Source organism: Cyprinodon tularosa, unplaced genomic scaffold, assembly GCF_016077235.1.
Source record: "Cyprinodon tularosa strain WSP-4 unplaced genomic scaffold, ASM1607723v1 ctg94, whole genome shotgun sequence".
NCBI classification, from domain to species: Eukaryota; Metazoa; Chordata; class Actinopteri; order Cyprinodontiformes; family Cyprinodontidae; genus Cyprinodon; species Cyprinodon tularosa.
The window spans coordinates 987189-1563904 of NW_024039718.1; the positions used below are offsets into that span (position 1 = coordinate 987189).

The 576716-nt window shown below is 37.6% G+C and overlaps 18 protein-coding genes and 1 long non-coding RNA gene across 28 annotated transcripts; 5 read left to right on the forward strand and 14 right to left on the reverse strand.

Annotated features, from left to right (window-relative positions):
• The first annotated feature begins 1469 nt into the window (after positions 1-1469).
• On the forward strand, positions 1470-8940 carry atp5fa1 (ATP synthase F1 subunit alpha). Its single transcript, XM_038275036.1, has 11 exons — positions 1470-1629; positions 4163-4238; positions 4331-4500; positions 4599-4772; positions 4890-5056; positions 7387-7687; positions 7791-8015; positions 8096-8203; positions 8274-8418; positions 8499-8649; positions 8726-8940. The coding sequence occupies exons 1-11, from the start codon at positions 1570-1572 to the stop codon at positions 8802-8804; spliced, it is 1656 nt and encodes a 551-aa protein (XP_038130964.1). The 5' UTR covers positions 1470-1569; the 3' UTR covers positions 8805-8940.
• Positions 8941-10720: 1780 nt separating this feature from the next.
• Positions 10721-16222, reverse strand: hwa (huluwa). The gene is made up of 3 exons (XM_038275037.1): positions 15450-16222; positions 11531-11729; positions 10721-11316 (listed from the first exon to the last, which is right to left on the reverse strand). Exons 1-3 carry the CDS (start codon positions 16023-16025, stop codon positions 11150-11152), a joined length of 942 nt encoding a protein of 313 aa, XP_038130965.1. The 5' UTR covers positions 16026-16222; the 3' UTR covers positions 10721-11149.
• A 2634-nt stretch (positions 16223-18856) lies between these two features.
• On the reverse strand, positions 18857-22385 carry zgc:122979 (uncharacterized protein LOC641576 homolog). The gene is made up of 4 exons (XM_038274916.1): positions 22051-22385; positions 21293-21551; positions 20509-21059; positions 18857-19746 (listed from the first exon to the last, which is right to left on the reverse strand). The coding sequence occupies exons 1-4, from the start codon at positions 22156-22158 to the stop codon at positions 19513-19515; spliced, it is 1152 nt and encodes a 383-aa protein (XP_038130844.1). The 5' UTR covers positions 22159-22385; the 3' UTR covers positions 18857-19512.
• A 21829-nt stretch (positions 22386-44214) lies between these two features.
• Positions 44215-62880, reverse strand: thbs4b (thrombospondin 4b). Its single transcript, XM_038275013.1, has 22 exons — positions 62640-62880; positions 59507-59707; positions 58385-58635; positions 58200-58302; positions 57965-58047; positions 57833-57884; positions 57600-57751; positions 56501-56638; positions 53312-53389; positions 53051-53203; positions 52853-52957; positions 52674-52781; positions 51823-51982; positions 50976-51094; positions 50747-50799; positions 50467-50660; positions 48757-48935; positions 48245-48293; positions 47953-48149; positions 47652-47824; positions 47319-47458; positions 44215-45049 (listed from the first exon to the last, which is right to left on the reverse strand). The coding sequence occupies exons 1-22, from the start codon at positions 62716-62718 to the stop codon at positions 44991-44993; spliced, it is 2826 nt and encodes a 941-aa protein (XP_038130941.1). The 5' UTR covers positions 62719-62880; the 3' UTR covers positions 44215-44990.
• Positions 62881-76004: 13124 nt separating this feature from the next.
• On the reverse strand, positions 76005-88619 carry zgc:73226 (uncharacterized protein LOC402792 homolog). Its single transcript, XM_038274918.1, has 6 exons — positions 88444-88619; positions 81625-81775; positions 81408-81489; positions 80779-80852; positions 80100-80246; positions 76005-76756 (listed from the first exon to the last, which is right to left on the reverse strand). Exons 1-6 carry the CDS (start codon positions 88484-88486, stop codon positions 76708-76710), a joined length of 546 nt encoding a protein of 181 aa, XP_038130846.1. The 5' UTR covers positions 88487-88619; the 3' UTR covers positions 76005-76707.
• Positions 88620-107480: 18861 nt separating this feature from the next.
• On the forward strand, positions 107481-187372 carry LOC119776566 (flocculation protein FLO11). 5 transcript variants are annotated; one of them, XM_038275039.1, is made up of 6 exons: positions 107481-107925; positions 120499-124278; positions 127592-127663; positions 178397-178453; positions 182949-182963; positions 187070-187372. In XM_038275039.1, the coding sequence occupies exons 2-6, from the start codon at positions 121319-121321 to the stop codon at positions 187257-187259; spliced, it is 3294 nt and encodes a 1097-aa protein (XP_038130967.1). In that variant the 5' UTR covers positions 107481-107925; positions 120499-121318; the 3' UTR covers positions 187260-187372. The 5 variants fall into 5 exon arrangements, with proteins under 5 accessions (XP_038130967.1, XP_038130966.1, XP_038130968.1 ...); XM_038275038.1 differs by having other exon boundaries at positions 107482-107925; positions 127589-127663; XM_038275040.1 differs by lacking the exon at positions 182949-182963 and having other exon boundaries at positions 107483-107925; positions 127589-127663.
• A 16485-nt stretch (positions 187373-203857) lies between these two features.
• Positions 203858-258660, forward strand: pcsk5a (proprotein convertase subtilisin/kexin type 5a). The gene is made up of 37 exons (XM_038274917.1): positions 203858-204168; positions 205229-205333; positions 206334-206510; positions 206625-206765; positions 207059-207135; positions 207374-207462; positions 207550-207722; positions 207830-208036; positions 212216-212316; positions 212435-212538; positions 212875-212995; positions 213253-213441; positions 218581-218717; positions 218850-218972; positions 219124-219226; positions 220535-220725; positions 220952-221036; positions 221457-221560; positions 221678-221816; positions 222000-222115; positions 222417-222519; positions 224045-224181; positions 226926-227126; positions 227281-227349; positions 227506-227548; positions 227718-227860; positions 235009-235209; positions 237829-237912; positions 238003-238201; positions 240313-240527; positions 240875-241117; positions 242216-242452; positions 242964-243135; positions 243626-243843; positions 256018-256118; positions 256548-256746; positions 257453-258660. The coding sequence occupies exons 1-37, from the start codon at positions 204019-204021 to the stop codon at positions 257926-257928; spliced, it is 5673 nt and encodes a 1890-aa protein (XP_038130845.1). The 5' UTR covers positions 203858-204018; the 3' UTR covers positions 257929-258660.
• Positions 258661-260901: 2241 nt separating this feature from the next.
• Positions 260902-277185, reverse strand: prune2 (prune homolog 2 with BCH domain). Of its 3 annotated transcripts, none has more exons than XM_038275093.1 (11): positions 277094-277185; positions 271687-271753; positions 271406-271600; positions 270847-271029; positions 268401-268503; positions 264065-264196; positions 263790-263876; positions 262694-262792; positions 262549-262587; positions 262066-262116; positions 260902-261928 (listed from the first exon to the last, which is right to left on the reverse strand). In XM_038275093.1, the coding sequence occupies exons 2-11, from the start codon at positions 271715-271717 to the stop codon at positions 261895-261897; spliced, it is 954 nt and encodes a 317-aa protein (XP_038131021.1). In that variant the 5' UTR covers positions 271718-271753; positions 277094-277185; the 3' UTR covers positions 260902-261894. The 3 variants fall into 3 exon arrangements, with proteins under 3 accessions (XP_038131021.1, XP_038131022.1, XP_038131020.1); XM_038275094.1 differs by lacking the exon at positions 277094-277185 and adding an exon at positions 276499-276653 and having other exon boundaries at positions 260902-261925; XM_038275092.1 differs by lacking the exon at positions 277094-277185 and adding an exon at positions 276499-276653.
• A 17038-nt stretch (positions 277186-294223) lies between these two features.
• On the reverse strand, positions 294224-301801 carry LOC119776512 (guanine nucleotide-binding protein subunit alpha-14-like). Its single transcript, XM_038274921.1, has 7 exons — positions 301417-301801; positions 298300-298484; positions 297763-297917; positions 297512-297640; positions 297221-297350; positions 296988-297141; positions 294224-295858 (listed from the first exon to the last, which is right to left on the reverse strand). The coding sequence occupies exons 1-7, from the start codon at positions 301535-301537 to the stop codon at positions 295668-295670; spliced, it is 1065 nt and encodes a 354-aa protein (XP_038130849.1). The 5' UTR covers positions 301538-301801; the 3' UTR covers positions 294224-295667.
• A 98-nt stretch (positions 301802-301899) lies between these two features.
• LOC119776513 (guanine nucleotide-binding protein subunit alpha-11-like) lies at positions 301900-310908 on the reverse strand. Its single transcript, XM_038274922.1, has 7 exons — positions 310721-310908; positions 308305-308489; positions 305341-305495; positions 304465-304593; positions 304172-304301; positions 303933-304086; positions 301900-302688 (listed from the first exon to the last, which is right to left on the reverse strand). The coding sequence occupies exons 1-7, from the start codon at positions 310839-310841 to the stop codon at positions 302498-302500; spliced, it is 1065 nt and encodes a 354-aa protein (XP_038130850.1). The 5' UTR covers positions 310842-310908; the 3' UTR covers positions 301900-302497.
• Positions 310909-316174: 5266 nt separating this feature from the next.
• LOC119776511 (guanine nucleotide-binding protein subunit alpha-11-like) lies at positions 316175-330059 on the reverse strand. Its single transcript, XM_038274920.1, has 7 exons — positions 329801-330059; positions 321453-321637; positions 319695-319849; positions 318364-318492; positions 318102-318231; positions 317847-318000; positions 316175-316625 (listed from the first exon to the last, which is right to left on the reverse strand). The coding sequence occupies exons 1-7, from the start codon at positions 329922-329924 to the stop codon at positions 316435-316437; spliced, it is 1068 nt and encodes a 355-aa protein (XP_038130848.1). The 5' UTR covers positions 329925-330059; the 3' UTR covers positions 316175-316434.
• A 5488-nt stretch (positions 330060-335547) lies between these two features.
• LOC119776510 (guanine nucleotide-binding protein subunit alpha-14-like) lies at positions 335548-349779 on the reverse strand. Its single transcript, XM_038274919.1, has 7 exons — positions 349531-349779; positions 347087-347271; positions 344619-344773; positions 340495-340623; positions 340231-340360; positions 339980-340133; positions 335548-337393 (listed from the first exon to the last, which is right to left on the reverse strand). Exons 1-7 carry the CDS (start codon positions 349652-349654, stop codon positions 337203-337205), a joined length of 1068 nt encoding a protein of 355 aa, XP_038130847.1. The 5' UTR covers positions 349655-349779; the 3' UTR covers positions 335548-337202.
• A 4764-nt stretch (positions 349780-354543) lies between these two features.
• Positions 354544-370232, reverse strand: LOC119776498 (guanine nucleotide-binding protein subunit alpha-11-like). The gene is made up of 7 exons (XM_038274906.1): positions 369996-370232; positions 366355-366539; positions 364286-364440; positions 359481-359609; positions 358054-358183; positions 357819-357972; positions 354544-355828 (listed from the first exon to the last, which is right to left on the reverse strand). The coding sequence occupies exons 1-7, from the start codon at positions 370111-370113 to the stop codon at positions 355641-355643; spliced, it is 1059 nt and encodes a 352-aa protein (XP_038130834.1). The 5' UTR covers positions 370114-370232; the 3' UTR covers positions 354544-355640.
• An 11518-nt stretch (positions 370233-381750) lies between these two features.
• On the reverse strand, positions 381751-405225 carry LOC119776519 (guanine nucleotide-binding protein G(q) subunit alpha-like). 3 transcript variants are annotated; one of them, XM_038274930.1, is made up of 8 exons: positions 405032-405225; positions 404645-404801; positions 398574-398758; positions 391568-391716; positions 391313-391441; positions 387067-387196; positions 386386-386539; positions 381751-382917 (listed from the first exon to the last, which is right to left on the reverse strand). In XM_038274930.1, exons 2-8 carry the CDS (start codon positions 404778-404780, stop codon positions 382727-382729), a joined length of 1074 nt encoding a protein of 357 aa, XP_038130858.1. In that variant the 5' UTR covers positions 404781-404801; positions 405032-405225; the 3' UTR covers positions 381751-382726. The 3 variants fall into 3 exon arrangements, with proteins under 3 accessions (XP_038130858.1, XP_038130857.1, XP_038130860.1); XM_038274929.1 differs by having other exon boundaries at positions 404923-405225; XM_038274932.1 differs by having other exon boundaries at positions 404917-405225.
• A 1943-nt stretch (positions 405226-407168) lies between these two features.
• hnrpkl (heterogeneous nuclear ribonucleoprotein K, like) lies at positions 407169-443249 on the reverse strand. Of its 2 annotated transcripts, XM_038274927.1 has the most exons (16): positions 443127-443249; positions 439727-439830; positions 436713-436810; positions 436544-436600; positions 434382-434425; positions 433149-433221; positions 429576-429689; positions 429201-429329; positions 428736-429040; positions 428005-428058; positions 426367-426400; positions 425464-425479; positions 409070-409102; positions 408881-408948; positions 408620-408789; positions 407169-408118 (listed from the first exon to the last, which is right to left on the reverse strand). In XM_038274927.1, the coding sequence occupies exons 2-16, from the start codon at positions 439791-439793 to the stop codon at positions 408088-408090; spliced, it is 1293 nt and encodes a 430-aa protein (XP_038130855.1). In that variant the 5' UTR covers positions 439794-439830; positions 443127-443249; the 3' UTR covers positions 407169-408087. The 2 variants fall into 2 exon arrangements, with proteins under 2 accessions (XP_038130855.1, XP_038130856.1); XM_038274928.1 differs by lacking the exon at positions 409070-409102.
• LOC119776521 lies at positions 413208-414491 on the forward strand. Its single transcript, XR_005279789.1, has 2 exons — positions 413208-413468; positions 414084-414491. It is a non-coding gene; the product is annotated as an uncharacterized LOC119776521 (long non-coding RNA).
• An 8987-nt stretch (positions 443250-452236) lies between the features above and the next one.
• Positions 452237-481984, forward strand: ntrk2b (neurotrophic tyrosine kinase, receptor, type 2b). The gene is made up of 18 exons (XM_038275008.1): positions 452237-453150; positions 458446-458520; positions 458595-458666; positions 458753-458821; positions 458911-459062; positions 459167-459303; positions 464493-464625; positions 465066-465374; positions 465465-465476; positions 466846-466851; positions 466943-466977; positions 468538-468637; positions 470008-470196; positions 471576-471706; positions 471797-471969; positions 472788-473028; positions 475277-475435; positions 478179-481984. Exons 1-18 carry the CDS (start codon positions 452951-452953, stop codon positions 478362-478364), a joined length of 2379 nt encoding a protein of 792 aa, XP_038130936.1. The 5' UTR covers positions 452237-452950; the 3' UTR covers positions 478365-481984.
• A 4501-nt stretch (positions 481985-486485) lies between these two features.
• Positions 486486-501120, reverse strand: kcmf1 (potassium channel modulatory factor 1). Its single transcript, XM_038275048.1, has 7 exons — positions 500914-501120; positions 499163-499330; positions 498914-499053; positions 492801-492902; positions 492502-492685; positions 489047-489341; positions 486486-487978 (listed from the first exon to the last, which is right to left on the reverse strand). The coding sequence occupies exons 1-7, from the start codon at positions 500927-500929 to the stop codon at positions 487714-487716; spliced, it is 1170 nt and encodes a 389-aa protein (XP_038130976.1). The 5' UTR covers positions 500930-501120; the 3' UTR covers positions 486486-487713.
• Positions 501121-503343: 2223 nt separating this feature from the next.
• itga1 (integrin, alpha 1) lies at positions 503344-571056 on the reverse strand. The gene is made up of 30 exons (XM_038275049.1): positions 570819-571056; positions 551952-552072; positions 550076-550185; positions 543552-543640; positions 541299-541413; positions 536252-536379; positions 535947-536095; positions 533981-534131; positions 533610-533784; positions 532746-532819; positions 529666-529807; positions 525293-525438; positions 523330-523470; positions 522981-523235; positions 522685-522815; positions 519804-519973; positions 519542-519696; positions 516475-516585; positions 512055-512131; positions 511645-511774; positions 511472-511549; positions 511305-511381; positions 511130-511219; positions 507188-507290; positions 506979-507095; positions 506810-506893; positions 506629-506733; positions 505502-505597; positions 505277-505390; positions 503344-504910 (listed from the first exon to the last, which is right to left on the reverse strand). The coding sequence occupies exons 1-30, from the start codon at positions 570865-570867 to the stop codon at positions 504854-504856; spliced, it is 3540 nt and encodes a 1179-aa protein (XP_038130977.1). The 5' UTR covers positions 570868-571056; the 3' UTR covers positions 503344-504853.
• Between the last annotated feature and the right edge of the window lie 5660 nt (positions 571057-576716).

The following is a 576716-nucleotide window of genomic DNA, read 5'->3' on the forward strand; positions in this document are numbered from 1 at the left end:
CCACAGCACTCTGCCCCCAGCTTGAATTTCTAGACATCTTAATGGGTTTTTTAGCATTTCGCCAACAAACCCATTAACCTCCACTTTTATGATTTAGTGAACTAATGAGAGATGAAACCCTAAGAGAGAAAATAGTGGTGTTTAAATTTTTCACTTCACTCTGGAGGGAATTTTTATGCCTTTTTTGCAGATGTCTTTGCAAGGAGGAGCCTCACTGCTTGACTCATCAAAAACCTTAACAAATAAGGAATCATTATGACATTATTTGATGGGAAAAATGAAATACTCATCAATAAAGGGGGTACATTCATGTCTCTATAGTTTATTTTGCAGAATTTAAACATTTAATAATGTTAAACTGTTAAAATGTGAATGGTTACAGTATACTATTAAGCTTTGCATTGCTTTGCTACCCCTGCATGTTGATTGCATTCACCGATTTTCCAGGGTCTACTTTGATAATTGATTTTGTAAGTAATGTTCATATTGTTGCAAGCTGTCTTTGCATAGAGTTGAAGAAAAAACTGAGAAGAACCTCCCAACATGTTGAGAAAGACCTGGCTGGGAAGGGGAGCAGTATTACTAATGCATCAGTTCCAGCAGCAGTTGTGTGTTGGGACAGCAGATCACTGGCCTGCTCACATGGCAAAAACAGTCTGCAAAAATAAAATAATTACTTTATAAAAGAAAATAAAAAAAAGAATAAGTACTTCCAGGTCAAAGCCATCCAGATATTTATTTTTAGAAATTCAACAAATATTGTTTCATATTCAAATGATGGGGTTAACAGAAGTGTTTCTTTGGGTTCCTGCACATATAGGAGTGAAAGGTAATGAAATGCCTTATAAGAAAGCTAAAGAGTCGATAAGCTAAAGTAAGAGTGATAGAAGAATTGACATGAGTAAATCAGGGGTTAAAAAGTATTATTAAAAGAAAGATTAAAGAAAAATGACAAAAACAATGGGAAGAACATATAAAAGGAAGATGGTTGTACAGAATACAAAGGAAGGTTGGGGAAGTTTGAGGGAAAATTGGGAGGAACAGAATACAGGAAAGGATAATAACAAGATTACGGTTGGGACGTACAGGACTTAATTCAACATTATAGTTAATGGGAAAACATGAAACAGGAAGTTGCAATGTATGTGGGTAATTTATTGTTTAATAAATATTTTAAGTAAAAGCACTTACAATTACAATTTAGGTTATAGATTTATGTTTCATTATTTATTGGTAGCAGGCTTAGCGAAAATAATATATATATATATATATATATATATATATATATATATATATATATATATATATATATATATATATATATATATATATTTTTTTTTTTTTTTTTTTTTTTTTTTTTTTTTTTTTTTTTTTTTTTTTTTTTGGAGCATGTTTGTCCTCATCTACACTCCTTACTGGTTGGTGGTAGTAATACACCATCAACCGCCAATAAATTATAGAAGAAGAAGAAGTGCTTCCGGGTCGCAGTGACGTCCATACCAAGCTCCGCCTTCTCCGCCATCCTTCTCTCTCGGCCCCGGGAGCAGTGCAGATCCTCCGGTTTCAGACATGCTTTCTGTTCGGCTCGCAGCGGCTCTTGCCCGCAACCTTCCACGACGAACTGGACATGTAAGCACTTCGAAACTATTTCCGCTTTGTTTTTATTCCACAGTAACCTGTTATGAGCGACATTTTTGCATAAACCCCGCTGCTGTTCCGTCGTCTTTTCACTGGAGGACACGGAGCCCTTCACATTCCCAGTCCCCTCTGTTGACATTATTCAGCTGACATGCACAGGAGATTACTTTACATTTCAAAAAGGGTTTAAATAAAACTTTTTTTTTTTTTTTAAGTGTTTGAGCAGAATTTGTCCCCCTCTCCACAGGGTTGAATGTTGTGTCATTTTAAACTTTAAAGAAAGGCTGGTTTCTCTTTTAGCTAGCTACCGCAGCTGTTGATTAGTTTAGTGTTAATCTGTCTAGTATAAATCTCTTTAGTGGAAGAGATAACACAAAGGGCTTTCATTTATTTTAACTACACTGCCACTTTATTTTATGTGCTGAATCATGATGAAACATATCCAGCAGACAATCTGACGTCAGTCTCAGGCTAATGTCAAACTTGGCAATACGTTTTAATTATATTTTTAATGTCTAGTTTTTTAATTTATTGTAAATGCAGTTGATCTATCCAAGGTTTGTTCTTGCAACAAGTAGAGACTTAGACAAACTTTATTGTAATTAGCTGGTGAAAGTTCTCAGTCATCCAGGTTATTCCAAAGAAGTTATAAACAATCCAATGGATTTTGTTTCCAAGTTTGAAGACGTTTTGCTTCCCATCCAGGAATGTAAAATTTAGAAACACCTCAGTACAAGACTCGGCTGTCCATCTACACCGTATTGACAAAGGACACTCATTTGATCACCAGAATGTCACATTTTGGACAAAGAAGACAGGTGGTTTGAAAGGGGTGTGAATGATGATTGTGAGTGTGATGATTTCTTCCCATTATCACCCCTACCCCCATATAGGGCTCCAAAACATCTCGCCTGTTCAGCCAGGCCAACAATTCCCCCTGATGACCCCCCTCTCAGAGGCATAGATCAGTATCGGGTTTTGCAGCCAACAAAGAACCCAAACGACTCCCCAGGCACACATGTTGGTCTAGTTCAATTTGCAATATTTTCTAAGCCAAAATAAGGCGATGTTTTAAAGCCTCCAACTCAATAATAATTCTGACAGTTTGAATTGTAAAGCTTCCTGGATAGGAAGCAAAATGTCTTCAAACTTGAAAAAAAAAAAAAAACAGTGGTTTGTTTTTAACTTATATGTAATTTATTGTCATTTTGTAACCACACTGTATACTAAACAAAATTATATTGCTTACAGCTTCCACAGTGCAATGAGCAGCTTACAGCAATTAAATGAACATTATTATTTAAAGCGCAGCAGTAAACGGTATAGGAGGAAAGAAAAACCAGTTAAAAAAAAAATATGCAAAAGGTTATCAATATGGAAAGGTACAGTGCAGTGCAAAATAAATATGGTGCAAAATGCAGTATAGCATTGAGTTGTGTCTTATTTAAAAGGATTCTAAAAGTTTCTACCATGTTGGTGGTGCAAAATAATGTTGCGATTGATGCAGAGTCCAGTTTAGAGTTTAACAGTTCAATAGTCCGATAGCAGTGGGGAAAAAGCTGTTGCAGAACCTGCTGGGCCTGTAGCAAATGCTGCAAAGCTGTGGAGCCTTCTGCCCTAGTATTTTTTTTTTTTTCCACAATTTTTTTTCACCCCCTTTTCTATAAAACAGTATTTAAAGGGTAGATAATATGCACTCATGAAACACATGAAAACCTATTTTCCCCCCCTGTCCTATCTGATATGGTGGTTTTAAAGCGTTTCTCCTGATTTCTTTTTTATTTTCACTTTGTCACTTAAGTGTTTCAGAACATCAAACAAATGTAGTTAGATGACAAAAAGATCACAAAAAAGAGATGTGATGTTAATTAAAACTTTTTTCTAACTTACAAATGGTTGTTTAGTTAGGAATGTTAATTTATTCAAAGTTGGATCAATTAATTATTATGACAATTGATGGCTGTAGCCGAAAATAGAACTTTGATTATTTTGTTACCTATAACTTTATTTAAATTGCTCTGTTTTAGTGATCATATTTTTACAATCAGCCACAATTTTCTTTTGTTGTCATAGATAGCAAACAAAGTAAAGTAGCTTTCTTTCAGCCAGCTGATAGGCAGTGCTTTGCAGCGAATGAGGTGTTGCAGAGTATTAATACTTAATGTTTTATATAACTTTGTCTGACAGTTCTTTTAAATTAATGGATCCATTAAAAACATTTTAGCTTTTTTGAAGGCCCAGATTTATAAATCCTTGCTATACCTCACTTATAGTCAGCTACCCTACAGTGTGAAGCAGCATAAATGGGGAAAGCTGCTTCAATACAATCCATCTAGTCAAATCTCACTTCAATCATTGACATTTCAGTGTATTTTTATTTTTTTTCAACTGGAACACATGATTGAAATGATAGAAACTTGTAGCAGTTAATAGATCTTAAATGCAGTACAGCCTTTAAAGAGGTAACTAGCCAATGCAAGCTGATGGTATGAACTGAATTACTTTATTTCTTTCTGTGCTACAGATATCCAAGAATGTCGCTGCAGCTTGTGTCGGGGCTAAGAACCTGCACACCGCCCAGCCACGGTTCCAAAAAACTGGTCAGTTAGTTACGAAGATCATCTTGGCCTTCATTGATTTTCATCTGTTTTGTTAGCATCTATTAATATTATGTATGATTTACGCTACTAAGGCACAGCTGAAGTGTCTTCCATTTTGGAGGAGAAGATCATGGGAGCTGACACCAGCGCTGATTTAGAGGAGACTGGCCGCGTGCTTTCCATTGGTGATGGTATTGCCAGAGTTTACGGCCTGAGGAACGTGCAGGCGGAGGAGATGGTGGAGTTCTCCTCTGGTCTGAAGGTGATGATGTCAATTTTATTATAATTGTAGAAAATTTGTGCAATGTTTTAACATCTTTTTTTTTTTTTTTTCTTTTAATCAAACATTTTATTTTCTAGGGTATGTCCCTGAACTTGGAGCCTGACAATGTTGGCGTGGTGGTGTTTGGTAATGACAAGCTGATCAAAGAGGGCGACATTGTCAAAAGAACCGGGGCCATCGTTGACGTGCCTGTTGGAGAAGAGCTCCTCGGTAGAGTTGTTGATGCTCTGGGAAATGCAATTGATGGAAAGGTACTCATCATAAACACATTGGTTGTTTTATCACTAGAAGCTGTTCCAGTAGTAGTTCAGAATATATGTGTGAGTTCAAAGCAACAGAATGCGTTTGATTCTTGTTCCTCTCCATAGGGCCCCCTTGGCTCCAAGATCCGCAGGCGGGTGGGTCTGAAGGCCCCTGGTATCATCCCCCGTATCTCTGTGAGGGAGCCAATGCAGACTGGCATCAAAGCTGTCGACAGTTTGGTCCCCATCGGCCGTGGACAGCGAGAGCTCATCATCGGAGACAGGCAAACCGGGTAAGAAGATGCTGATCAGAGAGAATATTTTAGCTCACAGAAGCTGTGATGTTCTGTTCTGAGTTTTCTGAAGTGCCCTGGCAGTAATTTATGTCGGATTTATGGGGTTCCACTTATCTTTTATTTAATTGATAAGTATTGATTTCCTTCTGCTGTGATTTAGCTATTGAGAGGGTTAATTTAGTTGTTTGTCCTTCAGTTTTAAACGTTTTGTCACTGTTCAGATTTCAGAGAAAAGTGTAAAAAATTACAATGGTCATATAGCTGATTATATTTTAATCTCTGGAAGGCAGTGAATTATATAGAGCCCAGAAGAAATATTCAAACAACGAACCATTGGTCACCTGGTCTATACCGCCCCTGATGTATGGCCATTTTTAATTGCTTGGTGTGATTTAGATTATTTTCACTGCCAACATTATGAACATTTGTTTTTTCCTTCCAAAAGATAACAACCACACTCTTCATTAATGTCTCACAATTGTCTGTAATAATCCACAGAAACAGAATATCAAATTTGTGTCTTCTATAAAGTTGCTCCCCTATGGTGGTGTAATGTGACAAAACTTAATTTTTATCTGTCAGAAATACAAACTAGAAAAGTTATTTTTGGCCAAAATAAACAAATCCACTGACTGTTCAGGACACCATGTGGGGTGTGCTTGTTTTCATCTCTTTTTTACTTTGCTATAAAAAAAAACCCCCAGAGTTTCTCAGTCACTTATCTTCTCCAGCCTTATGATCTGATGCAGTGACGTTTCCAAAAATATTTTACATGAAGTTGCAGCTGACAGGAACAGCTTGAAAACGACAGGCGAGGCTTAAGGTCAGCATTCATCCCTGGCCCCTTGATTGTTAGATAGTGGCTCACACCGTGGGATATTACCGTATTTTCACGACCATAAGACGCACCGTATTAAAAGGCGCAGTCTCAGTTATGTGTGCCATTACTGTATTTAACACACACATAAGGCGCACCGGTCTATAGGGCGTGGGTTTTATATACCGGTAAATATCCTCTACTACGTTTAAATACCTATACTGCGTATTTAAAAATAGAGCGGGAGCAAAACTGAGTATGTTTGTGCTTTATTCATGTATTTATTACAAATTATTAAACCCGTCGAAGTCATCATCCTCTGTTTCTGAATTAAACAGCTGCGCTAAATCAGACATGCCAATTTCCCCTTCTTCGCTGTCAGAGTCATGCGGCTCCTCAGAAATGATGCCGGCTTTTGCGAAAGCTCGAACAACAGTGCCAGCAGCAAACGGTGGCGTAACTTGCCCGGCGCTGCCTTCCAATTTTTGTGAAACTGTGGTCTCCGTCGGTCATCCATCTCTCCCATGCCACTCGCAGCCTTACTTTGAACGGCCGGTTCACACCGATGTCGAGCGGTTGAAGTTCCTTTGTCAGACCTCCCGGAATAACAGCAGCACAGCGTTCATTTGATTCACCTTGTTTTTCACATCGGCTGTGAGATGGGCACGCATGGAGTCGCAGATTAGCAGCGATGGTGATGAGTGGAAAAAACCACCTGGTCTCCTTACATACACCTCCCTCAGGCACCCTTTCATCATCTCCTCATCCATCCAGCCCTTTTCATTTGCCTTAATAACGACTCCAGCTGGAAAAGTCTCTTTAGGCCAGGGGTCGGCAACCCAAACTGCTCAAAGAGCCATATTGGACCAAAAAAAAAAATCTGTCTGGAGCCGCAAAAATGTAAAAGCCTTATATAAGCCTGGTATAGCAACACAGGCTCTATGGGCTTAATATATAATAAGCATTCAGGATTAAATGTTTATCCTGAAGCAAATGTCACATGGTAGCCTGAGGTGACGGAGGAACAGTGAACGCTCCCATCGCGCACTGCTTCACTGAGCACCGCTTCACCACCTTCACTGCGCGGTTTAAGTTTTTGAGGCCGCACATTTGAGGGGAAAAAAAAGACGTTTATATGCGCCTTATGGTCGTGAAAATACGGTAAAGTTTTTGTCCACTTTATTAAAAAAAAAAAAAAAAGTAATGTTGGAAAATAGGATGTTTCTTTTAGGTCCAAAAATTACTGTTTAATTTTTGGTCAGTTAAACATTAAAATGCATACAACATAATTTGGTACATTTGGACACACATTTGGCGCAGTGGGTCCAACAGACAGAGTGACATCATTTTTTTTTTTTTTTTTTTTCGAGAAAAAACATTTTTAAACTGTTTTGAGCTGCTATGGTCTAGTTTTCAGGCAGGAATCCTGCAACCTTTGTGGTTCTGTACTCTGTTAAAAAACCAATTTGTAAGGACAACATCAACAAAGATATTTACATTTGCTTTGCAGCAAAACCGCCATTGCCATCGATACAATCATCAACCAGAAACGCTTCAACGATGGAACCGACGAGAAGAAAAAGCTGTATTGCATCTATGTTGCTATTGGCCAGAAGAGATCCACTGTGGCGCAGCTGGTGAAGAGGCTAACTGATGCAGATGCCATGAAGTACACCATTGTGGTCTCTGCCACCGCCTCCGACGCTGCTCCTCTGCAATACCTCGCTCCCTACTCTGGCTGCTCCATGGGGGAGTACTTTAGAGACAACGGCAAGCATGCCCTCATCATCTACGACGATCTCTCCAAGCAGGTGAAGCTTCTATCTCCTGCTGGTGGATAGATTTCAAGTCCTCATGGCTTCTAATAAAGCACCAGATTTGAATGAAGTAAAATCTTTTTTTTTATGTCTGCAGGCTGTCGCCTACCGTCAGATGTCCCTGCTGCTCCGCCGCCCCCCCGGCCGTGAGGCATACCCAGGAGACGTCTTCTACTTGCATTCCCGTCTGCTGGAGAGAGCTGCCAAGATGAACGACAACTTTGGTGGTGGCTCCCTCACCGCCCTTCCTGTTATCGAGACACAGGCTGGAGACGTGTCGGCCTACATTCCAACAAATGTCATCTCCATCACAGACGGACAGGCGAGCAGCCGATTATTCACTCTTTATGCCCGATATGGCCAGACTTGGAGTTACTTATTAAATACAGTTCTCTCCCACAGATCTTCTTAGAGACCGAGCTGTTCTACAAAGGTATTCGTCCTGCCATTAATGTTGGTCTGTCAGTGTCACGTGTTGGATCTGCTGCCCAGACCAGAGCCATGAAGCAGGTAAATCCTCGCTGAGATCCCCTCACTCTATATGTTTCACTTTAACTAACCTGAAGCTGCCTTGCATCAGGTGGCTGGTACAATGAAGCTGGAGCTGGCCCAGTACCGTGAAGTGGCCGCCTTCGCTCAGTTCGGTTCAGACCTGGATGCTGCCACACAGCAGCTGCTAAACCGCGGCGTTCGTCTAACTGAACTCCTGAAACAGGGACAGTACTGTAAGTATTAGCTGCGTGTTCCTAGTTTTCTTGAGAATAAGTTCTTATCTAACTCAAACTGCCTGACTTTTATCTTTCAGCTCCAATGGCTATTGAAGAACAGGTAGCGGTCATTTATGCAGGTGTGAGAGGACACCTGGACAAGATGGAGCCAAGCAAGATCACCAAGTTTGAAAAAGCTTTTCTGCAGCACATATTGAGCCAGCAGCAAGACTTGCTGGCAGCTATCAAGTAAGTTAGAAATACTGCATGTTCCATTTTCTTTCTTATAAGAAATGTGTTATAACGGGTTTGCTCTTCTTTGCAGGGCTGATGGGAAAATATCTGAAGCTTCTGATGCTAAACTCAAGCAGATTGTCTTGAACTTCCTTTCCAGCTTCGAGTAACTTGATTTTTATTTGGTTTAGTTGCATTTCAAAGCATCGGTCATACTTTAAAGAAATTACAAAAAAAAAGAAATCAAGACACTTGATTTAGTATATAATTATCTCTCAAAGAAAAATAAAGTGTTCCAACAACATGGCATTGCTGTAACTTATTTTCCCCGCTATCGATTTTGCTGTGGAGTTATCAGTATGGCGCTCTTCATTAAGAATCCAGATGAATTCATTTTAAGTTGATCTGAGAAAAGGCTCTTTGTATAAATTGTAGCATAACAGAAATACTAGTTTACCTCTGATGGCCTGAGCTAAAGCATAGCTTGGCCTCTGGAATATGAGCATGAATTTATAATGGGTGGATTAAAAATGAACTTCCAACGGATAAACTAATTGATAAAGACTGTATAGTAGGCTACATGCTTACCCTGAAATCCCACATCCTACGTAACCGCTCCAAACCGCCTGCAGAAAGCAAAACCTTCAGCCTCCGCTGTTCCTCCTGTCTCTCTCCGCTCAGACTTCCTTGGAGCTCGAGGAGAGCATGCATGATATTGTTAAATTTATAGGAGCAAACCATGCAGAAATAAACACTTAATGTGACATGTAAAAAAAAAAACAAAACCCATCAGCGTCCAGCATATGTGCAGTTTGACCAAATATGGATTTTTGAAGGATTTTTGTAACAGGGATAACTACTATCATATATAAATGGTTTGTATGAACCATGTTTGTTCTCTACTTCCAAACTCAACATCATCCATTACTGCGATAAGTTTGTTTTGAAGTTGTCAGATGCGCTCTTGGAAGTTTTGACTAGATTTGATTAAACTTTTGAGCCTCAGTATAAAGAGATGAGAAATCACCCTCCTGGTATGTTGAAGTACAAATAGTTTGCTTCCAATACTTTAATTATGGTCTTAGTTTTGGGGAATATATAAGAATTATGCTCTAATTTGTAGTTACGATTGGTATTATATTTTAATTTGACAAACCGGATCTCCTCTGCGTTCTTTTTCCTGTTTGATGCGATTGCAATTGCAGATCTTGAGCTGGCCGGACCAGAGCATAGCATAGCTCAGCTCGGTATTTTGAAGGTGACGGACGGAGAAGACGTATGTGGGTGGTTACGTGCGGATGGGGGTAACAGTGGATGTGGAACAGCTCTCATTGATTAACATGACAGAGTATGTGGAATCTGGGGGTTACACTCACTAAAATGCTTCTAAAACAGAAGTTGAACTCCATACTAGATAGTGCTTGTGATAATTCATTTTTCCTTCACCAAGACCAAAGAAAGGGAGATATTCTAATTCTGAGATTGGAACTTTGGGTTTTCAGTCTCTTCATCCAAAAACAGCCAAGATTCAAAGAGTAAAGGCTTGAAATATTTCCCCATTTTAAATAGGGATTTCCTGATCCAATATTAATAGAAATCAGTTGGATATTAGGCAAACAATTATCAGAATATAAATAAAATTTCCAATATAAGCAGGCTGATAGAAACAGTGCTTCTGTTAAAAGGTTATGCAACTTCTCTGAATAAAATCACTTGATCAAGCCTTTTCTAAAATTTCACACTACACAATAAGTAATAAAAGTATGTTTTGAGCTTTGCTGTTATCATACTGAGTCAATAGTTATTTGCCAATACTCTATATAGTATAAGAACATTGCTGTGTAAAATAAATCTACTTTTTAAATAAGTCAAAATAAAGATGTGCCAGTAAATACAGATAATTTTCACTTTGTTTTATGAATGCTGAAAAACATGTACAACCTAAAATACTTGTAAAGAGTGGGTTTTAATGTGACCCAGTGTAAAAAGATTAATGGGACGTGAAAAGTTTGAATTGAATTTACCAATGTTTTAATCTTCTCTTTACATATCCAACAGTTTAATAAGAAAAAAAAACAACCCAAAGTGCATTAGGTCTGGTTAAGCTTTTCAACAATCTTAGTAAAAATGTTAGACTACAACATCAATTTATTATAAAAAAGCTTTATTGCATTCTCCATCCTTTGCGTGAATAACATCCTACATATTGACACAAACCTCAGGAAAGTGAAAAGGTGTGAAACTTAAAATTAACTCAACCATAACAGTTGTGATAAATGGTGAAAAACTTAAAATTTTGAGTGAAGGATGCAGAGGAAACATAATATATTAACTTAAGTGAAGAATCGGTGTTAACATTAAGACAATAGTGCTGTCTACAACAAAAATACAGTGGATTAATAAAGTGATTACATTTAAGACAAACTTTAAATAAAACATTCATATTGGTATTTTATGTGGAATAAACGTGTAAAGTAAAAAAAATAAAATAAAAATACACGAATAAAACTACTAGCTATACCCAATATTGTTTTGTGTGCATCACAGGCCTGTGGTTGTTATGTTTGGGTATATTATTTTGTCTGACGTAACAGGGGTCATAGTAATCCCACTCTAGCGCTGAGGACAGCAGTCCGTTGGACAGGCCGTCACTATCTGCTGACAAAATGCGCAGGGAGACACCTGGAAGACAATGTCCATACTTCTGTAATGTTATAGTATTTAAACATAACTGCCTCTAATAAATGGATGTTTAGCCTAAGGAAAACAAAATCTGTTTAGTTATATAGACATAAGTGTTAGCCTATATAAAAAATATACTGCAAGCAGAAAGACAAATTTGCATAGCAAATGTGCAAACAGTTTTAGTTGCAGTCTTTTTTATTTAATATTTTACCTGCACTTGCTCCGAAGTCGCTGTCCAGTCCAGGACCCACGGTTGACGTGTTCAGACTGGATATATCTGATGCTGGGTTGATGTTTTCACACTCCATTACCAGCTTGTCGTACGGATGCACAGGAGCCTCCTCCTTTGCTTCTGCCAGCTTTTCATAAGTACTGCTCCTACGAATGTGATCCATATGTTCCATTTCATGCTATGAATACAGGGGGAAAAAACAACAAAAGAAAAGTTGACAGAAGTTATAAGTAGCAGCAGGTTTAACGACGTATTTGAACCCATTTTTGTTGATTATCTCTAAAGGACAGAATCTAAATTATACAAACAAACTCAAAAATATACTTTTACTTCTGCATATATTAGGTTACAGTTCCTGAGTGTGATGCCGAGACTATATATATTGCTGCAGCAATCAGCAGGCCTCTGGGATAACTGTTGCAAGATATTTCGCAGTTCTTTCCAACATTGCAGCTCAGGTTGCCTACGTTAGTTTTCAATCACAAACCAATCGTTTTAGTACTGCGCAAGTTTCAAATAAATTTGAAGCCAGAGCCATTACAGCTTATTGTCAGTTAGCTTTTTCCATTCTAAAAATCTGTTTTGCGTGTTTTAAATCATTGTATTTTTTGGAGCACACATATGTACAAGCAGGGGCAGCGCCAGGAATTTGGGGACCCATGAAAGACCCACCCCCAAAAAAAACCTCTGCAATAAAGATGCACGAAAGAGTATCATTTACATTTTTTATGTAATTTTCATTGTAAAATTTCTACAAAGGAAAATTATAACGTGAAAATTTTAAATATATTTTAAACTTTACATTTATATACTATCAAAATAATGAAAACTTATTTAAAACAAAAAGCACAGCTGTATCTATGTACACATGAATAGAAAATTTAAAAAAATATTCCTATTAGGGTTTCCCTGTAACTTTACTAAAGGACAGATCATTTTCATGCTGGCCCCAAGAACTAATTTATCATTCATGTATACATGTAATCATAGGCGGATCTACTGGGGTGGCATAGGGTGGCAACTGCCACCCTAAATGACAGCCTTGCCACCCCTGCTGCCACCCCAGTTGGCTGTAGGGGTGGCGAGGCTTATAAATTATGGATAATTTGAGAATTACGACCGCTAATTTCCAATTTTGGACTGCAGTGAATGCAGTACGAAATGACGCGAAAGCGACTGAGACTGATTAGTTTTGGAAACCGAATGGGGCAAAGCGAGGGAGCCAGGGGTCATGGGGAGAGGAGACACGGGATGAAACAGGTAAAAATTGATTAACTATCTATCGAGAAATGAAATCATAATGAAAGCACAATGTTGCTAGCATAGCTGCAATGTTGATTTAGAGATGATAAAAATCAGGTTGCAGAACGTTATTTCTCTATCTATGATGTTAGTTAGGCCTGACGTCTCAGGCTCATAAAGACATATTTGCGGTCAACTATGACAGAAAAGAGACGATCAAGTTTGGTTGAACTCAAATCAAAACGCACAAAGGCATTGGATCTAAATAAAGTTGTGAAGCGTTTTGCTGAGCAACATGGAAATCACCGCATTCAGCTGTTATAGTCATGTTAACTTTATGTTATGCTCTCTGGTGAGCCTTTACAGAGCTGCTACATTTTGTTTTGGCACCTGAGAAAATCTGATATTTACTTAAATAAAACCAAAAGTGTTAAAAGTTAAAAATGTGATGCTGGTGTAAATCCTGCTTATAATGAAGCAGTGTTGTTTCTTTTTTTTTGTATATATAATATGAAACTATCCAGAAATGACCTGTATGAACCTACTCACACAAATGTTTTGTACTTTTTCAGACTGGAAGCAAAATTTATTTTTATGTTGCTTTTTTCAGATTTGTGGAGATTTTGATGTAACATACAGAACCCGCCTTTTTGTTGATTTGTTGATACAGCAGCTCTATCTACAGCATATTTACATGCATGAAATGTCCCTTTCATGTTGCCTTAACTGCTGTATGTCAAGTTACTGAGGAACAAATGGGGTAAATCTGTGTTCAGAGTAAACATTACATAGATGTCCAGTACCTTGTTCGGGTGCCTTGACCCATTTATTTCTACTGTGTAGTTCTGCTCACTTTAGTCCAGCTCAGTCCATTTATCTCTGATGGGGAACTTTTTCTTTCTATAGTTTCTTCTTGTGCAAATGCTGCAAAGCTGCCTCTCTGACAGTCAATCTCACACATCTGCGACTCAGCACCTGTGTCTTACCTTAATACCTTTCCTGTCATAAGGCCCCTCTACAATGTGATCTCCTATTAAGTGAGATCACATTGTACGATGTATTTCTAATATGAACTGTTTCACATGAAACACCAAACTGTGATAATTGTGATTAAATTTATTGTAAAAAAAAATGCCGTATGTTACCACCCCTCAAAAATTCCTGCCCCCCTCTCGCCACCCCATAAATATTTTTCTAGATCCGCCCCTGCATGTAATGACAAAACATATATTTTTGGTGTGGCTGCTTCAGGCTGCTTATGAGAATGATCAAGATTTATAGATGTCTTTTAATGGTATAAAATGGTTTAATAATAATATATATTTATGGTATAGTATAATAATAAGAATAATTTTAATGGTATAAAAATCTATTCATATATTCAATACATTCATGATTTGTTTCGCTGTTTACAGCTGACAAATGAAGGAGAACATAAATGTTTTATTTCACTGATGGATTTTCTGTTATATATTTGAAAATTATAGTGGGACAGATCTTTTCCTCTTCTTTTGGGGCCCCCCCTCAGTCAAGGGCCCTTAGAATCTTCATAAATTTTCTCACCCATACGTCGCCCATGCTCAGATTAGTATTAAAGGAAATCAGTAACAAACTCTAAAACACAAATACTCTATTGGTCAGAAAGAGAAAGATTTTGGAAAAGCAAATAGAAGACATTATGTAGAAGTCAATGTAAGGGCCTCCAGGTCTTAAAACTTTATATCATTTGTCAAGGTGCTGTTTTACAGGGGCGGAGCTAGATGTGGGGCCAGGGGAGGCCATGGCCACCCTTAGGCAATCATTGGCAACCCTTGTGTTTTCTACCCCTACCATTTATACCCTCTAATACAGATGGGGCAAGACTAATACTCTCAAGTGGAGAACATTTTATTTTTTGTGGTTAATTATACACATGAATATGCTAACATCAAAGATGATAAGTACAGAATTCATGCTCTTTTTAGAACTAGATTTTGTCTTATATGGGGTAAAGAGAAATTTTTGTGTATCTGCAAGTCATCTATGAGTCTGCAGTGAAATCAAAGATAAATTATTTTAATAAAAACTTATCAAATATTCAATTTATGTAGATAGTGCTTGTAAATATAAATTTTATGCAGAATATTTATTGATACAAGTAGGTAGGTAATGACAATGATGATTGATTTACGCCCCAGAACTCAAAACTGAGTTTTATCCACTATAGCTTTCATCTAGAAATTACGGATGTTTAAATATATGTGTGTATTTATTAGCAAAGGCTGTAGAAAAGTATAGTTTGTCTTTATTTAGAAAATATGGATATTTTGCTAGTTAATTTTCCTGTTGGAACAGTGTAGATTGACCCTGAGGTTCTGGTGCCTATCTACTTTCTGCCTGGTCACCCTTATAAAAAGTTTCTCTGCTGTTTTACTGTCAGAGATGCCAGTTCAATGCATAAACAGAGGATTTATGTAAAGGACTTCCAACATATCCTTAAGTTATCCCAAAAAAGTATTAAGAGAGTAAGATTGAGATTACTGCAAAATTAGTGTGCAGGGGAGTAAATACTCTTTGCACTATGTGTTTATGGAAAAACAATTCAGATGTAGGCTACATCCACTATTTAATCTGTAATTTAACTATTGCTATTTTATGCAAATGCCTCAGAACTTACCATGGGAGAGTTTGGTGGAACCAGGTTGACTCTTGTTTCAGCCTCTGAGTCACTGGAGCGCAATAAAAGCGGTGCGCTCTGACACCAGCCCGGCTTCCTGCAGCTGGGAGGGATGGGGAGCCTGGGGGTGAAGCCCTGCGCGGAGGACGCGGCGCGGATGGTGCTGGGGGCCCTCAAGGATCCAGAGCCAGTCGCACCATCAGGCCTCAGCAGCCTGATCCTGTGGGTCAACCCGGCCCCATCTCTGGACGAGGCCCTTGAAGAAGTGACTGGGTGGGACAGGACGGGCTCGGACAGGGACATGTAGGCTGTCCTCCCGTCCCCCAGTGGGGAAAAGGCCACGTCGGATACTCTCAGTCTTTGCAAGGTGGAGCGCAGGAGCATGTCCTCCGTGTCCCCTCTCCTCTGTCTGCTGCTCTTCTTTGACAGGGCCAGGATCTTGTAGCCCAAGAAGAAACAGTTCAACAGGAGAAGAATAACCACGCAGGGAATGAGCAACAGGACAACTAGGGTCAGGTTTGTCACAGGGTAACCTTCAGTCAGAGTCTGTGGGGTGGTCTGACGTATTTGCGACATTTCATTCCCAAGCGCATGGCGGAGGAATTTAGAGAAACGCAGATATCCGATGGTTCTTCACCTACTCGCTGTTCACACAGGTGCTTCAGTCTTCCAATCAGGTAGGGTTACTTTAAGTTTGGTCCGGGAAATTCTACACAAATAACGATTTTCATCACATTACTCCCCATAACTAATGATCAAAAATGTTACTTGTCTAAATGTGTCAAACGTAAGTAGGCTATTTAATTAGATTTTCACAGAGCATCTACAGTCCAGCAGGTGTGTCTTGTTGTTTGAGACACTAATTGTTAAAGCAATGACTGACCGCTAGATGGCAGCAAGTGGCCCCTATATTTTATAGAAGACATTTAAAGCTCAGCACTACTAAGGAGGAGGATTAGGGCCACTGAAAAAAATAAAAAAGTTAACTGATTTTTAAATATTTCAGTTTAATATGGAAAAAAAAAAAAAAAAAAAAAACAGAATTCTGACTTTAATCCCAAAATTCTGATTGTTACCCTCCCCAGAATTCTGACTTTAATCTCAGAATTCTGACATTTTCTCTCAGGATTCTGACTTTTTTCTCTGCATGTAATTTGCAGTATCTAGTATAAAAAAGTTTTTATAAATGTAAGATTAAAACTTTGTTTCTAAACAGCCATCATAATTTGTAATATTAAAACTGCCAGAAAAGATAAAAAAAAAAAATCAACAAAAAAGTATCTCTAAGTCACAAAACTTTGGTTACATTAGCAAACATTTAGACATTAAACTAAGTGGAATGTTTCCTAGGAACTACCAGATTTGAAAAGAAGACAACTTCTGGGAAACTACTACAAGGAAATCCAGTATGGAACTTGGCTAAATTTGCAAGCGTAATTCTCCCGCGCAAATAAAAGGCCTTACATGGCAGAGGCAGAATAGAATAGAATTATCCTTCATTTTTTTTTAGGCGTTTGAGAAGCAAAGTTAAAAGAAATGGGAAGCGTGCCAATACACATAGCCTAAAAGTTAAAAGTATAAAAACGAATACATAAAAATGAGACAGTAAGTTAACAGCATAATAATTAACAACATACTGTTACCACGCAGTTATTAAAAGTAGCATTCCAAGATTTAAGAAATGTCCCCCCCTGTTGCATTTAAAAAGAAATACAAAATTAACATGTAGATTGTTTTATTAAAAATAACAGGTTATTTATTGTAAAACAAAAAATGTTCTAGAAATTACATGGATGTAAACACGTATCCAATTCATCTTCCAGGCGAACCTCCGGTTGCTCTTAAGAGTACACAGTCTTACAGTCCGTCCCTTAAATATTCACCCGGTATGAGTGGCCTATTTCCCTCATATAAATTTACCATTTGATTTTTCGGAATTTTCTTCCCTTTCTTAAATTTTAATCGAAGGCAAATGAATATCTTACGTAAATAGGAGCAAAATGGGAATGAAAGGGGTGAAATCTTTACTTGCAAACATGCTCCTATTTTTTTCCTACTGACTGATATATTTTTAGGTGCAAATGTGAGTAAAAGGCTCGCACTGAACATCGCTGGTAAGGTGAACCTCCACCCTATTCTCTCTTTTTCAGCAGCCTCTTCCATGTTTTTATCTGAGGATTTTCTTCAACTTCATCCTATTTTTTTCACCCTTACAGACCTCCCTACTGCTGCATATTTAAAGCAGGCCCATACCATGATAGTGCCACTAACAAGTTTGATTGTCGGGATGATGTGTTCATGGTGATACATGGTGTTTCCTCCACTATGACACATTGTACATGGGTTCAAAAAGTTAAATTTTGTGTTTTATTTATTTTGTTTTATCTATTTATCTATTCTGGTATTAGTACTCTTTATTTGTCCTTACATTCATATGAGGAGGGGCAGGGAGAAAAGTGAAAGACATGCAGTAAGCAAAAGGTCGGCGATCAAACTCAGGACTGCATCAAGCTTTTTTATAGCGTGCTCAGTCTACTGATGAGAATCATTTTTTTTTAAATAAAATAATATCTTCCCTTCAGCAATATGTTTCTCTGCCTCTTATCTAAGTGCAAGAAAGACAGTACCATACATGAACAAATATTTTTCTTTTAACAGATTATGCTGCTTAAATTGTTGATCTCTGCAGTTCCCTCAAAGGTATCATTACCAACAGGCGCTTATCACCTCTATAAAAGCGGTTTTAGCATTCCATTGCTCTGGGGTGTAAAGCTATTTACAAGAGCACAATGTAAATATAGAAATACTTTAGATCTGCAATTATCTCAAACCCCATCATTCTCTATGGTTATAAAACCATTTCCATACAGTTTAAAGTTTTCCTTTTAAAGTGATATAATTTACAATACAAGTGCAAAATATTTGATACATCTCGCCTGGATTTTGAAAAATTTAGAGCAACTAAAGACTGTTAATAGCCAGAATGTACTGCAAATGCATTCTACAAGAGGTTTAAGAATATGGAATCAGCAATAGCAATAAAAGCCAGTTATGATGACTGATTTCTTGATTAAAGCGGCTTTTGCTTCTAATAATTTGCATGCAAGTGTTTTATAAAAAGATATTTTAATGGTGTGTTCATAAAGTAGATTTGCTAATTCACTGGAGTTGTCAAAAAAGAGCACTCTAAACCCTAAAACAGAATCATATATTCAGATTTAATGCTGAATATGTTCTTAAAGTACTTGTGAACTGATCACATGGACTTGATGGGGTTTTGGTGAACATAGAAATTGTGAGTGGTTCTTTGTTTATAGACCAAACGACTTCGGAAACATAAACAGTTATCTACTAATCTGTTCACAAAAAAAAAACATAACAAAAAACATTTTTTTTTTTGTCTTTTATTTTTCATGCCGTAGAATAAAGCAGGAACACATCATTAACTATTATTGCAGAATATATACAAACTTTTCTAGTCATTCGATAGAACATTTGACAAGTGAATCTCTTTTAGAGACAACATTATTTTCATATTGTACACAAAGTAGACCTTTGCACACAAGTAGTTTTTGCTATTGTAATAAATCAATGCAAAAAATCAGTCATATGAGCACCATATAACCATAAGAAGAAGAAGAAGAAAAAGGAGAAAGATGTTTTTTTTTTTCTTCGCTTGTTTCTACCATTAAGGTTTATGTAAGTCTATACAGACTTGAATAGCACACTGATATCCTGCCATAAGTTTGCAAGTATAACAGTACAGGTATACCTTTTCACCCAGGCAAAGGCTGTTGAATAAATGCATGCCTCAGACTACTAAGAAACCATTCATTAGTCCTGTAACCAACCACTCGCGCAGCACCAGCAGCTGTTGTGCTTTGCACTAAGAGTTCAGAAACTTTCCTCTCTAAAGTACAGTTTGACCTACTCAGCTCTGTTTGCCTTTTCCAAACACAATAAGAGGTTGTGATTGGTTGTGATATTAGCACCGTAGGCAAGGCTGTGTTTGAGAAATAAGAAAGACACACGGCAAGGCTGTGTGAAGTGGAAATGCAGAAGGCTAGCACTGCCCCAGGCTGTGCTTGATGATTTCGCGGGACTGTGGTGGGATCCTGTCAGGGAAGACCACCTGGAACTCCACCACCAAGTCGCCCCGTTGGGATGGGCTTTTGGGCTGTGGGAGACCCTCGCCCCTTAGCCGCCGGACCGCGCCTGGCTTGATGATGTCGCTGCATGGTAGAGGCATCATGCGGTTGTCTAGGGTCGGTACATTGACTGTGCATCCACAGAGAGCCTGGAGAGAAAACAAAGGAGAGATAAAGTTAGATCTTGAGGCCTACTGTCAATATTAGCTCTAAAACTAATTAGGTAAAGTGATGCATACACAGTTGTGTAACTGATGAATATTATGTATGTGTACTTGTGAAAAGATTGACTGAGTTATGCAACAGTGGTACAGATGTTATTATCAGTGTTCTATTTCCCTCCTGTGTGTGGGAGTCAAGTGTTTCAGTGACTGATGGGGAGCCAAAAGAGGATGGAGGAGCTATTTGAAATGTCAGTCTCTGTGACTGCTGCTCTGCTAATCTGTGCGTGGGTCGGTGGAACTGAGAGGCCGAGGAAGAGTGAGCCAGAAGAAATGTCTCTCTCTGCTCTCTCTCCCTCCGCCTGGTTTGTTGAGGCTACAGTGAGAGCAATGGCTGAGAGGGAGGCTGAAGTGCGATTCGTGGGTGCAGTCAGCAGGCAGGGCTAAATTTAGCTCATTTTTTTTCTTTCACTCTGCAGGGGCTGCTGAGGTAACTGAGGTGTTGGCAGACTGCTGTCGTTTGGTTTGGTGGGTCTGTCAGGCTACTGTGAGTGGTGGGCTGAAATGCCCAGACTGGAACATGGTGTTCTTTTGAGACTAGATAAAGAACCTGAAATTTTTATCTAGAGTACTTAATATGATTCTGTTTTTTTTGTTTTGTATTTAAGAACAAAAGGCAGTAGATTGTAGCCACTATCTCAGTTGTGAGTATTTGAAATATGGGACATGTGGACCCAAGAGTAGACTCACCTCTTTAAGAGTGATCTGGGCTGTGTAGACAATGTTGGCCCCATCTCTCTTGTACTGTGGGTGATCCTGATCTCTTAGAATAAAGGTGATGTCTGCAGGGGGGCTATTAGAGGTCTCATCTCCCTCCCTGGGGAAGGTGATCCTGGTGCCTGCCCTCCAGCCTTTCTTCACCACGACATTTAACACCTTCTCCTCAGTTCTCAGGCTCCGGCCATCAGGGTTGAGCCGACTACGTGTGATCTTCATTTGCTTTGTGCAGCCATGCATCACTTCTTCCAGCGTCACTGGGAGGTCATGCACCACGGCCTCGCCAGACAAGTTCTGTGTGCCCTTCCGCAGGCCTGCCTCGTAGCCGGCGAAACCGCCGAGATTAGTGAAAGTGGATCGCCGGAAGGGGTTAAAGAGGTCGTCATCGCCATCGGGGTCGCTGCCGAAGAAGATGTCAAAGTGGTCTGAGTTGTGGAAGAAGGAAGAGAAGGTGGCGTGGGGGTCATTTTGGAAATTGTGGCGGAAGATGTTGCCTTGGCCTGCTGAAATTCCATTTTTAAGCCCTAAAAGGAAAAGAGTAAAGGAGTTAAGGCAAATTGCTCTAGATCACATTTCCTTATAAAGAAACATTTTCTGCCATAAAAACAAAAGAGTGATGTCTATTTTGGGTTCTGAATAATTAACCAGTCATAATGCACTTTTTTTGCAAAATAATTTTAACCATAAACTTTGATCTACAAGTTGGCAGTTTTGATAGACTTATTCAAAAATGATAGATTAAATTCCATCTGCTCACCTTCTTCTCCAAATTGGTCATAAATGCTCCTTTTCTGGGGATCATTCAGGATCTCATAAGCCTCTGCGATCTCTTTGAACTTCTCCTCTGCATCAGGGTCGCTGTTCTTGTCTGGGTGGAACTTGAGGGCCATCTTCCTGTAGGCCTTCTTGATCTCATCTTCATTGGATTCAGGCAAGATTCCCAGGACCTTGTAGAAGTCCTTGCCTGTTGGCTTGATGGAAAGGCAAGGTGTGTCCGGCTCAGACTTGGTGCTCTCCTGTAGTAATACAAATTTTTTCCATTTAGACCACTTAGTCATACTTTCTCTATGTAATAAGTTGTACTTGGGTTTAATTTGAGAAAGGTTATATAAAACCAGTGGATAATGATATCTATTTATGAATTAGCGCTCCAAACTGAATAACTGGTGCAGACTGCAGTGCAAAATCTACAGTCATCAAGAAAAATTCCCCTTGCCAATAACTGCCTGAAGGGAAACACCCGTATCTGTGCTGCTAAGGAGATGCACACAGTTTATAGGCTGATGCTCAAATCAACGTAAGAAAGAGGGGGGGTTATCCATGTGAAGCAAAAGACTTTCCCCCAACAACTGATAAACTGTGCAGCGATTGGCTGATGGGGGATCCGCGTTTTCTAGCATGTGTGTGAATGAAATGACAGCATATCGTAAAGATGCCGGTGAAGCACAGACTAAGATAAAATCTGACACATAACTTTAGACTGAAACACAATGAAGAAACGTATTTTCTCCTTACCGCTGATGATGATGATCCGGAGCTGTCACCCCTGTGCATAACTCGTACTTTGCACTTCACATTTCCATTCTTTTGCTTCACACCGAACTGGGTCCAGATGAGAACCATGATGGGAAATAGGCTGTTTTTTGGGTTGAGTGTTTCAAAGAGTTGCTACGCGTCGCTGTCCACTGGAGTTGTGGTGCTGAAATCTCTAAGCTCCGTCCTGTCTGAAAGCTCTGCTCGGCCTCCTTTATATACCGCCGCCGCAGCTCCCTTTCACGGATCTTCAGCCGCCCACGCAACCCGGTCGAGATTTCCCGGGACCGCCCATTTCCTCACGGGATGCCGGTGTGCTCAGCACGCTCGGTGGAAAGCCATTGGTGCTCGCGCGATGATCATGCGGATGTTGCAGCCTCCATTCCCATCTCTAGTCTTGTTTCCGGAGTTCTTGAAAGCAGCTAGAGCAGACAGTCACGACTTTGTACATCGAGTCCTCTTCTGTAGATAGAACAGACTAGGGGAAAAAAAGAAAAGAAAAAACTGTCTGCACAGGCAACTCCTGAGTATTAAAAACTCAAGGATGGAGTCCCTCTGCTAAGATGATTATTAATATTTATAAATATATATAAAAAAACATATGAAGCACCAAATAGTCTTTATACTTTATCTGTAAATTACTATATGAACCTTGAAGTAGCTCAAATTTTCTCACATTACAACTACAAATTTAATTCAATAATACTTTATCAAAAAAGGGAAAGTCAGTAAAAAACAAGTGTGATATAATTTTTAAGTATGAAGGCAATGACATGTTCACGTTTTACACATTTAAATAGATATGTAAAAAGTGTTACTGGGCCTATATATGCTTACATGTTTATATGAATACCTTTAAAGAAAATCCAGTTCAACAAACCCCGATAAGTAACCTAATAATATTGGCAGATAAATTCTCTTGTGCATTATTTAATATCAGTCAAAATTTCAAATGTTCTTTAAAGGGTCCTGAAAGGTGTTTCTGAGAAAACTAGTTAATGGAATGTAAAAACAACAATAAACTAAATAAACAGCATCATGAAGGCCAAGGAACATAGCAGACAGAAAAACCGAAAGCGAGAGGAGAAAGAGTACTTTTCAATACATCATCCAGAAATGAGAAGAGCATGGCATAAGCCAATCCACATGCACACTGCCATTTAACAAGCCGTGTTTGAAGACCATGGTAACTGCAGAGCTGCAGAGATTAACCAGATACTTCAGAGGGTTGAATCTGTTGATACAACTTTTTTCTTGTGTGGAAAAGATGTCAAAAATTAAGTCTCTATTGAAAGAATTTATAAAGATCCTCCTTGTAGCTCATTACATGCCTCATTGGGACAATAGTTAAGGAAGGCGGAACTCTATTTTACTGATACCATAATAGATATTTGGCTTAGATGTAAAATGCTACGTGTAGTCGAAAATTAACTTTGTGCATCAACCTGAATACTCCATGCTTATATTGACTTGTATTTCTTCATCATTGTTCAGAGTTGATGGCACGATGTAAATTAATCCTGTGGAATAACTTAAATGAAATTTATATCCAACCCCTGCATGCATAGCAAGATTTGATAAATGTTCTTTATATGCCTTCTGACCAAGTTTTGACCACATTTTCAAAGAATAATCTGGAAAATTATTGGTCTATGCATGTAAAAATTTTGTATAAACAAACCATAAAGAGAGGTATGATTACTCTTCTGGCACTACATGAGTACTTTACTTGCACAGCAAAAACATATTTATTATCAGTTCAAAGTGGCACTGATTAATCATCTCGCCTTACAATTCCAGTGCAATTCTAGATTTGGTTATTGTTATTGAAGAGGTAAATTGCACAAAATGTTAAATTAAAGGGAACTTGTAAGTTGAGTTCGTGGTTTGTTAGGAATTAACAATTTAACTTGTAAGATGTTTATGCATTCATGCATGGTTATGCAATCTCTCATTATAAATGACAATGATATATGAGGTAAAACAGCTTTTGACTCTTTTTCATTTTTGTCTTAATGATGGTAAAAGTGATAGAACATATTCTGATAACTCTAGTTTGGTAATATTTTATGATTTTATAGCAGCTTGTTGGTTAAAGCTGACTAGTGAAATAATTTTGGAGTTAATACAAGTCTATTGTGAGATTTAATGTGTAACTTAAGTGCAAAATAAGGACTTAACATCCATTTTAGAGCCAAGAATCTAGAGTGCAAACACAATGATAGAGACAAAACAACCTTTATGGATGTGTAAATCTTATCTTATGAAATGTGTGAGAAAAGTCTAGTTTCCTAGATTAGACTGAAGCTAATATTATCTTAAGGGCTTCATGACACATACAAAAGCACAATTAAATTAGAAGGTTAGAATGTTCCAGTGACCAACATAAATACCTTATTCCTGCAGCTCTAAATAGGCCTTTGAAGTTTGCAGGTAAGAGTAGAAAGCAAAGCAGGTGTTTATATAAATGCACCCGCCTACACATGTCAGCATAAAATGCTGCTGCTGGATAAAAATGTAGGCAAAGCAATGAATGCAGGCCAATTGACAAGCAGCTGTAGGAGTAAAAAAAAAAACAGCCTCATGTTATGTAACCCAATGTGTTAAAAAAAAGCATCAGACTTGTGAGGTTAGACTGTACATTTTGTGATGTGCTGATTTTTGAGATTCTGACAGGTTTGGTGTAAATGCATTCTCAACATTATAATCGAAAAGTGTGATTGGTTTTAAAATTATGTAACAAAAAAGTACAAGAAACAGAGCTTCAATGTTCTTTCCCCTCGTGGATGGAAGCATGAGCAGATATTACTGCTGTCAGGGAGGAGGAGGAGCAGACAGGCATATCAAAACTATTAATCAAATCCCAGCAATCACAGAGCTGAGCGGAACATGCAATATGTTGGATAACTTCAACTGATGCACTTGACCCTACATTAGTTTACATATTGCAGATTTTAACAGGGGCTTACATGAAAACAATACACAGAGCATATAAAAATGTGCATACTGCTGTAATGTGAGTTTCTGTGCAGTAAACTGATAAAACAGTCTTGAATCATTTTAAAAATCTTTTCAGTTTGATTTGACATTTATTTTGTACAATTGCATAGAAAAACATATATGTTGGTGGTAAAAATTAAAAGCTTAAATGAAGCTGCAATAATCTAAAACTTGATTTAAGCTTTTTAATTCAGTTTCAGCATTTATTCTCTGTAGGATAAAAACAAACAAATAAATAAAAAACAAACTACTTGACTTTTTTTCCACTGCAGAAAGCTTTCTCAATTCAAAATGTCTGGAGTAGTCTGAAACTCCAGGCTTTATAGAGGAGTCCAACAAAAGCCTTGTTATGGCTTAGAAAACATGCAAATTGAACTGAAAACAGGTCCACCTTTTTGAAATGGGGAGTCGTTAAGGTTGTCGTTGGCCTTGCTTACAGGGCCAATGATTTGACCACCTGCATGGCGATGAGTATTAAGGTGATAGTCGGAAGGAATCAGCTCTAAAACTGTGATATGGGTTTTCAATAGCTGAAACCTGAGGCCATCCCCTCTGTTTAAGGTTGGTTTTTCTTTCTTTATGTAAAAGACTTCCTTCACACCACTTTCAAACCTGTCTTCTTTGTCCAAAATGTGAACATTCTGGTCTTCAATAGAGTGTCCTTTGTCCTTAAGTTGTAGGTGGACTGCAGAGTCTTGTCCAGAGGTGGTAGATCTCCTGTGTTGAGTTATGCTTCTGTGGAAAGGTTGTTTGGAAAAGTCCAGTGGTTTGTTTTCAACTTTTTTTGGAATGACTATGACCTGGATGACTGAGAACCTTTACACGCATTCCCTTTAGGAGTCTGTCAGCATACCACATAGCCCAGGCAATATTACCCCTCTGTTCCCTGCAAAGGTTGGTCCTCCTAATAATAATAATAACAATGATTGAACATCATTGATCTCTCAGTGGAGATATTCACTTCTGCATTTTAACCAATCCTAAGTGGGCTGCCACTGTGCGGCGCCTGGGGAGCCTTTGGGGGTTAAGGGTCTTGCTCAGGGATTGCAGGCCATAGTGCAGGCTATGGGGATCAAAACCAGGTACTTGCAAGCTTCTCAGAGCACAAGCACACTGCTCTAACCACTAGACCACCGCTCCTACTCCCAACTCCTCTTTGACCTCTCTATAAATTATAGCTTCAACTAAAGAATACAAATGATCATTTGTCAATAGAATAATACTAACAACACTGTATTTCTAGCTTGTTGGATTAAGAGGCTATACGTAAATGATGCTTGGTTTATACCCAAGAGAATTAAATGCAGGGATTGAATCAAAAAGATATTTAACAAAACTAATGCAGGGAAATGCATACGTATGCACTTTTTAAAAATCTATCTGATTTTATTTGTTTTTCAATTTGATTATATGTTGGTTATGTTTCATGTCTAGAGTGGACAAAGTTCTAAAAATTTTTTGATTATTTTATTTTTCATGTATCAATACCTCGCAAATGAAATTTTTGTGCAACAAATCTATTAGGCTATAGTCTAATGAGAAAAAAAACTCAAAACATTTGACCTTCATGAAAAACAAATAGACTTTAAACTTAATGTTATTGTTTTTATGCTCTTTTATTTTGACATATCAAATCAACTCAAATATTCACTGAAGAGGGACAGATGGACCTAAATCAGAACCCCAGGGGACACCATGTTTCACTGTAGCAACAAATGAAGATATGTATTTTACCTGATTATATTATAATCTTGCATATAGACACAACTTGAATTGGTTTGGTTAGTAGTCTTTTATGGAATACATTCCAGAAAAAAAAAAAAAGATACAAAATACTGAGGTATAATAAAGCGCACTCTTTTATTTATTCACTGTTCCATATAACAGGACAAAAAAATCAATATGAAAGTGAGAAAATTTTTATCTGTTAGGATTCTTTAATTTAAGCAAATGCTGTAAAAACAGTAATTCATAGAGAATAAAACATTATATTATGAATACAACGTTGTCAGCATATGGAGGTCACACATTGATAAAATGCAATATCTACCTTGTTGCTTTTTCACTCCCATTGAAATCTGCAGTTCTATTTGGGTAACAGCACTCATACTACAGGATTACGACACACAGCGTATCATAGTCATAGATCTGAGCAGCATAGTCACAGGGAGTGTACATAAATGGTAATACTTCCTGCTCCATGAATCTTTCTCCAATGGAAGATGGAGTTTCCTGGGGATTCTCCGTACGTTCTACAGGAAATAGCAGACAAATATGGTTTGAACATGACCAACCTGGAGCATCATGCTCCAGATTGCAGCTCTTGGATACTATTCACAGATTGAGCAAGATGGAGTGAATCAGAACAGGCGACATTCGCTGTCCAAGCCCACGAGAACACTTTGGCTGCTTTTGGTCTCCTTTTTTTCCTGTTCTTTTCACACATTCACACTATCGCGTTCTTTCTCGCAGAAACACAAAGTGTCCTGTCAGTCTTTTAGGAAAGAGCCTCACATAAAGCATCAAGCAGCAGTGACACGGTTATTGTTAGTTGGTGAGAAGGCTCACATGCATCCTGTTGTTCTCATCATGTTTTCTGTTGTCACACATCAAGTTTTCACAGCAATCACAGGCTCCAGTCACCGTTTGTTCCAGTGCACAGAACATAGCTGTGTTTATATTTATCTACTGAAACCTCACTTTTCTAGTTAATAGACATGATAAATAGTCATAATAAAAAAAACACTTTGCCAGTTCCTTCTCACAGTTGCATACATTTTCTGTTCATATTGATAGCAAAATATATCGATAGACAAAGGCTTTCAATTTTTTATTGATTTTATTGTTATTTATATCTTAAAACACCTTTCATATTGTAAGGGACAAAAATCTATCTATCTATCTATCTATCTATCTATCTATCTATCTATCTATCTATCTATCTATCTATCTATCTATCTATCTATCTATCTATCTATCTATCTATCTATCTATCTATCTATCTATCTATCTATCTATCTATCTATCTATCTATCTATCTATCTATCTATCTATCTATCTATCTATCTATCTATCTATCATCTATCTATCTATCTATCTATCTATCTATCTATCTATCTATCTATCTATCTATCTATCTATCTATCTATCTATCTATCTATCTATCTATCTATCTATCTATCTATCTATCTATCTATCTATCTATCTATCTATCTATCTATCTATCTATCTATCTATCTGCACAGGCAGGCAATTTGAAATGAAAATGGGAAACAGGAATGTAGTGAACAATTTTGATATGATGCTGATTTTCCTTTATTCACAAAGGGTTTGAATTACTATATACCATTAAACATACATACTATAAACCAGAGGCGTAGCCAGAACATTTTTATAAGGGTGGCCAGGCAATAACCAATGTACAGTGATGGTTGGCAGAAACTAGATAGACACCAGAACCTCAGGGTCAATCTCTACTGTTCCAACAGGAAAATTAATGAGCAAAACATCCATATTTTCAAAATAAAGACTAACTATACTTTCCCACAGCCTTTGCTAACAAATAGAGGAATATATTCAAACATCTGTGCCCCTTGGATAAAAGGTATAGTAGATAATATTCTTTCAGCTTTGAGTTTTGGGCAAACATCTTTTCCATTGTCATTATTTACCTACTTTTAACAATTATCATTCTGCATAAAATTGATATTTACAAGTACTAATATTTATATAAAAAATTGATTTATATGTTTTTATTAAAATAGCTATAAAATAGCACACCAGACTCCAGTAATCTCATCAAGTCATCATGTTCAGATTGGACTCACTTGATGAGATGACTGGAGTCTTGTGTACTTTTGCTTGGTTGGAAAGAAAACCTGCAGCCACACAGCCCCACTTTGACACCCCTGGTCTAGGGCATTCTTTCAACCATTTTGAATATTGATTGGATGGGTTCCAACCACTTCCATCGGCACAGACAGAGATGGCAAAAGTACTCACTTTCCCTACTTTAGTAAAAATACAGTTACTTGTGTTAAAAAAATACTCTGGTAAAAGTGGAAGTACTGATTAAACTTCTTTACTCAAGTAAAAGTAACAAAGTACAGGCTTATAAATTTACTTAAAGTATAAAAGTAAAAGTAGAAACCACTTTTTTCATGCCATTGCCTACATTTTAAATGGATGTCTGCCAATAGGACTAGATCTCCGTTGTGTTCATTTTCAATCATCTCGTCATCCATACTACTATGCTAACGCCACCGCCACCAAGCTGCAATGATTTGCCGCCAATGAATACCGCCGAATCTGTCGATTCATCTTGTAGTGGTGCGTCAAATGCAACGTAGATTCCCATCCAATTAGATTGAATTTGGTATTGATGACATGAAAAATAATAACGGTAACTCAATTGAAATGATTAAAAACTAAAGTAAAAGCTCATTTTTTAAAATGTAAGGAGTAGAAAGTACAGATATTTGTGTAAAAATGTAAGGAGTAGAAGTAAAAAGTTGCCATAAAAATAAGTAGTAAAGTAAAGAAGAAATATCAGAAAAATCTACTTGAGTACAGTAACGAAGTATTTGTACTTCGTTACTTCCCATCTCTGGGCACAGATATATAAAATTGAGAGAAAGAATTAGCCGCACTAAGGAGCTCAGTGAATTCCAGCGTGGTCTATAGTACAGGATGCCACCTGTGAAATAAGACCTGAGGTGACATTTACTCACTAAAGTTAAGTATTAGTACTAGTACAGTAAAAACTGGATTGGAAATAAGAGCACTTAAGCCACAAGGTGGTCTGCAATGTACAAATTAGAAGAGTGGGTTCAGTGTTTAAAGCCAATAATGCTCTGAGATTGCCACCTTTATGCAGTTAAATGGCAACAGACCTACAGACTTCATCTGGCCTTAACATTTGGTAAAGAACAGCCGTGAGAGCTTAGCTCTATGGATTGAAGTTTTGTGGGCAAGCAGGTGTATTCAAGCCATCCATCATCAATTTCAACACAAAATTTTGCATGATCTGGTGCAAAACACTCTGGGTCTGTTAGATAGAGTCACAAATCTGGTAGCTGGTGATGTTGTAGCTGCAAAGGGTGGACTGAGGTCATATTGACTCTAGCAATTTATGCTATAGCTAATATACTTAAGCACAAATATATTTATACCCTGCACTTTCTTGTTCTTTAATTTAACCAACTTTTTTCTTTTGATACCAAGAGACATACATATTGGGAAACATTTTTGACTTTTTCAGAAATAATTTCTGTTTAAATCTATCTAGCTAAAGATCTAGCTAAAGATTAGGGGTAATGCAAGGATGCAGGGCATTTAAACGTCTGACTTGGACTTAATTACGAAAGAAAAATTGGTCAAAATGCTGATAGCTTTTTATCTTTATCAGAGAGCTCGTTTCTCTTGTTCATTCTCAGTTGAACTATCCGAGAATGAAGCTGGTAGTTTGCAGTTGACTTTATAGAGGAAGAAGTTTAATCCCTCAGCCTTGCAGCTGGGTGTCATCCCTTGTTGTTATGTTTTGTGGGAGCAGTGATCACTTCCTGCAGGGTACTTGGAAAATGTGATTCACCCTGCTGTGTGTGCACAGCATGGGCACAGAGTATGTGACACCACCCTCATCCCACATCATCTCACTCCCAGTCCTCACCCTGCCATTCAAAGGGCAGCAGATGAATCGACATAGTTTAAAATGGCACAAGAGGAATAACACATATTAGACAAGCTAAAAAGAAATTCTAAACTCCATCCCTCTGTCATGTCTAACACCTTCTCTCCCCTGGGTGTGCTGCAACTCCCACACATGTCTGTAAGTGTGACTGGCTCTGTTATTTCCCTCTAGCCAGACTTCAGCTGTCTGGATGCACCAGATGAACAGACAGACAGACAAATGGCAGTGCAGACACATCTAAATGCATAGGCAAATATTAAGGCAGACATGGACCCAGATAGAGCACATGGTGTGCAGCCTGTCATCTTCTTTTTAAAAAGATTTAAATCTTTTGCTCTCTTTGAAAGAGGTAGGTGGATTGTTTTCATTAGAAATTATGAAAAAAGGAAAGATAATGGATGAAGAAAATTACAAAAGGGACACAAATAGTTCTTAAACATGAGAGACTGAGAGAATGATAGGAAAACAAGGGTGCAGATTGTTGCAAGACAGTGGTGATGGATTATAGCTGGCAGTGGGAAAGGGTTTTGCAGGGGGAGCAATTTGGAAAATCTCCTCTGCAGCTTAATGTCTGCATTGAAGAAACACTCCTGGATTTTTTTTTTACAAGCAACCACCAGATATGTGCTCCTGTAGGCAGATAAATGCTCACACACCCTCCCCTAATGTTAGCCCTATAGGATTTTGTAGACTTTATTTTTCTTCCATTAAAGTAGTGAAGAAATTATTTTAGATAAAAAAGCAGTTACACATTTACATCTTTCTTGGTATCCAAGTCCAATCCAAGTGTGGCTGTAGTTTCCATAGGTGTTTGTCGCCCCCTGCAGAGTACAAAATGTATTACAGTGTCTCAAATTTTTTTTTTAATTATAATATTCACTTTTATGTAACTGATCTAGTTATGTAACAAGAACATCTGAGTATTGCATTGGCTACATCCCTGTAAAACAGTATATTTTACAAACATTTATAGCCATTCTCCCCTTCTGGCTAAATTTTATTTCTTGGATCTTCTATGTCAGCTTTTCTTGCCCACTGCTCAGTTTTTTTCTGTTGGCATCTTTAATTGTCTTAGAAAGTAGTTATCCTCGGGGTAGGGTATGCAGATAGAAGCAGCCTGCAGATGGACGGGATCCTTGGAGGAAAGGAGGAGGAAGATGACAGTCGACAGGCATAAAGGCCACGTGGAGACTGAAAAAGCAATCTGAAATGGGGTGTTAAAGAAGTGGGAGTGCATGACACATTGTTTTTCAAGCACCTGAAGCTGAAGTCTGGGATTCGTCTCCAAAGAAAAGGAAAAAACTCTATCTTAACACTGACATAGGTTCAGATTGTTGAGGTCACATATAAAAAGAAAAGCACACAAAAAACAAACAAAACAAAAAACAAACAACAACCTTAAAACACATATTAATATGCAGTTTTCTACTATGTGTCTGATGAAGAAAGAGAAACAGGCAGTAAACGTAATTTTTAGTCCTACCATATATTTTAACCAGAAAAACAACAATTCAGAACAGCCCACTGTTATATCCACAGGGTCCAGAGTATATGCACTCATGTGGAGCGGCTCATGGAATTCCTGCACAGCATTCAGAGAACTTTTAAAAGCATTCATACTTTGTCAAACCAATAACTTTAACAGGTCTTTTAAGATCATTAATAGTAGACCAACATTTTGTGCTTGAGAAGCAGAGTCTAACCATTTTTAACAAATAAAAATATATAAATGGGGACATGGAGCTCCAAAGATTCAACTATGAGCAGAGTCTGGCCTCCAAACAACATCAACAAGAAGAAAGATTTTGAAAAATGAAGAAATCCGATAAGTAACCAGATAAGTGCTCTACTTTAAAAGATTATAGAACACAGTGTGATCATTGCATTATGCTGATGCCTCTCATGATTTATGGGGAAACTAAATGCTAAACAATAACAGTAAAGCATGTTACCAAAAAAATAAATAAAAATAAAATAATAATCTTTAAAAGAAGGCAAAGATTAGGTTTCTCACAGAAAAATATTATCAATGCTTTAGTGTCTGAGTTAAGGTCTAGACCGTAATCTATGGGATAGTTTAGCACAAATTTCAGGCTGCTATTTCAGTTATTTCCACAGAAGAATGGCCAGAAGTTTGAAGTTTTTAGACATCTACGGCTGGTTAAGACATCTCAGTAATTGCTGCAAAACATAAGCGCATTGACTCATTAACTAAAAGACATTTGCCTGTCACAACCTCTTTGGTTTTATAAAGCCATATGTGATGGAGAGCAGAGGCTCCATCCCTATTAATTGATGTTTATTTATAGAACAGATAGTTTGTTTCATTTCTTTATTTCAGTTTGTGTTATGTTAATTGGGGTTTATTTATAGAATAGATAGTTTTGTTTAATTTCTTTATTTCAGTTTGTGTTGTGTTAATTGGGATTTATTTATAGAACAGATAGTTTGTTTAATTTCTTTATTTCAGTTTGTGTTGTGTTAATTGGGGTTTACCTTCCTGGTGTGTCTCCTTAGAAGGGTGGAGCATACCATGTGAGCTAAGAGGGATAATACTCTAAAGTTATATTAAGTTTGATTTAATTTCTTGATTGACTTTAGGATTAGTTGTTTCTAAGTTGCATGCATGTAAATATTTATTTGTACTCTTTATTTTGTGTTGGGTTTGTAAATAATTTATTGTTGTTTTGTCACCCCTTCACCTGGTGTGGAGTGGGAGTGGCCAAAAGCTAAAGCAAGCTGCTGTGCTTGGCAGTGAGGAAAATGGGTGTCGGTGTATTGGTGAACTGCAGCACCAATAAAACATATTCCACCAAGTCTTGTTGCATTGCCTCACCTCCTTCTAACGCAGTGCCGCCCTCGGAGAGTGACAAGTGGTGTCAGAAGTGTGGCTTTGGAGGAACAATGAGGCAATGATGCCCAGAGGTGGAAAAAGAAATAATGAGGCTGAGACTCAAGACAGTACTACAACTATGAGTGGAGCTGAGGCTGCTCCTGGTGCTAGCACTGATGACAAACTGGATCAGCTGGCAAGCCTTGTCCAATCAATGATGCAGTCTCAAACTGCCAGAGACCAGCAGATGGAGAAGGAATCAGCACGCCAAGAAATGAGATGGAAGAATTTACAACATCAGTTTCGACAACTCCAGGCTCATGTGGAGGAACTGAAAGAGGAACGACAGCATGATGGTGACAACATGGAGGAAGATCCTCAAACGTATGTTGATCAAGGAGATGATGATGAACAAAGTCAGATGTTCTACCGATTACCAGCTGGACAGAGGGAGCCAAAGCTGCTTCCACTGACTTCTGATGATGATGTGGAGCACTTCTTAACAACTTTTGAAAGGATTGCTAAGGTATGTCAGTGGCCTAAAGAAGAGTGGGCGGTCCGACTGGTTCCACTACTTACTGGGAAAGCACGTAGTGCTTATGTGCTGATGGACATTGCACATTCTCACATTTATGACAAGGTGAAAGATGCCATATTGACCAAATATGACATAACGGCCGACACCTATAGAAGGAGGTTTCGATCCCTGGATGTTCATCAGGGTGAGACACCAAAAGAACTTTATGTTCGACTCAAGGACATGTTCTATAAGTGGGTCAAACCAGAGAAGTCAACAGTGAAGGACATTGCAGAACTGATGATCATGGAGCAGTTCCTCAGGATGGTGAATCCAGACTTGGAGGTGTGGATCAGAGAACGAGCCCCAAAGTCTGCAGACGAGGCTGCAAGTTTGGCAGAAGTCTTTTTGTCAGCAAGGACGGGAGCCAGAAGAACCAACTTTGGGCGTGACAACTTTCCTGCAGGAAGAAGTAAGTCTGATGGGGGTGAAAGGGGTGGGGCTATAGGTCAGACTAGGAGTTTTTCAGCTACTAAGTCATTTTCTTTGGCTAAACCCAATCCTGCTAAGAATTACTCCTCCTCAAAGCAAGATGTAAGGTGTTTTCAGTGTAACAGGATAGGTCATACACAGTACACATGTCCTGCCACCACACGGAGTAAGCCCTCCCTTCTATGTTCGGTTCCCAGACCACCTTCCCCATCCCCTGCCCAGGAACTTGCTCACACGGTCCCTGTGCTAGTAAATGGTCAACGTGAAACAGCTTTATTAGACACAGGAAGTTTTAAATCTGTAGTTCTTTCTAGCTTGGTGCCAAGAGAGCAGTGGAGTGATACTAAGACAAAAATAAGTTGCATCCATGGTGATGAAATGGAGTATCCTGTAGCTGAGATTTATTTAACTATAGGAGGTCAAACATTTTTATTACCTGTAGCATTAGCACCAAGGCTCCCCTATGCTGTCATTTTGGGCTTGGATGTTCCCACATTAACGATTTAGTGTCAAACACAGAAGCTGAACATTTGACTCTCTTTAGAAACCATGAGGACACACAGTTCAGGACCCAGAACACTGTACCCTTGCAGATAAATGTCCCCAAAATAGCAGAAGCAGAAATTTCATCTCCAATCTGGAGTTTGGTCACAACTAGAGCTCAGGAAGCACAGAACCCACTTCAAGAATTACCATTCTATGATGTAGAACTGGAGGTGGGCCCAGTAAAACCATCTAAATCCAGAGCTGAAAGGAGAAAGGATAAGTTTTCAGGTACAGTCAGAATGGAGGTGGATGAAAAGATGAAACCCTGCCCTTTATTTGACTTTGATATTCCTTCAGATATTTCTGCCTATCAGAGGTCAGACCCAACATTAAAACCATGGTTTGATAAGGTTATTGAAGTTGAGGGAAAGAAGCAGGGAAAAACAAGTGTCTTGGAAGATGCAACTTATGTTGTGCGGAGGGGTGTCCTTTATCAGGTCAAAGGTGAATCGGAAGCCATTGCTTTGCCACAGCAGCTGAGGGGAAAAAGTGATGGAACTCGGTCATTCAGTTCCTTGGGCCGGGCACCTTGGGTTCCAGAAATCCCTTCATAGAATAGCCAGTCGGTTTGTGTGGCCAGGCATGTACACACAAGTGCAAAAATTCTGCTCTTCCTGTCACACATGTCAGTTGACGACCAACAGAGGTGTATCTAGAGCTCATCTACAGCCATTACCTATCATAGACACTCCATTTGAAAGGATAGGAATGGATGTTGTAGGTCCCCTGGAGAAAAGCTCCTCCGGTAACCGCTACATTCTGGTTATCTGTGATTATGCTACTAGATACCCCGAGGCTTTTCCTTTAAGATCAGTGAAAGCTAAACAAGTGGCTAACTGTTTGCTGCATCTGTTTTCACGCGTAGGCATCCCTAAAGAAATCCTTACAGACTGTGGGACTAATTTTCTGTCAAAACTCTTAAAGCAGGTTTATCAGTTGTTAGGTATAAAGGGTATAAACACCACCCCATACCACCCCCAGTCAGATGGACTGGTTGAACGTTTTAACCAAACACTGAAGAACATGCTGCGGAAGTTTGTTTCAGAGACTGGCACAGACTGGGACAAGTGGCTGCCCTATATGCTTTTTGCATATAGAGAAGTTCCACAAGCATCAACTGGATTCTCTCCATTCGAGTTGCTGTACGGACGACAGGTGAGGGGACCGTTGGATCTTCTTAAAGAACAATGGGAGAGCCCAAGTCCATCGGGTGAGCATGTGGTGTCCTATGTGATAAAAATGAGAGAGAAACTGGAGCAAATGGCTGTATTGGCACATCAGCACATGAAAGCAGCTCAGACTAAACAGAAAACCTGGTATGATAAAAATGCCAGGGAGAGGAGCTTGCATCCTGGACAGCAAGTGTTGTTGTTGCTCCCCACTAGTGATAATAAGCTTCTTGCTAAATGGCAGGGCCCGTATGAGGTCATGCGACGTTTCGGGAAGCTTAATTATGAACTGTATATGCCTGAAAGGAAGAAGAAACATCAAACCTTCCATGTTAATCTTCTGAAACAATACCACAGGTCTCCACAACAGTTTAATATGTCATCTGCTTCACAGTCATCTCAACAGGATCCATTGCAGAGTGAGGAGCATGCAGAGACTGTTTTGCCCCACCTCTTTGTGCAGGTGGTGGATGATGAAGAGGAAGATGAGCTATTTTTTCCAGCCTGTAGCTCTGTACCAGTTTCTATTTCTGTCTCTCATCTCCAGCATTCTCAGCAGCAGGACATAAAGCCCCTTTTGGATCCAGAGCTGTTTCAGGAAAAACCTGGGTTCACAAGCCTGATACAGCACAAGGTTCACCTCAGAGATGACGCTGCACCGCGCAGGAAGTTCTACAGGGTTCCAGAACGTCTTGTCCCACAACTCAAGAATGAGGTGCAGTTCATGTTGGAGCTGGGGATCATTGAGCCCTCTGTGAGTGAATGGTGCAGTCCAGTCGTGCTAGTACCAAAAAAGGATGGCACTTTAAGATTTTGTATTGATTTTAGATACCTCAATAGTGTCTCTAAGTTTGACCCCTACCCAATGCCTCGCATTGATGAACTTTTGGAGAGAGTTGGGAGGTGCAATTTTATCACCACACTTGACCTCAGCAAGGGCTACTGGCAACTGGCCCTGGCATCAGAGGCGAAAGAGTTGACTGCTTTTAAAACACCTTTTGGGGTTTTCCAGTTCAAGGTGATGCCCTTTGGCCTACAGGGGGCACCAGCAACGTTTCAGCGCCTCATGGACCAGGTGCTGATGGAGGCATCTGACTTTGCTGCAGCATACCTGGATGATGTGGTGATTTTCAGCCAGACGTCGGAGGAGCATGTTAATCATCTGCAGCATGTTTTACAGCTCATCAGATCTGCAGGGCTCACAATTAACCCTCACAAATGTAAGTTGGCTCAGAGGCAGGTAGAGTACCTAGGCTATGTGGTGGGACAGGGACAAGTTAGACCTCAAGTAGGGAAAGTAGAAGCTATTCACGCATACCCAGTTCCCACAACTAAAAGGAAGGTCCGTGCTTTTGTTGGCTTAGTGGGGTGGTACAGTAAGTTCATTCCCCATTTTGCAGAGAGGGCTGCTGTTCTGACGGATTTAACAAAAGTCTCTGCACCAAATAAAGTCAAGTGGACTGAGGAGTGTGATAAAGCTTTTAAGGATCTGAAGTCTGCAATCTCCAGTGACTCTGTTCTCTACAGCCCAGACTTTGATGTCCCGTTTATACTGCAAACTGATGCCTCTGGAGTAGGCCTTGGTGCAGTGTTGCTGCAGGACATTGATGGTGAGAGACATCCCACTGTTTTTCTCAGCAGGAAACTTCAGGACAGAGAGACCAGGTATTCCACAGTTGAAAAAGAATGCCTCGCAGTTAAGTGGGCTGTGGAATCATTGCGGTATTATCTGTTGGGGCGCTCTTTTACCCTTGAAACAGATCATAGGGCGCTGAAATGGTTGCACCAAATGAAAGACTCTAATATGCGTATTGCAAGGTGGTATCTGTCATTGCAGCCTTTTGATTTTACAGTGCAATATCGGTCAGGGAAGTCTAACCTTGTCGCTGACTGTCTGTCTAGAATGTATGAGGATTGAACAACTGTTGTCCTGGGTGAAGGGGGGAGGAAATGTGATGGAGAGCAGAGGCTCCATCCCTATTAATTGATGTTTATTTATAGAACAGATAGTTTGTTTCATTTCTTTATTTCAGTTTGTGTTATGTTAATTGGGGTTTATTTATAGAATAGATAGTTTTGTTTAATTTCTTTATTTCAGTTTGTGTTGTGTTAATTGGGATTTATTTATAGAACAGATAGTTTGTTTAATTTCTTTATTTCAGTTTGTGTTGTGTTAATTGGGGTTTACCTTCCTGGTGTGTCTCCTTAGAAGGGTGGAGCATACCATGTGAGCTAAGAGGGATAATACTCTAAAGTTATATTAAGTTTGATTTAATTTCTTGATTGACTTTAGGATTAGTTGTTTCTAAGTTGCATGCATGTAAATATTTATTTGTACTCTTTATTTTGTGTTGGGTTTGTAAATAATTTATTGTTGTTTTGTCACCCCTTCACCTGGTGTGGAGTGGGAGTGGCCAAAAGCTAAAGCAAGCTGCTGTGCTTGGCAGTGAGGAAAATGGGTGTCGGTGTATTGGTGAACTGCAGCACCAATAAAACATATTCCACCAAGTCTTGTTGCATTGCCTCACCTCCTTCTAACGCAGTGCCGCCCTCGGAGAGTGACACCATATAAGTTTTAAACCATTTTTTTCAGTCTATCTCAAGAAATGGGACTACCGAAAACAAATAGACTTAAAGTTTTTCTGTTATAATGTGACAACATATAAAGGAGGTATAATAACTTATGCAAAACACACATTTCCATATCTTTTAATACTTAATGTGAAATATGCAAACCTAATAACATCAATATTTACCAAATAGACATGCACTTTCCCTAGCTGTGTTAGAGTAAACAGATTTAGGTGCATTCAAATGTACCAAAATCTGTTTACTTTGCACCAATCCTCAAGCATTTCCGCAAATGACTCACAGTCTTAATTTGCCTGTGTACAGGCAAATAGGAGAGTCTATGGCATGTAAACAAATAGCTAAAGAGCATAACAGCAGGGCCAGATGGATAAGACACACAGTCCTGTCTGTCATAGACAAACACCTGTCCAATGCCATCTGGCATCGACTAGAATATCTGCTCAAATTTGATGCATCCGAGTTGAGTGAAAAATGGCAAAAATGTTATGAATCACATGCATTTGTTTATCCACCTGTCTTATACTGAAGTTTTTAAGAGTTTCATTATCATAGTGATGCAGTTTTAGCTGTATTTTCACTTAAGGAGCAAGTAAAGTCTAACTGCTTTTATAACAGACTATTTGAAAAAAACCTCAAAATTATAAATACAGTGAGCCTTATTACAACTGAAAAATACGTGTGATTGGATACTATAGTGGTGAAATGGAAATTGGGTATTCTTATCACTTTCTATGAAGGATGGTTTTCATTCCACGAGATTCCATAAAATCCAGATAAATCGTTTCTCCACAGCATGCAGCAGGAGCCATCCCCAGTTTTCCAGGAGAAAAGCTGAGCAGGCTGATGAGCAGAAGCCAGCAGATGGGGAAGAGCAGAAGTATCTGTAGAGAGAATCCAAATCCAGAGTCATAGCAGGAGCAGGTTTCCAGGTCAGAAGATCAGAAAGTCAAAGAGGTACCGAGGGAGATTCCACCCCGGGTCAGGAGACAGGTCTAAGGTCGTTTAGCAGGCAGAATCCAGGAATCAGTCCAAAAAGAGAGCAGAAACTGGGGCAAAACAAAAGTCCAATGGCAGAAACTTGTCAGGATCAGGAAACCAGAAACACACAGGATCGCTAGAGTTACTCTCACACACAGCTGGAATAATCTGGCTCCAATGGCTGGGATCAGGCGGCTTAAATAGAAGCAGGAACAGCTGGATCTGATTAGGAAGGAAGGAAGGAAGGAAGGAAGGAAGGAAGGAAGGAAGGAAGGAAGGAAGGAAGGAAGGAAGGAAGGAAGGAAGGAAGGAAGGAAGGAAGGAAGGAAGGAAGGAAGGAAGGAAGGAAGGAAGGAAGGAAGGAAGGAAGGAAGGAAGGAAGGAAGGAAGGAAGGACAGACAGATTGTAATTCCCACAATGCATTTCACAAATTGCTGTGATTTCATGTTTCTGCCACACAAAATCAATCTGTGTGAAGATGATTCCCTTTTTCATCCCAAAGCAGAAATGACTGAAGCTGCAATCTCAACCTCTGCCCCGTCTGTTGCATTGATTTCTTTCACTTCTTTTGTCCTATTTTTGGTCTTCATTTATCTTTCGATCTATTTTGAAGAAACAATCAAAGCGCTTTTCTGAAGAAGATCACCACTTCCACATCCTCTGCCAAATATCTCCTCTCAAAAACTTGGTTTTCTTTTTGTTGCTCTGGGAGCAGTGAACCTCTTGATGTGCAGCTCTTTTGTTCTGCGACAAAAGATTGAGAGTCAACAAATATAGCAGCTATTCAACAGAACAGATGAGGAAAAACATGCTCTGGGGTGAACATTTACGTATCAGACAATTTTACTATGTAAGTGGAGTAATTATAGCATTGCAGATTGTTGTTAGTGTTGGTTAATATATTTTTATGCTAAATCTAAAATAACATGTTGAGGCAGAGCTTTGATAATACACTGCTAGTAAGGTATCCTAATCATTTTAAAATAATCAATTTAACTTTAAACTAAAATCAGGTGATTATATCACTTGTAAAATCTGTAATAGGAACTTTAACCTGATCTTCTGAGAAAACACCAACTGAGGTTTTCAGATGATTTCAGTTTCTATCATGGAGAAAGATGCAATCCAAACCAACATTAACCTAACTAGTTGAAAAGCTGGGTTCAGTATCACTAACCATACCCAGTCCAGTTGACTTTCAAACCTGAAGATTATCAATATATAATGATGATTTAAAGTAGACAAAAACAAGGAAAGAAAAAGCAAAACGCTATGTGAAGATCTAAAACAATACGATTAAATTTCCCATTTAAAATGAGAAAAAAAAAAAAAAACATTTTTGTGTGGTATTGTTTTAAATCCTGACTGGGATGCACTTCATCCTCAAAAACCCTCATGTTGAAACTAATCAATTTTGCAAAGAACAGAGGGAACAGACAGACATTTCCCCCAAAGTGAAGTAAAAGCTTTATTGCCAGCTATTGCTCAGGAAACAGCTACACTATATTGCCAAAAGTATTTGCTCACCTGCCTTGACTCACATATGAGCTTAAGTGACATCCCGTTCCTAATCCATAGGGTTCAATATGACGTCGGTCCACCCTTTGCAGCTAGAACAGCTTCAACTCTTCTGGGAAGGCTGTCCACAAGGTTTAGGAGTGTGTTTATGGGAATTTTTGACCATTCTTCCAGAAGCGCATTTGTGAGGTCGCACACTGATGTTGGACGAGAAGGCCTGGCTCTCAGTCTCCGCTCTAATTCATCCCAAAGGTGTTCTATCGGGTTGAGGTCAGGACTCTGTGCAGGCCAGTCAAGTTCATCCACACCAGACTCTGTCATCCATGTCTTTATGGACCTTGCTTTGTGCACTGGTGCACAGTCATGTTGGAAGAGGAAGGGGCCAGCTCCAAACTGTTCCCACAAAGTTGGGAGCATGGAATTGTCCAAAATGTCTTGGTATGCTGAAGCATTCAGAGTTCCTTTCACTGGAACTAAGGGGCCAAGCCCAGCTCCTGAAAAACAACCCCACACCATAATCCCCCCTCCACCAAACTTTACACTTGGCACAATGCAGTCAGACAAGTACCGTTCTCCTGGCAACCGCCAAACCCAGACCCGTCCATCAGATTGCCAGATGGAGAAGCGCGATTCGTCACTCCAGAGAACGCGTCTCCACTGCTCTAGAGTCCAGTGGCGGCGTGCTTTACACCACCGCATCCGACGCTTTGCATTGCACTTGGTGATGTATGGCTTGGATGCAGCTGCTCGACCATGGAAACCCATTCCATGAAGCTCTCTGCGCACTGTTCTTGAGCTAATCTGAAGGCCACATGAAGTTTGGAGGTCTGTAGTGATTGACTCTGCAGAAAGTTGGCGACCTCTTCGCACTATGCGCGTCAGCATCCGCTGACCCCGCTCCGTCAGTTTACGTGGCCTACCACTTCGTGGCTGAGTTGCTGTCGTTCCCAAACACTTCCATTTTCTTATAATACAGCTGACAGTTGACTGTGGAATATTTAGGAGCGAGGAAATTTCACGACTGGATTTGTTGCACAGGTGGCATCCTATCACAGTTCCACGCTGGAATTCACTGAGCTCCTGAGAGCGACCCATTCTTTCACAAATGTTTGTAAAAACAGTCTGCATGCCTAGGTGCTTGAATTTATACACCTGTGGCCATGGAAGTGATTGGAACACCTGATTCCAATAATTTGGATGGGTGAGCAAATACTTTTGGCAATATAGTGTATCTTTTCACACAGCTCAATGTTGTTTTGGAGAGCCTCTTTTTCTCCCTTGTCTAAATCATCATGAAGCTGTAGCAGGTCTGCTGCTTAACGTTGATACGTCTTGGTAAACGTGCTGGAAGTCAAAAATAGCCCAGAAGCAAACTAAAGATTTCTGCACACTTGATCTGTGCATCACTTTAATGAGAGCTTTTCATTCAGCTTCATCAGAGCATATTATGTATACTCTGATAAATCATCATTAAAATGTGTTTTTAATATTTACATGGCAAAAAATGAGAAAAAAAAAGATTTAATCAGTGCAAGTTATCTTATCTGCTACTGATAAATAATGTTTAAAAAAATAACATATATATATATCTTCTGTGTTATTTTAAAAGCTAAAAAATAATTTTTTCCATACCTTTCTGGCAGCTTGTATTTCTAGATTTCATTATTAACTATATGCTATACAGGTGCTTAATATTAAGTTAAACACCGCAGTTCAATATAGCGGTTTATTAAAATCTGTTCTGTTTAGATATTTTCTGAAATCTATTGCTGCATTTAATTTTTAGAAGTACTTAAAAACTAAGAAGCTGGTGTCAGAACTATTTGCTCTGAAGAGGCAACTGAAAATTTAAAGCTGGAACCAGATGGCTTTATAAAACACTGTCTTTTTTTTCTCATGGTCAAACATTAAACCACCCTAAATGTTGCCTTTCTTATACCTGTAACGGTCGTTATAATCATTACCCTTTGCTAAATGCCAAAATTTTGATATTTGTTGTATTTTTTTTTATTTCTTCATATGGTAACATTTGCTAGTATGTGGTAAATTGACATTGAAACTGTATGTATTTTAGGTACAGTATGTTCTAAGCTTATCTTATGACCCAGAAATAGAATAAAATAAGCAAACAGGGCACCTTAATTTAAGTTAAACATCTTTTTATGCACCACAGTGAGCTACTGGTGAAGGCGTTTGTAAAGTCAGTGTTTCCTTAAAATAATTACAGACATTGTTTTTTTTTTCATCATTCTGCCACCTATTTTTCTGCCCCACTCCCTCCTATAGCAAAACTTTAACAGAACATGATGCTGCCACCCCCATGCTTTACACTGAGGGTTTTCTAAGGCTTTAGTGTTTCTTCCTTTTTCCCCTCAAATGTTTTCTTGGTCCTTAAAGTGGAGGAATTTTGTACATTTTTGAAAAGACCCGTCCTCTCCATTTAAGAAAAAAAAAAATGCACAGGCACAACCCTGTATCCACTCCCGAGAGGGAATGGGTGTTAAAGGCATGTGAGAGCATGCACAAGCCCATTTCTCTTTGTGCACCTTCTGTTTAAAAGTGGCTGTTTGCATCACTCATACAAGCTTACTTTCCAAAAGAAGATTAGCAAATTTTCCACTATGTCAGACTCACCACCGGTAAGTGAAAATGGGAACGAGCACATGGATCGGCCTTATGTAAACATATCACCAGAATGATTGACAATATTTTGATGAACCAGCCGGAAAAGAACATCCTCCACTATACCTTTAAGTTAAAACAGAAATAGAAATCCTAACTAACAAAGCCACATAAGAAATTGAGCTTGCCTTTTTTACAGTCTGTCCAAAGTCAGGTACATTTATTTGGCACATTATAAATTCAAACTGCATTTTCATTATGAGACTTCCATCTAGCAGACAGATCCATTTACGCCATTAGAAGGTAGCACCTTACCACAGTAGCAATAAAACCAACAAAGAAAAACAATGAAACCCTGGAGTGAAACATTTACATGCTTGTGCTTTTGTGTGAAGGAAAATGAGAATAAATTTGCAATTGCAATTATTGTTGAAAAAAAATCCCCATTTTGAGTCCTTGTAACATTTTTAACTTCATTTGTCACATTATGAAAAGGGAGGCCAAAGGAAAATTGCCTATACATGGAAAGTTCTTAGATAACTACAAATTAAACTTGTCAACCACTACAGACAAAGGTATAATAAAGAAAAACTCATTGAATGTAGGTGGATGAAAGCTGGTTGAAAGTAACATTTAATCAAATTATATAGGTTATAATGTGGTTTCACTGCATATTTATTAACATCTTATGAAATACAGCTTAGTATTAGTTGGAAAATGTGTCTATTTTATCTACTTCTAACCGAGACCTTAAATAGATGATTAAGTAGACAGGGTTTGAATAAAAATGACTTAACAATAAGAGCATACAGTACAAGTTTGTCCTCATATATGTTAATGTTTCTGTAACACATTTAAACCAAAAATACACCGGCACATACAAGTCACCCCATGCACATCCATACAGATACACCCACACAGAAATGCACTCTTTGTAGATTTCGAGGCTTCTATAAGCCTTGACTTTAGATTGAGTCAACGGTGTGCTGAGCGCTGAACTCTTGGAAATCCTCTGGGATGGTATCTGCGGGAAGAGTTATAACACAGATCATGAGGAGAGCTAGAAATAGTCTTTTTGAAACAAGATCAGACAAAAAAAAAGCTTTCTTAGACAGTCAATAGAAAAATACATGTTGAGGTTACTGAGTAGAGAGTTAGTTTTTGTTATAAAGCTGTTTAGAACCCCCCCAAGAAAACTATAGTTTAACTAATAAAGGTTAATGATCCAATGTAATATGTTGGGCTTCCTTAAACAGATGTATATTCCAGCTTGTACTGTAAACTGAATCCCATATTTTTCTATTATTTTCTATTTCAAATCTGTTACTGAAGTGTAAAAAAAACTAAAGCAAAAATATATGTAAAGGTACAAACACTCTTCTCAGTAAACTGTACATTATAAATATATATTATACGTTTGTTTGGTAAAGAATGCATCGGGGTAGGAACCCCACTTGGGGTCTTTGATCAACCACTGTGAGATACTCTACAGAAATTATAATAAACAATAAACATCTAATTTTAAGAGCTAAAATACATAAAATATCACTTAAGCATGAAAATCATAATTTTTTTTTTCATGCTGCATGAAACATTGTTACACCCGTGCTTAAAGGAATAGTACACCCAAAACATGATTAGCCTTCATTTTCTACTCACCCCCATGCTGAACAAAACTCTGGAGTACTTTTTTGATATCTCAAATGCATCTGGAGATCTGGGAGGCTTCTTGCTGTCTGCTGACATTCAAATAATGGAGGTCTATGGCGCCCGAGACAGAAAGGTCCATAAAAGTCCACAAAAACGTGTCAATATTCCTCCATACTGCTCGTCCAATGTAATCCAAGTGTCCTGAGTGGGTAGCATCCAGAATTTACTCGAAACGAAGTGATTTAGAACGTTTTAGAGCATAAACAGTAGTGTATAGGATTTCCTAATAGCGCCCCCATGCACGCTCACGATTCTACGGAAGCCGGCAGACCAAACCAGCGCATTCAGCTCGGCAAAGAACTCATGCTCTTCCTCAACACTGAAGTCCTCAGACATTTTTCTTTCGTTGTTTCTTTCTTTGCACAGGTAAACAGCACATTTCTTCTTCTACGCTTGCATTATCGGCAGAGCAGACGCTGAATGCGCACTTTCTTCCGGTTTGGTCTGCCGGCTTCCGTAGAATCGTGAGCGCGCATGGGGGCGCTATTAGGAAATCCTATACACTACTGTTTAGGCTCTAAAACATTCTAAATCACTTCGTTTCGAGTAAATTCTGGATGCTACCCACTCAGGACACTTGGATTACATTGGACGAGCAGTATGGAGGAATATTGACACGTTTTTGTGGACTTTTATGGACCTTTCTGTCTCGGTCACCATAGACCTCCATTATTTGAATGTCAGCAGACAGCAAGAAGCCTCCCAGATCTCCAGATGCATTTGAGATATCAAAAAAGTACTCCAGAGTTTTGTTCAGCATGGAGGTGAGTAGAAAATGAAGGCTAATCATGTTTTGGGTGTACTATTCCTTTAACTAATATTGTATAACCGTTAGTATACTAAACCAATAGTTTGGGTCAAACACCAACCCTGCTACCATTTGTGGGTCAGAGGCTAAGTTTAGTTTAGAAACATGTGTCATGTAAAGTTTTCTGTTTTTACATATTTTCCAGTTCAAACTTCTCCATTCTCAGATTTCAAAATATTTTTTCTCAAGATTCTACATATATAAATTTCAAGTATTTAGTGGTTGGGTTTTATTATGTTTTAGAAAAAAAGGAAATTGTATGATAACCTTTGCAGGGTTTGTTTGCATCTGTGCTAACTTAATAGACTGTTCAAAACTGAACTTCAGATATATACTGAACAGTGTATTCTTCACTCAATAAAAATTTGTCTAAGCACTGCTTGTGACAATTGGAGTTTTTCTTTCCTTTTTACTTTTTTGGGGGTAAAAATAATAGTTTAAAGGCTGTATTATGCATTCAAACCAGTTCTATAGATTGTAGAATTTTAAAGAGCAAAGGTCTAGTCCTTATTTTAACCTTTGGATGAATGGGTGTGTGTTTTTAAAGGTTCTGTGTCAACAACTTCGAAATCAAAACAACTTTGAAAATTTGCTTGTTATATATCAATATTAAATATTTATGTACATGTAAGCCACACCTGTTTTATTTTTTTATTTAGACTTTTTTTCTTATCAAAAAATTTTTTTAAACCTGGAAAATTATATATATATATAAGTATAAAAATAGTATTACACTTTTCCATATTGCATAGTTACACTGGATGTGTTTTTGTACCGTTGCAGCGATATTTCAGATTGGACCAGATGATGTTTTCTTGTGAGAAACAGAACACGCCAAGTCGCCCTCCTCTCATGGTTGTGTCGATGGTCACACCGGAATCTGCAACCAGCTGAGTTCCCTCATAGAACCGCACTCTGAGCAAGAGAAGGGGATGAATGTTGTCACTCCCTGTTTGATTTTAACTATTGAATAACAAAGCTCCTGTCAACAAAATACAGTTCTGCCTAAACAACCAAAAATATGACTTTACTTCTGTTGCTGGGATGTAAAAAAGGAAATAATAATAATAAAAGCTTCCATCACGCAATCGGAAAAGCCTTATCATACCTGATGTAGCCGACCTGTGGACGGTGCTGCAAGTACCAGCGGTAGGAAACCTTATCTTTCCAGCCGACGTTCCTCGGGTCCTTCCACAGCAGACGCACCTGATCATTGGTGTCTCCTGTGTGCCACAGTGAGTTTCTCAAATGTTCTCCAGGCCCAGACCTGGACTTTACAGCCTAAAACACATGCAAGTAGAGATACACACACATTGACACAAGAAATGGAAAGGTGAATAAATAAATAAAGGTTAAAGGGTGAGTCTCAAAGCCCTGCTGCATATATGGACAGGCATCTCTGCATTTACCTTGAGCTGGATCCCGGGTTCAGCCACAGCCCTAAAAGGAGTTGCCTGCCAGTAAGTTTGTTCGGTCTGCTTCCACATCACTACATAGAAAGACGACGAGTCCTGGTAGCCAAAGATGAAGCCGGCATAGTCATCATCGGTCACAGTGTTCACGTGAAACGTCCCCTCAAAGTCAACTCCACTAAAAGCAGTGTATCCTGATGAAAATACAAGGAAATAAAATTTGCGTATTCAGGTAGATTTTGTTTCGGAAGCTTAGTTGTTATTGTCTTAGAAGGTGTGTGCATCCTACCAACAGCAAGTCCGGGGTCACTATTCATGGTCTGAACTATTTCCATTCCCTGCGTGGAAAGATATGCAGATTTAAATATTGCTCATTTGGACAGGTTTGCATGTACTGATTTCAGTATACTTTTGTCTTAGAACATATTAGCTGCATTTATTGTAAAGAGTTGCACTTCAATTTGACATACAATGAAGTCATATTTTACGCAACTCAAAGAATGTGTAAATTATTGACTCCCCTCCATTTAGTCCACTCGGATCCCATAACCTTCTATACCTTTAAAATGGCAGTTATAATGTACAATATAAAACAAAGACATCTATAAGAGGAAAATATATTGAAAGAAAACCCTGGAAAGAGTGACTCCATTAGCGAGCAAACCATTAAATTGATTCTGAGTTGTGTGTCATTCATTAGAATATAAGCCCTTCCCAAACAACACAAACTTTTAATGCATATTATTATAATAAGTCCTATATTCAGACTACATAAAAAGACTAAGAGGATAGCAAATTCACCTGGTTGAGAACAACCCAGTTGGGGTCAATCTGGGCGTCTCCCTCAGGGTCCAGCACCACAGTTTGGTAGGCCCTGAAGTCTGTCAGGGTGACCTCTGCGTTCTCAGGGCAGTTATCAATCCGGTCAATAACTTTGTCCTGGTCAAAGTCAGACTCACAGATATCGCCAACCCCATCATCTGAGAAACATCAGAAGGGAATGAAATTAAGTTAAAAAGACCACAAACTAATGCTTAACAGTCCTTCAGATGTGTTTGTCCATTACTCTCTTTGTTAATGGATTTTCTATGAATAGTTTTTTTTGGTGTTTAATTGAACAAAGGACATACAGTAGTGAAATGCAAGAGTATTAATCTTCTAAACCTTTTTTAAGGCTTATTACATTACAACCACAAACTACAATGTTTTCTGAAGGAATTGAAGTAATAAATAAAGACAGTTACTTGTTTTGCACATGATAAGTTGAGAAATGCGCACTGCATTTGTAACTAATGCCCAAAAGTCAATCCTTTGTAGAATAACAGGAATTTTTGGGGGGATGTTCTATCAGCTCTCTACATCATATTGTCATTTCAAAGCATAACCACGGCGTATATCTGTGAATAGCATGTGTCAGATTCTTAAATAAGCTTATGTCTAGACCTTGACCGGGCCATCCTAATTAGCTGGATGTTTTTACTTGTCCTGCTGGAAGAGGAACCATTACTGTAGTCTATAGTCGTCCAGACTTGCCTTCTATTTAGCTAATTTTCCATCATCTTTAATCAACTTCCATGTCACTGCTAATGAAAAACATATCTTACCCTGAGGATAGATGTGTTCATTATAATGGTAATTTTACATCATCCAGGAAATTGTTCATATGGTAAAAACATTTTTGGATCTTTTCCTCGTAGTTTTTTGTTAACTGCAAAAGAAGCATTTTAGGTTTGTGTTTCTACAAAGACGTTCTTCTTGCTATGCTTCCAAAAAGGCCAAATTTGAGCTCTAACTCTTACCAGCTTCAATGACACCGATGGAGAAAACCATCCCCACCATAAAACATGGTGGTGGCAGCATCATGTTTTATGGTGGTGGATCATTTTGGGGGTTGGTCCAGTTGGATGTCCAGAGTTTAAATGTATTATGTTTTGCATATAGATCCAAAAAGCAAATTTTTTTATCTTCTTATCAGAGCACCTGTTCATTGCGACAAACACAGGTTCATTCATTTTTTTTATTCATGAGATTAAAACTGATTAAAAAAACATGGATTAAGAGCAATAGTTAATGTTTTGGGGTCAGTTGATGATTCAAATTACATTCAAAAATATCAGGACACTGAAGAACCTTTTTCTAAGTTTCTGTCTGCAGTGAACTTCTGAACTTTGCCATCAAAACATTGTTGACCCACTTAGCTCAAACAGACACTCAGCTCCTCTGGAGGACCACTTAATGAGACTAATGTCACAGCGACTTATGAAATTGGCAAAAAATTCAAACGCAGAAAGTATGCTCTTACTCCCCCCTAAATCGCAGCTTAATCTGCTCAAGGCTGCCAGCGACTGATCTGTGTGGGTGTAAAACTGGAGCTCAGAGGAAGGAACAAAAAATGGCAGCCAGCTATCTTTAAAGGAGGATGTGCTCAGTTAAATTTGTGTTGAACGTACAGTATAATGAATACACTGGTTTCACTGCGAGTTGTGTTATTGGTCATCTGCTGAGACTCACTGTTGTCATCGATTTGCTCAGGGTTAGGCACAAGCCTACAGTTGTCTGGGCCAGGCGGTAAAACATCCGGGATCCCATCATTGTCATCATCATCGTCACATTCGTCTCCCAGCCCATCTTTGTCACTATCCAGCTGGGAGCTGTTAATCACTAGTGGACAATTGTCCTTGGTGTCTTGGTGACCATCACCATCACTACAGGGGAAGTGACATATAAAAATGACACCAACAATAATAAACGAAGAACCTCATGGTAACAGATGTGTTGTCTGGGTTTTTACCTGTCTTGGTTCGTGTCACATGAATCCCCAACGAGGTCATTATCAACGTCAGACTGAAAGAGGAAGAGAGGATTTCAATGCTACACATCACACGCTACTAAAACACCTGTGCCTGATGCTTTGTAAAGGATTGCTAATCTGTGAAATAACCTTTTACAGTACAGGCATGCCTGTTGTGTGTGTGTGTGTATAGAATTAGTTGCATATGGGTCACAGGATTTTGTTTAACCTGGTTTGGGTTGGGGATATCAGGGCAGCTGTCACAAGCATCTCCCACTCCGTCTCCATCCCGGTCCAGCTGGTCTCTGTTCTGGACACGCTGGCAGTTGTCCAGAAAGTTCTTTATACCTATTTACCCATCACAGTGAGAATAGTGTTGCACAAGGAGGAACAAAATCTTAGACATAAAAAGCATTTAATTGAATTATGATGAACAATTATAAAATGAACTTTCCCAAAAATATTCTATAATTAAGGAAGTGATGTCATAAATGCAGTCATAAATGTATAAAGAGCTATATTTTTAGAAAAACTGACAGATGAGGGGGAAAAATTATTTTATGTACTGCCAAGTGAATATCTCTTTGTAGATTGACCACTTGGGGACACTGTTGTACTGGCTGTATGAGGCTTTCGTTCTGAGCGTTTTTTTTATCCATCACAGGGTGGCAGCATCAGCACCACAAACCTGAAAAGGTCAAGCAGCTCAAACAGCAGTGAAGGAAGACAAGCTATGTTCTGTCCTGCAGGGATTTTTGAGGTGTAATCATACTGGTGAATGATCAAAGCTTGTTTTTGCTCTCGGCCTGCAATTGGATTCGACTTTTTCTCTATTTCTCCCCATTTGCAGCTCCTCTGCTTGCTTATGAATCCCATCATAGTACTCCCAAATGATACATTTAGACTAGATTATTTGAAGTGACGTGAAACAACCTCGTCTGCCTCACATTTTCTTCACTAATGTAAGAACATGTATGTGCAAACATAAGAGGCTGAGGGGATAAGATTAAGAGCCTTCGGTGATGTTGGTTATATAATGCAAGCGTCAGTGTTAGTGATGTCATTTCTGTTCATACCATCTCCATCCATGTCATCGTCACAGGCGTCTCCTTTGCCGTCACCGTCAGTGTCCCTCTGGTCTGGGTTTTTCACCATCCGACAGTTGTCACAGGCATCACCATGACTGTCTCCATCACTGTTCCTCTGGTCCACGTTGGGCTTCAGTCGGCAGTTGTCCTAAAGCAAACAGAGTACACTGAGGTGTTATTCACTTCACATCCATAAGCAATTTTATCATGTTGGGATTTTCTAAATATCGACCAATGCCAAGTTTCTATTGGAAAACAAAAACAGAAAGAAAAGTGTTTGAAAAGTGTGGTCTTTTAAATGATTTGACATTTGTCTCCAATGGTTTTTAACACCTAGTGATCTAGATTTTCACCCGTTCTTATTTGCAAAAAATAATAATTCTGTACCAAGCTGTAAAATCTAACAGGTAAGAAATAAATTCCAGTTTTCCTCTTTAAAGTAATTTCGTCCATATTCCTCTTTATGTTTACCAGCTACCTACCCAAGCTTGATAAACTGATCTCACAATGCCTTACCCCAACAATTGCTCTTCCAAAAAGGCCTGAACCATGCATCTCTGCAGCTCCTCCAGAGTCACCTAGAGGTATTTGGCCGCTTCATGATTTAATTATTTTCTTTCAGTTCATGGGTTAAAACTGAATTTATTTTTAGGAGTAACAGTATAAGGTGCTGAACACAAATTAATGAAAGACATTTCAAATTGTATTTATAGAAAATTTAAAAGCATGAAAGTAATAATTCCAGTGATTATGTGGAAATATGTGAAAAGTTCAACTATACACGTATGCAAGGCATGTTTTAATGAATTTTTGAAGAAATGCTGAACATTTTGAATTACCTGCTCATTTGGAATACCATCTCCATCTGCATCATCATCGCAGGCATCTCCCTGGCCATCCCTGTCAGCATCCTCTTGACCAGAGTTAGGAACAAACATGCAGTTATCCTAAAGATAAAAAAAGTGTTAAACAAAGTTTCTTTCTTTTATTTCTGACACACTTGTACAACTTAACCAACCTTTCTACAGCTTGTGTCCTTGCACTTGAGTTTTTCATCTGGGTATCCATCAATGTCGGTGTCTTTCCCACACAGGTATCCATTGCCAGCCCAGCCAATTCCACACTAACAAAGCAAATGAAACACCTCTCAGTAAGTGCACCTGCTATATCAACAGGTCTCACACAGAAAGCGTAAGAATGTGGGCCTATATCCCACCTGACACGAAATGGATCCGTCTCTTTCTCGAATGCAGTCGGCATTGATATCGCAGGGGTTGGTCAGGCTGTTTCCACAGCTGAGCTCTGGTTCACAGCCCTTCACCTGATCTCCTGTGAATCCTGACTTACAGCTGCCACAGTAAAAGGAGCCCTGTCAGGGGGATGAGAGCAGCTGTAAACCTCTTCTGACAGCAGTGTAAATCAAATGGGGAGAATATCTGGTAAGATCCACAAGTATTGGTTTGGGGTCTATTATTACCACAGAGTTGTGACAGATGGAGTTTGCAGTGCAGCCACCATTGTCAGGTCCTTTGCATTCATCAATGTCATCGCAGACCTGGATTCAGTGGAATGAGGGAAATGTGTCCAACATTAATTATAGTGTTTGGCTTTGGGACAGATTCTAAAGACAAAAGAAATGTTCCAGAAAATAAGTTGTTAAAATCCCCTGATGGCAAAACCACCTACTGTGCAGTCAATTAGAAACAAATACCAGAGTTGATATTTAAACCGCAGAATAATATAACAATTTGACTGAAAAAGGGGTAACCTGGGAGGGCTTCAAGGTTTTAATGTCTGACATGTCTGGCTTTACATAGTCAACTGTTAGACCCAATGCAAACACTGGTGCATGCGCTATTCCACAGGTGCCTGACTGAAATCCTTGATTGGATCCTTGAAATCCTTGAAAGCTTTAGTAGTGCCTCCGTTTTAAAATTTTTTAATGATATTACTATAGTCATAGTAAGACTCTGCAGAGCCTGAATGTATAAAAGGGTAATTCATTTGTATCATTGAAATGTGTTAGGCTTGGGAGGCATCAGCAAAAGGCAGGACATCAGCCCTCAAGGACTGGACTTTGACACACCTATATAATCAGATAAAAGATTATTCTTAAACTGACAAATGCCTACTCAAAAAAAAAAAAAATGCTCTGTATTAAAAAGATACAAGTTGGTTTTAACAGGTAACACGTGTAATTAGAGGACGTTTGCATATTGAATAAGAAGGAAGGAAGTTCAGACCTATATCTACATTTTGTTTTCAAATATCTTTTGAAAGGCAGTTCATTGACAAACGTATTGATTTCAATGCCTGGTTGGACTCATTTGACTATACGATTCTAGTGAACAGATTTCAAAGTGGTACTGTGTTAAGCTGGTCCTGGGAATATTACAAAGTGACCAAACCTAAATCTGAACATACAAAACAGATTCCTGAAAGTGTCATTCTCATGCCACTTTTATTTACAATATACAAAAGCCAACTAGCTCTATAAAGGACAACAACTTCCCTCTCTGTTCTCATGCTGATGACTTACAGTTGAACATTTAAGAGTTAACACTTGATTATATATATATTATTTGTGAAAAAAATATATATTAATGGATGGTGATTCTGTTAACTTGATACAGGAAAGACAAAAATACTCTTTTTCTTAGCCCTGGAGATTTTTTCCAGGTCTTGTACAGCTTATTCTAACTTAACAAGTATTTCTATTTAATATTTCTACCAAATAATTTCATTTCATAGCTGCAATGATTATTGTTTGCAGAATGATAGCAATGAGTGGTAGAAAGCTACAAATTTAACTACATCAATGCTGTGAAAGATAAAAGTAAAATATAAACAAATACATAAAAATGTTCATTATCAGATATGGGAAATTACCACAGAGAGATATGTCTAATGAACACCTCTTTTCTCCATTAAATATCACAAAAATTCAGTTTTCTTCATTCTGTATTTTGAATTCCATTGTTAAAATATGACAATAGGTATTGATCAAATATTTAATGCAACTTTCCTTTAATCATTTTATCCATTGTTTGTTGAATCCATTAATTTTTTGTTTTACGTAACAGTAGTAAAACCTTTCCCCTTGAAGCAAACTAAGAATGAAAATGTAGGGTTCCTGAAATGGCTGTTGCCTCGCATGAACATATACAGTAAATTACATCTACTGTATATATCACTACCATGTCATTTTTTCTGTATTCTCTAGATTTGAAAATTAAAACTATTAAAGTGCCCCAGACCTGTAATTTGTCCAAGAAACCATTAAACGAAATAGGAAAACATGCAGTAAAAAGAACAATATCTCAGTTAACAAAATGCATTGCTTTGCATTTCAGGTTTGTAACCAGAAAGTTATATATTTGTTCGTCTCACGAACAAACACCTAAAGGCTTACCTACTGAGATAGGGATGCAATAGGTTATTATGACGTGATATTTTTTGTTATTAAAATATCACAATATTAAATTAAAATCTACCTTGCAGGTGTTCTCTTCATGCTAACACTATGGCATTGTCTGTTAAATAAGTGTGAACTATTAATATAAATCCAAGAAGTGAATAACAGTGCTATTTATAGGGCTTCAACCCTATATAACACCTGTGTTTGAGACTCATATTTTAAACACAAAAAGGGAGGTAGTTCTTGTATTAATACAGTAGAGACAACACTTCTTTCCAGGTCGGCTGACAGGACTCAGTTAAAAAAGCTTCCACCTCTTATATTGTTAATCTGACAGTGTTTCAAGTACACATCAAAAAACGGTGACAGACAAGAGATGAATGAATCGTAAACTCTGTGCCCGTACTGTCACTGAGTAAAATTTGATTGCTAACATTAAAGCTGACAACTGTTTGAGAATTTCAAGTTGGTATTAAACTAATCAAAATAGTTTAACACAAAGGTTTTTTTTATTGGTTTTCTTTTAGTTGGCTTGAATGCATCGGATCATCTGTTCTTCAAAATCTATCACCTATAGACACAAATTCTTGAAAGTATGACTCGGCATTCAGGAAACCTTTATATAGTTTGAGATCTTAAAGTATAAACTTTTTTTAAAAAAGGGGCAACTTTAGAATGGGACTAGTGAAATTAAAACACATTTTATCAAAGATTAATCAAACCTGGACTGAAACATTCTACAAGATTTCTAGATTGTTTTAAAGCACAGTGTATGATTTGTAGAGCTATTTCTCTAGGAACAAGATTAAAAAACAAGCATTAATAAAGTTTCCTTTGTTTTCTAAAATCATTTTAAAATGGTTTCATAACAACATATTTTTTCATAATTTCCCTTCTACTGACAGGTCCTCCTACACCAGCTTTGCTTGTTTTCGAACACCATATTTTCTCATCATTATACTTCATCTGCATTTGTGATCTTCCAAGATATTTCAGGCTTTAATCAGCCAGTTTGCTTGCAAATTCACAGCCCTCATTTAATGTGAAGATAAGGTTAAATCCGAGTTATTTATTAATTTATTGCTTTTAATAGAAATAAACTTAGATGCCTTTTTTATGATATTGTGCAGTATCAAGAAGTTTGGTAACAAACAAAATAGGCAAATGTAAATAAAACACCGAGCTCTAAAGCCCAGGAACTTAGGAAACTTAGGAAATTGGATTGTTTCTCCCATGTCTGAGCCATACCTGTTTGTTGGTTTGAGCAAATAAAATGCCCACCCCCTCCACCGGCAGACCGATGTAGCCCAGGGGGCAGGCATCACAGCGGAAGCCAGGGGCGGTGTTAACACACTTCACTCCGGGGAAGCAGGGGTTAAACTGGCACTGCAAAAAAAGGAGGACATGAGCTCTGCTGAAGCAGCAGAAAAGTATTCGTTTCCACAGGGATTTTCTCTAAAAAATTTAGACCCAATGACCTTTTAGCTAATGAAAGGGAAAAAAGGGGCTGGAGGGGCCAACCTTTAGAAAAAGGGCCAGAACAAACAAGGAAACACACACACTCTGACTCCTGTCTTTTTGTTCAATAGATCTCATATTTGCTATTTTTTCCCAACACTTTTACCCCTATGCCATGTTAGAGCCCTTGAAGTGTCCTCAGACCATATGTCTCTTTTTGATGGTCCTTCCTCAAAGTACCTTGATAAATCCAAGAGTTTTCTAGAGGATGGTTAGAGGTTTGGAAATTCACACCTGATGCTAAAGGACAGCAATTAACATAATAGTAAAACTATCAGGTATTGTTAATCGTAAAGCATTTATATAGTATATGAACATATGAAAATTACTTCCACTGGAAAGAATCAAGAATCAAGGTTTGCAGTGATATATTAATTCCCCATGAATGCAATGTTTAATTGTAATCAGCGTCCAGAAGAAACCTGATCTAAAAATGTATGCCCATTCTATCAAAACCTTCTACTTTTATTTTATATCAAGGTGTCTGTGTGCAATCTGTTTGAGTATATTCATTTATTCAAATAAATTAAAAGGGAAACAATTAACAAACCTCTGTAGGTAAACTGGCGCTACACAGAAACAGGTGGGTGAGGGGCAGTACTGCACTCTTCTCTCCATACTTCCCCGTAAAAAAAAAATCTTTTTATATTTGTAATTTTTTTATTAGATTTCGTTGCTTTGACAGTATACCTGCAGGGTCTATGAGAGAATGGGCAGCCATTATAACCCTGACCCTATTCAACAACTTGTTAACCTCAGTCTCCTGAACAAAACTAAAGTGCCTTACCAAGTGGAAGAGGTACAAGGAATCTGTTTTGTTCAACTTTACCTCATCAACATCATCACAGTTAAAGCCGTCTCCAGTGTATCCGTCTGGGCAGGGTGCACACTCAACACCATTTGCTGTCTCAATACACATATCATCACGGAAACAGACACCAGGCGCACATCTTGGTTTCACCACCTCTGTTCCACCCAGACCTTGAAATAGTATTCAGATTGCACAGTTATTTCATATTATAAGTGTTGTTGGCGGATGAAACGGGTTGGAAATGTTCTTACCACAAGCCTGACATTCTGATATCGTGTTTCGCAGAAAAGATGTTTCCTTAACCTGAAAGAAATGGCCAGATTTGAAGATTAGAATCAGGCAGGGGTGGAGAAGACTCAGAGGAACTATTTAAAGTAGGTTACCTGCTGAATGAGCACGTCCTTCAGCTCATTTACCACCTTTGTTAGCTCCAACATTTGATTGGACAACTGCTTTGTGTTGACCCCTTAAAAAAGGACTATTATTTAGCTTAACTGGACAAAAATTGGGGATATTCTCATAAACTGAATCCTAAATGTTGCTTTTATGATGTGGAATGTTGTCAAGGGAAGTGTTTAGCCCTCTCTATGGGCAATAACTCCACCCACAGATTCTTACCTAAAGTTTGAACTGAGTCTTTTTGCTGAAAATAACATCCTTGTAATGATGCAACGTTTTCAAACGAGTCCCCAACCACCAGTTTCAGTTCTTCTAAGCTCTCCTGTTAGAGCAAAACAAAATGTTATATTTATAGTGTCTGTCAGAGTAAAGACAGAAACTAGATGCCTATCGCATTCAGTTACCTGCTCCCTTGCTTGCATTGTCCTTAGTTCCACCATACCGTACCCTGCTGGTAAACCCTGGAAGGCAGCAGGAAGATCCCGGACAGTCTCTACCAATCTGCAGTCCAGATGTAGCTCCACCCTGCCTGGCTCCTGCTGCTGCAGTCCCTTCAGGTGGAACAACAGCCGGTGCTGCTGGCCATCCGCCAGCACCAGGTTGTTAAAGGTAACCGAGCTCATTCTCTTGTCAGTCCGCAAGTAACGTAACACAGCTTTGAGAAATTAAAGCCATTTAAGAGAGAAGAAAAGAGAGAAAATATGACTTTAACCTTACACTACAGTACTTACTTTAAAGTAAGATGCCAATTTCTTGCTCAGTGTTAATTGTTTTCCTCTTCGTTTATGCTAATAAATTATTTGCATTGATGACAAACATTTTTAGGAGCTCTTGACTACAGACATTAGGCTTTTACTAGATCAGCTGCATGTCATTACAACGCTTCAGTGCTGTCTCTCCTACACTAGACCCAGTATTTATAAACATATATAGTAAATTACTCGTTTATATAAAGTAGTTTTACTTGATTTAAACATAGAGGAAATATATACGACTAAATCAGGTTGATGCAGAGACAACATTGGTCTATATCTAAATTAAGTTTACTTGTTGCCTTAATGCTAATATCAGATTAGTTGGGTTTTTTTGTGGGACCCAATATTTCGACATTTCAACATTTTGTGAGCCAGAATGGTGGTTTATATTTTCTTTTTGATGTTAAAGACACTTTCCTAAAGTTTTCTTTATGTTTCGTCTTTTAATTTTGTTGAGAGGATCCTCATATTAGGGTTTAATAAAATGAGATTAGGGTTCTTGAGAACCCCTTCATAAACCAAAATAAGTAACACAAATAATAATGGAAGATAAAAGAATGGAAAATATAGCAATATAGCATAGCTACTTTTTTCTTACATTTCCCCCTGTTTAATTGGGTTACAAGTCATTTTCACTCTAAATGTATAAGGATCAAAATATAAAATGATTGAAAACTGCTTATCCAGAAGAATCAAAGATTTCAGATTCTATATAAAACATTGAGTGGTGCAGCTTTAAAAAAAAACAGCTCCTCTTTCATGTCTTCTTACCTCGGTTGAGCTTCCCCATTACAGTAAACTCAAAATACTTGCTGTTGTCCCTCGGGTTGAACAGGCCAAACACAGTGGTTCCAGTCTTTGGTTGCAGCTTAAAGGTGGTCAAGATGAAAGCCTCATTCACCCCTTTTTCAGCCAAACCTCCTTGCAGCAGGTCTGGCAAGCAATCAGGGGAGGTGAGAAGATCATAGAGTTCTGAGAGGTAAAGAGAAATTAAGTGCACAAGAAAGAGATGATTAGATATTAATAAGGAAATAGAAGCTGCTGCTTCAAATAACTTTTTTTTCTTCATATCTTTACATCAGGGCTTTAATATAACTGACTGGAGTCTGGAATGTAACTGGAAGAAGAGTATCAGAATCTTAAAAACACTACAAGAAGCACAAAATACAAGAAAAGAGAAAACAGTTAGCGTCTCCCTTTAATAAAAATAATTAGGAAGCTGTGTAGACCACAGTAGGATGTGCATTGAATCTTTAGTCCCCCATCTGTACACATTGTGAATACACAAGCACCATAAAGATGTCAGCAAGGGCATCTGCTGTGAGGCGGCAAAATTACTCCCAAATGGTCTCAGAGTCTGGACAATTTTTTTGCCAAGACTCCCTCACATGTAAAATTTCTACCCTTTTTTTCTCTCACACATCTATTTGTGAAACATTATACAGATATCTGAGCTACCAAATTGGACTAATGTGATATTTTTTTATAACCTTTTAAGAAATGTGTGTAACTTTTGTCCCTAAAAATCTAGCACAGTGTGTTTATAGTCGCTTCAGACAAGGCTAACATAATAAAAAAAAATTGATGCACGCTGTAAGCCTTTAGAGTGACTCTGCAATATAAACATGTAAATGCATACACTGTATTCTGTTATTCATGAGTTTTCCAGACAGAAGGCTTTAAAGGGTCAGTGGTATCTTTCATAAGATACCCAGAGAAAATAGCTCATATCAGCCCCCACCGCTCCACCCATTTAACCTCAAATTTCAAGCTCCATAAAACAACGTCAGTTCAAAGCTATAAAGCAATCCAGAGTCATGTCCTTCCTCTAGAGGCGGCACATAAATCAGACACGGTTAGTTTACTATCAAGAAAGGAAATAGAAAAAAAATAAACATCTCTAGTTTACTGCCTACCCTTTCCCACATTTAGGCTTTTGCTGTTTATTATTTTTATTTAATGGTTTGTTTGAAAAATGATGTCAAACTGTAGGTGTAATAACAAAAAATAAATAAGCATTAGAATATCCTGTACATAAACTGTGTGGCATTTCATTAGGCAATTACTAGGCTGGCTTATGAAATTGAATCAGATTTATGTCATAGTATAAAACTAAGCTATTTGCTATTTTTGCTTAAATACAAAAGAGAACATTTAAAATTTGTTGCTTTTTCAAAAACTTGTTGATTACAGCTCCAGCATCTTGCAGCATGCATTTTAGAGGTTAGAGCCAAAAGATTTCAATACATTAGTATTGCCTAATATTAATATCTTAACATACTGGATCTACAATTGAATATTTCTTGGTGACAAGCAACAAACTAGACCTGAAATCCCTGCTTTTATTACTTAAAACATAATCTTCTTAAATTTTGGGTCCATGCAAAATAAATAAGTTTTTTTTATTTGGTATTTTTGGTAATACATACATCAGTTGGCTTTTTATTTAATTATAATCAGAATTTATACCTCATACATGTTATGTATCATGGGTTTAAGTTGGGAGCATTCTGTAGGAGCGTTCTATAGGATAAACACAAACAAAACAAATAATATCTACCTTGTAAGTGAACAGATGAAAAAAAAAACTTTTTTAGTTTAATTGTTTAATTTCATTTTTTTACTTCAATAGTTGTATTTTAAAATACATACATTTTGGTTTTGGCCTTTTTTTAGTTCCAGTAGGTGAGTACTACTTCCAAATCAAATAGGTTTATTACTAACCAGCTTAATTGTATTTAATAACAGCCAGGGGCCATATTATCATCCGGGCCTAATTTCTGGATCTAGATAAGTAAAAACATCATATTCCATGGTATTTCAAATTTTTTTTTGAGATATACCTAATCAACTTGTAACTTGTCACAACACTTTTTTTTCCGCAAAAACAATACTGCAAATGAAACCTCAGCAGACTCTTTGTACCCCTGGAGGTAAAAAAGTTTAAAAGCTCAATAATCGCAGCAATTATCAAAGCCACGGCCCTATCAGTCTTATAAAATATAACTGGAGTTATAGCTTCAAATTGGTCACACTCAGTGAATTCTAGAGGAGCAAACTTGTATTTGCAAGGGAAATGATACTTGATTAATTTGGTGTGGCTGTATCCATAACATCAGGCATTGCAGGGATTAATGACTTCTTGAAAGGTGAGCCATCGATCACCTGGTGTGATTAGTATAGAGATAATAAGCCAAACCTTCCACCATCAGCAGGTCTGTATTTATGTGTGACTTTGGTGAAATATGTGTGTTTGATTGTGTGTACCAGAGACAGAGAGGATGATGTTTAAAAAAATAGTCATCCCTGATTATTCCCATGTGTTTGACCAAGCTGGAAATTCATTTAAATAAACTGAAGCCAGAAAGCTGAAACTCCTGAAAGCTGAACTAATCAAAGCGTTACGGCTCGCAGGATTTCAATAGGATGGCATTAAAACTTTCACCTGCCTTTATTCGTTTTCCACTTCCTGTCAGAAACATAAAGAATAATTCAACTATTTCATCTCTTCAACAGCTGACAGGAATATTTAGGATTTTTCCTCACACCTCTGTGTGTGCCACTCAGGATGTCTAATCCTTTATGTTCTATGGGTGTGCAAATGGTATTCGCTTTCACAGACGCTGCTTCACCATTATACTATTAAATCTAACAAACGTGTGGTAAAACAGAGTGTAGTGGAGCCATGAAATCGTCTTTGACATATTCAAGGAAAGGGAGGATTGCATAACAACTTAATATTTAAAAACTGGATCCTTTCATTTATTTCTGTGTTAAAATTCAGACCAAACAGGCTCACAGTATAAACAGGATTTTCAAAGGAAGCATTAACCCTTTGCTATTTAAATTGTTATTGGCTGTACCAATGCAACACTTAAAAAGAAAACTGAAAGGTAACACTTACCTAAGGTCTGGGCCTCAGCATGTGAGCACAGGTTTAATAGCAGCTGCAGGACCAAAAAGACAGATGTCCACAAATTCATTTTGGACTCAAATCTGGATTTGCTAGATCTTGCACTGGTTCCCTTTTAAACCAAGCTTGACATGTCCAGTCTGTTTTAAACAGTTGACTTTTTTTTGTGGTGTATTTGATTTCTAAATAAGAAAGAGGGGGATCGTAGGAGTGTTGCTAAGGGAGGAGCATCAGGGCTCGAACCTGCTTTTAAACCTTCCTAAGACTGCCCCATGCAGAGAAGGAGTGACCAGGGAAATCTCTTCACTCTGGCCCCTAACAGCAGCTGCTGATGCCTGTAGGCTGTTTCTTATTTTCCCTGATAAACAGCAGCTCCTAATTCACAGGATCCCAGGTTAAAAAGTTGAATGGCATACCAAACTTAGCAAAGGGTACTTTTAGAAATCATGGGTCACACTTGAGGAGATTTTCTGAGAATGTGATTTTTGCTTTCACACTGTGTGAAGAACTGGGAATTTCTCCTACTTCCCTTCAAGGGGTTAGGATGTAACACCTTTTCCAAATGCCCTAGATTTCTTCTCCCATTGTTAGGCTGTTGCAGGAAATTAGGTCTCCAGAGCTCTCGCCTTAACAAGCCGTGTTAACCAGCATCAGACAGGTGGGTGGCTCACAAAGAGGCCAGGTCGTCTGAATGTCTTCTTCCACATTTAAAATGGCCAATGACACTAAAGTCTTAGTAATATTCATTTTGCAACCTTTGCAGGGCTTTTTCATTTCACCCTTAGACCATACAAATCTAAGTCAATGAGTTGGGCGCTGCTGTTTAGCCCCCAGAAGAACAGTCTGTGTTAGAACATGTTTTAAACTTTCATTCTTGAAAGTCTTCTGAGTCACCACATGGTTTTACAAACAAATATAAACACAAGCGTCTATAGCAACAAATAGCAGCAAGTGACTCATAGTTTCCATACATCTAGAGGTTATTCGTTATCTGACTTTTCTTTGTTTTACACTGACATGTTCCCCGTCCTGGACATTCAGATTAATGTTTAAATGGATTCTTAAAAGGGACCCCTGAAAACTCCTGTAAATGGCCAGCATATGCAGCCAAGATCTCAATAAACCACATCAGTTTTCAGGGTTGAGTCATATCATGGTGCGGTGGATGAGGTCAGACAGTGAACAGAACAGCTGGCGATGAGATAAAACCAGACCTCAAATGGGTCTGACAGCATCCCTTGACTATTTCTATTTGTAATACTGATATGACCAAATCCTGAGACTCTTAAACACAGTATAAACTCTTCATCTCTTGATATACAACAAAGAAAGCTGTGGGCATGTAACTCAAAGAGGAGCTATTAACAAACCAAGAGTGATTTTCCTAGAGCAATCAGTAATTTGTCCCCCAGAAAAGTCTGACAATAAACAGATTTGTGCTGAATAGAATGTAATATTTAACCCTGCAAAGTCAAAAGTAAAAAAAAAAAATTATAAAGTCAAAATTTATGTGACTTTTTATTTTTTAAAACAACTGGTTTTCTTAATGTATTCTAATGATCCAAAAATACTGTGGCTTAATGATTGAAGCAATAACACATCAGCCACTCAGAGCCCGGTAAAGGTCCACATGCTGTCATGATTGTTGCACTGACAGCTGATCTAATTGTTAATTTCACTATATATATATATATATATATATATATATATATTTATATATATTTTTATTGTTTTAAAGACAAACATTGCATGTCTGTTTGATGAGGATCTTATAAAAGAACAATCTGCACTTTTTCACAGACAATTAAATATTTATAGGGAGAGGATTCTACAACTCAGTTGACAAGACGGGAGATTACTTTTATTTGGTTTGTTTAATATGAGCAAGATGCAGATCATTTTATTCTAATTTAGTTATATTAACAGTACAAAAAAGAACTTCTGAAGTGCAGCTGCAAACAGCCACTTCACTGTGTAAAAGAAGACTGAATCAACATGAGGAGGGACGCATGAGATGATGCACAGGTTCTAAATATTAGAACAGCAAGAAGACTTTTAAGACTTCATCCTCAGCTGCGGCCAAAATATTTCACCAAAATGGATACATTGATCTAATACCATTCAAGATATAATCCCGTAATAACAACAGGTAACAACACTTTGGCAAGCCATTTTGACATGTACTAGTTTTACTGAATATGTATTCCTGATATCTGAAAAAAAAAAAAATTCCTTTGTCTAAATGACCTTTTCAAACAAAATGACACTCTCTATATCTAGAATAAACACTCCTGATGTCTAGAAATTGATTTCAGATCTCACTATTCCTAATATTACTGGTCAGAATTTGTATTATTTTAACTATGAATTTTTTTTCTTCGAGATATCATAAAAACATTTTCAGTCAGAACGGCCACTTAAAATGTGTCAACATTTCTAGAAATACAAAACTTAATTCTTATAAGTATAATAATTTTTATAAGTATAATAATTTTTTTTTTTTTTTTTACTTTACTTTTTTTACTTTTTTTTCTGTTTTCTGCTACAAAACTATAATGTAGAAAATATATTATTACAGTAAGGTCTAGGAGTGTGATTCTGATCAGGAAGAATCTTATTTTATCGAAAATGGAACAATAGAGAGGAGTGATTTTAGTAAAAATGTAAAAGGGCCTGTAAGTAAACTTACTATTAACTTGAGCAACAATCTTCTCCTTCGCCATCTTCTTCTTATTTTTTAGCTGTAGCGTTGTTTCTCTGTCCTTTTTTATTTTTTTGCATTTCTGTATTAAAATCTCTAGTTCCAGTGAGGTGAAATATGTTCTTCCTGTTGCCTGTTGTCATGCTGACTCGTCAAATGTGTTCTCCAATGATAATGGCTTTTCATACTTGTTGCGCACGTGTTTAACTCTAAAGTGAACCTAGTTAAAATTGATTGAATTAATTTATAGGAGCCAATGTGAAACCGAACACTCAGAGTTCCCGACTTTTGGCTAGATCATTTTAGAGTTACAGATTTGAATCTCAATTTGTTACACCTGCTTCATGAAACGGACCCCAGATCATTAAGTTTGTTTGTTTGCATTTTAGTTGGAGATCATTGCGGATTTCAATAGTTCATGTTCTTGTTTTTGGAGCCCAGTAGTGAGAGAGGGTTTTTAGTGTTGTCTCTGTGTTTCCTGATCATGTCCTGGCTCTTATCCACTGAGCGAGTCCTGTTCGTGTGTTTGGCTCAGTGGAGGGAGCTAGATTAGTGTTCCATAGTTTTACGGTTATCATGTCTTGTTTCTGCCTCTAAACTACTGAGCCTACCTGTTTGCCTTTGAACTTTTCTACCTGAACACTCTGTTGGAGTCTTGGAACCCTGAACCTGCCTGAACTCTCTGTGAACTCATGGAACCCTGGATTTGTCTGTTCATGTTCTGATTGGAACCTCTTCAGACCCCTGGATCTCAAAACCATCCTGTTCTGGATTGTTTCCCTGCCTGGCTTGTAAAAAAAAAAAAAAAAAAAAAAAAAAAAAATATATATATATATATATATATATATGCTTTTTAAAGTGCAGATTCTTATTGGTATTTCATGGCTAGCGGGGTTATTAAACAGAAAATATGGCATCTGAAAAATACGGAAGATATTTGTATGTAAAGCGAAGGTAAGTTGAAGTTGTTTTGCTGTTTACTTTAGGTAAACAGCTAAACACAACTATAATGTCTGTAGCAAAATCTTCAGATCTTAATATCAAATGCATTTCTTCACAAAGTGTCTAATGAGTCTAATCTAATCACTGAATGAGAAATATTTATGTCACCTTTTTTATTGTCTCACCCAGTGGTAAAACTCAGGACGTCCACTTTGATGTGCAGGGGACCAGAGCAGAAACCAATTATGGCTTGATTCAAACTGAACTGAGTTGATATCTTCAGTATACAGCAAGAGGATAAGCTTTCTTGAACATCCTGGACCTCCTGCAGATCATACATATAAAAGCTTTCCCATAGAAAGCCTCTTCACCTACGGTTGTTCCACAGGTCTCCCCTGTCCCACCTGGAGAGGAACTGCATTTTTTTGCACTTTGATCAAAGGTTACAGTAAGTGTGGTCCGCCTTCAAACAACTAGATAGCTCAACCATGCCACTGTACCTTTCTCTCTGAGTTTTGCAGGGAAGGCCTGGAACCAGAGACCATCAGAGACTGAACGAAAACAGTTCACTCCTTCTACAAATCACAGAGCTATAAACCAGCTAAAGCTGGTAGGTTTTAAACTAGAGAAAACAGAAAGTACTCCCGGCCATGATATTAGTCAAAAGCTCTATATAAAATCTATTAAACCTATGGAAAAAACTCATCCCACTTAGAAAAAGGATAGTTAGAGTTAAAAGCTCTGGCATTGATGAGTAAAGCCATTTCCCCCCAAAAGGTAGTTGATAACAGCATTATTTTTTATGTCTTTTACTGTTTTTTAAAAGTAGAACTGAAAGCTAATGTGCTAAACCTAACAATAATGGCATGCTGGCAATGGTAGCATGTTATTGCTGCAATCAGTTTCATTTTTTACTGTGCACATTAGTTTGGCTGAGTTTAAACAGCTTTGTTAACACTTTTTGTTTTTAAATTATTAGAGTTTGAATGGAAATTTATTCCATATGTGTGCAGTTAACAGTTTGACCATAATTTAAGCTCAAATCAAACTTTTCATCTGTTTTCCTAGCGCGCAACCATTTGTTTGCAGAAAAAGAAATTACAGTTCAAAGGTCATTTAATCAAATATTTAAAAACATAAATAAAGACAAGGACTGTTAAACAGAAGGTGGCCATTAGTACATGTTGCTCTTTTGCTAAAATCTCAAGTGAGCATTATGCTGCAGGATTTAGTGTCTCAAGGTTGGATCTATCTTACTGGAATGTCATTTCACAGCAGTCATACAGAATAACAGGAAGCTCAGATTCAACAATGGATTCAATTTTCATTATCAAAAACCTTCCCTGGTCAAAAGATGGGAATTGCTACAGACTTGAAAATGTAACTTCAAATAGATTTTTTTTTTCATATTTATATATTTCTGAACCTGAGGCAATGGATTCATCAAATCACCAATGTCCTGTATCATATTTAGTCTGTACCATGAGAAAAAATAGTATTACATGGTGGATGAATGAATTTCCTTGAATTTTTTTTAAAACACAGGGAACAAGTGATGAACATAAATTAGCCAATGAATAATTTAATCTCAAACTCAACATTTATTCTATAAAATGTCTGTTTAGGTGTTTGTGTGAGCTGAAATCATACCTGCTCAATGTTTTGTACCATTCCTTAGAAAATAACAGGAAATCAATTAAACCACTGCTGTAGGTTTTAAAATTCCTTTCACATTACTGAATCGCCTAACCATAATACTCTGCAAAATCACTCAGAAGCATTTCAGTTGTAGACACAGTAACATAAACCTGCACGTCTTGGAGAACCGTGGCTATTAATATGAAGGATTAATGGTAGAAGACTGTTTCTCAGAATAACGACATAGCAGAAAAGAATTTCTAAAGAACAGTTTGGTTTCAGCTTCTTAGGAAGTAATTGGGTGTTATACAAGGGTAGTTGATAAAAGCCCCCACAAACCCACTGTCTGACTTCTTCATGTCTAAACTATGAGTTGAGTTTTAGAAGTACAGCTGCTCTTTCAGTCATTCCACAACAGCTGCTTGAGATTACTCATTTGTTTCACCTCAGTGAGTGTTTCACCTACTCCAGGAAACCTCCAAGTGTAGAAAAATACACAGTTGTAAATCACCTCCTTCAAAACCTGACATTAATTCAGTCCCATAGCACATTAAATATATCTGTATTTTTCACAAGAACACTCCTGCGTAACTGCTTGGCTCTTTTCTATTGCTCTTTTATTTAGTTTTATAGAATCCTCTTTGCAGTATTAATGGATATCATGCAAGGAACACCTCAAAAGACAGATCATATAAACAGTCCGACTATTCTTCATCTGCCTCCAATAGACTTTATGTGAAGATTTTGACCTCTGATATGATGAATGGCTGCTAAATTTGGTGCAGATGTCCATGTTTTCTGTGGAACTTGGCTTGTTATTAGTTCTGTAAGAATACGGACTTGGAAAAGCATTATATACATTCCTTTTTTACATATAGAGATTGATCAAGGAATCTGGAGATTAGATTAGTTGATAACCTGATTCTTATAGAATTCAGCTAAAACCCCCCAAAAATCAGTTTGGACGTTAAATTATAAGAAAAACTGAAAGCTGAGGAACTTGTTTGAATATACGTCCTCAACATAAACTTATACATAGTCTCAGTATTCATTAAAAAAAAAAAAAAATTACATCTGCATTTAATTACATGTATAGCAAATCTGATGAAACTTAAATTAAAGGTATTGTGGACGATTTTCGCAAACTTTTGAAAAGACCTGCTTTTCAAGCTTACTTTGCAAAAGAAGATTTACAATTTTTCCACTTTGTCAGTCTCACCACCTGTAAGTACATAGGACAGCTTTACATAAACATATCGCCAGAATGATTAACAATTAGGAGGACCACTTATATTGATGATCCACCCAGAAAAAGAACATCCTGCACTATACCTTTAAGTAGCAGCAGAAATTACCAACATGATGTGATCTGCATGTAACGATTTATTTATTTATTTATTTTTGCTTTCCAAACTGGAACTTTTGTGCTACAATTCCAAAATTGAAATTTAGCACAAAAATAGCAAAACTGAGCAACAATAAAATAACTTCATACCCATACCCAAACATGGTAATGGCTCCATGATTTCTTTCAGTCTGTAATCACTTTTCCCTGACTAACATTTTTTAAGACCATCAACTGAAGAGGTTAAATCAAAGATTTACATTTTTCCTGTTTTTCCTGAGTTGATGGAATTGTGAGCACCCTTAAATATTTTAAATATTAGCCTGTTTTGATGCTTTCTTTAATAGGCTTAGCTGGAGCAAAAAACAAGTTTGAAAGAAAATTTACCCAGTAGTTTCAGGTGGGCTTTGGCCAATGAATGTCCTCACAATCTGAAATATCTTTACAGAACTTTAAAAAGGTAAAGGAAGCGAAAAATATTAGTTTGGAATTCTAATATTCCCAAAACAATTAGGACTAAAAAACTTACTGCTGACAAAAAAACTCAACTGAAACTTGTTTAAACAAACTATTATTTGAATTGTGTGCACAGTGCTGCAACCATGTTAATGTAGCTTTGTGATACTTGCTTCCAACAGATTTGTCAATTATATTGGTAAGGATATTTATGACAATAACAGTCAAAGAAAATTTTAAATAGTTTAACTTCGTTCTATTTTTTTTTAGGTTACATAAACCTGGGCTTTTAACAGTGCGGCGGGTGTAATTGTGAAACCATGTTATTTGGAAAAAGCTAAAAGAACAAAAGAATATGAAACTTCGTGTTGCTTTTGTTACATCCACACAGCAGGGCAATCCTATTAGAAGTCAGTGTGCATGTTATATTTTAGGAAAGAAACATCAAGCACTCTTCCCAGTCTTTGCCTATGTTGGAAAAGATTTCATAGGAGCAGAGACATTTATTAGACAAAAATGTCGATTCATTCAGTCCCATTTCCCCCGTTTTTTGTAGATGTCTCTTCAAAGCAAAACATGAGTGGAACCACTATAGGTAAGTGAGGAAAAAACACCTACACGATCCTGAGCCACTTGTTTACACAAGAGCAAACAGCAATGTATTGTGCTTCACTGAGTTTTATTCCATGTGTTTTTATAAGTCTCTCATACTATTGCCAGAATAAGATGGACCGTCTGAGCTACAAAAGTCGGCAGTGCAATGGGAAACTGGAAAGATGGAAGGGGAACACTGGGTCATTTGTTCAGACACACTGCAGTTCATGTTCATGCCCAGCCACCTTCACCCTGCATGACTGACTGCTGGGAGGAGAAAAGAGCAGTATACCTAAAACTGCATGTGGAAGCAATTACTGTCCCGTCCTAGTATATAATTACGGGCTGCAGATACAAGAAGACAAGCACATGTTAGATAAAAATACAGTAATTTTTACATAAGGAAACCTTTTTAGTCATCCAATTTAACCTTCATACTAGGTAAGACTTACTCATACAAATGTGATTTTAGGGGTATGGGGGAAAAGCAGAATGCTTTAGCTGTTTTTTGATGTATTTTTGTCAATATTGAAGGATCTGTGTATTGATTTTCTATTGTTGTAGAGACACTAGACACATAATATGGAAACAAATAGTGAGGATTACTTGTCTTTATATTTGTTGGTTTTCTATGTTTGGTTACAGTAAAAACAGATGTTGACATTCTCTGTTTTAACCAAATCTTTGTATGTTTCTTATGGTACAAGATTAAATTAGACCAAACTTTCACTGTTTTAGGTCAGTTCAGTTAGCAAAGTTATTTATTATGTTAATTCCAGAAAACTACAAAATAATTTCTACTATTGTTTTTAAGTCAAAACATTTTATAATGATAATATATTTAAAAAGTTCAGAAAAAGGGCAGATATTGACATAATGCCTTTTGGAAGCTTCTGAAACGTTAATTCACAACATTTGAGCTAACTGGAGGAAATGTCTTAATATAGCGCATGTATAGTGTACAATCGCTGTGATAATGAAAGAAATTAGACCTGATATCCAAAAAGCAAAACTTGGCTAAATGCTAATAGCGTTGGGGCAACATGCAGAGAAAAACAAGTCCTTTCCAGAGCAGTGCCTTTAGTAAGTCACTATTCAACGATACATTGAGCAATCATTAAGCTGGGATTTTGCTCCATTGTGTGGAGCATATATACTGGGACTTAAGCCCCATCTCCACCTCTCCACATTTTATAGCTACCCATCTTTTTCTGGAGCAAATATTTATGCATTGCTCATATAAAATAATATGCTTTACAATTGTTATCCAAAATATGTCATTATTATGATTAGCTACCATAACTGTGAATTTTTGCTACTACCTTGATACTTGGTCCCTAAGCTTGGTGTGTAAAGTGTGCGAGGGGAAGGCGCTGGTGCCGGGCAGAATCAGGGCTTTGTTCAGGCCAAGCCTAATGGTGAGGAGGACTTCACAGAAGTTGGAATTATTATTTTTTTAATTTTTCTATTAATATAAAATAATATATATAATATTAATAAACATGGATTCATGAAATCCACATGTAAATAGGTCAGGGTTAGCCAAAGAGGCTAATATTCATGTGTAGTCTGAGGGAATGTTGATGTTTACAAAATGGAAGGCTATAGACAGAGAGGGGAAAAAAAGCCTTACACAACAGCAACAAAAAGCATCAGTATATTAGCAGACAAGATATCAATTATGGAAGACAATAAAACCATCAGTTCAGGCATAAATATTATTTTAATATTAAAGTATGTGCTGACACTGGAAATAGAGTAATTTGTGTTTGCATTCAGAATACGGGGGGAAAACAAATGAAAAATTGGAACTCTTTTATGTATTTTTTCTAACAGTTGTCTTTTTTTCCAGTGTTTACACCATAAGGCTTGAAGTTATTCAGAGTAACTTAGGGACACTTTGACTTTGGCTTGTATAGATGTGATTTAGAACCCGCTTTTTCTTTTCTGTTTTTAAGTAGATCTAGATTGACAGGACTACAATTAAATACAATACTTGAATATTATCGAACGGCAATTAATAGGTAATTAATAGATGAGAACAAAAATATTACCCGTGTATCTGTTTCATATTTGTAAACATTAAGAGGAGTGCCAGCGCTTATTTCTTTACACTTAAAGCACAGGTCCAGAGTCATGATAAAAGACCATTCATGGAAAAAACGATGATCAACTACAACATACTACATTTTGGAGAGCTGATCTGTGATCAGATTAAAATAAAACCGATGTGTTTTGCATTATCTAAAATATATACATTTGGACAGAAAAGTGGGAATCACCACTCAACCATCCGAGCTATGAAGTATGTGAGGAAGTACCTTGTGACGGTATTTTCCATTATCTCAACTAAATCAGTTTTCTGTGGAAGAAAAGACCAAATTTCATACAAACTATTTTTAAAAGCTTGTTGAATGATACACAACATGTTTTAAGACAACCCATTATGAATATTGGAAACTGTGTTTCTTTTTTATATCTTGCTATAAGTTTGTAACATTCTGCCCTTCATTATTTTGGTGAAAAATTATTTGAGTCATTGGTTGAATTAAGACTGGAAATATTTTGTCTACATTGATTGGAGACAAAAAAGGGTTTTGTTTTTTTTATAAACTGCTTTTACACATTTTGTTTAACTGTATGTATTATAATATATGTCTGATTTTGAAGGGAAAAGGTGTTCGTCTAGTCTATAAAATGATAATATCCAAGTCTTCCCAATACGTTTTTTACGAAAGGGAAATAGCCCACCAGCACATGTGGTGAAGTAGAGTTTCTTGAGACAGCAAATCAAATAACTGACGATGTTTTAATGTTAAGGCACAGACGCTGTGCCAGTTCTACTATATTCTTTTGTTACATCCAAATTCTTTGAAACTAAACTCACGATTTCCTGTCTAGCAGTATGGAAGTGGGAAGATAATGTGTTTCCCAGAGAGACAGATGTTGAGTCCAGGAAATGAACAGCTTTCTTTCAAGTCCTGTTGAGCTACTTTCAAAAACAGGATAACAATTTTCTTTTATATCTGAAAATACTTAAATTTACTCAAAATATTTCTGCAAATACTGAGCTTTTATCACCTCTTTCCAAATGTATTCCAAAGCCTATTTGTGCTCACGTGTGGATAAATCACAGATGGTGTTAAAAGCAGCTTCTTGAAGTAATTGTCCCCACTTACAGGAAGGATATTAGAGAGGTCGACAGAATTTTACACGTCCCTCCCGCGGAGGGGATGTCACAAAAGATCACAGCAACAGGGAATATAACTTTAAGAACATGATGATTTACACTGGCCTGTTCCACCTGTGGTTGTCTGTTTGTCTGTAGCTGAGGATAAACAAGAGGTGTTTTTATATATATAGCCAGTGCATACAATTGCTTTTTGTCTGCGAGCCTTATTACACTATCGCCAGTATTAGCACAGAGATAAATCAGTTTGATATTGGTTAAGATTCATAAAACCTTGTGTAAATGTGCATAAATTTGCATTATTGTTGGCTGAAGCCTGCTTTACCTAAGTGCTTTTCTAGTTTTAATGTCTCTATTAATGTATTAATCTAGAGGTTCATAAAATGTGGTTACAGAGCTCTGTAGTAAGCATTAAAAAAGAAACATATTTGAGATACAGTTAATACGTTTCTCTTGGTCATGGTGTCCCCATGTTTTAATCACATAATTAGAAAGGTGTATAAAAATACAATCACCATTGTTGGTTAAGACTGTCTATAACAGAGGAAACTTTCTCTGCAGTGTGTTTCTTTTTCAAACGACTGAATCACAAATGTTTTGACCAACCTTGGAGTTTGGATGCATCTAAACAGCTTCAATAATATCTCTTCAGAAAAAAGGGCAAACAAGCTGCGGATCATCACCAAAATGTAATAATTTATTGCCGGTCACAATACGCCCCTTCTCAGAAAATTTCTGCAAAATCTGTCTATTTACTTTTTCGGTTACTTTGAAAACAGACAGACCAACCAATGCAGATGAAAGCATAACCTCCTTGGAAGAGGTAATTAAACCAACAGCAATGTTATGCTTTAATATATACATTATGTGGTCAAGTCAGACTAGACTTGAAACTTTATGTAGTTACGTAGGAAAAGACTTGTGACAGGAATGCTGAAGGTTTGATGTGCACTTAAGTGTCTTTGTTTGAAAAGACTTGATTCTCTCATTGAAGGAAACACTGACCACGTGAAAAATAAAGAGTAAGTGTAAAATATTGCTTCCTCATTTACATTTCAGGAAAAGCTCATTATGAAATTGTTAAGACTTAAAACTTAAAAAAATTTACTTTGGGTTGACTTGTTACTTAAATGGTGTTTCCACTTTTGCCTGAGGTATGATTCGAGATCTGTTTATGACTAATAAAGCAATGGCTTAATCTAAGCTGAAAAGGTGCACTAGCAGGACCAAGTTGGTATGGATAGCTTTTTGTATTTATTAAAGGAAACCAGTGTTTGAATACTACTTTTTTTTTTAATCTAACCCTCTATTTTCATTACTATTTTTGATATTTTCCATTACTGTAAAATGTCCACAGCGGTTTATTATTTACTCTCCAGATACAATGTATTTATATTGTAAAAATACTGTACATTACAGTATTTTTTTTATTTTCTTAACTCTGTCACTTATTCTCTTAATGTTATACACATTTTTAAGATTCAAATTGTGTGACCACTTCTGCCATTACCCTTTGCTGCTGTAACACCACAATTTCCCCATTGTGGGACAATACATGGATTTTCTCTTCTCTTCTCTTCTCTTCTCTTCTCTTCTCTTCTCTTCTCTTCTCTTCTCTTCTCTTCCATTCCATTCCATCTACCGTAGTCATGTTGATTTTAACATTTCTTTGGTGTCCTGAAATTTTTAGGTTAACAAATATCTTGGATTTTCTTTCTGTAAGGGGAAGTTCCGTGTGGTTGTCTGAATGGAAACCAGGTGCTCTGTGCTTGTTTTTGTTTGGTCTTATTGCTGCGTCGTCAGCTTGGTGTGTCTACAAGTAGCTTAACAAGCTCAACGGGAGGCCTTACATCAAACGCTTTGCTATAATAGCTGATAAACTCACTGGGTTTGGTCAATTCCTGCAAAATTTTCAGTGTTTCTCAATCCAAAAATGTATTTTAGACTGTTCAGAAACATCAGGCTTCTGCTTTACAGGAGAGCAATGAATATCAAATCTGTGTTGGGTTAAAGCAGCAGCTTGTAAGAAAAAAAAAGGGGGGGGGGGGGTTATGTGTGGTGATGAATGACAAATGCAGATGGAGAAACGTTAGTATGATGTCATAGCATTTTTATTCTTGTTAGACAAGACTAAAGGCCCCTAGGGTGGAATATACCCAGCATCATTTGCTGTGATTTACCTCCCATGGAAACAGGTAGAAAGTAGCAACAGATGCTGTGGTTCGTTTACAGGTTGTTAACAGCACAGTTGCTAGTAAAAATCTTTCATTCTGTCGCCCAGGACTGCATGCAAATAATCTCCAGACAACGAAAACCCAGAAACTAAAAATATTTGTTGTACCACCGCCAAGACTTACCTCAGCAAATCTTTGTGCTTTGCTGGCTAGAAAAGCCTCGCTAAGCCTGTATTAGTTAAATGAGACAAACATGTGCACACCAACTACTGCCATGCTGAGGGTTGAGGAAAAAACGGAAAAAAAGAGACCAAAGTTTCATGAAGGTTTGAAGGAGTGAAGTTTAATGAGATCGTGACTGTCTTTGTCAGAGGTCAAATAGATTTAATTGCTTCCTGGAACAAAAAAAACAATCAAAACCGTTTCTACGTTCACTCAGCCAACTAAAAGTCTTTACATTAGAGTCGACATTAGGGCAGACAAAAAGAACAAGAACCCTCTTTTAAGCAGCTCAGACATACAGAGGGTCATTACTTTTAACAAATAACAGACATTTTGCTTTATCAAGGATAGGGAGAATAGCTAGCACGTATTATCTGCCTCATCTCATCAGAACACTCTGTTCCCATCCAACCATTTTCATCTCCCCTTCACAAAAGGATGCATTGTTCCCTTGCTATTTCCTCTTGTATCTTGGCAATCCCTTTCCTCTGATTATTCTTTACCTGGTTGAGATCAGTGTTACTCTGCTGGAGAGTAATAGTGACCGCAGTCTGACTCATTGGTCAGCGTCTTTCCGCTTCTCAGGCCCGACCACATGTACAGTACATATAGTTAAATATGATAAAAATAAAAATGGAGTGCTGCTGGATAGACAGAGGTACATGGAGGCAGGTCTTTATGTTAGTCCCGTGAAAAGGGAACGGGGCAAGTTAGTGTGGGACAAAGGGCTGACTGTGACCTTATTGACCAGACTGTAACTGAACAGACTGAACAGGAACTTGAGTCTACAGTCAATGTCACAGTGTGCTAGCTGAGGAAGCGGCCAGTCGTTTCCCAATGTAGATGCTGAAAAGAGAGAATAGAAAACAGATTTTAAGGATGCATCTAAAATAAAAACTTCCTTAAAGTCGGGTGGCATTTACCATGAGTGGAAACCTTTAGGTAATATACCAGGAATGGAAAAATGAAGGGCCAGAAGTGCTCTTATGCCAAGTGTGAAGCTGCTTTTAACATTTAGGTGTTTTATCATTTCTCTGGTTAGCACTGTCACCCGAGACCAAAAAGTCTCCAAAGCTGAATTTACTTATTTTCTTTCATCTGCCCAGAAATAATTGTGGAAAAGCTTAAATATAATCAAAATGCACATGCAGTAAACAAAAATGGATAAAATGTTTTAGATGCAATTTAACATTGCCCTCCTTTGTACAGAAAATATGACCTTGCATAAATTAAAGTAAAAATATCCGAAGCTGTAGCCTTTTAAGTTAACAGCATTTTCAATAAACAATAAAGCCATAGTGTCTGCATTATTCAGCATTAGCAATTAAATATTACCATATGTCTTTTTTATATTTTGGTAAAATGGTAAAAAATGTTAAAAAAAATATATATAAATAATTAATGCTTGTTTATTTAAGCAAGAAGTTTACAGTTTTGCTTTTTTAAACCTTAAGAAATATTAAATGAATGGCTCATTGCTGCAAGAGAATTAAGCAATGTTTAAATTTTCAAATTCTTTTTTTTATTTGGATCTAATTGAAGTTATTAGCTGTCAGTATGGTAGTTATTTCATGCACTAGTTGCATGACTAATTCAGGACAAATTCAAAGGATTTCTTTACCTCCTCCCCCTTCCATCTAGAAATGCACAAATCCGATGCCTGGATCAGATATCGGCTCAGATATTGACTAATTTGTTGGATTGGTGATTTAATATCGAAGATCAAATTCAGTGCACTTAACATGGAACTATTATCTCTATCTGTTTGCTGCTTATTTGTTAATAAATAATTAAAAAGTACATTAATATCTGTGTTAATTTGTTACCCTTTTCTTAAGTATATTTATGACAAGACTAAAGCCTTCACACATGGCAAAATATATGGTTCACTCATTCAACAGTTAAACTGCATAGGGTTTCAACAGATATGCTCATGTATTTGGATTGGATTGGATCGGAAAAAACTGGATTGTTGCATCTCTACTTCCGTCAAGTGCTGCAGAATCCTGTTAATCACTAACTTGAGTTTACTCAGGTTTATGGCGGAAGGGGAATCACCTAAAATATCCAGGGCAGTAGGACCAGTGTTAAAGAAATTGCCTCTTAGCAGAGATTCAAGATAACTGTTAGTTAGATTATTGCCAGTTCCAAAGCAGATTTTTACCATTCTAAAACTGCTCAAATCTAGACCATGTTAGGACAATGTTATTTATTAAGTCTTTTCTTTATGACATTGATTTAGAAGTTATTGACATAAGTAACAGTTCTATTGAATACAATGTTGTTACAGTCTTGGTTCTGTTATGTTCTCTTTTGAGTATTCAGTTCTACTTTGCTCCATGTTTTCTAGTTTTATTGGTTTAATTCTTATTTTGTTGTGTTTTCTGGTTATTTTTCCGTTTTCAGGTTTTTATTTGTTGCCCTCTTGTGTTCTCCTTTTTCCCTAGCTCTTTGGATTCCTGCCTCAGCTGTCTATTTACCTTTAATTAAATTCACAAGAAACTCACCTGTGCCTCCCTGCCTCTGCATTTGGGTCCTCAAACCACAACCAAATCCTGACAAATGTTCAGCATGGGCCATGTACCGCAAGCAGGTTCTAAAAACCATTTAAATATTCTGCAACACTGTTAGCTGCAAAATTAAATGGGTGTTTTTGTGGCGATAAAGAATAAAAGGCAGATTAGACTTCGGCAACCGCACACATCAAATGTCGCTTGGGTCTGGTCGTGAATCAGTTTTGCTGGTATGCTTCCGCAAGGTCAGTCTGGAATTTCTAGGGACGCACAGCGGTTTCCGGCAGAAGCACAAGGGGGAGCCTATTCGAGACCTCGCAAGAACTTCGGCAGATGGTCACGAGAACTTTGGCCGCGCCGGCGGGAGTGTTTATCTTCTAAAAAAACAATGGCGCGTCTGCAAGATGTCACGGACATGGATCTAGAGTTACTAGACAGGTTCTGTTAATGGAGCGAACCTCCTTGATTAAGCTTTCGTCGTAGTTGTCCATTGTAGTTGTTCCCTGGTTTTTAAAAATGGCGCGCTGGAACCCAATCGAGAAGGACGACCACACAGACATACCAAGGACCAATCACAGCTACTTTTGGTCTGTGCACTTCCGCTTGTGGTCTGTGCAGGTTTGTGACCGTCCGACACATACCGGTATTCAGAATTTTTTTGAGGTGTGCAATGATGGTTGCAGAACCTCTGCACGGGGGGTTTGGTCGCACACAGAAACAGATTTGATGGTTGCAGAGGCTATGCATCAGAAGCATAAATTGGCAGGGCGGCTCCTTCTCCTCTCGATGCATAATTGTGACGGCTAAAAGAAGGAGGCTACTGTAAAACTCTCTTCCTAAACTAAAGAGAATTTTGCCTCATTAAACATATTTCCTATTATAATAAGGCCCCATGCCTTAGCATACAGATGGGAACACTTCTTTAAATTATAGCTGGTAAACAGCTGGAATAGTTAATCAACAAGTACTTAGTCTCTTCCCCCGAAATGAGCTGATATTTATTCTGTAGTAAGATTAAGCCAGTCAAAATAAAGATAACAATATATAAATTAAATAATGTTTGTTCAAGTAATCAAAATGTCATGTCTTTAGCAGCAGTTTTTTTTCTTCCAAATTCTAAATAAAATCAATTAGAAGATGTGTTACTTTATAGGGTTAATAACACAATAGTAAAACAGGAACAGTTGACAGAAAACTATGTTTTATATGCCCATTTGCTTGAGACTCCTTGAAGTGTCATGTTTTGATTAAAGACATTTGAAGATATATGCAGATATAAGGCAGATATAAGCTTAGAAACTGTATGCACTTTGATTTTGTGTTAGCTGAACTCTCCGGTGACTGATTCTGTTTCTCTGAACTAAGAGTGTTTAGATGGAAGTTTATGTCAAGTAATAAGGATTTTATTGGTTTAACTAAGTTTCTCTCTGAGGTCTGAGCTGCTGATTATTATCTATTATTTTTATGATTCAGATTCTCTTTTGTGATTGTTCATTTGTATTCATTTCATTTTAATCAAACAAATCCCATCAACAGATGTATATATTTTAAACATGACAAAAGATGAAGGGATTACAATAGAATTTAGACATTTATTAATTTGTCAGTCTTATATGTAAGTCATAAACACCTAAAACATAAAATAAAAGAAAGTTTTTCTTGTTAATATGCCTCACCCAACACCAAGTGTGAGCAGATGTGAAGCCAGCAGGGAGGGAACAAGAATGAGGAGAACATCGGATGAGAAAATTCCTCTTTTCATCACCTCTGTCTTCCTAACACTGAGAGAGCTTGGCTGTTTTGGGTGTTGAAACACGAACTCTCTGCAGAGAGAAGAGCGAGAAGTCAGAGATAAAAGATGCACAAGGATGAAAGACCAGAAAGAGGAAAAACAGAGATAATGAGAGCACGAGAGAGGACTGCGAAGAACGAACGATACCAGCAATCTGAGAGCAGTCAGAACCACTAACTGTCAAAATGGGCTATTATAGTGGAGCAGATTTAATATCAAGTGGAGCATGATAAATAAAAATGAATGCAGTTCAAATTCCTCAAAGGTATAATATAATTCATACGTAAAGAAAAAAAGGCTATTGAAGTTCAGCCAAATAAACACACTAAACAAAGTGAATTCTGAATCTCTTGTTGAAAATGTGTGCAACTGACCTGCATTTTAAACTAGAGATGAAATAAACAAAACAAAAAAAACAAAAATACATGCTTTATTTTTTGTCTTTTTATTAGGCAGTGTGTTTTTGTTTTCAGAGAGAGGCAGGTCATGACCAGATCTTGAAACAGTTTAGGCTTTTTGCTGAGGTTAGTGTTACTCTAGCAATCAGATTAACCTTGTCTTACTTTGGTGGCATATTTTCAGGTCTACTGGACCAGTCCCACACCCAGTCTGTGTCCCCCCGTCGCTCAGATTCCTCCTGCATGATTCAAAAGGGAATTATATTTTGTATCAAAACTAAAGGCATACACATAAAATGTAATAATCTAACACACAAGATAAACAATCATAGAATGCCTCAAACACTAGTTTACAAAGGAAAGAAAATAAGATAACACTGTAATTGAATAAAAAGCAAGATATTTATGTCTTCAAAATTGTTACGATTTTTTTAGATATATTTTTATACTGTTGTAATGATTGAAATCTTAAACATGGGAGTGATGTCCTAGTGGTTAGATCAGTGTGCTTGCGCTCTGAGAAGGTTGCAAGTTCCCGTTTCAATCCCAACAACCTGCACTCTGGGTCCCTGAGCAAGACCCTTAACCCCACCCTGCTCCCCGAATGCCACGCAATGGCAGCCCACTGCTCCCCAAGGGGATGGGTTAAATGCAGATGTTAATTTCTCCAGTGTGAGATTAATAAAGTTACATTATAAATTATTTATTAAATTATAAACACAGTCTCCTTTTTGTGTTTGTCAAACAGCTCTATTATAAAAACTTCAGGGGCCAAAAAGTAGATAAATGATTACCTGAATGGGGATGCAGTCACTGTCCTGCTCACTGTTGGGTCTGGGAGAACCAGCGGAGCGCGGCGTCATCACCTGTGGAGGACTACAAACAAGAGACTGTTTCAGTGAGCCAAGAAAGCTGTGTAAAATGTCAATGTTGCAAAAATTCTACCAATGTAAACACTTGAAAATCAGTAATGTTTGATTTAATCCTTCTGTGGAACCCAAAGATCATCACCTGTCTCTACTCCTCTCACACTCAAGTTGTGCCTCAAGGAGGATCCTCTCTTGCTCCCCCTGCAGGGCAGAAGAGACACTATCCTGAGGTCCTGTCAGACTCTCGCTTCGGCTCAAAGCTGCAATCAACTCCTCTACCTCAACCCAGGAACCTAAAGAGGAAAAACAACATCAATATAATTACATCACAGTGTGGATGGGTTTGGCGTATTCTGCAACAGGTGAAACAGCTAAGTATTTGGAAAAAAAGGATCCTGTTTATTGCATTTTAATTTCAAAACAGCACTTTCTCTCTTAAAGACATTTTTATTCAGAATTAAGATATTACATTTCAGAACAGAAATCCTTATTCTGATAGTAATGAGTACTAATCATCCTCAAAACTCATGCTATTAGACATTGTTTAAAGCAGACTACAGTGCCCCCTATTGGCCGGTGCAAGAAAGTAAAAACCCCGAAACTGAATAACCTATATCTAAGTTTAGACGAAGGTAAATTAGTCATAATTTTTTGTGCTAAATGTTAAACTTCCTGCAGTGAACAGTGAAAAGCATGGTTAAATGAGGCCAACTTGTGGGCGTTTAGGGGTAAATCTGTGCTAAAACAAGCACACACTAAAGAAGGCAGAGATTTCATTCTATTGGAGGAAACTGTTGCTAGGCAGAGTTACAACTTTCAATCGGAGAGCAATCCAAATCTTGGAGTAGAGAGGACAGATATGATTGGGCAAGGTTAATGTGAACAGGGAGGAAGTTTAAACCCAAAGAAGGATGACAACTTTTTTCAAAAATTATAAAATTGGAAAAGCAGAGTTTTAAGTGCAAGCATGTGAGACTACAAATAAAGAGACCTTCTCTAAAATGGAAAATGTACGATATTTAAAGAATATTTTCCTCCAATGCTTTTCCACCTTCTATTAAACACATTAAGCTTGAAAATATCCTAAAAGAAGGGGATCCCTGTAATATGTATTTGAATACATCTATATATAACCTTTAAGATTTTCATTTAAAAGTTTAAATAAAATCTTATATTTTTCTCTAAATAATGTGGGTCAACACAATTTCATTTTACTTCCTACTTTCATTTCATACCTGCAGCAAAGCATTTTATAACAATAAATGTTACTATTATGAATCCATTTATTTATTTATTATTCGTGTGTAAGAACCAAAGAGTAATTATCATAAGTGCTCAAATGGCATTTAGATTTTAAATTTTTTAAGGTTTCATTTTACACATTAATTCTACTAATTATAATTCTTATTAAAGCTCTGACTGATTATTTCTATTTAAGGCAGTGAAAGTACAATCCCAGATCAAACCGAAATAACTGTAGGTAAGCTCGGGCAAGTAGATGATATTTACTGGAGTCAAATAATCAGATTAACTTACAGTAAGGTTTAAATGGATTAGAGAAAACAACGTGCATCATTTGGTTGGAAGAAAATTAACAAACATCTCTTTACACATAGACTTTTTTTTCCACCTGAAAAAGTCACCTAAAAATTATCCAAAACTACAAAATAAAAATGAAAAATTATCCTGAATCTGGGCATCTACTTATCATGTCTTATGAATTTATTGTTTTCGTTGATGATGTTGAACAAAATTAGCCCTTCATCTAATTGATCAAATGTATTGTTGATTAAAAAAGTTGGATTTGAAACTGTATTATTCATGTCAAAAGAATTAGAGAAGGAGGTCATGTAGATGAAGTGCTCTCTGTTTCCTTTCAAATGGTTTAATGTTTAGAGGCTGAATAAACACGTGCGTGTGTTTTGTACTGACGTAAGATGAATCATAGATGTCTCAAATGACCTAAGGTGACCTTATAAGACCTACAGGACTGCATTGAATGGGATACGTTATCATCAAACAAAAGCATATAACACATTTAAATAAATAAAACTAAAGAAAAAAAAAAACACAATGAAATATGAATGCATCTTTCTGTCAGTAAGTTCTAAAAACGTCCAAGCAGAATGTATGAATGAATGGACACAGAGGCTCACTGAATGCAGGAAGGATTTACCACTGGTGTGTATGGTGTGCACAGGCTCACAGCTAAACATTAGGGCACAGCTAACCCAGGCTGACAGCGTGCTGCCTTACATAAGATCTTATTTCTGTTTCAGATTAGCCATTCACCCTTTCTCGTCCTCCCTCTTGTTTTTTTCCTGCAACACGGTTTTCACTCTCCGAAATTAGCAGATTTGCTAAAATATCTCATCTAATGTGCCAATGGAAGTCTACAGCTTCCTCCTCTAAACTTCACCTTGTTAATTCTATATAACTCCCAAATAACAGCTGAGAGGGAGAAGCTGAAGTGGATGCTATGCTGTAGGGTAGGATAGGAGGGCAGAGGGAACTATGCCATTGCCCTAGTTATTTTGCTACAGAGAGGTTGGTTTGACATAACTGCGCCGCTGCCTGACTTATCTGTAGCCATTCTGGATCAGATTCTATGCAGTCCCATACACAGTCATCTGTGCAGCTGCCAAATCTGCTTTATGTAATGCGGACAAGAGCTGGATGCTGAAAGAGCCATTGAGGTTGCAACACAACCGATTTATAATTGGTTTCCTGGGGAATAAATGGCTGTTCAAAAAGTATTAAGGTGCGAGGTGACGCTTTAAAGGTGCTTCAGAGGAGAGGGGAGGGTTTTAACATATTAAAAACCCATAGCTTTGTGGCAAATAACAAAAATACGATTTGTTTCTGTCAATTTCTATCTAAAAAACTCTACTTCTTTGCTACATGTTATTAAAGGGCCATTTATTGTGCACATTATTGTGCGGACAAACCCAAATCATTGTGCACACTGCATTTGTGTTACCAGCGTTTCTGAAAATCAGAACTTCAACGAAGCTTAGCAACGAAACGGAGCTCTGTGCATTGATGTCATCTCAACCACTTATGCTTTAATGATGACCCATCTAAATTTGCAGATGCAGACTGAGACCTTTTTTTAATCATTATTTTTGTAACTGGCCAATTAGAAATGCTGTGTAATCATATAGTCAGAGGGTATTTCAAATACTTAGAGATGTGCAAGATCAAAAATTTTATGAACAATTTCTGAACTGTTTTTTTTGTCTTTGATTTGATTACACAAATATAAGCTGTGATTTCTCCTTAAGAACTATAATGTTAAAACATAAAAGATTTAGATTTTTTTCCAGCATTCTCTCTACAAGCTGATATAAGCTGAAGGCAATACCACCTGTATGCAGATAAGTCACTACATAAAACAGGAGTTCAATAGTATTTCTAACAAAGACAAAGAATCACATAAATAACTTTTCAAATTTGCTTTTGCATCTTGTGCAATCAATTAATTCTAAAGCATCCAAAGCCACATAAAGGTAAATTTTCTTGGCTCAAAATGTTAAAACTGAAAAACTTTGACTGTTCAACATCAACTTTGTTAACTGTTGAAAGCATACAGTATTTCTTTTGCACAGCCAGAAAAAGCCAGAAACATGTCTGCATATGTTAAGTTTAAAGCCTTTGAGTTTTTTCTGACCTAATTTAAACATCTTACTTATTCTTAAAATATTTACATTTCATCACTATTCATTTAGTAAAAGCCACCATCATAAAGAACATTTTTACCATAACTAAAGCCATATTTTTGGCTTTTCAGAGTGGAATTTGAAAAAAGATTACATTGTACTAGCAGCTGAAATGTCATATGCCAGAAGCAACTGGTGCTCTATAAACATTACATTTCCACCTATGGGGATAAAGGGAGCATGGGTGGAATACCTTTTAGACTTCAGATTTGATTTGAGTTCTTTTTTCCAATATATTTTGGAATTGCATACTTGCAATGGCCACAAGCCATGTGCGACTCTTTTGACCAAAAATCAAAATAAGGTCCCCTCCTCATTTATTAAATGTGTGAACTCCTACCTTTTTCACTCTATAAATATATCACTCATCAGGTACTGTTTGTTTGCTCTCTATAAAATCCTGATAAAAACATACTATTGTGTAAAATTTAGCAATTTATTTGTGTCCTGTATTTGAAACTGCACGCAATAGAACTAAACTATAGAGAAATAAAAATCTAGTTTTTCATTCACACTATAAAGGGACAATGTATAACTTATTTGTCTTTTAACTTTTTTTGACTGTTGAACCATTCAATTCAATATATATTAGAAAAGTTGAATTCCTCTTTATGTACAGCTCAGTTTGGTCCAGCAGCTTCTTTGTTTTCCTAGCAGCCATATTTCCCGAGATGCTTTCATGCTTTTCATTATCTAACTTATTATTCAAAGGTAATGGGGGTTAATGTTTTCCTTCTTTTTTATTGAGTGCAGACTAAGCTTGCAGGTGCTGATCTTGGCTGTTTTTTGGAGGCCAACATGCACTTGTTTACTGCAAGGATCAGCTACTAGCACTGGCAAACAATCTGGTCAGAGGAATGGCAGCTAGCAGAGTTAATACCGGACTCCAGGGTAAACATCAAAATCTTCTGTCTGATCAGAGCCCATGGTTGAGATAGTGGTAAGAAAAAGGGTGTGCCTTTTTTTCTTAATAACCACTGGTGCAGCTCAGATCATGTCACGCTTACAGAGATTTTCCATAAAGTACATTAAGTTTTTACCTGTTGAAGCTGCAGCCGACATCTTGTACATCATTGCAATCAGTAACAATAGCGGTCTGTACCTCATCTCTCAACGGGACACTCAGTATGGTGAAGGAGTTTGACATTGTCACTATAACACTCTGTGGCTTCTGTCATAAGCATCACTTCAAGGCCGTTTATAATTCATTTAGCTCACCACTAGATGGGTCGCCAGTGTCATAATCTTACACACTGAGGCTTTAAATAAACCCAGACATATTGACAAGAAAAAGCCAAGTCTCCACATCTCTAGTTTCTTATTCTTGTTTGAAGCCTTTTAGTTTTACTCTCTCATTGTTTAGATTTGGATCTTATGAAAGGGATATGTAAAAAAAACCTTTTTATTTTACCCTTTACAACAAAAAAATTGGTTGATTAGCAGAATTTCAACACAGTAATTCAACACTGATGCACCTATAAGCCTGCAGTCTGTTTTCTTGAATTTACTTTGGATCAGAGGTTCCCACGCTGTTTAGAAGATGTGACGCCAACCCATGTTAATGGGATTCTACCTAGCAAACAATCATGGCATTATATTCTAGATGGATTTCGTGTATACTCAAATGCAACTGTCATCCAGCTCAACTAACCAATGGCGATTCCAGTTAAGGTGAAAAAAGTAAGAAAAAAAACAACCTGCCAAGTACATGTGCAAGCAACAAGAACAAGCAGAAGAGTGCTGCAGTTCTGTGTTTTGGCCACAGTTGGCAGGATCATAAAAAACTCAGAAATGCCTCTTTAAAGAAACTGATAAATAAAAAAAACAATATCCTGTTCACCAAAGCTAATCTATGTAAAATAAGTTGTTTAAGGCTACGTTCACACTGCAGGCCTTAATGCTCAATTCTGATTTTTTTGTGACATTTTTTTGCGTTGATGTTCACATTTCTAAATACATGCGACTTGTATTTAAACTCCTGTGTGAACTGCAGTCATACAACGCAAGTATCCCGCATGTGCAGTAGAGGACGCAATGATGCCACAAGCCAGCATGCTCTGTGTTTATGGAAGTAAACATGGATGTAGTGCTAGAGCGCATCTAGCAATCTTTCCAAACCCCAAAACCTCAATCTTTTCAAGATGGTTAAAAAAATACTGCTCTATGCATCATCGTCTGCCATGGTTGTTGTTCTTCTTGCTGCTTCTGTGTAGCAAGAACCAGAATACTGACCTATGTCGGTTATTAATGACGATCAGGTTGGATGAATGCGACCTGGCCCTTCAGACACAGATCACATTTGAAAAGATCAGATTCGTATCGGATTCAGGACCACATAACCAAGTGTCCTGGAACGCATTGGAAAAAAATCAGATCTGGGTTGTTCAGACAGTCCTGAAAAGATCAGATCCAGGTCGCATATGGGCAAAAAAAAAAAAAAAATCGGATTTGGGTCACTTCAGGTTGCAGTGTGAACGTAGCCTTAGAGAGCAAACACTGTGTGCTATAAAATATGCTAAATGATGACTTGCACCTGCCTGTCTGATTATTAAGGATTTTTCAGTCAGAGCAATTATTCAAATACCTGGCAGGGTATTTCACAAAACATTGAAGAGCTTTTCACAGAGTCAGCATCACAACTTCATGTTTACATTTATCAGTATGCATCCTATAAGTTAAAGTTCTTGCAATGAAAGCAAATAAAGACAGTTTGTGTTTTCATTGCCAGCCCTGAAATGATTAGGTTAAGTCTTGGATAAACACTGGAAGAAGCTCTCAGGTCTTTTTTTCCAAAACATTTCCTCACTGTTTGGCCCCTCCTTCCACTGATCCACCTTTTACCCAGCATCCACTGTGCAAACCAACGTGCAGCCTGCAGAGAGGAGCCTAATTGGCTTACAGAGATGCAAAAAGGTGAGTCAGGGAATCCGTTTACACAATGACTGAGGCAGTGGCAACAACAATGACAACAGTAAAAGTGGCAGTGCTTTATTATGACTATGGCGTTTTGTCCACTCATGGTTAAATTTGTTTTGAACATATTTACATACATAAAAATATATTCTCTTTAGCCAGATTTTCTCTAAATTAACAATATAAAAAAAACAGAGAGCTGCGCCCACAAATTAAATAATTTAGAGAACAAAGAGGATCAGCCTTGCTGTGAAAGACAAGCGTGTATGTGTTATGATACAGAAGGAGGAGGAGGAGCCCGGCCTGGTTCCTGCCTCAGCATCACTTACCGTAAAGTCCATCCTCTGCTGTTTCGGTGTCGGACTGAGACATTCTTGTCCGTTAGAGGCTGATGATTGAAGGAAGAAGGCAAACTGCTGAAATCGAGTTCCTGTCCTGTATCAGGCTTCTTCATTCACTCCTGTGTTTGGATCGTCGCTGTTGACACTGCTGCGCTAATCCCCCCCTCCCCTCCCTGTCTGGACTCTCTCCCCCGCCTCCAGCCGTTTCTTCCACGTGTCACAAAAAGGTAAACAAACAGCCCCATGAGAACAACAACAAACAAAACAACTCACTGACTTTAGGGTTTATTACATTACTTTTACATTCATCCGTATTATGCTTATAATTTAATACAAAATATTGAGATTAAATAAAAAAATAGACCTTTGTGTAACTTTCAAAAGTACGAAAATATACAAAATGTGACAAAGAGGACCTAAAAGATTGTTTTAGTTTCTGTCACAATAGAAATACTAAGATTTTTTTTGTTGTTTGTTTTTTCTTTGTTTGTTTTTTTTGTATTGTCCTGTCTAGGGCTGGGTAAAAAAAATCGATTTTGAATCGATTCCTTTACATTTTTGCAAAATCGATGTCTAGGGAATAAGATCGATTAGTTTAATAGTGACGTGCATGACGTTCACATTCCAATAAGCAAGAAAGATGCACTCAAGATTACTTCAAGCCAGACAGCTGCAAATATAGCCAATAGGTAGATTGAAGACATTAACAAATGGAGGCTGACCAGAAAACACCCTGTAGTTGATACAGGCAACACTACAAATATGGTTTGTGCATTGAAGATAGTGCAGCTCATGCATGTCTGCTGTGTAACCGCTGTGTCACCTCTGCTTGCTCAAGTGAGGCTTCACTTTTTCACTTTTCACAAACAAGTTTGCACCTTTGAGACAGTTTTGGTCACATCTCAAGTTTAAACTGTCCGATTTACAAGTTTGCGCTTTGTGTTTAATGTGACAGGAAAAAAATAAAATACCTGAGTATTTTGAAACACATTTGAACCACATTCATTATTTAAAAAATAAATTGAATCAAAATTAATCGATTTAGAACTGTATGAATCAAAATCGAATCAATATAGGACTTTGGCGAAAATTATCCAGCCCTAGTCCTGTCTGGCAATGAGGCAATAAGAATAATTGCCTTGATGCCAAAAAGAGCCCAACAGATTTTAGTTTCAACAGTGGAGCAGTTCAGCTAATAAATAGTAAATAGCTTTATTATAATTATGCATGGAGTATTACAGATTATATGGACACTGCAATGTATGTAGAACAGGAAAGGAAAACAGAAAAAAAAGGTGAAAAGATTAGAGAAAGATTGTAGAGCTATAGACTTTAAATTAGACCCACCCAATGGAACACATGTATAACACTAGAGCTCTAGGTTTGGATCATGTTATATCTGAAATAAAATAAAACAACAAATGCAGATCTGAATTATCATAAAACATTTTATTGCATTTACTGCAGCAGCATTTTGTCCAATAAAAACAGCAGTTTAATTTTAAAATACTTCAAAAGCATTCGTCCCTTTTTTTTTTGTGATTGCCTAATGTGCACAAATGAGCCACTAAAGGGCTGGTTATACTACTGCAGCAGTGGGTCGCAGTGAGCTTGTCGCAGATATTTTTGATTTATGCTGAATTTTGAATCGTGGCCTGCACTATGTTTTTCCACGACACAACGCAAAAAGGACAATCACGAACCAGCTGTGTCTAGATATGGCCGAGGCGGTGAGGAAGTTGGGGGATCCAGGTAGAAAAAGGGTCCCAGCGTTCTCGCGCACCTCGCTCTTCTAGCTGGTCCAACTTCATGAGTCGTTTTCCGCAATGGTGGTCATACAAACAAAACAAGCAAGTAATTACCAAACAGGACATACGCATATTGCAGGGTGGGTGTAGATTTGACCAATCAGAGGCCTCCTGTCTGCGGCACTGTGTGCTGTCACCTAGAATTTGGGAGAGGTGCAGCAGAGTGTCTGCGGAGGGGACAGGGACGTCTCTGCGTTCACTTGAACACCTATGCAGACGACTTAGTTTCGAAGTATAAATCAGCCTTAAATCAGCCTTAACCCTGCCCTAAAAGAGGTAAGGAGAAGGTAAGCAACTCTGCATGATGTTGCCATCACCACATTTTCCTGTGGGTAGGATATGTGCAGATTGATGATTTTCTTTCTAAAAATGTAAAACTGAATTTTGCATTTAGTGTTGCAACGTTTTACTTACCTAAAAAGTATTTCCTAAAAATGGAAGCTGGGTTTCTTGCTGTGCAACTGGCTACTACTCTTATTAATCCTCCCTTGTGTAGCCTGTGAATTAGTAGCCTGAGAGTTATGGTGGATTTGGGTTCATTAAGGACCCAAGTAGAGACCAACTGTTGCAAAAAAAAGTGTTCTTAATAAGTAGAACTCACAGAGAATAGCAGAAAGAATTAGTCTGTTTAGATAAAATACTAGAAAATGACACCTATAGAAGCTGTAGAGGAAAGGGTAGATAATAATATATATTATGAGTATATCAGGGGGATCTAAAAAGTTGTGGAACAGAGCCAAAGAGACAGGGAAAATTAATAATGGACTAAGGGAACTAAACAAGACTCAAAGGAAAATTAAAACCCAAGGGTTACACTCATACTAGAGGATAAACTAAAATACAGAAACAGCAGGACACTGGATGAACATAAAAACAATAATGAGAAAATGTTAACTCATTGCTGTACTAAATGACCATTTGCTGTACTAATGCTCTCAACAAAATTTAATATTACAAGCCTTGGCATTAAAAAGGTATAAAGTATTTTGATAAAGAAATCTAAAACAACAATAATATAGAAAAAGTAATAAACAGAACATTTTCTGAAGATTCCTGGATAAAGTTGTAAAATAGAAAATTACATTTCAACTAGAAATATTGTTTAGCAAAGCCCGCAAAAAATGTTTGCGTGCAAGCATAACAAAATTCTAATTATGTCTACGCTTTGTCATTTTTTTCTTCCACTTCACAATAATATTTTGTGGTAGTTTGTAAAAGTGGCTATCTGTTAGGACAGGGGTCGGCAACCCAAACTGCTCAAAGAGCCATATTGGACCAAAAAATATCCTGTCTGGAGCTGCAAAAATGTATATATGCCTTGTATGGCAACACGGGCTCTAAGTGTAGAAAAGGACTACATGGGCTTAAATATATAATAAGCATTCATGATTAAATGTTAATTTTTAATGTATATCCTGGAGCAAATGTCACATAGTAGCATTAGGTGAGGGAGAATCAGTGAACTCTCATTGGGCGGTTTAGGTTTTGTTGCATTGATGAAATTATAGAAACACGATAAAGGAATTTTCTATGATGGATGTGTTTCTGTTGAGAGGAGTTGATAGAGTCATGAGGAACCAAGCAGGAACTGACTAGCAGAAAACTAGCAGAAGTAGTGGAGTTTGGAGATGCAATCCACTACTTAAATCTATCTTTGCACTCCTCTAATTTATCCATAAGTTCTTCAGTCGCATTCTTTCGTTCACTCACAACTTTGTGTTCGGCTGCATATTTAGCCTTTCCTGGAAATGCCTTTCCAAATTTTTCTCTTTACTTTTTGACAACCTCTCATTACAAAGCAAAAAATGCAGGCAATCCTGCCACATTGATAATGATTCCATCCATTCTTTGAATCCTCTTTTCTCAACAGCTATCTTCCTTTTTTTCCCTTTGGTATCCATGGTCCGAGACCATTGGAACTCCTGCACAACATATTGAAAGAAAGAAACAAACAAAAAAATATTTTTATAAATTTCTGAAGCTCCCACTGCATGAAAAGTGGGATTTTCGTCAATATACGGCACTGTAGATTGTCGTGGAACTTCAGGTTAGCGGCAGTTTACGGCAATTTGCAGGCTTCGTCGAAAACTCCCGTAAATTGTCAGAAATTGACGTGGAATTTCTTAGGCAGTGTTCCCCCCATGCCTCCCCCCCATGGAATTCTAGGGGAGGCTTTAACATGTAAATGAACATGCTGCTATACAAATGCAAACCAGGGTTGCAGGGGGGGTTTTACCCCAAGTGACATCTTTCTGAGGAAGAAAATCTCTGATACAAAGAGATCAGGCTTAGTATAGCCTCTCACATTTTAGCTTGAATTGATTTATTTAATTAAAGTATAGAGACCAAAACAGATCTTTAGCTGACAGAGCAATACATTTAGAGCAGTAATTATTTTTAAAAAAATTTGCATTTAAGATAAAAAATAAAATGTTGTCTGTCAATATGCTCAATTCACAATTACTTAAGTGGAAAAGTTTCAAGAAATGAGTCTGAGATGATTCACTTTATAACATGGCGCATTATCCTGTTGGAAGTAGCCATCAGAAGATTGGTACACTGTGGTCATAAGGTCCGGCCAGGTCAAGATCCGCAATTGCAATTGCACCAAACAGGAAAAAGAACATCGACAAATTCCGGTTCGTCAAATTAAAATATAGCAGCAACAGATCGGTGACTAGAAATTATAGCACAATTCTTATATATATATATATAAAAAAAAAACTTACACCGTTTATTTAAATGATTGGATCCAAACTATTGGTTATTCACCAACGAGGAAGCAGATTTCTCATCTCCATCAAAATATTTATTTTATACCGAGGGACTTAAACTTTAATGAAATCCATTCAAAAGAAACTTCTTATTACAGGAATGAAAAGAGATGCTGAGTTTGGAAGTAGTGAACAAGTTCATTAAAAAAAAAAGCAGTTTTGAATTATCCTTATCCCCGTTACAAAAATCTACAAAAATATATATATATATATTTGGGCAGAAACTGAACATATGCTGGATGATGGTGGGATTTTTTTAATATGTCATATTAAATTAAGCGCTCACAGGGTTCATACAGGAATGAGTGACTCTAATTTAATGCTATTTAAATGCTATTAGAAATGATTTTAATACCATCAACAAGAATCATGTACACAAGTTATTAGTGTACATGAAAAATGAAGGAGCTGTAAGCAGAGTTCCATGACTCCTGTATGTATGTAAACACACACACACACACACATATATACGTATATATATATCCTCTAGCTTTTTCTCCGCCTGGACAATATAATATATCTGACGAAATTGTTTTTATAAGCATTTTTTATTAAAGAATTATAAATACTTCGATAAACATATTTAAATAATTTTAGTGCCAATTAAGGCCTTGATTTAAAAAAAAAAAAAAAAAAGAATGATTTTTTATTGATCCGCGGAAACTCTGGTTCATCTCGCGCATGCTCTGTACGATCTCCAAGAAACTTAGAGCGGCGGGGTCTGGATCCACAGTGGAGGATGCTGCTTTGCTTTGTGCAGGCGGTCTGGAGCGTCTGGATTTCGGGGTAAAACTCCTCTTGGACGCGATGGCGACTCTGCATCGAACAAGACGAACTCAAAGAAGAGATGCTAGCGGTAAATATATGTTTGATTACTGCCTGCTAAGCTAAAAGCAGCCTAGCCTAAGCTACCGGCTAATAGCAGCCTAGCTATTAGCCTATCTAGCCTAGCCTTGCAAGAACAAGCTTTATTAAAGTGTATTTTTTGTGATTACAGGAAGCAGTATGCCGTCTTAACAACTCGGAGACTAATTGCAGGCGCTATGAACCGGAGCAAGGGTAAGATTTAAAGAATATGCTTTCATTCTGCGGTAAAAGGCAATGGATACGGATAGATACCGATCATAGCTTTACATTTTGTTTTCACAGACTACTGTCGCCTCACAATGAGGCGGTGACCTCCTATTTGCTCGGAGCCATATCAGCAAGTCCAGATTTGCACGATGTTGATAAAGACGACATTGTGTGTAAGTGACTTGTTTTAATGTTTTCTCCTTCCTTGTTACTGTGACTTGCGTTTGATTTTTTATTTATACCACTCTCATTTAATTGTTTTCCAGCTGCCTGTAAGACGTATTTTCAGACGGTACGCAGGAGCTTCAGATATAGGCTGCCAGCCAACACGCTGCGTGCGGAGGCAATCTGCTCGGAGTCGGGCCAGAAGAAAGAGGGTAAGACTTTATTTGGTGACTATTTTTCAGGTGCATTGATAGATGTGTTGTGTCCATACGCAGTGCGCTGATTCATTGTTTTTTTTTTTCAGCTGCTGAAAGCGAGGCAGAGTGTGCTAACAGATGAGGAAGTGGAACTCTGGAAGTCCGCCTTCCTCGGCGGTGTCTCTGGATGGATTGTACGGTCGCCGCCATTTCGTAGGCCGGATCTCACTGAACTCTGTGTTAAGCTGCAGTCCCGGTTAGAAGCGATGCCAAAGAACAGGGCCACGCACAGTAGGCGTCTGCACATCGGACCTGCCTCGGAGGGAATGCTGCCAGTTACCTCCAACCCCGAGGAAGCAAACGGACCCTTCACGGACTTTTAATTTTTAGAAACGCATGTGTTTGGATACGCGTTGTATATAGTTGTGTGTGTTTCAATAAAGCTCTTTCTTTGCATAAACAGCTTCCTGCAAATGTTCATTTCCTGTATAAATTCATTCATGTCCTTGATGGTAGCCTAATAATTGTGTAGTAGTGTAGGATAACATAAATACACACCATATGAATGAATAAATATATGAATGAATAAATATATATATATATATATATGAATAAATATACATATGTAAATATATATATATGCCAACCAATCATGAGCGACTTTACTTGTTTAAAAAGAAGTGGTTCCGTCCAATACTCAGTAAGAAAATTAAAGCCTGGCGTGGCCACGTGTAGTTTTGCTGCCAATCACGAGCGATTTCATTTGTTTGAGAATAGTGGTTTCAGCCAATACCGAGTAGGTTATTCAAGCCAGACCTGGCCAGCCGCGCGGGTTTGCTGCATTCATATGCTTATTAGGGCCATTAGTACAGCTGATCGCTCTCCACATACGTCACGGTACGTTTTCGACAATTTGTGGCATGACAAACGCGGACAAGCACGGGTTGCAAATTGTCGGAAACTGACGAAAATCAGGCAGATCTGCGGGAGTTTACGGGGGTTTACGGGGACGAAAATCTCACTTTTCATGCAGTGTCCAGGGAGACGCAAGTGGGACGCTAAAGAGCCAGATGGATCAGATGAGATACAGCTGGATTTATGCTGCCTTTTTCCAGCCATCAGTGGCCGATTATTCAAGCCGAGTGTGAGAGTTATCTAGCCTACCCTGCCTGCCTTGACTGTCTGACCCTGACCTGCTTCGGTCTCTGGACTCCTGAGCTTGCCCCTGTTTCCGTCTGTTTTTGCCTGTTTCTGTGTTCGGACTTTGCCTGTTAACGACCTTGAATCTGTTTCCTGACCCTGGCTTGAATTTTCGCTTTGGTACCTCTGCGTCTCTCTGATCTTCCGGTCTGGACATCTGCTTCGACACTTGCTCAGGATTCTGCCTCTGCTCTTCTGCGTCTGCTGGCTTCCGCTCTTCAGTCTGCTGGAGTTTACTCCTGGAACTCTCCCACTGCAAGCTATTGATAAGTCATCCGACTGGTTCCCACTCCTTTCTCTGGACATGGACAGAACTAAGAACCAGGTTAGTGACTCACATGCTCGTTATTGTTCCCTGTCTGAGTCTAGTGGTGAGTGTTTATCTCTACAGTGAATCCAGCAAGCTGGTCCCAGCTGACGAACCGCGTAATCGAGAAGCATTTATTTTTATACCAACCTGTTCTGTCTGCCTGAAATCTAGGTCCTTTTTTCTGAGTCTTGACACCTTCATCAGCTTGATTGCTGGTCCAATTCCGCTTTCACATCCTACATTTGCTCAAATCTCCCTTCATTGGTACTGTAAGTGGTAAGCCTCTAGGGTAATACAGTCAGCAAATTACTGGTGGTGGTAGACCTTCATCATCTCATTCCTAAGTAATCCAATGTGGATCTTTATGTCATACAGACGCTCATAAATTACTCCCCACATGCTTAACATGTTTCATGCACAAATAGAGTCCCACAGGACCCAGTATATCACACAACTGCTTGTTCCTTCTCTGCCTCCATGTGGTTTGATTTCCATGTGTGCCCAGCCTCCCCTTCTCACTTGTGGACCTGTTCTTGCTCACACCTGTCAACTTTTATCACTTTAAAAGTGTTACCCACCGGACAAAGAAACTTGCCTATGATTGGCTACTTTTCAGGAAATCCTGCATCAGAGACCACCTTTTGCCAGATGGTCCCTGGTTACAGACTTGTCTGGATGGTTCTTCCAATGTGGCCCCCTCTGCAGGGTCAAAGAGTAGATGTTGGTGTGGGTGAACACACCCTTCACCTGTGGGTGAGGGATATTAGCTTTATATTAGGCTCAGCAAGGGTATCAGGGTTCAACTCTTTTCTTTTGGGAGTGTCTTCCAGAGGGGTTTCAGTCTTCTGATTTTAGCCAATAAATTTAATTGTTGCTTTTTCTGTCAGGTTATAACCTTTACAGGTTTTTTTCAGTTTGTTTTACATGTAACAGGTCCCAGACTGAAAACCTTCAGAGTAGACAACATAAATATCAAGGTAAATCACTTTCTAATACAGTAGAGTCTTGCAATAGAGATTTAAAATGATTAAATTACTTTAATATCATATCAACAAGTTTAGGTTTGCTCGAGCTGTTTGAAACTTTTGTGCTATGAGAGACAGATGGAAGTGATTTTTTGTGTAAACCAAATCTATAAAGCAGTAAAGATAAAGAAATATATGCTGCAAGTTTGTAATGAAGGACCTCATAATCCACTGTGCACCGAGAGTTGCATTGTTGTTTGTTAACTCCTTTAGTGTTGATGCATTGGGATATTGCTCCTTCATTGAGCGATGATGGTGCTTCCTAGGCATTATCATTGCTCAGGACTTCAAATAAGAGCTGAAAATCAACCAAGAATGACTAGAGCATGTACTCTCTGAAGCAGTTAAGCCTCCCAAAGAAAATGATGGTGCACCTCTACTCTGCAACTGAATCTATCCTCTCATCCTCCATCACTATCAGATACTGGTTTTAACAACATGAGCACAGTTCAGGTCAGAGATACAAAAAAAAACAAAACAAAAACAGATGTAGTTGTAGATGAGATGTTATATTGGCTCAATAGATGGGGAGCAGATGGTTCTAACCATTTTGGAAGAGTGGAGAGTGGAGGTTCAGTGGTCAGGCAGGTTTTCAAATGAGTAAGAAAGAACTGAAGGAAATGACTGTGAAGTAGCAGCTAAGGATCAAGATAAGACTTAAGACCAATTTATGCTTCTGACACATAGCCTCTGCAACCGTCAAATTTGTCTCTGTGCGCGACCACCCCCCCCATGCAGAGGTTCTGTCTTCGGACACCCCAGAAAAATCCTGACTACGGGTCGGACGGTCACAAATCTGAGCAGATCATACTTAGATTTTCTTTACTAAAAAGAGAGCTAACTAAACTAACATGACTCCTAATGAAAACATAATGACCTACTAAATCTTCTACCTTTCAGCAGCTGTATCAAGCTTTTAGTGATAACTGGCGTATTCATATTTTGGATCACTTTGTCAGATTTTAAGCCTGATCTTTTTGGCACAGTTTTTAGAATTCATCGTCTGTTTCTGAACTATTGCTTTAATTTGTGTTCCACCTTTCAAAACTTATTTTATGTTCAGTGCACACACAATAGAAGCAGCAAAAGCAGCTGGTTTACATGCAAAGTCAATGGTTGATGCGCATCAAGGTACATCAAAGGCTACGTTCACACTGACAGCAGACCGGCAGACCAAACCAGCGCATTCAGCTCGGCAAAGAACTCATGCTCTTCCTCAACACTGAAGTCCTCAGACATTTTTCTTTCGTTGTTTCTTTCTTTGCACAGGTAAACAGCACATTTCTTCTTCTACGCTTGCATTATCGGCAGAGCAGACGCTGAATGCGCACTTTCTTCAGGTTTGGTCTGCCGGCTTCCGTAGAATCGTGAGCGCGCATGGGGGCGCTATTAGGAAATCCTATACACTACTGTTTATGCTCTAAAACGTTCTAAATGACTTCGTTTCGAGTAAATTCTGGATGCTACCCACTCAGGACACTTGGATTACATTGGACGAGCAGTATGGAGGAATATTGACACGTTTTTGTGGACTTTTATGGACCTTTCTGTCTCGGTCACCATAGACCTCCATTATTTGAATGTCAGCAGACAGCAAGAAGCCTCCCAGATCTCCAGATGCATTTGAGATATCAAAAAAGTACTCCAGAGTTTTGTTCAGCATGGGGGTGAGTAGAAAATGAAGGCTAATCATGTTTTGGGTGTACTATTCCTTTAATGTGTACAAGCATCAAAAAGGAAGTAGCAGGCGCATTTTTGCTGCTCAAATTGCGTTAGGTGTGAATGTATAATTAAAGCATTTGACTCATCTTTACACAAGTTATTGTGCTAAAACTGATCAGAATCATAAGGTTTGTATGGAAGATATTGGACAAACCTTAAAGGTAGAAGAGGACGATATTTTATTTCTGGGTGGATCATCAAAATAAGTGGTCCTCCTAATTGTCAATCATTGTGGTGATATATTTCCTAAGGCCATCTTTTTCTGTGCATGTGCATTTTCAGGTGTATGTCTGTGATGAGCTACGGTTTCAGCCAGTCATTGAAGTTCACCTTTCTCACTGTGGTTCTTTGAAGTAAGAAAAAGTGTCTACAAAGTGTATGAGAAGAAAAGAAAGGCCTCAGAAGAGGTAGATATATAAAAGAATACTTGTTATATATCTGCAGTATACACTCACCGGCCACTTTATTAGGTACCCCATGCTATTAACGGGTTGGACCCCCTTTTGCCTTCAGAACTGCCTCAATTCTTCGTGGCATAGATTCAACAAGGTGCTGGAAGCATTCCTCAGGGAGTTTGGTCCATATTGAAATGATGGCATCACACAGTTGCCGCAGATTTGTCGGCTGCACATCCATGATGCGAATCTCCCGTTCCACCACATCCCAAAGATGCTCTATTGGATTGAGATCTGGTGACTGTGGAGGCCATTTGAGTACAGTGAACTCATTGTCATGTTCAAGAAACCAGTCTGAGATGATTCCAGCTTTATGACATGGCACATTATCCTGCTGAAAGTAGCCATCAGAAGTTGGGTACATTGTGGTCATAAAGGGATGGACATGGTCAGCAACAATACTCAGGTAGGCTGTGGCGTTGCAACGATGCTCAATTGGTACCAATGGGCCCAAAGAGTGCCAAGAAAATATTCCCCACACCATGACACCACCACCACCAGCCTGAACCGTTGATACAAGGCAGGATGGACCCATGCTTTCATGTTGTAGACGCCAAATTCTGACCCTACCATCCGAATGTCGCAGCAGAAATCGAGACTCATCAGACCAGGCAAAGTTTTTCCAATCTTCTATTGTCCAATTTCGATGAGCTTGTGCAAATTGTAGCCTCAGTTTCCTGTTCTTAGCTGAAAGGAGTGGCACCCGGTGTGGTCTTCTGATGCTGTAGCCCATCTGCCTCAAAGTTCGACGTACTGTGCGTTCAGAGATGCTCTTCTGCCCACCTTGGTTGTAACGGGTGGTTATTTGAGTCACTGTTGCCCTTCTATCAGCTCGAACCAGTCTGGCCTTTCTCCTCTGACCTCTGGCATCAACAAGGCATTTCCGCCCACAGAACTGCCACTCACTGGATGTTTTTTTCTTTTTCGGACCATTCTCTGTAAACCCTAGAGATGGTTGTGCGTGAAAATCCCAGTAGATCAGCAGTTTCTGAAATACTCAGACCAGCCGTTCTGGCACCAACAATCATGCCACGTTCAAAGTCACTCAAATCACCTTTCTTCCCCATATTGATGCTTGGTTTGAACTGCAGGAGATTGTCTTGACCATGTTTACATGCCTGAATGCACTAAGTTGCCGCCATGTGATTGGCTACTTAGAAATTAAGTGTTAACGAGCAGTTGGACAGGTGTACCTAATAAAGTGGCCGGTGAGTGTATATTAGACAGTGGTGACTAATAACAAAGATGGCGCAGGCACCATACGCCGGAGGCGGAGTTACGTGACCAACGGGGAGCAAAAAGCAGTGATATGTCCAAACGTTAAGTTAGCTGAGTTTGCTATAAAGTCCACTATATAGTGCCAGCTCTATATATTGATTGAGGGATTTATGGGTTAGGGTTTGGACACAGTATGTTTGTATGAGGTATGATAACAGCAACTTTTAAACAGAGCATTTACAAGGAGAAATGGGCTCGTGCATGCTCTTGCATGCGTTTCATAAGTGTTCGGGTACAGGGTTGTTCATGTGCATTTTTTTTTTTAAGCGGAGAGGGCTAGTCTTTTAAAAATATACTCAACAATACCTTTAAGTCTTCACTGGTTTTGGCCTTTGAACTCCTCCATGGAGGCCAGTCAAGCCAAATTTATTTTTTGTTGTTGAATTTAGTCTTGTGTGGTTGTTCTGGGACCTTAAGTGACCTGTCTCAGTGGTTTGCTATGCTCTCGAAAACTTAAAACTGACAATCTAATCTGATTAATTATTTTATTTTAGGGGATAATTTGTTAATTTTAGAGAGTTTTAAGCCAGCTCCATGTTTTTTTCTCAACTTTATTTTTTTCATGGAGGTACAGAATAAAAGGAAGAGAACAGTTAGATCAGTAAACAGAGTACCGATTGCAGTAACCAGTAACCAATTTTAGCAGAGAAGCCTCTCATAGAATGCCAAAATGTTTTCTAACCTTATAGAATATAGAACATTTGTAATGACCAGAAAATGGAAGACCCAGACCACAAACAGAACAACAACAGATGTTTAAATTGCTGCAGGATAGGTGGGATTCACCAAGAAGTTCTGGTAGGAGATTGGACAGTTGAATGAGCAGACAGTGACTGAGGGAAATGTTTAGCGTTGAAATCTGGCTCACAAACCATCTCAAATTTTGACGCAAAAATTTGAGAGTTTCCAAGGGAATGCACAGGGTCAGATCAGTGAGAGCAGAGACAGGTAGAATTATCAAGCAGACAAACCAGAGTAAGGAATGTGACGCCGATCCAGAGTCAAAGCCAGGTGATCCGAGATCAAGAGACTATCCAGAGGGGGATCCCAGAATGAGGTCAGGGGACAGAAAACAGGCCATAGATCCAAAAACACACTATAACAGGTCTGATAGGGTTCAGGCAGGTTCAGAGAATCAGGGAGCAGAATCAGACAGATAAGTAACAGGAATGCTGGACTAAACTCACCAATGGCTCATAATAACCTGGCACCTGTGACTGGTCTGAGAGCTGGTTGTATAGTCAAGTGAGCAGGTGGATTAGATGAAGCCTGATTCGGAACAGGGCGGAGCTGATAGGTGTATTGAATCCTGAATCAAATCAGTACTAGTGTTAGGAATCATGACAACACCTCAAAGAAAATTGACATATATCAGGGGTTGAGGGGATTTCTATCACAACACATGCAATAACAGTCACAAAAAACAATAAACTCTTTTGTTAAGTCGAGAAGACATACTGAGGAGGTGTAACAACAAACAAATTGGTCAAGGGGTGGGGCAAAAATCCAGTAACTATAGAACTGAGGACAAACCCAGACTGTATGTATTGTAATTGCTGGAGAATGCCGCCATTTATAACAGACTGGTAAAATATTAGTACAAAACTTGGCCATACAACCTTTAGTATAGTATGTACAATGAACAAGTTTACATTGAATTTAGCTATGTCTTGGACAAATAGACAATGTATGAGTCAATAAAAAGATTCTTGGCCATAGATCCTCTGAAATGCTCTTTTTCCCAAAGTGACCTAATGGAGTCTAATGACTGTAAACGGAGGTGATCTGATTATAAATAAAAAGGATAGCCCACTTCAGAAACATGTTTGAAGGGGAGTTTCCAGGAAAACCGGGGAAGGTAAAATATGATTTACCAAACTGTTCAGAAATCTGCCTAAAAGAGGCAAACACAATATCAACAAACAGATCTTGAAATACCCATTTTTCTCCATGACAAAAACATGCTATCTGTAAGAGAATATGGAAGCATGGTTGGCCTCTGTGGGGGAATAAATAGAGAGCGGCTGTATGCCAAAGTTGTTTCTAAATTGAACCAAAATCCTAAGGGATGCATTGAACAAACTATTAGAGGTATAATGTTTCTAGTTCACAATTGTAAAGACAACTGTGACAGGGTTTTCATGAAGTTGGAAGCCAGCTCCATGTTGACAGACAAGTTCTCTTTACACAATCTCCTGATTTTACACGTTAGGCAGAAATTTGGTCCAGCTGTGGCTTGATAAACTAAACCAAAATATTAAACTGATACTCTGGTGAAAGACAAAATGTAAATAATATTTTCTTCCCGTTTTCCTTTAATAACTGAAATTTCAAAACCCATTCTAATATTCACTCTAGTTATATTTGCCTAACATCAAAATAGTTTTTTTTTATTGAACTTTATGTTCAGAATGAGGTTATAGACACACTCTATGAAAATATTCAAAATCTCAGGCAAGCTTTTCAAGCTGAGAATACTCTTTGACGTTTCCTTTAAAAACATCAAATTAAATACACCAAAGAGGCAAAGGATGTCCATGGTCGCTGCATCAAGACTTTATCAGCATCATGTACCTGAAACTTGTAAGGCCTGTGGACTTAATTTGAATTTGCTTTAGTGCATTAGATAAACAGTGTCTTTCAGATTTTCCTCTCTTGTTGTTCTTGCAGATGATGCCTGTGGCAAGTGATTAATCTGTTTGTGGCATTTCTTTAAGAAGCTCGCCATCCGTGACATCAGCAGGACACAGTACTGGATTTCACTCATATAGCCCCGAGCAAAAGGAGACATAAAAGAGAAGCGTTCTGTCTACACTCACACACCACTCAGCAGAAGCAAGGCTCATTATCATCAGCTTGTTTACTCCTTTATTCTTAACTTGCTAATAATTAACACTTCAATAAACCAACAACCTTTAAGGTTTAAACAAGTAGCTTGCATCTTTTTGAAGAAATATGTTGCCCCTCTTCTGAATGATTTATAAAGTGTGCTGTAATGCAGCATTGCCCAGCACTTTATGAACAACATCACCACCTGGTGGAAATAGGCATTAAAAAGCCTTACGCTCTGAGGCAGCTTCATCCCAAAGCAGTACGACCAGATCTGCCACATGCTGTGCATATCTACATTAATTAAAGCGTAGCCGATTTAAATCATCTAAGTTATTCGAAACTCACTTCAAAGAGACTTATTGTCGGGACAGACAAAAAAAAGCAGGCATTAGGATTTGTCCGATGTATTATTGCCCTTCACCGCAGATAGGAGCAGCTAGATATCTTTCTATTTTCACAGTAAATCCTCTCACACATTTATTATGCTGCCAAGCAGCTTTTCTTCTCTGACCTTCAGCCTATTTTTTCAAAGCAGGAAAAGTTCCCTCATCTATCAAAAGGGGCCCAGCATCTATGACAACATCCAGGGCATGGCTCAGACCAAGGAGGGAGATGCCACCTATACTCAGGTCCTGCAAATGATTAGCTGGCCTCATTCATCCATCATGCTTGAAACTGAGACATCAAAACAATAAAACCCTTTTTACTTGATGAATAAAGCGAAATCTAATGGTTTAGATGTGTCTCCCTTACATGCAACATTGCATGAGGGGGACACATAGGGGGCGGGCATAGAGGATAAGAAGCCATTTAAACGGATGCATTGGGTTATGTGCTCTTGAACCGTTTGGTTTCCAAAAAGTTATAGAAAAGGTTGTGTAAAATTAAACAAAAGACCCCGTACTTAGACCATCATAATATTTGGGGTTTTAAGTTGTTTATTTTATACTTGACCTTTAGCTTTTAACACATACCATGTGATTTTGGTAAAAAACAAAACAAAAAACAGAAATGTGTGTAAATTTGGTGATTGGAGTTGCTTTGGAAGTTAATGCTTTGGTCTTGGCCCTGACTCTTAGCTTATTAAAGGTATAGTGGAAAGCGTGCAAGATCATGCAAGATCCAATTTCTCCTCGTGCATGCTCTGTTTAAAAGTTGCTGCTTGCATCGCTCTTACAAGCTTTCCAAAAGATTTTTTTTTTCCACTATATTAGACTCACCCCCGGTAAGTAAGAATGGGTATGAGCACGTAGGACAGCCTTACATAAACATATCACCAGAATGATTGACAACTAGGAGGACCACTAAATTTGACGATCAATCCAGAAAATGAACATCCTCCACTATACATTTATGCCTCGGGGAACAGCTAATGGGTTTATACTGTCTTTAAGGACCATGAGGGTTAGCTGCTGCATTGAGGTAACGATTTTGACAGTCCTACTTGGAAAGTCCTGTATTTTCCCTTAATTGCTTGCAAAAAAAAAAATTGTGATTACATTAGTTTAGATTTATTTCAAAATATGAACTTAAGACTAAAGTGAGTCTCTTAGGCCTACAGAGTAAAATCACATTATAAGGTATTTATTTTACTTCTGGGTTTCCTTTAAACAGATAGCTTAAAATTTTCTCTGCTTTTTTTTATCTCAATGTCTTCACATTTCATTGATTTTTATTAACTAGATTCCAACGTTTCTCGATGCAAAGTTAAAAAAAGGTTGTAAAACAATAAAAACATTACCTGATTTTTTTCAGATTCCTTTCACAGCAAGCTGCTGTAACTGTGGCAAAAAAAAAAAAAAAAATTTTTTAGGTCACTAAAAATTGCCTGACCCTCAAACAACTTGACTAGAATCCCCAGTGGAGAAACTGAGATGGCAAAGAGCTTCAAATGTCCAAGCATAATGGACAATCTACAGAAAACCCGCCCAGAACAGCGCCAGCAGACACGCTTAGTTGTCTGTTAACTCAAGGTCCTCTCTGCAGCCAGCAGGCTTCTCTGCCTGTTTAGACGACTCATGGAGTCTGTCCTCTTCTAATTATCCTTCGCTGCTCCATCTGCCGTTTCACCGTGCCGACAGTCTCCAGCGGCCACAGTTACTTCTTACATCAGTAGTCTTTCAGCACTCTCACAGACATCAAAGTTGCTGCAGTCGTGCAAAATGAAACTCCCTATTCATATAATGACCGTGAAAACCCTCATTTGGACAATGTGTCACTATGTGTCAGCCAAGTTGAAGGTGCTAAAATATATAAAGCATAGATTTATTCAGCTCTAATCTTAAAGTAAAATATTTGTAATTACGCATTTGGCTTGATTTTATATGTGCATTTCAAGCAATGTTTATCATATTGTTATTATTTTACTGACGAGGCTCATTTGCAATATTACGGCTCTTGCATTATTCCTTAGTTTGGTACTAACATTTTCTCTTTGTTGAGTTTTCCTCCTCGGCCATTCCTTGGGATGAACAGTTTAAATGCATGACACTTTAACCCAAATTTTTGTTTAGAAAAACTCAAATTGTAATTGTATTTTATTATGATTATTTGAGATTGATCTACACAAACGCATGACTTTGAAGTTAAGCGAAACAGAAACTGAAAATGCTGCATGTACTTGTATCAAAAATACATTGTGCAAACAAACGTTGCTTCAAATTTCAACCACAAATTGTTAGGGATGTTTCTGTAGCTGTTTGATCTTGTTTTTGTTGTTGTTATTTCTTACAAAATAAATTGATCATTATAAGATCAGATGGTAAGCATTTGTTAACCATCACTGCCTCAGTCCATAGGGTTTAGCAACCTTTAAGACGTTTTCTTAAGAGATACACTTTTATTTAGCTCCATGTTTACGAACACCATCACATATTAAAGTTTCCACTGTAGCATAAAAAAGAAGAAAAACTACAGATACTTATGCAAGACTCTATTGTGATTGTAGTTAAATATAGTGTTGATGTTGCACAAATACTTTTGTTATGGGAATGATAAATAAAGATGTTAAAGTTTAAACATGTTTCTATTAGATGTGCATATATTCAGTTTTAGACTGCAGAGTTGCTATACAAAACCCTCATTAAAAAAGTCTGTGCACAGCGGGCTAGGTTGTGCTGAAAAATATATTCAGATCTGTCATTTTGTATTACTGAACATTACTGCACACCCTATTATGAGTCAGTGGTGCACTGGATAGTCTGTCCATTGAGCTCTTACTCTAAATTCAGTTTGGAGGAGGTGTGCTCCTTCTATGAAATTATATTTGAAATCCTTTCATTTCCTATTATTTGGCTCTGAAAGTGTATCGAGCTATAACTACACGAACCACTTTAATGCAAATCTGATGGAGAGCAAGCTGATAGTGAGAAATGAGTGATCAGGGCTGATAAAAATGGGATGAGATGTCTCAGCCCTCCAGGCATGTAGGTGTGGACCATTTTAACTCCTCACTCTCTGAGTGGTTCTTGCTACTTACTGTACAGCCTGGGGTGACAACATTCATTATAGTGATGAGGGGGTCAATGCACAACAGCCAGAACAATGGGGGAAATCAGCTTTTCCTCGTGCTCGCTGCCTTGAACAGAAGCACAACCAAGCAAAGACCTGTGATTAATTTAATACACACTGGTGATTTGCCCTTTAATTTGCATGCACAACACTCATGCATGTTAATCAAGAATGGCCAGAAAACACTAGAGCAGCTTAACCTTCGGTGACTGTATGGCTCTGGGCTCCTGTAGAAAGCTATTGTCCATGTGTCTCTATTATCGTGCTGGTCACGGTTCTTAGGCACTGCCCCTCGCTCATATGGGAGATATCTGTAGAATAATTCTACCTGTCTTTTTCTATCACCTTATCCTTCCTTCTCTACCTCCCTCTTCCAAACCTGACCTTTCTGCATCCCTCACTAGCTGACCTTGGAGTCCTTTTACCACTTTTCTTTTTCATTCTCACAACACTAGCTACTCTCCATCACATTCCCCTCCAACCACCCCATGCCCCCGTTTCCAGCCCCCGCTGATTGCCTTGACTCTCTCAGTGTGTCCCCTCGGTTACGCCCCCTGGATCACTTGCCTCTCCTCTCTCCTCCTCCTGCTGTCTCCTTCTGTGCTCTCTGCATCTGTACATACTCTGCTTTTTAATTAGACCGACTAGGCATAGCTCCACCTCCCTCTGCCTCCTCTACTCTCCATCCAGCCCCTTGCTTCGCCTCCTGCTCCCTCCCTCTTTTTTTTTGCAAGGATACGGACTCGCATGGCGATGGAGAGAGGTCATGATGGAGAGATGCGGAGAGAAAGAAGCGGGGGAGAGGAGAAAGGGAGAACTGAGAGGAGCATCTGAGAGTGTAACTGCCTGTTTGCTCACTCTTGTCTTCTTGCTCCCCCTCCTGTCCTTTCACTTCCACTCACAGCACAAACACTCAGACAACTAGGTAGGCTCAGCGCAGCGCAGAGCTGTGAGGGATGGAGTGCAGGGTTCCCACGTGAAAAAAAGCCACGAATCCACAGGAGAAGAAGAGGGCAAGATAGAAGAAGACAAACGGAGAAGGAAAAAGAGAAGAGTTGGGGAGCAGGTGGACTCAAGAGAAGGAAGAATGAGAAGCTTATCGAGCAGCGGTGACAGAGAGGTGAGGATGAAAAGCAAACACAAGGGATGGAAGAATGGGGAGGAAGCAACATGAAGGAATAACAGAAGAGGAGCAAGCACTAGTGTGTGTGTGTGTGTGTGTGTGGGGGGGGGGGGGGGGGGGGGGGGGGGGGGTTGGATGAGAGTCAGCACAGAGGGCAACAGGAAGAGGGATGTTGTAGATGTGGTATGTGTGACTCAGTTCTGTGTCCTGATGGCAGATAGTACAGAAATCTACCCAGCAGCCTCCTCTCAGCATCACCATAGCGATGGCAAAGTCAGAAGAAGCAAAGATGAGAACAGATTTAAAAAACAACTCAAGCTCCTCTTATCATTACTTATCATTTGTTACTCTCTGCATTCTGTTGATTTCTACAAAAAGAGCAGAGGCAGAGTGCAGTGCGAGCTCACATGCGTGAGTACACGTGCATCCTTGGATTTTGTTTATGTGTTCGGCAGCAGAGTCACTTATTTCTACTGACAATGGAGATATGTTCCTTTACTCGCTGTGCACCTAAGCCTTTGTGTTGGTGCGTGAGTGTGTGTGTGTGAGAGAGGGATAGTAATCTTGGGGAAATGGATAGTGCATATTTGGGTACAGGGATTTGCTTTACTGCAGGTGTGGGAGTTATTTTCTGAGTGTGTGCTGCTTCATAAGAAGATTTAGACAGCCAGGAGCTCAGATTGTTGTAGCACTTGATGTAGCTTTGCAGATTCTAGCAGTGTTCCTTCTCTACACATTTGTCATGACTCAAGCTGAGTGTATGCGTATGTCTAGGTGTTTGGTTTAAGTTTCCTGGAGGAGGAGGTATTGACAAAGGGAATTCCTTTTGTGTACTTGTGTGTGTTTCTGAGAAAGATTCAGTGTATGTTGCTGTAGCTTTTAAGTTCCATTGAAAATTTTGTTTTTGTGTATACATGCACATCGTTTACACGCCTTTGTAAGGGAAGTTATACGGATTCCACACTTACACTCCTACATACAGCATTGCAACGGAGGATTTTAAATTTTGAAATTCTGGAAGACGAAGTAAAAAAAAAAAGAGATATATGCACACCCTCTGACTTTAAAATGTATTTAAAATCATATTGATCGAATGTTTATGAGAACTCTTTAGACTTTTGTTTATAAAGTATATGCTTTGTCACTGCATCATGTTTGACGATTAAACTGTCAGTCCTACACAGATATAAGCCTTTTAAGGATGGGCATTGTAGACTTAAAATTTTTACAGAAAATTTTGGAACATTTACAGCAATAAAAATAAAAGTGACAATAAAAGGTTTTAAAAACTCCGCACACAGTCAAAGCTTTCCTTACACAAAGAAAATTATCAAACATAGTCTGATCATGGTGCTGCAGTTCATTAGTTGTATTAACTGGTGCATTTAAACCACCAAACAGCACCCAAAAGTAACCAAGCCAAGCATATAGTCTGTTTTTCAGTACTCGTGAATCTAATTAATTTATTGATTTTATAATTGATCACAATCCTTTTCACAGATTTTCCTTTGATACAGTAATGACCCTATACCTAATATTTATAGAGGTCTAGATTTGATTCGGCCTAAACCTCAGAACTTTGAGCCCACCTTACTGCATGCTATATGAATTAACTCTCCAGACATCCGGCCTCCATGAAAACCAAAAGAAATGTCTAGAAATTTGATTTCAGTTTTTGTGCTCTCCAAATTTAACATAACAAAAGGCATTAAATATTAGGTATATTTAGCCCTTTCAATCAACCCCATTCCTCTCCGGACTATGTCCTTATGAGAATGTCTTTTCATCTTTCATGATGATGCAAAGTGCAATTCCCTATTTCTTTCTTTTTGCTCTATGGCTGTTAAAAACGACAATAACAGAAAAACAAAAAAAAACAAAACAGAGACGTGTGGGTGTTTTACATTTTCTCCGTAGCATGCTGCCTTCTGCATTCTGCATCTGCAGAAACCTGCTAGGGACCTATTTGTTTTGATTAGGATCATGACAAAAGGGCTGTTTCTGAAAGGTATAGGGCAGCAGGATGTGAACCTTATCAATATAGAACATTATCTTAGATATGGAACCAGCTGACCTTTAATGATCAGGTTTATATTTTTGTCATCTTCCATTCTTTAAGTTCACTGGTTTTTCAACAAGACAAGTCAACCTAAACTTCTATAATGATAGAATCCCTTAAGGCAGATATGTCCTTCCATCCAGTTTCGGTAAATTCTTCATACTATTTTGGATTATGCAGGTGAATCCAGCTATCACCTGATTAGTGGATTGGTTTACGTTGCAGAGGTCTCCAGTCCATCATAAAGCCGACACAGATATTAACAGACAAACTATTCTTGCTCTAAGTCACACTTGTCCAGTTCATTTTGACCCACTACATGTTTAAATGCTCAAATCTTTTTTTTTTTTCCTGAAATCTGATTTAAAAAAATAAATAAATAAATTGTTGTCTAGATTTTATTTTAGTGTGAACTGCTTTGGCCTCGAAACTGATGTGCTTATCAATCGTACAACAGTAAACACAGATAAGTAGGGGTTATGGTTTAAGTTAACAAGCCATTTGTTGTTTTAGGGAGTACTGTGTGGCAAACATTTTATTAAAAGGAGATCTAAAATCTATAGTAGCATTTTAGGGAGATCTGACTGCCATTTCAGGAAAATGGATTGTTTGAATGAGGTGAAGCAGCCAGCAATTGTAGACCAGGGATGTCAACAACTTTACAGAACTGTATGATTTCAAAGGTTACTTTTAATCTTATTTGTCAGTGCCTCTTCTTTCAAATCCATAGGTAAAAGACTTAATACAATCCTTGTGATGATCTGAGGCAGGGGGAACTCATGACATGATCGCTGACCAATCTGACTCCATTGCAATAACATTTTTAAGTCCTCTGTTTGAAGGGTTGTATATGAAATGTTCAATACAAGCTATGCACCACTCGGGATGGTTCCTGAGACGGTGCCTTACAATTAGGCATGAATAAAGTTTTGTTTCTGTTTATTAACAAAATATAATGCTGTTTCTCCACTCTGCAGAACTATTCTAGCCCCTTGTGTGTTTTGCTAACTATCACTATTTCCTGATATTTCAGCAAAGTGTAAAAATAATTTTGGAAAGTGACATCAAAGTTTTGATCTTGGTTTTTCTCCCTGGTGAAGGATTCCAAAATATCAGATGCAAGTCAGAATTAGGATCCCTGAATTGAACTGACTTGCTTTAAACAGCCTGACTTGATCACTTGACCCCAAATTTATTTGATTTGGGCTGCATTTGCCTGGAGTTGGAACAGGACCTCAGAGTGGCCATTTAACTTTGATAGGCTATTTTGGGAATGTGGAAAGAAATGTGAGATCCTGATGAAACTTTACAGAAGAGAGATCAAACAACACCCATACAGGGGAAATACTTCTAAAATAATGTGGATTCTAAATTTTTCACCCTTGTAAGTCCAACTTCTTTTCAAACATGCTTTTTAGTTTAATTATCCGTTTGAAATTACACAATATTGTTTCTGTGTTGCCCTGTGATGGAGAAGAATCCTTTAGTGCATGCAGGGGACCAGGAACATTGACTGGGTACAGAAAATACATGATAGGATAGCAGAAAATGTCTAAGAACTCGTTATTTTCCATTATTGTTATTATCAGCAATTTTGATTACTTAACAGACACATGTGGCTCAGTGAATAGATCAGTGAGTAGATGTGTTTCCATCAGCCTTTTTTGTGCAATTTGAAGTATTACATTAAAGGAGCTTGATGGAATCACGAAATTTTGCAAAGAAGTTTTGATGCTTGCTTGAAGTGATTTTTTTCCTTTAAAAAAACGCATAAGAAGAGATTGAAACACATTTTTAAAATAACTTCTAACGTAGAGAATATTTACCTCCCTATACATTGGTCCATCACTCATCTGTGGTCTGTGGCAGGTAACGAACTCTACTTCCTGTTTGCTACAGAAAGCATTACCTTTATTTAATGCAATATTACTCTTTGGATCACCTTTTTAATTCGCTCCAACGGATGGAAACACGACCAAGTCACATTTTAATTTTTGGTCCACTTTTTTTAAGGTTCAATTAATATTTTAATCTCATTTGGATGGAAACATAACTTGTGAAAAAAGACCCCTCCTCCTGCAACTAGTCCATTCTTGTTTTAAGTTTGGTTCATTTACACTAATCATAATAATTAAGTATTATTCAAGTGTTGGCAACCTGGCGTCTGTAAATTTCTGTTACAGTTCATAAAAAAAAAAACATATCTCGTGAACCTGTTTTGTCAAGCTGTGCTAAGAAGGAAAAAAAGGAGGACAACAAAGGAAATTCAAAAGCTCTTTTCAAAAAGATTCACTATACATTTAACTTAAAGGACACGTATAATCGAAGGGCTAGTTTACCTAAAAATGTAATTAATCACATAGACATATTCAAATTTCATTTAATACAGACAAATTCAATCAATGATAAGGGGATTTGGTAAAAGTTTATGTAAAACCCAGGTGTTTACATTGACTCACTGACTCTACAGCAATCCCTCTCCCTGGGCAAACATGGCGGCACAGTTGACAGAACTTTTTCTAACCGAAATAGCTCTGCAATAAAGTGATGTTCAGTCTTAGATGACATATGACTTCAACAACTTTGGGCCGCAAGACCCGCAAAACACCACCACCACAAAATTTGGGAAAGAGTTGAATTTGACAGATGAATAGGCTTCTTTACGCTAACAATGTGTATGTAATGTTTCGGAAGCACCGATATTCAGGGGTCGTCACAGCAAGTCTTGCTCACAGCCTTGGCAAAGGGCACAATCGCTGTCACAACTGGAATTCAAACCCAGGTCCCCAGCTTTTAACCACTTCACCATAGGAACTTCTCTTTTCTCCAATTCTGCTCCATCTTATCTCATTGGAAAATCTCTCAAGCTCAGCTATCTCCAAAGTAAACATGAAATACAGACACAAGTAATTGGAATGGAATTCAGGTTCCTTTCTTTAGTCACTGACTGTTTATCTGCTTTCTGTTGTCCACTTTCCCAACAGTCAGGAACCCTTTTTATACATAGCTGACAACGACATTGGTTTAGAGGTAATTTAATATGAATTGCAAAGAAGCGACATTACTTCAAAACAATCCAGCAGAGAATATATGAGCATCTTATTCTAATCCCTGTTCTATTTAGTTGCTGACAATTTACAAAGACAAGAAGAAATCTGAACTTCAGTAAACCTTTTGCAATGAATAAAAATGGCGAACAGAGAAACCAGATCATAAATAACCTAATAAGTAACAAAACACAGGCTGAATAATGAACAAAATAGCTCAAACAGTGTTTGCTGTAGCTTACTGTGACACCCAAACATCCTCAAATTTGCACACGGTTGCTTAAGTATGCTTGTTCCAATTCACTGGCCTACAAATAGGAATTTCAAATTAGGCAAAGGATTTTGGTCAGAAGAGGACAGATGGAACAAATTATCATTGACAAAAAATATTCTGGAAGCAAAACTGAAACAGTAGGGAGACAATTTATTATTTATTAAGAGCTGAGCCAATGACTTTGCAAAGTTATATTTATGTAAATGTAAACTATAAGTAACTCCAGCAGAATAAATTACTTTTAGGAGAACATTGTTGATTTGTGTCTAAAAGTATGTTTAAATACTATGCAACAAACTGAAGACTCATTTAAGAATTCAGTACCGTAGAATACAGAAGAATAGCCACACAGGAAGGTTTTTAACATTAACTAGGATGTCAATAAAATGCAGCCAAGCTAAGTCCCAGCTAAGTCAGGCCCTTTCCATTCTTTTGAAGTATATGACTGATAAAAGTAACTATAAAACATGCAAATAGTATTTGCATGCTTGTTACATATGCACCATTTTCAGTGTGACCAGACAAAATTTCAACCCCAGTGTCATTAACTAATGGAGGTGTATAAAGAATTCACACTATATCAGTTCAAGTTGCAGCTTGTTATATTTGGTTTATTCTTGTTTGTTTGCTCTGTAAGGTCTTGCTGTTATAAGGCACACAAGGAGTGCAGAAAAATATACCGCGCTCACTTAATGAGGGTGTTACAGTTTATTTTTTTCACATTAAAGGGCTGCAGAACATGTTGACTGGACAAGGATTATGTGTTTTATCAACTTAAGAGTATTTTGTTCTGTTGTTTATTGTTCTGTAAGATGGAATAAAAATGTATATAGCGCAATCATTCTTTCTTTAATAACAAGGTTGTACCCGAATCAAATTAAAGCTTTGTTCAAAAGTATAACTGCTTGTTTGGGGCATCATTATTTCCAAGTGATATATGTATATTGCTTTTCTATGACTTATATATAAATATATATATATATATATATATATATATATATATATATATATATATATATATATATATATATATATATATATATATATATATATATATATATATATATATATATATATATATATATATATATATATATATATATATATATATATATATATATATATATATACACAGTATAGCCATTTTATAAAACATATATCATGTATATATAATGTTATATTTTTTTAGATATTGTTTTATTTTTAAATGGCAAGATATGAAACAGAGATTATTGATTTTCTTGCTGAAGCCTAAAAAATATGAGTAGAAAACAAACAAAAATATGTTACAATTGCTTAACAACATCTATAACCTATAAGCAAACAAACACTGAGTGATTATAGCCTATTTTAGATGTTGATATTTAACAAGGAGAAACAGATTGCTTATATATATAGTTGATGTAAAGAGAGTGTAAATGTGATAAACTGGTTTTAGGAAACTAGTGTTGTGTTTTTTTTTTCTGAATTAGACTAATGGGGTTATAACCATTAGTCTGGATAATGTGAAATGAGCTGTATATAATTATTTAGTCTTTTCTTTGAGTAAAACCTTGCAAAAGAAAAAAAAAGAGAGGTCAATGTGACAAAAAAGCCACATCATGCTTTACTACCCCAGTAAAAGCTTAAGTTGGTAAAACACCTTAGAAAAACAATAGACTAGATTGTTTAATGTTCAGTTACAACCTTAAGTGCTTTGAGCAATAGGTGTATATTTCTGCTAAGACAAATACTTGTTGTGGACATTTTTTTTTGTAAAAAGCTTCCACTTCAGCTCATGAATTGTGCTTCTCAAAGGTTTTAAAAGGGCAAATAGAGATTGTTTTACACAAGCAGGCTATCACAGCAGTTTCTCAATACAGTGACAATGGTAGTACTCACAGAGTTCACAAACACTTTCATTAAATATGAAAATGTTCTTTGCATGATTTGATTTGCTGATTTTAATGTTAAGATTGATTAGAATTGTCAAATGCATCAATGTTGTATGATGTTTCCAGCTTCCGTTGTTTTGCAAAAGTACTCACACTGCATAAACCTTCTGACATTTTGTCAGACATAAATGTCCTGTAGACATATACAATAAATGCTAATTTTATAGTAAATTTCTGGGACTGTAAGTTTGAAGTTAAAAAAATATTCTTTTATTTTTATCACAAATAAAACACATATTTGTATTAAAATGCAAATAAAAAAATAGATTTTTTGCCTTTTAGCACATGGATAATGATGCTACCATCCATATATTTTTTTTCCTTGCAGAAAATTGAAGGTTTTGCATGTGCTGTAAACTTGTGGCACATTAGAAATTACACTTCTCATGTCTTTCTTTAAAACAATAGAATTCTTCATTAGACTCTGCCATTTCTACTGATATATTGGTGCAGTAGATTTTCTTAAGCAAAAGTAGAGTTTATAAAAGCAGCACATCTGTCAGATTATAACAGGTTGAAAAGTAAAGAGAAAATCTTGTATCCTTTTCATACCACTACTTGGTGTGGTGCTATGGAGGGTCATTTTACTGAGAAGGTTTTGCTTTCTTAAGTGGCAAATAAATTGCTTATCATAGCTGTATTAGGCTTAAGTTATTAACTTCTTTAATTCTTCAAATATTTGGTTATTTGTATGAGGAAGTGTTTTGTTTAAGGTTGCTTACATACGCATGTGCTTGCACTTACAGAGAAATCTTTGTCCCCACAAAGTCCTTCATGTGCATTTTTTAATGCGCTTGCTACTTGTATTGTATCAAATAAAATATAACTCCCCCCTGTGTAAGACTTTGCTGCACTCTGCTGAACACAATGCTTACCTGACAAAATACGCATCTAATGGCAACTCCCAGAGAGCTGTTCTTGAATCTGTGATCTCTTTTGACAAGAACGCAGAAGAACCGTAATGGCTGATGCAGGTTGCATCTAGTGTGGGTGCCATGAGGGCACTGTTAATTCCTGTGACAGAGCACAGGTATAAACCAGGAGCCTCTTTGTGTTCACAGGCCCAATGACTGATCATATAGCTTTTCTTAGTTCCTCTCCAGTAAACCCTTAAATGCCCTGACGCGCTGATGCTCCCGATTTACCACTTCACTGAACCCTAACCATGACATTTCCTCTGCTGCCAGGGGTTGTTCCCTCCTGCTTTGCGGCCTGTCAACCCAACATCCCCCACACCCCCACCTATCCTCCCTCCTCCAGACCCTGCTTTTTCTCTCTGCCCCATCTCCCTCTTATTTATTCAGAATCCTAGTCCTCTCAGTTCACTGTGTCTCATAGCATCTCTAAATATAACTAAGCATCTCTATCTCTTCTCCTTCCTCTTCCTGCCTCCTCCTCAGCTCAGTCCTGTCTGACAAATTTAAGCATGCCTGGGCAATCTGATCTGACGTTTCTTTACATAACAATTCAATCCACTGAACCCCCTACTGCCCTGACATAGGGAGAGACAAAGGTGTGTTCTTTTGTCATGAATGTAATTCCCTCCACCCTGTGAGACTCCGGCTCAGAATATTATTACTAGATACGCACATTCTGGATGTTCTTGGTCCTTGAATCCATTGGATCTGAGCTCCTCAGAGTAACTGCGGCTTAGAAAAGAAAGGTTGGATACCATGCTGGCATTATCGTCACACATACACCAACCACACATGAGGGAATATATGCCTATACTTCTCACAGACGTAAGCAGGAAGCAAGAAGGCTAGAGTAAATCTTAAATAATAACCATTGAGAGTTATGACCCCTGTTGGTGGAATGCTTTTGCACACGTTCATCCTCTTGCCTGTTGATTTATTTCTTGTCTGCCAATAAAAGCTTAACATGAAAATGTCACATGTGGGGAAATGGCTGGTCTCAGCCCCTGGAGTGAGCCCGTGCAGCATTAAGGGGGTTTGGATTCATTAAACTGTCGGCATAAATTTTGACCCAAGGCTAGTTTGCAGGCTGCGAAGGAATAACTGAGGGTGGGACCAAAAAAGGGTGCAGGGTTGTAAATGTGGACGTGGAGTAGGAGATACAAATTACGGGTTTAAATTAGAAAAATCAGCAAGATAGACGGTTTGTGGCATTGTGTGAAAAAATCTGATTGCAGATTTCAGATGAAACAGAAACAAGTGGAATACTAGAGGAGGAGTATAAATACATCAGGCTTCACCTGGACAACAACCTCTACTGGAGATGCAATTGTGAAGCTGTCTAAAAAAAGGGACAGAGCAGATTGTACTTCCTAAGGAAGCTTATTAGGCCCTTCAATATATGCAGCAAGATGGTGCATATTGTAACTTCAATTCAGTTTAATTCATTTCAGTTTATTTATATAGCGCAAATTCAAAACACGTCTTCTCAAGGCACTTTACAGAGACAATTCAACCAGATGATACAGTCAAATTGATTCAAAGTTTTCTATTTAAGAAAAACCAGTTGATTGCATCGACTCATTGACTTGAAGGCAATTCCTCACACTAAGCATGCTTCTAGTGACAGTGGAGAGGAAAAACGACCTTTTAACAGGAAGAAACCTCCAGCAGAACCAAGCTCACTGTGAGCGGCCATCTGCCAATGCCGAATGGGGTTCAAGGAAACGGATGCAGACATACAGAAAGAAGCAGAGATACAAAAGGCAAATGTCAACCAGCTCCACAGACTGCCCCATCCCGGAAAGCTCAGAGCCAGGTCCCATGTCAGAGGATGAAAGATAACTCATACAGTTAGTCACAATCAGAGAAACAGGACTCCACTGAAAAATAGGCCAAGATCCAACATCTATAAACAGAGGTGATGATGGCATCAGCACAGCTGATATTTCTCTCCAGGATGGAGTCCCAGCCAGACAGGAACAGTCCAGACCAGAACCTCCGGAGTCTATATCACAAAGAGAAATTCGTCATAAACTGAACTGAAAAACATAATGGACAACAGGGAGCAACCTCTTAATCAGATTGTTAATCAGCATTAGAGTGTCTTTAGTTTCTGGGTTTTCATTCAACTGAAATTAGAATTTTAAGCAAACTTCAAATTACAATATTACATTGTCATGCATTGCTGTAGTAAAAAGGAAGTAAAGGCCACAATCTAGCACAGACCACAGATCAATACTGGAGGAAAGTTTAAATTAATGCGATATGGAAAGTTTTTATTAAGTAACATGTCAGTTAGCTATGGCGATGTTGCTGCAAGCCATGTTTAATCTGATAAAAATGCATAAAGAAAGCGGCTTCTCCAGATCCAGTGCAAGACAGACCTCTACAGAAGATCCTTTCTGCCTACCGCCATCAACACCTATAACAACTGGTTTAAAAGAAACCTATCAGTTACTGCAACATTTAATTTCCCTCTGGGATTAATAAAGGGTTTTAGAAATTATTTAAACTGAATGGAAAATTACAAGCAAGACAGAACAAGGGATCACTCAAGGAGACACTCCATACTATGAGAGAGGACAATTATCCTTTGGAGCGTGGATGAAACTGGAAAGTTTGTCAGTGTACAGTAAACAGTAAAAGTAGAGAGTTTCCTACACCATATGGGATACAACCCCAACCATCAGATTTTTAAAGTACATTAGTGATAAAAAACAGTTGATGTGGGATAGATTTTATCTGGGGAGAGTTGTAATTGAAAACCACTATCAAGTAAAATTAATTGATGATTTTAAAATTTCAAATGCTATATTGTAATTGTATTCATATAACTTGAGCTTTTCACAAGGTACCTTACAACCCCATATCATATGGGGGTGGGATGTGGGGGGTAATAGACTAAGTGAAAATAATTTCATGTATGAAATAATTGTTTTAGTAATAAAACCCTGGAATATGTGACGAGTTCTTTCTATTTAAGATCTTTTGCTTTATTATCCTTTAAAGAAAATCGGGTCTAAAAAATGACCACAACAATACACCTGACCTAAGAAGATAGTGTCCAGATTTGTAAATTTGCAACACCTTTACATTTCTGTTCACAGACTGCTCTAGATGTCATTGGTTGGCCTAGAGTTATTTGCAGAGAAGCATGCAATTTCTTTTAGTGTGATGTGGTCTTGGTTCATCTTTTCACACACAAGTTATGGTAAAGAAAAATAAATGTGAAATTTGTGGCATGTTTCATATTCCATGATAGTTGTTATTTTCCTTAAGGCCCTATCTGTGTGACTGTAATAATAATTAATCCTAATAACCATGTTTTTAAAGAGGTTGATGGAAGGGTGCGGCTGTAACAATAATCCTCCTCCACAGAGCCATAAAAAGAGATACAGAAAGGCAGAGAAAAAAAACGGCAGACATAAATAAATGTGGCAGGGCCTCGGGTATCACACTCCCTAAATAACCTGGGAGCTGTGAAGGAGTCACTAATTACCCCTCCCACAGCAGATAAGAGTACGGACAGTCACACTCGCACCCAGAATTAGCGCTCAGGCCTGTCAGTGTCAGGGGCTATCACTAAGAGTTAACAAGGAACAAATCCATAGATCCTGTAAGGCAGATGACAGCATCACGCTGACTGCTTGCTCTACAGACAAGCAGTGAAAGGGATATATTTATATATCTATATATTTATAGATATAGATATATAAATACATATACAAAAAAAATCAAACAGGCTGCAGAATCAGAGTGTCGAGAACACACTACTAGCCATAGCATGGCAGACAGACTGTCACAAACTGACCAGATGAATCAGAGCGGATGTCACTGTGGCAGATCATCAAGAACTTATAACAGGGCCAAACACTGTTAAAACACAGAGGAAAAAGAAAATCTGTAAAGCACATGCATATGGGAAGTATGATAACAGTCACTCTGTGTTTCATGAGCTAAAAAAACACTCTGTTTTCTCTGGTACAGCAACTCTACTCTTAACAATTGGTAATGATACAGAGAAAATCAAATAGACATAAAACATAAGTATCCCCTTCAGCCAATATGAATAAGCCTTAATTACAATCCCTCTTCTTGTTTTGAGTGTTTATTTCTCTGCTGCTTTTCTTCTTCCACTCAACCTCCAACCATTCTGCCATTTCTCCTAACTAGCAGATTCTACTTCTTCCTAATGTGCTTACTGTTTCCTTATTCACTTCAAAGTAGCTGTTGACATTATTTCATCCTGTTTTTTCCAAAGAACTTTGTTTTTAACAGTGAGGTATTTTTAAATAACTTCAGTCTCTTTCTTCTTTTTTTTGTGTGTACTTCTCTGTAGGCGGTAACACCATCTTCAGAATGACACACTGACAGGAGACCGGACAGAAGACATAAAGAAAGAAAAATAACACTACAGACTGAGTGAATACATTTTAAAAGGCAGCATGCTTTGGGAAAACCATGACAAGTTCATGCGGTACATTGGCCAATGGATTTCCTGAGGGATCAGGGGACAAAGCATGGGGACAAAAGGGGACTACCAAGTAGACAAACCTATGGATAAACAGGCCAAATTCCCTGCCTCTTTTCTGTCCAGCAACATTAAACGCCCTTCTGGCCTCATTATTATATTTTCATGAGACATTGAGTAGAAATGAGAGTAAAGGCAAAGGTGCACAATTTCAAAGGACGCATAAAATGATGGACATCTTCACTTTAACATATCTAATGCTGCTTTTTTTCTAATTTAAGTTAATGTGTCCCATTTTTGTACAAGTAAATGTTACAAGTAAATTCCCATTTGATGTAGAATTTAACATAAGTCACAGTGATCTGAAACACCGTTTTTACTGTCCAGGATGTTGCTTTACCTTGATCTGAGGACATAGTCTTCCTTTTATTTGCCGTCAAGGAATCTAAACAATAAGCTGAGCAATTGAACTGCAAATGGACTAAAGTTTGCAGAGCTAGACTTAACTTTTGACTGTGTTATGAGAAAATAGGACTCATCAATAAAGTATGTAGACCTTACATGTATTTAATGCTATAAGCAGAAAGTAATAAAAAAAAAAAAACTTTCTTTGTTGACACAGAAACGAAAAGGCCTTTAACACGGAAAGCTGTATTTGAATGTTGGGGAAGAAAGAGAGGCCAAGGAGATGGTGAGCAAGGAGCCTGATCACTTGCTCACTGGCCAAAGTAACAGCAAGAGCACCTTGACGGACAAGCTGCCCGGAACAATGACTGTGCGCTCTGTGCTGCTCAATCGAGACTCACCAGATATTGAAAGTCGCCTAAAACGGCGCCGGAACCGAACCCATCAGGTCCGCTTCAAAGACCTTGAGGATGGCAGTAGCAGTAGTGGCAACAGTGCAACAGGAGAAAACAACACCCGTCAGCGGCCTGCCAAAGACCGTGACAGCCCTCATCCACTTCGCAAATACAACAGCATGTCCCAACATCTATGGTCTGACAGACCAATCACTGAAAGCCTACTTGGTCAAACCTCTGTGGTAGGGGCTGTGCGTGGGGATATGGCCAGTACTATAGAAAAGGTGGCTGCTTTTTTAGCAAGGGCCCCACCTCATCCGCTGACGCCTGGTCCTACACGGAGATGTTGGGCACCACCACAATCTAATTCTCTAACATTACCAATGACACGAAGATCCAGTACAAGCACCAGCACAGCCATTCAGACTTCACCATGCCTAAAAAAACCTCAGTCTCTCTCATCCACCCATGTGCGTAGCCACAGCATTGGGGACTCAGTTGGTGTGGATGGAGATGATGAGCATGACTCTCAAGATGAGTACCTTAGCCACAACCATGTGCTGCCTGGGTCCAAAGATCAAAGCCGACCTTCAAGCTCTGTGGATAAAACTGGGGTAGAACGAAGATCTAAAGTATCAAGGACAGAAATTAAGTCAGGTGTTATAGCAAAAACATCAAGACATAGCTGTCCACCTTCAGTTCTACACAACAGCGATCTGTGTCATAGTTCTTCTGTATCTTGCCGAGATGGTCCAAAGCGCCAGGGTAGTAGCACTCCTTCAGTGATAAGGAGGAGAAAACGCCTAAGCCGGACAACAAGTGATCCCGGAAAGGAAGTTCACCTCTGCACGACTCCTACACAGACTGAAAGCCCACCCCAATCACCATCTCCTTTAAATACCAAACTCTGTACCACTGAAGTTCAAACTGAGGGTTTGTCTTCACCTCCAATTTCAAAGCGTTGTACCACTAAATGTGAAACTGAACATAAACATCAGTCTCCAACCTTGAGTGTTGAACACTGCTCAGCACAAATTCAAACAAGAGATTCTTGTCCAACCCTACCTCAGAATGGTGAGCAATGCACCCCTAAAAAACAAACAAACTCACCATCTCCCTCTTCTCAAAATCAAAACCATTGTACTACACAATTGCTAACTTGTAGCTCAGTTGACTCTTCACCTCCAATTTTGACATCCAGCTTGAATTCTGATACCCCAATATCTGCTCCAGCAGACCAAATCCCTCCCACAACCAACATTTCTACTGTGCCTTACACTGCTTCCCCTGCAATGCCTATAAATGCACCAGTACAAACTCCTGAACAATGCTCTAAGGCATGTTCTTCATCTCCTACCAAGCTAGCAATTTTCTCTCCTCCACCACCTGACATCCTATCTATTACTTCCTCCACTTGTGCAACTAACACTTCACAAAGCTCTATTCCCTATTACACTGTTTTGTCTCCACCAACCCCACCTGGCAAAGCTTCTATTTGCTCTAGTCCTTCTTTTACTGTCCCACAGTCCTCCTCACATAACTGCATCTCCCCACTACCACATCTGATATCTTCCTCTTCCTGTCCTATCCCTACACCAACTGTAAGCACCATTTTAACACCTTGTGTACCTATCATAGAGCCTAATGCTGCCCCAAACGTAAGGCATCAGCAGCCATCAACAAGTCTAACAAATAATGTACCTACCACAAACCTGACACCCTGTACAATTGTGACTCAGACTGCCCTATCTTGCACCTCCATATCATATTATACCAGTACACATCCCAGTGGCCCACATGTACCTCACATTAATCAAACATCCCCTTCTTACACCACAGTTATACAAACAGTATCTCACTGTAATATACCATATCAAACAGTGCAAAATATCCCCCCTACCAGCACAGGGATGACCCTTTATCCCTCCCCTGTCCCTAGACTTGAATCTTGCACTTCTCCACCTCCAAACGTGAAAGCCTATGTTTCCACTCTTCAAAATGCTCAAGCTGTTGGGACTCCAACTAAAGCTGTTCCTTTGTACTCTTCTACATTCCGCGCTGCACCACCATACACCCCCCCCTCTCAAGCTCCCTATAATGCTCAGGATAAAAGGGGCATTCGACTTCCACCTCCTCCTCCACCACCTCCTCCCTACACACCAAGGAAAAAGGGAAGTGAGCCAGCAGGCACCACAGCTCGAACACCCATGCTCAGGACAGAGAGCAAGGTCAGTGAAAAAGTTGTAGAGAGTGAGGAGAAAAAGCCGGATACAAAGGATGTACAGTGTACAGACTTACCCAAGCTCTGTGGGGGAGCTAGTTCTCTGAAGCACAGAGCTCAAACACCGCCAGTTGCTGTGATGAAGGGAGAGAGGCGTTCCTCCACCTCCTCCCCTGCCAAGGCCTGTTTTAAACCCAGCTGTCTTAGCTCAGCCCAAGCTCAGCTTGGGGTGTTACACAAAATGCTCTGCTCAGGAGCCAGCATCAGGCCCAACACACCAAACAGCCAATGCTCTTTGCCTCCTAACCAGCAGGGCTGCTCTAGTGCCAGGGGCTGCTCTGCCTCTGGGGAGCAATCTGGCACTGGGCCGCTGAGTCCCACACAAGCCGACACTTTAAGACAGGTTCAAGAAATTCTCGGAGGTTTGATGTCTGGAGCCAGGTGTAAACTCGACCCATCAAGGGTGACAGAAAAGCTCCTGAGCCCCAATGGACCCTTGCATGACATTCGCAGTCTCCAGAACCAGCTTCACAGTCTTGAGGGTGTCCTGGAGACAAGCCAAAACACCATCAAGGTCCTACTGGATGTTATTCAAGACCTTGAGAAAAAGGAGGCCGAGAGAGATGGGTGAGTAGTACACTGAACTGTTGAGAAATTACTATAAGGGGCAACACGCATCAGTGGTGTAAGAAGTGCATCTAAACATAAGCATGTAATTATTTCTATTAAACAAGTCAACCATGGCTTTAGGGTTGGGAGCGTATGTTTCACAGTCCTGCACCAAGCAACCATTTCAGAATTTGCTTTAGTTTTGTTTTAGACACTGATTGAAACTTATTTGGAAAGCACTCTGGTTCTCCTGAATTGTGTTCCCCTTTAAACTACTTTAAACATAGAAATGGCTATTACTTTTGTCATTAATATACCTGATAGGGATTGGAAACTTCTGGGTCTAAAAACTTAATCTTTACATTGGAACAGAAGTTGTAGGGGACTCACTCAAGAGACGGTTTGGCCTTATGCAGTTTTATCAACTCTTGAGCAATGCATTGGTAGTGTTAAAAATAATTTGAAATTAATTGTGACCCAGGATTAAAATAAGTTGTCAAAAAGGAACTTGTTTTACTTTTAAAGCAACATAAAAGTCTTAGGTCAGAAGGAGAGCAATCAAGTATTTGAAGCTGTAAATACATTTTGACTAAAACCCCTCAGGCCAACAGTGTTGTAAACCTTGCCCCGCTGGACCTCGTAGCCCAGGGCCAAGCGTTGTGTAAAACAACCATCTGCTGCTCTGTATGTAGAATCTGCTTTGCCCAACAGAAAGATAGATGGTACAAAATAAGTTGTAGGGCAGTAGAAATTAATAAGCAGGTAAGTGTGTTCATTGTTTTATTCAACACAGTTAATTTCTCAAGAGTTCATCATTCACAAAACATTCTAAAAACATAAGTAATGCAGCCATACACTTAAACATAATTTTTTACATTTGTGTAGAAAGTGGTTTGTTTATGGTAAATTATTCCTCAACATAAAACAGGTGAGGTGATTATTTAATATTATTTAAGGTTTTTTTTTATGTCGTTACCCTAATTATAGTCAACTTCAATATTGTAGTCATTGTTAATATAAGACTATGTGGAGGGAGACCCAAAACAATTTGTATTTAATCAGAAGACTGTGAATATACAATAAACTGGCCAAAATATCTGGGTCTGTTAAGAAACGGGACTAAGAAATACAAGACAGAATACTGATATGTAGGTATACCTATTTTAATGACATTTTACATGAATTTAAATGATACTGTATATATATGTCAAAGAGTTGATGTCATGTGAGACTAGAGAAAGTCTTTAGGTGACCCTGTTGCACCCATAGTAAGCAGCTCTAGCCTCATGTATGTGTGCAGCATGCAGAGTTTGATGGAAATCAACATTTTACTCCTGTCATGTTGGTGGTTTCAGATTCTCCAAGCTTCTTAGTGTAAACCCTTTACTGTTCCTATCAAGTCTTTAATTAATCTGCGTCCTACGTTGTAAGCGGTTTAGTAATTTCTCCTGCCTTATCACACCAAAATGGTACATTTATAATGTGGAAACATTCTTGGAAAGGAAAAGATATGAGCCTGGATGTGTGTCTATGACTGCAAAGAATGCTTTAAGTAAAACAGCTGAAAATTGATGTTTACATTCAGAACATAAAAAATAACCCAATTTTCTCACAATCTTAAAATAAATTAGCACAAACTTCAAATTTTTTAACTCAGTAAAGACATACTTAATTACTTCTGTTTGCAGAAAAGCCTCAATTTTTAGTGTTTTCTTTAAATTCAGAAGTTTATAAACCCCTAAAAGAAAAATGCTTTTAAAATTTAGGGAAAGCTCAGATGATGAAACAATGGCTTTTTAAGCTTCTAATACTTCTTGATTTAGCTGAAGAAAAAAAAACAACAATTCATTTTAAGCCAAAACACCACTGTTTAATATTCTAAGAAAATTATACGAAAACAAGCAAGATCGTATGGGAATTGTTCACACCCACATGACTAGTCCACTCTTGGGTACAGTTTTCAGTTCCTATAATTTAACACAATTTTAATTCCATTTTGTATTTCAAGACAGCATAGTTTTCAGAACTGAGATGATTTCTGCGAACTGAGAGACTAAGAAGCTATTAACTCAAAAGGAAGATATTTTTCTTTTTGCTTTAAGCAATACAGAAAGAATAGATTACAGTTAAAAATTCCACACAGGGGCAAAGGCCTTAATCTTTGGAGACATGTCCTCTGGTCTGATGAAACTAAATATGAAGTGTTCTGTCATAATGACCAGCCATTGTTTCAAAAGGGAAGCTTGTTTGCCTCAAAACATCATCTCAGTTGTGACCTTCGGGGATGACAACATCCTGTTGTAAATTAAAGGGGGTTAAAAAGAAAGAATATTGTGTAGACATACACAGAAGCTACGAATTAAGACATAAGTTAGGATGTTAAAGATTAGGGCAAAGATTTTCTTCTAAATGGACAATAACACAAGCATAGCACAAACAAAGCATATCACCAAATTATTTGCAACATTTCTTAAGGGAAGGAAAGTAATTGTTATAAAGAGACCATCAAAAAGCCCTGATTTCAATTTAATGGACATTTTCAAAGAAAAGCTAAAAAAGTTTATGCAAGCAAACTGGATTACAAACCTGTCTGAGTGACACTGGCTCTGTAGGGAGAAATTGGTTAAAATTCCTGCTAACTATTGTTAGTATGTTGTGGAATGATACCCAAAAGATTCAACCCATCTTATAAGTTAAGCAAAGGTATTTATGGCAAAAACTTTTGAACTTTATGTACATTGTAGAATTTTGAAACAGTAAATAAAGATAAAATATAAATGATTAAGTAAATAGAAATATTATTATTTATCATAACTGACCCAAAACACTGATGTTGGTGTAATGTAACACAGATCTATATAAAGGGTTTATACAGTGTTTGTAAATACAAAATGCTGTTATGTTGAATATCACAATATTCCAAGATAGAATGATAACATTAATACAAGGGCTACACTTTCCAGGCATGTTACTGTTTGACTGACAGCGCTCCTTTCTCATTACGCCTGTTCCAGTATAATAACTCCACCACTGCATGTATGCATGCAAACTCGACTTTAACCTTATAAGCATTATGTTATGACCGGTGTGACACAGTGATTCATGGTTTACATAACAGAGTGAGCTTGTCTGGGGAGTGGGGATGGGTAGTTCATTAAAAAATTGTCAGGGGTGATTTCAGGAAGAAGATTGGTGGACTCTTTATGATGTTTGTGCGAGAAATTCTGAACACTTAGTTATCTTGATGCCTCAGAGGGGTACACAATCGGGTGTGCAGCAACACATTGTCCTTATATCCCTGATATGTCATCTCTGTGCTTTTCAACAGAAGACATTCCTACAGGACGGGGCAGGACATTGAAAACTGTGGGACCTGCAGGGACTGTGCCTGCATCATCTACAGGTGTGTTGATCAGAACATGTTTGAATTACTTCATATTTATCATAGCCTTTTCCTCCCCCTTTTCAGTACTGAGAGCTCAGACTTTCTCTCAGTGCACATTTATGTGTGCATCATGCTGTCATGTTGAATCTCATCAGATCTGGAGGCTCAGTTTTATAGCTTGGTGGGATTGTCGTTCTGCAACCTGGTGACAGCACAGATGGGTGCAGCCCTTAAAAGAATGGCCCTTGTCGCCAAAACATTGTCCCATCTGGGATACATTACAACATATAACTGACATCCTCATGCCCTCAGACTTAATGAACTGATCAACAACAAATATATGTATTTCCCCCTATTTCATTTTCTTTCTTACACACTAAATTGCATACACTCACACATGCTGACACAGTTGTATAAATCACTCCTTTCTGAGAATAAATAGAAATCAATCCTTAGCACAAGGCTGAATGAAGCAAAATGAAAAACTGCATAGCTTTGAAATTGAAAATTCTTAGCTCTAAGTAGTTTGAAGACAAAAAGAGGATGAAATGAATTAAATAGAGATTTAAATAGAACAATGATGCAAGCAAGTATCCCTGTCCTGAACCCCAAAAGAGAATCTATGAAGTATTGTCAAGAGACAGATGAGAGATACCCAGTGTTGGGCACGTTACTTTGAAAAAGTAATTAGTTATAGTTACTAGTTACTTCTCCCAAAAAGTAACTGAGTTACTAACTGAGTTACTCCACAATAAAAGTAACTAGTTACTAGTAAAAGTAACTATTGCGTTACTTTTGCGTTTCTCGCCCCCGTAACCCTCACCACCCGGCCCCCACCTTCTTGCCGTGTGTTTCCAAAGCCAGCTGAATAGAGCGAACGACAAAGACAAGAACCTGCAGAGAGTTTTGCATTTATTGCAACTCAACGTAAATGACATCAGGGGGGAACGCCATGTGAAGTTTTTTAACAGGGCATTCAGATCTGGTGAGTATATGAAATTAATAACTGGGGATGTCTAATTCTGAAATCCTGTGTACTGCAATATCTATCTATCTATCTATCTATCTATCTATCTATCTATCTATCTATCTATCTATCTATCTATCTATCTATCTATCTATCTATCTATCTATCTATCTATCTATCTATCTATCTATCTATCTATCTATCTATCTATCTATCTATCTATCTATCTATCTATCTATCTATCTATCTATCTATCTATCTATCTATCTATCTAAATCTATACTCTGTGTGTGACATAAAATATGGATCTCCATCCCTGCCGGCTGCCACAAAGGCCATCAAATAATGTTTAAAATAAAAAATACAGTAGGTTGAGAAGGCAGAGTATCCATCCATCCGTCCGTCCATCCATCCATCCATCCATCCATCCATCCATCCATCCATCCATCCATCCATCCATCCATCCATCCATCCATCCATCCATCCATCCATCCATCCATCCATCCATCCTTCTCCTTTTCTCCATATAGGCTATCATTTGATCGTTCACGCTCTCCATAGTTCTCCTGTGGCGCGAGCACAGGGCGACTGTTGCGCGCCTTTAGCGAGCATGCGCGTTTCATGTCGCGTGTGCGGTGAATCGTGCCGCCTGCGCTGTGCGGAGATGCAGAGGAAACCGTATGTGATGGGGAAACGCAGCTCGACCTAACACCGATATTTCTATCAGGAAAACGCTGTTTTGCTGCTGGAGTCATCCTCACTCTCCATCTCTCTGTGTGTGCTGTACGTTAACACCCACCAGCGGAGACACCCGCCTACCCAACTGACAGACGGAATCTCACTATTCATCAGCCATTCTCATCCTCCCCTCTCTCATGACAAGGCGCGCACCTCTGGATGACCTAAAAATAATCTTTAATATCTCTTAAACAAAAGTAGCACAAACAATATTTTTTTCAGCACAAATCTGCGCTAACGTTGCACTAACCATTCAGTCTATTTGCAGTTTTTTGACGTGGGTGGGGTGTCAGCTTCACGCAGCTGCGCACGAGTCCTATCATGAAAAAAGGTTCATTGTGCGACCTGAGTAACGCGCAGTAACGGGGTTTCTGCAATGGTAACTGCGTTATAGTTACAGTCAAAGTAATTAGTTAGATTACTCGTTACTAAAACAAGGTAACGGCGTTAGTAACGCCGTTACTTTCAACGCCGTTAGTCCCATCACTGGAGATACCAGACCAGGCAATACAGGCAAACTAATAGTCACTTGAAAAAAACCCATGAAATTTCCTATTACTGTACTTCACCAGAGCCACAGACTGATCCCCTTCATACGATGGTGCATTGGTGTCATTCAAAAAGAGACCAAGCCTAGCGATGTTTAATGACACATTTTTAATAATCTGTATTAAAAACCCTTCTGTTATTGGTCTTAATAATAATAAACCAATATTCTAGGAAATGGATTCTTAATTTTCATAAGCTATACCCCATAAACAATATTTTGAAAAGAAATAAATGCTTTAGAAATAGAATAATTACGAAAAAAGCCATTAACAAAACATAGAAAGAACAAAATAGTAAATAAAAACTATTAAAAAGTATTTTTCAGCAAAGGAAAACCTACATGTAAGAAAAGAAACATTGCACAGTTGTTAAAAAGGGTATAATTAGGTCAAATGTGTACTGAATTTATGCTATTTAATGGTTTCCCTATTTAATGTATTTACAGAAGGTAATAACTTTTCAAATATTTTCAATTTATTGAGATCCACTTGTAAAGCACTCCTCTGATTAATACAACTGTGGTGTAAACAACTTAGACGTGTTAGTTATCTCATAAATCTGTAACGGATAAGTTAATTAACAAGCCAATATTCATCATCAGTCTTTGTAATGGTGCACCAACGGCAAGAAAAATTGCATGTACACACCTTCGACTGTAGATACTTGCTCATATATTATTCATTATTTTGCTCTGCTAATAAGGCTTTTACCAGAGCTACAGCTTATCTTCAACCTCAGCTTCATTACAAACAGTATTGTAGACGAAGTTTGGTTACAGTACACAGCATAAATGATTCAGTGAGACTACTCTATTAATCTGTTTATGCTCTGTTATCTATTTATGCTGTGTTTGCAAATCTACTAACATAAGCATAAGAAAAGGAAAAGAGAGTGGCAGGCAAAAAAGAAAAAAACAATTGAGAAAAACATAGCAGAAAGGCAGGGGAAAAGAGAAAAATTATAAAAGACTAAATGGATCTGAGAGAAAAGATCTGAAGCTTTGAAATGCAAAGGAAAAAGAGAGAGCAGAGGGAGAGGAGCCCTTAGGGGAAATTATTTATTGAGAAATTAAACAGAGCTTCAAGTTGATGTGTCAAAATATTCCTCTTTAGGAAGGTCAGCATTGAAGCTATTCTTCTCTGTTTTACTCAATCCACATGTACTTTTTTCTCCCCCGTGAGATCCTTTTTATAACATTTTATTTATTCTTCAGGTTCAAGAACGACTTTTTAAGTCACAGCAGAATTATCGCTCAATCACGTGTCAGCATATTTCATTCATGTGCCAGAGAAGGATTTTCTTGTTTTGAGAAGGAGAGGAAATACTCTTTTTCCCCTGAGCTGTTAGTTCAGCACAGTTTGAAAAATAAGACAGAATCAGACAGCTGGAGAAAAAAAGTGGAGATAATGTGAAGCCCGGTAAGGATGAGTGATGTTAAGGCCTGAGAATCTGACAAGGCAGATTCTATCAATTAAAAAGCTATTTGAAATCCAACTTCTGGAAGAACCAGCACTGCTAAAGACATTATTTGTTTGAACTCTGCAGTCCCTGTAGAAGTAGTATTTTAGCCTTTTCATGTTTCGCAAAACTAAACAGCATTTTTTGTGACTTTATTTGAAACACCATCACATGCAAGTACATAATTGTTAAAGTGAAGGAAAATGCTATAAATCTTTTGATCTTAGAAATAATTTAGAAATTGGGAAATTAACCCAGATTTCTTTGAAAAATGGCCCTGGTTCAATCAGACTGACTGAGGAGTGTTTATGAACATTAATTTTCAACTCTTGCCAAAGAATCTGAATTCAATTTAGGTCTAGTCTTTGGGGAACTGTAACATATGAATATGCATTGATCTAAAGAGATCTTTGACTCCGTGTTTTTTTCAGGATTAGTGTGTATTTAAATTAGTCCTTCTTTCTGCTGAAGAACGGCATCCCAACACCATTTTGCTGCCATCACCATGTTTCATTGAGGGGATCTGAGTTCAGGGTGAATGAAATATTTCTAAAAGGTTTTACCCACGATCATGTAAGCTGAGAAGTTAAATTATGCGCTTATCTCAATGCCCTGTCATGCCTTGGCGATTTAGCCAGCGTATGACAGATGTGACGTCCCAGAATCTTCTAGAATGCTGGCATACGCTGAACTTTCTATGTAGTTTTTCAATTTTGGGCGTATACATAGCATATTCATAATGAGTCCAGAACTTATGTCCAACGACAGCCTAACTTATGCATAACGTAATGCAGCGTAATAACCAGCAATGCATCTGAAGGCGCCCGGCCTGCATAAAAATATGTCTTTGATTGCGGTATTAACCTAGCTGCTGTTTACCGCCTGCCAAAAAAAAAAAAAAAAAAAGAATAGATAAATAGAAAAAAGAAAAAGAAAGAAAGTTTGCAGTCGCAGCAGATTCAGAGTCATGTCTGCTAGGACGTTTGTTGGTTGTGGCCATGGGCATGAATGCAGGGTGGATCCATCTAACTCACCTTCTTGCTCACCCTATGATGGGGATAAAGTCTGCATGAGAACTGACAGTTTCCTCCTGTGAACCCCCCTATTATACCAAAATGCTCCCAATACGCCATTACAGTATACAAGAGCTGTAAGTTAGAAACACGCTCAGCAAGCATCTGGAACATGTCAAATATGTTGCATTGGAGATAGGTTCTTGATAAGTTCCGTATAAGTTATGCAAAGGTTACTCAATTTTGGATAAGCTAGACACCACGACTTATATGTAACTTACACTTAACATATGTCAACAATCACATTACTTACCTGTAACTTATGCCCCACATATCAGCATACGTCAGCAAGGCCTCCTTTTCTTTCTTGTAGGCTGTACCGCTGGCTAAGAGCCTACTTTTTATATTGTGTCATTCTACCAGATAAAGCAACAACAAAACCACTTATATCTATTAAATGCAGTTATACTTAAACAAAGATAGCAACTTTTGACCAGAGCATCTCTGTGTCTAAAATGTTTTCTCAATAATTTTTTTGATTTTTTTTTATTGCTGCTTACATTGAGCCAAGTTCTGCTCATTGCTTTTTTCTGTTAAAAATGGTTTTGTGTTTTGCGACCATCATAGTTTAGGGTTGAAACTGAAGAACTGCTCCAATGTCAATGATTTTACACAAACAGTCTACATTCCTTGCTAAACTTTTTACAAATTGGCCTTTAGAAAGTAATTTGACTCCATTTCGCTGGATCAAAATGAGAAGTTACATGTTACTGTACTGTATGTGGATATAATCTGTTTGTTTTTAAAATTCATTGAGGTGATATTTCTTGTAGTTTGCAGCTAGATAGTTTTTATTAAACCGTATTTAATGTTTAAATGCATAATTATCCCTTTAAGAGATACTCCCAGCATAGCTGTGGGTCTCTGCATTTCCTCCAGTGTTATCATAGCCCTCTTATCTGAATAAGCTCACCCATTTCTTATCTTTCAGTTTAGATCAGGGGTTTCTAAATATGTGGCCCTCAGGGATTTTGTGAGGTCCCCTTTACAAGAACACATTTATATAGTAAACAGGGTTTGCTTGTTTCAGTTAAATATTGCATGCATAATTAACTACCCAGGAGGTAAAGATTAAAGAAAAAAACCATTTTTAATTGAAAATTAAAAACAGTGAGACTTGTATTCCTTTGAATTCTTTTGTGTGTTTTTTTCCACTAAAAAATATCTTAAAAAATAAATTGCTTATTGATTAATTGATTAATAGCTGTTGATGAGAAAGTGTCCTTACTTTCACCCTTTTAGTGTTCATGGAAAAGGCAAAAATGGGCTGCAGAGTGTTTTTGAGTTCTGCTGCTTTCTTAAAGAACACAAATTAGATTTTCGTCTTTGGAAAATGTAATTATGCACATTAAACCTTTTAAAATGTTAGATCAGCTTGATCATAAACTTTTTGGCTGCAGCAGTTCTGTAAATTCAGATGTAATAATAATAAATGTTTTGTTTGAATATAAGCCTTTTATTTATTGTGTGGAGATAAGAATTTGTGTATTTTGTAGTTATCAATCACACATGACATACCAAAGGCTGCATGGAGGCAGGACCTGATTTTGGGCCCCTCTTCCTGTAAAAATATCGCCACCACTACCAGCATTTCCATTGGAGACGAAAATTAATTCAACTTGCTGAGCTTAAGGGATATTTACTTGTGAAAAATCTGAGTGCAAAAAGACAGAAAATGACTAACCTTGTTGCATAATTGTAAGTATGTTAACAGAACAATAAAACAATGCAGATTATTCTTTACACTTTTACAAGTTAAACTTGAAATTTCTTTAAACTTCCCATGTATATTTTAGATTGATTAAAATGCTCTAATTTAAATGTTTTTATCAAATTCCTAAAATCAAATAAAACACACTTCTCATTCTCAATTAAAAAAATAAAAAAATAAAATATTTTTACAGTAGTTTAACTGTGCAGATTATACACATCACATTAAAGCACTCCTAAGTATTTTTTTTATGACTTTTGTTCTCTTGCTTTACTTCGGTAGCAGACTTGGTAGCCTTGGGAAAAAACAGACTTAAAAAGTTTATATGAAAATAACTTACAATCCTTCCTTCTGCTTTAACAGCTTTGCTTTAACTGTAGACTCGCCTCCCTGTAGATCAGACTTTCTCATAGAGAAGGTAATAAAAACAGAAATCGTTGAGGGCTCTGGCAACAAATGATTACATTTTCCTTCCAGGTTCGTTTTTTATTCTCAATAAGGGGGCAGTGGCTTTTTACAAACCACAGAGTAGGTTTTAGTGTGACCCAAAGATCTGCCACATACAATACTCTGTTACTAGTATTGATGGCATATGTAACAATAAAACCCAAAGTTGTTCTATTCTAATTATGAAGTATCACTGTGAAGCAGTAGGGTTTAGGAAGCAATGACATTATGTGCTTTTCTTTCACCTTATCCTGTTTTTAAATAAATATATATAAAAATTACATTTAACGGAAAGAATCAAAACACACTTTTACCTCTTCTGAATGACTTAAGAGCGAAGTGTGGGTGTGCACTAACTCTATGCTAAATCAATGCTATTAATCCTTCACACAGCTTTCAGGGGTTCGATTCTTGACCTTAGGACCTTTTCTGCAGGCCTACTCCACCACCTCTCTCTACCCATTTCTTATTATTACAGTATACCTGTAGTGGCACAAAAAGCAAACAGCTCCAGTCTTGGAACCCAAACTAAGGTTTAACTGCAATAATCTGAAAAAAACAAACAAAAAAACAAAGATAAAAAACAAACAAAACAAAAAAAAACAAAAAAAACAAGGAGACCTAAAAATTCCTTCTCATTATCTACTGGCTTGGTATGTCTGGTTCAGCTCATTTTGTAGATAAAGCATTCTACACTAAATGATTAGACCCTTCGTATGAAAGCTTAACCATGTTCTGATCTAGATTAAAGACATAACAAAGATCACAAGCAGGAACAATTCTAGATCAGAAAAGCTGTACAGGAAAACCCACTGAATTACCCTATTGGAGTCCAGAAAGAAAAGTCTGCAAACCTCAATGAATACAAGCAACTTTGAAAAGAAGTATGGCTCCATAAAATCAAAGAAAAATGGCACTACATTCATGATTTGAATATACAAGATAAAACAATTTATAAAAACAATTTACTTTATCAAACTAAGGCTACATTTAAAACAAAAAATTTACTCATAAAACATGAAATAAAGACAGTAAATGCATGTAACTCTATGTTTGCCTAAAAAGCCGTAGACCCTAGTTACTCAGGATAAATTTATGAGCAAAATTTATATAAAAATGCAAATGACACTTTTAGCATGCAAATGCAGATACCAGTGGGAGTGTAATATTTCTTACAGTTTTTACTAAACCAGAGTGTATAAACAAGTGTTTTTCTTTTTATCAAGTTTTGATACTATGGGAGAAATAGCACATAATGAAATTAATGTTTCACCAGCACCAGTTGCAAATTAGTCACAAAAAAAATATGTTAATCTAATTTTGCATCCATGCAGGGGTAAAAAACAGTGAGGGGAATTATGATTTGTACTCCCTAGTATATCGCTATTCACTTACAGCAAATGTAGAGTATTGAATAAAGTGGGGAGGTCTAACAAGAAGATGCTGTGTTTAATCCCTGTGGAGTGTGCAAAGACAGGCACCTAATCAGATCTGTACTCTGCCGCTTTATCTCTACAACTGCTCTGTCTATAGCTCGATCACGCATTCCGCCGGAGGAGTTCAATGGGTCGCCACTCTGAGATGGATTAATGGCTCTCTTGACCATACGGTTTCAGCTAAACTTTAAGTCTACTAAGAGTTTTTTTTTTTTTTCCTGTCTTCAAATACAATCCATCATCATCTTTGGTGAGCAGCAGATAATTGAGAAGAAAAAAGGCTGCTGAGGAAGCATTCTTCTCTCATTCCTGCTTGCTGACTGTTACCTGTGGCCTCAATTCCCACCACTGCTGTTTCTCTTTATTTCTTTCGTTTTTATTCCTCTTTGCATCAGAGATATCTATATGTACATAATGCCAGGTGCAATGATGCAGTGCAGTTGGGTGGTTGGTTTTAGTCTATAAAACATGCAGGATGAAAGCTTTAGACAGATCCAGTCAGAAGGATTTAAGGTAACACTAGGGGAGTGCAGGCAGTTTTTTCACTGGCTAATTATAAGTGTTTCAAAGCTTTATCCTTAGTAACACATCACTGCATTTCAGACCATTAGGTAAGGAGGTAATACTCTGAAAATTGGATATAAGAACAGACATTAGGCTGACTTTCTCTACCACACATCTCTTATATCATCTTGACTTTCCCACTCTGTCCTTTTGTAACTCTAGAGCGCAGTGAAATATTCATCCGCATTAAAAATGAATTGCAGTGGCTTTAAAAGATTTTAAAAAGTAATAAAAGTGTTGAAGATGAACTGGAGGCATGTCTTTCTAGGTTGTTTGTGGGTTAAGGATGACTCTTTGTTACTCTTTTTTTATAGATTGCCCTTTGTGTGATTGCTCTGCTCTCTAAAAGGTTGTTTTTCAGAGGTTTTTACTGTTTATATTCTAAATTATCAAGGTACTGCATATCACAAAAAAAGCAAGACAAAACATATGCAAATGAATAGTAGCATGAATGGTATATAAGATGCACATGTATGCATTATACTGCCTTCTAGTACTCATATACATGTGACAGAGTTTTGACACATGCAATCCCCTTCATCAGCATCATTTAGTGGTAAAACTATGCCTTGCATTCATACCATTTTAACTTTTTTAAAGTTTTCAGCCCATATCTGAGGATACTTTATTGAGTTTTTGTGTTGTGGAGCAAGACTAAGGAGAGTCATTGTGAAGTAAAAGGGAAATTATTAATATTTTTAAATCTTAATGCATAGATACGTACACTATATTGCCAAAAGTATTTGCTCACCTGCCTTGACTCACATATGAGCTTAAGTGACATCCCGTTCCTAATCCATAGGGTTCAATATGACGTCGGTCCACCCTTTGCAGCTAGAACAGCTTCAACTCTTCTGGGAAGGCTGTCCACAAGGTTTAGGAGTGTGTTTATGGGAATTTTGGACCATTCTTCCAGAAGCGCATTTGTGAGGTCGCACACTGATGTTGGACGAGAAGGCCTGGCTCTCAGTCTCCGCTCTAATTCATCCCAAAGGTGTTCTATCGGGTTGAGGTCAGGACTCTGTGCAGGCCAGTCAAGTTCATCCACACCAGACTCTGTCATCCATGTCTTTATGGACCTTGCTTTGTGCACTGGTGCACAGTCATGTTGGAAGAGGAAGGGGCCAGCTCCAAACTGTTCCCACAAAGTTGGGAGCATGGAATTGTCCAAAATGTCTTGGTATGCTGAAGCATTCAGAGTTCCTTTCACTGGAACTAAGGGGCCAAGCCCAGCTCCTGAAAAACAACCCCACACCATAATCCCCCCTCCACCAAACTTTACACTTGGCACAATGCAGTCAGACAAGTACCGTTCTCCTGGCAACCGCCAAACCCAGACCCGTCCATCAGATTGCCAGATGGAGAAGCGCGATTCGTCACTCCAGAGAACGCGTCTCCACTGCTCTAGAGTCCAGTGGCGGCGTGCTTTACACCACCGCATCCGACGCTTTGCATTGCACTTGGTGATGTATGGCTTGGATGCAGCTGCTCGACCATGGAAACCCATTCCATGAAGCTCTCTGCGCACTGTTCTTGAGCTAATCTGAAGGCCACATGAAGTTTGGAGGTCTGTAGTGATTGACTCTGCAGAAAGTTGGCGACCTCTTCGCACTATGCGCTTCAGCATCCGCTGACCCCGCTCCGTCAGTTTACGTGGCCTACCACTTCGTGGCTGAGTTGCTGTCGTTCCCAAACACTTCCATTTTCTTATAATACAGCTGACAGTTGACTGTGGAATATTTAGGAGCGAGGAAATTTCACGACTGGATTTGTTGCACAGGTGGCATCCTATCACAGTTCCACGCTGGAATTCACTGAGCTCCTGAGAGCGACCCATTCTTTCACAAATGTTTGTAAAAACAGTCTGCATGCCTAGGTGCTTGAATTTATACACCTGTGGCCATGGAAGTGATTGGAACACCTGATTCCAATAATTTGGATGGGTGAGCAAATACTTTTGGCAATATAGTGTATGTGTCGATTTTATTTTGCATTTAATCCCTTATCTTTAGCACTTCATTCACACAGTTTTAGAACACCGTTGCTTCATGCAATGTGAGAATGAGGGATTGCCATAAAGTCAATGACACACTGCCGGCAACAATCCACCATCTCTACAATCTTGTCCAAGAGGCGTAAATTCTGCACTTCAGAGACTCGATTAAATCTGCTTGCTTCTCTAGACAGAAATCCTTTTGATAAAGTTGGACAACAAACTGAACTTAATAGGATTAATTGATAAGTAGGATCAGCTGAAAGGTACAATATTAATTTGTAATCTTTTTATGAATAGATTAATTGAACTCGTTTTTAAAGTGCCTTGAGATTACATTTTTTTGTGAGTTTACGTGGATTAACTGCATTAAACAGAACCACATTTTGCTGCAAATGATGGTCACATAATTTGGAATGTAGCTCTGAGGCTATGCACATATTGGACAATTTCATTTTCGTCCTTTAGGAGTGGAGATCTGGTCAAGAGTGTCTCTGAATAGCTATTTTTGAGGTTTAAATGCCTTGCCCAAGGGCATATCAACATGTGTTAGAAAAGCAAGGATTAAACACCAAACCTTTGGGTCTTTCTTTTGAGTCTATGACATTAAAGTCTCACAAAATTGACATTAGAGTACAGTAACAGGAAAATGTCTTGAAACTTTAAGTTACAAATTTTATGAAAGTTCATGTTCAAAGATAGTGTCTGAATTTCTTTGTAAAATTTAGAGGATGAGACTGCTGTGTGATGTACTGACACTGTGATACAGTGATGTGTTGCTTTGCGACACAGAGGGGAGCTGCGGTGTGGTTTTTAATGAAAACTCCCAATGAATTCCTCAACTGCTCTTAGAAGTCTGAAGGGGATTCATATATATGTATTCATAGAGCTAGAAAGCCATATTCTACAAGATTCTGAGAATGAAAAGGAATTAGATTTGTGGTACACCTGATAAGAAAGTGTTAGAATATTACTGAGGTAATATTATTCAAGAGTACTATTCTTTTTCAATCAGTAAAGGTAATTAAAATAATATTCTATCAAGTCTTTGAAGTTATGGAGCTGATACCTAGTTCCTCTGGCTTTCCATGTTGTGGACATGCATACATTATTGGAGATGTAACTACATCTCTGGTTCCTTCTTGAAGCCGAAGAACTTATTTTCTCTTTAGGTTTGATGATTAAACAAGTAAACATGTTATCCGATAAATTAAGGGCATTAATGCTGTCTTTTTATTTCAAAAACTTTAGGGCATTTGGGTTGTGCAGCAGGAGAACAACCAGTGGTGCACCAAAATATCGATCCGTGAATGTCCCAAGTGTCCCCCAATGTCTGAACATGGACTAAAATCAATTTAAACAGATATAGTATAACCTTAGACAGAATATTCATGCTCAAAAAACCTTAAAGTGGCTAAATCAAGGCTGTTCAACAACTCATATCAATGTAAAAAATTCTAGCTACCACAAAAGTGCCCATAGTATTTTTAATCAACCAGTTACCAGGTAAAGGGAGAAGTTTTTACATAGGATCATGATTCCTTTTTTACCATTAAATCATAATTTTTTTTTTTTTTTTTTTTTTTTTTTTTTTTTTTTTTTTTTTTTTTTTTTTTTTTTTTACAGTGTCCTGTCTGGCAAGGTGGCAATAAGAATAATTGTCTTGATGCCAAAAGGAGCCCAACAGATTTTACTTTCACAAGTGTAAATCATAATTTTAAAACTGTGAATTTATGATAACAATTTTTGTTAGAATTAGTTTGTGACAACAAGGTCAAATCCAAAGGAATCTGTGAGAAAGTTTTTTTTTGTATGATAGATATGTCATGGAGCTGATAATCCTAGTGCTCCTGGCAGTAGTTAGTTACTAAATATAATTCTCTTCATATGGACTTTCCATGCCTGTTGGGGATTTATTCCAGTCTCTAGTGAATAGTTGCAGCCCAAACATATTTGTTTTTGTATGTTACACAAACTGGTAATTACTGACAGAAACTCCTCACACATAACTTAAAGTAACTTCTCCATCTGATAGCACTCCAAAGTGGTTTGCTATCAAATTCCAAAACATGGGTGGAGACTGTTTGATTTAACAATAGAGCAGTGTCACCAGTGACCTTTAGTTGGGGGCCAAACTTGGAAGTTACAGGTCAAGCATCCCCTAATGGCTAAAAGTTACACAGTGTTGTTTAATGTTAAGTTTAAATCCATCCATCCATCCATCCATCCATCCAACCATCCATCCATCCATCCATCCATCCATCCATCCATCCATCCATCCATCCATCCATCCATCCATCCATCCATCCATCCATCCATCCATTTTAATCCCAAGTGGGGTCGCGAGGTGTGCTGGTGCCCAGTGTTGTGCCTGAACGCGTTCATTGAACGAAAGTTCATGAACTTGTTCATATTTTGGGCGAACGTGAACTGAACTGAGCTGTATTACTGCCTGATGAACGTTATTGTGAACTCGTTCATTCTGGTGTCTGTGAACGGCACGCTCTCTCAGTTCAACTCCGTTCAATAGGTTGCCAAATTTCTATAGAGCCCTCCAGGCGAAACCCCGGCTAAATCACACCGTAAACAGGCCTTAATATGTGGCGGGGAAAACGCCCATTATGGCAACACCAGCTACCAGTGTCGTAGCCTACAGCCGCGTGCGTCATCAAAACAAAATGCAGCGTGGAAGCCACAGCAGCATGGAGGCGACAAAGCAGCAGTATGATCGTTTAAAGCAGTTTTATGACCAGGTGGTCGGTGAGGATAATGGCAACAATCCTACATTTCTCTGCAAACTTTGCCCGCCGGCTTTCAGTAAAAAAATCCGCACTTAAACCTGCCTGGTATATTTTTCAGGATTACAGTATTCCTTTTTAGCATGTACTGAAATGGAATTTCAAATGGAAAAAATAATTAAAATAATAAAAAAAAAACATTTACACCTTAAAGACTACTTTCCTGTTTTTCTTTTAATAATCCCTCATAAAAAAGACCATTCAAGCAGCACATTTTTCCTGATGTTTTTGAGAATATACTGTAGGGGTGAAAGCTGTGGTTCTACAGTAGGCTATGTGTAATTGAGCAATATATGAAAAAAAAAAAAAAAAAAAAAGAACTATGAACTAGTTCATATTTTGTAACTGTGAACTTAGGCAAAAATTTGAATTATGAACTATGAACTGAACTAGTTCATTTTAAAAAGTGTGAACTGAACTTTGAACTAGTTCACATAGAAAGAGAACTTTCCCAATACTGCTGGTGCCTATCTCTAGCTGTCTACGAGCAAGAGGCGGGGTACATCCTGGACAGGTAAATGCAATTTCCTTTTAAATATTGAGGAAGTTTCAAAAGTTTTAGAGCTTCTGGGAGTTTGCTCTAGACAAGTGGAAGAATAACTATATGCTAATATGCTGCTTTCCATGTGGGTTTCTAGTTTTGAAGGTGTAGAATAGATTTAGCTGATTAGTCTTTAAAACTGACATAATGTTTGTGTCCGAAAGTCTGCCTTGACCCCTAAATCCCTCAATCACTAGTAGATTGTGAAATCAGTTAACTAACCGTTCACTACTTCACTACCATTGGTCACGTAACTCTACCTCCACGCACAGTGCATACAACATGTTTGTTATTTGTTGCAGCTGTCACTACCCGAAATAGGTCACTGTCACAACTAATCCCATGATGCTTTGCAAGGATAACTCTCGCAAAGCAATCTGGGATATGCAGATGATCACTTCTTTTAAAGGTGCTTTGTGGGCAAATTCAAGTCCACTCCTTTTTCATACACTAGATGTTTGGACACTTATTTAAAATGGTGTAACCACTATATTGTGCCCTATATAGCGATTAGGGCAGACACAATGACAACAGAACTTTGATATATTATGGTGCCATGCCATTCAATGATTTATAAACTAACTGAAGTATTTTAACGTATCTTCTCTGAGATACAGGGAGACAGTCTAGGAACTTTAGATCCAGGGTGATGTGCTTTACTATGTTAGTTTTAGTAAAGATATGGACAGTTGCATTTTGGAACATCTAAAGTTTTCAGATTTACTATTTAGGCAAGCAGACAATGATGCAGTAATCCACTCATATAGCGACACAGACACAATGAGTTTTTAAGAAACTGCTGGAACATTTGTCCTTTAGAGCTGCAAATGTTTGATGAGTGATAGAAAGGCTGCTTAGTAATTCTCTAATTTGTCTCTAATGCAGAGGTCTTCAACAGGGGGTCCGCAGCCCCTAGGGGGTCCACAGAGGTACTGCATGGGAGTCGCAAAAGTATTGGTTGATTAGACTTTATTTATATTCCCCCCTGCAATTTTTTCCACTAATTGAAATGTCTTTAAATACACATTAACATGAATTCAACACACTGTAGTAAATAGATAAATTGAGGCAGAAGATGTCTTTCAGTCATCATTGCACACATTCAGCATCTCAACCACAACACCTGTCCCATTGACCAGGAATCAGAATCAGAAATACTTTAACAATTCCAGGGAGGAATTACTTTCGTTACATTACTTACATTATGTAATAGAGTGACTGTAGAAACAGTTTGATGTAACTTCATTTCAAACACTATATATAATTGGGGGGTTCCCGCTCCATCTCGCCATCGATTTGGGGGTTTGTGCCCTGAAAAACATTGAAGACCCTTGCTCTAATGGTTACTACACTTTGTTCTCAGCCCTGATCATTATTTTCCCTCTGAAGTTACAGAAGCTATGTGCTTTAATAAGTTTAATTTGATTCATTTCAGTTCAGATCAACTATTCAGTTAAATTCAACTCAATTTAATCTAATTTTATTTAGTTTTATTTCCTTTCATTCACTTTATATAGCACCAATTCATTACACTTCATCTCAGGCACTTAACAGACACAATTCAGTTGAGTCATATAATAAGATTAGGAAAAGGGTTTATATCAAAGGAAAAAGTTGATTGCATAGATTCATTGACTTTGCAGGACAGGCTCCTCTTGGATTAGCATGAGGCAAATGTATTCACTTAAATAGTGTCGCTGACTCTACAGCAGTCTCTTAATATGCACATCGATGCAGCAAGAGTGGAGAGAAGAAAATCCCTTTTAACAGCAAAAAACCTCCACCAAAACCAAGTCAGTGTGAGCTGCCTTCTGCCAAGGCCAACTGAAGGTTCAATGAGACAGATTCAGACATACATAAGGAACATAAAAGCACTGATCTATAAAGCCTTTCTATATTAGAAAAATAAACATGAAACTAACTCCACAGGTGGCTCTGTCTTGGAAAGAAACAGTTAAGCAGTTAGTGAGCCGGTTTTTCGTTGAGCCCATAGCTACGTCTAGTATAGAAAAAGGACTAATCACGAAACAAAATTATCTATAATTGAAGTTTTAAATGGCAGCAGCCCAGCTTTTGGCTCCCTCCTTGATGGTGTCACACCCAAAAAGCACCAGCCCAGATGAAGCTACTTTACCAAAAAAAAAGTGAGAACATAAAGATATGGGTTGTACTAACAAATATTATGACTTGTTTTGTTTTTTTTATTATTGGATTTAGCTGGAGAAAATTATGGCACATCCACTAACTGATTTGTTCTTTGCATCTACCCAACGTGAGATGTGTTTATAATCAATCAATGAGCTGCATAGTTATAATAGTTTTTGTTGGTATTTGTCTTACTCTGACGTAGGAGGAGTATGTTGATGTTGTTAAGAAAGGGCTCCAAAATTGGACCTTGTCAAACATCTTATGTAATGTTTGTAATATTCAATGTAAATTTACGTATTGACAAAAGAGCTTCTTCAAATAAGACTCTCTGAACTTGAGGGACTGACCCACTTTTCCTGCATTCCAGTAATACTCTGAGATCACCACTATCAGCACGAATAGTTGATTTCAAAATAACATGTAATCTTTTGTAGAGCCAAAAAATGAATATGCAGAAAGAGAAAACACTTTGACATTGTAAAGAACCATTTAGGAATAATGTATGTAGCCTGCTGCCACTCAAACCAAACATCTATGGCATGCGGTACATGCAGTCTACTCAAAAAATTGCAGCAGTTTTACAACATTACTTTTACAATAACTCTCTACTTCCAGAGAGTGCTACCTCTCAGTAGATTCCCCTTTTCCACATGGCCATTAAGGGCACAGCGGTCCAATTGAAGTCTTCTCCACATGGTTCTAAGGCTGTTCCATAGATGCCTCACATTTTTGTTGTCCGGGTTTGTATGAAGAGGAATATGCAATTCTACAGATATTAGACAGAGGCGTTTTTTCCATTAGATTGCTTGTGTCACTTCCTTTGCGCTCCCTCCTCTTCTCCTTTTTCACTGCTGTGAATAGAAATACATTTCACGCCTAAATGGGGATGAAGAGAAAGGGTGCAAACTAGCAGCTTAAGGCTGCATATAGGAGCAGCTGGGGGAAAAAAAGGGTTAAAGTGTTATTGGGAAAGTTTACCTTTGTAGCAGCCAACGGCTTTGTTTTCCCTTCAACGTCTATTGGATTTCTATGCTATGCACTCTTAACAATTAACATTCAAATAAGCAGAAACAGTTCAAAATAAATTGGGCCTCAATGTTAATATATCTATTTGAACACTACAACTGCTTTTCACCCATAATTATAAGAAAATTATATATTGAACTTATGTTCCAGAGTGAAGATGTTTCTTAAGCCAGTATCTACCCTCCAGTCTTTCATTAATCATTGACAATTCTCTGGTATTATCATAACAAAAGAAAAAGAACCCAGCTGAAGAGAATATCAAATGAACTTTCATACACAGTTCTTAAAAATGAAGGAAAAATTCATCTGTATGTAAGGAGCAAAGTCATAAAATAGGCAGAGCACGGTAGTATTTTCATTGTGACAGAGCTTATCTGTTTGCAAAAAGGGAAATAATTTATAGAAGATCATTTAGAATACGGAAGCTGCGTTTCTGCATTAAATGACTAGTAATGCAAGCAAATTTTTTTCTATTTGTCCGTTTTTGATGAAAACTGAGAGTCTCCTGCTCAATTCTTTAGATGAAGGATGAGAGGCAGAGCATTTGCATCCTGAGAAGGCTGAAATGGTCGCTGGTTTGATACTCACACTACCATTACCCTTAGCAAGATCCTAAATCCCAGGCTGCTCCTGATGCACTAATATGTGCATCTCACTGCTCCCTAAAGGACAGGATAATCATAGAGGACACATTTTCCCCATTGAGGGGCAATGAAGGTATATAAAAATCTAGAAAGTTCCAAAAGAGTTCATACGTTAAAACTAAGGTAGTTAGCTCTGTTTTAACAATGATTTGACAATGATTTTAACAATGATTTGAAAAATAAAGTGAAGAAATTTTGTTTTAGTTGTATTGAGATGGATCTCAATTTCCATTTGCTAGATATGCAGAGTGGCTATTTTGTACTGTGTCTCACCTAAGAATGATGATAATGAACTATTGCCCTGATTTTTGTTTTATGCTTTATTCCCCATACAATCATGAACATATGCTTGCACCATCATGGTCCCTCTGGTAAATTAATCTAGAACCGCCACTGACTAACACTATAGGTAAAAATAAAAAAACAACAGCTGACTTTAAGGAGCTTTCAAAAGCCTCCTTTAATATTTTACACATATTTTATTGCCTTAGGTAAAATGTCATAAATAATATATATATGTTTTTTTAATATGCATGGTTTGCAATTATTCAAGTACTACGTTAGTTTGACAAGATTTTAAGCTGTTACTGTAACATGTGAATATGGAAATTGCTAATTGACGATCTGCTTCAACCAGAAGATTGCCTATGACATTTTATACTGATTTGTTTTTTGTTTATATCTACTGCTATCTTTCATGTGTTTGTAAAATGTTAATTAGTGTCTTATAGGCTATTTCACTACTGTTTTAAGTTACTGCTGTGGTCTTAAGGCTAGGAAAGCCCCTAAGTATTGTTTTTAAATCTTCATAAGACTGGCTAAATTTGTGAAAATAGCATTTTTCTCTTCTCAACTCAGGCTTTTAGTATGGAAGCTATTTGTTATAGTTATTTGTTTCTTCTCAGTACAATGGCGATATTTCAGCAAATTAATAAAACCATATATCTAAAAAGATGAAAAAAACTAAGTCTTCCAAATCTAGGAAGTTTATCTGTGTTTTTTTATTTTCTTGTGCTATTAGCACAACAGAAAACTCGACTTGAGGAATTCCTATTAAAGACGTAGGGAAGTCTATTTAAATTTCAAAGCATTCTGCCTTAGGCATGTATAAAAATGTACTCTTTATCAGACCATATTATCCCAAAAGTTAGATAAAACAAAATCCTTTCTTAAAATCTGTGTGTTTTTTGTTTTGTTATTTTATGCAGGGCAGTTAGTTATATGTCAGCTTGTGCACCTAAATTTAGCCAGTGTATATCAAAGAATGAATTTTGTTATAAGAATCATTTTCTTTACCATTGAGTTAGTCCCAGTTTTCATGGGGATGGACGTCTGTGTCTTCGCCAGGCGTAGAGCTAACAGAACTGGCAGCGTGTGAGGCAAGGGGTCAAAAAGGTACGGCTGTAAGCTTTCTACACCAAACAAAGCGTCTGCTGCCCTGGCGTCCTCTTCCACAACAACTTCGTCCCCACTTTCCTCCTCTAAATAAAAATTGAAAGTTTCCGCTGTCCATAGCGTTCCTTAACAGTGTCATTGCTATGTCATCAATTTATTGCTATTTGGTCCCAATGTGATTTCCCACAGGGAACCTACTAGCACTAAGTTGCTAACTGGTTGGCAAGATGTTTCCGACAAACCGGCAACAACCAAACTTGCTTGCGAACCTTCCACCACAACAATCCTGCACCCTTGATAATCAACCAATCACATTCACGTTATTCACTCATGTAAGGTCGGGCATCACTCGGGAGAATTCGGAATTGCAACCCCTCGAACAGCTGCTTCCCTAGAACTTTAAAGCCATGCTGGTTTTTGTACAGTGTCTCCATCTGCACTGAAAACTTGTATTCTGGTATTCTGAAGGATTTTTTAAAAGACCCACCCTCTCCACTTTAAAAAAATGCAAGTGCAAGAGCATGCACAAGCCAGTTTCTCCTTGTGCATGCCCTGTTTAAAATGTGCTGTTCTCATAGCTCATAAAGGCTTAGTCTTTCCATAGAAAGAGGGGACTATGTGTTGGACTTTACAGCAAACTCAGTTAACTTACCATTCAGACAGATGATCACTGCTTTTTGCTCTGTTGGTCACGTAACTCCTCCTCCACTGCGCGGTTCCTGCAATATCTTTATTAGTTGCAGCCTTAGGCGTCAGCGGGCCACTGTGACAGCAAATCCCATGATGCTTTGTGAGGAGAGCTCTCTGGGATGTATCTGCCTCTTCTGAGGCCTTTCTTTTCTTATTATAAAGTTTGAAGACACTTTTTCTCTTATGACCCTCGGCCATTTTCAAAGGAGAGAAAGGTAAGCTTCAATAACTGTCTGAAACCGTAGCTCACCAAAGACATACGGCTGAAAGTGTGCATGCACACAAATATTGCTAGCGGGACAAGCACGTAGGACGGCCTTACGTAAACATATCAACAGAATGACTGACAATTAGGAGGAGCACTTATTGAGGTGATCTACCTGGAAATAAAGTACTGTCCTATACTGTCCTAAAATACTATACCTTTAAGGAGTTTATATAAAAACTGCAAACTGGAGAATTTTATAACCTTGATTCAGATGTAACCATTTTTGTTTTAGAAAAGACCTTGAGATTTATAGTGTAAGAAAATTTGCTCTGTTGGTCCTGACTGGCAAATCCAATCTTTGAGGGCCAGTATCCTCCAACTTTTAGATTCCCCATTGGTCTAACACACTTGCATTAAAATGGCTGAATTACCTCCTCAGTATGCAGTTTTGTTAATCAACACACCTGCGTTACACAGGTGTGTTAGGCTAAGGACACATCCAAAAGTTGAAGAGCACAGGCAATTGTAACTGTTTATTTATATGTAAGTATTTTTTTATGTCTCTTTTAACGTTCTCTGAATTTCAACCTCACTATCCCCAATTTTTGTGCGACATTTTGTATGTGGTAAAAGAGCTAATTACATAAGACTAGAAGAATGTGTCAGAAAATATAAAGTAGATTTTTTTTTTTTTTGGAGGATTTTCATCCATACACAGATTGTAATATATAGCACAGGATTTTTGCAAAGTAGTAAAGCAACATACATTAATATCATAAAAACAGGGGTGAACTATGTAGGTCCAGAAGGTAAAAAAGCTTTTACAGAGATTACTTCCAACCATGAACATTTTCAGATCTACATCATAGACAAGCACTAATCACCTTGGATCTTATCCATAAAGCTTTATAGACACAAAATAGGGGCCTGAAACCTGCGTACAGTACTGTACCTTACTTTCCACACAATTTTTTTGATGTAACCAAAAAATGTCAACCGTTCACGCCAACTCTGACCTTTTTGTACTTGCTATGCAAATGTTTGAGTCAGGGCAACACAGAGGATAATTTAGGGAATTTAGCGCCAGATTAAATCAAAATCTTATCTACTTCATGCTGAGCAAAACCTCAGTGTGATATCCTTGTACTGTTGACCTATAAGAAACTAGCTGCATTGGGGCAAATTAAAGCAGGGCAGGGGATTTGGATCACCACCACAATGGTTATCCAATATATATAAAATTTCATATTTATCTGAAATTGTAGGATAATATAACATATACTGTATATAGGTGATGAATAGTTGCAGCTTCATGTCACAGAAATCTTAGTAAATATCCTACAGTAGATTATCCATGTATTTATACAGGTGCTGGTCATAAAATTAGAATATCATGAAAAAGTAGATTGATTTCAGTAATTCCATTTAAAAAGTGAAACTTGTATATTATATTCATACATTACATACAAACTCATATATTTCAGATGTTTATTTTGTTTAATTTTGATGATTACAAATGACAACAAATGAAAATCTCAAATTCATCATATCAGAAAATTAGAATATTGTGAAAAGGTTCAAAATTGATGGCCCCTAGTGCCACACTCTAATCAGCTAATTAACTCAAACCACCTGCAAAAGCCTTTAAATGGTCTTTCAGTCTAGTTCTATAGGCTACACAATCATGGGGAAGACTGCTGACTTGACAGTTGTCCAAAAGACGACCATCGACACCTTGCACAAGGAGGGCAAGACACAAAAGGTCATCGCTAAAGAGGCTGGCTGTTCACAGAGCTCAGTGTCCAAGCACATTAATAGAGAGGCGAAGGGAAGGAAAAGATGTGGTCGAAAAAAGTGTACAAGCAAGAGAGATAACCGCACCCTGGAGAGGATTGTGAAACAAAACCCATTCAAAAATGTGGGGGAGATTCACAAAGAGTGGACTGCAGCTGGAGTGAGTGCTTCAAGAACCACCACACACAGACGTATGAAAGACATGGGTTTCTGCTGTCGCATTCCTTGTGTCAAGCCACTCTTGAACCACAGACAGCGTCAGAAGCGTCTTGCCTGGGCTAAAGAGAAACAGGACTGGACTGCTGGTGAGTGGTCCAAAGTCATGTTCTCTGATGAAAGTAAATTTTGCATTTCCTTTGGAAATCAAGGTCCCAGAGTCTGGAGGAAAAGAAGAGAGGCACTTCATCCACGTTGCTTGAAGTCCAGTGTAAAGTTTCCACAGTCAGTGATGGTTTGGGGTGCCATGTCATCTGCTGGTGTTGGTCCATTGTGTTTTCTGAGGTCCAGGGTCAACGCAGCCACATACCAGGAAGTTTTAGAGCACTTCATGCTTCCTGCAGCTGACCAACTTTTTGGAGATGCAGATTTCATTTTCCAACAGGACTTGGCACCTGCACACAGTGCCAAAGCTACCAGTACCTGGTTGAAGGACCATGGTATCCCTGTTCTTAATTGGCCAGCAAACTCTCCTGACCTTAACCCCATAGAAAATCTATGGGGTATTGTGAAGAAGAAGATGCAATACACCAGACCCAACAATTCAGAAGAGCTAAAAGCCACTATTAGAGCAACCTGGGCTATCATAACACCTGAGCAGTGCCACAGACTGATCGACTCCATGCCACGCCGCATTGCTGCAGTAATACAGGCCAAAGGAGGCCCAACTAAATACTGAGTGCTGTACATGCTCATACTTTTCATGTTCATACTTTTCAGTTGGCCAACATTTCTATAAATCCTTTGTTTTTATTGGTCTTCAGTAATATTCTAATTTTCTGATATGATGAATTTGAGATTTTCATTTGTTGTCATTTGTAATCATCAAAATTATACAAAATAAACATCTGAAATATATGAGTTTGTATGTAATGTATGAATATAATATACAAGTTTCACTTTTTAAATGGAATTACTGAAATCAATCTACTTTTTCATGATATTCTAATTTTATGACCAGCACCTGTATATACAGTACATTTAGGGTAACATAGTCTTATGGATAACATGGCGTGGTGCTCATCCAGATCTTAAACACTCTGCTGTTCCTGCAAAGTACCTGGAGATGCAAAGTCAAAAAATTGCTTTTCTTTTTTAATATAGCAATAATTTCTGATGATAAAAGAATAGGCAAAATGACAGTAGTCTTCTTGATCCCTTTTAATAATAAAATGGGGTATGGGTTTTATTCAAATCTAGGGTTTTCCAGTCATTGTGTTCAATAAACAGAGATTTAACAGTACTTATACATCAAAATAGATACTAGCACATATTGTTCATGTCATGTGTAATAAAGGGAGTATAGACAAAATTAAATTGATAGTAGGAGTTTAACAGTTTAAATCCTCAGGTCTGTAAGTTGAATACAGTGTATAAAATAGATTATTAAGATTTTTTTGTTTGTTTAAACCTTTCTAATTAGGTATCAAAACCTGCACAGGATGCAGGAGTAACCCAAACTATCCACTCAAAGAAATCAGGTAAAAACAAATCTAAAAAAAACCTAGCCACATCCATTAGATTCAAACTGATTTGAATCTAAAAGAAAGCTTGTTTCAGTGCACTCTTTATTAATTTATTTATCTAATTAGATATAATTAAATTAGCTGAAGTGTTCATGCAGTTTTCTATAACTTCAAAGCAATAAAAAAAAAATCTATGCAATCTATGCAATGACCTGAATATTGGAGTGCATGGAGGAGACCAAAATGATTTTCAAGAGGTGAGGACCCTTTACTTGGAAGAAATGGGTGAAATCACACCTGACTAAAAAGTAAGGCAAATTTCCTTAAAAAAGAAATGACTTAACCTGGCATTACCAGGCATTGCCAGCAAGGTTTTTTCTATCCTCGAATCAGGTTTTTCGACTTAATTTTAAATAAAATACGTTTTGGTAATCCTTTTTATTTCTTTTTTTTTCAAACTTTATTTATTGAACATTTTAAACTTAGGACAGACATTGTTGGAACAGGTAAAGCATCAATACAAACTCAATGTCACGGTCTGTCAACCCCCAAACCCCCTGACCACCCACCCCACCCACAGGCCAGAAAATAAATCAATAAACAAATAAATTAAAAAATAAAAAGTAAAAAAAAATAATAAATAAATAATAATAAATAAATAAAAGTATAAATAATAAGAATTATAAAGAGAAAAACAGGTTTAAAAAAAAAAATAAAATAAATAAAATAAAAAAAAAGAAAGGGGGGGAGGAGACATGAATGTATATATAAATAGGTAATTAGAGAGCATGTAAGATATTCAATTGTCGTCAGGGTCAAGAAGATTCAAGGAGTCAAAATATCTACAAAAAGGGTCCCATGTAGCTTGAAATGGCTTGGTGAAGCCTCTGAGAGAAAACCTCAGTTTCTCTATTTTGAGATTGTAAAGCACCTCTCGAATCCAGCGGGTATGTGAAGGGGGTTGTGGGTCCTTCCAGTTAAGTAGGATCAGCCTACGAGCTAAAAGCGTGGTAAATGCTATAGCCCGGTTCATTCCTTTAGGCAGGTTAGAGGTAGGGGGGATACCAAAGATTGCAGACAGTGGATTGGGGATAACCAGAGAACCATATGCTTCAGACAGTGAATTAAAAATCCCTCTCCAGAATGGTATCAACTCGGGACATGACCAAAACATGTGTGAATGATTGGCAGGCGAGAGTTTACATCTGCCACAGGCTTCATTTACAGAAGAATAAATTTTTGCTAGTCGTGAGTTAGTGTAATGAGCCCTGTAAACAACTTTGCATTGAATAAGTCTATGACGGGCACAGATAGAAGATGAGTGAACTAAAGACAGTGCAGATGTCCATTGTTGTTCTGTGAATACAATGTTAAGACTCTCTTCCCAAGCTGTTTTAACTGCGTTTGCGGGTGCTGAGGTTTCTGACCAGATAAGCTTATAAAGTGTCGAAATGCATCCTCTAAGATTAGGATCAATTACGAGAAGAGAGTCTAATAGGGTTTCTGGAGGGCGATTTGGAAAATAAGGGAACAACTTCTTAACATAGTCACGAACCTGGAAAAAGCGAAAAAAGTGGTGTTTTGGAAGATTGTATTTGACAGACAACTGTTCAAAAGAGGAGAAAATGTTTTCAGAATAGAGATCTGCTATTGACTTGATACCACTGTCATGCCAGATTTTATATCCTAAATCTCGGGACGGTTCAAACATACAGTTTTTAAACAATGATGTCAGGGCGGATGGGTTTGAGAGACCAAGCTGTTTCCTAAACTGATTCCATATTTTCAAAGAAGTGGACGCGACAGGGCAAGTAGTTAAACGTTGTAAAGGGAGTTGTGAGCACAAGACTGAACGGAGTGAGAACGGGCAGGATTTCCTCTCCAACTGTACCCAGACTGGCAAGGGGTCCTCCTCCTTTATCCAAAACAGCAACTTCTGTGCATTTGCAGCCCAATAGTTGTAATCCTTTTTATTTCTTATCCTTTGATCCTCTCCATTTTTTTTACTACACATATTTTCTGGACTTATTTGCTTAAATTCATTTCCTTATGCAAAATACTTAAATTGTTAATAATACTTAGTGTGAAATTAGAAAACTGTTTACAAAAACAAAGTTAAAATTAGTTTTACCAACTCTATTACCATCATACAAGCTTTCTTACAAAAGTATTGCTCTAAGCAACCCAATTTATAATTGTAAAGTCATCTGTTGGAATGTGTCTGAACAGTTTTCTATATCATAACTGAGATGAGGATTTCTGCCAAATCAGTATGCTATTTTTTTTTTTTAATTACACAAGCAGTTTTCATTTTTGATGCCATAAGAATACAAAAACAATCCCTTCATAAAACAGTTCTACTGAAACCTTTGTCCAGTATGTTCAATTCTTTACCTTTCATACTTCCATGGTTATAATATTTTTCATACATGCTTTCTTACCAAGGTTGTCCTTAAGTGAAAAAACATTTTTTATTCTCTATCCTTTTTAAACTGTATGAGTGAGTGGGATACAGGTAAATACAAACTGATGAAAAGACAAAGAAGAATGGTTTCCATTGTGCTTTCACATTAAATGGATACAAAAAGTCCATGCCTTTCTAAAAAAAAAAAAAAAAAAAAAGATTTGTCAGATTCATGACTCCGACTCTCTGCAAATAACCCCCTTTAGAGCTTTCAAACCTGAGCGATTTAAGTGTTGCAGCTTGTGTGTTTGTGTGTGTGTGTGTGTGTGTGTGTGTGTGCACATTTGTCTATACACACACGTTTGCTCCCTGCATCCCTCTTTGGAAGGAACTGATAATGGAGAAGTGGTGTGTGAGAGATGTGCAAAGGGCAGGGCATGCAATTCTCCTGAAGTAATCCATCTTTAGTATCAGGCTAAGCCATGGAGCAACAGGCATCTTTTAGGGAAAGTTTAGAAAGTACACAATAGACATCACTGTTATTTACACGAAACTAGACAGAGGAAACACCAAGTCAGCAAAGGCAATATATTAAAATTAAAGATGTTTTTTTTTCACGCCATATATTATTTTTTCTTGAGTTTGTAACAGAAAGATAACAGCCTAACCAGGTTGCAATGTCCATTTATAAACTTAAAAACACTTTACTCTCTGATGTCTTAGTAGAAATGGTAAACTGTAAAATTGTTGTATGCCCATACAAATATGTATCCATTAACCCATGAGTTTGTTTATGCTGAGGTAATGACAGATATAGTGCTGCTGGGTGTGAAACAGAAGAACAGGGAGAAACACCAGGGAGTGAGGCAAAGTGAAAACCCTTGTTCATGCTGTTTGGCAATGATCACTGAGCCGAAGTCGTGCCAGCAGTGAGAGCCAGATGGTTCCTATCACCGTTGTGCCTTGTCTTCTAAACAGGGAGGGGAGAGGAATAGCAAGAGTGGCATGTGGAACACGAAATCAGTGCCTAATGTGGATGATGTGTCATATAAATACTAATCACACTCAAATAACATCCACTGCTAAATTAGATCCCTAAAGCTCATTCACCATCTCAGTTCAGCCACTTTCAATCTCCTCCTGCTTGGCACTGAGCCTCTGTCATTATCAGACTCGATCAATAAATGAGATATTAAATGCTAAATGCTAACCTGAGATTTCTTTTCCACTTACCAACAGTATCTGCTGCCTTGGTCTGCACTAGAAGCCCAATAACTTAGAGCTCTTAGTGTTTATTAAGATAATAATAGATCAGTTAGGCATGTTATCAAAACTTTTAAATTTCGAGGAAGTAAGAAATCAATCCAGAGTTAGCGTCTACAGAGAATCAACTTTTAAAATCCTCCTCATGCTCACACACAGATCCTTTTAGTACAGACACAATTTCTTTGCCGAATTGTTTCTTATTTTGTAACGAATGGGGAGAAATGTAAAACACTCATTCATGAATGTAATGAAACTACATGAATTTTAGTTTATGGTTTCTATGCAGTATGTGTGATTCTTTTGATGCACTATGCGCCTGATCTTTCAAGGTTTTAAATAAGGGGCACTAAATTACACATATAATTTTTTATGCATAGACAATAATTGATTGTGTTACTGGTGATTTCTAAAGATCTCTTTACAAACCATGTTTGAACAGAGATCTTGTCGCAGATACACACACACATACACACACTCACACACCCACACACACACACTCCCGCTAAGGCTGGTTCAAACTCGCAGTGAATGCAAATATGCCACCGCCCCTTCCGCAAACACTCTGGTGCGCCTCTCCAAAATTGTAAGTGACCGCAGACAGGAGACCTCTGATTGATCAAATCTATATCCACTCTACACTATGCATATTTCCTGTTTGGTTCCTTACCGGCTGATTTTGTTTGTATGACTGCCATTGTGGAAAACAACTCATGAAGATGGACTAGCTAGAAGAGCGAGGTGTGCGAGAACGCTGGGATCCTTTTTCCACCTGCATTCCCACTCTTTTTCGCCCTCATGTCCCTAGGTTGTCACACAAACTTGCCCCTTGCGTTTTTTCCACTTCCTTACCGCCTTGGCCGTATCTAGACCCACAACTAGTTCATGATTGTCCCTCTTGCGTTGTGGCGTGGAATAACTTAGCGCAGACCACACTTTAAAATTGGGCATAAATCAAAAATATCTGTGACAAGCTCACTGCGACACACTGCTGTAGGAGTATAACCAGCTCTATATACTTCAAAACAGGGTTTGCCTGTAGCAATATAATAAAACATAGCTTTGCTTCACATGAAACCTATTAAAGAACATTGAATAAAAACGAAAAAGAAAACTCTTGCTACAAGTAAGGGCAAAGCCCTTTATGCTTTCTTTGAAGACTTGCTCTGCAGATACAAACACATTTGCACGTGTGTTAAAGGAAAAGTCCAGTCATATTCAGAAAACAACCTCCTGAAAGTACTTTAAATATAAAATTATTACATAATGTTCAATAAATGATAAGTGTTTTTATTTAAAGGTCACTTTATTTGACTGTCCTTTACCGGAGACATCCATGTTTGTCAAAAACACTACTGCCACCTACTGGTTTGTGATATACATCAAAGTGCGGTATCGGCTGTTGAGCAAGTCCCAGTGCTGTATGTGGTGCGCTATTATCAGAGTCATATTGAAAACATTCTTCTTTAAAATGTTGTCTACATATCACGTTTTTCTCTGGCCAGAAGTTCTATGGCAAATCCTCCCTCTTCAAGTTGATAAGGTGAAATCACACTTTTTTTTTTACATTGACATGATGACATGATCACAACATCCAACTACCATGCACATGGGCATTGTCAGTTTAACTATGGCTCTTGCAAATTTCAATTGTGAAGTCCTTTTGAAACCTTAAATCTCTTGTTGTTGATTGCAGATGTGTCCCTTAGTTCCCATTGATTTTGCTTGTAAAGTTGGGAGAATGGCGCTAGGCTTACCGCACCGTGACTGCCAGAAGATGTCAGGAGTGAGGTGTTACTATATTATATTAAACCTATTAGTTCTAGGTATTAATAATAATCCATTGATTATTCCTTGCTGACCAAACTTTTCCTTTAAGACTAAACCAGTCTTGTTTTATTTGTTATACCAGTAAAGTAATTTAAGGAAAAAAGTATCCGTTTTTATGAGAGCAGTGGGGTTTTAATAAGAATTTTCCTACACATGTTGAGGAGAGTTTGGGCAAGAGACTAAACCTCACATTGCTTACTGCCTGCTTACCATAAGCTTGCTTATGAGTCTAGTAACTTATGTTTCTTAGCAATTTTATTTGTCAGTCATTTCTAGGCTGTTATTGGAATTTTGCTATTGAGAATAAAGATTTCACAGATTTGTCCAAGATCTCACAGCTCATATTTTGGTCTTTATGTTTGAGCTAAATAGCAGGAAACTGTTGGCATTTACAATTACCAGTTGAGACGGTTATGTTGTTTTTAACAAGTTCCACTGCAACATCTAGCTTGACGTATTAGTTATGCTGGTGGTCAAACAATTTCTACTAGCTGCATAGCAGTGGATCTGCTGCTTAACCTACCTGCTCTTGGGTTCGTGGTGAAATTTCTAGTTCAAACTTTATGTTCAAATAAAAACATAAAGCATTGTTATAGGAGTTGCTCGGTGCATTTGCTCTAAACTGCTTCAAAACATGCTGGCCAACTTCTTTTGCCAGGCAGAGCATCAGCAACTGTTACACACTGCACTGAGAACCCTCTGCTGCTGGAACTTATATCATACCTTTAACTAAAGCAATAAATTCTAACAGTTGTTTATTTAAGGGCCCACCATGTAACTTTTGGCCACTAGGGGCACTATACTTATAACTTTCACATCTAGAGCTCCAGTGGCCACAAGTGCCGTAGTACTGTTGCAAAAGTCAACAAACAGTCAACCGGCTAGCTTGTGTCTTTTGAGTCAGGATTGCACTAGGCATCTTGGTTTAGCTCGAAGCATGTGAAAAACAAAGCTACTCTCTGAAAAGCACCACAGGGGCCGGCTGGACCATGTCGTGCAGCGTGGAGGACCAGCGGACAGCCACTGCTTCGGATGGGGTGAGGCGGTTGCACATATGTTGCTTCTACACAACGACATCTAAAAATCAAAAATAATAACCAAGTTAAATATATCTTCTCGCATCTTATATGGGTGGTGTTTCAAGAGGGGATCCTCGCTTGTGACATTGATAGTGTCAAGCACTGAATATTGGCCTGAGGATTCATTTAAAATAATTCATATGCATCAACTCTTTAGGTCAAAAGTCTGCTGTTTTCCTTCAAAAGAAAGTGACCTTTAAACTTAAAATAAAATGGGGGTCAACTAACTTAATGCAAATCTTTCTTTCATAGTGCCACGCTAGCATAATGCACAATGTGGTTTCAGATCTGATAGAGTTGATCTATGATTAAAGTTTCATATGAAGTGAAATAAATGTCTGAGAGAAATAATGATGCGTCTGACTTCAGTTCCCCACCTTAATCGCCACCTGTATAACCAATTTCCACCGTACAGATTTCTCTCTCTTATAGGTGTAAAAGTGTCACCTTGTAGCAGTTTGTTTATGGTAGTGTAGGATTTCCATACCACTAGATGCATGGCTTGGCCTGTGAAGAGCCCAGGTATTTATAACACTATATATGACACATCTGGAATTTTTTTATATCACATGTAACATGCTTGAAATTTGATTTATTAAAACCCCATGTTACAGCCGATCTGTCCTTCCTCAACTTGAGTTTCCGTCTTTCTCAGTTTGAATCTAACCAGTTTGAATCTAACCCATCACAGCCCCTTTCCTCAGTCTCATTTAGAAAAGTTAGATGAGGTTAAACAAAAACATCCATACTCATTCACAGAAAACAGTTACGAAAGGCATGGTTTGTTGGTCTTTGTGCATGAATGGCGCTGGAAGGTGATGGGGATGATTGATGCTATCTTATAGTTGTTTTTTCAGGTGGCAAACTGCCATCATGCCGTCACACCTCTTACTGTCACATCTTCTCAGCAGCCACTCATCCATCCAAGCCTTCCGCTCCAGCAGCTGTCACTCAATAGCTCACTGTGTGCAGCCAACCAGCACCTTTTCCCTTTTTAATTCACTTCAACCGACTTGCTGCTCTTTTGCTCTGATGTTTATATATATATATATATATATATATATATATATATATATATATATATATATATATATATATATATATATATATATATATATATATATACAGAGATGGCAAAAGTAATCACTTTCCGTACTTGAGTAAAAGTACAGATACTTTAAAAAAATGTTAAAAAAATACTCTGGTAAAAGTGGAAGTACTGATTAAACTTCTTTACTCAAGTAAAAGTAACAAAGTACAGGCTTGTAAATTTACTTAAAGTATAAAAGTAAAAGTAGAAATCACTTTTTTCATGCCGTTGCCTACATTTTAAATGGATGTCTGCCAATAGGACTAGATCTCCGTTGTGTTCATTTTCAATCATCTCGTCGTCGATCCTACTATGCTAACGCCACCGCCACCAAGCTGCAAAGATTTGCCGTGAATGAATACCGCCGAATCTGTCGATTCATCTTGTAGTGGTGCGTCAAATGCAACGTAGATTTCCCTTCCAATTAGATTGAATTTGGTATTGATGACGTGAAAAATAATAATGGTAACTCCATTGAAATGATATAAACTTTGTGTACTTGACTCATGTACTTGAAAGTTTACATACCCTCTCATCAAAGAAAATAATAAATTCACACTAGTAATTCAGATAACACATAACTGAAAAAAGAATGAAGATTTACTCAAATGTAATATTATTTATTTATTTATTTTTTTTTTTAAACAAAAAAAATTTTTTTCCAGAAAAACTGAAGTACCTTTCTTATTAACTGTGAACCACCATACCTGTCAACACGTGCAGAAGTCTGACTGATAATTTCCTGAATATTACAGAAAACACCTGATTTCAGTGATTGCCTCAAAGAGTTGCTCAACAAAAATTTAGCTTAGGACTTCCATCAGGCTTGTTTTATTTATTAACCTATACATATGAATATATTCATCCATCCTCCACACAGAGACAAACACGACAAACAAGCATTCAAACACACACACCTAAGGAGAAATTTAGAGAAGCCAATAAACCTAGCAGTTATGTTTTTGAACTGTGGGAGGAACTCGGAGTATCCGGAGAGAACTCACACATGCAAAGGGAGAACTGCCTTTTTCTGGACCGAGATGTTTGATGTATTTCCAGGGATCTCCTGTTCCTCAAGTTTGGGGGTCACTGCTCTGAGTGCCACTGATGCCTTGTTTCTCATGTTCCTTTTTCCCGATGTTGCAGTCACTTGGTATTGCTATGTCAACCACAACGGCTTTCCTCTGCTTTTTGTCCACCACCAAAATGTCCGGTTGGTTTGCCATTACCATTCTGTCCATCTGTATCTGTAAGTCCCACAGGATCTTGGCTCGGTCATTCTCTATCATCTTTGGATGTGTTTCCCACTTTGGCCTTGGGGTTTATAGCCCATACTCTGCATAGATGTGCCTGTGCACTATTCCAGCAACCTCGTTAGGGTGCTTAATGTAAGCTTTCCCTGCCAGCATCACTGGCATACACAGAAAACATATATATATATATATATATATATGATATGACTGATATGCTAAACTAGATTTGGACATACCCAGGAGAGCTCAAGAATACAATTTTCACCAGTTTACTTATTAATACAGATCATCTGAATCAGAAAAACACAGTGTTTGCTGTTTTAAATACTCTTGATAAAAAAATCTGAAGACTGCAGATTTATAGTAAACACAACTGAACTTAACTGAATAGACTTCCCACAAAAGCAGGGATGATTAGCCATCCTGGTTCAGAGTTTCATGCTCAGCAGTTCAGAAACAGTGCTGTGTTTGCAATTTAAAGACATGTAAAATATTTAGTGTTAAAGCCCTTCTCAAAGCATTCACTAATTAATCACAGATTTAGTATTTTCAACACTTTACTTTTCAAGTAGTTTTCGAGAAACAATAAATTAACATTTTATGTTGTCTAAAAAGGTTACTTAACACTCAAATCTTCCTTTGTTCTCACCATTACAGATTTAGGACTTAATGGTAAATAGACCCAATTTATAGTTTTACATTTATACCATTCACTTAAAGTTCTCTACAATAAATACACATTTGCCCTTATGGTCTGGAAAATGTTCAGCTACTCATATACAGATGCAGAGATCAACAGGCAACTCCAGGTTAAGTGCCTTGCCCCTCAACATCTGGCAAAACAAGTCAGAAAAATTCAAGTTAAAAGCTCACTTCTCTACCCACCCTGATCGTAAATGACAGGTTCATCCCAGTACAATCTTTTTGATGCCACACGAAATGCATTGTTGGAACCTTTTTTGTTTTTTTTATATTAAAAGGCAGTAAGGATGATGCCTTGATGTTTCAGAATTGGGGGCTAGTGGAAGCTTGCAGTACGTCTACATTGGAAACAAGACTTAATACTGGACAGGTTATTGCTCTAGAGCGGAGGTCTTCAATAGGGGTCCGCGACCCCTAGGGGGTCCACGGAGGAACTGCATGGGGGTCGTGAAAGTTTTGGTTGATTAGTTGTTGTTTTTTTATATTCCCCCCTGCAATTTTTTTACACTAGTCTTTTACATTGTACAACAAAATGAAATCATTTCCCTCAACAATTAAGTCTCAAACATGCTCTGTGAAGAGGAGAAATCTGTATCGACTCCCTCTACATACATGCAATCAAACTGTGTGCAGAGACACAAACTTACTGATCATCCATGAATCTAGTAGGAACAATTAAATGTTAATAACAGCAGATATGACTGAATGGAAAAGGAAAGGAGCTGACGTTGAAAAAGCAGAAAGGAAACTTGGATAACATGTTGCTGCCAGCCTTTTACTTTTAAATTGTAACTTTCCCTGTTTCAATGCAAATGCTATAATGGTTATTATAAATGAAGATTTATTCAGCTTGATTTATAGCCTGACACTGAATAAAAAAGTTATTTTTTTAATATAGTATATGTTTTGAATATTTTTTGAGTACTGGCAATCAATAGTTTGCATCAATCTGTTCAGGATACCTCTAGCCTTTCAATTTCGACATTGAGGATTTTTCTCTATAATTACAGACTAAAGGACTTAAATTCAACAATCTTAATAAACATAACCCACTTCAGATATCTTATTCTCTTACTGTAAAGCTCTATTTTGGCTCACAGGTATCATTTTCAGGACAGTCTAGTTGTACCATGTTTCAAGTTTTACTTCACAGCACATCCTGGAACAAGTTTTGATAAAAAAAAAAGAACAAAACAAAAAAACAAAACAGGCTTTCACGAGGCAGATTTGGAGATCTTGCAAAAATCTCAATCCAACTAATTAAGCTTAAAAATCCTTGTACTTGGAGGGAAGAAAACAAAACTATCCAAATCCTAAATTATTTCACTTTCTGAAAATACACCATGTGTCAGTGTGCATTAACTAAGACATTATGGTGATAAAACAATAAAAAAAGTGGTTGAAAATTCCATAAAACGTAAACATTCTTTAGAAACACTGGCTTTATTGAGAGTCCTTCTAATCATTAGGATTAAATAAAACTTCCATGTGGATCATCAAATGTGATTAATGAATTTAAAGAAGAAATTAATTTTATGATGGGCAACTTGCTTTGTTGTCTCATTTTACTTCCTAGTAGTTCCTAGAAGGTTCCATCTATCTCAAAGGAAGGAAATGATTGATAAAAAAACAAAATTTCCATATAATATTCTGCAATATTTCTTTTTCCTCTAATCACTTAGCTATAATAATAAGAAATCTGGATTATTACTACCATATAGCAGTGACTCCTAAGGACTGTTATTTTAACTTTTTCTCCAAAGGATTTTGCCTTATTTTCTTTTTTTAAATCTAACCTGAAAGAAGGTGTCAGACTCTGAACTGAAGGATCCAGTACTCGAGGCGGACAAAATGATTTCTCAGAATGATTATTGAAAACAGAATGTGGATGGGCAGGAACCTCTCGTCTTATAGTTCATAGAGGATGGTTCTGGCCGACTGGCTGCCAATGTGGCGCGGTGGTCGATGCAAAGTGAGTCCCAGATGCTGGTGTATCGGAGGTTGGAGGACAGGCAGGAGGTCAGAACAAAGTAGATGAATATACGCATGATGATCTAGAGGGTAAAGCCAAAGGCGATGTCAGTGACATGTTTGGTTGTCAGAGCCAGAAAGTCAGAGATCCGGTGAGGTGCCAAAGGAGAATCCAAGAAGGAGTCAGGTCACAGTTCCAGGTATCGCACACAGTGGGGCTGACAGAGTGCATGAGGGTAGGTAGACTAAGTGGCTGGGAAACGGTGCCGGTCAGTACACAAGCAGGCAGAGATCAGGCAGCTACTGTAGTAGGATCAGACAGAAGTCAGTAGAAAGGTCAGGCAAACAGATCAGATGGGAACAGGTAGGCTCAGAGGTAGAGAGGCAGACCAGGTCAGGATCAGGTAGTCAAAACACAGGTACGCTTGAATAAGTCTCACCAACAGCTTGAAATAATCTGGCAATGATGACTGGTCTGAAGGCTGATCAAATACAGACTACTGCAGGTGGATCAGATGAATGGTAATGAGAGCTGGGTGGAGCTAAGCAGGTGAGTGAAATGAGTAATCAGACCAGGCATCAGCGCTGAGATCATGACAGAAGGATTAGTCAACACAGCTGATTAACAAAGAAGTCTCCTTTAATGATGTGGGACTAGGTGGGTTGTTAGACTGATTGCCAGCTAACAGAAGAGAGAATAGGCCCACCTGCAGCCCACTGCTGACAAGAAAAATCCTACAAAAATCAAAAAACAAGACCACTGACAGGAAGAGCTCTTATATTTGCTTAACCTGAACATAATGACCAGGAAATGATTCATGCTCTGATTTCATTAGAAGGTCTGACAGCAAGCTTCGTCCTAACTGGTCTTTTAAACCGCCAGAGACAGGGTCAGTCACTCGGCCAAAACCACAATAGAGCCAATAGTAGGGATCCCAGCTATGTGGTTACAACAAGAAAAAAACACAAGTAATGATTTGTATAACTAACAGGGTGCCTATTATCTCAGAGAGTAGTGTGGCAATCAAAAGAGGCAGTACTGATGTTTAGAAGAATAAATTAGAAGTGTTAGAAGAGGATTTAATTAAGCTGCTTAATAAAGTTGAAGATTTTTAATACCAAGTTATTGACCTTCTCTACCTGTTCACTGCAAAGAAAATATGATTTCAAGACTTAAATCATAAATAAAATGTTTAAAAAAGGCATGTGCAACATCTGTAACATTCATCGACAACTTTAATATTTTCTGAGAAAGATGGTTTATCTCACAACAGGTTCAGTGGAACCATACTATTTACATCTAATCTTTGTTTTGTTTTTTTGCTCAGTGGATCACACACCAGCAGCTCTGTCCTTGAAAAAAGCGCATTGTAGGGAAATCAAATCCAAATGACTGGTGCAGCACAACCCGCTTCGGCCAAGATACGGTAAAGATAGGCTGAGAGATTACTTCAACCTCAGAGCTCATCTCCCCACAGAATTCAAGAGGGCGTAAAAAAGACCTTCCCATTGTAACAATAGATAAAACTGAATCTCCCTTTCCAAAGACCCCAACAAAGTCTACACCTTTCGTCCTCCACCTCCTAATCTTTCTCATCAAAAGCATGGCCTTCAAATCATTAAAAAGTCTTCTCTTTAAAACAGAGACAGCTAAAGCAGTTAAAATGTTTTGTCTTGTTAAAAAAATAAGATTGCTGTTAGGAAAATAGTTAATAAACTATATCATTTCTCACCATATTCTTCATACCAGCTTTTGTAATGGCTCAGAAAGTAGGACGCAGAATTCAGGCAATACAGACAATGGAATACTTAAAAAGCATCTATTAAGACAATGATGGAACGGATCTGCAGTGACGGCAGCTTCAGCAGCTAGGGCGTCTGAGAGAGGAAGGTTTTTTGGAGAAACACAGGTTAGTGACTTTGATAATCTGACGGAGGAGGATGATTATAAACGCATGACTCACTAACCTGGTTTGACCAGACGCTGCGGACGCTGCCAAAGAGTTCCAGCATCGGAAGCCTAGGAGGCTGCAGAGCCAAAAAGGGATCAGACCCAACTGACAAAGGAATAGTCCACAGGGTAAAGTCAAGAGGCAAATCCAGGTTCAGTCCACAGAAGAAGCCAACAGGAATCCAAAGACAGGCCAGGCAAACAGATCAGAACAGGTACAGGCCGGCTCAAAGGTCCAAATACAGAAACAGGTCAGGATCAGGCAAAGAGAACACTATTAGTAACACTCAAACCCTCTCTACACCTAAGCTCAAGAATAATCTGGCACTGATGGCTGGGACCAAGGAGTTTAAATAGAAGCAGTAGCAGGTGCAACAGATGGGCAGTGATGAGAAAACAGGGCAATCAAACCAGCCATCAGCGCAAAAATCATGATAGGTTTTTAACATTTTAAATGATTACATTAATTTAATAATCGAATTACCACCCCTTAACTGTGATTTTCTTTGGGAAAGAAGACTGCAAAGAAGTGGCTACAGTATATTGTTTAAAGATTCACTTAAGTGCAAAAGGTATTTTTGAGCAAATTTGACTCTTTTGAACATTTGGCTCTCCAGGCAAATAGTTGCTTTTCAACAATGTTCTTGAATATTTACAGGCCTCCAAAATCTAAATAAGATATCTGTGATATGTAATAATGTATATAAGATACTGACATGTATTATTGCAATAGATTAAGTGTGACCTGGGGGTTGGAGTTAATACTATATAGTTCTTCTTGCTCCTTTTCAAACCGATTTTTTTTATAATTATTTCATTTTTTTTCTTGTTCACATGTATTGTTAAAAAATAAGCTTTTATTCATTCAATTGTTACATTTCTGCGGGAGACTTACATTACACAAGAAATACATTGGGAAAAAAAATCTGAAGCGTGATATTCTAACAAATTTTGGTTTGACTTAGCATTTTAAATAGTAAACATGCAAACAGGGACATTCTCTGGACTAGATTATCACATGCCCCTTGATTCCAATAAATGTGGAAGTGGTGCGCCATGCTTTTTGCCAGGTACCCTATTCCACTGGGAGTGTTTCAGAGCTGGGCACCTCTCCATGGTTTGGCTCTGCTCAGGATTGCATCATCTCACAATAGCAGCGTACTTGTGCTTTAAATAGAACAATAAAACAGTACGGTTGTTCTTTGGCTACTTATCTTACCAAAGCATACAGTTTGAGTTACATCGGCCTCTATCACAGTTACTGTTTCCACTAGAACGCTACATTTGATAATCAGATGCACACAGCAGCCCCTGATAAAGGCCCTTAGATGATAGCAGCATGTGTGCTCAGCCACCTTCCAAGGTAAACAAATGACGAGAGGGAATTCACAGCAAACAGGCTTTTTTTATCCTACACAACAGACCCTAGATGATCACGACTGCAGGCTCCCCTCTGGCTGCTTGTAAGAGCAGGGGATTTTGTCTCATTTACTGTATACACTTTGTAGAACCCCCTTTGTTTGTTGTTATGAGAACTCTCCAGAAGACAAAAAGTGGTGAGCATTGAAATACAGGAGGAGGTCAAGCTGAGAGCCTGAACAGATAGTCTGACTGGGCTGTAAGCCGCTGGCCTACAGCTGATTTTGCTTCCTTGATCTTTGGTTTCCACTTTGTTAACATTCATGTCTTAGCCTCTTATTTACAAACAGCACATTTTCTTTGATCTCCAACCTTTAAAGGTGAAGAGGACGATCTTATATTTCTGGTTGGATCATCTAAATAAATGATCCTCCCAATTGCCAATCATTCTCATGATATGTAAGGCCGTCCTACATGCTTGTTATTTATCTTTTTCTGCCCATGCACACTTTCAGGCGTATATGTGTGGTGAACTAAGGTTTCAGACAGTCATTTAAGTTCACCTTTCTCACAGCGGTTCTTTGCAAATGGCCGAGGGTCGTAAGAGAAAAAGTATCTGCGAAGTGTATGAGAAGAAAAGAGGCCTCAGAAGAGGCGGATATATCCTGGAATGCTTTGCGCGTAGAGAGCTCTCCTTGCAAAACATTATGGGATTTGCTTTCACAGCAGCCTGCTGTCGCCGCTTCCCGACATAGGCGACTAATAACAAAGATGGCGCAGGCATCGTGCAGTGGACCAAAGGGGAAGTGATCATCTGTCCGAAGGGTAAATTGACTGAGTTCACCGTATATGCCCTGCTCTATATAGTGATTGAGGGATTTAGGGGTTAGGGCGGACGTTTGGGCACATTAAGCTTGTATGATCTCTGAGAAAGGGAACTTTTAATCAAAGCAAGCATCCACGACTAGAAATGGGCTCGTGCATGCTCTCGCACGTGCATTTTCTTTTAATGTGGAGAGAGCGGGTCTTTTAAAAAATTTGAGAAAATCCTCCACAATACCTTTAAGGTTCTTCATCTCACGTGTTAGACAAACAACACTTTTAAACTTTTACACATAAGAGCAGGAAGAATAACAATAAAATGGCCCTAAGATCCTTTCGCTCTCTCAGACTTCCACGGGAAGTCTGCATGCCGGTTTTTGAAAAACAAATTGCTGTAGAAAGAGCCAGAGGTCACTAACCATACTTAGTTTGAAAACTCTATGTGAATAATTGTCATGAAAAAAGGATGAGGCATTCATAATGAAACAAAGTAAATGTGAGGTAAAACTGAGAAACATAAACAGACAATAAAACTTAGGCAACAATTTCAACCACAAAATATTTTTTTTTTGTTTATTCTGTTTTATATGGATAATTTCAGTTTATTTATGAAGCCAAACGCTCTGATTTTAAACATTTTTATACAAACTTAGATTGATTTAATGGAACATTTTGTCTGAAAGATGATCTGTTTTAATTTTATCTGTCTGCTGACAATCCATGTTGATTCTTTATAGTAATGATTATGTTGATATGGCTTTTTCTTCCTCGCTGTGTCTCACAGTGTCTCTCAGCCGAGCTTTTCTCAGTCTATCATAGATATATATCTCTGTTACTTCTTGCTGGAGTCCAGTATCATGTTTGTGAAGTCTTCTATCTTCAGATGTTTAATTAGATTTTTTCCTGAGCCCTTTGAGCTTGATGAATCACAGATGATTTTTGGGTTTTCTCTCTGCCATGCAAACTCATCTGATCTGTGGGTACACAGGGATTGATAGTGTTTCGACAAATTTTTGTTATGAGGATTCGGTATCGTGTATGTGATGCAACCTTAATTATCTCATGATCTTTGGATGTGAGGTAATGCGTAGGATCCCACCTTAATTAACTAAAGTTTACCTATCAACCTACCTAACGACCTACCTACCTGCCTGCCTGCAACATCAGTGAGGTACAGCAGGAAATACATAACACTATGATTAGCATTAAACATTTAATTGTATTTTTTCTTTTCTTTTTCATAAAAACATAAATAGCCCAAATAAACTATTTACAATAAGCCCTTATATATGTACTCTTGAAAAGCAGCTGTGATGTAATAATAAGTGCCTTTTCTTCAACATGGTGTTTGCAGAGACATGTGGAAGATAAAATGATGGTCTCATTTGACCCAATATAATCTCAACAATTTTATTGGCTATTCCAACTGTTCTGCAGTAAAGTTTTAACAAGTTACATCTTGTTTCTTCATCTAAAGTGGAAGACATGTGCAGTGAGCATGCACACTGTTTATTACTTCTTCCTAGGTATATGTATAGTTCATATATTTTTTTTTTATACAGATAGATGATAGATAGATAGATAGATAGATAGATAGATAGATAGATAGATAGATAGATAGATAGATAGATAGATAGATAGATAGATAGATAGATAGATAGATAGATAGATAGATAGATAGATAGATAGATAGATAGATAGATAGATAGATGACAGATAGATAGATAGATAGATAGATAGATAGATAGATAGATAGATAGATAGATAGATAGATAGATAGATAGATAGATAGATAGATAGATAGATAGATAGATAGATAGATAGATAGATAGATAGATAGATAGATAGATAGATAGATAGATAGAATGTTCTCCCTCTAAAAATTTAGATTGGTAAAATAAATGTTTATAAGTTCAAAACATATCATTCCATGAAACTTTAATAAAAGTTTGGATCCAGTGTGAAATACATGTAGGCCATCAAGACCTTTTCCTGCCCTCCTCCATTTTTTTTCTTTTTTAATCTCTCTTTTTTTTGATACAGGGAGGAAAATTCACCCCTTGTTTTTTTGCAACTCTCATTTTTGTACATAGCACTGTATTTCAATCTCGGTGTGTCACTTCTCCATATGAGACTATGATCGATGTGCAAAGGCATGATTTAATCACTGCTTTGTACATTGTCTATATTAAATCTGCTGTGGTATGCCACACTTCCTCTGGTACAAGTGGAGGGATATCCTCTGTTTGAGCATAGAGACTCCAAATCACATTTAAAGATTGTACCCTAAACTGTGGAGCTAATGGCTTCTTATTGTGAGTCGGAGTATTATAAAAAGGTTTCCATTAAGAATTAAAACTGTGCCAAAGTCTTTATTTATAGTGGGGGCATGTTTGCTGCTTATTTTTATTGAAATGTAGACTTTTCCATATTTGGATAAATCCACTAACCCAAGTAAATTTTATATCTTGACAGCTTGGGCAAGTGATATTTGATGACTGATATAGGGGTAGAATTGCAGTAAAGAAGGGATGTATCTGGAGAAATGAAACTGACAGAACTGGGGTCAGAAAGGTATTTATTTACCAGTCTTATTTTCTGCTTGTCAGCAAGGAGGTTATCCACAGACAGGACAAAGTGAGAGTTTTGATTTAAAGAACTTTTGAACCATCTTTCTGCATGGATCTTTTAGTATTCCCTCTCATGCATGCAGTCTATCTAGGCAAGCAAACTTTCTTCCACAGTCAGAATCCATGTTTGGTTAATTAGTCTATCTTTGTTTTTTCTTGGTCAGTTGCCTTGTGCTGTTTACGCATTTTTGTTTCTCTTTGCACTGCCCTTTCATGAAGTAATGCACTGACATACAGGATACCAATCAAAGAACGGCCTTCTTTAAGTTGGCCAATATTAGATCTTAACTGCATATATCTGCATTTTAAATCACATATTTTACCCACATAACAAAAATACAGTAGACTAACTTGTGCTTTTTCTTTAAAAGGACACAATATGATGTAGATTGGGATCTGATGAGATGCCTTCCAAGGATTTTCTAATGCCAGATCCAACAGAGCACAGTTTAAGTATGTATGACAAACTTCTTTGTCAGATAGTGGGTCCCATCCATACAAAGCAGCAGGAAACCAACTACATTTGAAACCTGCTCCCAGAGTGAATTAGTAAAAAAAAAACTCCCTGCAGCCTCTTCGTCTCGATTCCACTGTCTCCATCACAGCTACAAACTTCAGTGTTTATTGCATTTGCACCAACAGACCACTCAGCACTCTTAATGCAAACACAGCACAACACTGAGCAACAACAGCAGCAGACTTCAGAGTTGTAGCTAAGTTTTAAAACCTGTTTCTGAAGCTATTCAATTTCCATTTTACTCTTCAACCATTTGCTTCTCTGTCACTGATTCACATATTTCTCTTTTCCTTCTTTTGCCTCTATTGTTTACACTCCTCTTTCTTCTTCTATCTTTTTCATTTCTATGACAACATTACAGCAGGACCTGTTGGCATGGCATAAGTATTACAGCTATCACAGGTCCTTAGACTTCAGGAGATACGTATTTTCTTTACAACCTAACTTTTCTGTGCTGATACCTCATTCAGCTTTATGTGGAGGCAGCCAAAGAGGTGGGATGTTTCAATAGGAGGAAGGATTAAAGTAGCTAAAATAACAGCAATTTGTAGAGATATTTGCCTAAATAACTTAATAAATAAATCCTTAATAACTTAATAAATAAATCCGAGGACTGGACCAAAAGATCTTAACACTACATTCAGCCATTCACCCTACATTCAGCCATTCACCCATTTACGCACAGACTCACCTACTGATGATGGTAAGCTACATACAAGCTACAATAAAACAGATTCAAACACTTCAGAATTGGAAGTCCAGGACTTTATTTAGATCAGCAAAGAAATGCAATGTGAATATTAATGCGTAAGAATCTCAAACCTTGGGACAAAGCTTTACTTGAGTAGCACACATTTTATCAAATACATTCTTTAAGTATTCTAATAAGCACATAGAAAGCAGTGGGTGGGGGCTTACTCAAGGAGATTTCAACATTGACATATAACTGGTTACTGAACCTAAAAGTTGAGAGTATTTTTTCTCATGCAAAACTATGGGAAAATAAATAGCTTAGGTGTTCAGATGTAATTGAAGTCTGGAATTTTAGAGAGTAAAACCTGTCGTGATCCATGGTCACAGATCCTAACAGAGACTGAAAGCTCTCCAGACGAGATGCAAAGCTCTTTTTTTCCCCAAGGATGTTCAGCCCATATGGTGGGAGAGAAAATTGGAAAGATATTTCATTTTGATTGCCTCTGTCCTACTATGTTTCAGCTGAAACTCTCTCCTCATAGAATAAAAGAGATGGAGGAGAAATGATGATCTCCTGTTGGTGCAGCTGAATGAATGTTTTATAGATGGAAGTATAAAAAAGAAATGAAAAAAGAAATGAGGCCTTGCCTGGTTACTGTTTCTAAAATGCAGTTTTAAAATATAAGCTTAACTTCAACAAATGGTGGCCCCAAACTTGTCTGAATTTACCTGACATCCTAATTAACACAAAATAGGGTGTAATAGGCCCAACTGACTAGTGACAACACAACAAATGTAAGATTTGCTGACACAAATTCAAGAGCTAAAATAAAGCTGTTCATTTCAGATAATTACTTAAATTCTATGCTTTATTTACAATTAATATATGAAATGACAATAAATAAACAATATTACATTTCAATGAGTGGTTTCAGCAATTCTGGAAATTTAAACCGCTGTTGATATGTGCTGCTCTAATGTTCCTTGGTAAAGTCTCGTGTCCCAAACCAAAAATACTGTAAACAGAGAGAGATTTGTCATTAAGGTAAAAAAGTAATGACAAACAAGCAATGATAAAACAATACGGATAAAATAAAGATGCTTGGTAGGAAAAGGTTATTCACATGAACTTGAACACCAAGAAACATCAGCAGGGAAAGTTAGCTTTCCACTCTCTCTAATTTTCGAACATATAGCTCAGATTAATTTCACAGGATAAGACTTCTGAAGCAGTTTATTTCCACATTATGGGATTTAAATTATATCTTAAAAAATACTCTCATCAATTGTAATTATTTTAAATGGATCCTAATTAATCAAGAGCACAAAGGTCTCGAGTTAGAATTTTTTCCACAACAAAAATTTTCTAAAAGTCTCTAAATATTTTCAACAAACAACCTTTAAACACATTTTAATTATTAACAGCATTTGCCTGCAATTAAAGTCTATAAGACAGAGTTCTAGAAAGTAACAGTGGAAAAATACAGAAATAATACTTTTCACATATGATCTGAATTTCTTACAACAGCTTTGCATTTTATTGACTTAAAAAACATGAAGAATGAGATAACATTTCAAACAGCCGCAGCAGATGTCCTTCACCTATTGAACAGAAAGATTTATTATATTTTGGTCAGGCATTCTCTGTCCTAAGGCCGTTTAATTCTAAACAGGGCAATGTGCAATTCGTAACAGTTCTAAGGGGGTTGAAAAAAATATTGGAAAATAGTTTGCCAAAATGACAGCTTGGTTGGAGGTGTGCACATCTCACAGAATTGCAGAATAGCAGAGGAGCTGATAGACGAAGGAGCAAGAGCTCGAGGATGATCAGATTATTATTGGCTTTGAGAAGGAAAAAAGACCATGGCACAGGAAGTAACAAATGATCCAGGATGTGGGTGAATATGCTTCTTTGTTAATGGCTTGGGAAACTGAACATGGCCAGAGAAGTAAAAAAGAACGAAGAATGTTATTTAGTTTTACAAGAACTGGTTTAATTAGGACTATATCAAATCTACATATATCTTTCAATTTTATTGTACAGCTGAATTTCAGATACTATATATGGTATATAGAATTCTTGAAACATAAGAGAAACAGGACTACACTGAAAAACAGTCAAGCTCCAACATCTATAAAGGTACGGAAGAGGATTAGGGTCACTGAAAAAAAAAGAAAAGTTAACTGATTTTTATATTTTATTTCAGTTTTATTTCAGTTTAACAAAGTCAGAATTCTGACTTTTTTTCTCAGAATTCTGAGATTAAAGTCTGAAGTCAGAATTCTGAGGTGGAAAAGGTACTAAAATATCATACTCAAGTAAAAGTACCAATACTTGGATGAAATATTACTCAAGTACAAGTAAAATTACCCAACAGACAAATTACTCAAGTAAAAGTCATAAGTAGCTCATTTTAAATGTATTTTAAGTAAAAGTTATTTAGTTACATAAAAAAAAAAACTGTTGAACGGGGCAGGGGATCTCTCCCATGTAGTGAAAATAGGACAAGGAGTCATAAATCCAAAACTATTTAGTTTTTAATTAAGAAAAATCTTTGTTTGAAGTTCCAATGCACTAAATACTTACCAAAACATGCTTCCGCAGATTAGATGTGGAATTATTGAATGCTGCCAGTTCAGTCACCTTTGGCAGACACATCTGGCATTGCATGAAGATACTGTTGGCCCTTTTGAATTTAAATGAAAAGCAGTCTTTAAAATGTGGCCAAGGATTTTCGTCATTTTGAGCAGCAGAATTCGATGTTTCAGCTAGCATTTCTAGTGAAACGTTCTCTGAACCGTCGTCGCTCTCCTGATCCACCTCCATCTCGTTCCCAATCTCCTACAGAAAGACTTGGCGCCTGGTAGCCTAGATCTACATGCTGATCACGTCACTCACTGCAGTGCTTCCGGGCTCGATTTTTTGTCTTCCTTTCGGTTTTCCAAAGTTTTTTTTAACTCAGTAACGGATGGGATTTGTATTGTAACGAAATACAATACTTCACTCAAAACGTAATCAAGTAAAATTTAATTAAAAACTACTTAAAAAATACAAAATACACAAAAAACCTACTCAATACAGTAACTTGAGTAAATGTATTTCGTTACTTTCCACCTCTGCTATAAACAAAGGTGTTGATGGCAGCAGCACAGCTGATATTTCTCTCCAGGCCAGATGAAGCTACTATGACGAGAAAAAGCAGAGAGAGCATAACGCTAGAGATTGAACTAACAAATACTGCAGAATGGGAGCATAGAGATGGAATGAAGCAGAATAATGAAATAGGGATCCCTATGTCCTCCAGCAGTCTAAAGCCCAAAGAATTAAGAGGAATTGAGGGAAGTGGGGATACGCTTTTCATGAATATTTTAGAAAATATGAGAAGCATATGAGTTTGGTAAACTATTGTGCTCAAGAAAGTATATTTGAGTATGGAAATAAATTCTTTATATGAAATTAATAAGGTTGCTAATTAGGACATTTGGAGAAGTTTTAGAAGATATTGGAATACTTATAACTTTGAATATTTAATATGTAAAATGTTACTATGAAATATTTTGAAACAGGAGTAAAGAAATTTGTTAAAATCATGAGATACCTCAGTGGTGAATTTTATATGTCAGTCTAGGAAAGGTGATGAGCTCAAGTCACCCGTTAATTGGCCAAGAAAAGTTTTGTTTCATGTTTCTTCCGCACGTTGGAGAGTTCTCTTTCAAAACCTTGGCCCAAAACCATGATTATACCACCAAATGTTTTTCACCTTTTTTTTAATTAATGTTAAAGCTTACTTGGATATGCCCTTCAAGTTTCTACTGCTTATGTCTGGATCATGTAAGTCTGCATCTGAAATACCAGGTCTTGTGATTTGCAAAACTAGCTTGCCCGCAGGCGGGACATGAGTTTGTGAAAAGCCTGGAGGTGAAAATCACAGAGATGTGAGCAGCGCTCTAAAGAGGAGCAGTGGGGAAACCTATGTATGGTTCACAGCATCCTGCCTGGCACAGTTTGTGAACTCTAAGTAGATAGTTAAGGCTGAGGGTGGGAAGTCCCCCCTGTGGAGCCCCTGTGCCTTGATCACACATTACTGTGGTCCGAGGCAATTCATTTTCACAAAGAGGGAACTCACCAGAGGAAGGGGACGAGTCAGAGGACACCTTCAGGGAGCTCTGTGTATAGTGGCACAAATAGAGTGGCAGTGGGGATGAGGGAATCATATATTTTATTTATTCGGTTCATTTCATTGCACTACAACCCCACAGAAACGTTTATGACTTGTTTCTCCACAGACTATTGCCTCATTTTACACAACTATGGAGGGATTTTTTTCCACATATCTGCAGGAGTTTAGCTAAAGTGGGTGTTTTGTGTTGTTGTTGTAAATGAGAGGCAAAGAAATTCTCTCCACTGCTCTTTGAACCTCTAGACTTTCCTCCCGTTTACTTTGTCCACATCCACTCCTCTTGTAATGTGCTGAAATCTAAGGTTTTAGGATTCATTATGTCTGTTGTGCATTAGAATAGCAGTGGACATCCATAGTGAAGTGGCTGAGTGACTGTATGAGTGGGAGTTTTTGAGTGAGTTGGATATGATCGTAGAGTCCGTATTGTTCTTGCATTAAAAAAAACTCTAGTTCCTGCTGCCTCTGAGCTTAGCCCTCGTTTCTTCCTCTGCAACATTTCTCTCCTTGTATCATTATCGAGGGAGTCCTCTTTATTTCCAGCATCTGTGCTGTGATGAGAAACAGCAGCTAACTAGGCCACTGCATATTAAGCAAAAATAGCAGAAGAGGAAAGTGAATAATAAAGAAAGGAGGGGAGAGAATCTGTTACTAAACATGCAACTGCTGACAAAACTAAGTCAGCAAGCAAGTATTTCCCTTCTTCCTCTATTGCAGATGCATTCATTTATTATTGCTTACCTTTACTGATGACTTTCAAGGCAGCGCATCAAAGCCCACAACTCGGTTTGTCTGTAAAGCCCCAAGGCTTTAGTGCCACGTGACTATCAGTGCACCTTGCTGACTTATTGTTTTGGAGTCTAGTGTCGACTGCAACCCCAGAATCTATAGTGTAGTACAGTACCTATTCGATGATACTCAGCATCTCTGCTCTTGATTTGTTCTTTTAAAAGGCTTTATTAGGGTCTACAAGAAGGTGCCTGATGCGGGATTCATCAGTGTCTTTAAATCTTGAACATGCGATTCCTAATAATGAATTACATGCAGTACTACCTAACCAGGCAAGGGAAGTTTATTTGTAAGGCAAATTTCAATATGGTGCATGAATAGAACATAAAAAGTGAAAAACATACAGGAAAAGTGTATAGCAGTGACTTAATAGAGTCAGCAATAAGAAAAGGTTGGACTACAGACGTCTACTAATGATGTTTCAGAATTGTATCCATTCCTTTATGTTCTGGATGATTTAGGCCCATATTATCTTTATATGAAATCAAATCTTTGTTTATTGGGAGGAGGCTGTTGCTCAGAATTTTCTTTTTCTGTTTCTTTATCCTTATGCTATTTGTGAAAAATCAGTTTTTGGGTAGATAGCCTCTAATTTGCACCGTTAGACTTTGGGTTAATGGGGGAAATTTTCCTTTTAAAAGCCAGACTTGCATAGATACAAGCCCAATATGGGGTCTTTATGGTAAATTGTTCCAATTGCTCCAAGGCGTAAAACCCTGGATTATGTTTGGCCCCAAATAATTTATTAGTAATAGAGTAGATAGATATATAAATCTTGACAGAACTAGACTTTGTGTTTTGTTTTTTGTTTTTTTGTAGTGTTTTTTAAAAACAAACAAGTGATGATGTCAGAACTGTACTTTGCTTGTACAGTGAATTGAAGTTGTCTGATCTATCAATGTAAACAACTATATAAAACAAATAATTCAAACAAATGATGTGTTAGACACCAAAGAGTTAATTTAGGCGTAAAACATGACAGTATTTCTTACATAAAGTATGAAACTAGATGAGCTGCAAGGTAGTGCATTTTGAAGGTGTATGTTCTTGCAGCAAGTAGGTACTGGGTTTGAATCTCGGCCTAGGGTCTTTTTGCTTGGAGTTTAGATGGTCTTTCAGTGCATGTGTGGCTTCTCTACTCCAGTCCAAAAACATGTTAGGTTATATTGTCCTTAGGTGTGAGTCTGAGTGTGCATGGTTGTATGGCTATGTGTTGCCCTGTGATGGATCTGTGACCTGTCCAGGGTGTGACCTCCATGCCCTATACCTCCTCTTCCTCTGAATGAGATATCTGATCAAGGTGAACTCTATATAATACTGTAGAATTATTCATGAATTGCTTTAACAGCAGAGGTACATTCCAAAGAGATTTACAAAACAACACTTGAAAACATTACCAAGGACATAAAAGGCATATTATTCAGAATTTTTTTTTTCTACACAAGATTCAACCCTGATAAAGAGTTCTTTGTGTTGAATTGATCAGCTTGTTATTGTGATAGAAAACTGGAGCATAATAATCTTAGTTTTAACTTCAAAGAGTTAAAATTTCCACCCTTCTGAAAATGTTTTGACATAAAAATCCTTTAAGCACAGCCTGACTCATCCAATAATTCACAATCTTCGTTGTAAATAAATGCAATACTGAAAAAAAAAAGAGTTTGAATTTTTGGGATAGGAGATGTAAACCATTTTCCTTTTAGACCTACATGGTTTAAATGAAAGTGACAATTTAAAGCTTACATAGTTGAACATTTCATATCAGTTTTAAGCTAGCCTGTCTGTGAACAATTATCTGACTAAACTAAGGAAAAAATAAAAAAAAACTGATACATTACCAACTGAAACAATAGAGGATTGAGACAGATGCAGTAAATGCAAAAACTTTCTTGGATGATCCCTACGTTTTCTACTCTGTTCTTCAGGGCTGTTAATATATTTTTATTACTCTTCTTGGTAAATATGTTTGGTTATTGGGTGTTTTCTTTTTGCTTTTGTTTTCAGGGCAATGTAACCCAGAAAAAATTAAGATAAATGATTTTCTCTTGCTCTAAATGAACAGCCACTCTGATGAAAGCAATTTATAGATGAGTCCCTACTGTTGCTAGCTACAGGACTCATCGCCAAATTTCAAACAGAAAACAGGTTTGCCCTAAAAGATAACCAGTGTTTTGTTTTTGTACACTGGATGGGGTGAATCTAAATTAAGTTACATTTTCAAGGAGCAATTTCATTTTAAGTAGGCTGCTGATTAAATGAGAAAGACTCCCACATCTGGGTGGTTAACAATCATGGCTTTATTTTGTAGAAATACGCTTTGTTTACCAGTTAAAGTGGCAACCTTCATTTTTCCTACAGGTCAACAGACAGGTCCTCGCATAACAAGACCTTTGTCCCTCTCCATGCATCTTGGAAGTAGGTGAAGCGCCAAAAACCCTTCAATGCCACAATATGTATTTAAACATGCCATTATTTAACTTTTTTTTTGTCTGTCAAGGAAAAAAGGAAACCTACAGTGATAGTCATGAATAAATTCTGTGAAGTTCATTAAGGCTTCATAACCTTTTGTTTGATTTTTTTTTAGATGGTTGCATGTAAAGAGCTTAAATGTTTAACACTGCGAAATCAAGCATGAAGTAAAGCTTGTTACCATGAGTTTTGGAAACACCATTTGTCATGTCATGTCCCTGCTACACAGTAGATAACCTTATTAGGTAAAACACACTAAATTCAACAGATTTTTTTTTTTAATTTTCATAAATACAACAGAAGCTATGAGAAGAACAGGTGGGCTACTAGAACACATCTATATTTACAATAAGTACAAAAATAATTGTTCATAACAACTGATAACCTTGACAAATACTGTAGGACAGGGACTTATTTCTATAGTTTTCACATAACAAAAATCTGGCAAAAGTACTTGTTGTTATTAAAATGTTTATAACATTAAATTACATATGTTATATAGCATAACATTGTATACTATATGCATGCAAACCTGCCTTTTAAAGACAAAAAAACTAATAATTTGTTTAAGTTGACCATCACAGATGTAAACATGACGGAAGGTACTGGTACTTGAACATAATCATGTAGTAATTAATTGCTTTTTTGTTGATTTATTATGTTTTATAGACCATGGCATTTGCTGTTATTCCTGTGTTTATCATGTATGCATTATCAAAATGTATTAATTTAGTTCCTAAATTACTCCTTTGTTCTGTTGTTTATACTTTTTATTTATGTAAGTTCCATGTTTATTTTTTTCCCTTGGTTTGATAGTTTTTGTGCATGTTGGCTCTGCTACACTCATGTTGATGGCCCAGTCCCAAACTAGCTCCTATACACTACCCCTATGAACTAACCTTCTCTATATTAAGGGCCGTCCCAAACCCTGTGGTGGGTTGGAATTTGGCTGCGGGTGAAACGGCAGACTAATTGGAGAGGGAAATGGAATAGAAGCTCCAATGGTTTCCTGAATCTTTGTTACACTGACAGAAAGTCACAAATTAGAAAAAAAGAGAAAAGACATAATTAAGTCCAAAAGTGAAGTTCCTCCTAGAAACAATTTCATTGGACTTTATACATTTATTTTCAAGAAAGGGGAAAATGATTAATTTCATGTCAGCAAACAGTGAACATTTTTTTATGAGTTTATTTGTTTGGAAAATAATAAATACTAAAATGTCCATTATTCAGTGTTTGAAATCAAGTCTCATATTTTATTTGAAATTAGTTTAACAGAGAACAATTGAACAGCTTTTATGAGATGAAAGTAAACAGTAAGACCATATAAGGGTGTTTTTTTTCTGTCAAAAGCATCAACTCTTTCTTGATGTATGTGACAAACTGCCATATTCTTAAGACAGCTGCTGCTTCATGCAGTTGTTAAGCCTTGTCTTTAACCTCCTCAGTGCTCTGAAACTTCAGCATATGATGCTGCAACAACCAACAACAGCATCACAAGGACCTCCACCTGATCAAAAAGACCTCTTACTTCAGGTGTAATGCCTCTAAGAATGTCTGCAGCTTCTGTGCTTGATGTTCATTGATTTAAAATTGGCTACAGTAGCTGCACATCCAGCATCCTCTTGTTAGTCTCTGGGTATTGGCCCACAATAACATCACTTTTCCAAGACATTCTCCAACTCCTCCAGAACTTCAAGACTTTTTTGATGAAACTGTTCTTTGCATTGCTCATTTGATGCATCAAGCATCTTGAAGAACATCCATCTGAAGTAATCAACAGAAGCTGCTGGAGCATTTGTTGCAGCTTTGATGTTTTGGAGGCCCTAGTTGTTTTGATATAATCTACTGCAGTCAGCTTGCCTGTAACTGTGATGGTTTGCTTTTGTAGTGATTTTTTTTGTGGCATTCCATTTCTTCAAGAACTTTCAAAGCAAGATAGAGTCCCAGCACTGTGTTCCCTTTCTTGAATTCTTGAAGCCTTCGTAGCTGTTTCAGAGCCACCAGTTGAAGCCATCTACTCAGTGAGAGGAGTAAATGGACTGCTGCTACTCACACAGTCCACCGAGTAGGACACAGTGGCTTCAGTGTGGTCAATTATCCATATTCAGATGTAGCAATGTGGCAGAAGAGGATCTTGAACTTTCCTGAAACTCAGATGCCTCAATTCATGGACCCACTGCAGAGCATCACGGGCAACAGGTGAAGCTACAGAAGTTGACTGTGTTATTAAATGAACACAATGAAGACCATAATTTCTGAACAGTGCCAGTGGTGGTGCCTGTGAAAGATAGGCCTGTGAGCTAGCAGGTTCATTATTTCTGGTCCCTGATTCCATTGAGAGACAAATTGAGACAAAGCAACACACCATTTTCAACCTTTGTTAGGTATTCCCCAGTTGTAAGCACTGGTGTCAAAAGTACACACATTTGTTACTTAAGTGGAAGTTTAGATACTGCAGTTTAAAAACACTCTGGTAAAAGTTAAAGTATCAACTTGACCTCTTTACTCAAGTAAAAGTGAAAAACTATGTGCTCCAAAAACTACTTAAAGTATAAAAGTATAAAGTAACCTTTAAGAGAAACAGCCAGATGCCACTATATGAATTGAAAGCTAAATTTTTCGACTATTTTGAAAAATTCTTTGAGATAGGGCCAAGGATGAGGGAGGTCTTGTTGGTCTCTGTCTCCATCTCCCGATACGCTCTCGCCTGTGTCCGACCTTTCAGACATTTCAACATATTTTTCTGAATCTGACATTGTAGCATTGCATAGACAATTCACAATTGCAGTTTAAAGAACACCTGCTTGCTTCTGATTGTTTTCTTTGGCATCAGCACAAATTTGATGAATAGCTAACCAATGAGTGTTTGCATTATATGACTCATCCAATTACACTAGTTTTCACTAGATGTGGATGGTGCCAATGATCTTTATTTGATGACACGTATGATGTGAAATAAATATGGATAAACATTAAACCAGGGGTAACAATTCAAAATCAGTTTGGTCATCAACCAGTAAAGGTCTGGAGACATTTTTAATGATCTGTTACTTTAAACAGAATTTAACACTGAAATAAAATGAGGTATTTATGCATCCATGTTATACATTGAATTGAGAAATAAAAAAAATAGAAAATACCAAAAATTGCATCCTGTGCTATCTCAGTGGAGTTGACACTTGTATGACTGTATTCCTGAATAATCTTCAGTAGTTAAAGGACAAGGGTCAGCAAATGCTAATTCTGCCCTGTAAAACAATGACAGGGCAATTGTCTCTGTATGATCTGAAGCCTCATTTGGAGCTTTTAAACAGGCTTTTGAAAAACTTTGATGATTTGCTGCTGTATTATTATAGATTTTTTTTAGAATAAAAAGTTATTACATGTGCATAATCGAAAATAACAGAATTACAGTTATAGAGCATTCAGTATTATAAGAAAGCCCACACTGTTTCTGAATAAATACATTATTGTATGAGTTAAGTTCTGTTACGTTTATGTCTCTTTCCTTGTAAGTGTGAAATGTCCCATGCTCCTGAATGCACCATAGCTTTCTGACTCTAATGAATGCATCACACTGGTCCGTGAACGCTGTGCTGTGTTGATGCACGTTTGATTTTCCGCTCAAGACAAAGCTTTGCAGTTTCAAAACTCACGTCGGCTATCACTGTTTAATGTTGTGTGTGAAGAACAAGAGACTACAACAAATAAATCAGCCGTACCTCGAACAAACTCTTTGGATCTAATGTTGTTCATAACACCCGTACTTTTGTAAATGAACCTGCCAAATAACCACAATTATAGGAATATTTAAACATTTTTATATTATTAATATAACAACAAGTAGGTCCATTGGTCATATTTTAATCTGTTTTCCACGTCGACAGTCGCAGTTCTACAGAGCGAGCCACGCTCCTGTGACTGGGGATGGATGTCTCGGCAGGCATGCACTTTTCGGCATAACATTGGACCGCGGTCTGCTAATCCGTGACCTCTCCATTAAACCGGAGCCAAGAGTAACGAGTAATGCTTGTTTTAAAAATGTAAGGAATAGAAAGTACAGATACATGTGTGAAAATGGAATGAGTATAAGTAAGACGTAGGAAGAAAAATAAGTAAAGTATAGATACCTAAAAGTATACTTAAGTGCAGTAACGAAGTATTTGTACTTTGTTACTTGACACCTCTGGTTGTAAGTGACACTACATAAGCCAGCAAATTCTTAATGGGGAACTACGTCATGGTCAACGTAGCAAAGACAGACTGATTCCTGTTCCATTCCACTAATGTCCTGTGTTCCGTCAATAATTATGGAGTATTACAAGTTTGGTTGTGATTTGATTTCAGTGGCTATATCTCTGACAATAGTGTTTTCTTTTATGCTCAACATCTCATTTTGGACTTCGGGGCTGGTGTAATCATGACAACGTAAATCAAGCCACTTCAACAGGAGGTATTCATCATTTGATCCCAACCTGAATACCTGAGAATGATTTCCTTCCCCAGTTCATTGTTTCTGAGAGCTAAGCTTTGTCCGCCTAGAAACTAAGCACAACTAATGAATGGATTTGCTTTTGGACAATATGTAGTAACTGCAAGCTTAGGAGACTTACCTTTTGTATGATCTGTAAATTTCTCCACAGCCTTTTTCATTTCCTGAATCCAGCAGAGACAAAATACAAAATCAGTGTTTTTTGCCAATGAATACCTGTCAAGCTGAAATGCTTTTACACAGTAAAAGCACAGCACTCCATTCTCTTTATGACTGTAACGAATCCATGGAAATTCTTTAACCCTTTTCTCTTGGAAATATAAGGATGTTTGCTAGTTTTTGAACTACAATTTCTTTTGGATTAGGCTGATATGGCTCAATTAGCATAGCTGGCCCTCCATTCCACCTTGTGCTCCTTTACTGTCTGAACTTTCACCGGCCAATGGCTGCGGCTGATCTAGCTGAGATAAACAAAGTAGAATAATAAGCAAGTTAAAATTTAAGTAATAATAATATTTACAAGAAAATTCCAAATAAACTCATTTATATCATTTCCTGTGACTTTCTCACCCGGTTCATGAACTCACCCCTTAGTTGAAATAATTTCTTAATAATAAAATCATACATTTATATAGAATATTTAGTACACCAGCCTCAATAAAAAAGTTACCTGGCCAGTTTGCTTCTTTCATCTGATAAAAAGTGTACATGCTTGGTGTTTGAAATTTGAAAGCCCTGGTGGAGATAACATCACATTAAAATTTGTCTTAAACTTCTATTCATGACTAATATATGTTTGTTCTTTCAAACTCAGCTATGATTCTCCAACCTCCTATCCTTCTACTTCCCCTCCTCATGCCTTTTCTACACTCCCTTCTTTCAAATTTCCTTCTGTATTTCTTCATTTCAACTATTCCTCTCCTGAGAAATTATATGGATACATATAATGAGCAATTGGACAGTTCGGGGAGCACCAATTCAAATTTATGATAAAAAAAAAACACAGTTTTAAAATAACTATGAGCTTATATGTATGAAAATCACAATCATAGATTTCATTTTGCCCCTTTTGATAATGATGACAATATAAAAGAGCAATAACTTTTATTTATTAGCACTTTGAATAAGACTAATATACTTTACACGATCAATGGGAAGGATCTTAAAGAGGAAATGCTGCTTTATGGAGTCAGTGAAGGTGTTACAGGAGGGGTGTTAAACATTTCTTTAAATGAAACTAACTAATATTTTGACTTTTAAAGAAGTTGCGTGTACTGTTTCCTTTTTTTTGGATATCCTGGCTGTGAGCCTAATAACCAAATGCACACACATACACACACACTCACACACATCACATTGATTGAAAGATTATTATAAATTAATACATCTAATATCACAACCCTTCTAGATTGTTGGTGAAGATTCTTAGTCCTTCAGGTCATAGTCAATCCAAAAAAAAGAACATTAAAAAGAATCAACTGGACTTTGTGTCCACGTCTTCAAACTTGGAAGCAAATTCCAGTGGATTGTTTTTAATTTTCTTTTTTTGGAACCCTTCTAGATTACCTGATCCTATCAGGAGAACAAATGCCCAACTTACAGCAGCAGATTCCTCCTTAACGACCAACTTAAACTTTTGACAAAAAATATGAGCTACAAATCCAAAGTAAAAGAAAGTGGAGATGTACAGTAGACCTGCAACCCTACAGTTCTAATTACAGTAGCACATCGCTGCCATGGCCATCCAATCCATTGTAAGCGTATCCTTCTTTGTGTACTTTAGAGTAACATTATTTTTGGACACTAAAAAGAGCCGGGTACCAAAACGGACTTTGCAAATGAACTGAGGACATGTCCTCCTGTGCCCACACATGGGTTATTAGTTTTAGAATGACAACAGTCGTAGCAATTAAACTCATACCTGTCCAGCTGTACACACATACATTTGCAAGATGTAGATACTTAATATGAAGAAAGTAACAAGATTTAAATAAGTCACACTAATTTCAAATGAAATGTAAGATTTGAGTTCTAACAAATAAACAACAGTTGCAAAAGCGCTATTTGGCTTTGCAAGTGTGACTTCATTGGGATTGACAATTGATAGTTAAGGGGTAGTGCATTTGGGGCAGTTTGGGCAAAATAGGCCACCTTTTTCAACCTTCCTGTGCTTCTTTGGCACCAGACGTGTCACATGATCTCCTAATGAGCCCACCTGCATTCAAAATCACGACAAATATGACAAGTCAGATAAGATTGAAAAGTTTTACTGTTTAAGCACTGATACATACAGGGACTCTCAGCCTCCCTTGCAGGGGGCTGAAAAGGTTTAGAACCAAAACAGTAGGTAAATGTGGTAACTTGAAATTCTGGTAACATAGCAAGGGGCAAGTACATCCTGAAAAAAAGCCTTTGCTATTCCGTTTAATCGAAAATGCAAAAACATTTCTTAAAAGTATTCTGTCTATGAGGCAGAAAGGAAAAGCAGAAAAATGCCAACTAGCCCTAATGCTAGCTGAGCTACAAAGTGACATAACCACCCTGACAGAGTATCTTAAGAGTATATGCATTAAGTTTGGAGGTTAATATAAAAGGGTTAAGAAATAGCTGCTTCAACAGTAAAGAAGTAAACATATTGCATGGCATAAGGTAACGTATTTGTTGTTAAATGTTATCAACTTACTGATGAGGCCCATTATGGTGTTACTATATCATCAAGTCCCCGTTTGAGATGTGTCAAAGACTCTGTTTTGTTTCCATACGACCAACAAAGTCCTACTTACTACAGAAAGGTTCACACATCATAAATGTGTGCGGGTGTGTGTGTTGTTCCATAAGAACCTTGGTATATCATTGCATCATGATTTATTTTAAATTTTAGACATGTACAGATATCACTGTGGGGACACCAAGGATGACTGATCATTTTCAACAGAACTATAAATGAGAAGTCATTGAATTGTTTGAGTAATAGTCCAACACATTTAGCCTAATCTCCACAGAATTAGTTTATGCTGACACAGAATCGTTAAAGGCTATCTCCGTCTCCATGGAAGAGTAGTTGGGCTGCAAGTAACCTGAAATGTTCTCTGGGCTTCCCGCTACGGGATAGGTTAAACACAGGGACAAATTTAGTTAGAATCTACAGCTGCAGTGAAAAATATATACATAAAAGAACAATGCTCTTTCAATTTTCTGCAACCTTGTCTGTTTGATGTCAGCATGGTTAGCAATCATGGCCTTCAAAAACATTTAAAAAAGACATTTAAACATTGACTGTACCACAAGTAAATCTTAAACTATCTATCGAAATGTTAGGGAGATGTCATTTTAGTGCAATAAAGGGTTGTTTGTTTTTCACATCTTTATCACTGGTGCAAATAAATATGGAGGTTGATGTGTTTATAGCTGAGGCAACTCAGAACTTTTAACTTGTCCAAACTCTTCTTTCAAATCGGTTTCCTCATCATGGTGAACTTTTCTGGTAAAAACTTTATAATGTGCATTATGAAACAGCTCTATGCACAATCACTTGTTTTTTTTTTTAAAGGGGATCATTTCAAAGGGTTTGTATGAAACAGAAGCAGCACCTAAAAACAATGACAAGAGCATAAAGCTAGCTTTATAAAAACAATCTCCTCCAAGCTATGAAATATTCAGAAGGATAAAGAATGAGTTACAGTGACCAAAAAAATCTCTGCTGTACATATATGCCGTTAAAACTTGTTTTAAGAGGAAAATGTTAAAAAGCAAACTGGAAAGTTTGGCATGAACCAAGAGAAAGACTCAAAGTAATTTCATTTATATCGATTAGTTTTTTCTTTAAATATTATTTTTAGCAATAATTTAATCATTTTCACTGTCAAATCCATTTATGATTTCTTGAGAATACATTTTTATATAGAAAGCTGATTCTAAACTTAATCCTAAGAGCTTTGCTGAGGTTAATTTGACTTTTTGTGTTCTAGTGTTGTTTCCATCGCCCTCATGTGTCCAGTGAAAAGATCATTTCTGTTATTGTAAGTTGAAATGCAAACATCCATTATTGGTTTTCTTCATCTTTGCAGTGTTGAGCATGACTTTCGTCTGCAAGAAGGGCAGGTGGTACGAACTTGGAAGGTGGGTGACCCTCCAGAGGGCTCACCACAGACTCTCACCCCCCAAGCCACAACACCTCACCAACAAGAATCTCCACAACTAGTCCGACCCCCTGCCACCACCAAGAAGAACCGGAAGAAGTGCTTTTGGTTCCTCTGAGCAACCAGGGGTGAAACAAAAGACATTTCGTTACTGTAATGCACCACACATACTTCTTAAAAAAAAAAAAAAGACATTTCACATGTGGAGTAAAACAAAAACAACAAAAAAACTGTGAAGTTACCAAGAGGATTGAAATGAAAACGAATCACTATGGAGGGTGAACTGTGACACAGATCAGGTTATCGTCTGTTAAACACAATGGGAATGATTTAACTAGTTTGAAGATATTGTTTCTGTTGTTTTTAATACATATTCAGCACTCACAATTTTGATCAAGGAGCAGGATAAAATATGCTGAGGTCAAGCAAATGCATATATAGTCTGCCAAAAAACTTATAGGCAGGAAGCTATTAGGAGACATTAAGAAAATATTTACTGTTCAGGTATGGGAAAAGTGGCAATACAGCAGAAAAGATAGCCCATATTTATTAAAGGCTAAATTATTGTACTTTATAAGGAAAGAAAGAGACAGAAGATTCTTCTTTTATGGACTAATGAGGGTCAGAACACCAGCTTTTATATCAAGTGATATTTAAAAAAATGTAATATGACCCAATTAAAAGTTTTTATTGTACTGTAACTGAATAAACTATTACATGTGTCTACATGCACATGGTGTGCACAGACAAAATATGAGACATATTTACAGAGAAAGTATAATGTGAATTGTTAAAAAATGGTGAATTGAGTTCTGTGTGTATCAGAGCTGCTTGGATGCTTTATTTCAGAAATGGATCTATAAAAATATTTTACCACAGCTGCTCACTTGTCTTGTCATTTATTTAAAAAAAGGTTGCATATATATATATATATATATATATATATATATATATATATATATATATATATATATATATATATATATATATATATATATATATATTTATATATATATATATATATATATATATATATATATATATATATATATATATATATATATATATATATATATATATAAATATATATATATATATATATATATATTTATATATATATATATATATATATATATATATATATATATATATATATATATATATATATATATATATATATATATATGGCGTGCAAAATGCTTGAAACAGCTGCGTGATGTTTTCAGAAAATTATTTGACAACAATCTATTTCCTCACTGTATGATTTAACAGTTTAAAGAAAGATTTTAGGTAAAATAAGACTTTACAGAAATTTTAGGTGTAGTTGCTGTGACTTCCACAATCCTAGTCTTAGTTTACAAGCACTATTCAGTACAAACTGGATATACAGTACATACTTAACTTCAAAGACATAAACTTCATTTTTTTTATGCTTAGAGCTATTTACCACACCTATTTTATCTTTATTTTTTTTACCAGCATTCAGATTGACTGCAGCTTTTGTCATTCATGTAAATCACTTTAAAGGATATGGAATAATCTTGTCATAAATAAAAGCTACTTTAAGAAATCACAGTTATCAAACTAGATGGATAGGTTGTAATTAGCTAACATATTCTTTAACATCATCCATTTAGAAATGTTGCGAAAACAATTTGACTATCAGCTATAACAGGCTGGACTTTTCTAAACATCAACAAATTCTGCTTGAGCGTCACAACTCTAAGATCCATATAGTGCTAAAAACTGACAGTTGTTATTCCAATGATGCACTCATCCAACATAATGTAAAATCATAGCAGAGGTGACCAGATGTTCTATCTTAAGTGGTGACGCAGATTCACTTCTCTTCAAATGCTGAATGTTTTAATTATTTGTTGGTCAAACTTACGTTCTAAATAATTCTTATCCACTTGCAGTCACTGTTAGAGCATTACATTGCTATCCCCCATATAGTCTGCTGATTCTTTGATTTAGAGTAAAAAAATGAACATAGCAAAACAAAAAAACTGTTACAGCAGAACAAAAGTATGTGGTGCTGACATAGTCTAACACTGCAAACTCTATCCTCTACACCCGAAGACACAAGCATTGCATAAAAAACCAATGTGCATTCAATGCGACCACAGTCTTCAGAGACATGAAAATGTGCCTCATTTCCATACTTTTATAACAGTGTAAGAGCTGTTTTCCAATACAATGTTGTATTCAGTCATGGGAAAAAAAAAGATTGTGCTCGTTTTTCTTAATATGGTTAGGTTCAATGTTTTCTTCAGGTAATATACCTTTAGAACAGCAGCCTGCAAGCCTGGTCCTCAAGATTTGCTTTCCTGGAGTTTTTTGAAGCATCCCTGCTTCAATTTAGCTGAATGAAATTAATGGTTTGTACAAGGCTTTTGCCAAATTTGATGGCATGCAAAAAAAGTTAATTTAGTCATTTAAATTAGCTGTGTTAGAGCAGGGATGCCTCTACATTCTGCAAGACAGTAGATCTTGAGGACCGGGGCAGGAGACCCCTGCTTTACATAGTGGTAGTCTTAATATTTTTTTCCTATAACTGTATATGGGAACCTAAAAAACACAGTCACTGCTTCTTTATTAGCTAAACACATATTATTTTATCAATTCGATCATACATATAGAGCATTTAATCAATTAAGAACTCTGCAGGTATAAAAAAAGGAGGTCACTGTTATTTGAGCTGTTCACCTTATTACACAATTCACCTTCATTTCTACTTACCTACTTCATTTCTTAGAGAAATGTATATACATTGTGTCTGTGCACTGGATGTGCATGTGTATAAATATTACATATTTATAAAATTGTGTTAAGATGTTGATAAAGAATTTGGATACACCCATGACCAAAGAGTGACCTATTGTTATTTAGAGCCTCATGCTGCCTTGTGTTCTATTACAGCTGAATGGATGGTTTGGAAAACATTAGTCATTCATCATCTCTCTTCTTTAGCCTTATTTTAAGTAAACCTTATTGAAATATAAATGCATTTGATCACAATTTATCATTTTAAGCCTGACCATGATTTCCAGGAAGATTTCCTTACAGAATTTAAGCAAAAGAGGCTTTTCATTCCTAAGATAGCAGCTCAGACAGCCCACTTTTATGGACACTCCAGGGCAAATCTCAGGAAATTAAGCCTCAGCTGTTTGATGGCAGTGAGAAGCCCCAAATATTGCTACTTAGTAATTCATGACACACATAAGCTGCTTCTCGAAGTCTCTGAGGTGGTATGAAATCCTAATTTAATTCTAAACTTTGCAAAGTGCTCGCTTTGGGTGTGTTTGTATGATTGCACTGCTGTCACTTTTTCTCTCTGACTTGGAAAAAAAAAAGCTAACTATTTTGTTTTGGTTTAAAAAGGTTATTAAATTGGAAAAATATTACAGGCATTTATTTAGCAAAGCAGTTTAGGATTCCTGGTTTTATAAGTTTCTTGTGAGCATTTTTTTCTGGGCTTACAATACATGAGTACACATTTGTGTATGACTACACGAATGAATAGACACATGCATCTGCCTAAGCTTGTTTCAAGGGCCAGGGTCTCCGACTTAACTCCAACCTGTTGTGTTGTAATGAGGTGTGAAGGTTGGAAAGCTTTTTCAGCAGGAACTAAGGTTTCCAAATAAGCAATATAATAGTGCACACACAAACACACAACAGCATTGAATCTCACTGCTAACATATTGTTCCCAAACCACCACAATGCATTATCTCCCCCGCAGTTGTTCCTCTCTCCATCGCAACCAGGCACGCGCTGCTGTCCTGGTAACTCTGTGTGTGCCATGCGATGCAGAGAGGAGTGTAGAGATGTCAGTCATTAATCTGCTACAGCACAGCCTGTAATCCTGATGACAGAGCAAGCTTACAGAGAGCAGAAAGGATGTGAGCCCAGCGTGGAATAAGGAACAAAAGAGCCAGTGAAGACTGGCTTAGAATCCACAAAAAGGAATGAAACGTGTGCTTGTGTGTTTGTCTTTGGGGTAAGGGAGGGGTGATAGACAAGACAGGTACCTACTCTGTCTGCAGCCCTGTAAAAGGTATAGAAAATATTCACCTATCCGAAGTCTGACTGCTGGGACAAGATGGATGGTTCAGAACAAATGTATCTGATCCTCAGTGGTCAAAACAAAGCACTTGAAAAAATACGCACGCAGTAGAGAATGTACAAAAAGCTTATTTTTTTGGGCTGTTTTTAAAAAAACATCAAGGGTCAAAGTTGGCTCACGCAATTCAGTGCAACGAGTCGAAATGTGGCCAAAAATGAAGGAGAGAAAAACTAACCATGTCTCGCGGCATCAACAAGCGTGCATAATGGTGGTTTAAAAACAGCTACAACTGGCTCTGCATGCTGAGAAGACGCTGCAAAGCTAATACGGCATGAGTCATTGATCTTAGGCTGCTACAGAGGTATTATGTTTCACTTTACCACATTATGACCGGAGAGGCTGTTACAAAGTCAATCAGACGAAGAAGACAGAAATTCTGCAGCTGGTCCTCCAGTTAAGATGCACAACAATATTATTTGAATGCTAATGCAAAAACTTATTAAACAAAAAGTCTTTTTTAAATCACCTGATATTTATGTTTAAAACACAGTCAGAATGTGGTGCAAAACAGCAATGCTTTCCAGGCTGTGATAATGAGGTAAGGTAAGACAAGGCAAGTTTATTTATATAGCACATTTCAGTGCTAAGGCTATTTAAAGTGCTGTAAATAAAATGATAAAGAAAAGGAAAATTATATTGCAGTGCCATAGCCACAACACAAATAATTAAAGAGAATAAACATTAATAATTAAGATGATATTAATATATTAAAGGAATGATGAAATTCTTGATAAACCCTGAAGGGAAACTTGTACTGAAAACTCAACTAATGTTGTTTAGATAGCATATTGTTTTTAATATTGATTTAAAGCAACAAAGGATTTAATTGCTTTCATTGTTTTCTGTGAGTTCATTCCATGAACTAAATGATGCTTCCCCATTTTTGCTTCAGGTTCTGTTTATACAGTGTAGATTTGAGGTGTCTAGGCAGTTAACATACTGACCAGAACATCTGTAAACGTTTTAATGCTAAGCCATTCAGTGATTTATAGACTAATAAAAACATTTAAAAGTCTGTTCTCTCATGGTAACATTTAAAAAAAAAATGTGATGTGCTCTACTTTCTTAGTATTGGTGGGGATGTGGACAAAGGCATTCCAAATCAGCTGCAACTGTCAGATTGACTTTTTAAGTCGATCTAACTAGATTATTGCAATGCCATTGACATTGCAATAATCGATTTTACTACAGATGAACAGATCAATACGTTTTTCAAGGTTCTGCTGAGACATTAGTTCTTTAATCCTTAAGATATTCTTAGGTGATAGAAGACTGTCATTGTCTTTATGTGGCTTTGAATGAGCACACTCTGCATTTACCCAAATTATATATATTTTTTTCATTGTCATTACACTGCTACAACAAGAACATGGCAAAGAAATTAACTCTCTGCATTTAACCCAGGGAGCAGTGGGCTGCCATTGTGCGGTGCCCGTGGAGCAGTGTGGGGGTTAAGGGTCTTATTAAGGGACCCAGAGTGGCAGTCACAGCTTTTGAAGTGGGGCTTGAACTCAGATTCCAAGTAAAATGCCCTAACCACTAGGCCCCCACTCTCCCTAAGTCATGGGCCCTTGAAATCTTCCTAATCATCATTCTGGATAGTTACCCGTATGGCCCAAATATATCACAGAAAAGTGATTAAAAGATGATTTGAAAGTCTTTATTTGAAGGAGATAGTTAAAGTGGCAGTGTTTCAGCTTGGAAGATGCTGATCTAGTAGCAATGCCTGGGCCATGAAGGGTGCTGCATGGGGAGGATGTCATGATCATTTGAGTTCAATTCTTAAACACTTCCCTATTTTTAACTAAAATCAAGTGAGGGAAGAATGGGCTCATTGGTGGGTAGATTTTGTGTGGACTGGGTCAGGGTGCATGTTGATCTGGATTTGAGTTTTGGAGGAAGGGTTTTTCCAACTGTCCTACAGAAGTTGGCGGGGAGACCTTCTGTGATTGACTCCTTCTTAGAGCCATCTGTCTAGTTATCTCTGTCTCAGCTTTAGCTGAATGTGGCAGCATTATCATGGTTGTTGTTTCTGCATGTTCCCTGTCCAAGGCGAAGTGATTCACAGAATAAAATCCCTTAAATATGACACCTTTACCACAGGTTCTGCTAAGAAGTAACAATCTTTATTGAAAAGGTGTCTTTTCCCTGAAAAGAAATATTAAAACTGTCAGTGGAGCTCAGATGTGGAGCAACACAGACTTTTTAACCATTTACAAATCATAAGAAGTCTCCAAAATATATAATCTCCATTTTTTTTCTTGGAAATGAAAATACAACATGAAGGATTGACAGAATATTAACTGGGATATCAGACAGCACATTACAAGGAAAATTCATAACTTCTGTGTCATCCTTTGAAACTTTCTTTAAAGAACTCAAAGCATAAAATGTATTTTGGTAATAAAGGTTTTGGAAGCAAAAATCAATAGCTTCTTAAACAGTGAGGAAAATAAGTATTTGAACACCCTACTATTTTGCAAGTTTTCCCACTTAGAAATAATGGAGGGGTCTGAAATTGTCATTGTGGTTGCATGTCCATTGTGAGAGCCATAATCTTAAAAATAAAATCCAGAAATCACGATGTATGATTTTTTAACATATTTATTTGTATGATACAGCTGCAAATAAGTATTTGAACACCTTAGAAAATCAATGTTAAAATATGGTACAGTAGCCTTTGATTGGATTTTCCTGCCTAACCTTAGTCTGCTTGGTTTCGATCTCCGGCCTCCCCAGCTGCTGCTTCACATTGGCAGCTGACCGGCTCAAACCAACCTCATCCTTTGGGCTTGGACTGAACTATAAGACCAGGTTAGTGACTCACACTTTCGTTATCACTTCCAGAAATAATAATAATAATAATAATAATAATAATAATAATAATAATAATAATAATAATAATAATAATAATAATAATAATAATAATAATAATAATACATTTTATTTAACAGCGCCTTTCTTGACACTCAAGGTCACTTTACAAATAATACAAAAAAATAAATAAAAAGAGATGAAAATACAAAATACAGATACAGGAACATAAAAAAAAAAAAAAAAAAAAAAAATCATGGATAGGGAAAAGAGCAGTATATTCACAGATAAGCGAGCTGGAACTGATGGGTTTTGAGTCTGGCTTTCAATAAGGAGAGAGAGTCAATACTGCGGAGGTCGGGAGGAAATACACAGTCACTAACCTGTTGTCTCCTCCTGCAGAGGTCCCTGCCTTACACATACACGCTTTTCACTTTGGTTCAATTCTCAATAAATATTTTCAGAAATCTAACTTTTGTCCACCTTGAATACTGGATACTATTGTTTTGAGCTTGACATATTTATCTGCTACTATTTTAACGGAAACCTTGAATGTATTAAGCCTAAAAACTTGAACAAATCTCAGAGACTCTTAAACAGACTCTTAACCCCGTTTCCCCATTTTGCTTGTCTTTATATACCTGAGTTTATTTTCAGTAGTGTTTACTTTAGATAAAATAATACTGTGTGTGATTCTTAGCTAATAAAGGTACCATTGTATTTTAACCTTGGTCATTTGTTTATTTTATGTGCTGAATGATTTTTCACTCAGGTCAGATCCACCCTCCTTTAATTAGCATTTGAATGAACTGAGATAATTTCTTTGGTTGGTGATTAATAAATAGCCATAGCCATAGTCTACATTACTAAATTAGTGAAAGGAGTCCAACTTTATGTAAAAGACTAGAACCCTGGTGAGTAAACAAATTACAGTTATAATCATTTAATAAAAAAATAATTTGTTAGTTTTACTCCTGATTTGAATGATCTCTTAATTAACTATAACTCCAAGTTCTAGTTATTTAATATACTCTGGTAAGCTTGCACAAGAAAGGTAACCCAGTTAATTGCATCAAGTCATAGAGTTTGCAAGATTTGTTCCTCCTTAATGAGTATATACCATCATCTTGCATTTTCTCACTGACTGCAACATTCCCTTACATTGAGCATGCATTCTCTAACAGCAGAGGGAGAAACCTAACTAGGCTGAGTGTGAGAAGCTTTCTGCCAGGGCTCACTGGAAGTTTAAGGAAAGAGAAGCAGAAACACAAAAAGAACATAGAAGCACTGATATAAACAATGTACTTTCTATGTTAGAATAGGTAAATTAGCTCCGTAGCTGTCTCTGTCTAGGAAAGAAACGGTTAAGTAGATTTTCATGTAAAAAAGGATGAATGAAAGCACATTGTCTCCAACATGCCAACTTCTTGCATAGTACTGTTTAAATGCACGGAGGCAAAAACGTTTCTTTGTTCTTGCTACTTCGAGAACAAGAACAACAGTTGGTGTAGTAAACAGCCTCCCAAATGAAAAGAAAAAAGACCACAAGAATAAAAGAAGAAACCCAGCACAGGAGATAAACTATAAAGAAAATTAACTAAAAAACCAAGACCAGTTAGAACATTATTAAATCAATAGGGAAACAATGAAGACAATAGAAGCCCTAAACTTTTATATCCAAGGACCATCACAAGAAATGAAATAGCTGGTCCTGAAAAGGCTATTTATACAGAACACCAAATCGACAAAATTATTTTTGTTCCCTATCACATACAGTATGGGAATATTTAGCTTTTTTTTTATAGTAAACTTTTAACTCAGCATGCTAAAACACTCATAATTCCAAACAAGAGCTTATAGGGGGGCAGAACATTTTGAACAAAGAATAACAAGAGTTCAAATCTATACTACCTTCAGGGCAGTCAGGGTGCTCATGAACACTTTTGACAGTTATTTTCAGGGGAATATGTCACTGTTCGAGAAGAGCTTTCTGAACATCAAAGTCAGCCTCTCTCAAGACATGTTAGATAACTTCAAAGTCTTGTGACTGCTTTGCCAAGAGGTACTTTGCCTTTGTTTTGTTCTGCTGGCTTGTTTTGCTTTTCATTGTGGAGAAGATGATAGGAACTGCGACTGCATGTTACATCATGAAACACTTCAATGTATTTTCCTATTCAAGGACACAATAGATGTTTGGCATATATTCTGACAGGTAAGTGTCCCCCTTCACCCTGAAGCAGGATTATTCATTAAAAAAAAATCTGCCATTAAAATATTCTAATTTTAAAAGTATATAACCGAAAAATGTTCATTTGTTCTTTTCTTTGTCCACTGATGAGAAGCAATCTCATTTTATTTGTTAATGTCTTTATATTTCAGAATTGCTCTGAACTTTTCTTAAGATAAAGAATGTTAAAAAAAGCTCAAAAGCGAGGGAACTAAATTACCCATTTATTTTACCCATTTGTCACTTTGTCACTTCATTTCATACCCAAACAGTGCCAATTTTAGATGCATGCTTAATTTGTAGATAAATATACATTACTATTGCATCCATCTTATTTCTATTGGTGTTAAGGGAATTTCCAAAACTATTATGAGGACTGATGCTCAAACTCAAAATGTAATCTGGCTGAGTTGACATGATGGCTAATCATGTCTAGCTGACCAGACATGATCTCAACCCTTTTATTATCTTTGTTTATAAGGGGAAGAAAAAAATATATATATTTTTTATTTTCCTATTGAAATGAAATGGCCTCTCGCATATTTCCATACACTAATATGCATTTAAATTAGCGGTTTTAACATGACAAATTATGAATGCAAACCACTGTACAGTATGTTGGTTATATAATCTATCTGGACATAAGCTTATTCTTACAGACTACTGGCTGTATAATTAAATATTTAATATTAATAACCATCTGTGTATCTGGGAGGGAAAAACGTTTGATCGAAAAGATCATCTGTTGCCTTTTTAAAAAATAATTAGCCATAGATCGCCCTTCTATTAACAAAACATCAAAAGCAAAAAGAAGCTAAAAATAAAATATTCCTGTAGCTGTTAGGGTCTCTGGGGTATTGCTGTATTTATGGTTTAAGTGAGCTTCCTGTCACAGAGAGCATCTTTGCTGGTGGCTGGGCCGACCCGAGTTGTTGCACACCTGAGAACACTTCTCAATCAAGATTACTTCATCACCTGCCACCTTGCTCTCCAGGACAATGTCTCTTGCAAGTACCAGGGCTCTCGGATCTCCCTAACATTTTCCTGGAACTCTGGGGGTACGTTGTGCAAAGCCTGCTGAATCCACTAAGAGAAATCAATCAATCTTCGGTTGACATCAACCAATCCATACTGATTAGTCTGTTTTCTCACCTCAGACAAACCAGAAAGTTCAGCTCACTTCCTATAGTTCTTCACTTCCAGATTATTGTAAATCAAACTCTAATAGTCACTTGTTCTCTGTGTTATCACATGTGGGTCAAAAAACTACAAACATTAACACTAACATTAAAATTATATGTCTGGTAATTGACCTTTTCAGATCAGTTGAACAGAAATAATACTTTAAGGAAAACATACATTGTGTTAAAGAATTGCAGGACAAGGCTAAAGTTCTGATGCAAAGCAAAAACATGCCACACAAACTCCCATCATCTGACAAAAATCTACCAAATTATTACAAATAGATGAAGCTATTATCTGGGATGCAGGGATGTGTTGCATCATATGTTCTGTTTCTCCTCCATGTCCTATTAACTGTCACCATTTGCAGACCTTCGTGTGTTACTGTGGAATATAATTAAGCAAGCAATAATAAGCTCCTTGGCTAAGGATGAAAAGACTTACTTTTTGAATGCCACCTGCTGTAATCTAAGAAAAAAAGAAAGATATTTAAATTTTGTAAGCTAACATAAATTACCTAATTTAGTTAATTTCAAAAATACGAAGTTTTTACTCCAATAACTATGTGGGTATTGGATGAAATTGACTAATAGACTGGTGAGGGAAATAGCAGAGGTCTTTTGAGTTACCTGGCTTTAATAAGAATTTGGTCAAAATTGTATCCAACTTCATCTTAGGTTATATTTACACTGCATTCTAAGTGGTGCAAATTAAACTTTTGTACACATTTTTGAAGAATGTTTTTTTTTTTTCTGGATCTCACATACCACTAACATTTGGATCTTTTTCTAAATACAAACAAGGCAATTTTATGCCTGGTCATAAATTGTAAATTTGTCAGATGTTTGCAAAATGATATCTAAACAAAATTTTATTTGACTTTAATGTAATCCAAATGTGACAGTTGTCACAAATAAGCACCAGAAGACACGGGAAATAGAGAGATTAAATATAAACAATGCATAACCTAAGCCACATTTCTACAGCTCCATCTGGTCAAGCTCTGCTCCCGGCCACCTACTTTCTATTTGTATTAGTGTTTTCTTTTTGCTTTGTAAAAGTACTTGCTTTTTGGGTCTTTTTTTATCTCAATCTCTCAAAATTTGGACTCACATATATGTCCTTTCATCAGATTCCTGGTCCAGCTAGATGCCTCTACAGTTGGACTAGGCACTTTCCTGGGGTAAATGAGACCCTGGGCAGAGCAGCCCATACTCCTAAACTATTACCTTGTGCGGTGAGATATTCCGTGGTTGAACAGAAGGGCATGGCCATTAAATGGTCTTTGGAAAGTTTCAATTATTATTTGCTAAGCAGAGAGTTTGATCTGGAGACAAACCATTGTGCCCTAGCTTAGATCAATACCATGAAAGACAACAACCAACCAACCTCCGATTGGGTGGTTTTTGTCCTTGAAACCTTAAGTTTATTATTCGTCACAGAAGTAGGACACTTAACAAAGTCACTCCAGGTTTTCAAATTTGTCCAACCTTCAGGAGGAGAGAGATGATGTGATGAGGGAGCTGTCACAAGCTGGGATGCAGCTCTTTAGTAAAGTCCATGCTGACATGCAAGCACACACACACACACTCACACACACACACACATCTGACAGAATTTACCTTTTTGTTAGTGTAAAAGCCACAACCTATACTGGGTACAGCAACTGAGGCAGGAACACTGCCTCAGAACTGACCAAACCATTCATCCTTCACACAGACACATCCCAGGAAAGATTGGGAGCTGTGTTTTATCAAAGAGAAAAATGCATGATAACTAGAGTACTTGTTTACTTGATGGGCCCTTGGCTGGTCCTTGGTTGCTCCTTTGCTGGTCCTTGGTTGGTCCTAGGCTGGTCTTTAGCTGGCTTCTTGCTGGTCCCCCACAATTCCCATTTAAACATCAATATTTGTACAAAAATATTCTTGCTGTGATGATTTGTGGACATTAAGATCTAAAGATAAGCATAATCTCCTGGTCAGACCCTGCAATTCAGTGAAAGGGTGTAGTCAGAGTAAAAAAAATATTCAAGAGGGGGTCTGTCCAGTGGCTAGAACTTGGAGGGGATTTTGCTGGGAGTTTGAGGGAAGTGGGCTTCCATTCAGCTGGTGTTTGACTAGGAAAGGCCATTTTGAATGGCTGCTACTGTACAACATTAGAATTTCAATTAAATGGGCAATATGTGAAAGGTTTCAAGACTACCTAATTTATGCTTCACACTTTGTAGTGTATAAACAGTCCCTTAATCTATATGCTCCCAACAGCTAAGCTTAATGCTACAGGTCATAGGTGGGTGGATGAGCTGTCTGAGTTTGACTTATCGATTAAATATAAGCTGGAAAAGAGTAACACAGATGCAGATGGTCTATCCCACATGCCATTATATCGAAATTTTTTCATGACAGTGTAAAGAGGAGGTGGGTCATTTCTGGTCACACACAAACGAGAAAGATCTCTGGCCCCCACAGACCTGTACCTTCTTTAAAAAGTAATTCTGTACTTCACTTGTTACCTGTTTTAATGGCATCATTTGAACTTTTAAACTGTATCAAATACACCTGTCCATATCCTGAAACAGTCAGACTCAACAATGGCCAAGACCAAAGAGCTGTTAGAGTGTCAAACATTCTGTACCTGCACTAGGCTGGAAAGCATTAATCCACAATAGACAAGCAGGTTGATTTGAATATATCAAATGTGGGAGCATTCAGTACCATCTCTCTTGATTGAAGCTTCTCCCATGGGATCAAAACTGTGCACACGTAGTACCTGATGAATGACTTACAGAAAACTAGGAAAAAGTAAAAAAGGCTACCATCAGGAACACACTATGCAAAAAAGGACTGATATACTGCTACGTGTATCCCCCTGCTTAAGCCAGAACATGTCTTGGCCAGTCTGGAGTGTGCCAGAAAGCATATGGATGCCCCACAAGAGGATAGGGAGAATATATCATCTGGCTATATTAAGCCAAAAAAATAACATGTTGGCACAAACTAAACTCATCCTGTTTGTAGGAATAAAAATGCTGAGCCATATCCCATGAACACTTACTTTCTGTCAAGCATGCTTTGGGACTTTATTTCTGTAAAATGGGACAGGATGACTGACCCATGTTAAGGGCCATATATTTTGATATTTTGAGCCAAAGCCTCCTTCAAAACATTTAGAGTATTTAAGATGCAACTTGATTGTCTCTTCCAGCATGACTATGGTCCAACAAAGAAATTGCTTCCTAAACAAACATTTCAAGATCATAGAGTGGCCTTTCCAGTTTTAAGACCTCACCCCACAGAAAAGTTTTGGGAAAGGTTAAAGGTCCACTTTTAATTTTACACACATATATTTATTTTCTTTTGCAAGATAAGTGTAATATTGTGATTGGATAACATTTATATAAATAACAACAATAACTATCATAAGAAAAATTATGTAATTGACAGAATCAAAGCCATATTTCCAGGGGCATAACACCTTTTTCAGAGTTATTTATCAGTCTGTCACATTCAGTTAAATTTTTCCTTTGAATACCTTTGACTAATACCTGCCTAGTTTCTCCCTATTATGAATTTTCTCAGAAAGTTATAATCTCTCCTTACACTTGAAAAAGGTCATTTTAGTCAATTGGATGTGATGTTTACAAGATGTTTTGCCTCTCATCCAATAGGCTTCTTCAGTTCTAACTAGTGGTGTAGAGCACTGAGAAAAATATCCCTTAAGTTTGACCATTGGTCAAATGCCTCATTAAAGTGTGAGTCAGTTGAGGGTTGGTGAGAGGTGTATCTTCTCTGTATTGTTCCTAAAAGTGCTTTGTAAATAGGTGAAAGGTCTAAGAGCAACTCCTCTGTTGAGAGACGTTTTTTCCAGGTTAAAGGAATAGTACACCCAAAACATGATTAGCCTTCATTTTCTACTCACCCCCATGCTGAACAACACTCTGGAGTACTTTTTTGATATCTCAAATGCATCTGGAGATCTGGGAGGCTTCTTGCTGTCTGCTGACATTCAAATAATGGAGGTCTATGGTGACCGAGACAGAAAGGTCCATAAAAGTCCACAAAAAACGTGTCAATATTCCTCCATACTGCTCGTCCAATGTATTCCAAGTGTCCTGAGTGGGTAGCATCCAGAATTTACTCGAAACGAAGTCATTTAGAATGTTTTTAGAGCATAAACAGTAGTGTATAGGATTTCCTGAGCACATGCGCGCTCACGACGCTACGGAAGCCGGCAGACCAAACCAGATGAAAGTGCGCATTCAGCGTCTGCTCTGCAAATAATGCGAGCGTAGAAGGAGAAATGTGCTGTTTACCTGTGCAAAGAAAGAAACAACGAAAGAAAAATGTCTGAGGACTTCAGTGTTGAGGAATAGCATGAGTTCTTTGCCGAGCTGAATGCGCTGGTTTGGTCTGCCGGCTTCCGTAGCATCGTGAGCGCGCATGTGCACGCTTTCAGGAAATCCTATACACTACTGTTTATGCTCTAAAAACATTCTAAATTACTTCGTTTCGAGTAAATTCTGGATGCTACCCACTCAGGACACTTGGAATACATTGGACGAGCAGTATGGAGGAATATTGACACGTTTTTTGTGGACTTTTATGGACCTTTCTGTCTCGGTCACCATAGACCTCCATTATTTGAATGTCAGCAGACAGCAAGAAGCCTCCCAGATCTCCAGATGCATTTGAGATATCAAAAAAGTACTCCAGAGTGTTGTTCAGCATGGCGGTGAGTAGAAAATGAAGGCTAATCATGTTTTGGGTGTACTATTCCTTTAACAAAGATGGCTTCCTCAAACCCCTCGCTCAAACCATATATCTTTCTTTGCAAGAATATCCACATTGTTGTCCTCAAATGAGTGTCCCTTAGCTTTCAGGTGTAAGTGAACAGTCCTGTCCGTGAGTCCTGTCCTGAGGGACATCATGTCTCCATCCATCGACCAACATCATGTTGCAGGACAGATGTCCCAGGATTAGGAATATGCTATAGTCCATGTCAGGGAGAAGATGCCACAGGAGCATGCCTAGGCATTGTAAGAACAACAGACAAATTGTTACCACACACAATACTGAGACTTATTTCGACCTTTTTTTAAGGACATTATATCTAAGTTAGATGACTTAGTTTGTTTTTCCACTAATTTTGTGTGTGACTCCAAATCCAGGCCTCTGTTGTTTAATTAATTTGATTTCCATAAATTTTTGAGTGATTTTTTTTTGTCGACACATTCAAATTTGTGCAGAACAAAGTTTTGAAGAATATTATTTAATTCATTCAGACATAGGACGTGTTATTTGAGTGTTCACTTTATTTTCCTGAGCAGCGTAATCATTCTTGTTGAGTGATAATAATGGTCGATGTGAGTCATGCAAGGTCAGCTGACCTTAATATTACAAATGGATGTAAGCAGGCCTTTGCTAACCTTCATGATCCATTAAGGGGGTATTAGAACATTAGATATATGAAGCTGGTTCAGATCAAAATGCTAGAGGATATTGGCCCCAAAGGACCAAGGTTAGAAAACAGAGGACAATTAAGACCAATAATATGTTCTTTTAGGTAATACTGTGTTTTTTGTTTTATTTTAAATGCAGCACATAAAACAACTAGTAGCTTTTAATTAGTTATTACCTATAAACCAACCACATGGCGCAAGTTTGTGTCCAGATATGGCATCTTACTTGACATTTCTTAAACAAAATAAACTTTGACTTTACAACTGTATTGTGTTACAAAGTGTGACACAATTTCTTTTTAGATGTGGGTGTGTGTGACTTAGTAAGATCTCAATCGCTTAATATTTCTTAACTCAGGAGGTAGAAAACACTTACATTTGCAGATCGCTTTTACAGAGGCTTTTCTTAGATTGCTTCAGACTGACCTAGTTTAAATGACAAATTTCCAAATGCAGGGATAAACATATATATATATATATATATATATATATATATATATATATATATATATATATATATATATATATATATATATATATATATATATATATATATATATATATATATATATATATATATATATATATATATGTATATGTATATATGTGTATATGTTTGTATGTTTGTGTGTGTGCTAAAATAAAGTAAATAAACTGGTGAAATACAGACATTAGACAGACACTATTAGTACAACAGGCTGATAATCCTTTGTGGTTTATCAGAAACTGGGGTTAATTACACAAAATAAGGTCTGTTTAATTAAACCAGTAAAGCAGATGAAACTGCACACTGTGTGGCACAACATACAGGTTGGGTTATTCAAAGCGGCAGACATGATCAGGTAATCCATTGGTCCTGTGTTCAAGTAATCTGATAGGTGATCTCTTCCAGTGAACTGGAGTCAAGACTTTAGTTGACCATTCTCCCTTCATACCATTAGGGCATCAAGAGAAGGCTTCTGGTTTTACTTTTATCAGCAATGTTAGGCAGATTTAGTCAAACTGGATGCAGGAGAAACACATAAATCTTTGTAAAGAAGAAGGCTGTTAATTGATCAGAGTGGTAATGGGGCATTTGTTCACTCTGTGGATGGGAACTCTCCTGCAGTTTTGTCATGCTACAATTTATATCAACGAATGGGCTGTAAAAGTGAGAGGCAATCCTGAGTCTGTGAAGAGAATAGCAGAAAAATATGGATTTACAAACCTGGGTCAGGTGAGTGTGATGAAACACAAAGTTTTGTTACTTGTTTAGAATCAATTACTGTGAAAGTTTCTTAGGAACAACAAGCTTAAATATGGATATTATTAATATTTAATATTGCTCCAAATTCCTTTTAGCACATTTTTTGTTTCAGAAGATTTTTCCACAAGTACAAAGCATGTCAATATTATTCTGAAAGCCCTGGACAAAAAATAGATGCACTTATATATGTAGGTACAAAAGTAAAAAAAAATCAACAGCAAAAAGAAACATAAAAGATATGCAAGACTCATACTTTTGTTAACATTAAAAAAGTTATGCTTTTGGAAGTGAAAAATCTGAAGAAGAAAGTAGCACTTAATATCAATAATCAAAATGGATTCCCCATCTCAAGTTAAAACCATCAAAGATTAATTGTTGCGTAGCGTAAAAACCTCAAGGGAATATAATTTTGAACTTTATCTCTGTTTTATTTAAGGTTTTAAGACCCACAGCACAAACTAAATAATTTACTAAAGGAAATAAATAAACTATGCCTTTAAAACTCAACTACTCCCTTGAGTTTGCTTCTGTAATGAAACTTTCAGGGTTTGGATCTGCTGTGAGTAAAATGAAGCTTAACACTCAATTAAAGCTAAATAGACTACTTTATAGTGCTAAGGTAAGAAAAGAGTAAAAAAAAAATGTAAACCCTAAAACAGTAAATTTACCAACGGAGCCACAAGGGAATAAATTAAGGCCATTATTTCTTCCCTTGTATGAAACAAAATGCAAGCTAATGACATTTTGTATTAAAGCATACAGGAGTTTAAAAAATATGCAGACATCATGACACATTCTGCTTGTGTGTGCATGTTTTAAGGTGAACTCAGACAGCAGTACAGCTCAAGTCCTGCGGCTCAGGTTGCACTTACCTGAAAAACTATCACAGGTGTTAGGTAGCAAGTGATTGGAAGACACCAACAACAATTTTGATAATTCAGCAGGTGGTTAGAACACTGACTAAACAAAAACAGCATATTTATCTTAAAAAAGAAAGGTTTTATGAACTGGATTTTATTTGTTTCACCAGATTGGAGCCTTGAAGGGTTACTACAACTTCCGCCACCAGCAGACACCAAATCGCTCCACAGAATTCAACAAAGATGTGACTCATCTCCTAACAAAGGAGACAAAGGTGAAGTAATGTGATACAGTGGAGATGGAGGACGCTCCTGAAATATTGATGTCAGCATTTTTTTTTTTTTTGGCTGGGATGCATTGAGGTGTATTAGAATAGATTCACAAGCTTGATGTACTGTAGCAAAGGATACTTGCATCACCTTCACTGTAAACTCTGTTGACTGCTAATGCAACATACTATAAAAGACATTAAGTGAATTGAACACCAACACATCCAAGAGGGAAAGTACTTGTAACTCTTTTTTTAACCAAAAGTAAAACAAAATGAAAACTTTGAAAACCATTTTGATGTTGTTCACAGTCTACAGTAGGTCAGTGTGTGGTAGACTAAAACTTAAACTACACATCTGAAAAGAAGGGAAAAAAGATTTTTTGATCTTAAAAGCATTTCATCATTTTTATTTTTATTTTTTGCTGTGTTTAAAACGTACAGTTTAAAACTACATCTGGTTTTGATAATGATTGTCAAGTAATATAAAACAAATAACATACACTTCGTAAATAAATTAAAGAGGACTCACACTATTCTAGGCAACAGCATAGAAGGATGTATTCACAGTATATCTTTGTGACGGTGTACCATGTGAGTGATTATAATTTATCACTGAAAAAGGACATTGCAATGACTTTTTACATCATGACATTACCAGCTTTATATTTAATTCATATTCAAGGCAGATTTAGATCATATGGTTATTTTTATTTATTGAATAAGCCAGTTGATCTTATTGTAATTTTGTTAACAGGTAATGTCATTTCAATAAAAAATGCACTAAATACAGCTCAGTAACAATAATTATCTAAATAAACATTTCAATGTAAATTAATGTGGAATTGTGTCATCATGTTTAATTTCAGTTCTTAATATTTTGCATATACGCACCACATATTTACAGTCCTGTTGTTGTATTACTTCAAACGTACAAGGTGACACTGCTTTCCTTGTAATTCTATATTAAAGGTTCATGTCTGCGTCTGTCCTATTAACTTTTAAGGTGGAATGGCTGCAGCAGCAGGTGGTCTTGAAGCGAGTAAAGAGGACGTCCACAAGGAGTTATGTCCACAATACTGATCGGGTGACCAGGCATTCACCCAATTCACCAATTGATCCATCTAACCTCCACCAGAATGTAGATTTTAGTTGGCCTTTGTGGTACAACCTGTGGAACACAGTATGTAGTTTTTAGTTTGTTTTTGTTTCTAAAGCAAACCTAATTAAAAAAACATATATCTTTTTGCGACAGCAAGATAATATGCATGTTATTCTGCAACTCTTTGCATGACAGAGCTGCACTGAGAAGAATGGCTGCCAGTCTAGAATGAACATTGCAGCGGTCTGGAGGAGAGGCTACACAGGGAAGGGTGTGGTGGTTTCTGTCCTAGATGATGGCATTGAGAAAGAGCATCCAGATCTGAAGCCAAATTATGTAAGTGCCGTGGGACAGAAGGCTCTTTTTAGGAAGGGGACATTAATCATAAGCAATCTGGGTGAGCTTTAAGTGAAAGAGCAAGGAGCTGAGGCAGATATTGCAATCCGGAGCTTGAGGGCCAAAGGTTTGGAAAGGCAGGGTAAAAGTATTGGAATGGACATTAAATGTCTGATCCACTTAACTGTGCTGTTGACTGGTGAATAATGCTCTTTGTAATTTGTCTGATGAAATAGAGACAGATAGCTGCTGGCAGCTGTTGTGAGCTGCTTCTTACTATTCACTTGATTTAGGACCCACTTGCCAGCTTTGATGTCATCGAACAAGACCAAGATCCCTCTCCAAATTATTCCAACAATGCGGCTGACTTGTGAGTACATCTTGCTTCTAAGTTTTACTTTGCTTATGCTTTGCAGCTTCCCAATAATAACGGCAGAAATAATTAAAGCAAGTTTAGTCAGTTTTTCTGTATTTACATGCATGCATAGATATGAAGATTGTCACAGTCTGGAGATTTGCTTTGTCCCTGATTGATGTCATGGAAATACCTTTCCCTCATGCATATGCATCTAAACTCATGCTCTGATGTTCTCCCTCTTTCTCTGAAGCCATGGGACTCTGTGTGCTGGGACAGTGGCTGCATCCGCAAATAACCCTCTTTGCACAGTTGGAGTCTCATTTCGTGCTCGGATAGGAGGTAATTCCACATTAAGGCTTCAAAAGACTTTTCTAGAGGTAATGTTGTGGATTGAAGTATTCTTATTTGTCTCAATTTAACTTTTAGGCATACGTATGTTGGGAGGAGACGTGACTGATATTGTGGAAGCTCAATCATTGAATTTTAGTCCACAATATATTGATATATATTTAGCCAGCTGGGGGCCAAATGACGATGGGGCAACTTTAGAGGGACCTGGACATCTTGCTCGTCTCGCATTGCAGGCTGGAATTAAAATAGTGAGAGAAACAGTGTGAAATTGTATTCCTTTTAATAAAAAATGTATTTGTTTAATTCTATTAAAGGTGGTTTTCAAGTATTGGTTCCTTTCTCAAATTCATTACAGGGTCGGCAGGGAAGGGGCTCTATTTTTGTTTGGGCCTCAGGAAATGGAGGTCGAACAGGTGACCACTGCTCCTGTGATGGCTACAGTAGCAGTATATACACAATTTCAATCAGCAGTGTCAACCACCGTGGAATTCGATCAGAACACCTGGAACAATGCTCCTCCACACTGGCAGCAGCCTATAGTGGTGAGGAGACAGAGGAGATGGTGAGTTTTAAATTATTATTATTTTTTTGTTGTTGTTAAAACTCGGACACTGGCCCTTGGATATTAGGTGAATTTGATAAGGTACTGTAAGTATTATCCATCCATCTTCTGCCTCTTATCTGTCAGGATTACGGGCTGGTGCCTATTTCCAGCAGTCTATGGGTAAAAAGTGGGGCACACCCTGGATAGGTTGCATATCCAAAGCAAGGCAACCCATATATTGTAGACAAGTGGACATGCACACACAATCACACCTAAGGGCAATTTAGAGACAACTACCAAACAGTTATAATTTGGACTGTAGAGGAAGCCGAAGTACCCAAAGAGAAAACATGCATGTACATGAATGAAATGAAAACTCCATGAAGAGACCCGAGCTAGGCTTTAAGCCCAGGACCTTCTTGATGCAAAGCACCAGTGCTACAAACTCTGCCACTTTGCAGTGGTCTATGTATACTCTTCACATATTAAATTAGTATTGCAGGTGGGAAAAAAGGTACCCTTTTTTATAGCTAAGGATGACCATATTTTCATTTGGGAAAACCAGGACACCTTGGAGCGTGGGGGGGGCAGGGGGTGGGGGGGGGCGTGGTTGATTGAACAAATGTCTCATCATCGGGATTTGCTCTGTGATCAGAGGAAATGTTACTTGCCGCAGAACAGTGGTGAAAATTGGAAGTTCAGTTTAATATAATACAACTCTGTGAATAGTTCCGTCTGAAATTAATGAAAATAGTTGTTTTAATGAAATTGGGGTTTAATTTTTTTATTGCTGTTTTGCACAATATGCTTAACTAAGTATTTTTTGTTGTTGAATATTAGAGATTTTGCAGATATATTTGGTAGATACATTGTTTAGATTTACTTATATATTTCTAACCCTTTTGATAAAAGATCTCTAAGTGTTACCTATGTTCCCTGAAAGGTTAATATTTGCTAGCTGAATCAATCAGAAATGTGGTTGGGCTGCCTTAAAGGTATAGAGAGGGGTTTTGCAACTTTTTGAAAAGGCCCGCCCTATCCACTTAAAAAAAAAAAAATGCACATGCAGAACCCTGTACCCGCTCCGGAGAGGGAACGCCTATTTTCCCTGCATTAATCAGAAGATGGTTTTGCTGGCACCAGATCAAGAAGTTCTGGGTCCACTGTCTGTATTCTGAGTCGTCCCCAGCTGAGATGAGGCCAACTATAGCCTAATCATTGGAGAACTTCTGGAGTTGGCAGCATGGGGAGTTGATGGAGAACTCTGCAGTGTCGAGGGTGAAGATGAATGGTGCCAGCACTGTTCCCTGTGAGACCCCTCAACTGCTAACCAACCTATCTGAAACACAGCCTTGTGCCCTCACATACTGTGGGTGACCGGTGAGGTAGTCCAGAATCCACTTGGACATGTGCTTTTCCACTCCTCAAAGCTCCTGCTTGTCCCTTAGGATTCCTGGCTGGATGGTGTTAAAAGCACTGGAGAAATCAAAGAATATGATTCTCACAGTGCTTCCAGGTTTCTCTAGGTGAGTCAGAGCTTGGTGCAGGAGGCAGATGATCCAAGGATGGTAGGCAAACTGCAGTGGATCCAATGAAGTCTTCACCAGTGGTCTGAGATTATGTAAAACCCACTGTCATCAGGTGTCAGCCTCAATGCTACCGGGCCTGTACAGCTGTGGTATTTCTTCTAGCCTCCGGCTTAAGTGGAACATGTAACGGAAGATGCTACATGTTCAACTTCAAGCATTTTAAGGTTGTTCACTTCAAGCATTTTAAGGTCAGTGTTTTTGTATGTTAAAATTAAATATATTTAAGCACAACAAACAGATCACAATTACATTGTAAAAGCTCACAGTGAAACACCTAAAAGTAGATACATTTTTCTGCCAAAGTCTAGCTTTGCTGCTGAACCATAGGACCTCGACTTTGTCTATGCCTGGAGCTGGCTCCAAAAGGAGGCCAACAGAGCCAGATGTGCACAGACAACTCTGCATAATCTTTAGGTTATGTTTAAAGCAGATAGAGTGCACATCAGACATACAGACTGTACCTTCTGTGGGAATGTACAAGCCTCTTTATAAAAAAGTTTTTCCTAAAGAACTCTAAAGCTGCTACTTATTCACAGTGATCTTATAGTGCAGCTCTAAAATTAATTTCATTGTAATTATAATTAGTTCCTCAGTGCAAGACTTCATATACAGCCTAAATAAGCTCTAAATGCTTGGAAAAGTTCATGGCACTTAACAAATCATTAAATCACACTTTGCTCATCCCCCTGATAACAGAAGCCCAAAATTTAATTTAGTATTTTAAGCAAATGAAGTATATAATCTATTTCTAAATTAACTGTGAAGGTCATTAGAAGAGATGCAATGCCACATTTGACCACAACATTTAATTAAATGTTACATTTGATGGTATAACCAATTGAGACTTAAATGTTGTACAGTAAGCCATATCAGCTGTGTAATGAATTATTTCCCGAATCTCTTTTTAATAAGCAATGCTTCTTTTAAAGAAATAAACTATTATGGAAGTTCTGAGAGGCTATATGCATGAAGTTACTTCAGCATCTATAGTTAACTTGGATTCTTTGAGTTAATATTTGGTTTCATTAAAGGTGTGGTTCATAACTGCTCTTCAACAAGAATAGAGAAACAGGAGTTTTAAAATCAAATGCTTTAGATTTTACCCCAACTCCTCCTTGATTTCTTGAAGCAGCTGTTAGTAATGCCTATGTACACACATGTATGCATAAGGCAAGCAGATTGTAAGGAGATCATAGTTGGATTGGTCTGTAAAATAATACTTTGAAGTCTATATTAATTAATTAGCCTATATTACTTTATTGACAATATAAGATGAATCACCTTTCATTGGCCTTCCTCCTCTTTCATTGTTAACCCTTTAAAGCCTGATCCAAGAATAAAACAAAACAGAAAATTACTTTTTTTTTTTTTGAATTCCTTATTTGCCCTTTTAACAAAATATGTAAAAAGAAAAAACAGAAATACATTTTTGATATTAATAATTTATTACTATGCGATAAGTCAAGATTATGTTTTGTGTAGTCTTCTACAGGCTGTTATCAGGTATATCTGATTGTGTACGATAGGATTTTGAGCAAAGTACATTTGGCATTATAGGGTTAATGTTTAAACTATAACATCCAAATGTGCTCCAGAGGAAACTTAAGGACTAAAGTAAAGAAAACACTCATAAAAATAAACGCATTCCATCCGTCCGTCCATCCATCCATCCATCAATCTATTCCAAGCGTGGGTACTCAAGTCCTCAAGGGTCAGTCTCCTGCACCTAACATTTATCCATGGTTCAGCAAACCTAAATTAAATGGCTGAATTAACTCCTTGGTATCTAGTCAATTTGTGTCTTGCAAATCATCTAATTGATAGATTCAGGTGGAGTGAATGCTACAGGATAGGCCTTGTGGATGGGAGTTGCCCAAACCTTATTTAGACACTTTAGTGAGCTATTTTCATGCGCCAGGGTGCCCTTTAATTAAAAAAGCAAGGTAAATCATTCATCAGTAGTTGTTTTTCTTCTGTTCATGATCTGACCGTCTTCTTTTGTGGTGTGCTTTTCGTGCCACTCTTTGAGATTATTTTCTGTGTCAGTGCATACAGCCAACAGTCACAAAAGTCTAGGGGTGGGGAATTTAGCTACATAAGCAATCGGCAAAACTAATAATTGGGTACAGATAAAGACAGACACATCACCCAGGCTTTGCTATGAACCAGATGACAGTGCTGACAAGGCATACATTTGGCATTAGGGAAGGTGAGCTTTACCAAGGACAATGAGATTGAGAGTCTAAAATGAATAATTGTTCATATTAATAAAAAAATACTCAACTTTGGAAGTAGTTATACAGGGTGTGTTGGTACATTGTTAGGACATCAGCTTTTGCTTTGTCTGACACTAGTTGTGTTTATTTTAAAGGTTTGCTGACAGAAAATAGGATTGCGAGACGGGTAAAAAACTTGTGGCAAAGGTCAATGGGACAGGATTCCAACCCTTGACAATCACATCAAGGACAGAGGCCTTTGTACATGAATCACATGTTGTACCCCTCTGCCACTGCCCAGATATTAAATTGAAGGCACAAGACAGCTTCCTCTTGTCATTAATTCACTAAATACAGTCTCAAGTACTGTAAACAGTGTTTGGTGTTGACAGATAACCCTTGGACCACAGCTGGGATGCAGCATAACTCTGTCTGGAACATCTCTCTCCTCATCTATGGCTACTGGGGTGATTGCTCTTACTTTGGAGGCCAAGTGAGTAGCTGTTTACTGCACAACATCTGAATATCCAGGACCACAGAATCTAAATCAAGAGATATAATAGACAAAAAAAAAAACACTTTTATTTCCCACTGTCTGACCTTTTTTAAAGCCCTGATTTGACCTGGAGGGATGTCCAGCACATTATCGTTCGAACATCAAAAGCTAATCACCTTGATGCTGCTGACTGGCATTATAACGGAGCCGGGTTCAAAGGTAACATCATATCTCTGTTAAATTTAACAGTAGTTTTTGTCCAAATAGGTAGTTTTATTAATAATAAAAAAAATACATGATGTCCTTTGCACAACCCTAAAATACTAAAGTAAAAGATAAGCTGATTCTGATGTTTCAGTGAATATTCTCTTAGTTTGGTTTTTTGTAGGGAGCCATAAAGCAGTGAGCATTTTGAAAACTAACGAGGTACAGTGAGCAGAACAGCAATAAACGCCTACGGAGTCTCGGGGGGACATGAAATCTTTTAGAAGCATCTGTGCCCTCCCTACCCCAGCTAATGTATTGTGTGTTTGAATGTGTATGCTTGTCTGTTAGTGAGCCACCTTTACGGCTTTGGCCTGCTGGATGCTGAGAGCATGGTGAAGGAGGCTGAGCACTGGAAACAAGTCCCAGCACAGCATGAGTGTGTGGAGGAGGAGGCCATCCAGCTGAGCAGGTAACACACCAGCAACTCTGCAAGAGCTTTTTGTTCTGAGTCAGGGCTTCCCCTGATTTCTTCTCATCTATCACACTTCATCTATTTCTGTCTCAGTTCGCATGCTGATTCTCACGCACTTTAATAAGCATTCATTTTCTGTTGTGCTGTGCTCTTCTAATTCTTGCTGGTGCTTCTTGCTCTCCACCTCCTCTCTCATCTCTAGTGCTTACTGTGTTCCGTTATGTTTTTATCCCCCTCCTGTCTGTCTCGTACAGAATTATTCATCCTGGCTCAGTGTTGACGTCTGCGTACGAGACCACCGGCTGCTCCAGCGAGGGCCCACGGCACGTTGTTTATGTGGAGCACGTTGTCGTTCGCATAACCATCATTCACAGCCATCGTGGCGACCTTTCCATCACGCTCATGTCACCTGCGGGCACCGTATCGCAGTTGCTGGCTCACAGGTAACAAGAGGATTGTTCCATCCGAACTACTGTGGTACCCCCCCAAAGCCCTATCTACAACTGATGGGGGTATTTCTGTGTGAAAAGCAATTTTTTCTCTAGCTCAGCATTCACTGCTTAAAGCAAGTCTTCAGTTTGGCAACAATGAGGAAACGTCAATTTTGCAAACTCTCTTTGGAGAGAAAAAGTAGTAATGCTTATTATTCCAAGGAATCAATTTTTTTTTTTGTAGGTTCTTTGAAAGATTAATCCCACACAAGTCTCATATGTATAGTTTCTTCTTTTTAAGGGTAAGAATGCATCATTAAGAAGACAACAAATACTTGAGACAATGCTAGGATATAATACTGAAAAAAGTTATGTATGAAACAGTTTTATCTATTATCTTATTTTTTCCTCCAATACATGTGAACTAAAATTATGTTTTTTTAGCTAAACACCTCAAGAAAAACAAGAATTATGGTTGTTGACATCACAACAGGCAGATAGTGAGATAATCTGCTGGCACTGATGGACAAAATACTTTTTTCACAGATTTTTAAATAGCATTCAAGTTTATTTTGAGTTGTTATAGGGATAAAATGGAATTGTGGAGCCAGAACTTGACAACCAAGAGCCCTGTAGAAAAAGTGACACTGCCAAGGATCATAATGTTGAAGCGAGTGGTGACAAGAACAATAATTAAATTTAGAATTTTATATTTCCAAAATCTAATATCCAAGTTGGAACATTTTCTATCTTAATGTGTTTTACTACCAATGCGTAACTTGATTATTTTAAAAAATGTTTATTCTGCTTGCAATCTCCTAAATTGGTAAGTGATGAGCCAGCAAAGTGGCTCACTGCAGTTTGAACTCATACTACTTTAGCTGACTCAAAAGGTTTGCTTGTTCTGATTGCTGCTGAGTGATGGTTTTTGTTTTCTTACTTCCTCTCTCTCGTGTTCACTGCATTAATGGTGACTGACTTTAATGCAAGGTGCATGGTCACAGTCAAAGGCCTTTCTAAACAAAAATATTTTAATCTTGATTTAAAGCAATTTAGATTTTCAGTACTTTTACAGTTTATTCCACATTTTCTTCCAGATTGTTGACCATAAGACATAAAAGCTGCCTCTCCATATCTGGTTTTAGTTCTGGATATTCAGAGAAGATTTGAGCGAGAAGACCTGAGAGGTCTGAGTAGTTGATACATTGACAACAAGTCTGTAATGTATTTTGGTGCTAAGCCATTCATTTATTTATAAAGAAGTGTTTGAAAGTGGATTTTCTGATATATGGGGAATCAGTGACTGTGGTGATCCATTCTACTTTCTTAGTTTTAGGAGAACCTTTTGAAGCAGCATCCAAGATCAACTACAGCTGTTTGATCAACTTTTTGGGGAAACCTGTGAAGTTGCAGTAATCAATTTTGCTAAAGATAAACAAATGAATCATTTTTCAAGGTCTGGTGAGACATATTCTTTAATTTTCGAGATGTTCTAGAGGTGATGGATGGCTGATGAGTCCATCACTACACCAAGAATTTAAGCCTGATCTAATTGTGTAAACTGAAGCTCACTTTTGCTAACTTTTAAACACTCATTTCTGCCCCAAAAATTATTACTTTAGTTTTGTTTTCAGCTAAAGAAAATTTTGGAACATCTTTGCAAGGATTTCTTCTATGTATTTACAGTAGGAGCCATTCAAAATGGCCCTACCCAGTCAAATGCCACCCAAATGGGAGCCAACTTCCAGCCACTGGAGTGAACCCCCCTCCTCCTGTGCGTGCATATTTTTAAAATCTGACTCCCCCTTTTCACGGAATTACAGGGTCTGACCGAGAGAAGGCCCTTCTTTTTAGATCTTAATGTCCACAAATTATGACAGAAAGAATATTATAGTACACATATTGATGTTTAAAAAAAGGAATCTTAGGTAACCAGCCAAGGGTCCATCAAGGAAAGTGGGGAAATTACGAATGGCTACTACTGTACTATACCCAGGAGAACACAAAGAAAGAAATTAAAGGAAAACACTCAGGCCACTGTTACCTGATTAATATCAACCAATTAAAGTTTAAATTAACATTCAAATGATCCAGATTTGTAAAGTTGATTGCAGTAAGATCATCATAAGTAAGGTAAAAATTATTCCAAAAACCAAGCCTGGAAACAATACTTCCTCAAATTCAAGATGTCACAAAAACATTCTACCTGACATCAGAATGACATCAACACCATCTCTACCAAGGCTGTGGAAAATGTTTTTGCTGTGGAGATTAGGAAAGAAACTACACAGTCTATGGAGCCAACCAGCAAGGTCCCACCAAGGCTTCATTGGACTTAAGACTGTTGGACTCAAATTATCCCCTAGTCATCACCTCAGCAATCTTACATTATCCTTCTTCACCATCTTAATTCTGATGCTGAGTTTAACTACCCTGTTGACCTTTATTTTTCATACCAAAAATATAATCTTGAAAAACTATGCATTATTCAATGGCATTATAATACTACTTTAGGCATGTCTAAGCTCGGTCCTCAAGGACCGCTGTCCTGCAAGTTTTAAGTTTCCCTGCTTCAGCAAAGCTGATTTCTATTGACAGCTGTTTAACAAACTTTTTCTGAATCTCCTGTGCTGAAGCCAAGAAACAATGTCAGCCTCACTGACAGAAGTGAGTCTGCTGTGACAGACGCCACCTGTGAACTCTGACCATCATCAGCAGGCAATGCAGATGTCTTTTCCAAGGTCACAATGACAATGAAAGCCGGAGATGGGGCTTAAACCAACAAACCTTCAGTTGCAGGGCAAACTACTGCATCCATCCCCCTCCCAGCACTGTGGTTGTTCCACAGTCTGCATTTATACAGATGTCATCGAACACCTTGACGAGCGCAGAGTCTGTACTGCGCTGAGCAGTTAATTCTAATTGCAAAAATGTCAAAGCAGTTGGTCACTTTTAGGAAGTTGGTTACCTGCTGGAAAACAGCTTTTTCAATAATTTTAGAAAGATATTAGAGCAAAAGCCTTAGCTCCATGACTACAAAAGAGCCTGAGGCCATAAAGCTTTACCTTCTTCCAGGTCACATGACCTGTTCAACGACGGTGCGTCTTCTCCCAACTTACATTGTTGGTATTTCAAGAGGGGAGCCCCACCTGTAGCATTGATGGACTTAGACTTACTTAGACTTAGATAAACTTTTGTACACACACAGTCATTTTGTACACACAGAGTGTATACAAAATGAAATTTTGTTCATTACACGCCTCAAGGCATTTCCATTTCTAAAGTGCAGAAGTGCTAAAATGTAAAGCTGGTGGTCAAATGTAAACCTAAGACTGAGATATGATTTGAAGCAGGAGTAACCAGCTAAAACCAAGTGGGGTCGGAATAAAGAAAATCAACAACCAGTAAAGGTCCGCAGACATTTTCAATTATAATCTGTTACTCACAGCCTTTAACACGGAAGTAAAATGACGTTTTTATGCATCTATGTTATGCAATGAATTTTTAAAATGAAAAGTGTTTTTTTTTTTAAGTAGAGAACAACAGTCGTTCAATTTGGTATGTAGACAAATTCCTGATTCACATAAAAAAAAACAGAACTTACCGTTTTTTGTGTTTATTTCTTTTTTATGGCTTATTGACAGAAGTGGGCTTTACGCTGCCCTGCAAGGTTTTTAAAACTGGGTTTGAATGGTGACAAAGCCATTGTCAAGCACATATCAAGGTGTTCATTCATGAGCCTGATTCGATATTCATTTCAGATTATGGTCATGGTGGAGAATCCTGCTTCACAGCAGTAGGTTGAGCCAAACATACTCAAAATTTACAGGCTCATCTTTGGCAACACCATTTCACTTTTCTGTCACCAGTTCACTGCAGTTATTCCAGCAGTCCACACTTTCTCTGCTCTTTTTCTCTCTTTGTCTTTGTCTATCCCACCAACCGGCTTCCCAGGGGTTTGCCTGTTGTGTCTAAAAGAGGCTAGCAGCAGGTTAACACAGCTCATTGGCAAACTTGTATCATGTGTCGATTTTTTCTAGATACTCCAAAGGGCTTTAACATATTAACAGGAGAAGCTGCGCAGTTAGGCACTGTCGTCGGACAACATGCATCAATTTATACATTTTTAAAATCAGGTTGGGTCCGGATTAGCCAGCAGGTGGGTCCGGATCCGGACAGTGGTCTGCTAATCCATGATCTCTGATTTACAGTTTTTCCAACATTCAGTGCTTTTTTTTTTTATTTTTTTTTTTTTTTTTCGTTTTAATCAACATTCAGCATTCTAATGGCAGTGGGAAAGAAGCTGTTTCGGAATCTGCTGGACCTGCATTGGATGCTTCAAAGCCTCTTCCTAGAAGGCAGCAGGGAGAACAGTCCATGGTGGGGGTGTTAGGGGTCATTAATAATGCTCATCATGTAGTGTCAAGCTCTCTACATTAGCCCTAGGAATCATTTAAATTGCATAAGGTATTTTAGTTTGCGGTATGCCCTTAAAAATAATTTCACCATGATCCAGCACCATTTCCTTCTCAATGGGAATAAGTATTCCCTGTTCAAAATGTACATGCTCCCAGCATACAAATTGGTAAATATTTGTATTCAAATGTGCAAAACACATTGGTAATTTAAAGTTTACATAGGATTGCAGATTTCCCCATAATTTTATATGTTTTGTGCTATTGTTTGAGAAGCTAAATCGAGTTAGGTTTTACTGTAGGAATGATAAGCTCAGACTTGTGAAAAACCTTGAGTTAAGTTTTCCTTGGGTAAAATAAAACACTTAAATTCAATTATATTACTGTTAATTTAAAACAGTTAAAAACTTTGTAAAGTTCTAAAACTATTGATATCTCTTTGGTTATGTTTGCATTTTTCTGTAACAAAAAGGATCTCTACTGTATGCTTACTTGACAAATATGAACCTGTTTTTCCATTTAAAAAGTACACAGTCAACACAGACCTGTACTGTATATACTACATTTTTCAAAAATAAGAACAAAACTTTTTATATTACAGGACAGTATTTGTTGTTTCATACAAGAGAATCTAGTCTATAATCTATTAATCACACATTGTTGCTTTTAAGACATTTTAATTAGTGTTGATACAGCAGTAACTGTATGCTCATGATTATGTAATATTTTGCTTTAGGCCTCTTGATAACTCCACTGAGGGATTTCAGAATTGGGAATTCATGACAACTCATTCCTGGGGGGAGCAGGCAGCAGGGGAATGGACTTTGAAAATCAAGGATACTCCTTCACAGGACCGAGACAGCGCTGAATTAGGTTTGTTCTTTCTCTTTGTAGCATCTTTTCATTGTAAGACCTATTTACCCTGATCATCAAGAGGAGGCAGCAGAAACACGGCGCCAGCCTCAGGGGAGAAACATGTTTTTCTTTCTCTCTGTTGTTTTACAGCGATGCTAAAGAAGTGGTCTCTGGTGATTTATGGCACTGCAGAACAGCCGTATCCATTGCACCATCGGCTAGCCCGATCAGCTGAGCTCCTAATGAATACTGATCTCACTGAAGGATATGATGGTGAGTCACTTCCTTACTGAGAGTTCTTGACAGCAACATTTTGTTATCAATCACATTGTTTCTAATTTGTATTGCAGAAAGGTTATTTTGAAAAACGAACATAATTAAACCATCCTAAAGGTTTAGATTTTAAGAGTATTTCGTCTTTTAGGACCTTGTGACCCAGAATGCAGTGGTGATGGTTGTGACGGGCCTGGCCCACAGGAGTGTGTTACGTGTCTAAACTTTTTTCTCAAGTTCAAGAACAGCTCAAGGTTAGTATGATTGCATAATGCTGGGTACAGTGAGTAGATGCAGACAGCATGTGCTTCTTTGACCCATATTAACTCACTTTTTATATAACAAGCCTTTACATTCACTCTGTATAGTTTTGAGTCTAACATTATATTCTAATCTTGTGCTTCCAAGAACCCAGGTGTTACTCTATGTTTCTTACAGTGAGTTTAAGGTTGTCTTTAAGACCTTTCTCATTCATTCCTGCAAGTGCTTCAAGTATTCTTTAAATGTATTTTACAGCCACTTTGACTTACTGTATAAACTATCCAGGTGTGAAAAATAGTCCCAAGTTCTTGTGTGCACACAATGAACACACTTGAAAATTAAGTTCTGGACTCACATTTTGCTACCTCCAGAAAAAAAAAACACTGTATTTTCTAATTTTTTATAAAAATGTAAACGTTTTTTGAAAGAAGTAAACCTATATTAGCACCTGAATCACACTGGAGGTGGTTTAAAGTTAAGGTGAAAGGTCTGAGGAGATATAAATTACATTCGAAGAGACATTATATGTTTCTGTTAAAAAGTATCTTTAAGTATGCCTTTTTATTTGACACTTTATTACTAAAATGTGATTTGCTCATCGGACAGAAACCTTAGTAGTTCAAAGCCGATGCATCTATAACCCTTCAGCCTTTTTTCAGTAATTTACTTTGGCCTAAATTCCAAACACTCTTCTGCAGATGTAATGTCAAGCATGTACATTTTAAATGTATTTGACCTAACAAACAATTAAAGTATTATATTGAAGATGGATTTTTTTTTGGGTCCTTAGAAGCTCAACTCAGACACCAATGGCAACTCCAGGTAAAAAAAAAAATTTAGCTGAAACTGATGATCAAGATCCTTTTGCTCATATAGTTTTTCTCCCTATATAAAGAAGAAATAAAAAAAACTTATTGTTAGGGTATTGCAATTTTACTAAAGTCACAGTGGTTTACAGAGGTTTCTTCAGTTGTTGAATTGAATACCCTAAAAACAACTTAATTTGGATGTTAATTTGGCTTTGGAAGAAAGGAGTTGTGAAAATTTCTTATGGCATGCAATAACCGAGAAATATAATTACCGCTTCGAGTAAAAATCTGTAGCTCAGATTAATCACAAAGAAAACTACAAAAATAGAGATATGTAACTTTCTAGGATTTAAACATTGCACAATGTTACATTTACAAAGTGATGTCCCTGGAAAAATTGTGAATACTTTTAACAGCTAATATTGAACTGTAATGTATTTCCTCCTGTGAATCATCTTGTCTCTTCTGCTTTGTTTTACGTTTCTCTCTCAGGTTGTGTGTACCCAAGTGTCCCCAGGGATTCTGGGGTGACCGTCGACGCTGTAAGAGGTGCTATTCTACTTGTGCAAGTTGCACTGGCAGTCGAAGCAATCAGTGCACCTCCTGTGTGTCTGGTCATCACCTGACAGAAGGCACCAATACCTGCACAGCATCCTGTGGCGAGAATTACTACTTGGATCATGGTTAGAAGTTTGACTTGTTCTTTAACATTTGTTCTATTATTATTATTATTGTCCTGAGCTGAATATGTCTAAGGCATCTTAATGATTTCACCTTTCTGGATTCATTGCACATTCAGTCAAAATAAAGGCTTCTAATGAGTAGTCAGGAGCTGTATCTGCAGCTTAGAGGTATGTGAGTAGGATTGATTTCTGGTTCTGATGTCTATTATTTCTGTTTTCCCCACAGATACATATCTGTGCAAGAAATGCAGCGAAAGCTGCTTGAAGTGCACCTCATACAGCATCTGCACAGAATGCAAACCAGGCACAAGGTGAAGCAAATTCTCTGATGATGCTTGAATTAGGTGCTTGGTAAACACAGCTCAAGCCGATGAGAATACTGATGTTCCCTGTGTAAACGCTCCAGGCAGAATCTAAGTAATTAGAAAAGAAATCTGCAGTACTTTATAATTGCCACCATCCTGATTCACTCAGAACTGGGAGTAAATTAATCATAATTTTGAATAATTAATAATAGAAAGAATGCAATTGCCTGAAAAATTTACCATAATCTGTAGTTAGAAGTTGTCAGAATGCAGAGTTCACTGACTCAGTTTGGTGAGAGCTTGTGGTGGTGAGCCGTGGGTTGGAGAAGTGAGCCTGTGAACATGAAGGCAGTGAATCATCTTTTGTGGCGTCACATGACTGACTGAGTGTGTCACGGTGCCACATGCTCTCTCCACCCTCTTCAGTCTGCAGGGGAACCGGTGCCAACGGAACTGTGATGATGGCTTCTACTATGACATGAAGGAAGATGAATGCATGCCCTGTCACAAGGCCTGCGCTACCTGTGCAGGTAAGAGAGTTGTCAAGACTTATGAGCATAATAATCAGCTTTAAATTCATCATTCTTAAAATGATTTGCATCTTAGCCAATATAAAAGTTTTTTGGTTTTTTTTGTTGTAAAATCAGGGGCAGGTGTTGAGGCGTGCAACCGTTGTGCAAAGGGTTTCTTGATGGAAGAGTGGAGATGTGTTTCCTCTTGCAGTGCTGGCTTCTATGCCATACAGCCAAGCCCAGAGATAGTGGACGGCTACAGGATATGTAGGAGGTGAGCTTACTGGTGTGTGTTCAGGTGTGGGTGGTTTGTTTATTGGCTGATGGCAGGCCTTAATCTGGTGGTTGGCCTGCTTGCTTTGGCACTCAGAGATTGTTGTTGTTGTGTGCCTGTATTAAGTGTGGGAAAGCTTTTTTTTCTCCTGCATTGTGTTGAATTTCTCTCTGCTCTCCTCAGGTGTGACTCCAGCTGTCTCACCTGTATGGGGCCTGGATGGCAGAACTGCAGCAGCTGTTCAAGCGGTCATCGCCTCCAGGAAGGAGTGTGTGTAGTCAACACTGAGTGCACAGATGGTCAGTCTCCCACCCTTTCTCTAATTCATGTTGGCCCATTGCTCCTGGAAAAACAGAATAAAACCCCCTTTTTTGTTGGTATTTCTTAATATTTTTATTGAAAAATAATGTAATTATTTTAACACGTTCACTAACACCACAAATAGTATAAAGTTGGTGTCAGAGTCTTAAATAATTGTTTATATGTGGAGCCATTTGTTTCATGTGCCTCACTTTGTTGTGAATTTGACATTAAGCCTTCATGTATGCCTCAGACATTTATTCATCTCTGAGTCAGCATGCTTCTGTTGCTGTCTGTCAGGAGAGTATCAGGACAGTGATGGGGTGTGTCGCGCATGTGATGCAACGTGTCTGAAATGCACAGGGCCGCAAAAAGAGGACTGCATCAGCTGTGTCTCTTCACTGTGAGTTACCACACTGGATTTTTATAGATTCATACTCAAAGGGAAAAATGAATTCATATTCTTGAGAATACATTTCTTTTAGACCACAAGTGTCATGGTCTGATGGTATTCAAATATTTAAGGATAATTCTTCATTGCTTTTTAAATCAGGCATCGTAGAGGGTAAAATAACATGCACTATGATTATCTAAATATTGATGCCTTTTCCAGATGATCTAATGAAAAACACTGAAAATTATAACTATTGCACACATACACCAGCTGCCCCTGGCATCCCGGGTTCAAAAAAACATTAACAATGCATATTTTATTCAAGTAACATTATCTGTCATTGGGCAGCCAGAAGGTGCCGGTTTGAAGTCCCAGCCTGGGCTCTTTCTGTTGGGTATTTGCAAGCTCCCCTCATTCAAGCGTGGATTCTTTGTAGGAACTCTGGTTTCCTGCTGCAGTCCAAACTAAAAACTATGAAGTTAACTGGTTACTGTATTGCACTTAGATATGCGAGTGTGCTGCATAGCTGTTTGCACTGTTTTCAAGTGACAGGCAATCTGTTTGTCCGACAAGTAACTCCTTCCCCTTCCCAATGAACACAGGTGATAGGAACCTGTCTTCCCCTGCCCCATGTTGGGGTAAACTGGGATAGGAAATGAATAAACAGATAATCTCACAAATGTATGTTTTATTTTTCAAATTTCTTCTGATGGGAAAGCTAATCAAGAAAGCAAATATTTTCAGTAACACATCTAATGCCATAAACAATCATTTTGAACATATTAACAGGAAAACTTCAATTAATTCCAATGAAGTAAAAATTGATCAGTAAAGTCAAAAGAATTACAAAGATCAGCTTAAGTATTTAAAAAGAGTTTTTACAAAAAAAAGTAACAAAAACCTTGTAAGACTGATAAAGAGGTCACAGTTATAAAAGTATACCATACAGTCAGTTTTTCTTTAATTTGTTTCACTTATCTTCCTCTGGTAATAAAAAAAAAAACAGGATAATTAAAATCCAGTATATCAGATCAAACATCAGCAGATAATTAAATAGATATAAATAATGTGGTAATGGCAAGGTTATAAATGCTGTGATGACTTAATTGGTATGATAATTGGCATGACTTGATGGCCAATATTTGCTTTATAAAGACATAACAACATGAAATAATTCAGATTTAACCAGTGTAGACTGAAATTACAGCTAATTTTAATGAAATTGTTGTCTTGTGGCAATCATGTTGTTGCTAGAGCACTCTGAAGGGAAAACAGATCTAATCAACATTATTGGATACCAGCAGGTTTCTTCCATTTCAAATAATAAGCTCATGTTACCTTTCATTTTAACTGCTTTGCTTATGCTTCTTTATCCCTCCTCATTCCTGGCTGTCTCAGTTACATCTGTTTAAATCTGCCATATGGTGCATGCTGGGATGTAGATGAGCTCATCTCATTAACAAAGACATAATTTATAAGTGTTGGTTTGTTTTTGGCTTTGATGTTTTGTTCTGTTTCTCTTCGCTGACTGCAGAGCTTTAGATGAGGGGCGCTGTGTGGTTGAATGTGCTAAGGGCAAATACCGATCGGGTGGACAGTGCCACCTCTGTGACCACACCTGTGCCACATGTATGGATGCAGGGCCTGCCAATTGTACCAGCTGTGACACAGGTAGGAGACGACACAAGAAGATCATTCCTTGTGTCAGCGTGTGTACAGAACAGATGGATGACAAATAAAGGGGGAAAAAATCCCCTGCCCCCTGTGTAGTGTTTGTTTAAATTTTTGCTGGCACAGGTTTAGTTCTTTCCTCAGGGGAAAGGGTCGCTGCTAATTAATACGTAGTTTTTCCCGATTTATCCTACGCTTCTTATGAAAACTGTAAGACTGGTAAAGAAGTCTGTGCATCTGGTGTTGGTGAAGTACAACCAGAAAAAAACAAAAAAGTGGTAAATTGAATCATTTCTGATCATCAGTACTAAAATACCAGAGATGGCAAAAGTACTCACTTTCCGTACTTGAGTAAAAGTACAGATACTTGTGTTAAAAATACTCTGGTAAAAGTGGAAGTACTGATTAAACTTCTTTACTCAAGTAAAAGTAACAAAGTACAGGCTTGTAAATTTACTTAAAGTATAAAAGTAAAAGTAGAAATCACTTTTTTCATGCCGTTGCCTACATTTTAAATGGATGTCTGCCAATAGGACTAGATCTCCGTTGTGTTCATTTTCAATCATCTCGTCGTCCATACTACTATGCTAACACCACCGCCACCAAGCTGCAATGATTTGCCGCGAATGAATACCGCCGAATCTGTCGATTCATCTTGTAGTGGTGCGTCAAATGCAACGTAGATTCCCATCCAATTAGATTGAATTTGGTATTGATGACGTGAAAAATAATAACGGTAACTCCATTGAAATGATTCAAAACTAAAGTAACGAGCCAATTTTTTAAAATGTAAGGAGTAGAAAGTACAGATATTTGTGTAAAAATGTAAGGAGTAGAAGTAAAAAGTCGCCATAAAAATAAGTAGTAAAGTAAAAATATCAGAAAAATCTACTTGAGTACAGTAACGAAGTATTTGTACTTCGTTACTTCCCATCTCTGTAAAATACTAATGGAAATCTGCACAAAAATAGGGTTTTCATGTTATTTAAGAGGTTTCTCACATGTTATGACCCATTTTTCTTTCAACAAATAATTACTTAAGATCTTCAAAAATGTATTCTAATTTTCAAATCTGAATGGTGGACCTAAACGGGTTATACTTGCACTCAATTTCTAAATATAGGTAGCAGTCTCCATTAAAACTTCTAACTGGAACTCTTACTGATGCTTTCTACAGCCCAGCAATCAATCATGTGATGAAATATTAGCAAATTAAGCTTTTAAAGAACAAAAAAAAAAAACGTCAAAGTCAAATCTTCCTCCATGCCATAATTTTCTCTGTAAAGAAGCACCAAAGACTGGAGAGGAATAAAACAAATTGAAAATATTCTGGACAGCACTGTTGACTTCCAACTTTGCTGGCAGGACAAGCAGATCCCACTTTTGGATCATCTTGCTCGTTCCAGTGAAATAAATCCCCAGAACATTTGAAGTGGATGCAGAAGGTTTCCAAAAACAGACATTAGTTCCAGGCTGTAGATGTCATTATGAAGTCATCGTCTCAACATGGAGCAGGGCTACCGCCAGCCAAATAAATATACTCGCATCAAGGACGTTTGGAGAGGTTTTGAAGTGAATAATAAGGTCGGTGGAGCAAAACTCTCCTGTCGGATACTTTTTAGTTCTCTTTTGGGGCAAATTGTTTTAACTCTTTATTTAATGGAAGAGTCAAATTCAAAAATAATAGTAATATGCTTACTGTTTTGTCTCTTAATCCTGTTTCTTTTGTTGTAGATTTTGAAGTGAGACAACCTGATGACATTCATCAACATAAAATATGAATACCTGTAATTTCTTTCAACTTATTGATTCTCTTTTAATTGTAGTTTCATTTGGTTTTTAGCAAATGCATTTTGCTTATTTTTTTATAAGCTCTGTTTCATACCTGTTGTCTGCACTCAAAAGAAGACAATAAATCCTTATAGTGTTTTATCCACATATCTTTAAGATTGGAAATACAGAGAAATGAAAACTATATTCTTACAACCAGACCTTTATTCTCAGCTTATTTTATTTTCTAAATTGTAGACTTCAAAATCCATTTTACTTTTGGTCAACCAGCCTATGTGCAATACGTGTTTCTTCACAGCCAGGAGCCAGAGCATACCAATCTCTGTGTGCAGGCAGAGATCATGGCATTGTTAGCTTTTGGCACAGAGAGCATCGCTTGGCTGTTTATTTCTCTTGGTGAGCTCCGTTTGGCTGCAGCTTTAGCAGTTGTAGGATGCAAGGTACAGCACCAGAAGAATTATACTAAATTACTAAGAATACTGCCAGCCTGGTGAAGAAAAAAATAGACATTACCCTGGCATTGGGCCAGTTACCCTTTATGTTGTCTGATTACCTACTGTATACAAGCTGCTGCTGCCCTGATAATAAACTATCATGATGTCTTCACAAAAATTTTGTTTGCTCTTAATGCACCTAAGTAAACATCTTTAAGACCCTGCAGGGATTTTTTTATGTTCCAGCTGTATGTTCAAGTATTGCAATGTTAGGCACTTCAGTGGAGGTACCAGGGGTTTTGTTTTTTTTTGCAACTAGTATTCTGCTAGAAAGCTAAAGAAAGCATGTAGAACTATTTTGCTTGAATATTTTTTACTTCTTCCCCTTTTCTAAGTAATTCTTTGGTAATTTATTCATTATCATTCAAAATGAATAATGTTGAGATGTACCCTAACAAACACCTAAAGTTTTCAGATCCATCTCATAATTTTTCCATTTTTTGTGGGGTTTTTTATCAGATAAGTTTGGACATGAACGTTACCTCTATCAAGGCCTTTGTATGGACGCCTGCCCTGAGGCGTTTTACCACACAAGCAAGAGAACCTGTGAGCGATGTTCAGAAAACTGCCAGCTCTGCTCCAGCCCAAACCACTGCCTGCAGTGTAACTCCACCTACTATGTGTCTGACGGACAGTGTGTGAAGCTGGAATGTGGAGAAGGTAAAAAGGTCACAGCATTATTTATGAGGCAGATTTCTGGTCGTCTCATGTGTGACCCTGGATCATCTAGTGTCCACCCTCAGCTTTTTCTAAAACATTCTGCTCTAATTGTTTTCCCCCTTCCTATCACTTCTCCTGCTATCTGTGCTCTCAGGGGAGGTGGAGGATCCAGATTACAATGACTGCATGACCTGTGAGGAAGGCTGCAAGAAGTGTGTCCTATGTAAGTCACAGCGCAGAACCAATAATAATGTTTTCTAGAATTGAAGGGTGCCTACAATAGAAGCTCTGGTGTTAGTGTATGGAGAAGCAAGTTTAGAGAGTTTTATTTCACATAGTTCTATATAAAGAGAGCTGAGCTTTTATGTGCTTTCAACAGATAACCCCAAGCACTGTCTGTCCTGCATTGAGGGCTTTTACAAGTAAGGCTGTGTGCCTGGCTGTCGCCAAGTGTGATCTCACCTCTGTTCCTTATTCTGTCTTTCCTTTCACTGCTATACCTGACCAAACAGGCTTCCTTTCTGCCGTGAGAGCAAAGTGGATTTCTATGTACTCATGGCCGCATGTATTGACTGCTACTTTTATCATCAGCTTTCAGGATGGCTGCTACAGAAGCTGCCCAGCAAAGACATACAGCGTGGAGGAGGACATGACCTGCGCTCCATGTGAGAACAACTGCATGAGCTGCGATGAGCACGAGTGCTACTGGTGTGAGACTGACCTTTTCTTATCAGGTAAAACTCATCCTGGTAAATAAAACAATAGCAAATGTTTTTTTCTTTCTAAACGATAAAAATCATGAGGTGTGAAACTGAATAACCACCATTATTAATTGTGGAATATAGAAATAAAAGACAATGACAAAAGAAATCTGAGGTGAGGTTAAAGAATTAAAAGTCTGTGAATTTATCACTGCTTTGTAATAATTATAAAATATTTGTTTTATTCAAACAATATTTAAGACTTTATTAACTGGGGTGAAAGAAAACTGAGTTATGGAATATATATTCATATATAAAAAATGACCAAACCTGACAGTCTTACTGAGAGAAATTTAGTTTTTTTTTTAATTAAAATTCACTGTACTTTTAAGTTGAGTATTGCTCAACGTTTATATAGTAGGGATGGGACGATTTATGAAAACCGTCAGAACCGTTCGGTTCGACTGTCTCGGTTCGGTTCGCGTGTGTTTCGTTCGGTTCATGCGCTGCTCCTTTTTCTCATAGGCGAAGCGATTACACTCCAGAGCAGAAGGTGGCGGTACTGCGACTAAAGCCAACTACCAGTAGTAAACAAGAAGAAGAAGCGAAGCAGCGTAGCCGGGTGTAGCAGGGAAAAAAATCAGTTGTTGTGGAGAATTGTGTCGGAATGGCGAGTGGGAAAGAACAGGAGTTGGAAGACGCGCCAGCAGCACTTTATAGGTCTGCTGTATGGGACCGCTTTGCATTTAGAGTGACCTACAATGACGGCGGAAAGAAAGTTGTGGATAAAAGTGCAACAGTGTGCGAGCATTGTGCAACACGTTCTGTTTACGCTAAGAGCAACATGACCAACATGTCATGCTAACCCCGAAATCCTTCATACTCCGTCAGCAACCCTCGCTCCGCCCCGCTGCGCTCCAGAACGGCTGCTCAAAGCAAAGCCTACAGCCTCCACTGTGGCTCCCTCCGTCCGCTCCCCTCTGAGTCCCTTGGAGATGGTAGAGAGCATGTGCGGGATGATTAAATTCAAAGCAGCAAAACATACGGAAATGATCCAGGGTTTCCGCAGATCATTTAAAATAATTACAATCCATTATTTTTTGGGGGATTTTTCATTCCATAAATTTTTATGGGATTTCGGTGTAACAATCTACATGTATCGAACCGAACCGAAAACCGTGACCAGAAACTGTGAATCGAACCGAACCGTGGATTTTGTGAACCGTTCCACCCCTATTATATAGCAATTCATAACTTTTGTAAAAATCAAATTCTTTGGGGACTCACATGTACACATGGGGACATTCTGGTCCCCATATAGTAAAGTTATCTTCTTTGAGTTGGAATTAGGTTTACGACTAAGGTGTGAATTCAGTTTAGGTTAGGGCTAGGTATACACTCACCGGCCACTTTATTAGGTACCCCATGCTAGTAACGGGTTGGACCCCCTTTTGCCTTCAGAACTGCCTCAATTCTTCGTGGCATAGATTCAACAAGGTGCTGGAAGCATTCCTCAGGGAGTTTTGTCCATATTGACATGATGGCATCACACAGTTGCCGCAGATTTGTCGGCTGCACATCCATGATGCGAATCTCCCGTTCCACCACATCCCAAAGATGCTCTATTGAATTGAGATCTGGTGACTGTGGAGGCCATTTGAGTACAGTGAACTCATTGCCATGTTCAAGAAACCAGTCTGAGATGATTCCAGCTTTATCACATGGCGCATTATCCTGCTGAAAGTAGCCATCAGAAGTTGGGTACATTGTGGTCATAAAGGGATGGACATGGTCAGCAACAATACTCAGGTAGGCTGCGGCATTGCAACGATGCACAATTGGTACCAAGGGGCCCAAAGAGTGCCAAGAAAATATTCCCCACACCATGACACCACCACCACCAGCCTGAACCGTTGATACAAGGCAGGATGGATCCATGCTTTCATGTTGTAGACGCCAAATTCTGACCCTACTATCCGAATGTCGCAGCAGAAATCGAGACTCATCAGACCAGACAACGTTTTTCCAATCTTCTATTGTCCAATTTCGATGAGCTTGTGCAAATTGTAGCCTCAGTTTCCTGTTCTTAGATGAAAGGAGTGGCACCCGGTGTGGTCTTCTGCTGCTGTGGCCCATCTGCCTCAAAGTTCGACGTACTGTGCGTTCAGAGATGCTCTTCTGCCCACCTTGGTTGTAACGGGTGGTTATTTGAGTCACTGTTGCCCTTCTATCAGCTTGAACCAGTCTGGCCATTCTCCTCTGACCTCTGGCATCAAAAAGGCATTTCCGCCCAGAGAACTGCCGCTCACTGGATGTTTTTTCTTTTTCGGACCATTCTCTGTAAACCCTAGAGATGGTTGTGCGTGAAAATCCCAGTAGATCAGCAGTTTCTGAAATACTCAGACCAGCCCTTCTGGCACCAACAATGATGCCACGTTCAAAGTCACTCAAATCACCTTTCTTCCCCATACTGATGCTCGGTTTGAACTGCAGGAGATTGTCTTGACCATGTCTACATGCCTAAATGCACTGAGTTGCCGCCATGTGATTGGCTACTTAGAAATTAAGTTTAACGAGCAGTTGGACGGGTGTACCTAATAAAGTGGCCGGTGAGTGTATGTTGGTAACGGTCAGGCTTAGGCCATATAAAATAAATGTAAGTCAATGAAATGTCCACAAAAACCAAGAAAACAATGTAAGTATGGGCGACTGTCCAGGTTGTACCCTGCTTATCGCCTTTAGACTTCTGAAGATAGGAACCAGCACCACATTTAGGCACATTTAGGCTGATCATAGTTGGAAGAAAACAACAACAACAAAACTGAATTTGAATCTTGTCCACTTTTCTATTTAAACTGTTACTTAGTTGTTTTTGTATCTTTTCTTTTTTTGGTTTGTTTGTTTTTCCCAAGTGTTCTAAAAAAACCCATCAAAAAGCAGTAAAATGGAAGATGACTAAATGTGCTGTTTTGCAGGATGCATTTAACATTGTGGAGGATAGCTTTGTCCTCTGTGGTATTTTTGTTATGTGATGAGGACAGTGTGGACTACTTCTAGAACAGGAATAAAAGAGTTTGGAGATATAATTAACATTTCAGAAGCCCTCTGAGCTACTGAAAGAATTTCATAAAGGCTTCAGTCTATATTTTGTACTGGGTGGCTTAGAAAGTGCTGTTTGTGAAAAAATACTCATTCACCAGAAATTCTATTAGGATATCAATATATATGAAAGCACAAAAGTTAATCTCTTTTCTAAAGTAGATGCTTGAATTCCAATGTGGAGGACTCTTATTTGTTAGTAGTTGAGCACATTAACCACTTCTCTAAATGTTTGCTTAGGTAAATAAGTGGTTGCACTTTAGACAGTGAGATCTCTCAGTGCTCCTAAGACACATATAAGTATATTCAGCATGAAATTAACACAATAAGGAAAACAAATGTCACTATTCTAACAATATACTGTAGCTCTGCACAATGATGACAAAAAATGGTATTACATTGCCATGTCAGTTCATTTCCGATTGTCAGAGATATTAATAGAATAGCTGCTCATGTTTAACAATAATTTTGCAACCAAATCATTTTGGGTCATAAGAATAGTTATTAATTTTCAAATGTTTTTTTACATCCCAAAAGACACAGTTGTTTTTTATTGCATTTGAGTCAAAAAAGTTTTTCCACATGGAGTTGTTTCATTATATTCTTTCCGACATTACCCAACCCTACAACCTTCTCCACATTTTGTCAGATTAGATTTGAAAACTTAATGAATTTTAGTTGACTTTTATGTAAGGAAGCAAATAATATATAGCTTACAAAATGTATAACAAAAAAAAATCTTAAGTGGAGAATCAGAGCCCTCTGAGTAAAGACTCAATATCTTTCATCCATATTTCAATCAACCTGATCAGCCGAGCTGTCTTATTGTCAGGTGTTATAGCCAACCCTCCATGGCCCAATTGTTAAAGGAATGACAATTATCTGTCTTGTTGACACCTGAGGTTACCACTAGCAACTTATCTGTAAAGGTGGGCGGCCTTGCTTGGGTTGACTGGCAGTTGTTACACCCACTGTGTACTTTTGGAAGGCAGGGTTCTTTGAAATGTTTAAGTTTAGGGCTATTGTTTTAAACTTCTCCTCATCTTCATCTTAAACTTAGACAAACTTTATTATTGTGTAAACAAAATGAAATTTCAATGCATCCATCTTTTCAACAGTGAATGAGCAGCTTTGCAACAAAATTAACATTTCCATTTATAAAGTGTAGCAGCAATCAAAGTATAAACATTGAAGATGAAAAGAAAAAAAACAAGCATTTTGAAGATATGGTGCAAAGGGCATTGATATGGTTTCAAAGCAGTACAAAATAAATAAATATGATGCAAAATGCAGAACACAGAGTTGAGTTCTATTTAAATGAATTTAAAAATTTGCCAGTAGTGCAAAAATGAAGTTATCAGTGTGATGCAGAGTCTTGATTTGGGACTTGATTAAAGATTCAACAGTTCAACTGTCTGATGGCAGAGGGGAAAAAGCTGTTGCAGAGCCTGCTTGTTCTGCATTGAATGTTGCAAAGCTTCTTCCCAGAGGGCAGCAGGGAGATCAGTCCAATGTGGTGGTGTTGGTGGTGTGAGGGGTCGTTGTTGATGTTACCGGCTGTGGAGACACAGCGCTGGGATGAAATGTCTTTAATGGATAGAACAGGAAACTCGATGATCTTCTCTGCTTTTCTCGCCACTCTTCTCACGTTCTTCCAGTCTGTGACGTTGCAGCCTCCACACCACACAGTGAGAAAGCTGCTCAGAATGCTTTCCATGGTGCTTCTGTAGAAGCACCAAGTGAGGATGGGCGGGGGCAGGTGGGCTCTCCACATCTTCTGCAGGAAATACAAGCATTTGTCCTGTCTGTGTTCTTTGGTCCTCATGATGCTTTTTAATTTTCTCTCACAAACTTATCAGATCACTTCAAAAGGCAGTCAGTATCATTGGATTTTGATCAAGAGTATTAGGGTCCCTTTGTTAATTGGTGCTTTGAAAACCATCCATCATTTTTCTCTCAGTTTACTCAGTGTTAAAAATGGTTAATAAAAATTAACTTAATAACTAACTTTTTATTTAGTCTTAGTCTAGAGGACTAAAATTATTATTAGACTTGATGGCTTTAGTCGGTTTTAGTCAACTAAAGCTTTTCGTTTTAGTCAGTTTTATGTTGTACTTAAAACAGTTAACCTTTACAATTTCAAATAACAACTTTAACAGACTAATACCTTTTGCCCAGATACTACAATTGCTGGGTATAGAATGCTGCTGTGCAGTTCATCATTGCTGTTTGGCAGACAACTTTGATTTATAGAATTCAAATTAACTTTTTTTATGAATTAATGCCGTACTATTTAAAAAAGTGTCTCACAAAAGCCGTGGAAATAGCAGATCTAGTTCGACACATCATATTGGTTAATATAGCAGACAGACAAGCAAACAAAATGTACAAAAAAGAATGGTTTTAGACATACAAGGTCCTCCATTCCAACACTTCCTGATCTAACATGAATTATACTTTACACAAAGATCAGTAAAATATTCATTACCCCCAAGAAACTAAGAACAGAAGAACAAAAACATTGTTCTTTGTACTTTGACAATTTTGACTTTATTTCTGAGAATTGTCTCTTTGTTTACCACTGCTCAGGGGTCAAAGTAGATTGACAAAATTGCCTTGTAATGCCATGGCAATCTAACCTGACTCCGCCAGATGGATTTGCTCCGCATATCCATCTGGAAACCTTCTGTTGAAGTAATTTTGGGAAGGGCCGAAAATAGTGGTTAGCTGATTGGCCTATGTTGGTGATAGACGGGCCAAATAAACCAATCAGATCAATGAAGCGTATGACGTACTAACAGAGTGACAACGAAAACACAACCACAAGCCAGGCTACTCTTGCCGAAACCAGTCGGGAGAAGAGCAAAAACATCTTTTCCTCTGAGAAAAGCCTCCTGAGCAGTGTTTTGCTCCTCTTTCAGTGAAGAAATACTCTGTAATTCCGATAAAACTTGCTCGATAACAGCTCCAAATTTTCTTTAACGGAGAGTCTCCAGACTGATCTGCGAGTGAAACCTTGAAAGCTCCCGAGATCAGGATGGTCTCACGAGGCTAATGGCAATCCAGACCTAAATTAAATGAATATGCTACGTAAAATATTGACATATTCAAAGAAACATAGAAAATGTCAATACAAATGACAATACAAGGAAACATTTACATCATATTTAAATAGATAGAAACAAGAACTATGAGAGAGAAATATTCAAAGATCTATGTACCTTTCCGTTTGAGTCTTTATCCAAAAACAATCAAAATGCAATATTTCTTTGGATATAATTTAGGGATCCTTTTGGTAGAAATTAAAGAAAGTGTAGCATCACCTCTTGTGAGCTGGAAGAAATAAAATATTGATAGTTGGACAAAGGGCTTATTTTCACGCTTGGCAGAGGATGATCAGCTATATAGTTTATTAAGTAGCAAGAGTAGGGAAAGCCATACAGCTGAGAGCGAACAATCAGTGTGGAGCATAAAGCGCAGACTCTGAGATACTCGGGTGCAAAGAAGCATTTCTGCACTCAATAGAGCAGAGTTTGTCAAAGTTCAGTGTGCAATACCGGACCATTCTGGGTTACATTCACCCCTGCCGCTGCTGCCATAATCCATGCTGATTATGGGCATGCTGAATGTGCACCACTGTACGCAAGGTGGGCGGCATGACCTAACAGGACGCAGTAGCACGGCTAATACTGTTTAGCTTTTATAACAGATTACAGCACAGTAATGCATTTTAAATATCTGACTGACCACCCGCCTATTTTATTAGTCTCATCTTGTTGACGAAAACTCAAACCTATGACTAGTCATGTTTTAGTCATCAATGATCCATGTTTAGTTTGTCAGTATTCGCTATCGTCATGAAAAAAAGGAGCATCAATGAACGCTGCTAGTACTGCTAGTAACATGAGAATTTTCTAAAAGTTCAATACTTGTATGCTGTATTGTTGTATAGTTCAATACTTTGTATTGCAGAGTCAATTAAATGTGAAAAATCTGGGGTTGAACATAAAGTAAACTTGTACAGGGAATAAGTCACATTTATGTGTCTCACAAATGGAACCTTCTCCCATTTTCTTTTCCAGAAGGGAAGTGTGTCCCAGTGTGTCCCGATGGTTTCTTCGGCAATGAAGACTTTAACGAGTGTGAGGAGTGTCACCCGGACTGTTCAACGTGCAGCGGCCCAGAGAACACCGACTGTCTGTCGTGTCAAGAGGGAAGGATGCTTCAAAACAGGGAGTGTGTGCCAGACTTTGAGGTCTGTCCTAGTAAGACCTTTCTCAACGGTGAGACTAATAACTTATATTCCACTAATCCAACTGTCTGCTCTTAATGAAGAAGGGATTTAGCCACTTTCAGAGGGGCAGAAATGAAATAGCGGAGGGTAATTGGTCTGTGTTCCACCGTCCCTGAACCCTGCACCATCTTACGGACTCAGAGCAGAACGAATGTCAAACAGATAGACTTTAGAATAATTAACTGTAAATGCAGCACATTTTGTTCTTTCCATTGACAGGCTTGAAACAACACTTAAATTAATGTTGGGCTAAAAATGAATCTAACAGAATTTGGCATGTGACCTAAAGGTTAAAATACTATTCTGGTAAAAGTTTGCTAGTAGTCACTATGGAAGTAAATGTCTATTTTAATTAAAGCCTTTAAAAGGAGACTGTAACAAAGCCTTCTGGTTGCCTTTTTCAGGGTAGAATTAACTTCATTTGCAAGGATTGGGTCTATATATTTTATTTTAGTGTTGATTTTAACTAATCCTTACTCTATTAAAATGTATGTATAAATCAAATTCATATTTCCCACCACAAAATGTTTAAATTTCAGTGAGTTGCCCTGTTTTTGTCTCCACTATCAAGCTTCTGTTATCATTTGGGCTGAGTATTTGACCCCACGTTTGGCCAGAAAGATAGATATAACCTTAGTTGATGTTTCATGGTTATTCTTGAGAACACTAAAAATGTATGCATTTCAAAATCCATTTTAATATGTGTATGGAATCACTGGCCAACTGGAAAGACCAATTACTCTATGTAAAATGTTTAACCATCTAGTCTAAAATGATGACAAAGGTGGCCAAGGAGGAGTCAAAGTTTTAAACGTAAGAGCACTGTAGTGGGAGAGGATGCACAAAGTGGACATAACATTTAATAATACATGTTATTTAAAAGTGGCCTATCTAGACACTCAAGGTCACTGTACAAAAGAGAAAAACACAATGGCAGAAACAAAGTTAAAACACAGAATAAAAACATTCCAAAATTACAACAGCTGGAAAGAGAAATGAATATTACAGATAGGCAATCTTACAAAGATGAGTTTTGAGTTGTGATTTGAAATTGAAAAGTGAGTCCGTGTTTCTAAGTAAGGGTGGTAGAGAGTTCCAGTGATGGGGGCACAGAGATTGCATGCTCTGCTCCCCGTGGTGGTGAGACAGGCAGAAGGAACAGACAGGTGTAAAGCACATGAGGATCTAAGAGCACGGGAGGGGGCGGGAACATGCAGGAGGCCTGACAGATATGGGGGGCAAGGTGCTGAAGGGCCTTGAATGTCACCATGAGAATTTTATATAATGCGGAACTGCACAGGGAGCCAGTGGAGCTGTCGGAGGACCTGGGTGATGTGGTAGATAGAGGGAGTTCTTGTGTGGAGGATACAAAGGCCAAGTCCACCCCCCCTCTAAAGTATGAAAAGTATGGAGAAGAAATAGATGAGAATGATGAAAGCAACTAAAAGTGCAATCAGAGACACAGCCCAGAAGCTAATAATAAGTAAATAAACAGAGCAAAACTAGATATGAGACTCAAACCCAACAGGAGACTGGGAAACCCCGAAACAATAATAAAGCTGAAGTTAAAAAAAAATCACAGAAAAGAGAGTGCCAGGCTATCCAAAACAATAGAGGAAGCTGCTAATAAGAAAATAAAGAAAACTCGAACTGAAATAATATCAACTGCCCTGATATGATAAAGTCCAACACATAACATTTTTTGATCCAGCAGGGCAAAGATCCTAAACCCAAATCAAAGCTACTATTCAAATGAATAATTCTAAGCTGGTGGAAAAAGCTCTGACCTGATATATATATATATATATATATATATATATATATATATATATATATATATATATATATATATATATATATATATATATATATATATATATATATATAAACAAATATATATATCAGTTGCATTTTTGATCTTGTCTGACACATTTTGACAACCATGGAGTAAAACAAAAACTTCTATAAATTAAATATGTTGCAAGATCCTTATGTTAAGTTAGTTATCTAATTCAGTTGTATATATTTCATCCCATAAAAATGAAGGACAGATAAAATGTATTGCTATATAGCCCAAAAGATTTCTGCCCGTGATCTTAATAAACATAAATGTTTTATTTAAAAAGCAAGCTTAAGATAAAATAATTGATATTCTTTACATTTCTGCAGTAAAGTTAGCCTAAATTAACAAATGAAACTGAAATATGAAAGGTGTCATCATGAATGTCATTGAATTGAAATTAATATGTTAGCTTTAAAACGCAACCAAGGTCGTAGGTTAGGCTATTTGCTCTTATTCAATGACCATTTGAGAAAAAAAATGTTTTAATACATAATAATAGATCTTCTCCCTACTAATTCAACTGGTATCCATAAAATGGAGATAGGATAAACATAAAAATAGAATTTGCGATCTGTAATTTTGATGCTCATGGCAGAATCGTGACTGCTTTGTTTTTTTTTTTCTGTTTACAATCATTATCCTAAAAACCACATTAAGCCAGGGATGTGTACTATGACGGTCCTGGATCACAGCTCAGCTGTCTTTCTGACAAAAACACTTTATCACTAGAGTAACATGATAATCCCTGCTTTGTTTTCCCTCCAGATAATGGCGTGTGTGAAGACTGTCACCAATCCTGTGAATTCTGCTCTGGACAGGCAAAAAATCAGTGCACAACGTGTGGAAAAGGTCTGTCAATGAGCCACTATCTTACAGATGGCTCTAAAGTTTTGTATTTCAACTGTTACAACAAATTACATCCAGCGCTCTTTCCTCCAGGGAGATTTCTGACTATGCAACAGACATGTGTGACGAAGTGTCCTGCGGGCTTCTTTGCCAGCCGACTGAACGGCGTGTGTGAGGCCTGCCCTCAGGGCTGCTTGCAGTGTGTTGATGCTCGTCACTGCAGCCGCTGTCAGAGCTCTCAGAAGGCTCCATTGTTCCTGCAGAATGGACAGTGTGTTACAGAGTGTGTCGGGTTAGGAGTCTATCTTGTTACTGTTTGATTACTGTGCTCAGGGTTTCTTTTTAACTTGGTTTGACATTTGATTTTTATCAGTTTGGGAAAATGTAACCCTGCTGAAAATAACATATTGTAATTACACCACTAGAGAATCAGGAACAATAGTTGAGGCGTGTAAATTCTGGAAATATTTGATGTTATCATAATATTTTTCTAGTTTATCATTTTAGGCGCCTAAACTTTGACACCAGCATGTCTGGAAGTACAGTATTGTCTCCTCTAGTTGTCATATTTGGATTCTACTAGATTGTTTGGATATATCATTAGTTAGTTTCTTAATTGAGGAACTTGTTTAGCCCAGAAGCTTCTGTGACCTATTCACATGCAATGCAAGTCAGATTTAAAAATAATAATAAAACAAAAACAGAGATAACTTTATGTCATTGTTTCATATGTGTTGTTGTGCAGCTAAGAGTAAATCTGAAGAATTTTTTTCTACAGCTGTTTATGCTTATATAACATTGTAAAAACAGTAGGAGTATAAGGAGCCAAACATTTAATTGAGGTTTTATTACAAACGTCATGGACCAACATACTTAGTTAGCTAGTTAGTTACTTTCTGGAATAGAAAAGAATTTCTGGATAAAATGATTTTTTATGTTTTTTTTACTTTGTACAGTAGTTGCAATATTCTATAATATACAAGATATTTAAATTTCATTTTATTTGAATAACTGTTAGCTACATAAAAAAAATACGATGTGGAAAATGACATGTAATTTTAAATCCAAGCATGGTCAATTTTTTTATATGTAATTTATCATCATAAACATTGCAATCTCTCTTTCTATCTCTCTGTATATATATATATATGTTATATATAGAGGTTTCATAGGCAGTTGTATTCAAAAATAATTTTTTAGTACCCAATAATTAAATGCTATGCAATTAATTGCTTTCAAAAGTCACCTAAGTGTAGGTGAGCCACTCTTTCAATCTCTGTATGAGTCCAGCTGATTTATGAAGCTGTCAAGAGGTGTATCAGAGAACAGTAGAAAACAAACTGCATCACGGAAAAAAAATCATACAAATCACTAAAGAAGCTTAAAATCGAATTGGGTTGTGAAGAAATATCCTTACACTTTGAAAATCACCAGAGTCATTATTGAATCTATTATCTGAAAATAGAAGAGTACAGCACAATGTTAAACCAAGAAAGACATGGCCCGCCACCTGAACTGGCAGGCAGACCATTAATTGGAGAAGCAGCCAGGAGATTCTTAGTTGGTCCAGAAGAGCTACATAGGTGCATACTACCGGTCGGGGAATATGTATGTATGAGATATAGGTATAAAAAGCCCTGTTTGCATTAAATATGTGAAAAAAGGTGCTCTCGTCAGAAAAAAAACACATTTATCCTATTTACCCACATGGAAAACAATAGCACATCATCCTGAAAACACTTTCCTCATAATTATTGTAATATTGTGTTTTTGGATTATTTTCATCTACAGTAAAGGGACCTGAGAAGCTGCTGATGGTTTAAAGGAAGATAGATGGAACTAAATACAGAACAATTAGTCATTAAAAGCAGCAAAAAACTTAAGATTAGGTCTGAGTTAACCACCCAGCTGAACAATATCCCTAAACATACAACCAAAACCACATTGAAATGATTAGGATAAAAAAAGTTCAGTCCAGAACCCTGGGCAACTTCAGTTTAATAGATCATTGACAACCTCTCTGATCAAAATGAGCTCAAGGTATTTTACAAATAAGCGTGAGCAGTAGATGTAAAAGGCTGGTAAAGACAAAACCCAAAAAGGCTTAAAACTGTGCCTACATCAAAAGATTTACCAAGAATTGACCAGATGCATCATATTTTAAATTATTTTGACACCAAAGCATCCTCCTGCTTCTTCTCAAACATACAATCTTTCCTCATTTTTTGTGCATTCAATCTAAATAAACAAGTAATAACATTAAAAGAATCGTAAAAGTTTATGTGGTAGGAGTACTTTTCCTAGACACTGTCTTGCACTGTGCATTAATGCTTGTTTCCTGTACCGTAATTTTACTTTTTTCAGTTTTTATTCGCCTACTGATATGTTGTTCATTCTCTGCAGGGGATATCCTGTAGGCCAGCTGTGCCTCAGCTGTGCAGTTGGCTGTGCGTCCTGTGAGAAGAATGCCACTCACTGTCTGACCTGCAACGATCCTCTTCTTCTGCATGATCACCAGTGTGTGCAGGAATGTCCTCCAGCACACATCGTTCATGATAAGGAGTGTCATCGCTGCCCCCCGGCCTGTAAGGACTGCAACCACCTCGGACAGTGCACAGGTAGAAAAAAAACATAAGCGTAAACATAAAGTACTTTTAAAAAAACTTATTTTAAACCTGTTTCTTTTCATGGCTAGAAACCAGAGTTTTCATTTAATGGAATAAAATCATATATTTTAGGTTCTCATTTAAAATTTTATGCACGAATCAATATTAGGCTCATCTTTTTCCACATATTGCTTTTCTGAAGTGTCTAGATTAAAAAGAGCATGGTTTAGTTCATGACTCAAATGTAAAAGATGATTTTTAGCCAACTGAAACCCACTTTGTTTCATTTTACTTACATCTACTTGTTATGAAAAAAAGTTTTTCTTGGATTTAGTTGGAGAGTTTCCCTGTTTTTGCAGGCTGCGAGGAGTATCACTTTCTCCACGAGGGCCTGTGTTTGCCAGACTGTCCGGAGAAGTTCTTTGAGGACATTGAGCGAGGGGAGTGTCTTCACTGTCACACTGATTGTGCTCTCTGTGATGGCCCAAACAGCAATGACTGTGATGCCTGTGTCCACCCTGAAGCCACCCTGCACAATGGGGCCTGCATGGCACCGTGCCCCTCAAGCACATACAGGGATGCAGTTACAGGAGAGTGTAAAGGTACAGTACCTCTCCCAATTCACAACATGCATTAAAGCTAAACGACTTTGGAACAGATGACTTGAAATGGTGAATTTGAAGAAAAAGCTGCTCATTTAATTCAAATTAAGTCGCAACTGAAAGTATGCCAAAGTCGTTTGTTATCTCTTAAACTAAGTTTTCTGTCCCGAAGAGCACCCTTCGTGCATTTCCTCAATTATATTCTCTACTTTGCCTGAGTGTGTTTCTTGACGATGGCTCAGACTAAAATAGCAACCCTTTGCAGACGGTTAACAGGCAGCTGTCAAACGTTGGAACTGCATAGTGATGCCAGCGACAGTTCCCTGGAGGAAGACACACTGCTCTGGCTTTGTTTTTCTGTTTTTTTTTTTCGTGTTTTGTTTTGCTTTTTTTTTTTTTTCAAAAACGCTGAGGATGGTGTGTTTCTCACAGAAGGAAATTGTAGGCAATGTCTTTTTTAGTTGCCACTTAAAGGAGGTGCAAGTAGAAAGATACTTTAAGGGAATAGCACTGCTGTGCTGAAAAATTATTGAGATACAGAAAATAAAAATTGTATTTTTAGACAACTGGTTGAAAATTGTCAAGTAAAATTTGTAGTAAATAAAATGTATACAGTACAGTCTGTTGTAAGAGAACTTATCCCCTTGAAACATTTTCACATTTTGTCTTGTTAAAAGTACACTTGGAATTACCATACCCCTTATATGATAGCCCTGCACAAATAAGGCAATAAATATCAAGTGGAAGCTTATAATATGCTTTCTTTCAGGATATCCTTGTATTCATCCCAACTCTTCTCATCCGCATTAATCCTTGTCCCTGTTACTGATAAAGAAAGGCATCCACACATCATGATGCGGCCACCACCATGTTTTACTCTAAGGAAGGCATGTGTAGGTGTTCTGAGCAGTGTTTGGAGCAGGAGCGGTTCAGTACATAAGAACACAAAAATAACTAGAATAACACAAAATGGAAATGAAACCAATGAAAACTAAAAAAAAAAACTTAAACAGAACCAAAACAGTCACAGCATGGTGGTAAGTAATAAATGTACTGATACATCCTTTGATTCACTTACTATGACTTTTCTCTTCTCAGAATGTGATGATTCATGCCTCACATGTTTTGGGCCCCACATGGGTTCATGCACCAGCTGCAGGGAGGGTCAAAACTTGGATGGCCACAACCGGTGTATCCCTCTGGCCAACAAGTGCTCGCCTCATCAGTATGCTGACGAGGACAGGGAATGCCATCCTTGCCACAAGTACTGCCACAGGTGTTCAGGTCCCGGCAAAACCCATTGTTTGAGCTGTAATCAGGGACACTTTCTGCTCGGTAAGCCCAGTTTAGTTTGGGTTAATTCTCGAAACTTTAAGCTTCTTTTGCTTTTGCAATGTCTACTGTGGCTGGAAAAAATCTATTTCCTATCACATCCCTTCTAATATTAATTATGAGTGCTGAATTTTATCTACCTACTTTTAAATGTATTAGCTCAAGCAGAGCACCTGCTAGACAAGCCTGAATTTGGGTCTTTTCTTACTGAGGTAGCTGTTTTACAGTTTTTGTTTTGGTAAGAGACTCCTTTAGACTGAAGGTTATTTCAACAATCTTTGTGTTTGTGGAAAACTGTCTACTTTGTGAGAATTTCTCCCTGTGCTTCTTAAGTAGTTAATAAAATCCTGTGTGAGCAGAACAGGCAGCAACATTGGCAAGCTTGTATCTGTTCTTCCTTGCAAGGGTTAATAAATGCTGCTTGAGTGGAAAACATTGAATCACAAATTCTTGTTAAATAAACATTTAGCCCTTTTTTCCCCAACAACACCTATGCATGTGTGTGTTTTTGCAGATGGTGCTTGTGTAGATGAATGCCCAACGGGCTATTATGAAGAGGAGTCAAAATGTAAGCCGTGCCATGTTTCCTGTCAGTCCTGTGTTGGAAAGCTGAGCCACCAGTGCCTCACCTGCAAAGCCCACCTGTTCCGAGAGGCCAAAGAGTGTGTGGAGAGCTGCCAACATGGGTAGTCTAACCTGTTTACTCTCAAGCAATGCTGCTCACCCATTAGAGTTTTCTTAATGAATGATCACCCCGGACACAAAATGCCATCTTGGATGCTAAGAGATCACCAGACAGGTTTCTAAAATGCATTCTAATTTAGTTTGGGATTTAAATGCTCCTTTATGAGGCTCAGTGCAGTAACTGAGAGGGACAAATTAATGTGGCGGAAAATTGATGTGCAGTTAAATACCCAAGAGAAAAGCAAACAGGATACAGAGAGAACATAGCATCAGAGCAGCATGTGGACAGTGCTACACCTCTCATCAATGACTGGGAGTCTTTTATTATAGCTGCATCCCCTCTGTTATTTGTTTTTCATGTCATATATTGGATGTGCTGGATGAGTCTAACTATATGTGTGGCTGTGAAAAGGAATTTCTCGTGGGAAAACTCTAATTTCATTTCATTTAATTGAATCTAATCTATCATAACTTTCGCCATCTGTCCTCTAGTCACTATGGAAACCCTGTCTCAAGGATTTGTGAAAAGTGCGACCCAAGTTGCAGTGAGTGCATTGAGGGCGGGGAGGACAGCTGCCTGAGCTGCGCTCCGGGCCTTGTCTACCTGCGGAAAGAAGGTTGCTGCTTGCCGTTCTGCCCTGAGGGTTACCATCATGATCCTGCACATAGGACCTGTGAGCCCTGCCATGATGGCTGCAGAACATGCTCAGGTAAAAATATCTATTATAAAGTCAATTTATAAAACTTTACTACATATACATAGATAACAATTACAGCATAAATCCGCCCATACACAGACACTCTAAGGTATTTATGTAATATTTTCTCCCTTATCTTAGAATATGACCTTAATCTTAGTAAAGTCCAATTCATGAAAAGCGTGCTATGAAGACAACAAATTTAAACTAAACCAGTTTAACTGTGTTTGACTGTTATGCACTCATACCTGGACACAGATTAGAGTGGGCATGATATTAAGAACTCTCCACAATACTAAACATAACACAATGAAAGGAGCGAAAACAGAGATGGAATGATTTTCTTACCATTAAAAGCGAACTTTGTACTTACACTGACAGGAAGATGAAACAGGAAGAGCTGCTGTCAGACTTGAGCCAATTATAGCCACTGAGGGCATAAATTTGCCTCTCACTCTTTCGGGGAGACAAGACCAGTTTTAACTTCTTCTAACCTCAAAACTATACAGTTATTCAGAAAGAACTGATGTTAACCCCCTTTTAACCATAAAACATATTTATTTCAACCATGGTCAAAATAGCTATAGCCGTTTTCAGATAAAGGAGAGAGCGAAACTCAAGGCACAAAGGAAGCGAAAATTGGCATTGGAGCATAAAGATATGGTGAAAAGAATTAGGTCAAGCACTCTCTGCATGTGTTTTTCAGCCCTGCTTCTCTGCTTGCGTTAGGCTGGTCGTTCTATCTGCACACACACATCATGTAGCTTCCTCTGCCTTAAATGGTCATCCCTCCTGGTGTTTTAAAAGCGGACTACATCACACTAAATACATTCCCTGAGAATCTGTGGACAGTTCGGCTCCAACCTCTTTCATATTGGCTTTTTTCACACATGTCATTCACAGCTGGATGTTCTGAGCTAAAAGATGCTCTCAACTGGTTGTGTGTGTGTGTGTGTGTGTGTGTGTGTGTGTGTGTGTGTGTGTGTGTGTGTGTGTGTGTGTGTGTGTGTGTGTGTGTGTGTGTGTGTGAATGTGGGTGTGTGTGTGTATATGTGTGTTGGGGGGTGGCATTGGGGATTGGTGCAAGTATCATTCATTCATTCATTCATTCATTCATTCATTCATTCATTCATTCATTCAGGAGCAGGGGCTATTCAATGGTCATTCCTTTAGATTGCCATAAGTCATGCTACCAATCTTCTGCTTCTTGCAAGACACAGGTCAGCTGCTTAGACACCACTTCAAAATATCTATAAATTACTTTTTGGTTCAATGCTTTATTTAGAACAGAGGCCCTGCCCACTCATCTGTACTTTGCATAACGTTCAGTTTGACACACTCTGTCTAACATAATCAAAGCGTGTTTAGATGGATGCTGATCAGATCATGGATTGGCACAAACCACCCCTTTTAATGGGAATATTTTTTATATACAGTATATGTATATATATATATATATATATATATATATATATATATATATATATATATATTGAGATGAGTGCGACTTTTTTGTCATTTTCTTATTGTCAACTCTTGAATCCAGTTACCCATTTCTAAGTAAACATAGAAATGGGTAACTGGATATTATTCAAAGAGCTGTATGCGGGTATTCTGTGGCCATAAAACTCATTTTATTCATTGAGTTCTTTGTTTTTGGTCAGGTTTCCTGTTTTTCTCTGTGTATTTAGTCTTTTTTTTTTGTTCTTTCAGTCATAGTTCTCTATCAGCTGTAATTATTCACCTAATTAGATCACCTCCCCTCTGTTACACTAATCTCTTTAACTAGCATCACGGCTTTGTTTTCCGTTCCTGGGCTTGTATTTCCTGTTGTGCTTCAAGCAAAGTTCTGTAAGCTTACTTTGTGTAGTTCCTATGAAGATCTTGCTTTGACTCTGTATTATATGTCATACATTGTTTTGTTTTTTTTTCCTTTTTTTTTTTATAATCAATACAAGAAAAGTAGAGTGTATGAGGATGATAATGATGATGGATGTTATGTGTAGTTCTTCCTTCACCAATTATTTAAAGAAAGATGATATACAGGTGCTGGTCATAAAATTAGAATATCATGAAAAAGTAGATTGATTTCAGTAATTCCATTTAAAAAGTGAAACTTGTATATTATATTCATACATTACATACAAACTCATATATTTCAGATGTTTATTTTGTTTAATTTTGATGATTACAAATGACAACAAATGAAAATCTCAAATTCATCATATCAGAAAATTAGAATATTGTGAAAAGGTTCAAAATTGATGGCCCCTGGTGCCACACTCTAATCAGCTAATTAACTCAAACCACCTGCAAAAGCCTTTAAATGGTCTTTCAGTCTAGTTCTATAGGCTACACAATCATGGGGAAGACTGCTGACTTGACAGTTGTCCAAAAGACGACCATCGACACCTTGCACAAGGAGGGCAAGACACAAAAGGTCATCGCTAAAGAGGCTGGCTGTTCACAGAGCTCAGTGTCCAAGCACATTAATAGAGAGGCGAAGGGAAGGAAAAGATGTGGTCGAAAAAAGTGTACAAGCAAGAGAGATAACCGCACCCTGGAGAGGATTGTGAAACAAAACCCATTCAAAAATGTGGGGGAGATTCACAAAGAGTGGACTGCAGCTGGAGTGAGTGCTTCAAGAACCACCACACACAGACGTATGAAAGACATGGGTTTCTGCTGTCGCATTCCTTGTGTCAAGCCACTCTTGAACCACAGACAGCGTCAGAAGCGTCTAAAGAGAAACAGGACTGGACTGCTGGTGAGTGGTCCAAAGTCATGTTCTCTGATGAAAGTAAATTTTGCATTTCCTTTGGAAATCAAGGTCCCAGAGTCTGGAGGAAAAGAAGAGAGGCACTTCATCCACGTTGCTTGAAGTCCAGTGTAAAGTTTCCACAGTCAGTGATGGTTTGGGGTGCCATGTCATCTGCTGGTGTTGGTCCATTGTGTTTTCTGAGGTCCAGGGTCAACGCAGCCACATACCAGGAAGTTTTAGAGCACTTCATGCTTCCTGCAGCTGACCAACTTTTTGGAGATGCAGATTTCATTTTCCAACAGGACTTGGCACCTGCACACAGTGCCAAAGCTACCAGTACCTGGTTGAAGGACCATGGTATCCCTGTTCTTAATTGGCCAGCAAACTCTCCTGACCTTAACCCCATAGAAAATCTATGGGGTATTGTGAAGAAGAAGATGCAATACACCAAACCCAACAATTCAGAAGAGCTAAAAGCCACTATTAGAGCAACCTGGGCTATCATAACACCTGAGCAGTGCCACAGACTGATCGACTCCATGCCACGCCGCATTGCTGCAGTAATACAGGCCAAAGGAGGCCCAACTAAATACTGAGTGCTGTACATGCTCATACTTTTCATGTTCATACTTTTCAGTTGGCCAACATTTCTATAAATCCTTTGTTTTTATTGGTCTTCAGTAATATTCTAATTTTCTGATATGATGAATTTGAGATTTTCATTTGTTGTCATTTGTAATCATCAAAATTAAACAAAATAAACATCTGAAATATATGAGTTTGTATGTAATGTATGAATATAATATACAAGTTTCACTTTTTAAATGGAATTACTGAAATCAATCTACTTTTTCATGATATTCTAATTTTATGACCAGCACCTGTAAAGGTTGACATTGTTTTGAATGTGCTGAAAAGAAGTGCACACCAAAGTAATTGGAAGCTTCAAGATAAGTACAATGTGAGATAATTTGAACTATTATTAGATCTGGCTTAAACATATGTGATACGGAGAAACCAAACTATACTGTAGATGGCTCATATATAATAGCAATGCACATTGGTAATACCATACTTCTCATAAATGAAGGAAATTATGTTTCTTTTTAGCATAATTTCTTTTGAAACTGAGTTCATACCACTGTGGAATATATTTTAAATGATCCAGAAAATAGGCTGCAAATTACTTACACAATTACTTCCTGACAGATGAACTGAATAATAATGATTTTACAAAGACATCTGTCAAAAAGTTAGAAACATTAGAAGCTGTTCATTTTTTGATCATAATGGGATAGCATCAGCAAAACAGTCAGCATAACTGGCACGCAAATGACTAGCTGTCAGTGAATCCTCAGAGCACTAAGACTTGTGGTTTGACACACTCATGCAGGGCTTAGCACCGACCAAAAGGGATTCATGGAGAAACAAACTCTGTGTAACACGGTTGGATCTAACTGGTCTTCGTGGTCTGATAAGATTTGTTATTACACAAACTGCTAAGGAATCCTACTTAGGATTTGATACTGCATGCTTAGAACAAACATGGAAATGCAGCTTTTGATGTATGTGACTCTATGGCTGTAGTCAGAAAAAATATCCTAAATGCTCTCTAACTCAATCAATGCTTACTTTGCATCAGAGCTGCAAGTCATGAAAGACAGCCTTGGTTTCTTAACAATCACGTTATAGTTTTTGCTTTGAGTGAAAAACAGGACTATGCTTTACCATAGCCTGACTGTCCTAAAAGACTAAAGGGAGGCTGTAGGTTGGCCCCTTATTAGGGTTAATTAAAGGAAATTGTCCTTTGGGGTACAATTATACTTGAAATATCACCTCTTTCAAACCTTTCAACAACAACAGTCGTTAACATGTGTGGTTTTATGTGAAAGTCTTGCATAAAGTAGTGCATTGCTGTAAAACAAGGGAAGTTGTTACACCTCGGAGGAGCACTATATATCCCTGGCTCTTCTTGGGGTAACCACCAGACTCTTGAAAGCCCAGCATTCCTAGTTTTGACCCCCTGATATTGACCTGTATCATTCCTGTGTTCTCTGTTGGATACTCCATCGACCCCCTGTCCTGTGCGTTGGCCTAGTCTATTTGTCTCTGCTCCTGTCTTGATTGCTTTGTCAATCATGTATGACCCAAGCCTAGAACTCAGATCTGCCTCTCTTCTCTGTACCTCTACCCTGTTAATGTGCCTTCTGTAACAGATTCTCTCACCTGGATCCCGGATTCCCCTCTCATCTAGCCCTTCTGGCAACCTCTGACCTTTGGACTGCTTTTTTGGGCTTTACCCCTGAACTTACTACTGTAAAACTTTCAGACAGCATTTGCCCTGTCAGGATTTGGATTAGTCATTCAGTGATCCAAATCATCCAAATGGAGCTACTGGGATCAATATTCCAAGCCAGAACAATTTCATAATACCTGAGAACATTGATGGCTTTCATTTAGTGGATCTTCAAAATTACTGATTTTTTCTCAGCCTCTCATCATCTTCTCCTCTTCACAGTGATTCCAGTGCGAGACACTTCCTATTTCAGCAGCACCAATTTCCTTATTAATAAATTTAAGTTTACTTTTTACTAAACTTCTTCCACCTACTCCTTCTGTCGGTTGAATTATCAGATCTCCAAATTCTGTCCAGGCATAACAAGGAAACACATATGCCCAAGATGCCTCTAATCCTGCCCCGGATTACAAAGCCAGATGTAAATGTAGATATGATTTTAAGGGAAGGGGGGGGGGGGGGTTGTTTACTGACACTGTGGCACTAAAATAAACTGCTAAATTTGCATTTCACAAAACTTAATTTCTTTGCCGCAATCTACATCACATAAATCAATTTTGTTAGAGTATCAAATTCAACTAAAAGACGAAATATGTTTTTCTTAAAGTTCATCTGTAGTTCAAACTGTTTTTTACAATTTTATTTTCTCTCTCTATACAGCCTGTATATTTTTACCAAATATACCATTATATGGTGTCATTTGGTAAGTTCTTGCAAACTTTAGGACCGTGTGTAGCTTCTTTCATTGGTTGACAACAGTATAGATGCCACAGAGCTGCAACAGATAAAACCTAAAAACCAATTTACAGCCCACAGCTCTCTAAGCTGCAGGGGAGAGATACATAAAAACATTTCTATATTCCTGTCCAAGTAAGAAAACTTGCATCTTCAAAGAAACGTTGGATCTTATATAAACATAGTCATATGCTGTTTGTGCACCTGTTGACTTCACTCTGACAGAAAATTATGCTCGACGCTTGAAGCGTTTGTCTGAACTGCAGAAAATAATCTAAGATTAAATATTCCCCAAAAAAAGAGATGGTGTCTTTAATTATGTCTACAAAGAGGTTTTCCTTCTTCGCCCTGATAAAACGGCATTGAAACCGCAGCTCCTACACTACATGTGGCAGCCTAAGCTTGTTACTTTATCTGTGTTTTCCCCTCCTCTTCTCTCACTAACCTACCTGAATATATCCACATTGTCCCTATAACCCATTTTAGTTGTATCTCCATTATCTCAGTTACTAATGTTGTCTTTACTGCATAGGTCGTTTGGTTTGCACTACCAGAGCTATTAAACACATGAACAGCAATTTCATTTCACTTTGCACTTTGCACGAGATGGCACCTGTGTTTGGCTTGGCTGCTGCTGCAATGGATATGTCACACATTTTAGTGTTTTTACTGGTATGCTTTTTCACCATATCAGCCCTAACGTCTAATAATTAAATCTCTGCTGCTCGGACATATGGTCGACACCCGTTGTTGGATATCAGTATCAGAGAGTTTATGGAAGGACTCTTTGATAGTTGGGAAAGTTACAAGCAGACTTTTCTGCCCCTGCTTGTGTGTCCTCCCTCCTCACCTGAGCACCGGCTTCTGTTTACATCCAGAGGTACTGGTAACCGTAAAAAAAGAGACTAAAGAGAAGGGCTATACTGTAGGTTTGACATTCAGGTCAAGATGTGGCGATCCTTTTTTATGTATGTGCTTTGGCCTCAGTGTGGACAATGAAGCAGGTGGTTGCAGCCGGTTTCCCTCCAAGATGCGGCAGGAAACACTCCCCAGCTGCAGTGCCCCAGGATGTGTCTATCCTTTGGAGAAGAACGTTTTCTGTCCCATCGACACTCTGATGAGAACGCAGAGCTTCTACTATCAATGTTTACAGTAATGCATGTCTAGCGATTGACTGCTTGCAGAAGCTAGAGATCACGTGACCCTGCCACCTGTTTATGGTCACTTCCATCAGCTGTTGTGGATGCTGGCCTTCTGTTATTGCTCCGGTTTACCTTGCTCAGTGCTTGTTCCATTTCGAACAAATCATTTATTCTTAATGAGCTTTTTACCAGTGAGAATATGGATTTTATGTTCCTAACTGAGACGTGGCAAAGTGAAAATTAGTTTGTTCAGTTGAATGAGTTCTGTTACTTGGACGCCCCGCTTGGCTGAAGTGGTGGGCTTGCTGCAGTGTATCGTGACAGATTCATATGCAGAGCTATTAACTCTGAAGGTTTTTCCTCTTTTGAATCTCAGTCGCTCAAAATAGGTGCAATTAATACATTTTACTGTATTCATTTACCATCCTCCTGGTCTGGCGGGCGTCTTCCTCACTGATTTTACAGACTTTTTATCATCTATCATTAAATTGGAGGTCTTAATTTTGGAGGACTTTAACCTGCATATTGATGATACCACATTTAACACAGCTGTGGATCTCCTGTCTAGCATGTTTCTGGACCCACACATATAAAGGGTCACACCATGGACCGTGTCTTCTCACTTGGTCTTGATATAGTAAATGTTCAAGTAGAAGATGTTCATGTGAGTGATCACTGCTGCGTGTTATCTGACATATGGGCTCTGTTCGAAAACCTAGGACGTGTCCTCCAAGGACGCGGTCTACCTAGACTGGATCCTTCGAAGTCCTTGAAAATAAGGAGGCCGGAAGAGTTTAGGCTGTGAATTCGACCAGGTCTACCCTTCGGCGGGTTTTACCGCCGTATGCTCTGTTGCTTAGCAACCGTAAACGTTGACACACAAAGCAGGAAAAGAATGAATACAGAAGTTTTCAAAACTGTTTATTTATTTCTTTTTTATTGTGAAGTGAACAAAGACTACACTCACAAGAATCCAGAATGGAATAAAGGTTCCAACCACCGGGAGCAGGAACAAATAAAATCAAATGTAATGATAGAAACCTTAGTTAGTTAAATAACCTGCTGCTGTCATTTTGCACATCTCTGATGTTGCTGCTATTTTCGAATATCCATTACTGTAAAAATGTCCATAGCTGCATATTGGTTATTTATTCTCCAGTTTTATATTGTTAAAACACTTTACAGTATTTTATTGTTTATATTTTAACTCTTCCCTATTATGTTATTCTTATACATTTTTTTAAGGTCCACATTTGTGTGACCATTTTCAATGATCTTTCTGCTGCTGTAAATTTGCCCATTGTGGGAAAATAAAGGGATTTTCTTTTCTATTCTATAAAAGGGGTAGAAAGATATAAGTTAATCTAAACAATGTATTTATAAAAAATATATCTGCAAAATCTCTAATATTCATCAACAAAAAATACGTAGTTACGCATATTGTGCAAAACAGCAATAAAAAGATAAAAATCCTATCAGATTTATAGTCCCCACCCTGCAGATCTATTAGAATCTGTCCTTAAATTACAGCCAAACCCATTTACCCAGTAACAGATAAAAACCTTTAGATAAACCAAACATTACCGCCACATATCTGACTCTATAACCATTAAAACAACTATTTTTCATTAATCTCAGACGGAACTATTAAATGACTTGTATTATATTAAACTGAACTTCCAATTTTCACCTCTGTTCGGCGACAAGTAACCTTTACTCTGATCACAGCTTGCTTGGTCTCGCAATGAATCCTGGGTAACCAAGGATACCGAGGATACATCAGACCCGTCCTTCAAATCGGGCAAAAAGAAGGACGCATTTTAAGGCCGCATAACGAGGACTCTTGGAATCCGACCAGACCTTGGCGCCGCGCTATGACGTAATCGGCCTTCGAATCCGGTCTTCTAAGGAGGTTTTCGAACAGAGCCCAACTTTCCTCTGGATCCTCCGCCCCTGGGAATTAGGGCTCAAAGGTGGATTATTATTCCTGATGCTGGGGAGAAGTTCTCTGCCTTGTTTTTACACATGCTCACTGATTGAATGCCATGATGCAGATGCTTTTATCCAATCTTTTAATAACCAGCGCCTAAAAATTTCAGATACAGTGGCACCAATGAAATCAAATATTGTTTCCCTTAAAAAAACATGTCCTTGGCTTGATCAAACTATTTTAGAAGAAATGGTAGAAAAGTTTAATGTTTGTCTTCTAAACTTGAGGTCCATAGGCTTCGGCTGAGAGAACTAATGGCTACCCTAAATTAGATGCTAAGAAATGCGAGAACTCAATTCTTTTCTCAGCTTATATCCTCTAAAAAGTAAAACCCTAAAGTCTTATTTGAAACTTTAAATGCAATAGTTTCTCCTCCTGCCCCTGAAGCAATATTGTCCTCAAAATCAGACTGTAATGAATTCCTTCATTTCCTTGTAAGTAAGATTAGAGTTGTTAGGGCAAGTATCTCTCCTTCACTTACTCAGAACTCTGCAGGTGATCTGTACTCTACACATTCTTGGTCAAATTTTAAACCGGTGACTTTACATCTCTCTTCTACATAAACAGAAACCCTCATCCTGTCCTATGGATGTCCTCCCAACTGTGCTATTTATACAAGTATTTGAATCTATTTGCCCCTGTGTTGTGAATATGCTTAATGCCTCACTTTTAACTGGTATCCTTCCTACTTTTTTTAAACGTGCTGTTGTTAAAGCAGTACTGAGAAAACCCAGAGTGGATCCATTACAGCCTAAGAGCTACAGGCCAATATCCAAACTTCCATTCAATTAAATATTTTAGAAAAAGTTGTACTGTAGTTGAACAACTCACCACTCAGAGAACCACGAGCTGTTTGACAAATTCCAGTCTGGTTTCCATGAAAAAATATGCCAAAGAAACTGCATTACTTAATGTTTCTAGGGACATTCTGATGTCAGCTGACTCTAAGAAATACACAGTCCTGGTTCTATCAGACCTTTCATCTGCTTTTGATACTGTTGATCATAAAATTATGAGAAATAGACTATGTGATCTGATTGGGATGTCTGGTTCAGTTTTAAAATGGTTCTCATCTGACATTTTGGGAAGAAGTTTTAGTGTTTATATCAATCAAGTCATGTCGGAAACGGCACAGTTGTCTTGTGGGGTACCTCAGGGGTCTGTCTTGGGACCCATTCTGTTCCTTTTGTGCGTATTTCCACTGGGTCAGATAATCAGGCAGCTCAGTGACATATCTTACCACCAGTATGCAGAAGATATTCAACTATATTGCTCTTTCAAGGACACTGAATTTAATCAAATGTCTTCCTTAAATAAATACCTGACCAGCATTAAACAGTGGTTATGTGACAATTTCCTACTTCTGAACGTTGAGAAAACTGAAACACTAATTATCGCACCTGAAAGTAAAATCCCTCAGATAAAGAAACATATAGCTGACTTAGGCTTGTCTGTTCAGCTGAGCCTCAGGAGCTTAGGTGTTGTGTTTGATACAATGATCTCCTTGGAAAATCACTCTAAACGACTAGTTAGGAACTGTTACTTCCAACTAAAGAATATTTCCAAATTAAGACCGACTGGTGTCAAAAGGTGAGTTGGAAATTATTATTCATGATTTTATCTCCTCACTGTTAGACTATTGCAAAAGTTCTTTTACTTGCTTGAGCAACAAGGAGCTTTACCATCTCCAGGTTGTCCAGAACTCTGCTGCAAGGCTTTTAACTGACATTAACCAAAGAGAACACATTACACCAGTATAGAGTCAAGTTCCTTCCTACATCTCTGGGATGATAGCGCTCCATACTCTGTCCCATAGTATGAGGTCAACAGGCCAAACATTGTTAGTTGTTTCACACACTTGTTTTAAACCAGAGGGGATTGTTCATTTCAGTCAGTGGCTCCGAGGCTGTAGAATGCTTCCCCTCCTTTTTTACGCTGTATGAATTCTGTTGATTCTTTTAAAAAGCAACCGAAGATGTTGCTTTTCAAGCAGGCTTTTAATTAGACGTGTGTTTTTATCTATGTATTTTTCCAATTTTTTTATGTTGATATACAGGTACATTGTATTCTACATTGTTTTATTGGATTACATTTTTACTTTGAAGCACTTTGTGATATTTATCTGTATAAAGTGCTACACAAATAAATTTGACTTACTTGCTAACTTACTTAACATTTGTATTAATGATATCTATAGGTCCAAGAGGGATTAAGTTTTTTTTTTTTTTTACAACCAATTTCTCTTTGTTTTTGGTGGAGCTATTATTTTTTGATGGACATCAGGCCTGTTCACCATCCTGTGAGTCCACAGAGGTTTTTCATTGCCATCTTGGTAGTCTGTCACCTTTCAGTGAGTGTGATGGCTAGTTAACACCCCATTAATCTCTATATTCTAACACATTTATAAAATCTTACTTGTCCCGTTGCTTTGTATGGGAAACTAGTGGCTGTGGTAGCTTTTAGAGCATATCTGGCCTCTTCCCCAATTCCTTATAAAAAAACTTTGATTCTTAAACAGATATATATTTAGATAGAACTGTGATAAAAAAAGTATTGTTTTATTGGGTATTGGTTTCTGTTTTATTATTTCTTCCAGTTTTTATAGTTTACTTGATTTCCTTATTTTTGATTTTCTCATTAGTTCACTGTGTTTTTTTCTAGGTTAAGAGTTTGAAGACTGAAGCATTTAAACTTCAAGTAGAATTATTTTGCAATTAAACTAGTGCATTTGTAGAGTGTGTTTATTCTTTATATGTGACCTTGCAGTTTGAAAACTGTGGGTTCTCACTTGTTCATGTATTGCTCTATAAAATCTTACCAAGGAATTGGCAAAGTCATTTCTCTGTGAGCTAACCCAGTAAAAAAAATAAATGATTTATTTTATCAGAGTAAGAAGTGGGTCTAAAAGTATCATTGTATTAAGGATTGAATAAAAGTATAAATGCCTGCCACACATTTTGGATTTAAGCTTTTCTTTATGCTAAAAACTAGGTAATCAGTCTCAGCTGTTTATCATTTTACACTTTGTCAATCAATGGCATGAAATATTAATGAATACATTGAAGTTTGTGGTTTTGATTTGCCATGATGTTAATAAAAGTTCAGCTGTTATGAATATTTCTCTTATGGAATAACCTCTTTTTAACTCACCTTTAACAGTTGAAGTGTTATTGCTGAACTTTTACAGACTCAGCTACTGTTCTGCAATATACTGGGGAAAAGAATAACCTAATTTTCTCTTTAAATAACCCTGTATTTGCAGGAAAGGTTTCCCTGTCTTGTGACTCATGCTACCCTGGATACCTGCTGTCAGATGGGAGGTGTGAGTCTATGTGCGATATAGGCCAGTACCCTGTACTGAAGGTAACCTCACTTTTCCTGGTTTTAATTTCACAATAATTAACTTTTTTAATCTAAAATATATTTAGTACTTATCCGAAATAATAACTTATGTTTGGGCCTGGGGTACCATAAAACGTAATTCGGAACAACTTTTCGCTTCAGCTGAGGCAGTCTCAAAGAGCAGGGTGAAATTTATTACAGTGAGTCATTTTCTAAATAAATCTTCCTGCTCCCTCTGCGAGGCTGCTGATTGAGACTGTTTGACAGGTAGAGATGCATGCTAATAGGCTCTTGCAAGGAAGCTGTAACTCAGGGACTAAAAAAAAGCATTTTGGAATCTTGATATAATAATTTATATAACATATATATATATATATATATATATATATATATATATATATATATATATATATATTATAAATTGTTTAAGTTGCCTCTTTCTCTCAGCAGGGCTCAGACCCCATGTGTGAAGACTGTGATGGCTCTTGTCAGGAGTGCCGGGGACCCAGTCCGTACAATTGCACCTCCTGTTCTGCTCAGGGGATCTTAGAAGCCAGTGGGCGTTGTCTACCGTGTTGCCGTTATGATGAGGAATGGAAAGAGATTGAAACCCTACAGGAGGATTGCTGCAACTGCACTGAGACTCGAGGTTAGCTACAGAAAACTGATGCTGATTGAAAATGGCTAAACAGGTAGAATCATGACAGACAGATATGATCAACAGATAAACTATTAAAACTATTGATATGACTAATTATTTGTTTATTTTACCCTAAAATACTTCTTCAAATAAATAAAGCTTCAATCAGTAGGAGCTCAGTGTTTGGAAAATAGTTGTTTGTGAAGTTGCAACCCCAGACTGCAGTGCTGCTGGACAGAGAAAAAATTATGGATGAAACTGAAATATTGCTACTGAAATGAATTCCAAAACGCTGTAATAAATATTTTAAGCCTTGTAAAAAGATAACACTACATTCCTCCCTGTCCAGTGAAACACAGTGGTGGCAGCATAGTGCGTCTTTAGATTGAAAAGGTCAGGAAGTTTTGAGGATATTTTTGCAGAAAACTCTTATTTTGTTCTTTGTTTTTATAAAAGTAAAATCTTACTTTCCTGTTGCGATGTTTAAAATGTATTATTTAATATAATGTATTTTCCTGATCTGAATCCTGTTTAATGTACAGCTGTAGAATCTTTTCTTATTTTAGTTCTCCCTCAGGCAATGATAAAACAATCTGATATTGGGGAGTTAAAATGGCAGTGTCCTTTAAATTTTGCTATCATGTAAACACACCATCATACTTCCATTTATAATTCAGGAGTACATCTGTAGTTGATTTCTTGCTTTTTTTTTCAGGACATTGCATCCTCAGCACGAACTTGGCATTCACAAATGAAGAGGCAGAGGAATCTAAAGGGAACCTAACCATCTTCATCATTGCCTCCATCCTGCTTGTCCTGGGACTTGTCGGCGTCGTCTTCCTCATCAGACACTCCCGGTCAAAAAGTGGGCCATCAGACCTGCCACCCCGTGGGTATAAAAAGCTTGGTTCTGGTGGGGGTTTTGGAGGCGGCAGCATATATCGCGGCAACACCTCTTCCTCTTCTACCTCTTACGGTGGCCCCTCTGGAGGCCGATTCCAAGAAGCTGAGCTGGTGGACATCGGCACACGTCACTCAGGGAATAAGGATGATGACGACGATGACGATGATGAGGACATTGTTTACATGGGCCAGGATGGCACAGTGTACAGGAAGTTTCGTTATGGACAGCTGGGTGATGACAATGAAGATGATCTAGAGTATGATGATGAGAGTTACAGATTCAGATAAAAGAGCAAAAATGGAGCACTCGTCTGTTTTCTTGTAACTTTTCTGCCTTCCTGTTTTCTCCTCTGTAATGTTATTCTTGCTCTGCCCTGAGGGACAGATCTATTTATCTTCACTGAATGAGCTCAGTCAAATGAGATTTGAGAAGCTATTTATAATAAGCAGCATTTTATGACTTCTATCCATTCAAAAAATGAAATGTGTTGCAAACATAAATCCATACTTCCCATGCTTAATTTCTGTGATACTGCATGTGGCTGTCACCCATCTACATAGGTTGTTTGGCATTTATCTATTAAAGTTTACAAATTTTAAGGCAGACGCCAAACAGTAATTTGGTAACAGTATTTTACCTTGTTTTTATTAGATATAGAGCATCGTTAACAGTAATGATAGCAATTACAGAATGTCAAAAGAATTATTCCTCTAACAGCAAAGATGATTTCCACTGTCCTTTAAGGCTTGGTCCATTGATTCCATTTTTAACTCATCTTGTGTAGTTTTTTTTTTTTGTTGTTTGTTTGTTTTGGTGACACTATTTCACTTTATTTGCAGTAATCATAGAGGAACAGGACAAAAACAGAAGACATTGTAAAACATGCAGTAAAGGTTCCAATATTGGGAACAAAACTCCAAACTGTCTCCGTCTAAGACCTATGAAACATGAAAATTGTTCAAATTATACAATAAAATGGAACGAATATTTACCATGAAGTTATTGTGCTTCTGATCGTTGATAAAGGTCTTCATTGTGAATTTAATGGAAAAAAGGGTACTGCAGGATTAGTACTATATATATATTTATATATATATATATATATATATATATATATATATATATATATATATATATATATATATATATATATATATATATATGAAATTATATAAATATTTTCTATTTTAAATTTAAAGAATCAAAACAGAATCAGTAGAGATAATTTTAATAAACTAATTAAAGTCTTCATGCATTTCATAATCTTAGGTGGTCCAAGTGCTCAAAACAAAACATTTAGTTTGTTACAAATAAACTGATGGTTTGATGAAGCTCGGACTGTGTTTTAAAGTATTTCAGCCAATTTAGACTTATATTGTTTGCATTCATTTATTCTTTCATACTTGAAAAGACCAAGTTTAGCAGAGATACTTTGCTGCTCTTCTGCTCAAAATCTGATAAAACAAAGTCTTTAAAATTATTTTGGGGGCTATGTGACTGCTTATATATATATGTTGTTGGTCAACCCAAATTCAAAGATCTTGATTAGTCAATGAATCAGCAGGGCCAACTACAGATGGCCATAACAAATTAGTCTCTGACAAATAAATTGTTTTCATACGCGGCTGCAAATATTAGCTTGAACTTAAATCTGTGGCTCAGTCACTTGCTGACAACATCATCTCGTTGCCAGAACGTTGCATTTTCAATGCATGATCTAGTGTCCTAAGATCCCTTTGTACCCTTCCTATAGACATTTCAACTTCTTTTTTATTATTATTTTAGTCATCTTTATAACTGTTCCTGACTCATTAAAAAATCCTAATATTAACCTTATGTAATAATGTCCAATATAAAACCAGAGAAATCTTCAATTGCCACCAAGAAAATATAAAGTTGTAATTCATCATTTCAACATAATGTGATATTTGTGCGATTTATTTTGTAATTCAATGGGTGTTTACAGTACAATTACTGAATTGTCTCTCTTTCACCTTTATCTTAGAATAACAGTGGATTATTAGATTATGGAAAATGGCCTTAAAGACAAGAAAAAGCTGCAAAAAATATAAGAAACGCTTGATTTAATTATGTTCCCCAGAATATAAATTATTATGTTCCCTTTAATGATTTAGACATTAATACTAAAAAGAAAGCATGCATTATTTTTGTCCATGTTTTGCAAAAACCTTTAAAGTTTTGAAAAAAGTGAGTTGGTTCGATCTGTGTTTTGAAGTTCTGAGTATCTGGGATTAAATTAAAATGACTTCAGAACCTGTTAATAACCAGGTCACTTATGCCTTAACAGCTTGGACCTTAAGAAGGGTCTTCTCTGTCCTTATATGTATTATATAAATTGTATAATTACTATGCAATTTATTTTTAAGAAAAAGTAAAACATTTATTTTTTTTTCCTAGTGCTTTTCACTAGGAAAGAAAGTTCCACTAGTGCTTGTAATGTCAGTAGATTTTGTTTCATTGCTCATGTTCTGTCTTGTGCTGTTTGTTAATCGTTTGTCATTATAATTTTAATTTAGATAAATGCTTTTGAAACAAGGTGGCTGATAGGTAGATACAAAAGCAAACTCAACAGAAAAACATTTCAAAGGAAAACATCACAAAATACTAAAAGAAAAATGCCCTGCAAAAACCAAAAACCAACAGCTAGTCGAAATAGCTGCAATCTTGCTTCACAAAATTGTAACGGTAATGCTCATGACCACTAGGGGGAGATAAACACTAAGTCTTTGTGTTATGTCCTCAGTAAATGCATTGATTATTTGCCCAGAAGGTTGGAGAGAACAAAGAAAATCATTTTTTTTTTCATGTCTTTTTTAAATACCTGGCTCTAATCTTTTACAGTGTTAGAAAAGCACCACGTCCCATGACATGGTGGTCAACTCCCCCTAGTGGTCAGGTGCACTTCCGTTTTGTGCCTCAAGTGTACAGCTTTTTTTCTAACCTGCAGTTCTTTTCAGTATTTGCAAAATTCTTTTCTCTCCGTCTATAATTTGAATAAAATTACTTTTAATTTGATTTGTTACTAGTAGGTTTTCTCTTCACTCTCTTTGTTGCAATAGTACCAATATAATTCCTGCAGCAATTTTAGTTTTTTTGTACGCTCGCTTGTTTTCAGTTTGCACCATCCATGTGATTTCAGAAAATCTCCCCTTCTGAGCCACGCTTCACACCTGTTTGCACCTTTGCAAGGTGGCAGCATAGAAGTTAAATCCTCAAGACAAAGATGAGAACTGCATACATGCTTTGAATTGCTTTTATTGAATCAATAGACAGCAGTTTGTTCACTTTTTTCAGACTCATTAAGACACATAAGTTTGATCCATCAGTTATGTGATGTGGGACCATGCACTGATGTACAAATAGACACATGCATGTGGACACACTGATGGGATATTGTGCTTTACTGGAATCCCATCATTTAGATTGACTGAGGTTTTACGTGAGAAGCCAGCAGTTGCTAAAGGTACGTTTCCCAGTTTGTTTCACCCAAAACACACACACATCCCACACACACACACACACACACACACATACACACACTTGGAGAAAAAAAGGCTTGAAATGCATCCTGCCAAACATCAGTGACAGTTTGATTTCCTATTTACTCACTCCTGCTTGGCTCCCACATAAACACAATAAAGTTTAAATATCTATTTATATCTATTTATTTATTTCATACAATAAGGACAATATATAACATTAGGTTACCTAATTGCAGGTCTGTTCTAAATTATGGCACAAGTTTTTTTTGTTTGTTTTTTGCCATCCTCTGGTCCTTTTTCATGTAAAACAGCTGACATAAAAATGTACCTCTCACTCTGAGTAAACACATAAGGTGTTGTGTTATTGCTGCGCTGCATTTCATGCACCTAAATAAAATACAGTTTCTAAAATTGAATTCTGGAGGATCACTGTTTTGTGTAATTGCATTCATTTTTTTTAACCACAAACAACATCAGTGCTACTCTGCTGATGCTTGCAAGCATCACACACTTGACTATAAGGGTTGTTTCAGCTGCAGTTTTACAGTGCAGCAGATGCTACGGTTAAAATTGATCAGAGTTTTAACAGGTTCTACAGTAGGTTGTGTTTAAATGAAACTGCTGTGTCTTAGAGAAGAAAAAAAAAAAACACTGATGCACATACACACACACACAGGCAGCACTTTTCAAGCTTGACCCGTTCGTTGCCGTTACTTCTTGAGGTGTCCCATTAATTCAGGATGCTGTGGTTTATGAGCTGCTGGCACCAGCTTGGTCTTGTCTGCTGAGAGGTTGGAAAAAAGACACACACAAAAAAAAGGTAGACTAGTTAGGATGGGTGTGTTTAGGTCTTGATGCCACTCTGTGGACATATGGCCATTTGTCTTTTATATGTGAACTTTAACATCTTTGAGGACTTACTCTGTTCTGCTGGCTGCTGCCATCTCGGTCCCCTGCAGGAAACTATTTATTCTTGACAGAAGAAACAAATGGAGACATTGTTAGAGGACGATTTACTGTTGTAATATGCTTCCATGCAGGGAATTTGAAGGCTTGTGCAATTTATGATTTGCAGCACAATTAGGCTGCGAGTGATTAGTGTTTGAAGTCTGCATCCTTTGGTTATACAGTTATTATTGGTGTTATAAATCTATATGGAATAAAGACTGCTTCATTTATTTTACTGTAAGGATAAATTAGATGAGAGCAAAACATTTAGCATCCTTAGCAACTCTTGTATTTTTATTTTTCAATCTAATTGTAAACACAGCCAAATAAAACTGGTCCTCATCCAAGAAAGGAGCTGATCTAATCAATGCACACTCAAGACAAGGATAAAAACCAAGAAAGAGACCATCGCCTCCACAGAGGTAGGTTATGAGATGCATGACAGACAATGCTTACTTTGAGTTTTCTGCTGCTTCTTTCAGTTCTTTGTCAAGTCTAGAGGTGGAAGTTCAAAAAACAAGTTGAATACGAAGCCATTAGTACAAATCAGGTTTGCAGTGGATGCTCATGGTGCAACACTCAAGGGCTAAGAGGGACTCACTTAATGATGCACTCTGGGATCTGGATGCTGTCCATTGGGATTAACTCCCGCAGTTCATCTAAACTGTTCACATACTTGATCTTGCTGCTGAACTTGGCGCTGAAGCAGGAGAAATATGTCCACATTTACTGAAGTGCAATGATAAAATGCATGCTCCTATCAGGGCTAATTTTAAGATGTGTAACCAAAAAACATGAAGCACTCACTTAAAGGAGCCAAGGACACATTTGGGTTACACATCTTATATCCGAAAATGATAACAAAATAAATAATGTTCATATAAAAACTACAAACACTTTAATTTATTCGAAACTTCGTTATAATATTACCATACCTGACTAAAATAAAGGAATAAATAATTGGGAAACAATAGCTGGCTAGTAGACAATGTTCATTACTGACAGTTAATAAACTTTACTGATTACATTCCAAAGACAATGCTAAGGAATTGGGAATCCATTGTTGCCTTTCTTGGTGGTATAGTTAATATTTGATGCATAATTAAATAGCCTTTTTTTTTTTTAAAGAAAAAGGTCAAGTTAAAACAAGATTTTCTATGGGAAATGGCCTGTACTTATACAATGCTTTTTTCAAGTCAGGAGACTTGAACAAAGCACTTTTCACTATACTTAGTCTTTTGTAAATAAAAACCTTTAAGTGGGGTATAAAAAAAAAAAAAATTCTTTAGGTGAGCATTTCTATATAAATTGTTTTATATATAAATTCTCACCTAAAGAAAAATAATTTTTTTGTTATTTATGGTCATATATGATATCAAAATCTTCAGAATCTTCAGAAATATAATGCATTTTCACTAACTGTAAGCTGAAACACTTCCAAATTAACAGAGATGAATATATGGTACATAAGTCTAGAAATAAAAATAATAAACTTTAATTGTTTTAGATCAATGTATCCATCAGAATAAGAAGTCATACCTAATGTTTTCTACTACCAATGTTTTAAAGCTACCTTAGCTGGTACTGTCTAAATTCTGGAATTCTATTATCCAAAAAGATCATACTTAAAATTAAATACATTTTGCAAATATTAAAAAAGCACACTCAACCAGAGAGCTCATGTGTTAATCTCTTACCTGATGAAGGGCTTAGTAATGGCAAGAACAGTCCTGATAAACCATGATGGATGGACAATAATGAAGGATTTCAAATTCTTCCTGAGCCTAAACACAAATTAGTGTACCACATATTAGGCAAGGTGGTCAAGAAGTGCATTTCCACCTTCATTTCTTCAGATCATGTAGAACAATTTGTAGATTGAACAAAGTTATGCAAGGCTATCCTAAGTCTCTCAGATAAGAAATCGATTCTGGATATAGTCCGACTACAGATGGAAGTTTACAGGACGCACCTTCTGTCAATCATCTGATAGCACTTTTTTAGCCAACCAAGACCAGGCATTCTTCTGTGGGGCGTGGCTCCATTCAGGTAAACGATCATATAGTCCTCTGCCACCATCAGCTCCAGTGTGCTGATGACATAGCTGAAACATAAATATTACATGGCTGTCAATTAAAGGTATAGTGGAGGATTTCTGCAAATCTTTTAAAAGACCCCACCTTTCCACTTCAAAAAAAAAAAGCACAACCCTTTACGTACTCTGGAGAGAAAAACGCCTATTAAGTGCGTGTGAGAGCATGCACGAGTCCATTTCTCCTTGTGCACTCTCTGTTTAAAATTTGCCGTTTGCATCACTCATACAATGTTACTTTCCAAAAGAAGATGCAATTTTTCCACTGTCAGACTTAATACAGATAAGAAAATGGGAAAGAGCACGTACGACGGCCTTACATAAACATATCGCCAGAATGATTGACAATTAGGAGGAACACTTATTTAGATGATCCATCCTCTGCCTGACAGTTGTTATTCTGATTCTATTTTCTGTTGTCTGTATTATGACCCCTTTGGATTGAGGCAAGTATGAAAATCCCGAAATGCATAATTCTTAAATATAGATTGAAATATTTAACATAAAATACAGATTCTGGAAAACACAGAATCTGTATTAAATAAAAGAAAATGGCCAGTCTGTTTGGCACAGACTGGGCATTTATTTACTTAATTTATAAAGAAAAAGATGTGAAAAGAAGAGGTTACTCACAAGGCATTTATTAAAGCAAGTACCACTATTTTCCACTAAAGGACCACTTCTGTCTAACTGTTTAAAAAGGAAAAAAGAAGCATTTAAATATGGGAATATATACTAAAATAAGAGATTTAAAAATCTGTAGCTTATATTTGTAGTCAGTGTGATAAAGGAGTTTTTTTGGTATAAAAAAAAACAAGAAAATTTAAGTTCAGCATGTCATTATCTATTAACACCGAATGTGGAAAGATTGTGTAATCGAGAAGCAACTGTTGCTATGAATACGAATACAATTATATGTGGAAATAGAAGACAAGTCTTACAGTATATCTGAAACCTCAACTCCAAGGATGTTGAAATTTCTCTCCTCTGATGTCAGAGGAAAATAGCGCAAGTGTCGCTTCCTGAGCTGTTGCATTTAAATTTTTTCATCTTTCCTTCTTCACATCAATCTCAGAGACTCAATAGTAAGGTTACTTCTCTGAAATCAAATCCCATACTAAAATTATAGAAATGTTATCACTCTCTGTCCTCATTTCTGTGTCCATCTCCTCTTTTCCCAGCCAGGCAGTCATGCTTTGAAAATAAAGTTGCAAAAGTCGTCAGCGAGTTTTCTCAGTAACTTCTTCAACTTGCTGGTCTTTGGTCTTAGTCCTACTTGACACCCTCACAGTCCAACGCTGCCAATTGACTTTGTTTTGTGACTGCTTAGATCATCTCCCACTGACACACAGCTTTTCACAAAGCTATGGTAGCTGCTGCTCACAAGGAATCAGACTTTAAGCCATCTGGCATCGGAAACTGCAGACTCTACTTTTTACCTTCTCTCATTTCTGTCCAAAACTCTCAAAACATGCCAGCTTTTTGAAAGTCTGCAACAGAAAAGCCTGTGGGATCTAAACAACACAGTGAAAGCATGAAAGGCCATTTAGAGAGAACAATGGTGGAATCACAAACCCAAGCAAGTCTCTGCAAGCAAACTTAAACTTGATTCATATTTTCATTCCCAGTGGTAGCACGGCTGCCTTGCAGCAAGGAGGTTGTGGGTTCAATTCCCGTCCTGGGCTCTTTCTGCATGGAGTTTGCATGTTCTCCCTGAGCATGCTTGGGGATTCTCCAGGTATTACAGCTTCCTCCCACAATCCAAAAACATGACTGTTGGGTTAATTGGCTTCTCGGAATTCTCTTAAGATGTGTGTGTAAATGACTGATTGTTCTGTTTGTCTCTGTGTTGCCCTGCGATGGACTGGCAACTGATCCAGGGTGTACCCGCCTCTCTGCTGGAGATAAGCACCAGCACCCCTCGCGACCCCACTTGGGATACAGTGTGTCAGAAAATCGATGGATAGATAACAAACTATCAATTTTCGCTGGTGGTGCTGGGTATATCAGATTCTTTTCACACAATTAAATATATCTGTGGTCAGTCATGAGAATGTCAAGCAGGATTGACAACTTGAATTAAATCTGATATATAGAAAAATATATAAATCTTAGCAAATTTTTGTTTTTGCTCTCTATGACATCAAATCAAATCTTCAATTTCATTAGCCTTTTGTTTTATTTTTTTATTTTACAAAGGGTACAATACCCAATCTCAAAGATTACTAAAAGTTGAATGTGTGATATATTGCATAAACATCAAATCTTGAGTGACTGATTCTGGTCACACTGGATGATAAATTGTATGAGACTGTACAATATAATTAAGATATTACCCCAACAATTATTGGAAATGATTGAATATTCCCTTATATTTCAGCCTGTCATCACCAAAAGCACAAGTGCCAGATACTAGTTAGCCCTTACTGACAATGTCGCAATCATTCAGAATACATACAGCTTTTTTCACCTCTCTATATTTAGAGTGAAATTATTGCATATCATTTCAAATGAATTTTGTGTTTGATAAACTATTTGATTTTAGTTCTGTGTTGGACTGGAAACCTGTCCAGGGTCTATCCTGGATTTGCCTTTAGACTGCAATAGTTATCTGTGGAATTAGGGATAACCTATTTATTTTATCTAATAAAAAACATACCTGGACAAATATAGAAATACGATTAGTTACAATTTTTTTCTAACCTATAAATATTTTAGCATTGGTACATGTATTTTGGTTTTGAGAAATATTATTAGGAGGCTCAATAGGGAATCTAATTTGCATTTTATAGCAGTTTAAAGGGAGCTGATGAAATGCTTTGTGGCATGGTTTTAAATAATCATCTGATCCTGAATGTGAACAAAACAAGAGTTATGATTGTAGATCTGAGAAATGACAGAAACAAGTTGAATCCTTTTAACATAATTGAAGAAGAGGGGTTGTTGGAAAAGTTGGGAATGCGGAGCCAACAGCATCATCCCCAACAGCCCCTAAACACTACGCCTAAGCACTAACCCTCTGTTTGCACATTCTCATGGAGGGTCAGCCACATAAGAGCTCTCTAAAACCCTGTAGTGGGCAGGGCAAGCAGACCATTCAGCCTTTAAATAGCAAGTCCGCATCAGTGCAGGCTCGCTGGAATTGGGCAGTGAGTATAACAGTGACCTAACAGCCGATGAAACACCTCTTTTTACCTAAGTATTAGTTCAGCTGGTTAGCTGCATCTTTGTCACATTGACAAAAAAATCAGAAGCTGGGAAAAAGAAAGTACGTCATTAACTCCAAAATGAACGTAAAAGAGCTAAATCCATGCACATGGGGTATCATTGCATTACCACAGAAAGAACTTCTTTCCTTTTCCATGTGAGGGAAGAGGGTGTCCCATTCTCATTCATACACCCTTACCTTCAATCAAGTCACTTTCCACAGCTGTGAGTGTGACTTCATAGGGAGTGACACTATATGGTTAAGGGATACTGCATAGGGGGCGTTTTGAGATTGGGCTAACAAGTCATCTCCATGCTAGAATGAAATTCACTGTGCAGATTGAACTCCCCTGGATCAGCGGCTGGGCAGAATACATACATGCAATAGAGATGACTTGTTGACCCATCGCCCATCTCTGTAACATGGACAACAAACTTGACTAGAGAAGTAAGTGCGAAGCCGTCTACGACCCTGGTCCTTCTTTTCCCAGGTCCTCAAGGCTCACTGTCCTACATGTAGATATTTCCCTGCTTTAATACACCTGACCTGAATAAAAAAGATCAAATGCTGCTTATGCAGCTGCTGAGAAGATAATGCAATTATTTGAATCAGGTGTGCTTGAGTAGAGACACATCTGAAACATGAAGGACAGTGGGCCATTAGGACCAGGTTTAAACACCCCTGATATACAACAATCCCTAAAAGAAGCTGATGAGTTACTGTGACAATTAAGTTCCCTTTGGGGATAATAAAGTACTTTTGAAATGAATTGAATTGAACAATGTGAATGATTATGATCTCAACAAATTATGTAAAATCTAATAGAGCTTACAATTAACATTTCATTATGTCATTGTAAACAATTTTGTGTCTACACAATTTGCAAACTGTCTCTACTTCTGAGGATGATTCAATGTTTGTTAATAGTACAGAAAACAATAATTATTGTTGGAGGTCAGTGTGAGATGAGAAGCAGCAAGGCTTTGTTAGTCATTGTGGTTTACTCACAGGAAGAGGTTCTCCATTATTTCATGGTAGTCCTCTCGGGCACTGTCTGGTAGAAAACATGCAGCAAAGACTATGATGGCATTCACCCCATTGCCATAGTAACCTGATCAAAACACAAAAAGGAAAGTAATGAGAGTCAACTTCAGTGTTCCTTTGTTTGGGAAAATTTAATTGCCCTCCTATTTTCTGCGTTTTTGTTCTATTTATCTGCCATTCTTAGATTCTTTTGTCAGATTCTTTGTCCCATTTCCTCTTTCTCTGCTCATCAGATTATTGTAATTTCCTTTTTTTATTCACCATCCCATTTATCAGCAGATTTGGTGACACACAGACAGAGGAGCTTTTCTTCAGATGACAGAGCTTCTGATATTGACTTTTCCGTGACAGACATCTCTGTTTACATGGAACAGCTGTGTTGCCTCCTGTAATGAGCAAAGCAGGAGAAGGCCTCGTCTGCTGTCTGTAAAGGTCACATTTGCATGGTGTCCATCCACACTCTAAAGCTTATATGTCATAAGCTTTTTTTTCTTTATTTCTCTAAAGTTTGAGACGCTTTAATGGATACAGCTACATATAAAGGCATGTAAGAATGATGATGTGGGGATAATAGTGGAAAACTAACTGAAACGACACATACTTACAAAGAAAAGTCTAAAAACTCATGATGTGCTTGTTTTTAGAAAAATCTGATACTCCTAAATAACACCAGTTATTAAAACCAGTAATGGCCCAAAAGTCACCTAGTTAGTCATCTAATTAGTAAATATGGGGGAAAATGGTTCCAGCAACCATTGACTTAGGTGAACATTATTTGGGCAAAAAAAAATAATGGATTATTTAGCTTCTTTCCTATACAGTAGTTACTATGTACTATAAATTCTAAGAAGCAGTAGTACTGTGGAAAAATTGTCTTAATAGACCCAAATATTGATCGCTAAATATGTTTCACCACTTTTTACAAGGGCTTCTGAATTTCAGAGTTTTTTTTTTATTATCTTCCCTCTTGTATCTGAGCTTTTGAGAAGAGTGGGGATTTTGTTTTTGTAGCCACTTAGAAACTATCTATAAATCATTTAGTTTCTAACCAAAGAATCTTGCCATGGATGGATCAGCCGGTGGATAATGTCTCTCTCAGGTCCTGTTTGAAGCCTTTGATGGATTTATCCCTCCTATCTTTTAAGGACTTGACTCTCAGATGCACTTCATCTGCTGTAGATAATTTTTAATCCTGATATTAGATTTTCTTCTCCAGTTATCATCAGGTTTTTTCAAAAACTTTCAAAGATACATTTCATACACAACCAAAGTCTGTTGGATTTTTTTTTGTTTGAAGTTCTGAGTCACCTTGAATCTCATACATAAAATATACTTATTTTCTAAATTGTTTTTGTATGTCCATACTACATTTGTTCATCTACTTAAAAAGCACTTTTCATGATTAGACGATTAAGTTTTCATTTTGAAGAAAGTCTGTCTCCTATGAATCAAATGTTATATAAAAGTTTGGTTGAGAGAATATTTAGACCTTAATACATTTGATCCAATTACTATGAATTTTAATCACAGCTTATTGATAACTATGAATTTATAAAATGCTTAATTTGTTAAGAGTAAAAAAAATGACAGAAACCTTACCATTAGACATTGAACAAAAAACTTATATTAAACAACACAATCAGATTTTAACCAAGTCATTCTCAGCTTGATGAATTAGGCCAGATTCTCCTTTGCTGCTGGTTTAAGTTCTCTCTCTTTATATCAGCTCAGAAGGCTGTTGAAGAGTAGAGAGGACTTTTGGCAGATAACAGAGGTAATTAAATAAATATAGAACATAAAATTATTATAAATATATAGCAAATTGCATTATTTTGTTATTTAAATTTTTAACCTCTAATGTGAGATTTTCTATAGGATAACCTAAAAGAAAACTGTGTTAGTAACATTAATCTCTTTAAAAGCGGTATCATTTATTATAAAATGTAAAGACAGCTTAAAAGAACAACTCCTTAATTTGATGTCTTCTGCACAATAATGAAACTTTTTTTCTCATGGACTGAGAAAAAAGGGGGAGTCGCATTCAAACTTTAGTTTAGCATTTAAACTTAAACTTAAATTTAATCATAGAAAGAAGAGCGTACACCATAAAGGACAATTTAATATTTTCTATACAACTTTAGAGAAGCACTTAGATTTTTTTTTAAATGTTTCCCAGTTCTAATCCATCACAGTTTAATTAATAATATAATATGACATTTATGATTTGTGGATATGCACACCTGAGGCTAAATGGAAATAATTTCACAAAGGAGAAAGGGTCACTTTTGAAAAAGGACCTGAGAACTTGCTCTTTAAAGAACGTGTGCTTATTGTCTAATATTGACTGATCTAATAGGATTTTTTCTTATAAGTTTTTGGTGATTTGAAAACAGCAAATAAACATCCTCACCTCCATGAGACACCACTTTCATGTAGGGCTCGATAACCTTCATGTTGATTCGGTGCTCCTGCTCCCCGATAACAACAGTCCTCCATAACTTGACATCACGCCTTTCTTCCTCAGCACTGTATGTTGGAATAGTATTGTAGGTATCGCTTGTCCCACTTTTATTGGTTGTAACGGGATCTTGTTCTGACAAAAGACCAAAACTACGATTACATCACAACATAGTTGTATGATTTGTGGTCAAACTCACAATAGTTGTTCAGTATGCACATAAGTAAGATCTTTAACTAGAGCAGCCAAAATGAAACAATCCTAAATCTAGGTCAGTCCTACTTTCTCCATTCTAATAAATTAATTTATTAACCCCAAAGAAAGTTTTACAGGAGTGTAGATGTAAATTATAGCATAAACATAAACACTGTTAAAACAGCAAAAAATTAGTTTAACAGTAAATATTACTACAGCATTAGTTAATTTAAGTGTTAACTGAGCCTATTTAGTTATTATTTGGGGTTATGATGTCATCAAACCACAGTGTTTAATTTTTCCTGCTGTGACCCACCTTCCCAGTCTAACTCATGGTCTGTGTAGTCGAGATAATCTCCCTCGTCTGGAGTGTCGAGTTCATCTACGTTAATGTCCAGATCATCAGGAGTCTCTCCAAGGTCATCTTCACTGTGGTCCAGTGACAAGCTGATCCGTGGTGCAGATAGTTTTTTCCTTGCACCTCCTTGCAGAGGTAAAGATGTAGGAGGAGCTAGAATAAAAAAAAATGCTGAAACAATTTATCATTTTGAACAACATTGATGTTTTAGAAGCATAGGATGCTTAGTTTACACCCACCTGGTCTCCCATCATCACCTTCTGAAGTCATTTTACTGTTGGAGGCCAGGTCAATCCCTAGGGGGACCTGTAAGAAAAAACATTACACGTTTAACATATTTTTGTGGTGAAAAACACCAAACTCAGGAATCTGTGCACAAAATCCTTCAACATCTTCACAACTTTATTACAGTAAAGCCTTGTAAAGCAGGTGTTTTTAAGCAGTATTTATAACCTCTTATTAGTTTTAGAGACTGGCTTAACCTGAGAGACGCACGTGTGGAGAAAAAGCAGCAATTAGAAGTTGTATTGACATGAGAAAATATGTCCTTAGTTCTCTGACCACAGCTGAAGACATTAGGACTGAATGCTGTCGATTTGTCTCTAACTGTAAGTTAAAGAAATCTTTTTCCTTGAAGTTTGAAACAGGTGGTGAAATGGAAGCTAAAACATGAGGGGAGCTTTGGGCAGTACGTATAGTGGATAGAAGTGGCATAGGAGGGTTGCAGTTCAGATGTAAAGTGAGCCTATCCTTAAGTCTGGCGCCTTAAGAACAATGTCCTGAATGATGATTGGCTGATGTGAAGACATGTAGCTGCACAGATGAACTGTAGCAGAAGTGCATGATGCAGTGATTGGTGGCAGGTAACATCCCTCCAGTTAAAATGTGGTCCTAGGCTAATTTAAACTGGGCCTGTTTTCAAATTAAAATCTCACCCAGCTGCATCTGAATGTTTTAATGTGGCAAAGCCCATAGCTCACTAACATAGCGGCTTTGCCTGGTGCAAAACTGGCTTTCAAAATGCGTATCAACCAATAAGCTGTGTGACTTGAAGTAAGCACATAGCTAATTACTTATGCAGACAAGATCAGACGAAAGGCAGTTGCAATTGTCCATTTGCATTCATGTGCTGCACCATGGTCAAAACAGGGAAAAAACTCAAGTAAACCCAAATTTAAACTGTCTTTTTGTTTTTTGTTTCCGAAGTAACAGCCTGCTTGTAGTTTGATCACAAAATTACTGTCCTTGTAATCAAGCAGCCGTCAATTATTACAATAATCAGAGGGAAAACCTGAACCTGAGCAGTGTTAGTAGACCAAGAGCAGCTGTAGGTAGAAGCCTTGTTTCACATTGTTTTAAATTTAGTGATATGCAAAACAATCACTTCCAAGTGTTCCCGCGCTTTGTGACGTGGGGGGCATTCTTCCAGCCTGCAGAGCATACTGGGATTTCTAGCCGCATCCCCAACCTACGCAACAAACCTTTCCACAATTTGAAGCTTGCAGTATTTGTTGATTTAAAAAAAAATATATTAAAAAGAAATCCATTACTTTGACACAAATCAGCAGTACATTCATGTAGCTGGAGGTATTTTCGGTTGATTGAAGGAAATAAATGATCACATATCTACTGTAATGTCTACCTGGATCTAATAAGGTATTCAGTTATTAGCTGAAGCAGTGCTGTATAATAACAGCAGTACTCTGAACAGTCCTTTACTACACAAGGAAACAAAGATTGGACCCGACAAGCTACACTTAGAGAATCCAAGGGGAAGTTGTAAGACTTTATTTTCAGATAAAAAGAAATTACAGGTGGTGCTAGCCATTTGGGGGCCCCGAGCATAAATACTCTGCTAAGGTGCATTCAGACTGAGCATCGTGTCAGTAGTAGTTTACATGCTTACATGGGAGTTCACTCTAATTACATGACCTGGACCGAGTCATGCAATTGGAGCAGCTTCAGCGGCAAGAAGCTGACAAACCACCCATGTGAAGAAAAACTCAGCAAATAGACTGAATGGTAAGTGATTCTTAAGTGCAGGTTTCCTTCTAATTCTACCCACAGAAAGTACTAGTACTAGTTCTGGTGAATGGCAGCGACAGACTGGGGTTTGTGCTGGAGGTAAGGGAGGATGAAAAACAGTCCCTCTAGGGCTTAATTTAAATGACTTTTTCAAAAGCCACCTAATATGTATTTAGACTATTCCTTCCTTTGTCAACATTATTTAGTTTATGTTCCCTTTTAACTGAAAAATGCTTTGCCTCACCTGCACTTCTTTATCCTAATACAGAACTACAGCCAGTCCCTGATTGGTTTGCCCTGAAGCAGTTTCACAGAAAAGTTCAGTGTTTTGAACTTCAGCTTTTACCGCTTTGCTCTCTCCATGCGGTGCTGCTGTTTTTTGACAACACCTCAGTTCTATCAAGTAGCAGCAGTTGAGAGGGGAGCAGTAAACAATGTCACTACCTAGAACTTACCGCTGGCAGCTGTTTGATTTGAATAGGGATAATATGTAAATCTACCAACCTCATTACAGACACCATGCTCTGTCTATATTTACTTTTAAAATAAAGACCCAAAATACAAATACGGAACAATTTAAGGATACAAATAAACTTACCTCATTGAAAGTTTCTCATAGACTAATACCTCAGGGGTTAGGTTTTGGTATGCACTGGTAATGGTTAGGTTTATCATCAGGGTCAGGGCATAAAAATAATTGAAGATTCAAAATAAAATAACTCAAAGGAAGTAATTAGGAGTAAACATATAGTCCTCACTACATATAGCAACACAATGAAGAGTGTGTCACAATATCCTTGTGGGGACATTCGATTGACTTAACTCATATTGCATTCATTTTTATCACCTAACCCAGACCCTTACCCTAACCCTAACCATTACCAGCAGATATGAGAACCTTAACTTAAGAAAAACTCACCCAGCCCAAGAGGGACTAGGGGTTAGGGTTATGGTTTGGGTCGCTGACCTATCCTAAACCTGAGACCCATACCCCATAATCCTTTCTTTTTTTTTACATACCTCCTACCCGACCATTCTAACTTACCCACAGCACACTCCACGTACAATCCACATGGAGCCCTAACCCTAAAGTCTTTTAAAACTCCCTGTACACCATCTCCCATTATTAAACACCTACCCAGACCCCTTTAATTAACCATAAGGTCACAGAATACCCAATCTGTTCCTACACTGAGCCAAACCTCAGCCCTCCACTCCATTAAACACTAGTTATAACCAACAGCCAGATCCCTAGAAACTAAACTTAAGACTCTTAAAACCCAATCGACATCTTGACCCTCTTCTAAACCAGAGTGTGGCAGAGTGATACCAGCATGTGGAATGTTCTTACAATTTAAGGTTAGTGCAGTATGTTAACCAAACACTGACAACAAAAATACAGCAATTTATAAAACAAAACTGATCAAACCATTTCATGTATTTATTATATAAAATCATATATTCATTTAAACAGCACTATGTGTAGCTTTATTAGCTAGGGATACATACAATCCTCTCTTTTATTTTGAAATTATAGATGTTGTGCACACTAATTTTTCTTTTAGTTAATTGTGATCAGTTGATCAGTAGAAGGTGATCTACACATGTAAGTTTTCAGCCACACCTCAGTGCATATTGCTCCCTACCAGGTCAAAGGTTACAAGAAGTGATGGACAAGGGGTGGAGAAAGGAAATATTACAGTTGAAGTTAAAAGGTCCTTTTTTCCCTCTGAATATTCAATCTACACATACAGATTAGTAGATTGTAGACACCTGTACAGCAAATTAGTGGACACACCTTGTTTTAACATGTCCTTTAGGTAACATTATTTTCTGTCTTTTTTAATGAGGGCCCTCATTGTTGGCAAGGCCTGTTTCACAAGTTTACCTTTTTAAATAATTGTGTTGAACCATAGTTGAAGAGTAATGTCTGACTTTCTTCATAAAGTATATCAAATATGATATGCATATATTATTACTTTTGTCAAATTTATTTCTGTGACCATTGGGCCTTTGTGTTTCCCTAAACAAAGGGTACCAATAATATTTGTCCAAGTGTGTATTTTTGCTCTTTGGTTTTGTCTTTGGATTAATTAACCATGCATATATATGTGCCTGGAGTCTGGCCAGCTGACAGCCTTAGCTGGACCCAGGACATAATATTAGGATATGTGCCTCCCACCTGTCGGTCCTATTTTTTTTAATGTTTTTATGACTCAGGTCACCACTCTGCATTTAAGATGCACAGCATTGAAACCCTGGTTCAAGTCATGAAATAGGAGTTTTCGCTGTGTAAAGTAGACAACCCACCCACGTGGGGGGCCCTTGATACCCACGCTCCCTTACTTCTAATTGGAAGAGGCTGGGATTGTATTTGGGGTGTGTGTGTGTTTTTATGTTGGGAGGGGGGGGGGGGGGGGGGGGGGGATGGTTATGGGCATCATCTTACATCATGACAAGCTCCCTGCCCTCCTTATTGCCTGAAGTGCTGATTCAAATCGAAAGACTACACGGTTGCCTGAACGCAGATTGTTTAGAGATGCAAATTCACAGAGAGTCACATGATGTTTGTTCATTCGCATGAAAAAGAGCCATGGTTGTTCCTCCTCAGCAGGCTTTCAGGGCAACTGTGAAAATGTGATTACATCAGCAGCTGAAACAGAAATGTGCTGAACGCTCTTGTGAAACCTGTATTGTTGACATAACTGCCTTAATGAGGAGTGTGGGTGTTTTCATCCACATGATGTCTACACACACATACATATACACACATTTTCACAAATCTACAGTTAAATTAACCAACAAACACTGATATTTTGCTGAATATAATAGAAATTCATCCTCCTTGGAAGATGCTGCTTCAGATATACTTCCACATCACAGCACAGGATCACGGTGCTGATGACAGCAGCCCCTCCCTCCCTCTCGCTTCCTGTCTGCTGGCTGTGAGGAAAGGAGGAAAATAACAAAACGTACACCTCTTTTCTCCTCTTTTCTTTCCCCTTGAATAAAAGCCATCTACTCACCGCTGCTGGGGTTTGGGAATCTCTGTCCCACTGTCTCAGAGCATGGATGTACTGCCTTTTTTCCTGCTTCAAGCCTCTCGATGGAGATGCTCAGCTTATAAACAGCTCACAGCTTCCACCATTTTGTGATCACATGATCTGGGCCAGTACCAAATAAGGGCATCACCTGCTATATCAGCTCTCAACAGGGCTGCTTCCTAGGCTTCCTAAGGCGGTGCAACAGAATGGGTGTAAAAGAAGCATGCATCTGTATGCAATTATCTAAAATAATCTCAGTGTCTGTTTACTCTGTGGTGTTGTTACTATGTGTAATACAGTAATATCTTATGTGTGTAATGCAGTCTGAGCCTTTGTGCTTAAATGTGCAACAACTAGAACGTATTAGCCTTTGGCAAGTGAGATAACTAGAGAACAAACAAATGAGGACATGTCCTGTGCAGATATTAACAAAAACTCTACAAGAAAAAACATGTCCATGCTCTCATATCTTGTCCACCCTCTAACCATTTACATATAAACCAAGTAAAATCATAAAAGTGTTAAGATAGTCACCTAAGATAAATGCTCTGCTAACAGAAATTTCTTTTTTACTTACGCTACTCAGGAACAAGTAGACACGAAGACTTTTACAATCCTTTCCGCTGTCATGTTCTCTTTTCTAGTGCAAAGTTCATGAGAACACTGTGCCAAGATGTCTGAAGTTCAGGGATCTTAAAACAGCCTTTTGTTAATCAGTACCTTTACAGCTTTCCTGCAGTTTCAGCCATTAAGAAAGACACCTTTTTAAAAAATGTACACACAGATTTCCCTAAGGTCACATCAATATAATGCAAAAAGACAAAAAAACAACAACAAAGGAACAAAGCATGTAATCAAAAATGTAACGGTTTGGTTATGTTGTAATTTACAACGAATCCTTCTTTCTTAATACTGTGAGGTAACGTGAACTGTATTTGTCTAACGTAAAAGGAATGACTAACAAAACAGATATATAGAGAGTATTTCTAGAAAAAATATATGCAAGGAATGTTTCAGTAAGACAATTCCAGTTATGCCTGTTTGGTAAAGGTTACACAGATTAAAATCTTAACATGAAAAAAAAGGACATCATTTGGAGTCATGTGGATTTTTCCCAGCAGTCTTAAATTTAATTTTCTTTGAGAATCAAATCTTTGACTGATCTGAAAGCAAACAGAAAGTTATTGGGGTCTGCAGCACAAGTTTGAGAATGACACAAATATTATATTTTCACACGATCTACTGCCCTCTGGTTTTAATGTGTGTATGTCAGATGTTGACATCACATACAGAAATACAATTACAATCATATTATGAGTAACAAAAACTTTTATGGACAGTTAGAATGAGTTAATGCAGCAAGTCAATATTTGCAGTGTTGACCCCTCTTCTTCAGGACCTCTGCAATTCTCCCTGGCATGCTCTCAATCAACTTCTGGACCAAATCCTGACTGATAGCAGTCCATTCCTGCACAATCAATGCTTGATTGCCTAGTTTTTCGTTTGTCCACCCGTCTCTTGATGATTGACCACAAGTTTTCAATGGGATTAAGATCAGGGAAGTTTCCAGGCCATGGACCCAAAATCTCTATGTTTTGTTCCCTGAGCCAGTTAGATATCACCTTTGCTTTATGGCAAGGTGCTCCATCATGCTGTAAAAGGCATTGTTCATCACCAAACTGCTCTCTGACGGTTGGGAGAAGTTGCTCTCGGAGGACATTCTGGTACCATTCTTTAGTCATGGCTGTGTTTTTAGGTAAGATTGTGAGAGAGCCGACTCCCTTGGCTGAGAAGCAATCACTGAAACGATGTTAGCTGGTCCTTTTAAGGCAGGGCTGCAATGATGTTGAAATGTGTTTTGGGGGATAAAGTTCATTTTCTTGGCAAATATTGACATTGCAATTAATTGCTGTTACGCTGATCACTCTTTATAACATTCTGGAGTATATGTAAATTGCCGTTAAAAAAACTGGAGCAGTACACTTTGTAAATATTAACATTTGAATCATTCTCAAAAATTTTGGCCATGACTGTAGAGGAATTTGTCATAACCTTTGCAGAGCTCAACAAACATCCTCTTAAACCTTTTTGCAAGTTCTGCATCACATGGAGGCCCTATAAGAGTGAAATAAAAAAAAACAATTCCATGAGTTAATATTTAAAGAAACCTTATTGCAATAAAGGGAACAAATATTCACAAATGTTTACTAACCTATAGAATAAAGGAGACTGAATAAAACTCAAAATCCAACAGCACACAGTATACCAATTTTTGTTACAACTTCCAGAAAGGAGAATTCACAACTGGAGGTCAGAGGTATTAAAGCATGAGCAAAGCAGGGTTCATGCTAATTTATTTACGGAGCAGTGGGAAGGATACGTGCCTAATGGCTTGACTTGCTTGATAAAGCGACTGCATCTGCAAAAAAAATGTATTCAAAATGGGAAAATTTTCTGCTGTTTATGTACAAACAGCAGATTTGTCTGTAGAAGCTCCCTCTTTAAATAACTTAAAATGATAAAATAATGTAGATTGTCCAATAAGAGACTGTGTCATTAGGTTTAATTATCGTACATTCATCCTTTCACTCTGCTTCTTTCAGCTCTACGTTAAAAAGGCTTATATAGGTTAGAAATGAAACTGTTTGTGGTTTGAGTTGTGCTTGTGGAGAGATAGGTGATGAGTAGTATGCCTCCTCGGTGTTGGCATCAATATATAAGTGATTTATTATTTTAGTTGTTGCAGGTAACATACTGTACGAGAGTGAGGAGAGTGGATGACAAGGAGACATGATTAAAATTCCCAACCATCAGAAAAGGGCATCAAAAATGTGAATGCTGTGTTTGGAGTCTGCTGATAAAGGTGAGGAGGACATTACAGGCTGCCAGAGCATGTCTGGAGGACAGGGGCATGCAGTCGTCTTAATAACAAGAATGAATTTAAAAATTGCTGTTTTCTTGTTGTTTTGTTTTTTTTTATAATAAATAATAATAAAAATAGCTATCCTTATTTTTTGTGGCATTTTTATGCTGAAGTTCTTTACAGGTGGTGTAGGATTTGTAGCAGAGTGGTTCTATGCATCAATACATAAGGTGGTTTTTGAAAGTTACAACATTCTTTAAAATTATGGAGAGATGTACTGATATTAGAAAATGTAATTTGTATTTATGAATACTTAAGGACTTTTAAATCTATTTATATTTGAATAACTATTTTCAAAAGTGAGTGCTTTAATACTTAATACTTTTATTCAAGTGCTACTGTTGAGTACTTCGTCCACCACTGCATGCAAGTAGACGTAAGTATTTTCCAAACAATGGTAACAGTAAGGCCCTTCGACAATGGACTCTGGATGAAGGCCTCAGGCATTAATGGTCATGAAAAAAATAAAACATTGGAGTGACACATGTGCTTGTGGTTAGTGTAAAAAGAAAGAAAAAAAAATTCCATCACAATATTGGTTGAACATAATCTCAATTACGATTTTTGGCAAAATCGTAATTTTTGGTGTATTCAAAGGTGTTTTTTTCTGTCGCTGTGCAAATAGGTTTGGATGACATTTAAGCACAGATTACAATACCTGTGCAGTGTGTGAACTACAAATGTGATATCTCAGATGAAGGTACTGATGCTAAAGCTCCTCAAAAATTTAATTAGCACCCAAAATACTAATGAGAATTTCGGCATCTATCCTTTGCCTTCTTTTTGTATCAACTGTTACATTTGCTGGCGACAGAGCTTACGCTGAGTGAGGGTGGTGACAGTCAGAAATGGCTATAAACCTCCTCATTTTCATGGCTTTCATAGGACCTAGTCACAGAGTAGCTTAGCCTGGTTCTGTGTTAAAGGGGAGCTAAGACTGCAGTAAAGCTGCACTATAGCAGTCAGTGTAACCTACAGATCGTAAATCAGGCTGGTAAGACTCAATACTCTTTGATGGTAAACAGACTGGATCAATCGGAGCACCTGAGGCAGGCCTATCATGCACCTTTCAATTAAGTTGTTCTTTGGGCTTGATAAAGTATTTTTATATTGAATGGAATTCTGTAACCATAACAGTCAAGATCACAGTGGCAATGTAGCTATTTTTATTTTTAGATATATCCTTTATAATGTCCCTATAAAGCTGTGTACCTTTAAACAACTAGCTGCTCTAAGAACGTTTCTTTATTTAAAAAAAGTTTTTTTTGCATCATATCTGTAGTTATCTGATTGTTTCCAAACCGTTTCAATGGACTTTGTCAGTCTTATCTTTGAAATCAGGCTCTACCTGCTCCTTTCCAGAATTTAAACTGTGCACATGGTGTTAGTTAGTCTGGCTGGCCGACTGAATCAAATTACAAAGCTATGGACATACGCTAAGTGCTGTCTATTGGTTATCATATCTCAAATTAGACAAATAATTCTGTCAAACACACTCCAATGACAAGAGGTTTACTTAGAGTGAAGCAAGAGATACTCATTTCATATACTCATTTATATCTGTGATATGAATAGGAATAATGTTTGATTGTGTAGTAATTACTTGGAATGAATTCTTAAATTAAAATGAAAGGATTTGCCATCCAGTAATTTGTTTACAAACAGAGCATATATAATGCTATTCCGCAGTTCACTTATTTGTATTGCTACTTGAAGCTAAACTAATTTTAATAACAAGTAAAAGTTTTGATGTCAACAGTTTAAGCTCTCACTATGGTCTGATCATCATCATAATCAATCTGCAGGGTCATCATGGAACTGATCAGTGATTGGATGTCTATATTGACGTTATAGGAAACCAACTTGTTGGCGTCTTTTCTTTCATCTTCAATGTATTCTTTTCGGTAAAGAATCCTCAACTGTCTCATAAATGTGTCAATGATATCCGAACCTAAGAAAATGACAACAAAGGTTATCTGTAATGTGTCTAGAGGTAAGTTACTGTGTGACTCTGTAAGTTTTTTGAGACACAATGACAGTCGTAATTGTTTTATATTCTACCACAGCTGAAAAATAAAAAAAATAGAAAAAAATATACATTGAACTAATTGTGCATAACGTTAATATATACATTTTCAATTGCAATATATATGATAAATTGTTACAATATTTAAACATTGTTTATAGAAAAATACAAATGTAGCACAGCTATTGCAACATTATCATTTAATACCTCTGCTATGGAGGTTATGTTTTTTTTCGTGTTTATGTGTTAGTGAGCAGGGTCACTTCAAAAGTTATCAACTTATTTAACCTAATGAACTTAGTGTTTAAACCTTTAGAAAAAGCTATCAACTATTAATTTTACATTTCAAACAGCCATAGTCATATTATAAAACAAAAAAGACCCTTAACCCCACAATGCTCCCTGGGCACTGCACAATGGCAGCCCAATACTCCCCAAGGGGATGGGTTATATGCAGAGATACATTTCTCCAATGTGAGATCAATAAAGTTAAGTTCTTATTAATTATAAATAGTTATTTATTTAAAGTAACGTGCCCAACACTGCTAGTGATTGTAATACTGTAGTATTTACAGACTAAGTACAAACAACATTTATTATAGATGGATGAGAGTGAGTGATTGAAGATCAGATTCAATTCAGGGTTACTCAACAATGCACTTAACCAGGATATACCGTTATAATGTTAATTTAATTCTTATTTTAATGAAAAGGTTTTAGCCTATAATGTACTTAAACTCATACACCCTTGTCCAACTCTAAAAATATGGACTCAAAAATGTTTTTGTGTGCGCTTTCCTTCATCTCCTCATGCGCTCAGCCTGATCTTTACTCATTCACTTGGCTCCATCTTGGGCTCCCTCCTTGAAAAGTTGCATGTAAATGAACCATGGCAGACTGTACATTCTATATAATATTTTCATTTTTTTTTAGCTATGTGACATAGGAAAAATGCTTGTTTCTAATTTTGATTATTGCCTTTGTCTCAGATGAAATCAAGAGAAATAGGCTCAAGACAAAGAACGTCTTGTGGATCCATAGTATAACATGCAGGAAAGTAATAAAATGACATGCATTATAGGCCTTTCCTTAGCAGAACCCAAAGAAGAAAAACATCTGAAAATGGGACATGAATATTTTTCACGTGTTATTCAGGGTTAGTTTATATTAAAATGTATATTAACATAGAGCATTTAAGTGTTACTACTGATACAGTCCATGTTTTTTTATTCTTAAGTCCTGCTGTTTTCTTTTGTAATCCCTGCCACGGTGTAGTGTTTTAAGTATTTGCAAGGATTACTTTGATTGATGAAAAAAGGCCTGTCTTTGATTGGCTCTTTGGTGTGGTTCGTTTACATACAGCTTTACAAGTTGTGAGCAAAGGGATGGAGCCCAGGCTGGGATCAGACCGAGTGCGTGCAGAGATGAAGCCAAGCACACACATAGACAAAGTCGAGAGCTCACAGTCGTTGTCAAGTGTGCGTTTTCAGATTGGCAGATAGGTTTTGAGAGAGTGTGTAAGATTAAACACTGTACATTGTCCCCATTGTGCAAAAAATTGGAAAATGTGTGTCCAGCCTGGAGGCACAAAAACTGCACCGTAGATGCTATGTGTCTGGTTGTATTTGCCAGAGGCAAACATTTTATTTTTCTTTATTCTGATAGGAGTCTCTGAGGAGAATTCACTTGCACTTAGAGTTTCTGTAGATTGGTTTATTTAATTAATATCTGTTTGTCTTGGACCACAGAGACCTGTCACTTTACTGCAAGGCAGTCTGGTTAAGGCAGCTTTACTATGTAACTGCCTGAATTGTCGTCATCTAGCTTTCTGATTGTTCCACAGAACTGCCAGCACAATACACCTGTTTATGTCTGCTCATCTAATCTGGGGCTGAACTCTATTTAGGCTCAAAAAGGATTAAATGTAGATCTAAACACTGTGAGGATGTTTCGTCTATATTACTCTATTTTATCATTATCAGATAGTTTTCAGTCTGTTTGCATCATATAACATGACTATGCCCCCTTAAAAGCAATACACTTATACTAGAAAATTTCTAAAGAAATTTTGAGGGGGGCCACCTACTGCCCGTCTGGGTAACTGGGCCAATACGGCCCTGGCAAGTGACATTGGGGCTCCCCAGACCAACTGCTTACGCCTTTGAGGGCTGCTGAGGGAAGGAAAGAGGGCTAGGTCATGGGCAAAGAGAGCTGTGTGCCACTTGTGCTGAAATCTGGGAAATAGACGTGCACAGCATATGATGCACAAGGGTAATATGGGTTGTCCATATTGAACCGCAGTGGGTAAAGCGCAGTTGGCGGGCTCCGCCCGCCTGCTAGGAGCCCTTGCAGCGATGAAAAAAATCACCAATGGCGGGCTCTGCCCGCCTGCTAAGAGCCATTGCAGTGATGAAATCACCAATGGCGGGCTTCGCCCGCCTTCTAAGAGCCATTGCAGTGATGAAATCACCAATGGCTATGAGCAATATGCCAGAATGTATGAGTGTGTATAAGGAAGAGGCTTTTATTCTGTAGAGTCCCTGTAGTGTTATTTTGAAAGTCTATCATGGATGTGCATCAAAAGATGGGTCATGCCCAGCAGTGATATAGAATCCATTTCCAAATGTTAAATCACTGGTTTTCCATGTTATTAGGTGAATAGCTGCTGTATTACAGAGTAAATGGGAGACTTTTATTGTGAAATTTGCTCTGGGGTGTGTTTTGAAAAGGTCACTAGAGTCTAATAAAAACAACCTGGAAGAGTTTGGGTCATAATGTTGAGCCATTTGCATCAATTATTGCATTAGTATAATCTAGAGGCTTTTATTTTGTAGGGTCCCTGTAGTCTTATTTTGAAAGTCCAACAGAGTTGTGTTTAGAGAAAATGTTCAGACCCAGCAATGATAGTTGATGACTTTCCAATCGTTAAATCACTCTTTTTCCATGTTATTAGGGCAGTAGATGAAGATGAAATGGGAGGCTTTTATTTTGAAATTTGCCTTAGGTTGTGTTTTAAACAGTCTCCTAGAGTCTATTCTCTAAAATGGGGTTGAGTTTGGGTCATAATGTTGAGCCATATAGGGCAATAAATATATGTAAAAAATATAGAGGCTTTTATTTTGTAGGGTCCCTGGAGTCTTATTTTGAAAGTCTATCAGTGTTGAGTGGCAAGGGAAGTGTCATGGACAGCAGTCATATAGTATCCATTTCCCAATGTTAAATCAGTGCTTTCACCCTCCATTAGATTAATATGTGCTGTTTAAAACAGCAGAGGTAAAATCTCTTTGAAGCACGGTTACCTTGACAACGCTTAACGAGCCTGTCAGTGACAGAGAGAAAAGCGCAGCACTATCGTTCCTTAGCTCTCAGGCTTTTTTGAATGGGAGCAACAGCTCCGAACAAACGACTGCTTAGCAAAAACCGTATGAGTTATTCAAAAAATTTCTTCACCGTGAGCGTCAGCAATCCTTCGACTCCAACTATGCCAACTTTGGTGTATGTGTGTCTTTCTGAACAATATTTATGACGAGTTGAAAACACATAATGTCATTCGTTTTTCTCCCCACTGCTGCTCCAAAACCAATGAAAAACGGCTCTGATTTTCATCGACTTTAGGTAGGTCTGGAGGGTTTTTAAGGAAAAGTATTAATCCTACCGTAATTCCGAAGACATTGTGTGAGTCCAGAGGTTTCAGCCTACAAACTGACCAAAAATGGTGACTGTAGCTCCAAATATGTGGCCGTGAGGCAAGAACAAAATCTTTTATCTTAAAAAAACGGCCGCCTCACACTAAGATGTCAGCAGCTGCACACTAGCAGGCTGCTGCAGAAGCTAACTGTCAGCTAGCTTCCAGGTGCTTACCCTCCAAACAAACGACTGCTGAGCAAAAACCGTAAAAGGTATTTGAAAAATTCTTTCAGTGAAAGAAACATCTATCCTTTGTCTCAGACTGGGGTAACCTTCATGTCTGTAGGTCTTTCACAACCCAAAACGAAGCACAAACAAAATGGTGGGTCCCACCTGCTCCTACCATTGGTTTAACTGCAGCAGCTCCTCTCTCATCTTTTTGCTGCTAAAGCACCCCTCCGAACAAACGACTGCTGAGTAAAAACCATAAATGATATCTGAAAAATTCTTTTTATCTAAGCGACAGCTATATCTTGTCTTCAATTGGAGTAACTTTCATGGCTGTAGGTCATCTACAACCTGAATGGGAAGAGAAAGAATAAGAAAAAACGGGTCCTCAGTCCTTAGCTTCTAACTGAGCTAGCTACAGCAGCTCACTGTCACCCAGCTTTCTGGTGCTTAAAATGTCCTCCGAACAAACGACTGCTGAGCAAAAACCGTATGAGTTATTCAAAAGATTCTTTCACCGTGACCGTCAGCCATCCTTCGACTCCAACTATGCCAACTTTGGTGTATGTGTGTCTTTCAGAAAAATATTTATGACGAGTTGAAAACACATAATGTCATTCGTTTTTCTCCCCACTGCTGCTCCAAAACCAATGAAAAACGGCTCTGATTTTGATCGATTTTAGGTCGGTCTGGAGGGTTTTTAAGGAAAAGTATTAATCCTACCGTAATTCCGAAGACATTGTGTGGGTCCAGAGATTTCAGTCTACAAACTGACCAAAAATGGTGACTCTAGCTATAAATATGTGGCCGTGAGGGCGAGTTTAAAATGTTTTTTGGTCTTAAAAAAACGGCTGCCTCACACTCTAGCTTTTCAGTCTCTCCACTCTAGAAGGGTGGATTTTGCTAAAACTTTGTGGCGCTTGAGGTCTGATTATACAAAAACCGTAGCAGTTATCAACATGCCGTCTTCAGTTTTAAATAGACGAAGGATTTATCTACAAACTGAGCTTTAAACTGTTTTTCTACATGAATGTATGCCGACACAGTGAAGTGCTGTTTTTTATGCTTTTTTTTCCCTCTCCCCATTCATTTCCTATGGGATTTTTTTTGCGACGTTTTCGCTAATAATTCGCGAACCTTCGGACTAATGAGAAAGTTTTATACAAGCACGCATCGCACCATTGGTCCCGACGCGTGTGCCAACTTTGGGCCCGATCCGCCAAACCGTGCGGGACTAGTTAGGTGCCGAAGTTTTGGTGGCGAGGAGAACTATAAGCTAGTATAATACGCGGAATAAATATGTGAGATAGTAGTAGGTGGGCCATGCCTTCGGCATGTGGCCCCCCTAATTACTATCTCAATTGTCAGTAAAGATAAACTCTTTCTAGATAAAGAAATATGATCAATTATTATTAAATATGATCAATTTCTCACCTAAAAACAGCCCAACCCTCCTTCTGTGCTCTAATATATCAAAGTGAATTTGTCTGTTTATTTTCTTAGAGGTCCTTAGACTCCGTCTTTCGCCAGAAGACATGCAGCACTTATCCATTAAGTTTATTAAATTAGGACCAGTCCCTCTACATATCACAAATGTGTTCTGTAAGAATCAGTCTCAGACCAAAATTCAGAAAGCGTGCTCTGACTGCAAGCCGGAGGGCTTACGTTGCGAATCATTATGCAACAACTTAATTTAGCAGCTGAAGAGCAAAGACTCCACTGGAAATGAGCTTAAGAAACAGATGTCACTAAATGGCATAGAAATGTCAACGACTCCTAAAAAAGATTATCAGTAATAATAGCTATTGTAGAATGATTGCTGATGTTATCTCCCTTGTCCCGGTTTAGGTATGAGCTATACTCAGCTATTTACATCTCCTCGGGCCTCAGGCCTATTGCCACATTGCCAGGACACTGGGAAAAAAAATTATAAATAATTAAATGCATAAATACATAAAAGTAAGGAGTAAAAGCCCCAATTCTCAGAAAAATAAATATTCAAGCAAAGTATGGACAGCAAAACCATTATCAAAGTGTAGATGGGGGTTCTGTTTTATTTTCAATAATGATTTTGAGACAGAATACAGCAGGAAAGACAGGATATGACTGGCAGTAAGTGGACAAGGACATATTCAGACCAGGGGTTACCATGGTGAACACACAGCCTCAGTAGTACATGCTCTAGCATGTGAGCTGCCAGTGGCCTCCAGACCCTTGCTATTTAGTCCTACAAAAGATCCTTAAACATTAAAGAACACATTTAAGTGTGTACAGGCTATCACAGTCTTTTGGTCGTCATGATAATCAATCTTAATCAAAATGCCTGAATAGAAAGAGCATTTTTTTCTTGGTTCAGAGTTATTTATTTTTTCTAATTTAGAAGTTGGGAAAACTGATATGATATTTCACAGTATAGTAGTTTAGGCAAAACCTCAAATACATAACTACCATATGGGACATAATGGGTAAATATGTTCAATGAAAAATATGGCCTCTACATTTTTAGGGATGTCTTGTAGAGTTTCCGTATTTATAGGAACAACTATGTCTGCAATACTTGACTCACACTTTAACATTGAGCAGATTCTGGTTTTAAATCACAGTTTTAAAATAGTTGATCAATTTCCTTAAATCAAATTTTGAAAACAAAGCAAAAAAGAAAACAGGATTAAAAATAAAAAGTTCCGGTTTATGGCTGGGTTCCTTTTTCATTTGTTTTTCCACCTCTCTCAAAATTCTCTATGTTGTATTTTTATTCAGAGGACAACCAGAAATGCTATATGGTCGTCGAAGTTTACCAGCTGTCCTAGTGATAAATAAGTTTTGTACAAAAAATATAAATCAGATCTAGCAAGTAAATCTGATTTTAGAAGCAAGGATCCTTGAAGGTACAGCAGCAATTCCTCTAATTTGAAATACAATTCAGGTAAATTTGAACATATCTGTTTTGCAGGGCATAGGCTCTCAGTCAAAGCTTTGCTGATTAGAATCTGCTTTCAATTTCATTATTCTCTAATAGAATGATGTTTGCCCCTTTGATTCCCTATAAGATAAACTTTTGTCTCTAAAAAAGTGTGTTTTCTTTAAACAAGGAGAAATAGGTTTGTGTGGACTTGAATAATTGTGTGTGCAAAATTTTACAAAGAAAGTGGTAATAATACATGTTAAAAATATTCAGAAAAATAAAATCCTTAACATTACTGTGACTTAAATGCAAATGGATTCAAAATCTAGGGTCCTGACTTGATCCAAATACCTCAGTAAGGACTCTTAATCCCTGGTGGAAGTGCACAAGTGGTTGTCATAAAAAGTGTGAAAGGTAAAGGGACAGGAGCTAAGAACCGGTGGTAGGAGCTATAATTTGAGGTATTCAGATCAAGTCACTGTAGCTGGGTACAGGCTGCAGTTTCACTTCCTTCTCTCATTGTTTAGCAGGAGGTGTAATTGTTTTTCCTGTTAAACCAGTCTGATGCCATCAGCAAGTGAAAAAAGGTGTACAATGGAAAATAGCACACATACTTAATAGTTCAGTATAAGTTACCATTGCAATCAGAAATTTTGATCTGCTCTCAATAGATTCTAAGGACTTATCTGTAAAGATATTTCAAAGAGAACGAAAAATCTAAAAGATATTTAGCCTATATTTTCTTTTTACTTGATTGGCAATATTTTCCTACAGTAAATAGACAGTGAGAGATTGCCGTGAGAGAAGGAGAGCACCTATGCATCAAACACTGTAAGGAATCAGATCCTGCACCACTGAGTCAAGGACATACATGGAAATGGGAACCTGCTCGCTACATGACATGTCACCCCATTGTTAGGGACTAGGTCACAATCCCTTATGTCAGGTCCTTTTCACAAAGCAGGTTTATGTAACAAACACAGACACAAATCCTCAACTTTGAAGTTAGTTTAATCTTCTCTGTGTAGGTTAACTGGGAGTTGATCACATGCGTAACAATTATGAAAAGCCATTATCAGTGGAACTCAGATTTGATGAGTCACCATGACAATAGGGAACAGGAAGTGTTTATTTGACACCCAGATTTTGATGCAGAATTAAAAGAAAATATTGGAGAAAGTATTTAAAAGATCAACAGCGCTACAGCTACAAAGGTGTAGGAGATGCATAGAATCTGATTGCTAATCTAGTAAATACGTAAGTTTATATGAAGTCTTTATGGCAGGCGCTTTTGACATTTATTAAAAGCATTCTCATCTCAGCCATAGGCTGTTGTGATAGGGTTAATGATAATAACCCCTCATTGTCCTAGAAATAAAACAACTCAAGACGAAATCTACTTTTCTGCAGAAGATGAGAGTGGACCCAGACGGAGAATGGCACTCCCTGAATTTTTGAGGTCAATTCTGCCAGGAATATTAAAGCACATCTATAGGTAGTCTGACAACCATCTCCCTATAAATATCTTCCTCGGTTTTCCTTCGGATTTCTCCTGTTTGGATTTGGAGGATACCTGATGTATCTTCAATTACAGAGGATTTCGGCAGCAATTTGGGCATTGATCAGGCAGCGGTTGGCGCCATCACAAAGGCTGCAAACAAACACGATCGGGAGCTAAGCTGTATGCTGGGTGTGATTGAACGCAGGCTGGCTGCGGTGGTTGAACTCAAAGGTGAGATGGGATAACATCTTGGATGTGCATGCTCGCTTCAAGGCGCGAAAGCTCAACACATTTGGAATATTGGATTTCGCCACGAAAGAGCCAGCAAGACAAAGACTCAAGGCTGAAAGAAATTCCTGTGCAGCCTGCTCTCAAAACAATAAGTGTTATTCTGGATTCACCCTACCCCCTTTATCTAATCTCCCCTGGATGTTATGGCGAAAGGGCACAGAAGACTGCCCCCCCACCCATGATACATCTGTTGATGCGCTCAGTGACGGTTGATAAACTTCCATCTTATGAAGGACATTGCCCGTGGTCAGCGTTCACGGACAAATTGAATGCACTCATCATACACACTCATCTACTATCTCAATATGTCAGACTGACTTCATGTGACTAAGCCTCCGATGTGACCCCTCTGCTGAAATGTCTGTCTTGTGTTTACACGTGCTTTCTTGTTTTTTTGATATCTCAAACTGTATCCTGTCAAGGATAAAGTGTGAAATATGTTTTTTTTCCCCTCTTTTCCCCAATGTGGCTCCTAGGTAACCACCTGGACCTCTAATGTATATTATGTATTGTGATGAACGGTTGTACTAAAACTGTAATTTCCATCTGGGATTATTAAAGTATGTCTGATTCTGATTCTGATATTTAATTCTCTGGGAATTAAGGCCACTCATTCTTTGATCGGATCCTCATCAAAAGGACTTGCTATGTTTATGTTTCTAACACCCTGTCTATGGACCTACTATTTTATTGTTGCCACAGACTTACAACAAAATTCTGCTTGCTAGACAGGTAATAAAACGTGATTGGCTTTAAGGAAGGTGGAGACAGAGATCTCTAAGTTTATTGGGGAAAACCTGCTGCTGACCAGGTTAGCTCTGAGGAGAATGGGTCTCTTTCAAGAGCCGTTTGCATGAATAAATTAGTTCTTAAAGCTTTCATATGAGTGATTTAGGAGAAAATGTCACAATGACAATTTTTATTTTATTTCTAATTGTCTGTCAGGTATTAACATATTTTATGAACACTCCAGACTTGATGTAATAGTCTTGCGCACTTAGTCAGCTAATATCAAAACCTAGATTTTCACTAAATGACTACATTTGCTGTTAATTAGAAGCAGTTGTCCATTTTATTAGGCTATATCAATATATATCATGCAACTCTACAATCATAAATTACATTTTAATCTCGGTCATCACATTTGTATGACTTCATCAAATTAGAGATTCAACATCAATATTTTCATGCTGATGTATTAGACATATGGATAGTGAGGTGAAGGGATGACAGACATGGTCTTGAGATGTGCAGTACATGAGTGCGTATGTATTAAAAGGAGATTTAGTAGACTGTTGTGCTGGTGTTAGTTGATGGCAAACCCATATTAAGCAATTACATCATATGTTGCACCTCTTGCCTTCTTCCATTTTTATGAATATACATATGTTGCTGTAGAACCCTTTTTAACCTGTCTAAGTCCGATGATGTATTGTTTCTCAAATAGCGTACACAAAGGAGGAAACATTGTTAAGTATTAACTGTATTTATTCATGTTTAACAAATCATTGATACAAGCAAAATCTGCAGAGGTACAGTAAGTCTAATCATTTATCAGGCTCTTGCGTCTTCTGCCATTTCCAGGGGAAGACCCCCCCAGAAGGCAGAGCGTTTCTGCCATCTTTCCATTTTCATCAAAAAGTAAGTCAGCAGGTGTCCCCCGCAGCCCCCAGTCAGTATTTTGGGCCTTCTGCAGAATTACCATGTAAGTTGAGGCTGGACACTCTGGCCACCATAGGTCAGCATAAGATTGTCCATTTTGGCTGACCAACACAGAAAAGTAAAACAAACAGATATAGAAGTAAACAGGTATAGAAGTGATATAGAACTGGCCAGATCTGGTTAACAGCAGTCTACTGGCTGCTTTTCCTTTAATTCTTTTGCTCAGCTTTCAGTTTTCAGGACTTTAATCTCTAACCTGTTTTGTTACCTTCTTCATCTTCAATACCATTTCTATGAATTAACACCTCCTGAAAAATGTGGGAAGTCGTAGGCTTATACCATATAGCCTTATATGGTTTTGCATATATTATGCATATCATGCAGATTTACATTTCTCATGAAAGCATGTTCACTTACACACAGGTGGGCAGCATAAGGTTTATAAGGAACATCTAGGAACATTTTCTGAAGTTAAGAATGTTTGTTGAATCTGATATTTCACATTTAAAATAGCCCATGGTAGGAGAAAAAGGAAGAGAAATTTATGACGAGAATAGGAAAATGTTGTTACATGAGGACCAATGTCACAATGGTAACAGACACAAAGGTTGAGTAAACTCTCTTTGTTAAAAATAAAAATCAGTTTCCCTTATTTCAGGTTCAAAAAAACTTTGATTTTTTTTTTAAAAAACCCGCTTTGTGAAATGGACTTCTGCTTTATCTGTGTTGCATGTAAAGTCCCACCCATAAGGGTATTGTGTGTAAGCTACAGTTCACAGAATATTTTATAACAATTGATGGAGCTTTGTTGAAAATAACATTCCAAGAGGCAGCATTGAGAGTACTTACAGTATGTCATGATCCAGTGTTCACGACCAAGGTGCAGAAGTAGGATAGAGAGTTTGAGAAATGAAATTCAATTAGGGAAGCAGCAGCAGAAGCAGGGAAGCAGACATGTAGTAATGAATTTATGGGATTCTTTATAAATAAGATGGATTCTATTAAAAATAAGATTATTAGCACAGTGGCAGCTGGCCAATAGTGGCCAAAGCTACACGCTGAGGTGACAGGAACTGTCGTCACAGTTATTGTGCAGGTGATTGACCAGCCGGAAACTTACCAAGAGAAAGTGGAGGTGAACCTCTTTTGACTATTTGAAAAGATAAAGAAGAATGAACAATCTGGGATTCACATGGAAAATTATATAATATAGTGCACGTTTTCTAGATGTTTGTTAATTTGCATAGTTGCTCTTAAAAAAAAAACACATTCTCAGAAAATAAATTGTTTTTATACATTAAAAATATATAAAGCTGACAAATAGCTTCTCCATTATTAAACTGGTATATGATTTCTTTAGGTTTGTTACTCAAGATTTGCCTTTTATTTTATAGTGTTGGCATTCATATAAATATACTTGTGTGATTACTTAGTATACGTTTGATTGGTTTTTGGTATGCATCTATTTTGAATTTATAGCCCCCCCTGGAGAAAACTTTGCCAGCCGCCACTGCTCTAAATATGACTGATTTATCTCTGAAGAGTGAGGAAACTAAAGAATCTGAACCGGGTTTAGACATTCTTTCATCCATTTGAACTTTCAGAGTTAGCAAAAATTTCATCCTCATCTGAGCCTTCAAGTTGTATGTTAGATCCACTTCCAACCACATTATTTAATTAAGTATTCACTCTTATTTCTTTCTGTCCCTGTTTCAAGGATATGTTCCTCAGGATTTTAAGGTAGCTGTAATTAAACTTTTACTTAAGAAACCGTCTTTTGACCCAGATGACTTGGTGAATTATAGGCCTATATCCAGTCTTCCTTTATTATCTAAAATTGTTTAGAAAATAGTGGCTAAACTATTGTGTGACCACTCACATCATAATGATTTTTGAAGAGTTTCAGTTTAGTTTTAGAGCTCTGAAACAGCTCTGGTGAAAGTCACTAAACATATTATCATTGCCTCAGATAATAGACTGTACTTGTCCTGTTAGATCTCAGTGCTGCATTTGACACAGTTGATCATAAAATTGTTTTAGAAATACTTGAATATTTTGTAGAATTTAAAGAAACTGCACTAGGCTGGTTTAAATCATATTTCTGTTTGTTCAAATTAATGATACATCTTCCTCATGCTCTGGGGTTACCTGTGGAGTACCACAGGGATCAGTGCTAGTACCAGTTTTCTTTACTATATATATATATATATATATATATATATATATATATATATATATATATATATATATATATATATATATATATATATATATATATATGGTACCAATAGGTAGAATTATTAGACAGCAAGGGATTAATTTTCGTGGTTATGCTGATACTCAGCTATATGTGTCTATAAATCCAGATGAAGCTAACCCATTACATAGATTACAGGCATGTCTTGAAGACATAACAACCTGGATGACTTAACTTTCTGCTCCTGAATGCAGACAAAACAGAACTTAAAGTCTTTGGACCAGAGTCTTTGAAAAAGAAGCTGATTAGTGAGTCACTTCATTTGGATGGGATTAAATTGATCTCAGATGATAAATTAAAAAATCTTGGTGTTATTTTTGATCATTTAAATCCCATATCGACAAGGTTTGTAAAATTTCCTTCTTTCATCTACGGAATGTTGCATACAGTAATAATGGAATATTGTCCAGGGGTGATGATGAGAAACTTGTCCATGAATTAATTACTTCAAGGCTAGACTTTTTTAATTCTTTACTATCAGGAAGTCCACAAACTGTAGTTAAAAGCCATCAGCTGTTCCAAAATGCTGCAGCCAGAGTTTATATGAAATTTTTCTCCTGTCTCAACTTTTGTCTATTGCTTTCCTGTTAAATCCAGCATAGAACTAAAAAACTTGTTCAGGGTGCAAGAGTGGCAGTCAGGCTTGAACTCAGAACCTTAGGATTCCTAACCACTAGGCTGCCACTCTACAAAGAAGGCATTAGCTTGAATGGTCTTGCCTAAGGACCCACACTGGCTGCTCATTCCCCCCAGCTGTGATACAGGCTTCCTGTGTGCAGGACGGGTGACTTAACACTTGAGCTAGCCAGCCACAGAGTAGACTCCATGTCTACTTTTAAGGCAAGGCTCAAAACTTAATTTTTTTTATAAAGCGCGTAGTTAGAGTGGCTCAAGTTATCCTGAGCTATTCAGGACCGGCTCTTGGCCTAGGCTAAATAGGGTAATGTTAAGGCCGCCTTTCATCCAGGGAGCGCTGTGATGGTGGGAATGGAAGAAAAATAAAAGTGGAACTAACAATTTAGTTGTTATTTTCATACAACAACCAATCAGTACAATTATTGCTTAGTATGAAAAGAATAATTTCACATTAATGGTACTACATAGCAAAGCCTTTTGAAAAGAGGTTTCGAAAAAAGGGGCCCTACATCAGCATTGGCTGAATCATATGTTTCAGGTTAAATCCTCATACCAGTGATTCCCCTTCTAATGTGGTTGGAAAATTAATTTAAAATAACTTCAAAAGATATTTAAATAAAAATTGGAAAAAAATCTTTAACAAGCAAGAACAGTTCTTAGCAAATCATTTTATGTAAACATAGCTGACTTAATATATCACTACCTACTGTATTTTAGTGTCTGTTTTAGTGTGTCTGAAGTTTTATGCTCTATAAAGAAGAAAAAAATATGACAAATCTACCATAATGGAATTTATTTATTTATAAGTGATTTTCAACATTCTTCGCTTTTCCTTTGTTTCCCATAAGGTTAAATACTTCTGATTTCAAATATTTAAATATTATGAACATTTTTATAATTTGCTATTTGATACATTGCTATTTCAATAAAATGACATGATTCAGTACAGTGGAGTTAAACATTCTTATGTTTGCTTTGTGTTTTTTATGGTTTTCAAAGCCGTAGTCTGACAGTATTTTAATTTCAAAAAATTGCAACATTTGATTGTACCTGAACTTTTGTGTTACTAAAGATAAATAATCACTGGGGTTTCTTTCATACAATGTTGAATCTTTCAAGATTTTCTTGAAAGAGAGTGTCTTTGACAGCTTTGAAGACAATCCGGATGTTCTCTGTGTCAGTGGCACAGGTGAAGTGTGTATAGAGGGCTTTATGAGAATGTTGGTGTAATTGAATGTACAACTTCTCAATGAACTTTTTTGCTGATTCAGCATCACCTTTGGGCCCTGTGGGAGAGAGAGTGAACACAATTAGAGAAACCCAAAGAGCTCCATTCATAATTTAGCTATTGCTTATGATATATATATTATTTATTATGTATCTATGGCTAAAGAGATTTTTATTTTTTCTTCTAGATGACGACAATTTGAAGAAGTTTATTGTTAGTTATTAATTTTGTTTCCTTTTGACTCCTTATATTCCCACCATGCATATTAAAGATGATGGTAATGGAGGTGAAAAAACCCCATCTTAATTGGGGGTGAAATAGAATGAACATTATGAGACACTGTGTATATACTTGGTAACTGTGTTGTGTGGAAAACAACTTGAGGAACGGGGTTTCATAAACCTTCATGGGAATTCAAACAGTCTGACTTAAAACAGACTAAGTCGGCGCATTATAACCTCTCCTCTCATGGGGTTTTGAATGATTATCATGAATTTTTTGAAATGTTGAAAAAGTTGGAGTAAAAGTTTGGTGGCCTTAATCGAAACCAAGGAAGTCTCCTTGGAGCATAAAGCGAGGATCTAGGAATCTGGACAAATATCAGAGGTGTCACCAGGCAAAGGTAAAAAAAAAATCCCTCTATTATACAACTTGATTAAAAAATGTATTAAGACTGAGCATATATTTTTTCAGTTTTTTTGATTTCTTTTACTTTTGGAAGTTTTTTTTAGGAGAATAGTGTAATAGGTAACCTAATTTCTTCATCACAAGATAGTTTCAGACTGTAATTCAGGTTTGGCTTCCTCAAACCTGTTCATGCAGACTTTGAATAAGCAATTTATTTAGGGTAATTCTGCCACATGTCCACAAATTGCTGGTATGGGCTTGACCCCCTGCTGTATTTCTAATTGAGAAGCTAAGAGCAAGAAAAACACAAAGCATCAAAGTAAATATGTAACAACTCTTAAGGTATTTTTGATGGTGATTTCTCACCACCCATAATCAAGGCTTGAATTAATTCCACTAAATGAACTAAAAGATCCAATGTTTTTAATAAAGCAAACTGGAAAAATGAAACTAATCTTTAAAATGGCGAAAAATAAAAACTACAACTGAAAGCAGTTGTAGATAAACGTCATTTTTTCAAATTGAAAAAATTTTAACATGAGCAACAGGATATAATTTACCATTGTATTCTGGGAAGTATGTTGCCAGATGAGATTCTGTGATTTTCTCAGCCAGCAGGTCTGTTTTGTTCAGAAAAAGAATAGTGGAAGAATCTTGAAACCAATTGGATGTGTTGATTGTCTCAAACAGGGCAAGGCTCTCTCGGAGCCGGTTCTAAAACAGATGCGAACAATCTTAGCAAAAGCTACTGTTAAACCCATCTGAAACTAACAAACTTTAGATCAGAACATACCTCATTCTGGCTCTCATAAAGTACTTGATCATATTCACTTAGGGCTGCTAGGAATATGATCGAAGTGACACTTTCAAAGCAGTGGATCCATTTTTTCCTTTCTGAGCGCTGGCCACCCACATCCACCATTCTGAGAACAGAAGACGTACTTGTATTGATTTTTGTTTTGTCAAACCAAAAACACTTGTATTTCTCTCCTTTTCAAACCAACAATGACAGCAAAGTAAAGGTTTAAAAGGGTGTTAAACCTGTCTCTTTTTGTGTTAGCTATGGAACAAAGTGGCAGCATACCTGAAGGTGACTTTTGACATATCAAATATGTACTCTATGATACCCGTAGTGGCTACTCGGACCCTCAAGATATCCTGCTCAGATGGAATATAATCTTGGGCTGTGATTCTGTCCATGTCATTCAGATAACTAAAACATAAATAACAAAACAAGCAGTTTAATATTGTGATGTCCAGCAAAACAATCATAAAGCATTGTGTTAAAATGATCATAATTTATATCTATATTCAAATACTCAGTTTAGATCTTACTATTTGGCAGAGTCTGACAACTGGTACTCCCTCCGACGGTCATAGCACTTTTGTACACCACCATCATTCCATACTCGCTTGATGGCATCCACCTGCCAGGGCGCCAATGTCGTCAAATCAGATACCTCCACCTCGCTCAGTTTCTTGGCATAACTCTGACAAAAAAATAGCCACAGGTCTACTACAAGTCTACTAGAAACACACCTTTGATATTTGGCAGAATAGGTTTAAAGACATACTAGTGGCAACCAAATATTCACACAAAAAGAGTTAGGCACTTAGACAGTATGCATTGCACATAGAGCAATGTGGTACAGAGAGCTTTATGAGAATCCACAACATTGCATAAAGGTTAACAGACACAGAAGATACACTCTACATCTATGATACAGTATTACTATGACAGCAAGTTTAGCAGGGGTTAAATTTGACACTCATCAAAAAGCATAGAAACCCTAAAGTGAACATTGTTAATATTACATAATCTGACAAAGAGGATATAAAAGTAGACCATTAAGAATTTTGTTAGATTCTTACAACATTTTGGTTGTCAGCATACTGGATGTGTAGATAACTCATAGCTTCAATTAGCGCCTGTATGGCTGTGACGATATTTTGGAAGACAATCCGGGTGAAATTTTTCCTGTCAGTTTCATTGTACCCTTTGCCATGGATGATCCTCATCTGTTTAATGAAGGTGCTCTTCCCACTTTCACCAGTTCCTACGAAAATGAAATAAATTAGATCAAGGGATAAAAATGTTCAGGTTTCATGATACATTTTTTGCTTGATGTGAATTCTTTGTGTAGCTACTGAACCAGAGTATTGATTACATTTCTGAAATGGACTGATTGAATCTCCCGATTTGTTTGTGTCATTAAACATGTTAGTCTTTGCTCCAGAAGAGTTGCTGCAGCACTATTAATAAAAATTTACAACATTAAAAGGTAATGGCTAAGGGTATGATTTCTAAACTGGAACAACTGCAACATATGTTAAAGCTTAAATTACAAACCAGTCACAAAAACAAAGAGTAAAAATGTTAAAATCTGCACTTTAGCAAACCGCAATAAAAGGTCAAAAGCAGGAGCTGTGTTTTAGGGTATAGAGTAGCAGTAATATAAGTTTGACTCAACAAAGAAAAGAGGATCAACATGTTTCAGCTGGCACCATGTCAAAACATTAAACTTTCTCAATTGATTATACCCTATGTTGGAGCAGCATTTCATCCTTCCCTGCCGTGAAAAATGACACTAGGACCAGAGCATTCTTCATGCAATTTTTTAGTGAATACCCTTGGATATAATCAGAGTGCTAGCATGATCCAGATCCAGGAAATGTTATGCTTTCACTTTAAAACTGACGGTTTTTGATTTTCAATGCCCCCTATCAGGTACAACAGCTCCAAAGTACTTTGAATTACATTTAGTAATTAACACAATTTTGTTCTGTTCAAATCCGGCGGCTGCGTCCTCCGAAGGCAAGATTTGTCTGCAGCCTGATCAAATTTGAACACTCCGTCCGGCCTCCTCATTTTAATGGCTTTTGAAAACCCACTCCAGGTAGAGTGGGTCCTACAGAGGATGCAGCCGACAATTCAAACGCACCTATTTTCACACCAAGTGGCAAGCAACATTGTATCCGAATTGGATGTAAAGGTCCCCATACCTAAGGCCATAAATTGTTTTGCCTAGCATAGCGTTATAATATGGAGGACCAGCTCTGATATAATTTAATATAAATATAGAACTAAGTAAATAGATAATCAAATAGATAGATAAAAAAAAGAATATTTCATAAAATAAACAAATGTCAGTGGTAACTCAATCATACAATAGGATTCGAATGTGCCCTATGATAGACTGGTGATCTGTCCAGGGTGTAACCCACCTCTCACCAGACCGAGCAAGAGCACCCCTCGCGAAACAACTTGGATGGATGGATGGATGGATGGATGGATGGATGGATGGATGGATGGATGGATGGATGGATGGATGGATGGATGGATGGATGGATGGATGGATGGATGGATGGATGGATGGATGGATGGATGGATTCAAACATATTTTAAGTACATCAATTAGTTTAAAGCTACATACTACCATGGAAAGCCACCTATGATGAGATTATTAGTGAGCAAAGCTAAGGAAATTAGCTGTCTTATTTAAAAACAGCACTGGAAATCCTGGCTTCATTTGCGTGTGGATGTTCTGATAGAATATATGTTTCAGTTAGATATTTAGTGGTGCATAATCATAGTTACCATTTCTGTGTTTCCAAATAAATCACAAAGGAGAAATTTAAAGTCTGAATACCCATTCTCTTTGCTTTTCTTCTGTATTATCTAGTTGTTTATATCAGGGGGTTTTCTTTAAGTTGACCCATATGCATAGAGGCAAGCAGAAACAGCTCAGTAAGTTGTTGAGTTTTAATAAATGAACAACATTAAATTGACAGCTTGGTAAAAAAATAAATAAATAAAATAGGTTGGCATTAGTACAAGCATTGCATGGCAGGACATGGCATGTTAAACAGTAAAAACCTGTGTCATGCTGAAAACCCAGAGATGATGTGAAACAAATGAGGCTTTTTATGAAGCAGTGCTTGAAAATGGAGTAAAAACATAATTGGATATGACCAGAGTTACAAGGATATAATCTAACTGATACTAGTAAGAAAAGACTGACAGTAAAACTGAACATATGAATAACTGCAAAACTATAAGCATAGATATACAGAAACATTGGAAATGGATCTAAAAAATAAGAGCAAAGAAAAGAGAAATGACATGTCAAAACCAAATGGGTGAAACCTAAACAACGAAAAAAAACATGTATCCAATTAAAAAAACAAATACCTTAAGAATGTGAATAGCCTTGTAAAAGAGATTGCTGATGTCAGGGAAACTTTAAATCAAAAATAACACTACATATAAGTCATATTTTTCGGGACTAATACAAATAAAGCTCAAAGAAAATAAAAGATTGTGACTAAACAAAGTTGTTTTTTTCTGGAAAAATTTAAAGTCTAATCTCACAATATCAAAAAATGCAGCAGGCCATCACAGTTTTGTTTGAATGAGGAAACATGCTAGCAAGAGGAGGATTTATCGAGGATGAAACTATGTAAAGAATGCAAAAGTCACCCTTAACACACAGTACCACATACACACTGGTTCAATGATTTATTATCTCAGTCATTAAATGACACTTAGAATTCTTAATAGTCTGGATATTTATTCAACCAGTCTTTGCAAAGCATTTAGATTGCAACTACAGTAGGGAGCATATTACATACTGCTGTACAGATAAAAATGACCAACGTTTATATGCTTTCTGCTATACACTAAAATCTGTTACAGAAAAAGACATTTATTACCTAGAATAGCATGTATTAAATACTCCACTACCAGCTACCATATAAATGTCACAGCAGTGAGCAATGACAAAAATCAATGCTACTAAGAAAACTGACTAGAAATAGTATGAACCAGGAGAAGCAGATAAAATTTCAATCCTTCTTACCAGTGGTGTTTGTTTAAGATTTAGATAGTAAAATACATTTTAAGGCTCAGAGCCTAACTGTCAAGAGGACAAACAATTTTCCAGGCAAAATTCAGAGAGAGAATTCATATTAAACTTTTGGGGATCTCACCTAAAAGCAGAAGCTTTAGTTCCCGTTTAAGGTTTTTTTTATGAAGTTGAAGTTGTTTCTCTATTTCTCTGGATATCCTCCGGCTCTCCTGCTCTTCAGGGGACAAGCAGCACTCGTCCATTGTTATCAGAGTCAAGCAGCTGCTTGTTTGACAAAGTGTCACAGCTGATGGGGATTACTCAGATAAATGTATACTAATGTTGTCAGACCTGCTAGGTCATCTTTTTCCCGAAAACAATACGCTGTTGGTGACTTTCTGTGGGCATTCTTCCTCATACTGGATCCAGTTCAGGTACATTTTACCTCCCTGCCCTACAGGAGGAGGAGTCTAGCTGAAAAGCTGTCTGCTTTCACATTCTTTGAGGTTAAAGCTCTTTTTTTCCACTACGAAGTACAAATTGGAAACAAATGATAATATCTAATGGGTATGCCTTTTAAGTTAAATAGGTTTAAAAAAAATTCACTAAAACTCACTAAAAGAAGTAAAAGACAAGGACACTTTTTATTTGATACAATTGAAAGTGATGATACATGTGTTAATTCTGATTGTACAATGCATGACTCATTGAGTTTTATCACATGTATTTTATAAATATGACAAAAATATGACATAATATATGTTTAAAACATTTTACTCATTTCATTATCTGTGTGTACAAAAATAAAAACATGTAGGCCATCAAATTGCAATCTTTCTCTTAATCTGTGCCTTTAAAAGCTGTAAGACTTTGCATTCTTCAAGGTGCATTCTTCCTCCACAGAGCTGTGCTAGTTAGACGTTGCATGATTGAGTCAATTCAAGGTTGGGCGACACATTCAAAGGCCTATAATCCCAGGTGGGTATAAGGAATCAGTAGTAATGCTGTTGTATGTGTACTGTGTGCAGACAAAGGATTTTCACTCTTTACAACTTCAAATGAATACATGTTGCAATAAAATTTAATTTAAGGCCTGTGTAGATCTAAAGTATGGCTCAGTGCTAGAATTTCTCTTATATTTTTATTTTTTAAGAAAGCAAAAACAAAGAAGAAAGCTTAACAGATAACAACCAAAAACAAAAACAACACTTCTCCATCCTTACTCATTCGAGGTTTAAAAAACTCATATTTTCTAAAAAGATTGTGTCTTTGACTGAATTGAAGACAACTCTGATGTTTTCCGTGTCTGTGGCACAGGTAAAGTGTGTGTAGAGAGGTTTGTGACGACCTTTGTGGAGCTGAACATACATCTTCTCAATAAACTTCTTTGCAGATTCAGCATCTCCTGCAGGTCCTGTGAAAGAGAAAGTTCATGATTTAAACAGTGCCACTTGAGATCTGAATTTCCATCAAATCCACACCTAAAATGAGTGTTTTGAAGAACATTCATTTTTTATGTGTATGAACAACTCCCATGCCTTCATATAAATTAGTAAGTATAAAATAATACGTTTTGGGTACTGACAGTAAAATTAAGGCTTTCAGTTTACAATGTCATTATCTTGCTTGTCACAATATTGAAAAGGTAGAAGTTGCATGCAGAGAGGCAGTGATGTTCATGAACGGGTCCAATGAACTGCGTCCACTGAAGACCTTCATTTCTTCAATGAAAGATTAACTGAACGGATCAGTTTTGAAGTAATTATGGGAATAATGAGCAACACACACCTCTCACATTCGCGTTCAGTTGATAATGACACTTTTTTTTGGATAACTTCAGGTTTTACGGCACTTATTACAGCGCCCAGCATGTGTACAGCTAGGACTAGCCTGCGTGATTCTTATGCCAGTTTTGCAGAGCACTTGGCAGGGTTTTATGAACAAAGTAAACTCTGACAGAAAATCTAACATTTCTGTGCCCACCGGGACTTAAAAAACAAGTCCACATGGTAGCCATGTCCACTTCAACTTTAAAGCCACACATCAAGTTAAAGCATCTGAGCTATCTTAGGAAATCGCTGCTACTGAATGAGGAACATCAGAAATAATTTTTGATGCATATCTTTTCAGCAGAACCTGAATGTTCCTGTATGTTTCTGAAGTTCTGCATAATTTGACTAAATAAAGGCTTCTATGCACATACAGTATATCTTGACTGCATCAGTTATTTTCCATTTATTTCTATATATTTTAACCACACATATAAAGGGTAAAATATTAGGTTTTATTGTAAGATTGTGTGTTTTATTTTCCAAATGAACTTGAACTAATTCATGTTTAGCAGTGTGAACTGAACTTTGAGCTACTTCTTTTAGGTGTGAACTGGCACAACATTGCAGACAGGTTCACTTGTAGCTCAAGTCTAATGACATTTATTTTCTTTTTCGACACAAAATGGGGAAATGGAGGAAGAACACATGGATTTCAAATACTCCCTTTGGTGTCTTTGATTTGAAAAAACAAGGATGTAGACTTAAAATCTGCAAATTTTAATTGTAAATCCAATAGAGGGAAAGTTTGATATTGTTATGATATTGTCATATCATCTAACTTCAATAATACAATTTTTACATCAGAACAGAAATATGCTAAATTAACCTTTGTAGTCAGGGAAGAAGGTTGCCAAATCTGATGTCTGTATTTTCTCTTCGAGCAGGTCTTTTTTATTCAAAAAGAGGATGGTGGACGACTCCTGGAACCAGTTGGATGAGGTAATTGTCTTGAAGAGGGCCAGGCTCTCAGCCAGGCGGTTCTAGACACAAAAACAGGAAATCTTGACAAAAGCTCAAGATGAGCTGTTAGAAGCTGAGTAACACATAATAATAGATTGGACATACATCTGTGTCACTCTCAAAAAGAACTTGGTCATATTCATTGAGGGCTGCCAGAAATATGACAGAGGTGACATTTTCAAAGCAGTGGATCCATTTCTTCCTTTGGGAGCGCTGGCCGCCCACATCCACCATCCTATAAATGCAGGAATGCTTGTTATTATTTTGTGTATCCCCTTTCTTGCAGACGTTAGACAACAAAGATTAACCAAAAGAGAAAAAAATTATCTCAGTTTAGAGGAAACATGTTTTGCACACAGATGTTTATTCTTTTTCAGCTAATAAGAAAATGATAATACCTGAAAATGACGTTTGACATGTTAAACGGGTACTCTATGATGCCCGAGGTGGGAACCCTGACCCGTAATATATCCTGCAGAGTGGGAATGTAGTCTGGGGCTGTGATTCTGTCCAGGTCATTTAGATAACTGAAAGAAGAGCACTGTAAAGAACTTGATACTACCCAAATTATTCTTTGTTTATCAGTCTTAAATACCAAGAGATGCACAAATTATATCGCATGGAAATTACAAGAAGAGTGTGTGAAACTTGTTGCTAAGTAGAAATCTCAAATGTCTCTTTAAGTAAGGTCTTCATAATTGAGTAAATCAGTTATCCAGGATGTGATATTGCTGTATTATAATCGAAGGCAACAAAGACTTATTCTCTTTGTTACAGTAGAAATTTAGCCTTTCATCCATTAGGCTATTTGTTAAATATTTCAGTTAAGAGCATTGCAAACTGTAGCTTTAGAGCCTTAAAGGCACGGTCCCAAACTCCTATTCTTATAGCCTAATGTCCTGCATCTTTTAGCTGTTTCCCTTGGCCTTACACACCTGAATTGAATATTAAACCTGCCTACTAGCATGCAGTCAGTCTCTACATAAAAAAAAAAAAAAAAGAAATTGATATGAACTCAGTAAAGCACATCCAGATCTTTTTGATATGCATGCTATTAAGGTAAGAAACAAATTGTGATAGAATGATTTAACTAATACGTGTAACTATACCAAAAAAAAAAAGCATCCAGATGATTAAGATTCAACAAATAAGAGAGAAAGAATATGAGGCCAGAGGAAAATCTTTTGTCAAAGCCTCTGATTAACATGAATGTGAAAGAATACTTAACAGACAATTGAGAAAAAAATAACGTATAAAAACAAAACAAAGCATACTATTTAGAAGAGTCTGACAACTGGAACTCCCGTCTCCTGTCATAACACTGTTGCACTCCATGGTCATTCCACACTCGCTTAATGGCATCCACCTGCCAGGACTCCAACGTTAACACCATGATGACATCCACTTCTTTCAGTTTTTCAGCATAGCACTATAACAAAAGAAAAAAAAACATCTAAATATAAAAATACAAACTTTAAAAGATATATATGTTTATACATAAAAATATGTTTATACTGACTAGCTATTAACCTTCTTAGGCAGATAAATACTGTGTAATGATGCAATGTTTTCATTGTCAGAATAAGACATTTCAGTATTCTAGAAATGTACAGGCAATTCCCTCAGCTAAAGTAATGGTTAGATAAGAATCTTTAAAGAGCCTTTTGTGAATATATTCATGATAATAGCTCTCTTCCCCCTGAAATAGAAAGATTTCATACAACTATGAGCTTGACATAAATGCAAATACATCTTTGAAGTAGTAGGAGCTAACAAACTAGATAGATTAGCATCAACCACTTAAGGAATTTAAAACAATAGAACCTGAAAATGTTTTATCGGTTTTAAATAAAGTTATGATTTTGTATGTTGTTTAGTAATGCTTTTTTGTGCTCTCAAGGTCTCATTGTCAGGAATCCAGTTTCTGTGGTCTGTTTTGTGTCTGTCTCTCCCTCCATTACCAGGTGGCGCCCGGTCATTGTTGGTCCTCCCTGCACACCTGCGGCTCTTTGGATCATTATCTGGAGGAGTACTTAAGCAGTGGACTGTCACTACCTCGACGCCAGAGTGTTTGCCAGTTTTGGGTACCCTAGCCATGCTTAGATTAGCTGAGTCTAACCTGAGTCTTTGTTTCACTGAGTCAAACTGAGTCTTTGTTTCTCAGAGTCTAACCTTGTTTTTGTCTTTGCCTTTGGCAGGAAGTCCTCCTGCGTACTAGAGGTTTGGTATTTTTCCCCTGGAAAGATTGTTTTCTGAATTCACACTGAGCAGGCGAGAAACCTCCACATGTGCCGTTGGACTGTTTACTGAGTTCACACTGAGAAGGGGAGAGAACTCCACATGTGGCGTTCAAGTCCCTCACGGAAATTCAAGTGACAGTCCGCTCCAGTGCTCCTCCGGGTCCAAAGAATGTCTACCTGTCCACTCTTCAACATGTCAACCCACACAGACTGGATGCAAAGTGAGAGAAGAAGCCCCCCAAACGTGAGTCCCTCCCTAGCATTTTCCTTACAGCATTCAAGATTCCCACGGTCCCTGAACTAACAATTTTGATTTGCCTCTAGACTTCCTAGTTCCTGTTCACCAGCTCTCTGAGTTCCAGATCATACCCCCCTTCTACACTTACCTCAATAAACCTGTTAAATCTTTGCCTTGCTCTCTGAGTGGTTCTCTGCATTTTGGGTCAGACCTCTAAAACACATCATGACACTCATAGTTTAAAATGTAAACAAAAAACAATCCTGCTGGACTTAAAAGCAGTCCATAAGGGAAAATTTGGAAAAAATATTACAGACATTTTAAGAAAGGGGAACTTGGCAACTGTGTCTGCCAGCTTGTTAATACATTTTGTATTTTTTTTTACCTTTATTAGGACTAAATATCACTAGCATATTAACCCCCAATCATTTTAAACTTCAATATAATTATTTCAGTTTACATTAAAAGTAAAAATATTAAAAAATAGACCATGGAAACCAGCTCAATTTCCTGATCTGCCTTGATAGATCACCTTTAGTGTTCATGTCACTCATCTGCCTAACTCTGCCTGGTCCCTAATTTTCACTGATCTCATCCACCTGCATCTGTTCCTTTATATTGGGCTCAGTTCCAGCTATTGGGGCCAGATCATTGTTTGTTTGGTTTCTGTTTCTCCTGTCTCTCAGTTTTGTTAGTTTAAATTATATTGAGAGCGTTTCAGCGTCTACCTTGTGATTCTGATTGCCTGATTCCGTTCCCTGTTACCCATTGGCCCTGTCCGTCCCCGTCTGAAACCATCCTTGGACTCCTACTGGATTCTGCCTGTCTGCATCTGTGTTTGTCCGTCTGTCTCTGAACCTGCCTTCACACTCTGTGGGTTCCTGGAACCTGGATCTGTCCATTCCTGTGTGGATTGGAACCCCTGACCGGACTGCGGACTCCTGGATCACAGATCTACTCCAGTCTGATCTAAATCCCTGTCCTAGATCGGAGTCCTGCCTCTTCATTGGGGCTGCTGCATCGGGGATGCTCTGGACAGCTCAGAGCCGCATCTCGTTGGCAGTGTATCGGCTAATCCTGCCTATTATTGAGAGGATTGACTGAACTATTAAATCAGATAAGTGACTAACTTGGATAATCATCTCCTGTCAGGTGATCGTGGACACTTACCTGTGTTTCTCTCACAAGAGTGTCAGTGATTGGGTGGCTACAGTCGCCGTGGTTGCCGTTGTTTTGAACTTTCCTACTGACCATCTCACCTTGAATACTGGGTCCATCTGTCCCGTTTCATGACACTCAAATCTAGTAGAAATCTATATTTGGTTTCTTTTTACCCATAATATTATTCTTTTTTGACAGGAGACATATCAGAGATCATATGGGAAGACTGGGGCTAATTTCTGATGCTTTTATAGTTTGTTTTTGTTATTTCCCCAAACATGGTACAGGAAGGTATAATTAAAACATGTTTTTTTTTTTTGTCTCTTCATTTAGTGTACACTTATATCTTATTTCAGCTCTTGAGGATTCATAAGTCTCTTGGTGCTTCTATTCTTTTATCCACACTCTGTAATATGCCATTGTCCTTGCCTCATTTAATATATAAGGCTAGGTTTATACTTGGTGCTTTGAACAGGGTGCAAGGGTCCATGCCACAATACTGATACTGTAAGGTTGCCTGCACCACCATGTGTGGGCTCATCTTGCTTTGACATGCAGTCATACACTTATTGTATAAACAAAAGTCCAGGTTTTCTTACAATATTTTTGTCATCCACATATTCGATTTTAAGAGTAGTCATGGCCTCAATCAGTGCCTGGATGGCTGTGATGACATTCTGATACACAAGTTTGATGAAAGCTTTCCTGTCAGAATCACTGTATCCTTTGCCATGGATGATCCTCATCTGCTTGATGAATGTGCTCTTCCCACTTTCACCAGTTCCTAATTAGAAGGAAGTAGATAAACCATAAAAAGCAGAGTCAAGTTAAAATCACTCCTCTTAAAAAAGCTACATAAAGTGCCAAAACCATAAAGATAAAGCAAATGTTTTTTAATGGTCATTCACAATTTTCAGGCACTTTATGGTGCTGAGACCACAAGCTTACTGTACATTCAAAGTAAGTGTGAGACCTAAATTTGAAAGTACAATGAAAAAATTTGAATAGGTATTTTAGTAATCAAACTCTTATTGTAATTGTGCACCAGCTTTCCACTTGTTTTTCTAACACATTTTTAACACAAGTTTTGTAGTGTAAAGAAAAATGATGAGACGTCTTTATGGAAACAAGACAATTTGAATAAAGGTTTCAGTGTTTTGCATTTTAAAATATCCCATCCGCTGTTATCCTGCAAACAGTAAAAACATCAATCTGTCTGCATGGAGTAATCCTCATATATGCCCAATACACCTTTTTGAGTGTTTGTAAGCATTAAGATCTTTTTGGGTTCTAACAATGTAAATTTTAAATGAATAGCTTATATGTATAATGTTAAAACACTGAATTATTAGCAAAACCATTACAATACACAGTAAAGATATATATGACTTATGTTGAAAAAATGCCTGATGCATGACGTCCACTTCATTGGACACATGGTTAATCGTAATTTGCTGCATATTAAACAAAAATATATATATTTTAAACTGATCATATCCTTCCTTAGATGTTACTGTAAATCATTATATATTTTTTAACCTGTTGGGCTATTTTACAATAGAAGGACTGAGAGAATATGCAGCACTGGTCAAAAGGGGTTGTGTTTGTTGGCTATCTTGGATTCAGATTAAATTTACTTGCAGTTACAATGACTGACCACTAAATTGACCTCAGTGGAGTGGGGCAGCAGAGAGCATTCTAGACAATAATATGCAGTTTCACTATCGAAACCAAAGAATTAAAGAGATATTTACTTTGTAGTAGCTGTCCACTATAGTGACCACTATGCACCAATTTGGCCACTTTCAATGTTGCATTCACTATTAGAAATGCTGGGGTTTTTAAATTTCAAAATGTATACAACCCAGCAAGTTCAAGGTCTTATAATACATATAGAGATATAGGAATTCCATTACTCTCTTTAACAAAGCATGCACATGGTTACAATTTTTGCCCAAATGTAGGTGTCTGCGACATTACTGTCAATAGTTTACATCTAAGATTTGGTAAGAAGATAGTCAAGTCTATTGTTCAATTCATGTGTACTGTATTATGCTGGTACCACCATCATTCACTGGGAAAAGGTGTGTTCTGGGCGACATGCAGTATTTCTCACCATACTCAGGGTTTTGCATGTAAGAGTAAAACTATGATTTTTACTCCACCTTGCCTCCTACAAAGCTCTTATTAATATGCATTTTTGACTCCCTGTGGCTCTGTCTAAATATTCACTTTCATCCTGACACTTGATCATTGAAGCTAGAGAGCACAATACTCATGGTCCTGTCAACAGACTCTCAAACCTCAGTTGTAGCTACTCTGGAATTACTTGTTATTAGCCTAGCCAGTAAATGCAGACAGTCTTGTATTTGAGTTTAACTGAGGTGTACTTTAATAAACTAACCATGCTTCAAATTCCTCCACAACTGAATCCTTTTTTTTCCTTGCTCTGAAATATGCTGCTTACCTGCTTTTGTAATAGCGGTTATACTGAGATTTGAAAAAAAAAAGGGGTGAATTAGGTTTACTAATGAGGTTACTTCTGAAATGTCTTTGCATTTGATCAAATACAATTGCTTGTCAAACCTCATAGTTTTTATTTTATTTTAAAAACATTTGCTAAGTATGTATCATTATCCCTCAACTTTATTATTTTTGAACTACTTTGAGTTGGTGTACTACATGACAATAGAATACAATATGGAAATGTTTCTGAAAGGTGGAAAAATGCGGAAAGGTTTAGGCATTTGGAAGAATTTTCAAAGCACGGTATATCAGCTAATCCAGATGCAAGATCTCCTAAACAAATTAAATTTCCCAAACGTCTATTTTAATTATAGTGATGCAAAGGAAAGTCATGATCACTGAGCACAAACCAAGAACAGACATAGCTCAGCTGAAGAACAATGGCACCAAACCCACAATTAAGATACTTGACAAGTAGGATAGTTACAAACTCTTGTATCTAGAATATATTACCAATGCAAAATACAATGAATAATCAAAAGAGTTCACCTAAAAGCAGCAACTTCAGCTCACGATTATTTTCCTTCTCTCTTCTTAGTATTGCATCTATTTCTCTTGATATCCTTCTGCCTTCTTTTTCTTCAGGAGACGTGTAGCAACACTCGTCCATTCTTGTCTAAGTTCACTGGGTGCTTTTCATGAACAGTGTGCCGCTGAAATGAGTGTATTGTGTTTATCATACCAGGTCATCCTTCTCGTTGGAATGCCGGTGTGTTAATCATTCTGCCATAACCAGTTAGTCAAACATGACAGGAGGCGGGTGTTGGATGGTGAACATCAAGAACATAAAGAAAAGAAAAAAAATCCAATATACTTAGAGCTGGTTGTTGTCACAAAATAAAAAAAATATTGGTATTAGAGGATTTTAGTTTTTTTTCAATCCGGAATAATAAACAAGTTGTCATCTTTGTGTAAAAAAATCATCTTTATGACCGTAATTTTTAACTGCCAAAAGTGAAAACAATAGAGCAGACACCTTTTAAAAAATTCAGAATGACTCACAGTGTGCCTTAAGTCAGACAACAATTTGTACATTTTATTTCTCTGAGCCTAGCTGCTTTGTTATACTTAACAAGGAGAAGTCTGAAAAACATGTAAAATTACAAGTTATTCATATCAATCACAGACACTTTTCATAAAGAAGAAAAAATCAGAGACAGTTAGGGCATTCTGGGTGAATCAACAAATTCAAATCCACTTCAGAGAAAGATGGTCCTGGATTGAATCTGTGGCAGGAGCTAAAGATAAGGGTGATGATAAGGAGGCCTTCCAATCTCAGATATTTGGGGCTCAGCAAAAGTAAATAGATGAGGGTTGTGTAATTTTACCAGCAGATTATAAATATATTAAATAACTATAACTGGAGGTTATAGTTAATTAACAGGTCATTCAAATCAAGGGTAAAACCAATTAATGATTATTAGTTAATTGATAACTGAAATCTGTTTTACTTACGAAATTTCTTTAGTATGTTTGGGGACAGGAAAGGGACAGGAAAATTACCCAAAACTCCACTCGACCAGGTGAAACACCTCATGGTTTTTCTCATCTGCTTTAAAGCAGCCTGATTCCTCAGCTAACACAGACACTTCTCAGGAGGAGGGGGTAGCCACGTACTGTGGCTTTAGCTGAAGACTGGTGTATCTCGCCTAACAGACCAGGAGGTCACAGGGAAAAGAGGACAGGGAGAGTTTGCGCCGTGGTTTAAAATCGACACGGCTCGCTTACATCATTTGAAATGTGATCTTCAACACCAGTGAGAACATAAAACAAAGTTTATTGGTTTGGTTTTTCTTTATTGAAAATATTAACACTGTTCAAAATAAACATAAAATATCATTCTAAAACACTCCATGCAGTGATTTATTTTATTTACCACCTCTGAAAGCTGTAAGAAGGAAAATATGGTATTTCTCCTTAACTAAAACATTCCTTGAAATTGTTGAAAAGAAACAGTATTCACTAGGATGTTAGATTTTTTTTATGAAACTATAGTAACCAACAATTCCATCCTTGTTTATACCAGCATCTTGATAAGCAGCAGTTGAAGGAAAATAGTCTTTCACTTATATGAAGACAACTTAGATGTTTTCTGTGTAAGGAAATTCCTTGGCATGTGAAGGCATTTATGCCTTTGGGCTTATTCCCACTTCTTTTGCCTGGAGTAATCACTCTTTAAATGACACATATAGTAAACAACTCTTAAATACAACCTAAATTTGAACCTATTTAACCTAAGTCCAACAGATACTACCACTGCATGAAAAGTGGGATTTTCGTCAATATACGGCACTGTAGATTGTCGTGGAACTTCAGGTTAGCGGCAGTTTACGGCAATTTGCAGGCTTCGTCGAAAACTCCCGTAAATTGTCAGAAATTGACGTGGAATTTCTTAGGCAGTGTTCCCCCCATGCTACCCCCCATGGAATTCTAGGGGAGGCTTTAACATGTAAATGAACATGCTGTGAGCTATACAAATGCAAACCAGGGTTGCAGGGGGGGGGTTACCCCAAGTGACATCTTTCTGAGGAAGAAAATCTCTGATACAAAGAGATCAGGCTTAGTATAGCCTCTCACATTTTAGCTTGAATTGATTTATTTAATTAAAGTATAGAGACCAAAACAGATCTTTAGCTGACAGAGCAATACATTTAGAGCAGTAATTATTTTTTTAAAAATTTGCATTTAAGATAAAAAATAAAATATTGTCTGTCAATATGCTCAATTCACAATTACTTAAGTGGAAAAGTTTCAAGAAATGAGTGTGAGATGATTCACTTTATAACATGGCGCATTATCCTATTGGAAGTAGCCATGAGAAGATTGGTACACTGTGGTCCTAAGGTCCGGCCAGGTCAAGATCCGCAATTGCAATCGCACCAAACAGGAAAAAGAACATCGATAAATTCCGGTTCGTCAAATTAAAATATAGCAGCAACAGATCGGTGACTAGAAATTATAGCACAATTCTTATATATATATAAAAAAAAAAAAACTAACACCGTTTATTTAAATGATTGGATCCAAACTATTGGTTATTCACCAACGAGGAAGCAGATTTCTCATCTCCATCAAAATATTTATTTTATACCGAGGGACTTAAACTTTAATCAAATCCATTCAAAAGAAACTTCTTATTACAAGAATGAAAAGAGATGCTGAGTTTGGAAGTAGTGAACAAGTTCATTAAAAAAAAGCAGTTTTTAATTATCCTTATCCCCGTTACAAAAATCTACAAAAATATAAATATATATTTGGGCAGAAACTGAACATGTGCTGGATGATGGTGAGATTTTTTTAATATGCCATAATTAAAGAATGCCATAAAATGCCATTTATTAAAGAATCATAAATGCAACGATAAACATATTTAATTAATTTTAGTGCCAATTAAGGGCTTGATTAAAAAAAGAATTATGAATTGTAATTATTTTTAATGATCCGCGGAAACCCTGGTTCATCTGGCGCATGCCCTCTACGATCTCCAAGGAACTCAGAGCGGAGGGGACGGAGCAACAGCGGCGGCTGTAGGCTTTGTTTTGTGCAGGCGGTCTGGAGCGCAGCGGGGCGGAGCGGAGCGGAGCACAGACGGAGTATGTGGGATTTCGGGGTAAAACTCCTCTTGGACGCGATGGCGACTCTGCATCGAACAAGACGAACTCAAAGAAGAGATGCTAGCGGTAAATATATGTTCGATTACTGCCTGCTAAGCTAAAAGCGGCCTAGCCTGAGCTATGGCTAATAGCAGGCTAGCTGTTAGCCTATCTAGCCTAGCCTTGCAAGAACAAGCTTTATTAAAGTGCATTTTTTGTGATTTACAGGAAGCAGTACGCCGTCTTAACAACTCGGAGACTAATTGCAGGCGCTATGAACCGGAGCAAGGGTAAGATTTAAAGAATATGCTTTCATTCTGCGGTAAAAGGTAATGGATACGGATAGATACCGATCATAGCTTCTGCTCGGAGTCGGGCCAGAAGAAAGAGGGTAAGACTTTATTTGGTGACTATTTTTCAGGTGCATTAATAGATGTGTTGTGTCCATACGCAGTGCGCTGATTCATTGTTTTTTTTTTCAGCTGCTGAAAGCGAGGCAGAGTGTGCTAGCAGATGAGGAAGTGGAACTCTGGAAGTCCGCCTTCCTCGGCGGTGTCTCTGGATGGATTGTACGGTCACCGCCATTTCGTAGGCCGGATCTCACTGAACTCTGTGTTAAGCTGCAGTCCCGGTTAGAAGCGATGCCGAAGTACAGGGCCGCGCACAGTAGGCGTCTGCACATCGGACCTGCCTCGGAGGGAATGCTGCCAGTTACCTCCAACCCCGAGGAAGCAAACGGACCGTTCACGGACTTTTAATCTTTAGAAACGCATGTGTTTGGATACGCGTTGTATATAGTTGTGTGTGTTTTAATAAAGTTCTTTGCATAAACAGCTTCCTGGCAAATGTTCATTTCCTGTATAAATTCATTCATGTCCTTGATGGTAGCATAATAATTGTGTAGTAGTGTAGGATAACATAAATACACACCATATGAATGAATAAATATATGAATGAATAAATATATGAATGAATAAATATATATATATATATATATATATATATATATATATGAATAAATATATATATGTAAATATATATATATGCCAACCAATCACGAGCGACTTTACTTGTTTAAAAAGAAGCGGTTCCGTCCAATACTCAGTAAGAAAATTAAAGCCTGGCGTGGCCACGTGTGGTTTTGCTGCCAATCACGAGCGATTTCATTTGTTTGAGAATAGTGGTTTCAGCCAATACTGAGAAGGTTATTCAAGCCAGACCTGGCCAGCCGCGCGGGTTTGCTGCATTCATATGCTAATTAGGGCCATTAGTACAGCTGATCGCTCTCCACATACGTCACGGTACGTTTTCGACAATTTGTGGCACGACAAACGCGGACAAGCACGGGTTGCAAATTGTCGGAAACTGACGAAAATCAGGCAGATCTGCGGGAGTTTACGGGGGTTTACGGGGACGAAAATCTCACTTTTCATGCAGTGTACAGAATGCAGCACTGGGCTCATTGTCTGGAAGTTGTCTCCAGAGCCAAAACAATGGAAATCAGCCATGAAAAACAGTTGTGGTGGGTTCTAATATCAAGGTGATTTCAGGAAACCATGTATCAAACCGTGCTGGTGAAGAGTCCCAGTCTTTGTTGAAAAACAAACCACTGGACTTTGTTCCGTAAAAATTCGAAAAATATCCACTGGACTTGGTTTTCAAGATTTGAAGACGTTTCGCCACCTCTCCAGGAAGCTTTCTCAATTCAAATCACATTTGAATTGAGAAAGCTTCCTGGAGATGTGGCGAAACGTCTTCAAATCTTGAAAACCAAGTCCAGTGGATATTTTTCGAATTTTTACGGAATGACTATGACCTGGATGACTGAGAACCTTCATCAGCACACTGGACTTTGTTTTCCAAGTTTCAAGATATTTCACTTCCCATCCAGCTTTCTGTATTCAAAATGTCAGGATTCACATTGAGTTCCAAGCTTTATAGAGTAGCCCAAAAAACATGCTAATTTTGGGTCCCCCAAAAGAGGCGCTGGACTCCGGTTTCAGCTCTGCAACTCCTGCAACACAGCGATGGAGCTGCTTCCTTCCCACTATCATCTCAATCCTCATCACCATGCAGGGGACCAAGACATCTCGCCTGGTCAAGCAGGCCAACAATGACCTTAAAGACTCCCCTTTTCAGAGTAATAGGCCAGTATTGGGTATTGCAGGCTAACAAAGACCTCAACGACTCCCCACTGCTAAGGAGTGGACGTGTTCTTTTGGTTTAATTTGCATGTTTTCTAAGCCACAACAAGGCACTGTTGGGCTACTCTATAAAGCTTGGAACTTCAGCTTTTAACTTGGAAAATAAAGTCCTGTGGTTTGTTTGTTTTTTTTTCGGTTTTTTTTTCTTTCAGTTTTTGGAGCATGTATCACACCAAGTTGGTGTCCACTTGATAGGCTGTGTCATTAGTTGGCGCCCAGCTCTACTTTGTAAGTGTAGTGAAGAGTAAATGTAATTCATTTGAATCCTGGGGGAGATTAAATATAACATTTGAATTTAATACTCATAGCATTCTAGAATTGGTAGGAATTTTAGGGGTTAACACATCTCTTTATGGATGATAAAATTATCTGTAAAATCTGTGAAACATCATGTCTTCTTTCTAGTCTACATGAGTGAATAAGCATTTAAATGGTTACAGAAAATTATATCTTTCACGCAATTGAAGACAAATCGGATGTTTTCAGTGTCTGTAGCACAAGTGAAGTGTGTGTAGAGGGGATTGTCCTTCACTTTGTAAAGCTCAATGAACATCTTCTGGATGAACGTCTTTGCTGCTTCACCATCACACTGAGGCCCTGTGAGTTTGAGATGAGTTCAAAATCAACATCAGTTGATGGATAACTTCCAAATTGAATACATTCAAGATAATTTAACATGGTAACAATCATATGAATTATAGAGTCCAATGATTAAATGTATAATATGTTTTGTAAATGTTATTCTCAAAAAAAGTATTCTTCATCGACTTTTTATATCAGCTTATATCCAGGTCTTCTCCCTCACATGTTTCGAGAGAAAATTATTCATTTAAAATCAAGTGTAAGTTATCCTCAGTTACTCTTTTTATTGAAGCAATTGTATCTTTGCTGGACTTTATTTACTGTTTGATATTAGGTACAAAACATAAATACCTATCGAACTAACTATATACATTTTTAACAGTTGTTTTTTCTAAAGCAATGCTTACAATTTATTTTAAATATTAAATAGGACATACAATTATTTAATTGTGCACTTTGGAATTTGATGTCACATTTAATTTTGTAATCATGTAAAGGATGAGGAATTTAAGAAATGGAACATTTTTTAATAGAATATCCACATTAATGTAGAGTATGTAAGGGATCACACTACAATGATTATGAAAAACATTTCGGGTATCCCATCTTGGTGTTTCGCAACCCCTGATGGGTCACGTTTCCACTTAAGGAATCCTTGCTCTAGATCAGACTTTTAATTTGGGTGCTTCATCTTGCCACCTGCAGCCCTTACAGACTCTAAGGTTAATTCTGAGAGAAAAAAAAACATATAGCCGTTGTGTTTTTCTCACTGCAAATCAATCTAGGTTTCTTTTTCTGAGTGTAGAGCCACCTTGCTAATGAAGATCCTACTCACATTAAGATTGATACTCTATTGAAATGTAAAACATAGAAAACCAAAGAGTGTAGAATATAAACAATCTGAGAAAGTTAAAGTAGAATAGTTATAAATGGAAAGGGATCACATGTAATCACATCAAAGTATGGGTTCAAATATTTGGACTAATGTTGGAACTTTTATCTGGGAATGAATGAATATCTTCATTAACTGATAATTACAGCAGTGCATGCTCATTAGGTAAATTCTAAAGATTCATCAATAATGGCACATCAAACAAATCAATAATTAACATTTTTCTATAAAATAGTTTCAAGCACAAATCATATATTTTTCTTTTATTTTAAAGATAGAGATTTAAAGAAAGAAATGACAGGATGGATCTGTAATGAAAGAACATGAAGCAATACATCAATTACCATTGAACTTTGGGAAGTGCGTTGCCAAGTGTGATGTTTTGATTTTCTCCTCAAGTAGATCTGTTTTGTTCAAAAAGAGGATGGTAGAGGTGCTCTTAAACCAAATGGATGAAATTATGGTCTTGAACAGGGCAAGACTTTCAGCCAGTCGATTCTAGAACACAAATGGGTACAGTTTAATCAAATTCAACGTATAACCTATTTGAAAGTGCAACATAGAAAATAAAACATAGAAACCATTGAACTAAAACGTACAATCTCCTGACTCTCAAAAAGAACTTGATCGTATTCACTAAGTGCTGCCAGGAATATGATGGAGGTGACATTTTCAAAGCAGTGAATCCACTTCTTTCTTTGTGAACGCTGGCCACCCACATCCACCATCCTATAAAAAAAAGATGTTTATTTTATAAAATAAAGCTTCACAAAAGACCTTAGCATAAAGCTTTTGTTTTGAGAATTCCTTTTTGTTCTTTACAGTTACACCAAGTTACGGGGAATAAGTAGGGAATCATACCTGATGATAACTTTTTGTATTTCAAATGGGTACTCTATGATGCCGGTGGTGGCAACCCTGGCCCTCAAGACATCCTGCAGAGTTGGAATGTAACCTGGGGCTGTGATTCTGTTTATGTCACTTAGAAAGCTATGAAGTAAAAAGAATTCAAGTGAAATATGGCAATAAAAATATTAAATAAAGCTGCAACATCATTCATAAAGTGCTATAATATTTGCAGAAGAAACTATTGTTTGCTGATTAAAAAGGCACATACTGTAACACTTTCCCTTTTTGTTCAATTTGGAGAACACCATTTGTGGCAAAGCCTTTACTTGTTAACTGAAAATCTGATATATTACGTTAGTTCGGTTCCCTTTAGTGTATTTAACTTTAATCTTGAGACATTTCACACAAAAAGAAACTCAGTTCTTTCAAGTCATGGTGATAGATTTACAGATACTCTATTTTTATCCCAGTGATCAAACAATGTAGTCAAGTTCAGTTCAGATTTCCTAGAGTTACTAACTTCCAGCATTAATTCCTCCTTGACTAGCCTGTAATAAATGTGGACTATATTCCACTTTGTGTAATTGGCTTTGCAGTAATCTCTCATACTGATCATCGAAAAGTAATATTGGGGAAGAGAACTTCTCCTTAATGGGAGAAAACATCCAGCAAAACGTCACTCAGAATGAGCAGGTTTAGCTCATTCATGTTTACTTTGCTAACTTTTTAAAAACAAATTGACTTGGGGAAGTAGTAATAACAGTGAATGTTTTACTTTTATTGGAGTCATATTATTATAAAGTATTAATACTCTAACTTGAATATAATTCCTGGCTATCCTACCACCAACAAGTAACTTTAATGAACAAAAATATTTCAACAAAAAATGAAGCAGGCAGACATATATTTCCTGTTGCTGTCAGTGATTTCTTTTTTCAACATGAACATATAAAAAGAAACAGTTTTCTCTGCTGATATATTTTCAATCAAGGTAATTTGACCCAAATAAAAAAAAATCAAATATAATTTGTTTATTGGTAGAGTGATGAAGAAATTATCTCTTTTTTCATCTTGCCAGTACCCACTGACAGTTGCTTTAAATGTACAAAATTTAAGGTAAACTATTTTCTTTTAGATTATCTCTTTATACTCAGCTGGACACAAAAAAGTATAACAGTTATGATTAACACAAGATTCAAAAAGCATATATAAACAGAAAATGTTCATAAAAGGTCCTACTGTAATACACAAACACACACACCCACACACAAATTATATATTAAATTGCTCCTCAATTTTATAATCGCGTAAAAGTTTTGTGTATGAAAATTCAAAAAGCTCACTATTTAGCAGAGTCTGACAGCTGGTACTCCCTCCTCCGGTCGTAACACTTCTGTACTCCAAGGTCACTCCATAATCGCTTAATAGCATCCACTTGCCAGGATGCTAAAGTATGGACCATGGTTACATCCACAGGTATCAGTTTTTCAGCATATTTCTAAAATAAGAGAGAAACATCCAGATTTGAATAAACTAAAAACTGTTCTTGTCAATCCTGTGGGCTTAAACTAACATGGCCTATTTGTACATTTTTTTTTTTTTTTTTTTATTCGGCCCTCAAAAGCCAAAGACACATATCAAAAAATGGCTAATTAAAAATAGACATTAACTTCATAGCAGATAGAAGTATCTGAAGATATTTGATACTTTTATTCCTATTGTCAACACAAACTTAAATATATAGAGTCAGTCTCACGAAATAACATTTTTCCTCTAGGCACATTTAACAGTGCCCAGAGTTGACCTGGTGTTTTCAATCCAAGCTTCCATAAATGCATCTATGGATGCATGGATGGAAGTAATGGATGGCTTTCATAAATAAATATGCAAATTTAGAAACAAAGTGTTTGTGATAATGGGCATCACAGATGTCGGTAATAAGAAATTAACAAATTAAAGAATTTATAACAAATCCTAAATTTAAAAAAAATCGCTGGCATAACTGGATGCTAACTAATGATAGCAAACTTGATCTGATAAATAGAATAGTTAGAGAGGTTTTTACAGGTAACATTTGTCCCCTCTCCTTTAAATACTTAAGCCCCTGTCACACCTTGAGTATTTAGAGCAGTGTATGCCCGACAAATCTGGCAAAAACGCTGGCCTACATTGGATAAGTTATGGGTATGTTTTGTATAAGTTATGTGCATGCTGAATTATGCTGAAACATGCTGGCACAATTCGACATATGGTGAGTATGTTTCTCCCGACGTATGCCAGCATATGCTCAAATGTGGGCAATAACTTATAGGTAAATTATCTGATCGTCGACATACGTTAAGTGTAAGTTACTAAGTTGTGGTGTCTAGCTTATCCAAAACCTACTAGTAACTTGTGCATAACTTATGCGTTACTTATCTCCAATGCATATCAACGTTATTTGACATGTTCCAGACGACCACTGAACATGTCTCTAATTTACAGCTACTGTTTAATGTCATATTGGCAGCCTTTTGGTATAAAATGGGGTTGACAGGAGGAAACCGTCAGCCCTCCTCCAGACGCTTCAGGATGCCTGGTCTGTGCCCTCAGGACACTGGCTTGTGCATCATTTCATGGGCATTACCCTGCCATGCGTTATGCATAAGTTAGGCTGTTGTTGGACATAAGTTCTGGACTCATTATGAATACGATCTGTATATGCCCAAAATGGAAAAAATACATAGAAAGTTCAGCCAATGCCAGCATTGTAGGAGGTTCTGGGACGTCGGGCATACAGTACACTGGCTAAATCGGTAAGGTGTGAAATGGCCCTTAGCAAAATTATATAAAAAGAAACTAACAGTGGCTTTCTTCAGTTGTTCTAATAGCCTGTGTCATCATTTAATAGGGTAAATGAAGAGATACCAATGGCAGTCACACAGCTATTAGCAAGTTACCCTGATAATGAAGCAGTATTTTTTCTGTCGTGAAAATGCTAAGAAAATTTTGTATGCATATTTGGCTACTCCTACATTTGATTTTTTTTTTCCACTGTTTCTTGCTCCACAGCGATCCCAAAACATCTGATGGCACATTTTAAAAAGTGTACAACAACTTACAATGTTTTGGTCATCAAGATAGTCGATCTTTAGTGCACTCATGGCTTCAATCAGTGCCTGGATGGCTGTGATGATATTCTGGCACACTAGCTTATTAAAACCTTTTCTGTCCGATTCGTCGTATCCCTTGCCATGTATGATCCTCATCTGTTTGATGAAGGTGCTCTTCCCGCTTTCACCAGGGCCTAGGAAAATTCCCAAATTATGAAAGGCAGAAAAAAAGAATGAGCTTTATACTTGAATCAATACCACCAGTATACACACCTGGAAAAAAATTTTTGTGAACAATAGTGATTCCTTACTTTTTGAGCTATCGACTTCTATAATACAAAAAAGAAAACTTTTTTCTCAGGAAAACATGCTTAAACATTTGGGTTTTTGGAGTAGTTAAACATGGGGGCATTAGCTCAGGCCCAGGTAGTTTATTTTACATAATTTAAAACCTTTCTGTTTAGATATATAACTAGTATTCGAGTTGAGGGGGGATGAGGTGGGATAGAATCCTCCTTCTTAAAAAAATCTTAAAAATCCTCCCCCATCTTAAATGACCATCCCCCTATACCATCCCAACCCTGTGACATTTTATCACTCAATGTGTAGATTTCTAATTAACAGTAATGGCAATAATATTGCACTCTCAACATATGGCAGTCTATGCGCTTCCGAATAGTGACCAAATTACAGTGGCCCAGAGGGCTCATGCAATTTCATTTTCAACCTCAGTGGCGCAACCAGCGGAGCAGGTGACGGTGTTCTGAACAGCATCAGGGTCAAGCTGCAAAGAAAACACGATTTGAGGGAATGTGAAAATAAGGAGGGGATGGAATCTTCCGCATGTTCCAGGTTTTAAGTTGCAGAGATCTCCCTCCCCTGCTTAGTTTGAAAAATAATTTGTGTTTACAATTATGCAAGTTTTTCCACATTAGACAAAAATTCATTTTAATCAAGCACTTTAAGACACCTGTTAAGATTGGTATCTTGAAAGAACTTCCAAATGTGATGTTAATGTCTGGCCAATGGTAATAATGAATTAAATGTTAACATCTGACTGCAAGGTCCTTCGTGTGACTTGCAGAATTCCTGTCGTCCGATCAATGGTAAATAAAGTTCATTGGAACTGTTGGAGTAGTTTTAACTCATTTATTGCCAGCATGTAGCCTAGCTTACTTTAAATTAGCCAATAGAAGCAATACTGATTTTATGATAAACAGTATTTTATAAAATAAATACTGTAAATGAATATTTCAAAGGTGAGTAAAATTATTACCGTAGCTTTTATATATGCTTATTTTATATTCAGGCTAATTTGAAAATCGAATTTGTAAGCAGTTTTTTCAGATTTTGGAAAGTATTTCAGCTGCTTCTATTTAAATAACTGAATTTGAATAAAAATATACTTGACTTGAAAGGATTCAGATATTCATTTGCTATGTTTTGTGAGGTTTTGTTCCAAATCTTAATAGCTTCATTGCCAAAAGATTTTTCAAAGTAAAATCAAAGAAGTGGCCTACCATGACTATGAAACTGATCCCAGTGGGAAAATTTATGCTCTGCATTTGTCCGTAACTATATAGGGGCAGTGATAACCATGCCAGTCCAGGGACTGACTGCAGTTCTACAGTAAGGTGCCTTGGTCAAGGTCAATGACAGGCGTACCTGACATGTAACAACCATACCATGCATATTGCTGTAGGTAATAGACTATATTAATTAGGCTATATATGCTTCTAAAAAAGAAATTCCACCATCCCCCTTCTTTTTTTGTTACACTCGACTACTGTATATACACTGCTTCTTTTCTTAAATTACAGTCAAATGGTAAGATTCAAAGAATTCATTTATTTGTCTTGATTATGCTTCCAGCATTGTGTTACAGTTTGTAGCACTGTTGCCCTGCAGCAAGAGGGTCTTGTTTGGTTTATATAAAACTAAAAATTGAATGTAGTTTTCAGAAACAAAAAATATTCCTAATTAATGGTACACACAAATTAAGCCATTTCTTTATATTTCTATACTGTTAAAAAAAGCATAAAATTTTCTTTAGAAGCAGCACATAAGTTATCAAGAAGGACAGAGAGGGTTGGACCCGACAACAGCAATTAAATGCATTGTGGTATTCTGAGGGATATTGCATCATTTTAAGAAACTTTAGAACTAAATGTCTTTATTTTAATTAAACTTAAACGACAGGATTTTTTTAAATCATTATTTTTTCTGAGCTTTATGAAGAAAAAAAATTACCTTAATATTGTTGGGATATCTGATCTCATCTTGTTGCTCAAAGCACAATTTTATAAGACAAGATCTTCAAAGCATGTTCTTCTATAATATCCTGACCTATTTAGAAAACATCTATGGGTTAATCCCCAGAGGTCCAGGTCTAAAGACATGGCTATGTACAACACATTCACTTTATTCAATTTTACTGTGGCTTTTAGTCTTTTTAGGGTGGTGTTTTTGTATATCATATCAAAATTTGCTCCGACTCTTATCCACCTGATTCAGATGATTGCAGCCTGTAATATGCAATCAGCAGAATCAGTTGTGTTGAACAAGGGAAACATCTAAAACATGCAGGGAGATCTATCTGCATGTCCAAGGTTGAAAAATATTTTCTATGTTATGTCTATCTACAGACTAGAATTTTTGTCACTTTTTCTTTAGTGTCTAAACTACTATTAGATTAGATGGGAAGTGTCAAAAAAACAACAGTTTTCAACTTTCCAGAGATTCCCCATTGGACCCCAGTCCTTGAGGGACAATGTCCTACATACATCAAGCGTGCTTAAAAACAAATATTTGTTCATTAGCAGAGTTCTGTAGAGCTTGATAGTATATTAGTGCAGCAGTTTAAGCCCTTTATACAGGTGTGAAATGTTTAAGTAGAGTGGCCGCAATTAATTGACTTTGAGACAACTGTTCAAGTTCTGTTCTGATACATTCAGTTTAGTTCATTGATATATGCTCATGGTTTGATTTAAACCTCTTGAATAGGCTCTAGGTGTGTGTTAAGGGCCAGTGTCCTGCTAGAGGAAGTGATCTATTAAGCCCATTACATAGTTTCTCTTATAGCCACAGGAAAATAATGAAATTTTGCTCTGCTTTGTGCTGATTTTTCAGACACAAAATTTGGGCAGAGCCTCTATTTTTTCCTCACAACATGTTCAAGAAAAGTTGTGTGATTGGCATTACTAAGAAGAAAAAGTGGCAATGATTTGCTTAGTTTTCTATGTGCAGCATGCACCCCATATTACAAGGGAAGTTATAAAGAAATTTATCTAATGGATTGTTTTAGAATAAGTCTGCAAAAGAAAATGTGAACATTGTATATGTCTTTAGGGATGTCCTGATACAACTTTTTCATTTCCAATGTGATAGCAATATTGACCTAATACTATATTTGTAGAGATAATACCAGCCTTTATTACTTTTTTTTTTTTTGTAGTATGGTAGGACAGGCTTGATCAAGTAATTTTACTAAAACAGGGAACAAAAGTCAACAACAAAAGATAGTAAAACAGCTGACCCATGTAAAATTAACCGATGAGTCAGATCAGGTCAGTTCAGGTGTTTTATAAAATATGTGAATCAGGAAATTGTCTGTATACCAAGCTGAACAATTATTGTGTTCATTTTTTTTTTTTTTAAAGACAGTATAACATGGATGCATAAACACCTTATGTTATTTCAGTGTTAAATTCTGTTTAAAGTAACAGATTATAATTAGAAATGTCTCCGGACCTTTACTGGTTGATTTTCTTTATTCGGACCCTGACGATTTTTATTTGGTTACCCCTTCTATATCTCTTCCAAGTTAAAGTATTTTGCTCTCTCCATTCTCCCCATCAATCCCAAAAAGGGCGATCCTTAGCTTTTGTGTTTCTCTTTCTTTTGCTAGTGTGATGTACGCTAAAGTAGATAGAACTTTCTTTTGAAGTTCTGCAGCTTTGCTTCGCATGAAATAAGAATTCTCAAACCATTATAAAATTTTGTTGTTCTTGCCAGTTCAAGGACAAGAGTACATTGCTCAGTTCTTGGGGAATACTGTATGTAACAGGCTTAAGACAGGGCTTTGTGAAAACTTGAACATTATGGATATTTGCTGTAAGATTCTGAACCAATGTATAACTCAGGCTCATATTGTCTTTTTGCTTATAGATATTAAAGGCCTAAACAGAGCAGCTGGAATAATATTGAGATTAATTTCCACAATGGTGGACGTATTTCTAAACTATTGTATAACAATAGATGAAGATATATGCACTAAATATCGGTAACACTGGAAGAAAAACTGTGAGACACTTTTTCCATCTTCAAAAATATGCACAGCTTTGTGTTGGTCTGTCACATAAAATTTCAATATAGTTCATTAAAAGGTAGAAAAGCAGCTACACAATGTAACTTTTAGACAGAAGAAGGTCTGGATCAGTAACCTTCAGGATGTGCGACTCTGAAAGCAACTTACAACACTGAACAATTGACAAATTTAACAGTCTTCTTTTGGGTTTTGGAATCTGATAGCTGACCACTGTTGACCAACAGTTTGATAAGTCATGGATTTAGTTGTAAAGAAAGGGTACATTCACCACTCTAGATTAAATCCTACATCATTCATCCATCCATAACTGTATGAATTGAATTTCCTTGTGGGGATCAATAAAGTATTACAGAATTGAATTGAGTGGAATTAAATTGAATTGAATCCATCCATCCATCCATCCATCCATCCATCCATCCATCCATCCATCCATCCATCCATCCATCCATCCATCCATCCATCCATCCATCCAGCCGCCCTCCCTCACTCTTCTGCTTATCTGTCAGAGTCAAATTGGGCCTATTTCCAGTGTCAATTCGCAGGGCAAAACAGACACATGCAACATGCACAAGCATTGTATTTTTACCTAAAGCGTCTTTTGATATATCTCAAACTAAGCTAACACTTGGGTGTATTTTTAAGGAGAATGACATGCTTTTTGGGCCAACAAGTGAACATTTTGTTAAGCAGAGATATGAAGTGTAAGCCAGTGATTTCACTAGGTCTGTTTTTGTCATGATCTTCCCTGATAGCTACCCTAATTGTTCATTTCACTCACCTGCCTAACTCTGCCTGTTATCTAATCATTACTCATCTTATTCATCTGAATCTGCTGCTCTGGCTTAGCCCAGCTATGGGGGCCAGCTCACTGATGATGTATTTTTGTTCAATAGTTTGAGTTTCTCCATTGTTCATGTCCTTGCTCTGGGGGCCAGTAGAGAGGGGCATTAGTGTCCTGGCTCTTGCCCGTGAGCCCGCTCGTGGAGGTGGGGGGCTTTGGCTCAGGGAGGAGGCCAGTTAAAAGTTCCTCCTGGTACCATGTCTTGTCTCTGCCTCTCTACTCGAGTACCTGCCTGTTTCTGTCTGAGCATGTTTGCCTGAGCTCGCTGCTGGACTCATGGAACTCTGGACCTGCTTTCACGCTCTGTGGATTCCTGGAACCCTGGATCTGTCTGTTCCCATTCGGATCGGAGCCCCTGACCGGGATGCAGACTCTTGGATCCCAGATCCACCCTGTTCTGAGCTGTTTGCCTAATCTGGTTTGGACTTCTGCCTGCTCACTGAGGCTGCTGGATCAGGGACGCTCTGGGCAGCTCTGTTCTGTATCTCATTTGGGAGTCTATCAGCTGGATCCTGCCTGGACTAAAGATAAACCAGGTAAGTGACTCACATGGATGATCATCTTCCATAAGACTGTCGTGGTCCCTTACCTGTTTTTCTCCCTGAACCAAAGTGCCAGTGATAGGTTGTGCCCCAACTCCCCCCGCAGCCTCTGCAGGTCCGCGTTCTATTCTCTGTTTTTTGTTTTGTTTATTTTATTAAACGTTTTGAAATTTCTCAGTTTTCGCCTTGAATATTATTTCCTACATTCTGGGTACTTGAGAATTTTAGTGGTATTAAAGCCTCCCTAAAATGTTCCCTAAATAATTTTTTCATTTAATCCTACTTTTTGATTTGTTTGTAGAAATAACAGTTGATAAATCAAATACAATGTAGTCAGAGTTCGAATAAACAATCCTATGAAAACGCTGTAAAAAGCTTAACAAGAACGCTCGCTCTGTTCTAGGAGCTCCGAACCTCTGGAGATTATTTCACAAAGAAGAATTCTACATTGATTTATAGAGCTAAGTGGTCCTTCTTCGACCATCGTTGAATGGATATCCTTCAAAAGAATCACCTGTTTCTCACTTTATACATGGATGCTTGTGCAACCATTAAAACAACAGCTGAGATAATCAATGTCAGAATATTGTCACTGCCCGATACTGATAACAATACACTAATAATAATCACTTTACTAATTTTATTGACCTGCAGGAGTCAGGACACAGCAAAGTAAGCAAGAATAACTAACCTGTATATAAATAGAAATTATATTTTTTATTTTTATTTTTTGGGAGGAGGGAGGTTTAAAAGCTAGTAGATGCCTCTTGTGAACGGGTGGAGCTGGCTAAAGGGTTCATTATGCTTAAAACACAGACATTCCACACTGGAAATGAGCCATCCTAAGCAGTATTTATACACTGCTCTGTGCGGCAGTTTATAGCTTTATCAAAGCTTTTTCATGCTGTTCAAGAGCTACAGTCATTTCTTTCCTGGATTTTGCCCACAATCTGTTGATAATGGTGATATTTATGAGCTAAATCACGTAATTTATCTTGATGTTTGTGAACCCTTTGAAATTCTGTCTGCACGGAGTCGGCGTGGAGGGGCGTGAAGCTAAAAATGACATACAGGTTCATGCTTTACGCACCTGTAAGGCCCGTGGCCAAATTAAAGGTATTGTGAAGGATTTTCGCGAATTTTTCAAAAGACCCGCCCTCTCCAATAAAACAAAAATGCACATATACAACCCTGTATCCGCTCCCGGGAGGGAAAACCTATTAAACCTGTGCGAGAGCATGCACAAGCCCATTTCTCCTCATCCATGCTCTGTTTAAAAGTTGCTGTTCTCATAGCTCACACAAGCTTACTGTGCCTGAAAGTCTAAAATCCCTCAATCACTATTTGGAGCAGGGACTATATAGAAAAGTCAGTTAACTTACTGTTAGGAAAGGTGATCACTGCTTTTTTACGCAACTCCTACTCCACTGCCTAATGCCTGTGCTATCTTTGTTATTAGTCGCCGCTGTCAGGTAGCGACAGTCTATGGTAACAGCATGCCCCTGTGACAGCAAATCCCATAATTCTTTGCAAGGAGAGCTACAGTATCAGCGCAAAGCATTCAGGGATATATCTGCCCCATCGGAGGCCTTTTTCTTCTTCTAGTACACTTCATAGACACTTCTTCTCTTCAACCCTCGGACATTTTTTAAAGAACCGCCGTGAGAAAGGTGAGCTTCAATGACTGTCTGAAACCGTAGCTCACCACAGATATACATAAACCTGAAAGTGAACATGCACAGAAAAAGATAGCTAACAGGAAGAGCACGTAGGATGGCTTTACGTAAAAATATCAGCAGAATGATTGACAATTAGGAGGACCACTTATTTAGAGGATCCACCCTCCAGATTGTCCTCTATACTTTCAAGGGCGTAATTCTATTATGCAGAATGATAAATTAGTTATTTAGACTGTAAATACCTAAATATGTGTGTAGCAAGTTTCGGTTAGTGTAGATTGGGGGTTGGGGGCATGGGGGACATGTCCACTGCACTTTTTTAATAGTTCATGTCATAAATCCATTTATTTCGCCAGGAGAGGGACAGCAGAGATGCAAGAGAAAGTTGAGGAAATAAACACAGAAGGTCTATTAGAAAACACCCTGAACCTATATTTGATATTAAAAATACTTGTGAAATCAAAATTTCATCCATGAGTGAACAGGTCCATTTATGCAGAGAATCACTAAAACAGTTTGAATTGCTGCTGAAGAGGCTTTGTAGCTGCAGTCTTAAACGGATCTCTTTGCTGACCACTGTCCATCACTTACACTAACAACAATGAGTACATAGGCATCACAAGTGGACCACAGAGAAAAAAGAAGAATTTGGCCTGGGTTAATGAACCATGTTTTTTTTTTTAAGCTCAGCAGAGGGATCGGATCTGTGTGAGCATACTCCATAACCTACAGGACAAATGCAACGAGAATGAACTGTTAGGCAAGCTGAAAGTTTGGGGAATGTCTTGCTGGGATACAACAGGTCATGCCCACCATGTGGACATAAAGTAGGTGGAACTTTGACACATACCATCAACTTAACCCCCATTACCCGACCTGCTAAATGCCCGACAGCCCCACTTCTATAGCCCCCACATGGTCACAGAAAAATAACAAATACCCAAAAAATATTACTCATAAGATCTCACCTAAAAGCAGCAGTTTCAAATCCCGTTTCTGTTTCTCTTTGTCCTTTTTGAGTTGTTTTTCTATTTCCTTGGATATCCTCTGACCCTCTCTCTCCTCAGGAGTCAAGTTGCAATTGCACTCCATTGTTGACCGTGTTTACCAACTTCCAAAGCTGTGCTGGAGAGTTGACGGGTAAAATAAAAGTAACTTAATGTGTTTCATAACTGCCACATGAAGAAGAAAGAGGCTAAGTCATTTTTCCAGTATGACTACATTTTGCATTCCTACCAGGTAGGAGGCGGACTCTACCTTAAAGAAAGAGCTGAGATCAGTAACTCCTTTTTTTTTTTTTCTTTGTTCTGGGAAATCTCCATGGGAAAAAATGGAGACAAGGGCTATCAGTTGCTATTTCAAATAGAAAAAATGAATGGGATTAATTTTATTGTTTTGAAGAAAACCACATTAAATCATAAATATATAAAGGATTTGCTCTCTTAAACTACAAAAAGTTAACGTGACATCATACACAAGCAGATTACAGGCACACCCAGGAGTAACTCACGCTATGTTTACTATATCAACCTGTATTTGTCATTGCTGCCTAGTTAAACGTGAACAGGTATATTTTGAGAATAGCAAGAATGTTGAAGTTAGAAATGGCAGAAAAGTTTTTGAAACTCTCACGAATAAAAAAAAGCTACAACTTGCTAATTCGGCAAAAAAAAAAAAAACACTATCAAGTTCCTTATTAAGTAATAAAACAATTTCATTCCTGTAGTAAATTTAAAAACATTCTTATGAACTATGCAATGCCTTAAAGATAATAACAATGACAGTGTTTAATCTTTTACCTTATGACTTTCTTTTGGCCATTGTCAAACCTGTTTTGGCAGGATACCTCTCTTGTTTCAAAAAGAGTCACATAATATAAAACCATGGTCTTGCTCTTAGCCTCTAAATATCTCGGTCGTGTTTTGGTCTCGGCCTTCACAGGTCTTGGCCTTGTCTCTGTCTCAGTACTGCTTAGTCTTACTTGGTGTGGTCTTGACTAGAACACTAACAGAAAAACTATTATCTTACAACTAAGTCCTGGTTTTCAAAGGCATAAACTGCAAAATTTAAGTACCACATTTTAACATTGATCTTTACTTTATTTATCAATACTTTGCACACCCCTTCATCACCAATGTAAAATGCTCCCCTTTATTAAAGACGATAGTTAAGTTGACAATTCTACTGTAGTTGAATGTCTGAAGATAGATTAGATGTAATAATAATGAAGATGAATATTTATAAGAATACTTCAATGAAAGACAAGACTAATTAGAGAGAGATAGAGAATTAGTAAATGTACCATATGAACTAGGTTGACAGAGTGGAATAAGACTGAATTCATTCTGTTATGAGAATGAGTTTGTAGAACTTACCAACAATGTAGGCAGGAAAAGTTGGAATGGCTTCCACATTCATTTTTAAGATAGTTTTAGAATATTACCAGGGCTTATTATTAACGTTTTGCTCACTCGCAATTGTGGCTAGTGGTTTTCCAAAGTCACTACCCACACAGCATTTTCACTATAGCCACAACTTTGTGCTAAAGTTTAGTTAAACTAAATTCTAGTAATTTTTTTATATATATGACCCTTGTAAACTTCCATAGAAAGCCAAGCCTGTCTATCACCAATAATCTGTTGTATCAGGTCATGATTGTAATGACTTATTTACCAAGCAGACATTTCCCATGATCATAGGGTGCATGCCTGCAGGATGACTCAAATTTTTAATAATAGGCAGACCTTTGCAGTTCAGCACACCCTGTCAAACTTAGTAGCAGCAAAAGATTCTAGAATTCTATATGAATAAACCAGTTTTTAACTTTACATTTCTAGTCATTTTAACTAGATTATTTGGATTCATTATATGTTTAATATTTGTTTGGATCATCTCAAACTGCCATTGATTTTTTTTTAGTTATTAATTTATTTTTTTTGTCAAAAATTTTGCTGTAACTAAAATTCCTAAACTTGAAATTTTGGGGGACAGTTGGTGAAGTGGAAAACGGCACTTTGTGCAGGCATAGACCCGTCAGCTGGACAGGTCTATAATGGATTCATTATAGACACAATGTAAACTTTAGTTATATGTATACCTTTTTTTTTATCAATAGCCATATCTTTGTGATGCAGATGTTTAAAAAAGTTAATCACTCGACAGGTTAAACTCTATAGTAGTATAATAACAAAGGCAGACTGGCTATTGGGAGCACCAAAATATTTTAGATTTAGACTAGGCAAACTTTCTTGTCATTTTTTTTATACACAGAGTGTATACAAAACAAAATTTCATTTGTATACAGCTTTCCGACAGTGTTTTTTTTTTAGCAGCAGCTTAGCAGTGAAAAAGAACAATTGAGTACAGCAGGGATCAACATGTTTGGGAGGGAAATGGTGCAAAAAGGCATTGATGTGACAGGTTCAGAGCAGTGCAAAAATAAATAAATAGATATGGTGCAAAATGCAGAAAGAAACATTTGAGTTGAGCTCTCTTTTGAAGATTCACCATGTACTAAAACTGTTATATTATCAGTATGTTGCAGAGTCTCGATTAGTGACTTGATTTAGTTTTTCAGCAATTCAACTGTCTGATGGCAGTGGGTAAAAAGCTGTTACAGAACCTGCTGAACCTGCAACAGATGCTGCGAGGCTTCTTCCCAGAGGGCAGCAGGGAGAACAGTCTGTGGTTGTGGTGTGAGGGGTCATTGATGATGTTACGGGCTGGGACATGCAGTGCTAGGATGAAATGTCTTTTATAGAGGCAAGAGGAGCCCCAATGATCCTCTCTGCGGTTCCACCACTCTTCTCTCATTCTCCCAGTCTGAGATGCTGCAGCCTCCACACCACACAGTGAGACAGCTGATCAGAATGCTCTGAGCTGTGGAGTGTGGTTAGGCCAGATCTTCCTGAAGTCCAAGATGATCTCCTTCTTCTAATTCAGGATCAGGCTGTTATCTCTTCACCAGCCCTACAGCTGCTCCACTTCCTCTTTGTAGTCCTGGTCTTTGTCATCTCTGATGAGGCCAACCAACATGGTGGTGCAAATGAGCAGCAACCTGGTCGTTTCTCGAACTTGATTTTTAAAAATAAACAGTCAATGCTGCTTTTGCATTAAGGTCAGGTATCTGCCTTTTCCCCCAGAGATTAAGCAGCAACGATGGATGGATGGATGCTGTCATGCTAGTGTGGAGTGACCTTGAGTAGCAAAAGTGTTACAACCACCACAAAAGTGTTACAACCAACAGTTCCATCTGTTGGTCTGCCAAAAAGTAAGCTTTTGGATTGTCTTCTCTTTGGTAGTACTCCCTGCCTGTGTTTCTAATGTTAAAACTGCCATATTCACAGCTAAACTATGTCTTGCTGTGTGTCATGACATGGTACGACGAGACATACAATAAAGTAACACCTAGATACTATCACTGAAGTAGTATTATTTAATCTGACATGTACTCTGACATGAAGGAATTTTTATGACCATATAGTTTTGGCACAGTCCAACATTTTGTGATCCCTTGCTTGATGGTTACCATCGTAGCTACTAGCTTTTAAGAGTCAGCTTGACTCACATTTATATGAGTAAATATGAGCCAGTCATATCCGCTTATAAGTGGCGGATATGACCGCAGTGGCGCGTAGCAAAACCAGAGTATCTTAAAGAGACACTACACAATTGTAGTGTCTCTTTGCAGTTGAGGGGCTAGTGTGAGCCAGTTTCTTTGTAGTGCTTGATGGTTTTTGCGACTGCACTTGGAGACACTTTCAAAGTTTTGCCAATTTTTCTGACTGACTGACTTTCATTTGTTCAAGTATTGATGGCCACTCGTTTTTCTTTACATCGCTGCTTTTTTCTTGTCACAATAAAAATTCTAACAGTCTATTCAACAGGACTATCAGCTGTGTATTCTACTGACTTCTGCACAACACAACTAACGGTCCCTACCCCATAAGGCAAGAAATCCCAATTATTAAACCTGACAGGGTTTAATACCTCTTGAAGCAGTAATCTACTTTGAAGAACCTAGAATATAAGACATATTTTCAGTTGTTTCACACTTTTTTGTTAAGTATATACTTCCACATGTGTTAATTCATAGTTTTGATGCCTTTAGTGTGAATCTACAATTTTCATAGTCATGAAAATAAAGAAAACTCTTTGAATGAGAAGGTGTGTCCAAACTTTTGGTCTGTACTGTGCATTTATATTATTAAACTTTTGTTTGATTCCTCCTTAGAATTTGAGAGCTGTAACGCTTAGGGTTGCGTTTAAGGAAAGAGAGGACGGTCAAAAACTCACAACGACACTGATACTGGGAACTCCACAGTGTTGTCTTTAAATAAGCGCACTCTTCCCAGTTGAACAGCTGCTATATTCTTAAACATGAAGAATGAGCAGAGTCCAAACAACACGTGACATTACAAAGAAAAATAGGGAATTAACATGTCTGAGTGCATGTATCTCACTGTTTCACATCTCCCGCCAGAGAAGCAAGGGCGCGTAGCAAAACCAGAGTATCTTAAAGAGACACTACACAATTATGACTGTTACAGAGCCTACCAAGAATCATGGACAGTATAGTCCTCACAAGTATCAGGCTTCACTCTAAAACGGTCAACATATTGTAGAGAGGAGGTCTGAGTTTTCCAAATTTTGTATGTGACAACAAATGCAAACACTATGACCTAAAGAAGGAGGAATATAGTATCTTCTCTTTTAAACATTCTTAACTTCAAAGAACAAACTACAAACAAATAGTAAAATAGCAACTCAAACAATAATCATACCCTTCTTATAATTGTTTACTAGAAGTTTTCATCTTTCCACAAGCTTTTTTTTTCTATTCTTCTTTTGAGGTAAAAGGTCTCTCTGCCATTACTATATAACTTAGTTTCCTCCAGGGTTTCTCTCTAAAGTTATATGCACATAATTGCTGTTTTTGGCAAGATTTGACGTTATCTACTGTGCATGTAAAGAGAAAAAAAAGTTTTCTAACTAACCAGCGTGATATGAAAACAGGTTTCACTGTTCAACATTTTAAAAACATTCCATTGTCTTGTTCAAATCAAGAATAGCATCTGCCTCTATGGGGCAGTAAACCTGCCCCATAGTGTTAGAACCTTTTTAAGCAAAGGCTGTACGCATGAGACCTTACTGCCCACTAGTGGTTTGTTAGGAAAAGCATATCATTTTTATTTTTTATGGGTTTAAACTAAGTAAAAAAAATATTTCAGTTAGCCTACTTGACAGTTTGCAGAGCTACTGTAATTGGCCTGTCAACAGATTTTCCCACCTGAGTTGTGGATCTCTGCAGCTTCTCCAGAATTACTACAGATGTCTTGGCAACTTATTCTATTTGTAAGCCTTTCAAGTGAAGTTGGGAAATATGGGCTTGTCTTGATGCTATTATTATAGGTCTGATTTCATAATCTAATAATGCCTAATTAGCCATACAACTTAGCCTTGATGCATCAACTATGTTCCATGGTAGTTGTCAAGAAAGGCCTTTAAAGATAGTTGGATTTTTACTGAGATTAAATTTGTCAGAGGTAAATAAGGTCAGTTGTGTGTGAAGGCAAGTCATTGCATATGAATAAACTTAGGATATTTAAACACTAAAGCATTCGAAAATTTTCATATTTGAAAGAAAATAAATGATCAAAAATGTTTGTTATCTTTTACTATTTTGTATGGGTTTATAAAATGAAATGACAATAAAATACGCTGAAATTTTTATAACATCACAAAAGTTCAACGGTTCTGAGGACATTTACAAAGCCTTGTACATCAGCTAAAACTATACGTCAACTAAAATGTGAAGGATTTTCATAAACAAAACAAAAATTTTTAAGTCCTATATTGACCAAAGTTATGTAACAAAAACTTGAAGGGGTGGTCATTAAGGACAAAACAAGAAAAATATAACTCAGCTAAAGAACAATGCCACCAATTTTATGAAATGATCAATTGAAAAACAATAGATGCTCACTCTAAAAACCAGAGCACATTATCAAAGACAAAATACACCATAACTTCTTGAGACAGCTAACAAAAACAGCAGGGTAATGCAATTATATTGGCACAAATGTTTCTTTTTAATCTGGAGAGGTAAACTATATGCAACTGATTTATTGATTGATTGATTGACTTTATTGATCTCACAGTGGAGAAGTTTACTCAACTGTGATAAATGTTTACTATAACATCCATAATCTAATTAATAACCTTACTGTTTTCTTTTTTTTTCAGTAGGAGAAGGTGAAACGTGAAGACACAAAAACTGTTACTGGCACAGAGAACGTTATCAAATGTTTCTGGATGCATGCCTTGTTTTTAAAGTTTTAAATGGACTTGCTCCTCCTCCTCTAACAGATTTTATAAGCAAAAAAAAAAACATTACTAGAATAAACACTAGAGCTTTAACCAGAGGAGACTGTAATGTTCAGCGGTGTAGGACCAAATTTGGCCAAATGGTTGCATCTATCAGAGGCTCACAGTTATAGAACACACTGCCAGCTCATGTTAGGGGCTGTGTAACCTACATACGTTTTAAATTCTCCTTGAAACATTGGTTGAAAACTAACCAGACATGTGTTCATAGGTAAATTGATCTGTCTCCATGGGCCTGTTAACCTTATTTTATTGCTAACCTAATTTTATTGCGATTTTATGTTATTGGCATCTTATCTGTTTGTGTCCACGCTGTTCTCTCCTGTAGCGTCTTGTTTAATATCCACTGTTTTTACCTGCCTTAGGACAGCAGATGCAAATTAGCTGTTGTGCTAATTCTGGCATATTTACATTGATGCTTTATGCTGACATGTTGATGAATGTGCATTGTCCTAATTCAAATAAATTAAATAAATAAGAGTAAAGCACACAAACAATGTACAGGGCGCTCTTGCAAACAAAGGCTTTTAGGGCCAAAAGATTTTAAAATGTTCCTTCATAAAAACAATATTTTAAAACTTTTCTAAACAGTCTTTCAATAAATATTTTGTCAAACAAAAATAAATCAGATTTCTGATATGAAGAAAACACAACAAACAGCAAATCCAGTTTTCATAATACATGACACATTTACACAGTACATGACACTTTCACAAAAATATACACGGACCAGGATTCTGGTCCCCATAAGGACATTAGTCCCCATGGCTTGACTGTGTAAACAGATTAAAGTCCCCACATCAAGGGATTTTTTTGTTTTCTTTTACAACAAACACAAACATTTGTCACAATAGATAGAAAGCAAAAACTCCATCCTTGTATATATCAGGACCTAAAAAAGGCAACAGTAAAAGGAAAGTTGTCTTTAACTGATTTGAAGACCACTTGAAAGTTTTCTATGAACCATCATGTCTTCTTTCTGGTTTATAGAAGTCCATATATTTTTAAATGTTCTTTTAAGATTGTATCTTTGACTGATGCAAAGACAAACCGGATGTTCTCTGTGTCTGTAGCACAGGTGAAGTGTGTGTAGAGGGGTTTATCCTTGTCTTTGTAACACTGGATGAACATCTGCTGGATGAACACCTTTGCTGATTCAGCATCACATTGACGTCCTGTAAGAGTGAGATTTGTTCAATATCAGCACTGAATGGGACCTTTCAAATCATCTACATTTTAAAATATTATGTAACATAGAAAAAGTATAAATCACATGAATCCCATGCTGTTTAAACCACCAGGAGAAAAGTAACATTTGATTTGCTCAAATCAAGTGCCTTACTTTTTACATGTGAGGCACATGTGAGGCACTTTATGGTTGAATGGTTTATGTTAAGAAAAAATCACAATTTCACCTTCAGTGATTATTTTTAACAAATCTTTTTGGACTTATATTATTTTTCTGTTTCAAGTCATTGAACCAGCACATGTTTTCTGTAAGAAAAAGTTTTATTTACAACTCTGTCTTCATAGGATTTTAAATCCCAACAGGATTTCCTGTAACAGTAAATCAAGAATAATAAGAGGTTGATTTTTGTCTGGGTGCTATATTTGCTATATTCGGTTTGCATTTTTTAACAGGTATATACATATGATCTTGGTGACATAACACCATAAGAAAAGGGGTAGGTAAGAAAGCTTACAAAGGCTAAAGTAATGTGTATCAACATGACTAATTCCTGCCTAAAATGCTGACTCTACAGTAAATTCTTGTACTGAGGATGGATGTAGAAAGCGTGAAGAAAACCTCCTCGTAAAGGATGAAAAGTTCGGCAGAGCCTGGTTCAGGTGAGCCATCTGTTACAACCTAAGGAGTGTTTGACAAGACAGAAAAGCAGGTGGGCAAGACACAGGGTTGCTAGTCCATTCCAGAGTTTCTGCTTGCTTGCACAGCTCAACTACCTTTGTAGGCATTTCCATTAATGACAGACAGTTTGACTGTTTCTTTGCTCGGATGTGGTTCCAGCAGAGTAGAGTCATGTTAATAAAACTGTCAGCAGACTGTTAATCACAACTGGGTAAATGGTGGCATTTCTTCACAGTATTCACATTTAAAAAAATAATAAATCATTGTATGCCTGACCCAAATGTGTATATTTTGTGACTTAAGGTTGTGTATAGCACTTTGGCCCTATTTGCTATTTAAAGTGTTTTATAAATAAACTCTGTATGTCATGGCATGGTATGGTATATGACCATCATAGCAAGTAAGCATTGTATTATCAGAGCAACATCACGTCCTTCACACACCTGCAGCCTTCTTTTTTTCTTACTATGAGTCTTTGAAAAGCCATATAGCTGTTGCTGTGTTTGTATTACAACAAAAAACTTATTTCTGACCGTGAAGCCCCTTGCTATTGGTGACACATGTTGAGTGCTCAAAAAAAATTGCACTGAATGTTCCTCCTATTTGCAAGCACTTTCCACAGGAGCCAGTTTCCAGATGGATTCTTTGTGCAATCCAAATTCAAATACAGGGGGTAACGAGGGGCAATCAGCCTCTTACAACCACCTCCCGATCAGGAATCGTGAGATCGGGTGATCAGTCGACCGTCTTTGGCAAATCGCTCAGTGGGCATGCGCAAACAAGGATTCTTCTTTATCCTCTCATACGAAAACACAGAAGCATGGTTGAACGCCCTGTTTTGCCTCTGGCGACTTCACTCAAATGTTCAAAATTTCGCAAGCAGCAAATGCAGGAGTTGGAAATTTGAACTTTTGTACCACATCAACTAATTAGAAAAGCAGGGAGATCGACACAGCGCTGCTGATGCAGAGCGATATGACCACTCCACTAAAACTGTTTTTTAATTCCTAAATTAATGTCGACACCTGCCGGCAAAATATGTTAGCTTTTATTATTCTGGTGCCTTTTACCACATACCTAAAAAACGCTAACATCTACTTCCAGCCACCACAAACAGTGGGGAAATCCCCTGGAGGCGACCAGGCCTGAGGCAGCTGCTGGGGATTCTCTGTGACAGCGCACCTGCATTTTAAGGCAGGATCCCGATGAACAGACGACACCGACTTTTTCACATAAAAATAAATTAAAAACTACTTTTTATCCACTTATAACAACAAATATAGCAAAGCTGCTCCCTGCCATTGGTCACAAGAGAAGCCGAAGCATTAAACGCATCTGTACACACTTTCCTGGACATGCTTCAGGCGCATCGGAGCTTAATGTTTACACGCATCAAAAATAAGCAGCAGGCAGTTTATTTCCTTATCAAATTGTGGTGTGAACGTAGCACTGTACTACACTGATTGTTTGAATTAAAAAAATTATCTCATTTCTTTCTTATGAAATTTCCACCTCTAGTAAATCAAAGATACTTCCCATAATCAGAAAAAAAAGTAGTGTTGAGGCAAAGATAAAAAGTTTCCTGCATTCTATTTAGAGAGTCTACATTTCAAAATTTTCCCGGGGAGAATACTCTGGACCCCCCTACGCTCCCCAAAGTCTAAAGATGTACTACACCAAGGTGTATACCCTATAAAAGATTCCTAGCTAAAAGCCTGGTTTATCTTTTAGTACATAATTCATTGAAAATTGTAAAGGTCAATATATAATCACAATATTTTAAAAATTTTCATAAAGCTGTTTTAACCATGATTCCATGTTTTTTAGACTTTTTTAAACTAAGCAAACAAATAAATGAAAAGAGAAAAAAATTTAGAGCAAAGCAATTATTTACCACTATAGCTTGGGAAGTATGTTGCCAAGTGTGATGTTTTTATTTTCTCCTCTAGCAGGTCTTTTTTATTTAGAAAGAGGATTGTGGAAGACTTTTGAAACCATATAGATGAAATTATTGTCCTAAACAGGGCAAGGCTCTCAACCAGTCGATTCTAAAACACAAATAGTTAAAGTTACAACAAATTTTCAGAACAATCTTAAAGTGAAGCAAAGAACATATTATAGAGAAGCCATAGGCGTAGAACTTACATCCCTCACACTCTCATGAAGAACTTGATCATATTCATTGAGTGCTGCCAGGAATATGATGGAGGTGACATCTTCAAAGCAGTGAATCCACTTTTTTCTTTCTGAACGCTGCCCACCCACATCAACCATCCTACAAACACAGAAGTGCTTTTTAATATATATAAGCTATTTTTGTTTACATCTTGCAAACAGGAAAACAAAACTTTTGAAAGATAAAACAATTATTTCCAGGAGTTTTATTTTACTACTAAATGGGAATCATACCTGAAGATAAATGGCTTCATGTCGAATGGGTACTCTATAATACCCATGGTGGGAGCCCTGGCCCTCAAGATATCCTGCAAATTTGGAATATAACCTGGTGCCGCGATTCTGTCTATGTCACACAGGTAACTGCAGAGATAAAAGAATAAATGAGTTTGGTAAAAAATGAGAACATAACAATGCTAAACAGAGCTCTGTTTAAGTTTATTTATGCAAGGTAAGTGTACAACTTACAGAGGAAACCATTATGCACCATGTAAAACTGCACTGTTTTTATCTCACTTTTTTTTTATACAGATCTATTCCAGGTAATTTACACACACCCCATTTGTATTCCAGTTATCAAACAATGCTTTAAAGTTCAGATCAGATCAAGTCACTAACACACAGCATTCACTCCTTCTGTACTAACTTGTAGCAACAGTAGACTAGAACTTGAATTGTGTTGACGATGTAATAGCAAACCATTTTACAGTAGTGTGCAAGTAATGATGGCAGAGAGGATAATTTCCATGAAAATCCAGTTCAGGATGAGCACCTATCTGCCACAATAAAGGGTGCTTAGTAACTACACTTCTAGAGTCATCTTCAGTAAGATGACTATGTTAAGTATCACTACTGTTACTGGCTTCTCTCCCAAAAGCAAGTAACTTCCCTGGAAATAAAGTGAAATCTACCAGACATATTCATAAAAATACATTTTTTTGTTTCAGTTGAAGAATTATTGTTTCAATTATATATTCTATTTGTTTTACACATTCTGAGGTCAAGTGGACAGGAGATTCTGTCTCTGGATCTTTTTCTTTTTGCTCAATAAAAACATATAATTAATCAGGAAAAAAAAATTGAAACTTTTTCCTCTTCAAGAAATCAATTGTACTTTTTTTTATTTCTGACTAGAACAAAAACCCACTGCTACTCTACACTTAGAAGATATAAGGAAATGAAAAAAAAAACATAAGTACTTAAAAAAAAAAAACTCCCCAATCTTCGTCAAGAAAGAAGAAATCCAGAAAACATAGAGATAAACAAAAAATTATCAAATTCAAAAACAGTGTCATCCACAATTGAAGAAGCTCTTTGAAGAGCAAAACATATTCTATTTGAAATTTGAAATTTTGAAATTTGTGCAATTTTGTGTTCTGAAAGCCCTAAAAAGAAAAGGCAATGACATATTTCAACAAAGACATGTCTGAGCAAAAGTGGCTACTACGGTCATTCAATCTTACAGAAGAACTCCATTTCATTGGCTCCACTGTCATGCTTCTGTATATTCGTCTGAGAGGAAGCAGAATCCTTGTCTACACCTGCCACTGAGCGATTTGCCCATGGCCACCTTATGACGGCCAACTGAATTTCAAACATGTGTGATTTTCTCCCAACTTTACAATTCCTAAATGGGGTATGCCCGGCTTTAAGGCGGATTTATTCTCAGAAACTAGATTGTCTGCATGTGTATAACAGTGAATGCAGATGTGCCCCCTAGCCTGCTGCAGACACTCTGCTGCACCTATCCAAAATTGTAGGTGACCGCAGGCGGTGCCACAGACAGGAGGCATCTGATTTGTCAATTCTACATCCGCTCTACACTATGCGTATTTCCTGTTTGGTACCTTACTGGCTTGTTTTGTTTATATGATGCGGAAAACTACTCGTGGAGTTGGACCACCTAGAAGAGCAAGGTGCACAAGAACGCTGGAACCCTTTTTCCACCTGGATCCCCGCTCTTTTTCGCCCTCATGTCCCTCTGTTCTTGCACAAACTTTCCCCTTTCGTTTTTCCAGTTCCTCACCGCCACGGCCGTATCTAGACCCACAGCTAGTTCGTTATTGTCCCTCTTGCGTTGTGGCATGGAATAACATAGCTCAGACCACGCTTCAATATGGCATAAATCAAAAATATCTGCTACAAGCTCACTGCGACACACTGCTGTGTGAAATATAACCAGCCCTTTAAGTGTCTGGCATGAAAGTATGCCAGACATGTCCTGACATGCACTACGTCTAAAAATTCTGTCATATTATATCCGTGCCAATTAGACCCCTCTGACGAGGCATCAATAGACGGTTATGGGAAGGAGGAAAAGGAACAGACAGAGGAATGAGTGAATAAGAGGAAAACTTGCAGAGAGGAGAGAAACAGGACAAACTTTTGGATTATTAAACTGTTGGAGAAAAAAAGAATATAAGAGAGCATCATTGTACATGCAGTTACTCACAACTAAAGTAACAATAAACTTCTTTAAACAAACAAAGATCATAAAAGATAGAATGGCCTCATGTTCATACAGTTTTTATTGTCCTAATTAGAAATGATAATACTCTGCACAGCAATGCCTTTTTATTTAATTTTGTATGTAGAGGATGTTTGTTTATCTAATTCATCTCTTAATACAGTATTTTTTTCTTTTTCTCATATACATTTTATTTTGTATATATTTGCAGTCTTATTGAAAAATATTTTAGTGGACCTCAATAGTTTTTAAAGTCTTGCTATGACCCTGCACGAAGCTTTTGAGCTTTTTTTTTCAGCTTTTTCATTGTCACTACAGTACACTGTCAGAAGTACAGAGCAACGAAATGAACTCTGCATTTAACCCATACTTTTGGGGGGCAGTGGGCTGCCATTGTGCAGCGCCCAGGGGGCAGTGTGGGGTTAAGGGTATTGCTCAGGGACCCATAATGTCAGTCTGTGGGAGTGTGGCTTAAATTCAGAACCTCTGGATTCCAAGTACATGCTGCATCAACAGGTGACTCAATGCTGTTGAGTTTAACCATTGTACCCTAACAGCTGTGATAAATTAAAATAACAAGGCTGTTTTAAAAGACCAAAGAAAATGTTCAATTTGGCCCACATTTTCGATGTTTTTCAGTTATGACCACATTTGTAACAAACAGGTTGATACAGTAACTTGTCATAACAATTGCACCTTTACCAGAATGATTTCTATAGCCTAAGTTAAATAGTATTTGTCGATAAGGTGTTTCTTTACTTCGTGAATGTGTGCAATACCTATGAAAAAGATACATCCGCACCTCCATGCCGACCACAATTTGGTGTTGCACGTTTTTGGGCAAATTCTCCAGTCGCACGAGCATTCGTTTGGATTACGCGTCCTGCGTCGAGTAGTATACAAGGGGGTAACGAGTGGCGATCAATCTCTCACCACAGCCTCCCCATCAGGAATCGGCAGGTTGGGAGAAAATTAAAACATGTTTGAAATTCAGTCAGCCCTTGTACAGTAAGGTGTTCCGGGGTAAATCCTGCTGTTGAAGCAGAGCTGAACCTCAAGCACTGCGCATTTGCAAACAAGGGAGCTCTTCTTCTTCCAGATTGACGAGTCCGATCAGCATCATCTCTCGACGCTGAGTCAGAAGTGTGGTTTTTGGATGTGCAGTGTGAGCAGGTAGATCGCATCAGACGTTGGGCCGTACAGTGTAAGAACATACATCAGGAGCTGTGAACTTTTAAACCCAGCGGTTTCGTCGTAGAGTTCGAGCTGTAGCTGAGTGCAATGATTGGAAATACCTTATGTTGTATGCCCGGCTTAACTGGGAAAGAGATCCTCATCCGCTGTGAAGGCCCTTATACCTAATATGGCCAAGCCTCAGCCGGTACGCTCAAATGGAGTGAGAAGCTGGAAGAGCGAGGGAGTATATTGGGAAGGGGCCTTAGATGAGTCCTTACTCTACACACCTGAATCAAACAGCTAAACGACCACATTAGTAGCAGTCCAGCTCTGTAATGAGCTCATATTCGAGTCAGGTGTGTCGAATCAGAGACAAATATTAAAGTTGTAACCTGGCCCTTGAGTTTGAGAGGACTGCCATCGGCTCTTCTCAGAACATATGTAAGCATAAGAATTTGAAGGAAGCAACAGAAATATACAAACTTTCAGATATAGAAATGATTTAGATAATCCTTTCTGACCCAAAACAGAAACCCATTCAACCATTGGTGAAGTTATTGACCCAAGATGTAAGTGGAAAATCTGTAACAACAGCTCCACTGTAAAATCAAGAAAATTTATTTAAAACAAAATATTATCAAACTACAGCTTAATTTTAGAGAAGCAAGGGTGCACTGCAAAATATATTGAGTATAAAAAAAAAAAAAAAGCTTACTATTTGGCAGAGTCTGACAGCTGAAACTCCCTCCTTCGGTTGTAACACTTTTGCACTCCAAGGTCATTCCATACTCGCTTAATGGCATCAACTTGCCAGGACTTTAAAGTATATACCTCGGTTGAATTCACATGGTACAGTCTTTCAGCACATTTCTGAAAGTAAAGAAACATCAATGACTGAGTCAACTAAAAGCAGTTTTTAAATGAAGTATTCAAGATACTTTGTGCTGTGAACATGATTATAAGATATAAATGCTCAAGAATCTAATAACATGTTTCATTCTCCCAAGAGTAATCTATACCCCTCCATCTTACTGTTTCCTTAACTGAAGTTGATGCTTGTTTTGATTTTTCATAGTGGAGTTATGGGAAAGTACTGGAGTTTCTGTACCAGTCTTTAATAGTTGGAACAAATAGATTTATTGTGTTCTGCAAGGGGAGCAGCTTTACAGTAATACCAGAGTTCTCACCAGATTAATAACTGAACAAATTTTAGGTGGTAATTACAGTTCACTGGTAAAATATATCTGATCTTGACCTTTTGTCCTTTGGACCTTGATTAATTATGAGGTCAATAGTGCTCAGAAGTAATAAGATGCAATATATTGTGCTTCTGTAATTTTTTTTTTATTATTATTTTAGTAAAGATTTTAGCCATCATTTATTTAATAAGTTGCCCATTCAATAAGTAATGACCCTGACCCACTTCCAGTTGTTTGATCTAACTGAAATTCTACATGTGCAATTATTTCTATCTCTATAGAATAAGTGGAAAATTACAGCTCTAAACTAATTGTGGTTTCTGATTTACAGGTTTGAACTGAGTTAAGTATGAGATGGAGCCTGTTGAGGGTCGAGCAGTGATCTGGTTTTTGTATTTGAAACACACCACGGGAGACTTTTTGATTACGTAAAAGTAGCTTATACCAATGATGCCCCATCACAGGGCCTTACAAGGCATGCTTTTAACCTATCCCTTAGGGGAGCAGTGGGCTGCCATTGTGCGGCACCAGGGGAGCAGTGTGGGGGTTAAGGGTCTTGCTCGGGGAGCCAGAGTGCAGGATGTGGGGATCGAACTCGGTACTTGCAATCTTCTCAGAGCACAAGCACACTGCTCTAACCACTAGGCCAACACTCCCCAATTAACCAGCTTATACAACACCAGCTAAAACTATTTCCTTCTATCCTATTCTAAACACGTGAAGCAAAAATGTATCAAGAGTCAGTTTCACTAAATTTATCTTTCACTCTAGGTATATTTAGTATTATCTTTAAATTAGATCTGGAACCATAAATACCCGGTTTGAAATTTTTTTTAATTTGCTAACAAGAGTTTGAGATGAGTCCAATAAAGACACATTTTTCATAAACGTCCATAAAATCCATAGCCCAGGGTAGAAAAATAAGAAAATAACAACTTTAGCACGTTGAACAAATAATTATAAAAAAACTTAAAATGGCTGTTATAACTCAATTTAATTGAGATACTAACTAATGACGGCTAATGTTAAATTAACTGATAAATGAAATAGTTTGCGGGTGTCAGACATTATATAAGGGCCAATGTCAATAAAAAAAAATAATAATAATAATAATAATGCAGATCATTTCCACCGAAGGAGTAAAATTTGGAGATTAGTTCACATGTTCTTAAGAAATAATTATATTTAAACTAAGCTTTTTACTAAAATGATAGAAACAAAGAATTAACAAGAAAGAAAACTCACTGCTTTGATAAGAGTTTAAAGACAACAAATTCCTCAAAAGATTTAAGTGGTACATTTATGAGATCTTCTTCTGGATACGAAAATATAAATATTGGTCAGAGGTGGATTGATGCCGAGATTTTACATACATACATGTTAGAATAATTGTATATAAATGTATCTGTGTAGTGTTATCATGCATAAATCTGTGTGCTATGTGCATGTTTTTACAGCCACCTTTTCTGAAGTATACTGTGATTTGTGAACTTGCTTTTGGGGAGGTTGTGGGTGATTTACGAGCAGCACTCGACCTGCTGAACTTTGGTGAACAGCTTCAACCGCTTGGACTTTGACTGAACCCTGAAATTTATAGGATGTGTACTGAGACTGCAAGTCATGTTGTTTCTCATTTCTAGAGCAGTCTCAGCTATTGTAACAAGAGACCCCTGATTTCTAATACAGTAAATAGCAAGCAGAACGCTGGAACTGCAGAGTGAGGTGGGGATAGACCTGACAATATATTTATTTATTTTTTTTTATTTTTTTTCATCATGATATTTGAATGGAAAGGGAAGTGGCCTACCCGAGTATCAAATACCATCATATGCAGATGCAACCTTTATAGATGTGACCCCAAGCAATTATCGATGCATTTTTCCTTATTCCTCTATTTCCTGTCCATTCTTTCCTGTTGATTGTCCCAAAAATATCCAACAAAATCAGAGGGAAAATTTGTGTATGTGAGTGTACAAGTCCTTACAATGTTTTGGTCATCAAGATAGTCAATCTTAAGAGTCCTCATGGCTTCAATCAGTGCCTTGATAGCTGTGATGATATTCTGACACACCAAACTGGTAAAATGTTCTCTTTCTGATTTACTGTATCCTCTCCCATGTATGATCCTCATCTGTTTGATAAAGGTACTCTTGCCGCTTTCACTGGCCCCTGAAAAAAAGTACAAAAGACAGAAAAATGAGTATGGCCAAATGAGTAACAGCAATATACAGCAACTGAACCTGATTAGTAAATAGCTCAAAATATGTCAGCTTAGATGGAATATATCTGAAAATAACAGTGTTCAACTTGGCAAAGATTCCCAAATGCATTTAGGTGTTGATGTAGACTAAATAATCCTTGTACTCTGACGTCACACTCCAGTCCTTTATGACCAGTGTCCCATAACTTGTACAAAATATGCTTCAACACACTTGACCCAAATATTAGCTCATTGGCAGAGCCCTGTAGTGCTTGACTGCATGTTAGTGAATCAGTTTAGGCACTTGATTTAGATGTAAAAAGTTGCGTAACACAAATTATTTGAATTTGAGACCTCGTCGTGCTTTGATTTGAACAACTTGGCCCTGAGACATGTTTTGTTTTGTTTATAAATTTTCCCAAACAAACCTCTGATTCGTTCAGATGTAATGACATTGAGATTAATTTTCACACAGGTGGACTCCATTTATAATCTAACAATAAAATAAAGATTTATTCAATACATACATATAAATCCTACATAAAAAAAACAATTAAAGGCCACTTTCAAATTGACAAATATTTACTATGTTTTGTTGGTCTTTTACAAATAAATAGCTCCACTGAAGCAAGTGTTTTGAAAGGGCATGGTACTTGTTACCTGTTGGTTTTTATTAGGCAGGTGTAATTTTTGTTTCAAGTGAGAAAACAAGAAAGTTTGTGCATTAAAGAAACTTTGACACTGACCAAATTGTAATGGGTAGAAGACTGGGACACAGCAGTTTTAATGTTGAAGCCTCTATGCGGTTTTCCCCAGTTTACAGATCAGTATCAAAATAATCCAAAGAGGGAAGATTGGTTAAATGACTACAAATTTCAGACTTATTAATGTACAAAGTCACTAATGCACAATCAGCAATGTTAACTACTGTAGCTCAAAGTGCCATTAGTGCTGATATCAGGATGCCCCAAATTTCACAGATTGTTGCAGATAGGACTGTATGGCTGACCTCTGACACTAAAAGTACCAAGAGTGGGTACATTAGCATTAGATCTGGACCACAGAGAAGCAGTAGAATATGGCCTGATCTGCTAATTTATGTTCATTTTAAAACAGAGGGTTTGGTGTTTTGGCATCACTTACCAAGAAAACTAATGCAAGCAGAGTTGCATGTGGAGTTAATGTGATGGTTTGGGTATTTTCCCTGGGAGAAAAGGGGTCATTCAAACCATGTGGATGGTGTCTTGAGACATTCCATCTCATTAACATTGTTCCATAACACACACACCCTTCTATTATGCAGAACTGGTTAAGGAATGGTTTGACAACCACAGCCGCAAGCTTGAGGTGTTGAGTTGATCTCAAAGAAACACAAGTCCAATCAAGGATGCAATGTAAATCCCTTTATTGTCCCATAATGGAGAAATTAACTCTCTCATCCCCTCGGGGAGCAGTGGGCTGCCATTGATTGGTGCGTGGGGAGCAGTGTCGGGTTAAGGGTTTTGCTCAAGAACCCTTGGTGCAGGCTGTGGGGATCAAACCAGGTACTTGCAACCTTCTCAGAGCACAAGCACACTGCTCTAACCGCTACGCTAACATTCCAGATTTATGGGATAAACTCTTTGCACAGTTCTTAAAAACCACCTTGCAACTTACAAGAATTGGGGGTGGTGAAAACATTCTGGTCCCAGATACCATAGCTTCAGGGGTCAAGCACAGTCAAAGTCTAAACTGATCAGGATGATTTGGAAGGAAATGTGGACTATGTCAGAAAATGTAGTGTCTAATTGGGGTGTTATTTTACTAATCATCTGAAGGCAAAATAGGATTCTATTTTTGAAAAGTAAAACAAAGATCAGTAAATGTGAAGATGTATTTAGATTTAAATGATCCAAATGCAGGCAGGAGAAGGCAGATTCAAGTTTCAAAGACCAAAACTGTGACAAAATACATGCTGAATACAGAGAGACACATAAAAAGATAACAATAACAAACCCATGAAACACTGAGGCAATTATTAATAATAGATTAACAGCGTTATAGTTAGTATTATGAAGCATATAGGATAACTAAGAGTTTTGAACGGGAGGTTAATGAGTAGGGTCAAATGAAAGGAGAGAACAACAAATGAATGTAGTTGAATTACAAAAACAGTTGGACTCATTAAAAGAGTAAGGCTAGACCACTGCAAAATCTCTTAAAAATAGACACCAAAAAATAGACCTTACCTAAAAGCAGCAGTTTCACCTCCCGTTTGCGTTTTTGTTTGTCCATTTTAAGTTGTTGGTTTATTTCTTTGCATGTCCTCTGACGTTCTTTCTCCTCAGCAGACAAGTTGCAACACACATCCATTGTTGACCAAGTTTACCAACTATGGTTTCAAAAACTGTACCGGAGAATACAACTAAAAAGAAAAGTACCTTGATGTTTGAAAATAAGTCGGGTAAAGAATGAAGACGGGGAATTTTCTGGACTGTTTTTCCAGTTTGGCCACTTTTTGTTTTCCTGCTATGCAGGGGGTGGGTTCTGACTAAAAAGGCAATGATGCAATGAGCAACTGTTTTGTTTGTTTTTTGTTTGTTTTTTTAGCATGTTCAGTTGGAGGCCAGAAAGGTGTTTCATAAAATTGTTTATAATCCAGGCTTAGTTGGTCAAGCCTGCCTTATTTTGTTGTCATTTGGGTTTCATGTCTCTGAGTCTGACTTGGTAACTATGACAATAGACCTAGTAAAACTAGAATGGTCGGGGCCAGGTTTAGAGCCAACTAAGTTCAAACTGTGTGTCTTCTTTGTTGAATCCAGCAGCAAGGGGCACTGTCTATGAGAAAATGAGTATTTGAGCCAAATTTTAGCAGTAATGGATGATGTCATCAAAAATGAAAAAAAAAAATTAAGCTACATATCACAAAATAACTTTCATGCAATAAATGCACAATTCTTTTACCTTAAAAAATGTATATCCGACACGGCTCCCCTAATCTTTGTTACATCACTTTTTTGGTTTGTTTTTTTTAGACTGTAATTCAATTAATATGAATATGGTTATTTGAATTAGAAAATTTAGCCTGTATTTAATGTGTTTGGAAATTGTTTGGAAAGCAATATTTTCTAGTCTAGTCAAGTTCTTAATCTTGATGACTAAAATCTGATTAAATCATAATTAAAAGCAATTCGGGACTAAAACGATTTAAATCTGCAGACTTACCCAGAATAAAATGGGAGAAGAGTACTGCACAAATTTTTTAATAGAATCTTTTTCATTTTCACCATTAGTCTATTGGCTAATACTTATGTATAACACATTTAATTTTGATGTTTCCTGAAATAACGTGTATGATGAAAAAAAATCACATTTTACACTATTATCAATGACCTGCTTCCCCCTTTCCACTGTTTTATCGACCGCAACATTATTTCCCCTTTTTTCTTTTGAAATTTCTAAACTCCAGACAGCTGTCTACCAATATATTATTGTGCATGCTCACACCATCAGCCATGGCAGCAATGGGAAGGAAAGTGTTCCTAACCTCAGGCACCTTCAGTGTGAACTATTTCCTCTGCATACCTGAACTGATTGGTCTGGGTGTGTGTAAAGGACACACATATTCACATCAACTTTATTTTTTATCAAATCAACATTTCCATGGAACACAATTTGATAAAAATATACTTTATGAATCCCGAAGTAAAAATTAAACGTGAGTGTAAAAAACTCACATTTAAAAAACTTTTTTTTAATGTTGTATACACTCACCGGCCACTTTATTAAGTACACCTGTCCAACTGCTCGTTAACACTTAATTTCTAAGCAGCCAATCACATGGCGGCAACTCAGTGCATTTAGGCATGTAGACATGGTCAAGATGCAGTTCAAACCGAGCATCAGAATGGGGAAGAAGGGTGATTTGAGTGGCTTTGAACGCGGCATGATTGTTGGTGCCAGAAGGGCTGGTCTGAGTATTTCAGAAACTGCTGATCTACTGGGATTTTCACGCACAACCATCTCTAGGGTTTACAGAGAATGGTCCGAAAAAGAAAAAACATCCAGTGAGCGGCAGTTCTGTGGGCGGAAATGCCTTGTTGATGCCAGAGGTCAGAGGAGAATGGCCAGACTGGTTCAAGCTGATAGAAGGGCAACAGTGACTCCAATAACCACCCGTTACAACCAAGGTGGGCAGAAGAGCATCTCTGAACGCACAGTACGTCAAACTTTGAGGCATATGGGCTACAGCAGCAGAAGACCACACCGGGTGCCACTCCTTTCAGCTAAGAACAGGAAACTGAGGCTACAATTTGCACAAGCTCATCGAAATTGGACAATAGAAGATTGGAAAAACGTCGCCTGGTCTGATGAGTCTCGATTTCTGCTGCGACATTCGGGTGGTAGGGTCAGAATTTGGCGTCTACAACATGAAAGCATGGATCCATCCTGCCTTATATCAACGGTTCAGGCTGGTGGTGGTGGTGTCATGGTGTGGGGAATATTTTCTTGGCACTCTTTGGGCCTCTTGGTACCAATTGAGCATCGTTGCAACGCCACAGCCTACCTGAGTATTGTTGCTGACCATGTCCATCCCTTTATGACCACAATGTAACCAACTTTTGATGGCTACTTTCAGCAGGATAATGCGCCATGTCATAAAGCTGGAATCATCTCAGACTGGTTTCTTGAACATGACAATGAGTTCACTCTACTCAAATGGCCTCCACAGTCACCAGATCTCAATCCAATAGAGCATCTTTGGGATGTGGTGGAACGGGAGATTCGCATCATGGATGTGCAGCCGACAAATCTGTGGCAACTGTGTGATGCCATCATGTCAATATGGACCAAACTCCCTGAGGAATGCTTCCAGCACCTTGTTGAATCTATGCCACGAAGAATTGAGGCAGTTCTGAAGGCAAAAGGGGGTCCAACCCGTTACTAGCATGGGGTACCTAATAAAGAATTATTCTTTGTAAAAACATCTTCAAATGTTTTAAAAGAGTTCCTAGAAAGGGGCTGGCTTCATTATCAACTTGTTGACCTTCCTTAAATAATTTGCTCTGATGCTGTTGTTCTGGCATTTGATGGTAGTAGAGATCAAACTCTCCGCAACATACTTATTTTTATTATTCTGTCAAAGTAACTGTTTAGTTTATATTCAACTCTACTCCTCGCATTATTGTCACTCATTTTTCCCACCTGTGCAGCTGCACCCCTTATCAGTAGTACTCATGCTTACCACCAGCTTCCCTGCCTTTTTTAATCATACTTCGAACCAGTTGTGTTGGATTAGTTGAAAGCCTCACAGTGGGTAAATCTTTTCTTGTAGAACTATTCCGAGCTCTCTGATTTCTGGAGAACGACCTGTTTTATTTCCTTCTTGCCTACCTCTTAGATACCGCCTCATGATTCAAACCTGTCAGTTCTGACACAGTTTCTGTCCCATGACCAACAAATTCAGTTTCTCTCCTGGTACTTCAAGATGGAGAATCTTCTAAGTGAGTTCCTGATTGTCCCTATCTGTTCCAGTGAGCAGCAGTGTGGAGATGAACCCCCATGAGGCATTGAACCGTTTGATCAAATTGCTTCAATGAACCACAAATTTCATGAAGCTTCATGTGAACATGTTACCACTTACTGGCTGAGTGCATAACTATAGTTTGCAATATAATCTGAGATGTTTGCAATTGACATATGCTCAGGCAGAGAGTGAAAGGGATTTTTTTGATGCTTGGCAGAGGATGATCAGCCACATAGTTTATTAAGCAGCGAGGGCAGCAAGAGCTGTTAGGGATCTAGTTTGTGTGGGTTGTTTGCATGTCTTTTCTCTCTCCACCACCAGGTGATGCCCCGTCCTCTTTGGGCCTCCCTGCACACCTGCGGCTCGTTGGATCACTATCTGGAGAAGTATTTGAGCAGTAGGCTGTCACTACCTCTATGCCAGAGTGTTTGCCAGTTTTGGGTACTCTAGCCAAGCTGAGATTAGTTGAGTCTAACCTGAGCCTTTGTTTCTCTGAGTCTAATAATGTTTTTGTCTTTGCCTTTCGGGAGCAAGCCTTCCTGTGTAACTGAATGTCTGGCCTTCTCCCCATGGAAGAATTTACTGAGTTCACACTGAGCAGGGGAAAACATCCACATGAGCCGTTCAAGTCCCTTTCGGAAATCCAAGTGACAGTTCGCTCCATTGCTCTTCCGGGTCCAATGAATGTCTACCTGTCCGCTCTCCAACGAGTTACCTCATCTCTGGATAAACCCACACTGACTGGTTTCAAAGATAAACAAGAATCCCCTCAAACATGAGTCCCGCTCCAACAGTGTTCAAGCTTCAGTCAATTCTCCCACGGTCCCTGAACTGATCACTGTGATCTCCCCTCCAGACTTTTCAGTTCTGGTTCACCAGGTCACTGAGTTCCAGATCCAACTCCTGTAGGCCTACTCATTACCTCAATAAACCTGTTTAACTTTTTCCCTTGGTCTCTGATTGGTACTCTGCATGTGGGTCAGATTCCTTAAAACAATCATGACACATGCTGCTGAGACACTTAATATTATAAGCGTTCTGATGGCACTTTGGCTAATATTCAGAAATTAGGAATAGTTGTATTAACCATACATGTAAACAGAGTTATAGGGGGGCCCAGGAACTTGGGGCCCAAGGCAACTGCCTAGTATTGCCGAATGGCAAATCCCCCACTGGATGGAAGATCAGTTTGTTAGAGTTCAGCACTCAGTACTGGTGTTCTGTCAGACACCTGGACTATTCTGGATTAGTTTCATGCTGCGGCTGCTGCTATGATCCATCTGTGGTCATGCAGAACGAACCCCCCTGCACGGCAGGTGCTATGTGATTAAACAGGACGCAGCAGCATGCCTGATACTGCTTAGCAGATTACAGCACAATGATGCAGTTTAAATGTTTGACCAACCACTCCCTGATTTTTTTTTAGTCTTGTCTCATCATGTCTCATTGACTAAAACTCACACCAATAATTCTCAAGTTTTCGTCAACATAGATCCATGTTTAGCTCATCAGTTCTCGTTATCATCATGAAAAAAAGGAGCGTCAACAAAATAATTTCGTAACGTCATCGTTGATGAAAACAACACTAGTGGGGTTAAATCAATTCTATCAAAAATTCTTATATTTTAAATGAAAGTTCTAATGAATTTATTCTATATACGTAGAAAGTTATCTGCTCGATTCACACTTTCATCTGTTGTTTTAACACACAGCCAGTTGGACATTTTTTCACAGAACAATATATGGCAGTCAAATTATTTTATTAAATAACATTTAACACAGAGAACTGGGTGAATATTGAATATATTATAATTTATATATATATATTAAATTATTATAAAACATGGCCAAGTAGTTGTTTATGCTTACCGGGAGAACTTTTAAAAAGTGGAAAAATCACAAATTACACAGATTAAAGAGATCAAACATTTGTGAAGGAAAAGAAACAAAAAAAACAGCAGTAGCCAAGGATTTCCCGCTGAAACAACAAAGTCAAATTCACTTCAGAAAAGGACAGTCTGGACTTGAATCTATGGAGGGAGGTAAAGATAAGGTTCTTGTTTCTGATATTTCCTATCAGAAACAAGGATCTTTGTTGAATGTAAAAATTCATATTATTCAGTTTCAAAGAATTATGACAAAACTTCACAAAGAAGATAACATTTAGCTAGAAGAAGCATTTTCTGACCTAGAATAAAACAACTAAAATCTCTTGGTCAGTGTAGATCAAATTGCCGAAGTTTTTTGAATAAGGACTTTGACCTGGACTCTTTGTCCTGGGTCTAATCCAGCTTTAGACAACCTTTCTCTAAGTATTGGTTTATAAATAGGAACTGTGTGCTCTTGTCATGAATATTTGCTGTCACATTCATACTTTACTTAAAAGCTTTTTTTGCTTCACTTTGTGAAAGAAAGTGAAAACCCAAGGTAATGACAAAATGTGTTACTTAGATAAGTAGAATGAACAATTTCGGAACAATCTTCTAAATAAAATATATAAAAAATAGTAATTTCTTGTAATACACAATGTAAAGTTACAATAAAAGTAAAATCAGGATATAACAATGCAGGGAAAATTAAACAGTGAAAAGGTATAATAAAGGCATAAAGATCTAATTGTTTTGTTTATTTACTGAAAACAAGAATATTTACTGAAATTGTTGAAACATGAAACTGTCCCCAGGTTTCCATAATCCGAAATTGTAACCCAAAATTTTATTCTAGGCTCTACAAAAGAAATTTTTTTGAAGAACAATATTTTCTACTGATTTAAATACATTTAATGTGATATTATATTGATAATCTGTGAACACACAAGTTCTTCATGCTGGTTTATGCAAGTCCGTGATTGAGTAAGTGTTCTTCTAAGATTGTATCTTTGACAGATGCAAAGACAAACCGGATGTTCTCAGTGTCCGTCGCACAGGTGAAGTGTGTGTAGAGGGGTTTGTCCTTATTTTTAAACTGGATAAACATCTGCCGGATGAAAATCTTTGCTGATTCAGCATCGCCTTGAGGTCCTGTAAGAGGGAGAGTTGTTCAAAATCAGCATAAATAAAAAGGCAACTTCCAAATCATCCACATTTAAAAACAAATAATTTAAATTCTATGCCTTAATTTCTAACATGTTGTATTTATCCCTTTAAAATAATAAGTAAAGTGTTTGTAAACAGCTGTTTAAATTAGCTTTGTATTCTTCTTCCTGACATACTCATGTTTTGATTGAGAATGATTTATGTAAAATTAACTATAATATCGTGAGTTACTGTTTTTAATTAAATAATCATATCTTTGTCGTATACTCACTTAACATCTTCTATATTAAATTGCATATTTGCAGCTATTCTTACTGTATCTGTTTTAACAAAATTTCAGGTGTCAGCTGGAATTCCTCTTTCAATTATTGTAAAATAAAAAATATAAGATGTTATGGAAATTTTACTTAGTATGTCTAAATTTTTTGAAACAGAATGCATGATTTTAGTGTAAAATAACATCACAATGAAGAGTTCATTTGAAAATAACAAAAGGTAAATTGCTGATTAACAAATATGACTTATTCCTGTCTGTAGCACAGATCATTTCAGTTCATTTCAACATATTCCTTCAGAAGGATTAAAAGGCAATTACAAACATTCCAGTTTAGTCTTAGTTAATACACACTGCAGCCCAGTAAATTCTATTGAAGGAAACCCAACTGATTGCACTGATTCTGCAGCAATCCCTAATACTGAGCATGCATGTATCAGTATTGTAGAAGGATGTTGTAAAAGGAAAAAAACTTCCAGATACCCTGGTTTTGTGTAAGCAGTTATGTGCCCTGACAAAAAGAAAGATTAACAAGACGCAAAAGGCTGATGCCTATTTCCAGCACTACTTGGGTGAGAAGCGTTTTTTTTTTTTTTTTTTTTTTATTGGAATGAGACAAACAGTGCAAGCAAACATGAATTAACAAACTTAAACCTTAGGGGCCAAAAACTGTCATGCTCTTGGGCTCTGAGTACATGAGAATATGCTAGCTTTGTATAGATAAAACACTTTTAACCAGTCTCGAATCCTTTGACACAATCAGTTGGCTGTTCTCACTGCCACTAAAAGCCAATTCTTAGTGGGTTTAAACAAGGTTTTCGTCAAATGCAAAAGTGTTGCATTTTCATCCACTCCATTTTCCATCAAGCTTTATCCCAGCTGGAGTCGTAAGGGTTGCTGGTGCCTATCCCTAGCTGTCTACGGGCAAGAGGTAGGGTACACCGCAGAGTTTAGGGAAGCAAAGTAACCTAACAGTCATGTTTTTGGACTGTGGGAGGAAGTCGGAGTAGCCAGAGAGAACCCCATGCCCAGGAAGAACATGTAAACTCTATGCAGAATGACGCCAGAATGACCCCAGAAGGATCCTGGGCCGGGAATTGAACCGGAACCTTCTTGCTGCAAAGCAGCAGTGCTACCCCCTCATTGGGAGGCTGCTCATTGGTGGATTATAAGTCTAAAACACAAGTCATGCGTTTTGGGAAACAGAAAATAATCCTGGAAATAAGGAATAAGTACTGCAAGTGTTTTGAACGAAAACTTATGGGTTGAGAACATTCTCTTTGAACAAGCCTATTAGCCCTTTTTGTTGAGCACAGCTCTACTTGCTTTTTAGGCTTATCCTCTAGTAACAGCTACGTCTTACTGAATCAGTTTTCAGCACCTGCATAGATGTGGTTCCAGCTGTCACTAGTTTTTGCGAAATGCAATGTACAAGGTTGTCTGTCACCAATTGGTTAGAGGGCAGCATCACTATTAACAGCATACATATCATTAAAAAATTAATATCTATCTATTTAATCATTCTATGCTGGGATTATTGTGACCATGATCAATGTAAAAACGAAGCAAGAGGTGCTTTTGGCCTGTTATCATACATATCAATAGTGATGCAGGAAAAAGTTTTTTGTTTTTTCAAAGAAATAAATAAAGAAATAACTATAGATCTGCAATGAGACATTCAAGAGTAATACTATCATTTACCCTTGAAGTCTTGGAAGTATGTTGCCAAGTGTGATGTTTTGATTTTCTCCTCTAGCAGGTCTTTTTTATTCAAAAAGAGGATGGTGGAGGACTTCCTAAACCAAATGCATGAAATGATCATCCTGAACAGGGCGAGGCTCTCCTCCATTCGATTCTAAAACACAGATAAGTACAGTTACACCAAATTTGAGGAAACAAATATTAGGAATAGAAACACCAATAGACCAGAACATACATCCTTTTTACTCTCAAAAAGAACTTGATCGTATTCACTGAGTGCAGCCAGGAAAATGACGGAGGTGACATTTTCAAAACAATGGATCCATTTCTTTCTCTCTGTACGCTGGCCGCCCACATCCACCATCCTAAAAACACAGAAATGTTATATATGTACATATATGCATATATGTATATGGTCAGTGCTTCTGTGCTGTCATTCAGTCCAAAACCTCCCAAGCCATTGTTCGGATGTTAGAACTGTAAATTTAAAGTCGCTTTTACTATTTTTAAAGGGTGCACTTTTAAAAAGATGAAATCGTCCAGTGAGCTGTTTCCAAACCAAATTTTTTTTTGTTTTACACTTGTGTAAACAAAATGACAAATAAAATCTGTCCAAAGTCTAAGGTCTATCCCTTGGGACTTCCACGTACAAACAGTGAAAATGGTTGTGACCAACCAACCGGACATTGTCATCATTTGTAAGCAGCAGGGGAAAGCCGTAGTAATCAATATGGCCATCCTCAATGATGGAAACATCTCGATAAAACGAAATGGTACACTAGAGAAATACCAAGTGCTAAAGGAAGAACTATAGAGTCTGGAGGGTGAAGGCAATTGTGGTGCCTTCACCCTCCTGCCTCATTGCCCCGAGTGCATTGGAGCACTCGGGCAGTGACCCCTACAAAGGAGAAGTTGCTCCAAGGGATACTTGGAGAAACTTCAAATATCTCAGCCCCGAAATTATATGATTAAGAGATACAGCTTGAGGCAAAGAAGCCACCCACTTCATCCAGGAGTATAAAAGATGGTTGAGAGAGCAGTTTATATACAGATGTGCTTGAAAGATTACATACCTTCTCATTAAAGAAAATGATAAATTGACTAGTAATTCAAAGAACAACAAAAAAATGAAAAAAGTAATAATAGTAAATAAAAATGACATAATGATCATTTGAAAATAAAAATAAAATCATTATTAAAAAAAGAACTGTCCCACACAAATTAAAATACATTGCTTATGAACAGTGAACCAACATACCTGTCAACTGCTGCAGAAGTCTTATTGAACATTTCCTGAACATTACGGAAATCACCTGACTTCAGTGATGGCCTCAAAGTGTTGCTCAACAAAATGTGTTTAGGAGCTCCATCAGACTTGTTTACAAGTTTATTATATATATATATATATATATATATATATATATATATATATATATGAATCATATGTATGAATCTACATGAAGTTTAATCAGTGTCATTTTCCTGACTTCCATGTTTTCTAGTTTTTATTAATTATTACTTACATATGTGTGTATTACATCTTGCAATACGTTTGGCAAAGTATTTCAAAACATGAAGCAACTCGTGCTAATTTTTAGTTATAAAATTTTATGGTGTTTTTTTTTTTAATAATACAACTAATTAACCAAACAGAAGTCTTACCTGAAGATGGCTTTTTCCAATTCAAACGGGTACTCTTGGATGCTTGTGGTGGAAATTCTGACTCTCAAGATGTCCTGCAGAGTTGGAATGTATCCTGCGCCCGCGATTCTGTCGATGTCACTCAAAAAACTGATAGGATAAAGGAAAAAAGAAACTTAATTAAAGAACACTCACATAACAAACTGAAATTGAACTTTGCTCAAGTTAATTTATACAATACATTTGAGTGCTATATCATGTATAGATCAAGCCATTACACATTCTACAAAACAGCAACGTAACATTTGACTCTTATTTTTCTCAAATTAGAAAACTCATTTGTGCTGAAACAATTTAGCTTCCTTCCTGGTAGTAATAATAATACATTGTATTTGTTAGGCCCCCTTCAGGTAACTTAAGGTCAACACAAAAAAATGAGTCACAAACCAAAAAGATCCCAACAAAACCTTTAACAAAAAGCCAGCAGAGCCATTTTAAGAAAATGGGTCTTGAGGTGCGATTTTAACAAAGTCAAAGAGTCACTGCTGTGTATGTCAGCAGGAAGAGAAAAGTCAGAGGAACTGAAAGAACAGTAAAGCTAAAGGATGAGGAGGATTTGAAAGTTTGGCTGATCTGTAAATATGAAGGAGGTCAGTGAGACGTGAGAACTACATGATGGGTTTACCCTTAATGTGAGGAGTAGTGCTTTGGAGTTTAAGTATTACCTCAAAGGGAGTTAATGAAGCTGATATCATTGGGATCTGAACCAGCTTTTTTGAGAATTAGGGTAACTGCAAAAAGATTTAAATAATGACAGAGTGGAACTGGAGGCAAAGGAGGGGTGGATAATGGCAGCAATGAAAGGTAATACAGAGGGAAGAAAGCATTTAATCAACTGGATGGGAAGACGGTCAAGTTTGCAAGTACAGGATTACGTCTTCTCAACTAATTGAGATTATCAACTGAGGCAAGGTGCAAACTTTGGATGTTGCCTCAATTCAGTTGAATCCTGTTTATTTATATACCATCAAAACACAAAACCTTAAATGAAAAAGTCAAGTGAAGGACTGAGTCAGCTATACAGACTCCATTTACATATTAGTTATCAAACAGTGTGGTCAAGTTCAGATCAGATTGCATCATTTCAAAGATTTAAGGGCTGGTTATCCTCCCGCAGTAGTGTGTCGCAGTGTTTTTGATTTATGCCCAATATTGAAGCGTGGTCTGTGCCATGTTGTTCCACTCCATAACCCAATAGGGACAATCACGAACTAGCTGTGGGTCTAGATACGGCCAAGGCGTTGAGGAAGTGAAAAAACACAAGGGGCAGGTTTGGGCAACAACGGAAGGACATGAGGGTGAAAAATAGTGGGGATCCAGGTGGAAAAAGGGGCCCAGCGTTCTTGTGTCTGCGGGCACCTACAATATTGGAGAGGTGCACCAGAGTGTCTGTGGATGGGGCAGGGGCATTCACTGCAACACACATGCAGATGACCTGGTTTAGTATATTACATGTTTGAGTATAAATTAGCCATTACAGCATTTATTTGGCCTGAACTTGCATGTTGTAACAATATACTAATGCTTGATTTGTGTTCTTATCTTTGCAGCAAGCTCTTAGGCTGAGCATATGTAGTGATAGAGGAGAAGAAAACCTCCAACCAAACCCCACTCATGGTGAGAAGCCATCTACCACTTCCAAGCACTTTCAAGCATCTTTAGGGCTCCAAGCAGATTTTTTTAAAGGGGACCTCCTCCAAGTCTGCCATATTTTCCTAGTCAACTCTGAGTAAAAAGGATTCCATAGAGCTACAGCAATAATGTAAAGGAAATAGTTGTGTGACGTTTTACAGTTGTCCCTCCCAAGCTGAGGAATCCCAAACACGAGCCTACAGTGTTCTACAAGAAATATGTTACAAAACAAATAATTGTCTGGAGGAAACTGTCAATCAACAAGGTTGCCCCAGGCATGTTCTGTTCAAAACAAGTGCTCTCCCTAAAGGGCTGGTTATATTCCCACAGCAGTGTGTCACAGTGAGCTTGAGGCAGATATTTCTGATTTATGCCCAATTTTGAAGCATGGTCTGCGCTATTTTATTCCTCGCCACAACACAAGAGGGACAATCATGGACTAGCTGTGGGTCTAGATACGGCCGAGGCGGTTAGGAGGTGGAAAAACGCAAGAGGCAGGTTTGTGCGACAACGGAGGAACATGAGGGCGAAAAAGAGCGAGAATCCAGGTGGAAAAAGGTTCCCAACGCTCTTGCGCACTTCTTCTAGCTGGTCCATCTTCACGAGTCGTTTACCACAATGGCGGTCAATCAAACAAAACAAGGCAGTAAGGTTTCAAAAAGGAAGTACGGATAGTGTAGAGCAGATATAGATTTGACCAATCGAAGCCTCCTGTCTGCAGCACTGTCTGTTTGTCAGTAACAGGAATTTGCTTTTAAGTAATTTCATGGTACTACCAGTAGTGTCATAAATGTCAGTTTTTGTCTGCTGATTGTCCCAAGAGCTGCAATTCAATTTAGGCTTGAAAAGGCTATCTAAATACCCCCACAACAGAACCCTAGTGTAGTATAAATCTAATTACATATTGATCAAATTCTTTTTTTGTTTTTTCTGTATGGGCGCCTTTACACCTGCAGGCTAGATTTCTGTTCATTTTAATAAAACAAAAGTTGTTTTAAACTCAAGGAAGCAAATAAGCTGGTATAAAGTTGATTTATACAGAAGTTTTTCGTCACTGCAGGTTTTTACAGTTGAAATTATAATGTGTGCTACTTTTGTTTCAGAGATATTAAAGATTATTTTTCAGCTAATCCAGAGTTTACCTATCCCCCCATTAAGCCCCAAATTGAACAACAACGTTCTACTTGTTAGTGGTTTGTTGGTGAAGATTTACTCAGTTGTGCTGCTTTCGTTTTTAAGATATAATCTTTTTAAATTTCAGTGGAAGACCCCGCTGCTTCTTGTCAGCTCGGCTGAGCTGGTGTTCAATTAATTGTGCACACGGGACGTTCAATGTGCATGTGTAGTTTATGCTCAATCAGCATATATAGGCTTGTGGTTCTTAGGATATTTTTTATTATTTATGTATGTGCTTGTTAAAACTGAGATTATCTATTAAGTATTAAGGCTAATGTTTTCTCCTGTATTTTATGGAGTTTTCTGTCAGTATGCATGTAAGGAGATGTATAAATGCTTCTTTGAGTGTTATTCAGGGCTCTAGTCATGAGGATTAACGCCAGATGCTAATAACTGCTATTGTAACCTGAGGCATTGCTCTGTCTAAGTAAGAATATATTCTATTGAGTCTCAATCTTCACACTTAAAAATCGGATCAACACATGCACAGGACAAGATCCACAAATGCCCGGAACAATCCACACATGCTCAGGGTAGGATTTACACACATGCACAGGAAAATATCCACACGTACACAGTACAATCTACACATGCACAGGATAGGATTTAGACGCATGCACAGGATGAACATGTGTGGATTGTGCTGTGGATGTTGGATCTTGTCCAGCACATTCTCTCCTCTGCATGTGTTGAGCACATATGTGAGTTTGTGAACACTGATACTCTTCTATCGCCATAAAAAGTTATGTTAAACCAGCCATCATCTTTTATAGTCATTAAATACTGTACATATAAATTGGAAGGTGTTGTAGGCTACAGTAGTAGCCATTCAAAATTTCCCCACTTTCCTTGATAGGCCCTTGGTTGGTCCTTTGCTGGTTCTTGGCTGGTCACCTACAATTCTTGTTTTAACATCAATATTTGTACTAAAATATTCTTTCTGTCATGATTTGTGAACATTAAGGTCTAAAGAGAAGCATCATCTCCTAGTCAGACCCTGTAATTCAGAGAAAGGGTACAGTAGAGTCAGAGAAAGAAAACTGCACGCCCAGGAGAAGACTAGTGGCTGGAAGTTGGATGGGATTTTGCTGGGAGCTGCAGGGAAGTGGGCTACCATTCTGCTGGCTTTTGAATATGAAGGGCCATTTTGAATGGCTGCTAATGTTCGCTTGTACTTCCAGGGAAAAACGATGAGAGCAAACCTGCCCCCACCCATTGTCATGACCTTCTACAGAAGCACCATAGAGAGCGTTCTGACCAGCTGTCTCACTGTGTGGTGTGGAGGCTGCAGCGCCTCAACTTTTATTATCCTTCAATATCCTTCAATAGGACACAACTCAATGTTTCTACTGCAATATTTATTTTTGCACTGCACTGAACATTTTCATAGTAATGCCCTTTTGCACCCTTATTTAACCTGGTTTCTTGTTTCCTCTATGTTGTTTACATTCTGATCACTGCTGCACTTTATATTAAAATGTTTGTCTTATTCTAATTGCAATATCATTACACAGTTGTAAGCATTCTTAAAAAATCCCATTTTGTGTACACTGCATACAAAATGACAATAAAGTTTGTCCAAGTCTAAGTGTTATTTAAAGTGTTTAATCTCTTCTCAGGAAGGATTTGTGGAGAGGAAAGCAGGGAAGTGTAAACACTTAGCTTTCCCTTTACATTGTGAATAAAAATATGTGATCCCAATGGGCCTGTGGAGCATAATATACGCTTGTGGTTCACATTTGTGGCAATCATGACGTCATACTATGTGTAGAAACAAAGTAGTTGTGGGGTTTAAATAATAACATAACAAAATTGTGTTTCCTTACTGACCCAAAACAGAAAGCATTAAATCAGAGAGTGAGGAAAAAGCAAAATATATTAATTTCTATGGAAAGAAATGCAATCATATAGCATATATTAAAGCAAAACATCTTATATGAAAAATAAAAAAAACTTACTATTTTGCAGAGTCTGACAGCTGGAACTCCCTTCTCCTGTCGTAACACTTTTGCACCCCTAGGTCATTCCATACTCTCCTAATGGCATCCACCTGCCAGCTCTCCAAAGTCTGCACCTTGACTGAATCCATGAAGTACAATTTTTCAGCATAGCTCTGAAAAATATCCCAAGCACATCCATTGTGGTATCAAACTGACGCAGTTTGTCTTTTTTATTAGATCTCCTAAAAGTGATGTGAACAGGTTCAACAGATCATCACTTTTGAGATGCGGCTGTTCAAGAATTTTACATGTTAACTCATATTGGGATAACAGTCTTATGGAAAAGACTTAAAAGAAGCAAATGTTATGCAAATATTGAAGCTCTTGTTATAAAACTTTAAACTGTGTTTAAACCGAACATGAATGAAGGATTCCTATGTTGTCCTTAAGAAGAAGAGTGGCTATGGAGTGAAGCTAAGCAAAGCAAATTGAGGCAAAGGTGGCAAATTTAGTGAGGTGAATGGAAAGATTTAGACAAATTCATAAAAATTTGATTGGCGTAACCCATGCAACTGAAGCAAAGGGAAAGTTAAAAAACATACTTTTTACATTTGCATTGCAAAATCCAGTCAAGGACTAGATATCGCTGTGAGCTACGGTGAAAGGGGCAGCAGAGACAAACTTTTTTAAATCAAAATGGAAGATAGAGAAAATTATGTTAACAAAGAATGAAGTGGGAATATTCTTAAGAAGCTTTTAAAAAAGATGTTTGAAGTTAGCTCTAGAAGGACTGTTTGAGGGCATGAAATATATACAAAGTTATATATTTTGCAATTAAATATTGATATTATAAAGTTTTATATTCATATGCTATAACATTATAACCTATGAATTACTTTATAAATATTATATATTATAATATTATATATATTTATATAGTATATTATTATCCAGTATTTATACGGATTTGCCTAGTAAACTAGCCCCACCTGCCAGTGGTCAAAATCATTTAGGTCTGTGAGTGGTCTAGCCTCGATCCATCCACCAGGCCCTAGAACTGGCAGGCCAATCACAACGCAGAGATGTGTTTCAAATTTCTGGATGGAAAGCGGGTGGGATTTTGAGGGTGTGACGACAAAGCTACGCAACGCTGGAGAAGCCCAACAAGAAAGATGGCAACAACTATTGAACAGGTCTCATTTACTCAGCTTTGGAGTCAGTTTTGGTAGGATTAGACTTGGGGTTTTCGTTGAAATGTGAGCAGGAAGAGGTTCTACGCTCATTCATTTTGAAGAAGGACGTATTCGCCGTTTTACCGACAGGCTGTTTGTTTACACTCCCCCACCAGCTTTCAGTCTCTTACTACGTCACAGTCATTTGCGCTCATTGGTCAGAGCGTTGGCCAATAGGAACAGACATGGTTTGAAAAACAATGGGCTGTTCTCATCAATAATAGTTTGATCCATAGGGAAAAATACTCACAAAGGAGAGTAGTTTGTATAAATATATATATATATATATTTTTTTTTTGCTAAATTGTCAAACTGTAGTGAATGATAGATAGATAGATAGATAGATAGATAGATAGATAGATAGATAGATAGATAGATAGATAGATAGATAGATAGATAGACAGACAGACAGACAGACAGACAGACAGACAGACAGACAGACAGACAGACAGACAGACAGACAGACAGACAGACAGAAAGACAGACAGACAGACAGACAGACAGACAGACAGACAGACAGACAGACAGACAGACAGGCAGACAGACAGACAGACAGACAGACAGACAGACAGAGAGAGAGAGAGAGAGAGAGAGAGAGAGAGAGAGAGAGAGAACTAAACCATGCATGTAAATAGTTGTCAAAATGGGAGAACCAACAATGGCCTGTGCCATACTCTACTGTATTTTTCTAGGGTTAGAATTATTTATCATTTATATAGAAAAGAGAATTTCATCAGTAATAAAATTGCTCAGACAAATCTAGAAGCATTTTTTATTTCTCTCTATCTGCCTAATTTTTTCATATTCTTTGTCCCACATATACCAAAACATTCACAAAAGTAAATTAGTTCTTACAATATTTTGGTTGTCCTGATAGTCCATCTTCAGAATACTCATGGCTTGAATCAGTGCCTGGATGGCTGTAATGATATTCTGATACACCAGACTGGTGAAATCATTTCTCTCCGATTCACTGTATCCTTTACCATGGATGATCCTCATCTGTTTGATAAAGGTGGTCTTCCCACTTTCACCAGTGCCTGGGAAAATGTCAAAAATATGAAAAACAGAATAAAGTATGAAAGAAATGGTGCAATCAGTATATAGCACTAGACCTGATTTAGACACATAGGTAGCATAGATTATTTGGATTATAGATAATATTGTTTGTTTGGACGTGAATGAGTCTCTAAAATAAACATAGAATTTTTTCAAGCAAAAGCTTTATTAGTAAAATACAGAACCCCAAGCTTCAGTGTACTTTTTTAGGATTGTATTGGAATTTCCTGCAGTTTTGCCCTTAAGTAAAATTTCAATAGTGTATTTAAACTGATTGGTATGAGTGCATAGTGTCCTAATTCTCCAGAGGGATGTTCGACTCTGCCCCCATGCTCCCTTGATCCACACTTAGGCTAAAGGAGTACCTAAGTAAACTTTTTTGAAACTCTTAGCTTCAAGCCATTGCTGAAATTTTGAGCAAATAGACAAAAATAATGACGATGATTCAGCTCCACTGCCTTGCAATGTGATTGTGAATATCAGAAAATACCCTTAAAACCATCTATTTCCACGGACCCCATTCTCTCTAAAAATATTTACAATGTATCTTTTAAAAAAAAAAATTTTTCACAAATAATTGCTTCAGTAGGGAAATAGTTGTGTTATTGCAATGGGTCGCACTGCTGCCCTGCAGCAAAAAGGTTCTGGGTTCAATTCCTGGCCTGGGGTCTTTCTGCATGGAGTTTTGCATGTTCTCCCTGTGCATACATGGGTTCCCCCCCGGTACTCTGGCTTCCTCCCACAGCCCCAAAACTTGACTTTTAGGTTGATCAAAACATGATGTTGGTGGGGGGATCGAGACATGATGCCCCAGATTTTCTCAATCGGATTCAGGTTTGGGAAGAGGATGGGCTAGTCCATAGCTTCAATGCCTTCATCTTGCAAGAACTGCTGGCACTGCAGCAACATATGGTCTAGCATTGTTCTGCATTAGGGGGAACACTGGGCCACTAACATATGGTCTCACAAGGGGTCTGAGGATCTCATCTCAGTACCTAATGGCAGTCATGGTACCTCTGGTGAGCACATGGAGGGCTATATGGCCTATCCCACACCATTACTGACCCAATGTCAATCCAGTCACGCTGAAGGATGTAGTAGGCTGCTGATCACTCTCCACAGTCTCTCCAGACTCTGTCATATCTGTCACATATGTTCAATGTGAACCTGCTTTCATGTGTGAAGGGCCCAGGGCACCAGTGGTGAATTTGCCAATCCTGGTGTTCTCTGGCAAATGGCAAACATCCTGCATTGTGTTGGGCTGTGAGCACAACCCTCACCTGTGGACGTCAGGCCCTCAAACCTTCCTAATGGAGTTGGTTTCTAATGTGGAGTCCTTTTGTTGCATCAGTGGATGCAACAAAAGGAAGTCATTTTTCGGGACTGGCAGTGTTGCTCCTGTTTCTCCTTGCACAAAGATAGAGTTAACAGTCCTGCTGTTGGGTTGTTGCCCTCCTATCGCTTCCTCCACATATCCCAGTGTACTGGCCTGTCTCTTGGTAGTGCCTCCATCCTCTAGACACTACACTGACAGCCACAGCAAACCTTCTAGCCACAGCTCACATTGATGTGCCATCCTGGATGAGGTGCACTACCTAAACCACTTGTTGGTTGTAGAGTTGGTCTCCTGCTACCTCAAGTGTGAAAGCACAACCAACATTCAGAAGTGACCAGATCATCAGCCAAAGAGAATGGGTACTGAGAAGTGGTCTGGGGCCCCCACATGTAAGACCACTTCTTGATTGAGTGTCTTGCTAATTGCGAATAATTTCCACCTGTTGTCTGTTCTGTTTGCACAACAGCATGTGAAATTAAATGTCAATCAGTGTTGCTGCCTAAGTAGACAGATTGGTGTGACAGAAGGGTGTCATGAAGCTGTCTACTCAATGCTGATTCACAGGACACACTAAATTATTTGACTAACAGTGGCCAGCCAGTGGGGAGATTTTCCTTATGAGACTCAAGCCAGTCATTTACCCAGATCAGTCATCTTGTGCTGAACTCTTGTCGTAGTTTGATGTTAATATTATTTTAAAGCACTTCACAACAGCTATTTTTACCCCTTTGCAGTGATGTGTTTCATGTTTTTAACCTTTCTTAATGCAACATATTACGTTTGGATTTAATTAACGGCATTGAGCTTCCCCTGTTTCAGAGACCAGCAGCTGCCACTGAAATAACTTACATGTCTCTGCTGCGATACTGGTTTCTCCACATTTGAAGCGTTTCTAGTGCTGCAACTTTATCTTCCTACACACACCTATAGTCCTAACTATTCTTGAAATACCAAAAGACAGACTTCTGATTGTTTGCTCACTACAGTTCACTACATCTCACTACATCAGGCTCTCTCCTCTGTACTTAAATTGTCTTTCCTTGTAAATGATCATCACTGCTCGGTCTTCTCTGCAGAAATGCCTTTGCCTGCTCTGATGTTTTCTGAATAAGAATTAGCCAGAGCTATCTCCCATTTTGACACTGAACACCTTCTCAAACATTATTTCGTACTTTGTTTACTCCTTAATGTAAGCAGTATTTTCCTTATTGATGCAACCTGTTTGAACAGAATAATGAACCCTCCCACTGAATAAACTGGTTCAGGATTGGTTTGACAAGAGCAAAAGCAAGTTTGAGATGTTGACTTGGCTTTAGAATTGCCTAATAATTTCTTATCCATTAAAGCCCACCTTGCCTTACAGGACTTGAAAAGATGCTGAAAACATCTCAGGCCCATTTGCCCAACTTACTTTCAGTGATCAAGTGCAGTAGAAGCCTAAATTAATGAGGATTACTTTGGAAGCAAAAGTGGGCTTATCAGGCAATTCATCATATTCCTTTGCTTGATCTAGGTTTTATATGAGTTTTTAATCTAAAAGTGAAAATTAGATTTCATTTCTAAAACTACAGGATTCAGTAAATGTGCAAATAAAATATAGGCAACCTATTCCCTTATTTTAAAAAATTGTACTCAGAACAATTTGAAATCTGTTCTCTCAGGTCGTTGTCACACAACAAAATTAAGATGTTGAAAAATAACAGGATGTGGATACTCAAATTAGAAAACTAGATATCTACTGATTGCTTTTTTATAGTTAAATGTAATTTCAATGATCCATATGCAGGCAGTAGGATGCAGATACATTTTCCAAAGACAAACCTGTGACGAAATGCATGTAGAACAAAAAGATGAGATCCTATAGCAAGCTAACAATAATGAGCTTAACTATGAGCCTCTGACAAATTGGGGTGAGAGAGTAAGCAACAGATTTAAAACAGGTGTAGTTGATTAGGTTAAAAAAATATTCAGAAAAGTGAATAAACAACACTAGAGTATAGCTGAATAACAATAAAAATTAGTCTGACTCATTAGAATGGGAATAAGGTTAGACCAGGGGGGAAAAAAGAACACAAAAAGTAGATTATTTGTAAGATCTCACCTAAAAACAACAGTTTCACCTCCCGTTTGAGTTTTTTTTTATCCATTTTGAGTTGTTTGTTTATTTCTCTGCATATCCTCCGATTTTCTTGCTTCTCAGGGGACAAACAAAGGTCCATGGTTGACTGAGTTTAGCAACTGCGGCTCTTTAAACTGGGCTGGAGATTACAGATGAAATTATAATACCTAAACTATTTTCATACCTACCAACTTAAGAAGGAAGAAAATTATATTTTAAAAGCCATTCTTCCAGTTTGACTACATTTTGCATCCTTGCCCTGCAGGGGGCGGGTTCTGACTGAAAGGCCATGGTGTGTTTAGTAACTGCTTCCTTTCAACCCCTGTTCAAAAAAATATTTCGGTGAAAGAGACTCCTTTCCTAATATTTCCTAAGACGATTCAACTCAATGATTGAGAAAACAAAATAAAAGATATTTATATGATCTGGTTTCTTAAGCTTCAAAATGTGACAGGGAATACAAACAAATTACTGGCACACCCAGAATAACTTATTCTATTTATGGTTTTAATCAGTAATTATAGTCTTCATTGCTGCACAGTTTAAATTAACCTGTTATATTTTGATAAAAATAATTAAATATAAATAAAAAATAAAGGATCTTTTTGAAGAATAAAAAATAATATAAAAATAAAATGTTCTAAATCACTTCTAGAGTAACGATTCCATATAATACTTATAATCATCAGGTATATCAAAAAAAGCATTTTTTATCTATGCACTGCTTAAACATACACTACGAAGGAGGGAGGACAATATGGAATATATAGCCTGTTTTTTGTTCTGTTTTTCAACTCCTTGCATCTTTACTCTTTGAACAAGAAATTTTCCAAAAAGTAATTGGACCTTTTTCTATCTGGAAAAATATAATCACACTAACACAAGAGTAAACATTTTGGTTACCATTCCCTTTTTAAATTCAATAGAAACTTGTTGAAATAGGACAACATAAAGCTACTATTATCTGATTACTATGACACCTTAAAATTTGTTTTATTTATTCATTTATATCTTTTCCACATCTCTTTCCCATAAAAGTAAAATGACCCTTGTTCTTTACCATTTATCTCTTTAAGAAAGGATGGTAGTGTACACAGGGAGTGATAATTAATCAGAAGTAAGAGCGATGAAGATGACAATCTGCAAAAATACTGGAACAGAGTAATGGAGACTGATGAGAATGAGACAGACTCAGGATTATTATAGAATAACTTTGTAGAACTGGCAAAGTTCACCCTAATGGCTGAATATTAAGGATGAATGAGTCTTCCACATTATTTTTAATCGATGGTTTCACAATGGCCACAATATTGCATGCAGCCAGTATTTATAATGTTTTTATATAACAAATCGCTCCAATGTAGCCAAACACTTCTGTAGAAAGTCTTAGTTGCTAAATGAGAACCAGACAGCCAGAGAAACCAAAGCCTGTCTATCATCAAGCATTTGTTGTCTTATGTAATGGATGCAATAACCTGTTTATCCAAGAAACATTGTTGATGATCATAGGACCTGTATAGGCTCGTACCTGCATGATGACTCATTTCAGTCCAGAATAAAAAATAGACCTATACAGCTGGATCCTCCAGGAAGCAAATACGCACACCCTGTTACACTTCATTTAATAGTATCAAATGGAACCTAAACCAAAGAGATGTGTAATATTAATAACCCATTTTACTTTATTTCTAGTCATTCTAATAAGAATGTTTGGATTTATTTCGATTAGAGACAAACGTATGACAGAATTTCTATTGTCATAGAAAGCTCTGTGTTTAGACTTTTAAGCTTTCTCTCTTCGGTTCTTTTCCTGAGAAGAGATCACTGGGGACTCTTTAAATAACACCTCATAATGTATATGTATTAAATAATCACGAGACACGACAACAGATTTCGATAAAAATTGTTATCTTACTAAGATCACGAGAAGTTGCTTTGGGTCACAGAAGGCAACCAATGGTAAATGGCATGTACTTATATAGCGCCTTTATTCAAGTTAGGAGACTTGACCAAGGCGCTTTACACTACATTCATTCACCCATTCACACACACACTCACACACTGATAGTGGCAAGCTACATTGTAGACACAGCTGCCCTGGGGCTCACTGACAGAAGCGGGGCTGCCGTACACTGGCGCCACCGGGCCCTCTGACCACCATCAGTAGACAATACAGGTGAAGTGTCTTGCCCAAGGACACAACGACACTGAAAGTCGGGGCTTGAACCGTCAACCCTCCGATTTCAGGGCAAACTCCTACATCCAACGCCACTGTCGCCCTAATCACAGTTAAAGAAGCATTTTATACAACTCCAGCCACATCACCACATCATTACATCAAACATCTTTGTAAATAAGGAGATATCCCTTGCTCCAGCCATATCAAACTGAGTGTTTAAGCGTAAGTGGATCTGTTAAGAATGATCCACTCTGTCTGTGCCTCGATTTCACTCCCAAATCTCTGGTATGTACATAATGAACATGATAACTGTATATCCGGACAGAGGAACTGTCCTAATTAGATAAACTACTTGGGAAAACATTACCTCTGACACGCAACAAACAGACATTATTAGGGTACAGACTCACACATCATAATATTAACACTATATTTTGTTCTTTTTTCAAGATCTATTCAAACTGATGTCGTATATTTTTCTGCAATCGAAATGAATCTTACGTACTGTATGTCTTTAAAATTATTTTGTAAAAATATCAAATCCTGATCTAACTATTTTTTATGTAACTTATATTTACAACACACATCTTCAAAAACCTTATATAAAGTATATATCAGTTCAGTAAATAATTTTATATATTTAGTTCCTACTCTACTTTTACTTACTACTTTTAATATCCTCTACTTTTTATGACTTACAGTTTGTGTTCAACTTTTCATTTCAGAAGCACTGCTTTAAAATGTCCTCTTAAAGTAATGTGTAACTGCAATGGCACTTTGAGGTGTTTGTCCTCTGAAAATAATATTTCTTTAGCCCACTTTATCGGTTTGTTTACCATCCTAAAAATAAGGTCGTCCTCCTGAGGGCTTCAGTCAGATGGAATCTTCACAGCAGAGGATTTTAGGAAGAACACGACTCCAGATGAGCAGTGGAGGCAGCCAAGAAGACAAACAGGCAGCATGCATTTAGAGAGTTCAGTAAAAAAAAAAGACAAGCACAAAAAAATGTCTTGAATAGAAGTGAAACAGATATTTACATACATTCTTTAAGAAACATTTTTTTTCAACTATTTGACAAGCTAGTTTTTATGTTTATAATTAGTCAGAATTGCCAAAATTATATATGTACTTAAACAAATAGGGAAGGTCTAATAGATTGGGATTTACCTTTTAAACTTGTAGGTTAATTCACAATCTTTGAGTTAATTAGTTACGTTTGCAAAACAAACGCTTTTTTATAATCAGTAAAGGTCAATGGAAAAACAATATATCAGGACAAGAATTGTGGACCTCCAAATATTTGGTAGTTTCCAAATGGATAAGGTGCATAATTTGTACAACATCTTATTGTGTATCATTGCCAATTAAGAAAATTGTTCCATCAGAATGTGTCAGTGTAGAATTTGCTTGTTAATCCCATAATGAAAGAAACAGATAAAATATTAAAAATAAAAACTTGGCTGAAAAAGTAATGTGGCAGCATAGGTCCATAGGCCTCATAGTCAAGCAACATAGTCATCCTGATTAGTTTAGCAAAAAATTTTAAGTACAATGACCTGCGACTAATCATGTGCTCCGAACAAAAAATAATGAAGTATTTGGGTTGAAAGGAAAATGGGGAAGCTTGAAAGGCAGTTGAAATAGAAAATTCAGCTGTAGTGCAGTGGAACTCTGTTGCTTTTCCCAAACCAACCTATCGCAGCAGTACAATCAATACCCTTTCATTTTTTTCAATCCTTATCAATACGCTACACAATTGTCAGTGGAGGCTGCTGACTTGACAGATGACCAGAATACAATATTTGGCATCATGCACCTGGAGAGCAAGCAACAGAGAAGCTGAATGTTCAGAAAGTGCTGCATTCAGGCATACTCATGGAAGGGTGAGTGGAAGGAGGGCATGCACTAGGAAAATGTGCATCAGTAACAAGGATAACCATTGCCTTAGATGGATGATTAAGGCAAATCAATGCAGGAACTTTGAGGAACTTTAAAAGGAATGGGCTGAACCTAGAGACCATGCATTATGACCAGCTACGCACAGAGGAACCAAACACATACACTATCAGGGTCTGACCTGTTCTGAGGAGAACTAAACACTAATCAGTGATTCAAAATTCTATTTACAGAAAAACAGTAGGTTGCATTTCATTTGAAAATCAAGGTCCCATTGTCTGGAGGAAGAGTGGACAAACTCAAAATCTAAACTGCTTGAACTCCAAAGGGATATTTTCACAGTAAGCAATGATTTGGGACATCTAGTCATCTGCAGGTGTTTGTCCATTGTGTCAAGTTTACCAGCGTGTAATTTTACTGCAAATATACTGCTCATAGGATTAGTGTACTAAATGGCCAGCAAACGGACAGTGTGAATTAATTCACACAAAAAAGAAGCAACCAAGTATTGAGCTCGGATTTTCTGATACACATTTAGATATCAGGTTTTCATCCCCAGTAAAATTAATTATTAATCAAAATTACATAGACCTATGAATGAATGAAAAACCGGAGCTATTTCTGTTTACAGTAAAGAGAAAATTAAATTAAATAAGACAAAGTAAAATAAGTTAAATTACAACCCAACAGTAAAATCACACCCCTCCCCTATAAACAGTGTATTAAATCCCTTCCCATATAAACAGTGGGAAATAAAATATAAGAATGAAATAAGAGCAAGGATAAAATAAAGATTTCAGTGTATACAATTAACTGTTTTTACAATGCTGCTCAGTAGCTAAATTAATATCATTTCACATGACCATGTTATTGCACATAGTGTAGTGAGGGAATAAGTAATTAATAAGTTAAATGACTGTAACAGAGATGAATTAGGCTACGTTCACACTGCAGCCTGAAGTGACCCAATTCCGATTTTTTTGCCCATATGTGACCTGTATCTGATCTTTTTATGACAGTCTGAACGACACAGATTGGATTTTTTCAAATGCGACCCAGGCCACTTGGGCTACGTTCACACTGCAGGCCTTAATGCTCAATTCCGATTTTTTTGTGAAATCGGATTTTTTTGCATGTCCGTTCACACTTCCAAGTATATGCGACTTGTATGTGATCTACTGTGTGAACTGAAAGCGTTCAACCGAAGTGTCCCGCATGCGCACTCGAGGACGCGATGACGTCACATGTAGCAAGCATCCTCAGTGTTTGCGGAAGTAAACATGACTCGTAATACCGCAGCGTATATTGCGTTCTTTAAGTTCTTCTCCAACAGGAGCAGGCACATTACGAATGAAATCTTTTTAAGAAGATCAAAAAGAAAGAGAGCCAGATTTCTTGCAATGGCGTTTTGTGGGGCAGTAATAGCAACGTCCGTACTGAGCTCTCTATTGACTGCTCTCTGTGTTATCTTCCGCCATGGTTGTTAGTTTTTCCCACCTCCGCTTAGTAGGACGCAGATTAGTAACGTTTAGTAACATTTGTCAAGTATCAATGACGTGTAGGTCGGATGAATGCGACCTGGCCGTACAGACACAGGTCGCATTTGAAAAGATCAGATACGTATCGGATTCAGGACCACATATCCAAGTGGCCTGGGTCGCATTTGAAAAAATCCGATCTGTGTCGTTCAGACTGTCATAAAAAGATCAGATACAGGTCACATATGGGCAAAAAAATCGGAATTGGGTCACTTCAGGCTGCAGTGTGAACGTATGTGGTCCTGAATCCGATACGTATCTGATCTTTTCAAATGCGACCTGTGTCTGTACGGCCAGGTCGCATTCATCCGACCTACACGTCATTGATACTTGACAAATGTTACTAAACGTTACTAATCTGCGTCCTACTAAGCGGAGGTGGGAAAAACTAACAACCATGGCGGAAGATAACACAGAGAGCAGTCAATAGAGAGCTCAGTACGGACGTTGCTATTACTGCCCCACAAAACGCCATTGCAAGAAATCTGGCTCTCTTTCTTTTTGATCTTCTTAAAAAGATTTCATTCGTAATGTGCCTGCTCCTGTTGGAGAAGAACTTAAAGAACGCAATATACGCTGCGGTATTACGAGTCATGTTTACTTCCGCAAACACTGAGGACGCTTGCTACATGTGACGTCATCGCGTCCTCGAGTGCGCATGCGGGACACTTCGGTTGAACGCTTTCAGTTCACACAGTAGATCACATACAAGTCGCATATACTTGGAAGTGTGAACGGACATGCAAAAAAATCCGATTTCACAAAAAAATTGGGATTGAGCATTAAGGCCTGCAGTGTGAACGTAGCCTTATACAGTTTGATGGCTACAGGCAGGAATAGCTTCCTGTAGAGCTCTGTGGTGCAGCGTGATGAAATGAGTCTCTGACTGAAGGTGCTTCTGTGGGTATATATTACTCTAACATTCTGAAATAAATGGCAAGAAATATCAAATCATTTTGCAATGTTATTTTTTTTTTATCTGTGGGTAAAGAAACATCGCTAACATACATATGATGCTAAATGAAGTTCAGGGGTCCTTTTCATGAAGACGGTTTACTGAAAACTCTTAAGTTTTCTAATCCTGAAAACATGGAAAGTCTGACTTTTCCAGTTCACAAAGAGAGTTTCCTCAACTTCTGTTTCAGTCATAACTAGGGTGGCCAGATATCCGGCTTTAGGGCGGACAGTCCGGATTTTCATTGCACTGTCCGGCGTCCGGCGCTGCACCCAGCCGGACGTGTATTTGTCCTCCTTTACCCCCAGATTCCACATACTCCGTCAGCGCTCCGCCCCGCTCACGTACGGAGTACTTGTCTGTCATGTAAATCAATGAGAGCTGTTCCACATCCTCCGCTCGTCACCGCCCACGTACGTCTTCTCCGTCCTTCACCGTCAAAATACGGAGCTGAGCTATTTTTTGCACCCCTCCGGTCCGTCCAGATCAAGACCCGCTATTGCAAACGCACCAAACAGAAAAAAGAATGTAGAGAAGACCCGGTTTGTCAAATTAAATTATAGTAAAAACAGATCGGTATCTAGAAATTAGAGCATAGTTTGTATATATTCCCAAAAACTAAGAGCAATTAATTAAATAATTGGATGCAGACAGACCAGGAAGAAGTTGTGAGATTCTAGAGTGAATCTCACAACTTTAAAAGAAAATTCTTATTGCAGGAATGGATGAAGAGATGATGAGTTTGGAAGCAGAGAATAAACAGAGTTCATACAAACTATGGATGATCCTAGTTATCCCTGTTACAAAAATCCACAACAGAAAGAAAATATTTGGGCAGAAACTGAACATCTGCTGGATGATGATGGGGATTTTTTTAATATGTCAGATTAAATTAAGCGTTCACAGGTTTTATACAGGAATGAGGAACTCTAATTTAATGCTCTTTTAATGCTATTAGAAATAATTTTAATGCCATCAACAAGTATCATGTACACAAGTTATTAGTTTACATGAAATAAGGAGCTGTAAGCACAGTTCCATGACTCAAGTTTATATATATATATATATATATATATATATATATATATATATATATATATATATATATATATATATATATATATATAGATAGATAGATAGATATATAGATAGATATATAGATAGATATGGATAGATAGATAGATATATAGATAGATATGGATAGATAGAGAACATGGTGAAATCATCTTTACTCTCGACAGGCTGCAGCCATGTCATGAATTCCTCTTTTCCAGCCACTTTTTGCAGTTTGCATCGTCCTATTCTCTAGCTCTTTCTCGAGCTTCTTTTCCAAACAACTGCTTTATGATCAATTGCAGCAGTTCTGCGCAAATTAATCGTGTTAAAAAATGGTCACTTTTTAAACACCACAATGTATTAAATAAATACAAATGCTGGGAACCAATTCTTTTTTACATTTCTTTAATATTTTGTTCTATTCAGCTACACAAGCATCCTCTTTAAACTACTAAGAATTGTGCTATAAATGTGACTTTACCCGATTCTTATGTACACCTTAGTAATTTATTGATATGCCGCACAATGTCCTCCTTTTTGGTGCTATAGAAATGGCCACCCTAGTCATAACAGTAACATCCTCCCCAGAGCTAACCTGGTCAGTGGCAGGTCTGCTCTCTCCGCTCTCCTTACAGCCAATCACTCTGTTTTATTTCCTGATTTACTCAGATATTTGTTGTAGTTTTACTGTGTAGTTATATTTACAGTACATGAAGAATTACTGAAATTATTTTCAGAATATTCGTAAATAGATTCATTTATTCGATGGGGGAAAAGGTATTACTTTAGGGTTAGGATTAGGATTCACTCGATACCAACCTAATGAGCCTACTGGCACAACCTGAAGGCAGTCTAGTAGCCTCTAATAACAACCATTTACTGGGGTGATAACATTCGAAGTGCGGCTGCCAATACCCGATTAGTATTTAGTGTAAAAACAGACTAAATCAATCAACATGAGGAGGAACCTATGAGATGATGAACAGGTTCTATATATTATAACAGCGTTTTTAGACTTCATTTACGCCTGCTGCCAGAGGATTTCACTTAAGAAGATACATTGATTTACAACCATTCAAGAAAGAATCCAATATTATCGCTGTCACAACAGGCTATGGCAAGCCGTTTTGATAGTTTTACTGAAGATGTATTCCTGGTATCTGAAAAAACATTTTTTATTTGTCTAAATGACAATTTACACTTACATTAACATCTAGAATAAACATTCTGGATGTCATTAAATCTATTTTAGATCTCCATATTCCTGATAATATTGGTCAGCATTTGTATTATTTTAACTATGAATTTTTTTTTCAGATATCATAAATACATATTCAGTCAAGCTGATAAATGATAAAATATTATCACTTAAAATATGTTAACATTTCTAGATATATAAATCTTTATTCTTACCAGTATCATGTTGTGTTTTTACTTTCTAAAATTCAGTTTCTGCTACAAAAATGTAATTTAGAAAATATATCATTACAGATCATTCTAGGAGTGTGATTTTTATTTTAGTGATCTACAAACGGAACAACAAAGAGGAGTACTTTTGATAAATATAAAAACAGCCTGCCATTGCCCACTTCATATAAACGTACGCATTAACTAAATTAACTGAGCAAAAATCTTCTCCTTCACCATCTCCCTCTCCATTGAAGCTGGATCACTGTTCTATATTTTCATTTCTGCATTAAAATCTGTAATTTCAGTGGGGTGAAATATGTACTTCCTGTTGCCTGTTGTCATGGTGACTCGTCGATCGGGGCTCCGCTAATAATGGCTTTTCATGCTCATTGCGCACGTGCTGAATTCTGAGTGGTTCTACTTGGTGTTGATTGAACTAATTCATTGCAGCCATTGATAAACCGAAAACTCAGAGATGCAGACTTTGGGCTAGATCTATTTAAAGTTTCAGATTATAATCTGAGTTTTTTTTTAAATGGGAAATTCAACAAACACTACAAAAACGACTGAGTCATCCACTTGATAATGAATTACTACATTGGCATTTCACAGTGAATTACTTTCTATTTACTTTCTATTTTCTTACATTAGACACAATGACAATGGCCAATTTAGTTGATATCTAAGAGTCGGTCAGAGATAGCCAGACTAATGTTACTCTGCATACTATACTATAGAATACATTGGTTATATGTGGATTTTCTTGTTCAGTACACCAACTGACTGTAAAATTACCCGTGGAACGTGTTCCACAGCCAGCAAACTGCTTATTTTTACGGCTAAATGCTACAGATGTAGGCATTTTTACTGCGTGTCTAGATGGGAGTGGGGAGTACCAGCATGTTAGACGGTGGCTTCACCTTTTTCGGGCAATGAGCGATCCGGTGCATAGATAGAGATCAGTGAGGGAAACGGACCTCTGTTGTTACAAGCTGAAGCTAGCATGTGATACATACCGGTAGTTTCTGACAAAGCTGTTAATGCTGTTTGCTTTGATGTAATCTTACAACAACCATAGATAATTAACCCACTGAATAGTTGTTGATGTATTTTATCTGTGAACATGTTTTACATATTATATATAAAAAAAAAAAGCTTAATTATGTTTGTTCTTCATATCTGGCCCGTGGTTGTTTTTATAGTTCAGCTTCTATTACCAATAAATGCATTTTTCATGTTGTTTTCTGCCAAAGTTAATTTCTGTTATTTGCTCCTGTTACATGGAAATGAGTCTGCCAATGGATAAAGCTTAAGTTTAAGATAAGCTTAAGCTTGTTACCATGAAACCTATTTGTTGTCGTCTTGAATATTTAATATTAAAATATATATATATATATATATATATATATATTATTATTTTTTTTTTAAGTCAAAGTAATACACACACAAAACTTTGAACCATTTATTTAATTATTCCTTGGTCTAATTTAACAATTATTTAGAAAATAATTTTGCTGAACTATATGTTTAATACTGGTTAAACACAAAGCTGCTTTTAATGTTTGGAAGGATAAACTGTTGAAATCATTATTTGTCCCTATTAAAAGTAAAACCTGCCTGAGTTCCTCTCTTTTTTTATGTTAAAGGGCTGATTTTCTGTTAACATATTTGCCAAATAGTCCCACTGTAGCTGCTGTCTAACTATACAACTGCATTACAACCTCTTATTTTATAAATCCACAATCCTACAGTAACTTAATAATTTATGTGAAACTCATCAAGTTTTATGCAGTTGCTTGTTCTGTTCAGCAACAGATCTAATCCTAGATCGATGGACTGAGGTCCATTTGCAATATCTATCCACAACTGGGTGCTCCAATAATTGTGTTTTCACTGTACAAATAAAATGGCTACACCTTCAGACTATTCTGAAATGTTTATTTTCCTGTATGAGAGGCATCTAGGTTTGTTTTTTCTGCTGTAGAGTTAGATTCAACGTTTATTTTTCTGTTCTTATTTTGTGTGAGGTTGTTTGTCTTCTGTCTACTTGTTTTTGCCACCATCACACTCACATTTCACCACTGTGGGAAAATAAAGGCAATTCTTCTTATCTAAAGTTCCCACACACAACAACAACAAAAAAAAAAAACTGAAAAAATTTTGACTAACATCTAAATGTAGTCACATTTTCTTTTTAACAGTCTTACCACATATATGTTCTCAAAAAGACTTCATTTTAGAAAGCCAACAGTAACCACTATTACAACCACTATGACAAACACCAACAGTTGAGTAATAAAATGTAATACATAAGGAACACAGTCTGAAAAGATAACAAGTTTATTATAATTTCAACTTTTCTCATATGAAACATAAAGCAGCTAAACTAAACATACAGCTTATGTGGCTCAAAGAAAACAAGTTATTTGGTTACTTTTTAAGGGTAAAGTCCTGTTTTTAGTCCAATAAAAAAAAATGTTTTGTGTAAAAGCAAAGTGGCCTACAAAACTGACTCAATTTACACATACTCTGGGCCAAAATTCAACAGAAGTTTTGTAAATAATTTTTGAAGGCTTATTTCATTCTGATTTTAACAGCAATAGCTGAAGGGATACAATATGACCTGCAATAAAATGTATTACGTCTAATGTTCAGGGGATAACAAAGCTTTTGCACTTTAGTTGAATATACATATCATTTTTAACTTATATTTTTATAGTTAGGAGCAAAAGGGCTGTAAAAACATGTCTTTTTCTTATAAACATTTATTGAACCTAGTTTTCCATTTAACCGTTTATCCTTGTAACACTGAATTTAATGCTCAGAGACAAAACATAGGCTTATTAACATTTGACAGTATAATTGTATCAAAGGTATATAAATATCCATTTTAAGTTAACACAACTGCTTAACATTACAACCATTCTTGAAATAATATGTTTAACTATCCAACTTTGCACCATCACTCCAAAAAACATCAAGTGTCTATCCCTTTACAGTAAAAACCTCAACAAACATAAAACATGTATGCTCCACAGAAAATTCATCTTCTTCTTCAGCAAAGTAAGCACACACAGATCCAAAGTGCTGATCCAAACCTATTCAAATGAATTTCATGCAGCAATGACAAAACATGCACAGTGTGCTTGAAGTTTAATGATTAGTGTTTATTATGACCTGTTCCCTTTTAGTCTAGCCACAACCCAAGCTATCCAACTTAAATCCAGCAAACTGTTTTAGTGATGCCAGGTTTCTGCATTCAGAACATTCAGTCCCACGCCTTCCCTGAGGGAGAGATCAACTACATCACAATTCCTCTGAGGCATTCCAGGGCAGTAAAATATGTTTCCCCCTATTAATCTGCCAGTGTGCATTCCCACCGCTCCAAAATGTCTACATAGCGCTCAATAAATTTCAGAGTTCACGCTATATTAGACGCCGCTGAAAGCCAGCACTTTTAATTGGCAGGTCACACTTTGTAATAGCCAGAGACATCCACTTACAGACTCTAACAAGAAAATTTGAAAAGCATTGGCTGTACAGTCATTTGATGACAAGCTCTGAAGTCCTCCAATTTCCTGTTTTGGATTAAAGTGTGAAACAGCAGCAGCAAATGAAGATGCTGCAGAGGCATCCCAGTCCGCCGGCTGCGTTCAATTACAGTAGTAGCACCAGGCGCTCACACCAAGTTATGATCTTTCAGGTTCTCTTGTATGATGGTTTGCCTCACGTCCTGGAACACCTTCTGTATGTTCCCTGTGTCTGTGGCGCATGTGAAGTGGGAGTAGAACCGGTTGTCCACGTTTTCATTGTGACTGGTGAACATTTGCAAGATGAACTTTTGTGCTTTCTCAGCATCCTGCTTGGGACCTAAAAGAAAAAGGGGGTCAGACAAGACATCTGCTTAGAGTTAAATAATTTGAAATACATATATACAATGAAAATTATTTTTGAACGAGAAATGAGTTCCTGATGTACCTGAACCTTAAAAAATTAAGCTTATCTTAATGCAGCAGTATAACTTCTCAGTTAAAATGATAGTGACATCTAATCTTTGATTACAATAGATCTATGTGGCAGGGTTACTCCCTCATGAAGAGATAACCACTTTAATAAAAAACACTGGCACTGCATTTATAGGCATCCTGGATGAACCCAGTCTTCATGAATAACGTTTCACAAGGCTGGAGCATACAGAGAGATGGATCACTGACCAGCTCTCCCTCCACAACCTCATCTACAGCCTGCTGCTTCTATAACACACTTTCTCCTGCAGACTGAGAGGGCTGTGGAGGCGGTTTGAATTTTCTTCATCTTTTTTTCATCTGATGAAACGTATCTGTACGTTGAAGATGATAATCCTGCTTAACAATGATCACCCTGTGTTTGTTTTCTGGCCGAGGAAAACAGATTATTTAAAATCTTCCGACTTCGATGTCCAACGCTCCAACAAAAACACCACTGCAGCATTGAAGATCATTAACAATGTTTACCAAGGTGCCTGATGTTGAGCATTGACAGCCATGTTTCTGACTGTGAGTTTTTAAGATTATAATTATGACTACAATAATTGCAGTCATAATAATTATCAGTGTGGTAAATTCTAACTATAATTTACATTAGCTTGAAAGATGGGGCTCATAATTTGTTGCATGATTCAAGTTAAAGTCCCACCATTGGATTTCCAAACTCCAGTTTATAGTTGTAGTGACAGCGCATGCTTTAGTCACGTAAAAGTTTGAATTAAACATACATTTACAATTAGATAGTGGCTAAAATATACACACTTGATAGTACAGTAAAACCTGTTTACTTCAGCACATCAGGTTACAATATGTGTGTACATGATAAGCAAATACTGAGGAAGTTCCCAGGGCCTTTGCAGGAAAACCAGCCCTACATCTACCTTCTTTCTTAACCTGTTTGGAGCCAAGATAATACAGCATCCTTGTCATTGCTCTGGTTGAGACAATAGACAAGAAGTTATTTTCCTGTGACTATTTCCTGACTTATAAAGCGATATCTTTCTAGCTTAAATTAGATATTTCTTTAATCCCTCTGCCTGATGTATAAACCTTTGATCTATGATGAAAATAACTTTGAGAAGGTTGTAACAGAGAACCAAAGATACTTGTTGAAGTGTTTTGAAGCCATGGCTAAGGATTCATTCTACCTGACACATAGGGATGAGAGCAATTCCATGATTGAGTGTCTGACCAAATATATAAACCACAGACGACTTAATCCTCAACACAGCAGTGAGATGCTTTCCTAATAAACTCTGTGACCTGAGAGATCTGCTAAACAAGAAAAGATAGCCTTCAGGGTGGATGACAAGGAGTTATTGAGGAGTATAGAAATAACTACTTATGAGTCGAGATTGGAGACAGCAAGGTCTTCAGGGAAAAAAATGGATAGATCTATGGTCGGGGATAAGGAGGATCACAGGCTTTGAGCAGTTGTGGGATTAGCTCAGTGTAAGTCTATACAGGGCCGATAGAATGAACACATGCTTCAATCTGTGTATTTCAGGAACATGTTCAGCATTCTCCTCTACTATCCTTTAGCGAAAAACCAACATCCAGTTCTCCTGCTACCCACAGCTTTCCACACTTTAAATGTTTTATCATCAACATTTGCTCTGGATTCTGCTTCTTCACCACCATGACTCTTGATCAAAGTACGCAGCAATACAAACCAGGATCAGGTTCTTTGATATCCTAAAGGATTCAGCACGATTTAATTTTTCAGAAATCCAGAAATACAGATGGAGAACTTGGCTAGTCTGAAGTGATGATAATCTGACAAATGGATTACACAGAAGTACTGTCTGTCTCTTTATGTGGTCAGCAGCACAGGAGCGCCACAGGGGACTGTACTCTTAACATCATCTTTCATTCTGCATATTTCAGACTTCCAGTACATGTCAGTATGAGTCCAGATTAAAAGCTGAAAAAGTACAGAGGTGGAGAACCACTTTGTGGGATATTGGTGTCAAAATAATCTCATCATGGCATTCTTTTGTAGGAGATATGGGATTTGCATGATTGATACAGTCATGAGTGAACAAGGACAGGATTGGCAAAAGATAAATATTTATCTAGACAACATTATGTTTTGGAGAAGAAACAGAGTATTTCCGCAAGAAGGAAGTTTGGCCACACACCGCAGACGTCCCCACATCATGCTCCCCAATTTAAAACAACAGGAAAAGCAGGGTACAAAGCAGGATAAAGTCCCACTGACTTTCAGAATAAAATTAATTGACCAACCTACACTAACTTGACTAGAGTAAAGGAAAAAGCAAAACACAAACAGAGGGGCTATTTGAGAATTAAAAGGGATACATTAGCACCAATAACAATCTTTTTTCCGATAACTCCTGAAGAGCGTGAACCAACATGAACTTTTTTTCTCCTGAGCACCATTTCTGAAGCTGGAGCAGCAGTATGAAAGCTTGGTCGGTCGCAGATTTCAGTGGGAGTGACTTTCTGTAACAAGCCTGCACCACAGCTGAAGTACATTCAGTGCGAGTCTGACATAAAGCTGCTTACAAGAGGTGCAGCGCACCACACATTTTTTTTTAAGTATCTGCAGCACGAGGTTGCAATTAATTCCACAAGTCTGTAGAGAAGAGTGGGATATCGTCTGCCATCATGTGTAATTCCAGGAGCTTTGGAGCTGGCTAATAATAAAAAAAAAACACTTAACTGGCTGATAAGGAGCCCCTTCTGTGTTCTGGGCCCTGGATGATTTTTGTAAAGAAGGAATGTTTGTAAAGGGGGCAGCATAATGTATAATCCTGAGCATTTTCTTTCTCAGAGTGTCCTACAACAAGAGATGGTCTTCTGTCAGAGGCTTAATCAAGGTCACTGTAATATGGACCACTACAGGGCATTCTTGCAGCCCACAGCCATCACCTTCCACACAAACTCTTTGAAGAAACTTGCATAGTGTGAGTAACAACAATCTTCCAGTTTTCTTTGGGGGTGGATAAAGTATTTTTGAACTGAGCTGAATTGATGTCTATGTATTATCATTTTAAAGACAGGATGGGGAAAAATTACCCCCAAAGGTAACAGGAAAGGGTGGATTATTGGAACCCTATTAGCTTTTGAAAGAATTGCTAAGATTTCTACTAATTGTGGGATCAGTGACAGAAATAGAAAAATATTTGTCCCCGTTTGTTTTTTTTTTTGTTTTTCCCCTCTCCACTGATAAATGTGCTCAGATTAAAGATATATTTTTTTTATCTAATACTGCAAAGCTTTCAAGACATACAAGGTGGGGGGGGAGTAAATGTGGGGGGTGCTGTGGTATTCAAATGTTAGCCCTTACCATTATACTCTGGAAAATAGTCCTCCAAATGTGAATACATGATTTTTTCCTTCAACAGGTCCATCTTGTTGAGAAATAGGATGAATGAGGAGCCATTAAACCATTCGTATCTTGTGATTGTCTCGAACAAGGCTATGCTCTCCTCCATCCGGTTCTTTGAGAAGCACATGAACAAAAGGAGAGATGTTAGGAGAATAATCTGAAAGCAGTAACTGAGCAATGATTGCATGGGAAAAGTCAACTGCCTGACAAATCATTACAGAAAGCAGCTTCCCACAGAGGCGCCCCTTGCAGAACAGAGTGACTAAAGGGCTCCCCCTGCAGATCAACCACATGCATAGCCACAACGGAAGATTGAGAAGAGGCTTTTGAGCGTGACCAAAAGTGAAATAGAAAGCGGAATGGAGAGAGGGAGTGAGAGAGTGAGAACGAAAGAGAAAAAGGGAGAGAGACATCAAGCTGGTGTTGGACTCCAGAAATCTGGGTCATCATTTCCACTTAACACGTTTGGCTTTAAACAAAGAGAACAATCTCCCTTTGTGTCCCTTAAAAGGATTTTTTTTTTTTATCATCCCAAAGTGAGCCTCTTTCACCTCCCCCCATGCACAGGAATAATAAGATACTGTGTGGAGGAAAAAGAAGGTTTTATTTTTTAGGCAAAAGCAGCAGCCTGTTTCTCACCTCATGGCTGGACTCAGCTAGAACCTGATCGTATTCGCTTAGCGCCGCCAGGAACATGATGGACGTGACTTTTTCAAAGCAATGAATCCATTTCCTCCTCTCAGAACGCTGGCCACCTACGTCCACCATCCTGAGGCAACAAGTTGGTGCCATAAAGAAAAATCATCAAATTAATTAAAATAGTATTAATACCATGCTATCACATTTCTACAGACTGCAGCTTAGGCCTAAGGTAGAAGATACAATAAAGGTTTGAGGAGGAAAGCGGCGTGGCTATATATTCTGCCCACAAGGAGAGGAAAGCTTCTTGACCACAAAGGCAAGAAAAACATATAAAGGTGTACAGATGAGACTTCCAAATAAGAATAACAATAACAACAAACAGAGTTACATTTTGGCACTATTTTATCAGCTATTACTGCATTGCAAAAAATATGTAAATTGCTATTAGGAGTAATAAATACACATTTGAAGGATCGTGTGTTTTCTCCAACTTCACCTTAACTCAGAAATAAGACTGGTGAAATTTTGACAGAACCTTTCATGATGTTGTAACACATTAAAAATTGAATGAAAAAGAATAACAACAAACAAACAAGACTATCTTTAATCTTCTGAATAAACCCCCCAATCTCTACTTCAATAACACAAAACTAACCGATCCAAAGTAGCTCTATCTTTTTCAATAAACTTGCTCAAATATCAACACAAAAAGTGTATTTCTATTTCTCTCCAATCTAATAAAGGACATTTAGCAAGGTATCACCAGGAGTTAATTTATACATTTAGCTTTTTAGTTTTGAACCTCTGCTAATTAACTGAATCACTTGTGCAATTATGTTTTTAACCACAAGATGACTGTGAAATTCCTGCCCATATAAATATATTTATGTACTGTATGTAAAATGTACACTGGCGCTTGATGTGTTTAGTCAGCCTTTAACGCATGAAAGCTTAGAATAATAACACCATAAACACATCTGACAGAGCTAACAAATATGTGAAAAGTTTAATGACCTCTAATAATCCCAAAACAGCTGAGATATTAACCACCCTACTTAAATATTACATGAATACAGAGCCTGAAGCACTATTTCTCATGTGATTTGCCCATTAGGCTCTTAAAACATCTTTCCTGGTATACTACAAACAGATCCATGTTTGTCTGATCATCAAATTCAAAGCAGTAATGTGCTGATTCCTGCAGTTTAACTAATTGGAAATCATGCAAATATGGCAACAAAAAGAAGCGTAAGAAATCATTCCTAATGCGACACAGTGTTCTTTGCATTTTGAGTGTTTTTTTCATGCATGACATTCCCACACAATAGATATGAAGTCTTTTTCCAACAAAAACCATCCTCTGTGAATATATTTAATGACATAAAGTTCAAAACTGTTTATTTTTATTGCCAATTTAAAAAAAACACAAAACATGCTCTGTTTTAGGTCAGTAAAGATAAGCAGAACTTTTTAAAAACTATGATAATGAGATATAACTTTGAATTATTTTCTCAAAAGTCATAAGTTTATATACAAACACCAAGAACTATAATTTTAAACTATTTTGGATCAAAATCATGGCAGAGACAAAGTAACCAATCAAAGACAGGGCTACATTTATTGAGTTAACCTCAGAAGCAAAAAATGCCGAACCATCATAGAAGGACCTTAATATGTAAGGGTTAGGGTTGATGTTATCATTCTCTCAGTGGAAACTGTATGCAGGTTATATGAAAAATATCTCCTTATAGGACAACTGATACAATGCAAGAGCTTCTAAAATGCAACAACTGCAAGCATATACAAATCCTGCACATTAAGTTTCACTGAGGGGTCTACTGCAATGTTGTGCATAACTTTGCTTGTCAAATATTGCCATTAACACACAAACAAAAGTGCATCTATAAAGAACAGACTAATTAACTTAAGCTTTAAGTAATTGAATTTCTAAATTGGTAAAATTTAAATTACCAAATAAATCACAAATAAACAACTGTGTCCAGAGTTTTGGAGCACTGACCAACAGTCGGACACCTCTAATGTTAGCGGCTATAGTTTCTTTTTGTCTTTTGTTAAAACTGTTTTATTATGTGTGTACCAGTACCAGTTGCCCATTTTATTTAACACCCTTTTAGTTTTACAATAGTTGCATTAAGATTACATAGTAAGGTATAGATATTTATTTGCTAAGTCATTGCTCAGATGTTTCAACATTTGAATATGTGTAAAAAACAGGCTTTTTTTGAAAAACCTCTCAAAAGTGATTCAATTTTATTGTAGCCCGGACTAAGAACTTTTTAACATATGTGGCCATTATAAGGTTTTTTTGTTATTGCTGAATACTTACCCATAAACTTGCTATATTAAAATATATTCAAAATGAATTATTCATATAATAAAACTAATTATTAACATAAATGAAAAGCAAAAGTACAGTAAAATGCGTGATAATATGATCTTAAAGGTTGGATCATTTAAAAGTGTACACCCAAGTGTACTGTATGTTTTAGACACTTTTGAAAATTATGAAGCAAATACTTTTTCCAGTTTTGTTTTTATTATCCTTTTCGCAGCATCAATAAAGAATCAAATGGGATGGAGATCTCACACTGTCTGATTCAGCAGCTGAATTAAGAGGTATCTCACCTTTTTTGAAGAACTTTGGAACTTCAATTAAAATCTAAAACGGCAAGTCTGGTCAAACTCAGACCAAATTATTACACAATGAACAGCTATCATCTACATGACAGTTTGTGGTTTTACTTGTTTTCAAGGAACACGGCGATTGGCAGCCACTGTAGGTGTATTACTATAATCTAAGTAACTTATGACAAACCTTGTTACATCGTTCATTGCTGAACTTAACTAATATGGTCTATCAATATTATAAGACACCAAAATTGCCTCATTATTTAAATAAAAAGGCTCTATTCATCATAAAATGGGTATTAACGGATCTATTATCACTGAATTATAAATACTACAGATATTAGAAATACATATTACTAAATAATATTTAGGTTTTATTCTTCTCATTCTTCTCTATGATGTTAAGGCAACTATCCACTTTTTGCAGTTTTTTGTTTGGAATGATAAAATGATTTAAAATATGCCAGAGTTAAAGAAACAAAATAAAAGGACCAATAGTATTTCTCGATATCCTATAGTAATAATAGTAACTTTTTTCATCCTTGATGGCTTCGGCAAATCAGATTTTTAAATCCCCAGTCACACCTTGATGATTTAGACAGCAGATGCCTGACATATGAAAAATCTGGCAAAAAATCTGGCATGCGCTGGATAAGTTATGAGTATGTTTTATATAAGTTATAAGTGCGGTAAAGTACGCTGAACTATACTGAAACACGCTGGCACACGTCAACATAGGGCAAGTCCATTGAGAAATGTTGAGCATGCTTAAAATTTCCCGACATTTGCCAGTGTATACGAACACGTGGGCCATAAGTTACACGTGAGGTATTTGATTGTTGACATTCGTTGAGTTTGAGTTACTCATAAGTCATGGCTTCCAGCTTATCCAAAACCTATGCATAACTTAGGGTAACTTATCAAGAACTTATCTCCAACGCATATCAACGTATTTGACGCATTCCAGACGACCACTGAACATGTTTCTAACTTACAGCTGCTGTATAATGGCGTTTTGATATAAAAGGGGGTTTAGAGGTGGAAACCATCAGTTCCCCTACAGACTTCATCTGCATCATAATGTGAGCGAGAAGGTGAGTGTGATGGATCCTCCCTGCGTTCACGCCCACGGCCACGACCCACAAACTTCCTAGCAGACATAACGCTGAATCTGCTGCGACTGCAAACCTTCTTTCTTTCCTTTTCTTTTTATTAAATTAATTTACTCTTTTCTTTTGGCAGGCGGTAAACAGCAGCTAGGTTGATGCCACAATCAAAGAAATCGTTTTATGCAGGCTGGGCGCCTCTGGGCGCATTGCTACCGCCCTCAGAACACTGGGTTGTGACATCATGGGCATTACGCTGCCATGCGTTATGCATAAATTAGGCTGTCATTTGACATAGGTTCCGGACTTGTTATGAATACTCTATGCATATGCCCAAAATTGAAAAAATACATAGAAAGTTCCCATGCCAGCGTTTTAGAAGATTCTCGGACGTCAGGCATACGCTGGCTAAATCGTCAAAGTGTGACAGGGGCTTTACTAGCGATCTTGTGGCAGCAATAAGCATAAACAGAAACTATAAGACTTACCTGAATACCACATCTTCTAGCTTAAACGGATATTCTATTATTCCTGTTGTGGGAGCCCTGACTCTCAGGATATCTTGCTGGGTTGGCAAAAAAGCAGGATCAGCTATTCGAGCCAAGTCACTCAGATAACTAAAGGCAAAGAGAGATATTGCAGAGGAAAACAAATTACAGTTGAATTATTGAAAAATCGAATTTTAAACTAAAAAAGGTCCTAATATTAAATTATTTGACAGTATTTAAGGAGTTGACACTCACTATTTGGCTGAGTCTGAGAGCTGGTATTCCCTCCTCCGACTGTAACATTCCTGAATTCCCGGGTCACTCCACAGGCTCATCAAGGCCTCAATGTATGGGCTCTTTAAAGTTTCTAACTTTTCAACGCGACTGATCAACTCCGCATTATCCTGAAACCCAAAATGTAATGTCAGTTAGATATACAAAAAGCACATTGTGAAATACAACAGCGTTGCAAGAACACCATGGTAACAAGACTAAGACTTTACTTACTTGAATCACATACAGTACCTTGTAACAGTATTTATAGTCATTAAACCTTCGGATTTTGTTACTTTACTACTAAAACCTTCCAAGTTAGGAATATCTAGGTCATTTTTTTTTTTTTTTAAACCAATGTTTTTTGCCATTAATGCTGCAGGTCTTTTGGAAGAACAAAACTCTTAACTTTTCCTGGTCCATTCTTTCACATGAATATGCTTTTATTAAAACTATGGAGATTTGGGTGTATGTTTAGGGGTCCTAACCTACCCACTGCCATGCCAGCTTCATTGCCTCTGCTGAGGAAAAGTATCCCCATAGTATGATGCTACCAACACCTTGTTTTACAACAGTGGGCTGTGTATAAGTGTTGACCTGAAAGGTTAGTGCTTCTACCACACAGAGGGTTGCATAAATATTAAATGTTACATTTTGGTCCTATCAAAATACAGCTTCCATTTTCACATTTTTCTCAGTCCCCCTGTTGCCTACAGGGGTTGGGGGAAACTGCAAGAGGAACTCCTTCCTTTCACAACTGTTTTCTTCTTGCCTTTTTAATAAAAGCTTTATGGAATGGACAACTAATAGTTTTTTTCTGTTCACAGATTCTCCTGCCTGAGCTTCAGTGCTACCAGTGGCCCTGGCTGTTTCTCTGATTTATGTTCTCCTTGCTCTGCAGTGTCTTCCGCCTATTCTCATTTTCAGGTGATGGATTGAATGCTGTTCCATAAGGTGTTTACAGCATGGGATATTGTTGTACAACACAACCCTGCTTTAGACTCTTCCACAACTTTATTCCTGTCCTGCTGTGTTCCTTGAAATCATTAATATGATTTTTCAGTAATGTTCTATAACAAAACTGTGGGATAAAAGCTGAGATTAAACTCTGCACATCTGGACTAGATTAGGTATTTAGTAACGCACATTTCAAAGACATTTTGTTGCTCTGGATTTTGTGATCCTCAGAGTCAACGGGGCTGAAGGAAAATGCATGCCACATTTTTCAGATTTTTATTGGCAAAAATGTTTAAATCATGTATCGTTTTGCATCTACTTCATAATTTTATAACACCTTCAATAGGCCTGGAAAATAAAATCTCAAATGAACACAATGAAGATTGTGTTAATAAACTTTATCAAACATAGAAATGTTAGGAGTATGAACGCATTTGCTGATATCACCTACTTTACATAATTGTGCTTTTAAGACAATAGTATGGACAGAACTCCTTTAAATGCAGAAACACAACTATTAAAAACATTTAAGTCTAGAAATACAGGAAACATTTATTATACTCTTCAAAGCTAAATACAAAAAACTGGATGTATAAATATCAAAAAGAAGGTAAGTTTGAGACAAAGAGTGACATAATAGATTATTAATTTTTATCCTGTCAGAACTTATTCCAAAGTAACAGGAATATAAAGTCAGTGCAGCACATATATTTTTCATATTAAAAAGTCTTCAAAAAGGTTCTTCCACCTCTTGTTTGAAGTTTTAAGCTGCAGATCAATATTTCAGCAAAAACCTACTTAAGGTTGGAGCAGCATTATGATCATTTAATGTAATGTGCTTACATTCAGTTATGCTCGTTTCCGATTGCATCTCTGACTGGGAAACATTCCCAGCTGCCTCAGTCTGTAATGGCTCACTGCAAACATTCGTACCCTTCCTATTGCTATTGCTGCGACTCAAACCGCTAAGCTGGGAAAAACACAACTACTAGGAAATACATCTTAAAACTCTCTAAATAATGTGAACAAGCTGATTAAATCATCGGAAACTTCTAATATAATGATGAAAAAAAAATTTAAGAGCTGCTTATTTACTTTTATAAATTAATCTTTTATTATTATTAATTGTTAGAATTTGTGCAACAGCATTTGCATTATACAAGGCTTATATTATTAATATCAAACTATGAGGAAAAGAGTCCTCCCGTAATTTTAGACAGACAGAAACGTGCCAGAAAACACGAAGACTCCCCAGCCTAAGTGGCCGCTGCTGCCAGCAGATTTTATCAGCACTCATTAAGTGTAGTTTAAAAACATTGTCTCAGTGATTTTTATCACATTTCCAGCTGGTTTGCAACAAACAACTGCCCCATAATGGGCTTCCTCCTTTAAGCTTGAGAAAGCACATAGTTAAAAAGGCTAGCAGACAGGTATCCCCTGCATTATATTGTGAATGCTGCAATATTCTTATGTTGTAATCATATTAATCAAAATGGGATAACTACAAACTGCTCAGGAGACTCTTTTTGAATCTTGTCATCCACCAATTATTATTATAAAATTACTAAATCTTATTAATGCACATTTATGTATCACGTACAGTATATACACACTAACTGGGATTAAAGAACTATTATGTATGCAACACAATCAAATGTTAATACAAGGCCAGAAGTTGGTTGTTTTTTGTGCCTTGCAGAAGGTGTAGATACTTTGTAAATCCATAATCCAAGTATTCATACTTTTGCAAGGCCATTCATACACCTCAAACTTTTATAAATTTTTTCTATGTCCCAACAATCAACTTAAGAGTGAATTAAAGGTGTTTTATAAGACATATTTAACTGCTAATTGCAAAACTGAAGTGAAATGAACCTTTTTAAGAATAAAAATCTTAAAATTGTAATCTACATTTCTATTTAAACCATCAAAGTCAAAATTCTGTAGAAAGCCCTTTATATTTTGTTTTATTAATGTATTTTTTTTTTACAATAACAGAGGCTAATGTTTGTTTCAGCATTTCCCTACAAATGTTGCAATTCTATATATATATATATATTTTGTAGTGTTTTATAAAAATGTAAAAATTAGAACAACTTCATCTTTTTCAAAGTGCAGCCTTGAAAAATAATAATTATATATATATATATATATATATATATATATATATATATATATATATATATATATACATATGAGTGTAAATTTACAGTTCTAACATTTATTTCTTAATATAAGGATAAAATATAATAAATATAATAAAATACAATACAATAACCCATTTTACAAAACAGTCAGCAGTCTAATGGCAGTGGGGAAGAAACTGTTGTGCAATCTGCTGGACCTGCATCCAATGCTTTGAAGTCTCGTCCCTGAGGGCAGCTGGGTGAACAGTCCATGGTGGTGGTGTGAGGGGTCATTGATGATGTTACGAGCTCGGGAAATGCAGTGCTAGGATGAAATGTCTTTTATGGAGGCAAGAGGAGCCCCAATGATCCTCTCTGAGTTTCCCACCACTCTTCTCTCATTCTTCCAGTCTGAGATGCTGGTCAGAATGCTCTCTATGGTGCTTCTGTAGAAGGTCATGCAGATGGGCAGGGGCAGGTGGGCTCTCCTCATCCTCTGCAAGAAGTACATGCGCTTCTGTGCCCTTTTGACCAGTGAGGTGGTGTTTACATTCCAGGTGAGGGTGTTTGTGATGTGCACCCCCAGGAATTTGGTGCTTTTGCCCACCTCTACAGCTGAGCTGTTGATGACCAGTGGAGCGTGGTTAGGCCGATTCTTCCTGAAGTCCAAGATGATCTCCTTTGTCTTCTGAGGGAACCTGAGGTTTCTTTGGGACTGGAATAATGGTGGCAGACTTGAAACATGCTGGCACTATGGATTGGTCCAGCGAGGTGTTGAAAATGTCTGTAAGGACACCTGCCAGCTGAACTGCACACTCCTTATACAACCGCCCAGGTATGTTATCAGGCCCTGGGGCCTTCCTTGGCTTGACTCTCCTGAGAGTTTTCCTCACTTCTGCTATGTTCAGGTTTAGTGCCTCCTCCCCCCTGGTGTGGAACAGCTTTCACTGCTGGAGTGCTGTTTAGTGCCTCAAACCTTCAAAAGAAGTTGTTCAGTTCATTTAGGAAGTCAGCATTGCTGAGAAACTAGGTAGGCTTAAAACTTTCCTTTTTGATAAAGCTTCTAGTTAGTGTGGCTCAGGTTACCCTGAGCTATGATATGCTGCTATAGGCTTAGACTGCTGGCGGACATTGGGACCCCTTTTCATCATTCTATCTGTATTCTCCCGTTCAACATAAGTTGTTAGTTCAATCTCTAATGTTATCCTTTCTCTGCTTTTTCTCATCATAGTATTTTCATCTGGTCTATTACTGTTTTCCCTGTGACACCATCCTGGAGAGAAATATAAGCTTTGCTAGCGTCATAAACACTTGTTTATAGGTGTTGGAGCTCGGGCTGTTTTCAGTGTAGTCCTGTTTCTCTGACTGTGACTGGCTGGATGTGCTCTCTTCATCGTCTGACATGGAAGCTGGCTCAGAGCTTGTCTGCCAGGCTGTGTGTTTCCTGGATGGGGCCGCCTGTGGAGCTGGTTGATAGTTGCTTTTTGCATCTATGTTTCTGTTTCTATGTCTGCTTTTGTCTCCTTGAACCCTAGTCGGCCTCGCCAGATGGCCCCTCACACCGAGACTGGTTCTGCAGCTCTCTTCCTTTTAAAAGGAAATTTTCCTCTCCACTGTCACAACAAGCATGGTTGGTGTGAGGAATTGCCTTTGAGTCAATGAATCAATGCAATCAGCTGGCTTTCCTTGGATAGAAAACTTTCATTCAATCTGACTATATGATCTCGCTGAATAATCTCTGTAAAGTACCTCAAGAGGACATGTGTTGTGAATTGACACTAAATAAATAAATTGAATTTAATTTAACTCTTTCCATTCACAGACAAGGAACTAACCAGTGCTCTGTGTAATAATCAAACCTTTAGATATTTCTTGATCTAACCTTAACCTATTTCTAACATGTTTGGGGTGTTTCCAGGTTTTCATGAGTCTTTTACCATACAAGTATTCTCTAGCAAACCTCTTGACCTGAGTAGAACAGTTGGGTTTATTGTAGGATCTAAATACCAACAGGATGACTATTTGCTAATGAGGCAAGGCAGTTTGGTTTGTGTTTTTATTTGAGAGTGTTGGAGTAAAGTAGGTAAGCACAATACTTTTCAGAATCACTTTTGGTCTGTTGCATAAAATCAAAACAAAATGGTAGATGTTTGTCGTCGTATTTAAGCAACGCATGATAAAGTACAATTGGGGAATATCTTTGCAAAGGGATCATAAAGGGACCGTGTGTTTTATGTAGCAGCCTTCCAAGTCTTCCTTTTACAGCCTCCTGTATAATGGGCATTCAGTACACATAGTCCTGTTATGAAAATATATACTCAGCATATTCTGCAGCTGTTGGGTGTGTATGTGTGTAAGCAAAATACTGCTTTGCAATAAGAAGTGGGAACAATTACCTCATTTTGAACTCCATTGGAAAAAAGAATCACTTAGGCAGCAACATCAGAGCCAGAGACTCAAAGTAAAATAGATTGTAAAAGGTTCACTCTCTCTTTGCTAGGTATAGTGTTGAGAGTCATATTACGGGTGGAAGTGAAAGACATGTTGAGCAAACTGCTAAAGCACAGTGGATGACCCGGCAAATAAAAATTCAGTTTTTAAAAAGACATTTTGTACATTTTTACTGAAGTATATCAAAAAAAATAAATGATTTATAATAAAGATTTATGATAAAGTGCTGAAAGATATAAGCATCACTTAAAAATGACTAAATAAACTACTTTGGTTATTAATTATAGTAATATTTTCACATCTGTATTATTAATGTTGAAGAAATTTTTGTATAACTGAGAAACACTTTGGCTAATGAGGCTCTGGCATTATTTGTGGGTCAAAAGCTGAAAAAATTTGGCAACCTTTTTTCTACACCATATGGATTAAAGAGAAACTGAATAAATATTCAGTTTTTAAAGAAACATTTGTACATTTTAACTATCTTTAAAATAGCTTTTTTATTTTACCTTTAATAACTAAAACGACATTTGATAATTAGAGTGACACCTCAGTAGTTCAGCACCAATGCATAAGCCTGTAGCCCATTTTCTCTGAATGTACTTCAGGTCAGGTGTTCCCATGCTGTTCTGCAAATGTGACGTCAAGAGCATCCATTTAAAATCGGTCCAACCTAACAAACAATTGAAGCGTTATATTTAAGATGGATACTCCTAAGCGACTGGGAACCAACAAAAAGATAAAACAAAATAAAAAAAACCTTGTTAAGTACTTGTAGAATGAGCAGAAGAGTTTTGCAGTTCTATGTTTTGGCTACAGGCAGTATCAATGGAAAACTACTCGCTGCACCTTTAAGTTGACTTCACTCAAGTTTCAAAAATCTAAACTGGTTAAATTCACTAGGCCACCATCAATGCATTTAAATTGATATCTTATTCCTGGGCTACAAATTCATCCTAAGTTCTGTGAGCTACTACACAGCCCCATCTCCTTACAAGTCAAAAGCTGACTCACTAGGCTTGTGTCTGCATCTCATCCTAAACCTAACCTAAAACTCTTGCTATTTAACTATTGCATACTTGTATGAGCCAGCAAATTTAAGAGACTAATGTGTTCTTTGGTGTGACAGGTGCAAATTCCTATGGGATTAATAGGGAATTGTCTGTCTCTATAGGCCTACCATGTACCACCATGTGTTTATACAGGAGACAGTCTGCTCTGCAAGCAGACAAAATTTGCTGGCAGCTACATTGCAAAACTAAACACTGTTGAAAATTACCAGAAGTGTTTCTCTGGGGTGTGTATTAGACTGTAAATTTGCACTGCTTGTTCTGCAAGAAAAGCTTGCAAATGCTTCTTTGAAACAGTGTGAGGTCAAACATCTTTCTCAATTTGTTTAAGTGACACAACAACAAAAAGAAACAGAAAAAGACAGAAAATCCCGTCAGGCATACCTTGTTGTACTGATTCTTGTAAGAGATCTGTAATGTGCTCATGGCTTGGATCATGGCCTGCATAGCTGTAAAGATGTTCTCATAGATCAGCCTGGTGAAGCCTCTCCTATCCTCATCAGTGTATCCACGACCATGGATGATCCTCATCTGCTTGATGAAAGTGCTCTTCCCACTTTCACCAGTTCCTGGACGCAGACAGGAACATGTAATTAATTAATATGCAGTATAGGGAGGGTTAAAGATTGTATTACCAAAAGCCCTTATAGCTAGCTAATGATTAGATCTCTCCATTTCTCTCAGATTTAAGTCTGGGCTTATGTTCTGTTTCTTCTTACTCCCAGCCAGGATAAACATATTGGGCAAGCTTAAAGTTTCCTTAAAACCTAAATATATAAGAGGTTTGGATAATTCAGGGCCTAAATGTAAAGGCTCAAACGTACATGTACAAATGTATTCAGATTTAATTATTTGAATAACCAGTGCTAACAATCACAGTGAGTCTTTCAACATAGCAAGATAAAGGTCATTTCAGTACTTTTTAATAATTAACCGAAGCAGATACTCAGTTTGCTTTCCTTAAGATGGTTTTGTAGTACAGCACTCGGATAATACTTGGAGCAATGGGAGTCTTTTGGAGCCATTTCTAGAGAAATTATGATAAAAATCTACATGCAGATGCAAAGATCATTAGTTCAAGCAATTGTACACCATAGACTTTTTTTGTGAAACAGCCAAGAACTAGGTCACTACTGCTGACTTAGGTAACATTTTTAATCACAAATGATACTTGCAACAACTCACTTAGGTATGCCAAATGCCTTTTAGAGACAACTTTCATGCTTAGTAAGAAGAAGGGTTTAGATGATCTGCCTCGGTCACAGGAAGCTTAGTTTAAAGGACTCATTATGGCCTCATTATGCTTGACGCCGGACATTCCATGCAAAAATGAGCCGCCCATCACAGTCTGGCCGGCTCCGGGGTGTGGGGGGGATGTTCAGTACAAACAGCAAGCTGACAACACCACACTACACGAGGAAGTAGAAAACACAGTGGTTTAAAACTTTTAAAAAAGCCTCTTCATGTCACTTAAGAGCCAGAGCAGTTCCTTTCCTTCAGTTTTTCGTCAATGTGTTGATAGTCATGATATTTATTAACTAAATCACAGGATGTCTGTAGATGTTAACATTTGAAGAACTCTGGCCAGCAGGAGCTGGTGCTCGCTCTCCATGGCCATTTGGAAGGTATGTCTCAAATTGCTTTGCGAGAGCTCTCCTCCCTTAGCATGATGGGAATTGTGTGGCAGCGACTGTCACTACCCGATCTATACCGGAAGCACAATCTGTACCATCAGCTCATTTGCGCATGTGCTAGCAGATATTCATCCAGATTGCCATAAATAATGTAATCGTGGTACTAGAGTACTTTTTCTATCCTATAATCGATAAAAAAATGTCTTTAAATCTTTAAAACATTTTTTATGACTTTCCTGAGACAATCCAATGCTTTTTACATTTTCTCTATTAAACAGCCTGTCTGACGTAATCATTGGACATGCATAGAGTAGTCGGGCAAAATGTGATTAAACCATGTTTATCTTCTTTTTTTGTTATATACTATAAGGTTAACAGGAAAGGAAAAAATAAAACTCAAAAAGACTAGATTTATGTTTAAACCTGAAGCCAAAAGTTCGCTTCCGGAAATTTCCGCTACAGATGGGAACAGACGATACATAAAACAGAAATTATTTTATTGCATTTATTTTCTGAGGAAAAACATTATTAAACTTAAACACATTATAGTTTAGTATACTTACTTTCTTTAAGGAGTCAAAAACATAATTTAGGTATTTCTTAGAAATTAAAATCGAGGGCAACCCGGATGTAGATGAGATGATGGTATGGATCGAGCTTCAGGTAAGGATCGGGTAGTGAAATCGACAAATAAAGATGGCACGGGTACCGTGCAGGGAGGTAGAGTTATGGACCAACGGGGAGTGAAAAGTGGTAATTATCTGTCCAAACGGTCAGTTAACTGAGTTCACTATAAAGTGCACTATTTAGTCCCTGTTCTATAGAGTGATTGAGGGATTTAGGGGTTAGGGCTGACATTCAGACACAGCGCATGTGTTCTGCGTGGATCTGTCTGCATAGCTACAAATTTTCCTAGGGGCTCTGTGCAGAAATTCTGCCTGCACAGAGTACACACAGAGGGGTGTGGAAGCCCAAGAGGAGGTATCCCTTAGATGTGTCAAGTATAAACCAAGCTTAAGGTGTCCATGTTAGACATTAAGAATCTAAGACACTGAACCACGTGTCAAGCACAATGTCAACAAAGAAGAATATAAATGTCAGGAGAGAAAGCTAATACTTTACCAAAGTCCCAAACTTTCCCAAATGTGTGGTCTATGATCAAAGCCAAACAATTAAATTAATTCTACCAGTTCATACCAGACATAAATTTACTTAAAAAATACAAATTCTATAAAAAAAAGTCATGGTTGTTAAAGTTGTTCTCTTTTACTGTGAAGGACTCTTTCTTTTAGTGTTTACCCATTCCGGTTACAAACTTTATTATTCTCATAGTGTAGAATAACTCAAAAACCAGTCTTCAACACATAGTGCCACACTTAAAAATATTCTTGAGAAAGTGAACAAAGGTTCCCAACAATAGTTCCTATTTTTACATCTTTTCTCCTTTGAGAGTAAGTACTGTCTCAAAATCTCAAAATAAGTCTATAACCAACAAACAAAAGTCTCACAAGAACAGGGCGTAGTAAAACATCCTAAGCATTTTTATATGGTCATAAATCGAAATCTGCCATTAGCAACTGATCAACATAACATCTAAAACTAATGAACATAACATCTAACAAAACTGAAAACACAGTAAACATCAACTAAAATCAATGTTGATATTAGGTCACAACCTGAAATTTGCAAATGATAACATCTATATTAACAAATTTAAACTGTAAATTTTGTGCTTGTTTACTTCGCCATAGTGCAGGATGCATGTAGACATCAACATATCAGTTTCTTCACCAGTATTTTACCACACAGTCCGTATACCTCTGTGGCTGCACCACTGAACGACCAGCCCTGGTTGTGACTGGGCTGTCTCTGTTGCCAGTTTCTATGGGTTTAGGTCGTGCGGTTACACAGTGCGAAATGGGGACAGTGTTTGACTCTTTGCATCGCACAGCTTTTGGCTGACTGGGAATGCTGATCTCAATATCGAGAGGGTCAGTAAAGGTCACACCTGGTGCACGCCTGATGTTTCTGCTATTGCTCCTACTAATGCTTCCAGAGTGCAACTGAATTTCATAGGACCTCCCATCCACTGGCCTCAGTACTCTGCCTATCCTCCAGACAGTGTGGGATAGGAATGGTTGTATCCTCACAGTCAACTGCGGCAGGTCTTTAGCTGATCTATTGTAGTACTTCTCCTGACATTGCTGCTTTTTTCTTCGGCCTTTGGCTAACCTGAACTACTTTTGGCCTTAAAAGGGTTGCTTTAGTTCGGCAACAGTGGTTTGGTATGACGATGTACTCTACTGTGCCCAATCCCAAACCCTTAAACACTAACCCTGTGCACTTATCCTCTAACCCTCTTAACGGCGGCCTGGTGGCGGAAGAAAAAAATTCCGCCAAATGTAAATTCCACTGATTTGCGGAAATTCCAAACTGGAAGGTCATCTGTGAAATGGTTTTATTTTACCTTATACATCTGTTTTTAAAAAGGGGCGCCACAGAGCTACAGCCAAGCACATGACACGTCATTGTATTGCCATAGCAACGACTGCTTTCCTTTTCCATCAGAAGGAAGAGGCCGTCCCATTCTCGTTTATTACCCCACATTCAATCAAGACGCCTTCCAAAGCTATGATTGTGACTTCATTTGGAGTGACACTTGATAGTTAAGAGTTAGTACTTAGGGGGTGGTTTGGGATTCAGCCCTTCTTGAACAGGTGGTGTCACTGAGCAAACTCCAAGTAAACAAAGGTTCGCAACAACGGTTACTATTGTTACGGTGATGACTTCTAGCCAAATTAATGATGACTGAAGATCACATAATTGCACAACAACAAGATTTGATGCACAAAATTTAGATTTAAAAGATAGTAAGACAGTTTTCCTACTTATTTAATAAAGAACCATTGAGATGCATATATTACATCTAACAGGATAATTTCATCAGAAACTTCCAAAAAATAGTTAAAAATCAATTAATTAAAATGATGTTTTGAGACCATGTATTTACATTTATGAAAGGCTGTGTGCTCAGAGCTCTGCTCTACAATTATTCACTCATAAATGTGAGATGCATTCCACTCCAACCTGCTTTTGAAGTGTGCAAACCATATGGACACTATAGGTCTAATCACAGACAATGACAAGCCTACTGGCAGCTGCACCTCATGGTAAAGAAAGGACTTTCCTTACAGTAGGTGGTCAAACCAGCAAAGAAAATGTTCGGATGTCTTCTCCCTGATTTGGATTCCAAATACTCTGAATATGTTCAGAGGACAGCCAGGATCGTCACACATAACCTTACCCAAAGTCTGTTTGTACCCCAGCCTTCAGGAAAGTGGTTCAGAACCATCAGAGAATGGGTTTACACTAATTTTTTTCCCTAATAAAAATCCATTACTTCCCTTTCATTTTTCTTCACGCTTATCCCTGCTGGGGTTGGCGAGGGGTACTGGTGCCAATCTCCAGCTGTCTACAGGCGAGAGCAGGGCACACCCTGGACAGGTCGCCAGTCCATTGCAGGGCAACACAGAGACAAACAGGACAAACAACCATTCACACACACAATAACACCTAAGGAGAATTTAGAGAAGCCAATTAACCAAACAGTCATGTTTTTGGACTGTGGGAGGAAGCCGGAGTACCAGGGGAGAACCCATGCCAGCACAGGAAGAACATGCAAACTCCATGCAGAAAGATCCCGGACCAGTAAACAAACCCGGAAAGTTCTGCAGTGCTACCTACTGCGACACTGAGCAGCCCCCATTACTTCCATTGACTCGCATATATACAGAATTTTATTGACCTTCACTGCAGTTAACATTTATCTTATATTATATTGTGTGATGTTGTTTTTACTTCTTATGCTGTCAAAGCCTTTATGCTTCACACAAAAATCTGTTATGCAAATACTCCTACATGAGCATAATGACAAACACTATTCTGATTCTGAAAGTATTTTTTGCAATACCACATCCAATCAAAGGAAGTTTTTATTTTTATTATCAACAACGTGTTTATTCTTGCATCAAAAGTACGGAGTACAGATTGCCAAAGAGTCAGTTTTTAGCAAAGCAGCTTACATGTTCCCAGTAATGCTTATGTATTTCCTTGGAATGAAGGGTCAACAAGATGTCTGAAAAACTCCTGAGATGATGGTTTATACGGAAACGATAGGATCGCACAATTAGTGCAGATGTGTTGGTTAGATGGCCATTATGTAAACCCCTTGTGTCAACATCATCTGATTGAGATTTTGATACTTAAACCAGTTTGAGCTGATTTTAGCTTTGAGACATGGTGCAACAGAGTAACCGCAACTTAACAGGTTCACCATAATTAAGCAAGCCAGTAACAGTTACGTATAAGTCATAAAAACAAAGAGCTTCACACACAGATCATAAAGGGAATGTAAGCAACAATGATGTTTAGCATGTATGCAACATAAATCTCTTAAGAAAGCAACGCACAGCAAGCAAAATGTTTACACCTTTGTCTATAATTTATATCAAACACTTTCAATACTTTATTGATTGCTGCTGAATATAGAAGAATCAAGTGATTATTTTAATTGGTTTTCATTTGGTACCGTTACTGCACTAGTGTCACAAACAAAACAGCAAATATGCACTTTGAGTTTGGTATTTTTTTTTATAAGGTTTAGTTATACAACAAATGAAAATAAACTTTGTGCAAGATTAAAAACATGAAGTGCGTTTGTAGTTTTATTAAATTATCTTTTAAAACTGAAATAGACCTCCAAACTTGATAAATGCAAGATATTTGATTTGATTCTTTTTTTGGTAAGTTTTTGTCCCTTACCCAGCAGTAGGAGTTTAAACTCCAGTCGGGAATTCTTCTTGTCCTTTCTGAGCTGCCTCTCTATCTCTGAGTTGATCCTCCGAGCTTCTTTGGCCTCTGGACTGAGGCAGCAGGACCCCACAGCGCTCAGCGTCATCGCTCCTGGATAACAGCTCACCTTACATGGCACAGACACGCACAACAGTGAGGAAGGAGCGCCGCGCGCACCTGGACAGCCGCATGATTTAAAAACTCCTAAAATGTTGAATTTGCGCACTACAAAACACTCTTACTCTGACCTGGAAGCAAGATGAATGCTATATGAGGAAGTAGAAAAGTAAAGTTCCTCTCTAGTGAAGAGGAAATATAGTTTGTGTAACAAATTTTGCGCAGCGAGTCATTACAAACCCTGATGACAAGGCTCCGGGCGTGGCGCGCTGATTATGCTGCTTTAATCTTCCCTCAAATCTTGAAAGCAAAAATAAAAGAAAGAAAAAATGGTGTCCAGAAATGTGAAAGTTATGTAGCTCTTGTTCATTCAGAGGCTGACCTCCTGATGTCTTGGATGTAACCCAACTAACTGCTGAACCATGTGACAGAGGGCTGAGCTATGATGGGAAATCGTGTGGGCTTTCAATATTGTATTATAGGAAAACACATTTCCGGTTCTTTGCAGATAACCACGGATGCACTTAACAGGCCAACAGGCTGACTCTTCACCTTTTATCATAATGCATCAAGTGCATATACTATAGGTTGTCGTCCAGAGAAGCAAACAATAAAAAAATGCACATAGAAAGCACTGTGACTGAGACTTTATTTACTTAACAGCAGTTTGTACAAATATCTGATAGTAAACAGAATTTACCACTGGTGGGTTTACAGAGTTGGCATCACTCTAAAAGAACTGGATCTCCAGAAATGTTTTCCAATGATCAGAAAAAATACAGAGGCTATAAAATAGTAAATCCACCTCTGGGAGTGTCAGTCACTGAAAAGGTTTGAAAATATTTACAGTACATAGATTCAAAATGTAACACCACAAACAGAAATACTTTCAGGAACTGTATTTAAAAAGTTTGTGTACACTAACGGCTCTGGATCAATTTGTCATGCTGCCAATTTTGACCTACAATTTTTTTTTTTTTTTTTTATTTCTAACTTCCATTTTATACCCCTGTACATACATGATTTGGCTTGTTTTTCAGTAATTGGGTTGTTTTTTTATTAGAGAAAATAATGAAAATAATCAAATATTACCATCTGATGAAGATTTTGTATTGCATCTTACCATTTATTTTAGTTCTGATCTCCAGTGGACATTGGTAAAGTTGAGTTTCTGATTCCAGGGTTTATACAGGAAGGAGGAACTCTTAATTTAATGCCTTTTGATGCTCTTTTAATGCTCTTAGAAATAATTTTAATGCCATCAATAAGTACCCATTACTTTCATCCTTCGTAATCTTTACCATCAAATGGCTGCAGCCATGTCCTGAATTTCTCGTTTTCCAGCCACTTATGTAAAATTTGCATTTTCCCAATGTTTAGCTTTTTCTCTGCCTCGAGCTTCTATTCCGAACATATGGCTTTAGGATAAACCAGAAGCAGTTCCACGCAAACACGTGGAAACAGTTAAATCTGATAAATTTGACAATTTTTTTTATAAAGCATTTTAAATACAATGATAATCACATTTAATGAATTTTAATTCCAATTAAGGCCTTAATGTAAAAAATAATAATTTAATGACTTTTAATGGCCCGCAGAAACCCTGGATTCCTTTTCAAACTAAAATGACTATAAATCCTGAAATCACTGCAGACTTCAAACCACAGAGAAGATTATAAAAATCTACAGCTGTTAAAGTGATTAAGGTTGCTTTTGAATGTGTTGCAGTTCATATCTGAAATTCAGGCACCAAACTACCTTAAAAATAATCCTCAAAAATGGCAAAGAACTGAAATGGCCAAATTCCTACAAAAGCATGCCTACATTAAAAATTATAGATCTTCAACACGGCTTTGTTCTTTAATATTTTATTACATTCTTTTATTTTTTTTCTTAAATGTGTTTTAAACAGGGAAAATACAACAGGTTTTCTTTTATTTCAATATTTGGCACAAAAAGGCCACCATAGGAAAAAAAAAAAAAAAGAAACAAGTAAATCTGCTGTTTGGCATTTTCTGTTCCAAGGAAGAATCACACAGTTTAGTCAAAACCAAACTAAAAAAAAAACTGCAGGTTTTAGCAAATATATACACAAATTGTATAACCATCTTTCAAATATTCTTTTTTTCTTATCTGAACAGTCGAGCACAATCGTTTCCACATTAAACCTGCAGAAAATGTGTCATCAAAAATCACAGGTCTGGACTGTTGTTCTAAAAAAGAAAAGGCAGCATCAGTGTTAATACTGGACTTTGATTAATAGGTGTTTTAGTGTGCAAGTTATGGGCCAGCAGGTACCTTATTACTTTCTTTTAATATATATATATATATATATATATATATATATATATATATATATATATATATATATATATATATATATATATATATATATATATATATATAGGTAGATAGATAGATAGTAAACTTTACTTTTCTGGCTGCATATAAAAGTTGCCAGTAGCAAAATGTCAATTTGCTTATTTTTATATAAACTATGTTTCAACATAATTGAGATTGCCCGTGTTTTATCTAATTTTAGCAACAATGAAAAAAAAGGTTGTTGTTCTTTTAAAATACAATAAAATCTGATGTTTTCACATATCCAGTTGGACCACAGACTGACTGTGTCGTACCTCCATACTATCACAGAAAAGTCAAACTCTTAACCAGTTTCTCTTTGAACTCAGTTCAAGTATAAAATGTAACATTTAACTTTCATTCTTTGTGAAATTGAGATGCTATTAATTTCTAGTGACCCAAAGTGAATGTTTCCCCCATAACCCATGATATAACCTACTTAGAAAACACCTTTTGCATATGGAGATGCGTAATGGAAACCTTAAAATAAAAACTTACAGAACTTTCTTCTAATCCTTTTGTTTTTTAATCAAGTAAAACCTTTCATCTTTGTTTGGAAAATTTTCTTAAAAGTCAATAGTAGATAATAAAATATCTTTCACCCAACAAGGTCAAAAGAAAAAAAAGAAAGTACATTCCGGTTGCTGTACTGAAGAAGAAAAATAAGCCCTAGGGCCGGCTCACAAAACACCAAACCTAATAACACAGATGGGTTATATACCAGTAGAGCAAAATATATATAAAAAAAATAATAATACACAAACATTGAATTATGGATTTTTCAGGCCTCTAAATAAAAGCTTGAGAACACATTGGTGGCGTAGCTAGAGACGGTTAAAGGGAAGGGACACATCTACCCAAAGCAGAGGAATGTTGGCTCTGAACAGAGTCAGCAAACAATATGGCAGCATGGCTTCTCCCTTTTTCTCTCCCCTCTAGAAGAACCGACCAGAGTACTGCCTCACACTGGAAAAAAAGAAAACTTAGTTAACACATGAAGAATATTTATGCCAGCAGAAGCATGACATAGGTCTGTAATTACTGGATGCTGCAAGCTGCAAGACATCCTTCGTGTGGAGCTGATGTTGTAATAGAAAAACCAAGGTCAAGGTTTGGAAATAAATCCTGTCTGCTGGAACCGACTCCCCAACCAGACCTACTCAATCACGGTGTAATGAGGAGGAAAGGAACACATGCTGGTACTATCAAGGAATTTTCTAATTACAGACACATTTTATTAATTTCATGCTCTAAATTAGTCAAAAAGGCAAAAATTATCTCATCTATAAATTGTACTTAAAAGGTTGAATGTTTAAAAAAGAATTTAAATAAATTAAAATGTTGAATTATTTTACAAGATTAGAACCAGAACATTTATAACCACTAAAACATATTACTTTATCTCTCTCTCTCTTCTTACAGCTCAGCTGCATTGAGATGATGTAGGTTGTTTGGAAAACCACATGCCTGTTCTGCAGTAAGTACTGGGCGTTCTGGATCTGGTCCTGTGTCCCAGTAATGGTGATGATGCGGTCCTCAGAGCCCTCTAGTGGTTCATCAATCTTGATAGATGCCCCAGACTCGTGGCGGATCTGCTTGATTCTCTGGCCGCCCTTTCCAATGATGGAGCCGGCCAGCTGCACAACAGTGAAAAGGAAAGTGGGTTTATGAGCGTCAAAAGCATTTGATTTATGTCAATATTTACCACAACAATCAGGTTCCACTTACATCTTTTGGGATGGTGACTTGCGTTGAGATGACCGGGCCTCCGATGTCACTGTATGACCCTCTGCCACCTAAAGAGAGTAAAATACCTTTATGAGGAATTTTTTTTAACTGAAGCTTGCAGCAAGAACAAGCAATCACTTCAGGTTAGGAAGCAAGACTCTGGGACAGTAAAGATCCCTCCCAACTCACCAGGAGGAAAGCGGTCCCAGGAAGAAATGTTGTCTTTAAAACAAAAACGACAACAAAAATAAAATTAAACAGAAACAAAAACTGAAAAATGAAAATACACCACAGAAAGGGGAAATGAAATAGCTTATGTGACAAATGGCAATCATGAAAGTCTAAAACTCACAGCAATGGTAATGAATCAACAGAAACATGAAACTTTATTGATTCCAGTTGTCCCTATTATACTTTATTTTAATATAATGCATCATTAGTTGCACTACATGAAACATTTAGGTAAAGGTTTTGGGCCTCAGTCAAATTGTTAGAAATTTGTCCAACATTAATTTCATTTGAAATGTTTTACCTACAGTAAAAAGGGGAGTAGGGGCCAGGGGAGTGGCGACCTGGTGGTTAAGGCATAGAGCTTGGAATCCTGAGGTTGTGAGTTAAAAAACCGCTCCAACAGACTGCCACTCTTGCTCTCTGAGAAAGACGCACAGTGGCAGCCCACTGCTCTCCAAAGGAGATGGATTAAATGCAGAGAGATAATTTCTCAATTGTGACATCAATAAAGTTAAATTTTTTTCTTTCATTTTATTATAGAAGTAATTCTTTGGATTTTAACCAAATCAAAGCTTCTTTATGTTAAGAGTATATGAATATGCTGTGGAAACTGTTCATTAGATTACCCAAAATAAAATGCCTACCAAGTAAAAATAAAAAATACTAAGGCAATAGGTGACAAATAAGGCAATCAGAAGGGTTTTAAACAGCACACTTAGTCCATTATTGTATTTTTTCTATTTAAAAGTGTCCTGTTTTGAACTGCTCCCTCAAACCCGTTCCCAGGAATCAATTAGCTGTTCTATATTTAACGGTTACATAGAACTCTACTTAAAGGAATAGTACACCCAAAACATGATTAGCCTTCATTTTCTACTCACCCCCATGCTGAACAACACTCTGGAGTACTTTTTTGATATCTCAAATGCATCTGGAGATCTGGGAGGCTTCTTGCTGTCTGCTGACATTCAAATAATGGAGGTCTATGGCGCCCGAGACAGAAAGGTCCACAAAAGTCCACAAAAACGTGTCAATATTCCTCCATACTGCTCGTCCAATGTAATCCAAGTGTCCTGAGTGAGTAGCGTCCATAATTTACTCGAAACGAAGTCATTTAGAACGTTTTAGAGCCTAAACAGTAGTGTATAGGATTTCCTAATAGCGCCCCCATGCGCGCTCACGATTCTACGGAAGCCGGCAGACCAAACCAGCGCATTCAGCTCGGCAAAGAACTCATGCTCTTCCTCAACACTGAAGTCCTCAGACATTTTTCTTTCGTTGTTTCTTTCTTTGCACAGGTAAACAGCACATTTCTTCTTCTACGCTTGCATTATCGGCAGAGCAGACGCTGAATGCGCACTTTCTTCCGGTTTGGTCTGCCGGCTTCCGTAGAATCGTGAGCGCGCATGGGGGCGCTATTAGGAAATACTATACACTACTGTTTAGGCTCTAAAACGTTCTAAATGACTTCGTTTCGAGTAAATTCTGGATGCTACCCACTCAGGACACTTGGAATACATTGGACGAGCAGTATGGAGGAATATTGACACGTTTTTGTGGACTTTTGTGGACCTTTCTGTCTCGGGCACCATAGACCTCCATTATTTGAATGTCAGCAAGAAGCCTCCCAGATCTCCAGATGCATTTGAGATATCAAAAAAGTACTCCAGAGTTTTGTTCAGCATGGGGGTGAGTAGAAAATGAAGGCTAATCATGTTTTGGGTGTGCTATTCCTTTAAGAGGAAGCACTGAGGCTGTGAAAACAAGTAAAACCTGTTGTCTTGCACCACTCGACAGACGCCTAATTAATAAAACAAATTGAGATGAAAAATAGAAACAACTTTCTATGTTAACAGTGCAGCACTTATCAAACATAATGCAAGCAACCATTAGCAGAATAACTTTTTTTTTTCCAAATAGAAAACTTCCAGAGACGAAATCTACACCAACTCTTTGCTTTTCAGGAGCTAACCACCGATGCCATTTAGTTTGCATGCAGTAAACACATTTATGACATTCAAAGCTCGAGTTAAACACCTTCAGGTTTACGGAAGTGAAAATACCAACATGAATGTTCATTTCATTACATTTCTTATCATGATTAAAGGCTTATAGCCGATAATAAATTCCCAAGTTCAGTTTTATTTCTTAAATACCACATAGAAATCCAGCATAGACAAATAACTTAAAACACATACTGGTAATTCACCAGGGTTTAGAAATACAAACTAGAGCCACCTAAAGGTTAAGAAAAAAAATAAAGACTTTTAGAATATTAGCAGATGAGTTTGAGAAAAAAACTGTTAGCTTTGTTATCTCTATGAGACATTCTTAGTTTCTTAGATTTAACAACATACTTGTACAGACATATGCAAGCATGAACAAATATGCTCAAAAGAAAGAATCAAGAACGTGATTCATGCTTCATATTATGACTGCCACTCCCTTATTTTTTTAGGCCTTTCAGCTTTTGTTCAGTTCGTAGTTGATGTAACATTTGCGCACAGCATTAATCTGCAACACAATACTAAAGGCTTAAAAGCAGTTTTTAGTTTGAGGTCTTTAAGCTACTACAACTTCAAAATCCAATATGGCTGCTCAGACTATACGCCTATCCTTTGTTGTTGGAATGTATAGAATTGAGGAAAATACTGCAATGTTAATTTACAGTGTCAAAGGAGCTTAACAATATTAACACTAGGTGAATTATTTTCAGTTGAACTTGATAACAGAAAATTTTATTTTATGGCGCTGTCACACTTTGAGGATTTAGCCAGCATATGCGGATGTCCATGAATCTTCTACAACGCTGGTATACACTGAATTTTCTATGTATTTTTTAAATTTTCAGCGTAAACATAGAGTATTCATAACAAGTCCACAACTTATGTCCAATGACAGCCTAACTTATGCATAACGTTTTTTTAAAGGTAAGCAAGCAACAGCGGAACTCTTTGTTTAACAAATAAATGTCTATTACAAAAACTTTTGACACTACTGTAACTACTTTAACTTCCCACTCTTTCTTTTGTCCGTGTAAATTCCTAGTCAAACTGGTCACAGCAACCACAAATCAGGATTACACTGGAAGGCAAAGGACTTTTGATCAGTTTCTTCTGAAGACGCAGTCTTTCTTAGATGCAGTGTTGTTAATTCTGCTTTTCTTTTGGACGACTTAAACGTCCAGATTGGATAACCACATACTTCAAGTGATTTCTTCACATGTAATGAACTTTCAGGGCTGTACGCAGGGCCCAAAACATACTGAGGTTCTCCAGGCGGGTTCAGCGGCGTGCTCCCTTCCATTATATAAATCTGGCCATTTTCAGAGTCCTATGGCGCAAAAACATAATTCTGACTTTTGAATGTACTTGGAATGACTTGGCTGTAGATGATTTTAATTTCATCTTTCTTTTGAAGTTTCTGTCTACAACTGGTTAGAAATGTTTTACTAAAGATATTCCAGTACAATTGAAATTAGTTGCTTCATATTTACTTGAGTATTTAAAATAGACACCCAGAAACTATTAAACCATTATTTTGATGATGGTGCCTAATATAACCTATTTTTAGTATAATCTTAGACAATACTTAGATTATCATGCATTAAACGTACAACTTTTAAAAAAGTTCAGGTGCAGCACCTTCCTTTTCTAGTACCTATTCTCCCTCAATCACTCGCCTCACTGCTCCTCCTGCTGCTCAGCCCAAAGAGGAGCTCGGTTTGACTCAGCCTTTCCCCCCCTATCCTGTTTTCCCTTTAGTGAAGAAAATCAACACAGTCAAAAGCTAAACTGATAGAAAGACAATTTTCATCAACATTTTTCAATGAGTTTTATTTGTAATTTAAACACATTAAAATGAAAACTAAATTAGCTTCCCTGGTTCCAGAGCAGCCTGGTAAAAAAAATAAATAGTAAAACTAGCTTAATCAGATATTTAACATAAATATAGGAGTTTACAACATTACAGCAGTTGTAGAAACAAATGAGGCATTTTGAGGCTTTTTGAAGGACCATGGTGACTCTTCAAGTAAGAGTAAGTTACCACAGAAAATGATCATTATTATTTAGAAAATTAACCAGATGTTTTTGTAACCCACATGGTTACTAGACCCACGTATGTTATTTGAGAACACAACGGTAGTTATGATCTCCGCCACATGGTGGCGCATTGGATCAGGTTCCTGCCACTGAGCATGTGAAATCACACTGATGGACCAAGCTACACTCACTGCCGATACACAAACTGAGAAAAAAATCATCTGTTGAGCTAATAAACCGGATCAAGAAGATTTTATGAGCCTTGGGGAAGAGAGAGGAACTACTTCAACCACCTCTAAGCCCTCTGAACTCCGGTAAGAGTTAGGCTAAGTGGTAGGATGCTAGGCTTCAGTTATTAGCTTGTTGGAGTTAGGACATGTGAAGATGTTGTTGCTGAGACAGTTCCATAAAACCAGTCGGAGTTTTTTTATCCAATGTGTGACCCACCATTGTACTGTGTATCATTTTGTTAGGTGAAATAATAACTAAAGAGATAGCTAATTAGCGTGCTAACGCTAATCGCGGGTAGCTGCTATGCTAGCACAGGTAGCCTCCTCTGCTACTATGTCATTAGACAAAGAGAGAGAGATAAATGTGATAGTGAGATGTAAGAAATTGTTCTAATGTACTGTTTTGTGTACATAATGCTATCTATTTCATTGTGGTTGTTCAAACTCATAAAGATTTAGTAAAAAAATAAATATTGATTTAAAGGCTGGGTATTGATATAAATACTGCTTTAAAAAAGAGGAAGAAGTTCATTTATGTTAAGAATAAAAGTTCTTAATGTTTAATTGTGTTAACATAACACTACTTATGTTGTAGACCAATATTTACAATTATTTGGCTGTGATAATGCAGAGAATCAGAGTAAGAGTAGTAGATGAACATAGTATTAATGGAAGTATCTTTCTACACCCCGTGTGTAGATTGGTTTTATTTTTCTGCTGGATCAGGAGTCGATCTGCATGAATTCTGAACCTTCTGTGGTTCAGTGGCGAGCCAAGCGACAGGAAGCGGAGAACGGGATGCACTCCACGAGGACTACAGAAATCTACCAACTTCTCTGATACAGATAAGCGCGCTCAATAGAAACAATAAAAAAAAAACTACCCGGGTAGTAGAAGAATATATAAACAGACACACACACACACAAGGATCTAAGCTTTTTCTCCTGACACAGAAGAAAAGGACACTTTTATTTGAACTTTTTTTTCTATTTTTGTTTTGTTATCAAAGAGCTCTATTTTGTTGTTGTTTTTTCCCCCCTAATTCTTTGTATAAAAGGAAGTTATAATACCTGTTTGGTGCAATAAATAATCATTGTTCAACTTCCACTCAGAGTCCAACTTTCTGAACCTAGAGAATGTGATTTCTTTCTTACATTTAGGTTAAGAGTGCTACATTAAACTTGGCGAGCCAGCCAGGAGAGTTGGTTAAATCCTTTGAACAGGAAGTTGAGCAGTGTGACATTTTTGCATTTTTCTGTGAACGTTAATATAATTTAACTTTCATATATTTCCATTGTGGTACAAATACAAACATGGATACAGTTGCATCTGAAAATGTTAAAGTGCCTAACTCATTGCTAGTAAGTGGTGTAACTGGTAGTGATGTAGACAATGAAGTATTTGACTATTTGGGACAGTATGGTAAGATTGAAAGAGTAATTAATGTTACGAGCAGTCAGGCTAGGTTCCAAAACACAGCTATAGTGGAATACAGCTCAGGGCTAACTATAGAGTATCTTAAAGATACCTTACCTGTTGATAGGCCCTCCAGTAACCCGGATGTTGTCCACCACATTCAGCTCTTGTCCGAGCTCTACACAGCAGACAGAGGTTCTACCTTAACTCAAACTTACTTAACTGAACTAAGGGATGTTGCTCAGTTGAGTGGAGCAGATTTTGAGAAGGTTTTGCTAGATGAACTAGCTAGGATTCAAGCATCCATTAGAACTAGGAAAGCTGAACCAGATGCATCAGCGGTTAGACATGAACATCAGCATGTTAGTGCTGTGGACATAGCTGACAGAACTCCCCTGAATGTAGGTGACAACCTGACGCTTTCCCCTGAGCCTGATGCACCCCCACGCAAGGAAGTTGAAGCATCCCCATGTAGTAACCGGACTCAGAACTTATCTCCCGAGCATCTCTCAACCCCAGAAATACAAAGAGTAGTGGTTGAGCATGTCATTAAGAACAGTGATCTTCCTTTGCACTATCATGGCAGCACTCGACTCAGACCCTTTTCAGGAAGAATTCCCTGTCCCAGTTCGGAGTCTGATTATGACATGTGGCGCAACAATGTTGAGTTTTTCCTTGCAGACCCTGCTATGTCTGCCACACATGTAACCAGGAAAATAGTTGAGAGTCTCTTTCCACCTGCGGCCACCATTGTGAAACATCTCGGGCCCAATGCTTCCCCCCATGAATATCTTGCCCTTCTGGACTCTGCTTATGGCATCATTGATGATGGTGATGAGCTTTTTGCAAAGTTTTTGAACACGAATCAAGACCCTGGAGAAAAGCCGTCTGGCTATTTGCAGCGCTTGCAGACAATCCTGAGTAAGGTTATCAAAAGAAATGGGTTAGCTGCTGGTGATTCAGACCGCCAGCTGCTTAAGCAGTTCTGTAGAGGCTGCTGGAATAACAGTCTACTTACCAGCCTTCAGCTTGAACAGAGGAAGAATAATCCTCCCCCCTTTTAGGAGTTACTGCTTTCGGTACGTTCTGAGGAGGACAGACAAGCTGCTAAGTCCAGCAGGATGAAGAAGCATCTTGGAGCAAACAGAATAAAAGTCCAGTCAAACACAGTCTCAGTGGAAGACTACACCGCAGATGATGATGATGAAATAAAGGCTGCCCCATCTGACCCACGGAAACTTGGAATACAAATGGCAAAACTACAAGCCCAAATAGCTTCTCTTAAAGCGTCTCTAAGTTCAAACCAATTGGTTGCAAAGCCAGGTAAGAAACAAAAGGCTAAGCCCAAAGTCCCTTCCGAAGGAAATCCTTCGCTTTCTTCAGAACCGAAGCTGGTCAACAAGAAGCCTCGCCCATGGTACTGTTTCAGGTGTGGTGAGGACGGCCACATTGCGCCTTCCTGCAACAATGAGCCAAATCCCGAATTAGTTGAAAAGAAACGCAGAGAGCTAAAGCAAAAACAAGAATCCTGGGAGCAGAGTTTAAACTAAACGCAGTTCCTGCTGCGGGACGACCAGGAGCTGGAATTGAGAATGACAGTCCCAACCCAAAGCATACAACAAAAACAATTATTCAATCACACAAAGTAGAACCCCAAATTAAGCTCCCCCGAGGTCTTGTGGGCCAGAAATGTGTTGCCGGTGTCAGTGTGTCAGGAGTTAACACAAGTTGTCTCCTTGACTCAGGGTCCCAGGTTACCACAGTAACTGCGTCTTTTTCAAGAACCCACTTGTCAGAACACCCCATCCAGCCCTTCCAGGGCCTGGATGTTGAAGGGGCTAACGGCCAAAAGGTGCCTTATTTAGGCTATGTACCTATCACACTCAAGTTCCCCAGAGAATTTGTTGAAGCTGAGCCTGAAATCACAACCCTAGCCCTAGTAGTACCAGACCGCCATAGTAACTGTGACTTGCCTGTACTCATTGGCACAAATGCTCTAGATACCTTGTATGAAGAACATTGTATTGATAAAGACTTGAATGACTTGTCCTCTGTATATGGTTACAGGCAGATTATTCGTGTACTCAGGCTCAGAAACAAAGTTAACTCTACGGGAAGAATAGGGTTAGCTACTCTAAAAGATAAAGTGCACCAAATCTTACCTGCTAAAACAAGAGTCTGTGTAGAAGGATATGTGAATGCCAACATCCCAGGTGCCTGTGCCATAGTTGAGCAGCCTCAGTCTTCTGCCTTACCTGGTGGAGTGTTTGTAGAATGCTGCCTTATCACTCTGCCCAGACACTGTCCCCACAGACTACCCGTGTGGGTCAGAAATGAGAATGATCACAATGTCACACTCCCCTCAAATTGTGTCATTGCTGAACTTCATACTCCCGAACAGGTCTACGATAACTTACCTGACTCAGACAAACCAACTGACCCTGTGAAATGTTGTGCTGGCATTTCCAAACCAGCCAAAAGACCAGACCAGTCTGACTTTATTATTGACTTTGGTGACTCTCCCCTTTCAAAAGAGTGGAGAGATAGAGTAACATGCAATTTGAATGAGTATCGTGATGTTTTTGCCTGTGATGAGAATGATTTTGGGCATGCAACCAAAGTAAAGCACCATATAAATCTAAAAGACGACTCCCCATTTAAACAAAGGCCCCGACCAATCCACCCAAACAACTATGAGGCTGTCAGAAAACATTTGCAAACACTGCTAGATGCAGGGGTGATTCGCGAGTCAGAGTCCCCTTACGCTTCCCCAATAGTGGTAGTCCGTAAAAAGAATGGGGAGGTCCGTCTTTGCATCGACTACCGCAAACTCAATTCACTGACAATCAAGGATGCATACGCATTGCCAAATCCTGAGGAAGCTTTTTCAGTTCTTGCTGGATCCAAATGGTTCTCAGTAATGGACTTAAAATCAGGATATTACCAGATTGAGATGGAGGAATGCGATAAGCACAAGACCGCTTTCGTGTGTCCCTTGGGGTTCTATGAATTCAACCGCATGCCCCAAGGCATCACAAATGCCCCCAGTACCTTCCAACGACTGATGGAACGAGTCATGGGGAGCCTCAATCTGAAGGAAGTACTGGTGTTTTTGGATGACATCATCGTCTTTTCTGACACGTTAGAAGAGCATGAAATTAGGCTTAAACATGTCCTCCAGCAACTAAGAGAAAATGGCTTGAAACTCTCTCCCAAAAAATGCCAATTCTTCCAGAGCTCTGTAAGGTATTTAGGCCACATTGTTTCTAGCAGAGGAGTAGAGACTGACCCCGATAAGGTCAGTGCACTCCGCACCTGGCCTAGGCCCCAAACACTTGGTGATCTCAAGTCTTTTTTAGGCTTTGCAGGGTACTACCGCCGCTTTGTCAGAGACTATTCTAAAATAGTCAAACCCCTGAATGATCTTACCAGCGGCTACCCACCTTACCGAAAGGGCCAAAAGACATCTAGCCCTGGTTCGTACTTCAACCCCAAGGAGCCCTTTAATGAGCGCTGGACTCTTGAATGTCAAAAAGCTTTCGACCTGATCATAGAAAAACTCACATCTGCACCTGTCCTTGGTTTTGCTGACCCAAAACTACAATATGTGCTCCATACTGATGCCAGCACTTCAGGTCTAGGGGCTGCCCTGTACCAAGAACAGGATGGTGAAATGCGAGTCATTGCTTATGCGAGCAGAGGCCTTTCATCCAGCGAAAAACGTTATCCCGCGCATAAGCTAGAATTCCTAGCTCTTAAATGGTCGATTGTTGAAAAGTTTCATGATTACCTTTATGGTAATACGTTCACTGTCATAACGGATAACAATCCTTTGACCTATATACTAAAGTCAGCCAAACTAGATGCTGCCAGTTATCGCTGGCTAGCACCTCTTTCGACCTTCAACTTTGACATAAAATACCGTGCTCGGAAGAGCAACCAGGATGCCGATGGTCTTTCTAGACGGCCGCATGACAATATAGCAGATGATCATGCATCCCTTGAAGAGAAGGAGCGAATCAAAAAGTTTGCTTCTCACCATCTTTCTTCATCTCCAGATCAACAAAGCTTGCCTGTAGACGCAGTTGCTGTGTTATGTCAACACCGTCTTTTACCTCAGGTAGTTGATGACCTACCTTCCATCACATTGGTTGAATCCCTTGCCATCTATCCAGATGCGATTCCAGACACTTATGGAAATGAAAACATGTTAGGTTGCTCTACCATACCCACCTACAGTACAGAAGAGCTCCAGCAACATGAAAGGGCTGACCCAATCATCGGACAGGTTCTCCAAGTCTTGGAAGGAGGGGATGAGGCCAACCTCTCTCCTGAGTCCCTAGAGCTCAAGCTGATGCTCAAGGGAAGGAAAAGGTTGGAGATGAGAAATGGTCTTTTGTATAGAACGCGTCAAACAGGAGATGATGTTACTTACCAGTTTGTTGCTCCCAAGTCTCTTCGTGCTTCAATTCTCAAGTCCTTACATGAGGATATGGGACATATGGGTTTCGATAGAACCCTTGACTTGGTTAGAACAAGATTCTACTGGCCTAAATTGGCTGCAGATGTGGAAAAAAAGATCAAGTCATGTGGGCGTTGTGTCCGAAGGAAGACAAAGCCAGAAAGGTCAGCACCCCTTGTGAATATCCACACAACTCGCCCCATGGAGTTGGTGTGCATTGACTACTTGTCACTAGAACCGGACAGCCACAATACCAAGGACATCTTGGTCATTACAGATCATTTTACCAAGTATGCGGTTGCTATACCGACAAAAGACCAGAAGGCTACAACAGTCGCCAAAACCCTTTGGGAGCAGTTCTTCATGCACTACGGATTCCCTGAGCGTCTGCTGAGTGATCAGGGCCGGGATTTTGAATCCCAACTCATCAAAGAACTCTGCTGTAGCAGGCATCACAAAGGTGCGTACCACGCCCTATCACCCACGAGGAAACCCTGTAGAGAGGTTCAATCGAACCCTGCTAGGCATGTTGGGAACCTTAAAAGACAAGGAGAAAAGCCACTGGCGAGATTATGTAAAACCACTCACCCATGCCTATAACTGCACCAGGAACGATGTCACGGGGTTCAGCCCGTATGAATTGATGTTTGGACGTCAACCTCGTTTACCAATAGACATTGCCTTCTGCTTACCGGTGAAAGATGGCTCTCCCAAATCCCATTCTCAGTACGTGAAACATCTGAAAGCACACCTTGAGGAGAGTTATCAGATTGCCACCAGGAACTCAAAAAAGGTTGCTGATCGGAACAAAGGCTATTTTGACAAGGGAGTACGAGAGTCAACGCTAGAGAAAGGGGATCAAGTGTTAGTGAAAAACCTGAGGTTCCGAAGTAAACACAAGCTTGCAGACAAGTGGGAGTCCGGTATGTACAACGTTCTTGAAAAAGTTGGAGACTTACCAGTGTACAAAGTACAGTCAGTAGAGGGTGATGGTCCCATCCGGACTCTACATAGGGACTTGCTGCTTCCTTGTGGTGACCTATCTGAAGCCGAGGAGACTGAACCAGTCAAACCTCAGGTCCGCAGGCCAAGAACTAGGCAGAATCATCCACAAATCCTGGAGGAACTCTCGGAATCTGAGGATGACTTGGTTATCTATCCAAGCCTGTCCTCAGTTTCTCCTGAAGAACAATTCACACAGGTGTGTGGAATTCCAAGGAGACAGCAACCCAATTCAAACCTAGAGCATGGAGGGTTGCTGGCTGTGCCATCGGTTCCCTCGACCTCCCAGCCTCAGAATTATCCCGAAGACAACAATTCCACTGCTAAAACTGTTGGAACACCTTCTGAGCTGGTAGAAGGAGATGAACCTGAGGTCATGGTTGAGCAGTCCTCTGCTGGAGGGGGCTGTGCACAACTGGATGAGACACAAGAAAATGAGATGGATATGACAAACAAAATGGATATGACAAATGAAAAGAATGTGATGAATGGACAGGAACTGCATAAAATGAATGGAATTGGAGAGAGCCCTGCAGATGCAGGGACTGCAGAGGTTCCACAAGAAGCGGGGCCAAATCACCCTGAAACATCTGATAAAGAAACTGAAAGTGAAACAGGAAGAAACACACCTGACCCCACAAGGAGGTCAGAAAGGTCCCGAAAACCCCCTGAACGGTTCCACTACATTCAGTTAGGGAAACCTTTAATGTCCTTTGCACAGAGTATTTTAGAGAGCTTTAATCAAGCACTGGACACTCTAAATAGCTGCGACAACCCCCATGTGAATCAGAGATCAGCTCATGAAGGGACTCATGTTGATTCAAGAGGGGAGGGTGTAACCCACATGGTTACTAGACCCACGTATGTTATTTGAGAACACAACGGTAGTTATGATCTCCGCCACATGGTGGCGCATTGGATCAGGTTCCTGCCACTGAGCATGTGAAATCACACTGATGGACCAAGCTACACTCACTGCCGATACACAAACTGAGAAAAAAATCATCTGTTGAGCTAATAAACCGGATCAAGAAGATTTTATGAGCCTTGAGGAAGAGAGAGGAACTACTTCAACCACCTCTAAGCCCTCTGAACTCCGGTAAGAGTTAGGCTAAGTGGTAGGATGCTAGGCTTCAGTTATTAGCTTGTTGGAGTTAGGACATGTGAAGATGTTGTTGCTGAGACAGTTCCATAAAACCAGTCGGAGTTTTTTTATCCAATGTGTGACCCACCATTGTACTGTGTATCATTTTGTTAGGTGAAATAATAACTAAAGAGATAGCTAATTAGCGTGCTAACGCTAATCGCGGGTAGCTGCTATGCTAGCACAGGTAGCCTCCTCTGCTACTATGTCATTAGACAAAGAGAGAGAGATAAATGTGATAGTGAGATGTAAGAAATTGTTCTAATGTACTGTTTTGTGTACATAATGCTATCTATTTCATTGTGGTTGTTCAAACTCATAAAGATTTAGTAAAAAAATAAATATTGATTTAAAGGCTGGGTATTGATATAAATACTGCTTTAAAAAAGAGGAAGAAGTTCATTTATGTTAAGAATAAAAGTTCTTAATGTTTAATTGTGTTAACATAACAATACTTATGTTGTAGACCAATATTTACAATTAATTGGCTGTGATAATGCAGAGAATCAGAGTAAGAGTAGTAGATGAACATAGTATTAATGGAAGTATCTTTCTACACCCCGTGTGTAGATTGGTTTTATTTTTCTGCTGGATCAGGAGTCGATCTGCATGAATTCTGAACCTTCTGTGGTTCAGTGGCGAGCCAAGCGACAGGAAGCGGAGAACGGGATGCACTCCACGAGGACTACAGAAATCTACCAACTTCTCTGATACAGATAAGCGCGCTCAATAGAAACAATTAAAAAAAAACTACCCGGGTAGTAGAAGAATATATAAACAGACACACACACACACCACAAGGATCTAAGCTTTTTCTCCTGACACAGAAGAAAAGGACACTTTTATTTGAACTTTTTTTTCTATTTTTGTTTTGTTATCAAAGAGCTCTATTTTGTTGTTGTTTTTTCCCCCCTAATTCTTTGTATAAAAGGAAGTTATAATACCTGTTTGGTGCAATAAATAATCATTGTTCAACTTCCACTCAGAGTCCAACTTTCTGAACCTAGAGAATGTGGTTTCTTTCTTACATTTAGGTTAAGAGTGCTACATTTTATTTTGTTTCTGCGCATGACTTCTTGTCCTGCATGATCTGTTCCAATGCTTTCTCGCTGCTTTTCTCTCCAGCTTCCAGCAGAGATATAAAACAGGTTCAACATCCAGCACTGACAAACCAATGCTGAATAAAAGTTTCGTTTCAGCCAAAGACATCACTAACATATCTATCGCATAATGGGTGTTGGTTCAGTAATTGACTGACGAACGGTCAGGATTTAAATCAACTTTGGTTCAACGTTCTGTTGCTATCAGAGTAGCTCGCTGGTATATTTCCTAATGAAAATGCAGTTTTTTCTCACCGTCATCAACAACTTCAACTTCTCTCCACTTGCATTGGTAGCTCAATGTGCTCCTCTTCCAGGAACTGACAGACTCATGAGGCGGTAGCTTGCGTGTGGCAGAAACCACAGCAAAAGTGCATGTTGACGATGACTTATAATGATTAAACAGTCGCATTACTATTTTGCTCTACAAATATAAAACACCTTGCACTTTAGTGGGAGACCAAGATCATCGTCTTACAGTCAGCTTAACAGTAATTATTTTAGTTTAAATAACAATTTAAGCAATAAATTAATTAAAGGAATAGTACACCCAAAACATGATTAGCCTTCATTTTCTACTCACCCCCATGCTGAACAACACTCTGGAGTACTTTTTTGATATCTCAAATGCATCTGGAGATCTGGGAGGCTTCTTGCTGTCTGCTGACATTCAAATAATGGAGGTCTATGGCGCCCGAGACAGAAAGGTCCATAAAAGTCCATAAAAACGTGTCAATATTCCTCCATACTGCTCGTCCAATGTAATCCAAGTGTCCTGAGTGGGTAGCGTCCATAATTTACTCGAAACGAAGTCATTTAGAACGTTTTAGAGCCTAAACAGTAGTGTATAGGATTTCCTAATAGCGCCCCCATGCGCGCTCACGATTCTACGGAAGCCGGCAGACCAAACCAGCGCATTCAGCTCGGCAAAGAACTCATGCTCTTCCTCAACACTGAAGTCCTCAGACATTTTTCTTTCGTTGTTTCTTTCTTTGCACAGGTAAACAGCACATTTCTTCTTCTACGCTTGCATTATCGGCAGAGCAGACGCTGAATGCGCACTCTCTTCCGGTTTGGTCTGCCGGCTTCCGTAGAATCGTGAGCGCGCATGGGGGCGCTATTAGGAAATCCTATACACTACTGTTTAGGCTCTAAAACATTCTAAATGACTTCGTTTCGAGTAAATTCTGGATGCTACCCACTCAGGACACTTGGATTACATTGGACGAGCAGTATGGAGGAATATTGACACGTTTTTGTGGACTTTTGTGGACCTTTCTGTCTCGGGCGCCATAGACCTCCATTATTTGAATGTCAGCAGACAGCAAGAAGCCTCCCAGATCTCCAGATGCATTTGAGATATCAAAAAAGTACTCCAGAGTGTTGTTCAGCATGGGGGTGAGTAGAAAATGAAGGCTAATCATGTTTTGGGTGTACTATTCCTTTAATAAAATACAGAGGACACGACCTCGGGATCCTCAATGGTAGTTACAGCCCTGGGAAGTCGGCTAAAAGAAAAACTAGAACAACAGAGGAGCAAACAGAGAGAGGGAAAAACATTGTAATTCCATACATGTGAGGAGTTTCTGAGAAACTCAGAAGAACTTTTTCTACAGACAACATACCTTTTTATTTCAAACCAAACAACACAGACAAAACATGTTTATCCTAAAAGTAGAATACCTCCACCTAGCTGAGCTGCATTTGTTATGCAATCCAGTGCAACCAGTACAGCCTCCAATTTTGGAGAAACCAAACTACAACTACACAAATGCATGGCAGTTTGGGATAGCCAGTAACTCTGGGCAAGAATTCGTTGTACACTTGGACCTCAAGAACAAAGGACCCCCCTTTTAACACCAAATTGTGCAGCTTTAGGGTAGACAGGACAGATGGTTTGACACAGGGATGAAGGAAGCCAACTTTGTTAAAAGAGAAAAAAACATAACTGAACATGAATTCTGTTCCATGCATTTACAATCCAGTCATGAAACTAGTTTCAAATAACTTACAGAAGCACGCTCATAATAACACAAAAGGCCAATTACATAGCCTATGCACAACTAACTCCAACAATCCAAAAGAAACACTGGGGGCTATTTGATTTGCCTCTGACTTGGTATGTGCTCAGAAAGGTGGGCATCCATGCCTCCTAAATACATCAGCGCTCCCACTACAGATTGCACTGGTGCAAGCCAACAGAACTGACAAAGACTTCTGGATAGGTGTTTGAAACGTCTTGAAAAAACTGAGCAAAAGTCTAGTTGCCTTCATATTTAAGCCTGTTTTGTAGTCTCTTTTTGTTTTGAATATGTCTCAAATTGTCATTAGTCACACTTTTGGCTTAGAACATGTACCAGTGACCAGTAGTGACTGAATGAATGCAGCAGAAAAATGGATGATGTATTGCAGTTACCAAGTGTTTTCAGCTATTTTTGAAGTTATGAAAGGAGGAAAGGGTTTTGTTATCTTGAGGATAGATGGTGCAATGAGTCTGCAATGGTTGTGGTCGAAGCAGAATTTACTGAGTATTTAATATCTATCAATCAATTGAGGACGGAAGAATTGTAAACTTATCTAATAACATACAGATGAATGAACATGATGATGAACATGACAGTGGATACAAATAATACAGATCCATGGCTAAAAATCAGGAATTAGCCCTGTCCCAGAGGCAGGCTCCAAAGTTAGTTGTAGGAATTTTAATACTGAAATCTTATGAACTAGTTGTGGTTTCCCAAGCTCAGTAATATTCAATGCCAGTAGAGACGACCAATGAAAAAGACTGGGTTTGATTTGATTAAGCATGAAGTGTGTAAACGTCTGGATCCTAATAGTCCTCTCTTGCCATTTTGAGGATACAGCATTTGAAGAATATTCATAAAGCCACAGTGCATAGGACACTGCACACAGTATATATTGCATACGATTGTAAGGATTATCAGAACTTACCATAACCACCCCCACTCTTCATTTCAGGATCAGATAGGGAGAAGAGAAAAATATGAAAGGAAAATAATTTAACAGGAAATTATTTCCCCTTTTAGCTTTTAGCATATAACAAAGTATAAACTCAATATGCATTAACTGTATATTACAACGCAATGCTTGTAGCCAAAGCCTTTTACATCCCACAAAGGTTGAAAATCTCAACACTGAGGACAATATTATGCATCTAAAATAAATGTAAAATAACTACTGTTAAAGACAGTCATTGAGCACAAAAGGAAAACCAATAAGCTCTTACTCAAACTGAGAATCTGACGAGCTCACAAACGCATACCATATAACGTACACAATGATAGTAAGAAAATCACAACATAATCTTGAACTTGAAAAAAAGAAGTTACAGATTTAAAGATGAAGAAAATCAAACTCAAGATATTATCATGCAGCATGCACTAATCTAAATTTAATTTTATCCACAACTCAGTCTGTACTGCTCCTGATATAATGCAGGTATGTCTGCCTTCTTATTTTTAATAGTATTTAAATCTCGGTAGTTATCCTCCTTATGGTCAGAAAGTATTCTTCTGCCCTCTTTTGCTTGCAGCTAAAACCTGCAGGGAACCACTTCAAGAACTGCTCTGGTTCAATTGCTCGCCTGGTGGATCTCTGGACTGCGTACTCAGTAGCTCAGCGGTAACCACGGAGACAACTGTTGCCAGGCAACAACAGGTCTACATGAGTGTGCATCCACAGAAGGGAGGGAAAAAAAGCAGAAGTATCAGAGCCGCTGTGCTTTACTACACCCAGCGAAGGAAATACAATCATCCTCTAAAAAACACAGAGGCTACAAAGACTTTGAGGAAACAAAAGCAAGTCAGCCTTGGAGCTGCAGCCGATTACACTCACCATGCTGTCATAGCGGTCTCTGCCTCTTCTTTCACTACAAGCAACAACAACAAATAAAAAAGAAGTTATAAATGCTGGTTCTCCAAGAGGGGTTTCCCACCATGACAATGTGTTATAGACCTAATCTAATTGGCTCCAAACCGGATGGGTTTTTCAACTATTAACTGATGATTTGTTTCTTTATAAAAATCTCTTACAGTAAAAGTCTGATCCTTTAAGTAAATTCTGAGTATTTGTAGAGAATTATATTGCATAGAGAGAAGGCAAACACTACGCATCGCCACATTATGTTTACAATTCTGATAAGCTTTCAAGAATAAACATTCAGTATTAATTTTCAATAATTGCAGAGCTGTCAGATGTAAAATATGAAACCTAGAAAAAAATGGAAAAACAGAAGAATGGTTGGAAGGATGGCATGATTGATTGATGCATGGCAGATTAAAGGATGGGAGCATGAATGGGTTAGTTTGATTGTTGGGTGGACATTATACACTGCTCAAAAAAATAAAGGGAACACTCAAATAACACATCCTAGATCTGAATTAATGAAATATTGTCATTGAATACTTTGTTGTATACAAAGTTCAATGTGTTCACACCAAAATTACACAAATATACTCTATGAATATCAAAGTTTTTAACTAATGGAGGCCTGGCTTTGAATCACACACAAAATTAAAGTGGATAAACACTACAGGCTGATTCAACTTTAATGTAATGTCCTTAAAAAAGGTCAAAATGAGAATCAAAATTGTGTGTGGCATTGATTTGCCTGTATGACCTGCCTACAAAGCCTGGGTAGGCTCTTGATGAGGTGGCAGATGGTCTCCTGAAGGATCTCCTCCCAGATGGAGACTAAAGCATCTGCCAACTCTTGGACAGTCTGCTGCAATGTGACGTTGGTGGATGAATCGAGACATGATGTCCCAGATGTGCTCAATCAGATTCAGGTCTGGGTAACGGGTGGGCTAGTCTCTTGCAGGAACTGCTGACACACTCCACCAACATGAGGTCTGGCATTGTTCTGCATTAAGAGAAACCCAGGAACAACCAAACCAGCATATGGTCTCACAAGGGGTCTCAGGATCTCATCTTGGTTCCTGATGGGAGTCAAGCTTCCTCTGGTGAGTATATGGAGGGCTGTGCAACACTTCAAAGAATATCCACTCCACACCATTACTGACCCACTGTCAAACCTGTCATAGTTAAGGATCTAGCAGGCAGCAGATGACCCTTGAAGGTGTCTCCAGACTCCATCATGTCACATGTGCTCAATGTGAACCTACTTTCATCTGTGAAGAGCACAGGATGCTAGTGGTGATTTTGCCAATCCTGGTGTTCTCTGGCAAATGCAAAGCGTCCTATATGGTGTTGGGCTGTGAGCACAACCCCCATCTTTGGCCTTCAGGCCCTCGTACCATCCTCATGGAGGCTGTCTCTAATCGTTTTTGCAGACACATACCAACAATTTCCACCTGTTGTCTATTCCATTTGCACAACAGCATTTTAAATTTACTGTTAATCAGTGTTGCTTCCTAAGTGGACAGTTTGATTTCTCTGATGTTTGATTTAATTAAAGTTATATTGTTCCTTTTTTTTAGCATTGCATATATTATATCAAAAAAAAATTCCAACCTTGGTCTGTCATCCATGCTGCCGTGATAGCTGCCATGTGAAAACCGGTCTCCTCTGCAAACAATAATTAACAAGAAAAAAAAGAGTGTGAAGTAGAAATGTCAACTAATTCAATAAGTCAAAGTCTTTATTAGAGCAGCGCGATACAGTTAAAAAATGCAATCTCAAATTGGAATACATTTTTTTACTAATTTAAGTCTCATAATAAAAATAATAAAGGAAATATAATGCTTTAAACAAAGCTAGCTTCAATTTCATCATGTCCACTGGGAGGTGACTTTCATTTAAAGTGCAATACTCACGTTTCACAACAAACTGTGAAAATATTTAAATAAATATTTGAAATTAGCACTTAGACACCAGTTTATCTATTTTGAGTGTGAATTGATATTATGGAAGCCAAAGGAGTTGATTGGTGACAAAAAAAATTAAAATCCAGATTTTCCAAAAAAGAAATCTTCATAAACCTAAAATTTGATTATTGGATTTTATTGATTAATCACCCAGCCCTACACCTTACTTTTTAGAATTCCACAATTTTAGTTTAGTCTGTAACTGAAACAAATAGCAAAAAAAAAGACCAGTAGTATTTCAGTTTTTTTAAAGCAAACCTTAGAGGTATCAATGTTTTTACAGTAATAACTGCTAAATTAATGCACATTGATGAAAAATGGTTCCTAACCAAAAAAACTGAGATTGAAAGCACTCAATATAATTTTCCCAATCCTCACCCTCCTCTTGGTAGTGGGGGTGGGGGAAGAGGCAGGTTTCGTGCTCGGCTCCCCGCTCTTCCTCCTCTACTAAGTGGCGGTGGACCTCGGCGGGGGCTTATGTCATCATAGTCCCTTCTTGAGGGAGGCAGAGGTCTGCTGCCATGTAACGGGGGCAAGCGATCATAACCACCACGCACAAGGATGGGAAATCCACCCATGGGTCGTCTGCCCCTGTCCTCAAACAACATGGTGAAGCCACCATAATCATATGTCTCATCATAGAAATTAGGGTCGTAAGGCTGAGTGCGGCCTTTGACTGGTGCCTGCAAAATGGAAGAAGGTGAAAAGATGCCATCATGAATCAATGCCTCAGCAAACTGCATTCAGAAAAACAATATTTTTAACCAAAATTATTGGAACTGGATCAGATGTCAATATAAAGCGTGTTTGGGATATTAATTGTAATTGAGAGGGAGAGTTTACCTCTGACACTAGCTCCAGGATAACTTTGATGCATTCAACCACACGTTCTGGTTTTCCTCCTACTAAGACGACCCTGTCTGTGGAGTGTGGACAGCATTCCTGGAACAGCTTGATGGTGGTCTGGGTGTTCTAGTACACACACATAGTTTCATATTCTGACCACTGTCACTCTCCAAAGTCTAAAACAAGCTTCTAAACCCTTCCCAACAAAATGCCAAAGTTTATTCTCACAAACACCAACGTTTGTCAGATCAGTATTAAAACACCATCTATGAAGAGTTTTCAGGGGAACCAATGTGCAATTTCAAACTTATTTTACTCACTGCTCATCCATAAGGACAGAGGATTAATATGGCTGACTAGACTCTGTCCTACCTCTCTCAGCTCCTTTATCTTGGCACCTTTCACTCCAATTATACCCCCAGCCAAGCTCTGATGGATCAGCAGGCGAAGCTCACAGTCAAAATCAATCCCACTGTAATGCTGGTACTAAAAAAAAAAACAAAACAAGAAAAACTAAAAAACTAAAAAACATTTCAGTGTCTTTTTTGCTTGGGTAACATTTTAAAACACCAATTTAGATTCTTTTTTTTGTGGCAGTTATTACCAATTAACTAAAATGGAGTAAACATAGGATAAAAACATTGAGGAACACAATACTATTAGGAAATCCAGTTGTGCTTTATGTCCGTTCTATGGAGTGATGGATGAGAGGATTGCAAAACTATCTAATAGGAATTTGTTATTTTTGCAAACTAAAAAAAGAGATTGCTTCATTTCTTTATGTTTAGTGGTAACAAGACCACAGTTTTGGTTTAGCAAAGCTAACATTTTATTAGCAGTACACACCACTGGTTCAAGTTTTATAAAGTTTAACTAAGAATTGTAAGAAGAATAAACAAAACTATGCAAAGAAGTACAATCAAAAAATCAACATATAATTTAAAACTGATTAATGAATCAAAGGGAAAGACACTGTAAAAATGATTAATTTTAAGATTCTACACCAAATGTGAATCTTCTATGACAGATTTGAATCAAGTTGTAGGGGATTTATAGTTCAATTTTTTTGTTCCTTTTTTTTATGTGCATCTTACTTTGAGAGAGAAAAGAATGGATAAGAAACTGAGTGTTGGTATCATGTTTCAGTACTAGAAATATCAATCAATAAAAAACTATGCATTAATTTGACTCGTATACAGGTTTTACCTTTACGTAACAGAGCACATAGGGAGATCTTGGCGCAAACAGCTTTGCAATGTTTCTTAATGTCTTATGTTGTTTGTACTGGACCCATGTGTAGAATAACTCAGCCCAAGCTTCCTCTTTAGAAAGATGGAATTTTCATAAGGGACTTGACCTATCAGAGGTTTTTTTTTTACAACCAAGTGAGAGTAAAAATATCAATATACTGTATATCTAATAAAAAATACTACCATCAGTTCAGTTTACTTATTCTAATTTTAAAACCGAATTATTAAAAGCTTTCTAAACCTCGGAAAAAGCTAATCACTACGGATTATTATACAAACAAAATACAAATAATCACGGGAAGAAGTTTTCACATTTTTCTATCGGATTTGCTCTAATAAAAAATAATATAAAATGTTGCTCTAGGTAATAAACTCATATTCTGGATATATCTGGAAACAACCTGAGAGGGTGACATTTTTATTTCAGAGATAGATCTAAAAGTGAAATGAGGGATTTTTGAAGCAACTGGAGCCGTCTCACATATTTAAAGTAGCTCAAATGTCAAATCTAAAGGTGCATTTGTGAATATACCGTATTTTCACAACTATAAGGCGCACTTAAACGTCTTTTTTTTCCCTCAAAATGTGCGGTGCGCCCTATGGTGCGGTGCGCCCTATGTGTGTTGTAACTGCAACTTTTGAGACCACCTCATTGAGGAGATGATGAAAGAGTGGCTGAATGTAAGGAGACCAGGTGTTTTTTTTCCACTCATCACCATCGCTGTTAATATGTGACTCCATGCGTGCCCATCTCACAGCTGATGTGAAAAACATGGGGAAACAAATTAACCCTGTGCTCGCTGTTCAACCGCTCGACATCGGTGTGAACCGGACCCAGCAGGTGCAGCAGAAGCAGCGAGTTTACATGCAAAGTCAATGGTTGACGCGCGTATAGGCGCAGCAAAAGGTCCAGCAGCGCGTTTTGAGCAGCAGGTGCAGCACGTCGGGAGCGTTTAAGCATCTGACGCACCGCCAACGCGCTGCTGCAGCTCGAGATGGAAAAATTGAAGTTTTGCTGCTGGACGCGCCGCATCAACCAATCAGAGAAGCTGATCTGGGAGCTGACAGGGAGACAGACAGCGCTCTGATGACATATGATATTAACGCAAATGAAAAGGGCTGGATGGATGAGGAGATGATGAAAGCGTGGCTGAGGGAGGTGTATGTGAGGAGACTAGGTGTTTTTTTCCACGCATCACCATCGCTGCGTGCCCATCTCACAGCCGATGTGAAAAAAAAGGTGAATCAAATGAACGCTGTGCTCGCCGTTATCCCGGGGGTCTGACAAAGGAACTTCAACCGCCCAACATCGGTGTGAAGCGGCCGTTCAAAGTAAGGCTGCGAGCGGCGTGGGAGCGATGGATGACAGACGGAGACCACAGTTTCAGGATAAGTGGAAGGCAGCGCCGGGCAAGTTACGCCACCGTTTGCGGATGGATTGCAGATGCTTGGACTAATGTGTCTGCTGGCTCTGTTGTTCAAGCTTTTGCAAAAGCCGGCATTATTTCTGAGGAGCCGAGCTGCACGGAAAGTGACTCTGACAGCGAAGAAGGGGAAACTGGCATGTCTGATTTAGCGCAGCTGTTTTATTCAGAAACAGAGGATGATGACTTTGATGGGTTTGATTAATACTTTGTAATAAATACATGAATAAAGCACAATCATACTCAGTTTTGCTCCCGCTCTATTTTTCTACCTGAAAACTTAATTCAACAGCAGCCTCTGGGCGGGTCTCCTCCTCTTCACCGCGGTGGCTGGCAGGTGTTTTTTCATCTAAATAATCTAAATCTTGCAGCTATATTTGCTGTGATCAGTGGGAATAAAGTAGTTTTAATATGTTTTTAAGTGAGAAAGTCCACCTGAAAACTTAATAATTGCAGTCAGTTCATCCAGATTATCTATTTCTGTCGGAGGCGCTCAGACCCCCACATACCAGCGGTGCACCGACAGTAGAAATCCTTTCATCAGCAGCCTCTAGGCCGGGTAGCCTCCGGGTTTACGCGGTGGCTGGCAGGTGTTTTTCATCTAAATAATTTAAACTGCAGGCACCAGGATACCGGCAATAAAAGCGAACATATTCTGTCGGCAGGTTTCAGGATTTTAAGTTAATTTAGGAGTGATCACAGCGCTGGTTCATCTGCGATGTGTCTGTCTCACGGCCAGCACCCAGGTTTGATTAATACTTTGTAATAAATACATGAATAAAGCACAGTCATACTCAGTTTTGCCCCCGCTGTATTTTTAAATACGCAGTAGAGGTATTTAAAGGTAGTAGAGGACATGTACCTGTATATAAAAAACGCGCCCTATAGTCCGGTGCGCCTTATGTGTGTGTTAAATACAGAAATGGGACACATAACTGAGAGTGCGCCTTTTAGTACGGTGCGCCTTATGGTCGTGAAAATACGGTATTTGTCATGTATGAAAAGTGAGTTATCGCTAGGCATTTCTTATAACAATTAAACAGAATTAACCGCTTCTGTTTAAAATTTAAAAGAATCCGAATTGAAAATCGATAGGAACCGAAATCAAAACAATGGGTCGTGATAGCTTTAAAGTGGGTGCATTTTTTTTTATTTCTCACGACAGAAAATGGTTTATCAACAGCTCACCCAAGTTGGGGTTAAAGGGTAAAATAATAAGCTTGTAGGCTTATCAATAGTTCATAACGTCACAATATTGTGAAAAATCTTACCTCCTCTAATGTTGGTATGATTTTTAGTAGAATATCTCCAATAGTGTCGATACTGGCACTCACACTCAGGATCCTGTTGATCAATTCCACAAAGAGGAATAAAAGAATTACGAAACAAACAAGAAAAGAGGGATTAACCTAAAATATATGCGAAACAGTCCAGAAAACTAGTCCAAAGAGACAAACGAAAGGTTTTAAACAAGGACAAATTAAGGCCGCTGCAGCGCCTGCAAATCTGTTTATCTTTCCCTCCTGACACTACACTGGCAGCAGCAGGCATGCAGACTCCAATACTAATTTCAATAGCAGGAAAAGCTTTGAGAGGAGGGTGAATTCCAGGTCACCATTCTGCAAAAATCACAGGAAAGGGGCCACAGATTTGCGGAAAGGGTAGTCAGTGCAAGAAAAAGTCTGTAACAATCCCACCACCAGCAAGTCAGGGAACAAGAAAGTCATTCAAATGCAGTTGCTTTGCCAGCTTACCTGAATTTCCCCCACTGTGGGAAAATAAAGGCTATTTCTATTTTATTCTGCCTACTCATTGTGACCACGGGTTGGGGAGGAAGGGGAGGGGGAAGAGCTAAGGTGTCAAACTGAGATTGGACAAGGTGGGCGGTAGAAAACATTACACAGTAGAGGGGTTTGGGGTTCTTTGAGGCAAAGGGGAAGACCACGTAGGGGAAGGGAGGGGGGCAGCACAATGGTATCAAGAGGCAATGAAGTGACAGAGTGAAAGGGGTGGAGGCTCCACAGAAAAGCAAGCTCTCTCTCTCTCAGAGATCATGGGACAATAATGATGAAAAAAGTGTGGGGAGCGGAGGCAGAGAAGAATGGCAGGCTGGAGGCAAGGGGAGGTGGAGAGGAAAAGTAATAAGATGTCTGTTTTTGTTTTTTTGTTTTATTTTTTACACAAACAAAAACTGAGGTGTCACTGAGTATAAAACACAAACTACTTAGTGGGCTGTCAGACATCATTAATTAACTGTAGTGACAGAAAGTCAAACTTAATAGGAGATGATTAAAAGGAACAGAAAAATAGAGTAATACACAGCTTATAGAAGATGTGGTTGCTTCGGGTAGGGGGGTGGGGTTAAACTGTCATATATATATATATATCTATATATAAATACATATATATACATAAGTGTTCAAATGGAAACAGAAGGCAGGCTATAAAATACAAGTGTTTCACTGTTCTAATCAGGCAGTGAGGCAATAACTGGTGGGACATACCGCTCTGGGCCACTGCTGTCTGGGACTGAAACACTGGCATTGTACTGCATGGACCGAGGAGGTGGAGGAGGTGGTGGTGGTGGAAGAGGTTGGCATTGGGCAGGGGCATTCAATCACATCATGTCAAGTTAGATGCCCGAATAAGGAGGGGCACAGTTTATGGGCAGGGCCAACCGGGAGTGTCAGATGGGCGAGCGGTCAGGTTTCGTTCAGGGGCGGGCGGAGGTTGGGCCAACGTCAAGGTGAGCAACGCAGGAGGGGCATGTCGATCCGGTACATGGGCAACGGAGGAAGGTGGCCGAAAGTAAGAACAAAAACAAGTAAAGGAGAAGGGAAGAGGGGGAAGAAGGAATACAGTTTTAATTGAATACACGCTACACTTTAACCCAAAAGTGATATGAGAGAAACTGTGAGAGTAAAGGAGAACAGGAAATGTGACCTGGATTGAGATACGTTTTACAGGAAGCATCAAGGACAACATTAGTTACGTTTGTAACACTTGGGGGGAAAAAAGCAGCCGATAGGAACTTTTTGTTGAACATGAATTTAGCAAAATAATTTTAAAATATATTTGGCCTAACCATTAAAAAAAGAGGCAAAATAAAGAAATTAGTAGAGCAATTTAAATATGACCCCACGGTAGAGGCTGATAAATGATGTCGGCCAGCAATCAACATGCTAATATTTGCCTGTTTTTAAAATATTATCAATAGAGTAGTCTTGATGGTGTGCGCTTTGTTTTTCTTTAAAAGGCATATCTTCGGATAGCACAGTGCTGTTGCTGCTCTGTGGAAATGTGCAGCAAACCTTTACGTCTTTTACAGGGCTTCAAAGAAAAGGGATTATTTATCCCAGTGCTGACTTAAAGGTATAGTGGAGGATTTTCTTTATCCAGGTGGATCATCAAAATAAGTGGTCCTCCTAATTGTCATTCATTCTGGTGATATGTTTACGTAAGGCTGTCCTGCATGCTCGTCCCCGAATAGTTATCTTTTTTCTGCGCATGTGCACTTTCAGGCGTATATGTATGGTGAGCTACGGTTTCAGATGGTCACTGAAGCTCACCTTTCTCACCCCGGTTGTTTGAAAATGGCCAAGGGTTGTAAGAGAAAAAGTGTCTACGAAGTGTAACAGAAGAAAAGAAGGCCTAAGAGGCAGCTATATTTGTTCTCTTTGCAGAGAGCTCTCCTCGCAAAGCATTGTGGGATTTGCTGTCACAGTGGCCCGCTGTTGCCATGGAATGTCACTACCCGACAGCAGCGACTAATAAAGATGGCGCAGTGAAGAAGGAGTTAGGTGACCAACGGGGAGCAAAAAGTAGCGATCATCTGTCCAAACGGTAAGTTAACTTAGTTCACTATAAAGTGCACTATATATTCCCCACTCTACATAGTGATTGAGGGATTTAGGGCGAAAGTTTGGACACAGTAAGCTTGTATGAGCTATGTGAACTGCAACGGTAAATTAACCAATTTCGATACAACGTCATACAAGCAAACTTTCCAAAAGAAGATGTGCAATTTTTCCACTATGTCAGGCTCACCACTGGTAAAGGAAAATGGGGACGAGCATGTAGGACGGCCTTACGTAAACATATCACCAGAATAATAGACAATTACGAGGACCACTTATTTTGATGATCCACTCCAAAAGAGAACATCCTCCATTATGCCTTTAAATTAAGGTTCGAACCTGTACTGGGCAATTTTGACACGTGAATATGATGATAGGTTAGTTTTTGCACTCTGCTTGTAGGCTAAACATCATCTCTGGAAACATCTAACATAGCACCTTCCTCTTCTCAACTGCTCTAGATTTCATTTAAGGTCCTCAAAGTATAGAGTGCTAAATACAAGTGCACTGCTTGGTTGCTTTTTGGTTTGTTTGTTTGTTGTTTTAATAACTATTACATTTATTTTTTGTCATTTTGTTTTCTGAATTTCTTTCCATTTCATATTTGAATTCTCTTTGTTCATCTATCATATAAAATCCCCCCCAAAAAAACAGGTTAAAGTTTCTGGCACAATCGCTAAAAAAGGTGGCAATGCTTTTGTAGGGTACTTTAGCCTGAATAAGATCTGTGACAAACCAGCACCAAAGGAAAAAGAAACAAGCTTTCCCTTTGCAAACACACATGAGGGTTTTTCTATCTGTTAACTCACGTCTGTGCGCAGTGATTTTATGTTCTTGCCACCTTTTCCAATGACAGCTCCTGCATTCTGTGGGGCAAAAGCAAAACATTTTGATCACCAAGAAAAAAAAAAAAAAACAATATAAAAAATGTAATGTGGCCCCACGAATAGGAGGCCTCATAATATGATCGCTGGTTACTTTGCTCTGAAGCAGAACCCGCAGCTCCACCATCTCATCAATGTTGCGTGAACGTTTGAAGGCCTGCTCCTCATCCAGGTCCTCAGCAGGACGTTTACCTGAGGCAGAAGAACAAGTCAAATCAAAGCCATGCACCGACTTTCTAAAAATAACGTGGGCCAAAAAAGTATTTAGCCACAGATTGTGCAAGTTCTCCTACCTAGAATAATGAGAGAGGTCTGTATTTTTCATCATAGCTACACTTCAACTATGAGACAAAATGAGAAAAAGAAATCGAGTAAATCACATTTTAGGATTTTTAAAGAATTTATTTGTAAATTTTGGTGGAAAATAAGTATTTGGTCACCCACAACCGAGCCAAATTTCTGGCTCTCACAGACCTGTAACTTCTTTAAAAAGCTCTTCTGTCCTCCTCTCATTACCTGTTTGAACCAGTTGTCTGAATAAAAGACACCTGTTCAAAGCCTCAAACAGTCACACTCCAAACTCAACTATAGCCAAGACCAAAGAGCTGTCGAAGGACACCAGGAAGAAAATTGTAGACCTGCACTGAAACTGTGGGAGCAATTCTAAGAAAACGGAAGAAATACAAGACCACTGATAATCTCCCTCAATCTGGGGCTCCACGCAAGATCTTATTCCGTGGGGTCAAAATGATCATGAGAACGGTGAGCAAAAATCCCAGAACGATGAATGACCTGCAAAGAGCTGGGAACCAAGTAACAAAGGCTACCATGAGTTACACACTAAACCGAGAGGGACTCAAATCCTGCAGTGCCAGACGTGTCCCCCTGCTCAACCCACTACATGTCCAGGCCCGCCTGAAGTTTGCCAGAGAGCATATGGATGATCCAGAAGAGGATTGGGAGAATATCATGTGGTCAGATGAAACCAAAATAGACCTTTTTGGTAAAAAACCAACTCGTCACGTTCGAAGGAAGAAGAATCCAGAGTTGCATCCCAAGAACATCATACCTACTGTGAAGCATGGGGGAGGAAACATCATGCGTTGGGGCTGTTTTTTTTGGGGGGGGGACAGAAAAACTCCATGAAAAACTGAAGTTGAGAGAAGAATTAACGATTTTAGGACAAAACCTCCTTCTGTCAGTGAGAGCCTTGAAGATGAAACGTAGCTGGATCTTCCAGCATGACAATGATCCTAAACGCACCGCCTGGGCGCCGAAGGAGTGGTTCCGTAACAAAAACATCAAGGTCCTGGAGTGGCCTAGCCAGTTTCTATAGCTCAACCCCATGGCAAATTTGTGGAGGGAGTTGAAAGTCTGTGTTGCCCAGCGACAGTCCCAAAACATCACTGCTCACTGCATGGAGGGATGAGCCAAAATACTAGCTACAGTGTGTGCAAACCGGGTGAAGATTTACAGGAAACGTTTGACATCTGTCCTTTCCAATAAAGGGTATGTTACAAAGTATTGGGTTGAACTTTAGTTATTGACAAAATACATACAAATAAATTCTTTAAAAATCCTACAATGTGATTTCCTGGATTTTTTTTTCTCATTTCGTCTCTCATAGTTGAAGTGTACCTACGATGAAAATTACTGACCTCTCTCATTATTCTAAGCAGGAGAACTTGCACAATCAGTGGATGACTAAATAATTTTTGGTCCCACTGTACATAATATAAGTGATAGAATTGTGGAACTGTGTATTTGTGATTCGGAGTTGAATGGTTACAAAAAAGCTAATTAATCCCAACAAAATAATGGAATGAGCAAGTTCTACAGCATATTCCACCAAAACCAAGTTAAGCAGCCAAATTCAACCTGGTTCAAGTCCAGAACCCATATGTACCCTTTCTGAATTAAAACATGGGCAGAGCTGCTTTGGGCTCACAGAACAGCAGTTTCCTGGACAAGAGGATCTCTCAACCATCTGACATGTCCACATGCTAAGTTATTTTGGCCAGAAATTTTCTTTCTTTTCATAAATATAATTTCATCCTTCAGAAAATCAACTGGCCAGTAGAAATCTAAAAATGTTGTGCTGTCTGTTAGACCAGATGGGCTGAGTCTAAATACCTTTAAAGGAGAAGTTCGGTTTTTTACACTTTAAGCCCATTTTCTGTAGTGTCCAGGATGAAATCGAATGATCGACACCAAAAGTTTGACAATTGGTCCTGTCTCTGCTTTTTGGCTCATTTAGAATCACCCCCTGGCTGCTTTAGAATGGCTTGCATAGAGCATGTCCGATAATGTCCTTAAAACAACCTTAAACGTTCTTTTTTTTAAATATGCTACTCACCGGGTCGTCAGCGCTGTTCAATGACGTTCCAAAAAAAGTTTCGTAAAGAAAAAACGTTCCTGTAGTGTTTTATTTAGCATTTTGTAAATCCCATTGAGTTCTGTAGGAATAGTCAATATTCCCCTGCCACCGGAAACGGAAATGGGGCCTGTTTACACAGTTGTAGTCTTTTCGCTTCACTCTGTGTACTCCGACGTCGAGGTGCTAACGTCTCTGTTAAACACTTTAAAAAACTCTGAAAATGGAATACGAAAGGTGGATTCTTGATTCTCGACGTCGGAGTACACAGAGTGAAGCGAAAAGACTACAACTGTGTAAACAGGCCCCATTTCCGTTTCCGGTGGCAGGGGAATATTGACTATTCCTACAGAACTCAATGGGATTTACAAAATGCTAAATAAAACACTACAGGAACGTTTTTTCTTCATGAAACTTTTTTTGGAACGTCATTGAACAGCGCTGACGACACGGTGAGTAGCATATTTTAAAAAAAGAACGTTTAAGGTTGTTTTAAGGACATTATCGGACATGCACTATGAAAGCCATTCTAAAGCAGCCAGGGGGTGATTCTAAATGAGCCAAAAAGCAGAGACAGGAGCAATTGTCAAACTTTTGGTGTCGATCATTCGATTTCATCCTGGACACTACAGAAAATGGGCTTAAAGTGTAAAAAACCGAACTTCTCCTTTAATTCATACATTAGTTTGTGCAGCTTATAATAAAGTATAAAACACAAATATGCAAGACCTCACCATTAGTGTCAGTGTTGCTGAACGAAATGTCCTCCTCCTGCTGTTCGTCTTTCATTTCCATTGTCATGAGTTTAGAGTGAGAAGCAAACTGGTTCTCCTGAGATCTGTTGCACAGAGAGAATAATCTTAAGAAAGGGGAAAAATACACGACTGATCACTGGACTGTACACATATGAACAATTATTTTGCAAATCAGTTAATCTGTTGATTTTTCTTTTCAATTAATAATCGGATAGCAAAAAGTTTCTTAAAGACCTTTTATGAAATTAAATCAGCCAAAATTAAAACTTTTTCACCTCTGGATAGAGCATACTGACAGACAAAAACAATTTTTTATCTAAAATGCAAAATGTTAACATTTTTGATGTATTTTTTTTTTTACAATTTTGGTATAACTGTTACTCTAAGTGGGTCGCTCTGTCAGCTAAAAGCATGTTTTAGAGTCTATACATCAGTTAAAGATTAATCGATTTAAATTAGTTGACAATTATTTTGTTAATCGATTAATCCGATTAAGTGTTTCAGCCCTAATGGAAAAAAAGACATGTTCTAGTTGTCAGGTTACTGTTCAAAGAATAAACTTTATTTTCTGTTCATAAAAGATGACGCTTTATTTTATTTTTTTCAGATGATTTAAAAAGAAAATTTCTTCCTGGAATATCTTAATACATTTAGGTTAGGGCTGGAAGGATCTGCTGACCACTTTTTCCAATAAACAACTGATGATAGGGCTGAAACAATTAATCGGATTAATCCTGATTGATTATTGAAACAATCAACTAATTTAGTAATTGATTAATCGTTAACTGGAGTATAGAGACTGAGAGCTGAACCACTTGGAACAGTCATATCAAAATTGTAAAAGGATGTATATTTTGCATTTTTAAAATAAAATAAAATGTTCGCATAGACTCTTTATCAGAACTCCTGAAGTGGAAAAGTTTTATTTTAACCTGGTTTAATTTTATAAAAAGTCATCTTTAAGGAACCTTTAGCTATCTGATTATTAATCAATTAATTGAAAAAATAATCAACAGATTAACTTATTTGCAAAATATTTTTATTTATTTTTTTTAACCTTTATTTTACCAGGAAGTCCCTTGAGATAAAATCTCTTTTTCGAGGGAGACCTGGCCAAGAGGCAGCAGTACAGTAAGACACATAAGAACACAGGACAACATAATAAAATCAATCATAAACTAGACTATAAAATTAATAGTTAGTTGCAGTCCTAACTTATGATCAGAACAGAAGCGTTGCTTAACGGGACAATTTATTCACAGAATTTGAACCGTCTAAAGCTAAAACTAAGCCACTTGTGTTGTTTTGTCTAGAGCATATTTAAAGTCAAAGATTTTCCAGCTAACGGAGAATATTTCGGCTTAATTATTTCTCTGAGTAGAACAAATTGCATGCTTTACTCTGTATACTTCAGTTTTAGTTTATTAAAATTACTAATTTAGTTAACGGTTGTTACGATAATCACTATTCATCAGCCCTGAACCAGTTTTAAAGATGCACCAATCAATTGGCCAGAGAGCTAAATTGGATAATTTTCTCTAGATCAATAGCTCTCAACTTTGTAATTCAGAAGCATAATATTGCTTCATAAGTACTGATTGTTGTCCAGTAAGATAAGATATTTATATATTTAAAGGTTTTGTGATCTTACAATAACTGAGTGTCATTTATATAATAAAAAAAAATTATATGATCAAAATCGACATGTCAAGCTTTTTAAAGATCAGGAACTGGTCATCGGCCAGGAACCTGCAATCAGTGCACCCTATTTTTATTTTTTCATTTTGTATACGTGATTTAACACTAGCCCTATCAAAGCACATGGTCTGTCCACCTATGCATCCTTAGAAAAACAACCAAGCTCAGTCCAAATCAAAATCGTAATTGGGGAAAACTCAGTAATGGTCAGTATATGCCTCTTTTTGCTCAACAATGTTTTAAGATCTGAGGTGCAAAAAGAAAAACATTTTTTTTTTTGCGATAGACCATTAAAGCACATCAGTGTAGCTTTCCCTGCAGGTGTCTTTTATCAATCTTCCCTGTTAAACTTAATAAATAAATCCAGGACTAAAAAGATGTATTTCTACCTCAAATGGACTGAGTGTATTTAATTCAGTTTCAATTCAGTCTATTTATATAGCGCCAACTCACAACACATGTTATCTCAAGGCACTTTACAGAGACAATTCAACCAGATCATACACTCAAATTCATTTTAAAGTTTTCTATCTAAGGAAAACCAATTGATTGCATCAACTCATTGACTCAAATGCAATCCCTCACACTAAGCATGCTGGTAGCGACAGAGAGAGGAAAAACTCCCTTTTAACAGGAAGAAAGGGGCCGACTAGGGTTCAAGGAGACAGAAGCAGAGATACAAAAAGCAGCTGTCAAAGGCGGCTCCATCCAGGAATCACAGCCCAGCAGACGAGCTCCAGCTCCCATATCAGAGGATGAAGAGAGCACATCCAGCCAGTCACAGTCAGAGAAACAGGACTACACTGGAAAAACAGGCCAATCTCCAACATCTATAAACAAAGGTGTTGATGGAAGCAGCACCGCTTATATTTCTCTCCAGGATGGTTTCACAGCCAAACAGGAACAGACGAGGCAAAGTTACTATGAGATTCAGCATAAACATGCTGCCCTCCTACGCGCTCCCACAGAACAGAGAGCTAAACACATCTCCGCAAAAGCATCACTCCTAAACGGAGGCCTAGATGAAAACAGGACGCTTACAGTAGCCGTTTTTATTAGTTTTTTTTGTTTGTTTTAAACTTTATTGAACAGAACATACATTTACATGTTCAAGTAGGAATCTCCACTTTGCATTCTTACAAAAACAAAAGAGAAAATAACAGTTATATACAGGAGGAAAAAAAACAAACAAACAAACTGGTATTTACATTAAAAAAAGGAAGCATACAAAACCAATTTCCAAAGGTACAGTAGCCTTATTGTTGCTGTTTGCAGCTGTTAGCATCAGCTCACACGTCCTGTCCAGGGAAATGAACATTTTAAAGTTCCTGTGGATGACTCTCGGAGAATTTGATTTAAATAATGAAACAAACTCTGGCTACAGATTGCGGTTCTGTAGTTTGAACGGGAAGACATTTTGATTTCGGGGAACTACAAAACCTTTAGCGGTGTTGATATTACTTTTGGTGCTAACAGCTAGTTAGCTTTCTAAAAGGTCTGGTTTCAAAGGAGGCGTCTGTCCGTCTGACAGCTACAGCGTCCACGTTAGGACTGCCCAACACTAGGAACCATAACAGCAAAGCATACTCCTTCAAAAATGTCCGATACCTCCCTGCAAAGAAGGTTAAAGCGGCTACTGTCTGTCTACCATTGTGAGAATATAACATTTATAAAAACAAACCTGCAGCCAAACCACGCGCACTGCAGTCCTCCCAACCTTCGCCTCACCCTGAAAAACAGAGGGTAGGCTCGATTTGCTCACCGTCTCCCGGTCGTCTATTTGCACACGCTTGTCAAGTCAGCAGGGATGGGCGGGTATTCAATAGATCATTAAAATCAGCCTCCCTATGAGGCTCATTTAGGTATGGAAGAGGATTAGGGCCACTGAATTTTTTTTTTTTTTAAAGTTAACTGATTTTTACATTTTATTTCAGTATAATATGAGAAAAAAGTCAGAATTCTGACTTTAATCACAGAATTCTGACTTTTTTCTCAGAATTCTGGTTTTAATCTCAAAATTCTGATTTTTTTCTCAAAATTCTGACTTTAATCTCAGAATTCAGATTTTTTTCTCAGAATTCTGGCTTTAATCTCATCTCAGAATTCTGACTTCTTTAATCTTACAATTTTGACTTTTTCCTTAGGAATTCTGACTTTCATCTCAGAAATCTGACTTTAATCTCAGAATTCTGGCTTTAATCTCAGAATTCTGAGTTTAATCTCAGAATTGTGACTTTAATCTCAGAATTCTGGATCTTAATGTAGATGGGCACTGTGAAGGAAGAGGTGTGGGAGCACTCAGCGTCACTGACGAAAATGTGAGTTGTTTGAGAGGAACAGTAACACATTGGTGGAAAATGACGGAATTAGGTGACTTTTTACGTGCCCGAGGGGTCCCCGGTGAATCTGTTTCATTAACGGAAGAGCAGAAATTGATTAAAACAAGGAGCTAGTCTCTCAAACAGACATGGCTATGGCTTAATGCTAACATGCTTGTTATCTGTCAGAATTCAGTCAGAATTTTGAGGGGAAAAAAGTCAGAATTCTGAGATTAAATTCAGAATTCTGACTTTTTCCTCATATTATACTGAAATAAAATATAAAAGTCAGTTAACTTTTCTTTTTTTTTTTCAGTGGCCCTAATCCTCTTCCATATTTAGGCGAGCATTTCTGACTTAAAATGTTTGGACTTAGTCTTAATTGGTATTCTAGTCTAAAATTTAGAGTTTTCATTAGCTGTAGGTTTACTTCTATTAAAATCATTTGACATAAATGAATAAATAAAGAGTTTGTGTAATTAAAGCTTTATGTGTTTCCCTCACTGAACTGAGTCACTGAAAAAATGTGCACCCTTCTTTTTAATAATGTTATATTGAGAGGAAGCGTTTGGTTTACCTGGTCTTTAGTGCCTACACTGCAAAAACGTTCTGATACTCAGTGTATTTACCTTTAATTTGAGTGGGAAAATAAGATAATCTGCCAATGGAATGAGCATTTTACCATTAAAATAAGATAATTAGATATTAAGCACTTTAAATGAGAAACTGCAGAGTTTTTTTTTCTTATTTCAAACGTAAATTGTCCTGCTTACCTGCTATATTCCAGAAAAAATGCATTTATTTTAAGAAAAACTGACTGACTTAGATTTACAATTTTTTGCTGTGTAAATAACCCCCTATTAATATTAAAAGTACAATAACTATTTTCATAAAAAAGGAATTTTTTTTTTTTTTGGTGTGTTTCTTTTTTTTTTCTTTTTCAGTGAGTCTCGCTTAACTGTCTGCCCATTTTTTGAGTTTTTAAAATTGGGAGGATAAAAGTTTACCCTTTAATTTTTTCTAGCACACATTCAAATGTCTTAAGATAATCTGATTATCCAACATGAACATGTTCAGTTTTAAAGAATTAAAAGTTTATGCATTTTGTTTTTACTTCTACATTGATTACATTTTAAACAACTGTGTAAATGTTTGCATTTGCTTGAATCAATAGCTCAATGGAGCAAAGTAACAGCACACATGAGATAAACAGGCTGTTAGATGCCTTGACAGACCAATTTCCTCTAGCTTGAACATAAACAGCGTACAACAACTTTGATCATGCTGTAGTCCTTACATACAACCAATTTAAGTGTTTTGATGTTTGTAAATAAAGATTTAAAAACTGATTCTAATGAGCTAAAAACTACAGCGCTAAATGAGTGTTATGTGTGATCTTTGGGGTTTTCTCATTAAAAATCTTGTAGCACACTTTCAATATGTCATAGCTATTTCTGATCGGACAAGATGAGCTTCTAGTTATCAAGTTATAAATAAAAAGGAGCATATATTGCTGTATTGACTGGTATTTTCAAGGTGTGCATAAGGCAGAGGAGGGTTACAAGGTTTAATGTATACCCAGGTTTGGAAAAGTAAAAAGATATATCCACTTAATTAAAATACATTTAAGCATTTAAGTCAAAGGAGGCCAAAATGAATTTCTTTAGCTGTCTATAAAGAATAGATTAAACAGCATAAACCCATTTCCTACTTGCTGTGACACACTGCTGTCCAGCTTGATAAATGAGGGCAAGCAGATTTATACCTGCTTATTTTATTTTAAAACAAAACAGTTAGATCTTTGTGAATATATATATATATATACATATATACCGGGTCATTTTTACTGAAGGTGAATCTCATCCCAGTGTTTGCCTACCATAAACTCAAAGACCAATTATTGTGCAGATTGTTCCTTGAATCTCTACTAGCTTTTTGCCATAAAACACAGAAAGGGTATTGTGTCTGAGGGAAAGCGTATTTAACAAGCTTCCCAATTCAGACTGAATATCAGTGAAATCACAACAACATGTGAGATTAAGGACAAGCGTGCCACCAACTGGTTTAGACAGATGAGCTCAAAGATGGTCACAGGAGGTTTTGCAGGAGTGGCACCAAGCAAAGGTTACTTCAGCTTCAAAGGGCCGTGCATATAGTAAACTAGTATTTAGGTTTGGTCTATTTGAAGGGTTAAATTACCTTTTAACATGACTAGAAACCCCAATTTACAACTAATACAATACAAAATCCTCCACAGAATACACTCTACAGGTCAAAGATTATTCAAGATGGGTTTAGCACAATCTAATATCTGTCCACAGTGCACAGGCAGTCATCTTGATAATTATATTCACATGTTATGGTTATGCACACCGGTTTAGAGGTTCTGGGTACAGGTATGTAAGGACTTATCACAGTGCGTGAGTTGTTAAATTACACCTTCCCCATCAGTTTGCTTGCTTGGTGAATTTAAGGGAAGCTCTCTGGGGAAAAAAAATTGTTTGCATGGATTTCACTGCCTTATGTATCGCAACGAAAACTATCCTCATGAATTGGAAAAGTAAGAATAAACTCATGAATATGAGTATGAATCAGGATAAAGATCTTTTGTTGGATCATATTCATCTTGAGACAACATCAGCATCCCCACCAGACCGATCTCTCTGAGCTCCCTTGATCAGCTCCATCACTTAGTGGAATGAGTGGCTTTGGGATGCGTCCTGCGGGGAGCATTGGCTGGGTTGGGGGTCCCTGGGTCTTGGTGCTCTGGGGTGGGATGCTCGGAGTGGGGTGCCTGGTGGGTCTGACCCCGTGGTCTGTTCCCCCCATTGGAGCGAGGCTTGGGATGCCTCAGGGTGGCCTATAGTGGCCACTTGCGGTGCTCTTGTGGGGTTCCGTGGCGACGGACATTGGTTACTGGCCTGGTAGCTGTGCTGCTGCTGAGTGGGTCTGGGGTCCTGGGGTGTGTTGCCCTCGGGCAGGTGCCCCGTCAGAGCGTCGAGGGTTCGGGTTCTGTGGGGTATGCTACTTGGGGTCTGGCCAGAGGGGGGGTTCTGTTTGGGTGGCCCGTGCGGGACATGGTGGCCCTGTTCCCGGGGGTTGTCTGGTCTGGATGCAGGATGGGAGGCCAGGTCCAAAGCAGGAAGTAGATGGGTTAGTGTGGCAGTGACACCTCTCCCCTCCCCCCTATCCAGATTTCAGGGTTCACCTAGTGCATCATCCTGTAGTCCTGGGACCAACCACTGAAGAGTCTGTGTGTTGCGAGTGGGGGCACTAGGGTGGGAAGGCGTGCTTGAGACTTTTATTTATTTTATTTTTTTTTTACTACTCAGATTTGGGTCTGAACTGCTCCCTCCCCGAAGAACATCTCAAGTCTCGACTAACTGCGGAGCCCATTCCCCCCGTCCTGCCCCCCTCTGCTGTCTGGCGCTTTGGCCTGCCGATGCATTGGTGGCTCTCTGTGAGTTTGGGGGTAGATACCCGGGCAGGTGCTGGCTTTTTTCTGGAGGCTGCTTCGCGGGACCTGGCCCCCTGGGGCCCGGTCGGGGCTCCCGACTCTTTTTGGAAGAGTCTGAGTGTTGCGATTGGGGGCACTAGGGTGGGAAGGCATGATTGAGACTGCAGGTGATGAAGCAGACTGAAGACATTTTATTGTTGTGTCCCTTTTATCTCCTCTTTCTTTCATCTTTTCTCATTTATCCTGTTTTTTTCCTTTCCTGTTGTACTTACATTGCAGTGTCCATATAATCTGTAATACTCCCTGCATAATTATAAAAAGGCTATTTACATGCATAAATCAAGCGAAACACTATGACGATTGCATTACTGCTCCACTTGCGAAAGCAAAATCCTTTGGGCCCTTTTTTGCCATCAAGACAATTATTCTTATTGCCACATTGCCAAACAGGGCACTGTCTTCCTCTAAATGGTTACTTCTTTATTCCTGTAAATGATTACTGTTTCATTAAAAAGAGGATTACTTACTTTAATATAGGTTTCCAAACGAAACTTTAACAGATTATGTATCTTTGCATACATGCTTTCGAACTGCTTTCAAAGGACTTGATCATACTTTTGAACTATGTATCAATTCCATATGTACGTTTTTTAATTTCTTCTTCACAAACACAATTTGTATATTTTACAGATCAAGCTTAGCTCCAACCTTTAGGAGGTTTGCATACATTACTTCCCAATGGGGCACACGCTACAATCTTGTCCTAGAATCACATCCTTGTACCCAAAACTCCAGCTGGATCAGATAGTTGACACAAGAACTATACTCACCACCACCTGGGTCAGTCAACAGCAGGGAATTAATATTCTCATTAAGTATACATATAAATTATCCATCCATCCATCCATTCATTTTCAATCACACTAATCCCTGCTGGGGTCACAAGAGGTGCTGGTGCCTATCTCCAGTTGTCAATTGGCAAGAGACGGGGCACTCTATGGACAGGTCACAGTCAATCGCAGGGCAACACACAGACACACCAAAAAAAACAACCATTTACGCATACACTCACACCTAAGGAGAATTTAGAGATTCCAATGAACGTGCAAACTTCATGCAGAAAGACCACGGGCCGAGGATGAAACCCGGAACCTTCTTGCAGTAAGGCAGCAGTGCTACCCACTGGGCCACTGAGCAACACATATCAATTAAGTACATAAAAACCTTTCACAAGACAGGTTCAGTTTATTTATTTTCATGCTTTTTATTAGTATAAATGTGATAAAATGGTAAGTGATCATCATAGGTCATAACCCTGACCCAACACTCCGCTTCACACATCCTAAGCCTGAATGGTGTCAGATTGTGACCTATTAAAAACCTCGTTTTGTCACTGTTTCATCCAGGCTCCTTTCAGATATAGCAAAGTACATCTCTCTCTCTCTCTCTCTTTCTCTCTCACCCTCTCTCTCTCCTTCTCCTCTACTGTCTCATTCCCCGTCCTATATGCTGGGGTTGCCATGGAGACAAATATAAATCAGTTCTTGATGTTTATCATAAAAAAAGAGAGAAAAGCCAGTGTACATATTTTTATCTGCAACCATAGCGACACTTGACATTGTCCGTGCTATTTGTTAAAAAGCAAGTCACCATAGCGACACTAACCATCCACACTGTGTCATGGATCATGTGTTCAAGCTGACTCCTAATCATGTTGGGGATATTTAGGAATCTAAATGATTTTACTTGGTCTCTTTGAGATATATAATTACTACTTTTGTTCAAAGCCAGCTCAGGCATGTACCAAGGTTGTTCAGAGTCGACCATCTGTTATTTTTGCAGGTTGCCACAAGCCCTGACATTCAAAATGACCAATAACCATGGGGCCACTGTAGTGTACTGGCCTGAAATGCATGAGCCTGATCCCCAACTATGTACTGAGCTCATTTTATGAAACGGGACAATGAATTTAACATAATAATATGAAGAACTGCATGTATGGGTGGAAATATTCATATTTGGACATATAGACCCTTCATATCCATTGCAACATGACAGAAAGTTTAAAGTTAGACAAATAAACAAAAACAGAGCTAAGATAAGATGTAGCATATTATGAGTTGCTGTCTACATAAGTCCACCCTGAAACCAAACTTTAAGATGCTACTAAAAAGTAATAAAAAATCATATTGTGGGATTTATAGCAGAGTGTTACAAATTTTGCCATTGAATCTGATGTCCATACAAATGGAAAAAGATTGCTTTCATAGGGGGGTCTGCAACTTGAGAAATGCTCTTTAAAATGTGACATGCAGATGAAAATATACATAGAGGGTAGATAAAGATATTTAGAATGATGTTGTTTGAACCTATTTATATTAGACTGGATTATGTAGATATCTGATCAAAGGACAGGTTAGCGTACCAGAAAAAAAAGGAAAAGCCCTTCCAACTGGTAAGAATTGAGATGGAAGAGTTACTATATGGGGACACTTGTGCAGGGCTTAGCCAGCTCTCAGGCTTAGAATCATCTGGGTACTCGCCTGTGCATCATATGGTGCCTTAGTAAAATGTAAGGAAATCTTTAAAAACAAACAAAGAAAAAACTGGGCTGCATGGTGGTGCAGTTTGTAGCACTGTTGCCTTGCAGCAAGAAGGTTCTGGGTTAAATTTCTGGCCCGGTGACTTTTGTTATAGAGTTTGCATGTTCTCCCTGTGCGTGCGTTCTCTGCGGATACTCCTGCTCCCTCCCACAGTGCAAAAACATGACTGGTTAACTGGTTTCTCTATGTTGTCCATAGGTGTGTGTGTGTGCACGGATGTATGTCTTCATATGTCTCTGCGTTGACCAGCAACAGACTGGCGACCTGTTCAGGGTGTACTCCTTCTATTGCACATAGACTACAGAAGTTAAGCACCGTTTCTACCTCAACACTGATGGAATAAGTGGGAGAATATGGATGGACGGATCTTAAAAAATAAAACAATGCTGCAGCAGAACTGGACCCTACAACATGTTAAGACCAAAACAATATCAAAACATCCATCATGGACTTGCTAAAAATGAAAATTCATACGCTGAGTGAAAGCACAGATTTGGGAGTTCACTTATGTGGTGGAGTACACATGTGGTTTTAGTAGCAAGAAATCCCATCATTTAACAGCGGTAAAAAATTCCACCGCCTCACAAAGGTGCTCTACTGGATTGAAATCTGTAGAGTGTGGACGACAAAAGTGAAATGAACTCTGCATTTTACTGAAAATAGCAAAAGGATTCGAGCTCTCTGACAGGGCATTATGTCAGTGGACGTAGCCAACAGAGGATGGGGCTGTGAGGGAATCGACGTCGTCAACAATACTTGCTTTGGCTGTGGAATTTAAACAGTTGCAAATTTGGGAATAAGGAACCTAAAATTTTCAAGTAAATCACCCTCACAGACCACTACCATTGGATTTATGAAGCATGAGTGTTCCATACATTATACTGTATCTGGATCCATAAACATTTATGCAGTTTATGCTTGATGCTGAATACTGTAACTGAAATCAAGACTAATAAGAAAGGAAAACATTGTTTTAGTTGAAATTTATTCTGTTATTAATTGACAGCAGTGGCACCTGTGTGGTCTTATGGAATAGTGTTACGGCCCCTTGCCTTTTAAGACTGTGCAGGCTTGTTTTCTTATGCAAGTTTAGCTCTGACAGATCTTCCTTTTTGGCTGCCTGAAGACTGCAGAGGAGCAGTGGTATGATTGGACCAGCAGAAGATTGTCAAGCCAATCAGGATGTTGATGAGACCCATCTGCACCTTATAAAAGGAAGGTTTTTGTTAAGCTGTTTCCCCACTTTTGGTTTCAAACTGTTTGGGGCAGTCAGAACTGTTTGACCTAGCTTCTATATTCTTCTCAAATCAACTTTAGGTGGACTTGTTCAAGCTAGAAACTTGTGTTTGCTCCCTTTGTCTTTTCTTTTGGGTTGTTTTGTGTTAAACTTGGTCTGACTGGTTTGGGCAGTTTGTAATTTAATACTTAACCATTCTTGAATTTTCTTTGCCCTTTTCTTTTGTTTTAATTGGGTTGAGCTGCATTGTGTTTGGGTTCTTTTAAACCATCTTTTGTAATAAATCATCTTTACATTCCACTTATTTGCTCTGGACACATTTTTATATTGCCTCCCCAGAACCCCCTTGGGGGCGTAACAAATAGTGATCCTCATATCTCATTGTAATGAGTCTCAAACTATTTCTGTTAATTTCAGAAATGGCTTAAAGCCAAAGGGCACATATGTTAACATTTCATGAATACTCATGTCTTTCCTTTTATCTGAAGATTTTAATGTCAGCACTTTGTTTTCAACTCTTCTTGATGAAGAAGGTGCTTCATAGTAACGACAACAGTAGGATTATGTTTGTCATTGTTGACATGTGGGCCCTTGGACTGAAAGCTGGCCACTCTACTAGTTAGCAGCTTGCAAAATATAACTGCTGCAGTCTGTGGTAAGTTTTTTGACAACAATTCTCCAATAATATTTTTTAAAATCCTAGATGCAAATTTACTGCCAAATCTGAAATGAAGAAAACAGGTGAATCTTCTGATGTAGGTGTGAGATAATTTTTTTTTACTGAGACGCACCTTATTGCATTTAGGTCATGTTTATTCTAAGATATTTTCAAGTTGAAATCTGACTTGATGCTTTTTTACTCTTATAAAATGAGCAGAAAGTAAGAAAAAGAAGCTAAAAATGCTGCTCAGACAGTGAGGAACAAAACAACAGACATCCATCTGTGCTGTGCTCTGTGATTGGAGTGAGACCTATTTGAAGTTTGCAGACATAGTATAGGTAATTATTTTTCATAGATGCACCCCGACTTGTGCGTCACCCGCACGTCACACCAGGCCTAATGGGCAGCCGTACAACAGCGTTGTTATGGAAAAAAAGACTCAGCTTTCATCTATCGCATTGCTTCAGAGTGGCCACAACAGTAGAGTTTGTCTGTGTCGTTGTTGACGGGTGGGCCCTTTGACCCAAGGCTGGCCCCCTTTATTAGCACCCTGCATAATATAAACTGCTGCACCCCCTGTTAAGTTTTTGGATGCATTTTTTTTTTAATCGACGCAGATTCTTTCTGCGGCATCTAAGTCAGACATAAAATCACCATCGCAACCACCCCCCCACCCCCCCATATGAGATGGCTCGGAGCTGCGCCCGTCCTCTGTGATGATCGATAGACGGATGCAGGTAGCCTTCCTCCCCTACACACGCAGCATCACCACGCATCCCTTTACTCCGCTGTGCAGCTTTTTCCTCCCCATCGGCGCACATATACGCACGCTGGGAGCTCCTGCCTATTGATCCCTGAACATCTGGAGCAGCTCAAGGCAAGCCGCAAAAAGAGGAGAGATCCAGCAGCAGCAGCAGCAGCAGGACGGACCACTTGACATCTTTCTTCACGGCATCGATATGCGGTAGCGCGATATCAGCTCTGCGGAGACGGAGAAGGCCAGTCCATGGCATCTTGATATTAAAACCGTGGGCTTTGCGCATTCCTCACTGACAGCACAATCTTTTTTCTTCCTCTTTTTTTTTTTTTTTTAAATCCCACCTACTTCTTCTTTTTGAGTGGAAGATATAAGTTCATCTAGAAAAAAAAAAATCCCAATCATTTAGTTTGACCAGATTCCGTTCTGTCGTGGGGGATTCGTGGGGTAGGATATATTCATTGGCCCCGCGATGGACTCCAGCGCGGGGGAATATGGCATGGCTCGTTTTGGATTGTTTGTGCTTTTGATGGGGCTGTGGAGATCCGGAGACTCCTATTGCCCCGAATCCTGCACATGCACCATCTCAAGGATTGCTTGTATTGATCCTGAACCGGGGATCGAGGATTTCCCTGTCCTTACGTTAGATGACATGGAAAACATCACCGAAATGTAAGTATGTGTGGGGTAAAAATGATCCTATCAACTTATAAGGCAGATATCTCAATTACACCTATATATATATATATATATATATATATATATATATATATATATATATATATATATATATATATATATATATATATATATATATATATATATATATATATATATATATATATATATATGTTGCGCGCAAGAGATAGTGGCGCGCGTGCATGTATATGTGCGTAAAGGCGGTGCGCGTCACGCTTATTTTGGATTAATGTGTTGTTCTCCCTAAAACGGCTCCAGAGGTAAAGAGTGCTGGAGTAAAACGATCTGGCCCAGCAGCAGTAAAGCCTCCAGGTTCCTCACTCTTTTTTTATAAGGAGGAATAATAAAATAAATAAATAAATAAATAAATGGGGTGGTAGCTGGTGTGAGATACCCTCAATATTTCAAAATGACCACACTGTTGACAGATTACACATGAGATCATATCAGTTGCGTTCAGCTGGCAATAGGCTGGCTTGAGTTGTGCGCCCTTATCTGCGTCAGTGTGTAGGCCTGTGAGTGTGCCTGTTACAGCGCTGCAGAGGTCCACACAGCCTACAACTGCACGGAGAAGAGTGGAGACTGGGTTTAGTTTTCTGAGGCAGACGCGCTGGAGCCATCATAGATGTTAGGCGCCCCTTTTGTGGGAAATGACCCTTCATTTTGTGCAGATTGGGAAAGGTGCGGGTACAGCAGCCGGCTCTCTGCATAGGGTATGGCTATAGTATCGTATTGCTAGTGAAAGCAGACTAATCAGATTTTAAGCGTGGCAAAAATTGCATTACTTTATCTGTTAGGCTGAACTGTAATAAATACAGTTCCTAAAAGATCTCTTCACAAACTGTGAAAGCTAATGGGTTGAGAGTAACCCAATTTGCAGAGCTGGCCAAAGGTTAAACAGGGGCATGGGCAGAATTTGATTGGGGGCACTCTTCCTGTTAATCTTATTGATCAATATCAATCTTTATCTTGTTTTTGATATTTGCAGAATAATAATTTTGGAGTTTTGTCTAAACTAAACTTGTGTTTTAAAGGTAAACAAATGATACAAGCAAATAAGACCCGGAATGTCAAAGTCCTATATTTATTTTGAAAAAGAAAAAATGCCTGCACCAAAAATTTCAGATAAATGCAAGTTGACAAAGTTATAAAAGTTTATGTAACCTTGGTTGAATGTACATGGGTTAGTTGCTCTCATGCCTGTTGTTGCTGACTGTCTTTTGAGTAAAATCACTTGATTCAGCATATTTTAACATTTCACACTAAGAGTAAGAAATGTATGCATCATATGTGCTGGGATCATATCTGGTTGATAGTAATATCGGTCTACACTCAAAGCTATGATACAGGCAATTAAATTGCTGTATCATGATGTACTTAATTACTACATAACTGCTTTCATAAAAATAAAAAAAAAACAGATGAAATCTTCCTGTTGGCAGAAGCTACTGTTCTACCAGCTTTTTTGTTATTTTTGTTTTCTTTTTTTATTCATGTCATGTGTGAAATATTCATAAATCCATACTGAGGCTGGTTTAATTCCGTACAGATGGGTGGTTGTTTCTCCCAACATACTGTGTCATATTTCTAATCACCAAAATGAGTTAAAGTGAGAAATGTCTATTTAAGCCCAAAAAGAACCAGGGAAACATATCATCGTAAAAATTTTTTTTTTATCTTTTATTCAATTTTCAAACTAAACTAATAATATTATTACAATGTGATTACTTAATCCATTTTTTTGAAAGACATATGTGACCTACCATAATGTTCAAATGCCAAATTAGAAACAAACTATTTGGTTTCTTTCAATAATTATATTTATCAACAGGAAAATGATTCAAAACTTAGTTTTCAACAATGAGCCCCATCTATGTTGATAACAGGAATAAAAAACAGAAACAGAATTCTGAGAGTTTGCTGTTTTTATTAATGAAAATCTCTGAAGATGAATTTTGAGGGGGCAGGAAAGCCAGTAGTTAAAACACCAACCAAGTTGTTGGAGGAAAAAATGGTAGCTGCATAATTGATATACAGATTGAATGTTACAAGAAGTGTACCCCCTCTTGTCTATGACCAACAACTGACTTTACAAACCATTTCTTTAGACATCATTTCTAAGCTAAGGCTCAGTAGCTTTTGTTTATTCCAACTATTTAGCAAGTAGACGGCTAATGATACCTTTGGAAAATAAACTGAACTTACTGACACACCTCCTGACATCAAGATTATTATGCAGTATCATATTGCCATCTTACCCCTTATTTATTCTTATACGCTGGAAGAAGTTCAGCTAAGTCTTCTTTTATGTCAACATATTTGGTTCTTTTTTTCCCCTCTTGGTGTCTTGACTTCACTAAAAAAGGTCATAATTTTTGGTAAAAACTGTCCATTTCTGGCGTAAATCAGGCATTTGTTTTAACAAAATAAATAAAGGTTTTCTTTTTATCATACCATGACGGCTAAATTGAAAACAAACTGTATTGTTATTTAAAACAACTTTTCAATCAACTTGGCCTTGTGGCAAATAAGTTAGATTTTGCACAGTCTACCCTTTTACTGTTTACAAAAATCGAGATACGTAAAATCAGATAAGTCTGTATTGTTTAACATGAAATTCCTATTACTTTTAAACAACATCCTGGGCTACATGATGCCACCGTTGGCAACACTTTTGTCAGGACTCAGAACAGAGAATCCAGAATTCAGGAAAGACAGTGGAATAACTAAGAGGGTTTATTCAAACCAACGGGTCTGCAGAAGCAGCGGCTGGGGCTTATAATCACAAGAACGTCTACAGTTTAGTTACTATGATAATCTGACAGAGGATCTAACCTTGTTTGATAGTTCAGTCCATGCTCAGAGAATGAGGATTATTCCAGCCGGCCGGCTGACAAGACACAGCAGACGCTACCGGAGAGTTCCAGACTCTGAAGCCTAAAAGGCTGCAGACGTGACAGGAGATCAGATCCGAGTAGATGAGGGAAGGCAGGATAATCCACAGGGTGAAGTCAAGAGGCAGATCCAGGTTCAGTCCACAGAAGACTCTAACAGGAGTTCGAAGACAGGCCAGGAAAACAGATCAGACAGGGGTAGGCAGGCTTAAAGGTCCGAATACAGAAACAGGTCAGGCTCAGGCAAACAGAACACTAAAAGTAACGCTCGAAAATTCTCTGCACCAAAGGCTCAAGAATAATCTGGCACAGATGGCTGGGACCAAGGAGTTTAAATAGAAGCTGGAGAAGGTGGATCAGATGAGCAGGTATGAGAAACAGGGCAGAGCTAGACAGGTGAATGAAATGAGCAATCAAGCCAGCCATCAGTTGTCATCAGATCATAACAAAAAGGCCCTGTGCTGTAATCCTGAACTTTCTGTATGAGGTTTGCATGCCCCCCTCTGTATTTTAGGGATTTTTTCAGGTGCTAACAAACAGTCTACGAACAGTTTCCCTTCAGGTATGAGTGACTTTGTGCATGGTTGTTTAGCGCATGTGTCTGTGTTGGCTGGTTAGGAACGGATCACATGTCCAGGGTGAACCCTGCCTCTCAAACCAATGAGTTCTGGTGACTGCTGCCCAGCTCAACAAAAACCCTGCTTTTAGGGGGTGTTGACATTGGATGAATGGCCAACTTACTGATTTCCCCCATCATGCAAAACAGCATAAAATGAGGAGAAGCTCAGTTGAAAAATATTTGAAGTTGTGTTTCATGCAAAGTAATCTGCTGGTATTTGTGGTCAGCTGCATGTCACAATTATATACTAATTTATCTCATCAAAGCTTAAAAAAATTGTTTTAGGTGTGCTATTTAAATGTTATTTCACATTTAGATGCTAAGTATCAAAAATTCTTTTCTCTTTCCATTATCAATACCCATTTATCCCCTGAGGGTAATAGCAGGACGATAGTGTTCCATGAGCTGGTTGCCAGTCCGTCACAATGCAACAGACACACCACATGGACTCACACCCAAATGTCACTTTGGAACAGTCAATTGCCCCAACAGTCATGTGGTGAAAACTGAGTATCAGGAGAGAGCCTGTGCATACACCGGGTAACATGCAAGCTCCAGAAAGTCCCAAGACTGGATATTTAACCCTGAACTTTCTGTCTGTGTAGCACCACCAACTGTCCCACTGGACAGTTCTTAGACTTAGACAGATTTATTTTGTCATTTTGTATACACAAGTGTAAATAAAAGACATTTTGTTTAGAACAGCTCTCTTGACAATTTAATTTTTTAAAGTGCAGCCTTAATAAGGTAGCAGCAGTTGTTGTTGAGCTGCTACCACTGCCTCCAGCTCCTGAAGCACTCCTTCTCCTGGCTCAGGGGAGGAAGAGGAAGATGATGAGGATGCTGTGAGGGTGGTAGCCCCCTGGGTTGAAGAGGCTGACGTGGTTGAAGCAGCAGTGGTGCCATTGGCAGATTTAGCAGCGACAGACAATGCTGTAGAAGGTGTGGAAGCCGGAGGGGGCCGGGAGGAGCCAGCTGTGGATGTTTGAGCATTTGGGCGGGAAGCATCTCGAGTGCTCTGCTCATTTTCACCTGCAGAGGACTGTGCTTCCCCTCTAGATGCCGGAGATTGCCTGGGAACAGTCACTCACGCTCTTTGTTTCAATCGGTGCTGTACAGCATCAGCTCCCCCAGGCCAACAGCACCATCCGGCGAAGACCCTGTCAGAATGATGGCGCAGCAGTTACATATCTCACTTTTTCTTTCCAATGAGTGGACGTTGGAGAGCAGGATTGATGGAAGCGATGGTCTGTGGGGATCTCTCTTTAGCTTCGCAGTTAGGCCCCCCTCTGCAACCTCGCTTTCTCCGTCTCGCGCATCTCTTCCTCCGTCCGTTATTTTCCGCTGTTGTTTTGTTGACATCCATCCATAGCACTCTGCCGCTTTTTTAAACGGTCATAAATGTCAGCATTTAAAACATTTTGTGACCGTAGCTCCAGCAGGTGTTGGCGATCATAGATGCGGGTTTTATGTCTAGTTTGTATCATTTTAAGCGGCATATTTTGTGAAATTTCTGTGTAAATTGACATTTTTGATTAGATTGGAAGTTCTGATTAAATAATAGCAAAAAAACTATACTTGCTTACTTTTAACAAAAATAACAATATGCTTCAGCTACAATATCCACATTTTAAAATTAAAAATGCTTATAATTTTCTAAAATAGAATTCAATACCTTAAAATCATTTTATAATTTTATATAAGATTATTTAATAATATAATAGATTTAACATCTGGTTTCATCTCCTTCAACAGATACATTGCCTATCAAAACAGATTATTTGAAATCAGTGACAGCAGTTTGCGGCACTACATAAACCTCAGAAACCTGTAAGTATCACACTGATTGTCTCAGCAACAAATTTATCTGATCAACAGTTAATGTGCATTGTAACTTTCAACAGAACGGTGACAAGGACAAGATTGACATCTATATCCTTAGATGCATTTTATAACAACACAAAACTTCAATATGTGTAAGCAGCATCTTATTTCTCGAGTTATTTTGTCACAGCTCTTCCCCCTATTTGGCTTTTCATAGCTTTTGTCCTTCTTTTCTCAGAAATCTCAGAGATAACAATCTCTCAATGCTGTCATGGAGAACGTTTCAGAACTTCAACGTTACATCTCCGTAAGTTGACACATTTACGCAAAACTGTCAGTTGCCCAACATCCTCTTTTTTCACACTGTCTTTAATGTGCTTGTTTGTTTCTTTGAAGGCTTCTTCTATCTGGAAACCCTCTGGATTGTGTTTGTGAGAACTTGTGGATCAAACTACGACTCCAAGAAGACATCGACAATCTAGAGTTAACATGCACTGATGAAAGAGGAGAGACAAGGGACTTTGCCACACTCACTCCACCAGACTGTGGTAATGTAAAGCATTGTTGGGTTTCATTAAGACATAAAGATTGGATCGAAAGATAGAGACATAATGTGATATATTGTGACATGTGATGTTTTTCTTAATTGCAGTGGTTCCCAAAGTCGAGCTAAAACCCAAAAGTGTGACTGTGAAGAAGGGGGGTAATGTTGAAGCTGTGTGCAGTGCCTCAGGCTCCCCTGTTCCAATGATCCTGTGGAACCTTGATATGATCTTATCCCCCTTCGAGGTGAGATGGTTTAACTTCAACCTCTATTTAATGTTGGAATAATCTAATCCCAAATGGCTGTAAGGTGGATAATATGCAAGGGAAGGCTGATTTCCACTTTCACATGTCTTGAGAGGCGGAGTACTCCGCGCACACAAATCCTCAGTCAGGTTTCTGGGCTGTGCGAAGTAAAAATTGTATGTTCAACTTATATCTTTTTTTTATGCGAGCAGTGTATTATTGAGGGTCACAAGGGTGTAAGATGACTCTGCAGAAACTTAGCAGAGTTTCATAACAGGATGAATATCTGTGCAGAAGAGTTTCTGTTAATGTTTTGTGACCTCTTTTACCCACGAAAGTGATCTATATGTAGGGAGGATGAGCCATCCCAGTTAGAGCTTACTGAAAAATTCTGTGTAACTGTGACGCTCTCCACTTGCAAGTGTTTGAATTAAAAGGTCGCGTTGTTCCTTGCAGTCTGTTGTGTCTCTGTCTCCAATTCCTGACGGACTTTACAGCTGTCACTGAGAAACACAGAGTTTGAGCTTCATCCATAGATTCTCTATTGGGTTTAGGTTTGGAGACTGGGTAGGCAACACCAGAACCTTGATATGTTTCTTCCAGAGCCACTCCTTGGTTATCCTGGCTGTGTGCTTCAGATCATTGTCATGTTGGAAGACCCAGCCTCCACCCAGCTTCAGTGCTCTAACTGGAGGTTGGAGGAGGTTGTTCCCCAAAATCTTGTAATACATGACCCCGGTCCTCCTCTCTACAGTGCAATAGCCCTGTCCCATGCAGTGAAAGCCACCGCCACAGTAGGGATGGTGTTCTTGGGATGGTAGTGGTACTCATCATTCTTCTTCCTCCAAACACGGTTATGACCAAGATGTTCTATTCTGTTCCGGTCTGACCACACGACTTTCTCCCATGACTCCTCTGGGTCATCCAAATGATCATTGGCAAACTTAAGATGGGTCTTGACATGTGCTGGTTTAAGCAGGGGAACCCTCCGTGCCATGCATGATTTCAAACCATGACGTCTATTACCAACAGTAACCTTGGAAATGGTGGTCCCAGCTCTTTCAGGTCATTGATCAGCTCCTCCTGTGTAGTTCTGTGTTTCTGATTTCTCACCTTCCTTAGGATCACTGAGACCCCACCAGGTGAGATCATGCATGGAGCCCCAGTCGGAGGGAGATTGACAGTCATGTTTAGCTTCTTCCATTTTCTAATGATTGTTCTAATAGTGGACCTTTTTCTCCAAGCTGTTTGTCAATTTCCCCATAGCCCTTTCCAGCCATGTAGAGGTGTACAACTCTGTCTCTAGTGTCTTTGGACAGCTCTTTGGTCTTTGCCATGTTAGTAGTTTGATTCTTACTGATTGTATGGGGTGGACAGGTGTCTTTATGCAGCTAACGACCTCAATCAGATGCATCTAATTTAGGATAATAAATGGAGTGGAGGTGCACATTTTGAAAGCAGACTAACAGCTCTTTTCTTTTTTCAAATGCCTATTTGCAGCTGTATTATACAAATAAATACCGTAAATTCTCTAATATAGGCCCGGGCCTTTATTTCACTCAAGTGCATCGCGGTCCAGGCCTTTATTGGATAGAGGCCAGAATTAGAGACAGGCCACTATTGCTATTTGAGCAAAACAGACTACCAGTGGAATGAATAAAAATGAGATTTTGTGTCTATTTGAACCTATAAAACACTAGGTTCATTTATTGAAAAAGTACAGTTACCATGTCTCGCTTGGTTTGAAGTAAAAAAAAAAAAACAATCCTCCAATTCTGTTTAATTCTCCTCCTCAGTTTCCTCCTCCACTTCATCTCTCCCTTTAATCTCCTCATCACTCGCGCTCCTCCTGTTCTGCTGCGTGTCTGTTCTCTTCCTCGCGCAGACGGGCAGCAGTCAGGGCCTTTCGTCCAGCTGCGCAGGGCTGTGGTACTTGTATGTTACTTACTACCACAAGTATAATGTTGAGGTATGCCCAGAAAAAACGTTTATAGCCCCGGCCTGTATTAGAGACCGGCCATTATTTACCTCCTCTGACAGCGAGACCGGCCATTATTAGAGACCCGGCCGCTATTGGAATACAGGCCAATATTAGAGAATTTACGGTAGTTAAAAATCATATGTTGGGATTTCTGAATATCACTCACAGTGGACATGCACCTATATGATGACAATGTCAGACTCCTCCATGATTTCTAAGTGGGAGAACTTGCAAAATAGCATGCTGTTCAAATAGTTATTATCCTCACTGTATTGTATGTCAATCAATAGAGAATAAAGAGATTTTAAGAGGTAAACACAAGAAAATTTTAACTTCTCACACTTGTAGCTGTGAGATGTCTGAAAGGTTCCCGATGTGCTGCCAATTTCCTCAGACCATTTATTGAGATCAAATCCCAGCTTTGACTTGGCTCAGGAATTTAGCCAATCCATGATGGATTTAATTATCTGTTTTAGGTCTTTTTTCCAAAGGGCAGTTCTGCTTCAGCTTATTGCAGTGGGGTTTCCCGTTTTCCTAAAGAATCCTCTGAGCTATGGTAGAAGTTAAGGGGAATTTTCTTAAGGTAGCGAGGACAAACTGCAGCAAAGCCTCACCAGACCATGACATTTAAATATCTATCCATCACAGCTTGTACAAGGTTATTCTCCCTAAAAAATTTTGTGTGGTCCATGCCAGTCATGTTCTGTATTCTCTAATCCAAAGTCCAGTTATTTGTCTTTATTCTCTCTGACAAAGTTTTGTCCAGTTCCACTATTTTTCATAAAGAGCTAAGATTTCAACATATTGTAGATTATTTCTTCATCATATGACTGATTTCTAAGCTTTACTAAGCTTCCTCTTCATACCATGGTGTTCACTTTCACTGCAACACCCAGGGACTCAGGTCTCCTTCAAAAAGCTGTTAAACCCTTCTAATCATTTGCCCCTAAAAAAGATTATAGTGCTTTTTTCAGTATTGTAAAAGAATAAATGTAGGTAATGCGAATTATTTAATCACTTATAGCCATATATTTCATGATTGTCAGCTTCAGTTTAAGTGAAAACACAATCTTAGTTGTTTTATTTCAAATATTATATCTTCAAATTGGCCACTTTTAAGTATGAGAGGCCTTTATTGTTTTTCATTTTCTGTAGGTCGTCTAAACCAGAGGAAACTCAACAAGATTTCCTTTTTTACAATTTTCCTTCTGCGCAATTCTCCCCTAGTCCTAGCTGGCAGAAAAATCTGTTAGTGTGTGAAGGGAATGGGGCTGACCCCACCTCATTAGCAGTCAGTCACACAGGTTGGAATTTTACAGCTGAACTGAGGTCTGGGTGGGAAGTGTGAAGTGATTACTTAGCCAACTTGTATGTTTGTTTAATGTTTTCACTGCCTCCTGCAATAAAAGAGTGCTCTGTTGGCTTTCGTTAGTTTAACAAAAGATCCCTGCAATTCCACATTAGTAAAAATGAACTATATTTGTTCTCAAATTGCAATTGGATTTTGAAGCGAGTAAAAAAAAAAAACAGATAAAGATTTCTTAGTGCTGATGTGTAACCTTAAATAGAGGATTTATTTTTTTATCCAACATTGGATTAAATCTTACTAAGGGCTGCATGATGCTGTTATTACTGTAACCTTATAGCACTGTAGTAGTCAACCAGCCTGGCTCCTGCATGGTATCTCTGTGCATTCAGGCGTTCCCTCCAGGCACTCCAGCTTCCTCCAAGAGTTTCAAAAGAAGACTTTGAGGTTGAGGTGCCTTCCTTAGATCTGTTAATGTCCTGGTTATGTGTGTCTCTATGACATTGTAAATACATTTAAGCAATTGATGAGTAAATATATGAAAATAAATCCCTGGTACAACAACTAATAAAAAATTTCTATACAACAAATGCACCCTAAGAATCTATGCTTTCCTTGTTTAAGTTATTTCAGACTCTGTAATGTTTCTATTAAGCTATTAGATACAAACATCCTTGACTCTAAGTTATTTCGCTTACTGTAAAGCTAACTATTTCACTTGTTCATTATCGTGTGAATAGCAGTTAGTGTTCTTAATTTTTGTTATTTAGGATTTATCCAATTCCAAATGTTTGATGATTTAAAATGTATCTAATACATTTCTCTAACTTCAATATTAAACACATAAAACTGAGTTTCTCCCTTGTTGGTGTTAAACTGTCTTAAACTGTTCTGTTTAAAGTTTAGGCTGTTACAAATTTATATTAAGCCAAATAATGTAGATAATTATATATAACTTTTTAATAAATTAGTGAATTTGGACCATTCTTAGGGGTGTGTTTTGATAAATTCAATGTCCTACATGGCGGGAAGAAAAAAGGATTTACAGTTCTTTGAATGAACCCGGACCTAGTTGATCAGTTCTTTTCGTAGAATAAGAGCCCATTTCCTTTTTATTTTGTTTTTAAGAAACCAGTCTAAGGTAACTCATTCTATTCAGGAAATTATCACTGTTTGGAAGCCAATTATTTGGTGACCTAGATTTTTATCCTTTCCTTGTCTATAACCCTCTTGTCATAGCAGGGTTGCGGTGGGGCTGGTGCCATTTCCAGCAGTTTTTGAGCAAATCCTTTGTTTGACCTGTTATGAACAGACATCACAGGGAAACAAAGAGACAAACATCAACCATGCCAGTACACAGTCAGACCTTTGGGGGATTTTAGAGACCAGTTAACCCGTGTTACATTCATGTGTCTGGACTGAGGGGGGAAGACGAACCTGCACGATGCCAACGTACAGACTCCGTACAGAAAGACCTCATAGTGGGGTTCAGTGTTTAATAAAATAAGATAAAACAGTTAGGTTTTATTTCAAACTCTGCTAATCCTGAGATTTGCTTCTTAGAAACTTACAGTTATATATGTTTAGTTGTGCATGGAAATCCGATATTTACTGCCCTTTGTAAGAATTTTTCATATACGGTATTTAAAGAAATATTAGTGAAGACTTTGCTTTACTTTTTCCACACAAAAAGATTAAATATGAACTGTAATTTTAAGTATTTGAAAGTAACTGTGTTGATATTTTTTCTTTAGTTTCTATAATGATTTTTAGTTGCTTTTATTTTATATATAGATTGCATATCAGTGTGGAATGTCACTAGTTATTAGCTGTTTTCTTTCTGTAGGAATCAAGCAAGTTTACATAGAATACATAACTGATCCAATAATCTTACCTTTGCAGATTCACTCTATGGAAACTGAGAGTATCCTCAACTTGTCAGACCTGTCTCCTGATGATAATGGCAGGGTGATTGTATGCAGCGCTGAGAACATGGTCGGTCAGACTGAAGCCACGCTTCAGCTCAACATTACTTGTAAGGACATCAAATACGGCCTACATTTGTAGAAATCTTGTTTACATTGCTGCATTCAGTTTGATCTAATTTCCTTTGTGATGAGCATTTAAATGCTTTCTTCTAAATCATGTGTTTTTCTTGGAAGCAAAAGGCCTCATGGTTTGTTATCATTAGTGTCTTCTGGCAAGTCTTATTGACTTTCCATGTTTCCTGTACATAACTATTCTTCCTGTAAAGCTCCTTATGCCTCACCACGTGTTTCTGCTTGTTTAATACCCATCTGTACATTCTTCTCCTCTGCTTTCCTGTCGTCAGAGTTGAAAAAATGTTTAACAAGTCTATAATTTCTTCTTACATCTCTCCTCTCTAAGCTCATAGAGGTATTTTACCAGCTATATTTCCTTTTATTTCCCATTATACCCATGACTGCTCTTCTTTTGTTGTTGCCTCCTTGTTAGTCCCCCCGACCATCCAACAACTCTTGGGTCCTGAACGGGACCACCACTGGTGCATCCCCTTCACTGTGACAGGAAACCCCAAACCTCAACTGCTCTGGTACCATAGGAACGAGTTGCTCCAAGAGCAGGACTACATCCGCACCATGATCCACGTGTCCACAGAGAACGAGGACCACGGCTGCCTGCAGCTGGTCAATCCCACCCACATCCATAATGGCGAATACACACTAGTGGCAAAAAACGCACATGGCCAGGATGAAAAAACAGTAACTGCCCAGTTCATTGATCCACCAAACATTAGTCCAACAGGTCAGTTTGCTTTGTGTTTTGAAATACAAATATTGCCCAAGTGTTGTTCTGAGGTCAACTGCTGATTTTTTTTTCTTCTTTCATTTACAGATGAGTACTATTGTAAGTATTATTTCAGTTTTATAAAACAATGAGAGTCATGAAATGGTATTTTTCCTGATGGATGTATTTATTTTCCTCACATTTCAAAGTATATATGGATAATTATAATTACTGCAATAAATGTCTAAACTTTCCTGCTGAGCCAATGTCAAAGACTTTATTTCCATTTTAGGTCAGTGTTAATGGTTCACCAATAGAATATAAAAATAAGGAAGAAAACAAAAATTATCAACAGGGGGTCCGCAACCCCTAGGGGGTCTACGGAGGTACTGCATGGGGGTCACGAAAATTTTGGTTGATTAGACTTTTGTTTTTTTATATTCCCCCTCTTCATTTTTTTTTTCCACTAATTGAAATGTGCAACATAAACATAGACAACATAAACATTAACATGAATTAAACTCACTGTAGTAAACAGATAAATGGAGGCAGAAGATGTCTGTCAGTCATCAGTGCACACATTCAGCGACACACAGGTGCTCTTTCAAGCTGGGCACCGTTTCATTCACAACACCTGTCCCTTCATCCAGGAATCAGAATCAGAAATACTCTAATAATCCCAGGGTAAAATTACTTCCGTTACATTACTCCATCTGTAAAAGAGTGACTATAGGACCAGTTTGATATAACACTATTTCATACTATATATATAATTAGGGGGTCCCTGCTCCATCTCGCCGTCAGTTTTCGGTCCTTGGCCGGGAAAACGTTGAAGATTCCTGCACTGATCAATCCATTAATGTGTTTCCCATTGTATCAGCTCTGAACTACCCCAGCATTTAAGAAGAAAATTGTCATACAGACATGATGGTGTTAGGGTGACAATCTGAGGCCGACTACAAGAAAATCTTGTATGAAAATGTCCAGCCGTCTGTTTGAGACCTTGAGCTAAAGCACACTTGAGTTCTGTAGCATGGAGATAATGTGGAGTGCAACAGGAAATCTGCCTCTAATTAGTTAAAGAAATTCAACATTAAAGTAGTACTTATAGAGAACATAGTCAAAGTCTGCATTGTCCTCAGTTGTTTATACTTAAAAAGCCTCTAGTATGTCAAAAACACTTTTATAAAGACGAGTGGAACAACATTTCCCCACAGCATTATAAAAGACTGGTTATTTAAAGGTTGTAGCCACCAAGGGTAGCATAACCTGAATGGGGTTTATGGGGAATTGTTTTCTTCATGAAAAGTCAGAATGTCTTAGATAGCTTCTCATTTTACAGAATAGAATCATAGATTGAAAACTACAATTTGCATTTACTCTAGTTATCTTTGTTTGATGTGAAATATAACTTTGCCAAAAAACAAAAATGTCTTCTGATTTCCATCTTTTATCTCTCCCTTGCCTTCTGTTTGCATCCTCTGCTCAGACACTGGTAGGTTTTTTTTTTAGATTTTGCAAAGTTGACATGCAGTTTCAAACAACAAAATCATGACAATAATTCTGATTTTACCGAATTCATCCAGATACACCAGTCCCTCCTCTGGACGACAGCGTTGCCGTAAGTCATCCAAAACATTTCTATTCATATGCAATGTTTTGACAACCTCTATAATTAAAATATGTTTACAATTTATTGATCGTTGAATATCGTTGAATATTCTTTTTTTTATTGTTTTACATGTAGGTGTGGAAAAAACCTTAAAAAAAATTTGGTCACCAAATCTTCATAACAACCATCAGATGCTTACTATTTGCAAATTAATATTGTAGAATGGACATGTCACACTAGTGTGACTTTACCTAGAACTGTGTACTTTAGTCAGATAAAAACACAATTGAACATTTTGGCATAAAGCTTGGGTTTTGTATAAAGTAAAAAAAAAAGATATTTTGGAGAAGCTCTTCATTCCACTTTCCAGGGAAAGAAGGGATCAGTGATGCTGTTGCTGTGCTAGGAAATTTAAAGGGGTCATAGAATGATTATATAGGGTATTTGGTGATGGTCCTTAAGGTCTCTAAATAGGGTGTGTAACATTGGTTGGGCTGAAAATGGCATATTTGCTGTTCTATGAGCCCTAATGCAAGCCTGGTTAAAAGCCCTAGAATGAAACAACCGTTTTTCTTCCTTTTATGGTATGCTCATGATTATTTAGATGAGCTGTGCACTGATTGGTTGGTTTACAACGAGCAAAGCTGCTGAGCACATCATAGCAACAAGCACTCAGTCACTGAAACATCGATATTGTTGATATGGTACAGTGACCAGACGTCCTCTTTTTCCTGGATATGTCCTACTTTTCATACCTATAAAGATGTGCAGGTAGATTTTCTAAATCGTCTGGGATTTTGGTCGACTACAGTGCAACAAAACCGGGCCGTAAGCTCCGGGGCTGGTCCAGGAACCCTGGCGGGCGGGGGCAAGAGCCAGTGGGGGACGGAGCGACTGAACCCGACCTGGTGAGCCTGGACACAGGCATCCCCGCGCTTCCCCCCGTCTGCCTTACCGGGTGCAGGTAAGGCAGACGGCTCGTCCGGTCCAGCCGTCGACACTTCACCCACCCCCCACCGGGACCAGACCAGAACCAAATAGGGCAACATCCCAGAGTTTACGTCAGGCTTTGTTTCCATTCACCTGTTTTAAGGTGGAAGTTTAGATTTGTGAGATTTGCAGAGAAAAGAGGGGGATATGGGGTTTGAACTGCTCTGTACGTCCATTTCGTTATTCATCTATGACAATGTAAACTCGGTTTTGCATTCTATGACCCCTTAAATCAACGTAGGTGTCTCTTGCCATATAAATATTTTGGATTAAGCTCATACTATTGTCTTTGAAGTAGAGCTTATAATAGAGCTTGAGCTGATTTATAATATAAAACCTGACTTCAGTTCTTTGTCACAAAATTAACCCTTTTCCATGGTCATCTTAAACTCCAGATCTAAATCCAACAGCAGATACCACATTGATGTACTAAAGCAAATATTTAAATTCTCTAAACTGTTTTTTACGCGCGCTGTTAGCAGGAATTATACTTATAGGGATCAGCATTTTATTGTGATTACTACAGTTTATTTGGACTTTTCACTGAATTCCCAATCGCTCTCTTTTTTTAATTTTCAGGTATATGTCGTTGTGGGAATTGCTGGTGTTGCCTTGACTGGCTGTGTCCTCATGGTGATCATTCTGAAATATGGACGAAACTCAAGCTTTGGTATTAAAGGTAAAATAAATATGTTTTTTTTTCTTCTTTTTAATAAATAAAGGAATTAAGCCTATTGGTTGTCATTTTCCGAGAGGATTTTAAAAATTTTTTAAAAATTCCTTGATTTTTTTTTTTTTCAGGTATTTTTGCAAACTGTTAGAAATCTAAACTTTCTTGCTCTCTGTTCTGACAATGTTCTAAAAACGCATATGAAAAGCCAATTGTCAAGAGAGAACCTGTGTCCTGCCAAAGTATTTGTGGGCTTTGAACTTTCTATTTTTGCTGGACTTTTTTTAAGTAAAAATCTGGCGTGCATTGAACATTTCTATTTCCTACTTTTCCTATATTCATACTTGTTAGGACTAAATGTTTGCTGTAGTTACCCTTGCAAGTGTTTGGGAATGTATTTGTGCCAGCTTTGTACATATCTAAAATGTTTTGCTCCTTCCTTGGACATCATTTAGCATTATCTGTCTGCTGTGTTCTTTGGTCTTCATGGTAGGGTCACTAATGTTCTTACACAAAACCTTCACAGAACATCACCATTTATGCAAAGATGAATAGAGATCATCAATGATAAGTGCGACTTTTAGAAATTATGTAAGCAATCAAGATATCCAGTTTGTTTTATTTTTATTTTAGGAGTAACAATGTAATTTGGTGCTGAATACTTATGCTAAAAAATAAACCTCTTTAAATCTTTCTTTTTAATACAAAAGTATAAGCTGCTTTCTTCTGATCTCATATAAAACACAAATTGCACTGAAACTTGTTTTTATAAAAAGGCATATGAGAGAAAGTTAATGGTGTTACAAGACTCTAAAATACCCTATTCTTAACCCAAAAAATGGCAGAAATGTAGGGATTTATAAAATGCTTAATTAAAAGTCGCTTAATTCAAGAGGCCAGAACAGAAGATATAAACTGTGTTTCTTGTATGAAAGAAAAACATAGTTGTATTTTTTTCTCACTATGTGACTTTTTGGAAGAAATGGTGGGAGTTTTTTTCAGGTTATTACATAATTTAGCTTGTTTTTCCCAAAATGCCTGCAACAGTTGATCCTTGTTAAGCACTTAATATATAATAATGTATCAGTACTGTTATTGGTATTCCCTGTATAAATTAATATATCTATATGCAGCATATGTGTTAGACTTGAATTACTGTCACATTTTGCAGAAACCTAATATTAGGGTGTAGTTGTACCAACCATCCATTTACACTTCATCATCCCTTTACCTTGTTTACCTCTCTTCTCCTCTTTCCATCTTCTCTTACTCCTTTATCCTAATGACCAACCTCCTACTCTTTACCTTCTTCTCTGCCCATCTCTCCGTCTCCTTTTTCCTGACCACCTCCTTCTTTCCCCTTCTCTCTGGGTCCCTAGGCTCCTCCTCGGTAATCAGCAACGACGATGACTCTGCCAGCCCTCTTCATCACGTCTCCAATGGCAACAACACCCCGTCGTCCTCGGAGATGGGTCCAGACGCAGTGATCATTGGGATGACAAAGATTCCTGTCATTGAGAATCCGCAGTACTTCCGTAACTCCGGTAGCATGCTGAAACCTGACACGTGTGAGTTACCGCCTAGCTTGACCAACCTCTGTTAACCCGAAGCCTTTTCTGATAAATCCATATTGGATTCATTTCTGTCCGCCATGTATTTATATTCACATTCCCTACCTTAGTTCCTCCTGCTCTAGGAGCCAAGTGCGAAGCCCATAAAAGATGTTCATAGAAAGAAAAGTTTTATTATATTGAAACTCTACATCTTTTTTTTTGTCATTTGCTGTGTAAAGAACGTGAATCTCATTTTCAATTTAACCTATTTTTAGTTTGCTTTCTTAATAAAAAACACAGACAAAAACATGGTGGGAGAAAGACCTTTGCAGAGACCGGAGCAGAAAACTCAAATAGCTTTTGTAAACATTTCTTTGAGGTAATTCAAAGCAGTGCTGACAATAATAATAGTTTTGTTTTTTTGTTTTTTTTTTACTCTAAATAAAAGGGGAAAAAGACAACACATCACTTTGTCATACAACATTACTAATGACTCACTGCCCTGGTATAACAGTATGATGCTCATGAATAATATAATAAATACACTTTTTTAATGCATAAAAATGAACAAAAATTTCAACATTTATTTAATAGTTTTTATTTAAAAGATGTACTGAATGAAATTCCCCTTAATGTAACAAGTCACACAATGATCCTTCTTCCTGTGCAAGCAGTGGTAGATTTATTTATTGTTTGTTCTTTCAATTCAACATTTTTTAACCAAGTGGGAAAACCTGCTGACTTTTTTCTAGCATATCCTGGTCTTATAGAAATGTGGCCTTTATGTGAGAATTTTAGAAGGATAGAGATTCAAAGAGTGATGAGGTGAATAAGAATTGCTGTTTGTTTTGAAAATGAAAAGATGCATATTTCAGGTGTAAACTGTAAGGATCTGGAACTTCTGAAATGTTAAGAGTTGAATTGGCGGAGGAGTCGTACTGAGCAACTTTTAGGTTCAATATTTTATGAAAACTCTACGATTTTGATGCTGCAACCAAATGTTTTGGCTAGGATTTTTATACAAAGAAAGGTCTGCATGATGTGCATACCGTACCCACATTTTCAAAGTAACAAAAGTTGTTATTCATGGATCTTATACAAAACAGAATGTTAAAACATGCCTCTGCTGCAACAGCTTGACCAGAGCTTTGAAAATGACACTACAGCATAAAGTTTTAATGTCTACTTCAAAATATCTACTAAAAGATATTTTGCCAGTGAAAAGCCCTCCTATCTACAGCTATCAACATCTACAACAAGTCATTGAAAAAGAGCCAATGAGTTACCACATTTAATTTCCCTTGGATAAATAAAGCATGTTTTTATTTAATTGAACTGAAAATAAAGATAAAACCATCATGTTGTGAATGATTTGATGTGTTCTTTGTTAAAAGTTGTTCAGCACATCAAAAGGCATAACATCGTGTTAAAACGGGAGCTGGGAGAAGGAGCTTTTGGGAAAGTCTTTCTTGCGGAGTGCTACAACCTGGTGCCGGACCATGAGAAGATCCATGTGGCTGTCAAGGTACGGATCGGGACACCTCCCTCAGGGAACTGGGGAACTGTTTTAGTTGGATGTTTGTTCCTGTTAATCGTACTGCTCTCTGTCTCTTAGACTCTGAAGGAGGCCACCGAGAGCGGCCGCGCAGATTTCTACAGAGAGGCCGAGCTTCTCACCAACTTGCAGCACGATCACATTGTCACCTTCTATGGAGTGTGCGTGGAGAGCGATCCCCTCATCATGGTGTTTGAGTACATGAAACATGGAGACCTGAACAAGTTTCTCAGGTGCGAAAATGTCATAAATCTAAGGTATTGTAGAGGATTTTTTTCAAAAAGACCCGCCCTCCACTTAAAAAAAATACACATGCACAACCCTGTACCCTCTCCTGACTGGGAACGCCTATTAAACGCATGCAAGAGCGTGTACAAGCCTATTTCTCCTTGTGTTTGTTCTGCTTAAAAATTGCTGTTCTCATAGCTCACACAAGCTAACTGTGCCCAAGAGTGGGGACTATATAGTGGACTTTATAGCGAACTCGGATAACTGACTGTTATCTGACAGATGATCACTGCTTTTTGCTCCCCATTGACCACGCTCCTCTTCCTCTACTTTTCGAGGAGAGCTCTCCGGGCAAAGCATTCTGGGATATTTCTGCCTTTTCTGAGGCCTTTCTTTTGTTCTCATATACCCTCATAGACACTTTTTTTGTTATTACCCATTTTCAAAGAACCGTGGTGAGAAAGGTGAGCTTCATTGACTATCATACGCCTGAAAGTACGCATGTGCAGAAAAAGATAGCTAACGGGATGAGCAATTAGGACGGCCTTATGTAAACATATCAACAGAACGATCGACAATTAGGAGGAGCAATTATTTATATGATCCACCCGGAAGTAAAAGATTGCCCTCTATACCTTCAAAACAGAATTGTGATATATATATATATATATATATATATATATATATATATATATATATATATATATATATATATATATATATATATATATATATATATATATAAAATTTTTATTTTTTATTTTTTTTATAAATTTTTAGTATTAGTAACTAGTTCAAATATGCTTTTGGCTTCTGGGTGCAGGTCCCACGGTCCTGATGCGGTTCTCATGGCAGACGGTCAGCACAGTATCCTGGTGGAGCTCACCCAGTCTCAGATGCTGCACATTGCCCAACAGATTGCTGCTGGCATGGTCTACCTGGCCTCCCAGCATTTTGTCCACAGAGACTTGGCAACAAGGAACTGCCTGGTAGGGGAAAACCTTCTGGTCAAGATTGGAGACTTTGGCATGTCGAGGGATGTTTACAGCACAGACTACTACAGGGTAAGCAAAGCTACATCTTTTTTCCTCTACATCTGTTTGTTTCCCCCTACAGCTAATGCAAATTTTTGCAGTGCTCAAGGAGAAACACAAGGAGCTACAAATATTGATTTATTTTCTCCAGCTTTGGTGACATGAGTTTGTTGCAGCAGAAATAGCAGTTTTAGCAAGGCTTACTTTTAAAACCATTTAAATGTAAATTCGGTAATCTACATAAATTTAAAGTTTCCATGGTAATAAGGCTAGACAAGGCAAAAAAGCAAGCATAGTTTTGCAATTTATTTAGGCAATGAATCAAATCATTATCCCACTCACATTGACAGCATCATATTAAACCACAAAGCAGTACACAGTGTAAGCATCCATGTGTGTATGCATGAGACAGCAGCTATTTATGGAGGTGATAATAAACCTGATCAGTGTAAAACAAAGACATAGACAGGAGCAGGTGGGATTTTTAGAAAAAATCAGTTTCTTTCAGATCTTAACTTGAATCCCACAGCACCCTCTGCTGGACAGTGAGATGTAAAACAGGTAAACAAACTGTCACATCACTGATAGTCATTTTAATCAAATAAAGCCTAATTCTAAGTTAAAGCACAATGTGAAATAAAAGCTTGGTTACTTGTATTTCCATAAAACAAAACAAAAATTACAAATAAATCCTTATCATCACTTTACATAATACAGATGTATGTCGCCGGCTCAACGAAGTGAAGCACTGATCTGAGTTCTGTTGTGAAAACTCTTCCTGAGTCTGTTAGAACAAACCAGCTGATAAATTACATCATTTGGAAGGTGAACCATAGAGCACAAGTGTGATATATATTCAAAAAATCACTCTCCAGTACCCTAGAACTAATTTACTTTTCAGAATCAGAATCGGGTTTATTGCCATTGTTAGTGAAGGAGTTCACAACTAGGAATTTTTTATGGTACAATCGTGCAACATAAAACATAGATGAAATAGTAAATAAAATTATAAAAATCTCTAGAAACACTGGGGTATAAGGCATGCAAAAAATATACTAATATATACACTTAGGATAAAAATATGGATAAATAAAAAAATATTTATAAAAAGTAAAATGTACAAGATATCTGATATCAACAGTTCTATAAAAGCTTGAAACAGTTGACCTGATTATTTTATGCATCACTTTAATTATCACTATAAATGACCAATTACAACTGTTAGTAGATTTTTAGACACCTTTAAAATGCCTTAGGTTTGTATGTTGATGCTAAATAAGCAAAACGTCACTTGAGAAATAAAAAAAGATTTAGAAGGCAATTAAAGATAGAAATATACATACATACCATGTACTCCTTTTATTGGTCCAATGTTTCAATTACAATAACACAAGTAAATTACATACATATACTCATATACCGCAAGCCAGAAGAAAAAAAACAAAAGACAAAGTCATCCCCCTCAAAAACTGAGAATAAGCATTTGATTATTTACACAACATAAAACATCTCCACCTCCCCAAATAGAAATAAACTCCTTAGGATTTGACAGCATTCTATAATATGCAAACTCTGTCCTAAGACGTGCCGCTACCAGGCCTCTGAACATCACTTCAACATCTACTGAACCTGCCTCCTTCATGTTATTTCTCCTGGTGAGCCAAAACTTTGCCTGACCAAAGAGAAAATTAACCACACAAATATTCCACTCTTGTGCTTTTGAATATCTAGGACCAAAAATAAACAGTTCATTATTAAAACTGTGTCCTAAACCAACCACCCACTGTTTTAACAAAGAGAAGAGAGAAGCTAGTCTGGGACATCTGATCCAGAGATGCTCTATACATACATAAACAGTGTAAAGTGTGAACTTTCTTTCCAGAAAAGCAGCCTGGATGTGTGTTCCAATCTTAAAACATTTAGAAGCTGAAATATTTTAGGATACAGGCAATTAAGCCGCTATATTAAAGAGCTAGTTTTTTCTTTAGTGTATTATTATTTTGGAAAAAAATGAAAAAAAAAGTATTGGTGTGGACATGTTCCATGAATGAGCTTGACTGACATAAATGTCTGACTAGTAGCTTTATTCTTAATATAATCATTAGGCTTGTAATTAATTTAATACATAAAAATGTTTGTTCTGGATTTGCACAACAGCAAAAAATTTCTTGGATTTTATTTTTTATAATTAAGTGATTATAAATGGTGTAACTAGCCACTAAAACCATTTGATCTGACCTGAGGAGGCCTGCTAATGGAGGCTGCTCCTTGTCCCCAGGTGGGCGGTCATACGATGCTGCCCATCCGCTGGATGCCCCCAGAGAGCATCATGTATCGGAGGTTCACGACAGAGAGCGATGTGTGGAGTCTAGGTGTGGTGCTGTGGGAGATCTTCACGTATGGCAAGCAGCCCTGGTACCAGCTCTCCAACAATGAGGTCAGTCACATCAAGGTTTTAACCTTTACATTTAAAGCTAAAATTACCTCTGAGATGGCAATGATTGCATTAAGGGAAATTCAGACTTTGTTGTTAAAGAGTGACAGATAATAGAAAATAAACAGCTTAATTTTTATGTATTTTTTAACGGATCAAGTCATTTGATCTTAAGACACTCGGTTAGCTTATAAAGTGTAGTGCCTTTAATACTTCTACACTGAAAAAGGGACTTTTTCCTGTAACTATTACCTCACTTTTTATATAAAATTTACTGCATCTTGCTATATATGTGCCATTACTTCAAAATGAAACCTTATACCCAATGTTCTACTTAGGATTAATTGTAAATCTATATCCATCAAAAGGCAAGTACATTTAATTCATCTTACGAAATAGTATTAACGAAACAACTTCAATAGTTTCCCAACTTAACAGATACAAGTAAGAAGTACTTGGATATTAGAAGTAAACTTGGTGCATTTTTCCTTGCCTGGCCATGTTTAGATCAGAAGTAGAACATCTTGTTTACTTGTTGGCTGCACGGTGGAATAGTATGTAGCTCTGTTGCTTTGTAGTAAGAAGGTTTAGGATTCGATCTCTAGTCCAGGTTCTTTCTTCACGAAGTTTGCATGTTCTCCATGTGTATGTGTTAGTTCCCTCTGGGTACTCTGGCTTCCTCCCACAGTCCACAAACTTCTTGGCTTCTTTATATTCTTCTTCTGTGTACATACCGGTAGTTGTATTTCAACCTGGAGAGACTCACCCAGAGAAAAGCTGCAATTAGAATATTTTAATAGTTATTTATACATGTAACAATCATTCTTCAAAATATTTCTTTCTAAGGAAAACCAACTGATTGCGAGGATTCGTAGCCTGCATATAGCGACAGTGGAGAGGAAAACTCCCTTTTAACAGTAAGAAACCTCTAGCAGAACCAGGCTCAGCGTGAGTGGCCATCTGCCGAGGCCGACTGGGGTTCAAGGTGACAGAAGCAGATGATGACATAAATGAAATAAGTTATTTGGCGATTATGCCCTGGCAGAGGACTTTAATGGTGTGATTCAACATACGCTTGGATGAGTAACCTAGAAAAGGATTAGAGTGATCTTACCCCGGCGTGCGGACACTGGTGGTGGAATAAGTCAGAGAATGAGCAGGACAGAGAATGAGGAAGAAGTTGGGTGGGAGGCAGGTGACATGTAACATGCTACGGGAGAGAGAAGCTGAGCCAGGAGCTAGATGAAGGGGATCTTGCAAGATGTTTGGCTTCAGAGAGGGTGCGGCCCCGAGTTGATTGGCTGGAGCTAAACAAGGGACATCCCAGGTGGTTCAGGTGAAGCTGATAAGAGTCTTCCAGATTGAATTTCCGCTTAAGCTTCCTGTGTCTGCATAAAATTCACTAGCAGAAAAAGGTACGTCTTTTGTTTATAAGAGACATTTGGCAGTAAAATGTACTTAACTTTTTTAAATCAACTCTTCTTAGTAAGTAAAACCAACTTAGATTTTATTGAGTGAAATCTACAAGGAATTTATATGTGGAAAAAGTTACCCAGCTTTTTCTCAGTAGACGGTACTCCAGTTTTGTCAGTGTAGCTGAGCTCTATTCTCCCACAGTTAAGGAGTAATGTGATAATAAAATCTGCCTTTTGATCCGCTGGGGATACTACATACGCATTGTAGAAGTTTAATGGAGGTAGATGGCATTTACTCAGCCTGATTGGCATGTAGCTTATAAGAAGTTTCCTGATTTAGATACATTTTATAAGATGTTTTCTAAGAACCTGTCTAAATGACTTTGCGTAGATAAATGTGAGCATCAAAGAGAAAGATGCATTTCCTTTTTATTCATTTAGCTGTGGGCAACAGCAAGAGCAGAGCTCTTATGGCTATTGGCTTTTACTAAAAGCCAGTGTCCATCATGGCTTTGAAAGCTACTAAACCCACGGAAATCTATATATTATCAATATATATTTGCAGGATCTACTGTTATGCAATTGAACAACACCTTCAAATTAATCTGAATGGAAAAAGGAAGCTTTACCCTAATTTCAGCAGGACTACATGTCAAGGAGAATCATTGCAACTTCAGCATCACTTTTCATATCTTTCTCCTTCTTTTGCTCCTTTCAAATGGAGAAGATTTATCCAATGTCCTTCATGTTTTTTTAATGTCTCTGGTTTCCTAGTCTCTTTTCCTTTTCTTTTGAATGGGGAAACCGTTTCTCGGGCTGCTGCTGCACATGCATTGTGCTGCAGTTGTGCAGACTTGTAGCTGTTTGGTTAGCGTCTCCCAATGATCTTCACCACCGGTTGTTATTTTGCTCGTTAGTACTATTTTATCCCTCGTCTGCATCTGTACTTTCAATATAGCAAGCTGTCATGCCGCTTCACTAACTGGTTCCAAGCCTTGTGTATATAATATGAAATTCTATGCTTGTGGGCATGTTTCTGATTATTAGTGGAGGAAATAATACATCAACAATAACATATATGTAAACAGTCAGCGATGTCAGGCAGTAAAAAGAGAAATTGTTCCACAATGTCCCTTTAAATCCCTCCAGAGGCCAGCCAAGTTGGGCTTTTACTCCTAATCCTAATAAAATACACTGCAGTTTGTGGTTCTTGTATGACTAAGCTCTAAGCTTATTTCTATTATTCTGATTGTATTGATATTTTAAATAAAAAAGTAAGTTATTGTATATTATAAAGGGAGAAATCTGACATATTAAAATGTCCCCTACAGGTGATTGAATGCATTACACAAGGCCGAGTCCTGCAGCGGCCCCGTACCTGTCCCAAGGAGGTATACGACCTGATGTTGGGCTGCTGGCAGCGGGAGCCCTACATGAGGCTAAACATCAAGGAAATCCACAGCATGCTGCAGAGCTTGGCAAAGGCCTCACCTGTCTACCTGGATATATTGGGCTGATGCATCAGCAGCTGTGTATGTACTTTGTGTGCTTGTGTGCTTCCTACCTAAATGGGTGTTTGGGTGCTGGAGAATATGTTAGGATGCAGTGAGGGTAGGAAGAGAAGGTGGTGTGACTAAATCAATGTACAGAACCTGGTTGTAAATGTGACTGTAAAATGCAAACTGTCCCTGTCCTCATTCCATGAAGAGCAGCCTTAAATTTTGAGTTTCGATTTAGTTTTGTTTTTTATTCATTTGCAGATTTTCTGAGGCATGTTTCAGAGAGTGAAATGAAAATATACACAGGATTATGTCCTTTGACTCAAATTAGAGATCAGGAATAAACAAAAAACAAGTAGATAGGTCAACCTCCACCATGTGAATACATTACCACACTGGGTTTCTTATTTGCTGGGAGTAAAAAATAAAAATAAGGGAAAAAAAAACAGCAAAAAGCCGGAAACACTCATTGACTGAGAATATATGGAAAATCTATGTAGATAGAGCTTTTTAATTCTAGTTGATTTAAATCTGGTATTTAAGTCATGTATATGTAAAAAAACTTTTACACACAAGTGAAAAAAACGATTAATTCAAAATTGTGAAATAAAAGGGAATCTATTTTACATTGTTAATTTAAAAAAAAGCATATTTTGTGAATATCTGTTCATATTTTACTCTTGTTAAAAATATCATGATGTGTTAGTGGGAAACGGTTGTTAAGGCTTTGTTTTAATCAGCAGAGCTATTTGAAGCACAGAGGTGTGAGAATGAGGGCAGTGGTTGTTTTTAGTTCTCCATTTGTCTGTCGTTCACCTGCAGTGCCATTGAGTATAAAAGGAAAACTTGGTTTTGTGGCTCGTCTCTGACTGATGTTTCAGAGCCGGATTTCAAACATTTTGGGCTCCTAAAAGACCGATTGATGTATGGGCTGTGAGGGCTTTCTAATGCTATATCAGGATTTATTTATTTATTTTATTTATTTATTTGTCTGGCTTTAGTATTTTTAATATTTACTTCTTTATATCCAGTGGCTTGAGAAATATGCTATACCCCTGGGACTTTTTTCATATTTTAACTTATTACTACCAACTTAAAGGTATAAAATTAGAATTGTATGTGATCAACCATTACAAGTGACGCATATATATTTTTAAACTTTTTAAAAAATGGTTTTCCACTTTACACTAATTGCAAACATGCTTTTTAAAGTTTACATCTATGTGTCAACAAGTCATTTCCACACTGAGACATGGGGGTAACAGTATCATACTGCGGGGAGGGTTTTTACATGGTTTTTACATGTACATGGAAAGAGTTTATGGGAAGATTGATAGTAGTGAATACAAGGTGACCCTGGAAGAAGAAAAAAAGACTAAAGATAGATATTTTCTCCAAAGGACAGAGAGTTAGAGCCACTATAGAATAATTTAGACTAAAGAATTGTTACTATTAAACAAAACTCATATTATTGGATGAACAATATTGAATATTGCCTTATTTTCTAAGTCCAGCTTCCCTGTCCCAGTTAAAGTGAAGCATCCCCACAACATTATGCTGCCACCACCATGCTTTACTGGTGTGTTTCGCTTTAAGTGATGTGCAGAGAAATATCCTGCTATAATTAGTGTTTTTTTCATGCAGGTCAAACATCATACTCTCATCTGATTCGGGCATCTTCTTCCACATCTTTTAATGAATTGAACTTCATTAATCTTCCATTGGAGAAATTTACCTCTGAATTTAACCCATCCCCTTGTGGAGCAGTGGGCTGCCATCGTGGGGCACCCGGGGAGCAGTGTGGAGTAAAGGGTCTTGCTTAGAGACCCAGAGTGGCAGTCTGTGGGAGTGGGGCTGGAACTCAGAACCTCAGGATTCCAAGCTCTATGCCCTAACCAATAGGCCGTCGCTTTATGAGTCTCCCCGTGTGGTTTAGGGCAAACTGCAAATGAAGATTTCTTTACTGCCACTCTTCCATAAAAAAATAAATAAAAAAAACAGCTTTCTTCTGATTGTTATTCTGTTGTAAGATTCGTCCAACTGAGCTGCTGATCAATGCTGCTCCTCTGTAGCTACCATCGGTTTCATGGCGGCCTTTTCAATCAACAGTCTCCTCAGCCATTGTGTCAGTTCCGGTGGGCAACCGCGTTTTGCACGTTTGGTAGGTTTGTTGAGCTATTTGTTCCTCTGAGGCCTTTACAGCTGGATTTTGAAAACCTGCGTATCCCCGTCCTTCAATTTCACAATCATTCCCCGCTTTGTTTTCGGTTTCCTACATACCAAGCTTGCTCAATTCACAGCTTTTGTCGTACAATAATAAAATATGAAAAAGCTCAAGGGGTGTGAATACTTCTACAAGGCATTGTAAAAATAGAATGCTGCTATATTGCAGTAGAGTAAATTAGCATCTGATTGCCTTTAATGTAATGCTCGGGTGCTTTCATCTCGACCTCATCAAAATAACTATTGTGGGTTTTTTATTTAATATGTAAAGGAGTCACCCAATGAGTTTTGTTTGTCAGGTGCAATTTGTAGCATTTTTGTAAGCTGAAGCAAGTTTAAACACGGGGAAAACAAGCATTTTTTGTGTGTGTGTGAGTGCCACTATGTTTTTTATACACTGTTCTGTATAATAGTCCTGTGTGGGCTGTATATAAATTGCTGTCCATCCTGTACAGTTCTGATAACTGTCTATATTATTAGTAGGCTAAGTTTAATTGTATAATCTGTTCCAAGCAGGTACATCAAAACTGTGTGACACCTATTGAAAACAATGTGTTATGAGCCACTGGCAATACATACTAAATGTAAATAGGATTTTATTTGTGCGGCGTTGTATGATTTCTTCGTGTACGTTCATGATACCTGAGAGAAAACGACCCTCCTCCTTTGGCAACTTTGAATCTGAAGAGGATGTCGTTTGAACAATCTGTTTTATTTTTCTCTCTGAAGAAGAAGAAGAAAAAAAAATAAAGATTTCCTCTTTTCCTCTCCACTGTGATGGAGAGCCCGTACAGAAGTGATCTCAGATGCTCCCTGTCTGTAGGAGGAACATAGACTCTACATAACCGGATTTCTCCTCGCCAGCAGGCGCCCTAGTTGATGTGTGGCAGATGGAGGCGGCGATCTAAAGATCTCCTCCTGTCCGTCTCCGCAACCCTGACCACCTCTGACAGACTGTAGCCTATTTTGATCCTCTTTCAGATGAATAACTGTGACTTTGCATCATGAATAGTATATTATTTTGAATGTAATCTAGATGGGTGGGGATCTTTTTTGAATGTATTCTATCTTGGGGAGGGTCAATGATTTTTTTTGTAAATATACTGTAAAAGAAGAAAAAAAAAAGACAAGAGTTTTCATTCCTGTGAAGATAACAAATTTTACTTATAAAATACAATGAGTGTGTGTTTCTGTTTGTGGATGCGATTGTGTGTGTGTATTTGCGCATAGCACCGAATGGAAGTGTGGGTGTGTGTGTGTGTGGAGTTCTTCTGGCGGATTTGACCCTGCTTTAATCAGCCAGTTCTATCAATCAATTCAATGCTTTGTGCATCATGTGAGTAGCTTATCCACAATTACTGGAAATGTTTCTTGTGATACTGTGCATTTAATAAAGGTGGTATGTCTTACAATAAGCTCTGCGTCCTCAAGTCCTAAATTTTATTTGAGAACAAACCTCAAATAAACTTTATCTCAGGGAAAACAGATGTTTAAATCACCCACCCAGTCACTATACGTATGGGGCCCCCTATTGATAGGGTGGGGCCCTAGCTTTTGTCTTGCTTAGTTGTTTTTTTTTCTTTTGTTTTAAGGTCAAAATATCTTAATTGTTATTTTTTGAGACAAACAGTATCATAAATATATGATTTTATTCTTTATATGATGAGCCTTGCTGGGGAAAATTTCAGAAACCTATTTTAGATTAAAGGCAACTAAAGGTTTTTATGAACTCAATTTGGGTTTGGAATCTAACCTATGATGTTACACCTAAATAGATTTCTTGGTTTCCCCCTGTCCACAATGTGAAACATCCAAGCTCAGCTTCCAAAAGCTACTCCCAAACAATAAGTAAGCTTTTAATCAGCGTGTTATACCTAGTCGGTTAGTTCTATTGTACTATTCCACTCCGTTACCTAGTAACCTGTTAATCTGTGCCAGCTGCTTTACTGGATGGAGGCCAGAGCTATCTTTGCCGTGGATCAGTGTCACTACTGGTGGCATAACGCCATACCTGGACCCTTAAGAGCAGGGGTCAAGGGCCCCCCATGCGGTCCAGGACCACATGGGGGGTTCAAGACACCTTGGTGTCGTGAACTCAGATTGAAATTTTATTTGATTCTATTGCTCTTCATTTTTATCATTTATATAGCATTTCAGCATTTATAAAGATTCGAAAATTACAATATCTAAAAGAAAATTAGAAATGAAAAGAAGTAATAAAAATTCTGTTTAACAAAATCTGTCAGGGGTCCCCTCCTTCATTGACATGAAGAAGCTCTCATCCTTAAAAAGGTTGGTGACCCCTGCTTTAGAGGTTGCACAGGCCATCTACGTTTGTCATTGCTAGAATTTTTTTTTTTTGTCTCCCGAGAAAGTCTCGAGAGCTTAGAGACAGCAGATACCTTAAGAGGGATGAACATGGTTGGAGGGCCTCGACTCATCAGCATGAACAATATCTTATTTATTATATTAGTTAATTTACCTTTGGGATTAGTAAATTATTTTAAATTGGTGTCACCTGTTTATAGAAGGAGGAACAGGAAAGCTACTTTGACAGATCTATAGATTGACCTCCAGCAGGTCACTCTGAATGTCTCTGACCGTTCCATTTGAAACAGACTTGATGAAGGTGGACTAAAGGCCTAACGTCCTCTAGGAAGCCATGTGTTCACTGCCATGACCCCTTTGGAGTTCCACTGGCAGTGACCATAGAATACTAGAACTACCCGGCTTTGCATCAATTCTTCAGTTTTATATTCTCTGAGACTATGCAATAACCCTTGATCTTTTTCATTGAGATCAAATAATATCTGCATTCTTTTGTCCTTAACTCATACCATCTCCTTATCAGTATTCATATCCAGCAGGATTTGTCTTTTTAAATATTTTTTAAGGAGTATATTTAAATTATCATTTTTTTATTAAAGCATTGCAGATTTGCTGGACTTAATGGCCCCAAGCAAAAATCAGAAACTGCAAGGAAGTGAGGAAGGAAGCATACAAGGAGGGGGGTTGAGTAAGGAAGGAAGGAATACAGGGGTGGAAGGACAGAAGAGACAATCAGAGGGTAGAAGAGAAGGAAGGAAGGAAGGAAGGAAGCAAGGAAGGAAGGAAAACATGGAAGGAAGGAAGGAATACATGGAAAGATGGATACACTGAAGATAAATGAGGGGAAGGATAAAAGAAAAAAGGAAAGATGGACAAAAGGAAGGATAAGTGTACAACGATGAGTGGAGAGATACAAAGAGAGGGAGAAAAAGTGAAAGGGAGACAAAGGGAACAAGGGAGGAAAGAAACAACAAGAGAGGAAACAGAGGTAAAGAAAGAAATAAGGACATAAATAAGGGGAAATAAAATGATGGATTCAAAGAATAAACGACATTGAGGAAAAACAATATTTGAACACTGGAAAAGGGGGTAAAAACTTAAAATAGAAATATTTTGCTATAACAATTGTCTCAGTCATCTTAGTCATCTAGCTGTTGGTTTAAGGGCCAATATCAGTGAAACCAACTAGCAGAGGCTTAGTGACAGGACTGAGGCCCAGCAGACCTCCAGCAGGAAACATAGTGTGCATGAAGGCTACATGAGGAAACTCACCACTCAGATCTGCTGGGCTGCCAGAGACTTCATGCCGGTGTGACTAATGATGACTTATATCGGCTTACCGGTGTGAAAACGTCATGCATTGGACACTTGAATAGGTGCAACACCACCATTTTTTTTTTTTTATATATATAAAAGTGGGTAATAATGTGTGCTTTTTTATGTATTCATTTCTGGATCCAAGCTTTACTTTGTATATAGACATTTCAACATTCAAGAGAAACCTCTACAGAATTTCTCTAACTAAAAAGTTGCATCAAAAACCATAAAAATCCCTTCAATAAGCCACCTGGTCACAGCAGGGTTCCCAGGAGCCCCGTCTATCTACACTGGGCTTTCAAAACAAACAAAATGCTTTCTTTCCCTATTATTTCTGGTGCAAATCATTCAGTTTTATATTAACATTAATATTTTTTTAACCTGTCAGATGGTGTTTCACATTACTAGCTCCAAACGAATTCCCTCTCCTACAAACTAATGACTCCTAAAGTGAAGCTGAAACTCAATCTGTTGTTTTTTGGTGCTGGGCTCCTAGGAAGTGCCAGCTGCCCTGAGTGTCATGAAAGTTATCCAGTAGACACCATTTGTTTCTAACAATAACTGCTGGTGAGTGACACAGACAGTTGGCTCACAGGCCTTCACATACAAGGACAAAGGAGCTACAGCACACTGCAGGTTTATACTTTGGTTTTAGTGCTTGGTTAATACTGACTGAAATCAATGATCTCATTCCTTTTTCATCTATATTTAAAACATATCCAGTATCATTTTTTCCCGGCATTTGATGGCATTTAAATAAAGGATAGGACAGTAAATAAAGGATTCAGATAAAAAAAACAAAAAACAAACATAAAAAAAGTTGTTAGACTGTTGTTTTTCAGTAGTTTTAGTCCAAAGTGAAATGTGCATTTCTGACCAAAAAAGGATCAAATGTGATCTGAAAGGATAATTTGTTGATGAATTCAATATAAAAATTGTCACCATCAAGTCAAACCAGCATAAAGCGACAGGAGTGAAAGAAAATAAGAAATGTCAAATGTATTTTACATTTTTAGACTTTTTTTTATATACAAATTAAGAAGACTCCAGTAAGTAAGAATAAGCATGTCGTTTATGCCAGAATAGTGCAGCTGCTTCTAATAAAGGTAAGATGTCACTAGAAAGTTATTTTAGTATTTCAGGGAATAAGACTGCCTTGCATTGGTTTATTAGTCACAGAGATGTCTGCCTGAAGTATTTACTTTGGTGATCATATCATAAAGCTAATCAAAACATAGGATTCAAAAATAAATTTAAATAATTGCACAGAAGCTTTATTATGGTAAATGGTTATATTCCAAACATCAACAGGCATAACCCTGACCTGATAGTTGTCCACCATGTCTGTCAGCCACAAAATGTCATTGCTGAAGTGATTAGTGTGTAAGAACATTATTAGAAAAATAGGTGGAAGGAGAGTGCAATAAAAGGCACACTATCAACAGTGGAAAAACAGAGGATTGTGTAATAACGTGTAATTTATTTTCTTCTGATTTATTGAAATAGTCTGTGTTTATATGCACCTATACTGAGTAAACTGAGGTTTTCTAGATATATTTTTTTCCCTAAGCTAAAAAGCTAAAGAACTATTTTGACATGGAACATAAATATTTTCACAAGATTTTTCAATATTCATTGTATATATATATATATATATATATATATATATATATATATATAAATAAAACAGCCAATTAGGCTGTCCTGCAAGATGAGGGACTATAAATATGACAGATTATGACGACCACTTTTCTTTTTTACTAAAATAGTTAAGTCTATAGGATTTAAGAAATATTACCAGAATAAGGTCATATTTGTACAAAAATAAAGACCTAATATTTGGTCTATGAAAAATTAAGTCATAATATAGGTTTATGAGAATAAAGTTTTTATATTAAATGTTGTCATATTGTTACAAAGATAGTAAAGGCACTATATTAGATCTATGAGGGAAAAATTACAATAAAAATGCAGCATTGTTCCAGAAATAAATAAATATATATATATATATATATATATATATATTCCAGAAATAAATATATATATATATATATAGATATAAGCTATTATAAAATATTAATAAAAAGGTTCTGACAATAAAAAGCATTTTACCTTCTTCCGTTGAAATGCAGGGCTAAGACCGCATTTTTCACTTTTAAGTCAGACCTGGATTCTTTAATGTCATGACTTGTTTTTGTAATCTAAAAAAATATTATTATAGTATGGCCCTTGTACCGTTTTGACAAATAGGAAATAAAAAGACAATATGCAAACGTTTGGAGGTTTTCACTTCCTTCAAAGGATGTGTGCCATATTTATTGTATTCTAAATTTACACTTTAAAAAAGTCTGCTCATGTCATAGAATCATTATGAAAGTTAACGCAAGAAATTCAATGTACATTTCTTTACATAGAGGGTAAAAGTAGAGGCATGAAGGTGGCAAGATCCATGTCAAGGCTCAAACGAATCATAAAACAGGTATAAATAAATAGAAAGTGCTAGCTTTAACAGAAAAATTAAAAGAGTTAAGGGGGAAAGAAAAAGAAAAGTTAATCCCCGGCAAAAATTCAACAAGCCTTTGTGGTCTGACACGAGCAGAGAGAGGAGAAGCACCGGATCAAGTCTTTTATAAATTAAAAACTACACTGTGCTTTAAAATCTTCAAACTAAAGATTAAAATCTAGAGGCAAAGCTCTTTTCTTACATTCTTCGCTTTCGTGTCCGCAGCCATAATACAGAAAAATCTGACTGGATTCTCAAACCGCAGCGTCCTCTTAGGCTTCCAGTCGATTCTCTTCATTTTAATTACTCGATGAAAAAAAAGACCAAACAAGACAGACCTTTAGAGTCCGATTTCTGCATGTCAGTTTATATGCTACTTAATATTCAAGACTTAAGCTATATTTAATGTAACCATTTGAAAGGGTTAAACGCTTTGGGATATCTTTAAAGAAAAAATACAAAATTTCATGACAGGGTCATTTAAAGGTCATGCACGCTGCAAATAACTGCATGCTTTAAGTCATGGTCACCCATCCAAACACTTTTTATTTATTTTAACACACACAGCAGCTTCATCAGAGGTGTTCTCTTGACTTCTGAATGTGGAGTATTTATATGAAGGGCCCTTCACATGTCACAGGAAGAGAAGCAGCCTGCAACACTCACCTGATAAAGAAAAGTTAAGTGGATTGATTATCAACTTTATATATATTTTCTATATATTTATATAAATCTCTTCTCTTCCTTTCCCCATATGAACATTTTATTCCAATTGTTCTCTTTTTGCTTTGTTTACAATGTAACAAGTTACGGTGACGGGCCTTAAATTACAATCACCAAAAACAAACTGAGAAGATAGAGGGGGGAGAGAGAAAGAGGGGGAGATAGGAAGAGAGAGAGAGAAATTAGGGCGGGGCCAGGGAGGACCGCGGCTGTCTGCTGCCCCTTCACTGACAGTTGCAGCACAGAGGACAAAGTCTGTGTGATGCTCGGACATCAAAGAGGAGGCGGCGGAGGCTCGCTCCCTGAGGAGCTGCTCTCTCTGAGCTGGAGGTTCTCCAGCGCCACGTCTAAAGGCATGATGTCCACGCAGCCCATGGCTCCAAAGTCGGCGAAGTCTCGGCGCTCTTCCTCGTCAGAGGAGGAGCTTTCCTCGTGCATTAGCGTCGACAGAAGCAGCTCCTGGACGAACAAGCTGCGGTCGGCTCGCTCTCCTTCTAAGGATTGACGCTCTGCTTCGGACATCTTGGGTTCATTCAACCTGTCAGAAAAAAAGAAAAAAAAGTTCAAGCCATTAATCCTTTATAGGACAAGCAGAGAGATGTGTTGACACTAGAAAATTCAAGTCAATAGTAAAAAGGGGGGATAGAGCAAATATACTTAACATAAAAAGAAATGCAAAAATCAAGGTCAATGTAATTACCAAAAACAGTCACTTATATGCAAAAAAAAAAGAAAAAAAAAAAACAGATCGCAGACTGATTCTGTAAGAAATTTGTAAAAACCAGAAACAAACATTTTTTTTTCTCACAACATAAATTATATTTTAAACTTGAAATTAGCTTTTGAACTTCATTTACTTCAAATTTTAAGTTTTTAACTTTTTTTAACTCAATTTCCAGTAGGTTGGGTATCAAACACAGCAGGGAACAATACATTACTGGTTATATTCTATGAAGCAGCTGCACTCAGCTTTAGGACAGAGGTGGACCTTACAGACCCGGCAGCAAATCTGACCTCATCATTTTGCCTTGTTTGCTACAAAGTTCATTATTCAAGTTATATACCATAAAATATATCCATTCATTTAGCAACAAGGTTACTTCCATTATATTACCACATGTTGACCCCTGACCCCAATTTACGTGTTTGGCTTATTTTCTTTTACAGGTAACTAAAAAAATCCCATAAACCTCAGAAACTCTGCACAGCTATAGTTAATTCAGCTCATACTATGGTAGCATTTTGGATCCGTTGCCATGCTTATATATTCAGCTTATAGTGCAACCAACAAAAAAATTATTTTTCTGTAAAAGCCTCAATCTATGAGCAGGACAACTATTAATCACGCACTCAGACAGGGGAGTGGCAAGAGAAAGCCGTAGTCAAAACAAAGCTTTTTTAGTTTTTTCTACAGGTCATACAGCAGACACATCAGGTGGCAGAAGATGCTCTATTAAGATGAGAACCAAAAACCGAACTTTTTGACCTGCATATAAACCAAAACCCTGATCAAAGGAACCTCTGAGTGAAACATGGCAAAGGCAGCATCATGCTGCGGGGACGTTTTATGGATTTTTCGATGTATAATGGATTCAGCCTGACTCACCGTGCTAATAGAAACTGTGAGCTTTGCGAGGAGGATGAGGGATTGTTTTCACCCACAGCGTTGGTGTTGGCAGTGGACGAGCTGGGTGGGGGGACAGAGTTGCCCGTGTTGCTGGGATTGTTGCCACGTCGCGTTGCATGGCGGCCCGCCTCTACCTGCTGTCGGGCCGCCTGGGCCTGCTGCCGCTCCAGCTGCAGCTGCATCTGGAGCTGGTGGAGTTGGGAGGCTGAAGGGCCTGACGAGTTTATCTGCCCGCCTGCAGCCCGCCGCACGCCTGACAGTTGAGACAGCAACTCTGCAGGAGACAGCAAACAGCTTTAGTCTTTTTCTTTTATGACTACATTTTAAATTAATTCACCAAAGGGAAAAACAGAAGCATGGATGGAAAAAAACAAAGAGCGGAATGATTGGGAATTGGAAAGAGATGCAGAATCAAACAGCTGCTAGATTCTCACCCACAAAAAACCACAGACTGCCAAGATTAATGGATTTTACCTTTAGAGCCCAGCTAAGCCAATAAAGTCTGAAAATGCAATACTTTCGTTATACTCAAGAAGACTTGTAGAAACCCTGAAATTTGCGTTAATTGTTACAATGTCCCATTTAGCCCTGTGTTTTAGGGACTGCCCTACTTTAACTTGGACATGTTAACAAACACTGATATATTTTATCGTTCCCGACAGCTGTGCTAGGCCCAAAAGTTTGGAAATACCTTCTCATTCAAAGAGTTTTCTTTATTTTAATGACAATGAAAAGTGTAGATTCACACAGAAGGCATCAAAATTATGAACACATGAAATTATATAATTAACAAAAAAGTGTGAAACAACTGAAAATACCAACTTTTGCTTTGATTACTGCTTCGCACACTCTTGGCATTCCCTTGATGAGCTTCAAAAGGTAGTCACCTGAAATTGTTTTCACTTTACAGGTGTCCCCTGTCAGCTTTAATAAGTGGGATTTCTTGCTTTATAAATGGGGTTGGGACCATCAGTTGTATTGTGCAGAAGTCAGTAGGATACACAGCTGATAGTCCTGCTGAATAGACTTTTAGAATTTTTATTATGACAAGAAAAAAAGCAGGTAAATAAAGAAAAACAAGTGGCATCATTACTTTAAGAAATGAAGGTCAGTCAGTCAGAAAATTTGGCAAAACTTTGAAAGTGTCTCCAGGTGCAGTCACAAAAACAATCAAGCGCTACAAAGAAAGTGGCTCAGAAATCGCAGGTTAACAGCAGGTCAGATTAGAGACATGGTCAATGCCACACAGAGTTCTAGCAGCAGATACATCTCTAGAACAACTGTTAAGAGGAGACAGTGTGAATCAGGCCTTCACGGTAGAATAGCTGCTAGGAAACCTCTGCTAAGGACAGGCAACAAGCAGAAGATGCTTGCTTGGGCTAAAGAGCACAAGGAATGGACATTAGACCAGTGGAAATCTGTGTTTTGGTCTGATGTGTCCAAATTTGAGATCTTTGGTTCCAATTATTGTGTTTTTGTGCAAGGCAGAAAAAGGTGATAGTCTGGGGGTGGTTTGCTGGGGACACTTGGGGATTTATTCAAAATTGAAGGCATACTGATCCAGCATGGCTACCACAGCATCTTGCAGAGGCATGCTATTCCATCCGGTTTGCATTTACTTGGACCATCATTTATTTTTCAACAGGACAATGTCCCCAAACACACCTCCAGGCTGTTTAAGGGCTATTTGACCAAGAAGAAGAGTGATGGGGTGCTGCGCCAGATGGCCTGGCCTCCACAATCACCGGACCTGAACCCAATCGAGATTGTTTGGGGTGAGCTGGACCGCAGAGTGAAGGTAAAAGGGCCAACAAGTGCTAAGCATCTCTGGGAATTCCTTCAAAACTGTTGGAAGTCCATTTCAGGTGACTACCTCTTAAAGCTCATCAAGATAAGAGTGTAATCAAAGCAGTAATCAAAGCCAAATGTGGCTACTTTGAAGAACCTAAAATATAAGACATATTTTTAGTTGTTTCACATTTTTTGGTTAAGTATGTAATTCAACATGTGTTAATCCATAGTTTTGATGCCTTCAGTGTCAATCTACAATTTTCATAGTCACGAAAATAAAGAAAACTCTTCGAATGGGAAGGTGTGTCCAAACTTTTGGGCTGTAATGTATATCACAACATCATTTAATTCAACATCAATGATATGACTTCCCAACTGTTTTTTGATATTTCAATAAACATAAGTCTGATGACAGCATTTGTCACTGACTGATATTCTGAGTTTTATATGTTTCTGCTTTTTAAAGCAAATATTTCTAAAATATTACAGTGGAAGAGTTTCATAAACATGGCAAAATTATTCTTTGTACAGACGACTGTAGTCTTTCTGAGGCTTTCATCTTTTTACCGTTGATAATAAATGAAATCATACCAACCGATATTAAGAAATGTATCGCAATATACATTTTGATCATATTATCCAACCCTAACCTGTACTGTATGTTAACTTTGTGTTGCAGCCTCTTTGGAATAATCTACCAATCCATTTTAAGGCTGCTTATAATTCAGGAGGAGTGTTGGTAAGGGTGTTGCAATATGATACACATATGATACCTTGGTCATAATATGATATTATCACAATATATTGTAATATTCTACCCAGCTAATACCAAAAATAAATGTAAATATAAAAGACAAGTGCTGTATATGTTCATCAGAAGATGATGATCCTTCAAATGACATTGCTTCAAAACATTCTATTTATTATTTAATAAAAGGGTTGTTGCACATTTACACTGAAAAGAAAAATATATAGTTACACACTCTGTCATCATTAAATAAGAGGCAAAAGGTTTTTTTTCATTTAAGTCACTGTGTAGACATCTTAAAGTAATCATTACACCACTGGAACCACTATAAATGAGATTATTAAAGATAAAGTACCCCGAGTTTCTAATAATAGAAAAAAAAGAGAAATAAATTGTCTCCTATTCTAAGAGAAATAGTTTTTCCCCCTATTTTAGAAAAAAACAAAACAAAATCATATTGGTACCTGAAAGATCATTATATTGGACAGCTGAAAATCGCAAAATTATTACTAAATTGATTTATTTCACACGCCTACTCTTAACAGACACCTTTAAACATACACCTTTTTCATTTGTTTTTAAACTTATGCATTTTTAATGCATGTCTTCAGTGTTTCCCCTCCTATTTATTTTTTTTACTCTTCCTGTGCAGCACTTTGTTGTAAAGTGGTATATAAATAAGTTGACACAGACTCAACTTAAAAATCCCTGTTGAGTTCTTCTCAATGTACATGTCTTAGATTTTATTTTGTCACACTATTCGACTCATGAGGTGGGGGGGGGGGGGGGGGGACGCCAAGTTCTCAATATATGGTTGGTGTTTTATATGCATAAAGATTATTTCTGTTAAAAGCTACATTCAGGTGCCGAAGTCCAGTAGGAACCAGACTCTCACCTGCAATGGGGTCCATCGTCTCTCTGTTACTGGGGGTGTAAGCGGAGCTCTGTGATGAGGAGGATGACAGTCCCCCCGTGGAGCCGCTAGTAAAGTGCATATTTGTCCGTCGAGCTCTGGGACCGCCCAATCCTCGTCCTGGGTGGAACATCCTGCGTACATGCCGTACACTACTGGACTCATCGTACAAAGGAACCGTTAAGGTAAAACCCTCTCAGTGTATGATGCAAACATAAATGACTTTAATCAAATTAACAAGCATGCCGAAAGACGGCAATGTGCTGAGGCATAAAGGATATTAAATCTCTTGGCGCTCTATGCTCAAGGGTGAGGTGAGCCGTAAAGTCATCCGTCACGTGGTTTGGATCGCCTCCTGGCAAAGCAGCACAGATTGGACAGATCTGAAATGAGAAGGAGAGAGAGAAAAGGTTCTGTTGGGCATTAAAAAACAAAAACACAAACAAACAGCTGCATATTTAAGAGCAGTTATTTTACAACGAGGTCATCACAGACGTCCATCCCCGTGAACACTGGGGACGCAACTCAATGGGAAATTAAATGATTCTTATTTCTTATTTCAGCTGTTGAGTATATTATCTGCGACATATGAATCAAGATGCTATGACAGAAAAAATTTGATTGACAGATGAATGTTGATATATGATTGGCCAAATTAAGATGTACGTATAACTAACTGGCCTGCATGAGATAACAAAAAAATATATATACAGATTTTAAGACAGGATTTTTTTTTTTTACTTACGTTTTCTAACTTTTTTTTTTTTTTTACTGTCTAGTAAAGAGTACATTTAGACTACGTTCAAATTGCAGCCTGAAGTGACCCAAATCCGATTTTTTTGCCTATATGCGACCTGGATCTGATCTTTTCATGGCTCTCTGATAGGGTTGTCAAAAGTATCGAAACTCAAAAAAGTATCGATACTGAAATGTTGTATCCGGATACAATACTGGTTTTTAAAAGTATCGATACAGTGCCGTCACCACTGGCACCTAAGCAGTCATTAATCTAAAGTGCAGAATAGAGGACAATGCACTTTCTGAACACTGTGTGATTGAATAATTCTGTGCTCTTTTCGGTTTCAGACTTTTTTTTGTAACAGGTGCAGCTGCTGAGAATTATTTTTGTTTCTTAACTGGTTTGGCTAGTGTCATTGTTATGTGTGCAAAGCATAGCCAAGGAAGGAACACTTAATTTGAATTTTCTATGTTTTTTATCAAGCTTGCTTATATTGTGCACAGCATACAACCTTTATTGTGTTTATTTATTGTATTTTATTTATTAATGAAAATATTTCTGTAGACTTTTGGAGTCTTTGTTTTTATCCTTGTGGTATCGAAAATGGTATCGAGTATCGAATATTTTCCTTAGTATCGGTATCGAGTTGAAAAGGTTAGTATCGTGACAACCCTACTCTCTGAACAACACAGATCCCATTTTTTCCATTGCGACCCAGGCCACTTGGCTATGTGGTCCTGAATCCGATACGAATCTGATCTTTTAAAATGCGACCTGTGAAAGGCCAGGTCGGATTCATCAGACCTGAACGTCATTAATACCCGACAAAAATCACTATTCTGCGTTTTGCTACGCAGAAGTGGCAAGAAAAACAACAACCATGGCAGATGATGATGCGGAGAGCAGTATTTATGTTTAACATGAAAAGATTGTGTTTTTATGGTGGGAAAAGACCACTAGATGCGCGCCGGCACTAACATCCATGTTTACTTCTGTAAACACAGAGCACGCTGACCTGTGACGTCATTGCGTTCTTTACTGCGCAGGGGGGACACTTGGGTTGTATGACTGCACTTCACACAGGAGATCACATACAAGTCGCATATATTTGGAAATGTGAACAGCAACGCAAAAAAAAATAAAAATTGGATTTCACAAAAAAAAAATCTGAATTGAGCATCAAGGTCTGCAGTGTGAACATAGCCTTATATACTTGTTTAAGCCAGAATGGTTTGAAATTTAAATATGACTTCCCTACGACTTTAAATGGCAGAGTTCAGTCTGTCTTAAAGGCGGTGCTTTCCCACAAGACTGACAATGACTGTTTTTCACTTTCGGCTACTTTAGATTACATGAAATGTAAATAATTGCAAATATAAGTAATAATAAGTTGTGAGTCCAAAAGAGATTTGATTCTTAAGAAACAGGTGCAATACAGTAAGTCCAAGTTGAGTTGCCATACGATGATGTCATAAGAAGAGACAGGGCCCCGAGATCTGACCACCCGAGTATTTTTCTACATTGTCCTCCTCCAATAATAAAAAAAACTGCTAAAACTATAACCTTATGCTCTAAATTTAAAGTATTTATATAATTCCTTTATATGTTTCTATTCACTATTACTTTTTTACTTTTATTTAATAACTTTTTATTTTATTTATTTTATTTTGCTTAAACCCCTGGTGATTGTTCACTGTAAATTGTATTTTGTCTAATAAGTTTCTAATAAGTTTATAAAAAAAAAAAAAAAAAACATCTGACCACCCGAGCAGATCTGGTACCTACAAGGGCACTGGATGAAAAATGCAGACCAAGTATAGTTTTGCTCCACATTAAACTCTCACATCAAAGCTTTTACAAGGTAACATTAGGGCACCCTAAGCCTCCATAGACTAACCAAAGTTTGAAATACAGACTAATTATCTTATAACTATGATGGGTATGATCACAAAACATATCACTTTTTCACCTCAACATTAAAGGCCATCAAAAATAATAGAATCAGAACCACTGATGAAAGGTTAAACCAAAGCAGCTGTCCCTCTTTTATCCCACTCCTTTGACACACATGAATACAACTGAACAGGTTTCTAACATTACACACATTTTAGCAGCAGAGCACGAAGATCCTACAAAATAAAAAGGAGTTATATATACAAACTTCAAAAACAATAATGTCTATGATAAAGAAAATAAAAAGTTTTTTTTGTGGGATCTTTCACTGGCCCTGCACCTTCTGACATTTCCAATTTTAGGAGTAACAGACTGTAAAATAGTGTCAAAACAACTGAAGAGGCCAGACTTAATGAGTTACAGAAACTTCTACATTTTAACCTGTGTATGGAGCTTGTTTTTCTAGTGAGTTTACTGAGGTGAAACTGTGGCAGTATGTTTTTTTTTTTACCCTTGTTCTCTGGTTTAGTGCATTTTGTTTCGGAAAAACTAAAAAAGTGTGCCAAGTTTCGGTGGGCATGATAATAAAAGTCTATTTGTACAAGGTAGACGAGCAGCCATTTATGTAAAGGCAAAAAACTGTTTTTCATTCATGCACGACTTAAAGAGGAGGGTCTGAAATGTACTTTTTGACTCAACAGCCAAAAAAAAGAAGATAAGAAACCAACCAACAAAACCCATTTGTGTACATTTCAATAAAAACACCAAGTGACCAGAGGTACAATATCGTGCATATTTTTTATATATATATATTTTTTTAAAACAAAGCGGCGCGTGTATGACGTCATCCGCGCATGCGGACTGGAGTTGTGACAGGCAACCCGGGCCACAGGCGGCTACACTTTACCCCTTCTATTCATTCAGCTAGCTAATCTGAATCGTTCAATTCCATTTCGAGCGCGAGATCATCTGTGGTAGCAGCACTAGACATCTTCCAGGCATGTGAGTAAAACTAGAAGCAGTTCAGCGGACAGGATGAATAAAAGATAGCCGGCGAGCGCGCATGACGTCATACACGCGCCGCTTTGTTTTAAAAAAATATAAATATAAAAAAAATAACCGCGGATTTCTGGGGGACAATGATTCGCCTACATGTTATGAGTGCTGGCGTACCATAAATGATAAATTATGAACAGTTTAGTTTGTGCCTTTAACTGGTTGCTCATAGGAAAACGTTACTTGGATATAACGTAACGGCATATCTTCAGAACAGCTCCAAATGACACAAAACTCATATGGGTGAGTAGAACATGATTTAATAACGGAAAATCAACGGCCCAATGTAAAAAAAAAAAAAAAAGAAAAGAAAAAACGGTGTTCCCTTTTAACAAACTGCCATAATGAGGGCGAGTGACAGTGGAACTTTCAGTGGAATTGCAAAAATATTGAAGAAAGGTCCAACAAGTGTTAAATCGTGCTAAAGAAATATTTGATCCAAGAGGGAGGGAGGGAGTTAGGAAGGAAGGAAGGAAGGAAGGAAGGAAGGAAGGAAGGAAGGAAGGAAGGAAGGAAGGAAGGAAGGAAGGAAGGAAGGAAGGAAGGAAGGAAGGAAGGAAGGAAGGAAGGAAGGAAGGAAGGAAGGAAGGAAGGAAGGAAGGAAGGAAGGAAGATATGAGACATATATCAAAGAAAGAAAGGACAGACAAGGAAGGGGGGTAGGACACATTGGCTGAATTCGATTTCAGTGGCTGCATCCTCCGAAGGTCAGGTAATGTTTGGTTTATCGAAATGTTTTTATCTGTCCCTGTGTAAATGGGTTTGGCTGACATTTAAGGACTATTAATCTGATAAGATGCAGTTGTTGAAGCTCCTTGAAAATGTTAAGAACACCAAGAACAAGCAGGGAGATGTTCGGTATTCATTCTTTTCCTGCTTTGTCAACTCTCAGGGTTGCTAGGCAACAGAGCGTACAGTGGTGAAAGCCGCGGCAGGCTGGATCTGTTTGAATTCACAATCAAAACTCTTGTGGTCTCCTTATTTTCACAAAGGATCCAGTCCAGATTAGGGATGGGGATCGAAACCCGGTTCCATCAAGGACCCGGTTCCACTTTTTTCAAAACCCGAAAATCAATAACGTTTGGGCTTATCGATACCGCTATCGAGTCTGGTCGTTTTTTTTTTTTCTCCCGGAGGTCCTGTAACATAATTGTGTGTCCCTCGAGTCGCGTCACAGCATTTGAATCTAATCAATCCAATCACTGCAGCATGTCCACCAATGTTTTGGAATGAAATTGTAAGCAAACAGACATTAAAAGTAAAACAAGTGAAGTCTGGGACTTAACTTTGCTCGCGACTCGAGAATGGCTGAACGGAAAAGACTCCTCCCCGCCGCACCACAGTCGGGCCCGTCTCCATCATCCACTCAGAGTACCACTGGTAAGCGCGCACACAGACTTTGTAGCTTGTCCGGTCAGTTAAAAATAGTAATTGTGAAATCCGTCTTGTAATCGGCAGCATACAAGCTAGTTAGCTTGAAAAGTAAATAAAGTTTCAGACGTGCTGCGTGATGATGTGTTCAGATTGGCTCAGTAAAACGAAAATTAGGTTATCATGATGCGTTCAAGTGTAACGTAAAGAAAACGGGAAATTTTGTTTTTGGCGAGAAATATGAGTAATACAGTTGTATATTGCTCTATATATAATTAAACTACTAATGCCAACATTTATTAAAAGTTACATTTAATTTAAAATACAATTATTTATTTGTTAAATATTTTCCTAATCACTAAAAACATGATGAAAAGTGACAGTAGACAATACATTAACCAACAATTGTGAAAATATATTCTAGTTAGTTTTATGTCATTTCGAAGTGGCCTATTACATTAGCCATGTTTATTGAAGGCTAGAAACGTTTTTGTTATGCTCACTTGTTAAGCAATAAAAGCAATACCAGTTCTGTTAAAAAAATATTGTTGCATCGTCTTTCCACCAAATAACAGAAAAGTATCGATAGTGGTATCGATAAAGACCCGGATCGATAAGGAGTATCGATAAAGGTATCGATATCAATAAATATTAACGATCCCCATCCCTAGTCCAGATAGATCAGGTCCTTGGAAGGTGCAGCCTTTAAAATCTAACACACCAATGGAATTAGGGAAGGAAGGACACTAAGACAGGAAGTAGTACCGATGGAACAAAGGAAAAGAAGGAAAGGACACAAGGAAGAAGAGAATTGCAAAAATAAAGGAAGAATGGTTTAGATGATGGGATGGCAGGATTAAACGTGGAAACAGAAATGTTCCTCTTTTTCATATTTGCAACTGTTTGAACAATAGAGATCTAATTCCCTGACTATTTATGGAAGCATGTTTTTCTTTAAAACATCCACGTCAGAATAAATTGAGGGAAATATCTCACAAGAAAAACATCAAGTATTTGAAAAACAACAATAAAATTTCAGTACCCTTAAAAAAGGGTTTAAAAAAACTCTTGATAGAGACCTAAAAAAAAGAATAAAAGAAATTCTGACTCACTGGAAGCAGAAAAAAAGAAGAGGCTCTAGATATCTCCAAATAACAAGACAAATTTTCTGCTGACTAAATAAACCCATAAAAGACCGTAAAGTCCCAGAATAAAAAGAGACAAAACAACCCCCGCCCATTTGGATGACCTAAATATCCAAGACATTAGTGACAGGCAGAAAACAGCATAGATGCTTCAACTGCAAAGATAAATAAAAACACAGAGTGTACTCACCACCTCTGTGGACGTCTCTGAATGCTCTGAGGTGACATGCTCCTGTAGGGATGTCTCAGTGAAGCCCATCTTACCACAATAAGGACATGTGAACGACTGGGGTTGTTCCACGGAAAAGGTATCTCCTCCATAATACAAATCTGCAACGAAGCATTAAAGACAAATCCACTTGTGACAGCCAAAGACGCTAAAACGTTTTATCTGCATGTGCTCAATAAGCAACTAACGTTACTCATAGCAGGTCCTTACCATAGTCTACTCTGGTTAATATACACTGCATGGGGTGTTCTGTGGTGTGTCGTGTCGTAGTGGCCCCGCTCTCGTAGCACGATGCACACAAGTCGTAGTCGTAGCAAATTAGACACTTAAATCGCCTTCCTCTAAAGTTTCCCTTTAAACATGCATCACAGCTCACACCTGCAAAACAATAAAAAAAAAAGATGACAATCAGACATTTCTAGCTAGAAATTATACCAAAATTACAAAATTATCTAAACATTTTGCATTCAAGTTGGAAAAAACATTTTTGTTTATGAATACACTCTTTCCAGGAGTCCTTAGAGGGCACAGTTTTAGTTTCACTTGGCTTAAATTCTTGGTAAAATCTTCTTTAAGGAAGATTTGCCTTATTAATTGAAAAATGAATCGACAGATTAATCCATTGGCAAAATAGTTGTTAGTTGCAGCCCTAGTTATATGCAATAAAAAAATGATTGAACTGTAATTTACCCAGATTCAGGTATAGTTTCCTAACTTTTTTTTTATTCTTTAAATATTTAAATTCTTTATAATATATCGTACAAAGTGAGAACATAGAATACTTAAGAGGTTAAAAACTACTAATAGTTGTGCCTTTTCTTGATATTTAAGCATTCTGTAATCCAAATAACTAAACATGAGTTACGATATTTGCAACAATATTGAAACTTTATGCCCTTACTGTTCCTTCATTAACAGGAATTATAATAAAGCTTTGATTAAACAGCTGATTGTAAGAAGGCATTTCACAAGTCATTTCACTAGTGAGTTAAAAAATGCCTTATTTGGCCTGCATGCCATGTAAACAAGTATTAAGGGCATTTCCTGTGACTGGTAAAAAAAAATCTCAGAGGGCTACAAATGTTTTAAACAGAAAAGTTAACCAAACATTTGTTAATCAGGCCAAACATGACTGACCAATTTATGAATAAATTAAAAGTTTTTAAGGTGATACCAGAAAGGTTGTGCTTCTTTTAGATCAGCACAAAATAACTGTACAGACTGAATAAAAGCAAAGAAGATAAAGGGTCCACAGTTAAGTTTGTACACTGGAATAAAATTCTGTCAACATTTTATAAGATAAATAATAACATGTTTATTAACTAAACTCATAGCCAAATAGGTCATATTCTTCAATTAGAAATATGGCTCAAAAGTGATTTAACAGAAAACAATAAGCTAATTTAAGTCAAAACAGCACTCTGAATTGCAGTCTGATTATGTTCAGAGGCCTCAGACTTTCTATTTATTTAGGTGACAGTGCACTTACAACATTGTAATACCTTAAAACAACGTAGACTCTGGTCTAGAAAATACGAAATAGAAAGACTTGAACCGTTTTCAATTAGTGTCATAGTGTAAAACTGACTTGCGATACTATAGTAGCTAATAAGCTATTTCTGAATCAAATGCTTCTCATATTAGCATAGATTAGCCAGCATGCTAGCCCAGCTAATGTAAGGTAATGTAGCACCTAGCCGTGGCTAGCTGCTAACTGCTGCTGTCTCATTGCGAGCAGGTTGAACGAGGTTACAACAGCTTCTTTAACATGACAGCCACATGACTTCTAACGCTGCCGAAGGCAAATATAAAAAGTCAAGGGACACGCTGGGAAGCCCGCCAAGAAAAGCTTAACTACCCCTCCTGACGTGAAAAAGCAGTTGGCGAAGCTAGTCGTGGAGCTAGCCGATCAGGTAAAGTAGTCCCCATCCCGGGCGCTGTGGTTCCGTTTGTTAACTCACCCTCATGTCGGGACATCCTACAAACAGCGACACAGCCCCTCCTCGGGCTCCCCAGCGGACTCGGTGAGGAACGACGCAGTTTTTGTGACTCTTAGCTGGTAAACCCTTCCAACCTCGTCTCTTTTTCGAGCAAGATGGATCCCCAACAGCTTACAGTTTGTTCTGCTTCCCGTCCCAGAGTGTCACTTTATGGCTGAATGTTGCGAAGAATGGGCACTAGGGGGAGCTGTTTGACAATTTAGCTAAAAGAGGAATTTAGCCCTGAGCTTGGACTGGTAGGAAACGTACGTCTCTTTGTTGACAAATACTTGGATAAAGTACATAAAGTGCAACTGAAAACGTTTGTCATAGCCTGTCGTATAGCTAAAATATAGGTTTTAATTTAACTAAAACAAGACTTAGAAAAGAGTCCCCAACCCTTATTTCAGCAATTAATAAATAAATAAACTAAGAATTGTGGAAACATGAAATGCAATCAGGTTGGCTAATGTTTACAGAAAACAAGGTAGTTAATCATTCAGTTTAACAGTCTTCTGGATCAGCAAAAAAAAAAAAAAAAAAATCCTGATTAATATTTAGGTTTCAATGTAAACAGATATTGCTTTTAATAGTAATTCAATTCAAAAGTTTAAAACCAATGCAAGTAGGCCTACTAAAGTGATATTTATACAAGCTTTAGTTTATTAGGAACTTCGAATTCTATATTGTACAAATTAAAAATGAGTATGATCACTACGGAAGAGGATTATGGCCACTGAAAAAATGAAAAAAGTTAACTGATTTTTACATTTTATTTCAGTATAATAGGAGAAAAAAGTACGGATTCTTACTTTTTTTCATTTTATTTCAGTATAATATGAGAAAAAAGTCAGAATTCTGACTTTAATCTCAGAATTCTGACTTTTTTTCGGATAATTCTGACCTTTTTTTCTCAGAATTCTGACTTTAATCTCAGAATTCTGGCAGCTAACAAACATGTTAGCATCAAGCCATAGCCATGTCTGTTTTAAAGACTAAACTAGCTCTCTTGTTTTAATCACCTTCTGCTCCTCCATTAATGAAATAGCATCACCAAGGACCCCTCGGGCACGTAAAAAGTCGCCTAATTCCATCATTTTCCTCCAATGTGTTACTGGCCCTCCCAAACAACTCACATTTTGTCAGTGAAGCTGAGTGCTCCGACATCTCTTCCTTCATAGTGCCCATCTACATTAAGATCCAAATTTCTGAGGTTAAAGTTGGAATTCTGAGGAATAAAGTCAGAATTCTGAGATTAAAGGCAGAATTCTGAGGGGAAAAAGTCAGAATTCTGAGATTAAAGTCAGAATTCTGAGGGAAAAAGTCAAAATTCTGAGATTAAAGTCAGAATTCTGACATTTTCCTCATATTAAACTAAAATAATATTTAAAAATCTGTTAACTTTTTTTTTAAGTGGCCCTAATCCTCTTCCATAGATCACAGATATGATGAGGAGGTGAAAAATAAAACTTTCTACTGTATCAAACAAATAACAAAGACTCAATTCTTGATCAGGTTTTCTTTTGCACTTTGACTTATTGTATTAATGCCACAGAGCTTGCAGACAAGAACTGATGGGTTTTTATTTAATGCCTTTAGCACAACAGCATTGTTGTGTCTGTGTTTGTGATCTAAAATAAAAAAAAAAGTCTTATAAAGTGTATTTGTCCTCAATTTAGGTAGGTAAAAAGTATATGACAATTATTTTTACCCTTAAAATAAAATAATATATAATGCACTTGGAATAAGATAATTGACTTGTTTTGTTTTTCCATTTTAAATGTAAATCAACCTTTTTTCATTGGCTAATGAACTCACCAACCTGCACAAATTAAATACTTACTGATATTTACATTTTTGCAAAGATACTCTATATAGTTTAGGTCAGACAAGTTTACCAAATAGCATAAATAGCATGGCTTTTTCAAGATAGAAGGTCATTGCTTGAATTTGAAACTATTTTTATTGATCTTGTGTAATTATTTTTTTTAACTGAATTTTAGGTTTTCCAAAGCTATTACCTGCATTGTCATCAACAAGAACAGAACTGAAAACTGTGAATATTGCACTGTTGAAATCTAATACATTAAAACTATAAAGAAATTACATTTTGATTGTATTATCATCTAACCAGATGCACCTGAACAATTCTGCTTTGCATTACTTTGCAGAACAAGTAAGTAAATGCTTAAGGTTATCAAACCAAGGAAAAGTCCTCATATATGAAAGAAAAAATAAGGAAAATACTTAGTTTCCATTCATAAAACATGGATAATCAGTGACTTCTAAACTAATGAATGCAAAAACATTACTATTTTGCTCAAAATAAATTCAAAGGTCAATTATTGGAACAAAATATAGTTTTAGATTTAAAACACTTTGCATGAAAAAATGAATAACATTTGGTGAACATTCGCTGCATAAAAGATCTTTATTAAGTATATTGTTCAGATCATTTTTGTGCAGATGACAACATACATACACTCTGACAAACCAGTGCATTATAATGAAGACTTCACAGCAGTGTGAACGGCTGGCCGTGAGCTCACAACCTTCACTTTGTGCCTTGTGCTCCTCCCTTGATGCGGCCATACATTCTGGATATACTGCTTAATACCTGTGCCTCATGTGTCTGCTGTGGAAGGTGAGAGAGCTGCAGAGTATAAAAATATTTCAAAGCTGTATTTTCCTGCTCTTAACTTTACTTTTTGTCACTAAGGTGAAAATAAAAGGCTCTTGCCTACCATGTCGTTTCGCTGTGGGATGGGGAGAAAAAGAGGAACCTGAAAAAAACGTACTGTGTACCCCATTGTGGTGTGACAGTGTGCTAATACATGCAGCTAGTTTCTTTAAAGGGCTGAAAAAAAAAACCCCAAACAGATAAACATTTATTACAAATTTTAAAAATATAATCTATCTTGCAATAAAAACGGAAAAAAAAGGTGAAATAACAACTTCATCCAAGTAAACTCAAATGCTCAATTTAAAAAAAAAGAAGTTCATATTGGTCTATGATTAAGCAGAAGACCGTATCAAATTTTTTATCAAAACATAACATTATTTACACAAACGCTTAAGCTCCAAATTCAGAAGCCAGATAGTTTTATAAACGTGTCAAAGCAAACACAATCTTTTCTTATTCTCGTAGCACCTGAGCGAAATCGCCTGTTGCAGAAACATTAAATTAAATGCTAAATAATTCTGTACATTTTACAGCTTTACATCCATTAGCTCTTCTATTTACAGTACACTCAGAGATCTGAATAAGGGAAGGCTCTGCTGGCGCGAAATACACTCATTCATCACTGCAACCCATTAAAAGCAAAAGATGTGCCCTGTCGCTTAAGTACATTAAAATGTTACAGAAATGCTTAAAAAAATACAGTGTTTTATAACATTCATCAATCAACTATGTTTCAACAGAGCAATCAAAGCATACGTGAAAGAAATAATGCAGAGTTCTTTCTTATTTTTCATCATTGGTCTTGGTACTAAATGCTTTGGGTGACATAGGCAACTTTGGATCCTTATGGTGAAAAACCTGAGTACTTTTTTCATTAACTCTTAAGTGAAGATTTTAGAGATTAGTACGCACTTATTGGAAAAGGCTAGTTTGTCAATAGGCTGGTGAAAACATATCAAATACATCACATATACAGTGATTTACAGTAAGTGTCTTTGGCTCTTATGTAGACCCCAAACAGAGGAGCCAAAAATGTTACAACCAGCTGCTTCAAGCAGCACAGAAAACAGGTTTTCCATCGCTATGTGACACATGGCGATGGAGAAAAGAGTGGCGATAACTCTTCTTTATCCTGATGGCCCATATATCAGAGCTCTGAGGTGTCTAAGGGTTTCCTGGCATCTCTTCCATTTGGTTAACTGTTAGGACTTAATGCAGCTCTACGGACATGTCGATGCCTCAATCCGACATCTCTTCCTTTGAATAGTCCAGGGATTTTCTCTTGAAGAAGCCAAGCTGCAGAAATACACAACTGTGTTACATGGGTGATGATGTGCTGTCCACCAAAGTAGGTTTTCTACTGAAATGTCAACATAGCTCAAGATAAATATTCACATGCACTTAAAAAAAAAAAAAATGGACGTAACTATTTTTCCTGGTGTCTGAAACTTTAGCCACACTAAATCTTTCCTGTTTTAGTTTAGTTGTAATTAACAAAATTATTTGAATTTGTTAAATGCCAGAATTAAAGATAAAACTTTATTTTTCTTATCCTTTTGGAGATAAAAAAAATATGAATAGGGTAACCTTGAAACTTTAAGCAATTTCATTTTTGCTGAATTGAAATGATGAGATAATTAGTTACGTAAAAGGAAATATTACCCTCCAGAGAATGAAGATAACAAGGGCTAAGATCAACAGTCCTATCAAGATACTGATGATGATGATCCAAAAAGGGATTCCTCCAACTGTTTCCTTTGAAACTTGGATATTTACCTGACAAGTGCAAGCAGACACAATGTTAACACTTCCATACATCTCTATAAACAGGTGTATTAAGTGACCAAAATGAGGACTTCAGTTATATAATTGCAAATAATGACTTACAGTCCTGTTCTTTGCGTTGCTGTCCAGTTCAAACAGATTAGTGTGTTTGAAGGCAAGTGAGGCGTTCACCTTCATGTAAAAGCTAGAAAACTCACCCTGCAGAGAAAGCACACTTCAATAGGGATTTGATCACCCATATGATGTATCACACTTAAAATCAAACATAGTACCTTCATGCAGAGCCGGGTAATAACTTGTTACGTTTTCTTGAGTAAATTATAGAAAAATCTACATTTTGGAGCAATAGTATTTTAATGTAGGTTGTAGTTTTCTTAAAGGTTTACTGGAGGATGTTCTTTTTCCGGGTGGATCATCAAAATAAGTGGTCCTCCAAATTGTAAATCATTCTGGTGACATGTTTACGTAAGACCGTCCTACGTACTCGTCCCCATTATCACTAACTGTTGGTGAGTCTGACAGAGGAAAAATTGGAAATTTTCTTTTGGAAAGTAAGTTTTTATGATTGATGCAAACAGCAACTTGTTAATAGAGCGTGCGCGAGGAGAAATGGGCTCATGCACGCTCTCGCACGCATTTAATAGGCGTTCGCTGTCGCGAATTTTTGAAATGACCCGTCCTCTCCACTTTAAAAAAAATGCATATGCACAAGCCTGTACCCGCTCCCGAGAGGGCACGCCTATTAAACGCACGCGAGAGCATACATGAACCCATTTCTCCTCATGCATGTTCTATGTACAAATTTGCTTTGCTCGTACAAGCTTACTTTCCAAAAGAAGATTTGCAATTTTTCCACTATGTCAGACTCAGGACAGACTTACTTAAACATATCACTAGAATTATTGAAACTTATTTATTTTGATTATCCACCCACAAAAAGAACATCCTCCATCTTTAACCTTATGTTATAAAAAACAATTGTGGTAAAGTGTTTCTTCTGTCTAACTTGTAATCTTGTAGTCATGTTATTCATTCATCTTTTTTTTTTACTTACCAGAACATGCACGTAACTCTCTGATTTATAAAACCATTTAAAACATTTAATCAGCTGTTAGGAGCCATAATTACTCAGTAGTACTCATTTCACTTTTCAACTTTTTTACTCTTGAGTGTTTTTTTGGATTGAGTAAAAAAAAAAGTTCAAATAGAGCTAAATGATCTAATCTTACCTCAATGAAGGTAGGTTTCCACACTGTGAAGGTAACATTGACCTGACTCTTATCGGTTTTTGGGATGGAGCAGCGGATTGATTGACATGTCGTTTGCCCACATTGCTACAATGAAAATCAGTCAGTGAGAAGTGAAGAGAAGAAACTCAGGTGCCGCTGAAATTTAAATGTGTCCACTTACTAGAAGGAAGCTAGTGAGGGATTCTTTTTTTGGTTTGTGTCTTTTATGAGGTTGAGGAAGGTTATCAGGAATGTCACATTTTACCTGTAAAGCAGCGAGAGACACGTATTAGCATTATTTTAGCTTGCTAGAAACACTCTTAGATTTTTGTCCCTGTGTGCATAGATACCCCACTGCTGGAGACAACGCGTGTGAGAAGGAGTAAGATATTTTCCAGAGGAGACAGATGTGGGTAAATCACTGTGAGCTGAAGAGATGGAGTGAGTGTGGCAGCTGCTTTCTCCACCTAAGATAAAAAGATGGAGAAGCTGAATAAATTTTGCAATTAAAATCCAGGATATGTCAACAAAAAGTGATTTCTTGCATTGCAAATGTTACCGTGTAGCTGATGTTGACCTCCTCGAATGACTTCCAAGCATCAGGTTCTTTCAAGGAGTACTTTTCATCATCTTCCACTATTATGTGTTTATCTGTATGATCCCTGAAATGCATATTTTTAAAATTAATAAAGCACGAGCCTTGAAATGAAACCTGCAGGTGGATAGTTTGGCCACTTGGGGGCAGCAAAGAATATCAACACAAAGTCAGATCTTAAAGGGATAGTTCGGTATTTTTGACATGAATCTGTATGGTATCCCCATCACCAGCGGCATGCAATCACACTGACTTACCCCTGGCAGCGTCCTGTGAGCAGAGTTATCGTCCAGTTTTGGTCAAGCCGAAAGTAGTCCGACAGGTTTTTAGAGCCAGCGAAATAAAACGTTTCTCTTCCCAAAACATTCCGCGGCGGAGGGAGACATGGCTGTTGTTGGGCTCGCTGTCTGAATGACGGCGCGCACTGATACGAACAGAGAGAAAATAGGACCAATTGATAACAACGTGTGACTTTTTCCACTACAATGTTTTTGGGATGCGAAAATATCACTCTTTTGAACACATAATGTTTTGGGAAGAGAAAAGTTTTATTTCGCTGTTCCTAAAAACCTGCAGGACTACTTTCGGCTTGACCAAAACTGGACGAGAACTCTGCTCACAGGACGCTGCCAGGGGTAAGTCAGTGTGATTGCATGCCGCTGGTGATGGGGATGCCATACAGATTCATGTCAAAAATACCGAACTATCGCTTTAATGTCCTTTTGGAGTTTGAATATTTTATGATTATTCTTTCGCTTTCAGTTCAAAGTTATGCATTTATATTAAAAAAACAAGTAGACTTTGTGTGTGTGTTTTTCTGACTTTATTATCTATTTAAATTGTGTATCTCATATGGCAGAAAGTTGAAACCTGCTTCATTATTACAATAATAATTATGAAAAAATTCCTGTAACATTTTAGACCCTGAAAACATTGTAATAATGAAACTAATAAACATGGACTGACAAAAACAAAGCAGTGTAAGCTTTAGAAAAGACATCAGTTTAAATTTAATGTTAAAACATGGCTAGTCTCACATTTTACACCTGCACCATATTACATTATAGGCTGTGAGGAAAGGGTGTCATGCCCAGATTCTTGTTTAAAATATTAGGTAATTGAGGTTGATTAAAAGCTATACAAGACTTTTACCTCCATAAGAAAGTATTCAGTCCACATCAAGCTTTCTTTATTGAAAAATATGAAAAAAGCATCTTAGAATTTTTGCAAGAGGGTTTTTAACGATATGAAAGCTTGATAAAGCTTATTTTGAAAATACAAAATGCCTGGGCTTATTTTTTTTTTCTATGTATTAACAAAATTTTAATTATTCTAATATGGCTCACTCAATGCCTTGCAAAAAAATTCTTATCCTGCCAACAGTTCCACAATAATCCTTAATTCCTCTTAACAAACTGTTCAATTAAAAACTCTAGAGTATGAATACTGCCATTCAAATTGAATTAACTTTCCTATTTTTACCTAGGATGATAATTATTGGTTGCTTCCAGACAATTTAATATGTTCTTAAGGGAATAGGACCCGATATCAAACATTGTAAGCACAACTTTTATAATAGTCATTCTTGTTTTCATTGAGAGTCATTTGGCCTATGTTAGATTCAGATTAAGTAAATAAAAGAATATACCTTATGTTGTTCTATTCCTCAGCATGTAATGTAAAAACACACATTGATAGATATATTTCATGATTTGTCAATTTTTCTGTATTCAATTGAATTATTTGAGTAGCTGAGGATGAGAGGTTTTCACCCAAATAAGGTGTTAGATAAAAAGCAAAGAGCACAAACAGAATTCTGATCTCAGGAAAAAACTGAAGTAATAACAGTAAAGATGATCTATCTCTACGGAACATGCTGGAAAAATGTGAGTCGAAGATTTACGTAGCTGCTTCCTTCCTGGAAACATTTGTGGTTTGTAACCAGCAGTAACTGATAGATTGGCTTCTGGAGGCAACAATCAATGTAATTCAGTACAGGAAATAGTTTTTTATATTGCACAAGTATTGATTTTACTCTCACAATATCTAATTCATCATTGCAATGGCAGTTTTTATGTAGGTGCTGCCTTTTGTCTAAGATATGCAGTTGAGGGAGGAATCATGCAGTTGTTTTCCACAACTTGCAGCTTTCTAATAAAATAAAATGATCCAAATCACCTATTGATGTACAAATGCAATAAAAGGGATTCTTCCCCTGATATCATAATAATTTCTATACCATATGTGTTTTCGGTGAATCAAGGAGATCTGTAGCCTGATATGAAAATATCTGATTTAATGTTTCCATCCAATAGAGTCTCCTTTTTAAAAATTCATTGCAAAAATATGGCATATATATACACTATATTGCCAAAAGTATTTGCTCACCTGCCTTGACTCACATATGAGCTTAAGTGACATCCCGTTCCTAATCCATAGGGTTCAATATGACGTCGGTCCACCCTTTGCAGCTAGAACAGCTTCAACTCTTCTGGGAAGGCTGTCCACAAGGTTTAGGAGTGTGTTTATGGGAATTTTTGACCATTCTTCCAGAAGCGCATTTGTGAGGTCGCACACTGATGTTGGACGAGAAGGCCTGGCTCTCAGTCTCCGCTCTAATTCATCCCAAAGGTGTTCTATCGGGTTGAGGTCAGGACTCTGTGCAGGCCAGTCAAGTTCATCCACACCAGACTCTGTCATCCATGTCTTTATGGACCTTGCTTTGTGCACTGGTGCACAGTCATGTTGGAAGAGGAAGGGGCCAGCTCCAAACTGTTCCCACAAAGTTGGGAGCATGGAATTGTCCAAAATGTCTTGGTATGCTGAAGCATTCAGAGTTCCTTTCACTGGAACTAAGGGGCCAAGCCCAGCTCCTGAAAAACAACCTCACACCATAATCCCCCCTCCACCAAACTTTACACTTGGCACAATGCAGTCAGACAAGTACCGTTCTCCTGGCAACCGCCAAACCCAGACCCGTCCATCAGATTGCCAGATGGAGAAGCGCGATTCGTCACTCCAGAGAACGCGTCTCCACTGCTCTAGAGTCCAGTGGCGGCGTGCTTTACACCACCGCATCCGACGCTTTGCATTGCACTTGGTGATGTATGGCTTGGATGCAGCTGCTCGACCATGGAAACCCATTCCATGAAGCTCTCTGCGCACTGTTCTTGAGCTAATCTGAAGGCCACATGAAGTTTGGAGGTCTGTAGTGATTGACTCTGCAGAAAGTTGGCGACCTCTTCGCACTATGCGCGTCAGCATCCGCTGACCCCGCTCCGTCAGTTTACGTGGCCTACCACTTCGTGGCTGAGTTGCTGTCGTTCCCAAACACTTCCATTTTCTTATAATACAGCTGACAGTTGACTGTGGAATATTTAGGAGCGAGGAAATTTCACGACTGGATTTGTTGCACAGGTGGCATCCTATCACAGTTCCACGCTGGAATTCACTGAGCTCCTGAGAGCAACCCATTCTTTCACAAATGTTTGTAAAAACAGTCTGCATGCCTAGGTGCTTGAATTTATACACCTGTGGCCATGGAAGTGATTGGAACACCTGATTCCAATAATTTGGACGGGTGAGCAAATACTTTTGGCAATATAGTGTATATATATATATATATATATATATATACGTATGCATATATATATATATGTATATATATATATATACATATATATATATATATATATATATATATATATATATATATATATATATATATATATATATATATATATATATATATATATATATATATATATATACGTATGCATATATATATATATATAATAAATGTGCAAATGATAAACAACTAGGCAACTCGCATTGCTTTTGTGAATAAATTTCATGATTATGATGCTTCATCTGCAAAGATTGACCAAGATTTTCACAGCTACTTACACACTGAATAAGACTCCAGCTTTGTATTTCACAGGGATTAAGATTTGCACATCGTTGTCATGCATGGTAGATTGATCTTCTTCACTGTCACTGTAAAAATATACATTATTTTAAATGACACAACCATCCAGGTTGCATTCAGCTATCTGCAACAACACATTTGAAACAGACTCACCTTACAGCTGTCACATTGATGTGGATTTTCTCATGTATGTGTGATGAGTCCGTCTCAAATATCACTTTAAAGTGATCCTGGTGATGTTAGATGACATAATAATATTAAAAAGGAGAAGTAAAAATTATTAAAAGAGGGCAATGAACAATGGGTGTATAGATTCTTACCTCAGTATTACTGCCCAGGAAGGGATATCTAACAGCACACTCCACCCTTGTGTGATTCAGAGTGCATTCTTTCTCTGGCTAATGGCCCAAAATATAACATAATTAAAAATCATTTTTTTAGTACTTCACTGTATTAGAAGAGTGCAAAACTGACAGGGAAGCAGAAATCCTACCTCAACTTTCACATAGTTGATGTTGGGTGTGAAGACAAGAACAACCTTAGTATTGTAGGCGCTGTCTTTTTTGTTCCTGATGTCAATGTTCACATCAATCTTATCCTTTGTGTTGACTTGGATCAGCATGCTGAAGTAGTAGAAGTAGTGTCAGCATGAATGACTGTCATACTTATGTTCTACCACAGGGAGGCACTCGTGCTCTAGTTCACTTCCTGGACAATTACAAAAATCTGTAGACTCTACCTTTAGACTTAACTGTTTATGTCTGTTATACATTTCGCTCTCAGATGACTTTGATTAAAAATCTTACTGGATTATATCAAAAATGAGATCTATATGTTTTCTGTTTAGGGTCTACTATGTGTCAAAATGCAAGGATACTTAAAACATCTTAGAGTATTTCATACCTTTTCACACTTGGCTCTGCTTTGAGGGAGAGGTCAGTAATGCACCTTTCATGATCTCCACATTCGACCAAAGGAATCTTAAACACAGATATAATGCAGAGAGGTAAACATTTAAGTTTTAAAAGGGTTATCTTTATTCAAAATACAAATTTTCTTCAATTAATAATTACTGGATATCGTAAACTAAAAAAAAAAAACAGTTAAGACCTGAGGCAGCATACTGTACTTTGCAAAAGTCATCATAACTCTGAAAACTTTTTTTTTTCCAGTTTTGTGACATTACAATCAGTAGTTCATGTGGCTAACACAATATAGAGCATAACTGAGTCGAAGGAAAAATTGTACATCATTTTCAACATTTTATACAAAAAAAAAACATGATAGTTGACATGGATTAGCATTTATAACCCATTTACTCTGCTACCTTTTATTAAATCCAGTAACATCAAACGCCTTTATAAGTCACACAACGTTTAGATAGTCAACCACCTAGTTAATTACTCTAAATATAATAAATTTGTTACACAGCATCATGAAAAACAAGGATTACACCAGACAGGTATGGAAGAGAGAGGAGAAGTCTTAAACAGGGTTTGTCAGCCTTGAAGATATATATAAAAAACAGAAAGAAACTTTGTCAGCGCTGCAGAGTTAACAGGACAACTATTAGTAAAGGACTTTACAAAGCTGCTTTTAAAGAGTTAAAAAAGGAGCACTAAATGAAAGAAATACAGTTACAGGTTAGCCACAAGACATGTTGAGGTTGGTAGTTGCACTCTTCCATGTCTAAGACAAAGCAGGCACTGTGCAGCTGACTGAACAATGAATCCTTATGGCGAAACAAGGTGCTGGAAGCATTATAATGCAGGGGGGATTTTAAAAATAGGGATAAGGAGGCTGATTAAAGCTGATGAGATAGATAATCATACAGTATAACTAAACTAAACTCTAATGGCTGCTTGGAGGATATTTTCACTGACCCTGCTTTGAAATCTATAACTTAACACTTCTCTCAATAGTAGTGGTCCAAACTACCTATCTACTGTAGGGGATTTGGGTGATCTTTCAGGCATTTCTGATGTTTAGTATCAGTAATATTTCTTTAATAAGAATTTATTTAGAAAGAAACTTTTTGAGTAAACAATAGGATGTATATTACACAAGCAGTTTGCAATTTGTGAAACAGGCTGGATTCAGAGTAGTTTGATTTTATCTGCCTGTTTTTAAAGTAACTGTGAGCATCCAGACAAGACAATGACTTCTAGGCAAATGTCTAAATCTAAATATCCTATTTTCAAAAAGAGGAAAATACCTGCAAGTTTCCCTATTGGTTGATTTGGAGTGGCAAACTGCATTGCTGCTTTCAGTCTAACACTAATGGAGGTCAGGCAGACAGCAGTGTTGGCACAAATGTATTTCCTCTGTGACACAGAAACAGGCCCTTATAATCTAGGCATGAAACAGATGCCTACTTCTAGCCATTATCTGGGAGGATAGCTTACTGTAGCAGTTATCTGTAAACCTTTATGTTGAAGCAAATATGCACGTGGGAGTGTGGGAAGATTTCCATGGCCATTAAAACAGAGGCAGACTTGTTGGAAACACTGCAGGATGGCAGTCAGCTGTTGAAGATATGAACTCATTCGTACAGCAGCACCTTCAGTTCCAGCAGAGGAATTTCTTGCTCATGTTTTATAAAGATAAACAGACAGAGTTTAAGTTGGCGAAAGTCTAAATCTTTCTGTCTGAAACACTTAAAGGAGATTTTAAAAAGTAGTTCTCTGTGCTGAATGTAGTGTAGCTATCTGTGCCATGTTATCTTCTCTATCTTCTCTATAACTGTTACACACTCAAAACCTGAAAAAATACCGATGTTCTATTTCTTTTAAATTTTATTTTCTCATTTTTTCACATTAACTTTCCATCCATCTTCTCCTGCTCAGTCCTATCGGTGGGGGGCAGTGGGGCCACTGCCTATCTCCATGGGTGAGAGGCGGGGTAAACCCTGGACAGGTCGCCGATCTGTTGCAGGGGAACACAGAGACACACAACCATGCACACACACACTCACACCTAAGGACAATTTAGAGAAGCCAATCAACCTAACAGTCATGTTTTTGGACTGTGGGAGGAAGCCTGAGTACCCGGAGAGAACCCATGCATGCTTAGGGAGAACAAGCAAACTCCATGTTGAAATAATCAAACCCAGAACCTTCTTGCTGCAAGGCAACTCTCAGGTTTGGTAGAGGTTTTGAGGACCCAAATGCAGAGAGGAGTGGGCACGGGTGAGTTTGGATGATTAAATGTAAGTCCGAGGGAAACAGAGGCAAAAATCCTAAGTACAAAAATACTGAAAACCAAACAAAACCAATAAACGTCAGGAAAAAAACTCGGGGGAAGCAAGAGACTAGGAAGCAACTAACATCTTCAATACACAAGAAACCAGTGCTGAAAGAAGGTTTTGGTGCTCTTTTAAGCCCAGCACTATGATAATTAAGATTACTTTAACCTGTGTAGGCTACCCAAGTTCTCCACAAAGATCCTCTATCGTAGAGATGCACAACTTGCACTAACACACACACAGAAACCCTGACAGTAACAGTGCTACCCACTGCATAATCATGCAGCCCTCACATTAATTTTGCATAGTATACATTTGTTTCTTTAAATACATCTTACTGACATGCAACAGTTTCCCGAAATACCCTGACAACACATTTTAATTAATTGTTAGCCATAGATTTCTAGCCATATAAAAAAGGATATGCAGGCTACAACCCTATTTGCATGAGATTTATTTACCTTTAGGGCCCATATGGTTTGTAGAAATTGCAGATATTGCCTTTGTTGTTAATCCTGTGTGAATCAACTATGTCAGTAGTTTGTAAAGTAGCCTCCACCCATTGCAAACTACCTAATATATTATGCTGAACTCTAGGGTCCCATGATTATACCAATACAATGTGAAAATGTGTCTGTGTTTTAGACAGAAACTGGAAGAATAGAATGAAATGAGGCATCAAAAAGAAAAGGGTGAACAAATCTTAAAACAGAAACAAACAAATACGGTACAAGGATGGTAATGAGAGGAAGTGCCGGACACATGCAGCTGTTCTTCCGTGTTTCTTGCTCTTTTTTTTTTGCGGATGGACTTTTCTATTTCTGACACAGTTAAACATGGGACATTGTTTCAATTTGTGGGACAACAGGATAATAGTGAAAAATGCGGCACTGATCACTGTGCTTTAAGAATCCCTTTTCTTCTGTTCGCAGCCGTCTGTTATACAGCTGGCTAGCATTGGCAGTAGCACACAGCACTGAACAGATGTTACACAATATGCAATCAATTAACATCGTATCCAACACATATCTGTAAATTTCAGCAAAGTCTCAGGCTGTGGTTATCTTTGCAAAACCACCACATAAAAAGCTGCCCGTGGGTGGAGGGGTGAGTTATTACAATGGGTCCCCAGATAATGTTTATCTGAAATCTGATAACGATTATCTGAAAATATTTTTTTCAGTCGACTAAGGTTATTTTAAATACACATACAATATAATTTCATAGGGAAATGCTTTGTAGGGGTCCTTACATTGTTAAAGAAGATAATTTATTTACATCAGAGTTGGAATATTTATCGTAGGATGGAAGGAAATGAAATTATATAGTGCAAGTTTAAAAGATCTTTAATTTGAAAAATTTAAATCTTTATTTTAAATTCTGAAAGATCTTAAAAAACGCGATATGTGATTTTTTTTTAATCACACAATTTCTAAAGCATTTGTCTCTGATCTTTTTAAAACATCAGTTATTTTCATCTCAGTTTTGGTCATTGAGGAAGAGACTTCTTTGTTTCTGTCAGAAAAAAAACTGGTTGTTGTCCAAAAGGTTTTGAAGCAGCCTAGTCAAATCTTAATTTAATCTGTGACATAAATGTGGGCATAATCAAACAGTTTTTCAAAGAATAGTAGGTCAAAATTCCTTAATAGTAATGTAAAAGACTGGATGTGCCAGTAATCCTGAACGCTTGATTCCACTACCTGTTCCAAAGGGTTGAATAAATATTTATCATGGTATATTACATGAAATTGTTTTTCTTATACAGCCAAAAATTATTGGATACGTTTTTTTTTCCCGTAAATATGAGAAATGATCCTTTGAAAAAATGTATTTATTTATGTTTTGACAGATAGTAAAACTTTTTGGATCTAAAACATTCAGGGTGACAATAAAATAATGATAGAAACATTTGGTAGGAGGTCCTTTTATAGAACACCACAAGGAAAGGAAATAAAAGAAAAGGTTCAAATCAAGCTTTATTAACTCAGAAAATGTTAATTTGTGCTTTAAGATTGTTGGTTTAATGTTGTTTAGTATGGATTAGTGCATTGAAACAGCTGAATGACAGAGAGGTCTTACCATCTCAGTGATAGATTTGGGTAGAGTTTCATCCAGAACAGGGCCTTGATCCTCATTAACAAGCCCAAAATCCAAAGTAACACTGAGCGGATCTCTGAAATCAGGTCGGTCCTGAGGCAGAGAAAATAGATAAAAATGAAAATAGTGACAAAACTGAGGAGAGAGCAAAAAAAAAAAAAAAAGAAAAACATGGAGGCAGCTTCTCTGCTGCAAAAGAGACATGCTGCAGAGGATTCAAGGTATAGTGGAGGATGCCTTTTTTCCTGGTGAATCATCAAAATAAGTGGTCCTCCTAATTGTCAATAATTCTGGTGATTTGTTAATGTAATGCCATCCTACGTGCTCGTCCGTATTTTCAGTTACCGGTGGTGAGTCTGACATATTGTAAAAATTGCAAAGCTTCTTTGGAAACTCAGCTTGTATGAGTGATGCAAACAGCAGCTTTTAAACAGAGCGTGCAAGAGGAGTAATGGGCTTGTGCACGCTCTCACACATGTTTAATAGACGTTCCCTCCTGGGAGAGGATACATGGTTGTGCATTTGCTTTTTTTTTACGTGGAGAGGGCTGGTCTTTTCAAAAATTCACGAGAATCCTCTACTATACCTTTAAGTAATATTTTTGTGACAGTATCACTATTCTTACTTGAGAAAAACCTTTCTGGTTACTCTACCAGAATGAGAAACTTGAGTTTTTTGGAGATGAGGTGAAAAAGCAGTAACCAATGGATATTAAAGCTGGAACTTTTTATCTTTTCTCGACATACATGACCAACTGTCATGCAATTCCTCAAGTGCAAGTCTGACATGTGCAGTTGCTTCAAATGGTAACTCTGGGAATATTTAAAACAGCTAAAAGCCTTTCAATCCCTCAGCAATGAGTATTTAATGTTTGCATGTCACAACTAGAGCTGTATTGATTGGACCATTAGAAAAGGTTTAGAACCAATGCTACTATGTCATCCTGGATGCAAATCTCTCAAGAAAACCTTGCAGCTACTTGTGTGATCCATGGCAGGAAGATTTAAGAGTGTTTTGAGAACAAGCATTAGCCCACGACTGTGTTAGCAAAGTGTTTTAAGTTAGTGTACAGAGAAAACTTTATGGGTAAACCACCCAATTTTTTACTTCAAACAAAAACACCAAACCGGTCGACGAGCAAAGGTCAGACCATCAGAATTTATCTTCAGGGACCCATGAATCTCTGCTCAGATTTATATGCCAGGCCATGCGACAAATGCTAAAATGGTGTATGTTCTTTTAAGCTGCAGGGGGGCGCATGGCTACCCGGGCATTTAACAGATACATTTTTAAGGCTGGAAAGCAGAATCTTTGAATGTTTTTTTCTCTTTTTTTTTCTTCCATTACTGTTAGCAGAAAATTCAATGTGGGGCTGGTGGGTCTATCAAGCTGTTTTCAAAAACCTCTCAGTAAAATCTTACAGCAACTGATCTTTTGTTTGTCAAACGAAAAAAAAAAAAAACTCTTGCATGAAAAACTCTTCCTCCTAATGCACTTTCTCTGAGCTAAAAGTTGTGATTATCATTTGATAGGGGTTTTATGTAGATAAAGAAAGTGATAAATTATTGTAAAGTGAAGTAAAATGATAACTAACATGTGACATCAAGTTAACCCTCTTGTTTTTATATTCCTACATAACATCGAACCAGAGGTTAGGTTAGTTAAATGTGTTTAAATGAACCTTAGTTTCATTCTGACATAAAAGCCTCAGAATATAACTCAAATATCATCACCTTGACAGAGGAACATTGCAGACAGGTCAGCGATAAAGTTTCAGGGATTTTATTTTTTAACCAATTTTGACCATTGAGAAACCATATCTTCTGATTTTAGTGTATTAACCTTTTTCTCACGTTAAGGATGTACTAAAAAATATTTTCTTACTTCTGTAAAAATCCATTTTGGATTTCTTCCGCAAAAGTTTAAAAAATAAACCACTGGACTTGGTTTCCAAGGTTTGAAGATGTTTCGCTTCCCGTCCAGGAATTGATAAAGCTTCCTGGAAGGGAAGCGAAATGTCTTCAAACCTTGGAAACCAAGTCCAGTGGATTGTTTTTTAAACTTTTATAGAATGACTATGACCTGGATGACTGAGGATCTTCATCAGCATCTTGAATTTGGTCATACCACTACAGTAACTTCATTGCTACAAAAGTCAACTTGGAGAAAGAAAGCACAGTGTTGAAAGTATTTGCATAACTGGGACATTTCTAAGCAATATTCAATAAACTAGCCCAAGGATCATTGTTGTTCAACTATTTGACCTGACAAAGATTCCCTAAGGTTCACTGTGTGTCTTATTTTCACCACAGTAAAAAGTCTGCAGTTGGCCCCTGCAGGAACAGCCAAGGAAAGAACAGAGGCATATTTTATGTCTAGGACAAGTTTCTGGGCGCTGGCTTGGAATATGCCGGGACTTTTTTTACAGACTGGCACAGTAGAACAGTGCTGATATTCATGATCTGCACACACAGCAACAGCAGCTGTTTCCACTGATTAGTTCCTCTTACTGTTACTTAAGGACAGCTAATCAGTGAAAAAAAACTGGCACCAAACAGAAACCAAGAGAAATGGAGATGTTTGCTGTTTACAGAAAATTCTGAAGAGGTAACATTAAAAGGCATCAGCCATAATAAACAGGAAGTTATGTAGTTCTTACGTCTGCAAAAAAACGCCTTCAAATGGAGTGCCCCCTTTTTGTCCCCTATAACTAACATAGTTAATATCCTTGTAAAGTTTATTTATGAATTCAAGTTCCTTCTGCATCTCTCCATGTGTGTTTAGATCTGATTAAGATGAGGGGTACAACATCCTCTCATTATGATGGTCGTGTCGTGTTAGAACTAAACTCTTCTTGCTCTTCAAACGATCTTTCACAGGTGTTTGCTTTCCTGAACAACTAATCATTATTCACATTTTACCTGCAGCAAAAACTTAAAACAAAAGTTGTGAAATTAACCTGCAGGCAAATTTAAAAGTTCAAGTATCTGCGGATTGCTTTTGCACAGAAAGGTACAAAACCAATAACCCCCTCAGTCAAAGTACTTGCCGACATGAAGAATGTTTCACTCCTGCATTTTTTCTCTCCGTCTTTAATGCTGAATGTCTTTGTCATCCTACGATCAACTTTGTCTGGGTTGTTTACAATAAATGAAGCTCTGGCTTTGGAACGCAGGGCATCCAGAGTTATATTGTAGCGAATTGCTAAGGGACAGAAAAACAGAAATGTTAGAAAGAAAACATTTATTGGTGTTCATTTAAAACTATATGTGGTAAGAAGCTGGAGAAGCACAAAATGCTTGATGGCTCACCTGCTTCTGACTTTGCAACCTTCATCTTCGACTTAACATGGTATGTAAAGCAGACCTCTGTGGTCACACAAACATTAGGTCTGTCCGGTCTACATGGACGAGTCTGCTGCAGGTTGATTTTAACAGGATCGAAGGTCATCTTAGCATGAAGCTCTGCGACATCTCTTGACCTTTTGAAACAAAAAGACAAAGACAACTGGTTAAGATTAAATGTTTCTTATTTGAAAGAAACAATTCTGCAGACTGATGGGATAAAAATACAATGAAACAATTTCACACAGGAGGACTCCATATCAAAAAGTTCAGAATTAACCTTGATCATTTTTACCTGCTGTTTTTCTTTTATTCAACATGTAAAAAAAAAAACTGCCTCTGTGGTTGTTTTTTTTAGCAAGTAATTGCTAAAACTAAAGAGCTTAGTAGGGATCTTCAGCTGCATTTTCTGGCTGCTCAAAACTCAACAAAGGCCTACAATTGTCTATGTATGTATGTGGGTTCAAGTGGCCATAGTCCTTCCATCATTTTATCCAGGGTTGGGTAACAGGGGTAGCAGCTTCAGTAGGGAGGCTCAGATGTCCCTTTCCCCAGCGTCTTGGGCCGGCTCCTCAGGGGGAATCCCAAGGCATTCCCAGGCCAGCCGAGAAACATAGTCCCTCCCTCCACCGTGTCCTGGGTCTCCCTCATGGTCTCCTTCCAGTGGGACGTGCCTGGAAAACCTCACCAGGGAGGTGTCCAAAAGGCATCCTGACCAGATGCTGGAACCACCTCAATTAGCTCCTTCTCAACGTGGAGGAGCAGCGGTTGTACTCTGAGTCCTCCCCGGATGACTGAGCGCCTGACCCTATCTCTAAGGGAGAGCTCAAACACACTACAGAAAAAACTCATTTCGGACGCTTGCATCCGGTCATGACCCAAAGATCATGACCATTGATGAGGGTAGGAACAGAGATCAACTGGTAAATCGAGACTTTTGCCTTTACAGCGCCTGCTTCAAAGCAGAAGCCATACCAATCCTCCTGTCCCATCTTCCCCTCATTCGTGAACAAGATCCCAAGATACTTAAACTCCTCCATCAGGGGCAGTGCATCATCCCCAACCCGGAGAAGGCACTCTGGAAAAGGCTAGAGATCATACCACGATCAAACCAATAGAACCACGTCATCCACGGATAAGAGAGACGTGATCCTAAGGCCACCAAAATGGATACCCTCAACACCTTGGCTGCGGCTAGAAATTCTATCCATAAAAGTTATGGACAGAAGTAGAATCAGTGACAAAGGGCAAATTTGGCGGAGTCCAACTCTCAATGGAAATAAGTCTGACTTACTGCCGGCAATGCAGGCCAGGCCCTGACACCGGTCATACAGAGATCCAACTAGGGTTGTCACGATACTAAGCTTTTCAATTCGATACCGATACCAAGGAAAATATTCAATACTCGATACCATTTTCGATACCACAAGGATAAAAATAAAGACTCCAAAATTCAACAGAAATATTTTCATTAATAAATAAAATACAATAAATTAATACAATAAAGGTTTTATGCTGTGCAAAATATTAAGCTTGATAAAAAACTTATACAATTTAAATTAAGTGTTCCTTCCTTGGCTATGCTTTGCACACATAACAATGACACTAGCCAAACCGGTTAAGAAACAAAAATAATTCTCAGCAGCTGCACCTCTCACAAATAAAAAGTCTGAAACTGAAAAGTGCACAGAATTATTCAATCACACAGTGTTCTGAAAGTGCATTGTCCTCTATTCTGCAATTTAGATGAATGACTGCTTAGTTGCCACTGGTGGTGGCACTGTATCGATACTTTTAAAAACAAGTATTGTATCTGGATACAATGTTTCAGTATCGATACTTTTTTGAGTATCGATACTTTTGACAACCCTAGATCCAACAGCCCTTATTAAAGGTCCCGCTACTCCATTCTCCTGGAGTACCCCCCACAGGACCCCCCGAGGGTAGAAGGCCTCCTCAAGATCCACAAGACACATGTAGACTGGTTGGGCAAACTCCCATGTACCCTCCAGGATCCTGCCATAGTACATAAGTAAAATTATTGAACAAGACTTTTCACACTGTCCAAGATTTCAGAGGATGCGCATCGGCGCTGATGGCGCAAGAGTAGAATAAGAATCCCAGGATCACATTATTGGCTATCTTGATATCTTTTTAGGATTTGGAATTATTGTTGTCATTACTAATAAAAAGTTTTCTTTCTTTCAAAGAAAATATTTTAAATTCTCAATCTGCCAAAGGTACTTTTAGCTTTAATTGTAGTCATATCTTTGCCTTACACATTAACAGCCTCTCACAAAAGGAACTTAAATTTTGCTTTTGTAAAATTTAAGTTGCATTAACTTTTTAAATAGAAAAAGCAATAAGCTAATTTTTTGTTTGGCAAGCATAGAAAATGTCTTCTCAGTTTCTTCTTTTAAATCTTTTTATAATACAGCCATCAGTAAAGGGGGAGCCTCTCCCTGCTGCCAAATCCTATTTAGGATCTAAGCCACTTGGGATATGGAGTTTTCACACAGCTTTGCTAACCCCCTACCAGCAGATGTGGGAGAAGATCTTCTTGGGAAACTAAGTCATAATGTGGGTGGGTTCAGCATACTGCTGTCCAGCAGTGAAATACTGAATGTGGGCGGGGGTTTTAGCACAGAGATCATTAAGGAAACCGCTTGTCTTCACATTACAAGTCCAATGGGAGACATGCACAGCTGTAAAAACCCAGAATAAGTCAAAAGCAAAGTGGACGTGTAAGATGATGCCTTTGGGAAATGAGGGCTGCTGATAGCCATGATTGAAGTGGAATGCATAATGCAAACGTTGGATGTTTATATGCAAGGAAAGGTCTTTTTACCAGAACAGGGATGCCCCTCCTAGACCTCCTATGGTAACATCGATGATTCCATCTCCATTTAGATCCATGATTCCATGTATGGACTGACCAAAGAACTTAACTTTTTGTCCATTACCACCTGCAGGGATGTGCTTTCAAAAGGCAGAGACACAGGCAAAGGTAATTATCAGAAGCAGTTGGCAGTTTTTTCATGATGTTCACTTTAAAATGGGAAAGCTTTCTGTTATCGCTAGACTTTAAAAAAATAAAAACAAACCACATACAGTTTTGTTGGATTTGGCCTATGTGAGTCTAACCTGTACGAAGCTCTTTTTCAGTGACCGATTGTTGCTTCCATGATAGATGTAGACGGCTCCGCTGTGGTCATTCTCAAAAGGTGCGCCGATCACCACATCATTGAACCCATCAAGGTTGAGGTCTGACACAGCGGCAATGGCTGTACCAAACCGAGCTCCACATGGCTCATTTTTAATAGAGCAGCCATCTGATTGGGGCGTACAGCAGGACTGCTTGACCGGCTGTAAGTTAAACTTGTGCACAAACTTGCCCTCCTGAAAATATAGATGATTTTCTCATAAAGTCATCTTTCTATTGAGGACATTCAGCAGCAAAAAGACTATGTGGTAATATTTTCTCATTATATACCTCAAATTTGTAGACATAGACCTGACCCTGCTCATCTCTTTCAGCACCCATGTACATCGGAGCTCCGACCAAAAGAAGGTCTGTGTAGGAGTTATTGTCCACATCAACAGTCTGTAGGACGCTGCCGAAGTAGGAGCCAATCTACAAAAAGAAATGGCAAAATGTCAGCAAATGAGGACCTGTTAGATATCTGTTTTTTCTGAGATACTAAAAAGATGTGCTATTAACCTTTTTTTTTAATGAGTAGGGATCATGTTGCAAACTATATGTAACACACATACAGGTTAAACCATCAATTTACCTACACTGAATAAAAATATAATATTTTCCTCGCTATCTGATTTTAACCCAAGAAAAGCCTTTTCTGTTTTTGGTCAGTTAAGAATATAAAAGCGAAGTGTTAGTGTCTCATAAACAATTTGTGACTGTCCAAATGATGTTATTATTTGGCAAGTTTCTGATTTCTTTTAAACATTTTATCTAAGTGGAGTCATGAAAGTGATTATCTTTTAAAGCAACATCTCATTCGCACAGCTACATGGTGTTAAATCAAAGAAAGGAATCAGAAAAGATGTCGGTAAGATAGTTCTGTCCTAAACATCATTAAGTATAATAATCTATCTATTATACAGCTGAGAAAAAAGGCAATAGAGCTTATGAAGATGGTGGCCATTTTTTTTTTTATCAGGAGGTGATTGGAGTTTAATTATGCATTAAAGACAATTACTTTAGCTTTTGTAAAAGTGATATTGTCTAATGAAATTAAAACTCAGGTCTTTAGTCAAACATCATCACATCTACACCATCCTAATATGTGGTAGCATCATGCTGGGAAGGTTTTGGTTCAGGAGGTTTGGTTCACAAGGCTTCTGGTGCTGCTCACAAAATAGATAGAACCAAAAAACAAAAAACAAATACAAATAAAATATTAAATAAATATTAAAGCAACAATTCAGACGTCAAGGAGTTAAAGCCTCGGCACAAATGGGATTTTCACCTCAACACTGATGAGTTGAGGACAACAAAAATACCATTGCATGGCCATGTTAACGGTCTCATCGCGGTTCCATAAAATTTGAAAGCAGGTGGTTTTTAAGGTTTGTGCCAGCAAGATAGTTTACAAACCTGACCCAGTTGCACAATTTCTGTCAGAATGAAATAAACAATATTGCAACTAACTACTGTTTAACTGTAAGCTAATGGAAGTCACCTGGAACATTTGACCCAATCTAAGAAAGTTGGGAAAGGGGGAAAAAGGAAATGCAATTAATTGAAAAGAAGCACAATTGCACTTTTTTAAACTGTACAGTCAATAAATGTATATTATTAACAGAGTAAGCCATGTCTGCTGGATGGATATACAGTAAGATTGAGTTAGTTGTAATTTCTTTCAGTTTCGGATTGGCAACTACTATTTTTGAACAATTTTGGAAGAGGCTTTAAACTCTTCTCAGATTAATGGGCAGCAACTTGTGCTTCTCAAATGTTATTCCTGATGCTGTTCCTCTTAGCATTGCCTTAATGAATCACTGTATTCTTGTTACCCAAAAACTGTCAAATATTATTAAAGAGAGTATTATTACTTGCTGTCTCTCCTATTAAAGAGACAGTCAAACTTGCTGATAATCACTAAGTGGATTACCACAGTGCTACTGCCTAATTCCATTCTGGAATCATCAAGGATGATGTTTCTTTCAAAAATGAACTCAACTTGTATCTGGTCATGACCCAAAGATCATGACCGGATACAAGTGTCCGAAATGAGTTTTTTCCGTAGTGTGTCTGAGCTCTCCCTTAGAGATAGGGTGAGGAGCTCAGTCATCCAGGGAGTACAACCGCTGCTCCTCCACATTATTTTTCAATATGTGTTTATATTAAAGGTAATATACATGTTAATAATATATTTTCACTAAGCTAGTGGCACATTTCAGCAAATATTATATTTACAGAGATAAACACTCACCTGCTCCCCATTCAGTGTCTGCAAAACTTTAACACTGTTGTCCTTATTCAGGCGGTAGATAACTACTCGGCCTGTATGGTTGTATCGGGGTGCCCCAGTGATGTATAACACTCCGTCAGACGTGAGAGCAGACTGTACGTCATACCCTGCAAAAACAAATTACACACAATGTTCAAATCAGAAAATACGAAATTTCACCAAACTACCAACACTGTCTGTTTCTACTCAATTTACCTGTTCTGCCCGTGTCTATTCCTGCTGATGCACTTGATAAGGATCATTGTATTCACTATTTTGCTTTGCTGCTGTGGCTCTAATTGCTGTGCAATCAAGCCAGCCTGCTGCACCTGCGTCTCTACCGTTATATTATGTTTTATACTGGCAAGGAGTTGCCAGATTATTGAAAGCTGTAGACAACTAAAATGTGCAGTGTTGTTCCCTTGCCTGCCTGCCTGCCTACCTTTCATAGTGTTTCTGCCTTTCTGTCTTCAAAGCTCTGGAAATCAACCCTGCTCCGCCTCCCGATTACAGTTCCTGCCCAGGTCTACGATTTGTCAGGCTTTATCTGCTATCCTGTGTTTGACTTTATGTCTATGTCCTAACTATTTCATTTTATTTTTGTTTTTTATTTCCCAGGAAGGATGAAGAATCATCCCTTTGTTAATGGAGCTTCTGCAGAAATTTTTATGACTTCAGAGAAGAGAGTTCCTGATTCTGTTGCTGGTGGTTTCCAACCACTTGGGTTTTTTAATACCGTATTTTCACGACTATAAGGAGCACTTAAACGTCTTTTTTTCCCCTCAAAATGTGCGGTGCGCCCTTTGGTGCGGTGCGCCCTATGTGTGTTGTAACTGCGACTTTTGAGACCACCTCATTGAGGAGATGATGAAAGAGTGGCTGAATGTAAGGAGACCAGGTGTTTTTTTTCCACTCATCACCATTAATCTGTGACTCCATGCGGGCCCATCTCACAGCTGATGTGAAAAACATGGGGAAACAAATTAACGCTGTGCTCGCTGTTATTCAACCGCTTGACATAGGTGTGAACCGGACCCAGCAGGTGCAGCAGAAGCAGCGAGTTTAAATGCAAAGTCAATGGTTGACGCGCGTATAGGCGCAGCAAAAGGTCCCGCAGCTTGAGATGGAAAAATTGAAGTTTTGCTGCTGGACGCGCCGCATCAACCAATCAGAGACAGCGAGACAGACACAGCGCTCTGATGACATATGATATTAGGCAAATGAAAAAGGCTGGATGGATGAGGAGATGATGAAAGCGTGGCTGAGGCAGGTGTATGTGAGGAGACCAGGTGGTTTTTTCCACGCATCACCATCGCTGTTAATCTGTGACTGCATGCCCATCTCACAGCCGATGTGAAAGAAAAAAGAGGTGAATCAAATGAACGCTGTTCTTGCCGTTATCCTGGGAGGTCTGACAAAGGAACTTCAACCGCTCGACGTCGGTGTGAACCGGCCGTTCAAAGTAAGGCTGCGAGCGGCGGGGGAGCGATGGATGACCGACGGAGACCACAGTTTCAGAATAAGTGGAAGGCAGCGCCGGGCAAGTTACGCCACCGTTTGCGGATGGATTCCAGATGCTTGGACTAACGTGTCTGCTGGCTCTGTTGTTCAAGCTTTCGCAAAAGCCAGCATTATTTCTGAGGAACCGCACGGCACGGAAAGTGACTCTGACAGCGAAGAAGGAGAAATTGGCATGTCTGATTTAGCGCAGCTGTTTAATTCAGAAACAGAGGATGATGACTTTGATGGGTTCGATTAATACTTTGTAATAAATACATGAATAAAGCACATTCATACTCAGTTTTGCTCCCGCTCTATTTTTCTACCTGAAAACTTAATTCAACAGCAGCCTCTAGGCTGGGCAGCCTCCGGGTTCACGCGGTGGCTGGCAGGTGTTTTTCATCTAAATAATTTAAACTGCAGGCACCAGGATAGCGGTAATAAAAGCGAACATATTCCGTCGGCAGGTTTCAGGAGTTTAATTTAATTTAGAACTGATCACAGCGTTCTGTCATCTGCGATGTGTCTGTCTCACGGCCAGCTCCCAGGTTTGATTAATACTTTGTAATAAATACATGAATAAAGCACAGTCATACTCAGTTTTGCCCCCGCTGTATTTTTAAATACGAAGTAGAGGTATTTAAAGGTAGTAGAGGACATGTACCTGTATATAAAAAACGCGCCCTATAGTCCGGTGTGCCTTATGTGTGTGTTAAATACAGAAATGGGACACATAACTGAGAGTGCGCCTTTTACTATGGTGCGCCTTATGGTCGTGAAAATACGGTAATTACAATTGAATTGTCTTTGGGTTTAGCTGAACATTTGGGTCCTCAGATCTGTCCTTTACACTGCCCTGTCCTACACTGCCGTTTTGTGATATTTATAAATACCTGCACCAAGCTTTTCTTATGTCGACTTGTGTAAAGAACCATAAAACACCAGTGGAAACTGGCGAGCATGGACATCTCCTAAGAAAGAAATAATACATCCCTGCATGCTGCAGTCTGGCTCTCAGGGCATGTGCCAATAGCTGCGTGTACTGTATAAACCAGACCAATATCTTCTCCATCTAAAGACATGTTGATTAAATCATTTTATTATAAAGAGGCTGTCGTTGTTTTAAAAGGCAAGAACATAGAATGGTCTGTATACTTTGTTTTATTTTATATATTTTATTGGAAAAAGAGAGAAAGGCATCAGCTGTCAAATTACCTGTCTTTCTTCTTTGTGGCAAAAGCTCCATATTTACTTTGTAGTTGTATTTAACTTATTAGTTGTATTTAACTTATCAGTGTAATCACAGTTGACTATATATATATATATATATATATATATATATATATATATATATATATATATATATATATATATATATATATATATATATATAGTCATCTAAATAGAAATTTTAGATAATATTTCTCAAAGTTGATTGCAGTTCTCCTACACAACTACAAAACATTTCAGGATCATGATCTCTACATATAAGATGTATACATCAATAGACTATGGGTCAGATCTTCAAATATTGTAAGGACCAGTAAATGGCAGTTACTATGTTTTTGTGCATTAAATAGGTGGCTGTGTTGCATTGGATCTACAAAGATTAATCACACAAATTTTATGACCTCCAAATCGGTTTGGTTCTGCCTTATTAAAAAGAGCAGTTTGCATGTCCTACAGGTAGTTTGAGAGTGGCTGTAAAAGAAAGATCAGTTTCTAACTTTCCTTTTGTAGGTAATGATACCTACTTGAAAAAAAATGATTATATTGTTAGAGGCGAATATTGGTCATGTTAACCTTCATTGCAAAAACAATCTTGAAAAAAGTAAAATTTTCTTAAATTAACTGTATTTCGCCTTAATTTTAGCAGGTAAATAAGATGATTTGCCAACAGAATTTTTTTTTTCTCTTAAAATAAGATAAATAGATAATATGCACTTGAAATAAGACAATAAAATTGTTTTTCTTATTTTAAATGTAAATTGTCTTGTTCAATTGGCAAATTGTCTCAGTTTCCTCCACAGTTCAAGAAAAATGTGCTTATTTTAAGAAAAAAGTACTTGCATATTTTGCTCTGTATTTCGTGTAGGATTCACAGCAAAGCTTCCTTTCTTGCATTGGCCTATAGTGGCTGGAGCAGTGCGCTTATGCTCTGAGAAAGTTGCAAGTACCCCCGTTCAATCCCCACAGCATCCACTCTGGGTTCCTGAGGAAAACCCTTAACCCCACACTGTTCCCTGGGTGACACACAAGGGCAGCCCACTGCTCCCCAAGGGGCTGGGTGAAATGCAGAGAGGGAATTTCCCCATTGTGCTACAATACACATTACATTAACTCATTTGGAAACTTTGTGGTTGGTTTGTGTGCTGACAGCTGCAGTTTTAGACTTTTGAGGAAACCAATCAGAGCAGAGGTTCATTTTTTTTCTGTTGCACATAAATAAGACTGATTCAAATAGGAAACACCCTGACCTGGTGTCACTTTAGGTTGAATATTGGAGTATTGAGAATGTCAAACTAGTTATAGTTAGGAATTAATTCTCCTTTCAAACCTTACTTTCAAACGTGCTAGAAAGCCACAGTTGAGTTTCAGATTTAAAAAAGCTCACTTTTCATGTGGTAAATATTTGCATATCCTCAACCTATAAGTTTGCATGGTTTTCATTCAAACATAACCTGCATATTAATGAAGACACTCATACAAAAAAGACTGCCTGATGAATTGCAAACGTAAATTACTTTGCAACTTTTTGAAGATCTGCTCTGTGCGTAGAAACTGGGTTGCACGTGTTGTAAGACATGGAAAACCTTTTGAAAATATGTCCCTGTGTGATCTTAAGATTGACTCACCCAAGTACTCTGCCAGTCCTCCATACATCTCCTCTGGATTGTAAAACTCATTCTTTTTGGGAGTAATTGTAGTGCCATCAGTTTGCATGACCACTGTACCGTTCCAGTCATATGCTCCAACTGCTCCCAGTAACAAGCCGTTCTATGGGAAACAACACAGACAATGTAAGAACAAATGGGTAGGCTATAAGAGACCAGGGGCTTCTAAACTGATTTAACACCAGCTTCAAGAAGTACTTGCATATTAAAGGAGCCAAAAAATAAAGGTAATAGAGAAATATATATATAAAAAGTTTAAATTACAGATGCACAGTGCTTTGCAAAATTGTTTATGCCATTGACCGCTTAAATACCTGGTCAACCAAATGGTTTACCATTTGCTGAACTTTATATTTGTATTTTTCATTGTAGAATGTTTACTGTTGTGTTTTTTTTTAAGTAGACAAATTTAAGATCTGTCCAGGGACAACAGATGAAAAATAGCCTTTTAGCTAATTCTGGTGCATTTACAGGAATGCCTTTTAATGTACACTGTCCCTGTCTAATAAATAAATAAATAAAATAAGCAAAATGGAGTTTGGAGTTTGACAAGGCAGTCAAAGAGTTTAATTCTTTCCACATTTAACATTAAACCCATAAACTAGAGCTCATATGTTAGGAATTCCTGTTACAAACCCAAAAAGTGATTCATGATTGTAAAGTGAGAATCATGGATGGATTTCACATTTTTTGTACAAATACAAATATGAAAAGTATGACATGCTCCCGACATCAAAGCCCCAAAACAGAAACTAGTGCAAGGTTCCTCAATTCTGGTTTCAGAGGTCTCTGTTTCAACACACCTTAGTCAATCAGGCAATCAGGACTCAAATTGTAGCCTCTACCCCCTGTTCTTAGATCCTATCTCTTCACCTTTTGCAGGGTCAACAGCTGAAACACTATCCAGAAGGAGGAAAGGAGATTTGGCCTGCTTTGCTAAATCTGAACAGACCCCAGTCTGACTGACGTCATTACATGACGGAATGAATGATTATTGGTAAAATTGAGACTACAGCCTTCAGGAAAAGCACTACAGAAATACAAAAGCTAACCAAATGTAACAAACAGCTGAAGCTTTGCATTATAAAACCCATAACATATGCATATGAGGACATTAGCATGAATCATAAAGAATACACAAGAAGAAAATCATGTAGCTTCAGTAAACTCAATGTGCCAATATGCCCTGTCACGTAAAGGATTGTGGGTAGCTGTATAGCTCCTAGCAGTGGCTAAGAATGTCAGGGTGGCCCCTATGTTAAATGAATGACTTAGACAAATTTTATTGTAATTATGTAAACACAAAGTGTATCCAAAACGAAATTTCAATGCATACAGCTTTTCAACAGTGAATGAGCATCTTACAGCAGTGAAATGAATGGGCGCTAGAACGCATACTGCTCTAAATCCTTGTTCCTTTCTTGCTACCAGTACTATTAGGACAGAACTTATTATGTCAATTGTGGATGCACTTCTGGGATGGATTATGTGTCCTTAACCATTTGAGGTATTCAGATTGATTCAGCGCTTGCCTGCATCCCGAGGAGGTAATTTAGCCATTTGATCCAGGTGTAGAAGCAGAGACACATGTACGAGACGCAAAACACCGGACCTCCAGGACTTTAATAGAGGAAACCTGAGAATGAGTAATACATTTCCTCCAGCATTCAACCTTATTTGTTTAGAAGAGTCAATCTATCTGTCATGTAACATTAACTGTTCTCTAAAGCAGTGGTCCCCAATCTTTTTTGCACCACGGACCGCTATATCTCAGACATATGGGGGGGGGGATTAAATATGATCAAGTAAAATGATACGACTGGCATAAAATCAATACCAACAGCATAAAAATGAAACAACAAGCCAGTCCCATCTAGGAGACAATGACATACGAAGTGTGCTCCTGATGTTCAGTCTGCTCTGTAGCTTTGTTTTGGTCGCTGTAACCGCAGCAAATACCGCTTCACAAAGATAGGATGTTATAGATAGGATGAGTCTTGAACTGAATAAACCTGTGCCAAGAGGCACAGATGCACCGACTGATGTAATTGGGATAGAATACGGCAATTTTTTATATTTTTCAAAATAAAACATCACTCAGACTCTGATCGTCGATAAATTATATATATATATATATACTTTTTTCTGTGCGGCCAGGTACCAAATGACCAACGGACCGGTACCGGTCCGCGGCCCGGTGGTTGGGGACCACAGCTCTAAAGGACTCTGAGGGTCAGGGAGTTAATAAACAAACAGCATAATGAAAACTGAGAGAAACCCCACGTGGGGGCAACTCTTTCAAATCACAAATTTTAACTCAGAGAATTTACCTTGTTGACATTTAACTATTTTTGTTTAGCTTTTGCTGTATGCTGCTGGTTGTAGTCTTGCTCTATCTAAGTCATAGCTCTCTTACAGCCAATCCTAAAGGAGCTTATCAGAGCAGCATCTCTAGAACATGATGACTTACACAACTTTTGTCATTTTGAGCATATATATATGAGATCTAATTAGAGTAGGTGGGGTCAAATCAATCATAATTGAGATAGCTGGTCACACTGCATTAGGGAAGAACTTCAGTGAGTCACACTATGGCTGCTGAAGTGTGTTCAGTAGCATGTTCAGTCGTCATTTGCATAGCTTATTTTGTCTGGCTGTATTGAGATGAAAGCACCTCAAGCACTATTGTGGGGTTGGGGGTCAAGTCAGGAAGAGGAAGAGGAGATGTAGGATCTTGTTTGTTCTAAACCGCTGCAGGAAATACCTATTGAATGAAATTTTGTAATCTGTGAGGGAGGAAAATCAACAACCACATGATTCAGCTTCCCAAATCATCATCTGTGTTTTTTATATCTTGTGTTTCTTTAATAGTCTGATGCATTCAGTCACAACAGCATCTGTCTGTGCAGAGTGGGCTGAGGAATCTGGCAATTCTATGTCCACAGTCATTTTTAGATAACAGTTAGAGAATGTTTGACTTTTAATAGAGCATACATTTTGTTTTTAATATTCAGACCTGGATGTTTAGATTTTGGACTTACTTTAGAAGCATGGGCGCTAAATCCAGTTTGGGACATTTCCATCTCAAAGGAGGAGGTATGATTTCCAGATGTAGCTGAAGAAGGATAGAGCATATTGGGTTGAATGCTACATAGATAAACAGCACAAAATTAATCTATCGTATAGTGAAAATACAGTTTCACAAAAATATGTTCATGTTAATGATAACCTCCAACCTAAAAAAAGAATTAAGGATCAGAAGTGCTTCATGAACATAAGTCTTAATAAGTGGCTGTGCCTTTTACAAAATGCTTAAGAAAAAAATCCATAAATACATTGCATTCTAGTTGCAGATCATGCATAATTTGTATGACATAATGAAGACGTCTGTTAGCATGAAAATAGCCATGATGCTCCAGTTATATTAGCTAAACCTGTTCTTGTTACATCTTAATGTTGGTTTTCAAATACCTAACTAACTTGCAGTGTACTGCATGCAAAGCTAATTAGGTTGAATTTTTGGATGACTGGCAGCCCTCATCTTTTTTCCACATCCTTTTGCAACAGCTCTGTTGCTACAGACACCAGAGGTCTAGTCAGCAGCTGTGTGGGTACTGCAATCCCTTGTTTTTGCTGCACTGCACCTCAAGTTTGACCTCAGCCTCAAGCCATGGTTAAAAGGAATTGAACCTCATTAGATTAGTTATTAGAAATAATACTTGATGACCGAAAAAGAGACTTTATTAAAAAGACTGATATTTATTTTCTGTAGATGTAACTTCATGTAACTTTTGTCAATATTTGGATGAATTTCGTAAATTTTGTCAAGCTATCGCATTAAAGTTACTGGGCATATGTATAACGATAACTAGTTAAACTTGTTAGATACTTCATTTTCATTTTACCTTCCAGAGCAAAAATCTTTTTCCCAAGTGTATCTGCAAAGTTCTCCAAAACCACCTCATCAGAAACGTTGAAAAAGTGATCAGCTGTTGGTTCACTGGATATTGACTTAATCTCTTTAATAAACTTCTGCACATCTTCTTCACTTTTATTTTCCCGATTGTAGTATCCCAAAACCTGCAAAAATAAAAAAAATAGGTTTGACTCTATAATCAGATTTAGTAAAAAAAAAAAATCAATAACAAAAGGATTACATTTTAAAAAACAGTTGTAAAAATAGAGATTATTTAAGTGTTTGTTTGTCAAAACTATATACGTTTGTGAGTAAATGATCAGAAATGTTTGAGAACTCAAATATGAGATTTGTACCCACAGCAATACCAAACCTCTCGATGCCGTCATTTTCACACTCAGAAATCACATTTTGTTGTAGGTGGAAGTCATGTGATTCTCCATCTGTCACGATCACCATAACTTTCTTGGCATCAGGTCTTGCACCTCTCTCTGGTGTGAAGGCCTCCTTCCTAATTTAATACAAAATTAAATATGAATATATAAGAAGTATATTAAGGGTTTACTTTCAAAAGAGTAAGACTAAGAGTCTTTGAATACCTTTTTTTTTATTTTACAATGTTTGCAGCTGCCTGGAAGCCCACTTTAAAATGTACAATGTCCACTTGTTAACATACAATACAATATAATATAAGTATTATTTTTATTTTTTTATTATTATTATTTTGACCACAGACTGGCCCATTAGGCATTGATGGAAAAATGATAAAGCCTATGAATGGAAATAAACTTTTTTTATGAGTAGAGCTTGCAAAATGTCCTCTTGATGTACATCTATCTGTCTAAAAAGCTAAACCTACAGTAACCTAACAGTCCTGTTATTCTGCACAAAGACAGAAACCTAAATGCTTCTTGTTCCAACTGGCAGATTATGGCTGAATATTTTTACAAGCTGTCTAATCACATCAGGGCAAAATGGTGGGTAGGATGAACAAAGCGTAGTCTATGCCTGGACTTTCTATCCCCTGCTCTTCTGTCTCTCTCTCCTGTTTTTTTTTTATAGTTCCCAGATACTATGGTGACAAAAAGCTGTATTAGAATAATCAGTAATCAGTAATAAAATGGATATTTTACTATTGTTTTTTTTAAACATTTAAAAGTTGTTGTTTGCATCGCTGATACACACTTAATATGTGTAGATGTCCCGGAAGCACGATCCGTTCAGTGCATGCGCGAAATTATATACATCCGGGTGTCCATAAATTATGTAATTATGGTACTAAAACTACTGATTTCCATCCTTAACACGCTAAAGAATAATAATACACATCTGTAAAAAGAAAAAAAATGACGATTTTTATGCTTTTTACATTTTCTTCGTTAAACTGCTTCCTTCATCATCAGGCATGCCAAGAATTGTCCAGCAAAATATGATTAAACCATGTTTATCTGCATTTTAGTTGTTTCTTTCTTTAGATACACATTATATTTTAGTACATTTACTATTTTTGGGGAGGGAAACCGTAATTTAGGCATTTTTAACAAAATAAAGTCAAGGACGACCCGGATATATATCTGGATGCGAGTGTGAAATGATCTGATGGATCATGTAGTGACACGCATTATTTGTGACTCAAATGCAAGGTCATTGGATTAGATCAGAGGAGGCAAGATTTTTCTTAGGGAAAGTTTAATATACAACTTCCAACATCTGACTTAGTGGGTGATGGGATTCAAACCAGCCGTACTGGTCTTTTTGAATGGGTTTGCAATACACATTTACACTATAACTGTCCTCCATCTGAGACTCACACTTTAAGAAAGCCACCTGCCATTTTTTACATCCTTACATGGGAACTTCATGTATTTATCTACTGAGTTGATGTGACCAGTGAGATGTTGGACTTTCTGAGATTTAAGTTTAGCAGGCAAAAATGATGTAGAGTGGTGCTAAAAATAAGCACCATCGAGTATAAACACTAATTCACAGGCATCGATATTTTATCGGTCCAAATGTATACGGGTCCCATTCCTACCTAAAATCCTGATAACTGAAATTTTATATTCAGTGGGATGTCTTCATTTTGTGCTCCAACTGTATTTCTTTTAATGAATGACATCGCTAACGCCACATGCAATGCATTAAAATGTTGATTATATTCTGGATTCACTTATTGTTAATTGACCTTTCTTTGAGTCAGATAAAGAAGTTGTAATTCCAGAAAAGAGGCCTGATTCTGCTTTGTTAAACACGCATCTTAATCATTATTCTTTCTTTAAACTTGATATGACAAGCTGAAATTAAAAGTGCAGCCAATGGGGTGTACCTCGCAGTATCGATGGCCAAGAAAGTATGAGTCTTTGTCCCGGTGTGCTGAGGAAGATCTTTTACAAATTTAATCAGTTCTTCATTGTTGTTAAACTGGCTGAGGTTGACATGGTGAGCCACATCCTCACCATATGATACTATGCCCACCTGGAAAACACACAGAAATTGTGGTAAATGTTATTCCATATCCAATGTTTTTCCTTGTCAAATTGTCTTTCCTGGAGTGCTTCTCTCCTGTCGTCACAGTGGAAGTAAAATTAAAATGCTAAAACTGTTAGGCTATAAAGGAGATGTATTACTGACCTGCGAGAGGGTGGGCCCAATCCTGGTGCTTTTAAGGAAGCGGAGAAGAAAGTTAACAATTGCAGGCCATGGGTAAATGCTGTTTGATCCATCCAGCACAAACACAATGTCCAGATTGCTCGAACAATCTAGAACAAAATCAGAACATATTGAAATGTCACAAATTACTGGAAATAATACATATATAACACATTTCAACTGGTGTTGTATTTACATATTTAGAAAAACTAATTCATCACCATTTCAATGAAGGGGAAATTATGTAGGTAGCGCCATCCAAATGTGCCTGAAAATCCACTGTGATGTTTTATTGTGTCTTAGTTTTCATTTTGTCCTCCAGTTTGGAAGGCCATAGTTTAATCACTGGCACTTGATTGGCCTTTTTTGCAATAATTTCTCTGCATGTGTTCTGCAATTGTGCTAAATTTAAACTTGTTCCAAGCAAAATGTTAAACCATGCCTCAGTATAATTTTAAAACTTAACCTTCATTTCACTAAGGAACTTTAATGTTTCTTTTAGAGTTATATGGTCATAATCTGCTCAACGGTTCTACAACCAGATCTTTGCTCGGAGATGCCATATCTCTCTCACAAGCAAAGCTTGTTTTCATTGCCAGTAAACAATGCAGTTAGATATTGGAATAAAATTCTGGAACCAGTGGTGATCCATTTCCCCCAGAAACTAAAGTCCATCCTCAAAAAAACAAACAAAACAGCTCTAGAAGGTCCCTGCAAAGATTGGACTATCTTAACGCACTAGAAAGTGTGAGTAGGACAAGGGCGTAGGAATATGTTTACAATTGGGGGGGACACATGTCGGAAATCTGAGATTCGTAAATATTCAACAGAAACATGTCTTAAGTACGCTACTTAAAAAAAAGGCTATTTAATCTTTTACTTTATTCCTTTATAAATGTGTCTTGCAAAAATAATGCATTTAAAATTTACATAATGCATTTGTTCATAAGATGTGAGCATATCACCAAACAAAATGACTGGAGTCTTTTATTAAGCAAAGGGAGGTGTCTTTCAAGGGCTTCAGCCCTTGGCATATTTAGTGTCCGCATACGCACTAGAAAATCAAATATTTCAGTTGGATTAAAAACAGTTCAGTAGGCCACACAAGTGCAAAGTTTGATATGTTTTATTTTGTCAAACTTGCAATAATGGTCAAAAATGAATTTATATAGGTTGACTGACAGAGGGAGCTGACAGTGTGGTGAAGAATTATGGACAGGGCGCTTTGAAGCATCTGGTTCAAAAACGCATTCTAAATCTTTGGTAGAAATCCATCTATCCTTCCATTTTCTGTACACCCTGTCCCTTAGTGGGGTCAGGAGGTGCTGGTGCGGGGTCCACCCTAGACAGGTCGCCAGTCTGTCCAGACCTTTGGTAGAAATGGCGCCTTTAATTCCAGTTTGCAGTACAGAACAGAGAAAACTACAGAGTTTTCAATGTTGTGTTAATCTGTTTATGGTCTAAAAAGAGGAGCCAGCAGTTTATTTGAGGAAATAAAGGCGCAGAAGTTAATTAGTTGGTTAATTAGTGGTTGCACAACCAATGCGACCGCCGCTGCTAACAATTAAAATTAACTCTCCCTGTGGTTTTAACTAACGATCAGGAGCACGGCAGGTATAACATCTGTCCATTTCGGGGAATCAAAACCACGCAAAAAATAAAAAATTCTCGTTAAACGCACGCCCAGACCGGGCAAATTTCAACACAAGTTGTGTTAGGTGACTGTAACTCACACTGACGTTTCTCTTTTTAAAAAAATCTGAGTAAGTCCTACTGCTGTTTCAGCCTTTTAGTTGGCGGTGGCATTGTACTGAAATGAGATCTATAAAAAAAAAAAAAAAAAAAAAAAATTTGGCTAGCGTGGCAAACGTCTAGAGAAAGTTAGCAGTTAAATATTGGATGAGTGATCAGCCCAAGACTACGGAAGAGGATAGGGCCTAGAAAAAAAAAAAGTTAAGTGATTTTTTTATTTTATTTCAGTTTAATACGGGAAAAAAGTCAGAATTTTGACTTTTCTTTCTCAGAATTCTGACTTTTTTTTTCAGAATTTTGGATCTTAATGTAGATGGTCACCATGAAGGCAGAGATGTGGAGCACTCAGCTTCACTGACAAAGATGTGAGTTGTTTGAGGAGGGCCAGTGACACATTGGTGGAAAATGACAGAATTAGGCAACTTTTTACGTGCCTGAGGGGTCCCCTCATTAATAGAGGAGCAGAAGGTCATTAAAACAAGAGAGCTAGTCTCTAAAACAGACATGGCTATGGCTGGATGCTAACATGTTTGTTGTTAAACATACTTTTGTTATATTACATTTGTGTTGTGTTTTCCAAATAGTGTAGAAAATGAATGGTGGGTTTATAATGTTTAACTTTTATGAGCAGGACAGGAAGCAGAGAAGTGTAGCATTACCTCCAACTAGTTAAACTCATAATTATGAAGTTATTCAACAAATTCCTCAAGTAAAAAAGTGCAACTTTTATTTTTTATTTATTTATTTTTTACCAGATTTGTTGATTAATTTCAAAATTATGTATTCCTTCCAAATTTTCAAATCTGAAGAATATTTTAAACCAATATCTACATTATTTAACATTTAGTTTGTTTTAGCAGTACTTCCTGTTATATTTCTTTAAACGTATATTTTACATTTTCTTGCACAGCAAGCTCAGCAGATTTGAAATTGTGTGCTTGTGTAAACACAAGTAGTCAACCTTTACTCTAAACATATATTCTGGTTATCTTTTAGTTAGACCTTCTTGTTTTTATATATCTGTATAATACCCCCCCAACAAAATAAAAACACTGTAAATTGATTAGAAATATTAATCATCTGTCAGATTTCTGAGAAAAAAGTCAGAATTCTGAGATTAAAGTCAGAATTCTGAGAAAAAAGTCAGAAGAAAAAAGTGAAAATTCTGAGATTAAAGTCAGAATTCTGAGAAAAGTCAGAATTCTGACTTTTTTCCCCATGTTAAACAAAAAAAAAAAAGTAAAAATCAGTTAACTTTTTTTTTTCCAGTGGCCCTAATCCTCTTCCGTACAAGACTACGATGACTAAACCAAAAAGATTCAGTTTCTATATATGAAAGTGAACTAACAAGACGTTATAGCAGCATCCCGACAGACCATTTTACCTCATTCACAAGTTTCTGACTTCTGTGTCACCGTTTCATCTCCCTTCTGAGTGTGCAAAAACACAGCAGTTTAGAGAGGGGAGGGGGAGTACAGTGACGTAACACTATGCTGCGCCTTCAAAATAAAAGCACGCTAGTTAAAAAAATGTCAAAATCTAATATTTTGCGGTACAATTTTTTGGGGGGGACATATCCACTTGGCTTTTATGTTGGGGGGGACATGTCCCCCCCGTCCCCCCCGTCCCCCCCGCTTCCTACGCCGCTGGAGTAGGAGTAAAGAGCTCAACTCAGCTGAGCACTTATTAGATATCTGGGTGTGCAGTATATGTTAGAGTCAACGCTAAACCACACACTGCTTATCCTCAAACAACTCATGTATGGGGAATTAAGTAAAAACAGCTTGTAATTAATAATTAGTGAAAAAATTGTACTAATTACTGCAAGAATACAATTGTCTAATGACACCATATACCTCAAAATAAATGCCAGCAAAAACCAAAGATGGACAACCTCTAGAACCAAGCTGTGTAAGTCGTACCTTCTTGTAAGAGTAATCAAGCTTTTCAAGGATATAAAATACCACCTCAGTCTGTGTTTTTAAAGGGGAGCAATGATTGCCTTAAGTAACATTTTCAATGTTTTAAGGGGTTCAACACGGTACAAAACATGTCTAGTTTTATGGGTACTGGCTAATAGTGATGAGGTTATATCCCTTGGTCAATACACCTTTTATAAAGGTCTGAATGGACACTTCAGGCTGCTAATGTCTTTCCATATACACTTACTGGCAATTTCATTAGGCACATATGTTCAATTTGATGTTAACACCATTATTCAAGCAATCACATTTCACCACCTCACATAAGGCGGAGATCAAATTAACTTTTTTTTTTAAAAAAAACATGGCTGCTCGTGCCAGATAAAGTCAGAATATGTATGAAACTGGAGATTTCTGATAATAACCAGAACAAAGACATGTCTAAGGAAGAGAAGACACCCGAGATCATGTTTAGTTGAGTGACTAGCCTTGGTTTATGCTAGTGGTGTTATCATGGTTTAATAGATGAATTATTGGCATGTGTTCAGCCCATTAGTATTAAGTGAGCATGGTTTCAATGCCATGCTGCCAATTATTGTTCATCACCCGGATCAATTTATGTTCACTACCCTTTCCTAAGCAAACAGTGAGCTCAGAGTGCTTCCAAAATCCATTTCTGGTGAATCTCTCAGGAAGGTTTGTGACATTAATTAGAAGAATCGAGTAAGCTGAGTTGTCTAAAAATAATCCAATTGCTACCAACATTAACTAGAAGCACAACATTTAATTAAAGGAATTGTACTGAATAATTTAGAAATCTCAAATAAACAGGATAATAACAGGAATACTTATTCAGGGTAATGAAAGACACTATTTATTTGTTAAGTATCTACAGCTCTAATCCTTTAAAAATAATGTTTAATTCTAGTTAGAGCTCAAAACAATAAATTTCAATATTTATTTCTGGTAAATAAATAGAAACGAAAAGAAAATATGGGAAACAAAAAGAAGCAATGACTGGAGTCTGTTTACACTAAACATTTTTCCTAGTTGTTTCCTTCCAGGGAACGAGAGTGCAGTCCCAGTAAACTGTCTCCTAAATTGGGCATACAATGCAGCAGAAGAGTTGGGCTGGGCCAAGCCAGAGAGTAATAAAGGGTAGCAGACAAGTTTACATTCAGAGGAATGCTCTAATCCTCCTCTCCTGTAAGGGAGGGTGAGTTTGATGTTGGGGTCTTGGGTGGTACTGCTATGATTGGTAGATACTGCTTATCTCTTATCCTGCTCAGATAATTTGTATGCATACATCATGTCCTGTGAAGAGTGGCTGGACATTACTCAGGCGAGCTACATACTTTGAACTCCAGGAGCTATGGAGTTTAGGATCTGGAAGGAGGGGCTGACGTTCGCACAAACTCCCGAGATGTACTGCTGCTGGCCGCACATGTAGCCATACTGAGGACCACACGCCTGTGGAGACAAGAGACACACACATACAAATAAACTCTGGGAAGGAGGATCTCACAGGACTGTGACTGGTTAGCTTTCCACCAGTCTGAGGTGATGGGTGAAGAAATGTTCAGGGCTACTTAAGAGCAAAAACAAAGATCCCAAGAGGAAAGAACTACTCAAATCCAGGAAAACTGAGAAGATGCAGTTTTAAAGTACTCAAGAATTATATTTGAAATGGAAACCAATACTATTTTACAGTAGTAAACTTTGACAAATAATCTAAATGTTTTTCTTCACTGAGAGACATACAACTAACGTTTTGCCCACAATCTCACTGTTTTGTGAAGGTGTGAAGTTTGGCAAACCAACTGCTAAAGCCCTCCACATGTTCAACAAAAACAGAGACTTGTCTTCCTTCTTAACAACAATATCCATTATAAAATATTTGTGTGTGCTGGGGTGTATTTCTTACATTGTGGGGACCATTTACAATGAATCATAGCACATTGTGGGAACCGTCTGATCTAGCAGGTAACAATGCCTGGTCCCCACTAGGTGCAGCAGAATTAAATTATATTACTTCTGTTTACACCCATTGAGATGACAAACTTCGAAACTGAACTCTTTGGTTCTTCCCCTTATAATGTAATAAATAACTATTCCAACTTTTCTGACAAGGCACCTGAATGTCTTCTTTGTTTTCGAAAATCTTTGGGGGGTTTTCTCCAAATATTTACATTTCATCACTGCTGCACCTCATTGTCATTGTCATGAGAGCTGAACAAAACTAAATTTCGTTTTTTATACACTCTGTGGATAGAAAATTACAGTAAAGTTTGTCTAAGTCTAACAATGATTTGTATAGGTCTACCTTTTAAACCCCAAAGGTACTCAAAACAAAACATTGAGCACATCTTCACTTAGACAATGTCATGAATGTCGTGGTTGATGCCAAAGCATTTATGAGCCTGTAGTCTATGTCCCCTGAACGTTATTTAGCTCTAAAGCACGCTGTTTCTGCAGCTGTGACATCAAACATGTTAAAGGGTCCAATCTAGCAATCGAAGTATTATATTGAAGGTGGATTTTGTGGATATCCAGGTCAACTCGGACACCAATGGCAACTCCACGTAAGGTGAAAACAGTAAAAAAAAAAAAAAAAAACACTTGTCAAGAACCAGCAAAAGAGTGCAGTAGTTCTGTGTTTTGGCCACAGGTGACAGAATAATCAGAAAACTCTGTCTTGCCTCTTTAGTCCAGCCCCATCTAATTAAAAACACAACTGAAAGAGGTTTTATTTATTTTGTTCTTATTGTCGACGCTTTATTGGAAAGTTTGTTATACAGTGAAAATATACAGTTGAAAATTAAATTTTTATGCTAAACAGATTTAATATATATTACCATGTGAATAGATGTAAAAGGGAGATTACACAAGTTTATTTTTCAGGTCATTGTTGGGGGACACAAAGGGCTACTGCATCAAAACGTTCGGGGTCCCCTGCATATGGCCTAAGCCTAGACTCCTAGAATTAAACCCCATTTTTTTGGTCAAGCCCTGAAATCACTGACAGACTAAATTTAAGACACATACCTGCTTAAAATCTGCACTCTGCTCCCAATCATATCCCCATGTGTTACTTACAAACAAACTAATGTGTTTGCATTACAAAAAGTCCACTTTACAAAATCTGTTGCAGTCAACTCTCAAACAAATTGAAGTAAGGATCATCAAAAGTCTCAAATATTTATTAATGTAGTTGTTTTTTTGTATTTCTTTAAGTATAAAAAGAGTAACTTTATAAAAATTATTTTTAAAATAAAAAAGGAAAAACTAAAAAATAAGACAATGATTCCAATAACAGCAGAGTTGTTTCACAAATAGTATCAGATCGAATTTTCTTGAAGCACAAGATGAAATTTATGCACAAAATAGTAATTCATAAGCCTGTGGTTGTCAGGTCTGAGTAAATTGGTTTTACACAATATGTTCCAATCTCATCTGTGCACTTATAGATTTGCATGACATTCCCAGGACAGCGAGTCTCGATGGGAAATATGGTGTAAACTTTGTAGTTCAAAGGTCTGCAGAGTTTTCTAACAGTGAGTAAAATTATTTTTTGTGCTTGGTGTGGAATATGTACACTTCCTGCTTACCAGAAATCCTCCAGAGGGATTGGTCACCAGAGTGGTTCCCATGGTCATGTTTTCCTTTACTTCGTGTACATCGGGAATAGTTGTGTTTTCTAAAAAAGAGAAAAAAAAATAGGGTGAATAAACACAGTGAGACAAACAAAACTTACAGAAGACGAACAGCTGAACAAATTCCTCTCTTGGATTTTCCCACAGGAAGAGTGCAGCTACCCCTTTTTCCCTCACTTCTGTCTGTCCAGAAGACATAATAGGCACCAATATATATGCTTAACACTGTTTATGTTTTTTACCATGATTTGCCTCTAAATGTGGCTTATTGCTGTTAAAACAGATGATTTGGTGGTGGTGGTATTGGGTGGTGGATGTTGAATCATTAGGTAACCACAACATGTGGCTAAAATTAGTTCCTCAACTTGGGAATAATCTGGATCTGGTTTAGTTTAGATTTCTCTTTCGATGGTTTCGCATGGCCTCACTAACACGTTTATGTGTCATTTAACTCTGTATGATGCTCCACAAGTCATGAGAAAAAAACGTGTGTCCTGCCTTTTTTTTTTAACATCATAAAGTTTATTAAATTGTACAAAAACAATCATAGTGAGAATACTTTGGATTAAACAATACAATTAACAGTAAGGACATTTTATTTGTTAGACAGTGTTTTCCAAATTCCTTATCATCTAACAGAAGGAATGACACAGAACCCGTGCTCATCATATGTTCCTATGCAACAGAAAGTAGTGCAGGAGAAGATTGATGCTTCTACATTTTCAGATAAAAATATGAAAAATCTGTCTTACTGAAGGCCTTTTGCAATGAAAAATATAACAGAACTATATATTGGGTTATTTATGAGTTCCCTTTATTATTTTTGAGCAGTGCATAATTCACTTGTATATGTTTGTCACTTTTTCTCATTAAGACAATAACGAAATAGACCTCAGTGTTATTAAATATCAGATCATCTAAATTATATATTTTTGACTGTTTACCTAAGCATTTCTGCATGAATACACTACATAATTTTTAAAATTACCTTTTCGTAAATAAAGCCACCATAATTCAACACCATCTAGCAGCCAAACAAAAACCTGTGGTTGATTGATGACTTTTTTGCCAGTATGTCATCATGCATAATGAGCTCGCTTCTCCAGTTTGACTGTATGTTAGAGCGGTTCAAGATTACAACACATCAACCGCAGGGTTTAACCTTCCTCATTATGGTTTGGGTTTTCTCATCTGTGCTGGGAAAACTATAAACCCAGTGTGGAGACGCAGTTGGCCAAGCGGGACTGGGGTGTGTTATTAGTAAGTGAGCTCAGAGCGACAGACTGACTGACAGATCAGCGTGATGGATGGGGATAGTGAAGAAATATTTACAGAGATCCAAGTTGAGGCTGATGTGTCACACTAAGTTTTAATGGAACTTTCTACTACAGCACTTTTATTGTGGAAAAATGGTTTAAAAGTTTGTCTCCGGGTAATCTGACTATAATTGTCAAGCTAATTCAATTCTTCATGATCAAATTTTTGTATTTTAAGAGGGGTTTTGATATACATGTATGTCTGATTCATATAGAAAAACAATGCATTGACCTACCCATTGCCTTTTACATATTGTCGAGAGTACATAGGGAGAAACACCCCTCTCCTCTGTGATAATCTTTCAATCTTTCCTGGGAATCTATATACTTCTGCATTTCTGAATGGCTACATTGTCAATCTAGTGAGTTAAGAGTCTGATCTGTGTTCTCCTCAAAAATGGAGACCTCAAAAGGCAAGGATGTTTTCAAATCCGTTATCCTATCTTATGTCCAGTTACAGATCTGATGTGTCAATCATCTTTTTTATATTGACAAAGATGGAGAACTTGTAAGGGCTTTAATTCGTGCAGAGCCACAAATATGTTTTGTTTATCTACCTCATTAGGATAAAGTAGAAGGATAAAACATTAAAACCTTGTTTATTATCTGTCTTCCTGTTCACATGGAACAACATCCTCCAGCTAAGACCCCAATCAGATGAGCAGTTACTCTAAGTAGACTATATTAAAGTATCTTATTTCAAAGAGCGATATGATTAAGTGTCAGTAAGTTAATGAACTTTGAAAAAAATACGCATAAAACATTGACACATTTAGTACATTTTGGTTTTATGGATTTAGAACAGATATTTCCTGTATAGGAGAAATTATTGGTACTTTTCCTTACAAGGAAATTATTTGATAAACTAAAGGATAACGACTGGAAACAGGGAAAGGTCATCTACAGTGCATGTGAGCTTACAGTATAAGTTTGTTTCTATTTTTCACTTCATCCAGCTTCCCTTTGTTTACTTATGAAGTCTAATGAGGAACTGGAACTTTTATTTGAGAACGGACTGGGTTTCCAATTATAAGAATTACAAATAACTATTGCACCCTCTGAGTTAACTAGTCGGGGGGGTTTTTTGTTGTAATGTCTGTGATCTAATATCGGCTCCACAACCAGTCATGCAGCTGCAACTTATATAACTAGTTTTAAATAATCTGTCCTACTTTCTTGGGCATTGTTTGTAAAATTGTGTTACAAAGAGTATTATTTTTTATTGTTTGAGCTAAGAAGTATGAGTCATCATTGACAATTTCCTGATATCCTTATTTCTAGAATGCTTTTAATAGAGGTGAACAGACCTTAAACTCAGCAGATGTCGGTTAACCGCCTAAAGACATTTTTTATTTAACAGTCAGGGCAACAGGTCTATAGTCATTGAAGACTATTGGCTGAGTCCAATAGTCCTTGTTCCTGAGGTACAGGAACAAGGCAGAAGGTCTTCCACATCACTGGAACTGTCTCCTGAATCAGGCTAAAGCTGAAGAGGTGCTGTAAAATCCCACATAGCTTCTCTGCATAGGCCTGCAGCGTCAGGATTTGTTTTAGGATAGTTGACCCAAAAGCAGAGACAGGCAGACAGAGGTGAGTTTTTAGTTGATTTAATGAAGAATACTAAAACAAAGTCCAAAACCACAGACAACAGGAATCCAGAAATCCAAATGAAAGCAAAGTCCAAAAACACACGAGAAACCAGGAGTCCAAAAATTCAAAGATAAAAAAAAAAAAAAAAAAAAAAAAAAATGAAAACTAAAGTCAAATGTTACCAAAAACCTAAGAGTCATCAAGGGAAGAACTGTAACCTGGAGGATGGCTCAGAGAGACGAGTGGGAGGAAGTGATGAGGTTAGACGAGGACCCAGCAAAGAAGAACTGAACAGCAAAAGTATTTATAGGAGACAGAAACAAAGAGAGGGCTAATGAGCAAACTGGGAGCAGGTGTGCACAGAGCAAAAGAGGAAAAGAGCTAGGGAAAAGGGAGAACAAAAGAGGGCAGCAGAGGGCAACAAATAGAAACCAAGTAAACAGAAAATAACCAGGAAAGCACAACAAAATAAGAATTAAACCCTTTAAACTAGAAAACAAGGAGTAAAGCAAAACTGGATACTCAAAAGAAAAACATAACAGAACCAGAACTCTAACATGCAGGACTCTGGGGCTGAAACCATCTGGACACGGACCTTGTTCTGATGTCATCTGATATCTAGAAACAGACAGGTAGAAGGGGGAGGCATCTTTGGATTTGGTGAAAAATCAACACATGGAAACATGTGGGTCCATAACAGAGGAGAAGAATGAAGCATTTGAGGTGTGAGAATAAAGCTTTGGGTAAAAGGAGGGTTGGATGATTGACTGTAGGCAGGAGAGAGGGATATCGGAAGAGAACGAGCTGGACAGTGTTTCAGAGGAAAGGGGTTCTAGTTTTCCCTTTGGGACTTGGTTGGTTGGTTGGTTGGTTGGTTGGTTGGATGGATGGATGGATGGATGGATGGATGGATGGATGGATGGATGGATGGATGGATGGATGGATGGATGGATGATTTAAGAAAATGTCACAGTCACCATTTCCCTTCTATTTCTAATCGTCTCTCAGGTATGGACACATTTTACTATCATGGTTTTGGTTTTGTTTAAGTCTTCTTTTTGAGTTTTCATTGGTTTTATTTCCATTTTGTGTTGTATTCTGGTTGTATTTGAGTTTGTAGGATGAAAAGTTCAGCATAATTCCTCTAATGGTCGAACTGACATTCATTTCCCTCCATCTGACTTTGTTAAATTAGAGCAGATAAAGGAATTAAAGACATGGCCTGGAGATGTACAGTACATGTGTGTCTGTGTATTAAAAGGATATTTAGCAGGACATATTCTTGTTGGTTTATCTTGAAATCATATTGAGTATTTACATCAAATGTTGCACCCCAGCCTCCATCAGTAGTTTTTATTGACTTTTTTTTTAGATCAAATTATTTTTCTTTTTAGATTATTTGTATTCTTTATGTTATTTTTACTTCTGTAACAGTCCAACCATGTCCTTTACATCTCTTGTAATTTATTGGGTCTTTTTATTGGCCCTTTAATTGTGCTGCTCAGCTCTCAGTCAGCAGGCCTCGATCTGCTAACCTTTTTTTCTTTGTCTTCAATTCCATTTCTATGAATGAAAACCTTCGTGTTTATTCACGGAGGCGCGAAAATTCAGAGCCTTATATGAAATAATCAGAGAGGTAATTATGCAGATATAAATTTCTTGGGATCGCACTCTCACTTACACACAGGTGGAGTGTAGGGCTGCAACTAACGATTATTTTAAAAATCGATGAATCGGGCGATTATTTTTTCGATTAATCGATGAATCGGACAAAAAATATTTTTATTTTATTATATATATATATATATATATATTATATTTTTTCCAAAATAAACATTTTAGACAGAACAAACAAGCACACAAGTACAGGTTGCTCATTAACTGTACTGGTGCAATATGAAAAATAAATGTTTGTGTTAAAACTACGCAAACTTACATGAAAAATGTAGCTGTACATCCACAAAATATAGGCTACTTTGTTTCATAAAGCGCAAAAAAAGGCATTTTTGTTTTCTAAAGCCCCTAAGGGGTTCAAACAATAGGCCCCCCCATTTCAACAAATGAGTTTGTTTTTTTTTTACTAGAAGAGTTCTGCCTTTTAAGACAGGAAAGTATAGCAGTTAAAGTTGCTACTTGAGAAAATACTGAACCATAGAGATAAAAATAGCCCTGTGATTCAAATTATAAATTGTATTTGGAATAAAAATGAGAGAACTAGGGGTGCTAAAAAACACATCCTCCAAAGACAGATATTTACATGGGAATGTGGCAGATAATTAATTGACATATTACTGATCTTGCTGGATTTTATACTTTACTTCCATAAATTGCAGGATCTTCTTTACTTTATCTTTGCCAGAAGATTTAAACTTCAAAAGCCTTGCCCTCATAATTTGCAAGATAATTTATTTAAAAAGGCTATTTTAATTATTGTGATCAATTTGCACCGTCAATCCCGGCACATGCGCGCTTCATTTGCAGTCTGGACGCTGAAACAGGCTGCAGCGGGATGCTTCTCCAAGTACATCCTGCGGCTCTGATTGCAGCGATGAGAGAGATTCCTGCGGGAGAACGGGGTTGGGAGGGGGGAGGCGCCCCACGGCAGCAGCTGCCGCTGGAGGACAAGATTAGGAACGATACATGCTTTCACGTAAGAGTCTCCAAAAGCCGCCAGTAACACCGTAAAAAGTCGCCAGATTTGTCGCTAGTCACTTTTTAAAAAAAAATAGTCGCTGGAGGGGTCTGAAAAGTCGCTAAATATAGCGACTAAGTCGCTGAGTTGGAAACACTGCGCACCTGCGGTGCTGACTCGCTCTGCCGTATCTTTTTTTTTTTTCCAGTTTCAGTCAAGTGGCAGTGATAATGGCGGCAGCGGATGACGCATTAATCGCGCGACACAACTAATCGATGATGAAATTCGTTGCCAACGCTTTTAAAAGTCGATTTTTATCGATTTTATCGATTCGTTGTTGCAGCCCTAGTGGAGTGCATCACGTTTATGAAGTTTATTTAAGATAACTTATTTTAGTTGAGAATGCTTCTTGAATCTGATGTATTCATTAAAGCTAACAGTATGAGGAAAATGTAAGAGAAATTTGCAGCAAGAATACTTAAATGTTGTTGCAGAAGGCCTGTTGACTTGATGATATTTTGCTCATATTTTATCATATATATATTATTTTATTTTATTTTTTTTTTTACAAATAAGGGTTTCATATACACTTCAGTACTAATGTTTCTTTAGTAATTATGATGAGTGGCTCTTTATTTTTCATCTGTTTATCATTGGTATTTAGAATACATTTTTCAATATTATGAGTAAGAGAAAATTTTGCAGGCATTTTTGGCCAATCTACCATGGGCAGGTATAACTGAAGGAGCAGAAGAGATGTTTTTAGTCTATAGACCTACTCCATAAACCAAGGGCTTATGTTAATTCCAGAGAGATTAGTTATTAAACAAAAAAAATTATGGAAAAAAAAAAGCACCTCTGGAACTTTGCAGACCTTCATCCACTTTGATACAGTAGATAGAGCAAACGCTAACACGAGCACAGAAATATTTTGTTCTTACTTGGCAGCTCAAGCTTGATGCATTTATTGTCCCCCCATCCAACGGGGCATTTGTAAACATCTCCTGTCTTTTTGGCTGGCTGACCCGAATGTGGAGATCCAATCAGAACCCTAAGAAAAGAAAGAAATGGGTTAGATTACTGGCCAAGTGAACCTGAAGCCAAAACTCACAGGAAAAAATTATAATTTTTACAATTATGATAACAAGCAGAACACACGTACTATTAAAGCAATTAAGAGTTGGCAGGTCGGAAGGAGCGACTGTGTGGTCCACTGCTACCAATAACAATTCAAATATGGATTAATTATACTTATTTTGTTAAATGAACCATAAATACTAGGGTTGAACTGACCTGGAAAGCTGTAAAAGCTTATCATGATTGTCCTGTGTGGCTCACATTAATTATATCTATTATCACATTAAGATAACAATAAGAACAAGTTAATTCAATTCACTTTTACATCACACAATTCAAGTCCAATGTTTTAGCTGTTTGCTGAAAGAAGCCCTATTGCTCTTTGTGTTGACTTGCTTTAGGTATCTAAGGTCATTGAACACAACTGTATCAACCATCAATGTGTGTTATATGAAATCCTACCTCCTGTCAGTAAACTGATGCTAAAAACAGGCGGTGATCTGCCTTCCACTGAACACTTAGGTTATTAACATTCCTAAACCCTATTGGGGTCATTTAAAACAGAGTGCAGCAAGATGGGACTCAGACTGGCACCAGCTGCTTGTGAGAAATACATGACATAATGATTTACGCCACTCCACAGCTGTTAATACATGCCAAAAATTACAGGTACGGCATCAAAAAACTTATTTCTAAATGTTTGGGTCAAAATGGATGATTTGTTTTTTCCTTTTTTTGCAGCTATTGTTCATTTTTAAAATTTCTCAATAAAAAATACAAAAGGTTTCTCTCAGGGCGACATTTTCTTGCAATGTTTTTGAACATTTCAACTTGCAACTTAACATTTGCATTAGATTTATTGCAACACTCTGAACAATAAAGAAATCATGGGGAACCAAAGCTGCAGTAAATCGTAAAATGATCACGCCACATCGAGCTGCATTTCTGCAGATGATTTAGTGTTCAGCACCACTAAGGGTGGAGAACTGGTGGATACATCTGCCTCTGGTTAAGTCACCTCCCTGTCATTGCGTTACTTCCAGGTAATTAAGCTTTTTAAATACAACTTGTTTGCAGCTATCCTCTCAATAATTCATGATTGTGCAAGACTTTACTATAGTTTCCACTCCCTGCTTTTCCTCGGGTTTGACCTCTTCTCTCTTGTAATTTTGGCTGATCTGATTCCCTCACTTGGAACCTAAATATGATGCAGTCACAACTGACTCCAAATATTAGCAGTGAGTGAATAAGAGTGACTATCACATGAGCTTTATTAAGCTAGAAGTTGCAAAACACCACTTCATACAACAAATGTAGATTTGAATCAGATGTGGTTTTGCAACAGGTTGGAGAGAAGCAAATGAACCATTCATTCCTGGTGTAACTAACGACCAGATCCAGAAACGCACTTTAATGAGCATTAACAAGGCTTTAAAAGTGTGTTTATGGGTTAATCTTGCAGGTAGTCAGGGCTGTTTTGTTTTAGAATATTTACATGCTGGTTGTGAAGATACTTTGATGAACAGTTTACTGTTTCTGCCAATAAATGTAAGAGGAAGCATTAACTAAGGGAGTACCCTGGTGAAGTTATGTTATTTTAGATGATTTTTATGTTTTTAAAAACTAAATGATTAGAAAAATAAAAGGACAGTTAATACACATTCAGACTGCCATGTACTGAGTTTCTCTGAACATTGAGGAGGTTGAACAGCAGCAAAGGTTACCACAAATGAAGCTTACCATTTCCCTTCACTGTTCTCAAACTGCTGCACAGTGTAGCCAAACATGTCATCCAGAGGGCCTTCAAAGGACATGCTATTCTTGTGGTCCACATTGAAGGACAACACACAAGTCAGCAGAACTGCAAAGACAAAAAGGAGGAGACAAAAGGTCAGACATAATAAGACTGCTGAAGGACATAATTTGTTATTTCAGTCTACTGCAGAGCTCTCCAGAGCGATTTTCTGTTAAATAAACCAGCAGAAATCCAGAAAAAGGAGAAGTGTGCATTAGTTTCTTCCTTCCATGGAGCAGTAAACATTCACAGGACATGTTTCTAAACCAATTCGGAAATGAAAAACAAACAAGAAAAATATTATCCTGGAGTAATTAAAAGAAGGAATACATCCGGGACATTGAGAAGCGGCAACAGAGAATAGAGATAGAAGACATGGACACAAACACAGATATGTCTACAGTGAATCATTTGGAGGACGCTGGAGGAATTTCATACATTACTATGAAGCACAGTGGTCAGAGTTCAGGCGGACGTGCAGAACAATGACTTATTCTCTGTGCTCTGCTCTGTCTCGCTCTGTCTGGACATATCACAGAGGCTCTATATAAGTCCCTCCCCGTCTCTTTGCCTCTACAATGATACCCTTTATGCTTAGTAATCCAGTGAATTCTTCAAGTATAATTGATTAAATTATGAGATAAGTGAAGAAGCAGGACGATGTGAAAGAACACAGGGATTACAAGCAGAACGTGTAAACATGGACCACATACATGGACACCCAAACACAAGCAGCTGTTTGTCCTTTGATGGCGATCATTTGTTTTCCATGCATTTGACCCAAACACTGCTGAAATGTATGATGTGATGTCTGGACCAGTGTAATTATACATTTTTCAGCAATTTGAAGGCTGATGCTGGTTGTTTGGCCAGTTGATTCTTCTCTTTAATCTGCTGTGAATTATCAAAACATCTCAGCATCAAAACGAAAATAAATTGCTCTTTAAAGATCCATCTAAAGAAAACCTCTTTTATCTGCTTTGTCATGATAGCTGGATTTCTATAAAAAATGGCAACAGAGAGTGGCTGTTTAGAAGAAGAAAATATATACTAAAGGGAGGACGATTGTACGACTGTACAATCTGAAAGTTTTAACTCACTTCAAATCTATCCAACAATGAATTGACTTTATCTTATCCAAAAGAAAGTCATTAAAAGTAAAGGTCCAGAATGGAAACCCAGAAATCCCCTCTGTCTCTAGCTCATTCCATGCATAAAAGTGCATACATTTTTAATATATATGCTTGTTTGAATCGGTTGAGTGAGTTTGCCTTTTGAATAATTTATTGATTTCTATTATTTTCAATAGGTAAACTGTTTCTATCTACACATATTTAGGATAAAAATGTTTTATTAAACTGAATTTAATTTGTATTCAGAGACTCCAATGTAGTTTTATGTAGGTTTCTTTTAAAATAATGTGTTTTCTTACAGCCAGAATAAGCAGTAAACGATCTAAGTCTGACTAATTAAACTGAATAAACGTCTTTCAAAGATAATAGAGCTATCGAGTTCACATGAATGATCCTCAGTCAGGAGGAAACCATGTGACTGGAGCATGTTTGGCTCAGATATCCATGTTTATCCTTGAGGATATCCTTTAAGATAAACTAGTGAGCTTCAGTCACCTGAATATCTGTCTATTTGTTTCCATTATATCCGCACAGGCGAGTGAAAAAACAATGGTTATCCATTCAGATCAACCAAAAGGACACATGTGCTTTTGATCTGGAGGGCCCAACGTAACAAGCAATTTCACTCAATCATTGTTTAAAATTACAATAATAGCATATGGTATACTTATTGTTTTAAGTGCAAAAGATCTGGCATATTCCAAGCAAAAAGGGAGAAAGATCCAAACACAAATCTGTGCATGCATGTAGTTCATAGTTCAAGGAGACTCAGGGGCCTAAATTACATGTGATCACTGTGAAAACTGCCTCCCTTACTTACAAAAACATGTTGATTAATTATCTCCACTGTTTCTATGCTCTGTCCCGTCTGCTCTTCCTTTGTGACTCTCTCACAGAGAAGCTCCATTTCCTGTTCCTATCAACTGAATTACAGAGATCCCCTAAACTCTTAAAGGCACACATGTACACACAAGGATGTTGCAAAAATACACGGCTAATTTAGCTGATGTAAAATCTCCCCAGGCGTATCAGGTCTACTTTTTTTTACCAAGCTCAAGTACAAATCAGAGTCAAGCTGTCCTAACAAGTCAGCTATAGAAACCTGTCCTGTCCACAGGCACACTGTTCTGTCCTTGATACCCCATCATCATATCCAATCGAATTAAAACCACCTTTTGCTATTTTGCTAGCTATTCCAACCTCTGACTGAGAATCCAATAGATAAACTTCCCTCTTTGGAGATGGAAACAATCTTTGAAATACATAAAGCTGTTCTGGTACTGCAATCCTTGACCTGATCTGAAATCCTTGATCTGAAATGTTGCCTGTGAAATGAGAAATTGATAGAATTTCATTAACCTTTTACAATTACAAAGAAAAAAAACATAGCGACTTAAGTTTCCCTAGAATTTAGATTTTTGAACTTATTTCAAACTATGCATTGGGAGATCCTTGGGCAGAGCCAGAATTAGCTGAAGGTATACATATACCTTTTAATCAGGATGGATGGAAGGATAATCCTGTTGTTGATTACTATCTTGTTTTGATGATAACATTGTCCTGATTGTGTTATGTCTTGTTTACTTTGTTTTTAATCTGAATCAGTCAGGCCTTGGCCTCTCAGCTAACATTACTTCCTGTTTGTCTTGTAAAATAACGTGTTAATTGATCTGAAGATCTTACAAAGATTATTCGTGTTTTTTCTAGTGAATATGTCATTGAAGTATTAGCAGATGTCAATTTCTTTTTTTGCAATGTAAAACAAATTAGACGTTAGCATCGGAGAAAATATGAATTATGCAAATCCACAGTTTGTTTTGTATGGATAGATATTGCTCCTGGCAAGACAATGAATGCAACTTATTTTGCAGTTCTTTTGTGAACGATATGTGTGTAATTTTGAAATAGAGTCAATTCTGCACAGTAGTTGTTTGAATTTTCAACTTGCAGATAAGCCATGCATTAAAGTGCACATTAGTGAGCAAAAATGTGTTTCAATGAGCACATTCCATGAATGTTGTTAGTTCATATGAATAAATTCTTTGTAAGGGTAAAGTCTGTTAATTTCAAGAAAAAAATAAAGGATCTCTCCTTTCTCCAATTTTCTTTTTTTTATCCTCTGTTACAGCTTGACTTACAGTTTGTGCGTAGGGTCTAGTCTGATATGGTTTGTTCTTTCTTTAACTCCCTCAAAATGCTTTGGAGCACGTCTGTGTTTTTTTTTTGCATTTGTTATTTTAATTGTAAGTGTTTCCTTCTACTTTCAACAATTGGAGAATTTTTATGTTTGCATCTGTAGCATTTGTCTTTTGTTCTTGCATGTTTTAGAGTTTGCATAACACCTGTTTTTTGCAGCTCGTTTTGTCACTTGCTGCACGTTTGGAACTTTCAGCCGCCATAGTGCTCTCTTTCTCCTAAGGAGGCTTTCTCCTAAAACTGCTTCAAGCGTCCTCAGAATATTTGTATCTTTTAGTTTACATTTTTTGTTAAATGTAAATGTAAAACAGCCTCTTTGTTTGGAATCCCTCACACTGTTTACATAGATGTTTTTCAAATGAAAGGGAAAATGATGCTATCATTGTCATGGTGGCTTTAAAATGATGGGAATAATCACAATTAACTAAACATTGTTGTGCTCTAGCAGTTTTAGATCGCTGAATGCAGCCATAGTATCTATCAATTACAAACAGTTACACTAATAAACATTTTAATCAACTAATCAGTCTGAGCAGAGAGAAACATTGGTGTAATACTTCTGAAATGAACAAAAGTTAAGCATATTCAGGATGCTGACGGAACATTAAACACATATATAGACAACTGCGGTTAAAGGCATCTTTAGTATATACAAATTTATTCAGCCCCTTTTTAAGCTTTTGGGTTATTTCTGTTCAACACCTCTAAGGATTCAGATTAAGTTTAACTCTGTGTCACCTTGACCGGGCTCAGTAGTTTCTCAGTCATATTTTCCAAACAAAAAAGAGTTTTGTTCAGCAGACTACCACTTTTTTACAGTAAATATTAACTAAAATTTAGCACTAAACAACCCCAAAGTCAGATGTCATCAACACTGTACAGCACCTGCTGGCTTGTCAGACTTCTCAACGGTCATAAAAGTCACCCAGCTGAGCATCTGCGGTCTACAAAGACTAAAACAACTATAGTAAAATTACACACCTAACAGGCACCTGTTCATTCGTAGCATACCGAACCAGCTATAAAATGCTTTAAAGATTATCACAAATCAGCACCTTTGAAAAACAAGGTGATTAAGATTCCTGAACTGGACATCAATTTGCTAAGATAGGAAAGGTGTGAGATAGATTATAAATAAAGGTGTGTTATGGAGGGAAGGGGGTGTCTATGTTTGCTGATAAGCAGGATAACGTTCAGGGAAGAGTAAAGTCAGGAGGTTTGGGTGGAAGCTGGAAGTTCTCTGCACCATCTGCTGGCATTTAAAAACAGACAGTCCTGGCAAGATAGAGAAGTCTGGCATTGCCAGGTGCAGCCTGGAGCCATGAAACTTATGAAACTGAAATATGCTCCAGATATCCTTCACTTTTATGTTTATTGGTTTTCTTCTGCTTATCGTTTTTCTCATACTTTCCCGCATGCTTCTCCATTATTCACTTGTTCGTGTTTTGTTTTGTTTTCTTTGTCCGATTTTTGAAGTAGTGTATATATTTTTCTGGTATAATCACTTTGGGAATAATCATGTTGAGTTTCATGTGCCTTAGTTCTTATGCTAAACTATTTTCTCTTGTGGACATCAGCTTAGAATCGGCATCCTGGCAAGTTCACAATGCGTGGGTGTGCAGTGGACACGAGAGGTTATGAATGTGGGTGTGTTCCAGTCTTTGAATGCGCTTGTGAACAAGGGGCTGAATTCTGTGTTTTAGAGCAAATGTCTCAAAGAAGAGGAGGGCAGGATAAATAACCCAAGCTGACAGCATGAGTGGAAACAGCAGCTCCAGCAGCAGCAGCAGCTCTGTAACGTTCTCCATGTTCCTGCACAGCAGAAAACCATTATCAGAGCAGCAGAAGCTAGTGTTGCTTGTTTGGTTGTTGTTTTTCAAGATTATGCATTTAAGAACAAAACCGTCTTTGTCTCTAGTATTTTCTAGTCATCAACCTACAATGGCTACCCTTTTGACAGTGCCTGTTAAGTCAAACTTCTTTTAACCCACATTCCATAAATCTACATGAAGTGAGAACACAAAAAAGGTAGTGTTCTGTCTAACAAATGGTGTCAATAATGAGTCAATGGCTGAAATAAGGAAACTTTGGTATTAAGCCCCTAATGTTATGCCAGTAACTTGGCCAGAGCTCTGGGTATAAATACAAAGTAAAAAAAAAATGCTAAATGCATCAAATTTAATTTTATTTTAGTAAGTGCTAGGGTGGTCTCACTTTTCATTTTTGTGTTGCATAAAGTAGAGCAGTGCTGCCCCTTTATCACATGTCGCTGTGCCAGTTGGGTGGCTAAAAGAGAGACACTGCACTTTGTTGATGTGCAATAGGCATGGGAAGTGTTACCATCGGATTATAACCCAAGTTTACAATATTCTCACTTATAGTAAGGTTTAGGGGGTACTTACTTTCCCCATTTTCTCTTAAAAAAAAAAAAGTGTTTTGGGGGAGAGAGGTTATTTGATTTGATGATCTGAAAAAGTTATACAAACCCTAAAGGATGTAAATACTTGCATAAACAAGTAGTCGACCAGCACAAACAGGTCGACTGTGTACTTTAAATACCGAATTTGTTTGCATGCATACAATTTGTAGTTTTTCCATTAAATCTCAATTCCAATAATTTTATCAAACTTTGGATCTGCATCTTAAAACGAATTACCGGTAACAGCGCATAAAGACTTTTGAAAACTTAATTATCTGTGTAGAAGTTTGTACATTTTCCGTGAAGGTTACTGAGATGTTTCATCCTGGATTAAACTCACAGATGGCCCTTCAGTTAGTTTTCTGGCATGGCTAAAATCATTAGCATCAGCCTCTTCAGACTGTTTCCTCTCCTCCATCCAACCAATAATTCATTTGGCCATCCCTCTGTCCCCTGAGAACATTAATCATCATTCATTCTTTTTTTTTTTTCTCTCCATTCATCTATGCCTTTTCCTCTTTAGCATCCACTCAGTAATCTCCATGTTTGTGCCCCTTCCTATATTGACTGAACATGCCTGGTCAGATTACATGCTGTGAAACTTCCAGATGTCCTCTCTGGAGCTCTGTTTTCCCACCGCTGCAGAAAACATGCAGCCCTACAAGATTACATCACACCCCCTGATGGCTGTCAAAGCTTTCATCCCTGCAAGAATCTCTTCCTCCAATGTAGGGGTGGCTAGAAATCTCCAAACCACATCCCTCAAGAAAACTTACTGTATGAACTGTCAACTGAATCTGCTGAACAAAAGCGATTTAAAGCTGATGGAGAAGCAGGAAGAAAAAACACTTCAGGGTTGCAACAAGCTAAAAATAGACTAACAGAGGTCAAAGACCAACCTCCTTTCATATCAACAAACATTGTGCAATGCAATTTTGTATCTTATGAGAAAAACTTGAGAGGAAATAAGCTGAGAAATATAATCTCTAACAAAATTAGTGAAGCTTATTTTTCAAGCAGCAGGTGAGAGCGGAGCGGTGAACACTCTGACCGCGTAGAATTCACCGCTGGCTTCTTCTGCAGTGATTTGCATAGGGATGCTATGTAAATCCACCTCCGTCACCGTGGACACCAGACTCAGTCTGAATTCACCTTTGGAGGCGCTTTTAATAAAAGTACAAATTTTTATTCTATATAAAGCAATGTTTGGATGAGGCTATCCTGTTGGCCTCTTGTCTAAGGAGTTAATGTAAACACACTACTCCCAGCAGACACTGCAACTCCCTGTTCAATGCCAGTTTGATGGTTCACTGCTGGCATGGAAGAACAAGGTGGAGGGGTGGAGGGTCTAAACAGGCCTGGTGAACAGATGTAAAGCTGACTTCGCTGGAGAAAATCTAACAAATGCATATATCAAGATCTAAAGCTATCAACGCTTAGCAGGTACTAGAAATCCACAGGAGGATTAACGCATGCTTGTATAGGAGTGTATTGATTCTGTGTTTCTTCTGGCAAACAGGAATAGGGTTCTATTTTGGCACAGAAACTTTGAGGGAAATGACCTACACCCAGATGAACAAAGAAAATCTCTTTATCACAAACTGCATCATTCCTCAGAACATTTTTTTTTTCAATAAACATCAATACTGGGAAACCAAGAGTTTATCTAATGACCAAAATGCATTTTCCCCCCCATCTGTAGAACAGACCACATTTTTCTATGAATGTGTGACTAAAACAAATGAAGAAGCTAGAGAGTTCAAAAAGCCTTAAACCACTTATTCTAACCAAAAAAACAGAAGCTACGGTTGCCTGTTGTTGTTTTTTTTTCTTCTCTTCCACACTCATGGTTTTGTTAATACTAAAGATAAAGAAATATCTTTCCACCACAACATTCTTCATAATGGACCACTTCTTTGGTTCCCTATTATCTCGCCAACGGCAAGTTTCTTTACTCTCTATAACCTCTGTTCCCCCTTTGCCTCTTGCCCCCTCCAGACTCTCTCCTCTTTGCTCCTGATTCCTCACAGCAACAACTGCACAGTGCCAAAGGTCATATGACGGGAAAATAGCTCAGTGCTAACACTTTGCATGTGGGCATGACTAAACAGAAAGGCAGAAACTCCTGGAAATAACAGATTATTTCCAGGCTGCTGCTCAGACAGAAGCCGTAATGCAGTTTGTTTTAATCTACCATCTAATGTTTGAAAGTTCATCTTTTTGTTGTGGATATACATAAGATGTTTTAATATTGGAACAAGTATAACAGTGCTGAGAGGGGTTAAGAGGATGCTCCAGAATTTGTAATACTTAGAGAAGTGATGATAAGAGCTTAAGTGTGAAACAAATGCACTTCCTTGAGTGTTTAGTGTGTTTTTTTACGTGTTCAGTCTGAGCCTATTTTCAGATTAAGACCTTTAGATGAGACAAAGAGTCCTCTTCATGGATCCCTTAAAAAACTCGTGGAGGGAATATGGATTCCTGTTAGAATTCACAGGCTGATTAAGAGAAGATTAGACTTCAAAAATAATGATATGTGCAAAAACAATCAATAACTTTCTCTTTCTGTCAGCATGATCCAGGCTCGGACTGGGAACGATTTTCGGCCTTGGCATTTTTCCATCTACACCAGCCCATTTATATAAGCCATTTATATCCCAGAATGCTTTGTGTGGAGAGCTATACTCGCAAACCATTATGGGATTTGCTATCACAGCGGTTGGCTGTTGCTAATAACAAAGACGGCACAGGCACTGTGCAGTAAAGGAGGAGTTACGTGACCAACGGGGAGCAAAAGGCAGTGATCATCTGTCCGAACGGTCAGTTAACTCAGTTTGCTATAAAGTCCACCATATAGTCCCTGCTGTATGTGGACACATTCAAGTCAAAGGGAAGCGGCTGTTCCAGCCATTGCATTTCCGAATTCTCCCGACTTTACACAAGTGAACATAGTAAATGTCTTTAGTTGTTTATCAAGAGGGCGGGATTGTTGTGGCGGAAGGTTCGCAAGTAGGTTTGATTGTGGCCAGTGTCTTGGAAGCATCTTGCTAACCAGTTAGCAACTTAGTGCTAGTAGGTTCCCATTGGGACCAAGGAGCACTGAATTGGTGACTTAGAAACAACACTGTCAAGGAACGCTATGGACAGTGGAATCATGCAAGAGGAGGAGAGTTTTGTGTCGGAGGTCGTGGATGAGTTTCCTCCGTCATACATTTTTTATTTAGAGGAAAGTGGAGACGAAGATTTTGTGGAAGAGGACGCCAGGGCAGCAGAGGCTTTGTTTGGTGTAGAAGACGTATAGTCCTACATGTTTGTTTGTACCAGGCTCATTGGGAAAATGTATTTGTTTCTAAAACAAATGATTTGTGCAACCCTTTGCATCAACAACGTGTTAAGACAAGACACAGCAAAGAGAGCCCAGGGCATTATACCACCACCATCATGTTTGACTGTTATGGTGTTGCATTCATTAAAAAGAGAAGCACAGAAAGTTTCACTTCATGTGGTTAATCCAAATAATATTTCACAATAGTTCCAGGAATTCTCAAGTTTTTTTTATTGGTCAGGAATTGTTTTAACTTGAAACTCCCTTATAGAGGCTGACTGTATTTTTCCTCTTTATCATTGAATCATGAAAGAACAATTCTGTTCCAAGTAATTCTGGTAGAAATTCTGTACTTGACAAAGGCTCCTATTGACTGGGCTCACAAAGCTTTAGAAATTCATTTGAAACACTATCAGACTTATCTTTCCATTTTTTCTAATTAATCCATTGTGTTCTCTTTAGATCATTTCATCCTTTTTCAGACTTGTTATAATAAAAACAAACTATGATCTAAAGGTCAGCTTAAAATCAAGCCTGTTAGGTTAAACCAAAAATGTGAGCAATTAGGCTTCATTGAAGATTTGTGTTAGAGACAGATATTTTTCTTCGTATTACCTGAACAAGTTTTCAGCTCTTCTTTTTAGTTATATTTAACAGTCATGCAGATTCATGTTTTTTTTATCTAAAGATGCTACTTTATTTTCTAATAGTTATTCAAACTTGTATTCGAAACTTCCAAGTAGATATATATATATATTTTTTTATCAGTCTTTTATCTTTTTTCAGGGCTGCCCTATAGAGCTGGAGTTCATCCCAACTTCAAGATCATCCATCCCACACAGATTAACAAGATAAACAACCGTGTATAGCAAAACATCACAAGGTTAAAAAAGCAGATCTGCTCGTCTTTAGTAGGTAGAAGGCTGACTATACTGAAAATTGGTTGCATTTATTTTTTCCACATAGAAAGTTTCCAGTGAAAGATTGGTTTTAAATCAATAAATGAGACAGTGGTGAAAAAGCCCACCATTTTACCATTTCTGTTCAGCATTGATTAATTTGTAACACTGGATTATGTAAATCTGTGTAAGGACTTTAGTGTATCTACTGCTCCAACAACAGCCAGTTCAAAATAAAAAATAAAAAAAACCGATATGTAGCAGTGGTTAAGTAGTTAAACCACATAGCTTCCCCTCTTCAGAACACACCCTTTGCTCGGGTCAAAAATTAGGCGTCTATTTGTTCTAGATTGTGTGGATTCTGATTGGGGCATTAATTATCTTTAAAATCTCATATATATACATAACTATCTATTTTTTTCCTGAATATTAATATCAGCTTAAAATGCTAAGGTTAAAATGTGCATTGCTGTCGATTTTGATTGAGACCCTTATTGAGTGCATATTGTGCACCTCTAACTTCCTACAGATAGTTTCATGCATGGCAAATCTAGCTCAGACCGCAGGGTTGGTGAAACAGTTAACAATGAACATCTGTAGTTCCTTTTCAGGTTGCAGTGTGAAACTCAGTCAGGTATTGGGCTTTGTGGGTTTCAAAGAGTTTGGGCTAAACTGGTTTGAATCTTCCTTTACTTTAACTGTCTATTCATTCAGCATATGCAGCTCCTTTACCTGCCCCTTTCCAGCATCAATCACCTCTACATACACCCATGTTCCACAATCATCTTATTATCAGAAGGGTTATCATGTGATTCTACCCTGATTTCTATCACCTCCAATATTTTTCACTTTAAGCCTTTAAAAAATAAAAAAACAACAACAAGCTGAATTGTTCTTAACATTGATGTTACATTAGAGAAATAACTGTGCTTGAACTTTTCCTTAAAATTTCAATATTTAAACTTCCAATCACTTTTAAATACATAGAAAACCTAGAAGATAATAATTTGTTATTTTAGTAAAGCCTTTTTCTAACTTAAGGATAAATATTAAAGAGTATAAAAAAAAAAAATATTGACAAAAATTTGGAGCAGAAACATGAAGTGCATTGTTTTTTTTTGTGTGATTTCATATGAACAAAAAAGAAAAGAGCAAAAGTAGTGTAAATCAAAAGAAAACAGAAGTATTCCAATGATAGAGATTGTATTCGCATGGAGACATATTTGGACTGTCAGGAATAGCAACAGCTGCGCTTCCATTCAACTGAAATTGGAATTTTAAGTGAACTTTTAAAAGTAAAAAAAAAAGATGAAAATGTGAATTTGCAGTGTTTCCATTTAGTTTGAAGCTAATTAACCAGGCACCGCAAAGGCAAACTATGTCTTCGTCCGTATTACATCCTCAAGCATGGCTGCAATAAACAGGAAGAAGAGGCTCCAATCTAGCACTGACCACAGATCAGTAACTGAGGAAATTCTTAATTAATGTGTTGCTATGGGGGAAGTTGTTCTTAAAACGTCAATTAGTAATGGCAATGTTGCTTCAAGCCATGTGTACGTGCAAAATAGGAACATCCAAAAAGACACTGACAGAAACAGCTGATCAGTGATAAAAGTTCGCTACATCAGCACTGATTCGAAAAAAACAGTTTCCATCTTTTGCACAATAACCTTTCTTTACAAAAACCAAAAACCATCTCAAGTGAGCGTAAAAACTTGTTTGCAAATTTAAGGGAGTTTATTCAAATTTTGCCATTTCCATCAAGTTTTTCTGATGCAATTCTTCAAATTTTGCATTAGAAAAAGCTTATGGAAAACCTCCTAATGGCAGAATGATATTAGAAAAACCATAGGAAAAACACAGGCTAACACAAAGTAATGCAGCGGGAGGGCAGAAAATCTTTAAGCCAAAACGGGAAAAAAAATGACTGGATGCAAATATTCTGGTATTAAAAAAAAAGGGGGTTGGTGAAGATAAATCCAGCTATGACTGTGAGTCCTCTGTCTAACTGGTCAATGAGCAGACAAAGACAATGTTCCCATGTTAAATGTGAAATGTTAGGATTCCTGTCTGTTTGGTTTGTGTTTTTGTGTTTGTCTCCCTTCCTCCACCAGGAGGCGCCTGGTTCTGGTCGGCCTCCTTACACACCTGCGGAGGGTTACCTCATTAACGGAGTGCTCTTAAGCTGCTGACTGCCACTACCTTGACGCCAGAGTGTTTGCCAGTTTTGGGTACTCTAGCTAAGCTACTGTAAGTTTTTACTGAGTCAAACAGGGTTTTGTCAACCTGAGTCCTAACCGAGTTATTTTGTCTTTGCCTCTCGGCAGGAAGTCATCCTGCAAACTTGATGTTTTCTGGACCTTCTCTCCCTGGAACGATCATCTGAGCTTTAAACTGAGCTGAGGATGCAAACTGGTGGTTTGGATCTACTTTCCTCCAAGAGATCGTTTGAGCTTCACACTGAGCAAGGGATTCATCTCCACAACAACCCATTCAAGTACCGCAGGAAATCTAAGTGGCAGTCAGTTTCTCAATTCCCCGACAAACAACCACATTCTGGGTAAACCCTGTCTGCCCTCCATCGAATGAGACAAACACTGAAACACCCCACACTGACTGGAGTTAAGAGTCAACCACTTATCTAGAAACGTGAGTCTACAACCTATTTCTACTCTTCAAGTTCGAGAATCAAGTTTCCCACTGAGCCTGAAATAACCTTAGTGTCTTCCCCTCACTTTCCAGTTCCGGTTGAGCAGTGTTCAGAGCAACACTGGATTCTTCACAATCCCCTCAATAAACCTGTTTAAACTTTCCCCTGGTTTCTCTCTGTATTGGTTTTTCTGCTTTTTGGGTCAGACCTTAGTTAAATCATGACACAAAAACAGTACAGTATAGAAAGGATTTTTTAAAACCAAAACATCTATAACTTCTCAGTTGCTTACTGTATGGACACCAAACTTGCTATATATGTAATCAAGATATGGTAGTTATAGTTTATTAGGATTATTTCCTTTGTTACAGAAAATTAAGAAGCTTTATATGTAAACATCTGGATTATTTTTTTGCTATTTAAATCTAATAAATCTAGGCCCAGAATAATCACTTTCAAAAGTTCATACACACTTTTTCTTCCATGACCTTTATGTGATTTGATAACAAGATCTGCAGTTTAGGCAGTGTACAAGCTGAGAAAGGCCCTTTAAGTATGAGTATAACTCTTTTGGGAAAAATAGACCTGCAAGCTTATAATTCATGTTATTATAATCTTCAGCCATATACCTTAGACCCTAATCTTTCCTTTGCCACCACTCTTAAACTAATATTTTTAAACTTGTTTTCAAACTGGATTGCACATTATATCCCTCGATTTTGTATTACTTAATTTGCAAAAAAAATTCCTATACACTTAGTCAATTTTCTGAACGTTAAGGTTTTTAATTGCATACATTACCTCAACACTCTATCTATTCCTTACACCTGTCCTCTTACACTATTACTGATAGAAAAAAAATAACAAAAGTGGTTGCACTATCTGGATATTGTGGTCATAGTGCAGAGAGAAAATATGCACATTACCGAAACAAACTGGAAGCAAATACCATGAGGTAAGCGTGAACAGCACTATTTCTGTGAAAATTTTGCCACCATAACCAAGAAGGAAATGACACACCATTGTAAGGAAATATTGAGCAAGTACTGTTCATCATATAACACCTAAGTAAAATCCAACAACAAAACCACTGATGACAGAAAGCTTTGAGAGGTCATAAAACATACAAACAGCAGGTTTGAAAAAATTATTCTTTTGGGAGAAAAATCAAATCCATCCATCCTGTCATTTTGTTCCGCTTATTCCTGTCAGGGTCGTTGTGTGGCCGGTGCCTATCACCAGCAGTCTATGGACGTACACACTGGACAAGTCGACAGTCTGTCACAGGGCAACACAGAGACACACAACCATTCACACCGCACTCACACATAAGAACAATTTAGAGAACCCGGACTGAGGGAGGAACCTGGAGTACTCGGAGAAAACCCAAGCATGCCTGGGGAGAATATGTAAACTACACCTCGAAAGACCCCGGGAATCAAACCCAGAACCTTCTTGCTACAAGGAAACATAGCAACCCACTGCACCAAAAGATGTAAATCTTTTTTTTTTTTTTCTGAGAAACAAAACGCAACATACATCGAAAAAAAACATCCACTGCAAATCATGCTGAACCAATGAACCACAACATAAGATAGTAAACAGGGCAATGGAACCAATCTGCTGTGTCATGAATTTTACCAAGGACAAGGAAGCTGGTCAGAGTTGTGTTTGATAGAAGGGTTCAGTGAAAGTCAACACTAAAATCCAAATAAGAACTCAACCAAATCTAAATGTTTTAGAAGATTTAAGAATTCAGTGAAATAGGCTTTAAAATCTGTTATTGCAGCAAAAGTTCATCTACAAAGTACTGACTCGGAGGGTGATGGGAATGAAAATATTTTTTTTAATAATATTTCATTTTGCTCCCACTTCACAATGAACTGTGTTCTACTTTTTAATGGTCCATTAGACAAAATCATAAAATAATATTCTACAATATGTAGTTGCAAAGTAATGAAGTGTGTGAAAAATAAGGTCGATAAATACTTTTCCAATACAATGTATAATACTGTTTAACCCTAATGGCTTTTTGTCAGAAGTTACCGATGGTATTTGCACTAATGTACAAACACTGCCAGTTGAGTTGCTCACTTATTACCATCCTCTCCTCTAATGCCCAGAGAATGCAGTGCCTTAGAGATAAAACGCATAGAATGTGTCCTTGGTCCAAAAATAAAAGCGAATATATCGCAGTTTGAGCTTAGAGCTTCAGACATAAAATGTCTCATCATCTTAATGATAGCTTTTGTGTTGTTTCTTTAAAAGATAATGAATTAAATACCTGGAAGAGTTAGGTAAGTTGACAGTGAATGACCTAATTGTTCACTCTTCCAGAGAGTCTGTCTGCTGGTGCCAGCAGACAGATTAGTGCAGAGCACTGAAAGCCAGGAGGGGTGCTGACTCAAATGAAAGATACGGTCAACGCAAGGAGGAGGGGGGTTCAAGACATATTGCTAATGACTGAGATGGCTGTGTTCACAAAAAGTCTCGCCAAGCTTATAAATTCAATCTAAAGCTTTAATGTCTGAAGAGCTCCATCCCCTGACCTCCATGCTTGCAGTGTAATAACCATCCTCTCTGCCTCTCCACTTCAGTAGACCATGTGCTTAGGGGATACATTATGCAAGTAGAAAAGACAAATTCCCAGATCAGAAGAAAAAGGTTAACATCTGGCGAGATGATCTTCAAAACACCTTGTTGCATATTTTTAAAATCCAAGTCAGAAATCAGAATAAGGATTTTTAAAAAGTTGTTTTTTTTGGCAGATCTGAAATACATTTTTAAAATAAGATCTTTAGGTAGGTATTAAAGATATCCAATGTCATAATCATGTTTTTATTATCTATGTATAAACAGAAAGCTCAGGAAAAAAAAAACTTAAAAACATCAGTTTATACTGTTACACCTATTCAAGACACCAATAACCTATAATTATCAGTGGATTTTCTATAGTTAAGAGAAAGTCTATATGAGGATAAAAAATCCTAGACATAAGTTTGGTCCTACAATGTGTGGTGCACGGCACATGGCAAGCACACCAACAACAACACATTTTACTCAGGAATAATCAGATCAGAAATCAAATAAAAAGCATTGAAATCAAGTGTGAGAACCAGCAAAATGAAGAGCATCAAATTCAAAAGGTCATAGTTAGAGCCTGAAACAATTAGACAAGAAACAATCAGATTAATCGATTAATTAATCATTGTCATCTAATTTAGTAATCGAATAATTGTAAACCAGAGTATACAGACTCCAAAACATAAATCAACCCACTTAAAGCAATAATTATACCAAATTGTAAATAAATATATAAACATTTTGCATTTAAGATTAAAAAAAAAAATTTTGTCTGTCAATATGCTCTATCCAGAACAAGTCAAGTGGAAAAGTTTTCAATTTAACCTGGATTAATATCATTAAAATTCTTCTTTACAGAACCTTTTGCTATCCAATTATTAATAGAAACAAATTATCTACAGATGAATCGATTTGCAAAGCAATGGTTAGTTGCAGCTCAAGTCATAGTACATGAGAAGGTCCCTTCAAATGTGTGAACTTAACACATCATGCGCTCTGTGCATACAGAGCACACAATTCTGAGTAACTTCTTGAAACCTCAAAGTTTAACATATGACAAACAGGAAGAAGATAATGAAATCATGTGTGGTTCTCCTGTGATATAAAATAAGACAAAAAAAACTGTTTGAATTATTCATTTGTTGAATCGATTAACTTCTTATTTCTGTTTTTAAAAGGATACATTTGCAGATTTCTATCATTAACTGCTGTATGAATTTAGCACTAATGGATTAGCATTGTTGGGATTGTAATTAAGCCTTGAAGTAGTAGATGATAGCTTATCTCCTACAGATTGCAGCACATCACAAATAAAGTAGGTAGCATGAATAGAACACAGCAAATTGGTGCTAAAGTTTATATATATATTAATTTGTTAGAATCATAAAAATAGCCTACACATTTCAAAAACGTTGCCTACTTTATTCATTATAAACTCAGATTAGATGTGTGTTGGAATCAATGTCCTTTTGCAACAAACACATTATTTCTGCCATCTGATCAAAACCATCCTCCTCAAAACAGGAACCACTAAGACTCAAAGCTGAAATAAAATTAAAGATCTTTGTTGCAGCTTTCACAGAGAAGCCATTTTGAATTCATGAAAATGAGTTTGCCATTAAAGGAAGAAGCAGTTAAACACTAGAGATATAACAATACAGATATGATACCTGGTGTATAAAAGAACCTGTTCACAAACTAAATAATGACTCAGAAATCCAAAGAAGTCAACAATGGCCTCAAACTGTAACGATGTGACTGACCAGCTGGAATTAACTTGTTCACTTAAAAAAGAGAAATACCTCTTATAAATAGGTTCAACAAAACATAATATGATTAAAACAAATCTAATAGTTCTGTTTGGAAAAGCTGGCAGATATGAATAACTAATATACATCAGTCTGTGTGTAATGCTATTGATTTTCTATGTGCTTTCAAACTGATTACTTCACAGTCACACTTTCATCAATGCATCCCTAACTCAATTCTCTAATGACCATCACAAGCCAGTATCACATGAAAGCAAAGGAATCTGAGAATGAAGTAGACACCAACTTTATTTGCTTTGCTCCTCTTTTCTTTCTGTACTCAAAATAGTAACCCTGCATCAACTTTTAAATTCTTGGACATGACCTAGGGCTTAGTAACTGCTGCAGCTATGAATCTGAGCTTGAGAAGTCTCCAAAGACAATCACATCATGACACATAAACTAAACTCAGAGCTATACATTTACTTGTCTGGATCTAAACAATTATTTTTACAGTTATTTGGGGTTTTATTACATTGTGGCATGCTGCAACAACAAATTATATTGTTTGTTTCTTTTATTTATGTGAAAACCAAAACACACTTATGTGTAGAATTGTGAGATGGAAGGAAATGTATGGATTTCTACATTCATTTAAAAATAAAACTTAAAAGTGTGACTATTGTGCAATTATCTTGCAACACAAGCTTTTTCTGCAATTTATTTGGGGTACATTTCCTGCTGCCTCTTTTGCCCCTTTTAGACATTTTTTTCTAAGATTCTGTTCTATCTAGCTTCATTAATTTATGCATTGTTTTTGAACCATCTATTCATCTAATTTTCCCACGTGAAGTAAAGCATCCCTACATCATTATTCTGCCATCACCGTGTTTCTCCATGGTGAATATATGACCTGGGTGATGGGGGTGAAAAGGCGAACTCTGGTCTCATCTGATCAGAGCATCTTCTTCAACATGTTAGCTGTGTTCCCTTCACAGAGGTCAGGTATTTATAGTGCATGACTAATAGTCGTCCTGAAAATCGAAATCTAGATGAAACATGTTTTCTTAAAATAAGTGCATTTGTTCTAGGAGTGAGAAGGTAAGTGAGACACTTTGCTAATGGAACAAGACAATTTACACTTAAAATAAGAAAACACAATTGCATTGTTTTATTTCAAGTGTAAGTTATCTAATTATCTTATTTTAAGAGTAAAATACTAATTACCGACGCAAATTAAGGGTAAATACACTTAATTGAAAGATTTTTTTTACTTATTTCTAGATCGTTTTTCCAGTGTGAGCAGTATTATATGCATACTTTTTCAGTTTTATACCATGTCTTTGCAAGTTTGCACTTCTGTCTTATTCTTTTCATTTCCAATTAACCAACAAACCTATGAGATTTTCACTGAGGAAATTTATTACACAAATTCGGACCATGCAAGCTAAAAATGTGACATTTGAAGTGAGTCACATTTTTTTGTGAGTATTAGACTAGGGGCATACAGTTATGCAGCACTTACAGGCTATCACATGAATCTTAGATCAATTCAAACCCTAGGTTTTACCTCACAAAATGTGCAAAAATACATTTTGCTCAGTCACTTTGCAAGACATTGTTCTACTTCAGAAAGAACTTCTAAGACAAAGCTGTCAGACTGATCTCACTTGGACACTTTCTGGAAGAAATACATCTGCATACTTTGGAAGTGCGTGAACTGAGTACCGCACATCTCCTTTAGTCTCTAAAAGCTGCATGCGCAAAGACGCACGGCTGCCAAACGCATTTTTTTTTCCACTTGTCACATTATTTCACGTGTCTGTCCTTCAAAATACTCCCTTCCAGTCGTTACTCACCAACAACTGCCACTCCTGTCAAAGTGAAAATCGGACTGAGTAGCAGCATCCTGGCGCACCACACGTCTCCTTTAAAGAGTCGTTGTTTATCCGACACAGATCCTTAAAAAAAAGCCAGAATCGTTTAAGCACTAATAAATGTCCATGAGATGGGTCCTGGTTTAGGTTCTAAGATTCAAAGCAGATAGAGGATGCTTCTTCCCTTCAAGCGTCCGCTCTCTTTAGCGGCTCTGATAATAAGGTGGGCGGGGTTTGAGCTGCGAGTTCTTCGCTCACAGGCGCATCTAACTTTGGTTGGTCTCTGGAGGGGAAGAAAAATATCAGACGCGCAATAAAATCTGGTGGAAAAAAAATCTAGTAGATAGATCTAAATGTTACGTAGGAGGATTAGGGCCACTGGAAAAAAAAAGTTAACTGATTTTTAAATTTTATTTCATTTTAATATAGGAAAAAAAGTCAGAATTATGACTTTAATCTAAGTACTCTGACCCTAATCTCAGAATTTTGACTCTAATCTCAGAATTCTGACTTTTTTCTCAGAATTCTGACTCTAATCACAGAATTCTGACAGCTAACAAACATGTTAGCATCAAACCATAGCCATGTCTGTTTTAGAGACTAGCTCTCTTCTGCTCTTCCATTAATGAAACAGCATCACCAGGGACCCTTCGGGCACGTAAAAAGTTGCCTAATTTCGTCATTTTTTACCAACGTGTTACTGTTCTTCGCAAACAACTCACATCTTTGTCAGTGAAGCTGAGTGCTCCCACATCTCTTCCTTCATAGTGCCCATCTACATTAAGATCCACAATTCGGAGATTAAAGTCAGAATTCGGAGATTAAAGTCAGAAATCTGAGATTAAAGTCAGAAAACTGAGAAGAAAGATAGAATTCTGAGATTAAAGTCAGAATTCTGACTGTTTTTCCCACATTAAACTGAAATCATATTTAAAAATAAATTTACCTTTTTATTTTTTCAGTGGCCCTAATCCTCTTCCGTAATATATAATAGAGGTCTAAAGGCAATTTTTGCTAGCCTTGGATTACAAAGCTGTGGCTGTTGTTAATGGCATATCAAAATGCTCTCTTTAATAAATAAAAAAACACTATTTCATGACTGGTGAACTAAAGTAAAACGTGGAAAGCTTGTAAGACAAGATGAGAAACAACACTGCTTTGAAAAGTTCCCTTGTGAAATGAATCAAATTGCTCTCTGGCATGCCACTCAGCGACCAGGGCAATTATTCCCCAGGGATCTACGCTCACTCACCAAATCTGTAATCCTGTTGAGATATAGGGTCACTCAACTGTAATACATCAAAAACCGGTCTAAACACTTAGCAGTTTAACTTGCAGTCGATTAAATATTTGTTGAATGTCTATGATACAACACTTCACCAGTCAACGGGTATGATGGCATCATTTTTTATGTTTGAAAAGGAACCTTGTGAGCCAGTGGACATTTTGGTGGGAACTGAAGGGGAATAAATTGATTTTCTGTTGGAAAGGGGCAATCTGAGAGGACTATGGAGAAGATGGTGAATTGGGAGGAGTGCTTTGAGCTGTAGGAAAATGTTAAATGGGTTGGAAATGTATTAGGGGCCAGTTAAATTTCAAATGATTCTCTGGAACCCACTAATGTGGCTTTGGGCCATGGGTTTTTAGATTCTGAAGTCTCTTCCTTCCAAGGAGGATGAGTTGGATGTAGAGAATGTCCCAATACAATGACTAATGAGCCAAAGACTAATGCATGCCACATTTGTCAGTATGTCTCTCTGTACCATTCTTTATTTGGTAAATCTAATTCCAATCTTTCACTTTGATATTTGCTGCATGACGCTACTTTGTAAAAAAAAAAACAACTTTGAAATATTTCACTGGAATTCTAGATGACCAATTTTAGAAGATATGTTAAAATGGACCACGGTTGAAGAGCTCTAGAACTAAGTACTAGCTGACATTTATTCCACAATTTGGGGCTTTAAGGAATCAAGAAGTGCTAAGAGCTGAAAGTAATATAGGGATGTATTAAACTCATGAAAGAGGGAACTTGATTCTTGAGACTGAGATTAAATGTAAATATATTTTCTTTCATGGTAAAAATTACACTTGCAGCACTTAGTTTCACTCTAGCATGCCTTGCCCAAAAATCTTACTGTTGCTACAGTATCAGTTAATATCAGTTAATAAAAAGATGAATAAAGCAAAATACAGGGAATTCTGGCAGAATACAAGTCATAGAATCAGTTTCCTACCTTTTGAATCAGTGGGTATAAAAGCTGTCCATATAGTCTGACTGAACATTTTATAGATAGATAGATAGATAGATAGATAGATAGATAGATAGATAGATAGATAGATAGATAGATAGATAGATAGATAGATAGATAGACAGACAGACAGACAGACAGACAGACAGACAGACAGACAGACAGACAGACAGACAGACAGACAGACAGACAGACAGACAGACAGATAGATAGATAGATAGATAGATAGATAGATAGATAGATAGAACCAACGAACGAACGTGCCAAACAACCTTGTCAGTATCTATGTACTTCTGTACCATTCTTTATTTGGTCTATTGCATAAAATCCTGTTAAATTACTTGTATCTTTAACAAGACTAACTGTGAAAAGTTGAAGGTGTGCAAATACTTTTGCAAGGTACTGTATTTTAATTGGTGTTTTCTTGAATGAGGAGAGATTCTTTATTATCTTTAAGAAAGCTTACAAGTTTTCCAAATATGTTGATTATATCCAGATTTTAGAACTTAGGATTTATGAAAATCAGTCAGATTGTTAAAGGATTATAAGAGGAATGCTGGTGAAGAAGATAAATTTACTTCACCTGGGATTATCTCCTTGATTGTTATCAATCATGCATGTGTTATGTTACATTGAAATGGCCTGGAAAGCATTAAACAGCTTCTCTGACCATTTAAATTGATTTCACAGGTTCAGTAACAGGTACTGGAGCCAAATTCTTCACTAATAATAGAGTTTTCTTCGCCCCGTATTCACTAAGGGAGCTTAAACCAAATGTACCCTCTTTCCACTCTTCATATCAGCTTAGGCCAATCTTGGAAAATAACCTGTTATAACTTTGCTGGCTGTCAATCAGTAGTGGAGCATTTGAGTAAGCTTGAATTGTGCCAAACTAATAATGGCTATGCATACTGCCAGGTTGTCTTCCAAATGTTCAGTTTTTATGACAGTCAATTCTCAACCATCTTCACCAAGGGCTTTTTTTGATTTCTTCCTGAATTTTGAAATTGATCACAAGCTTATAACAACCTGTTTATTAGTCAAAATTAAAGGGGTCCATGTTTTACAAAGGAAAATATAATTGGTTCATAGGAAATATTTTGACCAAATGAGTTGGAAACTGGATAAGAAAAGTTTCTCCAGCCAACAATAACACATCTCCTTACAACATCTGACTACCATATTTTGCTCTTTTGAGTTTACTTTAGCAGGTTTCTCCTTACATTTTTTTTTGCCTTCTGTCATCACAAGTTTAAAGCTTAGAATACATTTATATACCTTTATTTAACCTATTGTAAACATTTCTAAAAAGTCTCCAAATGACTCAAACACAACACCATGGTGCTTTCCTTATTCCATGAGCCTCGTGTTAAATTTTGACTTTCCACTTTTGGAGTAAATATTTATAAACATAACTTTAAACCTCAATGCATCTCTGAAAAACTTAAATTCAGAGTTATAATAGAGAAATAGTATTTCTAAAATGTTTACCTATAAGGACAGCTGCAAAACGATCAGGCCCCTAAGGTTTTGAGTGACTGTGTAGTTCCTCTCAGAGCTGTGGGCTCAGTCACAAGAGCAGCTCACAGTGGAAACTGTCAAGTACCCAGATGCAAAACCTCTTTCGGTCAATCAGCTTTCACTGTACAAGGCACCAAAACATGGAATACATTACCTGCAGAACTGAAGGGAGAGTCAAACTGGGTCCTTTTTAAACATAAACTTAAAGACTTTTTATTGAGAGGTCAGACATGTGAACATTTATAATCTAACTGACCTGATCTTGTTTCTGTGATGTTTTAGTGTGTAATTTGTTCTGTTGTTTCTCGTGTACAGTAACTATGTTTTGTGTAAAAGCCTAACTGGGGACAGGCATTGAGAATTAGCCTTAGCCAAAATGTTGTAGTGTGTGGCATGATTAATGAAACATACTTGTCCCTATTAAATAGATGAATAAAATAATAATAATAATAAAAACACATATTCATGTTTACCTATAAGGACAGCTGAAAAACATAATGTATATATAAATAAGTAAAAGTACTCTAACTCATATAAGAAATTACTCAATTACAAGTTAAGTTACCAGTACAAAATGTTACTGAAATAAAAGTAAAAAAAAAAATCTTGGAAAAATTTAACTTTTATTAAAAGTGTCTTAAGTAGGCTACTGATTAATTAATTAATAAGATACAGTTTTGTTAAAGAAAATACAGCATAAAAATAAAAACACATCATCCAATTTATTTATAAAGTACTAATTCATTCCTTTTTCTCACTGTAATTGACATATGACACTTTACATTATTGGGAGGTAATATATGTAGCTGCTGCCTTTAAGGTGCTTAAAAGCTGATCAGTTATTTATAATAGTGTTACACCGATACCGACACCAGTATTGGGGCCCTGCCTGATACTGATACTGGCGCTAAAATGGTGGTATCGGTATCGGCAAGTACCGACAAATAGGGAAACGTTACCATTTTCATTCTACTGGATTCACTTAGTATTAGTCTTTTCATGCTTCACAAAGGTAGGCAGCAACTTGACAAAGCCATGATGGCAATTATTTTACATCCAAGTAGTATGCAGTTCTTCATATATATACACACATCAATTTCAAACGTATGGTATTGGTATCGGCCGATACTGCACAGCCAGGTATCGGGTATCGGTATCGAGGCCAAAAAATGGCATTGGCACAACACTAATTCATATGGATAGCACTTTATTTTATGCCTCTGTGTTCAAGATATTCAGTCACTAGAGTGACCTCTCTAAGAAAAACAACATTTACAACATCTGCGATGCTTATGAGCAAAAGACAAAACTTTTTCTCAACTTTGGGTTTGTTTTGTGACTCATTTTTACAGTGTTGCTTAACATCACACTCCCCTGCTTTCCAACTAAAAAATAACTTCAGCAAAGTTCACAAAAAGCTCAGAGAATCACCTTTCACCGGCCTCACCCAGTTACAAGCTGTTCTGCTGTCTTTATAGCTGCATTTTATTTCAAATTTATTAGAGATATTTTCTAATTTGACCTGGTCAAAAGCTTGAAATGGCTTTGATTTGTGTGACAGTGAGACAGAAGTTAGAATTCCAATTATAATAAAAACTAAGACCTCATTTTATAATAACATAAATATACCAATTTCTAATTATTTTGTAGCAAATAAGAATAACTACCTTAGTTATGTTTTAAATAAAAACTATGATATTACAAGACATATTTGTATTCAAATTTCTGTGGAAGTAAGACAAAATGTGGGTATTTTTATTCATACTTATGAATCCAACTTTAACCATTAATACAAGCACACAGTAAACACTCATGAACACCTTTACTTCTGTATCTCTTACAAATGCTATACATTTTTGTCATAATGGGCTTTAAAGATCTGACCCACATGCAGAGAACCACTCAGAGACCAAGGGTAAAAATTTAACAGGTTTATTGTAGGTTTGCAAACACTGATGGAGATTGAAACTCTGTGGGGAAACAAGGCTGGAACTCAGCGGACTGGTGAACCGGAACCGGAAACTCTGAAGGGGAGATCCCAGTGATCAGTTCAGGGACAGTGGGAAAATAGACTGAGGCTTGAATATTCCTGGAGAGGCACTCCCTC

Coding starts and splice junctions, on each gene's coding strand:
- hnrpkl (XM_038274927.1), bottom strand. CDS start 439,793: ATGACAATGGAAATGAAAGACGAACAGCAGGAGGAGGACATTTCGTTC. Junction 433,222..434,381: donor GACAGCAGTGGCCCAGAGCG/GTATGTCCCACC, acceptor ATTGATCAACAG/GATCCTGAGTGTGAGTGCCA. Junction 429,041..429,200: donor TCCTGGAGCTAGTGTCAGAG/GTAAACTCTCCC, acceptor TCCATTTTGCAG/GCACCAGTCAAAGGCCGCAC.
- LOC119776512 (XM_038274921.1), bottom strand. CDS start 301,537: ATGGACGAGTGCTGCTTGTCCCCTGAAGAGCAGGAGAGCCGGAGGATA. Junction 297,142..297,220: donor TTTATGAGAGCCAGAATGAG/GTATGTTCTGAT, acceptor CATCTGTTTTAG/AACCGGCTCCGAGAGAGCCT. Junction 295,859..296,987: donor ATACTTCCCAGAATACAATG/GTAAATTATATC, acceptor TCTCTCCCACAG/GGCCCAAAGGTGATGCTGAA.
- LOC119776513 (XM_038274922.1), bottom strand. CDS start 310,841: ATGGACGAGTGTTGCTACACGTCTCCTGAAGAAAAAGAAGGCAGAAGG. Junction 304,594..305,340: donor TTGTCAGACTCTTCTAAATA/GTATGCTTTGTT, acceptor CTCTTCTTTCAG/TTATCTAAATGACCTGGACA. Junction 302,689..303,932: donor CTTCTTCCCTGACTACAAAG/GTTAATTTAGCA, acceptor TCTCTTTCACAG/GACCTGCAGGAGATGCTGAA.
- itga1 (XM_038275049.1), bottom strand. CDS start 570,867: ATGCTGCTACTCAGTCCGATTTTCACTTTGACAGGAGTGGCAGTTGTT. Junction 519,974..522,684: donor GGAGGGGCATCCCTGTTCTG/GTAAAAAGACCT, acceptor TTGTTTCAAAAG/GTCAAGAGATGTCGCAGAGC. Junction 507,291..511,129: donor GCTGGAGTCTTATTCAGTGT/GTAAGTAGCTGT, acceptor TATGCATTTCAG/GGATCATACAGATAAACACA.
- prune2 (XM_038275093.1), bottom strand. CDS start 271,717: ATGACTTCAGAAGGTGATGATGGGAGACCAG. Junction 271,601..271,686: donor AGGTGATGATGGGAGACCAG/GTGGGTGTAAAC, acceptor TTTTTATTCTAG/CTCCTCCTACATCTTTACCT. Junction 261,929..262,065: donor GCAGCAGCCAGCAGAACAGA/GTAAGTCCTCAA, acceptor CCAACCTCTCAG/CAGACAAGACCAAGCTGGTG.
- ntrk2b (XM_038275008.1), top strand. CDS start 452,951: ATGGACTCCAGCGCGGGGGAATATGGCATGGCTCGTTTTGGATTGTTT. Junction 458,521..458,594: donor TACATAAACCTCAGAAACCT/GTAAGTATCACA, acceptor AACTTTCAACAG/AACGGTGACAAGGACAAGAT. Junction 459,063..459,166: donor ACTCACTCCACCAGACTGTG/GTAATGTAAAGC, acceptor TCTTAATTGCAG/TGGTTCCCAAAGTCGAGCTA.
- kcmf1 (XM_038275048.1), bottom strand. Junction 499,054..499,162: donor ATTAACCAGAGTAGACTATG/GTAAGGACCTGC, acceptor GCTTCGTTGCAG/ATTTGTATTATGGAGGAGAT. Junction 492,686..492,800: donor ATAGAGCGCCAAGAGATTTA/ATATCCTTTATG, acceptor GTTCCTTTGTAC/GATGAGTCCAGTAGTGTACG.
- thbs4b (XM_038275013.1), bottom strand. CDS start 62,718: ATGAATTTGTGGACATCTGTCTTTTTGGTCCTGCAGCTGCTATTAAAC. Junction 48,936..50,466: donor TGAGCAAATCGATGACAACA/GTGAGTCTCAGC, acceptor GATGTTTCTCAG/ATGATGGGGTTGGCGATATC. Junction 47,825..47,952: donor AACCCGGGATCCAGCTCAAG/GTAAATGCAGAG, acceptor CATGTGTTTTAG/GCTGTAAAGTCCAGGTCTGG.
- atp5fa1 (XM_038275036.1), top strand. CDS start 1,570: ATGCTTTCTGTTCGGCTCGCAGCGGCTCTTGCCCGCAACCTTCCACGA. Junction 4,773..4,889: donor GAAATGCAATTGATGGAAAG/GTACTCATCATA, acceptor TCCTCTCCATAG/GGCCCCCTTGGCTCCAAGAT. Junction 8,016..8,095: donor TCTCCATCACAGACGGACAG/GCGAGCAGCCGA, acceptor TCTCTCCCACAG/ATCTTCTTAGAGACCGAGCT.
- LOC119776519 (XM_038274930.1), bottom strand. CDS start 404,780: ATGACGCTGAGCGCTGTGGGGTCCTGCTGCCTCAGTCCAGAGGCCAAA. Junction 398,759..404,644: donor GTTTAAACTCCTACTGCTGG/GTAAGGGACAAA, acceptor GTCTGCGTCCAG/GAACTGGTGAAAGTGGGAAG. Junction 386,540..387,066: donor TAGCTGAGTCCAGCCATGAG/GTGAGAAACAGG, acceptor TGCTTCTCAAAG/AACCGGATGGAGGAGAGCAT.
- LOC119776566 (XM_038275038.1), top strand. CDS start 121,319: ATGGTGAGCAAGGAGCCTGATCACTTGCTCACTGGCCAAAGTAACAGC. Junction 124,279..127,588: donor AAGGAGGCCGAGAGAGATGG/GTGAGTAGTACA, acceptor GCTTTTCAACAG/AAGACATTCCTACAGGACGG. Junction 127,664..178,396: donor TGTGCCTGCATCATCTACAG/GTGTGTTGATCA, acceptor TTTTTCCTACAG/GTCAACAGACAGGTCCTCGC.
- hwa (XM_038275037.1), bottom strand. CDS start 16,025: ATGTCGCAAATACGTCAGACCACCCCACAGACTCTGACTGAAGGTTAC. Junction 11,730..15,449: donor TTCCACCAAACTCTCCCATG/GTAAGTTCTGAG, acceptor CTGTATTCATAG/CATGAAATGGAACATATGGA. Junction 11,317..11,530: donor CGACTTCGGAGCAAGTGCAG/GTAAAATATTAA, acceptor ATTGTCTTCCAG/GTGTCTCCCTGCGCATTTTG.
- zgc:122979 (XM_038274916.1), bottom strand. CDS start 22,158: ATGGTTCTCATCTGGACCCAGTTCGGTGTGAAGCAAAAGAATGGAAAT. Junction 21,060..21,292: donor TGACCAATTTGGAGAAGAAG/GTGAGCAGATGG, acceptor TTTTCCTTTTAG/GGCTTAAAAATGGAATTTCA. Junction 19,747..20,508: donor CCCAGATCACTCTTAAAGAG/GTGAGTCTACTC, acceptor TTTTCTCTCCAG/GCTCTCTGTGGATGCACAGT.
- LOC119776510 (XM_038274919.1), bottom strand. CDS start 349,654: ATGGATGTGTGTTGCAACTTGTCTGCTGAGGAGAAAGAACGTCAGAGG. Junction 347,272..349,530: donor GGTGAAACTGCTGCTTTTAG/GTAAGGTCTATT, acceptor ACTTTTTTTCAG/GGGCCAGTGAAAGCGGCAAG. Junction 344,774..347,086: donor ATCTTGATGACCAAAACATT/GTAAGGACTTGT, acceptor CTTTACTTTCAG/AAATGTGCTGAAAGACTGTA.
- LOC119776498 (XM_038274906.1), bottom strand. CDS start 370,113: ATGGACCTTTGTTTGTCCCCTGAGAAGCAAGAAAATCGGAGGATATGC. Junction 364,441..366,354: donor ATCAGGACAACCAAAATATT/GTAAGAACTAAT, acceptor GATATTTTTCAG/AGCTATGCTGAAAAATTGTA. Junction 358,184..359,480: donor TTGGAAAAAGCCATCTTCAG/GTAAGACTTCTG, acceptor CTGTGTTTTTAG/GATGGTGGATGTGGGCGGCC.
- LOC119776511 (XM_038274920.1), bottom strand. CDS start 329,924: ATGGAGTGCAATTGCAACTTGACTCCTGAGGAGAGAGAGGGTCAGAGG. Junction 318,493..319,694: donor CTGTCAGACTCTGCTAAATA/GTGAGCTTTTTG, acceptor TTTACTTCATAG/CTTTCTAAGTGACATAAACA. Junction 318,232..318,363: donor ATACAAAAAGTTATCATCAG/GTATGATTCCCT, acceptor TTTTTTTTATAG/GATGGTGGATGTGGGTGGCC.
- pcsk5a (XM_038274917.1), top strand. CDS start 204,019: ATGGGGCATTTGTTCACTCTGTGGATGGGAACTCTCCTGCAGTTTTGT. Junction 222,116..222,416: donor CAACACTGAGTGCACAGATG/GTCAGTCTCCCA, acceptor GCTGTCTGTCAG/GAGAGTATCAGGACAGTGAT. Junction 222,520..224,044: donor ATCAGCTGTGTCTCTTCACT/GTGAGTTACCAC, acceptor CGCTGACTGCAG/AGCTTTAGATGAGGGGCGCT.
- zgc:73226 (XM_038274918.1), bottom strand. CDS start 88,486: ATGTCTCAGTCCGACACCGAAACAGCAGAGGATGGACTTTACG. Junction 81,490..81,624: donor TGTGAGAGGAGTAGAGACAG/GTGATGATCTTT, acceptor TCTTGTTTGTAG/TCCTCCACAGGTGATGACGC. Junction 80,247..80,778: donor CCTGAAAATATGCCACCAAA/GTAAGACAAGGT, acceptor TTCTCTCTGCAG/AGAGTTCGTGTTTCAACACC.